This window comes from Gymnogyps californianus, chromosome 1 (genome assembly GCF_018139145.2).
Source record: "Gymnogyps californianus isolate 813 chromosome 1, ASM1813914v2, whole genome shotgun sequence".
Classification (NCBI taxonomy): Eukaryota; Metazoa; Chordata; class Aves; order Accipitriformes; family Cathartidae; genus Gymnogyps; species Gymnogyps californianus.
In genome coordinates this window covers 24290217-24866932 of record NC_059471.1, presented here as the reverse complement: position 1 = coordinate 24866932, position 576716 = coordinate 24290217, and the positions used below count along the sequence as shown (strand labels likewise).

General features: G+C 38.7%; 6 protein-coding genes across 13 annotated transcripts; 3 read left to right on the top strand and 3 right to left on the bottom strand.

Moving 5' to 3' along the window:
• Positions 1-70058: 70058 nt before the first annotated feature.
• On the bottom strand, positions 70059-158785 carry PDS5B (PDS5 cohesin associated factor B). 2 transcript variants are annotated; one of them, XM_050914959.1, is made up of 34 exons: positions 158678-158785; positions 155993-156196; positions 150907-150993; positions 150715-150812; positions 149460-149586; positions 142347-142427; positions 140001-140141; positions 131834-131949; positions 130305-130399; positions 127912-128057; positions 126822-126973; positions 125268-125381; positions 123180-123261; positions 117270-117318; positions 115626-115765; positions 115433-115548; positions 113605-113710; positions 112537-112697; positions 111803-111926; positions 110838-110996; positions 109972-110040; positions 105050-105186; positions 97724-97847; positions 91581-91785; positions 86865-86979; positions 86361-86493; positions 85478-85597; positions 85067-85129; positions 82156-82301; positions 80117-80222; positions 75116-75558; positions 74923-75024; positions 71792-71933; positions 70059-70960 (listed from the first exon to the last, which is right to left on the bottom strand). In XM_050914959.1, the coding sequence occupies exons 1-34, from the start codon at positions 158783-158785 to the stop codon at positions 70925-70927; spliced, it is 4347 nt and encodes a 1448-aa protein (XP_050770916.1). In that variant the 3' UTR covers positions 70059-70924. The 2 variants fall into 2 exon arrangements, with proteins under 2 accessions (XP_050770916.1, XP_050770917.1); XM_050914960.1 differs by having other exon boundaries at positions 80123-80222.
• Positions 158786-194950: 36165 nt separating this feature from the next.
• On the top strand, positions 194951-245135 carry LOC127029372 (NEDD4-binding protein 2-like 2). Of its 6 annotated transcripts, none has more exons than XM_050914962.1 (11): positions 194951-194994; positions 197569-199040; positions 208005-208129; positions 213445-213533; positions 213890-213966; positions 218677-218820; positions 234001-235811; positions 238239-238324; positions 239023-239068; positions 239905-240025; positions 244949-245135. In XM_050914962.1, exons 2-10 carry the CDS (start codon positions 197569-197571, stop codon positions 239991-239993), a joined length of 3939 nt encoding a protein of 1312 aa, XP_050770919.1. In that variant the 5' UTR covers positions 194951-194994; the 3' UTR covers positions 239994-240025; positions 244949-245135. The 6 variants fall into 6 exon arrangements, with proteins under 6 accessions (XP_050770919.1, XP_050770918.1, XP_050770920.1 ...); XM_050914961.1 differs by having other exon boundaries at positions 239833-240025; XM_050914963.1 differs by lacking the exon at positions 218677-218820 and having other exon boundaries at positions 239833-240025.
• A 3488-nt stretch (positions 245136-248623) lies between these two features.
• Positions 248624-263341, top strand: N4BP2L1 (NEDD4 binding protein 2 like 1). The gene is made up of 5 exons (XM_050890646.1): positions 248624-248754; positions 256576-256700; positions 257556-257644; positions 258928-259004; positions 261150-263341. Exons 1-5 carry the CDS (start codon positions 248624-248626, stop codon positions 261376-261378), a joined length of 651 nt encoding a protein of 216 aa, XP_050746603.1. The 3' UTR covers positions 261379-263341.
• A 348-nt stretch (positions 263342-263689) lies between these two features.
• On the bottom strand, positions 263690-305750 carry BRCA2 (BRCA2 DNA repair associated). Its single transcript, XM_050914158.1, has 27 exons — positions 305739-305750; positions 304448-304554; positions 303567-303818; positions 301402-301507; positions 300538-300590; positions 300392-300432; positions 300187-300298; positions 298355-298410; positions 297310-297424; positions 292363-293547; positions 286642-291453; positions 285339-285431; positions 284500-284569; positions 283683-284101; positions 282441-282631; positions 281634-281821; positions 276571-276741; positions 275906-276257; positions 275058-275213; positions 272821-272965; positions 269329-269450; positions 268049-268250; positions 267650-267816; positions 267420-267555; positions 266498-266754; positions 265643-265795; positions 263690-264319 (listed from the first exon to the last, which is right to left on the bottom strand). Exons 2-27 carry the CDS (start codon positions 304512-304514, stop codon positions 263879-263881), a joined length of 10062 nt encoding a protein of 3353 aa, XP_050770115.1. The 5' UTR covers positions 304515-304554; positions 305739-305750; the 3' UTR covers positions 263690-263878.
• A 2472-nt stretch (positions 305751-308222) lies between these two features.
• Positions 308223-310158, top strand: ZAR1L (zygote arrest 1 like). Its single transcript, XM_050909440.1, has 4 exons — positions 308223-308804; positions 309124-309216; positions 309358-309432; positions 309840-310158. The coding sequence occupies exons 1-4, from the start codon at positions 308223-308225 to the stop codon at positions 309981-309983; spliced, it is 894 nt and encodes a 297-aa protein (XP_050765397.1). The 3' UTR covers positions 309984-310158.
• Positions 310159-312783: 2625 nt separating this feature from the next.
• FRY (FRY microtubule binding protein) lies at positions 312784-489593 on the bottom strand. Of its 2 annotated transcripts, XM_050901481.1 has the most exons (62): positions 489524-489593; positions 458665-458864; positions 440753-440806; positions 431911-432050; positions 429835-429925; positions 429354-429433; positions 429159-429239; positions 427378-427546; positions 424813-424905; positions 424620-424718; positions 422002-422103; positions 417555-417658; positions 416953-417061; positions 415928-416014; positions 413970-414141; positions 412132-412264; positions 407608-407715; positions 403035-403290; positions 401746-401928; positions 400725-400811; positions 398103-398362; positions 397601-397790; positions 396694-396818; positions 396452-396509; positions 393008-393099; positions 392652-392824; positions 390530-390690; positions 389574-389684; positions 387389-387543; positions 385229-385328; positions 384748-384919; positions 382715-382971; positions 381187-381333; positions 376896-377064; positions 376043-376133; positions 373255-373337; positions 369912-370062; positions 369236-369339; positions 365643-365828; positions 363401-363599; positions 362635-362756; positions 361575-361762; positions 360539-360633; positions 358210-358811; positions 356398-356495; positions 356135-356305; positions 350945-351085; positions 350014-350193; positions 348771-348932; positions 347856-347930; positions 346653-346823; positions 344491-344499; positions 340624-340824; positions 339922-340083; positions 336146-336309; positions 334727-334916; positions 328272-328421; positions 326706-326804; positions 326147-326230; positions 317021-317131; positions 314824-315017; positions 312784-314231 (listed from the first exon to the last, which is right to left on the bottom strand). In XM_050901481.1, the coding sequence occupies exons 1-62, from the start codon at positions 489591-489593 to the stop codon at positions 313973-313975; spliced, it is 9030 nt and encodes a 3009-aa protein (XP_050757438.1). In that variant the 3' UTR covers positions 312784-313972. The 2 variants fall into 2 exon arrangements, with proteins under 2 accessions (XP_050757438.1, XP_050757430.1); XM_050901473.1 differs by lacking the exon at positions 344491-344499.
• Between the last annotated feature and the right edge of the window lie 87123 nt (positions 489594-576716).

The window sequence follows — 576716 nt, the reverse complement described above, 5'->3', positions numbered from 1 at the left end:
GGGGGGGGGGGGGGGCTGAGGGAGGACCAGGAGGCAGTGACTGCTCTGGGAGCATGTGGGAAGTGCTGCCGCACCTTGCTGTTTGACGCACTCACAACACTGTTCCCCTGCAAGGTATGACATCAACCATCTTGTAATTATTAACCTTTTCAGACCAGGGTCAGTGAGGCTGCAGGATGGGTTTGCCACCCATGGGAGCTGATGGTGCTCTCTGCCTGGTCCTTGCCCCCCTCCAGCACAAGTTACACTCAGGGCAGTTGCCACCATCCCTTGCCTTCACAGCCTGCAGTGGGGGACCCAGCTACAGGGAGGTGGGGGAGATGTGATGAAGGCATAGCAGGCTCACTTTACCTGGATCAGCTTCACACAGCGGCACACATGAGTATGCAAGATAAGAGTATAGACCACAGCATCAAAATCATGTTGGCAGCTATTAATATAAATATGTTGCCTATCACCCATACAGACAGCACCATTTGAGGTCAATGCCAATGTTTGCACATTTGAAAGAAATGTGAAATTGCCCTGGTTTCAAGTGAGTTTCTCCTTCTTCTTTTAGGACAGCTGATTCTACTGTTTAAGCAGGCAGGAGCTGCCTAATTTGTTTCTGATTTAGGTGACATTTATACTCCAGTAATACTCAGAAAGCCTGACCAGAAACAAGACTGCACCATACTGGAACTGTGCAAGCAAAGGCTGGGAGGGTGCCAGCTTAGTTAATGGTTACTCCTGCCCTTCAAAACTTTTATTAATCATTTTTTTTACTGGAAGGCAGCAATTCTATTTTTAGCCACATCCCTATTCTATGCACAGTTCATCAGCATGCCACCTGGAATTAATATTTACCTTATTCTTAGCCTCAGTTAAGACGAGCAAGTGTCTTCTGGCCAAGCGACCCAAGCAGACCCCAAACATGAAACATCCACTTTTGTTTCTCAACTTTTCCCTGCCACACAAGACATAAAGCCAAGGGGGCTCCTGTAAAACCCACGAGCTATGAAGAGCAGGTGGGTGTCGCCATGCAGGTCTCCCTCCACTGCAGAGCAACAGCACTTCTGTGGTCCTGACGCTCAGGACAGCACAGAGGAAGGCAGAGGCAGACAACTGGAAATTTCTGAGCAAGTCAGAGCTATCTTAGCTTTCCTACCAAATCATCTACATTATGGGATCTCCATTTTCAAAAGGTTTCAAGCCAATGGATGGCTGTACATTGGAGTCACTCCTGTGAGTCACAAGACATTTCAGCAGACGGCATGGAGGACACCCAAAAGGCTGAGTAGCATCTCAGTCAACCATTCACTCCAAAAAGTACATGGCCTGTTGCTTGTATGAAGAGGAAAATGCTCATGTCAGAAAAATATCTTCCAGCTTTTGAGAAGGGGTGGCTTGGAAGAAGAACGAAGTGGATCACAGGAGTAGCATGTTTGGCTACCTGCATCGTCTACCGACTGGGGCACTAGTTCCTTTTCAGTCTGGGTCATGTGAAAGCACAGTTATTTTTACCTAATAAACCCTGACCCAAGCTAAAAATATCATTGTTATCTGATAATTCAATTGACACAGTGAATGACTGTCACTGCTTAGCATTGATGTGTAAGTGATGAGAGCTAGAAGGGCACAAAACCTAACATGATAAAAATGACAGTATTTTTAATTTCACGTAGCTGTAATTCACACTTGGAGCAACTGATTGTGTTGCCTTCTGGGATATCTGAGATGAGGACAATGATGACAAACTGAAGAGAGTTTAAATAACAACCACAGAAACAGTGAAAATAAAAGCATTAAATAGAATTTCACAGTTAATTACTAGTGGTCAGGGCAAAAAACACTTGCATTTCTAAGAAACCAGTAAACACATAAAAAAGGATTCATAGTGTTGTCAGATCACATCTTGTTGCTTAGTGACAATGTGACGTGACCTGATGAATCACTAAGCAACATACTGCCATTCATCAAAATTAATGTCCCCCATTTTCATGAATATATCTCTTCCTCACACACACCTGTAAATGTACATACATAAACATGACACAAACGTTTTTGTACGGCAGGAAAAACAGGAGCTCTTTTTCTTTTTTCCTGTTTTAAATGAGAAGGACAAAGAATATTGACGTCAAGGTTGGTAGCAAGGTCTACTGCGTAAAACCGTGCTGGTGAATCAGTACAAAGGCGTTAATGGCTACAGGGACAGCAAAAATATAGCAAGCTGACATTTAAGAGAGAAATGTCTTTGTAATTAAACTGCTGATGTGCAAACCTAAAACAGAAAAAGTGATCACAGTAATCAGCCCTAAACAAAGACTGAGAATCAGAACAAACATGTCAATACCTACAGGCAGGGAGTACATTAGAAATGATTGCCACTGCCAGCAATCAGTGCTTGGAAATGCTGGAGTTGTCAGGTTTTGGTGACTGTACTTGCTTATCTATCTGTTCAGAGCACTCCTGTGTAACTCCTTTCCACACTCCAGATGTAGGCAGCAGTCCAGTAGAACAGACTTTAAAAAAGATAAATTAGTACAGACGTCAGCTAAAATAGCTGAATACCAAAGAAGGAGTCTCAACTGTGTTTATAAGAGGGTTTGAGCTCTGCCCAAAGTCTTTGTGTCTCTGGGGAGATTGGACAGAATATCTGCATTGCTGGAAAGTACCCGCTGTGCACAGCAGTCTGTGTCCAAAGGGCATGGAGTTATTTATCCTACTTGCTTGAATCATGGTATTAAGGATGATACATGAATTCAAGGTCAGAGCGGTTTGCCCCTTGCCACTGCTACTAGACCTTTTCTTTTGCTCCTTTGCTAAAAACACTCTTCTTTACCAGTGTGGAAGATGAGCTCTTTTAAAATAACATGTCGTCATGATTTTATCCATTTTAACTCTTACTGTGTCTAAACCTCTTCATAACTTTTAACATCGGTCCTCTAAAGACAGCCCTGGGAAAACACACAAGAAATAACATAGGCCTTAGACTCTGTTTTCAAAAGCAGAAGCATAGGTTGTACATCTCCCTCACCCATCTTGGAAATGTGAGGAGTTGATTTCACAGATGTGTGGGTCAAAACAGCTGTACTCACCCTGTGCAACTCCTGCCAGAGCTGTCTCTTGGAGAAGGTGCCTGCTGAGCTTAGTTAGAATAAGAGATTCAATGAATACCCACTAAATCATCTTCTAAAAATTTACTCTAGGGGTCTTGGTTTTCACTGTGTCAGAAGCATAAGGGAATGGGGGTGGTTTGGGTTTAGAATTTTTCCCTCCCTTCCCAGAAAGGACTTTTGAACCCTCCACCCCAAAAAGAAGATGGGAAAAGGACAGAAGTGATCATCTTTCTCAACCAGTTCCAACACTATGTAATGTAGGTCGCATCCTCACCAGCCTCACAACTGCTACACTGGAACTTCGTCATTCAAAGCACTTTCTGGAATAAAAGACCACATCCAGAGACTGTATCAAAGTCTTCAGAAAAAAGAAAAGATTCCGGTCTTTGCTAAGAAACAAACAAGAAAGCCTGAAAGAGCTCTAATTACAGTCTGTAGCCAGATGATACACTCTCTTCAGACAGTCAGTTTGGCAAAGAGAGCTAACATCACAAAAAAACCTCAAAAAGAACTTATGTGAGTTACTAAAGAGGGATGTGAAGGTGAAGCGAAGTCTGCAAAAACCCCTAGAAACTAAAATCCCCAGTAAATTTAATCAGTTTTTTCTTCAATTCAAGATACTCGAAGAGGACAGAAAAGAATTCCAAAGGACTATGGTTTCTGGTAACTTAGCCTTTTCATTTAGTTCAAAGTACTTAATGATCGTTTGGATGTAGTGTCATTTTTCTTCTTGTTGCAGCTGAATGTTTAGTCCTAAAAGATAACCCTCACTTGTATCTATAGCACAGAACAGAGTGATCAGTGAGTCGCCCAGAAAAGGATAGTGAGAATGGGGAGGGAGGAAAAAAAAAGTGTTTTGAAGCTATCACTACATTAATAAACTAATCTCACAACTAAGAGAAAGGGATAAAACCTTGAGCTGGTCCCAAAGGACAACGCTACATGCAGGTTTCACATTCTTCGACCATCAGAGGTGGTGGTTATGGCCTGAGGTCCACTGTGGATCCATCCCTGCCAGATTTCCACCTGCTCTGCATTTACTTTTTGCCATCTCCTTTGCCGTTTGGCAAGGCACATCTCTAAGACCTTTTCAAGATCAATTGGAACCACATACGCCAAAATCTCCAGTCCTTACCACTAAGGAGCTCTGTATAGGAAGAGCCTAAAGCACAGAATTAACAAGCGCAGCGGTGCACATGCACACCACACCTTGTGCTGCACCTCTGCCTGCGGTCCAAAAAACAATCGAGTCTCCTCTCAGCCACCTCTAGAGCTGAATTTGCCCTGTCATTTCTCACGGGAGACAAGGAGGTTGACCAGGAAATGCCACGTAGTTGACATGAAAATAAGAGTTTTAAACTGAAGTGTCCTTCACTGCAGTCTCTCCAGCTAATTTAGATCAGGTTGGCGTGAATGACAGAGGAAATCTACTATTATTTTTTCTCCTGACAGTACAAGGGTTCTAAAAATTACATGCTTCTAATCTCTCATTAGCTGGCATTTTAAATTCCCAGGCTGTGTAGCTTGTGCTCAAGGAGAAAGTGACAAGAGAAGAGTTATAATCCCTGTGGCAAGAGCTGTCACCGAATACCTGCTGGGTGATAAATCCACTAGGCTTTTTCAACTAGCTTTTTTTCATGCTGAAACTTCAGGGATGCTACTCAAAATAAGGAAAAATAAATGAAAATGACACACAATCTAAAATTCATGGCATGTAGTATGACCTGTTTATACCAACTGATATGTGATGTGTTCAGTCTTTGAAAGATCCTTCACATCATAGACTAGAAAAAGCACGATTGACAAGCTATATATTTTCCTAAATTGTTTTTCTCTCTTTCTCTCAGAAAATGTAGCTTGCAGCACTGCAGCTTGCTTAGAAACTGATCTTCCCCTGTAATGGACACTAAGACAAAGTTCTCTATGAAGATGTCCAATACATTAAAATGAAACTAATAGACCAGGCGTCATATTTAATAACACTCTCAAATTATATTAAGTTCAATATTCAGCAGAACCAACTTGCACTAACAACAGGCAGGCCAATTGCAAATGATTGAATTTTGCAAATGAACAAGCATAAATAAAAAGCAAAGATAACATCATCAAATACATTTTAGCTTGTTAAGCTGATAAGCACTATGTGGTTCGCAATATTTCATGTTGCATTGCATTTGTCACACATTTAGTAAAAGTTATGGTGCCATAAGCAACATGACACTTACCCACTGTGCACATTGTCATCATGCCAACATAAAGTGGAGTCTAATACCAGGCTGATGCTAGAAGAAACAATTACTGGACTTTGAGTCAGAATCCCCTCTTTAACTCAATTCAGGGAAAAATTGGTAGGGAGCTTGTGTGGTTTTCAAGTATAATCACAGAATCACAGAAGGGTTGAGGTTAGAAGGAACCTCTGGAGGTCATCCAGTCCAACCACCTTGCTCAAGCAGGGCCACCTACAGCCAGTTGCCCATGATCAAATGTGAAAAATATGCATGCTTCAGTGGAGAATAAAAAACATTGCATTCCCAAACATACATTTATCTACCGTACAGGTAGAGTTCACGTGGTGACAGGGTCAGCTTTCTCAGGCTGTGCTATCATCTGCCTTTGACCTTGCTTGTGAGCAGCCAGCCCTTTGGGGAGCAGGGAAGGTTAATTACCTGTATGGGCTGATGTTCTCCCTCATTGCTTAACATGACAATGAAGATGTCAGATATCAATGACTTCTTTTCCTTGATGAAATGATCTTATCATCAGGCACTGAACAGTGCAAGTTTTGAAATGGACCACTATCCCACCCGCATATCTCCCAGTCTTGTTATTGCCTGCTTGGGTTGGAAACCTCAAACTCAGAATTTCTCAAGGTCAAAGAGGATTTTGCAGGCATTGTGCAAGAACTGGATAACAAATAAATTCAAGCCTTTACATTCACATACAACAGCTTGAAATATCTTATAGTTAAGATAAATGAAGTTTTGCCAACTGATGCTTCATCCCTGTAGAAATCAATGGCAACATCTTATATTTATAGACTACATTGCGCCACTGAGTCTTTAAGCTCTCTACAGAGCAAAACACACAAACATAATAACATTAGTAGTGCTTGGGAACAATTTCAGTCTACCCCGTGGAGAGTTTTTCTGTCCTCTGATTTGTCAGTTATCCCCTTGAAAAGCCATTTTATTTTTACATAGCTTTATGACTATTATAAATAGACATTTTCATTTCTGTCATTTCACAGAGTCTCACATCTCTCAGTAGCATGAGGACTGGAAACAATATAGACAGGTCTGGAAATTTGCTGATACTGACTGCTGTGAATAGGGTAGGCACAACTCCCTTTGACAAAAAGAAAACCAAGTTTCAAAGCATCTCTCCTTGCAGCTTCTAGACTCCTGAGGAATTGATCACGACAGGAAAACAAGAGTCTCTAGTGAACCGTGTTGGGTGGAAGGCTTACTGCTGCTACGGTCAGTGAATAATGAGTGTAGTAGCAAGGAAAAATGTGTACTGTCAGTAAGGCAGTGTCTCAGCATTCCCCAGCAGGATTACTTCAACACAACAATACTACAGATGGCAAGAGAATCTGAATATAGGAGAGGCTCTGAGGGAGATACATCTATACACACACACACACACACACACACACACACATATATGAAATATATTCTATCATTATGGTATTATTGCATTATTGGATTATTCTATATACATTAACACAGTTCCTGAGCCATTACATTGAAATTTGAATTGTTCATGAAGTAGGGTGTTACTGACAGAGTAATTTCCATTCCTCAGTGCAGAATGCACACCAGGAAAATGCATGGAACAATAATATCAACAAGAGGAGTGAGCTACACTATGCAACTTGCTTTTACCAAATATCCATCAAAGAATCAAATTTAATGGTGCTCATGAAGCAATTTCCTGTCCTTGTCTGAACATGTGCTTTTCCTCTGCTGAAAAACCTTTTTGAATATTGAGTCCCCTCTGAAGTCCACGGAAAGACTTTGGTGACCTTTCCACTGAATAGATCACCTTTTTTGGAGCAAAGACCCTAACAGATGCATTGATTTCAAGTCTATAGTCACAGATTTAGAAGAAGGCAGTGGTTTCCCATAGTTGATAGTTTATCCCATTCATTTCGGTAACACAACCAGAAACAGAGCCCTCTTCACAGGTCAGTGGAAAATTAGGTTCTTCGTGAGCCCTGCTCACTCCACTGAGTAAAATGATCACCAAAAAGTTGGGCTGGGATTCATGTGAGCCACGACTGTGTCTGAGACAGTCACCCCATGCTTCCTTTTAAGTCAGTTCAGAGGGACAGGCACTTTTGGAGGATCCAGCTATCTGATTTACATGCCTGCCTCAGTGTGACATTCATTGTCTCCCACTGTCTACAGGATGCTTACTTCTATCTTTTGACCGTAAAGTAACTGGCTAAGGTCTATTGTAAGACATTTTGGTTAGCAAATAGTGTGGTGACTAGTAATGATAGACAGCATAGCTTACAGTTTGTGAATAGTTACCATGTGGCACACTGCAGATTCCCAAAGGATCTTAGCACTATAAAAAAACCCACAGCTGGGCAGGACAGAAGTAGTCAGCTCCTCTCCCAGTGGGAAAGGGAAGTGTCTCCCAAATACCCAAGGTACTGGTCTCTGACAAACAATGTTAATTGATCGGCAGAAACAGGACACTCTCCCCTTGGTAACATAGCAGTGGAGGACAAAGCTCAGAGCTTTCCTGACAAATTGAAGATACACTTAAAAAAAAAAAGATGCTCCTCTGTAGAGGCAAATGCAAGTTACTGCACCCAGTGAGGAATGATCATTAACAAATACAAAATGGGAAACCATTAGTTACGCAGCCACTGTGCTGGTGTGATCTAAGGATTAGTGCAGAGCAAGAGCTGAAGTTGAATCAACAATGTCCTTTCTGTTGTGAAAAAGACACCACCATGCTCAAATATAAAAACAGAACTGTAGCTTGAAGATGCAGAAGGTCATGGGCACTGTGATTCAGAAGGTGAACAGGCAGAGCAACAGAAATGATCAGAGGTCTATAAAGCACGTCATATGAGGAAAGACTGAATGAAGTGGGATTGCTTACCCTAAAGAGAAGGCTGAGAGGAACATAATAAAACTTTCAAGAATGTAAAAGGATGCTGCAAAGAGAAAGAGAACAATCTTTTCTCCAAATCCACATTGGGCTGGACAAAAAAAAACAGACTTAACTTGCAGAATAGAAGATCCGGAGAACAGCTGAGGAAAAACTATGTAGCAGTAAGCACAGTACAAGAGTAAAATATAGGGAAGACTCTATCATCAGAGATCTTCATAAGCATGTCAGACCCAGACATGGCGCAGGCATAGGAGAAGGTCAGAATAAATAACCAGCTGCCTCACAGGTCCTTTTCAGGCTTCCACAGTGCTCAGAGCCTGTGATCCCTATCATAGATAATCAGTATTAAGTGACGGTCTCCTCCTGGGCATTTGTTAGAAGAGAGCACGGAAAGGGACGACTTCTCTGAGGGACAGAGATTGCTGTGGGACACTCATGGTATATTGAAAAACTTACTACAAGCCCCTTGTGGCAGTACTACAGCATCGCACAGTATCCCTCTTCCCCAGGTCTGCTATGGAAAGCGTGCTACACCCTGAGCCGCTCCACCTGCAGAGGTTAGTTCAGGTCACTACTTATTTTGCTACTGGTGAGACTTTTTCATTGGCTTTTGACTAGAGGAGAAGGTTTCAGACAAATAATCGCCACAGACACAAAGTATGTAGCAACAGATCCCACAGTTCTGAAACAATCAGTTCAGAAACAGCTTGGATTAAAAAAAAAAAAAAACCACAAAAAGCAACATAAAAACAAACACAGTACAAACAGATGGAAAAATACCTCTCTACAGTGTTATTTGACACCTCTCCCTTAAAACATAAAAGTGCCTTTGAAGTACAATGTTAACTTCATACATTATCACATAGTAAAGGAATGAATAAATAAATGTTGGGGCTTTTTAAAAAATCTGTGCTGGAGATGCATTTCTTGATGAAAATGTCATTAACCAGCAACTTCACATCCTCAACTTCCCCACAGACGGAGCTGCAGCTCAAGGCAGAGCAAGTCTTGCGACCCATCTCCTTCACTAACCACTGCTTGAGAGATTGCCCTCACCCATTGCAAACATCCCTGTCAACTGCAAGGACTCCTGGTAGGGGAAAATGTGCTGGAAAAGTAATTTTTTTGGCTGTTTTGTTAACGAATACGATCACTTGGAAATAAACAGAGACTAGTCAAGTGCATTATGATGAACCATGTCTTTATGGGCCATAAACCACAGTCTGAAAGACCATTCTTTGTCCTGAACCCAAGTCTGATACTGTAACCAGTCTTCCCTAGCTCCATTTCCTATTCCAGCATGTCTGGACCAGTGGTTTTGCTAGATGGACAATTTCTCCTTCATTTGTTTGGCCCTTTCCTCACCATTAGGAATGTAGAAATGTAGACCATCTGTTCTTGGTAAGAGAAAATAAACTCTCACATTTGTTTGCAAGCTGCTGTTGCTTTGCACAGAAAAGATGAAGGCACCATCAGCCGAAGACAGTAGTATCTCTCTAGTTCAGGATCCATACTACAACTCTTACGCAGCAACAATGATTTTACCAATCTTCCAATTTTTCAAGGCGTGTAAAGGTTTGACGGTCTCTCAAAACAAAAATGTCAAAAAAAAAAATCTAAACTTTAACTTTTTTGAGCAGGATGCCAGAAAGAGGGAGGAGGTAACTTTGGGTCTGATTTTAGTTTGATTTGCCCTTATATGATCAGTTAAACCACACACTACACTAGTATTTAATACTCACTTGACATTGGTGTCAATGATTGTGCAAAGTGTAAGAGAGTAGGAGACCTGCTGTAAGCTGCAGCATCTGACACTGACCCATTCCCCTGGGCCGAGGTAAAATTACCAATACACCATTCTTTGACAAAAAAACAGGCTTAGGAAGTTCCTACCCCTTCCCACCTCTGTGCTACAACTCACTTTGTTCTCAGTTGTGGCAGGGTGTCTGTGGGACCACACTGTAAACTGGAACCATGAAAAGACAGGAGGTGAAAAAAAGTCCGCCTTGGAGAAAGTTGTTTCCATTTTTTAATCCAGAACATTTCCATCGTGGGCTTGATGCACACCCACAGGCCCCTACAGCAGTACAACAGGGCACCCGGCCAGCATGCACAGTCCTTCCTACAGGTACCAACCACCCCGACTCAAACCCCATCACAGCCCCGGGAGCCTGCCCGCTCTCCTATGCCAGCTTGGCCAGATCCTGTAACAAATGAGGAAAGCCAAAATGATGTGGAATTAGCTAATCTTTAATTTCTAATCAAGTTTGCAGGCAATCCAGTGAATTATTCAGCATCTCCCATGTCAGTAATTTACCTGAAGAAAAAAAAAAAGAGAAGCCTGAGCAGCAGAGCTCTGTTGGATTGACGCCGGCTGCAGCGCAGGAAGCACAGCCGTCCTGGGTCTCGGGAAGCACTGAAGGGTGCCATCACAAGGGATTTGTGCTGATGAAACCAGAGGAGCAGCCACAGCAACAGAGATGGTTTAGGGCACTGGCCTGGTCTTTCCCTCCTGATCCCAGCATGAAAGCGGGAGCACAAGAGCACCTTCGAGGACAGCCTCAAGCAGCACCAGGCCCACGGTACATGGCACGAGAAGAGGCAACGTGCTGCAGCCAGGCAGTGTCATGCTCCTCAGCTCATGCCCCCTTCCCTCTGGCACGGGGTGCAGCCCCATCTAAGAGGGCACAGAGGCAGTCACCCTGCTACAGCTGCCATGCTGACTGCTCGTGGGGTGGAGGAGGAGGAAAGCCCCCTCTCCAGTGCAGGCACCCTGCCCCTTCCCAACATGACCATCTCACGCCAGGCAGCAGAGAGGAGCATGTGTCCACTGACTTTCAGACTCCAAATGGCATCATCCATCAGTATTTCACGCTTATAAGGAATTTTCTTCTGGATTTTAATTCACAACTTCTTTAAAAGAAATATGTTTTTTGTCTGGAAAGGTGTGACAGTTAATCAAGCTGCATGATTAAAAGGCTCACGTTGTAACGACTGAGGCTGTTTCAAGGGAATTGTGAGGGATAAAAGACCTGAAAGCCCCCATCATTTTGTATCCCATACCATATCCACCTGCAGATCACCCCCCACCTCCCCCAAGCACTGGCAGTCTCTTTTTTCTGTGCATTATATTCAATCAATCTCATCTTGCCAAACTTGTATTCCCTGCGGTGTGGCAACACGGGCCATGAAAGCCCTTTTACTTCCCAGAGAATTAAGCTAACCTCTAAAGCAGTGATCTCCACACATGAATCAAAAAAAACACACCAAAGAGCAGAGACCAGGCTGTTAGAGCTTTCTACCCACCAACATGATGGCCGTACCTCGGCTGGCCCTGCAACACGGGGCTGCTCGCCTCTGGGTTGCCTCACCACTTAATCATTGCATATTGCACAGCAGGGGATGTATTTGTACTATTTCAAAACCAGATAACCACTGAGTTATGAAACTGAGACATGAAAATAATTTAATAGCCTGCCTGATTTTTCTGGTGAATGCAAACAACCCCACAGGTTAGTGGCACGGTGTAACATGAAACGGGTGAGGTTACAACTACACCATCCTGTTGGTCCAGGCCCAGTTTCCTATGTGCTGACTTGCATAGCATCTATAGCCCGGATTGAGCCCAACCAGCTCTCCAGGCTCCCCTGAGCTCCCCCCAGGGGCAATAAAGAGGCAAATGACTCAAACCCCTTGTCTCCGTGAACTCAAGCCTCATCTCAATCCCAGCTACCAAAGCCAATATAGACGTAGCACTACACATTGGCCAGTTCTGATCTCCATAAAGCACAGATCTCTATTGACCCATCACCAGAAAAGTTCCAGATTTTCACATTAATTTGTGCAGAGCCACAGGGTCTCTTCTGTTTTGTGGTTTTGTGGCGTGGGATCCTGGTAGGTGATGACTATGGCTCATCCTTGCAAGGTGCTTCAGGTCCTAAATTCCCACCAAATTCAGTGGATACTGAATGGCTTCTGCTGCTGGCAGGATGCAGCCTATAATGCAAGGCTTTACAACCGCATGTCCTGAGGCTAAATAGAGCCGAAATGACCAGTCAGATAAGTCTTCAAGAAATATAGTCCTGTTTCAGATTCAAATTCCACCCCCCCCCAAAATGTAAAACATAGAAATAAAAAAGTGCTGAAAACCATTGTTTAACTGGTGTCTGTAATACAATCTGATAAAATGTCCAGTACACTTTTTCTTGGAAATATTATGCATATGTTATACATATACATCATATAATGTACGTATATAATGCATATTATATATTTATTATATAATATATGTGTGTGTGTGTTTATGTACATACACACATCTGAAAAGTCCAAAAGTTAGAAAAAAATTGTCTGCTTCATAGTACTATGAATCTCATAAAGATTGCAGCAACAACAAAAAGGTAAATATAGAATGTGCCTAAACAAAACACAAACTACGGTGGAACAAGTTCTAGCAATCCCAGCATCTTCATAAGAAAATAAGTGCCTTCAAAACTGAATTAAATCCATGAGAAAAATAAAGTGCTTCCCCTAAACATCATCACAGCTATCACTGACAAGATGCGTAGAGCTGCACAAGTCACGGAAGACAAAATCTAAACAAATATTCCAAGCTTAGTAAGAGATATTAAGAATACATATATGAAAAAAAGACACCGAACTACTGCAGATTCTCCATTGGCCACCTATACATTGGCTGTATCTACTACAGATATAGTATACATTTTTTTCCTTGAAAATATGACTTTCCTTCTTGATGCGTGCTGTTTCAGGCTTAGCTTCATTATGAAAGCCTTACATTTTGTTCTTTGAAAAAAGCATGGTGTCTTGGACCCTCCATAGGTGCTTCAGCTAGATTCCTCTTGTGCTGCTAACATGCAAGCTTAGAATATGTGGCCAAGAATTTGCGATACTTTGAAGAAGGCTTGTGTTTTTTAGATAAAGAATACCTGGCATTATCACAAACTAATGGCAAGATGATTTGGAAGCCCTCTCTCTTTCTGTGGCTAAGGGGATTCCTAACTACACAGATGTGCAGATTCCACCACAAATGGAAGAGACATTTCCGAGTGGAAAGTATCCCATACTTGTCATGTGCCGTTTTCTGGCGCCTTCCTCTGAGGCATCTGGTACTAGATCACAGCATGGATCTGGACTACGCTGATCTTGGTTCCTGTCCAACTTGGCAGTTCTTGGGTTCTGGCAGCAATTTGTTCCCCTCCTAGCCCTGTGTAACTGCTGCTTTCAGCTGTATTGTGTGGGAGACAGTATTTCTTTCTGAAAAATTAGCCAGCTCTTCATGTTGAATCTGTTGCAATGTCAGCACCCCCTCCAGTAGGGTAAGGAAATTATCTGAATATAACAGCTAGTGACGCCACAAGATCAAGTGCTATAAAATATATTTATAGAAATATATTACTTTCAAGTGCAGAACATCCAGGCACACCTTAATCTTTCTCCCTTATGTGAAATGCATGGTGCTGAGACTAAGATTCTTTTTTTCCCCAACTGATGCTCTCTCACATGTCTTGTAAGGTCTTATGCTGCTGCCAGTCATGAAAGCAGTCATTGGCAAAACTGCACAGGCTGTTAAGCTTCATTTCCTTTTGTTGCTGAGAGCACAGTTTGATGTGTATTTGTTTTGTTGGGTGCTTCGGGTTTGCTAGTAAAGCTGGTTGAGTTGGGGTTTTCTGTTTCAGTTTGCTTCTTAACTTTTTGCCATTCAGTTTTTAATATCATGCTAAGCTGATTTACTGTAATGAACAAGCAGGCACATATATGCTGATAAAGAATAGACATTTATCCTATGGTAACAGCTATTCTTCAGATGTTTTGCCCACATGCATGCAAGACCAGAATGTTTTTAAGAAAAGCATCTCCTGACGTCCACCCCCAAAACACGTTGCATATCTAGAGGTCGGGTTGATGGAAGGCTGCTTAAACATGTGTCCTTTTTTCTTGGCCAAAGCCATCTTTCAACTTAAACCTCCTTATGAGGGCATCTTCTACTACATTGTGATTTTCTGAACTGTTTGGATGGACTCTTTACCTCCCAGTAAACTGGAAAACTGGTAGTTATATACACATTTTTAATAGGTTAATATACATTAATCCAACTTTCTGTCACAGACAGTAGTGTATTAAATTCTTAATATACAGATAAGCAGTTCATATTTCATCCATTTACAGCAAAGCACAAGCTATGGTACATAGCGTCTCTCTTCAGCTCTCTCTAGGATGTTCTTTCTCCATTGACCTAGGCTGAGCCTGCCTAGATATCTCAGTTAAGTCTTTTAAGTTAGGTAACATAAAACTGGGGTTTTATCCTTCTAGATAGACTATAAGGATGCCCTGCCCTTAGATCTAACTCTCTTCAGTTCTTTTTATCAAAGTGACACCCACTAAAAAGGTAGTGCCTGTGGAGAAATGGTACCGAAATCACAATGCAAAGGGTTCAATTGGGCTGAATGTTGTTTAAAATTGTGTTTAACATCAATTTTAACATATTATTTATTTCAATATATCTTTTTTCTTAAATCATTTAATAAAAGCATTTATGCATACAAGTGAAATTGTTTAATTGAAAGTTCAGCCTTAAAAACAATATGTAGCAGATTTCTGCAATCTATGTGATTCTGTTTACACAAGAAAACTAATTTTTCTGCTGTTGCATTTGAGGTACAAAAGCCTATAGAGGTGCCACAATTTTAAGGAGCTTTTTAATATAGAGATAGCTATTCTTCAAAGATCAAACACTGCACCTTTTTCTAAGACAAGTCTTGCGACGCAGGCTCATACATTCCACTCAACCTCGACACACCATATTCCCCATACAAACCTCTTTCTGTGCCTGCTCTGATTTCCTAAAGAATCAGCTTTTTTCTTTTTTTCTTTTTTTTCTTTTTTTTTTTTCAAAAAAGTGATTGAACCATCCCACAGGTCTTTGGCTTCCTATTGTCAATTCACCCTAGTAAATTATTCTTCACTTAACACATTAAGTCATAAACTTTGAAGCATATGGGATTTGTTGCTTCTCATTTTAAGGGTGTATCCTAAACATTTGGAATATAGTGTGAAATAAATCTAAATAGTATTTAGGTACTTAATTCTCTTCACCATTATCTCTGTTTACGTAACTTTAAAATTTTTTAAATGTCAAACAGGAAATCTTTGCTTAATTTATTATCTTCCATAGTGAAGAGCAATTTCAGATCCTTTCAATGACAGTGTGTAGAGGGAATATGCCTCAACATTTCTATGTATTCCTATTAACAAAATAAAATATAACTCGTGGTAATTCCAAAATTCCTTTGGTAGATAAGGAAAAGCAATTGAAGAATTTTGATGCTCATTGCAGGGGGGTTGGACTAGATGACCTTTAAAGGTCCCTTCCAACCCAAACTATTCTATGATTCTATGATGCAAAGCTTTCAAGGTCAAATGATGAGTTGCCCACAGGATGTTTTCATGATGGGAGAAAAGCAGTTGGGTGGAAGTAAATATTCATTGTCTTTCTCCAGCTTCATTGTTGTCTTAAAAAGAATCATACAATGGATGATTTCCCTTTCAACTATTTAGTAAAAAGCTATGAAAAGCATTTTGACATTTAATGGTTTGAGGAATCATTGACCACAAAAGGAAGCATGCATTTTTCAGTGAACTCTTTAATTGCTTTCTCAGTTGAAAAAAATAACTAATCTATTTTGGCAATAACTCCAGTTTCCACTGTATTATTTTAAATGTGGATGAATCTTAGAAGATAATACTTTTTAATTTCCTGTCATGACCAAGTGATAGCTATATGAAGACCCACAGATATCCAGAGACATCTGGAATTCTACAATGCACTTTTCTTGCTTCTGCACCAATCATGATGTTTTCAGCAGCAAAATAAAAGAATTATTTCAAGAGCTTCATTCTTAGAAGTAAAATTATTTTATAATCTGTATTTACAAGCTGTCTTTCATCTGACAGTCCTCCTGTTTTACTGATTAATGCAAAATCATATTATCATTTATATCATAAATTGCAAAGCATCTTTTTAGATGCAAGGGGGTATTTTTCCTTATTGATGGGATGTAACCATTGCAGTCTTTATCACAGTCACAGTCCATGCAAGAATATAATTCAAAGAACCAAGCATACAAGAACAGTATTTGGGCACAAAGTCAGATGATGATCACTTTGACAGCTCAGTACCACTGCATGTTGAGTGAATAAGCCCCAAATGTTGTCTCACACTGCTATTATTTACTCCCTGATGATATATGTGATGGATCTTCTTTAGCAAACGAAAGTTGGAGTTCTCAGATAATACTAGCTGTAATTCTTTTGGGTAGACTTCAGCTCTCCTGTAAATTCATCCCAATGTATCATTTCGTGTTTCACAGGCAGTAGAACATATATCCATACACAGTCAGAGAAATTTAGGATACACTCTTTGTGCATACCCATAAATCATAATGTTTGAGATCAAGTACGTACAACTTTATTTCAAACAGGATTGCTGGGAAGATGAAACAGCCTTCAGCAAACGTAACTCAGAACTCCCTCCAGAGGCACTGCTTGCACTACTTCTCTCAATCATTCCCAGATCTTCATCTTTTCTGACCAGGCTCTTCAATCTTCACACTGCAGACTTCCAGCAAACTCTTAGTGAGTCCCTCACACTAGGCTTATTTGAGAGTGTCCTCCCCTCAGGTCTCCACTGTGATTCAGTCCTGGTCGGTATGGTAAGCTCCAAGGGAAAACTTCTGTCTGTGTAGTCCTACCACAGGGCGCAGAGGCTTTCCCTCTGCTATAGCTTTAGTGCTAAAAGTGGTCCTCCTGCCAGTATAGAACAGCTCATAACAGTTCGTTATTGTTCTTTTTCAAAGTTGCTAAATTTGCATGAAAATTTCCACAGAGCACTGGTGAGGGATCTACCTGGGAACGATCAAGGCCAGGCCAGAAAAAGCTAATACATTATTGGACTTAAAAAACTTTTTCTGTACCTCCAACCCGCCTCGCAATAAAATATATAATGTTCATGTGTGGCAAGTATTTGTAGGCTAAAACACTTCCATAAGTCTTTTTGCTCTGAGTACAATGTCATTAATGCTATTCATAACAGGTTTAATAGTCAAACCAGAAACACAAAGCCATGTTTGTGATTCTTCCCACTGATGTGCATTTCAGTGAAGTTTAAGAACAGCTCAAGGAGAAAAAAAGAATTTTTGAGATTTTTCTTTAGTTTTTGTTATGACCCTGGGTTTCTCTACTCTGAAAACAAGGCTTAATCAACATATTGTTTATCAGGGCTCTGCAAAAGTTGGGTTGAGTCAACCCACATTTTACTCATGCAGCAGATGAAGTGATGACTCAGAAAGAAAGGGAGAAGTAGTCACCTTCAGGGACACTTCAGAAAAATAAGGGACAGACTTAAACTAAGTGATACATAGTAATCCAACAAGTTTGCGCACATTCTACATAGCTCTAACTAGAAGTCAGGCAGGAGGAAAGCAACAGTCCCAACTGACATTAAGAGAGGGATTCATAGAGTAGCTCTTCCTTGAGGAGGCTGTTTTCTCAGGGTCACAGCCACATGTCAGTGAGAAGAGATGCTCCATCATGGGACAGTTCACAGAGCCAACATTAGGCTCCTGTTTCAGGACATCAGTGTCTCTAAGGTAAATTTTGCCCTTGTCCACTTAGTCCACTTTGTGTGCATGGAGGACATGTTCCAGGAAATGAGTGCATGTGGCCAGTCTTTGAAAAGGGAGCCATCATTTTCTGGAGTACTTGGATTTGTAAGGTATCTCTTTGCTATTCATTTTTAGTGATGATCTTAAGAGCCCTAATCTAGATTTTACCGTACCAAGAAACAGGCATACAGCAGTCAAAATGGATAGCACGATGAAGACAAGGTGATCTCACTGTGTTTTCTGGAAAAGGAGAGTCCTCATGAGGTTTTCAAGGACTTTATTATTATTGCCTTTACTTCTGTCATGATTTATCCAGTTTCTGAACCTTTTCACAGGAGAGTACTGAATCTGTCTTGAGCTACTAAACAGCAGAGGCTCAATGACTTGAGTGACTGCTAAGCACCATTCCTGAAAGCAGTCCTCAGTACCTGCACAGAGGTGGCCCCACTCCAGCCAAACGGCTTAAAACAGAGACTCAGAGCTTCATTTGGTACAAAAACCTTTTATATATATGTTTTATGGTTTTATCTAAGTCCCTGAAAGGCAGAACATTGCAATGAGGTCCAACAAGAGCACAGAAGTTAAGAAAACACCAATAATAATTAGTTTTCATTGAGAACTGCAAATAGTGGTGACCTTTCTGCATTCAGAGTGCCGTCTTCATGCTCAGATCTAAGAGGATGAACAGAGCAAATTCGAGTGCCTAAGTCTGCATAAAATCCTGGCAGGTTTTGGCGCAGGCTGGCACAGTTGCTAGCTGGAGATGCCCCCACTGCTGGGAGAAGGGAGGCAGATTCTGCGATGGGACCCTGGGAAGGGGCTGCAGGACACAGCATCCATGGGAACACATGGCAGCTTTTGGGAGCTCACAATGAGTCAAAGTCAAAACCCTTTAACATATCTGTAACCCTAGCTGGGAAAAAGGATTTAAAAATTCTTCATTCCAGTGAAGGGCAGAAATGTTAGTAATGTAGATGGCCTGTAAAAATCTCAGAAACATGGTAAATTGGTATTAATTATCATGATGAGCTAAGAAATGTACAAAAGCATCAAGACGTTGAGTGAACACAGCGCTCTGTCACAATTTATTACACTTGTTTAAAAATTCGAAGCCAAAATGAAATTACATGAATCAAATAGGAAAAAGTCTCATCTCTTAAGCAGTACATGCAGTATCACAGTAAAAATGCTGGTTTAATTGGGGGAGACTGGAAACTATCTGAAAAATAAAATAATGTAAATTTTACAGGAAGGTCCATGTAAACTACTGCACAGATTTTCTCGTATCTAATGATTGCTGAGATGAACTCAAAGAGGCAAAAATCCACCTACATCTCAGTGACCAGTTAATCTCCTTTGTGCTGTAAAATGGGGGCTGCCTTTTTCACTGGCAGAGATGTCATGGCAGAGATTTCACAATTGATTTTTCACAAGCTGGTAGACTACACAATGCCTTGTTGTGCATACAGGCTCTTTTAGGGAAAGCGTGGAGCTGTATCTGTGCTACCCCAACATCCCGCTCTGATTGCAAGGATGGGTCTTTCTCAGTGGGGAGCAACCCATGCACCAGCACACTAAGCTGCAAGCCAGACACTTCTACACAACTGTTACAGTTAGGGGAGAGTGAGAAAGAAAAACTGCTAAAGAATTTTTTTTTCCTTTAACAAAATCAACATGTTATTTTTTTTACATGTTTAAGTGATATTTTTTTTGATGTACTCACACCCACAAGCCACCTGCTAAGAGACGTGCCCTGTGCGGAAGGAACGTGCTTCACACAGGCGTAGAGCACCTGTGGTTCTGCCGGTTGCGAAGGGAGAAATGCACAACTGGCTCACTTTTACTGAAGTGCAACCCTGCAAATTTCCCATTTCAAATAGAGAGCAACCAAAACGTGGCCCTCAAGGTTGCGGACGTGCTGAAGCCCACACAAGGCGAAAGGGAATAATCCTTCCATTTTGATTGTCAGTTTTGACACCTCAAAACCCACCAACTCACTCTAATTAAAACAACTATGCCTGGGCCACATAGAAAGAGCAATTCTTCTGGTGAAACTGTAAAGATCCCAAATACAGGGGACCTGAACTGCCACTTACACGCACTGGCAGACACTGCAAGTAAGTCCATTGGAGCCTCTTTTTTTGCCCCTTCATTCTCTGTACAACGTCATGGAGTTTCTAAACTGGGAAGAGGTCACTGTCTCCAGCAGTGGTCTCCAGCAGTGGTCTCCAGCAGTGGTCCGGCCCTTGGAGCACAGTGATAACAAGGCTTGTCCCAAAAATGTTTTGGATACTGGAATTATCAGAAGTATTCAACCAGTCCCTAAATTAAAAACAAAAAAGATGAAGAAGGGAGGGTGATTGCCAATCTAACCAATAACATGGATATTCATGGTGTCATCACCCCATCTCTTATCCCGGGAGAGTCTGCGTGAGCTTTACCACCCTGTCCAAGGACGCTTCTTACAGGACAGCTGCGTCTCATGGAGAACTGTTCAACTACCATGCAAACATGAGGACAGCAGAGTTTGCTTTTAGGAGTGAATGGCCAGCACTACACAGAAGGCTTGAGGCTGCTGAGTAATACCTGCCTTGAATTAAGATGAGATGTTGTCTGCTGTACCAGCTGCAAACAGAGAGCCAGTGGGGCTGAGAGCTGGGAGGGAGAGGCTCAAAGACTTGCAGAGCACTTTCAACAACCTAAACACCCTTCAATGATAACTACCAGGAACACGTTTATCTCCAGCTACCTTGAAGAAAGAACTGGAAGGTTTTGCCATGCTGCTTGAGACTATCTGGCAGGGAGGACAGGCGGGGAGGGGAGGGATGGGGGCCTTCCTGGCTGCGCAGCGTGTGAATTTTGGTGAGAGCGGTGCGTGCCAATCAGCCATGGGGGCAGTTGTGCATGACGGACCTGGGAAACCCTGCCTGATTTCAAGAACTTCTACCACTGTCAACCTCCAGCGCAGCTTAGTGCGAGGTCTGTTTGAAAGCCCAAGCCCGCAGGCCATGACTGGCTCCTTGTCTATGCATGGCTCATGTCATGTACGTTAGAGGCAGTCTCTCAGCTGACAAAACAAAGCTTGCCTGCAAATAAGAGTCTGACTGGCATTGTCCTTAAAGCACCATCAAAGCAGATGGGTCACAAGTGCAAAATACAGAGTCTGAAACATTCTGAATTGTGCAAGCAGAGCAAAGAGCACTGAAAGGGAGCTGAAGGTGCTGGCTGGACCTGCAGCTGACCGAGCCCGCGGGAGAAATCTTTCTCTTTGAGGTGACTGGGATCTTGAGCGTTACTGTCACAGCCCAATAGTTGGGTGCAAGGAGACTGAGTTTGACAGGGAGACATTTCCCCTCTCATGTGGCTCTAATCCTGGTGCTGGTGATCCTTTTGGTGTTGTGTTTGAATGGGGGAAGTTTGGAGGCCAAAAGCAGCTTTGGAATATGTCACCCAGCAGCCCAGGCTGGCTGTTCACACTGTCCATTGCACGTCCCTGTCCATTCATATTACCTCCCTGTGGCAGCCAGATTCATTTTAGTCACCCCAAGACTGTACACAAGCCTCTCAGGCTTTACCAAAACTGGTGGATCAGGGAGCATATCCCTTAAAGCTCTCAAGATTTGGTGTGCACCCCATTCATTCCTGCCCTCCAAACCCTTGTCCTTCTCTTATCTCAAGAACTCCTCACCTTTCTAAGCCATGCTTCAAAGAGGCCTCCAAAAGCTCCTTGCACAGCTCTTCTGTTTTCTTCTTTACAATCAAATTAGGTAATCATAGGCAGTGGCTGATGTAAGTGGTGTCCTCGCAGAGCAGAGTAGAAGTTACTTCACTCAATTTCCACATCACCACCCTGTAGTCTGGATGGATCATCTCCAGAGCCTCTTCCTATTTTTAGGAAACCTGTGAACAGTAACTTCTTCCCCACCTTTCCTCCCATACTCTCTGCTATGCAGGAGTGTCCAATCTCCCTGTTCCATAACATTATCAAACTCACTGCATGCTGCCTGTCTGATGCAAGTCTGGTGAAGGGTCACCAAATTGGTTGGGGAATTGGAGCTCAGGACATACAAGGAGAGGCTGAGAGAGCTGGGTTTGTTCAGCCTTAAGAGGCTCAACAGAGAAAACAGAGCCTGACCCCTCTCAGAGGGAGATGGTGATGGGACAAGAGGCGATGGGACAAGAGGCAATGGGCCCAAGGAAAATCCCAGTTAGATATTAAGAAAAAAAATTCCTTCCCTGCAGATACTGAAAACTTGACTGGATAAGGCCCTGGGGAACCTGATCTAGTTGGACCCGCTTTGAGTGGAGGTTGAACTAGATGACTCCCTTCTGATTTAAACTACTCTGTGATTCTATTATTTCATTTACTTCAAAAACTGTACATTGCCAGACTCCATTGGGAAAGTGCCTAATTAAGAGCAGTAGCAGAAGAGGCAATGGGAGATGTAGATGTATTGTAATTGCATTTGCACTGCTGTCAGCACTGGAGCATATTCTATAGTAAATATGATAAACCAACAAGATAAAGTCCAGTTTAAGGGGTTGTGAGGAATCATGAACCATATGAATGGATCTTACTCATCACTGTGCTTCTTGCTGTTTTACACAGTGGGGAGAGCATGAGCCCTTACTCGAGGCCAAAGAAAACTCATCCCTGTCCTGTAACAGTTGTGTCTCTGTTCAGACATATTCTGTCTATAATATTACATTTTGCATTCTCTAGGGCTGTACTTAAGGTTCACCACAACATTACTGGTGTTTTTTAGAGTTTCAGGTTATTAAAACAGCAACAGTTTTTGTAATTCATACTTTGCAATGCACTGCTTGCTTGTACTTTGTTTATTACTTTTCTATGGCTCATAATAAATTTAGAAACTGCATTGATAAGTTTTTTATGGTTAAAAAAGCCTTGAGGAGTTATGCTGATATTAAAAAGGACTTCATAAGATTAATATTGATATAAAAAGGCTTTCTAGGACTTGTTGATATAAAAAGCCTCTCAAAGATTTTACCGAAAAAATCCACCATGATGAGATTTTAATGAACGTAACATTAAAAGGCTCTGAACATAACAAACTGGCATCGATTTTCTGCATTAATAACCTCAGTTACCTAAATGCAGGATGTTCTTTTTTGAGAAAGCTGTGCAGGGCTCAGTACACATGGAAGACATTTTTTAATCTGGCACAAGGAAGACCTTGGTAGGTGGAACAGGCTGGGATCCAGGTGAGAAGCAGGAGGTGGTAGAGCAGGTGTTGTCAGCCTAACAGGGAACAAGGGCATGAAAAAGGCACCTGTACTTTGTTGGGAAGCAGAGAGGGTCTCCAGGGAGGCATTCACTTATACCTGCTCGGGGTGACATCTGACCCTGGGAATAGGCAGCTGTCATTTGTGCATCTTTGGATGCAGTAATTATCATTCGCAACAGACACAAAAATAAGCACGGTCATTTTTTCCTACAGAGTGCTGCTGGCAGCAGCAGGCTTGCAGACACTGCGGCGCAAGTCCTGGCTGCTCTGGTTCAGCTGCCTGGGCTCCAGCCCTGCCTCTGTGGGCAGAGCACCACAGCTGCTGCACACAGACCCTTGGGAAGAGCTGTAAATCCTGCTATTGTTGGTGACTCTTGCACAACCACCTGCACCTAAGACAAAATAAGGATGTAGGTTGGTCACCAATGCCTATTTATGTCCTTCATTGCATGGGGTGGTGGTAGGAACACAGCCAGAGATGTATCTCCTATTTTTAACCCATCCGTAGGCCACTTTGAATTTTTTGTGCATGGTGCCCTGCTTATATCCTTTCTGAATCACAGCCTACCCTGGAAGCTGCTTATTTTACTGTTTGATTTTTAGGAAACAGAACAAAGGGAAAATGGCACTGAGCAGAGAACTACAGAACTGTCTACTGGCCTTGCAGAGAGAGAGGGAACTTGAGGAGAAGACATCTTAACATTGTAGTGAATATTTTTAAAAGGGAGACAATACTGAACATTAGCAGCATAAATAAATTCTACTTATTTCCTCATAATTTCATTAGGAACTGGTATCAGACAGGATAAATGCCTTGGGTAAATCCCCATAACACTTCCTTTAATTTGTTTGTATTATGTGTTTTATTGCTCCAGATTTCTCATATACAAACACAGAGTGCTCAGAAAGCAATACAACTTGAAACAATGATTTAGCAGCAAACTAATTGGTATACATACAAATATAATCATTCCATCAGCTTTAAATTATCAAAAAGAGCTAAGTTAAGAGCTTAGTGACTTAGTTAATAGCTAATGCAACAGGAGTAAGAAAAGCAGAAAAATTTCTTACATCTGACTTTGTCCCAAACAGTCTATCAAACAAAGGTATTTTCTTAATGATTAAAAAGCAAAATTAATGATCCGTGTTATTGAGGTAATATAAGCTTCTCAACGGAGACTATTAATAGCTTCCCTGAGTCACTCAGCCCCCGGCCTCGCACAGCACTTGCCAAGCACTAACTGCCACAGGTCCCCTACTGCAAATTCGTCACACGCTCTTGGAAAAGAAACGCTGCCTCCAAGTCTCACAGTCCTGAACACAATCCCGCTAATAATGAGACACGCAGAGATGGCGGCTTGGGTATGCAGGCAGCCGGAGGGGCAGTTTTGGGAGGCCTGGGCTGCCCCGCTCACCGGGCAGACCCCTGCTCCACGAGTGCAGGCCCAGCCGTCCCCAGCAGTGACCCCAGCGGGGCAGGGGGGCTGGCGCGGGGCACGCAACCTGCGGCCCCGGGGAAAGCATTTGCTGTCCCCACTCCTTGGTGCCACAGGCTCCTTCCCGCAGCTCCTGGTGAGAGAAGAAACGGTGCACGGGACGTTTGTGAGAGGCAGTGCTGCCCGGTGGAAAAAGCGAGAGTGGGACCTATTCTTGGCTCTGCCCGTGGCTAACCATTTGCTTTTCTTTCACAAGACGTTTATCACCCGCTAAATGTGGTTAATTTTGTGAAACCCCTTGGGATCCCCTGACAAAAAGGGCTCTGTGAGAACTAGAGACTCAGCAATTTCAATCCCATTTGAAAGGGAACAAACCAAGCCCCCCTTCCAGATTCCTCATGTCATGATGTGTCTTGAATACTGATGTGCAGCCTCTCATATTGGTTTGCTCAATGGGTTGAATAAGTGAATAGGAACAGAACAAGGAAGTACTTTACTCGCAATAGCAAATATGGTGACTAAGTACCATCCTCATGACAGCAGGAATGCAGTGGCCTTTAGATCTCACTGGCTTTCCCTGCAATGCTGTCATTTTCTTTTACCTGCAGGCACTTGGCACAGTGAGTAAAAGCACCACACGGAAGAAAAATACACGGGATAATATTGCATCCATTCTTCTCACTGAGTTATGAGGCATATATACAGATTATGACCTTTTCCTAGCACTGTTCATTGTCATAAAACAGATGGTGCAGAGTTTCATACTGATGCAGCAGTTTCACCCATCTTTTGGACATGCCAGAAAAGGGAGGACTAAAGCCTGGCTCTGCATCCACTAGAAGTTCGAGGTGTCACCACCATCAGAAAATCAAATAAAGGGGCATTTGCAGAAGGATGCATTTTTCACTTCCCTATGAGTACAATCAACAAGGGACACTTTTGAAAAGACATTTTTTGAAAATATTTTTTTTCTTCCTTAACAAATTCCTATGCACAAGAAGGTAATTTGACTCCAACTTCTAATATAAACAAAAAATACAAAGTGAGAAGCAGCTGAGAAGATCAGCCTCTCATTGTATCCCACTGTATTTCTGCTGAAATCCTATGGCTTCTTATGCCCTTTAACGTTTTTTATACATTGTATTTCTGAGTTCCATATTATACTTGGCATTCCAAGATCTTTTTGTACAATATACACAGATTAAATGGCAAAAGATTTCTAAGCAAAATAGGAAATACAATTCAATAATTGCTAAACAATTGCTGTAATTTCAAGCTATAAAGATAAAAATGGATAAATATTCAGGGGTGTTAGGAGAGAGAGCTAAAACTGGAAGGAAAACATTTGCTTAAATTTTCAGGCATTAGCACGTCCACCCTCTCTACAACACACAAAAGGCAGAAGAGGTTCCCAGTGAGACAGTATTGAAGCAACAAATCACTGTGCTGCCATGCTCAAAACAAAATCATATAACGTCGTATTTGTTGTTTTGCCTGATTATTGGGATGGAAATGACTAAGTTGTGAGTGCAATCCAGATATTGGTGAAGTGTCCTGACCACAAAATTTTGTTGAAAACACTAAGTTCTTCAGGTACAATGGCTGGGTGAACTGGCTCCATTTTGGGGTGACATACGAAAACCTTCTTTTCTGTTTCCCCAATTGAATAAAATGCGAGGACAGACACAAACAACCTCTGAAGCACGCATAACCTTAAACTTGAAAAAGTGGTTTTACCACTACTTGAGAAATTAATTTCACATTTTCAGGGATGTATCACTGCCTCTGTATGGAAGCATTAAATGTGAAATTTAGTTTAGAATCAGCTCCATAACTCCGCTAATACTTTCAAGGTATGTTGCAAATATAATTATCTACAATAGCAAGACTATTTAAGTCATGTAACTGCATAATTAGAGTCTCTTCTGGTTCATCATTACGAGGGACTAAATAAGATTAAAACATGGCTTGATGTTATCTACATTTTCCTACTTTGTCACCTGACATTTCTTGGTAACTATTAATAGGACAGATAATAAAAAGGAAACATTTTGTTCCCCTCTTCAGTAATAGCTATTGCTAATTTCCATTGCAAGTGTTTTCCTCAGGCTTTGGAAAAAAGAATTGCACTGATAATAAGTCATTTATTTCTGTGAACAGTAAAACCTTGACTTTACAGCTGATAATAAACAAGGAAATATTTTCCTTTAGCAAGGAAAAATTGGAACATGTCAAAACAACCTCAGAGTGGAACCTGACCATTACCACTGATGGAAAGTGGGGACTTTTTCCATAACAGAGTAGTAGTGAAGTCTCCAGACATGGGAAAAATGCTGAAGTTGTTTACAGGCACTTGTGTACACTGTGAGTGAATAAAAGACATATTGGCATTGAATGTGAAACCAAAACCAGAAAATTAAGGCAAGCATCTTGAGAGCAAATCAGTGGTGGCCAACTGATGTCTGAGATTACTTTGCCACTTGGAAGGTAAGGAGGAAAAGTAGATCTTCTCTTAAAACTCATTGCAATGTTAGCTTCATACAAGTACCAATATGTACATCTGGTACACATACACAGCTGTTTAGGGTTATATTGCTTTAAATATCTGATAAAGTCATAGTATAGTGAACGATGAGGCACAGAAAGGTGAAATAACTGGACAAGAATCAGTGGCAACATGGGCAAAAGAAGACAGATCTCCACCTTACTACACTTGTGTTACGACCACTCAGCCATATCCCACGCCCTTCCTTATCTGAAACAAAAAAAACCACATTGCAGCAATTTTGCAGTTTGCTTCTCAAAGAGTGAAGTACGTCAGAACAGAGCCGAAGTAGAATATTCATTTTTAACTGGGGAGAAGATTGTTAAAAATGCTCAGTTTTCAGCTTTTCATCTGGCAACTTCTGAAACTCTTCTCTGCACATATTTTCCCTTAATTTTAACATCTGGAAGTGAGCCAGGAAAGATCTCTGCCTGTGGTATCTACTACAGCAAGATGACTTCCAAAATAAAATATTTATTAAACCTGGTTCACAATGCCTTTTGCCTCCAATAATAGACTGTTAATAGGTTTTTGTGAAAAAAAAAACCCCAAAACAAACAAACAAACAAAACCCCACAAAAAAACCCACAAACCGAAACCCAACAATTGCCTGTTTTGACCCCTCTTCATTAATACATCCTATGAGCTGCAAAGAGACACATTCTACTTCTGGACCCTCTGAACACGTCTCAACAGTGATACATAATATAGACAGTAACAAAGACTCCCTAAAAATTTCCCCCACGTGTTTATTCTAGGCCTTCAGCCCCCACAGGGCAGATACCTGTTAGAGAGAGCATTGGGAAACTGAGAAACTTAATGTATAAATCTTCCCATTTGAACTACACTTGCTGCTGTAGAAGTTGCTGGGGTCACTAAATTAAGACCAAGAGTCATTTCAAGGTAGTCTAGGAGATTATTTCCGGATGCAGAGGGGATGTTAAGACAAGTAGCCTGGATGGGATTCACACCACATGGAGAGCAGAGCAGTGTTTTTGCTGGCTAGATCCATAATCAGATATATCTTTTCCTCCACACACCCCAGGCACAGGCAACCCTCTCTGCTTTATGTCTCTCATCAGCTAAGTTCAACGACACAGACACAGAGACATCCACCGCCCACCCTCCCATCCTCAGCCTCTCCTGGTCCCACATGCCAGAGCACACAAGGGTTACGAGCAATAGTGGAAGACAAGAGACATCTAAAAGTGCAGGAGGGAGCAATTACATCCTACGTGATTTAAAGTTAGTTTCCTTGCTCGGCTCTTCTTAATATTTGAAGAAGGAGGTGGCACCGTTTCTCATGTCACTTTCCGATGGGTATGACCTATTCTCTGGTGGGCGGCATGTGGGAAAAATAAAGAAGAAAAGCCCAGGTGATGTGCAGCCAGCACAGGAACACTGAGCTACGATGCCACACAAGAGGATACGTAATATTCAGAGCAGTAATCGAGGCTGTGGATGAGCTGTGCCCAGTTCCCCTGGAGAACCATTGTCTGCTCTATACACCACAGAATGCGTTATGCCAGGCAACAGAAGCAAGATAACCGTCATCTTTATTGCTCGAATTGTAATATAGAAAGATGTCATTAATAAGAGTATGACTCTCACCTGCCCATCCCTCCCTACTGCTGTTCTGTGACTCCTCCATGCCTATTAAAGTTCCATGCATACACGCACACTGAGCCAACAAGGGAAAAAAAGCTCATTTTAACAAAGAGAAAAAGACAAAAATATTATATATCAGAACCTTGAAAAGCTACACACGTGAAGACACAGCTTAACCTTATTTTTGCTAGTGATTTCACCACTAACTTTTTCCTACTCCCAGCCTATATGCTGCTTATGTGTGATGTTCTATAGTGATATCTGGTTTTAATACAGGGCTTTCCACCCCTAAAATTCCTGCTGGTATTGCTAGCTCTATTTTCAAATGGGGAGACTGAAATTACAAGCTGATCTCTGCCCCAGTCATCTGCTCCGTTCCTTTCTTGGATGTTCCCATCCTGCTGCATGATTCAGCTGCTGCAGGATAGACAGCAAAGATTCCTGCCCCACAGCTGCCTGGACACCTTCGCAGTTTCTGAGCCAGCTCCTGGTATACATCATTTCATTTTACAGCTTGGCAGTTTAAATCAGCGCCAATTATCTCAGTACCCGTGAACCATGGTTGTTGAGCAGCTGCTAGACAAGTAGCAGTAGGGAGAAATGGAAGGGATAGGATGGGCTGCCGGGGACAGAAACCACTACAGACACCTCTGCTTAGGATCCCTGTAGGCTGCTTCTAAGCACCTGTCAAGCAGGAGTCCTGAGGAGCATAGGTCAACGGAGAGCAGCAAATGCTTCACTCAGGTGGAGATTGCCAGGCACCTCACAGCTAGGCACATCAGTGCCTGCAGCGGCCTGGATCCGGCCATCAGTCCTTCCACCAAGGCTATGAGATTGCAAGACAGCCAGTGAGAGCAAAAGCTATAAGATGTAGCCTCTGGTAAAAAGCACTGGTTCAAAAGCAGGCTAATGTGGTCAGCCCTGCTTTCAGTTTGAATATTAGGAATAGCAGTAAGTGGATAGTGACTGTGCTTTAATTATGAGAAAAGCCCAGTAAGCTGTTCTCTCTTTAACTATATCCTCCTACACCATGAATAGCTTTACTTTAACAGAAAGCACATTAGATCCTCGATGAACACACAGTAGAGCTTGGACTGTGTGAATACAGCTGCTAAGCAACCTTACCAACATCCTGTCTATTCCTGCATTGTAGCTATGAATAATTACTGCTCCACCTAACCTTTGCCTTTCTGTCACCGCTCTTCCACAGCTGTATACTGCCGTAACTGCAAATGGGCCCAAACCAAAATCCCAGATCTAAAATTTGTTTGCATATTTAAGTAAATCTGGAAAGAAATCCAAACAGGTGTCTGCCCTCCCTCCCTATGACTGGATGATGTGGAGCCCTGAATATAGACAACTCAGACTTTCAAGGCTGCGTTTTTGTTTCAGATTCTGTGGTTCAAGCCTGTCTGTATTCATTTGTTTACTCTGATCTCTACTGACAGAGGCAACTTTTAAAAACCAACTCATAAACCAAACAATTTCACCAAAACTTAAAAAATACTTTCAAAGCATTGATGGTAATTAAGCCATTTACTGCATTCACTGACTACTCTGGCCACTCTTCCTGGAAGAGATGTTGAGCTAGTGCTGCTTCACAGGAGGAGATTTTACTACACAACTGAATGTGAGAAACTTAAACACAGTGTTTGGGGTAAAAGAATGAATCGCTGCCCTCTTGGCACATCTCCCTGTTAACAAAAGAAATGAGCATTGCCCAACTTTACCTCATCCTCTGTGAGGCTGCCCAGAGATTTACTTCCTAAGGGTCCTGGTCTGTATAAACTCCCCAGATTAGGGACTGCACAAATTTTAAAAAGCAAAATTTAATAGAAAGACTAAAGACTGCTGACCATGCTTCAGAAATACATAGAAAGCTGTTTGTTTTGGAGAGTAAATAAAAATTTCAGCATTGCAATACTATGATGTAATAAAGTCACATCACTAAGAATGCAGAATTTAATCTGTCACTAGAATACTGCATTTCTAATCAATATGTGATCGCAATATTGGATTATATAACAAATATTCATTACTACAAATATTAATCTTATTAAATTACAAAGATTGAAATAGTCAATATTGAAAGAGTCACTATTTATATAAATAAGTGTCTAGAATTGAACCTCCTGTGGCATTAGGAGGTAGCTGGGGGATACATTTACTCAGCAGTTTTCCTCATAAGAACTATTATTCCAGCTCTTATAAATTACAATCTCAAGACAATGGTTTTCCATCTTTTCTAAATATGCAGGAGTCTGAAAATTTTCCAGGGGGACTGAGAATTCCAGTACAGTGCAGTTCAGCCTAGTGATAATAACTTTGATTTTCCTCAACACCTGTCACAGATCCATTAGAAAGCATCAGCAGAATCTAGCACTCAGAGCACAGATTGAAAACCCCTTTTTCTAGACCGTAAACATCAAAGTAGGCATATCTCTTGCCTAGGCAGGAAGGCAACTGCCTTTGGAAAAGAAAAACAGTCTTGAGGCTGAAAAGCAGGAACTTTCTGGGAATGAGACACTGCTTTCTGACTGCAGGCAGGCCATTTAACTTCCCTGCTATCATGTGTCTGTCCAAGGTCAGCAAGTGGCCTGACTGCCAAAGCCAGCAGCTAGCAACGTGGGAGATTTACAGAGAAAAGGAAAAGCACTTGTACTTGGGTAGGGCCATGATATTTTACTTTCAGCAACAACTCTTTGTCTATGTTTCTCTCTGTCTCTCCCCCCTCCCCAGCAAAGTTGAAGGGCTCAAAAGCACCAAAAGCAGATTATCCATGGGCTCACACACCCAGAGCGAGGAGGAAAGGAAGCACTGCACATGCCAAAAGGAAATCACTGCATTTGCTCCCTCCCAACATCCACACCTGCCCATGTTTCATCAGAGAATTTGCATTCATTATAGATCACTAGCACCAGCTAAATTAAATTTATTTTAGACATTGAATGTTAATTTCAAGAATGCTTCAGTCTGTTCAAGTGCTAAGAACCAGCTAACATGACACTGTCAGTGTTTCATGTGCAAATTGTACTAACCTAGGCACATTTTCTACTGTTCATATAGATATCAAAACCAATAAACCCATCCTTTTTTCCCCTAAGAACCTAAAAAGCTATATAATTACTATAACTTTATAATTACTATAACTTTGGTCTTACAGCAAATTTTTATGTTTTTAACTCTCATAGCAAAAGGCACATAAATAATATATTTGTATCACACGTTCTATTAAAGGTTTTCAATGTGGTTTACAAAAATCAATTCATGCACACACTACTGCTGCAAAACAGGAAACTACCTGCTTCATCCAGTCACTGACGTCCAAAAAATCAGTATTAGCCAGGTGTTAACTAGCCTATATGCATCCAGGAGGGTTGTGCTACTCTAATGAAACTGATTTTAATAGGAGTTTATTTAAGCCTCTGTAATTTCTCCATGTAGAAAAGGCATGTACCTTTCTATATCTGTCTGTATGTACATGGCCATCCAGTAATGAGGGAATGAAATGTATTTTCTTCCTGAATAACGGCAGCCCCAATCCTGGGTGGAAAAGTTGCAGAGAATTCACAAAGAGTCATTCATTAACTATTAAAGCTGAGGAATACAGAGGGTTTGAAATGAATGAAACCACAACTGTTTACATTGAACAGGACACTCAACTTCTGGGGATGCAAATGCTCCATCCTAACCAGGTTCACTGGGAGCATGGCAGCTTTGGGCTGTGTGGGGCCGAGTCACTCTTCTCTCATCTCTCTCAAACATCTCTCCAATTACTTGCACACAAGCCATGGGGAAGCCCCCAGACATTCCTGGTTGTCCATACGTGCAACGCTGAGGTCCACTTGGGCAGATTGTGAGGGTATTTTTCCAGCAGTCTTGCTAGCTGTTTTCATTGGCATCTGTGCAGTAAGGTTTTGGCAGTATTTAGCACACACAGTAAGCAGGGTTGCTTTGCAATTTTGTATGGTATAAAACTTTTGTTATGACCTTCATTTTGCAGTAATCTTAGCATTCAATAAAAAAGAATGCTAATGAAAACATGTTTATGAGGGATTAACATGGCAATAAATATAAAACTGCTGTGTAGTTTCAAAAAAAATACTAAATACTTTTCTCATTACTCTCCTAAATATTCTAAATTATTTATACTGACCTTCTGAGCAAATCTAGCTCTTAAATTTAAGCTGCAATACTAAATGTAATAGAAACATTATTAACAGAGTGCTTGAAGTTGCATGTGTCATATAACACATTGGCAATACCCTTCATCTCTGCTGTTCTACTGCTATGCTCACGTAGCACATGAAATTTCGAGACCTTTGTACTAGAAGTGTTAGGGTTTTTGGTCCCCTCCTCTTTCTCCAGACCCTTCGTAGGTAATTCCCTGGCCAGAGAGTAGGCACAAAGACAATCAACTGTTAGGGCAAGAGTCACTGGCAGAGCAGCCCTGTCCCTTTTCCTCTACAGGGACAAGGTTCATCCTGCAGGATATTGATTGAGCCACTTTGTTGTGTATTACAGAAATGTTCTGTAGCTTGAAGTACCCTGGAAGGGGGTGGGCTTTTAGGGATTGTTTTTAGGGTTCTCATTAAATCTGAGATCTATTCCCCGGCAATCTGAAGTTGTGGAGGACGAAAATTCTGAAGATTCATGGGAACGTTCCAGTTTTGTGCTGTACAAATGTAAACTTTACTTCTCATCCTTCACTAGCTATCATCCCATTAACACAAACTATCCATGCCAATCTCATTTGTATTGAGCCCTGTAAACATCTGCCTTCAAGATTATCAGGCTTTCGTATGGTCCTGGTTTGAACACTGACTGACAGTGCTCATATCTAAGTTAACTCATTTCTGGTTTTATGATCAGAGGTTAGACCACACGGTGAGGTGGTAGGGAGAATGACTGGAGGCACGGACACTCTTTTATTTGAAAAGAGACTGACTGGTGTGGGGTGTCTCTCTTAGGAAAGGATAAACCAGACATGATAAACAGATATGACCCAGTCAAGTATCTGCAGTGCTTCCTTCAGTGCAGTTCAGCAGTCCCAGCTGGTGTGTCAGGGAGACTTTTCTAAGCCTTTTCTTGCCTTTCTAGTTGGATGGCCAGATAATTTAGTTGTAACAGTACTTGTAAATACTGCTAAACTCAATGCAAGCAGCAATGATTCCAACCCTTTCATTCCCTCCCAGCAGTGCCAAACATAGGGAAGGAAATTAATGTAAATGACAGGAAAAGCAAAGCAGCTCTTCTCAGGGCAGGCATACTTTAGAGATACATACTTAAAAACACGCTTAACACAGTGCCAGAGAGTAAGAGGTATAGCCAGGCCAAACAGCCTGGGGGATGTTTGTTAGCACTGCCTATTCTGCAAGCACATTCAAAGTCAAGTCCCTTGAGACAGCAAAATTTCATCTATTCTCCGTCCAGCCCTGCACCACAGAGCAACAGACAGGTCGTTAGTTCTGGCATCTTTTAATGGAAATTCAAAACACTGCAATTTTCCTGTTTACATTACAAAGTTAATCATAAAATTCACACAGACTGAATGCTAACAGAATGGTTTGCTATGATCATTTTATATGTACCATGCATTTTAATTGAATGATCACCTGCCTATACATTTTCTGCTACTTCCAGTGCCTTGATTTATATCCCTAGAAACTGTCTGCCTGCCCTAGATCAGAACAACACTGAAAACCAAGTTTTTGTGACCATTTTAAGATTGCTTGCAGTAATTTTGATTTCATTAAGTTTGCTAATGTAAACAACTGAAGTAAACCAATTACTCCAAAAGGCTTTGTTGCCTGGTTGCACAGATTTTGAGAGTAGGAAAGACAAAGGATGGAAGCAAGAGTTCAGAGAGCTCCAAACCGAAGAGAATAATGTGTAAAATGCCCAATGTTGTTCACGCCATCCAGTTGTGCATTTCAGCATTGAACAGAAAGGTGCACTTCCAGATGTCCCACTTTCCTCTAACACTTTTCAAAAAAACTGGCCTGTGCCATCACTTTCACCCAGGACAGGTATTCACGCTCCCAGGCATTGGCACTATGGAATAGCTTCTGGAGGCCTATTTGCAACAGCTACTGTAGCATGACTTAGGGATTTTGTCAGGGGAACATACTGGCTCAGGACTCGTGATGCTCAGGAGGGCTGGCGTTCATCTTGCTGACAAAATCAAAATGGAGTGCAAACCTCTCAGAGGAGATCTCAATGGAAGGCATGTGCTATCAGTGAAACTGTGCAGGATACAGGCCTTCATCCAAGATCATCATCCCAAAATTCAAATGCCAGTTTTATGGTCAATAAGTTGGCGGGCAGTATTTCGTTCTGTGGCATTCAGCAGAGAAGATGAGCTAATAATCCAAATATACCGAGGGTTTTTCTTTCAGACTTTGACTTGAATATGTTTACGACAGTGCCTGAAACTGTGTTTGCCAGCTGACCTGAAATATAACATCAGACTAAACTCTGATCTGCTCTGCCAGGTGTGTCAGGGTAACATATGGCTCTGCACTGTGCAGGCTAACCCAAGCGAAAACAGGAGGCAGACTAGAACATTAAAAAGCCAAAGTCCTATAGCAAATACTCCTTGAAGCTATTTATTGGGTTTGAGGCAATGTGTAATTCTGTCCTGGAGTTAACTATTAAAAAGGCAACAATTCTAAACACTGCCCTGAAATACAAGATTATAAAATGCAAAACAGGTGAACTTGCCATCTGGAGTGGTGCAAGCTGAATACACAGGCACTTGCTACATTTAAAATGACAGCCCAATCCACAAGAGGAATTACCAGGAAAACAAAGCGGACAAATGCTCTTTTGATCGCTACCTTGATTTTCCTAGTTACATGCGCCGGTTGTTTGCCTACTATCAGGCAAGTGATCGGTGTGCAATGTGATGGTTAAAAGGCCAGTGCTATTTTTAGCCATGTACACATTGCAAGGTAGCAGAAATGTAGGGCAATTCACACAGGCGAGGCACAGGCAATTCTTGCCTGAAAGCATGCAGCGCTCTTAACTGCTGCTTGAAGAGAGAGGACTGCTGTCCCGGTCAAGAGCTGGTTTACAATATCTCCATGTCAAAATCTAGTCCAAATATATATGCCCTCAAACAGGAGTGGCCAAGTGTAATAGATGTTTTTGTCTGGGGCTCTGTTTAAGCTGCCAAAGGGGTGAGACAGGGCCACCGCGTGACCCCCACAAGCAGCCTCCCAGGCTTTCTGACCTGAAACATTTAGTTCTGACCAATCTGTTTTAAATCCCACATTAGCACTAGCTCCGGGTTCACGCAGAAAGCAGAGGGACTCCCGGAGGGCACAGAGCTGGGCAGATCACCGTCCACCTCAGTCTCCTCACCTACAGCCCAGCAGCCAGGGTGAGGATACAAGGACGCAGGCTAGCCAAGGGCAACTTAGCAGGGCCCCAGGCCAGCTCTGGGGCATTTTGGACAACAGGCTAACAAAAGGCGTTCAATTTGTTGACAATCCATAATAGAGTTTCTTTGCAAATTTTTCCTTCCCATAAGGACATTAATGGGCACTGGTGTCATCTCCTGAGACCTGTGTCCTTCTGATAAGTTTCTCAGGTATTTAGACATGGAGGTTGTTCCGAGCTGCAGTGGAGTTGTCATTCTACATGGAGTGGCACGTAGGAGAGACAGCAGCAATTTTCCTAGCTGCCCTGGGCAATGAAGCAGCTTTTGCTGCTGGGAGGAGAAAGGAAACACAGATGTGACTACAAGCTGGCCCTCGGAGGTGCCAAGCAAGTTTGATGTCAGCACAGAAGATGGCCTAGTTCAGAAGGAGGGCAGGTACAACCGAACGAGGAGAGGGAGCTGAGCCCTGCAATGACAAGGCCACATCAGAGAACCATCCATGCACACTTTGCACACCTCAAAAGGTGAAGGAAGAAGCAGTGTTGTTTGGGGTAGAGCTAAGAACAATGAGATGCAGCTAGCAAAAGAAAAACATTATTAGGGCTGAATGTTAGGAAACATCTGAAACGATGAGCAAGTTGCACACGATTTAAAATGAGAACACAAGAACAAAAAAAAAATTCTGTGCCTGACCTGCCATTTTACTATACTACGAATTCTGATTTAACTGCAGAAAAACATGTTTGAGTTAAGTTGAATGGAGTTCCCGCAGAGTTATTAACAGAAAGGCTCAGGGTGAGAGAGGTGGTGGCTTAGCTACCTCTCAGTAACTGTCTGCAGATTACTTAATGTCTGTAATGTGCTTTGAAGATGAAAACCACTGAGTGCTTAGTAAATTAGAACAAAAAAAGTCCCCAACAGTGGCATCTATTAAATTACAAAATAACCTCTCCAGGGAAGCCTCAGAAGTATTGTCACTAAGTAAATTTAAAACTGAACAGATTGAAATGTATTTAGTATCGGAAAGACTATACTGCATTTGCCCAAGGAAAAGAGATGAAATGTCCTAAGACTTCAATAGTCTTTCATCTCCAGTTTTTTATTGCTCTTTTCTGATGCACAGGGGAGAGAGACGATTATTTAAACTGTTTTTTTCTCTGGAGCTGTCTAGTGAAATGTGCTGACAGGTACTATCCATTGACCGTGTATTTCAGGTAATTCACAAGGCAGGCAAGTAAGGGGGCCCACATTCCTTGACAAAAAGCACGCACATGCTGGAGGTAGATGCAGCTTCTCTTTGAGACCAAGACAAGCTGCCAGCCTTTGCCATTTTCAAGGCAGGCCACAAAAAATTTTTCCTAGACGCATTTCCAGACAGATGCACACAGCAAGCAGCACGCAACAGCTTGGTCAATCCTAGGCTGTCACAGGATGCTCAGAACAAAAGGAAGAGGCAGCCTTTTCTTTTTCCTTATGGTCCTACTGCATCTGGTCTGTGCAAAAAGAGCAGCTCTCTTCTCTTGCTATCACCGACAAGAGCCAGGACTGAGGGTGTTTATACTGCCCATGGCAGAGGGAGGGCCAGGGCCAGGAGGAAGGTGAACAGGAGCCCAAAGAGCAAAGTCAGCTGGTGGAAGAAGGGATTCAGACAATGCCAACTTTTACACAGCAACAAGAGGCTCAGTTGTTTTGACTCTGATTTCCCATTAGAGCTACACCCCTACTTGGGATGGTTATGTATTGCAGCCCCCATGCTGTGGGCACCTCACTGAACAGCCGCACCTGCCCTAAAAAACTATAGAGCAGGCTAGAGGCTCCAGTGAGGTTTTTTATAGCCTCCAGGTAAGGACTGCCTCGAGTCCCCTGTGAAGCCCTGGGAGGTACTGTCAAGTCTTGAGCATGATTCACAAGTCACAGGACAGCTGCAAGTAGGGTGAGCACCAATTACGCTGGAGGAAGTTCCTCTGATTCTGTGATACGGGGCTGAAGTGTGGGCAGGCCTTTAAAGAGATGCAGCTCCTGCCCCACCAACAGAACTGTTCTGTGGCTCAGAGAGACACAGAAGTGACATGGTAGCAGACACTGTCTGAGGGAGGGAGGGAGGGAGGTGTGGTCCAATACAGAGGATGCCATCAAGAACAGCAGGGAAGATAATAAAATGCAAATTAACTACTTTTTCTTAACTTGTAGGTAGCTTCAATACTTTTATTAAATTACATTTTCTGTCATTACTTGATCGTCTGTAGGTTTTTGCAGTAAATGGGAAGTACAGCAAAAAACAGAAATAATTTAATGTTATTGCTGAGATGTGTTGAGTATACAAAAGTTCTTTTTAAGAGTACACACATGGATCCTCAGCATAATCACTATGGAGTTTCCATCTCTGCTTAGCAGTAGAGGGCTTATATTTTCCTTTGCATTCAGCAAGGTGACAGATGTCGTACAGATATTCTTCAGACATGAAGATGTTTGCAGGCCACATAAACCTTCAGGGTGGTGGGGGGGGGAGAGACAGAAATGAAAACTGGAACTTCTCAAATGACGTCTTCATTGCCAGCTACATTCTGTAGTCCAGTTGGCAGCACATGGGAGTCAGGTAAGAGCTGATAAACTCCATTTCCCGAGGCAATCAGACAAGTACCACAGAGGCAGGCAGGAATAAAAGACACTGGTTCACTTCATGCAAGATATTTTGATATGGCCTACCACTACACAGTCCTTAATGAAATTTTCATATGCAGCGTCAGCAACAGCTAAGGAAGATGGCTGGCCGCTGTCTCACCTTGGTTTTTTATCTTTATGGGCTCGTAAGCTAACTTGCCCAATCCTGCAATTTGCAAAGACGTGGTATGTTGTTGATAAATCCAAATCTCCTCCCATCGCTGCTTGTCCTACTTTCTCTGGGCCAAAGTCCCAGTGCTGCAGTACAAAGTGGCAAGCCAGGTATCATAATTCAGGGAAGAAATGTGAGCTGCAGCTCAAAACCCAAGATGCTTGCAAGAGGAATTTTGATGTGGAAAAAGGATCTCACATCACAAGATCTTTGCAAGTTAGACATCAGAAGTCAATCCAGAACTCTACTTCTCAGAGTATTCAGGTGCTCAAAATGCATATTTCTCAGCGGTACAATTTTCATGCTGTATCTTAGTGGGAAATTACTTGATAACCAACAGCTGCACTATCAGAATTAGAACCAAAGTCTCAGTTATGGAGATCTCTCTAATATTGAATCACATTCATCATTAAAATTCATCAAATGAAAATTTCACTGTCAGCAAATTTGACTGATGTACTAGAAGATTTTTCAAGATGTATATTTAAACTGAACTGGAATATGAGGGCTTATTCCAATAAATCCACCAGATTGTTGTAAATTACATATAAAAATGTTTTTTAATTAGAGGCTTGTTTTATGATAAGATATGTTAATATTCATACTTGCTCAGGGAAAATAAAGGCACAGTACATGTGCCAAACTTCATTATAAAGGCATTTGATTCAAATCATATTCTAAAAATAACAATAAATCTTGTTTTATTGCAGTTTCTTGTAGCATATTCATGTTATGATGCAAAACAAAATACAACACATTATACTTTGAACACAGTCTCATGAAAGATCTGAATGAAATATTTACTGTATGTAATGGATAAATCAATAACAAACAACTTCTGAGCTTTTCTCTTAGTAACCAGTGATCCATTCACCTTCCCTTCCTCCAAAACCATATGGTGTAAATAACTTTTTGTAAAGCTTATTGAAGTACTGATAACAAACATCCTGAGTAAAAGATATATACTTGACTGAAACAGCTAAATCATACGGATGCCTTTTCAGAATTTTATTACGTTGTTTCACCTCCTACAGAACAAATAAGCAATTCATTTTCTTGTAAATAAATACATAAGGAAAACATGTAGTATTGACTTTAGGGAATTTCTGAGCTATTTCACCTCCATAGCTTTTTTCTGAGTATTCTCAATGTGTGATGACAATATTTTTAGGAAGACATTTGGATGCACTTTGTTCAAAGTATTACAGTCAAAGATACACAGCTTATGAGCAACGCCAAGAATGTATTGTTACTGTCACTGAAACTTTAACTCGCAATCATTGAATTATTAATCCTGATCTAATTGTTATAGAAAAAGGAAAAAAAGAAAAAAAAAGAGAATGCTATTAAGTCTCAATAATGATACAGGTGAAACTGTTACACACATCTCTTAGTTCCTACCCCTTCTCCACCGTTATACTCACCTTTCCACTGCCCACCTGGATCCTGAGGTGGCTGGCCTCACACCATATATGAGGTTTTACATACACTGGATACTTTCTCTTTGTTCTTTTTGTTACCCCTAAAACCAATTTTACCCAGTTGCCAGGTCTGCCTTTATTTTAACTATTAGTCATTGACCACTGATGCGTTGTTTATAGCTCTGGGGTCTCACGTATCATCCCATGCCCACTATTGACATCTCGTATCTGTACTCCTCTGCAGTGCATCCAGTAGCTTTCCTTTTGAGGCCTCTGCTATGATACCATGTTTATGGTCCTCTACGCTACATCATTTTGCTAGGGTCCTACATTCTTCATTCTACATAAAATAACTACGTGTTACTCTCAGCTAAATAAAAATTATGGTTCTATCACACAACTGTACAAAGCTAAGCAAAAGTAGAACAAATTGTGTAATAGTCACCTGGTCATTAGGAAATTGCTGTTGCAGCTAAACAAGCAAGGCCCCATGCAGGCCAAGACAAGCCCAGACAAAGCCTTAAGTCCTGAGGCCTTACAGAGCTCCTGCAAAACCTCTGGCCTGTTACAAACAGCAGCAATGTGTGTTACCATGAATACAGTAAATACTGAGCTACAGGGCTACACAAAGTTTGGATGCATGACAGCCTACAATTATAGTCCATCCCTGAAAAGCTCTATCACATAGTCAAAATGCCTCACAGACAGCCAGAGAAGGGAACTTGGGTCATCCAGGCTCCTCGCTGCAGTCACTTCATTTTCACTTGGAAGTAATTAACTTCTCGTCACTACTAATAACAGCTGTATCTATCCCGACCCAGCTGTGCTAATTGGTGACTCTACTGTTTCCTTCCTACCTTGAAGAAAGTCAGCCTGCTTTAAAGGGGAAAAAGTTTGTAAGGTTTCTTTTGCTGGTGACTGGCTTTTCCATGTACTTTAGCCCAGGCAAAGGCATGCAGGGAAATGTTTCTTTCTCCGCCTGGAGGAGCAGGACCTGGCTTAATACTGAGCCACAAATAGGCCCCTAGACCTAGGATACAGTTTAACTGGGTTCTCTTCCTGGTTCTTCAGCAGTTCCTTGCATGACCTTGAGGAAGTCACTGGTAATCTGTGACTTGGGGCTGATCTTCCTCCTGCTAAACTGGGGCAGTATTGTCACTTAAGACGTTATGACAAAGCAGTTCAACAGCTATAGATAAAACATGCCATTTAAATGCATGCTACTATTTTATTATCCACAAAAGTCACCTCCAAGCCGGTTTTGTCATTTCTGACATGGACCCTTTTAACTTGCACTGTAACGCTGCATCAGCCCTGAACGCTAGATCCCAGTGATCAAGCACCTGAAGCAAGTGACGTGTGTATGGCTGGATGAGTTGCGAGAAAGAAGCTGCCCTACCTTCCTTACTCCCATTTTCGACTGCAAGCCAATCATATTCTAGAAGTGAGCATTGGGATGCTGTGCTTTTCATCAGCATCCTTCTGGGAAATGCCTAGGACAAAAAAGGGAGGGGAAAATCACAATACTTCATGCCATAGCTCCTTTATTGTTCTTCCCTTAGTTCTGACCTTGCCAGCTTCAAACCAGCTCCTGCTGTGCAGCTCCCTACCACACTCTTACAGCAACTCCTGTGCCTCAGAAACACATTCTGCTTGTGCTCGGTTCACTTATTCTTCATTTTAGACCAGATCGAATAGAACCTTGAAGCCAATGAAAATTCAGCTATGTTTAACTGAAAGTTCAAGGTCACAAACATGTCCAATTTAATGGACTTCAGGGAGGATCTCCTCAAATTCTTAGTTCCCCCTATCCTGACTGATCCCAGCTCACAATTATACTGTCATTTCTATTTTGCTCTAAAACAAAAATACAGAGATGCCTATATTCACAATTACTCCTCACTGCTCCCTACAGTACAAGTTTTTCTAAGCAGAAGCTTGTCAAAAGATGCTTAGGTTTTCTGCCCGCTGATACTTGAAAAGCAACTCCTCATCAGGCCTGCAGGTCCAAGTGGAGTCTTGGAGTTACCACAGAAAAAAAACACAACCCCCCAAAAACTCACAAATTTTTGTTTAACAACAGGGTTAGATTCCCCAGTAGGCTCAATGCAAAGTTACGAACATTGCTATATGCACTGGAATACTACCCTATCCTGTTTTCTGCAATGTACCCTGGTGCTTTATGCTGCTTCTGATGTATGCCCTTCAGGTCTGCAGGCACCATTAAATGTTCATGGACTTTCATAAATTATAAAAATCACAGCAACTGTACATTAATTACTCTATTTTATATCTCTGATTTACACTGATCTTTGTAAATAGGCAATGCAAAGCATTCTTTACCATTTAGAAGAAATGATAGCAATAGGTGATTTTTTCTACTAGTGATTATTCTAGAAGTAGAAATTACTGAGAAGTGTAGCTGTTGTATCAGCGGTTTGAATTATAGCTGTAGGGTGAGTCTAAGTCAGAGCTTTCTTAGTGAAATTATTATCTGCATCTTCTAAATACCTGATGCTATTAATCTTCTCTCTCTTCAGAATAACTGCTGAACTTACCTTCTCTTTTTAGAGTATCTGTCATCTCCAATTGCTCAAGTTAACCAGCTTAACCTATGTGCTCCCAAATGGGTCCGTTATCTCAGCACAGAGGCACTGCATGCACAAAAAGCCCAAACTGCACCTTTCATTCATTTTGCTCAAAAACAAATCATTCTTGAGGGCTGCTCTCAAATGGAAACATTGCCACATGATTCAGACACTCCCATGTGTTTTTCTTCACTAGACTTTATATAGCATTTTTCTCCAGAGCACTTCCACTCCTTTGCTTATGACAATTAATGAAACCAGGCCTGCACAAAGAGAGGGTATTTAATGTTACAGCATAAAGGTTACTCAGCCCATGCTAGCCTGTTCAGCACCACACATTTCTAGCACTCTCTCCAATTTATTTCTAAGTACTCCTATCCAAAGGCCTTCTATAATCATGCCAAATACAATCAATTCATAGAGCACCATTGTTTCCCCATGTTTCAAAGCAGTCGTTCAGGACTGTTACGTACTCTGAATTGATTGAGCATGGGAATTACTTTATCTCCAGGGGAGATGATGATCAGCATTTCCCACCCAGTTCCTGAGCTGTCTTTACTAATTTATCTTAATAACATCTTTGTGTTTTGACTCAGAAGGAAAGAGATCAAAGCAGAGAACAAGGCTGGCATACTCTCAAGATTAAAATTGGCCAGAGGCAATCAGCAGAGCAAGTAAACAGCTCTTCAGCAGTCTGAAGAAAAGCCTGGTCTAACGTGAGCATTTTTGTGCTCCTGCAAGCTCTCTCCCAGTTAGCCCAGTCCGCTTGGGAGGTCACATCTGCTGCTCATGCTACTTCTTGTTGTCACCCCATCCCTATTGCCCTTTTTCACCCTTGAACTTCATTAACCAGTAACATTACAACAAACCTTGCAGTTCTTCTTTTCTCCTTAATAAGACAGCACACAACTGTATTCCTTACGGGAACAGAGGCTGATCTTACAAGTACATCAGGCAGCGCCTGGCTTCACTTTAACCCTGAGCCCTGGCATGCTGAGGAGTACTCAGATGTCAGCCTGAGGTGTAGTGCTCAGTCTCCTCAGCATAAGATTTGGGGCTTAAAGGGTCAGTGTATTTCAGTGTTTCAACACTATCCCATTTCACTTTGGCAGGAATAGAGGACTGAGCACACAGGAGGTGGGGGAGCCTATGTTTTATTTGATACTTGATATGTCTCACTTGGTACCTTGCCATTTCTGATGGTCCTCTGTGTTCAGACCGTCTCATCTCTGAGAAATGAAATTGCTTTGCTGTAAGTTGGCTCTACGTCACATTTTGAACAGAACAACCTAATCAGAAAGGAAAATGAGAGGGAGATTGCACTCCTTGTCTTTCTGCATGGGAGCCTAAAATGGAACTCCTGCTTATTTTCTTGGCTCTCTTTTATATTGAGAAGACCGACTTGATGCCAAGGAGCACTTCACAGTGTTCATTTTAGCTTCCACTGGAGCTTGATTGTTAAAGTGGACTTTGCTCCCAGTGAGCTCAGCAGCCACTGCAATATAGTTTAGAAGTGATTTTTTTTTTTAATCAATGAGCATTAGGCCTATCCTGTGCGCTTATCTTGCTCAAAGCCAGAGGCGGACAGAAGCAGCTCAAATTTGATTGAGAATCAATTCATACAAACACAAGGTCACATGCCTGGGAACAACAGAGACTTGCTGTGGAACAGGGAGTCGGATCCTGCTAAGCAGCAGCTCTGAAAAGGACATAGGAGGTCACAGTGGGAGAGCGCCCTGCTGTGAGTAGCACCATGCTGTAACAAAAGGAACACTACTGTTGCTACCCATGTAGTAGCACACTGAACACAGAAGTGGTACGCCCTCCGTATTTGGCAGTAATGAGACTGTTGCTGACACACTTGAGCCCAGACCTTGGCTTTGAAGCATTGGAGATGTGGTAAAGGCATTTGCAGTTTGTGATCACTGTCAGTTTTGCAGGTCCTCTCCTCTTCCTTTTCTTCCCAAAGCTTTGCATATGCTACGGACATCTTCTTCACTAACAGTCAACCTGTGATGGAGCCCAATACTGGGGGACAGAAGACTCCAGCCAGCTTTTAAAAAATTACATTGGGCAGGTGCAGGTGTTCTTGTGCTAAATGTTTGTCTGAAAGGCAGCAACCAATTCAGCCAGTCCCTTCATACCTGCTGCTGAGAAAAGAAAAAGGAGGAAAGCCAGCACTAGCCCAAAAGAGGTGAGCAATCCTGTCTCTGCAGGACTCCCTGATGTGTGCTGCACTCCAGAGTTCTGCTGTGACACCTATCTAGAGAGACAAGCCAAGCTTAACCTGGGAAGCTTTAAATGAGAAACTAATCTTCCTCCTGGGTCACAACCTGACTGGAGACCAGAACTTCAGGGAGTCCATGAAAAGCCTGTCAGTGCCGGAAGCCAGCTCCCAGAGCACAGGTGATGAAGGAGTAAGGAACGTGGCCCCATGGCATGCACGAGGCCTGCATTCAGCTCCATTCCATCACAGCCTGCCATTATGGGTGAGCCCAGCACTGACTCTAAGGTTTCCTTTAGAAAAAAAGAAAGAAAGTATTGTATTTCTAAAGTCTCATTATTTTCATTTTCCTTGCATGTAATACTGCTTTGGTAAAGCTAACTTCTGTCCCTACAGATTTTATTCCTCACTCACTTCCATCTTGCTTAGATTCATTGGTGAAAATAGGCCAGAAAGACAGAAACACTAATTTAAAAATGTTGCCTTCTCGAAACCGCTTCTGACAGCTAAGGAATAGGAAGTGACCAACATCTAGCCATTGCTTTTTAACCAGCTAAACATCTAGCCATTGCTTTTTTTTTTAATCAGCTAAAAGGCCTGCCAGATTTATCATGATATTCAGGGTTCTGCCATGCATGTCAAATCAAACAGCCACTGGGCTCTTTGGAGCTACCACTAGGCTCAGTGGAGCCTCTACAGAACTAGATGATCAGCCCTAATTATAATTTTCAATGACAAAGTAGCTTTAATCTCCATGCAAGGCATGTGTCAGCCTTGTTTAATCAGGGAGTAAATTGGGCAGAGATGAAGTCAGGGTAATTAGCTCTTCTCTCTCCCCTTGATATCCCCTCCACAGGAGAGTGTTTACAGAATACAAAAAGCATCAGCAAGTTTCTCAAGTCCAGAGAGTAACACCAGACAGGTCAGCCATGCCACTGGCACAAAGAGAGAACTTGTTCCCTGCTCATGGCCTTGGTATGGCTGTTCACACTCCTTTATGTGGAAACGTGGACTGTATCTCACTTCCTACAAGGCTGTTCACACTCGGGCTGGGGGCAGGCAAGCTCCCAGAGTCACAGGAGCTAAGTGCTTCCAGAACAGCGTGCTTTTGGGGGGCAAGGGGGTGCGTGTCAGCATCTTCACGTAGAAGATCTGCTTTGATCTTCTGGCATGCCCTGGGCCTCCCACAGGGACAGCAGAGCCCTTGTCTCCACCATGGCACCGTGCTGCTTTGAAAACCCAGGAAGGACGATCTCAGCACAGGGATTTCTCTCAGCCACCTCTATTGAGAGGAGACGGCCAGTCTTTTGAATCCTGTGCTGCCACTGTGGAAAAGAGTGTGTCACTATGGCAGTAGCACCTCAGAACAGGTCAGCATCAGCCTGCGCTTGGCCACTCCCACACAGGACCATCAGTGGTCCCTCTGGACCCAGCAATAGTGACCCACACAAACCTGCCCCTCTGGTTCCCTCTCCGGCTGCCTTATTGTGAGGAGAACCATGATTTCATGGATGAACTCATAGAAGTGACCTCCAGACAGTACATTATCTTTCAGCTACATCACCAAAATTGGAGCGAAAAAAAAACCCTCATAAGGTAGCTTTTATTTGTACATCTTTCATCGTTCCAGAGCTTTATAAGTTTTACCCTGTAAGTCTTGTACCATAAGGTTTCTTTCCTAGATGTTGGACTGTTTTTATGGCACTTCCTTGGTATCTCAGTAACTTATGTCACTAAACATGAACATCAACACTGAGCAACATGGTTCTCACCAGTGTCTATACACTGGGAAGGTCACTTCCCTTCCCAAGTTGCGTATTTCTGTGACGTAAAACTGAAACATGAGTTTCAGTCACAGTGGGTAGGACAATCTGAAGAACGACAAGCTCTTTCCAAGATCTGGTTGGGCTGCTCATTTTCTGAAACCTATTTGCTCATAACATTTTCTTGGGAAATACTGTACTTAACAGGTTTTCTTTCCAGTGTGAAAAGTGGCCCTCTGAAAATCATGTAAGCTTTTGACTTTTTTCCCTATAGTATTAGAGAAAATAGGAGAGAAGGAGGAGAAATAGAGAAGTCAGTAAACTGGAGGAAAAATTATGAACAAGGCTTCTACTCTGAAGAGCAACTAGAAGCAATTTACAGTGACAGCCTTTGGGATTTTTTTTTTTTTTAATAGAAATCATGTGCTTGCATGTTATAATGCCAAATAGTGATGTGATATGTTGGATAACTGTACTTGAAACACACATATCTTTGCAATATGTGATAAACTAACTTACCTGCAAATTCCCCTTTGTGTGTGTGTGTGTGTATATAAATTCTGCTTCAAGGTTATGTTTTTCCAATCAGTTTTAATTTTCTTGACTCTGTCCCTTTTTGATGAAAAAAAATGGAAACAAAGATCACTTACTTTACTCCTCCCCCCCTTAACATTATTGAGGAAAGCAGAACAGTTCTACAAACCAGAGCCATGAATGTAATACACTAGGTACTAGATGGTTCAGCACCTTCAGAGAAAAAAAAGCATTGTACAAAAATAACATCTTTTTATGTAAAAATATCCCAGTCCGAAAGCTGTGCACCTCCTACTTCCAACCTTTTTCACCCAAGCCTGTACTCGCGAGTACACAGACCTCAGCACATGCGAGGTGCGAACAGCCTTGAGAAGGGGTGAAGCGAGACGAAGCTGTTGCCTCACCTAACTTACAGCCACCGTATCGCACAGTTTGCAGCCTGATGTATCTTTTGCAACGTATATAACAGTACCGAAAATGTGGTAAGCCGGTGTTTAAAGCGGCAGCAGGGTAGTGCAGCAGGCCGAGCCCTGCACCGCAGCTGCCTTCTCCACACCGCGACAGGAACGGGCAGAAGATTTGGGAGACGTTTTCATTCTCAGGCCTCCATGCTGCCGTACCGGCAGACATTAAGATGTGTGCTAGGCATCTTAGGGAGGGAAAGAAAAGCATAAGTAAGACATACAAGAGCTTTCTAAAGTTTGGAGTAAAGTTTTGACGGCGGCACATCGCGTTTTAAGACCTCCCGGCTCTCCCCGCGGAAAGCCGGTACGCCCGCTGCGTCTCAGGCGACCGTTATTACCTCAGGGGAAGGGACGCCCGGCGCCCCTTCCCCCCCAGCCCCGCCGCCGCCCGCTCCCGCCGCGCCGCGGGGGTGGCGGCGCCACCTGCCGGCCACCGCCCGCACCCGCAGCCCCGCCGCCCCTCGCTCCTCGCCGGGGCCGCCCTCGGGGAGCGGGCCGGGGCAGCCGCTGCCCGCCGGTCCCCCTTCGCCCGCCCGCCGGCGGTCGCCCTTCGCGGCTGCCCCCGGCGCTGTGCCGCCGTGTCCGGGCGATGCGCGGGAGGGCGGCCTGGCGCAGGCCCAGGCTGCCCCGCGACACGCGTGGCAAGTAATAAAAGAAGCACACAGGCCTTCCACCTTCCCTGGCCAACGTCGTCGTAGTCTTCTCAGAAACAGGGATGCTCGCTGCAGTCAGCAACCCTCTAAAACCACAACAACAAACAATACGGTGTTAACAGCCACAGAACAATCAAATTAGCTTTCATCCAGGGATTCAGACTTTTACCTCAAATGCACCTTTAAGTTGCTCATCCATACCTTGAAGCCATGGCTCGCTCTTTTTTCTTTGTCCTCAAGCCCTGACACTGGTGCCATGTCCTTTGTCTGCTTTCACCTGATCCAATCTCTCCTCACCTTGCCAAAAAAACCCCAAACCTGCAGCTTTTCATGAATCCTCAGTAGCGCTAAACCTGCTCTAGACTAGCATTACGTTACAAGCTCATAAACATTTACCTGAAAAGTGTGAAAATGTCCATTTCTGAGACGTTTATTAGTGTTTCATTAAAATCCTTGTCAATTTGCATCCCTATATAGGCCCTTGAACACATTAAGCAGGCAGCCCATGAAAATCCCTTGATCATTTATACACGAGAAATCCAGCTCCAAGAAACATTCCTCTAACTAGTGGTCTAGCTAATAGCTTTCCCCACATCCCTTTCCTCTCCTGTGACATTAGATTACACCAGAAACTCTTACAACAGCATTTGTCTGTTACTGCACATTTGCCAGTGCCCATCTTGGAGCATAGAAGTGTAAATAATAAATCCCCAATGAAGGTCTCGCCCAAGAGAGTAATGGAACCCAAATGACAAGTTATTTGTTATAGAACAAAACTAGGGGGAGTTATTTTGAACAAAAAAGACAGCACACACATCGGTTCAGAGACCTGGTGAGTTATAACCCAGGAGATATGTACGAAGGGCGTGATCTCTGCAGGGCTCACCTTCGTCAGCCAGCTCTGGCAGGCCATACCCTTCAGGAGAGCAGGAGAGGCTTTGGCCAGGCTGTGGTTTTGGATCTTTTCCCTTCTCTTACCTACGAGTACTATGGGATCTCTGCTTATTGCTGACGGGAAAGGGCCACCTGAAGCACCAAAATATTTATATTTGCATATATTTGTTTTCATTCCCTCTCTGGAGCAGATGATAATTTCACTGGATACTTTTCCTCTATATATGTGAGGACTAGAACTGTATTTGTGAACTGAAAACATTTTTTGTCATTTGGAAATCCAGCCTAGTGTAACAGGGAAATCACCAAAACAAGTAGCATATGTTTTATGTTGTCTATGCCACCTGCAAGATTGGCTACGTTATTCATTCATGGAGACAGAAAAATACACCAGAAGATAAACCTAAAGAAGATGGTTACAGCCCGATATTTCCTTTTCCTCCCAGTGCTCCCAACCCCTACATACGCAAGGAGGTCCTGCTGTCTCCATGAGCAGACAGTAACATGTCCAAACCTGCAGTGAACTGACAGCTAGTTCCTTCTGCTTGCAGAGCCCGAATTCATAGATGTACAAACATGGTTACACAAGTTTGTAAAAAATACACCACCCTTTTAAAAAAAGGTGCTTACAAAGAATGTACCTTGATCTTCTCACTGCAAACACTATCCTAACAAGTAAAAGATTTTATTTTACCTACTAACTTTCCCAAACCACCGTGGTATCAGCTATGCCCACTGCCATGGATTTTACACAGAGCTCAAAGCAAATTGTAATTCAGCATGGGATAACTAATGTCTACACTAGACTTATCCCAGTTATGAGCTGTTACCCTGGTCTCGTTGGAACTGGCCACTCAAACTACCTTGGCTCAGGAGGATCCAATTGCTGAGGCCTTTTCTAAAGCAGGAGAGGGGCAAATACATCGTCCACCACTTTGACTGTTCTGTTGCTGCTAAAAGAAGAATATAAATTTCTGTTGCAATAGTATTTAATTCTGCTTGTCACTAGTATCCCCAAAGACTGGCAGAATATGTATCAGAAAAGAGCAAAGATTCTGATTCAGTCAAAGAAGGAAAATAAAGTGTGGAGAGCGAGAAATAAGAAAAAAAGAGACAGATCATTACGCCAGTCTGTTTTCTCTTTTCTTGGAAAGAAGAAATAAAAGACGTGGAGAGGAAAGAAAAGGGAACTTTCAGGTTTTATGTAGTTACACTCCTTTCTGACACTGCATTTCTATGCCAGGCAAAGAAGATAAAGAGCCACTAGATTAATATTTTTGGCTAGTCTTTATGTTGGTTTGAAGGACTATTTGGTTGTAGTAACAGTGATTTATAGACAACAACTATGAAGAGAAGTTCAAAGGTATCCAATTACAATCTAATTCTGCTCTGCCTAAATTAAATATGGAAAGGAATTAGCCCAGCACCTCGCCAAACTCTGTGAAGGACGAGAATCTACCCCTGGATCTACCTCAGCACAACAACAGACATATATCATTAAAATGTCTCCAGCAATGTGCCCAGCAAATCGAGGCTGAATTTGCAGCTCTGTTCCAAAATGAAAAGGGAAAAAAAAAAAGAAAATAAAAAAGAAAGTAATTTTTTTTTCACTGCTTTGTCATGCATAAATAAGTTTTCTGGAGCTGCTTAGTTAATCAAGGCTTCCATGAGCACATCAAAAGATCTTTGTTAACTGCATTCACTGCATAAGAGGCAGACTGGGGGCTATGGCAGCCCTGCCTGCTACAGAGGACTGAAACCAGCCGGTCTGAACAACCTTGAGCTAGTTCAGAAACCAGCATCAGCCTGTAACACATGGGACGAACAGTTACACATTCAGCCCTTCAGAAGACGACCCACATGGCTATCATTTGTGGGCTGCAGTGGGTGCTTTGCCAGCAAGGGAAAAGAGACTTTGAACAGTTGGAGGGATGCTAAAAGGAAATGTCTGCACTTCTGAGTAGCTGCACACTGGGAATATCACTTCTGTCACACTGGGAATATCACCTCTTTCATGCTGCCCCGCTTTTTCCCTGCTCCCTCTTGGCATGGAAGACAGGATCCATACTGTCAGGGTGACTAACAGGAAGAGAAAAGGACATGGACAATGTCCATGGACAATGGACAATGAAGGACCGCTTTTAGAAGCTACAGTAGGAGGCAGTGAGGTCACGGAGTTCATTTTGGAGAGCGGAGAGAGAAGCAAAAGTCCTGGAGGGGCAGGGAACCACAGTCATTGCTATTTACTGAAGATGAGGATTATCTCTTTGGAGAGGGAAGACAGGCATGTCCTCAAGCAGCTATCTCATCTGGGAAATGACACAGTTCTAGACAGATAATTTTCAAGTTTATTTAACTTACAAAGAGACTGTGAAAAAACAGAGCATCAGAACAAATTTAAACCATCTGTTTGATCATCTTGCAAACTGTAAACATTGTCTTTGAGAAAATAATCTTTCTTCAGAATAACAATGTGCACAGATTCGACTAAAATCTGGGTAAAAAGAAACTTCCACTAAGTCAGATGGAAATTACCCAGAGCACAAGTCAATATTTAAATTATTTTAAGTAATTATTATTCTTTCATCAGCTTCTTCCAGAAGCATCCTAGAATGTATGCTCCCTCCAGCTCCCTTCCACACCTCCCTGGGCACTTGTCCTACCCAGCACCATTCAAGTTAATCGCCACACTATTTATCTGTTTAAAGCTCTTGTGCACATGCCTTATCTTGCCCTATACTTCCTTTTTCATACAGATTCCGTAGTGTCCACATTTATTCTTTCCTGAAAGTACCAAAGTTTTAAATGACTGCACTGCAATCAAAATTATTATCAGATGATTGAATATTTTTGCCTTGTCTGCATATTGTGCTTTTAAACTATTTCTTATGATCCATAATGCGTAGCTAAGAGAGGATGCCTGCCTAAAAAGCAGAGGCACTTCTTTCTTCTCCGAACTCAAAGCCCCTTATCAGTAATTTCACTGGTTTAAAATAACAGAGAAGGAAGCAGTTCATGTTAACGCCCACTAGCCACACTGATAATTCAGCCTTACGCCTTTTCAGACAGCCTATTTGTTGCTCACAACGATAACATTAATTTCCTAGATCAAAAAAAAAGATTCAATACATATACAACATCGACATTAATCTAAAGCAACACTTCAGAAACAGTGCCAAACCTAATACATGTTAGCAGTCTTGAATTTATAGATACGGACATTCAAAACAGTAGCAGAAACTGCTTCCGGAATGTGATCGGTTATACCCACACACCCCACATCAAACCATGCTAATTAAAATATATAAATCTTGCACAAGCAGATAATTTTCAGCGCAGTTACAGCATGGATGGGCTAGCTCAGCAGGGACAACTGGGGTCTGCAGGCCAGACCCAGCCTGCAGGAGGTCTCTGCCTGGCCCGGTGCCTCTTTCCCCCGGAGGAGATGGGGAACAGCTGCTCAGGCAACGCGCACAGTGGTAACAGCCCAGCATCTCTGCCTGCACCTGTCCAAAGCCCAACCCAAAGGGCCACGAGCTGTTGTTCAAGTGAGGAAGGGGCAAGATGCCGACGCATGTCCTCTTGCACCTCTCCCTGGGTTGGGAGCGACCTCCTGCTGCCATTTCAGGACAGCAGCCGTGAGTGGGACGCCCCGGACTGGGGTGCAGCTGCTCAGATCCCCAGATCAGGCCACCACAAGTTGGCTCCCAAGAACTCTTTCGCCGTAAGCCACAGGGTATCCCAACGTGAAGATATTATTCAACCTTAGAGAAACTACCAAAACATTTTGAGCCATTGTGACTCAGTCATCCTCTCTGTGACTGATTACAGCACGAAGCTCTCAAGTCTCTCAAAATCTGGTGTGCACATCTGTACTAAAGTAACCAAGAAAAAACCCGGCATGACATCATCTTACCCAACAGAATCATGGACACGTTGAGGCATCATTCACAGCAACATGAAATGCAGGGAGGGGGGTTTGGCACCTTTTTCATTGCTGGTCACATTCAGCCATTTATTAAGTCATTCACACAATCAGGCCTGTTTCTGAAGAACCTTTAGAAATGTATATTTACTTAGGAAAAAATAAAATCAAGACTATGAAGCCCATCTTATTCATATTAAACGCCAACACAACGTGGAACAGACAGACACAGAAGCGTAAACAGACAACAGCACCACAGGCTAAATGAAACTCAAGTTAAAGAATCAGATGCAAGGCTGACCATAAATTTTAAAGATGTCAGCCAGGAAGAAACCTGCTTGTTTTTACCTGAAGTACTGGGAGCTCCTGCTAACAGAGTGGTGCTACCAGTGAGGTCTTTCCTCTTTGGGTATTAGAAGCCTATGCAGTTTTGCTTTTGATTATTTAGTAGCAGACTATCACAGTATTACAGTCATTCTATATATGCTGCTAGCTAATTACCAGCTAGTAAGTTCATTAAATACTATACTGTTCACGCAAGTGAGAAATGCACATCCTTTCCATAGGTACAAAAAACAGACCACTGTTTCAGTGAAATACAGATTGTTCTTGGACAGTTTTCTGTTCCCACTGAAAACAAAAACCATCTTACTGATTTTGGTGTGTGCAGAGGTTGGTTTGCAAAATCGGTCAATTCATCTTTTAATAGAAGAGTAAATAGAAAGGAGCAGTTATCTAAAAAAATTCCAGGTTGATAGTCAAGTGGCAAATGCAGCTGTTGTGGCAGACACTTTTCAAGGCCTAAGTAAACTTTGACATGCAACATTTTCTAATAATTTGCATGTAAGCAAGGTAATAGAGCTACTGAGGAATTTGGGGATATTTAATAAGTTGAAGGTATTTAACAAGAACACAGGGTGAAAGGGAAACTGAACAGTTTTGGATGAAGAAATTCTTTCCTGGCTTTGGATAATGAAGTGGTGGCCCACCTACTACTTCTGTTACGCTGTGGCCAGTGCAGACACCTCTGTCTCAGATAGTGCTCATGAGCCTAAGCGAGAGGGCTCAGCTGTCTGAGGCAAAGAAAAGCAGCCAAGATTTAAAGGAAACAAAGGCGTGAGGAAGTACTGTCTCTCCCCCTCACATTTTTTGCCATTTTAAACTTTCCTTGGGTAAGGCAGAGGATTGCAGTCCCTGCTGGAGGAATTAAACTTCTCCCATAGCTAGGGAATTTTCTTGATACATGCTCAACTGACTGTTACCATTCATGAGCAAGACTTTCGCGTTTTGGTAGATGCTTTCATTAAAACAGCAGCTCAGTACTCAAAGAAGAAAACCCAGTGGTAGGAATTATTAGAAGGAATAAAGAATCATCACTATGCCAAAACTGGGGACAGTTCCAGTCTCCTCATGTCAAAATGAAATAGCAGAACTGGAAAAGTTTGATTATCCTCGCTGTCTTCTTTGAAAGACATGAGATGGCTTCTTTATAGCCTTCAAAAAAAACCCCCAAAACACAGATAACCAAAGCAGTATTGTAGAGGTCTAAGTGGCACGAGGAGGGTGGTCAAGGGCTGACCATTCAGCGTGTCCTCTGCCACCAGAACTAGGGATGGTCAAATGAAGATAGTAGGAACTGGATTTGGAAACACGTAATCAGAGGCAGTTCACACAGTAGCTGCTTGCCAAGGAGCGCCCTGCGTGTGTATCTTTTGTGGGTTGAAAGGGCGACTGGACTTGGAAGAGAAATCCATTGCAAGTTACTAAACAGTTAAACCACAACAAGGTCAGGAAATCCTCCGGACTGAAAATAGCTCACAGTAACAGGGATTTCTGGGGGAGTTACTATATACTCTTATCCTGTTCTTATTCTCCCCTAGGCACCCATTTCTGGCCATTACTAGAGGCAGTCTGTCTCTCTTGTACAGTACAGTTTCCCAGTACAACCACTTTTCTGTTCTTTGATCTCAGCCTCTGTCCCCAACAAATGCCAGTCCAGTCATGAACTCCTGTGCTTGACCTGGTTTCTGCTATTCACATCACACACACTGGCACCTCCCACATCCTAAAAAAAAAAAAAACCCTCAGCCATCCTTGTGGGAAAGAAAGTTAAAATCCTTGCCAATAACTATTACATACGTAACACAGGAAAAGGCCTGTTGGGTTTGTTTTGGTTTGGTTTGGGTTTTTTTCTTCAGTAGATAAGATCTATGATGGAAAAGGGACACACAGACTTATCCCTAGGGAATCCCATATTAGTGGAAACAGTCCTGCTTATGGTACTGTGTCTGCTTAATAAAACACCCTGTTTACCCATGAACATAACTCTTGGGAGTCTCAGGTGCTATAGGAGAGGACTGTGTGAAAAAAAAAAAACCACATGAGTTAAAATAAAACATTTTTGCAATGAGGTAGAGGCTGCTCCATCAGCCATTTATCTCCAGTTCTTGCCAGCAGAGCAGCTCTGCCACCGATCTCTTGATTTGGCCAATTTAAAGGGATAAAAAGACCACTGGAGAGAAGCAACGTAGTGTTTCTGTTCAAGATGCAGGGGCTCAAATTTTGTCTTCCTATGATAGAAAAGGAAAGGTCTAACCTGCTCTCTCTGCTATAAGCAGCCATGCACATTGCAGTAGCCAGAACTACCATCCCTGTTAAAGGGGAAGAATATGGCAGATGAGGCATGGCCAAGCTCCAGATATCCGTACTCCTTGGTCCTTGTACAATGAGATAAATCATCTAAGTGTCTTCAACTGCAGCAAACACTCAACTCTATGTAAATTCTCTAGTGCTTCACTCCCATGACTGGTACTTTCATTGCAGGTTTCCTAGAAGACAGAGTGTAATACAGAATACTTGAGGCTGGAAGGAACCTCTGGTGGCTAAAGTCCCCACAAGGACCAGGACCTGCAAACATGAGGCTTCTTCCTGTTGTCTGAAGAAGGCCTCAGCTACTACTTCTTCCTGATCAGGCAGTCTGTAGCAGACACCCACAATGTCACCCATGTTGGCCTGCTTGCTGACCCTGACCCATAAGCTCTCAGCTGGCTCCTCATCCAGCCCACACAGAGCTCCATGCACCCCTGCTGCACTCACATACAGGGCAACTCCCCCTCCTCACCATCCTGTTCTAACTTTCCTTAAGAGCTTGTATCCATCCATAGTGGCACTCCAGTCATGTGAGCTATCTCACCAAATCTCTGTGATCTGAATTGGATCATAGCCCTGCAACTGCACACAGACCTCTTATTTCTCCTGGTTGCTCATCATGCCATATGCATTAGTGTACAGGCACTTCAGAGGGGCACACAGTTGTTCTGATTTCCTAGAAGAGGCATGAGACGTTCCCCCATGAAGCTCTGCTGCAGGTACTTCCTTTTCTCAAAATTGGCCCCTTTCAGCCCTTTTTTTGATTCCCTTTGCTTGCCAACCTGATCCATCACTTGATGGTAGGTCGCCATTTCCCTCCCATCATTCCTAGTCTCCCCAGGCACATTATTGGAGCCCACATGGAAAAGCAGAATCCAAGCCTCCAGCAAGCCTCCCTAGATACCAGGTTGGGTCAGCAGATGGAGTCTCCCAGTGCTACCAGCTGAGGTACTGAGCTGCACTGGAGGAAGCTTCCAGCCCCTGGTCTGCTGCCAGACACTGAATCTCTTCCCTAGTAGCAGATCTGCAGGGGGAGCAGGAGCCATGCTTCTGGGGCCAGAAGCCACCAGCTCCCAGCCTTCATCTTAGTGGGAGTCCTGCTTTCCCACCCAACAGACTCTGCCTGTACCTCGAGTGCAGCTTTTGGGGGTTTCAGGCTTTTGCACTTGCAGGCTCCTGGAGAAGGTCTGGTTGATCTTTCTTGTCATCCCTGATGCTGTGCAGCCACTGCCTTCCTCCCACAGCTCTGCTACTTGGCAACACAGACCCTCCCAGGCACCCACCTCCTGTGGGCAAAAGCCCATCTCCTCAGCCCTGGTGAGAGGTCCCTAGCGTCTCTCAGCCCCAGCCCTGCGGAGCTGCACTTGGGCTGAGGCTGCTGGGGTCTGTGCTCTGTGGCACATCCTCACCGTGGCAGGGCATGTGTCTGCTGCTCACAGCAAGGTCCCTGGCTCTGTCCTGCACTAACTGCTGCTATGGGGAGCTGTGTTCTTGGTCAGCCAGTGCTCGTACAGGGATGCCCCATACCTGCTGGAAAGGCATATCTGCTTTGGTCAGGAACCAGCTGAACAGGAGTTCAGAGCCCCCTTTCTTCAGGAACAGGCTGGACCTGTTCGAGGTTGCAGTATCCTCACATGCAGCAGCACACTGATGTTCCTCAAGAGGCTCTGGAAGTCCTCCACCAACCCCAGAAGAAACTCTCAGAACATCCAGAAGATTTCAAAGCAGAGCCCAGAAACTGCTGCGCTGTTGGTTGCCTCTGACAGATGTGCAATTCCTCAAATATGTGTCTCCAGCAACCTGAGTCTGCCTTCAGTGTTGGCAATCGTCCATCGATGAATATTCATCTTGCCATATCAAATAATTTTAAAATTCTTTAAACAAACCTGACTATGCTAAAGTAGTTCTTCACTTACTCAGATCCAAAGTCCACCACGGTATCTTGAGATTTGAATTTAGTACTCAGTGGATTATGAGAACCATTAATTAAGCCCACAGCCATACAGGGCCTTGAATATACTACATGACTTGTACTAATAATAATACATACTGCATTAACACAACAATGCATACATTCCTGGTACTAATAACTAGAAATCAGCTAGAAGTAAAAATCTGTTTCAAGCTGCCTGCATGTGTACAGACATGCATATATATATAGGCATATAAACACGCACAGACGTATGATAAGCTATTTTGAACCCACACTTAAATATAATCACAAGTCAGAAAAATTAAGATGAACCAATCTATTAGCTTTGTATTTGTTATCATCTAAACTATGCTAACACTCATCTACAGTGATGCTAAATGGCAGGTGGAATAAAAATTGAATGCTATAATAGAGTGACCTAAATTTGCCAAGCCAGGGAAAGTTTCCCTATTTCATGATTCCCTCTTCATAAGCTATGCTGTCACAGGAGTGGGATCATAGGATAATTCAGGCTGGAGGGGGACCTCAGGAGGTCTCTAGTCCAAAATCCAGTTCAAAGTAGGGTCAGCCATGAGGTCAGACCAGGTTGCGCAGGGCTTTACGCAGCTGGTTCTTGAAAATATCTGAGGGAGACTGTATAATCTCCCCAGGCAACCTGTTCTGCTGCTTGACTGATCCCATTCTGGTTGGTTTGTCTTCATAAGTTTCTCCTTGCATCCAGCCTCACACCCAGGTTCAGCTTCTGACTTTGTCTCCCTTCCTCCCCCCATGCATTGCTGTGAAAAGCCTGGGCCCATCTTCTCAGTAACCTCCCTGCAGGTATCGGCAGGCTGCTCTTAGGTCCCCCAAAACCACGCTGAAAGCCCAGCTCCGTCAGCCTCCCCTCTCAGGGCCTGTGCTCCAGGCCCTGACCATCTTGGTGGCCCTCCACTGAACTCCCAGGAATTTATCAGTCTTTCATGTTCTCGGGGTGCCAAAACTGAGCACAGTATCTAGATGTGGTCTAGTAAGTACTGAGTAGAGGGGATAATCACCACGTCCTAATCACCTGCTGGCTTTGCTCCTGTTAATACATCCCTCAATGCCATCTACCAATTCCCCCAGGTGATTTTCAACAGATCTGCTGCCTAAACTAGTCAGTCCCCGACCCTGCATCACTGTCAAGGGTTCTTCCTGTGCAGGGGCTGAACTTCACATTTGTCCTTACTGAATTTCATGAGGTGGTCCCATTCCTCCAAGGATTCTAGGTGCCTCTGTATGGCAGCATATTGACTGCCCCCTCCCATTTTGTGTCATCTGGGAACTTCACGAGCAAGCACTCTGCCATCTCCTCCAAGTCATTGATAAAGATGTTAAACATAACACACCCCAGAACAGATCCCTGTGGCACCCCAGTTGTTACCAGCCTTGAGGCAGAGTAGCCCTTGAACCACTGCCCTCTGAGTCCAATCATCCAACCACTGTTTCTACCCATCTGGTTGACCGATACCTCCTAAGCCTAGAACTAGGCTATTTACAGGTTCAAGAGAAAATCTTCATGTTTTGGTATAAGCAGCCAGAATACCCATTCCCTATCTCATCAATTCAAATATGGCCTGGACTGAAGCGCTCTATGGATAACAATGTGGACCATGCCCAGGAAAGAGTTTAGCTTGCAGCTTCTTCCCATCCCAGGAATCACGTCTTCATCTCCCAGCTCCATCCACTATGAAACATTTAAACCTGTGACTGGCCAGCTAATCTTGATCTCTGTAACTGCCTTGACCTCTTGCTCCACCTCAGCAGTAAATCACCTAACCTTTCATCCCAACCGGCCAAAGTGCTCCCTTGGACACAAGCTCGCTAAGCTGAGGGGATTGTTTCAGTGATATCACGTTGCTAGAATCTAAACCGGTTACCAGTCTCCTTTCAGTAACGTGAATTTATGCTGCTTCCCTTCAGGAGAGAAAGTGTTGTGTGACTTGGTCACCACATGACTGTTGATGCAGTGTTCAGTGAAGTTAATCCTCTTTGCAGAGGGCTGAAATACTTTTAGTTTTTTATTAATAGAGACATTTTCTCAATAAATCACCCGAACACCACCAATATCTCAAATTCAACGCATTACTTAAAAAGGCCATCTATAAGAATCTGCAAGTTTGCATTTTTTATGCATTTCTTTTGGACCCCTTTTTTCCTAGAATATTCTCAGGGTTTGAAAAGTGTATTTATTCCCTTAATCCATTCCACCATTTTTCATTTGTTATCAGTTTTCCTCTTGCATAGCTCTGGCGCTCAGCCACAGCAGATCTGTGCACACAGGTACATGTTCCAGTGATGGTGGGAGATGAACCTTCCTTCTCAGGGGCTGTTTTTAATCACTGCTGCTCATCAAAGCCTTGTGGGCCAGTGAACGTACAGCAAAGAGCAGAGTGCATCTGCTGTTGACAAAACAGGCAGAACTTTAAGAGTTTGACAGGCTTTTTCTTGAGATAAACTTGGTCTTCCTCATTTGTATTTGTGCTATTAGACACGACTAACAAGAAGGAACAGTATAGAGAGGATGGGAATCCATGGCAGAAACATCAAAAGAAATTGAGAAGATACAAATAACACAAATAGAGTGTATGTGCCGATTTCGTTTTTAGCACATCACATCTACATTCTGAGGAGCTTTCCATGGCTACTGCCAATCTTTTATTGAACTCAGATGCTGCCTGCTATGTAGAGCAACAGTGCACTCTATTCTCCCATGAGGACTTGAACTTTCTCCCTAGATTGGTAGCTCTCCCCTTCATAGCCGCTAAGGCCATTTCCACAGCAGTCTATGCCATATGAAGAAAAGTAAGAACCACGGTTCAAATAAGGAAAACAATATACTATGCTTAAGTCTTGCAACCTTGTTTTCAGGACCATTTCACTACAGTCTGCTTCAGCACATTAAAAATGTAAATGTGTAAGAAGGAAAATAAGAGACACAACCTAACAGGCACTGGAGTTCTTACCAGTGACCATTTTCACAGGTGTGCACAGAACCCAAGACCAAGGAACACCTGGGTTTTTCAGCACATACTCACTACCTGCCCTCTCTCATGAACGTACACATGACAAAACTGTTCCATTTCAGTTCCTACTCTGTAGGAAATTAAAACATCAGATGTTTCAGAAGACTCGCAACAGAAATGGCAGGAAGGAAGTAAATGCACACATCTGTTACTTTAATAACCGTAGTTCTTACATGGTTGTATTTCTCTCTGCCATGTGAGACAGGAGAGTTTTCCCTTGCCAGATGCAAAGCTGTCATGTTCTAGATTCTCTCTCCTCTCATACGCAGCATTTCAGTACCTTTCAGCTGCAGGAATGTATCCATAGTAGATACTAAAGGACAGGAAAAACAAGTAGGATGCTCTTGTCTCTCAAAGATCACCCGCTATGCATACACTAACTTACCTTTTCTTCAAGTGAGTTGGCGTGCAATCCATAAAAATGTTCCACCATTTTTAGTGCAGTTAGTAGTTTAGTAGCAGTTAGCTACTATCAAGCACGAGAGAAGGTTCTCAAAAAAAACCCCACCACGCTGTGTGTAGTATCAGTGTGCCAGATGACCCCCATCAGCTCTAGTGGTGAAATTTGTGTGGTGAAATCTCATTTTAGATTCGTGAAAGCATGGATGAAGCTGCACGCAGATGCACAGGCGATAACCAGAATACAGCAGATCTTCAAGTGCTGTTCCGAGAGTCATCTGGGTCCTGGCAGAACCCACTCTGACCACTGACCTCCTAGAAGTATTTCATAGAAGGCCTGGACACAGACTACTATCCTGTTGTATAGTCACTGGTTAGAAATAGCAGAACACCTAGACAGAACGCCTGGAGGGGAAATGAACAGCTTAAAAGATGTCCGAAGGTCTGAATCTATGCAGTTAAAAAAAATTTTAAAAATGCCTTCTGATATCAAGACTGTGACAGACAAATTAGACCTAAAAGCAAAAGGCTCATGAGAAAAAGACTTGAAGCAATTTCCTGGCCGATATGAAACTCCCACTGCTTTTGAAATGAACACAATAGAGGAAAGGAGAAATGTGGCTGAAAGACAACAGAAAGAGATGTGAGGGTGAGTATCTCCCTGTGTCTAGTAGAGGTAATGCCTATCAGGAACATCACATTTCATTACCAAGAATATAGAATCCAGAGGTTCAAACAGGGGATCCACCTTGAGAAGCCCGCCAGTTGTCTCAGTCATTCATCCCAGGAATTTAAACTGAGGAACACTTCAGGTTTTTTTAGTCCCTTTATAACAAAACAGGATTACCCATGTACTTAACAACTACTTGAAAGTCCTCATCAGTCTTGAATTTACATAGGGTGGTGGGTCCTAAGCATGGATGGCTTCAGTACTAAGGACTACTTTTTCTTGCTGAGAATAGGAACTGTAATAATGGTAGTTTCCTCAGGTACAGAAGCAAAGTCACCAGTGACCTCCAGACCACCCATGTAGTCCTTGTTTTGGAAGGCCAAAGCCACATCAGCTCCAAAAGGTAGGTTTTTGTAATCTACTGTGCCTCTATAGCCCCTGCTTGATCTGGGAGATCTCAGGGCATATTGGCATAACGATGAAATGTGTTGCAATATGGTGAGATATCTTCAGAAGAATGTTCCCTGACTCTAGTATGAACAACGGAGAAAGTTGTTTCTTTTGATAACTGGAATGTGCCCATGCCCACCTAGATATGCAAAGGGACCCGAAAAAGTGGTTCTCTTCTAGAGTAAGTTTTGAAACATGTCCCTTTCTCTCTCACTATGGAGGTAAAAAAGACGGAACTTCACCGAAAAACTACTCCCCACTCAAACAAGAGCCCCTGTAGGGTCAGGACAATAGACAGAAGACCTTCCTCAGTAAAGCCCAGTCTTACGAGTGAATCAGTTGCTAACAAGACAACAGACCACACAGTAGAAAAATGGCACACAAAAAGCTATTTCATCAGGAAATCTAAAGAAAAAAACATGGCATTAGGCACACTGTCCATACAAACTTACACAGCACGTGAGGGAGAACAGAGTAGGATAGCTCCCTGAAGACTGCAAAAACATTCTCCAATCTTAAGCAGTAAGTTCTTTTGGTAAATGTGCATATATGTAATCAGATACAAAAGGTTTGCAATTCTGTGTATACTATATAGACAATATTTCAAAGCTCCACCTTCATTTTGCTGCTTTATACCAAGTATTTGTATATATAAACAACACAGGTATGTTATAAGTGTATGTGTATCAAACAGAAGGAAGGCCCTGACTGTTGACAGCTGTTTTACAACTCCACAGGCTCCAAGATAAACAACTGGTTTACACTGAAACCAAGTATTTGAGGCTAAACAACATATAAGATTTTTCTGTGGTGAAGGCTCTGGTATGTAGCAGCAACACACTACATATTCCATACTATTAATACTTTCTTCTTTTAGGCAGATCATAATTGGCTGTTTTATCCCAACTTGCATAAACAGAAAACAATACAAAAGAAAACTATGTTCCAAATTCAACATCAAATAGTAGCATAGAAAGTAAGAAGGTAGAGTTGCAAGTTTTGAACAAAGTAATGAATTAAGTATGGATTTAAAGTGTTCTCCTGATACACCAAGTATTTTATCTAAACTAAACATGATAGCACTAAGTGACACTAGTTTTGTGTTATGGCCATCTCTCAGTTCCTTATTTTGGATAAATACAAAAATGGAAAGCAGGCAATGGATGCTGATCCGATATTAAATACCAGAGTTATAAAAAAAAAATAATACAAGTAGCAGAGCAGCTTAGGAAGAAGAAAACAAAATTCATTTTTAGATCTTTGCAGAGATTAAAATACTAACCCATGCAGAATTAGTGTAATATCCCATAACCTGCTGTCACACGTTTGTCGGGATAGTACCCAAGTACAGAATCATTAAAAGCTGCTGAAGCGATACATGTTTTATAAGTAACTTTTCCTGTTCCTTCCATGAATACAAGAAAATGGTTTGGCAAAACTTGATCTTCCCTACTGCAATAATCTTCATTTTCTTTCACATTCCTACTAAAGACTTGCTTCTTCCCTAATTTAAACAGCAAGAAGTGAACTGAACTTCTGCCCAAATCCCTCTAAATCATTCCTCCTTTTGGTTTACACTCTGCTTTGTATTTGGGAGCACAGAGTTGGCTACTTATGCTTCAGGGGAGTCCTTACTTGCCACTTCATTGGATAAAGCAGGCCAGACATCAGAAGACAGCTTCACAATTTTGGAGAAGTACTATAACCTTGGAAGGAGCTTGGTTCACTAGATATTGGGAAACTGAGATATCAAAATGTAGCAGCAGTTCAACTACTACTTCTCTAGATCAACTACGGAACTTGTACACACCTTTTCCAATATGCACTGCAGCTGGGTAGTAGTCTGATGTCTGCTTTTGTTTCACAACTTGATGGCTGTGAAACAAGGAGCAGGATGGCTGCATTTAGAATCACAGAATATCTCAAGTTGGAAGGGACCCATAAGGATCATCAAGTCAAACTCCTTGCTCCTCACAGGACTACTACTAAAACTAAACCATATGACTAAGAGCATCATCCAGACGCTCCTTGAACTGACATGCTTGGTGCTGCGACCACTTCCCTGGGGAACGTGTTCCAGTGACCAACCACCCTCTCAGTGAAGAGCCGATGCTGCAAACGAGAAAGATTCAGAAACCTGGCTGGTTGGGGCCCACTGAAGGGAATGAAAAGCAGCAATGACTGGGCATAAGACACACGTTGTCCCATAGGGGAGGACATATATATGTGAGGGAAGGGAAGAACCATCCCAGGCTGCTAAGAAGGTATATTGAAATTAGTAGGAAAGACTGAGTCATCAGGTTTCACAAAAAGCTGCTAAGAAAAGAGGTCATGTTGAAACACTTAATGAGAGGCACTGTAGGAGATGTCATTGCTGATGGTTATATATTGCTATCTGCAGCGTGCACCTGTGAAGACTATTGCTATCAGGCAGCTTTGAGAGCTCGTTTCCAGATGGCTTGTTATCTTGGCCTCTTTTCCCTCATTTTTAGTGTTGCGTTTAAACGGATGCTGCCTTAACCTCATCTTCCTACCTAGGGAGGTTAGGATCCTCTTTTGCCTAAGTATTCCAAATTCTTTACTAATGACATTCACCCTCAACAGCAGCTATCACCCTCTTTCCACAAACACACTCTGGGCACTAGTCTCAATTCTATGCGTGTTCTAACATATATTTCAACACTCCGACCTCTTCCTCCAAATCAAAGAAAGCAACATATCCTCAAGTTCTCCTCTTTTCAATAAATATTAATAATGATAATATCATCACTAACTTCACTTCCCTCATCTAGGCTTTCATCTTGAATAGAAGACTCCTATCACTGGTCATCTGGTATCGAGTAACTGCCTTCACATCTCATTTAAATGTTGATTCCCTACCCTTTACTCATCTCTCTAGCACCTTTCAAATTAATAACTCATTTCTAATATCCCACTTTTCACACAACACACCTCCACACACCATTGTTTTTCTATCACCTAAACCATATAGAATATAGCACAAGATAAACAGAAGGTAAATGAAACCATCATTTTTCTCTCCCTTCCTCCTCCAGCTCTTATCTTTTGAAATGGTTATGGAAGGACAACAGTAAATGCCTTCTGGGGAAAACACAAAGGCAGTTTCTATAGCCTTTCAGTACGTTGCAGCTCAAAGGCTCCAGAGAAATGGTGGTGTACATCAGGTTCACGTAACATGTTACTGCATCTATAGACATGGCTATAAAAAAAAAACTCACCGCTTAAAATGAACACCTTATTGTTTTATTAAATATGGATTAAAAACTCTTCTGTTCTTCAAAATATCTTTCGTTTACAAGAATTTAATTTTGCTGAATAGAAACATACTACAAGGAACACAGAAACCTGTAAGCTTAAAATATATCTACCAAAAAGCAGACTATTTCAAGGTGCCGTGACTTTAGAAGAAAGCTGTTTTACATTATCAGCATGTCTTCTGAACATATTAAAGAAAAAGCTTTTTAGGGCAAGAATGTTTCATTCTAACACATTCTTTTATATTATAATACCAACAGAAGTTACTACTACTTAGACTGTTACTAGGTTCACGTGTTCTCTTACACTGCATGTCATAAATCGAGCAATTGTCTTCTATCTACAGAAAATTAATAAAATGCAACAATACTGACACAGTCTTACAGAACCTAATACCTAAAACCTTCGGCTCTCTGGATCTGTTCAGAACCACATAACAAATTTGTGAACTGCAACTTTCTTTTTTAGTAATAACACTACTTCCAAGCAAGCAGGCAGCGTATTCAATAATACTGCTTTGATTTTCAAAATACTGCGTTCCTTTGTATCTACATACATGAGGTAGGATACAAGCATCAGAAACACGGCTAGCCAAATAAAACACCTTATAAGATGTTATCCATCCTCCAAAGAAACTATGTTAAAACTAATTCCAGCTTATCACATGATTACTGACATACTGATTTGCAGGGGTAGAAATCTGTATTTCAGAGACTTTCTTCCTTCTTACGTACATATGGTAGGATGCTGCTATCTCAAAAGAATATACAATATACATCTTCATTATAGAAATGAAAGTGCTACTAAAAAACACATAATGACTGTAGTGAGGCACTGAAAAAATACAAGTGTGAAGCCTTTTCCTTACTGCACATACACACTGTATGATATGTTTATCCTGCCTATACAAATATAATGGCACTTGGTGAACTCGTGCAGAGGTCAGATCTTTTAGATTGCAGAATTTGAAGAACTTTAAAGCCAATAGGGTGGGTTTTTTTTCTGTATTTCTATTCCAGTTGCCAACATTCAGCTTCTTACTTTTCCACTAGCAACAAAATACCAGAAACTGTACTGTACATAATGAAGCAGGTGTCCTAAGTATGTTGGACAAACCTACTGACACAGCAGGAAGTCTGCTTATGTCTGTGGAATATAAGTCACTTCTGTCCGCGTTAGGAAATTGCACCTAAATTAGTAAACATCTTTTGTAAAGGCAACATCCAACAAAGATGCAAAGACTGGAATGGCAATCTGTGAGCATAACAGGAAACAAGAATGCATTCAGGTTCTTCTACTACTCCTGATGCATGACTGGACACAGGGTCTTGGTCAGGTGAATTTTATCATTTTGGTCATCATAGAGCCATCAGACTAGTGGGATGGCCATCTAGAACTCATCTTAATCATGTGTTTGTAGACATGCGGCCTTGGGCAAACATGGTGGTACACCTGAATGTGTTTCTTTAAAAAATTCTTTGTAAAATATGTACTGCACCTACCTTGATGAGGTAGAGATGTATCAATCTCTACAAAACATATATATATATAGAAAGAGATATATATTTAAACACAGACAAGTTCTAAAAATATTTCCATCCACAAACTCAGAATTTTGTGTGTCTGGGGTATACAGTTTTAAGATACATGTATGCTCTTTTCATTACATGCCCTGTGTGCGCCAGCGTTAGAATATTCAAACATATCAATGTACTTGGTTATGTACTTGTATTTGCATAGGACTAATGCATTTAAGAACTAACCCCACAGAACCATAGGGATGTAAACTTGCAGGATCCAAAACCTATTGTGTATGTTCACAAAAGCAGACTTTGATAATCTGTCAAAACCTACACACGCAAAAAAAAAAAGCAAGAAAACTGCACATACACCTCTATGTGAAGTTTGGTAGTGGTTTTTTTTTTTTTTTTTAGAATATCAGATGACAAATGCTATGCCAGAATGAAGTATTTAATCTTCAAGTCTAAGTTTTTTGCAAGTTACTTACAAATTGAGCATATTCATTTTCAGTGGAAATGTCTTTAATATGAATGCTTTTTTGTAAATTCTAATGTTTTTGTTCACATAGATCGAAATGTCAAAACAGCAAATGTCAAAATATTTGAAAAAGGGTTCAATTTTGCTAGAAATAAAGTCAATTCGCAGAGTCAAGTATAGTTAATACAGGATTCTAGATTATCCTAGGTGGAACAGGTTTACTCACACTAGAACTTTCAAGCAATTTCATGTTTCCTTCCTATTAGTGGATTAGCTAGCCCTAAATATTAATTATCTCAGTTGGTGACAAGTAAAAAATCCCATGCTTCTGGAATCAGAGTGAATTATTCTTAAACACTAGTATCAAGATTACAATCACTGTTTGCATTTTGCATATGAACTACAGATCACTGAAAGTCTCCTGTTGCACTGCAGCAAGAAAAGGAAATGTAACACAAACAAGCTTAATTTGCTGCAAAGTACAGCAAGATACTTCGGTAATCACAAAAATTTCATACTGGAACTTGTTACAGTGAGTTCAATTTGATCTTTTAATGTAATACAGTACATTTTTATAAACTTAACATTATCATTGCAGAAGAGCATGCTAACTGAATGTTAGCAATTTATCTTTTATACATAATTATACTCTACTGTAGCTACTGTACGCAGATCTCAAAATGTTAGTACATAAAATATTCATTTTCTTTATATGAGATGAGAATGAACTTAGAAGAGGTTTGAATATAAGAATGAAATATTTGCTGTGCCTATTTCTCAAGAAATAATGAATTACACATTATAACCCAAGAAATCAACATTTAAATTGCAAAACTATAGTTTAAATTTACATTAAACATTATGATCAGTAATGTGCATCAATATTCGATGAAGTTTAACCTAACCATGTTTATGCACATAAAGCCTCAAGAGTCTGCAGCAGTTTCAGCATCAATTTTTCATATTTTTGTATAAAATTGACTTAAAGGTACATCTTCCATAAATGTTTTCAGTGCAATTCTGTCAAAGAGGAAAATATAAAGCTAGCTTTCAATCATTTTATACCATAAAAAAACCCCAACAACTTGCATTTGCACTGCTGAAGCATAAGTAAGCCAGTTCCGTTGTGCCAACTATTTCAAAGTCAATTAAAATCAACCGTAATTGCCTTTTTAGGCAGCATTTCCCCCATATCTATAGGTATAAATGTTGAAAAGCTGAATACTGGGGGGGGTGAAGTTAAGCTGAGGCAGAATAATCTAGTTGTTTATAATACCTTTTTCCATTGGTAACAACAACAACAAAAAGCATAATGAAAAAATTCTAACGGTTTCTTTACTATTGATCTTATAGTTTGGAAATCGGTAAATCCGTGTTTTAGTATTATCCCTCCCTCTAATTTTTAGAAGCCACCTTGCAACTATAACTTATTTATTGATGGATTATATGAAAATGCTCCATTATCCAATGAGATACAGTTTTCTGAAGTTAGAAATTGATTTTTTCACATGTTGTCAACTGTAGGGAACTAGAGGGAGAACAGCACCTGAAATTATAATATGTGCTTGGCTAAGCACAGTGTAGTAACCTATACATTTTGGTTCAAAGACACAGTTTGTAAACTGTAAAACTGCATACAGGATACTGTTTTAAGTATTTTGTTTCTATTTTCTTTGCAGATTATACCTAAAAAAAAAAATCCCAAAAAACAACCTCTCCATGGTAGCACAAAGTAAAAATGGAGCTCCATTCAAATCTTGAATACCGTGACTGCAATAATCTACAGGTGGTTATTCAACAAAAACTTAGCTCTTCATACCAAAAAAATTTGGCTCAAAAACCAAAACCAAACAAAAAGGTACAATAAACTCTCAATAAAAGGTTCTCTCATGAGGCAACCTACCATATACTACTGCTAGATACGAGTTTCCAAAAAAACATTACATCCCATTTTCAGCACATTTTTCATAAACATGCAACTTCACTATAAAATACAAAACACTTGGCTCTCAAGAACAGCTTTATAAAGACACACTGCATCAATAAAATTTTTCTTTGTGATTAACTTTACATTGTAATAAGAACTGTATTTTCACTAATGTTTATATATCAGATTTCATATTATAATGTAGTAATAATTTGCTCTTTGTGAACATCATGTTCAGAAGGAAATATCTATACACATTAACATACTAGACTATTAAAAACTCAGTTACAGAATTTTATTGATACAGTAGATTAATAAAAACTGATAGGGGAAGATAAAATGGGTAGGGTATTCAGTACATTATTTAATAACACACTTTTAAAATTAAAATATTTTAAATCCTTTTTGAATTTTCAATGCCACTAGAAGTCCAGAAAAGTCTGGCATCAATACTGAGGTGTAAAACAAGTCAAACAACTTCTTTCACAATTTGCATCTCTTGTATTATTCTATCCAACATTGTTCAACTGTAAAAGAAAGTAATTTAGCACCTCTGATGATAGGTAGGTGCCTAAAGGTAAACACTAGGTTAGATTCATGAAGGAAACAAAGACCTTTTTTTTTTTTCTTCTTCTTCTTCTCAACAAATAGTGGCAAAAGAAAGTGACACTATTTGTTCAGCTGATTTTTTTTTTCACAGTTAAATGTCAACAAGAGTACAAATACCAACACTGACAGATATTGCTTGAGATCAATTTTCAACAAACTCTGTTCTTTTTTAAATCAATAGATCCAATAAACAGTGGGGTACTGTCAGTTTAAAGCCGCAGATAAAAGCTATACAAGCACTTTAGAAGTCAGAAACATTAAAAAAAGAACTATTTACAGTTTTCTTCTTTAGTTCATATGTCTACAAAGCCAGCGCACATTACACTTCACAAAAATCCACAGTTAATGATATCAACATGTGTGTGGCTAAAGCTTGTGACCTAGGGACTGCAAATGCAGGGGCAGTAAAAGTAAAATAGGTTTTGTCTTTTTTTCAGCAACCCCATTTGTGCACTAACAGCTTCATTCAGTCTCAAGCTTTATATTAAAAGCATTCTTCAAAGCGTTCACCTGGAAGGCTGATAACTACATGCTCACTCATCGCCTTTCCCTTTTGGAAGTTCTGCGACGGACCTGTTTGGAGAAAAAGTATTTTAAATATTTTTACAGAAAAATTTTGAAAAATTCAAAAATAATTATATTTTATAATGGAAAAAATGCTTAGTCTCACAATAATGTTTGAGTAACTGTGTATACAGTGTCATTCATTACTCATTTTATCACAGGTACAAGTCTCAGTCAATGACCAGGACATAACTTTGTTTGATGCTACCGAGCCTGTGTCCTTCAAGTAATCAAAAATAATCTAGTTTCCTTTTTCAGAGTTTCATACACTCAGATGCTCCAATCATCAGACGTGTCCAAAAGTGTGAAGGCATTCACAGTTACATTTTTAGTATTACTACTAACATTACTAATGTATTTGTATGAAATAAATATAAAAGTGAACTTATTTTAACATATTTGCATATGCTGGTAAGAGGAAGAAATTGGTTTAGGATTCTACTCCCAGACTCCATACTTATTTTCCAGTACTATTCATTTTGTCTTCCTGTTTTGTATAAAGAAACATTATTCACTATTATAATCTAGCTGAGAAGAATGGGCAGGAGTTACCTGGAAAATAATTCCCATGAGGTACTACACAACTCAGGCAGATAGATAACAAAAGCTATACAGAACATAAAATTTAAGATGATTGACAAAACCTGACATTTTCTAAGAAATGCAGCTTCTCTGGGAAACTACAGTGCAGCACCACTACACAACAGTGGCAGATGACAACCACCTCATTCATTTTAAAGGAGGAAGGTTCAGTTCTAAGAACAGAAGTCATTCTCTGAACATCAATACACAGAGGACACCACAAAGACTCACAAAGAAAATCTCAGGCATTTCTCTTACATTGATTGTGGAAACTTCCTCTTCTTCCATTACTTCTTCCTGTGGAATGTCATCACTGACAGGTGAACTACTCTGAAATACGTCCATCTCTTCACTAGATTCATTCTCTTTACTGGCTGCTTGTTTGGAACGTCCTGCACGGCTACAATCAGAAGAAAAATAAAGATCAGTTTCACAGTATATGGGTCTGCACATGTATAAACTGTATGAGAGCAAACATGCTACTTTACAAGAACAGCAGCCTTAAAATTTCACGTTCTGTAATACTTCTGTCTTATATACCTATATAGTTCATCCATACACGGAACAGAAGAAGTGGAACTAGGAGGCTGGACAACAGCATTTGAAAACCAAGTTCTTCCAGAATAGAGGGCTAGGAGTACAAAGTTGGACAATTTTTGCCTGTATAGGCAAGACAGATTTTTCTCTTCAGTGCCAGAATACAGGCCAAAGAAGGCTGACACAACAGCAACCAGTGAACAGGAAAAGCCAAACAGCCAGAGACTGAATACTTGGTTGTTTTTTTTTTCCTTCTATTCAATTCCATGAATATATAAGGTACTCTACTTCTACAGTTTATACTCAACAAAATTTGAGTAACTACATCTATGTTTTTACAGACCTAGAAGAACCCATGTTGCTATTTATGAAATTAACAATATAATGAACGTAAATGCAAATCTTCCAAGCTAGCTCATGCTAAGAGCTAGGGATAATCACGATAACAATACCTTAATCAGGATAATCAAGAACAATCAGTCAACAATATCTTAAATTGTCTGTCTTAGTCACGGGAGCTGAACCACAAGCAAAAAGCACCCATTTGCTTAAAATGAGAACTAGTCCCCTCCATGCCTTAAAAAAAAGCGGCCAACTAGACATGTATCCAAAACTACACAGCTGCAACCACATTACCATTTTGGTTTGGGTCATAGGCACAGTTCAGAGTCAAATCACTGAATCATCCTGCTTACTGCGGGTGCAGTCTTGGTGCACCCAAACTAGGTGACTTTTTGGATGAAATTAAACCAGCAACTCTGTTCCAGGCAGACAACAAACACACTTCAATCCCCAGTGAGGACATACAGACCCAAAACAACTGTCCTCTGACAGCACCAAACCACACATGTGGAGGGAATTTTCAGTCCTGAGAACCACCCTAAAATCTGTGCAAAATAAAATCTCTGAATTGCATATAGTGATTACAGTATAGTGGGGGTTTCAGCACCAACCAACCAACATGACATCCTTTGAGAAACAATACAAATAAGCCCAACTCAAGCCTTCCAAGACTGATAGAAGCAACAGACTTGAAAAGGAAACAGAAAAATTATTCACAATCTAGGTTCATCTTTTCACATATTACAAAACTAAGCCAGTTCACATGCACTGATTGGTAACCCAATTAGCTATCAGAAATAGGTTATACCCTATCACCTCATAGGTAAAATCCCAAATCCATCCCCAAGGAGCCCAGAAAGCTTTAAACATTTGGATTAAATGTATTCTATCTTGTGGTACACAGTGCTGCTCAGGCTATCAGCTCCCTTCAGTTAAAACTGCTGTAGATATGTATGTAGACAAGGGAGAAAGATCTGACTAAATGCACTTTGAAGACTGAGGAATTACTGCGGTCTCACAGTTTCTTGCAGATTTGGAAAAAGGACAGTCAAAATTTGGGTGGTCTGATCACAAAAAATAAAAAATACACACAATATTTTTTTGTATGAAATCTAGAATAGATCCAACAACTCTGAACCCTGAAGCAACTTACTTGGGCTCCTCATGCCAGGAACAATACACGTACACATGAACTAGAGTTATGCCTGTTATTGATCATGTGTACTGATACAGTTTACTTTCTGTTTAAAACGGGGTAAAGAAACACACTGAGTTCAATGAGAAGTGAATCAGAAGCTACTTAAGTATTTACTAAACGGCATCTTTGACAAATGCCATATAGCACATCACCCAACAATAACTTGCTGGCATGTCTTCTCTGCATGGCAGCAGCAGTTTCCAACTCTTGTTCCACTGCACATGTAGCAGTGACTTCTGTAGTAACCAACACAGTGTTGGGACCTTTGTTTCTGGTTACAGAGTAAAGGAGCAGGAGAGGTCTGACCTGAGGTAGGGAAACAGAACACTGGAAAGGTCGGGATATCGTGTGTGCAAAATACCAGGACATGCGATCCGGCGTGAAACTAGAATTTGAATGGAGGGTATAAGCTTGTTCAGGCAAAGATCTCCGGTATGGAAGATCTTTGGGGACAGGCAAATTGGTACATTAAACTGCCAGAGGAAGATCAACGTGATGCTCCCTAAGCCCAGAAGCTAGAATAACAACAGAGTAATACAAAATGCCGGACTGCAGACGTGTGTAAGCAGTGCCCTAAGGAATTTATCACCAGGTTCTGGAAAAGTATCTTCCAAATCTGTCCCATGAACTGCAGTTTGATACCAGTGGGCAAATAAGTTCTGTCCACTTGTACACTTCTGCTTTACATATATTGCATATACATGTACAGAAAAGGTAGAGATACTTGTAGTTTCCTACAGTAGGCACAAGAAAATTAAGCTAGCCACAGAATTTACCTTTATTTTGGAGCTTAATACGCCTCAGAATTTTCAAGAGCTACTATCCTTCATAGATTGTAGCACATTTTATTCATTTGGAAATGATTCAAGTAGATAATAAGAAGGCCACAAATTAGATAGTAAGTGAACATTAATTTAAGGAGAATCAGAATAAACTTAATTCTCCACAATACTGTTTCACCACAGTAACAATTTGATTTTTCCTACAAACGGGAGCACTTTTCGCTCCTTGAAGTCCTAACAAAGCCCTATCTTCAAGGCCCTCATGTGCTTTATTGACTTTTCTCCTAGTAGAGCAAAGCTACGTATATGCTACCTGAGCACATGAAACTTACTTGTAGCCTCTTGCTCTGGTTTGAGATGCTCTAGGAGAAGCAGCTAGGGAAAACATTTTAGAAATAACAATGGCAATTTATTTTCTTCACTGTCAATTAAAGTATTCTGAAATATTTTCAGTAAATGATTGTTTGGGGGCACAGAGGCATATTTTTAATTTTCACTAAACACAAATTCAGAAAATATTCACCACTTACACTTTTTTTTGCTGTGATGGTGGTGTTTTTGATGGCCTTCCTCGTCTTTTCTGTGGCGTAGACTGTGCTGATTCAACTGTACTAGTTTCAGATGGTTCTGCTCTGTTTTGAGGAAGACCCAAATTGCAAAGTATCAAATTATAACTAATGTCCAAGGATAAAAAAGATGCAGCTTACAAGAAGGTGGACTTACCTCTGCTGTGTTCTTTTCGGTGTCCTATTTTGCCTGCCTTTTGGTTTTTGTTCAATGTTTTCAGTTTGCCTTTCTTCCTCCTCCTCCTCCTCTTCTGCTGCAGCTGCTGGCGGTTGTTTTTTTTTGCTCCTTTTTGATGACTTTGCTACTGGTTCTTCCTTTGGTGTTCCCCCATTATTTGCTTTGGGAGGGCGTCCTCTTCTCCCTTTCTTTGGTGGACTGTTCTGTTCATCCTCACTTTCTATTACATCTTCTTTTAGCCTTTTTTCCTCTTGCCATTGTGTTTCATCAGATTCTGAAACAACTGCAGGTCTCTTCCTTCCCCGTTGACTACCTCTAAGTTTCTGCTCTTGACCCAGTTTATTCAGGTCATCTATGCTTAGTTTCTCTTCTGAATCTGTGATAGTCGCTTTCTTCCTTCCTCTAGGCTTCTCCATCTCTGACTGAAAAGGTAAGATTACATCTCTAAATTAAAAAATTACACTACCATATTAAACTGTCACGTACGCAAAAGCTACAGAAACTTCCCCCAACAAGACAAAGAGTCTTCAAGTTGCACAAGCTATCTACTAAAATTGTCTACCATATCCATTTCAAAAACCTTTGCAAAAGTCTAAACACCTGCATACATATAAAATGCCAGACAGGAGAGAAAGAAAGGTGAGCTGTTAAAACACTGAAGTGTGTAAGGTCTTCCTCACTTGTATCCTCAGCTGTGTCAAACACAATTGGCTAGAACATCCATAACTGCATTTTTATCAATAGGAAAATATAAAGATACAAAGGATGGGAATTGTCCACTTGTGGCTTCAGCTCTGTTGTGAGCTGCAGGGTGCTTACGCCTGGCTCCCATGCTGGCAGTGGCAAGGCACTAATACAGAAGACGGGCAACCTGAATTTATAATTGTAGAAGGAAGCTCAGGAATTAACGGTAGCTGCCAAAGCACTGGTGTCAGAGCTGCACCAAGACTCAACATTTGCTCTGCGCAGCAAAAAAACCCACATAACCCTTAAAAGAATCACAGAATAGTTTGGGTCAGAAGGGACCTCTAAAGATCATCTCATTCCAAACACCCTGCTGTGGGCAGGGACATCTTCCACTACATTAGGTTGCACAGAGCCCCATCCAACCTGACCTTGAACACCTCCAGGGATGGGGCATCCACAACTTCTCTGGGCAACCTGTTCCAGTGTCCTACCACTCTCATTGAAAAAAATTTCTTCCTTATGTCCAATCTAAACCTACCCTCTTTCAGTTTAAAACCATTGCCCCTTGCCCCATCACTACAGGCCCTGGTAAAAAGTCTGTCCCCATCCTTCTTATAAGCCCCCTTTGTATATTGAAAGGCCGCAATAAGGTCTCCCTGGACCCTTCTCTTCTCCAGGCTGAACAACCCCAACTCTCTCAGCCTTTCCTCATAGGAGAGGTGTTCCAACCCTCTGACCACTTTTTGTGGCCCTGCTCTGGACCTGCTCTAACAGCTCCATGTCTGTCTTGTAGTGGGGACCCCAGAGCTGAATGCAGTACTCCAGGTGGGGTCTCACGAGAGCAGAGTAGAAGGGCAGAATCACCTTGCTTGACCTGCTGGCCACGCTTCTTTTTACGCAGCCCAGGAGGTGGCTGGCTTTCTGGGCTGTGAGCGCACATTGCTGGCTCATGTCCAGTTTTTCATCCACCAGTGTCCCCAAGTCCTTCTCTGCAGGGCTGCTCTCAATCCCTTCATCCCCCAGCCTGTATTGATACTGAGGATTGCCCCAAGCCAGGTGCAGGACCTTGCACTTGGCCTTGTTGAACCTCATGAGGTTCACATGGGCCCACTCCTCAAGCCTGTCAAGATCCCTCTGGATGGCATCTCTTCCCTCTAGCATATCAAGAAAGGTAGAACCCTTTCTGAATCATAAGCTTTCAGGACAGAAACTATTCCTTCACCTCTCCGTGCTCTAGTTCTCTGAAGTGCACAGTTAAGAACCATAAACAGTGCAAAGATTTCAATAAGCAGCTATTAGGGCCAGAACGATCGCTCCAACCAACCCCTACCCCGGGGGGGGGGAGAAAAAAATAAAGTTTATCCACCTACCATTTCATGGGGACCACGACTATTTCATTTTGGACCATGAAACGGTCCAAAAGTAAAAATATTTACAGTATTTCACAGTTTTACACCAATGTTTATTTCAAACTAACATTACTGTATTTCAACACATACAAACACTCATTTATTAGTATTTGCCACATCGCAATTTAATCTACATAATGACAGTTATGACACTTAAAACCAGATTGAATTATTTTTTTCCTTTACATCTCCCTTGTGACATAAGATAGAAGTCAGCTTGCAAGTATGTGTCTCCACTTTATCCATAAACCCTGGTCAAGAAAAGCAGAAAGAAAAGCTAGAAAGGATATGAGGGGAAAAAAGTAAAAGAAGTTGAAGGACAAAGATTTACACTGAAGAAAAGAAGAAAAATGTTTGAACAATGATGACATCTCCTGCCAGTTCATGACTTCAGTGACAAAACTGTTAATCTAGATCAGTGACATCCTCATTATTCCCTGTTCTATTTGCTTTTGCAGTGATTGTGCACATCTGTCATTGCAGCTGCTTTTACCACATAAGTAGTTGTAGCCAAGTTTCAAAGTAAAGTTTCTCCCTCAGGTTAAACAGTGTCCCACAACCTTAGAACTAATGTGTTACTCTATGATGTAATCTGGACAAATATCCTGAATAGTGACATCTTTAAAACATGGACTTTCTGCTCCCCAATTAAAATTCTGCTTCTCAGTTAATGCTTGCTATAATCTGCTCCCCAGCTCCAAGAAATATAAAATGAGTTCTGAATCTATGACCTTAAGCAGCTTGCTTACATATTCAAAGTGAAATACAAGTGCCCTCAAAAGTACTTGAAATACTGAACTGTATTTGCTTTATCACACAGCTTTGTCAGTTACCAATTCAACCTAATGCTTCTAAACATGAATTGCATGCCAGCAGCTGTTTGGACTCTCAGACTTTTCAAGGTTTACAGCTGAAGTGACATATCAATACAGGAAGCATCACAAGTGTTATTTTTTTTTTGACAAGAGATTCCTAATTTTTCTGGTTTTCTTATAAGCCAGTTTGCTTTTCCCACAAGATATCACAGTATAAGATGGTTATTTACACTTCAAGACAAGCAAAAATTCAGGACATTTTTACTAGTCAGTATCTTATGTCCCAAGCAACCTAGAAAAATGCAACAGACTGACATAATGAGAAAACAGAGAAATGTCAGAGACATTCAAAAAAATAAAGCAGCAGTAACATCAGATATAGGACATCCTTAAAGCATTCTAGAAAATCCAATTGTAACAAATCTGATCTTGTTTGTATTATTACTTTTTCATGCATATCCCAAATACTACAAAATTTACAGACTGCCAACTGTTATTAAGGCACAAAGAACCAAAATTTACTAGTGGTATGTGAAATTCTTATTGTTTGAACTGCTCTTAGAATTACAATACAATTATAATTTTCTTTGGTGGTTTATTCTTCTGTATTCTGATACAGGTGTAAATACTGCTTGAGACAATATTTAGCCTGTTTATAATTTCATTAACATATTAAAACACTACATCTGAGTGAAAGTCCAAATCATTTTTTTTATATCCTCATTAGGAACCTTTAGCATTACTGATCTACAGAAATACATACATCCATCAGTAAGAATTAGTAAGGACAAGGCTACCACCATCAAAGGCCTATCGCTCTCAAAGGCCTTCCTTGGTTAGTGGTCATTCACCAAAACCTCTCTCTCAGATAGAGACCCATATCATTTCTCCTGAACGATCCTGACACTGTAAAAGAGCATAGCAATGACACCATTCTGCTACCCCTTGGGGTTCACTGTTCTCACAGAACAGTTTGTTTATCTAACAGCATAGGCAATGTGCTTGTTAATCAGTAAGACTATTTTACATCATATTGGATTGTATTTGTCTGTAAGTATCAGCTAGCTCACTCTGCCCTAAAAGCCTGTTGAAGACTGTATTACGCACAGACAGCTTTAAAATCATACTGCAACTTCTACTTGTGATACCTGGCATTCAGAACCAAGCATTTTCCTGCCTTCACTGCAGTACAAGTTGCATGCAAGAAAACAGAATCCATATAGCTATTCAGATAACTCTTCCTTGAACTTCTAAATCCAGTGTCAAATCATGATGCCCTCTTGGTATTCTACATAACCAGAGAACAAACAGTTGCGATTCCTTACAGATGTTTAAAGGAAAAGACATCTGGCTGAAAAAGGAGAACATGCCTTATCATGTGCCCCCCTCAGTGATGGGACACTACAAAAAAAGGTGAAAATTATAATGCATCAACACTGTAGCGAGGTATTATCACTTTGTATCATACATGGTTTCTTGCTTAAGGCTAGCAGACTTTTACAACCTCAGAAGGCAATCTGAAATTTCAGACAGGTTAAACTCCTCCCCCAAAACTCCAGTATAGTTGATCATTCTCAAACTAATCCAATTAATTCTTCCAAAGCTATATTTCAAGTAAACATCAAGAACATACACAAAAAAAAAAATCTCTACTGTATATTGGGGAACAGAAGTCCAAGGAAGCTATCAATTTGAACAATGTCCCAAACACTTCATCAACAAATCCTGAGAATGAGACAAACCGTGGACTAATTCTCATCAACCTAGCTCTAGCAGAATCTACCCCTGTCAATATTACCAATTAACTGGTAATCTTGAAAGCTTACAGGAGTTGTCAGGATGATGCAAAGGTAATGTGATGTACACATGAAAAACAGAAAAACTGAACCTTTTTTTCATTGCATTTTCATATCCAACTCTAAACACATTTTCCAGTAGCTTACAACATCAATTCAGTTTCATGTTTCAGCATATTTTCTTGAATGATATCAAGTACCACCACATTAATTTTTATTTTAAAGTCCTGGTGACTTAAAATGAAACATCTGCAATGCAACCAAACAGCTCACCCTTACAAGATCAGAGTCGTCCCTTTTGTCAGTTTTCTTCCCTGGTAAGGGCGAAGCCAGTGTGAATTCTTCATTTTCACTGTGGTCCATTTCAGTACTGTCAAGCCTAAAATGAATAAACATTTAGTCTCCTCATTATTATAATACAGTGGGCAATCGTTAAAAAAATTATATTAAGAACAACAGTCTTCAGAAGAAATCTATTCCTAAACCATGAACAATCTTGCAGAAAGAACCTTTCACTCTGGCTACTACAGCCACCATGTATCACAAGCCAGAACATCTAAGTCTCAGGACAAAGATGTCAATCATAAGCCAGGCTGAATTTTCTTTTTTCACTGGGAAAGATAAGCAGCTTTTTGAAACAGAAGAGCCTTACTGAGTTTCAAGAGATCTGTGCATTTGTATACATTCGCATACGTTTTCATATACCAATCAGAGATCCCCACAGAAAGACCAGACAAAGCACCCACACTTTCCTATGGTGAGGTTTAGGCAATAGAATAGCAGTTCTATTTTTACTTCAGTTTCTACATATGTAAATGTGGACAATAATACCACCTGCATATGTAAAACACTGAGACCCACAGATAAAAGGTAATATACAAAAGCCAATACACAAGTAATTTCGTTTCATCTGCCCTGGGGTAGGTAGGAGCAATGTTTTTAAATAACAGTGCACGTTCTTTAATGAAAAGAAATACGCCGAAATGAAAAGTGGTATTCAAATACACAAACTCTTAACTCCCTGGTCTGGGCACTGCATAGACTGAGAAAGACGTTCTCACTCCTACAAGTATAAAATCTGTAATAACTGTGACTTAATTGGAAGCTCAGTTTTTATACATTGTCTTAACAGATGCAAGCTTGCCTGTATATATTCAGTCAGACTGAATTGGAAATACCATGCATACTGAATCATTACCATCACTTCTAGACGACTTTTCTTCTTTGGTATCTCCACTCAAAACACTAATCAGTTTAACTTAGGCGAACTGGGGAGATCATGAAGATGACAGAACACGTTAGGCTGTGAGTGCAGCATTTTTTTAAATGAACCAGATGTAAAACAGTATTGGTCCCAGATTCATTTCACTCGATAAAGAGAAGAATCTGCACTCCAACCTGTCTTTAGCCAATAATGTATTTCAACATGTGAACCTGCATGGCTTGTAAGAAATAAGCCTTTCTGTGGACTTTCCATGGAATTGAGAAGTATTTCTTGTAAAACACTGCACTACATTTAAAATTAATATTATATATTAAATAGTCACATAAGTACCAAATGAGAAGTCTTATTTCCAAACATAACATTTCCTCATAGTCTTGAAGTAACATGAGAAAATATGAATAGTGGGGGCTATGCAATCTCTAAATGTCTGTGAAAAAAATGAATGATAATGTGACTTTCGGTTAAAAAATGAACATAAGAAGATACAGTAACTGATGAATAACCTAAAAAATCGACACAAAATAAGCTATAATTTTTAAAGACACATAACTAGAAGACGACTTATGTAGCATTACAGTACATTCCCCTCTCCATCACAGAAGAAATCTAAAATCCAAAAATGTTTATCTGCAAAGTCAGAGGAGGAAGTCATGTGAGATCACCACAATGGCTTACCAGTCCTCACTGTCTATGACTTGTTGTTAACATTACAGCAGGCCACAAGGTTCCTAGGAACTGCAGATGTATGTATACACACACACACACATATATATACACGTGTGTGTATATACACATATATACGGGGGGCGGGGCGGGTTATATGTATAAACATATGAGGCTCTGCTTCCCCTCCTACAGCCAACTCTGGATGTGACTTGACTCTGGGTTTTATTTTTTTTTAAAAGCAAATTTATTTCTGGGGTTAGAAAGCCAAATTCATGGCTTCAGTTATACCAATGTGCTACTATAACTTTACTTCAAAATAAGATAATAAAATTCTGTTTCTCACTTAGAAAACATTATAGAAATATTCAAAGTTTCCATTACAAATACTTGAAATATCAAAGCTCCTTTGTTGTCTACCAACCTCCCTTTGATCCTTCCTGGTGAGCTTGGATTTGAACTGCTGCTGGCATTGCTTACAGTTTCCATTCGTGCAGATTTGGATTGAGACTGCTTGCCTGCTGACGAGAGAGGCTTATTAACTGCTCCAAGAACATTGGCTGCTTTGGGCTGAAACCAAAAATATATTTCCTTTATTTTAAGCTACACGTTTAGATACTGTTAACATGTACTATGCTTAAAAAATTCACAGATTTCACTTTCTGCAATCAATATCTTAAATTTTAACACAAAGCAATAAACATTTTCATATTAAAGTTACAACAGACACCAGAAGGAAGCTGACAAAGCTGTAATCAAATAGCTAGCTGCCACCAAAACGATATTCTTCTCTCTACCCTTACATTCTATCCTCTTCTCATTAGTAGTACTGGGTGCTCACCTGACCCTGCAGTAAGCCACTTCAGCATTTTTTGTGCAGTTTGCTTTCTGCTGATCTAGCTGCCTGAACCAGCTCACCATTTGGATCAGATACGCATCTGTACTGGCAAAACAGAAATAGCAGTAGGACAGCCCTTTCAGCAAAGAAGCCATTAAACTGGCTTAGCTGTAATGGCAAACCACACTAGTTTCAACTGGGAATGAATGAGAATCTCAAAAATCAAATACTGTGGAGAAGATTCTGATACTTCACGCACAAATTTAAAAATGTTAGGCTTTTACTAGGTGCCAAAATTTCCAGGCACTGGTGAGCTTCAAGTTATTCTTTTAAGTGGATTATTTTTCAGACATGCCAAATACCTCCAGCTCATACTAACTTTTGAAAGAGTTGAAGGAGTTCAGTTACTCCTAAAGAGAATACACCTTTATGCCAAACACTCACGTACAAAAATGTTGAATTAAAGACCATTCTCTATATTTCTCATTGTCTAGGATGATCCATCTTCTATTTCAATATTAGATTCTAGCTATGTCTGAAGTTAGTGACAGCTAAAAAGTTCAACATGCACATCATAGCAACTCTGAGTGTTCCTTTTTCAGAGATATGCAGCATGGATGTGCTGGTTATACTTTTATAGCCGGAGGGAATTTTACACTTACACCAAAGATTCACTCTGCACTGAGTACAAGAAAAACAGCATATCCTTTCCAAAAATAAACCTTGGAGAACAAAATCCAGTTTAAGACTTTACATCTATTAGTTTAGAACTTAACGTTAATCAATAAGTGAATACAGAAAGAGCTCAAAAGCAGAGAGATGTTCAAATTCACACTGGACTGGACTTCCTACTAAGGAGGGACTAACACTAACAGGGCCTGCACTAAGAGCTCCTCCTTTACAACAGAACCCACACTCAAAGCCTTGCTGCCCTCAGATGCTGTTCCCTGCTTATATCCACCCCACTAGCACCCACTCAAGCTAGTCTTCCATTCCCAAAACCAAGACTCCCTAGACCAACTCTCATTTCATGTTGCTCTCATGATGGTGAAGCAACTGAAAATTTTTGGCGGTCAAATACACCTCTGCTGTTTGTTACAAAATTTCAGAACAACAAAAAAGGCGCTAGAGTTCCTAGCGCTAGAAATTTAAAATAATATAAAAGCTGCCTTAGGATTCAAAAGAATTTCAATTAGGATATATGAGAGAGATGGAGCTACTGGAGAGAGTCCAGTAAAGGGCCACTAAGATGAAGAAGGGATTGGAGCATTTCTTATACGAGGAAAGTCTGAGAGAGCAGCGACTTTGGACTAGATGACCTCCAGAGGTCCCTTCCAACCTCAAACATTCTGTGATACTGTGATTTTTCATGATAGCATAAACCACGTTTCTTGTTTAATATTGTCACAGTACACTTATGTATAAAGTTTGGGACAAACTAGCAAGAATGTTTTATGTCAAAAACTGGATGAGAGAACTTAATATTGACTACTGGTCAGAAATTGGAAGACACACAACTTCCTTTTAAAAACCTTTGTGTCTTCAGTAAGAAGTGAATCTCTCATCCATGGAGTTCAAATACTCAAATGCACAATACAGTGATGATATATTCCAATCAATAAATGTTGGCTTTCAACTTCTAATCAAAAAGATGCTCCTGTACATCTGCATTTTTTCCTAACTTGCATTCCTCATCTATTAGGTAGTTACTAGCTTGCAGCTAATGCTTCATTAGCAAAGTTAAGGGTAATGAACATGCTGTGCTTTTATTTCTTTTGCAAGGTAGCAAATGAATGTTCTCCTGTAATCTAGAACAGGAGACATTAATCCAGATGAAAACCACAATCTGTCTTTTCCTTTACCAGATTTTAATTTTATTCTAAAGAGTACCTGGGTTTACTTTTAGCGAAGAAAGAACATTGACATTCAATACAATGCATGTTTAGAAAGAACAAATTAATATAACCATAGAACAGTCAGTTATCTTGTAAGATACTGTAGAATGGTATTCAGCTTTGCCAAAGATTAGTTTATGTGATTTTTACAAATCACGTAAGTTAGAGTTTTCCATAGCTGTCATTTCACATGCAATATTGTAGTCTTCTGCAGAAAAAAAAGGTTAACCATGTTGCAAACTTGTCAAATATTATGGGGGTATTTTTTTTGGACTCTCTCTTTTTAAAGACAACAGGCTTTGCCTACTATTACCACAACCCAGCACAGACAGTAGCAGTTTTCCCTTCTACCTATCTCTTTCTCGCTAGCTGTTTACTAGCCTTTGATATATAAAACTTTTGGGCAGAAACAATCTATTTTCTTAAACTTGAAGTGTTTCACTAACTACATGTTAGTTTTCTTAAAAAAAAACAAACAACAAAACAACCACAAACCCAAAAAAACCCACCACCCCACCCCCCCAAAAAACCCAAACCAAAAAAACAACCAAATGAAAATTGTAAGCACAGCACCAAAACCAAAACCCCCACATCATACATACCTTTCCAGGAGTGAAAAAAGACTTCATTTCCGGAGGAAGGTAATTTTTGGTGTTACTGAAATTCTGTAAAGAAAGGGGGGGGGAAATAAGGAAAAAAAAATATTGCAGCAATAATCAATGAACAAGATATATACATTTTGGAGGTAGTACTGAAAGGTTTTCTTTACATCATTTATGCTTTTGAAATTTTACACCTGAACAACAAAATCGGGGGGGGGGGGGGGGGGGGGGGGAATAAGTGTACATACACATATATAAATATTTATGAAAATATATACATACATAATTTTCAACTACATTATAATAGGGAGAAGTCTGAAGTTACAAGAAATTTTGAAAAAAACTCCTGAATGACAACTAACAAAGATTTAAACAGACTTATCTCAAGAAAAATTAAATGCCAAGGTATACCTTGTCAGGTTGAGTAAAATATCTGGCTGGAAGTACAGGGTCTTTAGGGGATTCCAAACTGTAGGTTGTACTCTTTGACATAATGATATTCATTGCTACATCACAGACTGTGTATAGTTTCTGAGGAAAAAAAAAAAAAAAAAATTTAAAAACCCAAACAACACTTTAGAAGTTCATTGCAAATCTTGGCAAAAGACAGTATCTTTTGGGCACAGAACTACAAGAACTCACAGTTTAAAAGCAATCACCTTAAACATTTAACATTAGCCTGTATCTTAAACAGTGTATTGCAGGGTACTAAAATATCAGAGCAAAAGACAAAAGCACTGTAGGCCCAGCAGCTGAAGAGAGCTAGCTTTCATTATCTTTCTACACTTAAGAATAGTGTATGCCATGGTTTCAAAGACAAAGCTAAAAAAAAAAAAAAAAAAATTCTCATCTCTGTGGGAAAAGTAGAAAAGTGACAAATCGGTACATTATGTGATGCAAAAACCTCAAAAAAAGATCAGCGTTTGATACATTCACTACACAATACACACTGGAGACATCTAATGCATGTATTTTTCTTCCTATACTAAGCTTACTCTTGCACTTTTAAAATGAAATGTTACGAAGCACTTTAGTGGATGATTTAAACAGTAAAAATCATAGTTTACATATATTTAAAGTTAGCGTTTAATAATCTTACTGGGACAGAAACAGAAGGACTGCAAACTATTACAACTCCCTTGCAAATGTGCAAGATCTACTGAAGTATAGGAAAATAACTGTCATCTAAACTATATTGAAAGACATTTTAAAGTTGGTGTGTAAACAAAAAGCAACTCATTTCCAGACGTAGGCCAGAATTAAATCCAATTTCCAATCAAAAAGTATCACCTACTTCATTCATTTTTGGATCATCTGGTCCTTGAGCATCCTTAGTCTGTTTGATATTTTCTACCATTTTTCTGATAAATGCGTGACTGTTGTTTTCATTTTTAGCCATCAATATTTCCAGTATGAACCACAGACACCTGAAAGGAGAAATACAGTACTCCTCATGAATAAAAATGCAAAAGAAATTATTTAAAAAAGCACATTTGAGAAAGTGGTTTGCTCTAGGTTTTACTAGTATTATGAATTTGAACCAGTCTAACTTTGGGAAACCAATTCTTTAGGAAAAAGAAATTAAGGTAGGATGAGCAGAAGGTGAAGGTTCCTCTGTAAGATATCACAGAGCACTAGAAAAGCATATATACTATTTCTCACAACATTTTACAGAAAAAACTGCCATCGTTATGTGCACTGGACAGTGTATCAGGGTACCACAATGAATTAAAATTTCACTTAGAATAAAGTTAGATTGTTTTAACCCTAGAAATAACACTATTAAAAGTAGTCTTACTCTTTAATGTCCTTGAGTTGTTCGATGTCCTGGACTTTGACATAATCTGGATCATGAGCTAGAAGATGGATAGTATACGGAACAACATACTCTGGTAGAAGTGACAACAGTTTCTCTGAAAAGCAGAAGAAAGATGCATCAAAAGACTACACACCCAGAAATATGCTTTTCTACTACAGAGGAAAGAACAAAATTTAAGGTCAGCATACATTAACATAAAGTATTGGCACTTGTGGGCCTATCATTTCTTTATGATGTTGCATCTCATGGTTGACGTGCAGATGTTTCATGCATGCAAAAATTAAGATTTTAAATATCGCTCACTCAGGGCTGCGTATTTTCTAGCTACCTTGAGAATACAGCTACAGTCACCCCCTACTCCCAATCCTTTCCTTGGTTCAAAGCCTGTATTCTGAAAGACTTCGAAAAACAAAAGTGAGGATAGATCACAAAATCCATGTTAGCTGCAAGATGTGAGACCAGCACAATTGCAGGATAAGCTACTATTCTTTCTTTGGACATTGCTGTGTACAGCCTTGCTGTCAACAGAACAGAAAGAGATGCTCTTTGCAGGGGCTTTGCAGTCAAATTGCCACAATATTCTCCAAACCCACAGCCTACCTTATCTGTTTAAAGAAGGGACAGGACATAACATGAAAGCTATAACAAAGTAGTAGTGGACTGAGTTTGAAAGGCTCAATCCCACTTGAACGGAGCAGCACAACCGAACTATGACATTCAAAGCATTCAAAGCTTTTTCTAGCATCCTCTGAGACTTGTAAGTAGTCCTAAGCAAGGACTGCAGGAGAAAGTCTTTCCTACATCATGACAGTCAGATGGCCTATTTTCCTCGGAGATTCAAAAAGTAAGGATTGTTGCCAAAGGCCCTCTCAGAGTTATGAACACAAAATACACATTCCATAAGGTAACAAACAAATTCCTGAGCTAACCAATACTATGCAGAGTGAACTTCAGCACCTCAAAGTTTGATGACGAAAATCAGAATAAAAAAGGTCATATCCCACAGGGGAAGGACAACAAAAAGACAAGTTGTATACCAAAAGTCAAAAAGCATTTTGCAGAAAACGTCCACACTGTTTTCTTTAGCCTAATGACTGGGAGGAACTGGAGGATGCACAGCACACCTAAGTTATTAAACCCGTACCCTTGTGCAACAGGCAGGACGATAGGCAAGGAAGGCATGCTAGTATTCTATGTATATTACTATGGTACAAGCATCTGATCTTGAGTGCTTGTGGCAAGGGCAAAGTTGTAGGATTAACATGCCTATGGATAAACACTTGCATGTACATGTGAAGAAAGGAGGGAAATTCCTGGCTCTCCTTTTGAAAAATCACATTTTTGAGCTAGTGAGTGGTCATGAAAGACATGACCAAGTCTGTAAAGTCTTCTTTTGTTAAGCTTTTAACTATCCCATATTAGGTTATGAATAAGAAGTCCAAACATCCGTAAATCATTATATAATTATTATAATGTAAACATATTATAGTATATTATTATATTAATCTATTATAATAGATTGTATTATATATTGTATATTATATATTAATTTATATAAATTTATACTATAGAAATATAATAATATTTGAAAACTATTTTAAGATACATTAGAACTGACATTTTTATCTCTAATATATGTATTCATTTGAGATGTGCTTGACAAATATTATGCACATCAAATAAAATACATTATTATTGTAGATTTCACAAGACTGAATTGCCATGCATAAGTCAAGTCTTACTCAATCCATCCCATTCTTAAAGGTCTGCATTAATAGGGATAATGCACAGCCTACATAAAATATTTGGATTAATTCATAATAGCAAGGAAAGCGTTCAAAATTAATAAAGGCCCACAGAAGATAGTGCTGTCAAGTTCCAAGGATACACTTTTAGACAGCCATTGCAGTTGATGCAGTTAATTATCAAGAGTAGTATCTCTACTACATAGACTGCAAGCCATCATAAGGTTTGAAAGAAACAATAAAATCACCCAATTTCTTTCTATTTCAAGCTATATTTATGTAATTGAAATCCAGTGTACTCTGCAAAGCAGTTTTTAATGTGTTTCAATTGACATTCCACTATTAACTTTAAAAACATCCTTCACTTCTTCAAGCGCTGTCCTGCATTTTAGCCAGCAGCTGTTTGCTTAACTAAATAAAAAAAATAAAGATGTGGCAGGGAAAAAGAACATAATTATGATTTCAGACCACTAGCAAAATAGGCTTGCCTTAGACATGTCCCAGGCAAACCAACCCGCTATTATTTGTATTAATTAGCAACGTCAATAGAAAGCTCATCAACAGCTCATGAACTCAGTGTTTCATTAACTTCCTGCCTTGTACAATTTCTAATGTAACTATAGTAATAATTCCAACTGGGTCTGGAAATCAAAGTGAACCAGATCCAGACAAAATAGGAAAAGGACAAATATTGACACATATTATATTTAACCCCTGTCATGACAAAAAAAAAAGTCTTTATGCATTCTTTCCTCACCTCTAATGAGGAAAGACAGAACCTGACAGGTGGGGTGGCTTTACAGACACGAACTACCAGCACTTGAAACTAGAATGTGCCAAAAACCCCTCACAACAGGCCTTTATAAGCATTTAGGAAATAAACTTGTTAAAAAAAAATTAATCTTTACTCTTGTAATTTTTCCATTTACTGACTTGCAAGTAAAAGCCCAGCCTTAGAAAACAGATTCCTATGCAAGACAAGTCTCTACCGAGATGAAACTAGTAACAGACACACAATCAAAATAAGTCTCTTCTTGAGTGACTTCTACTCTGAATAGCATTTAGAGAATTTAAGAGGCCTGAGAGTAATTCCTGCCAGCCTGTAAAAGGTCAGTGTGGAGGAAAGAGGCATTTTACTGTCTGCTACCAGTCCTTAGGAAGTTTTCATTAGGCAAGGTATACAGAAGTTTACCATCTTTTCAACAAATGCTGAAATCCCCCAAAATATCTGGAAGATACCCTCCTCACCTGTACCAAGTTTTCAAGAAAAAAAATGTATCACAAAATCACACGTTTATAGATTCAGAAAAATAGCTTCATTAATCAAAGATGCAGATTCTCAGCTCTAGTTTTTTGTGGAAGCTTTTCAAAAGAGGTACTATCGTCATTAATACCCTGAGTTACTGCATGGCCAGTAGGGAGAATGACACAGGGAGACACATACACATTTAAATAGTATGATCTTACCAGAATTGAGCTTCAGCTGTACTACTACAATAATGATTTCTTAAGATGTAAACAGTTCAAGACATTTTATTTGTTAAAAGCTCAGACTGGTAAATCTGAATGTCACAAAGTTAACATCGTAATCCTCAAAAAATGCTGCAATCTATATTTAATCCAGACTCCTCATGGATTATAGTACATATCAAATCAATGGCATCACTCAGGGTAAGTCTTTCAGCAAGGGAAGGAAAAAAAAAAAAAATCATCAGGCATACTTTGAGGTCCTACTGGATAAAAAGAATCACACACACCTAGGCTCCTCTTCATTTCTTCTACAGATTTTTGACAGTAACTTTGCAGCATCTATCTTAATACAGTTAGGAATTCAGCAGTTACTTTTAATCATATGAGAATTCTTATACTTTCCTCCTACATAACTAAAAAGAGTTTTCAACTTTCAAGAGGAATAGTCTTAGGATGACTTAAAGCCGTTTGCTCAATGGATTTTTCTTTTTTACATGTTATCGAGGAGGGAGAAAAGCACCACTCTTTTCTTTTTTAAGTCTAATTAACAATACACAAAAGGATTTCTCTGCAGACTTATTCTCTGATCAAAGTCTCAGAGGACTAAGGCACACAGACTGACATGGCTAATATGAAGTCTGTGATTCATAAATGCAGAAGGAAATCAGTTATCTGACAGCATCTGTGAGATCAGATTCACAAAACAGGTCTGGTCTATCCCAAGACGAGATGAAAAAATCCCCTTCATTTCACAAAGGCCAAACCATCAGTAATCCTTCAAAGAAATAAAACTTTCAAAAACTCTTATTCAAAATGCCCATAGCTCTTCATAAAGGTCTACTTTTTCCTATGACCATATACCAGTGTTGTCATACTGTATGTGTGTAGCTTTGGGTAAGTCAAAATGGAAGAGGACTGGTTTTATAAAAGAAAAATAGCTAACATTAGTCCATAATAACTTACAAAGCATTCCCACGATCAGACTGCTGGCACTGGGAAGAAAGAATTACATAAACTCATCCTGAAGTGCCTACAAATATAGCCCTTTGCCAGCATAAGATAAGATAAGAAGCTACTCAATATAGCAGCGCAAAGATAGGCAATTTAGTACAGCATTTATGTCATTAAGGTTGCATACTATTAATTACTGAAGTAAAATTAATCATTGTCACTTCACTTACAACATAATTAACCATTAAGTTCAAACAATACACATAACTGCCTTGAAAAACTACTTCACTTCCAATATACTTAGGCATAAGCATTTGCACAGCTTTTAACAAAACTGAAAGATCTCAGAAATACCTGTTAAAAAAAATCAAAAGAAAATCTGGACTCTATTTTCAGTTTTCATTAGATACCTCTAAGTGAAATTCACAGCCATTTTATGTATAAAAACAGAAAACCATCAATATTTTCACAGTCTACTCACATTTACATTTGAACTATAGCACTTGTACCAAAAAGCGACTTCTCTTACCACTAACTGCTGCATGTTGCTTCAGATATTCCCTTCTGACATTTATGTTCTTCACAAGGCACTGCCTAGCATGAGCTCTTCTCTCTTTCACGGGATCTTTTGCACACAGTGCACAAATAGCCATATATTCTAGTGGCAGCCGTAGTCTAGAAAGGCCCTTGTGAAGTTTCTGAGCAAATATTTGTCTCACTTGGTAACATTCATCCTATTAAAAAAAAAAAAAGGCAAAAACAAAAAAGGTAACAGTAAACTTTTCTAAAAGTAATATAGACTGTGAAATAAAACATGAAAGCCTGGGTAAATATACCAAAATCAATTTCAGACCTTGCAGCCACAGAAACATAGGAATTGTAAGAATGTTTTTTAATGCCAATTCAGAGCACTTAAATTGAATTAATCATTTGAAGCTTCCCTTAAGATCAGGGGAAGAGTTAAGGTTTAGAAACTGTACAGGAAGATATCACACTCGGCACCCAAGGCCTTAGTATAGTATTGAGGCATGGAGTTAATGAAATTGTTTACAATAGGACCACTTGCTTTGTGGAGCCAAAGTCAAAGATCTGCACCAAAACAGTGTTTAGCCACCAGTGACCACTGTGTTGATTTTACTACTGCGATTTCACAAATTTTCATCAAGCCATTAATATTAGAAACTGAATAAAATTCAAAAGAATTACCAGATAAGTTAAGGTCAAACACTGAAGAAAGTACCAAGCATTTCCATTATACTGTGGAAACCTATGAACTATGACTGACCATGGAAGAGAATAACCCTTGACTAACAGCTGCCAAATAACACAAAGTAAAATAATACGAAGGCGGCAAATGTACTTCTACAATTTATTAAGCAATGTATTTCCAGAAAAGATATGAACGTTAAAATCCTCTGCATGAAAATAACCTACATACTTTAAGACACCATTCAATATACCACAAACAGTTTAGTAATACAGGCCAAGGAAGGTTAACAGAAGCAGGTAGGGAAAACAGTTAGAAGAAAAGGTACAGAAAAGCATAAGATAAACAAGGCCACCAAAACAGCTTGGCATATTTAACCTGCCAAAAAAAGGTCAAGAGGAAAGATTTGTTATCTCTAAATATGAAGAAAAAACATTAACAGGAATAAACAGCTATTTTAGTCAAATGACAGTTTTGAAACCAGAAAGAACTGAAGAGGGTTTCCAGCTATCAGCCAACAGGAAGTGCAGAGACAAAACCTAGCCACTGGTAACACTGACTCTGCTAAATTCGCAAATGGCATCAAAAGAGATCATGTATTAGATAAAACAAGCCTCCCTCTGCCCCCACTCAAAAATTAAATCCAGAAGAAATTCATCAAGCTCCATTTTCCCTTCTGAGCTTCAAGCCATAGTCCTCCTCTATGGACTGAAACCCTGAAATGCCTGCTGTAGCCAGAGTTGAAGCAATCCAAGACCACAAACCCAAACCATGAGACCTACTCAAGGTCTATTGCCTCTTTATAGCAAATCTACCCCCGCAGCAGAAGGCTAAGACGTAGCCCTCTTTTCCTGCTCAGTAACACCACCTAAGTCTAAAGCCTTTGGAAAGCTTAGAAGACACCTGTACCTAGTTGGTATATTGACAAGGTAGCATGTCCTCCTTGACTCAGAGGACAAAGGAGGGTATAGTTCATTGTTACTGATGGTGTTGTGTGGCACAAATTGGAATGATTATTATTTCTTTATCTTTTAATATTGAGAATAACCTTAAATTCAGCTCAGTTATACTAGTTCACTGAGAAGGGGGACCAAACTCAACCAAGTTCTACATTTTTTATACCATACAAATAAACCCCATATATTAGCCCAATTTTACGTATCTACTACTCTGAATTTAATGCCGATTCATGAGAAGTTCTCCATTTAAAAGTATTTAAAAATATATATTTGCAAAGTAGCATGTACCCCTCAGACACAACTCTGATTCTTGAAAATGGACAAAGACTTGCTTAAACAATTAAAACACTCTCAGAGTTGACAAAGGAAACTGAAAAAGCTTTGGGATTTTTTTTTTTAACAAATGAAATTTATGCAAGCTAAAAGATTTATTCTAAATACAACTAAAATTGCATTTTCAACAGCAAAGCTTATTAGATCTTAAATCTAGTCTCAAAGCCTGTTAAACACTGAAGTACTTAACACTATACTCAATTATTTTCTACTCTATTTCAATATGAAGCTCTGCTGACGTAAAATTTTTTCTGCAGATCAAAGAACTTAATTGCTGGTGAGCTTACAGGTTTGGCCAAACACATACATAACTTATTTTAAAATGACTAAAACTACATGCATTTAATCATAACAAAGTCTCTGTTTACCAGTGCAACCTTAATACAGCAACTAGCGACAACAATTATGTATTCTGCGCTCTAATAATTCCACATTACAAAATGGCGATCTCACAGAAACAGAAAATAGCCAGCACAGAACCATAGCAGAACCTGTGCAACCATTACAGACCTTAAAAATTAAGCTTTTCCTTTTGTTTAATCTGCTTCCTGATCTGTCCACTTAAAGTTTGCTGTAAATTAAATTACATAATACCAGAGTTGTCCTTGACGTCACTTGAATGTCCTAATTTGTGGCTAGACCTGATAGTGTTAAGAATGAATAAACTTCTAGAGTAATCAGTGTCTACCATCAAGAAATGGATTCCAATACTAAACATTCTAAGCATAAACATATATGTATGCATATGTACACAGGCAAGTATCTCAAAAACAAATATACAGATGGTTTCCACAGGAGATTAATACAATACCACTTATAAGTGCAAAAGTCACTGAAACCATTACAGTTACTCTGCATCTGAGGATCTGAACTCAATAGCCTGGCAGAGAGAAAGGAAACTGCAGAACAACTCAAGAAAATCTAGAAAAGTTATTCAGAAGTATTCAAAATCCATTAGGAGCTGTAGAGAAAAGTAAAGGCAGAATTCCTGTCCTGACAGAGCTTACAATCTAAATTATAGTAAATAAGTAAGAAAGTCACAAAAGGCAAAAAAATATCAATAAATGAGGAGAAAAAGTGACAAAAGTGATACTACAGTGGAACAGATTCTCCTGGAAGCTATGTCAAGGCATATGGATATCCACAGGGAGGTGATTACAGACAGCCAACATGGCTTCACAAAGGACAAATCATGCCTGACTAATCTAGTAGCCTTTTACAATGGAGTGACTGCGTAGGTGGATAAGGGAATAGCAACTGATGCCTTCTACCTGGAGTTCTGTAAGGCCTCTGACACAGTGTCACACAACATTCTTGTCCCTAAACTAGAGAGATATGGGTTTCATAGATGGACTATTTGATGGATAAGAAATTGGCTGGATGGCCGTGTCCAAAGAATTGTGGCCAAAAACTCAATGTCCAAATGGAGATCATTAACAAGTGGTGTCCCTCAGGGGTCAATATTGGGACCGGTACTGCTCAATATCTTTATTAATGATACGAATAGCAGGACTGAGTACACCCCTCAGCAAGTCTGTAGATGGCACCAAGCCGAGTGGTGCAGTTGATACACTAGAGGGAAGGGATGCCATCCAGAGGGATCTTGACAGGCTTGAGGAGTGGGCCCACGTGAACCTCATGAAGTTCAACAAGGCCAAGTGCAAGGTCCTGCACCTGGCTTGGGGCAATCCCCAGTATCAATACAGGCTGGGGGATGAAGGGATTGAGAGCAGCCCTGCAGAGAAGGACTTGGGGACACTGGTGGATGAAAAACTGGACATGAGCCAGCAATGTGCGCTCACAGCCCAGAAAGCCAGCCACCTCCTGGGCTGCGTAAAAAGAAGCATGGCCAGCAGGTCAAGCAAGGTGATTCTGCCCCTCTACTCTGCTCTGGTGAGACGCCCATCTGCAGTACTGTGTCCAGTTATGGAGCCCTCAGCACAGGAAAGACATGGACCTGTTGGAGCGGGTCCAGAGCAGGGCCACAAAAAGTGGTCAGAGGGTTGGAACACCTCTCCTACGAAGAAAGGCTGAGTTGGGGTTGTTCAGCCTGGAGAAGAGAAGGCTCAGAGGAGACCTTATTGCGGCCTTTCAGTACTTAAAGGGGGCCTATAAGAAAGATGGGGACAGACTTTTTACCTGGGCCTGTAGTGATGGGGCAAGGGGCAATGGTTTTAAACTGAAAGAGGGTAGGTTTAGATTGGACATAAGGAAGAAATTTTTTACAGTGAGAGTGGTAGGACACTGGAACAGGTTGCCCAGAGAAGTTGTGGATGCCCCATCCCTGGAGGTGTTCAAGGTCAGGTTGGATGGGGCTCTGTGCAACCTAATGTAGTGGAAGATGTCCCTGCCCACAGCAGGGTGTTTGGAATGAGATGATCTTTAGAGGTCCCTTCTGACCCAAACTATTCAATCAGTCTACAGGAAGATGTGATCCTAACTTGTTTATAAATGTTGATGACCCTATTATGTTCTTCTAATTTAAATCTCATCTCTCAAAATTCTCTTTTAAAAATTGAGGAGAGCTAAGCATTAGACCCAAAGAGAGCAAAAAAAGGTGACAACACATCTGTTTTAATATCCACAGTTAAGACTGATATCACTGGAAAGTAAGAAGCAAAACAGAAAATGAGAGACAGTGATGAAATGGAGGGCAAGGAGCTTGCACCTAATGTACTGAAAAGAGAGTCAAAACAATGAAAGCAAATTCTGATAGAGGAGAACTGCAAGGTTAACATTTGCAATAAACAAAAATTTGCCACAGGAGGGAAACGACTGAAGAAATGAAGAGATTTTGATCACTGGGATCAGAAGAAAACAGAACATGCAAATACTATATTGGCAAGGCTAGTCTGGCATGACATTATCCAGCTAGAGTATCCTTTCCAGAACAGAGACAGATCTTATTTGTCATTACAGTCAGTGGCTATTTTCCTCTCTACTAATTTTGTACTGAATTGTAAAAATCTTTCAAACTCATTTTGACACAAGACTAACATTTCTGCTAGGTTTTGGAATAGGAAGGCTCGCTTTGGGTGTAAAGACCTTCAGTTATTACCACTGAATTTCTGCTTCATTTTTGTTAGATTTCATCTGCTTAAGTAATTTTAAGTTTTGTTCCATTTCTCTTGTTTTTCATAGCATTTGGGAACTGACTAAGGGCTCCTTTCCATAGGAACACAGAAGCTTAAAATCCACATAAACATTGTTAAAACAATATACAAGTCTAATACACACTGTCTTACTCTGGTATGTGAATGATTTTTCTAGCCTAACTGTACCGAACTCCAAACAACTGAAGAAATTAAAAAGATACTCTATATGAAAATAAACAATATCCACACAGGAGCTATACTTTGTATTTTCTAATATTAAATGTCCATTTCAAATCTTCTGATATTTAAAATGGGTTGCAGCTTTTAAAGCTTTAGCCAGTCACAGGAATTAAGGTCTAGAATGGAATATCATTATTACTGAAGAAATCTTCTGGAAGGGATTCCTTCCAGAGGATTTCTTGACTTTTGTAAAGTCAGGAGAATACCAGCAGTTACACAAGTAACACCAACGTAAGTCCCTCCATGATCACCTTACTCTTGGGGTGTGAATCAATTTCTGTAGAAATTGCTAAGTCTACAAGACAGGAGCACAGAGTATCTCTATATCTCTACTTAAAATTTGAAAGTTATTTCCTTTCTGCGACTTTGGGCTCACAGGCAGAAATTAAGGATGAAAATTCCAACATCTGAGAAATCTCTCGCTATCTCTTCTAATATTTAAAGGATGCCAGCTATCTTTGCGGACCTCTGCGTTCCAAATATATTCTACCCAAGTATCAAGAAACCAAGGTCACTGTTGTCACCACAGTTGACTTCTAATAATGTCATAATGCAGCTGGGGTATTACTTTAAATCAATATTGAATTCCTTGGTTTATCAATATTCTAACATTTCACTACTTTAAGTTAGCATTCCCCCACTGGGCAGCCCAGTACTACAGATCTAATTCTCATCCGAAATCAGTTTTCAGGATTATGTAGTGGGAAAATAAATTCACGCCAAGGCTGAACATTTTGCATAAAATCAGATTAGCAGAAGTATACACAACGTACAGAACAAACAACATATATACTCATACATTTGCTGATAACCCACAAGTCCCACCTAATTTCCTTACATTTATGGCTAGCGCACACAGCTGGTACTGTTCTAAGGTGATGATTTCATGGTAACAAGGTTCTTGTGCCAACTTCACAATAGCATTCCCTGCAGCCAGCCTCAATCGAGACATATCAGGTTTACTGAAAGACAAGCACATGGATTATGAAGGTTAATTAGTAAAAAAATTGTGTAATTATTTGACTTAATTAAATCCCAATAAGTTTGCATTGCTGAAAAACAGGTACTTTAAAAAGAAGGAAAAGTTTCCATGGACTTTGCCGCCACCCCAACCCCCCCAAATCAACAGCAGAAGTAACTTCAAACGAAAGGTAGTTTCCATGTCACCACATTTTACAGTCTATTATCTCATACCTATTACCTTGCCCCAACTTAGCAATGAAAATATTCCTTGGAACTTCCTAAAAGTTCCACATGCGTGTGAAACAGTTTTAGCTGTGCACTGGACCAGCACAGTTCACATTGCGCCTCAGAGACCTCATTTAGCCTGTAAGATACTTTTGTTCAGCCTGCTGGTTTTCCTTCAGCAAGGGGCTCCTGCCAAAGAAGTAGCCCATTTCTAGTCCCCAAAGTTGCCAAACTTTTTCTAGCAATGATAGCTCAAAATCCATGCTGCATTTCAACATAAATTAAGATTAATTAGATATTATGATAGGTGACTAAGTAAATTGTATTTTGAAGACAACAGCAAAAAGATTTAGCAAGTGAAAACATTTTCAACATGCTGAAAGTATTGTTACTGGACTTGCACACCCAAATTGCACTCCCACCTAGCGAAACACTCCAACTATTTGCTAATTTTCATATCAAAAGATGAATGGGTTTCTGTAACGTACAACCATTATTTACAAGGGTTATCAGAATATTAAAAGCGTCTTCACATGAGCTTTGCAAACTGATACCCACTTAATGTGTGCATTAATAAACTTAGCTGAGCTTTCACTGTTCTTAGAAAATTTATTTCAGTATATTACTTCTGCCTTTCTTCAGATCAAACACAAAAGAATTAAGTTCTATGCATCTCATTTAAAACACTAGTGAATTCTATTCGGAAGTAGTAAGTACAGCTTTTTCCTTTGATAACTTGGAGCACAAATCAAATCATATTCTTATTTAGAAATAATTATTCATTTAAGGAGGACAAATATTGTTTAACTTCTTAATCATCTGCCCTTTATCCTTAGGAAGAGCAAGCCCTGTAGTCTTAAATCCATTATCATGAAAACCGTATAAAGAATTTAAAGAATGAGATAAGCCATTATTAAACACAGAGCGCATGATAAAAATACCTACTGAAGAGTTTAAACCTTAAAATTTGTCTAATCAGGCTTTATACGCACCTCAGTATTTTATGGAAACCACAACATTTAAAAAAAAAACCCAAATAGATCACGAGCAACCAAGTGTCAGGACAAAAGCTGCACTAACTGTCAAACACTGCATGAAGATTAACATGGTAACGTCTAGTTCTTAAATGCTAAATTTCACTTCAAATTGCATCTAGTGTGATAAGTGAACCCAATAAAGATTCAATTTTTGCACTTCAATGACAATAATGACATTCAGAGCAATAATGACTTACAAGTACAGAGTGACTGAGCCAAAGGATAAAATTAAGAACTTTCAATCTTCCTCAGCTATGGTAGTGATAACATTTAATTCTGAAAATTGAATCAAAGATATTTCACATAAAAGTTGGCCAAATCTCTACAGAGTATATGTATCACAGAAATACCCACAAGCATGTGTGCATGCTGTGGGAAGGAAGAGGAGGACAGTGTCATTTGTGAATATCATTCTTACAGCTGAAGATGAAAATCGGATCCGTCTTATTCCCCAAAAGGATTATCTTAGAAGAAACTCCTAATTGAGGATTTATTTTTGATCAAATTGTTATAGCCAAGAGCTTTCTGATCTGCATTATCCCAAAACACACAATTATTAGGGCTGAAATAAAAGCTTCTGTATGATATAATTGCAGTTTTTGATTACTTCTAATAATTTTGAAAATTAGTACCAAGGATGCCCTTGTCCTATCAGAAGCTAAGAGATACAAGAGGGACATGGACATTTGTTTTCTGGAGTGCTATTGCTGAAGACCAGATGTTTGAAATGAGAACAAAAGTGCAACCACATGGAAAGATGTTATCAAGAGCAAAACACAGTCTTAATTAAGGTGGTGGGCTGCACAAAGATAATGCAAATAAATGCATCTTGAAAACATATCAGGTGCATAATCATCTTCTCTCACTTTACAAACTAGCAGTTAACATTTTTTTCTTCTACTCCAGAGGATAAACGCCAGTGTCCAATTTTCTAAGCATTTTCCATGTTCCATGGAATAAAAAGTGTCTTTTGAATACAACCTCTGAAAATGTTGCATATCTGATGGTTTAGCAAATTCTCTATAGCACAGAACTATGAAGTCCTAAACTCCAAAGTTTTTAAGTAATTTTTCTCTTGGTAAACTTCAATTTAAGGAAAATGCAGATAGCATTTCAGAAAAATCTCAATTCAGGTTCCTATCTAATATCAATACTTCCATCAACAGCTAGTATCCTCTGATACTGGAACACTCTCATGCTTAGTATAAATTAAAGTTAAAATCCTACTACAAAGACATGCAAGATTCAACTTAGCTGTTTTACCTAACCACAAATAGAAAATTAGTATAATCTTGAATTTTAAGTTTGTAGGACTGTTTATGACTTATAAAATGAAAAATAAAGACCTGGAAACGACGGTTCAGATGTTGTTCATTGACAAAATTAAATATTAAAAAAATCCGACACACTGGTGAATTTAACCTACATATGCTAACATTTCAAAGCAATCACTTATTGTCTTAAAAGCCATTCAACAAAGCCATCAATCCTACTACTTCAAAGTGGGAAGGATGAACAAGAGTAGGGATTTGTTTATTTCGTTTCCACATGGGACCTTGCCTTCACCTGACACTCTAGGCTGGACCATGCTTTGAAATTTAAAAAATCCCATTCCCTTACAGTGTCACTGAAAAGTACAGTTGTGTAGATTTAAAGAGCCATGGGGACAGAGTCAGTTTTATGGCTGATGAGGACAGTAACACCAAGATGATTACAACATGACTAACAGCCTACATGAAGTCAAATGTCTCCTGAACCCTGCCACTTTCAGTTAATTCAATTATCTTTAGCAAATTATACATTGTTTAAAAGACAAATGCACACCATGAACACAAAAATTGACTCTACATAGAATGATACCAGATCAAGTACAGTTTACAAGATTATGTTCTGTCTGAATAGACAATTTTATTCTTTCCAAAGCCTACTCTAATTTGGAAGGAGCAGTGTCAGATTTGCACAGTAGGGACACAGTAAGCACTGCCAGAAAGAAGATATCCTCATTGAGTTCTCAAAGGGTGAAGAATAAAGGTCAGGAACCGTCAGCGAGATACCAGCCAGCTCCATGCAGAACTAATGCATCTGAAACATCATCTCCTCTGCTTCAGGTTTTGAGAGTACCTGTTAGCATCGGTGGTATAGCTCACACAGAGACAATGGAGACCTGCCCTCCTTGCAGCTTAGAGCCTTCCCAAAATGCAATACCAGGAACCACAGAATAGTTACAGTTGGAAGGGACCTCTGGAGGTCATCTAGCCCAACCTCTCTGCTCAAGCAGGGTCACCTAGAGCAGGCTGCCCAGGACAGTGTCCAGATGGCTTTTTAATATCTCCAAGGATGGAAACTCACCCACCTCTCTGGACAACCTGTGCCACTGCTCAGTCACCCTCACAGTGAAAAAGCGTTTCCTTGTGTTCAGACAGAACCTCCTGTATTTCAGTTTGTGCCCATTGCCTCTGGTCCTGTCACTGGGCACCACTAAGAAAAGCCTGCCTCCATCTTTACACTCTCTGTTCAGTTATTTATACACATTGACGAGATCCCCACTGAGCCTTCTCTTCCCTAGGCTGAACAGTCCCAGCTCTCTCAGCCTTTCCTCATCCGTCAGATGCTCCAATCCCTTAAGCATCTTTATGGCCCTACGGTGGGCTCATTTCAGTAGCTCCACATCTCTCTGGTACTGGGGAGCCCAGGTGTTCCCTCACCTTCTCAGGGATCGAGGTGAGGCCGACTGGCCTATAGTTAGTTCCCTGGGTCCTCCTTCCTGTCCTTTTTGAAGACAGGAGACACATTTGCTTTCCTCCAGTCTTCCGGCACCTCTACCAATCACCACGATCATTCAAAGAGGATCAAGAGTGGCCTCACAATGACATCCACCAGCTCCCTCAACACTCATGGGTGCATCCCATCAAGGATCATGGACTTATGCATGTTCAGTTTGCTTAAGTATTCTCTAACCTGATCTTCTTCCCCCAAGGGTATGCCTTCCTTGCTCCAGACTTTCCCCTGGTCTCCAGGGCCTGGGATTCCTGAAGGCCAGTCTTGCTAGCAAAGACTGAGGTGAATAAGGCATTCAGTACCTCAACCCTTTCCATGTCCTGTGTCACCAGGGCTCCTGCCTCGTTCAGCAGCAGGTGCACATTTTCTGTAGTCTTCCTTTTGTCATCTGTCTACTTAAAGAAGCTCTTCTGGTTGCCTTTTATCATCCCTCAACTAGATTCAATTCCAGTTGGGCTTTGGCTTTCCTAACTATGTCTCAGACAGTGTTCTCTGTATTCCTGCCAGGTTACACGTCCCTGCTTCTACTTTCTGTATACCTCACAGAATCATAGAATAGTTTGGTTCGGAAGGGACCTTTAAAGGTCATCTAGTCCAACCCCCCTGCAATGAGCAGGGACATATTCCACTAGATCAGGTTGCTCAGAGCCCTGTACAACTTGACCTTGAACATTTCCAATGATGGGGCATCTACCACCCCTCTGGGCAACCTGTTCCAGTGTTTCACCACCCCCATTGTAAAAAATTTCTTCCTTGTATCTAGTCTGAATCTATCCTCTTAGTTTAAAACCATTACCGCTTGTCCTATCACAACAGGCCTTACTAAAAAGTCTGTCCCCATCTTTCTTATAGGCCCCCTTTAAGTACTGAAAGGCCGCAATAAGGTCTCCTCTGAGCCTTCTCTTCTCCAGGCTGAACAACCCCAACTCTCTCAAGCCTTTCTTCATAAGAGAGGTGTTCCAGCCCTCTGACCATTTTCATGGCCCTGCTCTGGACCCGCTCCAACAGGTCCATGTCTTTCCTGTGCTGAGGGCTCCATAACTGGATGCAGTACTCCAGGTGGGGTCCCACCAGAGCAGAGTAGAGGGGCAGAATCACCTTGCTTGACCTGCTGGCTACTCTTCTTTTGATGCAGCCCAGGAGGCGGTTGGCTTTCTGGGCTGTGAGCACACATTGCTGGCTCACGTCCAGCTTTTATCCACCAGTGTCCCCAAGTCCTTCTCTGCAGGGCTGCTCTCAATCCCTTTTGTGTTTGAGTTTTGCCAGGAGCTCCTTGCTCATCCATGCAGGTCTGCTGAAATATTTGCCTGACCTGCTTTGACCACTCTTGAGCTTAGAGGAGACGATGCTTGAATACTAACTAGCTTTCTTGGGCCCCTCTTCCCTCCAGGGCCTTATCCAATGGGACTCTAATAAGCAAATCCTTGAAGAGGCTCAAGTCTGTTCTCCTGAAGTCCAGCACGGTGATCTGGCTTTTTGCCCTCTTTGCTGCCCTCAGGATTCTGAGCTCCACCATCTTATGGTCATTACAGCCAAGGCTGCCTTCAACCTTCACACATCCAACAAGTCCCCTGTTGTTGGTGAGTATGAGGTCCAGCAGAGCACCTCTCCTCATTGGCTCCTCTATCACTTGCGTCAGGAAATTGTCATTGATGCTCTCCAGGAAGCACCTGGATTGTTTATGCATTCCTGCATTGCTCCTCCAGCAGATATCAGAGCGGCTGAAGTCCCCCATGAGGGCCAAGGCCTGCGAACATGATAGCTGTTTATAGAAGGCCTCATCCACTTACTCTTCCTGGTCAGGGGGCCTACAGCAGACATCCACTACAATGTCACCCATACCAGTCTGCTCTTTAATCCTAACTCATAAGGTCTCAGTTGGCTCATCATCCATCCCCAGGCAGAGCCCCAAGCTCTGAGGTTGAAGGGTTGCCTTTAACACAGAGCAACCTCACGTGTCATTGCAGCTTTCTCCCTCCCCTAAAAGTATCCCCAGCCCTCCATTAACTTTAATAATGGAGAAGTGACCATATCATTATATACAGTTTCTATTATTATTTATAGTTTTGAGTACAAAAAGAGTGGGAAAATTAAATTTTTAAAACATGGACAGTAAGGAATCATCACTCCAAGCATGAAAACACACAGGACCTACAGAACTGATCTATTCACAAACTACTGGATGAGCCAACAATATGCTCTGAGCAGTTATGCTGAAAAGCGAAGTTACTGCCACTTAACTCCCTAGTAACTGCCATGAATGGTCATATTACAGAATTTAAAACTATGAAACAATTACTTACAAGGAACTTTAAGAAAGACTACACAGTTGCTACAAAGATAACATACTAGACAATTCTCAGGTTTGCAATTTTGCACACACAGCATAGGTTCTATCTGCATAATCACTGTATAACATTAAACTCTACTCAAAAAGTAAAACCTTTTTACTCATACTGGCACAATCCACCTTATGTGGCTTTTGTAGACATAATATGCCCTTAATAGCTTTTGTAGACATAAATTTTCACTGTTTGGCAAGCAATAGCGGCTGATAACTTGTCACTTCTACTGCAGAGGATTAAGATACCCAGAAAAACAAGTAAGTTGTCTAACAATCACCTAAAAGGTAAAGTAATTATTGAGACTTAATCCTCTTTACACATTTCCCTCTTCCTTTCACTTTTAGAGGCCTCAAGGGATTTAAGTCTGACTTCAAGCAGAAGTGCGTTATGTACTAGCTATTTCCACCTGGTTTACTGCAACATGCTATTATTTTTTATTAGAAAGCCTGCCTATCAGCCTTTGACATATACAACAATTGGTACATCAGGAAGAGCAAGCTGCATAAAAAATTAAAACCAATTTTCAATGGGAAAGAGGAACTTACACAGTTTATTCTTGCAATATGAGTAATGGCTCTTTGAAGAAAAAGATAAAACAAAGAAGATAAAACCATGAAAATACAGCTATATCTACAGTGTTAAAAAACCTGAGACTCAGCAAACTTATGAAGGAATCCAGCCAAGCTTATCATTAGTTCTTACAAAATAAGACATATAAATTGTTAAGCAGTCTAACAGAATAGTTTAAGTACTACTTTGACTGAAACTCCCCATCGCATCATCACAGACATCAAAACATTACCATCTGTTACATACCTAATTTTCCCCTGCTCTGTTAAATCTCCATCACTGTGTAAAATTGTTGTTAGCAACCTCAGAGTAGAAGTTCCTGACTTGCTGTGGTTGTTCTTCATTCCAAGCAACCATCGAACCATCATCTTGATGGCCTGAATCTGAGAGAAAAATTTGATATGCAGAAGTCAAATCAAACCATAAGCCTCATTTTTAAAATAATCTTTATCTTAATTTAATTACACAGTATTTTCCCAAGTGCTTTTTGCTGCTACGAACATAAGCCTGTCAAGGCTGCAAAGCATCATTTAAATACTGAAAGATAACTAGACATATTCCCACCAGACAGCAACTCTTCACTGAAAGTCTCAAGCATTTATTACAGCAAATAAAAATCATACAACATTTAGTTGAAGTTTGAACTGTTTCTTCTACTAAGCAATCACATACTTTGTCCTGTAAAAACATTACCTCAATTGAGCTTACATCCATTAAACACTGTGAAATAGGCAAAACAATTTATACTTATTAAGAAAATGTTACTGGATCAAAAAGCAGAACACATTTTCATCTTCCTATATTCCTATAATTCCTGTGCTTAAACAATCCCTATATATTCTTTATTTATGTATGTAATATTTGAGTTCAAATTTAAGACGTGTAAATTAAAAAACACTTCATACACATTTTGACTGTTACAGTATCAACCTGTATTAAGATAACTCGTCCTGGAAAAGAATATTTCTTTCATGGCTATTTAAAGAAAAGCCGAAAAGCCTGTTACTTCGGATAACTTGTCTTTTGCCAATAGAAACATCAAGTGTTTTGAGGCAAGCTTCTAAAAGTATGCAGAATCCAGCAGCTATCATGAAACACTGAATAATTTCACATTTCTTTAGTGAAAATAAAGCATGAATTTGGAGATTAAGTTTGTTTTAATATTTGAATCCCTTTGTCCTTTCATTTTCCTTCTATATGAGAGCAGAGAAGGTAAAGAAAACAGAAAGAGGAGTATCCTCTTACAGCAAAATAAAAATGCTCATCTGAATCATGTAGACATTCTTGGGAAAAAAGAAAAACAACAAAACCAAACAAACCAAAACACCAAACGCTGAAGTTCAAAACACAAAACCAAAAAGCTCTGGAAAAACTAAGACACTTTTTGTACATGGTAGCTTCAAATTTTCTCCTTAATGGGAAAGGCAGCTCTAATAACTTTTATATAAACATTCACAATATCACCAAATGAAATTCATCATACAGTTGATCTATTCCATGTAACAAACTGATCACAATGGTCCCTTCAGAGCTAAGTTCTCGGATTGTCATCTATCCATGCATTTATTTTTTAGCACTGTAGCCCATTTACTCCACCTACAGAATTCTAATTCTATTGGGTAACACCAGCAAGAGATAGGATGTCTGTCACTCAAGAACTCAAAATGCAAATGGAGTTTGTGGAACAGAAATGAAACTGTCTTGCTTTAGGTTTCAAAGGGTCTTCCACTGAAACAGCTGTAACTATCCACCAGAAGATTTTAATAGCAATAAAAACAATAAAACAACAACAACAATAATAATAATAATAGCAGCAGCAGCAGATCTTTTGACAGCTTACCAATTCAGATTCTTCATGTCATAACCAGTACCTGTAACCATTAGTGCCTCCCATTTGTTGGGAGGACAGAAACAAGCTAGCTCTATTTGGTCTTCAAGTAAATGACATTCAGCCAGGGAACAGCCACACGCTATCTTGTGCCCCGACATCCCTGGTCAGCTCCTGAGCAATTTCAATTTTAACCTTTGCTTCTCTCTTCCCCTGCCACAATTCCCTTCCCCCAATTTTACTGTCCGAATTTACTCTAGTCTTCCTTCCATATAGCAAGTCCTAATCCCAACTCCTTCAGAATTTTCCTCTGACCCCACTATGTTCCCTGTTTCTTTGCTGGTGCTAATGATGTTGTGATGACATTCCAGCAACCCTTCAGAATTAAGCATTCCCATGAAACTAGTACATGGCATGAGAATTCTCCCAGTCACTGCTTCTGGCTACCTGGACTTAAACAAACATGACATGAGTTTGCACTGCCCTCATGTTTTAAATTTTTTCTTTGCAGCCCAATAGGATAACTATCAAAGGATAATTCCAGTTGGAAGGAGTGTCAGGAGGTCTCCAGTCCAATCTCCTGCTCAAAGGAAGGTCAGCTATGAAGTCAGACCACGCTGGTCTCAGTTTTATCCCTTGTGGTGTTGAAAGCCTCCAAGAACGAAGACTGCACAGGCTCTCTTGGCAACCCGCAACCTCTTACAACCTGTTCCATTGCCTGACTGTTCTCAAGTTTTTTTCCTTATATCCAGTCTGAACCTCTTGTTTCAATTTGTGTCCCATGAGCCTAGAATTCTCCTCTGAGATTAACACAACATGAAAATATCAAGAAAGTCAAAATAGAACATGGGTCAGAACCATACCAAAGGCCACAAATGACTGCTTTGTTCTCAGCAGCACATCATGAACTATGTGTAACTGAAGTGCAAGCAAAAGTGATAGGACGTTATCATTTCTTTCTGAGATAGTGAATATAACGTGACAGATCTCTGATTTGTCATATGAGAAAACTGCAATTAACTACTAGCTTTACATAAACTGTCAGTACTGAATAAGCATTAATTTTAAGATTAAAATTAACAATTAAAAATAATCAACAGATAGTTATAACCCTTTTCTCTGATCTAGAGGTTATCATCATGCCCCATTGTAAAAGTATAATGGGCCCCCATCCCATGTAGTGATCCTAGAAACACTGTCTTCCTACTACATCTACATTATGACAACAGCTAGCTCAGGTTTCTACTACTTGTGTTTTCAGAGCCACAAATGCTGCAGGTTCGTGCAGCAGGGAAAAATGAAACAATGCCCACTTAAAGCACAGTTAGAGAAATAGCATGAGAAACCTTATATTGCAGTGTACATAGGAGGAAATAAGAAATATCACTGCTGCTACGTAAGTCTCAATCCACTGCATGGTGCACAGAAGTATTCAGTACTGGTCACTGTCAAGAGATTACTGCTTTAGAGCAGACACTCAAGTGCCAGGTGTAGGAATTCAAGTCTAACTCATACAATAATTAATCCAATTCATATTTAATACTGTACTGAAACATTCCTCTACAGACATCATTTCATTTAAGGTTTAGCATCCAAAACTAAGGCTAGCCTATATCAGTCTACATCTGTTAGGCTGGACAATACTAAAATTTTGTCTTCATCAGTCCTTCCCTCTTTCATACTTAAACTTGCTAGTTCTAAGATCCCTATTAGATATATTATACAGTTATGTTAAAGGGAGAAAGAGGCTTTTAAAACCAGAGTGAAGAAAAACACACTGTCAGAGAGAAATCGTTTCTAAACTAATGGTGTGGCCTGCAGCATTCATTAAATATAGGCTTCTCAGTGGTAATAAATGTTAATTAAATTTGCAAATCAATTTTCACAATAACCTGTTTTCACTTGCCAACAAATGCTTCTTATAGTTTTCAGGCTTGGCTTCAACTTCAAATTGCCTTAAGATTTTCTATAAGCCAATTCCCTTCTAAACAGCCAATTGTATGAAAAGTTTTATCAACATAAAAGCGCATTTTAGAGAGATATTACAGCTTCACAAATCATTAAAAAAATAAAGAAAAACAATTACTATTTACTACTTCAAGTTACATGTATAATCACTGAAGTGAAATCATGTCTATTTTAAACTAGCAGTTCATGAAATCAAAACAAACATGCTTTTAACAGTTTTTGGAGTGTACTGCGTAACTATGGAACTGCATCAATACGAAAAATACCCTTGCTGTAGTCAAATGAATAAAAAGCTAACAAATCAACTCCAAAAACAACTGAGCATTTCCAGTAATGAGTTCTGTACCAAGCTGGAAACCAAAGTACTTACTAAACCAGCAGAGAAGGAGGTATGCTACAAAGAGTTTAACAACTTCAAGAGAGAAGGTAAAGACCTTTTTAAAACCTTCAGAGCAACTTTATTCAAAAGGCACTGGAAATTAAATGACCGCTCTAATTAACTTCGAAACAGCATACTACAAAGTACATGCATCTTTCTAATTCTGAAAGAAAATGTGAAAGCATAATCTATCCCTGTTCTGAAGAAAGGGTATTTAAAAACAAATACAGACATAGGATCTATTTTCCACAGTATAAGTCTATTTCTGATTGAGTGAAAAATTGAGTAAGAATACCTATTACCAAGTCCAGAAAATGTAAAAAACTTACTCCAAAAAAAAAAAAAGAATATTAAGCTTGAGGTGACATTTTTAGTAAAACAAAACAACAAAACTCCCACCATTTTAAAGTGTTTTTTTTTTCTTAAATCTAGGTTTTTCTCTACTACAAATTGTACACAGAGAAAAGCAATGTAACACATTTATTCATTTGAGGAAACTGACAAATCCAAAACCAATTTTTTCTTTATTCCAAAACAGCACTGAGAGTTTCTTGGAGTGTCCTAAAAATTCAAAAGAAAAAGGGAAGACTTTTAACAAAGTCTCTATGGTATTTAACTCCTATGTTAAACAGGAGGGGGGAAAAAAAGAACCTTTACTTTAACTGTGATAATATCTGGAATACTTAAGTGTTGCACACCAAACCTAAGCCTATAAAAAGCTATAATAAAAACTCAATAAAGTGTATATGTAAATTTATTTACAAAAGTAAAAAATGTAGATGCTCCCAAAGGCAAATTCTTTTCTTCCGGCAATCCAAAAATGTGTATTCTGATAAGATCCTCAATTTAAAAATAGTTACTACTTTTTTACTTTTAGAAAGGTGACAAGGAAACAGAGAAAAGCAGATGACAGCTTTAGGAATCCAGATATTTAACTTTCTTTATGAAGTATTACACACATAATCGTAGGAAAATATAGTAAGTGCTACTTACTTTAACAAGCGTTTCAGGAGACACTTCTTCATCTGGGACCCAAAGTTTTGTTGTCTTTTTTCCTGGAAGCTAAACCAAATGTTACATTTTGTTACACTACTGTTCCTCTTTAGTGAAACCTGCTGTAATCTCCTCTTTCCTGTTTGCTTCTGAAAACAATACAGCAGCACTCACTAGTTGGCTTTATGCCTTCTGTATTTTATAGAACTAACCATTACAGAAGTGAGATACTCTTCTTAGCTCACGATTCAAGTATCAGCAAATTTAACAGTACTAAAGGGGTTTTTTTGTTGTTGTTGTTACCTGAAAACTATTGCTTTAGAATATAATAGCCATTGCTTTGAAAATAACTTCCAGTTTCCCTATCCAGTAGACTGGAACCTCAAGCACATAGTTTTAGACAGTAAACCTTTCCCTAAACAATGGCTGACAATGCACAAGTTTTTTTTTCACTTTATAATCACTCTCAATACAGAAGTATTAGAAAAATTAAAATTCAGCCTTGCATTTAAACAGTGTATTTTAGTTTCAAATGCGTTATACTTCCTAAAAAATCACCACTTGCTTGCTCAAGACAAGAGACTGAGTGGAGTCAATACCAATTTTCCCATTTTTAACAAAAGGCAAGTCACGAGTGATCAAATGCTGTGCTATACAGTTTGTCACTTTTGTAAGGACTACCAAATTAGTACTATCTCCTTTCCTGTACTGTGGGTTTTCAACTGAGTCAAACAGTACACGTGGAAATCAAAAGACAACCACATACAAAAAGTAGAACCAACAAGCCAAAAATTTTCACAAGTACTTGCTGAGTATCATACTACAGGAGAAGCAGAATCTTAATAGGATGTTTTAAAAATACTTACCCTATCATTCATTAGCAAATCTTTAACAATAAAAGTGGCAACCAAAGATTTCAAAGGGGCGGCAAATTGATCAGGTGCTAGCATGGCTATATGGCCAATAGTAACCAACGGCGTAATGAGATGCTCAAAATTGCTTGGATCCAGACTTTTATGCAGTGGCTAGAATAAAGGCAACAAATTCAGGTATTACTGATATAATCTGTGTCTTATTGAGGGGAAGGGGGTGAGAGTTCTGTAACAAGTTGTCCCTGTCTACTTCTATTTCAGAAATACAATTTTAAAAGACCTATTAACTATTTAGATTTACAGACACATTCACCAACCCTACAGGTCTCCTACAAATCAAAAGAAAAATCAAGAAGAAAGACAAAACGTTTATCACATCTGTGTAGGTCAAGAAGTGGCAGCTTAAGCAGGACTGTTTAGGAAACAATAGATTAAAAAGCATATTTTCTTGTTGAAGAAGTGGGCATACTACATCTCAAGATGGCAATTTCAGTAACGGACTATGATTCAGCCTTCAAGATAAAAGGCTGATCGGCACTAATTAAAAAAGTACATTTGCAGTTATAACTATAACATCTATTTAAATAGTCTCTACCATAATTCAGTTTTCCATAATCTCGGTAACCTTTTAAATACTTTGGGCCGGTCCCAACAGGGGTGAGGAGTGGTGTATGGTTCCTCTTTCCATAAGTAGTTCATGGTTCTAGCAGACAGTCCAACACTTCGTTTTACTCTATCGTCTGTTAAAATACATAACCCTAAACATGATGGATCATGGGATACAAAGACACCCTCCACTACCATTTTTCAGGCCAAACTGTATAAGAACAAAAGGAAAAGGGAAAAAGTATCTTTTCTGAATTTGATACAACTTGCCGTATAAATTGCCATTACATCCCTTAGTTTATATATGCAATATAAAAGATTAATAAAAATTAACTTAAATATTTTAATTTTACCTCAAATATCTGTGCAAACTGTGTTTCTTTGCTGGAAAATATTGCATGGATGCAGTGAATAGCATACTTGGCTTGACGAGGGGGTCCCTTTTTAGCTTTATGATGCAACACTGGAAGCAAAGCACTTTAAAAAAAGAGAGATAAGTACCTTTTCACAAATTGGAAATCTTCCAAAATATCAAACTAGCAAAAAAGTACAGATACACATATACAGAACACAACACCTCTGCAAAATTGCTCATTGTCCTGGTTTTGGCAATTTCTTCAAAGAAAGAAAAAAAGGGCTATTTACATGGCTTACAAGTAAAAAAACCCTGGCTTTTGTTGATAAAATATCATGTGGCAAAACAGACATTTTATCTGCACAAGTTACTAAATGCTCTTTTGGAAATATTCTTGTCTACACGTCTCCATTAAAATGCAAAGAATGTGTTTACCTTGCCATGTATTTAATTTAGGAAAAACATATGTAATTCTGAAGGGCAATGATAAAAATTATAGAAGTATCAGTGACATAAGCTGTCACTACTGTGGATATATTAATTTCACTTCCATTCTTCAAAAAGCACTGCATTTTAAAGTCATTCAAAATCTCTTTCCTGTTTTACCTGAAGTAACACATTCTTCCAAAAGAATGCAGGATAATGCTATAGCATGCAAAAGGAAGAATGAGAACTTCCAAAATCCCATATAGTAAAGAACACTACTCAAACAGAGTAAGATACACAACTTACGATCGTATATGAGGAAAGTCTTCTTCAATTTTACTTCCTGTATTTTTGAAAATTTGTAATGCAGCTTCTGCCACTTTTTCATCATCCATTTTCAAGCAAGCCAGGAGAGATTCAAAAGTTTCAGCTGAATGAAATGAGATAGGGTGTGTAAATGAAAGTACCTGCCAAAATAAGATGAAAGCCATGTTAATATTTTTTAAAGGTCCACTTACATAGAACATTCCATCAGGAGTCATTTTTCACTGCCATACTGGAATATTTAAAACACTCTGCCTGGTTTTGTCACATGATCCACATTTCTCTTTTTCTGACTTTTTTTTTTTAGTACCTCCTAAACTTCTCTGTCTTTATACATGATCTCATCAGTTTTAACTTATTTCTCCAGTGTCAATTTCTTCTCCTACTATTGTGAACATGTACTTCTCAGTGGCTATGTCTACATTAGCAAGTACCGGATTACAGTAGAAGCAGGTCTTAAGAGATTGATGCTAAGGAAGCAATATTCACATTTCAGGGGTCTTACTTCAGAGTATTTCTAGACTGACTGAACCCACTTTAGCCACTGCAACACAACACAACACATGCTTCTGAAGCCCATCTCATAACTTTGTTTCTCTAAAAGGAATCCAGCTTGTGTGCTCCCAGACTTCATGCTTTCATGCTTGTTTGCTAAGTGGAACACCTGGTTGTGCTCTGAAGTGATAAGACCCCAATTTATGAGGAACTCAGGGGTACCACAGTACTGTACCGATATACAAGTACAGTTCCAAAAATAGTATAACTATATTCACAAACCGCTGAATTCACACTCTACTAATCAAAACTCAGCTGCTGATATCACACACACAACTACTTTTGACTTCCAGAAAAACTTCTAAATGATTTATAAAATAACCTTACTTACGTGCCACATAAGATGAGCATAGAGAACAAAAGCCAAACCAGTATTCTTCCAGATCGCCACCACACACATATGACTAAAGACACTGAGTGCTAATTAAGAATTTATTTTAACAAAGTTGCTTCAGAAAGTTTCACATGCTCACTGACCACCAGGAGTATACTTGCCTTAAGCAATTCAAGACCTGCTCTGATTGCCTGGTCAGTAGGTACACCCTCATCTTCATCATCAGCTGTTCCATCTATAGACTTGTTTACTTGCTTGATAAGGGCACTGAAGAGGAAAACAAAACATGGCCTTGTATTTACTGCAATTCTACCATTTATTACCGTTTTCGTAAGTTTAAGATATAATCTTATTAAAGGAACTTATTTAAAACATAAAATGTAAGCTTGTTATAAAACAAGTATGTCAACTACATACATAAACTGGTTGCCCTCATCTCCCATCTAAATCAAACATTGAAGCATTAAGTCCAAAAATGTTTATCCATCATGAATTAAGAGCTATATACCAATTACTCTGGAAGGATGACCAAAATAAGAAAACAATTTGAGCATTACAAGCAACAAATTCAGGTAAGAATTATGGTGAGGTTACTAGCTGCTATGGATTCTTAATAATTGATGAAAAATAACTGTTTACAATGTTTAGTCTATAACCAAGAGAAAGAAATAACCATTAAACAGCTGTGCTAAGAGTTGATGCAAAATTTAAAAGACTCATTGCCTGCACATTTCACCTTGACAGTAATGCTTGGTTTTTTCTTACACTGTACCCTAGGAAAGGAAATGGTGATTATCCAAACGATCCTATTAGTGAAGGGTGTAGGCAGCTTCCCTATCAAGAACTGAACAATATTCAGAATATTCCTTCAGTACATCCTGTAAATTATATTTATAACCAAAAAAAAAAATCCCAAACCAAAAAAACCCACCAAAAATAAATAAAAAACCCAACTGGTAGCAAACCAAGGGAGAGACGTCCTAGTCAGACTTCCCAGACTTCCAATTTTTTTTTTCTGCCCCTAATTGGACAAAAATGACCATCTATTAAAAAAACCAGTCTCAGTCTCAAAAATGAAGCAGAAGTTTAGTGAAATTTCACAAAGATGGGAGAAGACCAATTCTGTGGCAAAACTGAAAACAAGTGCTTTTTACTACTTTTTTTTGCTTGTATACTGTATGGCAGTCAGTAGGTAGGTTGTGAAATAAATATTACAACTTAGTGCCACATGTGAATATTACTTTAAATATACATTTTATATTGCTTCTGTGAATGTGAAAAATGTATTTTCAAATTTAAAGTAAAAATTCAGCCACACATTGTACTTAATCCAAGATCAGAAACAGATTTTTAAGTGAAATCTCAATGGCTCCATGACATTGCGTACATGACAGGCAGAAACTGAAAAGCTCAAGTACTCAAAAGTCAATTACTATAGTTGAAAGTAACAGATAAGAACGTACCAGTATTTAGAACCAGTTGTCCCTAATAAGGTACCACATATCTCAAATACAGCTGTTAAATAATAATTTCAGCGATTATTTTTTTCCCCCTCCCATAACTTCACTGGCTTACTCTTCCTTAAAGTCTTGATGCCTCATCACCATAATCTTTACTTACTCAGTTAAATTACTGTTTATGTCACTATGAACTAATATTCTGGGTGGAAAGTTTCAGTGAATAGTCATGGACAGAAATTTCTTTTAAAATAAGTCAGTCACAAATCAAACTTCGCCCATCAGCAACAGATCCATTTTTACTGACAGCTTGTCCCGGCTGTGCTGAATGACAATTCAATTGTTTCTGTGGCTACATTCTGAACGAGGACACAAAAACCCCTAAGCAAGGGGAAACAGAAGAAAATACTGCAGGTCACCAGGCCTTAAACCACACCCGCCCAATCCATTACTGCTTGTGCTTAAAGGCAAAATAAGAAACCCTGATTTCAAACCCTGTGATCTACGGCCAACACCACACACGCAAAAATACCTGATGGATTCAGTATCAATGTGCACAGGAGCAATTCTCTCAAGAAGAAACTTTATCATTTCCAGGAAAGGATTTGTTGGTTGTTTTGGATTGCCCAACTTCTTTGTTATTTCCCTCTGCAAAATAAGTTTCAATTAAATTTATAATCAATTCAGTTCCAAAAACATTCACATATTTTAACAGCAATTCTTACCACACATCCTTCAGCCTGTTTGCAAGAACATGTTGGGCTAACAAGCATTTCTAACTGACTCCTTATTTTTTCATCATCTTCTAGAACTTGTGTGAACTTTTTCATGAAATCTTGAGCTTTCCCTGGATCAGGAAGGTTTCCTTTAAATAAGCAAAAGAAATCACTATTTATTTTAGTAAGTATCAGTATTGTAAATTACACAAGTTTGAAATGTCACACCAAGAAAGTTTCTGTGTGTTTAAGTTAACCAAAAAGGGTTGGGGGGGTGGGGGGTGGAACCACCCCAACCACAAAACACCTTAACATGTGCAGACATATCTATGAGGACACCGATTTCTAAAAATGTGTGTACCCACACACCTCCCCTGGCTATCTGCTTTCCTCGCCCTTCACACATTTTTCAGCAAGTCTAGTTTTTCTTGTTAATAATATTAACAGCTGAAGTTGACCTCAGAATGTAAAGCCTATACTCCACAGAAAAATATATTCTGTATATAGATCACCTGATACGACAAGTATAAAAAAAAAAATCAAAAGGGTATTTTTGCTAAATTACCCCTTCACTAAACATAAGCTTTACAACAGCTTGCAACATTGAAAAAAAGCTTTTAAAATGCATTTCCTAAACTACATATTAATTTTATATTTACATTTTATGTTATAGCAAGACAATTTATTGGCAAAGTATTAGCATATCATTTAAGATGTTTCATGTTGTTGGTACAGTAGGTGTTAAGCAAAGTTGGCATAGAAAATGGTAGACTACAGGATAGTTAGTTCAAAACAAGTGCTACTAAGTATTTGTTTTGCTGTATTGATTTTTTTTTTTTTTTTAAATGCAACCCAGAACTAAAAGAATCAGAAAAATCACAAACTGATCAACTTTTATATTATAAACAAAAGGAAAAAAGGATTTGGAACATGGCCAACCAAGAAGCAAGATTCAGTTTTTCCTCCACATTTTTTCAAAAATATACATACCCTTAAGTAGTATCTTTTTTTTGCCAGAAGAGTTGGCATTTTTTAAAAAAAGGTTGATTTACAAATAAAATTTCAAAATTGTAAAGCAAGTTTTTCTTCTTCATACTGGTTGTAATGCTATTGACATGGTGGGCTGGGGGGAACAAGAAATGTTGCTTTGGGGTTGGTGGTTTTTTCTTTGCCGAGAGTTCAGGTAACATAGAAGCTCTTCAGTTTCCAAAGTGCCTTCCCTGCTACTGAAACCCAAACTCTCTTGCATTCTCCCAACAGCACTTATAATACTAACACCTCAAAGACAGGTAAGTTAGTAGATAGTTTGGTAGGTTAGTTAACATCAGTTAATATATATTCTATAATAAATGCTAAAGCAGACACTGACACCCTAGATCATCTAGATTTTTAATTAGTCCACAACAGATGCAGCCAAAATGTCATGTCATAAGCTTCATGACTGGAGACTTTTTACAGTAAGAAAGTAATTCTGCTTACAGTTGTCTTAATTCTTTAAAGCATATTGTTACATCGTGTTTATAATGATTTGTTTTAAGATTTATCTGTTACAAAACTTCTTTTTATAAGCTTATCTCAAATAATTTTTAAAGCAAGACAGCAATATAGTTCAGCTGTAATTTTTAGACAGTGTAAATACTTCAACTGACTTACTTGTTATAACCATCACTTTTGAGAATATAGCTTTACTGCTGGCATCTGTCTGCAAGTCACAAAAGAAAAATGTATTAAGTAAAAATTTTACGTGATACATTTCTACTTGAATACTGAGTGAGCAAAATTCCATAATGCATTATCAACAAGTCAGCACCCATTTTGCTAACACATCAGTGTGTCAGAAATCAAAACTACCACTGCAAAGTTAATGCTAGACAGTTACAGGAAGTAAAAGGTAGATCAAGCCTACAGTATCATTCTGTCTCACATATACTTATGTGAAATATTTTTATTACTTTTCAAACTACTATATAACTCATGAACAGCACAAATGGGTTATTTCTGTAACTGTTTTCCATCTAAAGCCTCTTTGTTTTTAAATATAAAAAGAACAGCAAGCTTTAAATCCACTTAAATTCACTTTATCTTGTTCAGATATTGATTCTAAGTAGTCTCAGTAGTAGTAGCTCCCACCTTATTGTAAAGAATAGAGCAAGTCAGTAATAAGACAATTGCTACCCCTGTTCAGCTGAACAGGGAAGGCAGACAATAGCAGTGTAATTGTGAAAGTAATAATCAGGGACCATGACAACAAAAACCCAAAAACATAACTGCCTTTCAGGATATCTGTGAAGCTTAGATTTCAGTGAAACTGTTGCTGATACAAAGTCATCCAACAGCACCTTACAAGCAAAATAAGTTAAACAAAACAGACTTTCTCAGTTATTTTCCTTTTGTCAGTAATTCTTCTGGTACAAGATTTCAAATTCCACGTGCAAAGTCCACCTTAAGAGTTCGTTCTGACACTGAGTAAATGGAAGAGGAAAAAAGAATACAACAAATTTCACAGCCAGGTAAAACTACATAGCAAGTACATTTTCTTTATGAGACTCTATTTCTAACAAGTAAGTGATGTTTCTACAACATATCACCTACTATTGAAAGTAGACAAGCTAGTTCCGAAGACACTTTTTCCCCCACTTTTAGCTGTAATCCACAGTATTCTACAGACTAGGAAGTTTTATGGAATTACACTGAAGTTTGAAATATTAAGGAATTATCGGTAAAAATGACAACGGGAATCCTTGACTTCACAGTGAAGATAACACCCTAGTCATCTTCAGAAAAGTGTTCTAAGGTGGACAAAAGGAGGAAAAAAAAAAAATTGAAATCTTTCATTGCTGTGTAATAAGTGTTGTTAAACTCTGAAATCTTCAGAAGTAAAACGAAAATTGGAACCTGAAAGAAAATTCAAGCTTACAGCAATGTTGTCAAAAGCATACAGACCCATCAGCTTCCAAACCATAAAGGAAGCTGCTCTTTTGTCGATTAACTTCTGACAGATCAACTTCAGTGACATAACTTACGAAGTCTGCAAAGCTTCATAAATGAATGTAAATCGTATCAATTATGGGTTACAACTATCGAATTATATTCTTCTGAGAAAAGATTTAAATAGGAACACAACCACACTTTATGAGCTTTCACTGAAAAGTATTTAAATTTAAGAAGAACAGTGTTTAGCCACCACTACTGCTAGAATTGTCTTTTACAGAACTCCCTTTATAACAGACAAAAGTGATAGCAGACAAGCCTAAAAATTACAAACAAGAAAATGTCAGATCAACTCAGAAAGGAGGCTCACCTTGGAAGAAAAAGAACTCTTCCTACCAAAGTACTTAACATGAGGCAAATGAAGCCCTACAGTGAGCCTTTTAATCAGGTTCATATCAGGAAAGAGCCGTGAAGAGGTAGTGTTGCGAGACACTAACATTTTCTTATAAAAACTTCACGACAGAGGTCAAATTCTTCTTCAGATACATCTAATTTCTTTGCACTTTATTAATGCAATCTGCATATACATCTCAAATAAGGTTCAAACAAGCCATATCAGCTTTGGAGATAATAAAATTACGATTTATTATGATAACCTTGGCTAACACATGGAAGTGTCTATTTCCAGGAGGAGTGTCTCTTTCCTTCAACTTTTCAGAGTAAGTTTCTGTTCTGCAGTTGACTAGGTACTATGAAAGAAAATAGGATTTTGAGTTCTAACATATTTGCACAGGGTTTTTGTCATTAAAAAAAAAGAAAATTAATTAACAAATTTGTGGAAAACCTGGCAACATCTGAGAATAGCGGCAACCTCGGAAAGATCAGAGTATAACAAAAATATAGCATGAGATTAAGACAAGCAATGTTTTTAGTGAATGTCCTCTCTATCTTGTGACATGGACACTTGGCACATAATTCTAGCCATTAAGTATTTCTGCAGAACTTTCCGTCACTTTTTAGTGTCGGAAGAATGCCGTCATTTTGGGGGCTTTTGGCTGTCACAGCTGAACAGGTATGTTCAGACAAGAAATGAAAACAAAACAAAACAAACAAAACCAAAACCAAAAAAAAACCAAACAGAAATGAAACTTGGTTTACAGGATTCAAATAGTGATGTCAACAGATACAGAATCTCCATATTTGCACCTCTTGCAACTCAGAAGAAAAATATCAAAACTGTACTGTGGAGTTTCTTTGGGTCTGACTGGTTTGGTCTTCTAATACTAGGTAAGTCTTCAAGCACTGGCTAAAGCTCCCATTAAAACACACCTTAAGTTGAGCAAACTACTAATCATTGAGCCAAGCATGAAATAACCTGAGTTAGAAGTATTCTTTTAACTTCTAGTAGTATAACTCCACTGAATAATGACAGATTGAAGAACACCAAGAAACATTTATTTTTAGAAGATCTACTGTGGCACTTTATCTACATTATCTTGCATTCATGATATGGAAGCATCTGCAGCAAATGAAGCTTATACTCTAATACAGACAAACCAGCATTCACCTTCTTTTCCCATACGTGAACAGGCAAGTTTATGTATTTTATTTAACTGTATACCGTTGCTGTAGGAAAAAACAAGAGGAGCTGTGATTTATGCTTTTGCTCTTCAGAAAAGTAACTCATCTTAAAGGCAAGTTCGATGTCCGTTCTGTCTCAGATTAGGAGAAATTATGATCAACAGAAACAGAAAGTTTCTTAACACATTTTCAGTCTCCTCAATAATGCTTACACTGGGGAGAGCCTGAAGATGCAAAAAGGAGAACACCTGAAGGGTTTCACTAAATGGCAAAAAGGTTTTCTAAGATGAGAAAAACAGTGGACTGGAAAGTTTAAAGATTTATAATCACAGAATAATGTAGGCTGGAAGTGACAACTGTAGGTCACCTGGTTGAACCTCCTACTCAAAGCAGGGCCAACTTAGATCAGGTTTTGCTCCAGGCCTCATCTAGTTGCATTTTAAATATTTACAAGGATGAAGATTTCACAACCTCTCTGGGCTACCTGTTCCCATATTTGATCACCCTTACTGCAGTTTTTTTTCCTTACTACCTAATCAAAGTTTCCTTGTGGCAACTTCTGTACACTGCTTCTTGTCCTATCCTTCATCTCAGAGCTCTCACAATGCTTACACTTGCCACAGGGACAACATCTACAGGAGAACAAATCAACAATTAAGCTATAATGATTAAGTGGAGAAATTAGACTGAAGTGAAAAAGCACATATGGTAACACCAAGTCATACTCTAAAATGTTACTAGTTCATTTCAGTTTTGTTTCCTGAAAGAAAACAAAGTTTCTACAACTCTGAACGGCTAATGGATACTTGTCTCAAGATTATTACTGCCTTGAACTGTATGCCCCTTCAGTTCATGATTATGAAAACGCACTCTTATCTTAAACACAATAATTTCATTATATGAACTAATCATCAATTTGGGGAAAAAAAAAAACCAAACAAACCATACAAGGAGCATCACAGAAATAAAAGTTTTGGTAAAAACAGCTAAGCATCTGCATTAGGCATAATGGGCATGGTTTGGGGTAGCAAAGGGCTGCTGGGGTGACCTGTGCAGGAGGAGGTCAGGGACTGCCCTGTGCCGGTCAAAGCTGCTTCCAGCCAGCTCCGCAACTGACAAACCAACCCACTACCCACCAAAACTTCAACCAGTCAGAGGAGCCTATGGTGCCTCTGAGAAAACATAATTAAGAGAGGAGACACTGGAGAAAGTATGACTCTAAAGGGACTGCGGCCAGTGGAAGAACCCACGCTGAAGCAGTGGGTAAGAAATGAGGAGCAGCAAAAGGAAAGGAACCACCATGCCCTGACCCCCATCTCCTGTGCTGCCATCACCTCACCGAAGGGACTGAGCACAGCGTGCGATGAGGTGCCTGGAGACCACAAAGCAGGGCAGAGAAGTGTCCAAAGGGGAGCCGAAGGCTGTTTCTCTAAGTGTTTATTTGCTCGCTTTTATTTCTCAATATCAGCATAAATAATTAAAAGTTTAACTGACAATAAACTAAATTAAGTAAAATTCCCTGACTTAAAACCGTTTTGTTGCCCACGACAGCATCTCAGACTATCACAAGCTCCCTAAATTCTCCCACGCAGTCCTGTTACTCAAAAGAATATTAAAGTGTAGAGAATTAGCACTTAATAGCTAAAGATAGGATGAAAGTCACAGGGACAAATGCAAACGTGTCAACAGCATACACTGTTTTGAGTGTGATGCTTATGCTGGTGTTTATCAAAGCCTACATGTTTAATTCCATATCATATTTGATATTTTAGAATTGAGAAAGAATTTTTATTACATCTCCCTGAAAACGAAAGGAAAAGTTGAAATTTCACTTTCAACTGAAATGCAGAAAATATCAAGAAATTAACTCAGGTTTTAAATGCATAAGTGTATTTAATCTACACCAAAGAATATAAAACAGTACATGAAAAATATTTCAATACAGTCACCGAAACACAATGAAATATTGCTGTACTAGCAATTACTGCACTTAGAATTTAACACATTACAGCATGTTTTAAATGCACTAAGTCAAAATTATGAATTTCACTGCAATCAGGACTGAAACAGTAAGGGATGCATTTTGATTTGATAAGTCTTTCTCTGTCTGCAAGACAGTAGCATTTCTAAGCAGACACATTAGATAATCCAATCACACAGTTACCCACTCTTCCTGGTTCAGGTAATTCCAGCAAATGGATAATTCAGTCATAAAACTTCATTAAATCTACTGTGGTATATGAGTATATATGCATATAGAAAATAAAATGACACACACATATATGAATGTGAGCATGGCAACACTTTCTACTATATATTATTTCTGTTAAAAAAGCACCAGATTAAACTTTCGGCATTAAAGTCAAGTTCCAACCATAAGATGAAATTCTGGATGTAATTTGGAATGTGATTTTTTTTCCCCCCTAAACATGAGTATGCACATATATATAACTAAAATAAATCTAAGTTTTACTTTATGAGAATATCTTAAACACTCAATAAATGTTTATTTTTTCCTTCTGAGCAAATCTGTAAACAAAGAATTCAACTGTAGTCTGATATCTCCAATACAACATTTAAGATGTTTCCAAGAGAGAAGAGAAACAAGTAACCTACCTGTTGGGATAAAAATATTCCAATTTCTTGAATGTTACTATTCATACATAAGATAAGAAGTTGGGGCATATAGGTACTTTTTCTTAATCACTCGATTTGGCAGTCAAAAAAAATATGCTGTTTTTTCCCCTCTTTAAAGAGCCAGAACAATCCTGGCAAGATGTAACTCAAACACTGGGAGCAAGTATTTTAGTATCAAATGACTGGCAAAATCTTTTAAAAATTTCTATAACACGCCTTCATCTTCAATTTTACTAACAAAATGTATACACATTTCCTACTGCAGTGTAGTCTAATGGAATATCAGTTAACTTTCACAATATTTTCTATCTGTCATTAAAAATAAGCTTGAAATACTCAAACAAATGCAATTTAAAAATAGCATATTAAGTAAAACTGCATATTCACTGCGGGATAAAGATAAATTGAACTCACTTTGGGTTGTTTTATTAGGTCAACTAAATCCTTTACTTGATGTCGTAGCAGATTTTGACATTTCCACATTTCATTCAATGCTCTAAAAAAATAAAAAAAATTAGAAGAGTTGTCAAAATCACCTATTCAATAAATAATACAATCATGGAATCATTTAGGGTGGAAAAGACCTTTAAGATCATAGAGTCCAGCTGTTAACATAGCACTGCCAAGTCCACCACTAAACCATGTCCCTAAGCACCACATCTACACGTCTTTTAAATACCTCCAGGGATGGCGACTCAACCACTTCCCCGGGCAGCCTGTTCCAATGCTTGACAACCCTTTCGGTGAAGAAATTTTTCCTAATATCCAATGTAAACCTCCCCTGGTGCAACTTGAGGCCATTTCTTCTTATCCTATGGTTTGTTGTTTGGGAGAAGAAACCGACACCCACCTCGCTACAACCTCCTTTCAAGTAATTGTAGAGAGCAATAAGGTCTCCCCTGAGCCTCCTTTTCTCCAGGCTAAACAACCCCAGTTCCCTCAGCCACTCCTCATAAGACTTGTATAATAAATAAATAAATAAAATAATAAAAAAACAACACAACTGTCCAATAAGAGCCTTTAAATTCTTTTCAACTTCAGACTCAGAAATGTGCTTATCACCTGAACTTTCACTGCTGTGTGAGCAAAGGCTAAATGTTTCCTAATGGCATGATATGGAAAATTTAATTGGTCATATTAGATTGGAACAAAGTAAGATTTTGAAACAAGTTTCATTTCAGATCCTTAACTACACACACTGCCTTTAAAAGAAGTAGGAAGTAACTGATGTCTGGCCCATAAAGAACTCATTTGTACAAGCCTGAAATCACTCTTCTGAAAACATTCCAAGAAGCAGGCTAAAGCAGATGTTTAAGATTTTTATCATCAAAACAATGTTTTTCCTGCACACAGAAAGCAGCTACTAGATGAACAAATCGTGAAAAGTGGACATGATTAGACCTGTAAGAGACGCATTAGAGATATTTGACAAAATTGAAAATGATAACACTTTCCAGGAAAAATAAGCCATATAAATAAAAAAAGAAAGTCACAGCTTCATTTAAAATCTTCCAGAACCCACAAGTAAAAAGTCAGTTCTATATAACTAACTGAACATACTATGTCTTTAAAATGAGTACTGCTGCATATGAAAACCGTAGAATTCAGAAGTTATTTGTTGCCTGAAATAACAAGTACTGAAAGGAATCCATTCTGCATTTTTGTTTAGCCTACACTAAAAATTACTTGAACAGTAACTTTTTATTTTTAATATACTATCCTTAATTTTAGTTTGTTACAGTTGTAATATCTTTAGGCATGTAATACAAGAAATGCAGGCAATTCGAACATCAGTTTCTGTAGTATTTGAAGGCTTCGGGGTTTCTTAAGCCATTCTTTCATATACAAAGCTTTTTCTAGTCTCCCTCCAGAGGAAAAAAAAAAAAAAAAACCCTATATTTGATTTTCAAGTGACTGAGTACTACTAAATGAAAAACAAAGTAAAACTAACTAAATTCAATTAAACTGAGAACATTACAGCAGCAAAACTGTTATTAGTCGAATTCATGCACATGTACCCATTTTAAGCTGAAGAAGGCAAGTAACATAATAATAAGTAAAATGCATATTGAAGGAGGAAAGACAAACAAGTAATTCCTTCCCACTCTTAAGTCATCCTGGCTGCTAAAATGAGGAGTATAATAATTGCAAAGTTGTCAGATAAGATCTAGGGCTAGTCAACGCTACTATCTATGCTATCTCTTTTCAGACATAAAAGGACTGACATGCACTCAAGCTTCTTTCCAGATCTTTGGTGCTACTTTTTTTAGCTGTTTATGGTTAAAAGGTACCACACTTTGTTAGAAAAAACCCTATTAGGCTTTTCCCCCCCCCCAGAAAAACTCCCACTTGAAAAATAGACGCTATTGCTACGTTCCGTTTTCTTATAGTTTGCAAACTACTTTTGTCCACTGGCTTAGGCTACTCATAACAATTTAGAACTAATTTACAATAATATTTGTATTAAAAATTATTTTGCAAGAAGTAAAAAATAGCACATACTTCACAGCATTTGAATCCAGTGTTGCGTAAAGGTAATACAAACATTTCATTCGTTCGTTTGTTTCCAAGTTGTGAGGGACCATGTACTGAGCAAAGATGCGTTCAACAAGTAATCTGAAAGACAGGATTAAGAAACTTAAACTGTAAAGGAAGAAAGTGGTCTTGAATTGCTAAAACGTTCTCAGACCTATCTAGAGATCAGTTGTTGCATACAAAGACAGGGTTATTCAAAAAACCCCTAAAGGTTAAGTTACTTCACTTTCAATATAACTCAGCATAAATTAAACAAAAATATATCATTACAGAAGACGTAATGTTAATGTTAGCAGTAGGACATTTAAGACATGACATTATCAAAATTAGATGTATTAAACTAGACAGGAACCAAAGGATTTTTAGAGAAGGATGTCTCTTAATTATCAGCCCAAAGAGATGTTATCAGTGAATTTCATTATGGGTCAGTATTGGGGTAAATTAATGAATTGACCCAAATTAGTAGGCCTAAAATAGAAAAAAGAAATAGCATGTTGATTACATCACACATTATCATGAAGCCCAGAAGGAGAATTCAGATACTAGTCAGAAGCAGCTGACTTCCCTCCATCCCTCCCCTGGTCCCTTCCCCAAGGGCTGAGTTTATCCCATTTCTTTTGCTTCCGCAATAAAAATGCGGCTACATCCACAAGGGAATTAGTAAAAGCTTCTGCTATAACATGGAAGCTTCTAATTTGGAAACAGGAGAAAAGGTTTGGGTCTGCCAGTTACCTAGGAAAGACTGAGAAGAAAAAAACAAAAGGAAAACTAAGCCCACACTGCAATCTTAAACACCAAGAAGGCCCAAGACTTTTGCAAATTGAGGTCAACTTTAACAGAATGGAGTAAATAGGTAAAAAACCAATCATGTATGTTTAGGCTAGAAAAGAGAAGAAAATCCTTATGCACAATTGGAGCAGGTGGTCAAAACCCAAACCCAGCTAGTTTTAAAAGATCCTGAAATTTAAGAAAAATGTGAGTGGCTAAGACTGGATCTGAAGATCCAGACAGTTCTGTCCACTTCCATGGTACCATGAAATAATTGCTTATTTTGAAGACGACTTTTTGAGGCCATGAGTTTTTGAAAAGACTTGTATGGGTTTGCAATGTCATTTCTATCTGCTCATGCTGTAAAGGCCAAAGGCTCGTTTCCAAAGCCACCAAGACAGCCTTGATTAGTCAAGGCAGACTAGTTCCCAAACTAGTTCCCCATGTGCAACCATCTATTTCTAAATACGAACAACCATATACAAGGCTATAGCTGGTATGATAGAGGCAAATTTTAAAATATTCCAACCTATCTCACCCGTTAGAATCACTTTTGGCCTTCGAAAAAGTAGAAGAAAACAACAAAGGACAACATTTGGCTGCAGCTGTATAAGATTATGCACTGGATCAAAACATACAGGATTATCAAATCTCCTCCTTCTTGTCAGCACTTAAGCACAAAGGAAAAACAAATCTGCATAATAAGTTACCACACTTATCCACAGAATCACCTAGCTTTCACGACTGACTTACCGGTCATCAATACTGTTTTGATAATATATATGCAGAAGTTTATCTTTGATCCACGATATCTGTTTTGCAGCTTCTTTTCCTGCTTCTGATTGTAATGAATATTTCTTGTATATCTGTGCAAGTCCCATCATAGCTTCCTTCCTCACTCTCCACTTGAGAAAAAGAAATAGTACCCAGTTTAGCAGTTCAAAACTCAAAACTGAAAAGATTGCAGAATTTCCTAGTAGGTATTTCCTATTCTGCATCAAAATAAAATAATTTAATTTACAAAAAAGTTAAATTGAGTTCAAAGTGCAACACTTTCTCATTAGGACATATATTGCATCATATCTATTATGCTAAACCTTTAACATCAGTAACTACTATGCAATTATACCTCTTGAATTTAGAATTATTACAAATTTAAGCCAACACCCTTTCTTATAGTCTATACTGAATATTTGCAATTGTATTAAGGGTGCAACAGGGGAAAGCATGTCACCAAATGAAAAAATCAGGTGATAATGTTAATTTTAAAAGTTTGCCATCAACAGCTTTGTTTACCATGCTTTAACATAAGCAGCAAACCTCAAATTTTACCAAATAATGAAATACAGCTAAACTAAATTTCAAGATTATTCAAATTTGAAAGCTACTACATTGATTTGCAGTCTTCCAATGATCTAATTAAAAGCAGGTAAACTAGCTACCTCTGATGGTGGAACATTTTTCATCAGTAATCTACAATACATTTTGAAACCTGCTTGCAAAATTTCTTAAGAAAAATGTTAGCAAGTTTTACAAGGGTCTCATTTTACCTAAAAATTTTACTAAAACTAGACAACTGGAACAACATTGTGCTTCACCCTATTTTTTTTTTTGATCATACTACCTTAAATAAAAATACAGCATAATGAAAAATGTGGCATTCCAGTCAGGGGCAAAAGATGCCTCATCAAATAGACTGCTTCAAAATTTTTTCCATTATATTCATTTTCGTTCGTCATTTTAAAATTAGTTCAGCATTTTTTAGAAGCACTGCTTTTTAAAAAGCTGAATTACAGTCTAGAAATATAACACACAGCCATTATTAGTACTAATTATGTCTTACCCGCTTGTCCAGTGTTCGTTCTCTGACAAAATTAAGCAGGTGATCATTGACAAGCAAAAGATCTTTTTTAGCAGCAGTAACTATGGATACTATAACATCATGCCTTATGGCCTCTTCAGGATCATGTGACCTTACTTTAAGATATTCTGGAAAAAATAGAATAAGTATTTCATTCTAAGTATACAACTGCAGCTACTTTTCTTTCTCTAGACAATACTCAACTGACAGAAGCAGAAAACATGATTTTCTACTGTTTTGAGCATCAACAGTAAGAAACCAATAGTTTTCTCTAAGATCAACTGGAATGTCAGTAAAACTTTATATTTGCTTAGAATATCAAATATTTATATTTCTGATATTATGGAAATAAGAGTTATGGGGTTACATTTTTATTTTTATTATTTCTTCTAATAGTTAGGCTATGTCTACATGAGCAACTATTACAGCCAAACAGAACTGGATCTGTAAAGTAGAACAGACAGTGCTGAGAACTTGATAACCACACTATATACATTTTAAAGCCTTACTTTAGGCTAGAGGCTACTCTCTTCCTGCAGACTCCATCCCCTTTGGCTGCTGGAGCACATTAGTTGCACTCCTGATCACAACTTCTGTATTATCCACAAGGAATCTAGTTCACATGCTACAGGAACACTCCACAGTGTGAGCCATGTAAGCATTGTAAGCAGGGACAAATCAAGAGACATACTTCAAAAGCATGCTCTTTGACCAAGCTATAATGCTTATTTAGACATGTCCTAGTTTATTCACCTTAAAACAATTTTGCTAGATTATTTTGGCCCATTGCTACTTATTTCGTAGCATCAATATCTTATACTATCAACATTTTAAGATTTCTGCTTATAAGTGTCAAACATGTTAGCTACCTCTTGTCATTTTAGAAAGCTGACAAATAAAATGGCAAAGTTCAATTATCTTTTTAGAAGCATGTGTTTTAGATTAATTTAGAAACACAAACGGGTAGGAAAATGCACGTAAAAGTTACTAAAATAACTGTACACAGCATAATCAGTGAAACATTGAGAACATTAAGAAACATTGAAAATTCAAAGTCTACTCTGAATGAAATAACCAGAGGTTACTGTTCTCTTATTACTGTTCAATGACCAGTGAAAATTTTCAAGTCTCATCTGAAATATTGGCCATTAATGTTTCTGGTAATCAGCACAAGTGTCGAAAGAGCACATCAAGAAATAAAGCTTTGCACTTATGGAGGCTATGAAATTTGAAATCCAAATAAGACTTTTTTTTAAAAAACAGGTTTGTTCCACAGGAACACATAATAAACTAAAACAAACGAAGAACAAACGCCGTTGCACAAAACAATTCTGGTCTCAAACACCAGTGAGTCAGAGAAATTTTTCAACAATTTGACTTCAATAAGTGCTGTGGGGAGAGAGAAGAGGGGCAAGCAGAATTACATTTCCCAGAGGATACCATTAGAGGGGGCACAAAGTCTTTCTGCAATGTAAAAAAGAAAAAAAAAAATCCTTGAAAATACAATTCTGATAATCGAAGAGGAAATATCTTTACCATTCCATTAAAGAAAGGTCCAGAAACATTTTGGTTTTTTTTTTTTTAAGCTGGCTTAACAATACCAATAACTACGGGATGACTCTAGCCTGCCTGTATTTGTGTCTAACTTCACAAATGCTCAGCAAGCAGGAGAGCAATCCCATGCACTTAGCAGCCCTTTAAATTCCCTCCTTAGAGCAAACAGACAAAGATACTACCTCCAAAAAATTACAAGAAGTAGGAATTTATTGATCGGGGGAGATACTGTCTCCATATTCACTCTGAGGGGAAAAAACCCGAAACCAACCAATTCTAATTACACTTCTTTCATTAAGACATTGGGAGGAACAAATACTAAACACTTTATCTATGCCAGTTGCCTTCTTCCTACAGAGGTCTTGAATTACAGGCTGTATTTCATCTGAAGGAGCAGGAACCAACGGCTGTGGTCACAGTTACAAGGACTGTTTTCATGTTTTAGACAGTGGCTGCATAATATTTACACATTTCAGCTTTGTGGAACTGAAGTCACCACTCTGCATCCTAATTAATAAATGCCATGACCATTAGGTTAGCCAGGCTGTCTTTGCCTGATCCCACGGTGCTTAATTTCAACAGCAGTTGGGAACGCAACTACTGTAAGAGAGGGAGAGTGATCTCTTTGGTTAAGGTATTCTTTATGTACAATCCCCTCAACCTGAGGAGCAGCACTGAAGGCAGGGACTCTGTGACTTAGAACTCCAACCTCAGTTACGTCCTCCACAACATCTGACAATGTTACATAGGATTACAACTAACCTTCCTGACTTTTCCAGGAGACTTAAAATTGTATTTTAATGTTATAATAAATCTGGTACCTGTTAAGTCTTTTGCTAGGTCGGGATGGTTCATAAGGCAGTGACTTGCAAATTTCACACACTCAAGACGAATAGGTACATGGATATCATTAAACCTATTTAGAAACAAGACAATGCATTACAACAACAACAAAAATATCACTTCTACCAAAGCAATTAGTTTATTTCTACACAATCTCAGATACCTCTGAAAAGATTTCTAGACTTCCCATGCACAGTTACATGCATAAAACATCTCTGACTTCACAGTATTAAGTAGACTGTCTTTACCTTAAGAAAAAATTCCTGTGTTCATTTATTAATTCGTGTTCTGAACACAAATAGAAATATCCTCTCCTGGTATACATGAAAAACTCCCAGGCAGACAACAACTATTTCTTAGAAAGATGTCTGACATATTTTAACTATCTTTTCTGCAATGCTCCACATAATTAACCATGAACCATTTATCAGCAACTAAAAGTTTTATAAGACTGTGATATTCGTCCCCTCTTTAAACTGTATGATAGACAGCAAACAAATGGGCATCTAGCCTAGTACAAATTTCTTCTAAGATGAATCACTTCAACTTCTGTAAGATTTCCTTTTGAAAGACTGAATTAGGTTTGATGCTTGAAAACTAGTATTTTCTCATGTTTAATTTTGATATAAGTAATTTTATAATAAAACTATTGATGTAATGAGTTACAAACAACTCTTTTGAAAAATTAAATGCATTTTCAAGCTATCCTCAAAATGCTTGGTTTTAAAAAAATTAAAAATCAAATTTTAGAACATTATTGCTGTTAAAATGCTTATTTATCAAATAAAGAGGTTTTAAGGAATAACTGTTTTAGTAAAAACCAGGTATGTTTTCAAAATCAAGATATTTTGAGAATGGTTCCTTTACTAACACAGCTATTATAACTTAGCTAAAATCCTTGAAAAAAGTAAATATGTGTATGATTCATAACTAGTTGAAAACAGTAATTATGAACAACAGCTTGCACGTATTCACATTGCTTCACATTATAACACAATGAAGCATTTTCTTTTGGGCCCAATTAGATCTCGTATTTTTTGATGACATGCAATGTTTTAAATAGTTATATGCTTTCAAGCAAAAGGCCTTCCCTCAATTAAGTTTCCCGTACTTTTAAAAGTAGCATTTCTTTGAGGACTCTGGTTTTGATATGATCAAATGCTAAATTATAAACTACTGCATTTGTAATAGTTTATAGAATTTATCCTCATTGAATAGTTTCACTTGTGAAGAACTTTAAATAAACTATTCCTTTTTCTTGACAATGGCAATATAGTTGCAAAAAAAATTAACTCAAAAGGGATGATTTGTAATTGTTCACTCTGCAGAATCACAGATGCAGATGTATGTAAAATAATCTCGTTAGCATTATCTCTCAGATTTCAGATAAAGCAGCAGGAGGGAACTCACACTTAGCTGTGTCACTCAAAAAAAAAAAAAAAAAAGTTGAATTATACGTCATTGAATGTTTTTCCCCTTCTAGGAAGGGAACTAAACCAGCATATACCTCCCCAGGTAGCACTGCCAAAGTGGCTTGTTTTGAGATGCCAACTCCGAATCCTTCGCCCCAAACATTTTTGCCAGAAGTTTTACAACCTGCAGGCGTTCTTCATTGTCATTGCTCTGGAAAATGAACACATTTTTTTTTTTTAAAATAAAAAAAAAAAAACCCAAAACCAAAACCCAAACCACCAAACTCAAAAAAACAGAGTTCTGTTTTGTATAGCTTTTACACCAATACACTTATATACCTCTAGAAATCGTAATACAGATTAATAGACTTTTCTTGTATACAAATGTGTATCTCAAAACAAAAAACCTTTATTATTTTGTCTTCTCCCAATAATAGTGAAGGCAGTGAAAATGAAAAACAATGTAGAGACAAAAACCAATGTGAGCAAAGCCTAGTGAAAAATACACAGATACATACATCTTTTCAACCCTTATTTACAGGTTACTGATCCTGTTCGGAAATCTGATATGTGCCTGTACAAGTCTACACAAATCCAAGCACAACACAAAACTCACAAAACTCATTCTACATTTGTCTGCACATAAATGTTTACAGTTGTCTAGAATAGTGTTTAGTTACATACATTTAGTTAAAAAGAAAAAAGTTTTTAGAAAACATCAGATTAAGTACCCAAGATCTGAGATGCACAGAATCTGGTCTTGTATTTAAGTCTCTCTTTAAAAATGCTGAGTTACAACAGATACTTTTCTTTCATATTTAAAATAAGTAGCAGCAGAGATAAAACAACGTCTTATCCAGTATATTTTCATTATCATTGGTTTGCATTACACTTGTTTAATATAACACACAGCATTTGAAGCTTAATACATACTTTGGGAATGTGTGCTAATATTTGTGCAATTAGCATGCACTTACTGTTCACCAAATTTTTTTATTTTGCCTATTAAAGAAATGTGCTGGTTTTGGCTGGGGTAGAGTTAATTTTCTTCATAGTAGCTGGTATGGGGCTATGTTTTGGATTTGTGCTGAAAACAGTGTTGATAACACAGGGATGTTTTTGTTATTGCTGAGCAGTGCTTACACAGAGTCAAGGCCTTTTCTGCTCCTCACCCCACCCCACCAGTGAGCAGGCTGGGGGTGCACAAGAAGTTGGGAGGGGACACAGCCGGGACAGCTGACCCCAACTGACCAAAGGGATATTCCATACCATAGGACATCATGCTCAGCACAGAAAGCTGGGGGAAGAAGGAAGGGGAGGGATGCTCAGAGTGATGGCGTTTGTCTTCCCAAGTAACTGTTACGCATGATGGAGCCCTGCTTTCCTGGAGATGGCTGAACACCTGCCTGCCGATGGGAAGCGGTGAATGAATTCCTTGTTTTGCTTTGCTTGCGTGCTGGCTTTTGCTTTACCTATTAAACTGTCTTTATCTCAACCCACGAGTTTTCTCACTTTTACTCTTCTGATTCTCTCCCCCATCCCACCGAGGGGGAAGTGAGCAAGTGGCTGTGGGGTGCTTAGTTGCCAGCTGGGGTTAAACCACGACAAGAAAAAGAAAAAGAAAAAGAAAAAGAAAAGAAAAAAGAAAAAAAGAAAAAAAAAAGAACAACTGGCTGCAACATTTCTTTGAAAAGGGAGTAGCTAAAATTAGTTGATATTAACTAGATATTATTCACCCCTTATTATTTCAGTCTTTTTCTGGTAATAAAGACAAGGACTGTTTAAAATACTGTTCTTTTCTACCATCTTTGACATTCTTATTAGTTCAACATCACCTTTTGAATGTGAACAAGAAATAAGAGCACAATGTAGCTGTCAGAGTTCTCTAATACGACAGCACAGTCTTAAAGACCAACTGTTTCTCATATCTGACTCAATACCATAAATGGGGTGAAAAGTTTGCCAGTATGTCCTTTTAATTCAGCTCCCTAAGAACAGTAAAAGCATTTGTAAAATCCTTAAAGTAACAGAGCAAGAGAAATTAAGGTTGAAGAAATCTAACATTGATACATTACTACATTACAAGAGACCGTAGTTCTTCCTAGTACACTTTAGTATTAAGTATTAGCAGCATTAATAGTAAATCCATTAATACATTTGTCTGCATTTGACTAATTTTTCCAATTAAAATTCAGATTGACATTACTGAAAGCCATCTACAACCTCCTCCTCCTCTTAATCTGCAATAAATGATATCTTTTTTTCTTGATGAGTTTTAGCTTGTAAGTGTCCATTACACTACAAATTCTTATTCTGTGCCCTCATGGTTAAGAATTTTAAATTTTTTTTGTAGCCTATATTACTCCAATCTCCATTACTCACAACCCATCCACTCCTGCTTAAACCAACAAAATATTAAAAATATTAAGCATCTCTGAATTTCTCTAGGTAACCAACACAGATCCAGAGCAAGACACCCCAGAGGGTGGGGAGGGAGAGGGGTGGAGGGTCGGGAGTACACTAAACATTCAACTACTTAATTACACAGCCAGAAATATAGAAAAAAAGAAAAGAGGCATTAGGAAAAACCCCTAAAATATCCTTAATGAATTAGCCACAGAAGAAGCTTTCACTGTATTAGCCACTAATCCCATTGTAAGACAAGCCACTCATGTTTCTAGTCCTGTTTGTAGAAACAATCAATCAATATTTGTGATTATGGACCAAGAGGATTTGGCACTTTCTAAATTTGTGCCCAGATGTTGGTCTCCTTGAAACATTCTTATATAAGCTCCTAAAGGTAATAAAAATCAACCTGTACTACTTATTAAATGAATGCATCGCTGCTACAGTCTCTCTCCTTTACTCTAATCTCTACTTCTTTTTCTGAGGGGAAAATAATGAGTATCATGAACTCTGAAAAAATCTTAATCCTTCTCCATTCTATGAGACATCGTGTACTTGAAGAGTCACATCCTTCACCTCTTTTCCTAGGTATGATCCAGCACTCTTTATGCTTAATAGTGTTCCACAATGATTTGTCAATAAAAATTGACATTGAACACTGATATTTTCAGTTTCCCATATGTGCTCCCAACACACAGGCAGCTGCTCTTCTGCCTAGATATTAGGGTCTGTCACTAACAACAGCTGAAGTTGGTCAAATTGTTATCACTATCAAGTCCAAAAGAATAGGCAGCACTGAGGACCTGGGGGGATTTGGGAGTAGAAGTGGACACATGACCTGAAACTTGCCAAAAATTTTAACTACAATATCTGGGAAGAAAGGCAGCTCTACAGTAATAGAAGTCAACCTTCTATTTATTTTATTCATTACATCATATTGGCTTAGTAAAATGGTAAAGCCATTATGGTTATTTCCTAAACACTCTATTCATAAGCTTTTCATCCTCCTGAACATTAAAATGGTATTTACTTTCAGTAATACAAATTTCTAAAATCCAAATATCAAATTTGCATGAAGAAATATCAGTTTCCTTTACAAGCTGACCTACACTACAATACATTCTTACCTCTGTTCTCTCCTGCACCAATAATGCTTCTGTGTCACTGCTAGATCTCTAAACACACCACCTTAAAATGCCAAGATCAGGCACAAATGACTGACCCTCACAAAAGAGGTTAAGTTAAATGAATTTCAGTGCGCTTTCTCCTGCTAATCCCCCAGAATTCTTTCCAAATTTAGGTAAAAAAAAAATAATTACCAGTAAGAAGCAACCATGATTTGACACAGCGCTCTCAGAGTGTTAGAGTTTAACAATACTCCTTTTCCGCCACGTGAGAACATAGGAGCTTTTTCTTTACAAAATCTATAAAGGTGTGGTGGGTTGACATCAGTCAAAAGCCAAACACCTATCCAGCCTCTCACTCACTCTCCTCTCCAGAGAGGGGAAGGGAAGACAACAGAAGGAAGGTTAAAAGGCTCATGGATCAAAATAATGACAGTTTAATAGGTAAAAAAAAGCTGCGTGAACAAGTAAAGCAAAAAGAGAAATTCATTCACTACTTTCCATTGGCAGGCAGATGTCCCACCAGTTCCTGGAAAGCAGGGTCTCAGCATGCATAGTGCTTGCTTGGGAAGACAAACGCCATGAGCACAAACATCTCCCCCTCCCTCCTCCTTTCCTTGAGCTGTTATTGCAGAGCACGTGTCCCCTCTCAACCTCCTGCCCTGCCTCAGCCTTCTTACTAGTGGTGGGGGGGAGACAGCCTTTACCTGTGCAAGCACTGTTCAGCAACATCCAAAGCTTCAGTTTGCTATCAACACTGGTTTAGCCACAAATATAAAGTACAGTACCATACAGGCTGCTACAAAGAAAATTAACTCCATCCCAGTCAGACCCAAAACAATAACTAGTTTGTCCACTTCTGTTTGGTATGTGACATGGCACAGTACACACATGACTGCATTTCAATTCTCTTCAAACATACTTAAAAGATTCTTGGGATAGATAGGACAAAAAAAAAAACCAACTGAGGGAGTAAAGCACACAAAAGCTGCACATTTCAGAGAACACCAGTTACTGCCAGCAACCTTTCATTCTTCATCCAAGCCAACATGTACAATTCTCACAGCAGTTAAAATTACCTGGCATCGTGACCAAACTGTATGGTCATTGGTTGTACCAAAATGGCAAGGTGCTTGAACACTAGGTGGCCACATTGTTTAGATCCAAAATAGTAAATATGCACAACAGCGTTACTGAGGCACCTAAGCTCTCTCACAAGTTCCATACTAAAAGTTTCTTAACTCCTCCATAGGTGGTCAAAAATTTATTTGGTCACTGACAGGAAAGCTCTTGGATTTTTCCCACTAAGAGACAGTCTAGAACTTCCATAAGGCCCTGATCCCATGAAGACAAACCAAGAGGCTTCCTGCCACAAGGAGTGCAAAAGAAGTTCAGGGAGATGGAGAGCAAGAGATTTGGATCCTGTCAGGTAATGAGTCACAGACACGCAGGAGTTTGTTCACATCCTCAAACTCCTATCAGCCACAGAGGCTGAGAACAAGGCAGCCCAATCAATTGGAAGGCAGTGGAGATTGCTCAGTGAAGCTCACCTGCTCGTTGGGAGAAAACCACCACCACTTCATTTGCAAAATGTGCCACAAAATGTTTAGAAGCAAAGAAATAAGACACTACACGGAAATTCTGGTTCACGTACAGAATATACAACTAGTGGAAGAGTTGCTGATACCAGGAAGAATCAGTTTAGAGAAACAGGATCACTATGAGAGAAATGCCCAGCACCCATAGGCCCAGCACCCATACTGTGAGACTGAGTACCATAAGGTCAGGATGAAACATGTGAACAATCCCTGAAAGAACAAGTCAAGAATACCGAGAGCTTTCAGCATCCTTCAAGAAAAGGAGAAGGTCCTCAAAATTGGAACAATCAAGATCAAGAGCACCTCTTCCCCCTCACCCCCGCTTCACTCTAACTAGACTTTATGGAAGGCAGCATGGCAGCCCTTCCAATCATGAAACAGGACTACATCCAACAGACTTCACAGATTTCAGTCTGTCCTCAGACAGAACTCAGTAGTTCTCATAAGCCCGGCAGAATACAGATTCACCATAAGCTAAGCACATTCATGGGAGAAGCCTGGACATGACCTCCCACTAAGCAAAGTTACAGTTCTTTGCAGATGATTAGTTGGAGACACTGGGCATATGAACTGCCAACAACAGCATACTGTTGAAACTTCAACAGCTTCCAACAAAGCAGGACTGAGATCCAGTTTCTGCAACGTTGTGTGAATTTTAAATGATTGCCAAGTTGTCCATCACCAGAGTCACAGAATCCTCAAAAAAGACAGCAAAGAGCCCTTCTTAAGCAAGAAGGTGTATGTCCACCAGCATTACTGAAGCATGCGTTCTAAGACAGAATGTGTTTTTCTAATGTGGCCACTATAACACCATGCACTGTATTCTATCTATGAATCTTTGCATTAGAAAATTTGTTCAGCAACTTCACCCAGTGAATTACCAGGCGTTGTTTTTCAAGTACTAAGTGGAACTGAAATATGCCATTTACTCCATACCAAAGATGTACTTTTAAGCTCTCTCTTATGCAGAAAAGATTAAGAGGACAGCACCAAAATGGCATACAGATAATCTCCACTGGCACCTGATAATGGTGGTTATGTCTCTGTCACACAAGACAACCAGAGACCATCAACTTAGATGAACCAGACTCAAGAAAGAGAGAGTCCAGAAGACTTGATAGCACAGCATGTCTACAAAGGGCACCAGACTTCTGCATTCTTCCAGAGAAATGTATACCAGCTCTGCAGCATGCCCTTAAAATTCCTGAAAGGCCATCTACATGTCTAGACAATTCAGCCCACTTTCCTCCCTTGTCCAAAAGGCAACAGGTTATCTAAAGATGGTCATCAGAAAACTTACAGAACAACTCTGTCAACTCCATCCAAAGATGTTACTGGCTGATAATGCTTGGTGGTGGTAGCATCAGCCCACTAAGCTCCAGAAATTAATGATGTTAAGATAAGAGCAAGGTGGCTGGTGTGACACTTAAGTCTCTGGCACCTACTATCCTTGGGATAAAGTATAGTGAAAAAACTCCCAGCAGTGCTAAACACAAAAAAAATGGAGGAATTATAGGAGGAAGGTGTGTACAGAACCAGAGGCAGGCTGCACAGAAATATTTCTCCATCAGCATCAGTATCTTTTTATATTCAGCTCAGTATTTCAAGTTGCTCCAGAGGACATCCTGGTGGCGGTGTACATCTCAGTCTCAGCAATGTTATTACAACTTAACTGACGCGAACGAGCATTTTGCTTTGGGTGGAGGGAGTGTAGCTGGAAAGGCTACCCTCAGTGTAAATGAATTCATCCCATTCACCAAACAAGATTCATCAGTAATCACATGGCTCCAGGACCAGAACATCCGTCTCCTTGATGCATCTCAAGTAAAAGAAGGAAGGAAGGATGAACGAACTAAACTATGTTTCTCTTTAAGCGCTCAGTAACAGGAAGCAAAATACATATACCATTAGAACATACAGATGGATTTTCTCAAGGACAATCCTTCAAAGTCTTTAACCACATTATCCTTCTTCCAGGAATTCCTGTCTTCTCTTGTTTGGTTAATAATTTCCCACTTTGTCACCAAATGACATCCCAAAAAAGTGAAGAATTTTTTTCAGGTTGTCAGTAATCAAGTTCTACAATCTTTGCCTTCGGAAATCCCATGTCACATCATTCTTTTCTTATATGGAGGCCTAATTGTTATTTTCCAACTTATTCTGAAGTCCTGTGCCCTATTGAGCTGACCTTCATTGTTCTTCAGCCTTTACATGACAGGGCCAGTAAAAAAAAAAAAATTTAAAAATTGTTTAACATCTGTGCGAAAGTAACCATTTATCATTCTCTACTAGCAAAAAGACTTTTTAGATAATGTCAAAAGAATTTAAAAAGAACAGCTCTTGGATAAAAATGGCTCAAACTACAGCAAAACATAAGAAAATGCTTTAAGAAATTGATTTATTTCTTTTAAATTAAAATTTCACTGAAATGATCAAAAATACTGGGTTCCATTCAAATTCATGCAGAACTTGCCAAGTTTGCACATGAAAATATTTAGCCAGAACACTTGGTGTCTTGCTCAGATAAGTCTACCAAGAGTCTAGTTCATCTGGCCAAAATTTTTTTTTTACTCACTGCTTTTGAAGCCAATTATAAAGAAAATGCAAGTTTTCAAAAACACACACAGCAATTACCCAATTTATCTTTGAAAAGCACAGATCATATGTCCACTTCCATGTGTTCAATGCATGCAAGATGAGATCATTCTGACACATCTTCACTCCTCAAAACTGACAACTCAACAGTTGAGACAGCCACAGCTCTCCTTCAACATCATCTGCTTTAAGAGTAACACAAACCTCTTTAGCAGCAAAGCAGCAATATGAGATCTTGGAATACAGTAACTGTCCCACTGGTAGTCCCATAAGTATTATTTGAGTATTTGCCCCTAGTATTTGACTTCTATTATCACACCTGTATATTCAAGAGCCGTATCAGACAATCTCATAGAACAAAAACTGGACAGCCCTGTGAAACTATGCATTTGAGCTAAATATACTCCAGAAACTTCTGTTTTACATGTAAGTATTAGTTTTACATGCCAAATAATTTGATTAGCTTGTCAGTAAAAAAATCACTAATAGTCAAAGCACACACATTTCAAAACATATAAGAAAGAATAAGAAGTGTTTACCTTAAGTTTGAATTCAAGCTGTGGTAGAACAGAAAGCAAGAGGTGACTGTCAATATTGTATAACTCCAGAATCAAGTCAAACACATGCTCTGACAGGTCACTAATTGACGTTTTACCAAGCATGAGGACCTGATTGAAGAACTGGAAAATAAAACAGAGTATACATCAATAACAAGAGTATATATACACTCTTCTAAATCCTCTGCTTGTCTACCACTAAATCTACCTTTTAACCTTACATCATCTATTTCACTGAAATAAAAAAAAAAAAAAAAAAAGGTGGGGGGCCCCCCCGCACATAGATCAGGATTCTGTAGTAGAAATCTTAAAATATCATGGTTTTGTATTCAATATTACACGTAAAGGAAAATACATTAAAAGTGATGTTTAGTTTACCACAGCAAGCCTACAAATAATTTAAGAAACACAACTTGAGAGGAGTTCCAGTGCATCAGATCTTTTTATAATGTGACTATATTTAGAGTCATTTCACTATTGAAAACAATCACTTTTAAAGTATTCTAACATTCAGTCAAATCAAGGCTGAAACAACTGGCTAATTACTACACTACACAGTTGACAGGTTAAGGAGTTGTAAGTAAAAGCATAGGAATTAATAACTGACTGTTCCAGAATTTATATTTACAAGCAGCATAATGCAGCTGTAAAGCAATTATTCTTTCTTGGTAAACTTGACAGGTTTGAGGGAAACTTCATACTTCTCATTAAAGAAAATATTTTCTAATAGCAAACATTAATTCCACACTACTTTCCACTGTATCCTCTCATAATAGATGGGTAAGAAGCAACTAAAGAGGAATATACTACCCCCTACTTGTAAGGAGGGGGACATAATTTGGAAAATTTTTCTTTGGGTTAAAACAATACACAGGTGTGGCTAAACAAATTATACTATTTCCACCTGCCACTAAGGCAACAGAATACACTTAACTGGCACTTCAGTGTCCTATTCCCAAACCTGGAACAGATGAACATCACAACCCACTGTACCTGACAAGGTTAATCATATCAATAAAGAAACTAAAACCATGAAAGTATCACTTTTTAACGTTATAAAGTGAATCCCAACAAGTGATGCAACAGAAAAAGTCAACAGTTTCTAGTAATAATGACTAGAAAACAACAGGTAAGTCCATTTCATTAGAAGCTAAAGACTCCATACTGTCTTGCAGAAAAGTTTTCCTTTTCTGGATACAGAGTTGCCTGGAGAGTATATATTCCTGGTTAGGAAACTAACTCCTACTGTGTCTTTAATATATTTCAAGAAAGAAACTAACTTTCAAAACAAAGAAGTCAGCGTACTATTTCCCACTTGTGGGAAACCAAAAACTGAAGACTGCATGTACATATTTTCCATAAGAGGAAGATTCTTATTGTACAGACTTCCTTAAAACCCACAAAATGTCACACGGTTTGTAATCTAACCTTACAGATGAACAACATTAAAAACACATTCCCATGTAGCAGTATCTTTCCAAACAGCAGGTTTGACTAACAGGTTTGAAGTAAGAGTTTTCACTGAAGATTTTTTTAAAATCTTAGAAGGTACTCACTTTCCAAGTACCACAAGTGTTACAAGTCTGAAAGCAATAAAAAGCATTGAAGATTTTTCTATTGTTTTCAAGCTCCTGAGGTTTTGGATAGCTGCCATGAGACTGGCTAAATTCTTAACTACTTTAAAAAAAAAGTGTAATTTTTTTTTTTTTTCTATTGTGCAACTTAAGTTAGAGCATACTCCTGTCTGATCTTTACTTCCTCTCATCCCTCTTCTCTTGTAATGTCTATGACGTCTACACTCGACTTGGCTACAATCTTCAGTCCACTCACTGGTTTTCTTCCTTACTAACTATTCCTAGATTCTGTTTACTCTTCTTTTCTTGTGACAACGGCATTAAGATTCTGCTCTATCTTCACTTCTCTTAGCTTCTAAGTAGCCTCATCTCCTCACTAGAAAAAGAATTTTGCCACAGGAACAATGTGTTTCTATATTTTTATCAGAACGATACATATAAGTACATTTGGTCTTCCAGTCACATTAAAGATTGAAGTGCAAAGTCTCCCAAGACAGCAGAAAGTAAACTATCCATTGCATTTCAGAAATCAAAATTGTTATGGGCTTAGCAGTTTCTATATGGTTAAGAATTAGACTCAAAGGGACAGGTTACGCAGTGCTTCATTCATATAACAATTCTCTCAAAGAACAATTGAGAGTTTGTAAAAAGTTATTTTACAGCCCTATTTGACTATAGGCAATTCATTCTTTTTATAATACAGCTCAGTTAAAAAACGTATCGATTTCCATATTTGTTCGCAGTCTTCACTTACATTAGTAATGTACGGTTCAATTGCTTGCGCTGTCCTCTTTAGTAAAGCCTTTGCCAAATCATAGGCTTGCTTGTTTAAATTCTGGGAGAGGGGGGGAAAAAAAACAGAAAAGTTTTAAGCACATGTATTCATCCTAAAATGAAATACAACAATTTAAAGCTATGACATACTGATAAATGCATTAAAGAAATAGCCTGTTCTTTTTATACTTTCAGCAGTAAAGATAATATACAAACCTAGTCCAAACAGAGCTTTGTAGTCTCCACTGGTATTACTGAGAAAACTTTCTCCTGGCAAATCGGGGCTTACTTTTCAGTTGCCCATCTAAGCCTGACACTCAGTGAAGTCAGTTCCTGCATTTTACTGCTCCTCCTTATCAGCTTCCCCCAAAAACAAGAAAGCAATATAAAGCAACATCGAGACATTTACAGTCTCCGCAGAAGCAAGATGCTGAACAGGATTGTGGTAGAAAGTACGATTCTGTCCTTGCATCAAGCAGCCACCTGTGAACCACCATCACAGCCTCTCCATAGTATCTTGCAGAGATACTCAGTCTGTTTGACTGAGATAGCAAAGAAAAAAAAAAAACCACCTAGAATTTTAGTTCGTGAGCAAAAAGAGATGAAGAATACAAACTAATGAAACTCTAAAAATAAAAAAGCTCCACTCCTCCAACATTCCAATCCCTCCATTTGTCTAATTGGGTTATTGCTCTATCGTTTCCTTCCTTTCCCAGCACACATTCTCCACCCTCTAGTTCCTATGTCCTTTCTCCAATTTCTATCACAATTATTTTTCAAAAATTTTCAGAAGAAAATGCAACTCAGTCCTTGTGACACCCACCGCAGACTTGATTAACACATAGAAGAATGAAGGAAAAGTCTTCAATATAAAAAAATACATAGTCTTTATTAGCTAAAAGTCTCTTTAAAAATATAGTTGCCCCAATTTTTATTAGTCTTTGAAATTAAAAAACCCCAGCATATTCCATTTACAAGACAACAGTATAAACGGGCAGTTTGTGGTTGTTTTTGTTTTTTTTTTAAATACATCTCATCCATAAAAGGAAGAAAACTTCCTTTTAGCATAATGAAAAGCAAACACAAGATGCATTGCCCCACCCAGGGTATTTCTTCGCCTGCATATGCTTGGTTCTTTGTAGCTGTCTGAATGAGAGATGATTTGCAAAGAAATGGAGAGTATTGTCTGTAATTTCAAAAACTGTATAGAACTATAGGCTTCTAGACAGCAGTGGGAACAGATTAACATTTTCTGTTAATAAAAAACAAAAGTAGTCTTTGACTTGCCTACTGATAGAATTAAGTTATGTTACTGAAGTCAAAAGACTACGAAGGTTCATGCCTGAAGTATCTGTTTTACTCAGAGCTACTACGGAAGGTGAATAAAAATCCCAATCCTGGAAAGATGCTCGAATGCTTACGTAAGATGCTAACATCCTTACAATTTCCTCTTACCTTATCTAACCAAGATACAAGGGTCAACATTGGCAGTCTTTTTATAAAATTGTACAGCTGTTCCATGTCCCAGAAAAGAGAAGGTTCTGCATGCTAGATTGCTCTTTATGGTTAAGACAAAAAAAAAAAAAAAAAGGCATTTCCACCTGTAGCATTTTTTTTCTGTTATTTAGCTAGTTGTGACTGTTCACGAAATAAAAGGCACAAATAACCATAACAAGGAACGAATGCCACTTGCAATTCTTGCTCTGATCCTTCTTGACTTCCACAGTTCACCTCCACAAAAACAAAGAAAACTACTTTCACCTGGGTAAGAGTGAACTCTAGATCATGAGCAAGATCTGATTTACGTATAAAACAAGTCTGAACAGCAGACCTAGCATAGCAGACTTCCAACAGGCAGGCCTGTTCTGATTCACATTAATTACAGTTTCAGCTTGTATCTTTCACACAGCAGTTCATTTTAAAACCTTAGTGTTTGCTGAGATAAATGCTAGAAGTAGCTATTTGCAACCCTGAGTAACATATTCACATTACACTTCATTCTAGCTAAAAAAGCTGCAAAGAGAAAAAATAGTCTAAATCACAACTGGCTAAGGAAAGTTAGCTTTTTTTTTCGCATCTCATGTACTTGATTTAATTGTGCCAATAGCCAGGGACCTCAAATGTCCAGAGGCCAAACTTTTTGAAAATAACAATGCCAAAGAAGTCTTAAAAGCGCACGAGAAAGTTTTCTTCTCCCTTTTCTAGCTTCAGGATAAAAGCAGAAACAAGAAAAAGCAGCACTGCCTTAGCTGAAATGAAAACAGGAGCAACCCAGGCCATTACCAAATAGGTTCAAAGATCTTTTAATGTCAAACCTATCTTTCTGACTAATTTAATAGCCACAAAGATACTTTAAACTTTGCCTGAAGGAGAAATTTTATAAGGCTAAGACTTAATTTAACAAATTTCTTCTCTGTGTTTATCTAAACTCTTTTATCATTATCCTCTCTTCAATCTTTCTATACATTCATACATTTAGAAAAAAATTGACACGTATTTCAAGATCTTCTAATGATTTAAGAAAGTGCTCATGATGGGGACAATAATCTTAATCAGGATGCCTCTAAGAGCATGTAAGCACCCAGTGGGGATAAGCTTTTGAGAGTCCTGAATTGGGTAGAAACCAAGCCATCAGCTGGCAACACTGTTTAAAGTAATCATTAGTTATTACTACATTTTGAAGGAAAAAGCAGAAATAAGTATTGATTGATGAGGACAAACCAAAGAACCACCCATGAAAAGGCAGAACACAGATCTTCTGCAAGATAGTTGAGAAGTTACATTTAACACCTAAAACAGACTTACAGGATGCTGCAGACAAACCTCTTCCCCCCGAAAACCTCCAGTTTTCTTTCAGAAAAAAACGTTAATAAACAGAGGAGAACTTTTTTTCTAATGCTTAGAAGGCCTCCAGCAATAATATTTGAAGACAGACCATCCTCATCAACCATAAGTTCTCTCCTTTGTCTCAATTCCTACCATGATTTCTGTGTATATATTGCTAGCATTTCAAACATTTTACACTTCTGGAAGACATTAAGAGTTTTGCCAACTCATTTTTCATACCTGTTCTTCTCTGGAATGTTTGACAAACTTCTACTGCAGACACAAGAAGCAGTGGCAACCTCTCTGACAGCATGCCACAGGCATTTTTGTGTATATATAGACAAGGCTCGCCAGAACAGTTTGCCACAAGGCCAAAAATCAGTTGTACTGGTACAATGGGGTTTGCAGTGATGGAAATGCATACCCACCGATTTTTTTTCAGTTACCTCTCAATGTCCAATTTAACATAGCTCAAAGAAATTAAGAGTGAAATAATTTGTATTCGTCCTTTAAAAGGGAAAAAAAAAAAAAAAGACAACAGAAAACAAATGCCTGTCCCTTACTTTTTCTTCAAAAAGTATGACTAGTTAGCATCAATCCAGTCCTTAATTTTGTAACTTTAGGAGTAAAATCAAATGTTAAGTCTGTATCTAGAGCAAATATTCTCAAAAAACATATATTAACACATTATTTTCATGGAATTTGAAAAGGGTCTTCAATTTTATTCTTATTATCAATGGCACAGCAGCAGAATTTGTATCCAAGAGCACTTGACAAAACAGTTCTAAGAGATTCTCTAGTTCTGCTGGGGGAGGGAAACAGGTTTCTAAGGATGGTTGACAACAAAAAAGCTCAGCTGAAGTGTTGCAAAGATAGATAGCAGTAATTATTAAACAAGTTCCTAGTAGAGACAGTTAGGAATTTAATTGTCAATATCACTTTTTCAAAAAGATAAGCATGTAAAGCATGTGGGATGTGCAATGTGGAACTCCCTGTAGTACTCCTGAGGCTGAAAATGGAACACTCTGGCAAACACTCAAGGAAATAAAGTACAATTTGCCTTCTAACACACTGCACAAACACAAAATTGTTTACAGGTGCTGCCATAAAGGCTTTATAATCTAAGACGACCATTAAAAGGGAAAGGAAAACTACTGATTTTTCTTGCCTTTTCACATTGACTACCTCTCCCTTGCTTCTGGTCTTTTCAGGGTTTAGTTCACTACTTATTTATTTCACTCCCTCTTAATATAATCCTATCAAAAGAATTTCAGTAGAGTCCATAGAAGAGAACAAAAGAGAAACCATAAAAGGAAAAAAATAATTAAACATCACAGAAATCAAGAGTTGAGCACATGGTCAGATAAGTTTACTGTTTTATTGATTTATCTGATAACTACTGTACTACTCAAGCAAGCCTGTGCATACTCTTAACATATCTGTTTTGTGATATTAGCATCAGCCACTTTCATTCAGGTTTACATCAATATGGCTTTTATTCTGGTCAAGTGAGATGGATGACAAACTCAAGTGAGCTAGAGCAGCTTAGACTACTTCAGTGACTACTAATTATGGCAGCCAGACATTTGATAGTACTTCATGTCCCCAGTATATGCTCCTTATTCCTGAGATTTTGCAGCCGTCCTGCTAGCACCATTGCTTATTAGACTTACTACTCAAGACTATGGACCATATCTAGCATTTCTCTTCGGAAAAATATTGACCTTGGTTTTAAGGGGTAACAGCATTGAGTTAACCTTTGGTAAATTGTTCAACTAGTTACAACTCTTAAAAATATTCATATAATTTTCACATTGATCTGTCTAATGTTAAATTTCAGTTATTGGACCTTAGCATCTGGAATCCAAAGGTAAAGGAGCTGTTTTGAACCTCCCGTTCCTGATACACACGTACAGACTGCTCCTTTGATAAATTATACAGATTAAGCTCCTCAAGTCTTCAACCTAGTGTTAACCAATACAACTATTTATACACCAGAAGTCATACTAGCTCTACCACTATTTTCTAGAAAACAGTCATTCAATTCACAAGGGCACTCCACATTCCCTCACATGCACAGCTTTCCTTCTGGCTGTATTAAAAATACACCACTTGCCTGTGTCACTTGCTACAAACGTTGTTGTATCTACAACAATCTCTCAATCTGATCATTTTCAAACCTGAACTAGTAACAAATCTATGCTCCTTCTACTCCATCAAAAGTATTCTTTTGGTCCCCAGGGAATCTGGCTAGATAAGGATTCCCTACTCACCATTACACCAACACTTGCCATTATGCCATTTTCAGTGGCCAGTCTGATTTTTCAATTTCCCTTTCCCACAGCCTGTACAGCTTAATGGCTAGATCAGCTAAGACATAGTTCTTCTTTATGGTGGACCTTATCCTTAACCCCCTTGTAGTTTTGTGCTCAGTGGACATGAGTGGAAGAATTCTCATTCTGAATTCATTACACATTTCCAACATGACATTAGTAGCCACAGAGCACGGTTAGATGACTATGTAAAGCTCCAAAATTTTAAATAAACACTATATGAAGACATTGAGATGAAACAGAAAAATATTAGAAGCTTCTTTCCATTAGTATGAAAAGGTTAAAAAATTAAAACAAAGGTAAAAGTACTCAGAATATGGTCTAAAGTTATGCAACTAATTCAGGTAGCATCCTATCCAAAGAGCCAGTTTCATTAAAACAGAAGCAGAAGAAAATGCAAAACCCCAAATACCTTATCCTATTAAAATGTTCAGTCAATAACTTTAAATCCACTATAAACCAGAATTGTTTCAATGCTATATTCAATCTAACAGGATGCAAATTCTTCAAGTCAAAATCAGTTTATTAAACATGAATCATAGAAACAGTACAATCAAATCAAGTTGAACACAGCTGACACAATGAAACAACAGATGCTTAACAACTGAGAAAATACAAATTAAAGTATTTTGCATAGTCTTGCTTTTGTTTCTTGTATTCCAAGGCTTTACTTCATAAATCTGAATCTTAGCTACACAAATTTCAGCCTAGTCCTGGCACAAAAGTACTAGACTCCTTGAAGGACACAGCTAAAACATTTCCAGTGAAAAAAAACAATTACTGATCTATACTAAGCATTTAGTCTTTCACTGTCAACAGAAAAATAATTTATGTGCTGTTTATTTACTGAAGTTGATGGCTTGTGGTAAGGCACACTATGTTGTGCTACTTGCTCTATTCTTCAGAGCGCCTTATGAAAAGTCTACTCAGCTTCTTCAGGTACACCATTTCAAAAAAAACAAAAAAACAAAAAAAACCAACAAAAAAACCCAAAACAAAACCACACCAACAACATTCCACAGCTGCAAAAATCTCTCAGTTAATACCCACTTAACTTTACTGTAGTTTCTAAAAAGTATAAGTTAGCCCCTTCCTGAACACACTTCAAAAAAAAGCTGTCAGATGAGTCAGAACTGTCCAAAATCCAGCTAAGTATACATTTCCTAGATAATTTCCCAGAATCCTGGTTTTTTTGTCATACACAACTTACAAGTCATCTTCTACACTGTAGCCCAAGAGATTCCAGTAGGACCCAGCTAGTTTTCTGAACAAAGTAGTCAAACTTCCTTGCTTTTTAAACGTTTAAGTGTCACAACACATGCACAGTTTGAAGTTTTTCCTCCGTTCATCTGTAGGACACTTCTTTTTTTGACAAAACTTTATTCATAAAGGAAAGACAGCCATCACTTGGGCTCTTCAGGCACCACCATTTCTGAACATAGTTCTATGGCTGCATCAAAAACATACCAATGTGCTTTCAGTAACACCAAGTCAACATTTCTGAAGTACAACAGAGCCAACTACAAATCAGCAGTCATAACTTTTTCCCTCCCACTTAAGGCAGCACATTAGTTTGAACTGTTGATACAGCATTACACTAATTAAAAACTTCCCAAAGGATATATGTATCTTTTATATTAAGTTCTACTGGTATTGACCGCTTATAAAAAAACCTGTGTATAAATTCATATGATATTAAAGCTTTTAGATTACTATAACCACTGATACTTTGGTTTATGGCAAGTGAATCAAAGCAATGAAACTCTACTGAACGTTCTGGCTATTAAAAATTATTTGTTTGCTAAAAAAGATCCAAGTAATAGGCACACATTTGCTACAACTATTCTCTCAATGAAATCTAAATATCTGAATACATACATCCAATAAATCACGATTACAAAAAAAAAAAAAATCAAGCCACTATTAAGTCTTACCTTATGTGCTGGCACTAGATTAACTAACACTGTATCCAAAAGTTCCTGCGACACGGTGTCTCCCTCACAAATGATAGAGCTCATTAGATCAACCATGTGCATGTGTACTTTTTGGTTATGACCGTTGCTGAAATTAAAAACAAGAATTCTTAGTGTACTATTCATATAATGTACAACTTCCATTCAGAGTACTCCCTGTGGTGATGCCAAACAACAAGGAACATAATAATCAAATCATAAGTTTTCTTAGAAGTCAAAATACTTAAGTTTCTCAGCTGCATGTACCACTTTCCAAAGTGTTACTGCATCTCATGCTCTCTTCATTTACTACTGTAGTAAAAGAGCAGGAGGACTGTATCTGTTCCTACCATAAAAAGGTAGTATATTAGAACATCCCTCCCCTCTACTTAACACTGGTGAGACTTCATCTGGAGTGCTGTGTCCAGTTCTGGGCTTCCCAGCACGAGAGACACGGCCATCCTGGAGTCAGTCCAGCAAAGGGCCACCAAGATGATTAAGGGACTGGAGCAGCTCTCATACAAGGAGAGGCTGAGAGAGCTGACATCTTTTTTTAGCCTCAAGAAGAGATGGCTTAGGGAGGAACTTATCATTATATTTAAGTACCTGACGTTGAGAATAAAGAAGACAGGGCGAGGCTCTTATCAGTGGCATCCAGTGACAGGACAAGAGGCGATGGGTACGAGGTGAAATACAGGACATACCATTTAAACGTAAGAAAGAGAAACTTTTAAATGTAAGGGTGATTGAGCACTAGAAGGTTGCCCAGAGAGGCCATGGAATCTCCATCCTTGGAGATGCTCAAAACCCAACTGGCTACAGTCCCAGGCAATCTGCTCTAGCTGACCTGGTTTGAGCAAGGGGAGCAGACTAGACGATCTCTAGCAGTACCTTCCAGTGTCCGCTATTTTCTGATGCAAGTTTTTATAGCAATAATCCTCCAAATTCCTTAGAATTCCATATTGCACCATTCAATTTCAAGAACAGAATAAAATAAAAGCAGTAAAAGACAATCAAAGTAAGTTTCTCGAAAAAGATGATTCACAGTGTGTCTTGTTTAATTAAAACAGGCAAAACTGACAGCTTATTATATTTATACTGCTACTTTTAGTTAAACTGAATTACAAAACTAAGCTCGTTAACACCAGAAGTCACACAATAGACTGAACACCTAGGTTAGAAACATCTGACCTCAACCATGCAATAATATATTATACCTGGGCAGGACAATACTTACTTTATTACTGAAAACAGCGTTCTGTACAACTGTGTAAAAATCTCATTGCTGTCTTCTAATTCAAAGCATATGTTATAAGACTTGACCCAAGCAATGTTCTGTGTTGAACAGGAAAAAAAAGGGGTAGTTAATACAAGATTAAGCTGAAAAATTACATTTAACAGTTATTATGAAATAAGTTATGAAGCTTACCTCAAGCAAATAAAAATATCGATTAAACTGGGGGCTTTTTGTATCTTCTAAACCTTTAAGTTGTCTTGTTATGAACATAAATATATCCTGAAAATGAAGAAGTGATAGTTATTTAATCAATTGCAATGAAACTTTCAAAATTAAATTAATTACCTTTTTAAACTACTAGTATTATTCATCACTACAAAATATGCAGCAATGACAGAAACACTATTTCACTGTCCAAAAGAAGATGATCTACAAAAACATCATGGAGAATGTCAAGGAGTAATTTTAAAATGCTTCATGTTTCTTCAAAGGGTTGAGAACATAACCTTTTTCTAAGGAAGCAAAAGTTTTTCTTTTCCAAAGAAAAACACTCAACTCGACAAACAGAGCTGCAACTGGCTGACATGCTGCAGAAGTCAAAAGATTATTCAGAAGGACAATGAATTTTACATTTTTACTTTATACTGCAATAGGTTTCAACAGAAGGGGAAAAAAGCAGTAGGCAACTGCAGCCTTCCTAAGAGTATTATTATATGTTTACACTGTATTGTTTGTGCATTTCTCAGTCGTCATGCTACTGACACAGATCATGTCTCTTGCAAAAACCAATAAACCAAGTTTCTCCTGCTTCCTTTATCAACTTTCAGCACCAGAAGACTTCTTCAGAAAGTCTCACACAGAATAAATTCAAGCAGGTTATAAGAAACAAACAGCTGATTATGAACAGAATGGAAACACACAGGAAGGTGTCTTTTTAAAATGCTTTTTACATTCATATAATTAACAGCTGAAAATTCATAACCACTATATTAAATCGAAAGATTCAGAAGTACATATCACCAGAAACAGTGTTCACAACCTCAACTGTATCTATAATATTTCATCTAACAATCTAGGTATAAATCAAGTAAATTCCAAAAGGTATAAAGTTGCCATAATAAATACAAGAAAGCCTTACAGTTAACCCTGAAAAAACTATCCTAGAAATAGTCTAGAAAGCTTTTCTATAACATTTTTAAAGGACCATTTCCCCTCAAACACCCCCCCCCCCCCCCAAGAATAATGAGATGGACAAAAGATGAGAATGGGGTTACTTTTTTCTAATGCTAGAACCACAAAATCCAGCCTTAATCATTAAGCTGAGCACTTACTGTGGTTCTAGGTAAAAACAAGAATTAGATTACACATGACATCATCATATCTTGGCAAAAACGCACAGCAAGCACATTGTTCACAGATACAGCTACATTAATGTTTGAATTTGGATCAAGATTGTGCCTTTGAAGTGTTAAGTAAGGATGATCAGAAGAATCACTGTTTGGTTCACACTTCAGATCAGTTACAGAGCACACAAACTGGACTCTAGTTGAAATTAAACCAAAAGACACAGTTCAAAGGACACACCTAATGGACTCTAACCACTAAAGAGCATTCAGTCCAGAGGCAAAAGCCAGTCTGAAGAATCCCCCCTTAAAAACTAGTGCCTGAACCGCTAGCAGGCCATCAGCCCACTCAAAATGAGTTCCATCATCTGAAAAACTGGTACACCAGAAGGTGCTGTGAAGTTTACAAGACATACAAACTGAGCCTCAGTGAAGGATAAGATTCAATTAAAGAAGAAAGGAAGCATCCAAGAGAATGACCAATGTCAAATATAAAAACTACTTCATCTTAGAACTCATGCCCTAGGCATAATTATTCTGTTAAACTTTACCTGGACAGATGAATCTCCATCAGTTCATTTAACAAAGTATCTTCACTTTTTATCCTGCAGCTCAGTATGCAACACTTATTTACTGAATGTGATTCAAAGACCCTATTGAGACCAAAACTAATTTTCCTAATTTTTATAAAGTACTCATCACTGTATTGTATATGAATACATACATTAATGAACAGCATACATGTACAATATGTCTAGCATCTGAACGCTTTGCAAATAATAATGGCATCATCTGAAAAAGTAGCAATTTAGTCCTAATTTTATTTATTTTTTCCTATTCCTGTTTTGAGAACAGACAGACTAAACTTTAAAGACAGACTTAACACAAAAGTACTCACTAATTTTTAATATCTAGTGTAATACAACCCAAAGTTTTTCCCTTTTTTGAGCATACAGAATATACTATTTGAACATGCATTTATAAACGCAAAACACAGGATAAAATAAACTTTGGCTGCAGCTAAGAAATCGCAACACTTTCACAAATTGGACAATATGGTTTCACATCAGACTCCATAAAGCAAGTCTACATTAGAACCCAGACTCTAAAACCAAAAGTGATTATACGTCAACTTTAGGAAGAACACTGAATGTTTTTGTGGATTGTTGTCTTGATACCAATTAACCACATAATGGCTTCAGTAAGCATCAAAGCCATGACTTTCACCACAGAACACATTCAGATAGTTGAAGTTGTGCTACCATATACACCCTTAAACATCTCCATTTCAGCCGAGTCATGCAGACAGTCCATTTGTCCAAGTGGTTTTCTTTGACACAAACCAGTGATTAGAACATCCCCCCCCCCCCCCCCGAAAATTAGATTTGGGCTCTAGGCTTTCCCCAGACTGAGGAGGACTTAAAGTTAGAAGTGTCCAGATCCCGGAAAAGCAATCTTGCTCCAGTTCTGCTTTTAGCCTACTTGTGGCATTTTCGATCCCTGTTCACAGAATCATAGAATGGTTTGGGTTGGAAGGGACCTTAAAGATCATCTAGTTCCAACCCCGCTGCCACAGGCAGAGACACCTTCCACTAGACCAGGTTGATCAAAGCCCCATCCAACCTGGCCTTGAACACCTCCAGGGATGGGGCATCTACAACCTCTCTGGGCAACCTGTTCCAGTGCCTCACCACCCTCCCAGTAAAGAACTTCTTCCTTACATCTAATCTAAATCTACCCTCTTTCAGTTTAAAGCCATCACCCCCTGTCCTATCACTACATGCCCTTGCAAAAAGTCCCTCTCCAGCTTTCCTGTAGGCCCCCTTTAGGTACTGGAAGGCTGCTAGAAGGTCTCCCTGGAGCCTTCTCTTCTCTAGGCTGAACAACCCCAGCTCTCTCAGCCTGTCTTCATAGGAGAGGTTCTCCAGCCCTCTGATCATCTTCATGGCCCTGTTGTCAAAGCTCTTTCAACACTCAGCAAGGAATGTAAGACTTACACTGAGGATACATATAAAAGAAGGAAACCTAAAATTCTGATCCCTTCTCTCAGTATCTCACTTGCACAACGCATAAGTTACAAAGAGATCTGAAGAGTCTGAAGCAAGGGCAAACACTTAAGATTTAAGTTTTCCCCTCTCAAATTATCCTTTTCAGCACTTCCCTTTGCCATCTTTTAACTTTGGTGCTAAACATACTAAAAGAGACTCAAAGCTGCAATATGGATATGATATTAAATACTGGGTAAAAATAGTGCCAAGATATAACCCAAGAGGAAGCATCCTTCCTCTTACCTCTTTGCCATAAAGTGGAGGGAACTCTTTCAACATTTGTATCAGAGCTTGTCCTACAACCACAAAAACTGTGTTCAGCAGAAACAGGTTTGCAAAAACCTACCTCAATAGCCCTAGGCAAAGGTCTCTATTGTTTATTTCTTTATTTCTCAAAATGTATTTAGAAATCCGCATCAAGAAACTGAATTCTGAAATCTACACAGATTATAGAACTGAATGCTGACAGTGGAAATTCCTAGTCTGTTCAGAGTTCTATCCAAGTAGTAGTAGTATGCTTACACTGCAAGTATGAGATCAGTAATGTAAACCTTCCAATATTACATACTATAAAATTTGAAACTTAGTAGCATTTGATAAATCACATTCTGTAAGGAGGAATATTATAATTTGTTAGCCCAACTCAGACAGAGAGAAAAAAACCTCTAAGCCTAAAAAGCAATGGAAAACATATACTCAAAACTGAAGTAGAAATCAGGATGCCTCAAAACCAGACTTAAATATAGCACAACAGAGAAAGCTAATGTTTGTCTCCAGTTGAAGATGGTGTAATCAATAAGTAAGGTAACTAGATAGTGTGTAATCAGAGGTGCAACAATTCAGAATGAAGAGAATACAACTAACAGAAATCCCTAGGTATCTCTCCAGTATGTCTGGTAACAAAGGATATATGTTATGTTGCACTGTTTGCCCTACTTATGATGCACTTCTGGTGCAACCACTAGATCAGAAATAGAGTGATTACAGATATACCTTCCAACACAACCACCTTTTTATCCTATTGTGGAAAAAAACAAAAGCCAAAACAAAAAGCCCACACACACTCTTAAATCAGGGAGACAAAAAAGTACACATTTTTCAGTGTTATTTTCCCCTGCAAGATTTTCTATAAGACTCGGTTCATCACTCTAGATTCAGACTGTGTAAGGGAAGCAGTTTGATTTTGTGAGTTGGAAAGAAAGTTAGATTTCTATTTTAAAAAAAAGATGAAGAAAACCACAAAACAATCTAAAATTTAATTTTTCTGAAACAAATGGGGCAGATCTGTACTGCCTTTTCAAATCTGGCATTTCTCTATCAACCATCTCCATCTAGTGGGATCAGTGATGTTTGTAATTGCAGAATTTTCCAATTCACATCAGAAATTATTATTCACATCAGAAATTATTATCCTCTGTACAAAAATATTTTTTCTTTGTTTCAGTATTTTATCTATAACGGCTTTGTTTCAGAGCCTTTATCTATAAAAATACAGTAGTCATCTCTTGGTAGTTTAACTGGAAACAGCAGGGGTATTTACCCAATTGAAGGAATTAGCTATCTTGCAAGAGATTATGATAAGAGCTACAGACATATCAATATTTCTAAAGTAACAGACCACTATCTGCAAATCCCAATGACAGTGCAATAAAATATTTATTTTCAATATAAATCAAAAACTCTACAAGTTATCGAAAGATGTACTATATATCACTTTATCCAATGAACATTTGACCTGATCAAAACACCCCTATCCCAGAATCAAGTGAAAACCTTGGATTGCTTAGGCTGAACCAGAAATAAAGGGACAAAAAAAAAGTTATAATCAATTATATCAATCATTCAGTTTAAAAACCTGGTGTGGAAAAAGAGATTAATTCAATTTACCTTTAGTTTATCCGGTGAAGTGTACGGAGCTTCAGGGGCATAAATTCTGAAAATATCAGCAAGACAACATGCTACCAACAAACGTACATCCTTATCAGGATGTTTGAGGAAAAAATCTGAAGCGAGATGTAAAGCAAGATTTAGGTAGAGCTCCTTTTCTTCTTCAGAGTCCTGGTCCATATCCATGAAAGTTTTCACAACCATCTAAAAAGAGAGACAGACATCAGTACATAAAATTAAGTACTCTGTGTAACAGGGTCCTTACTGAAAGTTCCTTTTCTGGTTTTGTGCAAATTCTATCAGAGGCATTATTAGCAATGCTTAATACTTAGTATTACTTAATGCGTAGTACTTATTTGAGTAACCAGTGTCTCATTTTTCAGTGTACAGGAATGACCTAGTCAAGTCCTCCATCAATTGTCCCAACACACAGTCTCAGCAGAGTTACTGAAAGTCTAGCTGTAGTACTTCACATATGTTTTTGAGAAACTATATAATCAAGTTGGCCAATTCAAAAAATACAACAGCATTCACTGTTACAGCCGTTCACTGAAAAATTTAGAAAACAGCAAAGCTTTATTCAAAATATTTATTTCTCCCTAAAGTATTTATTTAGGGTTACAATTTATTTTCCCTCTATTCTCCTTCAGTTTCAGGTTTTTCTCTACTGCTGCTCTGAGGACAAGTTTATTGCCTGTGCTGCCCAGAAGCAAAGCATGCACTTTCAGCAGAAGCATATATAAATCCAGTGCAGCCCAGCAGCATACATGTTGTCCAACAGGACTAAAATGCCCATTAGTATTATTAGGATCCAGTATACTAAAGTTATGGAAGAAAAAGAAAAAAAAAGTCTGGGACACCAAGTATTTAACACCCTTAATAGAACAAAAGCAAGAAAAGCCATAATTAGTAACTGCTAGTTGGTGAGAATTCTTACATTTAAAAAACTGTTTGGAGGAGAAAAACCTACTGACAAAACAAAGTAATTATGCTTTTCTCCAATTTCTTATTTGAATCACAGAGGCAGAATTATTTTAAGGAGTTCAACTCTTGTTAAAATTAAGATGGTAATAAAGACTTAATTACACAATCCCGAGAATTAAAGTCAAAACTCCCATCTATTTCACCAGCGCAAGACGACTTATTTTTCAAGAATAATGATGTCAGTGAAGTTACTCAAAAAAAACCCCAAAACCAAAAACCCACAACCCTAAACCACTATAAATTATTCTACTTTGCTATAGTTTGTTTTATTTAATTATATTTTTCCCCAAAAAAAATTTACTGTAATTGGTCAGGTAGCAGACTATCTGCTTGTGTAAATTCAAATAAAATCCACAGAAAAGCACTTCTTTCCTAATACTTAAATTAATTTGGCAGTCAGGGAAATGAAGAGGCTAATAGTTCACTTATTTATCAACTACTGTTCTTCACCACCTGAAACTGTGTTTATACTGTAGGTCTATACACTTGTAGTGTAGCCTAGATCATCCAATCCTTCACAGAAGAAACACTGTGTGGTTTTCTCCCTGCCTGTGTACCAATGAATGCACAGCCAGAATAAACAGCTGACAAGAAATACAGGACATCCTGCGAAGTACATTTCTCCTGCAAGACAGATCAAGATGACAGAACAGAAGGGACTGGACATTCAAGGCCAAAAATGAAATGAAACTATAGGAGAAAAAGTATCAGTAAGAACCATGGTGCATTTTCACAAGCTGAAAAAAAATACGCAAGTGCTAACAAATTTCTTCTGTTAGGAGTCACTCATACATAAAGTTATAAATGTCTTCTTCTATTTTAAATCATAGAATGCAGTATACTGACTAAAGTCTATCAGCCCAATTCCCAAAGCACAGACAGGTTACTGGGGGGAGGGAAGAAGGAATCCTTGTGTTTTGGGCTTTTATTGGGTTTTGTTCATTTACCAGTAGTTCCAACTGACTTAAAACTACTACTTAAGAAAACAAACTCCAAATTAAGCTCTTCCAGCTGTTAAAACACTTAAGGTTCCTCTCCCACACCTGTTCCCTCCTGTTTCACAGGGCAAGTGCAAGTTGCAGGCATTCCTTCTGCATAATACTAACAGGCCTGCCCTTCTGTACATGGGTAGATAGAAAACTGTAGTAACATAATTATCCCCCAAATCTCTCCAACCTTCCTGTAGAGTTAGGCCAAATAAAGTGGTCAAGAAATTCAGGAGACAGAAATACATAGTATAATCAAAGACTACCTTCATTACGATACAGGCTAAAATAATGAGAATAAAGGGTTTTATAATCAATCCAAAGAGCACAAATAGATAAAAGGCAGGTATTGTAAAGCATCTGTATTATTTCCAAAATTATGACTCTTTTCATGTTTTCCAGTATTTTCTTCTCTAAAAGTACTGACTTACCGTAGGAGCTGAAATAAAATTTAAGTAGTATTTGAAATTAATATACCTTATTTCCATTTGCGATTTTTTAACTCATTTAAATGTTTTTGGACAAGTCACTTCAAGAAAGTGGTAGAACAGAACGCATGATAGCCAACAAGTTCCTCCTTCTAAGCATAGAAAAGGTAAAGCCCAAAGGAAAAAAAACCAACAACTAATCCTTGCAGATAGAAAATATGGTAATAGGATCATTGAATGCTGTATTCAACAAACTTCAATCAGCAAGCAATTACTTGCTTACTAACCTTTAGCCTTCTCACCATCTCTTCTTTAGATATTTTATCAGAGATTTCTTTGACTCCTGGAGGATATGTGATTTTTCCATCGTTGGCTCTCGTCTTTGAATGAGCCATGATTTCACGATTTTAAAACTGTGGAAAGAAATTAAGAAGTCAATGTTACCTAGCTAGTTTATATTTACCTTATCTGTCTCACTTTTACAAATGAAATCCAACTAGAAATACACGGACAAAACCCATACAAACAAAGAAAAAACTGGACAAAATATTTTGATTGTTTTCCATAATCTATATTGTGGCAGACAGCCATAGTTTTGATATTCAGGTAGATTGTCCTATACTACAATAAAACTCTCAAGAAGTACACACCAGAAAAAAGCTAAAACTCCTCATTCCTGAATGTATTTCGTCTTCACACTTAGAAATGCAACCAAGAATCTTCTTACCTTATTGTATGAACTGTTTCCACCACCTGGTAATAATAAATCCAGGCCAGCCTGGATTTTTAGACTCTGAGAACAGAGATCTGAAGTAGACTTTGTGTTCTCCAAACAATTAAATACAGCACAATTTCCCCAAAAGTCTAAATAGCAGTGCTGTTGAAGTGTTACACGTCACTAATTTTAATTTGCCAACACTGCCAGACAAGCAGCAGATAGAGAATGAAGTAGGGACAGGAACAGAGCAGACCAAATGGAATTCTTTCCTCCACGCCATAAAGCCAAGTTTTTAAGCAAAAGACTGCAGATAAGCAACAGAATCTTCTTCCTACACTCCAGCTATAAAAACCTCAGTAACTTGGTTTCTCAGTCCCTTTGAACTGATGCAAATGCAGGCTGCCACCTAATCCATCCTAAGCTATGCAGAGTTCCACTGCTGTAGAGAAGGAAGCTGAATTGAAAGCTTTACTTACATAAAAGCAGTTAATACAAAAGACAGTGAAAAAACTAGATGGCATGTGTTGGGCTAAGACTAGTTAAGTATTAGAAAAAGACTGCACCAGGGCAGTTACAAGTCAAGAACGTAACAAAAGAAATAAAATTTCTTTGCCATTACATTGATATTTTTATTTATTTAAAAGTTTGAAACACTTCCTCACAGTCACCACTTTCCTGAACTGTGAATTCCACGTCAGGCATTTCCTTCCTACTGACCTCCTATACAAGGAGGATCTATGTACACTTCGAACTTCTCAGACCTATGACATCAGAAATAAAAATCAACCAGAATCCACAAGAAGAGATGGGCTAGAAGCATGTTCCGTAACAGGATGGTGTAACCTGCCATAATTGAGACTTCCTGGCCCAAGCCAAGGTCATTCTACACTGAAGGAGAACTGGAACGTGAAATATACTCATCCATCCACCCCCCAAAAGTATCCCAACATGTTTTGTATTCTTCAGTCCCCATTTCACAGTAACAACCTAAGTTACAGATTTTGCTTCATCTTTACTAATCTTTTACAAAACGAAGTTAACATTGACATTTAAATAATTTTTGTAAAGAATACATACATCACAACACATCTATATTTTAGGAAAGGGGGAAAATATGAGCAGAATGAACATAATCAGACATCGTTCAACAGGCATGATATGCAATGCACTTCAATAGCTACACGAAAGCCAACTCAGTTTCTGTCATCTTCTCTGTACCTACATATACACAGCAGTTGAATCGAGTGCTACGTACTTGCAGTTGTAGTAAAAACAGACAATGAGAAAGCTGGGACAGAACAAAACTCATTGAAGTAACTTTTTCTAATACTCCCAGGAAAATATGATGCCATCTTTAACCCCGTTATATTTCTTAATGCACCGTCATGACAGTAAGTCTAGGACTCCTCAAAAACGCACAGAATCAAGTTCACTTTTCTTGCTGTTTGACGTAGATATGCCATTCTAGCTTTCAGATGGGATGATATTATATATCATAGCTGAATTCATTTTAACAGCGTATCACAACAGAAAGGAGCCTTGCTCCCCTTAATCCGAGAATGTATAAAAGCATCAGATGCTTTGCTGGACCAACCAAACTCACCAACTCAGAAAAATAAGCCTAATTGCTTTTGAAAAGCATGTGACAAGCATCAAAGCTAACTCAAGGGAAGGAACAGGAACTAAGGGAACTGGGGAACAAAACTCCCCTTTCCAGTGGTAGATAGCTGTCAGATCAGATCAACTGCAGTGGAAACTTGATTAGAACATGGTGATATAGTCCCATTTGGAGCACATTTTGAAATAATTCAAAGACTGAAACTCATATATTATGGTCAAATTGAACTGTCCAGCTGGTATGTCCAACTGACACACAACCAAGCTTTTAAGCTTGAGTGGCACCCAAGGTCTGGGTTTGAAATTGAACATCTGTATTGTGTTTACATGGCAAGGTTTTGGTAGCCGGGGAGGCTGCAGGGATGGCCTCTGTGGGAAGAGCCCAGGGGCTGCCTCCGTGGCAGAGAGAGCCAATTCCAGCCAGCTCCAAAATGGACTCACCCCTGGCCAAAGTTGAGCCAATCAGTGACACTGGTGGCACCTCTGTGATAACATATTTAAGAAATGGTAAAAAATGCTGCACAGCAGCTATGAGAGAGAGAAGTGAGAAAAATGCGAGCAAAACAACCCTGCAGACATCAAGGTCAGTGAAGAAGGAGAGGGAGGAGGTACTCCAGGCACTGGAGCAGATTCCCCTGCAGCCCATAGAGAAAACCATGGTGATGCAGGTTGTCCTCCTGCAGCCCGTGGAGGACCATGTCAGAGCAGATATCCACACTGCAGCCTGTGGAGAGGAGCCCACGCTGGAGCAGGTTTGCTGGCAGGACCTGTGATCCCGTAGGGATCACTGGAGCAGTCTGTTCCTGAAGGACTGTACCTCATGAGAAGGGCCCATGCTGGAGCAGTTCTTGAAGAACTGCAGCCCATGGGAAGGACCTGCATTGGAGATATTTGTGAAGAACTGCATCCCTTGGTTAGGACCCATGTTGCAGCAGGGGAAAAAGCATGAGGAAAGCGTGGGAGAGATTAAGGGTTATGAACTGCCCACAACCCCTCTTCCTTATCTCCCCTGCGCTGCTTTATGGGCAAGGTAGAAGAGTCAGAAATGGAATGAAGTTGAGCCTGGAAAGAATGGGGATTGGGGAGAAGGTGTCTTTATTTTTGTCTTTGTTTCTCACCATCCTGTTCTATTTTTAATTGGCAATAAATTAATCTTCCACAAGTCAAGTCTGTTTTACCCGTGATGGTTATTGGTAAGCGATCTCCCTGTATTTCTCTTGACCCCATGAGCTTTTTAGTCTTATTTTCTCCCTCGTTCTGTTGAGCAGGGGGAGTGAGAGAGGAGCTGGGTGGGTGCCTAGCAGCCAGCCAAGGTTACATAGTAGGGTACATAATAACTTCTCCCTCTCAGAAGTACAGAGAACACTAAATAGGAATTAATTTTCTATAGAATTAATACATCTAATCTTATAGGACCAAAAACTAATTTTAAAAAAGTTCAGTGAAGTAGCATATTACTTAGACCATAAGGGACAAAGAATAATAAACCTTTTAAACTTCCTATGTAATACAAATTTGCAGATCACTCCTGAAAGTTTTTTTAGGATGAATGGTAAGCTTTATGGGGCCGGGGGGGGGGGGGGGGCAGGGAGGGATCATTTAAAAGAAATAGTAAAAAAAAAAAAAAAAAAAAATCTATCATTCAACAAGAGAAAATTCAATGTTAAACTACCCCCTTGTACAACAGTTATCACTTCAACCACTACCTAAATAAAACTGAATTAAGTTGTTACATCCCACTGCTAGAAGTTTCTGTTCTTCTGGACTGCCAGTAGAGCTGCGCATACCTAGCTCTGTCAAAACAATCTGTGTTGAACACTTAGTAGGATCTAGGATTTTTTGGAGGGGTTGTTTTTAACCTGATTCTAGCCAAATGAAAGTCTCCGTGATTTCACATAACAGTTACACCAGCTGTTTCAGTTAACTTCTGTCAGGGAAAAGGAAGACAGTGACAGCTAAGAACAGCAGCCTCAAGGCCAGCTGTATCTAGAACATGTTCGAGCATGAAAATCCATAAGCCAGTGAGGTGATACCCAATGACTGAATTTCAAAGTGTTTTTTAAATTTGTTTTTGAAGATGCACTGTCTTCTTTTGGAATACACTGGAAGATGACAAGCATTTTGAAAAAGGGTAGTTCTTTGAAAGTTTCTTTGAGATTCAACAAGAGACTCAGCTGACAGATTTTTTTTAATTTTTAACAACTGAAACTTTAGAAGTTCTCCACAACATTTTCAGAAACCCAGTATTATTCCATAGACACAATCAGAAGGCAAAGAAAAAGGAAAACGCTCACATGGATACCTTTAAGGCAAGAAAACACTCCAGACATTGAGATGCTTTGCACCAGCCAGAATGTAAGCTTATTAACTAACCAGTAAGATGTGCACTGTTTCTGCTGTTATATAGACAACAAAAAAAGGAGATAAATATAACAAGAAACTTCAACAAATACATAACAAACAAATGCTAATCCTAATACATAGGAATAAAAATCATGATTCAATCAGGCTTTGGTTATGTTAAGCAGTACTATAAGCTAAGTCAAGTCTTTGAAAACTACAAAGAAAATAAACATATCTTAAGCTAATATAGCATTTAAAATATGAATTCCACTCCTTGTACCGAAGGACATGATACAGTAGGACTTAAGATGTCTAGGCACTGCTTCTTTCAACACAAAAGCACCAGAAGCACTACTGCAACTGTAACTTGAAAGACTTGAAATCAGGAACCAAGAGCAAGTCTGCAGAAGTACATTGAAAAATGGCATGTATAAAAAAGCTTGACAAATTAAAAACTAAATTATACAGGGGGTGGTGGTGGTGGTGGAAGAAACTAGTACAAGAAAAGAAACAGACGAAAGAAAGAAAGAAGACAAAATACATACCCTTTGTAAAATGATAACAGGAAAATTAAAGCATGGAAAAAGCAACAAAGTGGAAGTTGCATTTATTGGACGTTAAAATAGGACGGATTCAAATCATCTACCTCCTGTGACTAAAGTTAAATCGAAAGATTATATTTAATGTAAAATTATGATTATCAGCCAGACCATAGATGGGGAACAATTCATTACTCTAAACAGAGTTAATTAGTAACAAATACCATTGCCAAAATTTGGTCAAACTCAAATAAATAAAACAGAAATGAGTAGTTCTGTACATAATTAGCAGGACCCAACAGCTACTCAGTTCCAGCTAAGTCTACTGGCCATGATATTAAATATTAAAAGATTCAATATTCAGATGGTTTCTATACAGTACATAATTCTTTATGAATAGTTTTACTACACATACTCTACTTGCTCAATAGTATAAAATACAGATTACACACATGCAAATAAAACATGGAGTGATATCTTGCATATTAAGTACCTATGCAATATATTTAATAGGTCAATAAATATCATTACAGGATGTTAAGTCAATGATCTAAAAGTAGGACTTAAACCACACTCCATTTAATTGTATTTTGTTTGGATGACAGTTCACATTGCCTATGGTGATTTAATTAACTGTGCTAATCATTAAACAAACTATGCCTTAACATACATGAAGTCATGTGTCAACAGTATTTTTTCAGAGATCCATACATGTGTTTAAATCTTAATCCTTCAGATATTTTTGTAGAAATCTTTTCCAAGAGATGAAGCAAGCTTTAGCAAATCAATTCCTATATTCCTTGCAAGTCTGTCTCCTGCCTTACTATTGCCTCCTCTTTAAAATACAGCATCCAAACATGAGGGCATAGAAGATCACCAGAAAAAGTGATCAACTTTACAAACTTCATTATTTGTATTTTTCGGAACTTTCACTGAACTATATACATAATTATTTATGTATTTACATCTTGTGATCAGTATTTTTAAATTACATATACAAAAATTAAGAAAGCTTACATAAATTTGCCTTATGCAAATACTTATACTTCTAAATCTATGTTTGCAAGACATTTTACAATGAGGTGCTGGGAATAACACTTTCTTCACATTCTCAAAGCTATTAGAAGCCTAAGTGAATTTAATAAATTGCTGGCATGGAAGAAAGTTGCAATGTGTAGAGATTTAAATATATGTGTTTACACAGTTCATATCGCTCCAACAACAAGAAAGTGTAGCAAAGAAAAAGGATTTGCAAATATTCATCAACCTGTTCTCCACAATCAAGCAGTGTGACCAATGGCTCCTCACTGCCATAGGCCATTCCATCAAGAATACAAAGACAGTTTAGAAGACCCAAGAACATTTTCCCTAAATTATCTCAGGGAATATCACAAGGAAGTCAAATCTTTTTCATCTCAAACTGCAATACAGAGTTCACTCCAAAGCTCTGTTCCTCTGTCAACATGCTGTTTGTAACTTCTTTTTATTATTTATATCCATTTTTTTTTATTTTTGCACCCTCACTAGGTAACACCCTTGTATGAATAAATATAAACCATTACAAATACTTTGAGAGCACTAACTTTGCTTCAACAATAGAGCATGTATGAAGAAATTTGTCAAGCTGTAATTTCCATAAAAGATGCAACAAGGTATTCTGAAGAGATTACTCAGGAACTTACAGAAGTGGAAGAGGCAGGCATCTTTCTACTTCAGCAGGATTATTAATGAAACACAAATAATTTAATTATTTAAGCCACTTATAGAAAATTTTTACATCCTGGTAAATTCCTGCTGTGTATAGCTGATTGACAACAATTGATTAAGGTGAGAAGTGACTTAGGTGTTAAAGACTTTCATTATGTAAGTGCCACTAAATTAAATCTATTTCCATAATAAATGTATTGCTAAGGAGTTATAACTTGGCTATAAAAAGCCACTCCAAGCTAAAACTTGGCAGTTGATTTTCTGCTGTTGAGTAAAATAGAAAACTTGAGAGTGTTGGATCAAGTACGCTCATGTAAATCCAAGTCATTTTTCATACTGATTCAGATATAATGTCTAGATGAATACTTTCCATTCTCTTTTAGAAAGATCATATTATATTATACTGTTTACTTAACTACCATTAAATCAAGATACTAGTATTATTCATAGTATCAAGAAAATGTTAGCTTTCTATTTCTGTAAGGCAGCACTATACATAGTAAGGACTGATACAGGAAGAATTTACAGAAACCACTAATTAAAGGTCTTCTGGAATGAAGAACCACATAAGGCAAAAGTAACACTCTCAGCCCAGCAAATGACATGAAAAGTACTGGGTTTCACTACAGAAGTCTCATTAATGGCAATCCTTTGACAGTCAATAAGTAATAACACCTGTTTAAATTAGAAAATGCTATTTTTCAACCTTCCATTAGAAAACATGGCAAAGCGCATTAAGTTTCTTTATTAACATATTAAGTAAACACTTTGTGGAAAATGAAAAGATGTGCAGGTACTAACTGTGCAAGAGGAGATATTTTCATAATGTACAGAGGATTTGGAGGATTCAGGAAAAGAACTAGCACATAAGAATAAAGAACAAAACATTAAGACAAGCCCTGATACCAAAGTCAGCATATGCCCGCTAAAAAACCTCAAGCAACTTACACAGAATATAGTACTCCCCCTTGCAATCAGTTAGGAAATGATTCCAGGCAAGTCCCCATTTCTGCTGATAAGACTTTTTCAAACTTCATTAGAGAAAGCCTCCCAAAGATTAAGCAAGTAGACAGAATTCAGTACCAACTTATCTCGGCATATAGCTCTCTCCAGTGGTGTTGCAGACACCTGCAGATTCCGCAAGATATAAGTGACCCAACTTGTAAATTTCAGCATTTTTTCAGATGTGATTAAAAGCAAAAATGACAAGAATAAAATTGCGCACTTTTTTGCCATTTATGAAACAGCATTTTCAATGAAATAAACCCAGTTTAAAAAAAAAAAAAAGGATGAGAAACTACATAACAGAAGTCACCACTAACCAATCAACAACCTAAGGAAAAACAAAATTGCCCTGTTATTGTGGGATCTCAGCTTTCATGCTTCCATCCAAGACTAAGTAAAATGGACTGTAGGCACTACAATTATAATTTCTTATTTCTGTGCATCGCTGCAGGAAAAGAAATGACAAGGAGATAAAAATTGGAAGACTAGCAAAAGATTCTGACAGAAAAAGAAAAAGGTGAAAACATAACCCAACAAAGAAATACTGGTTAAGATTAAAAAAAGTGTAATTATTTGTTTCATAAAGTGGAAAAGAGTGTAGGCTGACAAAATATGATGTTAGTAAAATAGACCTCTGCAATATATTTGTCAGTTAGCCACATACTAGGGAAAACATTCCACCTTACTGCTTGTTAGGTGATCATATTATGCAAGCATACTATATAAAAGCTTAGAAAAAGGCAAATGCCTAACAAGCAGACTATGACCAGTCCTCAGAGTGTTTAACATTGAATGCAAAGTATGTGAAATTACAAAAATGGTAATATTGCAAAAAAGTAAAGTCATTCAAATTGGCTTGAAGTTAAATTTGGTTGGACTGGAGCATGGCAGTTTTCACCTAATACACTTACTAAACATTTCCAGTCCTGTAGTAAGTAATTTATTTTGCTCTACAAAAATACAACTTCTTAAGGAAATGGAAAAAGAATGCATAGAAGGAGCTGCAAATAGGCAGGATGTCATTACGCTCACAAAATCACAAATGTACATTGGATGTACAGCTTGGACGTAGAGGATTTTGTGAAAAGATAACACTTTTCCAGTGGGGAGGAGAAGCAGGGAGAAAGACAGGTGCAGAGAATAGAGGTAAGTTTCATTAAGTCTAAGAAAAAGCCATTAAGTTTTTGACAATGACCTTTTCACCTTGACCTTCAAAGGATGAAACCTTCTCACATACTAAAGGTCACTATCAAACACTATGAGGTTTAGCTACATTAGAGAGGCTGCTAAACTTCTTGTTAAGTTTTCTTGACAGCCTCCATTAAAAAAAATTTTAGTCACTTCAGCTTTGACAAACTTGAAATACTTATATATCTTATGTAAAGGATCTTCAGTTGAGTGTTAATGGCTCAATCATGTCCAAGAATAAATCCAAAATGAAGTAAACTAAACTCAATGTATCACAAATCTGACAGAGCTGTCTAAAAAGATGCTAGTTTCCCTCTCCTCTAGAATACAAATATGAATTTAGGAAAACAGTACTCTCTAGCGTAAGACTATTATAGTATATTCTTTGCCCCCAAGAAAACTTGCCCAAAGCTTCTGAAAAGCCACGATATACATATTCTCTACAGACTCTTGATTTTAATAATAAAGTCTACAAAAATTGTCTTTATTCATTATGTCCATGCCTTGACAGCCTATACTTCAGGAAGATTTGAATACAGTTTAGGAAAGAACGCAGTCAAAAAAATACCTGGAGTCTACAATAAGGGCATGGTCTAAGCAAGACTAAAATTAAAGTGCATATGTTGACCTAATTCAACAAATCAAACTTCTCCCATCCTTCTTGCTAATGTTATGACTGCAATAAAAATAAAAACATAAAAAAAGTGAACTCAGTTGCTCAGACAGAAGACTCAAACTAATCAGTACTAAACTGAAATGCGAGTGTTTTGTGTGAAGGCACACTTCTTTGAAATAATACTGATGAGATCTGAGAATAAAGCATGCTAATTTAATTATTACAAACAACACTCAGGGAGAATTATGCAAGACTGTAAAGCTCACAAAAGCCCATTAAGTCCACCATTGGTGAATGAAGACTCATTTCATACATTACGTCACCTTGACATATTCATCTGGCTTCTTTAGGGGATACCTTTGAGATACTCTGCCTTTCTGGTGCTGGTGAGAAATCTGACATACTGGTGCTCAAAATACATTTGTAAACGGACACACTTGCAATCCTGTTTATACCTCCAGGAAAAAAGAGAATGTAACTCAGTGAACTATCAGTATCAGTTGAGACCATAAGCATAAACGTTTTGGACATCTTTCAGCATTTCACAGATAGTGAACCAATAGCACATGGATCAGTTGCAGGATAATCCTGCTTCCATTCCACCACATGAAACTATCACACACATCAACATTACCCACACAGGTGGTTTTCAGAGAGGTAAGAAATGTTCACAACATTCTATCTGTACATTAGAGCTATACAATACCGAGGAGAAGCAGTGAAATTTGTCCACATGAGCCTCCTCATTAACTATTACTGCATCTGGGAATACTGCTCTCAGTGGGAAACTTGGAATAAAAACACTCTTCTGTCAAGAAAGCCACAAGCACATACTTGGATGACCAAAACTACCCTCTATGTCACACTTAGTCAGGATATAGGTTATTCTCCAGCCTATATACACGTGACAAAAGCCTAAGTTTCACAAACAACATCACATAAGTATGTAATCCCACAGGATATGATTTTGCCAACATCCAGAGACAATGAATGTTTATATTAAATTGACACAAGCAGTGCATAAATAAAGTGTCTGTTTTGAAAGGCACAAATTGAAAGCAGAATTGATTTGGAGATGTATACAATTCCAACATGGTGGTCACGGGCAATGTCCATGCCAAAGGAACAAAACTGAGTTTTAAACTGTTTGTCCCCTGGATTGAGGTGCAAGGAAAGTTTTCATACTACTAAGTGAATTCAAATGACCACTTAGTAAAAGTTTTAAGTAGTAATCAGAGCCCTCAAGACAGAAGAGTTGCACCACAAAGACTGGAAAATACAGAAATAAAGACAGAATTGGAGCCAAACTGAGATGGCCATTGTAAAGAAACTAAAAAAAAAAAAAAAATTGCACTTCAATAGCTAAAGAAGAAAAAAGTACTACTGCATAGTAATGATTGGGTATCAAGAAGATATTGAAATACCTTAAAGTCAGCTGAATACCCATTTTCAAAGAAACAGCAGGTAAAACTTGATTCCTGTGGCAATTGGTAACAGGTTTATTCAATCAGAAGTTACTGTGTCTACACTTAAGAACTTCACATTTTCAAATCAAAGCAACTGCACAGACACCATTTGAGAATTCATGAACCAGTGTGGTATGCAAAGCTTTTTAAAGGTATTTAAAAATTAAGGTGTAGTATACTTCAATTTTAAAAATTTAAATAACTTTAAAAATTAAGGTGTAGTACAAGAAAATAAAGGCAGCACTGTCACTAAGAATGCAGAGCAAAAAAGTAATACTGCCACTACAGCTGCACTAGTTTGATATCAATAATATTTGAAGAGTTCAGAAAAAATCTGCATGCTAAAGTAAAAATTTTAAATACAGGGATAAGTGTAACTTACAAGGTTATCATATTACCCTGGGACAATTTACGTTTGATCAGTCTGTGATAAAACAATTTGCACTTTCCTTGCGCCAAAAATCATTTATTATGTAAGCATTAAATTGGAAATCATAGATGGATGGATGCAGCAATGGATCAGACTGTCATTCAGTAAAACACTGAAAGAAAAGATTATACTTACAAACATTTCTGTTTTTCTAAAGACTGCATTTCAACTCCCAAACAAGAATATATCCTACCAGTCTGAAAGAAAACCAACTGTAAGGGGAAAAGACAGGGGGCCGAAGGGGGCTCCTATGCCTAGGTCAGACATAGAAAAATCACAGCAAGACTATACACTAGTGCTATGCAACATTAGCTCTAGACAGGGTACTTCAAAAAACAAACAAACAAAAACCCACAAAACCAAAACCTCAACACAGATTTTAAGGTACTGGCAAGAACTTGCTTGGAATACTATGTACAACTACCAGCACCTATCATCGAGATAATTTAAATTGGAAAAAGTGCACATAAAGTCTACTACATCAGGAGAGCATATCTACAGAGGTGACAAAAAGAGACAGTCAGAAGAATAAGTGCCAGAGAGGCAGAAATCACTATAAATACCAGAAACACTGGAAGATCCCACCCAAAGAAAACACACCACTATAAGAGAAAAGCTCAAAGATAAATAGTTCAGACAATAAAGAAAAACTGGTAAGTAGCAGAAGACTTCTAATTTTTAAATTAAAGTTTTGGAACACCTTTCTGGTCGATAACTGAAGCAAAACATCCAAATAGAATATGGCAGAACTCAATCAGTATACAAAGGAGATCAGTATCTTGCTGTGGTAGGCTACATGAATAATTATTTGAAAGAGCAGGCCTTTTACTCTGCAAAATACTTCTTTTAGCAGAAACACTGACAGGAAGTTCTTAGACCAGTACACTAAAACAAGACAAGAACTGACAACCAGCCTAGGTATCAAAATTTCACAATATCAATAGTCTACGGCCATAATTTTGACACAGCCCTCTTTTAGCAGGGAAGCTACTTCAAGATTTAGTAAGGCAAGAATGATTTGTTTCCTTCCTCCAACAGTTGGAAAGGAATGGTGGTAAGGAGGCAGGAATTATTATTTGCCTTTACGTTAACTCTATTTTCAATACAGCACAACAAATAAAGAAGTCATAAAAACCTCAGACACCTTGCATTACATTATTTTAGAAGGCTAACATCAGTAGTATTTATACACAAGGGGAGAAAAGAAAACATGCAAGAGTGGCATGGAAGCCATGGGGAAAATAAGGGGAACATGACAGACAGCAGAAGATAACTACAACAGACAGACATTAAGTACAAATCAAGTTTAATCACTGTATTACCCCCTGGGAACAAACAGCACTTGGTATTATTTTAGTATACCATTTATTTGGCAAAAACGCCCTATTGAGCCTTACCATGAAAGTTTTAATTCTTACCAAAAAAAACCCCAAAAAACCAACACCAAACAAAAAAAAACCCTAAACATTAAGAACACTAGCATGCTACCACAGAAGCAAAACAACATTTTGCAAAATTTCGCAGATGGACAACCAATACAAAATTGCTTTAGTAACAAGTCAGAACTTGTATGCATAAACAAGACTCTCTTCCCTTCCTAACTTTGTATATAATGTTAAAAAACACAAAATTGAATGCCTTACACTCTATTGCAAATGATTCAATACAGAATTACTGAAGATCAAACAAAAAATGCTAGTGGGATGGATTGAATTGTAAGACCTAAAAGAAAGCATGGGTATTGCACTGCTAAGTCAGATGTTGTGCTAAATAACACTGCATCCACTCCTAATCAATATGAATTATAAACAATTATTTATATTAGGGCTGCATACAGAAATCTTAATACCAAAATCATATTCAGCTGGGTGTTTTACAAATAGAAGTTGTCTACGCAGATGGCTTATATGAGTTTAGCTTTTTTTCCCCCCAGCTAACTAGAACATTTATTTGCAAGTGACAGAAAACCACAGACCAAAAAAATATTGCATCCCTGAAGACAGAGGAAGAACCCATAATTGTGATTACAAAGCACAAGTTAGATGAAGACTTACTACAACCAGGTGAACTACGTGCATTAGTAGTAGGTTTTTAAGACCATAGGACTAGAAGAAACTTCAAGAGACAGAGTCTAGTCATCTGTTATCATACACGACCCTACCAGTAAGATCACTTTAAGAAGTTGAAGCTGAAGACTCTTTTGATGTTTCAATCTGCAAAGTCTAACTTACTTTTGACATCTATCTCTACACTTGACCAACATGTAAGCTCTCTTTGCCAATATCTATTCACTCCTGTAACTTCTTTTAATACAGTTATTCATCCCTTATAATTATTTAGCCCTGTGGGGTTGTGTTTTCACAGAATGGTTGAGGTTGGAAGTGACCTCTGGAGGTCACCTGGTCCAGCCTCCTTGCTCAAGAAGGGTCGCCTAAAGCCGGTTGCTGAGGACTGCATCCAGATGGCTTTTGAGCATCTCCAAGGATGGAGACTCCACAACTTCCCTGGGCAACCTGTGCCAGTGCTCGGTCACCCTCACAGTGAAAATGAGTTTCCTGATGTCCAGAGGGAACCTCTTGTGTTTCAGTTTGTGCCCATTGCCTCTGGTCCTGTCACTGGGCACCACTGAAGAGAACCTGGCTCTATCTTCTTTGCACCCTCCTTTCAGAAATTTATATACATTGATACATTTTAATCCTGGCTTATGTACAAACAGGAGTGTATGTACTATTACAGCTACACCAACCTCCTTCATAGTAAATTTTCAAACTCTGTGGTTTGTTTTCCCTTCTGAAATTAATGCTTAATATTTAGTTAACATTCAGTTGCAGCTCATCACTCACATTATGACATGAGGAAATTGAATGAAGCTGCGTCAGGGGAAGTTCAGAGTGGATGTTAGGAAAAGGTTCTTCACTGAGAGGGTGGTTGGTCACTGGAACAGGGTCCCCAGGGAACTGGTCACAGCACCAAGCCTGTCAGAGTTCAAGGAGCATCTGGACGACACTCTTAGTCATACAGTTTAGTTTTAGGTAGTCCTGCGAGGAGCAGGGAGTTGGACTCGATGATCTTTATGGGTCCCTTCCAACTCGAGATATTCTATGTTCTATGACATATTCACTGCAGTGATAGCCAAACTTCTTGTGTGCATTAGCGTGTAGGTTATGCTTTCGCTCAGGCTCACATCTGTGCTGATATGTGGTGAGGCCACACACCTCATTTTACTAGACTGGATCACTTCCTTACAATACCCCAATACCACCCCACCCCCCCAAGAAGGACAAAAATTGACCCAGGAGAAAAATCTAAAGCACATCAGCATTAACAAAAAACCCAAATCAAAACAACAAAAGACCCGACACAGCCCCCACTGGTCTATGTTCCATACACAGAAACAGGAACACAAGTAACACCTATAGGAGATAACAGTAAAAAATTCAATAGAAACTAATCTTTACTCATTGTTAAAAGGATGGGTTTTGCAATTGAAAATGGCAAGCTTTAAAGTATTAATAAATAGATATAGCTGCTTGCACTAGGACTGTAAGCATACAATCAAGATATGACAGTTCAGAGAGTTTCCACCTATTACTTAAGGTACAAGAACTCTTCATGTGCACATTACAGGTTGCTGTCTCCTGATTCCCCTGAAGTTAGAAGGTTAACATAGCCAAACCTCAAGATTAACAAACATCTCTGGTAAATCCTGTTGACAACTGAATCCATCACTAATCCACCTGTCTGATCGCAGCCAGATGTTGCTGCTTCTTTAGCAGAAAAAGCTGGAATTGTCCACACCTCAGCCAGATTCTCAGCTCAAGAGCAGTCTGTCTTAATTAAGTCTTTAAGACAAAAAGCTCAGTTTAGCATGGAAACAGCTGAGGTATGGATACACTTACTTCTGCCAACTCCACTGCAGGGACTGACAAGCTGTATTGGGCAAGTAGAGTAAAAAGTTTAGGGGTTATGGAAAAGGCATGCAACCGAGAACCAAAGTTACTGGGCGGTGGGGAACAAACCCCCCACACAAACTCTATACACCACAGTTTAGGAACCTCAAGGCTGGAAGTCTAAGAAGTGTTGAACAAGGTGAGAGAGGAAGAAGGATTTACTTGGACAAAAAAGGATTGGAATCAGAAGCCTGAAGAGGTATGAGGACAAACTAGACAGAGAAGTCACTAGAAAGAGAGACCAGAGCAGGAAGATCAGCTGCGGGGGGCGGGAGGGGAATACACATCCAGCAGAACTCAGTCCTTTCTAGGGCCTGCAGTACAACGTGCAATCACCATATGCTCTTCTACCAATAATGAGTAGTTGCAAGAATCCACTGAAAAGCTCTTGTACCTCATCCCACTTAATGCTGGTTAAAAGAGAGAAACTTATTGCTACTAATAGCATTCCATTAATTTAATTAGTAGTAGCTACATGTAGCTAAAGGTCACAACCTAATGACTCACAGGAACACATCCATACAGTGAATTCGTTTACCAAGTTTGCTTAAAAAGAAACAGCAGAAGTATGAAAATAGTTGCAAAATCAGTTATTAAGAGTTAGGAAACATTAGAATTAAGATTTCTTATACAGTATTAAAGAGAATACGCACAAAGGAGCTGATTTACCTGATCCTTCACTACCATTTTCCACATCACAGGACTTCTCATTCAAAGCAAAGAAGCTACTCAACTTTTCTCCTTGTAATTTAATTTGTGTCCCTTATTACATCCTATTTAAACCATGCTCCGAAGAGACTTAATTTCCTACTGGGCTTCTGTACAGGACTCACCACTGTAATATGTTAGTGTGCCATAAGGATTAACTTATTTTCACAACATTTTCACAAAATTATTCATAAAAATGGGTGTTCTTCCCCTTTTATAGATGAGTAACCTGAGTTACAGACTGAAATTTAGGAACCATCCACCAATTTTGCCTGCACAGTTAGAGAAATTTAGAGCATAACTTTTAAAGTACGCCATGTTAGCCAGCACTGTGTCTGAAACTAAAGCTTCTGTTGAGCCATGCAGAAGAAGTCAGGGTCTAAAGCCTGTCTCCCAGGAAATCAACACACTACTAATAAGTTCTTGTGGAAAGTTTGGTTTAAACAGACTTATCTGGGATCACAAGAAACTGACAGAAAGAAAGAATTCCAGTATTCCAAAGTGACATTCAATCACCCAAATCACTAGATATGCTTTCCCTTCCCACAGTCCCCTGTCAATTCATTTCACATTTTCCAGCTTTTGGAAAATACATCAGCCAACTTTGATATGCAGCTCTAATTCCTAAATACAGCAAGCTGAAAAAAATTATATATAAATCATAACTAAAGACTACCATAACATGTACTTATGAGGACAGAAATTAAAATTGTTTCCTATTTTTAAAAAGAAATTGCAATTTGAATATTGTTTTAAGGCATTTTTGTATGTAATATAGAAGATTAAGGGGGCAATGATCCATTAAGAAATAAAAAGTTACTCTAAATGTGCTCATATATAACACTGTACGAACACTCTGATGGAGAGTTTACTACAGGCAACATTTGTAACTTGGAGAAGACTTTCAAAATGTTTCAAGTTCTCAAAGTGCAGATATACCAGTCATTAAAAATGAGCACAGAATATTTCTTTCTGAAAATTGTGCATGCATGAAAATCTCTTTCTTAATTCCCTCAGTTACAGAAATGTTTCCAAGAACTATGGCTGCATAATCTAAGCTGGGCAAACGGAAGGGAAATGTGTCCTCTACTTGCCATCTCTCTGAAAAACTCTCTCACAAACCTTCTGAGGAGTTTATCATTGGGATTATTCATTCTTTCATTTCCAAAAACCAGGAAAGCTAAGTGTTATAGCCTTATTCTGACCAGTTCGTACTCTCAGAGGAAGAAAACCCAATGTGAACTTAATTATATACCATGAAGTAGGTGACCACGATTTGGCTCCCTTAGACTTTTGAAAAGCACTAGGTGGCACACAGTGTCCATATACATCGTCCCGCACAAAAGCTTTCACAAACTGATGGCATAAAAAGCTGTAGTCTCTTCCATGCACTTTGTTTCTATGTACAGGAATGAACTGCACACAATGCTTCATACTGAACTGTCAAACAACAAAATAATTACCAGAGATAGTACCACACCTAACGGTAAACCACCCAGCACCTCTGTACATTTTCCCCATGAAAACTCTTTCAAATTTTAAGTAGGTAGACGCAGCGGGGGGGGGAATCCCTAAAGGTAATAAAAAGTTTCCATAAAGTATCTTCTGCTCACTTTTCATAAGTGACAACTCATCTCAATTCTTTTTTGTTAAGAACAGAAACCTAACAAATGTAGTGCCAAACAAAGATTTCCCAGAAATCTGATTGTCTTCATTGAAACTCTACATTCAAGTATCAAAGCAGTACCAACAGTAGTTGAACAGTCAAACTCAAGGTGGCTCAAAGATTAAATACAGAAAGCTGTGATGTAGATTTTTTTCTTTTTAAAGACTTCCTCATGAGCAATATGTTTGCACTCAGTGTGGATAACTTAATTTTCTTTTTTTTTCCCCTCCTTTTTTTTAAAAAAAATAAGTAGTTGTTGGGTTTGGGGTTTTTTTTTACCCCTGCTTTCTAAGACTTTCGGAATCCTGACTCTTGATGTTGAATTGAGCTACAACGTGGATACACTGGGGATGTCTCAGAGGGAACCAGAGGCTGCTTTCAAAGAAGTTGTGGACAACCAATTGGCATACTTACAGAAAAGGTGGAAAACCTCACTCAACATTTACTTTCTAAGTGGTTAACAATTATGCTTTAGCTGAATCTAGTCCTCTTTAAAAGAGCTACAAAATGTAGTTTCGGTGACCATACAATGGAAGCAATTAAGACAATAACACTTTTGACTGCTAACTTCGTGTCTTTTTTGTTCATTAAAAAGCGTGCAAGTGAAGCGTCTCATTTCAGCAGCAGAAGCATCCACAAGGATTTCTAATTAAGTCAGAGAAAAAGTACACACAGTTACTATTGTCTGGAATCGATCTTTAAAGAACAGGGTCTAAATTAGAAAACCCCAGATGGGGTCCTGATCCCTGGTTACGGTACTACCATATAAATGGTGACAGACACAAGATGATTAGTACAAACATGCCCATCTGTTCCCAATGAGGTATGGCGCTTTTTTTTTAATTATTATTTCTTGAAGCATATTAATACCAAAGTTGTCATGAGCTGAAATAACAGAGCTGAAGATCAAGCAGTATAAAATAAGCAGAATGATGCAGAATGTTTTTCCAATGCTTGGGATGGGATGTGAAAGAGCAAATTCCACAGATGGGGACAAAGTAATGGAGGTCTTAATCCTCAGAACCTACTTCAAGGACTTCCTCACACTTTAGAAAAGGTTGAAAAGAAGTATATGCAGAGACAGACAGTAATAACCTTTAAAAAGAGTGGAGGCGTTAACATTTTGATTCTTAAAAACTAAGTTAAAATATTAGTTGTATTTCATGGAATTGTTTCGAGTTAGATGTGTTACAGTAATTATTCACATTAATAGCATTTTTACTGTGGAATCCAAAATGTTCCAAAGAGTTTTTGAAATAAACCAGTAACTTGCAAAAATTAAAAAAGTGTCTTTTCATTCATACACTGCATTTTTGATATATTTTACTTAAGTATTAGAACTAAGCAGGAAAAAAAAAGTTTTCTACAAGACTACATTCAACTGAATACGTCACCAAAGGAGGAGCAATAGGTATGTCATTTACATACATGCACAGTCTTAACTTTTATATGTTCGACCTCTGAGGACAAGGACGAGAGTTGTGGGTTGTTTTTTTTTTAAAGCATATATTTTGAAATTCTTTAAAAGCCTGCACATGATTCCTTCCAGGATCTGTCAATGCTGTTCAAATAGTCCAGAGGATCTACAAATCTGGTAAATCAACACAACACTTCACCACCAGGATCATCACACTAACACATCCTTTTAAAAAAAGTCTCCTCAGTTTTCCCTTACCAGTTAGTTTCAAAACTGACTGAAAGCCTCCAGTATTCTCTCAGTCTTTCCAAAGATTATTTCAGGTTGCAGTATTGACATTTCGTGCTAAGAGTAAAAACACCATTACTTTAGAAACTTGTTAAAAGGAGTATGATACACTATCTTACCACTTGTCAGTACCACACACCAGAACTACTTTTTGGTTCTAATAAAGGAACTTGTCTGAAGGGGGGCAGGAGGAGACTATATCAAGAAAGCCCAAGTACATATCTTCCCCTAAGTAATATTAAGGGAAAGAGATATTAGAATGAAACTGGCAGGGGAAAATAATGAGTTGTAGTATCATATTTTCCTCCATTTCCTACTTTGCATGCTTTTACTGTTCAGCTTCACATTTTCTTATTCATTGCTCCCATGAAAATTCTCCTTGTGCAACAAGTAGCCTTTATCACCTCTTCCAAACCCAGGCTTAAAGAAAAAACATTTACTCCAGAAACCTTTAAATGAAAATCCCTTACTAAAAGACTCTTACACATACCTATACAACCTCTTACTCTTCTGTATGAATATAAACTGTGTGACTGAAGAAAGAAAGAGACAGAGAGGAAAAAAGCATAACCTGAGAGCCTGGTAGAGAGCAACGTATCCCAAAAGAATATGCATCTCTTTTGATCTATAGGCAGTAATAGAGCCTCCTGTTCTAGAGCCAAAAATGGATAACGCCTGAGGTCATGCCCATGTTTCATTACTATGCTTTTCCAAATGCTAGTAATGACTGTTGGTTTTTGTATTTTTAATTACAGCTTAATAATGACTTAGCTGACTTGCTCAATTTAAGTCCATAAGTAAGCTTGCTACATACAGTCTAAACCCAATATTTATATGGCACACAAGAAAAAAAGCATACAAGTGTTATACACATATGATTTTTCATTTTAATTGGATTTGTTTAGCCGTTTCATCAAAAAAAACTGAACTACAGTTTATCCAGCTTGTATAGTAACTAGTAAAGGGAATGCAAGAGACACATAGGGAAATACTACTGTATAACAACTATATTTAAAAAAAAAAAACAAACAAAACACCACACACAACACCACACCACCACCCCCACCTCACAGTAATAAAGTACAACCTTGCTTCAAACACAGACACAAGATGTCATGCAAGTACTAAAGTACTAAACTACTTTCTCCAGTAGTGCACGCTTTCAAATGCCGGTGATGAACACGATAGTTTCACGGAGGTGTATGTATCTTACCTGATTGTCTGTCACTCTCTGTTTTCTTTTAGGGTAGTCTGAGCATAGCATACATTCAGCTGTTTCACATCTTTTTGAGGTATTACTTCACACAAGTACATATACTATTTAGAGCATATCTATACTACATACAAGACATACCAAGCAAAATTTCCATCAACTGAAAACAGAACAATTCCACTAGTTCGGAAGGGGAAAACCTGAAGGGACGCATGTCATCTTATCTCCTTCCCAAAATCTGATTTGACACCCATTTTCAACTACAAAGCCACTCAAATTTTCAACACTCCTTCTATTGCATCCCCAGCAAAGAGAAATCAATTACAGCCAAAGCATCTACCCAGCAAGCACAAAACAAAGACCAACACGAGAATACTTCAGCAGTTGTGTTAAATGGGAAAACAGAACGCCTAACAAAATAATCACAGCTCTCAGCAAGCAACCGTGCAGGAAGCAAACATAAAAGTCAGAATAAGGCTTGCACGACAAAATCCAGCTCTGTAGGAGCTGGTCTGCTGCGGTTTAATTTTCCAGGATTGTTCACCGTCATTAATTGTTGATTTGTTTTGAAGAACAGATAGTGATTTATTTGCAGCGGGATGAAGTTACAGACCTAGATTCCTGACCAGAGGCTCTCAACGTAAACAATACATAACCTATAAATTAACCATTCTCCATCTGGCAATTCAGATGTAAAATTCATAGTTTTTCATCTACCAGGCGGCGGCAATACCCCCCCCCCTTCCTTCCCGAGCGCTTTCTAACACAGCCTGATGCAAAGTGGGAGGGAAAAAGAAAGGGGGGGGGGGAAGCCAGCATGAAAGAAACGGGTTCGCACAAGTAGGGACCCACCAAACCCAGGTCCTCGGCGGCCGCCAGCTCCTCCCGGCTGAGGATCACTGCTAAGTGCGGAGCGGAGAGACCGAACGGGGGGGGGGGGGGTTGGGTCCCCTCGCCAAGCCCGGGCAGCCGCGCGAGGCGGCGGGAGCCCCCGTGCAGCCCGAGCGGGGACTAGGCCGGCTGCAAGGGGCAGGGAGGGGACACCCGAGGGAGCCGCGATCACTCACCACAACGGGCGAGCAGCCTCCCTCCCTTCCCCCCCTCCCGCCGCGAGGAGCCACCGGCGCTGAGCGCGCGACACCGCCCGCCGGGCCACCTGGGGGGGGAGGGGGTGACCCCCACGCCCCCGCGCCCAGCGAGGGGCAGCGCGCACCCCCGCCAAGGTCACCCCCTCGCGGGGCCCCGCCGCGCCCGGGGCGGGCGGGGTGGGGGGGTGCGGGGTGGGGGGGGGCGGCAAATTTAATTTGTGACGCCGGCCACGGGAAAGGGGGGAGGGGAGCAGCCCCGCGAAGGGGCGAGGGGGATGGGAAGGGGGGGCTCCGCCACGGGCCAAGGGGGGGGCTCCCCCCCCCCCGATCCCCCTCCTCCCCGAGCGCTGGCCGCGGAGCTCGGTCCGAGCGGGCGCCCCCCGCCCCCGCCACAGAAAAGGGAAAATGGAGCGGGGACGGGCTGGGGGTAACCGCGGCCGAGGTGCCGGGCTCCTTACCCCGCCGCAGCCGCCTCTCCTCGCTGGTCCCAGGCGGGTCCGCTCCGCGCTGCCGCTGCTCCGGGCTCGGAGAGGAGCTGCCGCCGTAGCCGCAGCCAATCGCCTCTAACCCCCTCCCCTTCCGCAGCTCGCCCCGGTCCCCCTGTCGGCTTCAAAATGGCGCCAACTTGTCTCCGGCTGCTCCAATGGAACCGCCGAGGGAAGCGAGCGGGGCCAGAGCGGGGCAGCAGCGCCCCCTGCCGGCCCGCGCGGCCGCCACGGCGCGGGCACCGGCCGGAGCCGCCGGTCACAGGGCCCGCGGCCAGCGCTCCCCGCAACGGCGGCCCGCCGCGCCCCGGCCCCCGCACCGCCCAGCGAGCCCTGCCCTCCGCGCCGCCGCCGGCGGGAGCTGCAGAGCACCGCTGCCAGGCGGGGAAAGGGGGGGTGCGGAGTGTTAACAGTCACGACCCCTCCCCACGCGTGCTCGCGCCCCGGGGGCCCCGTCCAGCCCTCGCTTTCCAGCCGGGGAAGCCTGCCTCCCCCGGAAGACCGTCGGTAGCCGCACAGCACCGTACGAATCCTTGCCAAAAGCGAGGAGCTAGGTTTAGAAACGCGACCGCGCGGTTTCCAGGCTTGGCAGAGCACCTCACCTCAGCGGTCCTGGCCGCGTGAACTGCAGCTCTTACAGCACCGGAGACCGTGAACGGGGGATAAAGCAAACGGCCCGGATCGAGAGAGGACCGGGCAGAGCGTTGACAGATGAACTACGGTCGATCGTCTGCTGCTGTGCGCTGTGTAAATTAGCGAAATAAGTATTTCCCCCAAACAACACGAATTATTAAAGGATTATTGTAAAACAATAAGGAACAAAGTTGCTTAACTGCGGAGAAAGAACAGAAAAAGTAGCAGAAATCGCTCATCAAACCCTTCGGTTTTGCTTCAGTGCGTGCAAGAGTTGCAGGGGTGCCCTTACAGGAAAATGCAAACAGAGAAGTGATGTAATTTCTTCTCACTGCTACAGATAAAATGCTGCATTTATGAATGACACATCAGGAGAACATGGAAGTGTTTAGAGTATTATGATTTAAAAAATATAAATCATACTCAGCAGATCTGCTGAAATATACTCAGGGCTTTGTCTAGTGTGAGAAACATACTTAAATAGCATGTTAGCCAAGACATGGTAACTAGTATTTTAAATCTTTAAATAAGTTCCCTCGTGCTTTCTGAACGTGCTAACACATTGTAGCCAGCTTGCCTTATTTTCATTCACGTTTTAAACTAAGTTAAATAGCCTCGTCTTCTGATAAAGGCTACATCAGTCCTACCAGGATAAATTGCCAGAACTATTACATAGAAATAACTTTTCAGGCCCCAAAACTCCCCTTGTTTACATTTTTGGGTGAATTAGGTTTGTCCTGCTCTTCCTGAACACAAAAGTATTACGGCACAGGCAGAAAAGAGAGGAATGCTTTGTCTGACAATTTTATATTACTTATTATTGGAAAGGATCCTGCACTTGCAGTCAACGATTGATGCAGGTTGAACAATTTCCCCTCAGTCCCCCCATTGCCATCTATCTGGGCTTACCGAGATATAAAATCTTAGGTTGGGGAACACATCTTTTTCCGATGGAGCCCTCGCACGTGTGTGCGGGGATACTTACAAACCAGCAGGAAAGTTAAACATTCATATAGCTGTTGAAATTGCAAAACCAGGTGTATCACTGTGAAAGTAACTAGTGTGCTGACACACTTCGTATGCAAACATTTTGCTCCGTTTTACTGATGGAGCGGGATACAGAAGCACGTAACGCTTTCGGCTCCTGTCAGGACGCCTGGAGCGGGGAACGCTTCGAGAAGTAGCACAAGGTGCTGTGTGACGGAGGCCTCCCCCCGGTTACGCTCTGCCCTTCATTTCGTGCCTGCACGGAGACTCTCTGACATTTCAGAAATCGACATTTTGGAGGTAATTCTTCACTCCTCCCTTTTTCCACCCCCTCTCGGTTTCGCCACCGCCGAAGCGCGGAACCCCGCCGCGCGGTGCTCGCTACAGGCGCCGCGCCTTACGTGACGGGCGCTCGGCTGCCGGCGCCCCGCGTAGTAGCGTGCGCGGCCCTCAGGAGGGAGCCCGTCCGACACCGCTCCTCCCGCCAGTCGGGGGGCCGCTCGCTAACGTTCACCCCGCCGGCCCCGGCCGTTACCCCGCGGCCGGTTCGCGCCAAGCGAGGCAGGTGGGAAGCGGCCTGCGGCGCCCCGCCGCCCGGCCCCCGCCCCAGCGGCGCGTGGTGGCGGCCGTTGGGCGGCCGCGCCGTGAGGAGGCGCCGCCAGGCCGAGGCCGAGGCCGACTCGGCGCCGCGGGCGGCAGGAGGCAGCATGGAGCTGCCGTTCCTCAGCGCCGGCGAAATCTATCAACTAACCGGCAAGCTGGGTGAGACCTCCTTACACACTCGTTTGGTGGCTTAGCTAGGCGTGTTGCAACGGAGTTTTCTCAAGAAAATAATTTGGAAAGTGTTAAGGACCGATACTCTGCCTACAGGAGGGAGTAACAAGTACCCAGTCCCTTTTCGATGCAGTCCTAAAAGAGAACAGCTGTGCCATGCAATCTGTGCAAGTGCTGGCTATGTTCCCGAGGGCAGGCTCAGTCTCTGCCACAAGAAATGTCATAGAATCATGGAATCATTTAGGGTGGAAAAGACCTTTAAGATCATAGAGTCCAGCTGTAAACCTAACACTGCCAAGTCCACTACTAAACCATGTCCCTAAGCACCACATCTACACGTCTTTTAAATACCTCCAGGGATGGTGACTCAACTACTTCCCTGGGCAGCCTGTTCCAATGCTTGACAACCCTTTCGGTGAAGAAATTTTTCCTAATATCCAATGTAAACCTCCCCTGGTGCAACTTGAGGCCATTTCCTCTTGTCCTATCGTTTGTTGTTTGGGAGAAGAGACCGACACCCACCTCGCCACAACCTCCTTTCAGGCAGTTGTAGAGAGCAATAAGGTCTCCCCTGAGCCTCCTTTTCTCCAGACTGAACAACCCCAGTTCCCTCAGCCGCTCCTCATAAGACTTGTGCTCTAGACCCTTCATCAGCTTCGTTGCCCTTCTTTGGACACGCTCCAGCACCTTGATATCTTTCTTGTAGTGAGGGGCCCAAAACTGAACACAGTATTCAAGGTGCAAATCACATCTCATAGGGCACTGATGACTGTAAGCAGACTCGTTTTTACTAGATTTGCCACCTTCTGAAAGTGCAGGGAAAAGTAAGGATAAATGTATGTTACTTACAGAAACTGTGTACTTAAGAAAGATTCAAAATATTTGCACAAAATAAATATTTTCTTACAGTATGACATACAGAGAAAGCCAGTGCCATAGAACTCCAAAGACCAGATCTTTTACACAGACTGTGTGTATTGAAGACACTGCTCGCATCTCAGTGTTCAAGCAACAATGAGGAACATCCCAGTCAAAGAACATCCTACACAGTATTCTCACAGCTTTCTGTCTATAAAAACATTGTGTGGAAATAGCAGACTACAGTGACAAGGGCAGCTTTGAACCTTAGAAATACACAGAATCTTCTCAACAATGAAAATGCCCTTCTGAGTCAGATCAATAGTCCATCTAGCCCCATATTTGGTAACCACCAGTGGCACTACCATCAGCAACATAGTTTTTCCAGAGTGGGACCCATCCTCTACATTTCCAGTTTGCTGGTCCCTGCAATTTCCCCAAATGCAGGGAACTTAAATGCAAAATTTGAGGTAGTAGTATTCTCCTGTATAAAACAAGTATAATAGCAAAGGAGATACTAGTTAGGGAGACCTGCTTACCTTCTGTTGTTCGTTGTGCACTCCCAGCAACTACAGTTGCTGTAATACGGATACCACATCTGGTTTGTACACACCTGCCTATTCCCTTTAGAATCCATTTATGGACCTGTTCTCCACTAACGTGTCTAATCCCTTTTTGAACCTGCTGACACTGTGTATTTTCTAGCCTACTGAGGCAGCAGATTCCAGAAGCCCACTACTCACTGTGTCAGGAACCATATTTCTGCATTCACCTTAAACAGGGCCTTCCTGACTTGTAAAATACGATCATATGCCACTCAGCCTTGTCTTCTCACAATCAGAATCCAAACCCTTTTAGTCCCTACTTTGTCAGACTGATGATCTCTCCCCTTGGATCATTTTAGTTATCTTTCTCAATACCTTCTTTACATTTGTTGTGTCCTCGCAGACCAGAACTGCACGCTGTACTCAAGATAGGAGTACACTGAGATCTCCCACAGAGCAGCAAACTGCCTTCTGTCTTGCTGTCAGTACTCTTCCTGATGATGCCTTACATCTCTGTTGTTTAGTGGGTTTTTTTGATTGCTGCTGCAGTTTGAGCCAAAGATTTCAGAGAGCTGACAACAGTGACTTCAAGACTTTGTGAATTTAAACTTCCAGGATTGACAGGTAATTCTATGCTTTACCTTACACTGATCTACTTCAAAGCCTATCTGCCATCTTTTTACTTCTTTTTACCTTTTCACTTTTGTGAGGCCTTCTGGAGTTCTTTCCACCAGCACAGCATTTGATTACCCAAAAGAATTTAACACCATCCAAGTATCATTCAGTGTGCACCCTCTCTTCTGGGTCATTGATGAAGATCAAAGATTGTCACGTAAAACAACATCAGTAAACCCAAACGTTTCTGGAGGAGAGCATTGCTGACTTTTCTCCACCCTGGAAAGTAACCATTAAACTGTACTCTCTGCTTCCATCCTTCAACCAGATTTCCAACTCAGAATAGGACATTTACTCCAATTCCATGGTAACTTTGTTTAACAGCTTTTAGTGAGGAACCTGCACAAATGCTTTTTGAAAATACAAGTAGGTTCCCCGGTCTGTCTTTGTCCACATACTTCCTGACTCACAAACCTGCTGGAAGTCTGTGACAGTGTCAGTATCTCCCTTCACAGAAACTGCTGGTGCTTTCCCAAGACATTATGTTTATCCATGGGCCCATGGATACATACTCTTTTATGGTATTGGCCTTTCAGTGTGAATAGGAGTAGAAACAACTGTCAAGGTACTATCACCACCAGAAGATTCACTAGACATTTTTACTGAGTCTCCTTCCTCATTACAGTAACCCTTAGGCATTTGCATGTATGAATGTCTCTCTATGTTTTGCCTTTAAGTTCCTCAATTTTTTTCACTTATGGACTTGAACTAAAGAAGTATATGAAGACATATCAACTTTAAGGATACTTCAAAACAGAACGGACAAACATCCTAACTTTACCAGTCATACCTTTATTTAAATAAGAGCTCTAAGATATACCTCACAGGACTGAACAGACAGGGAGCTTGGGAAGAAAGCTAACAGGTGAGAAGTGACATAGATTTTCAAACCACCCCAGCATCCCACTGTGGGATGAAGAAAGGTTGGAAGGAAGCTGTGTCCTAGAATGACTCAATGCTGTAGACCTCAGCAATCCCTACTGATTCACTACAGTGAAATGTTAAAATTGCCTAACAAAATCCTATAGTCCCAGGCAGAACAAGGGAAGGAATAGACTGGAGGGAGCAAAATCTCCACACACACACACACACCCACCCGCCCCCCGAGAAGCAGGTATTTTAGCTTAACCATATTACAAAACTCTGTCCTGGCTAGCAAGCTTAGTCAGCTCACAGGAGGGTGAACTACCACATGGAAGAAGGGAGGGACTACACAGCAGAGACCAAGAACACCTGCTTTTGGTAGCAGTAAGTTGTGAATTGTTTTATCAACTTCCCTACCTATAGATTAACATTATGTGACTTAAGAGTAACTGTTGAGCAAATCCCTCCATACAGTCATCACCAGAATCTGATGAAGGGCCAACACAAATAACAAAGAATTTGAATGGAAGCCAATTGATGGGGTTTTTATTTGAATGCAAACTACAAGTTACATTTCTAATGTTACATGAGTTACCCAAGACAAATCAAAACCACTTAATTGAATCCTAAAGTAGCTTTTGTTGCCTTTTGTAAACAGTTTGGGCAAAATCAAGGCAGAACAGAAAAGTAAAAATTGAAAAAGTTTAAGAAATAGAAGGGTGCATTTTTTCCTATTTTTTCACCATGCTTATCTAAATTCCCTTTCTTACTGTAGCACGTTTGTGAAAAGGATACTTTTGTTTACAGCATAGGTATAACCACCTTTCCCTTCTGTTTGTTTCTCTTATGATTCTTGAACAATTGCATCAAAAATTTTACTAGAAAAACAATTAAAATTAAATACATGTCATTTATATACTGAGCCCTTCACACTGAAAGGGTTTTTGCCATGTAGGAGGGAGAGTTAGTGCCTATATAAACCTTTGTCTTGCAGGTGTAGTGATTTGTCTCAAAGAAAGAAAAAAATAGTTCATTTATTAGTGTTGGCTCTTCAACTAAATGGCAGACATTATTATGAACATGAGTTAACTTCGCAACTAATTTTAGTATCTCATATGTCTCTTAAGTAATTTGCAAGGAAGCCACATGGAAACAGTGACTTAAGATGACTGGAATTTTTAGACTCTTACTGTCTCTGTGAGTGCTGTTTCCAACAGTGTCTCATTGTAAACAAAAATCAAACAGCTGAATAAGACAGTGATGCTCAGAAGCTATTAGCTTTAATACATGTGCAATATTAATTCTGAAGTTTAATAAGTACCACTTTAATCTTAGTGCTAACAAGTCTCACTACCAAAAATACCTATCTGTGTCTGTCTTGTGGTTGTTTTCTAATAAAAAGACAGGAGTCATTAAGTACTATATGATATTTCACCAAAAAAAGTTACCAGAGATGATATTATGTTACTTTTCAGGGTAAGGACTGCTGAAAGCCTTTCACTCCTAGTCATCCACTCTTTTAATGAAATAGTTAACAGCTACAGTGGGACACTAGTAAGATTAAATTAAGTCTTTCTATTAAAACAAAAACTATTATCCCCTCCCAAAACATGCCATCTCAAGTCAACTGTAGATGTACCTTTCTCTCTGACCTCTCTTCTTCAGATAGGATCCTAAAGAGGTCAGTGCCTTTGGAGACATGTATGGGAAGAGAGCAATAAAATGTTTCATGTTACAGGAGCCACAGGAGTGAAAAACATAATTCAGATTGTTAATGTGCTGAAACAGAATCTGTCTCTCTACTCCGGTCAGGAAGTGATGATGCTTTATTTCACTACTAACCAGTGCATCTTTTATGCTTTAGCTAAACAAATCTAACCATCTTGCTGTCAGATGGGAATCAGTTAGAGAGCATTAATACACAAACCTTTAAGGCTTCTAATACCGGTTTGTTGTTGGTTTGTTGTTGTTGTTTTTTTTTATTCTAGTGTGGCTTAACAGCTGTTTTGTTGCTAAATGTCATGGAATCTTCCTGCTGACCACTGACCACTCCACCTATTTGCACAGTGTATGCCTACAACTTAACACTAATATGTTATGTGCATATGGCAGCTAGCATCTAAAAAGCCACAGTAGTCAGGAAAAAAAAAAAATTGTTCTTCCCTTAGTGCCTTCCTGACAGGTATGAAAGTAGAGAATTAGTATTTTGGGAGTCTGTACCAGCAGTTTTTCTTTCCCTGGTGATCAGCTCAGTTTGTCAGTGAATTAAATTAGTTTCTCCTCTGAGTTACCTTTCATTGATTTAAATGCTTTCCATCCTTAATTGAGATGTAGGACAGGAGATGGGAGAGGGAGTGTACATAACCTAAATATTCTTAAGCAATGCTGTTAGTATGACAAAATGGGAAAAATATTTAAGAATTTTTTACCATAAGTTGTATCTGAAAGGTGAGCATCTCAGTTGTTAAACTTCAAGTATTCAAATAAAAGTAACTTCAGGTAACAACTGCATAGTTAAAAGGAACAAGCAATCTACAAAACAGTGGGGATGTTAACATTGCCATAACTAAGCATGTTGCACTGAACTTCCATAGTATTTCATCACCTCTTTTCCTCTCACTTAAACAGTGATTAGTGTATTAAGCGTTAAATACTTAAACATATTCTGCTGTGTAAAATGCTGGGTATTTTTCAGTTGCTCTATCCAATGCTCTTTTTCTTCTGCTCACAGTTTTTCCTTTTACTAATCCACTGTCTGCCCTCTATTTAAAGCTACTTATTTTAATGTCCCATTGAATTTAAGCCTACTGAAGGCATTATACTCAGTCTCCTCCATTTTTATGTAAATTTGAGCTGCTATTTAGACATTCTTGCAGACTAAGCAGTGCCTGGACCTTCACCTTGAGTGTCTCTTCCTAGAAATTCCCCATGCTCTACTTTGAAACACATAAATTGTTCAGAATCATGTTTTCTTGGTCTGCTTTCCCCTAATATTTCACAACCTATAATCTCAGCTTTGCTGTAGGCCAGCAGTTGCTGTATTTTCTAAAGCACTCTGCCTTAAAACAAAGGTTAAATCTTACAGTTCTTTTAGTTCTGTTTTTCTATAGTGCTTGAGACCTAACTTACAGAACAAGTGCTTTACTGTCAAAAAAAAAAATCTACATATCATGCAGATTTCATCCAAAAAATATTGAATCAAAGATTTCAAGAACCTCCAGAATAAACTAATGAGGTATTCCTTTTATTTTCTCCCCATTATTTTTATCTTCAAAAGGGTTCATCCTATACTGGAAGGGAATCAAATAATATTTAAATTAAAAACTCCTTATATCACAATCAAAAGAAATACTAGTCTCTCCATGGCTTAAATATCGCGCACTAGACTCCGTTACATGTATCAAAAAATACTCCTATCTCCTATAACCGGTAGGCCAGTAGGGATATTTTTTGGTAAAAAGACAGGACTTTATCAAAACTATAATACAGAATTCCTAAGTTAATTTTCAAGTTTAAATTTGAAAATTAAAAAAAACCTTTATTTGTGGAAATTAATAAGCCAAAAACTGTTACTGAATTTTTAAGATTGAAACTTTGATCTGACATTTACATATCAGTATACCTCTTTGCCATACAAATATTTCAGAAAACCATTTGGCAAACAATATTCCTAGTTGGTTGAGTAAACCAGTTCTCTTAATGTTCACCAGAATTTTTCTCTAGATATAGTTTGATTTGAATTCAAAGAATTATGCAAGGGTATTTCCTGTATTTCCTAAATCATCTTGAAGCCTCACTTTTTCTAACAAGATTTAGTGAAGTACAGAGTGGCAAGAGAAACTAAGACCCAAGGTGATTATCCTTTAGAAACAGGCATGATTAAACATAGGTACGTAACTAGCTCTCTTGAACTCAAATGCATGTCTTATTAAAGTATTAGAAGAACAGTGTTAGGAGAAGAAGAAAGAGTACTCTGCTACGTCAAGTCTGATAACAAGATCAAGGCACAAGATCTAAATGATTGAGCTATCATTCCATATTAACCCTTAATTGCAAAAGCCAATCTCAAGTGGTGCCTGCTGGGTATTTATCTTGATTTTTTTTGTTATTAAACATGAAGTCTCATCATTCCGTCTATCTTAAATTTGCCTAATCTCTTCTACTAAAAGGCAGAATACAGGCATTTATTGTTTTGCCATCATTTAATTTTGTGGGTTAATATTTTTCACACCAGCTACCTTCTTCATGCTGAGTTATTTTGGGAAGTTTTATCTAAAATGTTTCTAGAAGGAAATTTCAGGGAAATCTTTCCTTACAGAAAAGAATAGTATAATGTTTTTATTAAAAATACACAGTGCTTCCCCTTCTATGAAATAGAACTGGCAATTTGAGAAATCTGAAGAATATTCCTCTTCCTGCTGCCATTACAGTGTACCCAAACAGTGTACCTCTCTCTCTGCAGAGAATGTATGTATTCTCTGTAGTTTTCCCTCAGCAAACGGATGCCACTGTGAGGCTGCGTTCCAGACTTGCAGGAGAAGATAAAGGCAGCACATTAGTCTTTTGCAGGAAAGAGGAAAGTGATAAAAACCAGAAGGAAGAAAACACCCTGAATCAAATGGAAAGGGAGGGAAGGGGAAAAAAAGAACTGCATTCGTAGTAAGAAGTGATACAGGACTATGGAATGTACAGGAATAATGGGAACCGGGCAAGAAGCAAGATCATATTGGAAAGGGACGGTAGAGGCGAGCAAGAGACTGGCAGTCACAGTGGGCAGAAACAAACACTGGAGCGTAACAACAATGGCAAGGAGGCACTGGCTAGAGCAACATGGCGGGTAGGGTCATGTTAGTTGGTAACCATTGGGGCGAGGGTGAGGTGATACAGTTAAACTGATCCCACGGCCAAATGCTACTGAAAGGAGGGCTACCACTCCCTGCACCCTCCCCAGCTACTTGTTCCCACTGCCTCCCTGGCACTGACTGGCCTGGGCCCACCCGTGATACAGGAGCACTGGCTCCCCCCGGGTCAAACAAGAACAAAAGCTACTAGGAGAGAGGAGGCAGGACAGCACCTAGGCATTCCCACATATAGGAGGAGAGTAGCAGAAGCACCTTTTCTTACAGTAGTTTCGTTTTAGCGTGGTTTAGTTCTAATTTGAAATTGCATCTTAAGGCACTTTGTCTACAGACCCTGAAATGGGCCCATGCAGAAGAGAGCAGTCTGTTAGTGCAACTACTTACTTTAGTACAAGTACCAGTGATCTCTGCCATGGATCTAAAGCATCAACTATACCAGTAAACCATGTAGGAATCAGGACGATCCTCCAAAGTGAACAGTTGCCATCTTCCCTTTTTAATTAAGGAAATCAAATGCAAAAACTACTGAGAGAAAAAGCACCATTTGCAAGTTCAAACATTCCAGTTATATAATGTCAAAACTATTTTTTTTCATAGAACTTTATTCACTTCCCTTAAGCATACAAATTGTGATGCTATCTGTAGTGTTCAAATCAATGTAAATTTACAAGACACTTGGAAAACTGAATCAAAATCTGATCATATATAAAGTGCAAAATCTTCCTTTCACTCTTCTCTTAGATCAGTTAAAGCCAACATTTCATCAACTTATACGAAGGTGATGGCATAAATATCAAGGAACACAAGAATAGATAATTTTTCATAATTTGTTACCCATGCAATAACAGTACTATACTCTTACATTTTTACTTCTATGAGAAGTTTCCACCAAAATCATAGATGAGTTTTGTATGTTACAGCAAGTGTGATTTTGATGACATATAGAAGAGGTACATGGTAGAGTTCCAAGCAAATTTATAAACATTTGAAAAAAAATGAAGTTACGAAATTCAGACTCCTCTGCAAACAAAGAAAAACCACAGTCTGTTAATGTTTCTTCATAAATATTTTCACCATTACAGTGTTTAGCCCCTTGGACACTACTTTTTCCTACCCTATCAGCTTCTCCTGACAATGTTTCTGATGGAACTTCTTTTATCATCTAGTGCAGCCTGAGGATTCTGTTGTTTGTAGCTTTGTCTCAAATAAGTACAACATCTTCGTATATGGGATCTGTAGCAGCTGTAGTAATATCATCGGGGAAAGTATATTTTATTACCCTCAATGAGGCTGAAAAAATGACATTAGGGTATTGTTAGTTGTAACATGTGGCTTATTTAATTAGATACACAAGTACTGGGAGAATTCCCAAAATGAAATACATCCGAGACAATTACTAGATACACAACATGAAGCACTTGAGAGCTTTGATCTCCAGATACTACCTTCAAATGTCCACGTGCAGTACACTCTTATTCTCTCTAAATGGTTAACTTGGGCTTTTCATGATTTAGCTTGTGTATGGAAGCAAATAATTATTTCAGATGGAAAATGTTTTTTTCCTTAGGATTAAATAATCGATAGTATTACTATTAGAAACGAATTCTCCAAGAAGTCAAGAATCTTGGTTGCACAGTATTTTTAATATTAAAATTAAGTAATAGCCTTATTATCTTTAGATAATCTCATGAAAAAGGGTAGAGAATGAAGCGGTGTAGCGCTTTGTATTTCCAAAAACAGTTGTGTTAGAAATATTCCACCAACCTGCAATAATATTCTCCTTTGTATAACTTGTGTCTCTGTATTTTTCTTGGTAGCAAAGGTCAGTTCTTTATGACATTTCCTATTTTTCTTCCTGAAAGAACTCCTTACAGCAGAAATGACCAGTTCCTTCTGAATTTTTCTTTACTTCAAAATAGCTTTAGAATTTGTCTCTTTATCTGTGGATTCCAAAATATGGTACAAAATGTAGGCCCCAAAGCCACAGCAAGGCTATGTCTAAACATAGGACTGCTCCTGTCTTCCAGGAGAATTCACACATTGTTTTTCCAGTCTGGAATGGAGTGACAAGGTTATGCCACCCTTGTTCCTCAGAAGAAGCTGCACACGGATTTCCCAGATCTGGTTGTGACGCAGGCAATGTCTACATAACTAGTGCAGCACCGTTAAGTGCAAATCAATAGGGAAAAGTATTTGATGCTAAGATTGTGGCATTCATACAATACACATTTCAGTAGCTTTTAAACTGGAAGAGCACTGATCTTAACAAAGCATGGTGAATGGGAAGAATCAGGAGATTCACTTCAAAAGCTCACTTCTGATGTAAATTAAAATGCTACCAAAGACACATCCATACCTTCTAACAAAACAAGGCTATCGTCTGGCACACAAAAAGACACTATGTTTTGGTTGCAGGGGTAACTGGAAGGAATGCCTGGCATGGATTTTAACAATCACTGCTTTCTTTTTACCATTTATAGCAAATAAACTAATTTCAGAGATTTTTATAAATTATATAAACTCTAAAATATTCATAATTTATTTGGGTTATCTGAAAGCATGAATGTTGCAGGTATTTAGAATGGGCACATCACTTACAGGAGCTGTTGTGTGCACTGATGGAAATTGGTTAGAAGACTGTTTTGTAGGAAAAATGTGGTTTGCTTTGGATAATACCACAAGATTTGGAAAAAAAAAAAATGTAGTCACATCATGGAAAAAATATACTCTATTTATGCCACAGGGAAATTCATGTAAGTGTTCATGTAAGTACAATACATGTCTAGGAAACTTGGGCAGCTTTTACATTGGGGACAATCCTCATCAGAACTTCATAATCTTGCTAAAATCTTTCTTTGTTGTTTTTACACAAAAATCAGAATATCAGTTAAAGCAAAATAAACGTTCTGATCCTCAAAACTCTACAGAAGAAAGTATTTTATCCTTAACATAGTGGTCAGAGTAAGTTCATCTAGTACACGGATATACATAACCCATTAGAATAAATGCTCTCCCTTGGGGTTACAGCCAAAAAAATATGCTTTATTCAAATTAATGTGGACAGACCTAACGTCTGGGCAAAATACGCCTGCAAAGTTTATTTCATTATTTAAAACAAAACACCGATCAGACAGTTTTAGGAAGGTAGGCCACGCCACCGAAACCAGAGCCAAGAGGCCGTGTGGGTGCAGCAGAGCGCCCGAGCAGGAGACTGGAAAAGCACAACAGGCGAAACGCAAACAAGGCTGCTGGCCGGAGCTTCTGCCCCGGCTCTTCAGTAGCTGAGATTTTTTTCCTTCCACCAAGAATAAAACACGAGATGTTTTAATACTGATTTAGAGAAATAAGCTTGACGATTTTACTGCAGTACAGCCAACAGCCCCCGAAGCTGGGAAACCAAGGAGACAGCCTCTGTCCTCACCGGACGGGCGGCGCACAAACGCAAAACCTCCCCGCACGCTGAGAGAAGCCCCAAAGGAGCTTAAAACAGCCTAAAACCCACTCTCCATGTTGGCTCAGACCGTCTTCCTCGGGGGACGGGGGAACGGGGTGCGGAAGGGAAAGCCCGTCCCGGCCCGCCGCGCCGCCTCACAACCCGGCCCGCCCGGGCCCAGCACCCGCACGCGCGCGGACGCCTGCGCGCGGCCTATCCGCGACGACGCCTTCCCACGCCCTCCCCTTCCCGCGCCCAACGGCCGCGCGCTAAGGGGCGGCCCGGCTCCGCCGCGCCCCCGCCGGAGGGGGATGCTGGGAGTTGCAGTCCGACGCTCGGCCGGGCGGAACTACAAGTCCCACAGCAGCCGGGGGTTGCGGGGGGTGAAGGGGCAGAGGGAGGTGGCGCCATTTTGAGAGCGAGAGGTTGCCAGCGCTCCCCTTCCGCCTCCCCCACGCCCCCCCACCCCCGCCGGCCGGGAGTGCGCCGCTCGCCGAGGCGGCGGAAGACGGGCGGGTGCCTCTGCCTTGAGGTTGGTCTCCTCACCCGCATGTGGCTGTGGCTTCTGTTCAGCGGGGCCGGGCCGGGAAGGCGCTTCTCCCCGCCGCCGTGTGGCAAAGGGGGACCGTGGCCGAGTGCTCGGGCCGCCGCGGCCTGGCGGGGAGGGGGACAGTGCGGAGCCGGCTGCTGAGGTTGTGGGACATCGGTGCCGGGCTGAGGGAAGTGTGTGTGGGGCGGGGGGGGGGGGTGCCTAACACTGGGGCGTGGGGAGGGAGGGAGCAGCTGACACACCTACCGAGAGTTGGGGCTGGCGGCTCCCGGCAGCCGCGCCTTCGCCTCAGGCACCCCGCTCCCGGCGGCGGCCCCACCGCCGCCATTCCGGTGCGGGAGCAGCGCCTGCTTCCCCGAGCTCTGAGATGTGGCCTGGGACGCTGGTCTACATGCTTTGTCACCTCCGTACCCGGAAAGAGGTGGTCACGCAAGCAAAGCCAATCAGTTCCCCCCATCTGTAGGTTCTGCCACATACGCCTTCTTTTTCCATTTGGAAATTTATTGTACAGGTAGAGCTTAAGGCCTTGAGTTACTTGGTTGCGTCTTCTGGATGTTTGGTAGGTTAGTTAAAGTGGTAGTTTAGTGTTGCAAGTGCCAGCCTGGTGAATCGCATATGCCAGCTCAGGTTCAACACTTACAACCAGTTCTTTACAGAAATATGACAGACCTATGCCTATCCCATTCAAGAGGCAAGACAGTCACATAGATTGCTCTTTCTTAGTACATACTTGCTCTGTGCTCCCCAAGAATGCACATGGAGATGCTTTCGCCTGCAACTTCACTGTCCCAAAGGGTAGTCAGAGAATGTCTGTTAAAGATTAGCAAGAAAAGATATTTCTGTGTGAGGCAGTCCCAGAGCAGCATCCTCCATTGTTAGAGATACTGTTGCGCAGCAAGTGTTCACATGCTCTCTGTTTTCATTCCACATCAGCATATGGGCTCTGCTTAAACACCATCCCAGAAGACAGATGAGGACATAAGAGCTAATAAAGCAAGTTTTTTTTTCCCCAATCCTGTTTTTGAGTGGAGGTAGAGTAACATTTTTTGATAGATGAGGGATAGAGTCCACGATTCATATAATGTCATACTCGCTTTCTAATTTACATAAAGGAGGAGCTGAGAAGCTGGAGGTATGCATAAAAAGTGTATATCTTGAGAGGAGGAGAGGCTGTAGTACCCACAGTGTAGTTCCACCAATTCTGACACAGAGGGATAGTTGCATGGCCATGTTTCTCCCACTTCTGACATTAGTGCTGTCTTCCAAGTAGTAAAGTCAAATGCAAACAGTAAAATCTCCTTGGTTTAGACATTTTGAGACTGAGGATGGCAGGATTCTCTTCCTTTGGATAGTAGATGAGAAGGTGCCCAGAGTAACACCTTTTCTTGTCAGTTTTGCAAGTGAACATGAGATGATAAATGTTACTTACAAATCTTCCCTTAATACTACCTACAGATCCTTTTCAGGTAAAGAAAAAAAACTTCATTTCTTGTCCAGAATGAAGAGCATGTGACATTTTATTAATATTTACTCCTAGAAAGTTGAAATGTTCACAGAAAGCAGTAGAATAAACCTTCTAGTAGGAAAAACACTTTCTTTCTTGTTTAGTACTGCATTTGTTTTGGGGGGGTGGATTTGCTGAATAAACTGCTTGGCACTTGATTTATAATAAAATGACTATTGCTTTTTATTGCATTCCATCTAGACCTCGAATACAAAGGAAAATCCAAGTAATTCTAACTAATAGTTAGATGGATAATGGCATGATAGTGTGTCACGGTGGTCAGTGCCATCTTGCTTTGTTTTTAATTGCTCTTATCTCTCTGAATCTTTCTGGGACTTATTGGCTCATTCTTAGAATGCAATCTGTTTCGGGCAGACATTGCTTTTTCTGTGTTTATTTTTAGAAGACATGCAACCAAGCGGTCTTGGTCCCTTACAAAGGCCTTTAGTTGTTCCAAAACCAGAAACATAATAACAGACTGCAGATTTAATTTTAAGCCTTACTTGACTAGTACCAAATTATAAATGCCATCCAGCATCTGTTTGATTGGTGTTAAATGAATTGGTTGAGTTCAGTTTGTGTCACAAAAAATAATCCTTGTGATTGAAGTATTTGCATTTTTGTCGGTCATATTAGTAGTGGTCAGGCATCAGTTTGTGCATTGGAAATTGGCACATGTTTATCTTGTAAAAGAGATTTATAACATTTGGCAGATTAACATAGGTCAGTAGAGAACAGAGGTTGTTGATACAATTCATTTTTCAAATATTCACATTTAAAAAGCATGATTTGTAAATTATTTAAGTTATATCATAAAATGTGACTGCTAGACTGGTACAGCACTAATGTAGTTCTTTGCTAAAGATGTGCAATAATGTGGCAATTTTGTTTGAACAATACTTCTGGTAGGTGATGTCAGCTTTTCTTCTGGTTGAGTACATTTTAGATGTGACCGTGGAGGGTCTGAGGATGCATATCACAGGCCTGAATAACTTCTGCTTTTTTATACTTTAAAAATGTGCATGCTGATAATGTATTAATTTTTTTCTAAGATGCTTCATGCTGAAAGTAGAGTAAGGCTCTTGGAGTGTCAGGATGAAATCACAATTGAACCATGTTCTAAAAAAATGAAGTCAACAGAAGGGGCTTACAAGAAACTCTCTGATGGTGATAACCAAGGAATTCAGGAGGAGGGGGATGCTGAGAGAACATCAAATGATTTGATACCGACGTATGCCTCAGATAACCAAGGGCAACATGAAATGCAGAAGCAAGAGAAAATACCTACTGGTGTCTTGGGAACACTGAATGAAGTGCTCCCTGGAAATAGTCTAGTGCTTAGTCAGCCAGCCGATTCAGAAACTGTGCAGAATGCAAAGCCTCCATTTGCGTCAATAAATGACACTGAAGTTGAAGAAGAGAAAGGCCCTGTTATTACAAATAATGCTGGTGAAGATAATATTAAAAATAGCAGTACGTCATTCTCCATAAATAGAAATCTTACATTCTCAGATGAAGAGTTTTTTACAAGCAAAGAATTTATTGGACCGATTTACAAGCCTGCTGAAGGTGACAAACAGGACAGATCTGGCAGTTGCAATGAATGTAGAAGCAGTGAGGGAGATCAGAATGAATTGCATGAAAACAGAGCTAAAAGAAAGGAGGCAAAGAAGATGCAGACTATTTCTTCTGCTGTACCAGAAATAGATGATGAACTGGACCAGTTCTATAAAGAAATTCACCAGCTGGAAAATGAAAATTTAGATACTAGTTTTCAGGAAAAAGAAACTGAAACGTCTCAGGAACAATACTCTCCGTATAACTTTAGTCAAACCTCACAAGAGGATTATCAACGCGTGTTGTTGGGCAGCCCACAACCATTTTATGAGAATGGACAGTGTTTCTTTGGAGAACAGAACAGTCAGAAAACAAGCAATGAGCAGCAGTTTGTCGTGGAAACAAGTGGCTGGAAAACTGAAAATACCTTTAATGGACAAGTAGATTCTAAATATTGGAACTACTCAGTGCCTGAATTCAGACCTGCTTGGCAGTCAAGAGAGTCTTTCATAGTACCTCAGGGACCTCTTCCTCCTAGATTCAACCATCGGTCACATTTTCAGATACTTAATTCCCCACCACAAAAAACAAATGCTCTCCATTCTCAGAATGGTGAACTTTCTTACAAAAATTATGGTTACCATGGAAATACTGATATCAACAGTCATGGTCCATTGCTTGATCAAAGTACCAGCTATGCTGGTCATATTGATATCCATACTACTCAGGTCTTCAGAAATGGAAATAATGACCAGAACGGACTCCAAAATAATGACCAGAACAGACTCCAAAATAATGGTTTCTGTGAAACCAGAGAAGAGCGTTGGAAGGATCCAAAAGCTGACAATACAGAAGGAATGCACAGCTTTTCTTCCTTGCAGTTACCTGAAGAAAGACTTGGTTGTTCACAGAAATTGCTCCTCATCTTAAGAGGCCTACCCGGTTCAGGGAAATCAACACTTTCTCGGTAAGTAAAGACTTAAAGCTTGAGAAGCTTATTCAAATCAGAATTTTTAAGAATTTAAAAAAAGAAAAAATCTGTAAGCACTTGGCAAACTTTAGTATTTGTAAATTAGGCTATTAAAATGCAGTAATTTTTACTTAATGAGGACAAATGACAGTAAATATTAAAAAGATTTGCTTGGAGTTTTTGTCTCCTTTAGAGTTTTGATGAACAGGAGCTGGTTGGTGTTAAATTTAAAATGTTCTGTATCCATTAAATTGCATAATCTTTTATTCTGAAACTTTCAGGTGTACTAGTATGTGATGGTCTGCCTCTTTTTTTTTATTCTTAAATTCCTTCATTTAAAAAAATCTTCTGTCAAATCTAACAGCATTAATTTGACTGAACCAGAAGTACTTTTTTATGCCCATGCAGAAATCTTCAAAGACCATTAGAAGAATTTTGCTACTTTGAAAATACTTAATTTGTTTTCAGTGTGTTGATGAAACTGAGCATAATCTCATTCCCTTTTTTTCATACTATGGTCTGTCAACTTCTCTGCTTGTGAACAACACACAAGAAAAGTATTATTTTCCCTTAAGAATATACTTGTGTAAGTCTGACAGGGTTAAAAGCAGGTACCACTTCCAACTTGGATTTTCACTTTTTTTTTGGCCTAGTTTAAAAAGCACATAAGTTGGCATAGAGCACAGACACTATCTGTATTAAGTGAAAATAGGTTTCTCTTGCATACAAAAAAAAAAAAAAGTTACTATATCAGTACTTACTGATTGAGCTTCATCCAGAAACTGTACGTCACAAATGGGATGTCTTCTGTTGTATGCTAAGAGTCTATGAAATAGATACAGTGATCATCATCTTCCTTGTTTTTTGTATAAAGGAGTAACCTTGCTGTTTGTGTTTTTTTCCCTGATATTTAGGAGACCATGATCTACATATCATAGAAAAATACCTATTAGAAATTTCTAGTTTACATGTTTGTATAATTTTAACTGTAATATTTTCTAGTTAGTGATTGCTCTATTTTGCAGACCTGCATTTTTGAAGCTGCATGTGCCTGTGTGGGTATTATTGCAATAATTCCTTTAATATATGAAAGCAACATAGAAAATTTTAAAAATAACCCTGTGAAAAAAATGCCACCTCATTCAGTGCAGGAATTGGATAATACTTAATGTGAAGATATCATATATTTTTTTTTCCATGTTTGGTGTGCTGAATTGTCTCTGAATCTTTCTCCAAATATGTTATTCATGTTACCTGAAAGATTCTAAATATCATCAGGTTTTTATGAACACATACTCCTGCTTTTTTCATCTCTTGCTAGTGAGATCAGTTACTAATTTTATTTAACAGATAGGAAAGTGGGCACTATAAGATCAAGGTCAAGAATAGTCACCGAATTTGGGTGCAGAATTTGAACTGCATGGGACTTGTTTTTCAGTGTATTCAATTATATGCAATTTCATATGTTCAACGCTTGGTTGCAGTTGTTAATTCCCATGAAATCATGTGTCAGAGTCTTAGGTACCTGGGGGAAAAAAAAAATCCCAGAATTAACGGCTGCCTGTGGGGAAAATATATGTATTATTAATTAAGTCTTATTCTTAATGAAGTTGAATGTGTTTTTCTGTGTAACATCATAGAATTCTGCAGTGTAGACTAGGACAGCAGATACAGTCTTCTGATGTCATATCAGTACCCACAGGTATCTTTGCAGGCTTGACATCTTTAGCACCTGCAGACAAACCTCTACCACTTGTGCTAGCAAAATGACTGTGAACGAAAAGCAGAAAATTGACGTCATCTGTGTGGATCAGCACTAGAAGGGAATGAGATGCATCTTGCAAGTGGGTTTCCCAAGTATGAAATGACAGCAGAGCAGTAGTGAGACCCAGGAATCTTGAATTCCTATCTGCGTTTTGTGCAAAGTAAGGGTTTGTAAGTACAGGCACTTTTCCTTCTGCTCCCAAACTTGACCCATGTCTGTCCTGAATTTTCCACTGAAGTCTGTGTTTTGTTTTGACTCTTCTATCCCAACTGCTTGGAATCACAGACGTTTTTTGGAAGAGGCTTGTGGAGGTCAACTAGTCCATTGTTCTGCTTGGAGCAGGTCTGTCACCATCGTTGGATCAGATCAGCTGTGTCTTTGTCTAGCCTCATCTTGAAAAACCTACAAGTACAGAGATTCCACAGTCTCTCCAAACTTTTCCGGTGCAGTACTACCCTCCTAGTAAGGAAGTTCTTCCTAATCTCCAAACTGAAGTTCCCAAGCATAATTTGCGTGTGTTCTCTTGTTCTCTGCACAAGAGCCAGGTAGAGTGTGGATGATGCCTTCCATTGATCTACTGGCCACATTTTCTCTAATAAAGCCCAGCATCTGGTTTGCTCTTCTTTTGATGAGAGCACACCATTTGCTCATCTCCAGTTTGATGTCCACTGTAATTCTCAGATCCTTTTCAGCAGGACTGCTCAGCCAGTCACTTTCCCTCCTGTACTGATGCTTAGGTTTCTTTTTCACCAGTTGCAGAACTTTGCTCTTTTCCTTGTTGAGCTTCACGACATTTTGCTTAGCCTGGTGCTCAAGTTTCTCAATGGCCTTCTGGATAGAAGCCCTACTGTTCAGTATGTCAGGCATCACTACTGATTTGGTGTCATCTGCAAGCTTTCTTTCTCGTCATCCAGGTTAATGATGAAGATACTGAAAAAATTGGTCCCACTATCATCCTTTGCTGTATTCTGCTTGTTACTGACTGGGACATGATGTTGGAAGCCTTGATAATTTCAAAGTATGCTACATTCATCACTCTGTCCTCATCCACAAAGGCAGTTGTTTCATCAGAGAGTGCATTCTGGTCAGTAAAGAATGATTTGTCTGTTACAAAACCCATATTGACTCTTCCTGATTACCTTCATTTCCTTCACATGTTTAGAAATAGATTCTGAGAGGACGCACTCCATTGTCTCTCCAGAACTGAGGTTAGGTGAGGTTGAGCAACCTTTAGTTCCTTGGGTCCTTGTCTTTACTTGCCTTAAATATGAGCATAACATTAGCGGTTTTATGGTCATTGGGGAGCTCCCCTCATTTCCTCAATTTATTTCCTGCGTTCACCTGACCTAGACAATCCCAGCCTCCTGAGGCTCATTGGAGTTCCTGTCTCTTTATCCATCTATTTCCAGTTTTGTTTTCCTATTCCTGTCCAACCATGGCTTTTGGTCTGTGCTTCCTAGGTCCACATCTGCTCCTAAATTCTAAGCTGATTTCTCAGTTCCTTCTTCTCCACCCCCTTTCTTCCCAGATTCATCTTGTCCCTGTTTCAGCCGGTGGTATTATCTCATTCCCAGCTTCACTGTACCAATTTCTTCCTTGCGCTTCACTCTTTGCCTTGTCCCTATTTCCTGGCTCTGCTGCCAGTACCAAGTTGCTTGTTCCAATGTTTATACGACTATGCTTCCCATGTCCTTCATATTTTAGGCCAATTTTGTTCCTTCTCTTGCCATTTTTAAGATTGTGTTGGGAGAAATGTGTTCTTACAATGCCGTATTGGTACTGAATCAGCTTCCTGCCACTGCCAGAATGCTCTGTTCAGGAATGGGTTTACTGCAGTGAGAATCTTTGCATTCTCTGCTCTACTTTGTACAAAAATGAGTACTTTTCACTATTATTTTCTGTGCACATGACATTTTAAAGTCCTACAGCTTGGGCAGATTTACAAAAAATTTTTGCAGGAAAAACAAACGCATGTACTTTGCCAAATTTCACTTCCTCAATCCAAAGCTTCTCAGAGAAAAGCTTGGAATAACAAACCATGATAAAAATGCTGTATTCCTTCCTTGGTTTTGGAAGTGGTTGACCTTTTAGTTAGAAATTTTCTAAAACAATTTGGCCAGACAGATACTCAGCAATATCTTTAGCTCAAGTAACAAAAGTCTGCTACAGTTAGAAGTAGATGATAATATGATCTTATAATGCTGGAAAAAGTTACAAGAAAACAGACTTGGATTTTTAGGATATTTTGCTACTGAACTTGGCAGCAATTGCAATTTTCCATTCCTCCATAAGTATCTGAACATGAATTTGAATAAAAAGGAGCTTAATGAGGTTGAAAGAACAAATATTGGTGTAATTTAAGAAGTAAATTTTGAATTAAATCCGTTGTCAGGAATATATAAAGACAGTCATCTTTATCTGAGGCCATTCTTCCCGAGAGCTCAATCTTCTGAACAGAAAAGTAAAAGAGTATTTATAGCTGAATGTAGAAACAATTGTGTGCTGTTGTTTCTAATTATGTATTTCTTGAAACATTGTTACAAGCAATGCTTTCAAAGTAGCATTTACATAGCTTAGTAACACTATGGATTTTAAAATGGTATTTAGTTATTGTCTATTTTTTTCCTCATCTGTGATATCTTAGCTATTTTAAATAGACGGATTATTAGATTCTAAGAGATATTCTTTATTATAAAGTCATCTATCAAAGTAGGCTAACCAGGATGCAGGTTGGGGAACTATTGTGGTTTTGAAGAAAAATTAAGGCAGGATTTGTGTGCGTGTGCACTGAAAAAAATGTGTATTGGTTTGCTGACTAGTTAAAATGAGCATTTTGGTTTTAAGATGAGTTTTGTATGTTGAGCTAATATCTTCTATTAGATCAGATAGCATGTCTGGAAAAAGTCGTGAGCTGTTTTAATTTTTATATCTGCTTTAATTTCACCATCCTACTATGTTCAAAGGTGCGTGTTCAATTGCAGGGAAGGTTTACGGTGAAAAAGCTGGATTACAGCAGTTGGATAATACTGCTACTCATTTCAGGCATGTGCGCGTATTGATGCTGACTGATCTGTAATTTGGCTTTCTTATTAGAAATGTATTTATCTTACTTTTTTTTTTTCTCCATCTCTCAAAAGTGGAATATCATCTCTTTGTGGGTTTAGACAGTAATGGTGCTTTCTTTGCATAGATGTACTTTTTGTTGTTTCTGTTTCCTAGTTCATGAGCCTGGGATAAATTTTATTTCCAAATACATGTTAGAAGTATGTGAATTATTCCATAAGATGTCGACAAGCATGTTTGTGTTTTAAATTTTACAAGTTTAAATACTATGAATTCTGAAAGAGGTAATTGTTAGGCTTTTAAAATGTTGTGTTTTGTGATTTAATTTCACAGTTTAGAAACAGGCTACGATCATTGCTGTAATAATTGAACTTTCAGTTCATAAACTCATTACTTTGTGATAGTTTGTGTGTTGTGTACAGGGTAAGGGTTCTGTTACTCTGGCCTCTTTGGTAGTCACTTTGCCTTCCCAAATTCTGTAGGTTTAGGATTATTCTTGCAAACATAGTTTACTATATTAAATCTGTTATATCAGTTATACAGGTTCCTAAATAAATTGTGGAGGTTCCTAAATAAATTGTGGTGTATTCTGAACTTCAAGAAATAATAAAAAAATATTTCAAGAGTAAACTTTCTTAATGGGTTTGCGAGATGCCTGAACCCTCATCATTGTGTTTCTTTATTACTGCTAATGATGTTTGGAAGATACAACTGAAGAATTTAAGTGAGTTATTCTCCAGAACACTGAGCAAACAGAGTCAATTCCTAGAAATAAAAATAAAAATAAAAATGAATGCCCCATCAGTCCCATTAGTGTTGATTCATCAGTTCATACATATTCCTACAGAAACTTGATGGTCAGGCTCCTAGGAGCTGTAGGGGTGTGTCTGTCTACTCAGCTAGTAGAAGAATCCCAGTTATTATTTGCTATCTTTTTTATTAAGGCGGATGGTCCCTACTCTTTAGGATGCGTGTATATACATTCAGCACGCAAAAAGTGAGTGTGGAAGATGGATCCAGTTTTTCTAGCATAATTAATTGGCAAATGTAGCATACTGTAAGTAAGAAAATTGGGCCATGTGTGAAACCATGGCCAAGTAACTTAATATAAATTCCTGTTAAATATTTTATACAAGAGAGGAATAGATATGAAAAAATGCTGTTGTGTGTGGTGTGTGATTTACTGGTGCCATTTTATCTGCTTAGAACAAAAAACGGCTTTGAATCCTTCTGTGCTCTCCTAAACCAGTGTGATACACAGCCTATTAAAAGACACAGACTCTAACAAAAATGTCCAAAAAAGTGGCTGTAATTTTGGTGTATCATGCTCTGCTTTCTGAAATAGCATTGCTATTTGTCCTGAGGTAACCTTAATACTCTGGAAAAGGGAGAAAGAGCAAGAAGGAAGAAACAGCTTGTATGTGGCTTTGATCATGTTACTTGACAGTTGCATCATTAGCAGTTTCTTCTGGTCCTCAGTAATCTGAATTTTGTTGTTACAGATCTCTGTATTTTAAAAGCAAAAATAACCAACAACATAGTTGTGGGACAATAAATATGTAGGAATGTAAGTTAATATGTAATACAGTGTCCCAGTCATTAAACTATGATCCATAACAGGTCTGTTGTTGGTGACAGGTGGCAAAACATAACAAACTCCTTGTGTAGGAATTAAACTTAAGTAGTTCTTCCTGCAGATACATGTAGGAAAGCTTGGTAACTTAGAACTAACATACATTTGTTCCCCTACATTATTTGGGATTTGGCCAGTTCTTTTCTGTTCCTGCCACCTCAGCAGTAGTGCATCCCATATACTGCTAGGGCAGTTTGGTTTTTGTAGCCTTTGGGTACATTGCCTATTTCTGAGAAGGAATAGTTGCCTAAATTTCCATAGGACAGTGATATCTGAGTGTTGCAATGGGCTACAAATGCTCTGTGGCACTAACTGGCTGTTTTCTATTTTCAAATTTAAATATATTATAGAACACAAAAATAGTCAAGGAGGTTTTGTAATCACACTTATTCTGTAGATCAGACTTTAAACAGAATTGTACTGTTGTCTCAGTTTTACAAGGTTTTCCTTTAAACTCCAATTTCCAAGGACTTTCTGAAAATAAAGTTTCCATTTGGCAGAATGGGGATTGCTCATTAGGTTGGATTAATGTGGATTTGATTTGACAGAGATTCTGATGTTATTGATCAACCAGCAGTTAATTATTCCCTGTAACTTTGCTATAATCAGTTTCTCTGACTCACAGGTATTTGTTGGTGTGCCTGGGCAACATTTAGGATGAATTTTAGTTAAATCCAAAAGTCAGCTCAGTGATGCTTTTAGAAGATTTGACTGTGGCATTTCAAGACAATGCAAATACAGAATTCTAGAAAAGCTTGATGGATTTTTGTAGTATCCCTACATCACCCATTACAATAACTTCTGTAATTAATAAACATATTATCAGTAATATAAAATATTACAATATAGAGTAAAAATAAACATGTTAACAGTGAACATTGCAACTGTGTCCCTCTGAGTTCCCCTTTTTACCCTTATTGGCTTCCCCACAGTGTCTTTTATTGTTTGCTAAAGTATACTTAAATTTCTCCCATAATCTTTAATGTTAGCTGTGCAAGAAGCAGAATGTAATGCAACTTATTCTGACCTACAAACGAAGTAAACTTCTAGCCAGTAAAATATCTATGTTGCTTGGAAATGGCAGGCCTAAAAGACTGGGTAAATGTGAAATTTGTGTTGCAATCTTTTTTTTATCTTTATGGATTCTAATTTGAATCTCTGCATTTTATCCATTTGTTTACCAATTTGTTTTGCTTTGATTTGTCTGGTGTCCCATCCCCGTCCCCCCCCCTAAAAATTCATAGTATTTTTGAGAGAATATTCTGTCAGATTTTGTTGAAATTGGTCTATATGTCCAGAAGTCACTATGGAATGGCATTGCCTTAGGAAACCAAGCTAAAACACTCTAATCAAGTGGTTTAAGTGATTGTTTTTCTCCTGATTTGAAGTAATACATGCAGGGATAGTAAAACGCATGGCTTTCCTGTCACCTTGTTAGCAGTAAAGTATGAATGATAGAGAAAAACAATATAATTCCCTGCTGGAAACTGAGATATGAAAAAATCCTATCTTAAATTTCTTGTCATCTGCTAGACTGAAACTACAGTTCTACAAGACATGGTAACCCAGGTAGCAGCTTACTGCTGCTCAACCAGGGGAGGTTTCCATTGATAGTTAGCCACTTTTAATGTATCACCTTTTGGGGCCTTTTCTTAAATAGGCTCAACCACTAAAGCTTCAGAAAAGTAACCCAGAAAAAAAAAATGAGAAAAGGATTGCTTTCTTCTGGATAGTGATTTCCAGTGGCTTATAGATCTGATGAGTGCCAGAGTTGATGAGAAAATAGAGGCAAGTAAGACTACATAGCCAGGATTGGGGGAGAAGACGTAGAACTGGAATAGAAGATTATAGGATCTTGAAGGAATATGGACACTCTTCTGTAATCCTGACTTTCATTAGTAGGACAATCTTGAAAGTTTATTGTGATCTTTTACTTTTTCCTGAAGATAGGGAAATTGCTGTAAACATTAGTAGTTTTCTTTTGCTGTTCGTGTTCAACCCACATTGTATGTGCAAGCAGCATGGGCAAAGGTCAGAAGAGGGCATGTTGAGAGTTTAAGGTGCTGAAAAAAGATTTAAACATCCAGTTCATTTCTCAGCTGCATCCCGATTCCTCATGATCAGATTGGTTTCTAGAGATAATTCCAAATGAGAATTGATATGGAAAATGTTAGTAAATACATTAAATTATTATGAGGTACTTAGAACTTACTGCAATATAACAATAAATTAGATGGGTACAAACATCTCTTGGGGGTGGAGGAGAAGAAACAACAAATACAGAAATAGCAGAGAGGGGGAAAATATATTGCTTTAATTTGGATTAGAATTATTGGTAATACGTATGAGTGTACTTTTATAAACCTGTTTGAAGTTTGCAAGAAGTTCAGAAATAGGGCACAGTTAAATTTATTTCAGCTATATTCTTTTTTCTGTGTCTTATTTTTTCTGTCTGAAAAATAAACATTAAAATATTTCTGCGTTTTCCTTTGTTAAACAGTATTCTGCTTGGTCAAAGTTGTGACGGCATTGTATTCAGCACCGATGAGTATTTTCGTCAACAAGATGGATATACATATAATGCTGCTCAGCTTGGTGATGCCCATGACTGGAACCAGAAGAGAGGTTTGAATGCATGAGAGGAATCCTATTAAATTATGCTTATATTTAGAAAATAGAAGTATAGCATAACGTGCATATGTGTTAATAGTCTATATGAAAAGGAGTATATATATATTTTAGTATAGGGTATATGGAAGTATATATTTAAAGTATTCTTTGTATTCTAATTAATGTGTATATATACATGAAACTTTGAACTTACAGAAGGTTCAGAGTTAAAAATAGAAAATATCTTTTCTTTGTGCTATGACCTGCTGATTTGTTACATTTGATACTAGTATCTTGATGGCAGAATTAAACCTTTTTAACGCTGGCAACAGTGGAGTATCCTATTTTTTCCAATATCTTTCCTGATCTGAGGTTCATCCAAAAGTTGTGGAAGAGTTTTTCTGAGGAAGATTTTAGTTCACTTGTGTAGATTAACAGCTTTAATAAGTCATCTTTCTTAATACCTAGCGGTGTCCAAAGGTTGGGTTTAATTGGTAAGGAAGTAGATGCCTGGAGTAAGAAGGGTAGCAGACAGATTCTTGCTCTTTCTGTAGCAGTTTTCTAAGAATCTCATCATCTGTTTGGTCTGCTCCAAGGAGTGGACAAGCTGAACAACTCCATTACCTGTGCATGCAGATTACTCTGTGCTGCAGTGTCTCAAGCAGAAGCTTCCTTCCTGTCCAGAGGACGACTACTTTGCATCAAAAGATAGAGAGGGCCAAGGAAAAAAGAAAATATTCTCCCATTTCCTCCCCTCCTCATCCTAATGCAAAATCTATGATACATCAGGGAACACTTCTGTATGAACAGTGAAGGAATTTTTTAGAGCAATCATTGGAATATCAATTATAAAGAGTACTTTTGAGGTTGGAGTGCAGCAATAATAAATACTTTGAATGAAGTTCCCAGTAGGAGCCTAAGGAGTGGAAGCGTTGATAAGGTAGTATTTTATGGATGAGAGGGCTCAACACTTCACAATTACAAGACCACCAAACAATTCTCATTTGATAATGGCTTCTGGCTGTTTCTGACTAGACCTTAGGATCTCTCTAGTTCTGTATCACTTAGTTACACAGTGTTTTTGATAACGAGAACAGTATATAATTTAGTTATTCAGTGTTTTTGATAGCAAGAACAAGAACAGCTGTGCCATGTTGTACAGAACACTCCCACTGCGAAACATTTGCCAGAATAGCTTTGGGTTGAAGTTATACTCGGTTCTTGCCTCCTGCTTTGACTGGAGCGACCTCTCTGACTTGAAGTACTTCGGAAGCTCTTAGTTTCATTTGTGTGTGGATCCTTGAAATACATGAAATGAGAACTTCAGGGGAATGGTAATCCTGATAGTTGAGATTCTTGTCTGATGAGTAGGTCTAGGTTAAAGTTTCATATAGATTATTTCAGCTGCATAAGTTGTTTCTATATTTGCTAATATTCATGTGACAATATATTTAGCTAGAGCTTTATAATCCTTATGTCAGAATTATGGAGAAGGCAAAAATTTACCTTCTTCACAAATGAGAAAGTTATTCTGTTAAAATTATCCTCCTCCCCATTTTGGGGGAGGGAGTGAATCTATAATGTAGTAAGTATGGCAAGGAAATGGTTACAAGGGAGACCCATTAGGGAAAAAAATTAATTTATTTTAGATGAACAGAATTTCAAACTCTCAAATGTTTATAAGACAGTGAATTACATACCCTTGATACTAAAACACACATCTAATGTGAAGGTTGTAAGGTCAAGTGCACAGATATTAGGAAATACTGGAATTAATTTGCCACTGCAACTTTAATTGTGAAATCAGTGTCACTCTTACAGGGTTTTACGCCCTTTAAGTTCACTTTTGTGGCTTTGCTAAGTGTCTCCTATTTTAGTTCATCCTGCCGCTTCTGGAACTTTTGGCTGCCTTTGGTGTGTTTTTCACATTGTTGTCTTGACAGGTTGAGTTGAGGTTTATCTGCTTTTTAAACTCTGTTTTTGTTTGGTTTGGTTTTGACAGTGACTAATAAAATTAATTAATTAGTACCTTTTTTACTTTTAAACAAAACTTTACCTAAGGTATTACATCAACACACTTAGCACTTAGATCCATAGTTAAAATCGTAGAATATATAAGTGGGTTGTAGCTGTAATATAATCTTTCTTCACAAGCTTTTGTAAATTAATGATGGTCCCATTATCTTCATTACAAAATTGGCTATTCTCTTGCTACCATTATGAATCTTTTTTGAAATGTGTATTTCAGGATTTTTGCCTTGTTTCTGTCAGCCTACCAGTTTTCTTTTCTAGATTCGGGTTTCAGAAAGATCATTTGTGCCAGGTTAACAAGGCCAGCGCAATATATTTTTCATTTTTTTAAATAGCCTTTTCCATCAATTCTTAGTGCTCTGTTGGAACATATTTTATCTTTGCTTTTTTCCTCCCTTCCATCTACAAAGTTACTTCCCAGCCTGTTCATTTAACTTCTTCTCATTGTATGGATTGATTTCCATCAAGATAAATCCCTAGTTCTCTCCAATAACTTAGGGTTTTTCTTCCTTGAGATCCCTGCTTCGTTCAGTGTACAGATTGAGCAGTGTTCACTAAATGGGCAGGTATTCAACAGATGTATTTTTTTAATCCTCATACTCATTGTGGATCTCACTTTTCATTTAATGCATACTATTTTAACTTAGTTTAATGGAACATTATTAATTCTCCTGGAAACTTTTTTGTATGAGTGTTATTTTAGTATTTTGAGCTTCAGCTATTTCAGTTCTTTCATCTAGTTCATCATCTTAACTTTGCTGTGAGCACTAGTGGTATTATATTCTGAATTTTTCATTGGCAAACTAAGGCACAGTTGCTAAAAACATCTTCCTATTTTGGATGCCAAATTTAGCAATTTAGATATTTTCTTCAGAGTATGTAGTAGTAATTAAACTTCATATATTCAGAATAAATTTTCACTGTCTTACTTCTGTAAATGACGAAAAGTTACTTCTGTAAATTTTGAAATTGGGTAGCCAGAAAATGAAGATCATGCAAACTAGTGGCCACTTGGAAAAAGGTGGGATGATGTTCAGGAACATTCACCAAAAGATGATCCTTCTCCCTTTGCAGTCATCCTGACTTACTCATTATTTATCTCACAATTCTAAACAAAAAGAGGAATGCTTGGATCATGCTGATGATCTGATACATACCCCCGATTCAACTACAGGACAAGTCCATCACATGTGCTGAAAGAGGTAGGAGTATATGGGAGGAAATAGTGCACAAACATGTATTTAAGGACAATATGGTAATACATCTGCCCTATAATTACTACACACCCAGCCTTAATTCAGGTATTTCCTAAGGTTCAGAGTTTTGCTTTGCAACCATAATGCCTTTTTTTTTTTTTGCTTTTGCACCCTTTCTGTGTCTTCTTTTAAAAGAAGGACTGAATCCTTGCTCTTTTCCTGCAAGAATTTTGAAGTGTGAAATTCTTGATGTGTTTGTGGCTCACATTGCTAGTACTGCTTAGAACTAACTACAAATTTTTTTTTCTTGGCTTCAATGTGTAGCATCAGAGCAATTGATTTTTTTTATTTTTTTAATGGAATTAATATTCACAACGCTTCTGTAAAATAGATAAGGAATTATTGTTATGGTTTTACTGATTAACTGAGGCACAAAGAAGCTGAGGAATAGATTTTATAAAAGCCTTAGTTTCAGTTATAAGATGCTTTAGAGTAGTTGTAGGAAGAGTTGAGGAATCTTCTTCATGAATCTGATAATCATAAGTTGGAAATCTGCTTCTCCATCTGGCTTAGTTTCAGGCTACAAAAAGAACCTCATTTACTGATTCATGCACAAAGTAGTTCTTTTCTAAAGATGTAAAAGTTGCATCCCTTTCTGCAAAGAATGGCAGAGGTCTTGCTTTCAAAATAAAAAGGTGAAGAAAGTTAAAACAATGAAAATTAAGGTAGCCCATTTGTCCCAAAAGTGGGATACTCAAGTACCCGCTCTAGGTACTCTCCTCTGCAGGAGTTCCTTCTGAACTTCTGGTAAGAAGAGCTGAACTTCTGGTAAGAAGAGCTGAACTGCTGTCCTGGTTTGTATAAAATGGAGGTGGATATCAAGCTGATAAGGGTATAGAACTTGAGTTTTTCGCTTCCTTGGGTAAGTCTCCTGTGTAGCATTATGTAGAAGCTGAATGTCATAATCATGCTCTCTAGATGTGCTCAAAAAAAGTGGTTGTGCAATGTCGTTTTTTTCAGGGATAAATCCTAGTAAAGTGAGTTAGGAGTCCTCTGAGAATGCTTTCTGGACTGTGTAAGGGATTTAGAAGAATGCCTGATCTCAAGATCAAAGTTAGGTTTAGGCATAAGATAGATGCTTAATTGATTTATCAAAACTAAAGCAGTCTTGGGCTTATGAAGAGATACCACTTTAGATATCAGGGTAACGTTAAAATGTTTTCTGTGCTGTGGAGCTGATGAATTTCTGGTAGCCAACAGATTTGCGTGTTTTGTCTCCTAAACTCCTCCACCCAATCTCAGTTCTGCACTGTAATCTCTAGGATGCTTCTGCTGGGTAAGAAGCAGTATACTCCTGCTGGTCCAAAGTTAAAAACATGCTACTGCGTAAGTGTCCTGCCAAACAAATTGCATCATGGCTGTGCTTTGTCTGTCTTCCCATCAATAAAGATGCTAATTTGGATGTGCCTTCTTACCAGTTGCTGTTTTGTAGAACTTGGAAGCAGCTTATTATTCCTGAAGTTCCTGCCCTCTTTTGGATTTGGTAGAAATTGGTCAGTGAGTTCAAACATCGTTCAAGTGGAGACAGCATGGTTGTAATTTTTTTAAATGGATCTCAGAAATATTTCAGATATGTGATGTCTTTCTGTGAAGATCACCTATTTCTTAGCATTTTGTTGGAGAAGAACTACAATACCTAACCACAGGTCTCAGTTATGAATGCACCATGTGTTATCCAGCAGGGCTGGTAAAGCTGGAACCAGGATATGGTTTCATGCTGGGATCTCTATACTCAGCAGGCCACAGGCTTTGAGCAGTTCTGTTCTGTTGCTTTGACTTCTACACTTCCCATTTACCCGGTTGCATCAATTCACCACCACCTGTTTTTTATGCCCTTCACTTAATTTTTCTTACCTTCTTGCTTCTACTTCTTTCCATTCCTGTCTCTACCTTTCAGTGCTTTTATTCCTTTTCTTAGAACAGTGTGTTTTAGTCAGACTAGATTAGTGCAAAAAACATCTGGAACAGTTTATTTACACTTACCATTTTATTTGAGTTACATAGTTGTTTATTAACTTGCACTATTACTATTTTTCATTGCAGCAAAGCAAGCAATGGAGCAGGGAAAATCTCCAGTTATAATAGACAACACTAATACTCAAGCCTGGGAAATGAAGCCATATGTGGAAGTGGTAGGTTTTGTTGTGTGATTATATCATCTGTTGCAACTTTTCAGACTTACCTTCACATGTGATAAGTTGGTCTGTTTTGTCCAGAAACATTTTACTTACTGAAGTTTCTAATGAGAGACTGCTGATTGATACGATCAGTAATTGGTATGGTAATAGTTTGGACCAGTTTAAGGATTGACTTGATCTAATCTGCTTAGCCTAGAATGAAGGCTAAGACAGGTTGGGGGTAAGTGAAATTCAGCATGCTATCACCACAGAGTTAACTACATCTGTTTATTATGCTGGTCTATAAACTTTTTGTTAAATTTTATGTAATAATGATACACATACTACACATTTTTCTTTGCTTGCTGCAGGCTCTAGAAAAGGGATACAGAGTGGAGTTCCATGAGCCAGATACTTGGTGGAAGTTTGATCCTGAAGAATTAGAAAAGTAAGGTTTATATTACAGAAATCATTGTACTTATATATAGAGATAGATAGACAGACAGATAAATATGCACACATAACTTTATACGTAGTACATTATATTTCATTCAGTATCTTATTTTTTTAAATACTTAACTACTAGTATAATATGTATTTTATTTAAATCGGCATTTTGAGATATACCTTTAAATGGAAATGTTATGGATAAACAAACAGACAAATAAATAGAGGTCCTGTCTTGTTGGCCCAAAAAGTTGTTATTAAAATTGTTGGACATGAGTAGAAAAATGATTGACCCCTGTAAGAATCGCTGCTATTATAATGAATAATTATTCTGAGAAATCTGTTGCTGCACAATGCTGACAGCAAGAAATAGGTAGAAGACAAAAAGAAATTATGCGTTTTGCAAGGAGTGCATCAGTAGAAGTGCTTTGTTTTGTCTACTTTTATATATGTCTCTGTCAAAGAACAACAGTCCATTACTAATCAGTAAAGGTTAAAAAGAAAGCTCATATTTTAGATTATTCTGTTGCAAGTTTTTTTTAAATTGTCCCCAGTCTTCAGAGGATCTGACTTAGAGTACTGTTGGACATAGGTCTTTGGACTTCTGGTTGTGAGAGTGCCTGGGAAGCTGCTGCTTATTCCTGGTTAATGTCTCTCTTGTCTCAGATGTATCTGCTTTAGGAATCTATGAGGTATCAAACCAACTTAGGAGTATTTAATTGTTTGAAGTGTAATGTAATATTTTTGTGGTTGATCACAAGGAGTTCTCTGAATTGACTGTCATTTTAAATGCTTCGAACTGACTTGGCTTATAATTGTTTCAGCTTTGTAAAGTAGCCCCTACAATGCATGAAGTATTTGTGTATAATACTTACATTACTGACTTGGACTTTAGTGTGTTTATAACTCTTTCAAAGTTTTCACATTTTGGTCCTAAGCTACCACTAACTTATTTTTAGAGGTGGAGTCCTCTCTCTGTAGGATGAATTCTAATAAGTTTTTCTAGTCTGGGGTACAGCACAGCCAAGTTAGGAAGCTGTCTTAGTAATCAGACATTTCTAAGATGTTCAGTGTGAGATTTCCATTACATGAGACAGACTGATTTTCCAGGAAAGTTCATGTTTTCATATGGTCTTAACAGGTAACAGGATAAACAAACGTGAAGTGTTGTTGCCATTGAATTTTATTGTCCAGTCATTAATTGTAGAAGTTTGTCTTTCCCAAAAGCAGAGGAAAACCCTTGAACTGTGAAGTGCTGCTACCAGTTCTTAGGAGCTTCCTAGAAATGTTCTAGCAGCTCCAGTTGCTTTAACCATTTGAATAGAGACGTATTGTCTGGAAACTTTATTTTTTGAGAGTTTAGGAAAGGTGGTGATGTGAGGTTTCATTTTGGTTTTCAGTTGCTTGGGGAGAGGGCTCAGTTTTTAAGGGTTGGGGTTTTTTTTCATATTCGTGTGTTTGGGAAATACGTAATGATAGAGATTTATTGTAGTTTTGGGATTCCCCTTATGAATTTTGAGCTCAACACTTTGTGCAGTACCTGGGCAAATACTGTGCTAAGAATAAATTTGGGTAATTTTATTAGTTGTCTGGAGTCATGCATTTTAATTCCCTCCTAAACAGGATCACTTCAGACTCTGTTTCTGGTAGTTGGAATAAAAAATACTCTCCCTCCTACTTTAATTAGCAAAAGACTTTTCTTATATTTTGGATACATGTTCCTCATTTATTTGTTTTTAGTGGTGCTGTCTAGATTGTTAGTAACTTATCAAGTGATATGGTATGTTGATATTCTGGAAGTCTGGTGCATTTCTAGATACTATTTTTATAGGGCTGTTTCTGCCACCGCTTAGTGTGTTCGAGAAATCTGTGAAAAGGCTCTCTAGGTCAACAGTGGGTGAATTCTTGATGTCAAGAACATGACAGATGTTTTAGTGTTTTTTCTTCCGGTGTGCCTGTGAGGTACAAATTCTCTTTAAGAGTCACTCATAAGTGATTTTTCTTTTAGTTTAGTTTTGTGCACATAACTTTTGTGAAAACAGCTTGACTCTACAGACATACATCTTGTGGTAGTGCTCAAGACTTCTTGCATAGCATTTGAACCTTTATGTAAAGGATTTTGTACTTTTATACCGTTTTTAGGAAATCTTGAAAACTGCAGGTGAGAGAACAAACAAGTGGCAAAATCACGGGTAGAAGAGAGAAATTTTTTTTATTATTTTCTTTTTTAAGTGTTTAATCAGTGTTGGCTGAAAAAATTACCCTCTGTCATGTTTGTATGCTTTCTGAGTAGCTGGTCAGTTGGGAACTAGAACTTTTTAAAAAATATATATATATATTTGATTCAAGCTTTTGGGGAATAACAGGTATCCTGCGTATAATCTGTATTTTTGGACGGATGTTGTTTTAATTTAAAAAAAGCTACCTGCTGTGTAACTTCACACAGAAATGAAATGCAAACATATTAAATATAATCCTTTTTCCTTCAGTATGATCATAAAACTGCAATTTGGTTTTGACTTCATTGAACTTGTGCTGATTCTTTTAAGTAGTCATGTCTATGCAGGATTACTTTGCCAGTATATTGGTATGTAAGATTCTTCTAGTGTAGAAGCATTTAATAGTGACAGAACTTTGCTGTTATCAATAGATTCTGTGGTCCTCCAAGCAAAATCAGCTTCCAAAGCATAACTATCTGTTAGGAGCTTTTGCTGGTACCTCTGTATTGGTTAAGGATAGATGGCTTTATGCTCTTTCAGCATAGCCAAGCCGCCAAAGGATGAGTGAAGACATGCCTGAAGAGGAGATCCTGGTATTAAATGACACTATACAGCAGAGTTGTTTCCTTTTTTAAATTAATTTTTATGCTTGATGTGATTTTGCTGTTGGTGATTTTATTATCCTACCTTGTTCTTTAAGGAAGAGTACTTGCTCATTTATGAAGTGATTATACACAAGTCCATTCAATTGTGGACTTCAAATGCTCTGCATTTTATGCCCAGAGCGCTTGAGCTGTAATCTTTTTCAGGGAGTACCAAGATATGGAAAATAGTGAATAACTTTTTGCTTCCACCATTTGGCATAAAAGGACTTAGACTTCCTCTTCTCAGTTTTTTTCTGTCATGAGAGTCAAGTGCTTTATCGAATCCCCATATTTCTAGGGGATTGGCTTTTTTCTCTACCATTAACCTTGTTCATATTCGTGAATAAAATCAAAACTGTTAAGACTTGTTAATTGTTAAGTTCAACACGCTGCTGCTCCTGGACTTCTTTAGCACAATGTAGAAATTAGTAGCATTTAAACAATGAGCCGCTTGTGATGATCACTCTAGCTTCTGATGTTGTCTCAGGGAAGAGTGTCTATGAGAGAAATACTCTATTTAAGCCTTTTCTTCCCAGAAAGAAAGCTGATAAAATACACCTTAAGGAGCCAGCATAATTCTGAATACTTCTGAGGTCACCAGTTCTTCTTCCATTCTGAATGTGAAACTAGTGTGCTACCTGCAGTCTGCTTTGAACCTTCATCAACTTGATATGTACTTCTTTGTTGTAATAATATGCACAAACCCTTGGGGGTGGGGGGAGGAGGAAATCAGTCTTTTAAAATATTTCTGTATAGAGTATCCTCTTTCTAGTATAGCCTGTTTGTTCCCAGTATTGATTTCTCCTCTATGGAGCTGAGCAATTGGTAAGGAGGCCCATGCCTCTTTTGTCCCTGGCAGAAAGCACAAAGATGCAGGCATATATTCCCCATTGGTATGAGCTGGAAATAATTCAGATTGGACAAGGTTTCTTGGCGATGAGAATATATTGAGTTACGATAAATGCCTGTCTACACTATCAAAACATTTGGTTTATGTTTTATATCTGTTGTTTTAGATTCAGTTCTGTTACAGTGCTGGCGATTCCCTGACATTGAGTTTGTGCATAAGCCTCATGGTTTTCTTTTTGGCAGAGACCGAAATTTTCTGCTAACATGGATTTTAAGATCCTATTCCATAGATCCTAAGGAGATAGATACATTCTAATGTAATGTCTAATGTCTCAGGTTCTTAATAGGCCAAGCTCTCACTGAAAGTAGCTGTTCACTAAACACTGCAAGAACAGGACAACACTTCTGGCCTCTCTTCCCTTACGTGTGTTTTGGTACATTTCTAAATTTACAGCAAGTATCAGTAAGAGCTAGTAGATAAAAGTATCATGAGCATGCTGTTCTGGTTCAAAACTAAAATTGCTCCTTATTTTATGTAGAGATTTATTGATGACAAAATATTCTGTCATCAAGTCTTGAAACCATGTAGTTTCTTTTTTTTATGCTAGTTTGAACATTGCTTTCATAAGTAGTAGTCTATAATATTATTCATCCCTCTACTCATTAGCTAGTATACCATGTAAAATCCGATGAATAAATAGAAAGCAAAGCCCTTCTAGCGTTATTTAGGTACATAGTCCTGGTGAATAACATCACATTTCTGTGTGAAGAAGAATGACTGTGTTGTTTTCTGTTATTTAATATATGCAGTGGTGAATTGTTAAAATAAACCTTAACACAAGTTGAATACTGAGAGAATGAGGATACAGTGTGATAAAAGTGAAATTTCAAGTATGAAAAGCAAGAAGAAAAATTGTGAAATTAGAGGTTTTTTCTTTTTCTTAAAGACTGTAAACATATAACATACCAGACAATTTATTTAAATTTTTATTTTTGTAGGAGGAATAAACATGGGGTCACTCGTGAGAAGATTGCTCAGATGTTGGAACGATATGAATATCAAATATCCATACCTATTGTCATGAATTCAGTGGTACCTCCCCACAAAAACACTCAAAGGCCACCTCTGCAGCGAAGACATAGGTGGGGAGGCAATACAGACTCATGGAATTCTTTCAGTATTTCCAGTAGCCGATAACACAGTTGCAGTCAGTTAATAAAAATCTGTTACTTGCCCTTCTAAAACACATCATCACCTCCAATAAAGTAGTGGATCTTCTGTGTTTTAAATAGGCCTATTTCAAGACCGTTTTCTTCTGGAGGTTGTTCCTTTGACAGACTTGCATGTAAATAAAATTGTACATTAAATGTTTTTTAAAACTATATTTATTACAGTTGTAATAACTTTGATTTTAGTAAAATATTTAATATAGTGACATATAGCAGAGTCTTCCTTCATAAACCTGAGACAATGATGTTGTCATGTATCAAGTAACTGTTGAGCAGTTTTTTTTAAAGAGGTCATATTAGATATCTTTTAAAAGAGAATTAAAGCCCCAGAAGAAGAGGTTATTTATGTAATAACCAATTTTAATGAGTGTCATATAGTCGTCTTATCTTTTAGGAGATTTTTTTGAAAACAATTATGTCCTGGATTGTCCTTTTGTTCTATTTGGCATGTATTGCCAATTGGCAAAATTTTGGCATGTATTTTCTGGTTTCAGTTGTGGTGTTTGGGGTTTTTTTTGTCTCAGAAACTCATCTGGCAGCTGAAGCAACATTCTGCCAATACAGTATTCACCAGCCTTAAACTGTGCAACCTGAGCTATTTTTTTTATTTGTTCTCAGTGGTAGTATATAAACTATAATGGTAGCTGCACACCACCAACTTTTTTGTGCTGACTAAAAAAACCTAAATTTTATCACTAAAACCCAGAAATTTCACAGCTATGTCTTTCTAAGTCAATTTCTTTCATTTACGATAAAAATGAAGTATTAAAGCATTAGACTGTCAAGTCCCAGTCTGCAGTTGGGATGCATCAATTCAATATAAATAGTGGATATAATTCTGTAAAACCATGTTGCATTCCTAATTTTGGCACAGCCAGTGTAATCTGTTTAGCACCTAACAAAGAATGAGCCAGCATGGAGATTGACTAGTTTACTGCCCTTTTTCTCTTAAAAAAAAAAAAAAAGAATTTGTAAGTTTTCACTTTGCTTGCTTTCTAACAGTTTGCTGTATTAATAAAATATATTTGTCTTCAGTGTTGTTTTAGTAGTTCAATGCAACAGTTTTCATTATTTTCAAGCTTGTAGGATTTTATACAGGTGAGCATTATTACTAACCTGCTAGCTGAAATAACCTATCTTCAGGTCTAACTACATTTGATTTCCTTATACACTGAATGAGTAAATCCTGAATAGGAAGTTTTGTCAGGAACGTGAGTACGTAGCTAAAAGAATTTTCATGGTTTTCTATTACTCATTGGGTGTAATAGCCATCAGAATTTTGAAAAATCCAAAGCCAGCATATTTTTTTTAGTTATACACAATTTTTCAATAGAGTCTAAAAATTACTTCATTTTTAAGGTCTGAATACCATGAAAGTTGAAAATCCAGGTATGTATCTTTCTGTGGTTTTCTACACCTATTGTGCAAATCTAGATTTGTACAAATTAATATATATCTGCAATAACATTTTCATAGATATTCTGTTAACTATAAAAGTTGAAGTGTGCAGTTTCACATTTTAGTAATTGTTTTAATTATTTCAAAAATAATCTAAAATGCTTCAGTAGCGCATAGATTGTTAATGTATTGAATTATGTGTATATATAAAAAAAAGCTCTCCAACTATATTAATTATCTTCCCTCCTTGTTATGCATACCAATTATGTTACTGTATTTTAGTTTTCATGGTTATCTTTTTCCATGTCTCAAAAGAATCATGGAAATCATTGTAAATGGTCAGTAATACTTTTAATTATCCCAAAGTTTTTATATTTAAACATGAAAGCATATTTCAAGTGGGAGGAAGATAAAAAGGTTTTAGAAAGGCTCATTTTATTTACTCTATATTACTTTAAGCCATAGGAAAGTGATAAAATTTATTGAGGCTTTATGTAATATTCACACAGTGTGCTAAGGTATGACAAAAAAGAGCTGATTATTGAAAATTGATGTTGTGGTATCTTTTGGTACCTTCTGTCTTCAGTTTTTAAAAGAAATTGATTTTTTTTTAGCAATATTTAATTGATATTTAAGTTCTCCTTAACTGAAATTTGTGTTTAAATAGATGGGAATTCATACTATTTTAAAATGGTGCAGCATTTTTTTTTGTGTTATCTTTTTAATAAATTATTGGTGGATGGTGAGTATTTTTGATGTGCAAAGCATGTTGATTGATAACAGACTTGCAGTTTGCAAAGGGCACATAACAAGAAAGGAATGCTTTGCAACTTGGCACTGTATCAAACGTTTCTTGTAAACTGCTTAATCTATAAAGCTGTATTCCAAGGTAAGTACAATGACATGGTAGGTGAAAAGACAATGGAATTACTGTCTGTGTAACACATTTTTGTTTCATGGTATATTAATATTTCATGAGGATATGACAGTCACGGTCATACGTGTATCTCAGAAGTTGCTTTTACACTACAATATTTATATGTAAAAATAATAAAAAGATGATGTGAAATACACGTTGCAGGTATTGAATTTCTCCTGCTCCCTCACAAACGAGGAAAATTACTTATTTTGTCAAAAAGTATGTACAAGAAATGTAAGAACTCGCTGTTCAGTTAGACTGGGGATCTAAAAATTTTTACTATCTGGCATAGTTTTTATGCAATATACCTGTTGATGATAATAAGGTACCTAAAATGAAGGTTTTCTGTTGTTCTAGATTTTTAGTAAATTGCTAGTTCATCATATTTAATGAGATAGTAGTGTCAGAATTTTTTTTAATGTAACTAATGCATAGAACCGTAATGTTACAAATGCAAATTCTAAGTATCTGCTGCATACTTCAAACTAGTGAGATATTTGGTAAGTAAATTTAAACAGAATAGTTAAGATACGCAGCTGTAGTTTTAACATCCTACTCTTCTGAGCATGAAATTTAAATGAGAATCAATTTGCAGAACATACATAATTTGGTTCCTATAGCTGACCAGTTAGCATCAGCTATATAGGATAACATGTTACTATAGAAAATAGTAGTTCTAGTTTTACTGCTTCATCTAAACTGCTGTTTCTTGTTTGATTAGTGTGCTTCCTGAATTATCAACAGTTTTCATCAGCCTTGTCTTTGACGGATGATTTAGTGTTCTTATTTTTCTTTTGTTTGGAGAAGAAAAAAAACCAGAAACATAATAAAATCAAAGACGACAAAACCAAAAAAATTCCCACCCCAAAACCTACAAAACCAAGCCCTAGAAGACCTATGTGCTGGTTTTGGCTGGGATAGAGTTAATTTTCTTCATAGTAGGTAGTATGTGGCTATGTTTTGGATTTGTGCTGAAAACAGTGTTGATAACACAGGGATGTTTTTGTTATCGCTGAGCAGTGCTTACACAGAGTCAAGGCCTTTTCTGCTCCTCACCCCACCCCACCAGCGAGTAGGCTGGGGGTGCACAAGAAGTTGGGAGGGGACACAGCTGGGACAGCTGACCCCAACTGACCAAAGGGATATTCCATACCATAGGACGTCATGCTCAGCATAGAAAGCTGGGGGAAGAAGGAGGAAGGGAGGGACATTGGGAGTGACGGCGTTTGTCTTCCTAAGTAGCCATTAGGTGTGATGGAGCCCTGCTTTCCTGGAGATGGCTGAACACCTGCCTGCCGATGGGAAGTGGTGAATGAATTCCTTGTTTTGCTTTGCTTGTGTGCACAGCTTTTGCTTTACCTATTAAACTGTCTTCATCTCAACCCACGAGTTTTCTCACCTTTCCCCTTCTGATTCTCTCCCCCATCCTGATGTGGGGAGAGCGAGAGAGCGGCTGTGTGGTGCTTAGTTGCTGACTGGGGTTAAACCATGACAACCTGATATAACACTTTTTATTTTTTAACATATGATGTTAAATGATCTCCTGTGAGGAATTCTGTCTTCTGTTCTTGTAGTCACGTCCTCTTTAAGTTCATTTTAATCTAGTTTGCCATGCTGCATAATTTTTTTAAGCTTTTTGTCCTTAAGAAGAAAGCCAAGATTTTGTCGTTTGTCATCTCTCTCTTGAAACCTTCTGCAGAGATGGTAGTTTTTCTTTGTTTCTCTGCTAATAGATAACTGAAAACCAGGCTTTGTCTAGCTGAGATGGGACCCATAGCATCTGTATTTGATTGTTTTGTGTCTGTCTTCCCTGGTGTAATTTAGACTGTGTCGGTGTTTTCTTCTTTGAGCTGACCGGTAGGATTCATTTTCAGAGAATAAGAAAAAAAATTACTTTTGTATTTTCACATTCATGTGTGATACCTCTAGTTTTAACTGCTGCTTCCTCCTAGCAATCAAATTTTCTGGAAGAAATGTTTTCCTTCTGTGCTGGTACATCATGGAGATGAGGTGACTAGGTATATGTTGAGAATTGAGAGTTTTCCATACAAAAGAACAGAGACATATATTACAATTCCCAGTAAAGAGCAATAAGAAGACATAGTGTTGAAATGCAGTTCATAAAATTGAAATTAAGTACTCAATTTAAAAGTGTTCAGATGTTTCGTGTAGGTCAGATGTGGAAATATTTCACTTCAGTGTTTCTACAGTGACGCTTTCTCATTTCAATGTTTTATGTTCTCATCCTTTTGAAATAAAAGCAAGAGCAGAGATTAAAGCTCTTTAGTAATCATTTCATAGGTGAAAATCTACTTGTACATCAATTTTGGGGTTTTTTTCTTCCTTTTTATAGGCTAATTGGTTGAAACTAGCTGTAAATCAGCTTATTTTGAATTCACAGAAAAATATGTGAAAACAGCTGGTCTTAAGTATTTATAAGATAAAGTAGTAAGTAACAGGGTTTGTCAAGGTCAGATCATCTCAAATTTGTCTAGTTTATTTCTGTAGTAATGGAGAAGCAGCAAGTGGTGGTTTTAGCTTGAGATAGACTGTTAATGTCATTCTAGATCAAGGATAATAAAAGGATTGAAGTATTGCATCTGGAATGGGTCTTTGCAATTTCCTTTTAGCTGATAATGCTGCTACTTCATTTCTCAGGCAGGCAGACAGTCCTTGACCATTTAATGTGTACCTTACTGATACCTAGTGCTGTTGTAACAATACCATGTTGTGCCAAGTCAGAACATACTGTATCCAGGAAGTAATTTTTTTTGCAGTTGTACTTAAAGTCTTTTTAGTGATGTTAAATATTTTTCTTCTTTGAGCTGTTAATTGAATTCAACTTTTGTGCTTCCTCAAACTGATATCAGAGTAACTGCTTTATAATCTTGTGGATCATCCTACTTGTCCTTTTTAAATGTTTTCCTGATACTAACTCTGTAAGTACTCTAGGATTTTATGGAAACATAGTAGAAAAATATTTTATGAGCAAAACTTTTGGAACATGTGCTTGCATGTTGTCTAACTCCACTGATTTAAAAAAGCATGAATTCTTTAGTGGATGTTGTTTAATCTCTTCTTAAATTGATAACAGACTAAGAAGTGCTGCTTTAGCTGACTGAATAAACATTTGCTTATTTCTAAGGGGTTTATTGTATCATTTACAGATCAGTCTTAGTCATGGGCCTATAATGCTGTTTGGCTGTTATTTTATTTGTGATACTTCTAATAATTATTTTTTTCTTTACTCATCAGCCGTAGGTTTTGATAACCTGTACTATAGGTTATAATAGTCTATAAGAAGTTACTGAACAGTTTATCCCACATCTTGCTCTTAACCATGAAGTTTCTGAAGGCTCATGAACCTGACTTAGGAGTGGATTGACTATATTACTTTTCCCCCATTTAGCATTTTTCCTGATAGTTTTCCTGTGTTGCTTGTAAGATGAATACACTGCTTTGCAGGGATCTTCACAACAAAAGTATAGACATTGGATCTTTTACCTGAAGCAAGACAAGTATACATATTTGAGCTTCATTTGCAGCTCTTTGCAGCTGTTTGGTACACGTGCTAAATATTCAATGACGTGTACCTGATAAAATTTCAAAACTATTTTCACTTTATGAAAACCGCCGTTAGAAGACTATGCTTATGGCTGTGCAGCAAAATTGCATTATATATAGGAGTATAAATGGAAATCTGTGTATGTGTACATAGAAGGCATGGTTAGAGCATTGTGTTTCATTCTGTTTCTGTTTTGTTCCAGCAGTCTAGACTGAGTTCTTGTTTCTAATAAAGAATACTTAGATTGTGTCCATAATGCTGCCCTTTTTGGTCCTAGGTCTTGAGGAGAGGTTTTATTGTGAGTAAAGATGGCTAACTATGGTTTAACTTTCTACTGCTCTGTAGGGAATTGAGCTGTAAAGAGATTAAATGAGTTTGTCTTTCGCCTGGTTAGTTTGTGATGCCTTTGTTGAGAATGTCAAGCTTTGAGCTCACTGGTACAAGTAAGGTGTGACATATTGGAGTGAATTGAGCAGCGGGTGGTCAGGGCCTGGAGCACATGTTGTACAAGGAGAAGCTGGGAGAAATGGATTGTTCAGCCTTAAGAAGAGAAGGCTACGGCTAAGACAGGTTAATGGTGTCTTCACCTACCTAACCAGAGAGTATCAAGGTGGAGCCAGGCTCCTCTTAGATGAGAAGCAATGGGTAGAGGTTGCAACATGGGAAATTCCAATTAGATACTAGGTTGTGTAATCTCCATCCTTGGAGTATTCAAAACTTGTCTGGGCAAGGCACTGAGCAACAAGATCTCAGTTGGTATTGCTTTGAGCAGTATGATCTCCAGAGGCCCTTTCTGACATAAATTATTCTGTTCTAATGGATATAGTGAGAGCAGTGTCCAGAATATCAAAAGACTTAGCTCTTATCTATCAGAGAAGACTTTTAAATCACTAACAGAATTGCTACCTGGTTTCAGGGTGTCAGATGCAGGCTTGCATTAGTACAGCAGTGCATGGTTCTCATTCTCAGATGGGCACTAAGTTTCTGGCTTTAACTGTAGCAGCAAAACTGGCTGTACCATTTATTCCAGTTATTTTGTTTCATAGCTGTGTTGGCAGAGTTGCTCACAAGCTCCTGACAACACCTTTAGTTGATCCCCTTTTTTTTCCCTCAGGCAGTGTCCATGACCGCTTGTCTCTTGTTAGTTGTATTGTCTTTTCAGTCTTAGGAAATACTGGCATATATTAGTGTTTATCTAAAGTAATTTTTTATTTTCTGTCCAAAGACAGATGTCTATTGACACTTGCTACATTGCAGAATTGAAAGACAGTTTTCTGCATCTATTCATCCCCAACACTCTAGGAATAATACAGGGCTGTTTTGTAAAAAGTGATCATCTTTAAGGGGTACTTCATCATGTCTTTTGTGTATCTCTAGTCCTTTTGGTGAAAGATGTTTGAAAGGGAAATGAGCTAATACCAAAGAGTATTACGCAGAAATAGTAAGTAAAAGTTGGATGCCAGTAAAAAGCACTGAGATTTGCTGAAAAAGGTGTAATACCTTCCAGAGAATGCACATTATAATTGAATGCTGTGTAGCTCTCAGTATTTCATATAGCATTTGAGATGCATAGAATGAGCGCAATACCTGGAGCAGATGTTCTGAATAGGAACATTGTCTGCAGTTACAAGTATTTGAATTTTAATGTTGCTATAATCTAGGTTAGAGGCTGGTTACTTAATATTTACCAATATTGTTTTCTTTACTGTTTTCCTCTTGTAACTTTTTTCCCCCTTTTCTCTTATTCTTGAACTGCATCTTTCTCGTCTGAGTCCTGTGTGTTCAGTTAGTACGGTTGTCTTAATAACTCTGAATCCATCTCCCCCTTCCCTTTCCTTCCCTGAACTATAAACTTGTGTGGAGAGCTACACCTTATTCTCTATTTTTTTTAATGCCTCAGTTCAAACTGATGCTGATTTAAAAGCTGAGTATATATATTCCCCCTCCCCCCAGGCTGTCCTTGTGAATTTTTTTCTTGTTCTGCTGAAAGTAATATTTTCTGTCATACAATATATTTTTCTTCATTCCTTTTTTTCTTAGCCTCATTAAGTTTGCAGCATCTTTTTGTGTTTTCGAAACTCATACTTTTGTTCCCAGAATTATGGTCTGTGGTTTGGTGGATATTTAATTACATGTCTTTGCTACAACTTTGTTGATTGAAGCTATTTTAAATACAGCTAAAATCTATCATCTTTCATTGAAAGTTCCTAACAGAAAATAGCTTATTACATACCTCTAAATATTCCATTCTGCTCTCATTCTACCTCTGTTGCTTCCTTACACTCCCACCCATATTTTTCCTCAACTTGATTTTGCTTGTGTCTTATCTCAAACTTCGTTTTACATTTTGTTGTGTGTGAATGTGCCTTGGCAAGAAAGGCCAACACTTCACCATGTAAATCTAATTTTGACTTTTAAAACCTTTTTGTTGTACTTGCTTATCTCTGTATTCTGTTTTGATGGCTGTTATCTATGTGTTCATGTACTAGGATGTATGTATGTAGTTCTCTTTATTTTCTGGTTAAAATAGCTATTTATTTATTTACTTATTTAAAGAGTAGAGACTATAGTGGCCGAAATACACAATGAGGGTATTTTTTCGGAATTAGGATCTGGAAAGTCTGCCTTATTTGTGGACCACGTTTTAGGACATGATTTATTTCACAACCTCATGAGAGCCTCAGTAAATCTGCCTTTTCCTGGGTAGAGCTTCTCAAGTGGAATTGCATAAGCCTACGCCTGGAAAGCAGTAGGTTGTAAGGGAGAGGAACTGAAAAATGGATTGTGAAGCGTCTCACAGAATTCAATTTTTGAATGCAGACCTCACTTCTAAAATCAAGGACCCACTCAGATTCAATACTGTCTGGTATTTGAACTGGTTAGATTTACATACATTATGCAATATGTTATATCTGTAACAGCAACTCTGTTTTTCATTTGGAAAGAAAAAGGTTGAGATTTTTACAGTAATTATTACAGTTTACATGTTTTTTCAATAGCTGTGAATTGGCCATTAGGCAAATGGGCTTTGTGTTTGTGGTGGATAACGTTGTTTGTCTGGTCAGTCGCAGTCTTCACCAGTGTGCTTCACGGTTTTCAACCTGGACCACCAGCTTTGTAAGATGCTGTGTGTAAAGTGTGCTCCGGTGTTGCTGAGAGGAGGGTGCTTAGGGTTTAGTGAGAACTGATTGCTTCGTATCCACATATGCAGTAGTGCTATAGTTTGTCCAGAAGTTAGTGAAAAACTGAGACTGATCGTTGTCTGGGAAGGTGGGATTTTTCTATCCTGTTACAGATTTTTTGAAAGTGTTCCTTAAGATCGCATATAGAAATGTCTTTATATCAATAGAAAATTAAGGAGCACTGCTGCACAGCAGGTTACACCAAACTTTATTAACTAGTGCAAATCTGACTATAATTCCTATTTCTCCAAGCTGCTTCTCAAAGCAGCGTATTTCTTGTCTAGCCTGGATTAATTTTAATCAGGTTGTGTTCATGCTTGAGCTGGTATCATCCAAGTAATAGAACTGATGTCATCAAACTTGACAAGATGATTCATACTGTACTTCCAGTGCATAACATGGGCATCTGTGTCCATCATGTTCTCTTCAAAAGACTAAACGTTGACAGAGAGACCTTAAATGAAAATTGACTCTCTGAGCCTTTATGGGTGAGAAGGCTGATGATAAAGGTGCAGTTTCTTCTCTATATTGTAAGTGCAGGCCCTTAAGATGGATTCAGATCACTTGTAGCATTTCACTTTGTCCTTTTTTTCTCCTTCTTTACCTGCTTTTTAACATTGAGCCATACTTAATGGTGCAGAGAAATCCAGTCAAACAAAAAATAGTCTCTCTTCTCTGTTTGTTTCTGTTAGCATCCATCAGTACCCCTATTGCTGATTTCTGCGCCCCTCCCCCCCGCCTTCTGGTTAGAATTTTGAATTGTGTCAGGTGGCACCTAAATGAGGTTGAAAGCGGCTTTTGAGTTGTTCAGGAAGTAGATGTTTGACACTGGGCACAAGTATATTCAATGTGTATGTACATATATATCAATCAGTATATTCAGGATTGATTTCCTTAATGTTGATCAACATATTCTATGACTAAGGAGCTGAAATAGGAGATTGGCTCTTTCAGTCAGAAGACATGACTTTCATGAACCAGGCAGGACAAAGATCAGTCAGATCACCCCACCTGAAACTTCTTGTGGAGTGAACGGACTGTCATTTGAAACTGAATTGCTGTTACTAGCACCTCAGGAACTTGCATTTTTTGGTTGGTTGGGTGGGGTTTTTATATGGTTGTTTGGGTTTTTAATTTGAAAAGTAAAGTGGTTGCACTTTGCCATGTATTTGATTAAATGAACAGCTTCTAAAGGCATGCTTTGATCAAACCAATTGTGTGCTATTCTATGTGTACTCTCTAGATCAATGTCTCTTGTGTCTGGACTATAACAGGACAGCAGTCTGATGGCTGATTATACATTGCATGGAACTGTATATACATCAGTCCTGTAGAAATGATAAAGATTGGAGTAGCTCTTTGAGCATTGTGATAGAATAGCGTATTTTATGAAGGCAAGTATTTAAATCTCACCACCGCTGGCAATGCTGTTGAGAGACAAAAGAATAACAAATACTGAATTAATTCAGATCGAATCCAGTTAGTAGGATCTTTACTGATTTGGGGCGGGGAGCATTAATTCGCAACACTGTAATGTGTAAACATTTCTTACGAATCATTTATGGTGAGTTTCCTGAAGATGGGCTGTGAGGCAACCTAACCTGTTGCTGCTGAAAGTAGTCACCTTGCTCCCACCAGCCACTTCCTCTGCCTTAGCTAGACACTTACTTTACTTCTTGCTTTGGTAAGTTAAATCGGCTCAACAACAAAGCAAGTACTTGCTTTCTTTTGGTGCTGGCTCAGGCAGGTAAATCCACCCACAAGGAGGGCGGTAGAGCCAGCAAAAGACAGGCAGTGGAAGTGCAAAGGCAACATCTGGAACAAAGCAGGGAAGGGTTACTGTGACTGTTTCTTCAGCAACAATGAAGTGCTAAGTTGGATGCTCAGCTGTCTAATGGAATTTCACCTTTCAGGAAGCCAAATAATGCTGACAAGTTATTTTGCATGTGATTTTTTTCCACTTGCTTGATCACCTAATACCAATATTCCATTTGGTTTTGAGGAACTGGATCTTTATCACTCATTTCAGTATTAAAGGCAAGATACATAACAAAAAGGCTGGTACCATGACTTTTTTTGTTATTCCAAAATTATAACTTCAATTTCTGTTTGTTGCTGAAGTAAAGTTAGGTCACAAGGAATTCAGCAATGCACTTGGACTTACCATGTGGAGAAGGTGAAGTGTATCCCAATAAATGCCATTTTATGTAAGCAGCTCTACTATAATTTTGATGTTGAAAACCCACTCCAGAGACTTTGGAGATTAATGATAACATATAATTTCTGAAAGAGCATGTACCTCATTGCTCAATGTCATGTAGAATTGCTTTTTAAATTTATTGGTTCCTCTATATTTCATTACAGCAATGACTGCAGGCATTTTTTGATATCAAGCAGACGTCAGCTTAGATGTATGCTAGAGCTGAAGTTTGTACAACTGCAAATAACTCTTTTCTGGTTTTGCCATTTTCCAGCAAAATGTGACTAACTTCTGTAGGTTATTTACTTTGCATGTTCTGTCTCGGCAATCATGAAAATGCATTTGTTTCTCCACTAAAGAGCATTATCTGAGCTCTCAATCAAGCTGGACACTGCTATTTTGAGCAGTAGATTACAACATTGAAGTCACATGTAATAGAGTTATGGCAAAAAACTTTTAATATTGTCTAAATGGTAGGCTGAGAAATTTCTAAGTGTTGTTACAGAAAGGGAATTCCTATTTCAACAAAAATACTATTACATTTTTTAGGTCTGTTTATTACTAACCAGTTTTTTTAAATGCATAATATATAGCAAAAGTTAAATATCAACTGAAACGGCACCTTTTTTCTTTTCCGTTTTGCATGTGTTGTATGTGTTTGAAAACAACTCACTAGCAAATGCCCCTGTAAAGAAGAGAAGTCTATCTCCATGCTGGTTCTTGAATTTTCTCAGTGTTTGTGTGCCATATGGTTTTACAATAAGGAAAACTCCTCAAAAGTCATGTAGGTGGACTAAAAGAGGAGGAACGAAGATAAAACAGAAGAAAACTAGTAGACAATTTGCTTTATTAAATGCAAAAACCTTAACATGATGCTGGGTATACCCCAAGCAGGAAATTTTTAGCTATGCCATCAAGGTGCATTAGAGTATTTCTTTGGGGTAGTATTTTCTTAGAATCAGTTGGAAAAGTGAAGTTGCCTGGAAAAGTGAAGAATAATAAATTTTAGTATTCTGCATTTAGTAGTTCATCACTTTCCTTTTTGCTTTAGTCCTTTCTTTAGGAAATCCAAACCTTTAGAAAACTAATTTCTCTGAACTGTTATAAAACCTCCATGTTTCTGAAGCATAGAAATAACATAGTTATTGTATTTATTACAAACTGTTGAATATCGCTATTGAAGGTCATATCCAAGTATGCTAAATGATCAACCTGGACCAACATTTGCATTCATTATTATTTTGACATGCAACAATTTCAATGCAATAATAGCTGTTAATTTCTCTGCATCATCCGGGTTCTTCTTCTCCCATTATTTGGTGGATGTATTTCTGCTGTTCTTCCATTCTAAAGTGAATCCTGTCCGGTGTGGTTTTCCTTCCTGATTCAGAATTAATGGTGAGGAGAAGAAATAAATGTGCTGACCTCTGAGACTTCCCCACCCCCCCCATTTCTGCAAAGTTCTACAATATCTTTTGGTGTGACATCCTAGCCTAAGAAGGTTTCTGTCAGCGTTGTCCTGAAAGCGTTGTCAGATGTGTCAGGAGTTAGGCACCAGAAACATGCTTGAATCAGTATTAGAGAAGTTCACTTCCATCAGCAGCAGCGCAGACTTGCATCTGGGAGAAGTGAGCGGTAAGCAAGAGTATAGCTACAATAACACCAAGACCGGAGAAGTCCATTCCTTTCCTGTGCCAGTGCTGACATTGGCAATTTGGTTGTCATTTCTGCACAGTTGTTATGGCAGCACAAGGCCCTTCAGGTACAACACTAAATTCTTCTTGGACTTGGTGCACAGGTCAGATGTTTTATTCCCCACCCCATTAAAAACAATTTAAAAAGGGACATTATTTTCTATTGCACTGGTAAGGGGTTTTATGGTTCTGAAAACATAAGAGAATTTCGTCTTCTGAAACCAAATTCAAGTCATGAATTTTCATCGCTGAAGAAGAAGGTTAATGTCAGGATTTAAGACAAATTGTGATTAGTATATGATTTCTGCAGATCTGGGTTATATGCAAGAAAGCAATTTCTCCAACCACCATTGCAGATGCTTCACTTTTATATCATTTAGTTCAAAAGACAAATAAGATCTAATCAATCCTAAAACTTTGTCTGGCATCCCATGTCTCTTTTTGGGGGGGAGAAAGGAGGCATGTTGCTGAGTAGGGAATGTACTGTGAGCAGAATTCAGGGTGGAATTTGTCTTGGCTAACTTCAAGCATCTGCAGTATAGACATCTGCACTTACTTAAACCATAGGGCGCTGCATTGAAAATACACTGATTTGGAAAAGGGGAAGTCAGGTGTCATTCCTTGGAGGAAAGCACCGTGTGGACTTAAATGCCAACATTTGAAGGAAATCCCATTTCTTAGTAGGATGTCTCGTCTGCATGCTATTATAGGGCAATAAAATTTGTGTCTGTTCCAACAAGATTTTTTCAGAGATCCATAGTGCTTGTTGCAGCAATATCAAGGCACCAAGACTTTTGGACCCTGTTCCAGTCAAGTGACTTTGTGGCTATACTGAGGCCGAGAAGGCTGCTGATGTGCTTCACACTCAGAAAATTAGGAGGGTTTGCTTTGTAGAGTTCAAATTAGAAGGAATTTATATGAGACTAACAATTAATACATTCAAGAATGAATAAAGGGTAAGGATAGGTTTCCATAGGTGACCTTTAGGTCCCAGGTTGCCTACTAGTGACTCTGGCTTTCCCTCCGCATGCAGTCACCCCCCCCCCCCTTTTTTTTTTATTTCTCTGTTAATTTCAGAATGCAGCACTTAAAACAGCTTATGTTACATATGAATGCCCAGAAAGTAACTAATTTTACCCTATAATTCTTCTAGCTACTGCTTTGTTTGCTTTAGTGTGTTGTGTGAAGTACCATCCTGAACAAAGTGTTACAGAACAGCAAAGAATTACAGAAAAGGAGCAGATCTTTGATACGAAGATTTATCAGTCAAACTTAACTTTAAAAATCTCATCTCTCTCTGAAGAGTTGCATAGGGAGAAGTTAGATTTCTGGACTAGGTTTTTCTTACGTGTGTTCGTTTCAGGGTTAGCCGGCTGACGGGCTAACATCAAGATTTCAGAGAAGTCACTGTTAGGGCTGCTATCTGTTAAATTTGATGAGAAATGCAGACAAAAAAAATCCGAAGTTCTGAAAAGAGCTACAAAATTAATTGTAAATAACTGCCTACAACTGTGTTAATTTTTCTGTAGTGTATTATTTTGTTGCTAATAAAATATGAAATATTTTTTCGAAATATGTATGCATCCACACATAATATACTGAACAGTAAATATCAGAGTTGCTGTAGTCACTGTACCATTACATTATTCAGATTTTTGGTTAGTATGTTTTGAATTTGAGTCCACCTTATCTAAGTATAGTCCATTTAATCTTAATGGATGACATTTTCTTACTACATCCTCCACTTAGTACCTTTCTGCTCAGCATGACATCTAATGAAATTTCAGAATAGCAGTAGCTCTTGAGTATGTTATTCAAACATCGTTTAGAAAGACATCCAGAAACATGTTGTCTGGTCTTGCAATGATTTGTGATACTTTTTGTAAAGCTGAGTTAATGAGATAGCAGCTATGTTTATTTAAATTGGTTTAAAATGTTCAAGATTGTTCTGAATTTTAAGGTGTGCATTTGTTTAATCAATAGAAGGTTTTATTTGAGATTTTATCTATTTAAAAAAAGCAGATGGTCTGTTTGATCATCATATTAACAGAAAGTACCTATTCTTCAAATTGAACACCACGAATACATTATTACTGATTTTTTTTTTTTATTTAACTTTTTTTATTTTCACATAGGGAGACAGTTTTAAAGAAGAATGCTGGGCACCTGTTGACAAAAGCAAAGCAGAGGAAAAAGCGAAAAAGAAACAAAAAAATGAAAAGCAATCATACAGAGATTACGAAGAAAATGTTAGGTGGAGCAGCTCATCATCCAATTCCAGATGACCAGGACACATCAGAAAGTGAAGAGGATGATTCAGAAGAAGAAAACAGCAAATCATTGTGTACGTTCAGTGAAGATCCAGAGGATCCAGTAACAGTTTGTGAAGAGCAGCCTAATGGTGATGATGAAAGCCTAAAAGAAGCTGCAGTGGTTTCAAGAGAAAGGTTTCCTGTTGCTGTGTCTGAGGTCTCAACGATGTCAAACAGTGCATTGAAAAATGAATTGCCTGTAGAAGGTGACAGTTCACTTCTAATAGATGTAGAACCTTTTTCTACTGAAAACCTAACCAAAAGTGCATTAGATGATGAGGAAACAAATCAAAGGCACAAAGAAAATCTTTGCAGAAGCAGTTTCCTAAAAATAAGCAATGATAAAAATTCCATCCAGGAAACAGAAGGCATCTCTGAAGATTGTAACACGCCACTGTTAAGCACAGAAAACAAATTCAGATCATATCAAATTACATGTGAACCTGACATGGAAGCTAAGCTGTTAAGTTTAAATGGTGAAGAAAAAGAAATCTCTCAGTGTTACAATTCAAACGTACATGATAATGTGCCTGATAATAACACAGAGGACAAAGGTGCATTGAAGGCAGAAGAGAATAGCTCTAATGCCTGGGCTTTTTTTTCAATTAATTTACCTACTGAGGAATTGCAGCTGGGCTTTGATACACAAGTTTCTCTCTCTTCTTGGTCGGAGGATAAATTTGTAGGTGAACAAAGACCCCCAAAAATGAGGAAACCTAAACAGACTCATACGAGCAGTTCAACACAGCTAAACTGCTATCAGTCAAATGAAGGGTTGGTAAAGGAAAACCATCAGGTAACAGTAACTGAGGAGGCTGGCAATGTAATAAGCAATGGTCTATCGGCATCTCCAGCTGGTGAAGTGCACTTTGATTCCCTTGTGGAAGCCAGGGCCACCTTCATGCAGTGTTCGAGTGAAGTAAATGTTCCAAGAAATGATGCTGCACCGATGACGTCAAAGAGGAAAAGATACAGAAGAATTGTCAACTTGGCACCAAAGTTTAATCTACCAAGACAGATTGCTGGCGGTACAGAGGAAGGGAAGGAAGTCCCAATAAAAGATGATGTTCCCCAAAAAAGTGTTTTGGAAGTGGGGCAAAAGAGCTTTCTAAGCAAGGACTGTGGAGAGGAACATGAACAGGACCGTGCATCGCAGGAGTATTCTGCACCTTACAGTGGCACCGAGGCAACCTATTCCTTACCCACCCTGGATGCAGATGCTCTGTTACATGATATTTCTTACATTCATTCAGGACAATCTTCTCCTATGCCAAAATGTTCCTGCAGGGTTTGTGTAGTTTCCAGGACGAAGGAGGAGCAAGCTAGAACTCTTAAGCAACGACACGTAGTTGATAAAAAGGAGGGCGAGAGTGAACAAGTTTCTTCAGAGGTTACAAATAGCCAACCAGATATTTTGTCCTCTGTTAAAGTTGTTTCTGATTATCCAGAAGGTTCTAGTATATTGGCAAGCTGCGGTGAAAACGTGCATGAAGATGACCCTGAGCCAGCAGAGGCCTCACAACTTGAAGATAATGAAGAAGTGAATATGAAATGTAGTTTTCTGGGACTTCCTTTATCATTAGGATTTGCTTTTCAACTTGTGCAGCTCTTTGGTTCTCCAGGTCTTCCACTGGGTAATACTCTTCTTACTACTCCTACGTAAAATTAAAACAAAACAAAACAAAAAAACCCACAACCTCCCCAAGACCACAAACAAACAAAAACCAAAACGCTCTCCCAAAACCAAAAAACAAACAAAACTATGATTAAATACTCATTTTTATTGCAGGTACCAATTAATCAAATATTAATCCTATTGAAAGGAATCACTGCTGCTTTGGTAATGATTTGATTTTATTTTATTTTTTACTTAAAATCTTCTTCAGTCTCTGTGAAAGGTGCCGTTTGGTTTGGCCTCGTATTTGCAGTCTTTTTAGTAACAAAAACTTACTAACTTTAAATCCAAAGCATGAAGCTCTCGTTGATGATTTAATACATCCTACTGAGTAAGACTTCACTGTGTTGATTACAAAACTAAATGAAAGCATGGTACAAAATACCTTGTATAAAGGTTGCATGTTTGGTTTTGTGTTCCACCTGGTTAATATAGTAGCATTCCTTTTTCTTCATTTAGTAAAGTTTTCATACACTCTTATGTGGCTTAGATACTGTTGAAAATCTTTCCCAAAATCTAATTTAATTTGAAATTGAATATCAAACTTACAAGATTCATTTTCTGATAGTGAATACCTTCTTTTTAATCATGCATGATTAAGTGGTGTCACAGTGTTGTATACTTGCCTTCCAGAGCTCCAGTTGTCATATTTTTGTACTTTCAGTTTAATCATTTTAAGTTAGCAGTTAGAAGTATGATGATCAGGCCTCAAAGGAGTTGTGTGTGGCAACCATGATTTCCAAATTTACTGCAGGCTAACGTAACCCTACAGAGCTGTAGCCAGCAACAACAACAGCAGACATTTGTTTGGAAATCACCCTAGGACGTGGTGCTGTGTACGCACCTGCTGAAAGAGCCATGTTCCCTATGCATAAAGTTCTGCAACTTCTTTGGTCCAAATTTAGTCAGTGGAGAAACAGTAACTTTGATTTGGCCAACAAATAGGATTAAAAAACACAGACCAGTTTTTCAGCACATAGACCTTTGCACCTGTTTGTTTCAGTAAAATTTAAAGTTAAACATGTATTTTCATATGAAGATTTTAAGAGGACAGCTGGAGCAGCTTATGTCTGTTTATCTGCCCAAACTGACCTCAGGATTCTTCGTTTTTATTGTAAAAGTTGATGGCAATGCTACCTGCCAGAACAGTGATGCAAACCACTGGCAGCATTCCTTGGCTTGGTCCCCAAAGGATCTGCAGTGCTGCTTTATCTAAATCTGGCACCACACACCATAGAACTTGCCATACAGAGCTGAAACACAGCAGAGAAGTGCTGCTGATGTCCTCAACTATTACATATAAAACATTTTTCTCCTCCAAACTTGGTGAGTCTTCATATCTGTCATCTTAAATTTCATCATCGTAGAGGGAGTTGGCCATGACTTGAAAACAGGGATCTTCCAGGAAAAAAGAAAAAACAGGCATTCAGAAACACTCTATAGGTTAGTGAACCGAATGTCGTTCTTCTCTGAGTCAATAACAGGTGAAATTCTCTGGTGTTTAGATGAGTTTCCTTTGGAAATAACCTTTAAGAAATATAAACCCACCCCAATATCTCTCTGAAGCCCTGCCAGCTTGCGATTGCTCTTTGTTGGGGTTTTTTCCATCAAAATTGCGCCTGCTGTCTGCAGAAGGCTGGCCACATTCTCATTTGACTATAACTTTCCTACAATTCCAAAAATTCTTGTGCTTTTTTATGGCCTATTATATATTGATAGGCTACTATTTATTCATATACACATTTGAGCTGTAGTATTTTACAACACTGGCAATTGCAGTCAATTTTTATTGAAATTATTTTGGAGGGGAAATTTTTGGTAAATAAATGTCTTTGGTTATTTATAAATGAAAGATTTAGTTGACTGACTTGCTTGTATGAGTCTCAATAAGCATAGAATATATTTTAGACTGTTTTCCTACAAAGAATCTCTTTTCAGCTTCTTAAACAGCGTTAGAGTTAAAACATTTTAGAAAGTAATTTCTTTAGTGATATTGCACAAATTCTTATAATTAAACATTTTAAAATTTAAAGGTTGTTACTTAAGTTGTATTTTGTTTAATTTACGGGCTGAAAGCTTTCTGTTTTTCTTTTTTGTGCCTAGTTTTGGGGGAGTATGTGGGGGAAACGAAAGTATGGTAGGAAAGCCTTTGCCTAAAAAAAGAAACCAAAACCAAATCTCCTTCCCCCTCCTCCCCCTCCCGTGCACTGGCCTTAGATTCTAGAAAACCTAAATTCTGACTTTGCTGCTGGCTCATTTAAATATCTGCTGATTTTTTTTTTAAAGTCTATATATATATAATGTGTGCAAAAATTGTAATTCAGTGATATATTTTGGCTATGGAGAGATCTGAACACTCAACTGCAAAAAATATTTTCTTCTGCAGAATCCTTGTTGCCAGATGATTATATAGTTCCTCTTGACTGGAAAGTTTCAAAGATGATCTATTTACTGTGGAAGACCTCTGTGGAGGTACGAATTTTAGGGGATTTCGGAAGGTTTTCCAATATTCCAAGTGTAAAGAGGAATTCTTCAGTTCATAAGCAAGATGATGTTCTTTGCTAGTAAATTTGCTTTGTTTTTTAAAACCCACAATGAGGAGATGGATGTTTTACGTACTCTTCTGAGTATTTCCAGAACCAGCTGAAGGCCATGGTAGGATTCAGGTTTTGAAAGATCAGCTTCAGAAATGTATACAAAGTAGCTGAAGGAGGAAAAAAACCCACCTTTTCCTTCATACTTGGTGTCCTGACCTGGTCTATGTTCGTTAAGTACAACCTACCGTCATCCAGTTGTTTTCCTTCTTATGGTTTTCTCCCGTCATCTGAGCAAATGTCATCCTCCACTACCTGTAGCTTCCTCATGGCTACTTCTACAAAGAGTTGTAGCAGAGAAGTCATTCTGAGTGACTGACGGCAAAGTAATTCTCCTTGTTGAGTTAGAAAGTGTTAACTTACAAATTACTTTTTTCCCCACTGTGGCTGTTGCTTTGTGAAGGTTTGTTTTTATTTAAGGAGCACTGTAGTGTCTGGTAGTGGAAATGAGGAAAATCCTGTAAATACAATGAAATAATAATTATAAAACAGAGCATGGACCTTGTTCTTTCCCCAAATAACAAAATCTCGTCGCATACTTTCTTCTTTTCTCTGAACTATTATTATTTATTTTAGGAAAAACAGAAAACAAGTGGATTGCAGAATGGAAATTCCTTGGCTGGTAAGTGTATTTTGTGATACAAAAACTGTATAAAATACTTCTTGTTCAGAAGAGAAAATAGTTAATGCTGAAGTGTGTTGACGGTTTTCAGCACAAATGAGTGATAACACTCCTCTTTGTGCAAAAGCACTAGGATGTGATAAATGAATTTGTGCCCCCATTGATTGTGTACATAGTATGGCAGAGCTACGGTTGCTGTGAATCATCACTTTACGTTTCCTGATGCACGTGCTGAAATTCCATGCCTTTTAAAGTTTCCCATATGGAATTAATCCAATACTTAGCTCAAGTTTACCCATTCCAGATCAGAAGGACGTTTAGCATGAAGAAATCTTTCTTTAGACTTTATTTCTCTGAAAGGTTGAGCATCTTCAACTTAATTAAAATTAATGATCACTAAAAATTGCCAGCATAATAATATGTCACACACTTGAGCAGCAAGAGATATCCATGGGAAGCTCTGGACTTCTGCATGGATTAATTCCTGCAGTGTGGAGGTTATGGGATAAGGTTGCTGGTTGTGTTTTTCCATGATTTCCATATTAGTTTAGTATAATTTTACACACACACACACACACTTTCCCTGTCAGAGACAAACCTAAAAGGTTTATTTTGTAGGCCATTAGGGAGGCAAAATCAAGAGTATTCTGATGAAATAAAAGCTTGTTCTAGAAATACTCTGTCCTGACGTAATATAAATGACAGACTACATAAGATAATTTCAGGTGTCTTTGGCTGCAGTTTGCGATTTGTTTACTTTTTAGATGATATTATTAGTCTCGAAGATCTAAATAAAAATTGCCAAGAGAATCAAGACTCTTCTGAAACACTTCCAGAAATGGAGCTGGTTCAAGGGGTGAGAGAGGAGAACGTCATGACCTGCACTAGCACTGGCTGTCTGGATGCTGTGTTTCATCAGTCATGACTGACCGTCTTAAATTCTGCATGAAGGAAAAGGTAATCAGTCACACTTGTGAATGCGTTTCATTCTTGTGTTATATTTGACCAAACATTTAACGAACCTTGTTTGTTATGATTTTTAAGGTGCATTTAGTACCACCCAACTTGATTTTTTTTTTTTTCTTCCTCAAGTTAGGGTTGAGCATTGTTTGGGGGGGGGGGGGGGGGTTAAGCCTGAAGGGGGAGAAGGCAGCATTTTGTTATTAAAGCCATATGAATTTTTTTTCTCCGAAATCTAAAACCTGCCTGGTGAAGTGAAAGTGGTCTATGATGCCTAAGAGCTGGACTTTATTCCCAGTTTGATTACTGTGGCGATTTGTTGTGAGTCATGTCATCTCAGTCCTATTTTCCTCACCTCTTCAGCATGGAGAGCAATGCTGACTCCGTTAAGGGTCTAATTGTGAAGAGCACTGTATGAGCAACAAAACGGTATTTCACCAGGTTATGAAAAAGTGACAGTTCTGCTTTTCAGTAGAGAATCAGCAGCAGGAGGTCGCAATAGGAATCCGTATATTGAAGTGTTAATTTTTCATGAATGTTTTCATTTGGCATGACAAAGTGTGCGACTGAGTATTAGAAAGTATGCTATTGTGTTCATGCTTGTCTTGTGAAGTTTTGAACCCTTTGGTAACTTGGCAAAGTTTCTCCAGTTTGTTTGTGAGAGAGATTGTTTATGTTTAGAGAGATTCTAGGTAGATTGTGATAAGAAGGAAGGACTTCTGGATCCAGCTGGAAAATGCTAGCTTAACTTCTGTATCATTTTCCATCAGTTGTTCTTTCCAAAGTGGAAAAGGGATTAATCTGTAGCTTTAAAACAAATAAACTGAGGTACATGGAAATAGAATAACTTGCATCATGGGCAAATTGAGCCAGAAAAAAAATTCCATATCCTGAGGCTTAAATTATTCCCGTCGAGATGTCACAGGACCGCTGGAATATCATCCACGTGGGGTCTGGCCAGGGGTCTGTGTCACCCAGTGTCCTGTGCCTGACCTGAGTATGAGTCGATGGCTGGAGGAGGAGTCAGAGAGGCGGACATGCGCTGTGTTGGGATAGTTATAAAAGCAGAAGTTGATGTTTTAGAAGGTTTCTTAATTTTCACAGTGGAGGTTCATGACAGAAGTAAAGTAGTTGAATAGTTTGGGTTGGGATTGAAACCTCCTGAATGGGGGTTGATTTGATTATATGCATTTTTATATCATTGATGACAAAAATGACATTGCAGGTCATTTGCTGATTAGTCTGTCCCACCTACCGATGTAGGAAGAGGAGGAGAATCTCTCTGAACCACGTAGTACAGACAGCACTGATCTGGCAAAGTGGTGTCAGCACAGATTATTAATAAAATCAAGAACATCTGGTAGCAGTATTGTCCTTTTACATAATCAAATAGTAAAATATTTGGTAAGCAAATAAAAAAATATTTTCACCAAATACTTAGCCCTGTGTCAGCCACAAATTTTTATAATTTACTTACTTCTAATATTGCAAATGTGAACACTCCACAGGCAAGATTTTTGCTTATGATACTGACTGGCTGTCTCAGTGTGGATTTGTAACCTTGTAACCTAAGCTACTACCCAGAAATGTGCAGGTTCATTGGTTAAAATGTTTTTATGCTAAAGAAACAAACTTGGAGAGCTCTGCTCTCTTCCCTGAAGAAAACTGTGATTAACCTGGAAATTGATTATTTTTTTTCTTTCTTTCTTTGTGTACTTCAAGAAAGGAAAGACGTATGCTGGCAGAGTGTCCTGCCTTATTGTCCATACCTTTATCTGGTTGCTGAATCCAACAAACTGTTTTTTTCCATTAGATTTACCTCCTTTGTCTGTCTGCCATGCTACTCTCAAAATTGTTTCAGTCTTCCTCTCCTGCTTGTGGCGAGCACAGCAGAAGTGATCCGCAGCCCTGTGCATTTGTGAGGCAGCCACTGACTGCTGGTCTGAAACTAAACATCGTTAAACCCCAGTTTGTTACGTGACGTTGCAGTCTAATACTCTACTGCACTGGCTTATGTTAGTTCTAGGGAATATAGAATTAAAGCAATGCGTACTTTGCTGCAAAAGACGACTCCCAGTCAGTGTTCGGGGTAAAAAAAAAAAAAAAGGCATTGCACGCTCTGCGCAGGAGGACTTGGTCGTGAAGATCTGTGCTGAGGTGGCGTGGTGAAGTTGGAGGTCCCTGCTGGCAGATGAAGTCTATGTAGCAGTTGATTGCCCTGGTCCTGGCCGCATGGTCCCATCCTCCTTGCAGCAGCTTCGGTGCTCAGCAAAGCCTTTGTCTTGGGAATGCTAAGCTGGTTAGGGCTTTGTATTGGGAGGAGGAGGGAAGTTAGTCAGGGGGGTTTGTGGGGTTTTTGGTTTGGTTTTTTTAGTTCAACATCTGAAGTGAGTCAAGGAAAGTCCTGATGGCTGTTGGAGGGAGAGGATGAGACACCAGAGGTCAGTTGGGTTTAGGCTGCTCTGGAGCTGTGGTCTGCTGCCTCAAGCCAAGCTGGTGTGATGGCTAGCTGCTGCCAAAAGCGCCCTTCCTCCCAGCCCGGCTCCAGTTACCAGCTCCGGCACTCCCTGGCTGACATGCAGGCTATAATTTAACTCGCTAACCCCACAGGAAACAAATGGATGGTTTTCAGCTGGGCTGGCAAATTTAGATAAGCTTGTGTAAGGTCCAACTCAGCGCCAAAGCTGCGGCCAGGGAGCAGACGGGGCTGTGCTGCTGCAGACGCAAGGGGGAGGACGTGCAGGGCTTCCTGCTTGGGTGGCAGCCAGCTCGGATACCAGGGACCACAGTGTGTGCAACCAAACCTTCAGATGAAAGACTGCTTTTAAGCGTATACAAATGTTAGGATGTTAAAAAAAAATTTTAAAAAAGTATGTGAAAAGCAAAAAAGCATCTCTTAGGATTGTCAATCAACTCGTGCTCACTATCAGGCACAGGATACCAGGTAACACAGACCCCTGGCCAGACCCCACGTGGGTACTCTAGAGGTCCGCTGAAGTCCGCAAGTGTAAGCGCTGTAAAAGGCAGGTGAGTTATTCTGGTGGATGGTGTCCCTGGTTTTGAGGGATAAGGTTGTCTTTCCTCACCACAAAATCATTCTCTTCTGGTTGCTGATTAAAGCAGACTTGCCAAGAATGGTGTCCCGGAGTGGCTGTAAAACTGCTCAAGTGAACAACTATAAATGTTGAAATGGATTTGATTTCATCAAATGTCAGGAAAAAAAAACAGTAAGAAAACTGAGGCATTCCTACCAAAAGCTTTTAAAATCATAGAAAATAAATGGAGAGCTAATACGATCATTTCAGTCCCTTTAGATTGGAAAGTAAACTAAGCATTACTGACCAAGTGCAACTTAATCTGTTAGCCAGATGATCATGCTTCTGTATTCATGCTGTGTAAGGGTGGTTTTATTTAAATGGGAGAGTGAAGAGTGGTGGTGTTCCTCTGTGAAAACACAGGGTTAATCTCAAGTTGTTGTGAGAGCTCCTTATTGCAGCATTGGCAGCACATCAGTATTTATTCTGGAGATTAAGCAAGATATCCCAGTTTAAAAAATGCTGAGATCAGTGAAAACAACATTATTTTGGTGCCTAGAAGTTCTCCTTAGACCAGGTCTCATGAGTATCAGATGCTATACAAATGTAGGACAAGACGACAAAACCCGATGTCAGTTTAAGCATTTATCTGCAGGACTACTGCAAAATAAAAGCTGGCATGTTTCTCTCTGAAGCATAGTGGTCAGTAACTCCCTGCAGGGAGAATTCCTCCATGACAGCCTGGTAGGGTTGTGGTTTTGATGAGACAAACCTCTTGATGACGTGTGTTATCGCTCCTCCTTTCCCTGGCCGTGCTATTCCTGTCACTTTCCTTTGCCGGATGCGATGCTTCCACAGCCAGAGAGTGAGGCGTTCAACTCTTATCATCCAATGCATGAAGACATCCAAAAAGTTTTCAGTCTGGACCATCAAGCTGAAACAAATTGTCCTAGAGCCATGTGATCAGCAGGACACGGGTGAAGGAGCAGGAATATATAGCTGGGACAGGCAGGACTGTCTTTCGGCTAGCATGGAAAAAAATAATCTAAAATATACAAAGCAGACTAAAGCAGTCTTCCAGTATTGCCACAGAAAATATCATCCCATGGCCAAACCTCTTCCCGTTGCTACTTTGATACAACGATGATAATAAAATATTTTCTCTATCCTTTGACATTTAACCACTGATTTTAAATAAAATGAAGCATGAAAAAGTGTACAGAATTATGACCAGAAGACCTCACCTGCCTTTTACGGTGCTTACCAGGAAAACCTGGCCTAAAATTTACTTAAGCAGGGAGTATAATTACCAGGGGGAATAAGAGCTGCCCAGAACAGTGTTTCTGGAGCTCTCAGAAAAGAGTAACCATCAGGTTGTGCTGGTGCCTCACATGAACTCCATAACTTGGAGGCCCGTGAGGCCCTGAGTGAATGTAACAGGGGAAGAAATTTGCAACATAACAAAACAATTACGAGACGTAGCTATGCTGTAGCAGTATTGGTTGAACGGCTGTTCATTGTATAGTGTTTGTGACGTGTAGAGGAAAAAAAAATTCCACTATGTTACTCTTCTCCTTATTTTTCAGCCTTGAGATTACTGGGTCCTTACATCTCTAGTTTTGACATCCAGGTTTTCTTCTCTTCCTTTTCCATTCTCCTTGCATTTTTTATTTTTCCTTTGCTTTCCATCATCTGCTTCCTCTCCATTCTTTTTAATTTTTTAAAGAAATAACCAACAGCTGAGTATGAGAAAGAAAGAGAATTTTAAAAGTATCAGACAGGTGAACTCTTCTCAGCCTGAGGGTCGGATGTGCAACCGTTAAAGTCTTTCTACAGTCTGTGCTGTTGTGGTATTTCAGCAGAATCTCTTCTCTTTTTATTTCAGAAACTTCTCACTTTGATTCCACTATGGAAGGACTTCAGTTGGCCACCAAGGATTTTAAATGTGAGGAATAACGTGGAAGAAAGTAACCACTGTAGATTTTTGGTGTGAATCTTTGACCATCTTCCCCCCCACAGCCCCCCGATATCAACCTCTCTGTCCATGTAATAAAAATCAAAATTGAGATAACTTTGTTGTGTGTGGCAAAAGGTCACTTTCTGAAGCCATTTGGGATTTATACCTTCTTGGTACATCCTTGAGTGTGGGACAAAGATATTCAGAGCGGAGACCAGTAAGCAGAAAGGAGGTGTCTGTCGGCATGAGGTGTGAGCTTCAGGCTCTGGTATTTAATTCACTTGCATCAGGATCCAAGATGTTGCCACATGAACCGGTACATGAACTGGTAGTGATGCCTACCTGCAGGGAAAGGTGCCTCTTACATGTCTCACCCTACTCCTGCCTTTCATCCTGTCAGTCATAACTACATCCCAGTCTCTTTACAACCTCAAGTGGAATAAGTCTTCATCAGTTGCTCCTATTCTTTCATCCAGAGGTGCACAACTTACCTTCTTTTCTCCTGAAACCAGGCTTAATGCTTCCCTTCAGCTAGACTCATTTGGGACTATAGAAATAAGGAGAAAATTTCAATATAGACCTGATTCAAACACACTGGAGGAAAGACGAGTATGGTTTGTGGTAGACTGATAAGACCTATAACTAGCACTGGTAACCAGTGATTTGATGTTTCTGTTAGTGGTATTCCTTTTGCCATTTTTTACCTAAAATTCTTACGATGTGAGGAGAAATTTAGGCTAAAGGCAGTTGTCTGGTTTTTTTAAATATTGTGGTTTTCCTTCAAAATTAAGCATGGTGTTTATTCCTCAACTAGAACAGTGCCTTACCGGTAGCAATTCTGTTACTGAGGAAATTGTCCCAATAACATGAGTGGAGTATTGATTTCCAGGGGGAGATGAGCAGCAGACATTAATGAACCCTTGACAGTAAAATCTAAAATTTTGCTCATATAAATGTCTATGTAAGGCCCACACAGCTATCAGAAAAGTTGGAAACATTTACGTATGTAGAGTGAGCTAAATTACACAGGCGATGAATTTCATCCCGTGTTTTTAAAACACAATTTCATGGGTTTTTTTCCCAAGGTGTGACTGGATTCATCTACATTCTTTTTTTTTTGTGGAGGCTGTAAACAGGGCAAGGCTTCTCCAGCAGCTCTCTGTTGCTTTTGCTTTTCTGGAGAAGCACAGAACTGCCCGGATGTATTGCTGTGGTCCATAAAATGTTGTGACGTGTTCTGTGCATCTGTCTTTAAAGTGGTGCTTGTGATGCCTGGTAATGGAGTGCTGAGGGCAGACCCAGTTCATGATGCCGAGGTGGCTGACACTTCCACCTGCAGAAGGACATGAGTGTAACCACGAACAGGAGGAGGAAAGCAGAAAGCAAGAGGTGTGGTGGGATGGACCAGAAAGAGAAGGGGGCTGTGGGGGCAGGGGAGGATCACGAAGGATGGCTATTTGAGAAAAATCGTGAGTGCTTGCTGAAATAGCAAATGATGACGGTGAGACAGGCAATAGAGAATGGAGGGCGGTGAAAGGACAAATCAAATGACACCTGATTAATTTAATCAGAAAGAGCAACCTTTGTCAATTATGAGACATGCATAGGGCTGGAAATTTCTTTGTAGTGAGAGGGAGTGACAGAAAAGACAACCTTCACCTCACATATGGTGAAAAAGGTGAGAAAAGATCAATGAGGAGAAGCAAGGAAGCTTAGGTTGTGTGTACTTGTCAGAAATAGTATTTCCCACTTCCACAGCTTCCAGATCCAGAATATTTATCCATTTATTCATCTCCTCTTCCTCATCTTTCCCTGCACCCTTTTCATTGTGCATCGGCTGAAGAGCAGTCACGCTGAAGCTCCACCGTGGTCTAAATTGCCGATGTGTCCCCACTCTCCACTTAAATACTGCATATACATGTAAGCAGTTAAAGATGTATGTATTCCTAAATTAATGTTGTACCATTGGCGAAATTTACTGGCTGCACTTTTTTCATGCATTTCTCATGTACGTCAGTGATTTTTCCTTTCCTTGGTTGGAAATGTGCTGCTCTTCTACGAGCAGAACGTTATACAACATGTAACGGGGAGGAGGAAGGTAATTCATGCTGGCCCTAACCACAGCTTCAGACTTACCTGATGTACCAGTGGCAGCAGAAAAGTTAGTCTGATTTCAAGAAAATGTCACTCAAAGATTAGTATTTTCTTCCTACTTCTATTTATTGAGAGAGAAATCTGAATGCCTATATTTTCTGTTACTGAATACTGACCTTCCAGAATGCTTAAAATAAAAACAATTTTCAAAATGTCACAGTATTCTTGTATGGACAAAAGGTGTTTCATCTTTTAGTAGGGTGTTGCCAGTTTAAGTTAAATTTAAACTCCCCTGGTATCTTTGAATTTCGAGGTTTATGTATCTTCTTCCTTGCCACTTTTTTCCCCACTTGCTTCAGCTAGCGTTGGTGTGCTGCATCCCAGGTAGCTGAGCTTTCTCCCGGTATGTGAACGCTCTCTTTAGCACTATTTGCAAACTTCAGAACCTGAAGTTTCAGTGTTGTGGTTCAATGGCGGTGTGTCCCTGTGGCATACCTGAGGCTGGCTTCTAATCAAGCTGGGGTTGATACTGTGTGTGGCTCTGAGAGGGAGAGTGTGATACCACACTAACTATTTTTGGTTTTACTGGAAATTATAATTTCTTTGGCTTGTGTGGTGATCAAGTTAAAGCAGATCGGGTTTTCTTTAGGGGAAATAAATCTTGTTAAACTTTCATATAGTTTCTCATGTGCTAATATGTTTGAAAAAAGTGAGGTTGATGTAGTGAGTGTGATGCACAGGGTCATTTATGCAGTGCAGGGCAGTTACTTAGCTACATCTGCTTGGAACCCTTGTCTGCTTTTTTTAGGGGTGGGTGGGCTGGGGAGGGGGGGTTGACTCCAATAGCTCCATTACTATCAAAAAAGAAAAAAAGAACAAAAAGAAGAAAAAAAAAGATCAGTCCGTATCTGGGGTCCTGTAGCTAGCTCCACTCCTCTGAACTGATTTGATGATTCCCTTTCTGGGATGCCCTGTAGTGCACAGTACCTATGGGCAGCACATGGGACTGAACACTTTCAGCACCGGCTTGTGTTCTCCTGTCTTTGAGAATTTGGAGATTAATCTTGGTTTTAAATAATTAACGACGATATCTTGGGCTAACGTTGCAGGTAGAAAGCTAGTGCCTGAGCCAAACCTGAACGGTTTTGCTGTACGAGCCGCAAATGTCCTTTCTTTCCTGTGTATTTCTCTTTAAGGCAGCTTTCACTTTCACAGGGGAAGAGTCTCGGAAACTTAGGATCCCAAACCCACCCTCCACCGCGGGACGCGAGTTTTCGCCCGCTCCCCGGTCCGTGCGCTCTGCAAGCCGCAGCGGGTGGCGGGGGAGGAATCCCCGGGCCGGGGCCGGGGCCGGGCTCCAGAGCGGCTGCCCCGGGCCCCCCCCGGCCCCGTCCCCGTCCCACCCCGCCGCTGCGGGCCGGGCCCGGCTGCTCCCCCCCCCCCCCGCCTCCCTGCCGGGGCCGCCCTGGCCGGCGCCGCGCCCGGCCCGGCCCCTGGGCCGCCGGGGGGATGGATGAGCGGCTGCTCCGCGCCCTGGGGGAGCTCAGCCTCCAGCCCCTCCAGCCCCCGCGGGGCCGCTTCGGCGGGAGGCTGGTGCTGCTGCGGGGGCTGCCGGGCGCCGGGAAGAGCACCCTGGCCAGGTAAGGCGACGGCGGCTCCGGAGCCCTTTGCCTTTCGCGGCGACGGCGGGTCTCTCCTCCTTTGGCTCCCGGCCGCTCCCCGCTGCCGCGGCTCGGCTCCCCGGCCCCGGCCCCGCTGCAGGGTACGTGTGCCGGGAGCAGAAGCGGTAGAGCGGGGCTCACCCGGTGCGGTGCGGGGAGTAAAGCCGGGCAGGTGCTTCGGGGAGCCCTCTGCCCGCCTGGCCCCCGCTTCGGAGCGGAGAACGGGGAACGCTTGCGGCAAACCGCTGGAAGAAGGCTGAGGCACCCCTTCGGAGCTGGTTTTCGGGCTCGGGAGGGAAAGTGGGAGCCCCGCAGGAACCTCGAATAAGCACAGGCGTTTGGAAACCTCCTCTGTCTTCAGAAATGGCTCAAAGCTTTACTGCTCCAGCTAGCTGTAACTGCTTTCTGGATATACTCCCTATAGGACTGTGTGTGGTGGTGTTCTGAGTGAGCAGTATCAAAAGGGTTGTTCCTAGTAAGATGGACTTATCACCCAAGCCAAGGTGATAGTTGTTATTTCTTCTTGAAAAAGCACCACACTGATGCTTTTTTTTGTGGTTAATCACACAGACAGTAAAGCACTTCCTCTGTCTGACTGTGAAAATTGACAACAACTCTGACGTCTGTTTTCATGATGTCCTGCGCTCCTGGTCAGAGCTGTAGGGGTGTATAAAATGGGCAGCGGAGACCATTCCACTCTCCAACAGCTCCAAGACTGATTAAAAATAGGTGGAAAAACCCAGAGGGAAATGCTGGGAGACGGCACCACAGTCGGTGTGACGCAGCGTAGCCGTAATCCGGTATCACGCAGCCTGGTATCCCACAGCTCCCAGTGCCACCCACTCTCCATCAAAAGAAGAACACTCGCTGTCTTCTTACTCTGCTCGGGTGAGGAACCCATGCTGGGATCACGGGCTGCCACAGGAAGGGCTCTGCTGGGAAAGGTGGCGGCACGAAGCTGTGTGGTACACCGCGTTAGTCTGCAGTTTCCTCTTGTCGGTACAGTCCTTCCTGTCACGCTGTGCCTTCTGCCTCACTGGACTTCTGCAAGACCAAGGTCTTTAATGAACGGCCAAATGCTGTGTTTTTACTGACACCGCAAATACATGTCTCCCTAAGGAGGTCACGTAAGCGCAGGCCCTTCTCCTTCAGAGGGGTTTGGGTCTGCTCGTAGTACAGTAAGAACGTAATGATTTGGGGCCATATTCTCAGGCAATGCAAATAACTGACTCACCTATTTTTTGTAGGTCGAAACACAAGATTAATTATTAATGACAGATTTACAAAATCAGTTGTAAGTATTGTTTCACTTACATGAGATGAACGTTTGAGGAACTTACACTGTTTCTAGCCCCTAGTTAATTGTATCATTGTATCTAACTCTGGTTAATTGTATCATTGCATTTAGCCATTCAGCAGTACGCAGATCAAGGGGCAGCTGTAAAAACAGCATTTAAGTACCTCTCCATTAACTCTGTCCAGATGATGAAAGGCCTGTGCCAAGAAAATTCTGAGATTTGCTATTCCCACATTGTGTACCTTTTGGCATTGGTAAATGCAATGCGCTAAGCAAAGCAATGTTTGCAGAAAATTACTGCAACAAAGCTCAGTGCAAGATCCTACGGGAGGAGGAAGATGTTTGTTTATCTGCAAAAGCCCTCGGTGAGCTTGTTTTACCCATTCAAATTTATTCTCTCAGATTTTATTCACTCACACTATCACAGCTAAATACTTGCAAGCACCGAGATGCATGTGTGTAGATGGTCTGCCCAAAATCAGAGAGGACAAGGACCTTCAGTTGTCCCATCCTCACTTTTTCTTCTGGGTTCCTCTCTGTTGGTGGTGACAGGGTGGGTTTTGGTCAGGCCTGCTATGGCACCTTGCAGCCAGCAGTTTCTATGCTGCCATCTTTTTGCCTCTGCATTTTGCTTACTTGGTGCTCCATCAATCTTAGGCAGGGGTTTTTTGCACATTATTTTCATTTTCCCATTTTGGGTGTCCTTTCAGCTGCAGCCTCTCCCCCTTTTGGAACAAGGGGAAGAAGAAAGGTGTCTGCGGGCCGGTGTGACCCACTGGCCGTCATCCCGCTGTCAGAGCGTGGGTCTTCCAGTGGCCAGTCATCCGTGCTGGGCCTTAGCTGAGTGCTGGCCTTTGGGGAGTGGTAAACAGAACCTTTCCCAGTTTTATTGCTGTTAACGATGTCCTTGCTTGTCAGTGTGTACCACTGTTTTAGTCTTTGCTCTGTTATTTCTTCTGGTGCTTTCACACACACCTCCATTCATTCATTCATTCTTCGTATCAGCCAGTATTTTGGTTACAACTTGTACATCTTTACAATGCTCAGAAGTGTCACGAACCGTGGATGTTATCACTGGTGATATCGCATCCCGGTGATAGCTCCAGCAGAAAGGCCCCTTTTCAGTTCATCACGCAATCCTAGGAACAACCTCGGATCCATGACTCGTTTCCCTGACCTTTCAGTGTCAGCCAGCACTGTTTGGATACAGCTTTGTAAGATTTAGTTATGGCATCTTTGTTAAAATGATTTCCCCATCCCAGTCACTCCCCCAGCTCAGAGCAGCCGACACTGGTACAGATAGATTCAGGTCTGGGTTTCGGATTCTGATAAAGACAGTGAAGGATCCACCTGTGATATATTGAATAGTCAAGGCAGAACGAGGAGTTGGTCTGCTCACCACCAATCTCCAAAGCTTTCCAATTGCTTCACTGTTAAGGATACACTTCCCTGAACCACATATTTAGGTGACCCTAACCATCTCCCTCTAACCGTTCACCGTACGTCACCACCAGCAGAAGTGCGTAGGAGAAGAGGGGCAGCTGGGAGTTGCATCTCCAACAGCCTCCACGAGGCGTGTGTAACACCCTCCTCCTGAACGCGTTCCCCTCGACTTCACAGTACAGATTTCGTGATCAGACCAAGGTAACTACTAAGAAAACAGTTATCTGAGGTGCAGTAGCGGGTATAGCTTCCAAAAATGCCTCCAAAAATCAGATGAGCCACATACAAGCTCATACCTGCTTCCCCAACAGACTCTTTATTGCACAGTAGCTGTATTTCCAGCTCGTCGACAATATCTTGCTGTGATGCACAGCACAAGTGACACGTAACCCTCTAGCAGTTTTGCTCAAGCACTAGGCTGGGCATGATCAAACATGTAACTTTTCAGCCACTGCTGTTGATTTATCACTCGAAATGGGGTCATTCTTGTACTCCCTTATGAAGCACAGAGGGAGCAATCTTCCAGAACAGAAGGGAAAAGATGCGTTGGCACTGAGGCATCACTGCTTGGTGTAATCCGTACCTTCTCCCGTTCTCTCTGCTGCTTTTGCCCAGTTCGTCCCAGCCCCTCCAGCCCTGGGCCAGTCCTGCCGCTGTTACCGGCACCCCGACCTCACTGCTGAATTGCAGCTCTGACAGGGTTCATGGACTTTAGCTCTGCAGCTCCTGCTTCCAGGCAGCAACGCACAGTAAACATTTACCTTTGTATAAAACCGCTTCAGGTGATTCTCCGGAATGCGTTTATCAACTACGACACGCAGCCTGTTGCTTTACAAAATGCAGGCACTGCTCTAAGCTCCGTGGGTGAGACACAAAGGCATGTATGTGCCCTGCCAAGAGCCCAGCGATCGGCTGGCAGGCTCCCACCAGGGCAAAGTCCTCAGGGCACTAGGAGTTGTTAAAACACAGCAGACAGCTGATAGTGCTGGGCATGTGCTCCAGATCTCATAGTTCTGATTTTCTGCTGAAACTAAAGGCTTTTAAACACCACGGGAATGCTTTGTGTTAGGAAGAGTGACCAGAGAAAGTGGTTGCATGGGATAGTACGTACATGTTCTGATCTCTGTTACATTGGAAGTAGCTTGGGAATTTACTGGCTCTGAGATCTGCCCGACATACAATTCTGTTGCCTTCTGAGCACTGAAAATGTTCCTTCTAATCTGCTTACCAGGCTCAAATCAGAAATTAATTTATTTTCAAATTTTCTGATGGAAAAACATGGCAGCCTATGGAATACCATTATGGATTTTTTTCATCTCCAATGATATTACTAGTGATCATGGAGACTTCTCCCAAGTACTCTAATGCATCCAGCTAGTTGAAACACTGAATAATTATTTTGTTGTCTACATATACAGTTAAAATCTGAAATGATTGTTTGAAAGTGCTGAAGATGCTATTTAGAAAAAGGGGACTTAAAAATGGTATAAATCATGGGAACAGATCTTCGGATGAATAATGCAGGAGACTCTAAAGCCACCTGTCTGTTCACTGAGGCAGTTGTGACAGTGCTACTGTGCTCAAACAGAAACACAGCTGCATTTTCAACAGAAAGATTCTCCTTTTTTAATCACAGCAGCCATCATAAATCTGACCAGGGTGAGACAGCAGATGAGTGTGCACCAACACTAGCCAAGACGCCACGTCGTTCAGAAGCACCCTTGCTACCCGGGCTGCCGGTGGGGTTGGTGTGGGCAGGCAGTGAAGCTTGTGCCTCTGCACAGCTCCGTGTCTCCGGGGGCTTCATCTGTTCCCAGGCCCTGCTGGCAGATACATGAAGTTTGCTGCTGTTGTGTCAGAGCTGAAGAGCAGAAGCATCTGAAAGCTTTTTTTTTTTCCCAACTGTATCAGCCAATCTAATGAGATACGGTACCTGGCGTGGAAATCTGCTTTGCCTTGCGGAAGGGGGAAAAAGGATTTGGGGAGATTTATTGCAAGCAGCGGAAACATCCCCCTGTCTCTTCTTATTTTCTTATCCTTTGTATTTTCTGAAACAGCAGCAAACTTTGCTTTAGCAAGATATAGAGCATAACATATTTTGTATCATCTACTGCAAGATAGAGAGCTGTAACACTGTGTAATTAAATGTCCCAAGTAGGCAAATTAATACTGAACCTTTGACAGATACTGCATATCCCAATGCACCACTTCAAGTTCAGTGGCTTTTTTAAAAAATGCAAACATAGCTCATACGTACCCTTTGATCTTGCAAAGAGATTTCGTTTTTCTTCTCCTTAGGATGCTTTACACTTACTGATCTAAAGGCAATGGGTAATTTTCTTTTTACAGTGCTGCTCAAAATGTATTAATTAATAACACTGGTCACAAATCCATTTTGCATAGCTGGTGTATATTTTGCTAAAATATAGGCATCTTTATTGTGTACAGTGATGAGGAGCCTGATGTGATTATGTAAAACCTTTCTTCTAAACCAACTTGTGGTCCTGTGTAGATCATAGGCGGCTTATTTCTCAAGGAACACACTAAAGAGGTTTGGGTGCCCTTTGAAATTATAAGGGACAGAAGAAACAGGATTTTTGTCAGCTTCATGGGCAATAGGGGATTACAGAAAATGGTCGTAAATTTTAGTGTCAGTTTGGTTGTTTTAGAAAGCTAAAAGTTAAAAACAGCAAAATAAGCAGAAGGTAAAACATCTTCTTTTTTCCACTTAATGTTTTCTTATCTTGCTGTTAGTAGGAGTTTGTTTGGTATGTGTATAGCAAATGTGACAGTAATTCATAGTTCTTAGCACATTTTGTGCCATATTTTTCCTCCTTTGAAGCACAAGTTTTACCTACTTTAATTACCAGTGATATGAGGGCAGTAGTCTGAGTTTACAGATAATCACATACTATTTAGATTGCTTAAGGGTTAATAGCAAAGCTCTCATGTGAGTGTGCATACATGTGTTAAAAATTTAGTAAGGTATATGCTAGGAAAATAATTTTTAAAATTTGCACTGGCTGAGAACATTTTTAAAAGAAACACTGAGCAAGAAAAAAAATAATGTTGAGATTTTTATTGATGTGTACAATTTTATGTGCCTATTAGTAGCTAAAGGGACGACACATATTTTAGCACAGTCAATTTTTTAGAGTAGAGATTGTGATGCAGATGGGCAAAGCAGTGGGAAAGGTGAGGTGCTGAATTATAGTGAGAGCTGAGTGTATCAGTTTATCAGCACAAGAGTAACCAGATAAGCATTAGGTGCTCCCATGCTTTTCACGATAAGAATTCTTTGCCTGGGACCAAAATTAAAGCAAAAATAATTTGACTCTTTGCTAACAGTTTGCAACATGACTTTCATTAGATCTGTTTGCCCAGCAGTAATTATGTGAATAAAACATCTCTTTGGAGCTAGAAGATAATGACACGTAGGTGCTAAATGGTACGTAACAGTGGCTGCAGCCCAGTCCTGGCCAGTTCGTCAGCAGTGAAGTCTCTGCTCTCTGGGGCGGTTGCTACCACAGAATAATATTAATTAAACAGCAGATGGTAGAAGTTACAGTGGAGGCGGAACAAAGTCAGAAGCTGATCTTTATTCAGCTCAATGCAAAGTGCAATCCTAGTGAAGAATTGCTGCTAGCAGGCAGATTAGGGTAAAATTGGTACGTAAATGGTTAGGGCAGAGGTAGAGATGACAGAATTAAGCCTTTTCTGTCTGTGTGTCTGGTTTTTTGCCGATAACCTAGAGGCACCCTTTCCCTTGCTGTTGCTCAATTAGATAAAACATTGAGAAATAGTTGTTTTGCAGCTTACGGGGATGGAAGAGAAGCATTTTATCAGGGAAGCTGGAATAAGTCCCAGGGACCAGAGACGGTGTGTGGTGTGAGATAACAGGGCAGCAGCATTCATGTCTGAGAGCCACAAGATTTCTCGATTGGCCTTACTTTCTTTTCCAGAGACGTTTTGGGCCTCAGGGAGACAGCAGTGAGACGATGCCATGGGCTCTCCCTGACTTCTTGCAGAGACTCCCTCCTCCCCCAACACTCCCTTGATTGAAAAAAATAGACAATTCTGTCTATGGACACAAATAACTCTGGATTACACACAAATGGGAACACAATTTTGCATTAAGATTTTTTTTTTTTTTTTTTTTAATGCTCTCTAAGGACTGGCAGAGGGATGCTTCATATTTAAATCACCACATAAGCCAGCACTTCCACCTCCTAGAGCCAGTCACTGTCTGCGAGGCAGCCGGTCAGCTTACGGCAGGACACGCGTCCACCCTCCATGGGCATCCCAGGTCTGAATGAGCATCGCTGTGGGACACACATCAGCGTGAAGAGAAGGGGGATTGCCCTCTGCCACTGACCACAAGACCAGGGGACTGGTTTTATGGATCTGTTGCATTTGGGGCTGCCAATTTAGGCAATTCAGATTCGTTTATAAAACATGTTTAAAAGCTGAAAATAAACAAAAATTATTCAACTCTACGAGAGGACGATTAAGTAAAACAGGGACAAGTGAAAAGCAGAAAGAACCATAAAATTGCAACAAATAGTAAGAAATATTGACTAATCAGATATTTGTTTGCAAATTAAAAAAAAAAAAGTGCTATGTGCTTTGTAGCCAAAAATAGAAAAAAAAAGAACAAGACAAACTGATGGTAATATAGACCATCTTTACTAAATGACAAATCATTTCTCCTGGTTATCTTCAAAAATCTCTCTGTAGCAAAACTCCAATGGTCAAATTGTCTTTTGAGACCAACTTCCATGGGATTAGCAGGTTTGGGTTTGGGTTTTGTTTGTATTTACAATTATACCTTCTCAGATAACTCAGAAAGAAAACTGAATATATTAATATGATTAATATCCTTTCCTCCTATGTGTCCATCTACTGATTACATTACTTTCAGATCGTTTAAGCTGGGATTTTTCAAATGAAGCACTGTGCATATTTGCAGAGCATTCGTATGGCTCTTGATTTAATGGTCTCTATTAAGGGCATGTGTTAGCATATACTAATCCTTCTTTCATCTCTTTTTTTTTTTCCAGACAACTGAAACGTGACTATCCCGGTGCTGTAGTTCTCAGTACTGATGACTTCTTTATCGAAAACGGTGTATACATGTTTGAGCCTGACTTCCTAGAGGATGCACACAAATGGAACCAAAAGAGAGGTGACTGAACTCAATCCAGGGGTTTCACAGAATAGTTTTGCTTTTCAGTCTGTCTTTAAACTCAGACCCCAAAATAAAATATCGCAAAATGGTGTCATACACTGCAGCTCACGGGGTACTGGTTAAAAAAATACATTCACCGCTTCTGATTTTGTTTCTTCTGACTTATAAGAGAGAAATTTATAAATGAAAAAAAGTTGGTGATTATAGATGTTATTTTAGAAAGTAAACCGGTGACTATTAGGTAGCACTGCTGAAGCTTGGTAACAGCAGGTGGCATGCAAATACCAGCCCAGCAGCTGCTCAGTACAGCTGTATGCGCCGCATCCTTCAGACCGTAACTTCTTAGATGTCTGTCCTGACTTGGAAGTGGGTGCTACAGGAGTTAGTGATAGCCAGGAGGAAAACTTGCAAACCTAATTATAAGTTTGAGAATGAAACAACCCAGTTCTCTACTTCAGAGAGAAAAATGTCACATGCTTTTGTGGCTGTGCTCTGAACTCATTTCTAGCAATGAAAAACGCTTTGAGATCCTCTAACAGGGATCTTTTGCAAGTAACGGTCCTTTTCAGCTGTTGTAAATACCTAGTGCTGTGATACCGCTAAGTCTGTTCTACGAGAGGTTCAGCTCCTGCTACTGAGCACAGCCAGCGGCCGCATCCCCTCCTCCAGCAGAGCACCTGCTGGGCACCCACCTCTGCTCACGTTTGGGTGGTAGCTACAAACCCACGTCTGGTGGGGAACCAAGCGTGCTAGCAGTGGGCAAAGAGAAGACACTTTGGGGCTAGTAAGACCTGGCTCGGTCTGTTATTTAATACATGTTAGCTTTACTTAATGTGTTTGTTAACATTACAGCACGCAAGGCAATGAAGAATGGGAAAAGCCCAGTTATTATTGATAATACCAACATCCATGCTTGGGAAATGAAGCCGTATGTGATGATGGTAGGGAAAGCTCTGATTTATTCCTTTTATATGCTCAGCTATGACATTTAAGAGGTGATCTGACTGAAACAGTTCTTAACATGGCTAAAAAGAATTACTTCCATTTGCCCTTAGTTCTCTAATTATAGTTAATGATTGATATTGTGAAGAAGTAGGGGAAGAGGTGCCAGTGTAGTTGTTTTATCTAGTCAGCTACATACCTCAGTGAAGGCAAAATTACTTGAAAAGATTAAGTGTCTTTGAACTTGCCCTGAAACTTCTTGGCGATCAGGATGTCATCCCCTTCCCCAGTAGTGACATGAATGGAACAGTTCCCAAACTATTTGTTGACAAATATATCAGGATATGACTTACAGTTTTAGTTTATGACTTGTGAAAAATACACCATAAAGAGTCTTCAAAGACCCACTGGTGCCTCTTGTCAGGAGTTCTGCCAGAGACGGCAATATTTTTAGTACAGTTTCATAATGTGGCCTGTCTGCTAACATTATAGTCATGCTTCTGTTCTTGGGTTATGGTCTTGTCAGTTAAAAAATTTGGGTCTAAGTATTGCTTGTATGGGAGCACGAAAGATGCAGGAATTAACAGTGGTGCTAGAAAGCCTGGACATGTCACTCCAGCAGCAGTTGTGAATTCTTGTGGGTGAGTAGGAAGCAAGTGAGAGAGCACAGCCAGAGGTGGGCAAGACGGAAAAAGGTCAACAGATTTCCCTGCCTCCTTTCCCCCAAATCAAAACAAAAGCAATCAATAATTGTATTAAATATATATACATACACATGTATATGTATATTTGTGTGTATGTGTGTGTATATATATGTGTGTGTATGTACATACATATATATATACACATACACACACAAATATGTTGCTTTACCTTGAAAAAAAATTGAGGCCTGTAGACTCAGTGGCTGGACACAGCATGAGTGGTAGATGTTGGCCTCACACTCCCAGAAGCTCCAGACTGGCATGGCCAACCTGCGGCTCTTGAACCACCTGTGACTTCCAGAGAGTTCAGGTGTCAGGATGCCATTGCCATGGGCGACGGGGACTGCGGCAATGCTGCGGCAAGTTTTGCTGGAAGACCCAAATCCTTTGATGCAGAAGGAAATGAACTAGCTGGGACTCAGGCCAGCACCTTGATGGGAGTCACGGTTATCCTCCTCTTTCTGGCTCCTGGTACATGACATACATCTCTTAGCCAGATAAAATCTCAGGGGGTCTGGCAGATTGGCTGCTCCTGAGCTCGGCAGCCATACGTCTAAAGCTTCTGTGTCCTTCTTCAGGCACGGGAAAATAGATATGAAGTTATATTCCAAGAACCAGACACACCCTGGAAGTTCAATGTTCAAGAACTGACAAGGTAAGTTTTTTTCTCTTTGATATAGCAGGCAACTTCTCATTTTATTGACGTGCTCTGGGAAAGGTCAGCCCTCTTCCTCTTCATATACCCTAAAAAGTAACCTGGTAAATGACAACAGAAGGATTGTCGTGGAAAATTTCTATTACTCAGTACCTGGTCTGCAGTGAATGCAGCCCTGAAAGAGCCTGACCATGCTGAAGTGAGTCAGGCAGTGGAAAAAGCAACCCCCCTGAAGTGTGTATTTATACTGCAAGCTTCTTGGGGCAGGAACCCTGATTTTCATTCTGTATTTTGAGCAGCACTCCATGTTTGGGCACAAAACCACTTCTAAGCACTACAAACAATAGTCAGACTTTTGTTCTTAAAAAATCTAACCATAACAAAGATTGTCGTGCTGTAGCACGGTGGGATGCTACATTAAGTGTGGTCAGGAAATGGGGTTCTAGAGGATCTTTCTAAAGATCTTAACACGCGCATGCAAAAGGGATACAATGAATGTATCAACTCTGCATAATGTGGTAGGATACAGAGGCAGCCAAACAGAGCTCTAAGTATGTTAGTTTGGTTAGTGGCTGCAGGGTTAATGGTTATATCACAAAAAACTCCATGCAGGCTAATTTTCTAGCCTTTAACCAACTGGCTGTAAACTATGTTACAGCGGCGAGTGCACTCCCATCTACTGGATCCAGAAGCTAACACGCGCTAACCTCCGTGTTATCACAAGAAAACAGGGCACGGGTGCTTCATTCCCACTCATCTATTTCTTTTGTACCAGCTAGGAACTCTACTCAAAAATCAGCACGGCTCCTTCTTGTGCGTGACAGAGACAAAGGGCAGAGGGCCGGGGCGCAGAGCGCTGGCGGCTGCGGGCTGAGGCAGGACATGGCAGATGGCAGCCGATGGCTTGGGGCTGAAGGCAGGCGAGGACATCAACAGCCTCAGCAGTCACCTGCAAGTGTCAGCTCTTGCTTTACCAGCACCAGCTGGGAGCCATTTGTAGGGCATCACTGCAGAGGCAGGTTTTACTGGTAATCATTCATTACAGGCCGAGCTACTCGGTAACTTGTATTTTGTTTCATTAATCATTTGAAACAAGTCGGCTTTGTACAGTAGCACTGTAAAGCTAATTCAAATACAGTCAGTTTGGAGCAGCTCTTTGGCAAATGATTCCGGGACAGCTGAAGGTTGCTTCCAGTCTGGTTTCACATTGTGTCTTTACTGGCAATACAGTTTGTGCCGGCTGCTGGTCCCAGGCACGGGCTGCACATGTGTGTAGGGCACTGGCTGCTGGAGGACCTCGTGCCGGCTTCGCAAGTGGGATGCTGGAGCTGGCAACCTGCTGCGTTACTGTCACCTTAATTCCAGCAGGGAAAAAACACGTTGAGCAATGCAGGATTTGCACAACACGGGGCTTTGAAAATACGGATGCAGGACAAACTTAGATGCTAGATCACAAATCGTGCCTTGTAGAGAGCTAAATGGCAAAACCAAAGATATTCAGAGTTTGCAAACTCACAGACAAGCAGAAATTCCTAGTGGTCTTCGGAAAAACAATTCCCACTAACATGTTGAGAGACTGTGGCTGTTTCTGGTCTATCCAGAAAGCCCTGCATGTTTGAGCATCCTGTTCCCCTCGCTCTCAAACTTGTCATTTACAAATCTGCCCCGGAGCCTGAGCCACATCAGGTATGATTTTTCCCCACTTGTGCTCAGACAAAGCAACAACATTTTTCTGACCTCTGTACTTGTTGATTGTAAGTCAGCGTCTGGGCTATCTACAGCCCTTGTCTGCATTTCTCCAGATTTATAAAAGCTCACCCTGAGGCTAACAAGCACTAAACCCCAGCAATACTCGTATAAAATAATACACAGGTCTTCTACATAGCTCTTTCATTTCAAAGCATTTGTCTAACTTCTTATGTCCTGGCTGCCTGCAAAAATACTTGCGTTACATTTTTCAGCAGTCACAATAATATTTTTAAGAAGTAGGTGGAAGTGAACAATTTGGGAAAAAAGGGCTAGAAATAGATCAGCGGGGACATGGACCGTTATCCTGAACATATCAGGAACCTTAGCAAGCTTAAGATAACCCCTAATACATGGGCAGCTAAATACTTGTATTTTCTGTTAATGTTGACTCTACAGAAGAAATACTCATCACGTCCCGTGGCAAAAGATACAACGGATGAAAGAGCAATACGAGCACAATGTCACCTTCCACAGTGTTCTTCAGTCTGAAAAACCAAGCAGAGGTGAGAGAAGCTCCAGCGGACCAAATGCAGATTACACCATGGGTGCCCATTCCAACCCCCCTCCAGCCTTCTCAAACAGGAGACCTCACGTGGCACGTACAAACAACATGCCATTTAACTGAAGAGGTGGATTCCTCAGTGTGTTTTAATTATCAGGGTATAGAAGTCTCTAGTTTTACACTTTTTTCTAAACTGTTTTTATTCTTGTATTTTTCTACTACATTTCTAAATTACTTTTATTTCTTACAAATCTTTAAATGTCACTGGATTATGGTCTCGCAGCTCTACATGACCGATCTAAGAGCACTATCCCCAGTACAAACTGTACTCCCTCTCATCCCTCTTCCTCCACAAAAATCCATTCAGTGAAATTTACTGGCTGTGCCACACACTTTTGGGGGCTTTTTCTGCATCATGCTCTGTCACTAACAGATAACAATAAATATTCCTAAATTCTCTTTCTTACAGGTCATATGGCCAATTCCTTCTCCAGGCAGCTGTCATTTCTTGCCATTTTAATACTTTCTATCTGGCTGTATAACCTTTCCTATGTTCCCACTCCGTCTTGCCTAGAGCATTGCTTTAAGAGAGGCAAAGTGAATGGTGGAAAAGGTAGCTCTAACAGATTGTAGCAAGATTTGATGCTGTTCCCTATCTGTACTTCTGCTGCCCAGATTCATGCCGGTCTTACCTCGGTTCTATCACAGCCCAACAGCTTCTCCAGCCTGCAGGCAAAACACTTTACACACCAAACTGAGCCCTTTACCTTGCCAAGACATAGGAGTTCAACTGACCCTGAGACAAGTCCATATATGTAGGCTCCTCCAAGGAAACATTAGTGTTAAGCTAGTGCTTGCTAAGTTCTAAGTAGGAATGGGGCTACAGGAGCAGCTCTGAATAGCTGAAGCACAAGGCTACCAAATACCCAAACTAACTCAGAAGTACAAAATAATGACTTAAGAAAGGAGAAAAAAAAAGTTCTTGGAAGGGGAGAAATCAACTCCTACCACTAAGTGCTGAGAAGGCACTGATTGAGGGATGAGTGAGAAAAGAAGCTATCCTGCAGTAGTTTTATCCACATTGTTAAAATTCTGCCGACTATGTCCTCATCAAGAAGCCTCATGAAACATTTTTAAAACTCAGCATTTGTGATGGCAATTTTTTTTAAGTCAGTGTGGATTATTAGGCAGTGCTTATAGAACAGGACAGTAGTGAGTTATTTTGCAGTAGGAAGTGAAGACAGCTCACATGGGACATTAAGAAATATGCATCTAGCAATTAGCAGACAGAGAAGTATAAGAGGTATGAAGAAATACACCGTTTCTGGGCAAAAGCCAAGCTGTCTTCAGGACACAGTAGATGTATGAGATTGTGAACTAGGGGGCCTAGGGAGCCTGGCTCTGCAGTATTGCACAAAGGTTTACAGAACTATCAGCAAGCTTGTGTCAGCCCATCGCAGTTCTCCGGTCCTGCTACAATGTCCAGCTTGGTGACAGAAGCCACCCCCAGCTCAGCACCTGAGCCAAGCGAACGGCACAGGACCCCAAAAGGTTGCTGAGCAGGAGCTGGCGGTCTCAGTTCTGAAACATCATCCCTTCTTTGACCCATGCGTGGTGGGAAGCAGCAGGGCAAGGGGCAGCCTGACAACAAACTAGCTCGAATGTGGAGTTGGCAGCCGGTCTAGCAGGACTGTTTCCCTCTCCAGTGGAGAAACTCCAATTCTGAGAAGCTTCACCTGTTGAAATTAATGGGAACAAAGTAATGAATTCAAGTACTCACTCACTCCCAGCAGAAAGACCTCGTGATGAAATCAAAGAAAGATCTGATTATCTTTCCTGATGCTGTGGCCTCAAGTGCTTATTTAAGGAGGAGTAGCTCAGAAACACTAACCAAGCATCTATCATTAATACCTTTGTATGGCATTTTGCTACGAATCAAATAATCATAGCTGTTCCCTAAAACTCCTTTAGCGCTATATGGAAAGTTTGAGGGGAAAAGTACAAGAACTGTGCCAGAATTACAGAGCAATATTTCAGAATTAAAGTGTTATGTTTGGTAACAATAAACTTAAAGAATTGTTTATTTTGCCCTGTGCCACTTCTGATAGCCAAACAACTATTCTAATACTGCAGAGGGTAACAAAACTGGTTGCTTTAGACTGAAACAAATATCCTGCTGTAATTTAAGAATGCATCAGAATCAAAGCAATGGCTTATAAAATGTCATCAAACCTTCAGCCACACCGATGCTATTGTATGATACATGTTTGTGAGAAATGTATAATTACTCAACTCCAAATTATTTTGCAGATGAAATGTCATTTCATGAGTCTTTGTTTTTGTAATACAGCTTTATTAAATACAATCAGGATTTAATGTACAAAGTGTAAAAATAATTTGAATTTGAAATATATACAATACTGTACATGTGGATTTAGTAGCATTTTCGGGATTTTTGTCCTTGTAGCATTCTGCGGGCTGGGAACGAGTCCTCAGGTTCCTTTGGGTCCTTCTGAAGAGCCTCAGCTACTTCAGAACTGCTTTTTGATGAGTTATTTGCTTCTCCATTAGACCTGGAACTATTTTTGGGTGAAAGATAAATAGTAGCTATTGTACTGCTGTTTTAATTTACATAATCAATCTTCTTTTCTTCTGGTAAATTATGCATGAGTGCTTGTGTATTAATCATTGCAAGTTCTTCATCAGCAACCAAGTCATTCTCAGGAAGATGGACAGTTTCTCTCCATTTTCTACAGGGGGTGACATGACCAATATTCTGATTTGTTTCTTTTGATGACTTGCTGTGCTGTAAACCCAAACTTCGTGGAGGCTGAAATGCTTTTTTTAAAGATGGAGAAATTATTGAACACATTGGTGTCAGTGGTGGAGGGGCAGGTATGCAACTGAGGAAGTCCATAGCTTTTCTCTTTTTGCTGGTTTTGGGATGGTCTTCATTAACTGTAGCAGATGAAGGCGTTTTTGCTGACCCTTGTGTGACAAGTTTCATATTTGGTGTGCTAGTTGACAAAGGGCTTGGATGCTTTATTTGAATTTTAGAAGAGATCTAGTTAAAAAGAGATAAGTTTTATGTTGAATAGAATGTTCTATTTCATTAGCTTCCTCAATTACTTCCACAAAACAGGGGGAAAAAAAAAACCTGATACAAAAATGCTATGTCATCATGTCATCATTCGTGTCCAACTTAACTTTAGTTTGATATGTTCTGATGGTGACTAATATTATTCTTTCAAGTATTGATGCTTGATAAATCACTATTTACATGTACAGTAAGACAGCACATTTACATTCCGTTTCTGAGATCTAAGCTAAATGTATGGGAATTTTTCTGTGCCAGATGGTAAGAAATCAAAGCACCTATAAAAAGGAGTTAAGTCTTCTACTGCATCGGATATATCTTCAACAGGTTGTCAAATAGGGAAAAACAAGGAAAAAATTTTGAAGAAAAAAGGGATGGAATATAGACCAAAAAACTTGAAGATAACAATACACACAAGATAGACGCTGCACAGCAAATTATTCAAACATGCTTAACTTGAGAATACCTTTAATGTCTCATTTGTTTTAACTTGGTTAATGTATTTAATAAACGGATATAAACTAAACCTTCAGAATTAAATATTAGCGCTCCCTCTGAAATAGAAAAGGATGCCTTATAAGCTTAAATTGAGTCCCCAGGAATTGGTCTCACATCAGGGTGTTTCCACCTGCCTCGCAACCAGTGGCAGGAAAAATTTTTGTTCTGACTGCACTCAGTACTCCACATCAGGAACAACTTGCCACCAGCAGCCTTCATGGGAAACTTGAGTACTATTTAACTCAATTTTTGTCAAGACTGCTATAAAGTGTAAACATTTACTAGGTGATACCTCTTCCCTTTTAAATCCTGGAAACAGCGAACAATATCTAGGAAAAGACAACCAGGAGGTAAATTCTCTAAACAAAGGCAGGAACTGCAGAATGCCGTGAAAGAAAAATTTACAGATCAAGATTTTTCCCTCCGGTGACATCCATGTCAGGTAATCTTCACAGTGGGACCAAGGAAGTGATAAATCATCTACAGGGAAAGGATGATTCATTTTACTCATAGAAAATTCAGAATATTTAAAATATGCTGTGAAAACACAGGCCACAATGGGAGGTTTTCATGTACTGCTTGGAGGAAGAATAGTCTCACAGTTCCTCCTGGGGAATACTCCCAAACCCACACACAGAGAAAGCTTCTAATCAGCTTGCATTGCCCTGAAGAGAACGTATGGAGTGGACTGAGAAGTGAGACCATTCACCACAGCTATCAGTATAAAACTTGCTTATATCCTTACTGTATGTACTGTCAGGATAAACACAATATTAATTACCAGAGGCTTACCAAACTTTTATCTTCTGCATAAAGACCTGAGTTGCAGGAAGGAGAGGGGCATTCCAAGCCACATCTTTTAGTTAAACTGGGTGTAAATGAGAGATTTCTTCGTAGCAAATTCATCAATTTACTTTCTGCATCAGAGCAAAAGGAGGCCACATTCTATAAAGGAGAACAGTTTACAATGCAGAACAATTGTTTTTCAAATTGTGTAAGTACTATATGCTCACAAACAAAGTATTTAGGACTGTTTTCTTATCATAATCCCACTAGAAGTTTATTTTATATCAAACCAACAACTTAGAAGACTGCTACACTTTCTGTGGAGGGAAATATCATACCTTCCTTTTATTGTTAACAAGAAAAAAATCCTTTTGTATTTAAACTTATTTTTCAGTAAGAAGTGAGAACGCATGACCAAGACATGCTATTTAGCATAGCTAGAAAATTGAAATAATAAATAAAATAAACAATCCGATACTGAATATGTTCAGCTGAGCAAGACAGTAAATTTCAACTTTTGAAAGGCTAGAGCCAAACTGTCCATGCCAGATTCCCTATTGACAAGTACAATATTTTTTGCTAGCCAGAGAAGATTGTGGCATGTCCTAAAGACAGTGTTTGTTGAGCTGAATTTAAAAAAAAAAAAAAAAAAAAATCAAAAGACATTCAACTGGTGATACATAGAGTCCTCCAGGAAAAGTGCATTAACACCTTACTCCATCTCCCAGAAAATCCCCTCAATTTCAACATTATGTGCATCACTTGTTTTGAAGATTTATTAGTACTAACGGACTTTTTGGTGATGAATGTAACACAGCAGTAACTAAAATTAATCATTAAACTAAAAATCTACAGATTTACCTCTATCGTACTTCTCAGTTCATTAACCTTCTCTTGAAGATAGCTTTCCTTTGGACTGGCTGAGAATACAGAAAGATCTCCAGCCAAGAGCATAGGAATTTCTGATCTGAATTCAGATTGCCACTGAAGGTTGCTTGCAGAAATGAACGAACAGCGGACAACTACATCTTCAATAGCAAAGTGTCTGAGATCCGTCCAGATCTTTATTGCCACTAAATTATAGCTTTCATCAGATAAGTACACCATAGTAGTGGAACCTAAAGGCAAGAAAAAAATTCTGAATTAAACCTTAAATCTTTAAGTAAAGGTTGATTACTGCAATTTGTATCTATAAAAGTCACACACATCTTGAAAGAGAATTGATAAATGTAACATGGCAGCCTATCTGCATGGTAACAGATGTTTCATGCTTCATTCGTATTCTACACCATCTCCTTACTGATTACAGAAAACAACTCCAAGTCTGTGTTCCAGTGCTTAAAAACCAATACTCCTATGGTGCTTTTCCTTTTTATTCAGAAGATTATCCACCTGTCCCTACCCCTGAGCTCCAGTGCCTGCATTCCACTCATTCTATGACACTGTACACAAAAGAGGGAGCTCACATACATGCACGATGGTACTTCTGCAGAGGCTGAACACAAATGTGAGAACTTACATCCACCATTTATGGAAAAAAATAAAGAAAAGCTTCTCTTGAGCTTAGATCCTCCCTTACTAAATTCTTCCTGAGCTAATAAGCGAAGACAGTTTTTCTTTAGGAAAACGGAATAATCTGCCAGCGTTTCATGGTGATGGGCTATATTAGCAGGTTTTCATAGGCCTGAGATGCAGGTACAACACCAAGATCATTTTGACTTTAGAAATAAAAAAAATCTAGTGCTTATTCAACGGGAGGACATGAATGTGGTCCACAACATACCTGTTCTGATAACAGAAACTACAACTCCGACTAAATCAACTTCAGCACATGGTGGCTGAAAAGAAGGATCTGACAAACTGGTGAATTTTAGAGCCTTTCTTGGAAAGAAAAGCTGTACCAGCATCTCCTGTGATACCTGAAGAAACACAAGATGTTAAAGTATTTACAACACACTTATATAGACTGTGATACATTTTAATGATACATTTTTATGCACTTAAAGCACTTACTGATAGCTGTAGATACTGAGTTTTCTTTGTTGCTGTTAATTGTATGTTAGTTGAGTTTGATCTTCCTTTGGACTGTGATGTTGACAGCTGGTAGATTCTGTACCGACTGCCTTCCTTTAACAATGAACAAACATCTAGCAGTGGACGCCAGATAGTCAGTAGAACTCCTAACAACATCAGATTAGGATATATTAGCTGTGCAATACTAATTTGAAGGCTTTTAAACAAAATAAATCCACAACACTCCCTCCCACCCAAAAGCCCTAAACCAAAAACCAAATAAAACTGGAAATATTAACATGCAAGCTAGAATACTGTTGGGAAACTTCAAATCTACCTGCTATGTTGGCCAGTTACCACGTTTAGATAAAAGTTATTTATAATTTTCCAAGTACTAACCTTTATGTCTTTCTTGCTTTCTGTAGTCTACCACACATAATCTCCATACAGTAGACACATCTCTTTTGGAACAACCATTTTCTTCCTGTTCTGCTGACTCTAAAGCCTTCTTGAATTCTTCCTGTATCTGAGTTTGCTTTTTATCATTCATCAACTGCCTGTGAGCATTCAAAGCTTTTAATTGGTCTTCACTGAGATACCCCTATAACCAAGAGAAAATGTATTTAGTATCTTCTTCATTAATTAAAAAAATTCTGTCAAGATTTTTAGATAGCCTCTTTAAGTGTTCATCTGTTACAAGCAATTTATTGTTCAACTGATACACTACTAGGACTTGAAATGAGGTATGTTAACACAACAGGAGTCACCAGTCTTGACTGGTACTCAGCTGGTGCTCCATTGTCTAAGTATTACATTACACACTATTCTTATGTGATAATTAGTGAGAAGCCTGCTTAAGAGTGCATAACTAAGGTGAATATGTAATATAAGACATGCTTGCCTGTTTCATAAGAAGAAATATTAGAAAAAAAATTCTGTAAGAAGAAAAGAAGAGTTGCACCTCTCAGCAGGCTGCTACCTCTGAGCTGACACAGTGATTTACACTAAAATGCATCAGGAGTGTTACCTTTCTGACCAAGCCTTCAAAATCCAGATGCCTTTACATGTAGCACCACAGATATTCATAACATTTTATCAAATAAAGTCGCAGATCGTATGGCTTTACGACAGTCAAGGACCCTGACTTGCAAAAGCTGAAGCATGTATTTAATTTTTAACAACTGGCAGGGACTAATCACCTGCATCTTTATTAATAAAGGCATAAACACTTAAAAAGTTGCGATTGAATTGGAACAGGGAATGAAGAGAACAATAACAATATAATCATTCAAACACTTCAGTGAAGAGCATGCAAGAATAAGTGTGTGAAACTCAAGGCTTATGAGATGCATTTAATTTTCATATACGCAAGACAAAGCAAAGTAATAAAGTTACAAGTAACGTTAACTTTTAATTGTGCTATATCCTGGATTTTTGTATCAAGAGACAACAGCATTCTGTTTTGCAATCCAATATATTATTAATTTATTTCAACAAGCCTTCGTTAAAATATTTTCAAAATTTTTAATCTTAATTTATTTAGCATTAAGCATGCTGTAGAAAATCTCAAAAGGCAGCAAAAATAAATAGTAATTTAATGGTTGATTTCAGCAGGAGGTACTAAATTGTAAATTATTACACAAGCATTTCAAAATTAGCCCAGTAGGATCAACAGTTACCTCCATATAACCGGGATCAGATGCATTCTGAATTGCTTCATAAAGTTCTGCACCATCTTGCAAATTACGGATTTGCTGTCTTGTGACTATGCGTGATCTCAGTGTTCTTCTGCTAGTTCTCTCTGTTGAAAAAAAGCCATTATGTTGAGTACAACCAATACCCTTTAAAAGTGAAAGAAGAAATTATTAGGTAAGAAGCATGGTAGTACTTAGGCCTTGCCAGAATAAAAATACAAACCACTTCTATATAGGAACTGATACGTGTGTGTATATACATATATATTAGGAAAATACAAGCAGGAAAAAAATCTCATTTATTTAAATACAACATAGATTAGAATATTATATAAACTTTGGGGAAGCCAGTATCAGTGTCTGCACTTAGGAGAGGGTGGGAGACTTGACGGGCTGCCACAAAACTTCATCAATACCTGACCATGTTTTCTGTATGTCTGTCACTTCCTCTTTCTCTCATACAGCAGAAAAGCAGTAACGTCTCAAAGATACCAAGATCTGGGACAACAGGTGACCACAGACCTGCACATCAAGCCTCCTTAGGACACCAGCCAAAAGCCAAGTTAACTTCATTACATTAAACTATTACCCTCTTAGGTAAGTCATTTTGCTGCTAGCATTTTGATGAATTCCTTCAGCGTAGTAGACTCCAGTATAGACAAGTTTACTAGTCAAACATAAAACAACACAATGAGGTGACTGATATGTGGAAGTTCACCTCAGTGAAGTTAAGAATAATAAAGCAATCTCTGATTTCAACTAAGAATTCAGTGGTGGTCTTTTTAGGGTTTTTTTGTGTTGGGTTTTTTTTTTGTTTTTTGTTTGGGTTTTTTTTTTAGGGTATGGCTTTATTTGCCTTTTCCTTGTTATTTGTGAGGGTCTCCAGGTTCTGAGAAAGCAGTTAGAGAACATCTCAGTGTTACAGATCACCACGAGAAAGACTTATGGAAAGGCAGAGGCTACCCGGGTTGTAGATACGACCCTGTGAAATTTGAACTGCACAGGCTACTGTTAGTGATGGAATCCTATCTGTTCCTGGAAAAAAAACAACAAAACACCAAACCAAAACCAACAAAAACTCCTCCCAAAAAACAGACCAGAGTATCAAGGCAGCTGGAATCCATAATCAGTGTGGCAAGAATCCTTAATACCCTTCCTCATTCCAGTTTAGCTGAGTCAAACCTAAGGGGAAGCAACACATTTCTGGTGCAGCAGTGAGCTTCATGAAGGTGTAGCAATCAGCAGCCAGCTGCGGCACTTAGAGCAACAGCAGACCTGAAACTACTGCTAGAAATCACTGGCAGAGGTGTGCAGTGTCATCCCATATACAGAATCGGAAAACAGTTGAAGTTAGAAGGGACTTCTAGAGATCATCTTGGCCAACCCTCCTGCTCAAGCAGGGTCACCTACAGCAGGCTGCCCAAGACCATGTCCTGTGAGCTTTTGAATATCTCCAAGCATGGAGATTTCACAGCCTCTCCAGGCAACACTGTCGGTCACCCTCGCAGTGAAAAAGGGTTTCCTGATGTCCAGAGGGAACCTCCTGTGTTTCGGTTTGTGCCCATTGCCTCTGGTTGTGTCACTGGGCACCGCTGAGAAAAGCCTGGCTCCATCTTCTCTGCACCCTCCCTTCAGGTATTTATGTACATTGATCAGATCCCCCTGAGCCTTCTCTTCTCCAGGCTGAACAGTCCCAGCTCTCAGCATTTCCTCCTATGCCAGATGCTCCAATCCCTTAAGCATCTTCATGGCCGTTTGCTGGACTCTCTCCAGTACGTCCAAGTCTCTCTTGTACTGGGGAGCCCAGAACCGGACACAGTACTCCACATGTGGCCCTACCAATGCCAAAGAGAGGGGAAGGATCACCTCCTTAGACATTCTGGCAACGCTCCTCAACTTGTCCACCAGGATCCCCAGGGCCTTTTCTGCAAAGCTGCTTTCTAGCTGCACAGCCCCAAGCATGTACAGGTGCATGGGACTGTTCCTCCCCAGGTGCAAGATTTGCACTTCCCTTTGTTGAACTTCACGAGGTTCTTGTCAGCCCATTTCTCCAGCCTGTTGAGGTCCCTCTGGATGGCAGCACAATCCCCTAGTGTATCAGTCACTTGTCCTAACTTTGTATCATCAGCAAACCTGCTGAGAGTATACTCTGCCCCATCATCCACATCATTAATGAAGATGTTAAAACAGGACTGGACCCAGTGTTGATCCCTGGAGTGCACTGCTAGTTACGGGCCTCCAAACAGACCTTGTGCCACTGATCACCACCCTCTGGGCCCAGCTGTTTAGCCAGTTTTCAATCCACCTGACTGCTCATCTAGCCCATGCTTCATCAGCTTCTCTATGAGGATCTTAAGGGAGACAGTGTCAAAATCCTTACTGAAGTCAAGGTATACAACATGCACTGCTCTTGCCTCATCTACCCAAGCCAGTAATTTCATCACAGAAGGTTGTCAGGTTAGTCAAACATGACTTCCCCTTGGTGAATCCCTGCTGACTACTCCCAATCACCTTCTTGTCCTTCGTGTGCCTGGAAATGGTTTCCAGGATTAGTTGTTCCATCACCTTCTCCGGGATCAAGGTAAGGCTGACTGGCCTGTAGTTAGTTCTCTGGGTCCTCCTTCCTGTCCTTTTTGACGACAGGAGACACATTTGCTTTCCTCCAGTCTTCACGCACCTCTACCAATCACCATGATCATTCAAAAAGGATCAAGAGCAGCCTCACAAGGACATCAGCCAGCTCCCTTAACACTCATGGGTGCATCCCATCAAGGATCACGGACTTGCGTATGTCCAGTTTGTGTAAGTATTCTCTAACTTGATCCTCTTCCATCAAGAGTATGTCTTCCTTGCTCCAGACTTTCCCCTGGTCTCCAGGGCCTGGGATTGCTGGTATTGCTAGTTAAGGCTGAGGTGAAAGAGGCATTCAGTAACTCAGCCTTCTCCATGTCCTGCGTCACCAGGGTCCCTGTCCCATTTAGCAGCTCCACTGACCTCAGTATCTCTACAGTCCCGCAATGTTTGTAAGGAAAGATGCTCAGTGCTCAGTCTTGGTATTCAGGTCTACTGAGATACATCCTAAGCAGTGCCCATCTCTGGGTGAAATCTTACAGTGTCAGGTCTGTGAAGAGAATGGAATTAACAATTCTACAATTTTGTAGCACTTTCCTGAGCATCATCTCAATGGCAATTTTTTTAGTAGCCTGGCTACTAACACATTCAGGAAAAGTTTCCTAGATAGCTGAAAAGCCAAACAAATAAGCATATAACTGTTTTGTACTGAAAGGTCTTGATACATAGAAAGTAAAAAACCTAAAACAATACAACACAAAAACAACAACAAAGAAAACAACCCAACAACTTATCTCTGCTTCTCTATCACCAGAGAAGTTTTTGCCAGTTTCTTTAAACTCTTCTGTAAATGCCAAAGAATTTTTTGTGTTCTGACTACATGTTCTGAAACAACACAAGCTTTACCTTCATGCTTTTCATATTCTGCTTGGATTTTTGCAAACAGAGCTTCCAGTTTCTTTTGTTGATCCTCTGCATGCTTGACAGCTTCCCTTTCTTCAGCTCGACTGTTACGAAACACATATGAACCAGCTGATGTCTTTTCCATCCACTGAAATAAAAAGATTCAAACAAAAAATAGACTTTCTTTTAATTTTTAAACTCATCTGTCTTTCTTCTAATACTCACTGTTAAGCAAAAATACTTTAAAAAATGAACAGGCAGTAGATTGTAAGTTCTTTCAGTATAATAGATATAAGGCAAAACCCCACAGCACTGGTTGGTAAATCTTCACTTTAAACAGACAAAATGGAGCAGTAGACAAAACCACATGATTTAACAGCTGAAGAAACCATAGCTTATAGTAATAGGTATCAGTGACTTAATTTAGAAGATAGCTGGATCCCACTGGTAGATACATTAAGATACAAACCAAACTCAATGCTTAAAAATATACCAGCATTCTATACCAACTGCATTCTACCCAATTTGTCTTTCCACATCAACTGTACTGTCTGTTTTAACATGCTAGATTAGATACTGTAAAAGAACTATGATGTTCTGCAGATGGTCTTAAACTTTTTCTGCCTGAAATGGTTCCATAGGACTACAGCCTTGTCCACAACCCTGCCGGAACTGGCTTGCCTGATTTGAAGAGGTGAGCAAGCCAAACAAAAAGGTCACTGCTGCTGAAAGTGGTCCCTTCCCTTCCTCTTCACTGCACAGTCCCATCTTCTCCCTTGCACTGGCTTTAGCACATATCTGACCTCATCAGACCACATCAGTTTGTTAATTCAATAGACAGCAGTTTGTTGTGGTGGGGTTTTTTTATTATTATTTTAGTGAATTAAATTAGCTAAGCAACAGGATCGGGTGAGCTCCAGGTTTAGCACAGAGAAGCAGCAAGAGAGTATAGTGAGAGGAGGATGAGGCAGGGTTGAAGGACTAATCCTTATGAGGAAGTGAATTGTTGAAATAGGCTCTGCCTGCCTCATTAACTGCATGCCATGTATTTCCTGCACTATTCAGTTTGACATCTTTAATTAGGGTTATGTGATTCCTACTCTCCTTGACTCTTGAGGTAAAAAGGAGACAGACAGTCCAAGTCTTCCTATCATTTTGGTATGTTTGAGCAAGAGTCTCAGTGTTTTTAAAAAAAAAAAATCTACATCAGCACATCAATCTCCTGATATAGTGAGATACAAAGCACCACTTTCCTCCCCAGCCTGGAAGCCATTTACTGTGATGCGGTTACAGATTACAGCCCCCTTTCTGGGACCTAAATAAATGTTAGTTCTATCAGGCAGTTCACATAGTAAGTGCTGCAACTTCCTCCACTAACGTAATGATCTAAATATCAAAGTAATGATCCAAACCAAATATTGCTGTTACCTTTGCAGAATTCATTCTACATGAACCAACAGTTGTACAACACTTCAGAAAGAAAGCAATGAAAAAAAAAAGCCCTATATGTATGTGCCAAGTGTAACATACTCTGAGAAAAGTTAACAAAATCTGAAAGTTGTATCCTGGTTAAACTGTTAATGTTAAGAGGATTGATTACTAACAAAAATATTGTTTCTTTTTGTAGTTGATATTGTTATAAAAGCAAGTAGTTAAAGTGAAGTCTGACCATATTTAAGATGTCTGGATATCAAGTGGTTTTTAAAAGATCTTAATTCTATTTTACACCATAATCACATTGTATTTTCAGTAATATTTTAAAATAATACATTTTACACAATATAGCCAGCTACATGTAAGAAAAAGTAATCTTACTAATGGTTATAAATATTTAACTTCTTTGCAGGGATATGTACGTTAATAATAGAAAAAATTGGGTTTCACTTCTACTTGGAGTTGAAACTGTCAATGTTTTTTTCTCCTTTAAAACAAGTGCTGTGCTTTTTAGATTACAGAACTGAAATTCAATTATTTCTGGCTTTTTGAAGCTGAAAGCAAAGCCAACTAGAAGATACTGAATGCAAACTCAAATTCTTCTTACAGTAGGATACTCCAGTCCTGAAATATTAAATACAGGCACACTGCAAGAACCACTCCTGTTCATTTTACTCATAGTAATACCTTTTCTTAAATTTTTTAGCGCTCTATATTATGTCTGATTTGAGGAATGATATAGCAATTAACTAATATAATTTAGATCTCATAGAACCTGTTAGATTCATAAAATACTTATACCATACCTGAATAGGATAAGTTCTTTGAATAACTACATCAATACACCCCACTGCACCACCCTCACTGTAAAGCGATGACAAAGGCAAAGGAAAAGGTCTGGGATCCCGATGAAATCCTAGTTTTGCATGCCATCGTGCACATCGAGTGCTGTTCGCTGAAATCTGAATAAGTTAAACGTTGAATGATAAACTGTCACTGATTGGTCAAAAAGATATCAAACTTATTATATCTAGAGGAAAGACTATTTTCACACTGACCTCACTAAGAATATCTCATTTTTTGCACCTGAACATATTACATTTTAATTTCAAGGTTTCTTTTCATATTGAAGAATGTATTTTAAACAGGAACTAAAAATTTGATGAGTTAAAACTCTAGGAACTGAGCATCTATCAGACAAGCCATTGCTTTATACCAGAGGAGCAAAGTTTTTATGCTGAGACATCACCCAGCACTTTAATCATCCTCAAACAAGTCACGACCCTCCCCCTCAAGCCCACCCTCTCACAACCTGTTTTTTCCCCCCCCATTCTTCCTCCAACTTCCATATTGTCTGTGATGGACAAATAAGTTTTTAACTTGATGCTTAACCAAATGAAGGAGCTGGAACTGTCAAAACACGCAGCAAAACTTAGCAGAATTTTATATTATCAACTTCTCTTCCATCCCTATTGAATAGTGTCAGCTACCTTGCATCATGTCTTACAAATCAGGTTATCAAACTTCGACAAAACTTAGTCTGTTATAAAGCCCTGACAAAACTTCTTCCGTTTACAAAACGTGGCTCAACTAAATAGCATCTATCACATCTCTTGGTCACATCCACTCAAGCTGAACTAATATTTTGTTTTACCTTTAACATAAGGGAATCTGGGGCTTCCAGTGGCGTACATCCATTTTGAGAGCCAACAAGTTCTGCTCCGTGCACTATGATCTTCTGACCAACAGTCAGCCTTCTTCTATGTAAGAAAGCTTTAAGAGGTGGATCCAGAAGAGCTCTAATCCCATACCAGCCATCAGTAACTTCAATTATTGCTGCTGCTTTTTTACTTTCCACATTCTTATTGCTACTGCTAGGAGATACAACGGTGTTTAGTGATATGATTTTAGAAATACACAGTACAAGTGTTTTACCTGCCGCATCATCTCTTTCTGTTATTTTTTTGATTGCTGATCGTTTACTTTTATCAACTTCCAAATCATACCTACAAAAAAGAATTCATGATGCTTTGTTAAAGCAAACAAAATCCATCACATTGTTTTTCCTTAAAAACAATCGTAGCAAACTATTGCTTAATCGATCTACATGATTAAGTACCACTGTAGCAAAGCAAATGTTATCTAAATTTTTGCAAATAACGTGCATTACATTTTTAATACTGATATGCATAGGTTTAACAATATAAGCATTCTGATAAACAGTAAATGCAAGGTAGAGGTGCTTATTTTGTAATATTATGAACTAGAAAGCACACAGTATCACAAATTACAACTCCAAATACATTGCTATACACATACCTATATTTCAACTGCAACAGCACTGTTTCTGGTGTCAAACATCTGTTAGCAAATTCATGTGGAAAAGACACTTCCATGGCTGCCAATTTCCATACAATCCACCTATAGTGATTGTAAACCCAGGCCTCTGTTATTAGCTTGGGATCCACACCAGGAGTGTCACAGAGGGCTCTGCAGATAAATTGTTAATAAATTAACCTGAAATCCACTGTAAGTTTTTACTTCACTGTTTTTCCCTAGCATTGTATTCAGTGTATGTACATAGGCAACATTAACAAAGGAATATTTATTACAGTGAAAACAGGAAGGTTACATTGAATAACCTGATCTGGTTATTGTCTGAATACTGAAGTTTTGTCCTCATACACTTTGGCAGCATGCATGTGCATACATGCACACATTCTTGAAACGGAGTCTTTTAACTCCAGCAGTAGCTCCAGGTGCATGCTCTGTCTGCTTCATGCAGTTATGCACATAGCATAGAGGGACAGAGGTGTGCTCTATTGCCTTTCAGCCCTGGAATTTCCCCTGCTTGCTTGATGAGTTCATTACAATCCATCTGCCTCTACGTCACAGTTTCTAGAGTTGTGGTTTGGGTGTTTTGTTGTTGTTTCTTAAGCATGCATGTGGACAACACATTTCAAAGGACTTTCAGTTGCTACTGAAGAACTTTATTCTCTCCATTGAGTGACCGCTGAAATGGACTTTCATTCTGTGTTGAGTCCAAGCTGTACCACCATGACCTGCATGAGTTGGGTTGGAAACAGCTATTTCTTCCAGCTCTCAGTCACTAGGAAGACCATTTCATTAAAGGAGGAAGAGAAAGAATTAGACCAGAGATTCAAATAGCTGAGCCATTAGACTGATTAGAACACAAGTTAAGTCCTATCAAAAAGTCAATTTCCCACTTGTCAGAAAGCCTCAAGAAGATTTTTAGGAACTGTATTGCAGTTAGGCGAGGAAAACAAACAATTTAAAAGCCAAAAAGTCATATACCGGAAGGTAAGGAGCAGGCAGGACCATCAAATTAATTATTACTACATTAGAAGATAGCCAAGCAATCTCAAGCTTTAGGAGATACTCTCTAATCTTTTGTGAGGGACAATGCAATTCAGGAGTTAAAGACAGAATGCAGTTCAAGATTAAGATCCTAAATACAGATGACTAAATGAAGGCATACATATTCTAGTTGATGGAGATACAGTTAATATACTTAAAGTGATAAAAGGATTGATTCAGCTGACCAACCAGTAGGTATTTATTCTCAACCATATGCTTTAACATATAACAAACCCAGAAAAGATACAGGAACTGAAGGCAACCTCTTGGGGAACAATGTCTACAAATTGCTCGAGAGACTATCTGGTATTCAGGGTCAGATCAACACTGCCACCCAGAGCAGGTTCTGACACCAAAACCACTGTGGCTATTCTGGGATATTTAGCAGTATGTTGGTGGTTTCTCTCTTCTGTTTCTGAAAAATGAATGTGGGGAAGGCCATATATCTGATGGCCTGACCACAGAATCAGGAGCACATCTGAAAATGATTATTAAGACAAGCTGCCTCTGGAACAAGAAGTTGGACTGCCTAAAAAGGCCAATATTTGGCACATCTAGGCATAAGATGTTTTGTGCAAATACTTTGATACCTTTCCCATTCACAGGAAAATTGTGTGAAATTAATCAAGATTACCTCCAACATGCCTAAGCAGCAGATTGCAAATACACTGATCCAGAGTTGGATGCATTGTTCCCAGAGATCTACTGCTTCTTGACAAAAACAACCTCAAACCTCATGTTTCCTATTAATTTGTGTAGCAGTGTTGCTTGTCAGCCTAGAAACAGCAATTTCACGTGAGAAAAGAATGACCAGCATGCTTTCTAAAATGCACGCAACTCCAGAACACTGACATGTAGGCAAGAGGCCCTGCACCGTAACTGCACATGGATGAACATCCCAGACAGTCTTTTATGCATCTACCATAAATGCTTTGTAGGAACATTCCATCTAGCAAGGTATATTCCCAAAACATTCAACAATCATGTCACCACTGGAGGGGAATGCAGAATCAGGATTGGTATCGCTAATAGCAAAATACTTGCCAAATTGGGAGGAAACAGACAAGTAACAAGTTAGGTCAAGTTCTGCATACTCTGCCTCTGAGTGACTACATAAATGCATATGCCTACATGTCCCATAGCTGTCTATGAAACAGTTGGGGCATGCGATGCCACAGGGTGCAAAATGGAACTGTGAGAGGATTAGCTCTGCCTTACAGTATTTAGAAAAAAAACACAGTCAATTTTAAGGACCGCTCTGAGACAAACTTGATTTACTGTCAAACCGAGAGACTCAAGAACTTCCAGAGCAGCATGCAAAAATTCTTAGAAGCCATTTCTAAACAAGTGAAAGACAAGAGGGTGATTGGGAACGGCCAACACGGATTTACTAACAGCAAATCATGCCCAATCAATCCAATTGATTTCTTTGATGAGGTAACTGGTGCTGCGGGCAAGAGGAGGGCAGTGGATGTTGCATATGTTAGCAAGAACTTTGACAATTTCTTACAGTCTCTGTATCATGAAATTGGTAAGATATGGGCTGGATAAGTAGATAAAGTGGGTGGAAAATTGGCTGGACTGCTGAGCATAAAGAATTGTGATCGACAGTACAAAGTTGAGCAGGTGGGCAGTAACTAGTGGCACCTCTCAGATATCAATACAGGAACCAATGTTGTTTAATGTCTTCATTAACAACCCAGATGATGGCATGCAACACACTTGCAGCAAGTTTATGGATGACACCAAATTTGGGGAAGTGGTTGATAAACTGGGGGGCAGGGTTGCTATTTAGAGGGACCTGGACAGGCTGGAGAAACAAGCTAGCAGGAATCTCATGAAATTCAACAAAAGCAAAGTCTTGCACCTGCAATGAAACAACCCCATGCAACAGTAACAAGCTGGCACTGACTGTCTGGCAAACAGCTTTGCAGAAAAGGATCCAAGGTCCTGGTGGACAACAAGACGACCCTGAAGCAGCAATGTGTCCTTGCAGCAAAGGAGCACAAAAAAATCCTGGGCTTTATTATGAGCAAAGCCAGGAAGGCAGTGATCCTTCCCCTATCTTCAGCACTTGGGAGACTGCATCTGAAGTTTCTGTTCAGCTTTGGATTCACCAGGACAAAGATGCTGGTATACTGGAGCAAACCCCGCAGAAGGCCACCAAGGTGATCCTCCTGTGCTCTCGGGGGCTAAGCACATCACATACAAGCTAAGAGAGCTGGGTTTGTTTGAATTTAAGAGAGAAGGCAAAGAGACCTTATTGCTGTCTACAGCTACCAGACTGGAGGATTCAGAGAAGACAGGGACAGACTCTTCTCAGAAGCACACAACCATAGGACGAGAGGCAACAGACACAAGTTGGAACATGGAAAATTCTAATCTGAGATAAGGGTGGTTGTTTCGGTTTTTTTTAAACCATGAGAGTGGTCAGCTGGCACAGGCTGTCCAGAAAGGTTGTGGAATCTCTATTCTTGGAGGAATTCAAGACTCAGCTAGACAAGTCCCTGAGTATAATCTAATTCAAACTGTGTTGAACAGGGGCTTGGACTGGATGAGTGCCAGTGGTCTCTTCCAACTTAAACTATTCTATGATTCTGTGAACTCTAGCACTTGATTGATCTTCACAGAGTAGTTGTTGGGTATGGACACAGAACATCTCCAGTTCTCCCAAGATGAACAAATATTGTTGACACCAAAAACATTTCCCAAAGTCATAGCAATGACTTCAGCATCAAAAATGTTTCCCAAAGTCATGTGGGAGAAGCTAATAATGATGCTGACTCACTAGCAAGAGCAGAAAGCAACTTTTTTTTTCATGAGGAAGTACAGATCACAATATGGAAGTACACATCTTATACTAGTCAAGTTTCCCATATTGGATTACTGGCACCAACTTCACCAACTCAAACTTTCAATCAAATAAAAGCGGTCCTTGAGCTTGGACCAGACCTATCTCCGTCACACTTTGGTACTGGGAAGCAAATGTTGCAAACCTCTTGAATTCTGATACTATATAGGTTGGCAATGCATGCTTGACTACAAATACTACTCAAATACAGGTCCCTGCCTTGAGTGTTTGTGTGAATTCATACCAACAGTGACACTGACTTGAAAAAAGAGCACCTCAAATTTATGGAGGAAATCAGAAAATAATGGTTAAGTATTTTCTAAAGTTTTGCTGGAACAACAGTACACTGGTAGTTCCTTGTTCTGTTGCACATGCTTTTGATTAATTATAATGTGCAAACTTGCTTACAGTAAAACAAAACGTAATTTTTATGAAAGTGTTTAGGAGAGATGCGCTCAACACATACAATTTTTTTTCAGCTCATCTTAAATGACCTGCAAAAGGAGGGACAGAAGGACCAGGAAGAGTGCAAGAGCAAGGGTTGTTTGTGCACTTTTTTTTTTTTTTTTTGCTTCTTACATATACTCAAAAGAAAGCTTGAATGAATCAGTGAGTTTTACTACTGAAGTCTTGGCTTCCTTCAAATCATATGTCAGCTTTAAAAAAATCGTATTGAAAAAAACCATATTTTCAGCCCTGTCCTGCCAAAGAAGCCCTAAGCACCTCCCCAATCAACCTTCGTTCCCATCAAGAAACTCTAGAGCCCAACAGAAATAAATCCTTTTCCACTTGGAAAAAAAAAAAACCAAAACCTACTAATGCTAATTAAACAAAACAGTAAAGTGCTGAATTAACAGAAAATAGTAATATTTTTCTAGACTATTTACACTGTTAAAGAATCCCCAGAAATCTTCTAGATTGACTTTGTGTGCTTTCTTTAATGGTCAGTGAAGATCACTAACAACATTAGTCTACATAGTAAATTTACAATCCTACAATATTTTTCTGTACACTAACAGAGGTGTACTAAAAATGCCCAGTAAAGAAGTAGTCAGAGGCTTCAAAAGATCCCTGTGTTGGATTTATTCTAGGGGATAAGAGAATCACTAACTAATAAATAGCATACTTGTCTCAAGTTCATAAGTAACAGTACCTGTAAAACTCCTTTTTTCCAGCTTTTCCCTCATCTGTAGGTATTAGCCATCCTCCATCAGCAAGTTGCATCCCATTTCCAGCTAATAAATACTCCTTACTGAAAAAGTCTTTGATGAGAAACTGGAAAGATTCTGCATTTGTGCTGTTAACTTGCATGCAATGCTTTGAAACACCATAAGTGTAAAGCTGCAAAAAATCAGATGAAAAAGACAAAATAATGACAATACAGTAAGAATTCAGTGAGAGTTTTTATACCTGACATTATAAATTCAGACAAAATATTTCCTTAAGGTTGAGACAGCTTTTGTCTGACCTTGTCATTTCATATGTAATCCAAGGAGAATGGAGGAATTCCCAGCAATTATTTTAGCAGAACAGCATCACAGTGTGCTTTAAGAGTGTTTAAAAAAATTCAATAGGTTTTGTACCTTCACTGTACCAAAAGCGAGAGGCTTTTGATATAGACTTACCTAAGCTTAAATTTTAACTGTTACCTTAAAACAGCTCTTCATATGGGTTAAAAGTCAATAGCAACTATAATTGGTGGATTTTTTTCCTTGTTTGATGCTGCTCTTGTTTGATTACAACACTACAGGGACATTTATAACCCTTATTATTTGGAATAGTCTTAAAAACTGTGGATCTGTAAAGCTACTTAAAAACTGTAGCAACTGGTATAACAGCCGCTGTAAATACTTATCTCAAAACTGAAGAATATATCTATTCAAAAGCAACTGAGTTTTTGTTTGCTTGTCTTAAGGAACAGATCCCAGGAAAGACACACAATAAAAAGATATCAATATACCTCTTCTGTAGAATAAAAACTAGGAGATTTCTCTTCTACTGCAGTTTTCAGAGAGATTCTATTTCTTGCAGATGTTTTAATGACATAAAGACTGCCTGGCTGTGAGCTAATATTTTGCCTATATTTCTTTTTAATTCTCATTTCCTGCAGATCTCTGGCACAGCGGAGATTTGTCATCATCTTGACCATAGCTGCAAAGAAAAAAACCCCCAAAACATCAAAACGTTTTTACGGTATCAAATATCAGTACAGTGATATCAGTATATCATGTACAAATATCAGTACAGATACAGTAAATATCAATTTAAGATATACAGTCACACTATAAAAGCAGATTCAGAGAAGCATATTTTCTAAGCCACTGCAGATTTTTAGAAACTGCAGTCTAAATATTCAAAGTTCAATGCATTTAAAAAGCAGTGTTTACTGAAGGCATCTGAATAATACTCATATGAAATGAATGATATATTCATATTCATTTCATATAAGTCCCTGAACTAAACTTAAATCTACATATTTTTCTAATCAGACTGAGCTCTATCTTCACAGAAAACTCCAAATGAACAGAAATTATTTTATGATTACTACAAAATCCATAATCCTGAGATTTTGACCTGTAGATACGGGATCTAATTCTGCAAATGTTCATGCACCTGTTCAAATATACACGAGTCCTTCTGAAAAAATCCAGATTATTTGATCGTAATAGTTATAGAAATTATACACACTGGAACATTCAAGAGAGCTTAGAAGGCATAAGCCCACATGCTAAATAAAGTCAAACAGTTGAGCATTGAAACTGCCTCTTTGAAAATTACACAATCAGCCATTTATATAGTTAAGCCTACATTTTAATTAGAAAACAGAATGAAAACAAGCTTCCGTAAAAGTGAATGAAGTATAGCAAGGCTAGTCTTTAAGGTTCCTAGAATATTTTACTTAAGAGGTATATAAAATCAAATATCAAATGCAACATAAGCCATCTTGTTTCTGAAGCACTGTGTGAAAACAAATTTTTCGTGTTCTTAATTAACTTTGGAGATGAGTTGCATATGCTTTATTAGGAGTGCAATTTAAATATTAGGAAAGCAATTATTTCCTAATTTTCCTGGGCCCCCCCAAGCTTAAAAAGAAGCCTCTTTTTATTTAAGAAAGAAGTCTGACAGAATATGCAAAACCCTTAAAGGTTCAATTCTGATAGTTATTATTCACAATACCTAAGTGATCAAAATCTGAAAATACCTAAATTGCCACTTTCTAGGTCAGTGTCTGCTGCATGCTGGATGCAAGACTGGTGATCTTGAGGTTCAGCAATATTTTGTTCAGTTGTGATCTGATTTAATTCCGTCTCTTCAGTCATATTTTTGCTGATTGGTGAGTCACATCTTTTGCTACTGCCTTGTTCACTTGTAGAAAAAGTCAGCTTGGTTTTGAAGGGTGGAATAAAAGTTTTAGCAGTTTTGCCAGATTTGTTCAAACTTTTTGTTCCTTCACTCTCTTTGGCTGAGGCCTTACATGGAGTAGAAACCCCTGAAGTACCATTTGAAGACTGCCTTACTGCACAGTGCTGAAAAATGGCAGGTTTAGATTTGAATCCTTTGAAGTCTTGATCTGGTAGAGTAAGGGTAGGATTCTTGACTTCTTGTCGTTCTTTAATAGCCCTACAGAGATGAAAACATTTAAACATACAAGTTTCAGCTTTCTGACAAAAATCTTTGTCAAGATCTTTATATTCTTAATTTAGTAGTACAACTTTCAACACTACGTCAATAAAAAGACAAAATATCAGTCTTTGACATTTTAAAAACTGAATACTTAAATTCTATCTATTGAGAAAAGAGAAATACAAATGTAAAATTTGTTTAGCATCTCGCTGGTCTACTGCGGTAATGTGTGTTATATGGTAATTTAATATGGTTTATTTTAAAGCAAAATTATTAGTCTTTTATAAAGTTGGGTAGCAAATTATTACCGTATATTTTTTAAAAAGTTACAAGGGCTTGCAAGGTTTTAAGAAATTGCATTAGAAGAACTCTAAAATATATTATAAATTTCTCACCCAAAAGGTTGACAAGTTATGGGTTTTAAAGGAACATGGTACATAAATTTTCTTCTGTCTTTGAAAATGCCTATAAGATAATCAGAAAAAAAGTTTGAAATAGTATATTACATGGATAGATATTTACAGCGCCTTTTTTCCATATTAATGTTATAAACATATAGAAAAGCTTCCAGAGCGGATTTAAACAGCTTTGTTGTTTGGTTTTCCCCCCCCCAAATAAAATCTTTGTATAAAACATCTTCACACTAGTTGCAGACAGATCTAAAGGATAAGTGACCACAATGCTGAACTCTCAAAAGTTCCTATTTGTGAGCCTGCAAGACATTTTTAGGCTCCTGAAAGGGAAATGTTTAGAACTCTTTTAGCAACTTTTTTTTTTTTAAAGTTACAACAGAGAAGGGGACATTTGTACAAACTCCTCCTTCCATCATTGAAGGACATGCTTATCTTGGAATTATCAACAGAACTAAATCATGTCTGCTTGGAATTTAAAGTCATTTGTGCTATGCCCTTAGGCTGCAAAGAGGAAGTTTCATATGAGAAGTCATATATACAAGATGCTACATGTTCTAGAAATGAGACACAAGACTGTACTGGAGATTAGAACTGTTTTCAGTTGTTCCACCAAAGAATGACACTGTTCAGATCCTGCTGCAGGGCAGGATAATATTTACATATGAAGGGTATAAAATTATTCTCTGGCAGCAACTTACAAATTCCATTTAAAACTTTAAACCATGGGTTTTATGCTTAGAACAGATTTAGGACAGCATTCAGGAACCAAGATAACAACCGACATCAGATTACTGCTTAGAACACAAGAAGACTGAAATTACCATCAGGGGTGCTTTTCGAAGCTTTCAAAGATCTGGGGGGATTCTCTGTTCTGTTAAATTCAAGCAGTAGCTGTCTTTTAATTGGAGGTTCCCCTAGGATAAAACCACAGATTTTTAGAAGTAATGTTTCTTTTAAGTTCAGTTTCTTACCAATACTGTATAACTTAATTATAATTTCTAAAACATTCAAGAAGTCAGAGCAAGCAGAAGTAGCAAGTTTTCAGATCACACATCTGTATTAAATGGCCTTTTCGAACACAGAGCTACTTCACCACAATTTGCAAAATTTTCTTCTGTACAGAATGACTGTACATTGTGTTACCAAGAGTGATTTCAAGACTCCATATAATGAAGTCTGTTGCAGAATCTTTTGTGGTCAGTAGGTCTGTTCCATCCAAATCAAAATTTGTGAGCCTTAAGTTATTAAACATACTCGAGACAGTCTGCCTCAGAAATTGCACCACAGTAGACTGCAGCAGCACAGCTCACCTGCATCTTTTTTTGTACTTTCAGTAATCAGAGTCCCTCCAGAATTCTAAAAAAGTGTGTAACACATCTTTTACAGAAGCTGTAACTAAGGATATGGTTCAACTGTGGCACAGCTGTTTCAGGTTGGACTGATAGAGTCCTATCTGCCATTTCACGCCTACCCAAACTTCCCCACGCTAGCCTGGCCAACCTTTGTACCTGAACTTGTGCAGCTAGGCAGCGACTCTGTTGCAATCTGCCCTTCCATAAATAGCTTTCAGCTAGCCCAGGTCCCTGAACAGCTCTGGTTGACTCTGCAAGCATTAAGTATCAACACTTCAGCGCTGAGACAGATCAGTTTTAGATGGTAAGAAACTGCACTTTTAGACCAACAACTACTTTTCATACCAGACTAGCAATCTCAATGCAAGTGAAACCTTGTCCTCACCTACAAGGTACAAAAAGGTGAAAATGGAAAGACTACTACTCATTTTTCAATGAAAAAACACTAGATTTGTGCAGAGAAAAAAAAAAAAAGAAGGAAGTCTGCTCAGAGAGAAAAGGAGCAGTAGCTTTCTTCCATAACTTTATGATAAAACAGCAAAACCTGCACACCTTCAAAATTACTAATCACAAATTTAGCTTGTACTGTGCATTTAAGGCTGGAAAGAGTAGACAAACTATTGCCTGCAGCAAGAACAATTTTTGTCATTGACACCTAGAGAAAGAACTTCAACCTCTATATGACCTAAAAATCAATGTGACATGCAAAAAAACCTCAAACAACCCACTGTGCAGAAATATGGAGTTGAACACATATAAGACAAAGACGTACCGAGTGAGTTTTCTTCAAAGTGCCTCTTCCCAAAGGTCTTATTTTGAAAGTTTTTATCCAGTCTGCCACTGAAGGACTGTGCAGCATTAATTTGTACTCCAGAATCGGACAGATCATCTTCCATAAAAGCTCTTGCACCTTCTACAGCCTCTACTTCCAAGTAATTTTTTGGAGTTTGGAGAAGATTAATATTCATTTCTGCTTTAGCAGTAGCACTGCATGAAATTGCTTCAGACTCTGTTTTCATCCCCAGATTCAGCTGCCCTTTTCTGAAAGACCTGGTCTCCTCTTGCTGAAAGCTATTTTCAAATGATGTTAACTGCTTGTTTTTCTTACTATGTGGTACGTACTCAGGCATTTTGACATGGTGAGTGCTTGGAAAAGACTGCATTTCCCCAGGGCAGATGCTTTTTAAGTCAAAGTCTTCATTGCAGCTTTTTTCAATTCTGGATTCTGAGATCACTTTATCAGTTAAAGATTTTACATGTTGACCACTCTCTTTAACTGAGCTAAGTTGATCTGTAATGCAAAGCCCACTGATCAAAAAGTCATCAGATTCTTTTAAAATGGCCTTTGCTTTTTGATAGGCATTTTTAGAGACTGTTACCTGCTTTCCACTTGCAGTGCTGAACCCAAAAGCAGGATCTGAAATCAAGTCAGTGCTGGCATTTTCTTCCCCTTTTGGTAACACTATCTGCATTTTCCTAGGAACTGCTTCAGTGTGCATTTCAGACTTTTCAACATCTTCCTCAACTAAAAATGCTTCTCGTACATGCGACGAATGATTACCTTCCATTTCAGAAAAGAGCTTTTTAGCTTTCCTGAGTGACTCTTCTGACAGTTGTACAGGCTTACCACTTGCCGTACTAAAAAATCCAAGACTGCTTGTAGAAGAATCTGACTGCTTTATCTGCTTATCTGGAACAGGCAAGTGCCCTAGAAGCTTAATATTCTGTTCAAAGCATCGCCTCTGAGAATTTGAAACAGACTTTGCATCTGCAAATGCGTTTGTATCTTGGTGACCATTTTCACTACTACTTGCATTTGCTTTAATAAAGTGGGATGCGGCTGAATTAATCTCTTCACTTCTTGTAGCATTTAAAAACTTAGCAGAATTAGGACACTCAGTGTGAATGATGGAAGATGAATTTCCAGCAATTTCTGTTTGATTAGTTCTTGAGTTAGTCTCAATTTCATATTTTACAGCTTCACTGTAGTCTTCTTGAAACATTTGTCTGACTCTTGCTAATGCCCTTTCCGAAACAGAAACTGCTTTACCTTTTGCTGTACTAAACACAATTTGTTTCAGATCACCCTTTTGATTTTCAACATTAAGTGTTGTTTCTTTTAACCTGGTTAAATTAGTTTCATCTTCAGGGAGACTGACTAGTGACTGGTTTTGGCAAGCATTAACTATGGTGTCTGTGAAGCAGTTTGTATCAGCACAATGTTCATTTAAATGTTCTAAGTCAAATTCCTTACTGTCACAGTTCAAATAAGAAGAGCTACTTTTTGAAATTAAGAGGGATTGATTAGATTTATTGTTACTATCCTCAACAAATAAAGTATTTTTTGTATCTCCAGGCACAGAATTATCTTCAAGGTCATTTGATACCTTCATTAAATGCAGACATGCAGCAGAGTGCACAGGAAAATCATGCATGTTTTCTGAATCATCCCTCTTTTTTGGTAAGTATTCCATCTCTCTCTCTGCAAACAGTTTTCCATCTTCAGACAAACGAGTTCTACTTAAAGCATCACTCTCCTGTCCGGGAAGGGATTCCAATTCTGACTTTCCACATCTGACATCAGCTTTTTTATGTGCATATGAAGTTACCAAACTTCTTTCACAATCTTCACCTAGATCAACAAATGTATCTACTTTAACAGTATCAAGAATCACAGCATGTTTAATGAGACTGCTCTCTACTGCCTGCTTAAACTGACCTCCAGGTTCTTCAGGAACAAGCTTTTTATTAAAATTAAGTTTTTCTGGATCACATTGAGCAATACTTTCAATACATAAATCACAGTCTTTGACACAGTTTTTACCATATTCCCTTTTCTTTATGGGGTTCTCAAAATTGTCATTACGTTCCTTTCCTACATCAACATTTTCTGCAAAAAATTGTTCAGCTTTAGCCAAAAATCCATCAGCAATTGTTATTTTCTTGCCACTAGCAGTATGAAAACCAGTCAGATAACTCCCTTTCACTTCATTTGTTTCAACATCCACCTCTTGCTCAAAAGGTATTTGATGACGATGGTAATAATCTATTTTTATTCTGCTTTCATTCACTAACAGGTTCTTATCATGGGTGGTGTCTTCTCCTTCCGTATTTTTATGATTTGTCTTTTGTTTATCAGAGTTCTCCAAAACATTTACATCTCTTTCTCCACATTGTACATTGAGCAAGTGTAGAGAATGATCCAAAGCTGCATCAGAAATGGATATATCACCACCAGCTGGAGTTTGAAATTTTTGTGCCAAGCATTCATTTTCCTTTCTGTCTTCTCCTTTCTGAGTAGGAGATGGGTTTTCCATTTCATCCGATATACTTAAACTATGTTCTTCTGCAGTTGTAATAGCATCTCCTAAACATGTTACATCTAACGAGTCTTCTTGCAAACTACCTTCAACTTGGCAATCTCCTTGATTCAAAAACTCTTTGGAAGTTTTATGATTCTGGTTATGTTTTTTAATGGATGATAGACTGTTGATGATAGTGTTAGTACTACTGAAATTAACATTTTCATTATCATTTATTGATCTTTTTGTTCTATTTTCCATATCTTCCTTGAATGGTGCACTAATATTTTCCTCTTTTTTCTGTGCATGGTGGGAAATGGAACGTGTGTGAGAAAGAGCACCTATGCTTTTGAAATCTGACACACAAACAGTTTTTTCTTTGTTTTCTTTTGTCAGGCATCTGACAAAATTACAGTTAGAAGACATATGCCCTTTTGAATTGTGACATCTAGTACTAGTTTCAGAAGATTTAAACAAATGGTTATCATCATCCAAGTCCCTGAAGAGCTCTGCAGATCTGGTCAAAGCCTCCTTAGAAATATTTATTTTTTTACCTCCAGCTGAAGTAAAGCCTACAAAATTAGAAAACCTGTCCTGTTTAGCTACTGGAAAGCTCCCATCAGATATTCTACTTTCATGTCTGTCTAAGTTAGTAAAAGTAACCTTTTTGTCATTTTTATGGAAAACCACTGCATTTTCTTTTTTGTATTCCACCACTTTAGAGTCTTCATTTATGTCTTCCTGCTTAGTACAATACCTGTCATTTTTCACTTGATTTTCAGATCTAAAAGTGCTACAAAAATCAGCATCTTTCCTTGTTTCAGAAATATTTTCCACATTCGTTTTTCCACGTGTTTCTACAGTTCCAAACTGTTGAAAGGCCTGACTTTGTATCATGTTACTTTGCTTTCTAAACTGTGTAAATTCAAACTGACTACCTGTTTCTTCCAGGATACTAGAAAGTTCAGCAATTTCAGCTTCTTGGCTTGCTGTCAAAGTTTGATTTGTTTCTTGCAAGGATTGTTGACTTCTAGGAAAGCTTTTACACAAGCCAGCTTTATGTGGAATAATCTGTGTATGCCTGGGCTCAAGAAAACTTGTCTGTGAATCTAAAGAATCAGATAAATTACTGTCCAACTTGCTTTCTGAATCTGAGAAAAACGTATTCTCCTTTTTAACTTGATTTGAAAAGTTACTGACTGTTTCCATGGAAGAGGCTTCAAAGTATTCATTTTCAATATCTTTGAACAGCATTCTGCCTTTTGCTATACTGACTTCAGAGAATTTAATCTGCTTATTGGAAGCAGTCTGAAAGCCACCAAAGCCCAGATTCAAACTGCATGCATTAAGATTTCCTGATGATTTCCCTTTATACTTTAGGTTCTCCTTTGACTTTGTGCTGGAATACATAGGTGCTACTTGTTTATCTTCTTCAGAAAGTACCTCATTTAAAGAATTATCATCTATAGAATCTAACAATTCTTTAGCAATCTCTACAGCTACATTATTGCAGGCAGCTGCTTGAGGGCTTTCATTGTTTTCAACTGACTTTGGCTCTTGATTGTCGGCTACAACTTCTGAAAAGGCAGCTACATCTGTTTTGTCCCCTTGTTTTAATCCAGTACTATCATTTTCCGAGCAGTTTATTCCCAGAGGTCCAAGTACTTCTCTACAGTCAACTACTGACCACTGGTCTACTGTAGCATGCTTTTTATCAGTTGATATTTTATTGTAACAATCACTACTGACTCCATTTATGCCGAAGTTGATCCAACTCAAAGTATTATTGAAACCGCTGTCTGTCACAGACGTAGCGTCATGGTGCATATCAATCAAGTGTTCATTATCCCTAGAAGACCGTGCAAGTTCTTCTTTAAGGCTCTGAGGTACAGTAGCTCCATCATTCACATTAGCACTCATATACTTGTCTTCCTCACCTTTCTCTAAGCAACAGCCTTTAGGGAGCAATCTGGAATGCTTTCTTGCCATTAGGCATGCTGAAGTTAGAACTTTACATTTTATATTTGAAATTATTTCACTATTTAAAGAATCTGTTGTGTCTTCTTTCTGTGTATTAGATACTGTTAAACATTTTAATGATGTAGCAGGTTGATCCTCTCTTGCATTTTCCCCTAAGACTCTCAGGTCTTGTTGCTTCAGCCTATCGTTGAAGGAATTATCAGATGAGTTATCCATTATATCCATTTTTAAAGTACAAGTGCTGAAATTATTTTCCTTGATATTCGATTGCAAATGCTTTCTCTCAGCAAGAAGCAAGCAGTCTATAAGAGAAGACATTATGGAAAAAAACCATGTTAATAAAGTAGTTCTCATTTATTCAAACAAATGCAAATTCAGATTTTCATAAAATTTTGGCCCGTAAGATCATTTCTACACGTGCTTAACACTGGTACCATAAATAACACCTTTGTTTTCAAATGTGAACTCCTTGACAAGATTGGATATCTGTTTAATCTAATCATGTTCTAATAGCCAGAAACAAGTGAGTAGCCTGCAGTTAATGCTATCAGTTAAAAAAAATAATTTTAAAAAAAAATCAATTTTTAGTTGTAATGAAATTTGAAGAGATGGGCTTCCATCCCTTGTGTGTCAACATAAGGATTTGTTTCAAATTTTAAAGAGAAGTACTTCGATTCCTAATATTAAATAATTCTTCTAGAAAGAACAACAGCTTTTAAAAATAGGAGTATGTGCTTGCTTTCATTTTATAGTTTGTTTTTTGAGATATTTTGTGCTTCTGGAAGAAACAGATGTACAGTCTTAAACCCCCTAATTTTAGAAAAATAACAACACAACTTTACCATTCTCTATGATCTCTTAGAAGTTATCAACTCAGACAAGATGGCCCTTGACACTATGGATGTCTAAACAGCATTGACAAAGATAATTAAGCTTGTCAATTAGAATAATGGTTCAAGGTGGAAGTTTCTATTCCAGAAACTAATCTGAGACTAAAGCAGTTAGTTAGCACCAGACTGTTTGAAAATACTGCTATTCTGTCACTATTATTATAACAGACCAATCCCATATCTTGATTCCCAGACTAGTCAGTTGCAGAGCTACTTTATCGCAAACACAAGATTTTACACGATTTTATCTGAAACATTTACATAAAAGGTTCTTAATAAATACAGAATCCTCCACAAATTATGAAAAGCTTAATAACATACCTTGCTCATCAACACTGGCCACACGACAACCTTTAAATTCACACGAATCAGATTCCGAATGTGGTAATACAGGATGAATAGGCGATTCAGAGGTTACTTCTTTCTGTATTTTTTCTTCTTGATACAGTAAAGTATTATTTATTGTATAAATAAACCTCTTGGATCTCTTTCTCAAGCTGGATAACATATTTAGGCTTTTAAAGCCAGACTTTGTAAGAGTATTTTCACTATTTGTTAAACGTAGGTCATCGCAATTATCTGGAGAGGTAGCACTACATACAAGCGGGTGAGACAGAACATCAGTTACGACAGATTTAGAAGTTGCTTTTAAATGCTTGGAAAAGCTGCCACTGTAGACTACGGAATACTCCGTGACATTTGTACTTTCAATTAAAAAAGAATTACAGTTTAAGAAGCTCATTTTGGAAACCTTCTCAGCTGCACATCCTTTTACTAACTTTGGATCTTGAACACTCAGAGACACAGATTTTACTGGAGTTATTTCAGATGTTGGGTTGTTTTCAGAATTTTTCACTTCATAGCACTTTTCTGACAAATTGACACTCAACAGCTTTTGTGCTTTTATCAAGCCTGAAGTATTCAGTAAAGATGTTTCCACAGCATCATCCTTGGTCATTAGTGCTGACTTCTCATCTAAATTTTTCTCTCTACATAAGTCAGAGGGTGGAGAGCTACATATAGACATTTCCAAGTGAGTTACATCAAGATCAGATAAGTTCAGTTGAGACCACTGGCTTGATGAAGACTGCACATCTTCTTTCACAGGCTTCTCGTTCTCAGATGAGTTGTGTGTTCTATAATCTTGCACATCTCCTGAGATCTTAAGTGACTCCAATTCCTTTTCATGTCCTATTAAACAGCCATCTTTACCATCCCCTGTATCTTCATCTGTGTTTTGGAATAAAGAATCCTTCATTTCAGAGTGGCTTTTTTCAGTCCAGCTAGTTGTTTTCACTTCCTGTGAAATGCCAGTCTTTCTTCTAATAGGCTGCTCAGAAGGAACATCTCCCTTTCCTTGTGCTTTATCTGTGTTTATTGCACATTTCTCTACTGCATCCAGAGCACGTGGCATCAGCAGAAGAGTTCCATTGGACTCAGCAGGCATGTTGAATGTATCCTCAAAGCTGTTCATCTCACCAAACAGCCCATCTAACATCTCCGACTCTAAATAGTTTAGAGAAGACAGGGAGAAGAAAAGAAGCAAAAAAAAAAAGTTTTAGGAAATAACTTAGGAATAGCGATGTGTTTTTATAGGTAAATACAGCTTTCAATTTTATGGCAATTACCTTTACTCAGGAGTGAGTTTGGAAAGATAAATCTACATGTCTTTAAAGTAGGTTACTCTCCAACAGCAGCTGTTGGAGGAAACAGGAGGCAAAGGACATACATGCAGATGCCCTGGCCTCCTGAGGACTGTGGTGGTTAAGCAGGTTTCCAAGATGAAACCTAGCTGTCTCAAAAGAATTTTTTTTTCTACGGACAGGAGAATGAGCAGTAAGTTTTACAAGATAAACGTCTGTATTTTTTCCTCCAAAATTTATACCAGATGGTATGCACCAAACACCTTAAGAAGCTACCTATTTTTGTCTATAACTGGCAGCTAAGGAAACTGTTATTTAAGGATTAATTTATTAAACTATCTTTTGCTTTCATATAGAATAGTATAGTATCTAGAAAGATTTAGAAAAGATTCTCAGTTTTTTAATTGATTAGGAAATTTTAAAGAAGTTCCACATGATTGGCACAAATATTAGAATAATAATGAGAATTTTTTGTGTATGGAAATATGCAGTGGGGGAAAAATAACCTAAACTCTTTGTAGACAGCCTTAAAAGCTTATACATACCAAACAAAAATATTACCTTCTCAAATGTATGAAACTAGACTCTCTATTAAAATATTTCACACTCAAAAAGATAGGTAGGTTTTATTTTGAGCGTACTTTTTAAGGCTTTTCATATCAAAGAAATCGTAACGAAGTACCTAGAAAACACCTTGTCCTCTGTTTTCCTTGGGCACATAACCAATAGCTTAAATTTTTCCATAACTGTTTTTTAGGTACAATTTCTATAATTTAGAATTATTTTCCCTACTAAAACTTTTAAATAACCTAGTGTCTGAAAGACTTTCCATTTGGAAGTCCACAGAAGATTTCCCAATACTTGGTCACACACATCCCACTATTTGTAACACATCCATTAAGCATTCACGCCCACGCTGTAGGCATAAAACCACCTCTCTCTCATCACATCCCTTGAGCAGTTACTCATTCTTTTTACTTTCTGTTTTTTGCCTGAGTGGCAGAAGGTATCACTAAACAAGATCTCAAAAAGAAGAAACTAACACTACAGATTCAGTGTACAGGTCCTTTTCCTTTATTGAAGGGCATTCCTCTGGAGTAACTTCTGTATCCACATCCTTTCATCCTGTAATAATTTGTCAACAGAGCTTTCTAAAAAGACACAGTTGTATTTCTTTTTACTTAAACAGGAGCCATTACCTTTAATCAAAAAAAGAAAACCAGGAGTATCTGAAAGATTGTAAAGATACTGGTTGTACACTGAATAACCTGATGCTAGGGGGAAAAAAATAATAAAAATCAGGGAAGTTCATTTTGACTTCTAAACTCACTGGAGGGTCAGGGAAATGACAACCCCCAAAATAAGGGCTGAACAACACAATTCTCCTGTTTTCCCAGTAAGTGCCCTAACTAGACAATAATGACTTAATTTGTTTTCTTAGAGCCTCGTCTTCTGGGTAAATAATACAATACTTAGAAAAAAAAGAGGCTAAACGTCAGATGTTTCTGCTCTGGAATCACATATTGACTGAATGTTAGAGCATATTGCCACATTTCAGGTTGGAATCCTTATAAGCAGAGGGTATTGAACCCATTTCTCCTACTTCTTGAATAGTTCTAGACACTGAGGTTAAAGATGAACCATTTACTCTGATCAGGGTTATAAAGGGACTGAATGATGTCATTTTGTTTTTTGAATTAAAGAGTTTAAATATTAAGTTTTGGGCAACAGGCCAGGATAAAATACCTAAAATGTTACAGAATTCCACGTTTCCCATTAGTTTTTCAATTTAAATAGCTTCCCAGTCAATATGCTGATTACTATATATTTGAAGAATCTTAACTCTGAATCCAGGTTACACGCCTACAGCAAAGCTGTGAATTCTGCTACAAGGGCCAGATGCCTAAAGCTTACTGTTACAATGTTACAATGACCAAGCTTAGACCTACTTAAAATAGGGACATGAACTTTAGGAATTAATGATTGGGTTATAAATGAATATGCTTAACAACTATATGCAAATTTAGCTCCTTTTGTGAAATTCCTAAGTGTTAATACATGACAGTACACATCTTGCAGTCCATGGTTACTCTAAATGTAAAACAGTTTTAAAAAGTTTTCCTTCCCCCCCCCAATTATTACAACTAAAAATCAAAAAAATCCAGAAAAAAACCCTTTGAAATATTTGGTAGTTCTTGTACTTTGGACTGAGTGCATATATTCAGTCTCACTGTTATTAAGGACACAACTTATACAATATAAATAATCTCTTTATATCCTTAAAATTATGTAGGTATTCAAATCAATATTATGATCTCATTTTCTTACACACAAAATGTATACCTAATAACACTGATTGCCTTTCATGATCATACAACACTATTCCAGAGAAAACCAACATTTGAAAGCTACAAAGGTAGACGTTTGAGCTATCCTTCTTTTCCCATTGCATCTTCAAATGCCAAGTTAACTATTATCAAAAAGGAAAGACAGAGGGGAAAAAAAAAAAAAAAGACATTTGCAAAAGTTATTTTGTACTTTAAAAGAAATGGATTTCTTCTTCCTCTTATTTTTACTCATTGTTTTAACTAGCCTTCTCTACTGTGGTATGGGATGTAATAAGCCATTTTGGAACACAGAAAAGGACATTAATTTGCCCTTAATTTCTGAAAGTATTTTACTGACTACAGATTACTTGACTACGTTTGCTACCAACTACATTCTTCTCAGCATGTCTGAACATACAACATAAAAATAGCAGTATGTATTACTCTGCAAGCAACAATGCTTCCTCACCCCAGCGTTCTCAGCCCTCCTCATCAAATTCTAAACTAATCCTCTCACAATTCTTACACGTACCACCAAACAATATTTTTAGGGCAGTCTATTCAATTCAGATAAGGAGACATACAGTCCTAAGGATATCTTGTCCTGTCTAGCCTGTGTCAATCTCTACAGCACCCTTTTACACCCACGCATGCTGAACAAATTTGTTAATATTCTTCCCTTCTGCCATCATTTCTCAACAAAAATCAAAAAGCTCACACTGAAGTGTACACTTTCACTTGTTCAATAACACCATCTAAGGACACAGAATGAAAACATTTTTTTCCCTTGGCTGAATATTTTCTGCGTACATTTAAAAAAATTATCATTTCTTTTTCCTAAAGGATCTGTCACATTTTGAACTACTAATAGGTGAAGTAAATGAAGAAAGGATATAGCAAGATTAGAAAACAAGCTCACCACAGAATAATGAGTATTGGGGTGAAACTTCATGATAAAGCTAAACCTATTCAATAGCCAGAAGTAGTAGTCTTGCTCCCCCTTGAGCCTGTACCATTTTCTCTTTCAGCTCTCCCATACAGTCTCACACCTTCACTAACACCGGTACTAATCTGGTTGTCATCCAGTGGCATGGCAACCTGATTTAATTCACTGACTCAGCAGAAACCGATTCCCTTTTTTAAGGCTAGATTAGTTTTACAAAGTTGAATCAATTCAGGAAGTGGGAGTACACAATTGGCAGAGGAAATAAGCCATAGGATCAGCTCAAGACATACAATATAACTTTATTCTCAGTCTTGCTTCACAGTATACTCAGTAGTAAAGTATCAATGCATACCAAAATCTGTGATGTCATCTTCAGCCTTTAGCTTCACTGTCTCTGGTATGGACAGCACACTTGTATCACTCGTCCCAGGACATTTATCATGGTTGGAAAAAACGTTGTGCAAAACCTGTAAACCAAAAACATAAGCTGTTACATACATTACCTATCAGTAAGTGTCACTTCAACAGTAAAGCAAGCAACTCTAAGCATTTACTGCAGTATCTGAATAATTCTGCATCTCTTAAAATGAAAGGTAACATTTTCACAGGTACACTTGAAAATAAATAAGCAGATAATCCCCATTTTCAATGCAAACCAGGTTCCATTCTATAATCAATTTAAGGGCAGCGAATGGGTTCAGCAGTTTACTATAAGCAAGCCTCTCAAAAAGGAACAAAGGACATATAGAGGCAGGAGAAAGACATTTTGCTTATTTTAACTTGTAACGGTTTGTTAACTGTGAAGTTTTAGGCAGTTAAGAATCAAACGTAAATTTGTAATTGAATCCTATTAGCACCATTCTCAGTTTTCAGTCTGAATAATCATTCAGCTTTCAAACACACAGAGTAAAATTACAATTTTTCAGGAACTCTCCCTTTCCTAACAATATCAAAGGACTGAAATTAATACTCAATTTCAACTCTTGGTATAGTGGTTGAGCACAAGTTATTGGACGATATAAGCCAAACAGTAACTCCCAAAACTTTGACAGAAGAGGAAGAAAAATAAACAAACAAACCCTCAGATAAGTAGCACATTGCAATTCCTAAGTTTGATCTCTCTTTGAATGACTCCCACTGCTGTTGAGTCCAAGTGATTTTGTTTTTTTTTAAAAACACAGCAAAAATATTCCTCAAAGGGGGTTATTTGTGAAAATACAGTCTACAGCCAGGTTTTGCAAGTTTAGTTTTGTGAACAGTAACTTTTAAAAATAGCCAGATAGGAGGGCCTAGAATGAAAATGACAGAATTCTTAATTCTTGGGTCAAGGAACGTAAACATGTAACTAAATAGCTTAACTGAAATTAAAGAACAGCACAGCTCTTAAAACTACTTACTATCTCAGTTCTTTCATCCTGTCGCTTTGCTCCAGAAATAGAATCGTTCTCTCTAGCTTTAGAAGAAAGACAGACAAGTCAATTCATTTGCTCCTAAGCCATTTGCTGAGTGTGTTCATATATGGTTGTGTTTTGGGAGGGTTTTCTTTGGATTATTTTAAATGCAACTGAAATCTGTAAACAAAAAATTACTAAAAACTAACCAAAAGTTCTAACTAAAAAGTCCTACAGGTGAGGCTGAGGGACAGTGTACAAAAGCAGTTTCATAACAGCATAAAATAACCTAAATCATAGGTTGTAGTTGCTGCTATGTAGGTAGACTGGTTACCACCCTGAGGGTACCATCACTGCCAATCCCCTTTCCAGCAGTTATTCAAGGCACTACTCTCTAATTTTTTCTGTCAAAGTATCTGGATGAGATCTTCAAGCCTCTGTCAGGAATTCTTTTTTTTTCCATTTCCTCCCACAAGAGCAGTAATATGGTTTCACCTACATTACAAAATGAGAAAGTGAACCCTATTTTTAAGATGCCTAAAGAGCAGTATATTCAAATAACATGTTTCATAGACATGGCATCTAGGTTCCATGTAGCAGCCAAATGACTCACTCGTTCCTTTTACAGGTGCCAGTTGGCAGAGAGTGGGCATCACTACTATAAAATACTAGGCTCATCCAGGAAGTGGGAGAATGAGAAGGAGAGCTCAAACCACAGCTCACCTCCCAGAACATCATCATTAAGCTATGGGTACTTTCCCCAGCCTTCCTTTTCAGGTCACATGATTCTGAACCAATGAACACCCAAAAGGGCACAACTCAGTAGCCTTGTGAATAGCACCACCCCCTCCCTGCCAACAGAGAAATCATAGAATATCTCAAGTTGGAAGAGACCCATAAGGATCATCGAGTCCAACTCCCTGCTCCTCGCAGGACTACCTAAAACTAAACCGTATGACTAAGAGCATCGTCCAGATGCTCCTTGAACTCTGGCAGGCTTGGTGCTGTGACCAATTCTTGCATGAGGAGATTCCCATTTCTTGCATGCATTCTTAATATGCTTTATACAGTGATAGTTTAACAACATTAAAAAGAGCAGTGTCAGAAGACAAGCAGACATCCAGTTCTTCCCATTTTCTCGAGAGTTTTCATCAACAAATCATAAAGTCAAATTTCATTTTGCTTATCATATGCTAATGAAATCCCACTTACAGCAACACCTTAGGTCAGGGCTTGATGTTTAGCCTTAGTGCCACTTAAACAGTTATCAGCCCCTCATTCTCATTCACAGTTATGCTGGCACAGCTGTTTGTGCAGCTGCGCAGTAAACGGGGTCCAGGAATTGCCCTGTCCAAATAACCCAGGAAATACGGTTTTCAACTGGATCAGTACGTCTGTCTCACTGCATCAATACGATGGTAGGCACAGTGAGAGGGGTTAAAAATGCTGAAGCCAGCACTGCTGCTGGAAAGTTTACTCAACAGGCTACCTCCTTAGACTTCATAAACATACTCACATGACTTAACCTAATAGTATCTAGTTTTGTGATAGTGCAGAGCAATCATTATCTAATCCTCTTTCTATGCTTTGCTATGCTATTTCTAAATTTATATTCCCTAATCCCTTATACAAAGGAAGAAAACTTTTGAAAAGCAATGACACATTTAATTTCATTTCTTCCTTTTAGGGCTGCATTATTTAAAGTCACCCACTAAGGATCACTGTAAGAGTTTTGTCCTTTTTAATAAAAAAAAAAAAAATCAGTTCACACTAAGTGAACTTCCAGTGTCAAAACCAGAAGTTTTCAACCCTTAGCAACTATTCATTTTTAGAAATACCTATTATCACTGTTGCACCAAGTGTAGGAGGTGTGGCTAAAGAACTTGACCAGGACATATCCGGATCCACTTCTGCTCCCAGACTTTCAGAAATACGTTTTGGAGTTCTGACCTAGAAATATATTTAATAATTATTATTTCTATGCAGAATTCTAAATGTACTACTCAGGAAAAATAAAATAAAATGCAGGAATAAAGTATTTACCTCCAAAAGTTTTGGTGTGCAAAACAAGCTTCCATATGGTCCTAAAAAACATTATGTAGTAAGGACATTAAGTAATACCTAAGACATAAGGCTTTATATCTACAGATATCAAATATTTCGTAAAACCAGAAAGTGAAAATACAAACCAGGAATATTATTTCTCTGAGGTGTTCTGTAAGTATTCCTTAAAATAGTTGGACTGCAAAACAAAACCAAATAAAAAAATATTAATTTCACTTCTCAGTTTCTGAAAATAAGTAAATATTTCAGACATTACATATATTATGGCCTCCATTATTTTCTTTCCTTGCAACCATGGCTATATCCCTGACTAAATAAAATGTAGATTTCTTCTAACCAGTCAGTATTTTAAACCTTACCATAAGTTTATTTCAAACTTTAAAATGCTTCTTTTGTGAAATATGTTAATTTTCAGTGATGGTTTGTCTGACAAATAGCATAACAGATATATAACCGTGCATTTCTTAATATGCTGTATGAAACTATGGAAATTGGCTTAACTGATTTTAGTTAAATAATTAGTTTAACTGTTCTTATAATCAACCTGAGCACTTTGAGCAGATTTATCTGATAATAAATTTGTAAATGTATATACATTTAAACGTGGAAATCAAGGCTATTACTAAAAACAAAATCTCAGTAATTATAAATAGCTTTACAAATTACGACTTGAGAAGCACATGATACATCACTACTACTCTTTCTTGCACTGGATGTTGAGGATTTGGGAAGCTGAAATAATGTCAACAAATGCCATATGCCAGCTGTGAGGGAGTAGAAAAATAGAAAGGAAGAACACCTGAAAGCAAGGAAATTTTCAAAATTAGCTAGTGTTTTATTTTCAATTCACTTAGCAGCCTACAAGTATCATAACATACAAGATTATTCACTGCTCTGAAAAAGTCTACCAGTCAAATATGGTGGTTTTAATATTGCTTTTTGCTTAAAATCCAGTTTATTTTGTATTTGTGTTGACATATTTAGCATACCTAGCAGCAAGGCAGTTGCAGCAGGTACCAGGAGGAGAAGCAAGTATTTCATTTTCTTGATCTATTTTTCTTCTTGTGATACTTGGGCTTATCAGATTCTCTCTGCCTACAACACAGAATAGAATAATCAACACAACTTTGCAAAACTACAAGTAACAGTTTCAATTTTGAAGTTTAAAGACAAGCTTTAAAAAAATTATGCAACATCTGATTTTTAGTTAAAAAAAACCCCCAAAACCCAACACTACTTTCTCCTCTAGTGTTTTGAACATGTTCAAATTCTATATCCAAACAATGCTAAACACATTTCAAATGCACAGCCAAAAAGCCCTCATTATGTCACTTTATTCACTTGATATATACATGTTTCAGTATATTTCCTTAATATTATTCAAGTCACATATTCCATTTCAGTTTTAATATACTGTATCGGGTGTTTCTTGTCATTGCAGAAGTTATTCTTAGGAGAAACTCAATACATGCAAACATACGTTTGTACCAGCTTTCCCTCAAATTTACTTAAGACATACGCTTCTTGATTTGAATAAGCAGCATAAAGCAAAAATTATTTCTGGAACTGTTAGTGGAGGCACTGTCACTGGTAGCAGTAGCTATTTATATGCTATGCATCTCCAGGCAAAAGAGAAAGTGTGCCCACCAAAGCAGCAGAATCCTCTGAACAGTGAGCCCCTCACATGAACAAGCAACTACTCAAAGGAATTCCTACTCAGATCCAAACAACTTCCGTATCAGAAATTACACCTAGGTTTCTGCGTTTCTCTCTGAGTTCCTGAGTCCATATGCACAGCATAGCTGCACCTCAGTACCATACCAAGGTGAAATCCATCAGCTTCCATCCATGCTCTTGTTTTCATAAGAATAAAACCTAGGTACACAAGCCAGTTGGCTCTATCCAAGAAAACCAGGAGAAGATCTCAGGCCAGCCACAGGTAAACTTTGGTAATAGTCATCTTCCCTTCCTTAGGGAGTGTATACAAACATCCACATGCACAAACACAGAGCAAAAGTAACCATTTTGAAACAGAATAATCATAAGGTTCCTTTGTTCGCAATTTATGAAATGCTACCAAGAATTCACTAGGGACTTAACACTATAAAAGTCCAAATAGCTAAATTTAGAGGAAACATGTTCTCAGCTGAGAATAAGTTGAGCAGAAGTTCAGCAGTAAACTTAAGAAAAACAAACAGGGTAACAATATTCTATGGAAGCACTGTAATAAAGTATATTTGAACAGTAGTACAGTTCTACACCTTTAAAGAGTTTGCTTTAGGATCTAAGAACAATTCTGGTAATAAAGGGAGTCTTGTGTTTGTCTGTAACCTGTTTAGAAAAGCTTATCTTATTGGTAGGAGGGCACAGACACAGTAGATGTACAAATCAGATATTGCAGGAATGGGGTTAGGTATTCTTCCATAGAAGAGATTCTTACATACAATATTGCCTACGTTCTCCATAGAAAAGATTCTTCTCGCTGTCCAAGGAGGATAGGTACTATGGCTTGCAGGTACATCAAAAAGGAGCAGTGTGATATGTACTTTCGTGACGTACCTGGGATTTGGAAATAATGTAGCGAGAAGTACCTCACAGAAGTAGTAGAATTCCTTGTTTCCAAATGGAGAAGTGTAGCTTCTTTCCATTAGTTTTACTAACTCAAAGAGCTTAGTGCTTCTAAATCTTTCTAAGAAAGGTTAAGGAGTGCCCCACAGATTGCCTCATACTTGAGCATGATAAGCATCATTTTCTCTCTTGAAAAGATTTTCAGAGATTTTGCATAAAACAAAAATCAGACTGCTAAAAAAATTCACTCTGATTCTCAGTCAACAAGTTACACTAATAAGCTCATATGCTCTTTATATGAACAATATTTAGAGTATTAGGACCATGACAATATCTTTTCTACAGGGAACTTTGCATATACATTACCAGTTTATTGCAAAGCTGAATTCATTATTAAGATTAATTCTGCATTTTTATAGGTGGTCTTCAGAAGCCTGCTAAGATAAGCTTTTTAGTCATACAATTTCTGCAGTAGCATTATCTATTACATTAATAATCATCAGGTACAACAAAAGGTAAAAAAAAAAAGTCTCTTGCTTCTGGAGAGCACAAGCAGCCTTTAAGTACCACTTAAAAAATTACTCACTTGCTCCTATTTTTTTCTGATCCAGTTCTTTTCCAGGAGAAGAATAAGGTGGCAATATTACATTTTGTTCTTTAAAAATCAGCGGAGTTGATGCCAGCTGACTGTACGTAGAGGGTTTTGCCCTTGGAGTTTTAAAAGATGTTTGATCAAGCCAGCCAAAGGGATCATCAAGTTCTCCTAATAATTTAGGCTCATATGGGGGTGCTTCTGCACTGAGTTCTTCAAACCAGTTGAGACTGATAGGCCCTAAGTCTATGAAGAAAAACATACAGAAAACCACATGAAAAGGAAAAAAGAAAAAAAAAAAGGAAAAAAGGATCCTCCATGCAGGATGTGAAAATACATTAGGCATTTAAATGCTAGCAGCAAAACACGTTGCCCCTTCCACTGTCATACTTCTATTTATTTTGTTTCTAGCTAGCTTTGAACTGATACCCACAAAGTATAAAAGAATACCTGCCCAAATTCTCAGACCATTAATAAAACTAACCAAAGAGCAGATAAATATCCAGTTTGTTTAAAATTAAAAGTATACTTCTGGCTTTTAGTTTATCTCTTATTTTACTCAGACTGGCAAGTTAAACAGATTCCTTTTAACATTAATAAATCATACTACTACAGGTGCATTTGGCAAAAGACTAAACCTGGTCTGCATGTGGGTACATATGGAGACCACAGCTAAAAAACAAGTACAAAAAAGTAACTGAGCACATATTATGAAAAAAGCTACAAATAAAAATTTAAAGAAATAGCTAAAAAAGTAGAAGAGCAGCTAACAAGTTGCATAATGCTTTTCTATGGAACATACAGCAGATGTACATAAAACATCAATGTCCAGAAAGCAACCCTAATAAAAATTATTTACTGTAGGGAAGCTGTACCTGATTCACTGCAACGTGCCTTAAATATTTCAAAGAAAGTTGGTCTTTCCACAGGTTTGTAAGCCATTTTCTTATCTATAACATTACTGGAACAGTTGTTGAAAAACCTGAGAAGAAATAAGAAAACACTTTCATACAGGGCTATTCTAATATCGTGCGGCTGCAAGTCTTCGGCCTGCTTTCCTGCATTTCTTGGTAGGTGTGTCATAACCCAACCTGTTTAGCTTTAGGACTACGATGCGTGTGTTCAAATGCCGCAATGATGAACAAGGTACGAAAACAACAGACAGGAAGAGCACAGGGAATTATACCAGAGATAATAAAAATACTCAGCAAATACAGGAGAAAATCAAGATGGAATGGGCAGAACACTTTCGAGGTATTTTAAACACAAAAAATCCACACTCACTACTATATGTTAGGATAGAATATATACTATTACACAGAAACTCTTACAACCATTACAACTCATGTGCCAAAAATGTGATTTAGAGTTGCTTGCAGGCGGAGCAGACACTGCCAGTTTCACAGTTGTATTAAAAAACAGGTATAAGTAAGATTGCCATAGAAATTTTCCTGTTTATTTTAACACATTTATTGTTTCCACTGTAAAATCAGCTTCCCACGTGATGGCTGTTTTATACACACTGCCTTACCAAAATGATGGGAAAGACAGGCATTTAAAAAAAGGGGAAAGGCTACCCTCAGACAGAAAGTCAAGAAATTTAAAATTGCCTCAGAAGTACATTTTAAAAGGCGAAGCGACCTATCCACGCTGCTTCCCGTTAGGGAAAGCTCCTGCCGGGCAACCACCCACGCAAGGGGGCCCTGCCTGTGAGGCCGCCACTCGAGTCAGCCCGCAGAGCCCCGGAGGACGAGCCCCGAGCCCCAGCCCTCCCCACCCCACCCCCAGGCAGGCCGGTAACTGCAACCCCCCCGCGTAGGCTGTGAGGAGAACGGGCGGCAGCGGGAGACACACACACACCCACCCCCCGGCGGGGTTAAATCCCCAGGGGGCGGCAGGGACGCCCCCCAGGCGAAGGGGCAGCTCCCAGGGCAGGGCAGAGCCACACGCGGGGCGTTTACCTCCCTCCGGCCCCTCAGGCGGCACGGCGGCCACAGCATCGCCTCACACGCGGGGCGGGCGGGCGGGCAGGCCGGCCTCCCCCGCAGAGACGGCGGCGCGCGCGGGGGAAGGAGGGAGGGGAGGGAGGGGGCGGCGCGGCCCCGCCGAACGGCGCGCTCCGGAGGCGACCCTGCCACCCCGTTCAAAGCTTTGGCGCCAACGCACCCCCAGGCGCCTGCGCGCTGAGAGCATCCGCCGTTCCCGCCTTCCTCGGCCTCCGGCGTCACGGGAAGGAGGCGGTGTAATGGCCGCCGGCGGCCCTCCTCGGCGGCCCCCCGCTCCCCCCTCCCCGGGGCGGGGGGACGGAGGGATGGAGGGACGTGGGCGGGAGAGCCGCCGGTGGAGGAAGTGTGATGTCTCCTGTGAACGCCCTCCCTGCCTGGCTGGTGCCTCACGGCACAAAAAGGGAGTGTCCTGGGCCAGGCGTCAGCTGCCTTCTTTTATTCGCACGTCCCTATACACGTGAGAAATGAAGTGTCACGTCCAAGGTCGGCATATTCCAACTTACTGTTCGATAGCAGTTAACACCAGTGTCCCAGAAAAAGGCTCCAGAAGTCTTCCCGTGAGCAGCAGCACTGTGATGGAGTGTCATTGCCTGTGGCGGTCTTGACCTCATCTTTTTAGGTGGTTTTGTAGGCCTTGACACATGAAATTATTACGGTTGTTGATGTTATAATAAAGAGAATATGATTATCCTCCACATACATGTCCATTCTCGTTTTGACTCTTGATAAATTCTTGGCCTCAGCAATGAGTCCACAAAATAACTTCAAGTTGGGTGGAAAATTCTTCCTATCACCGATTTTGAGTTAGCCATCCTTCACGTTGGCTGTTCATCTGCTCGTTTGTTATAAAGGGGTTTCTTCCTACCTCTCCAGTCCTTATTTTACACAGTTTTATCACACCACCTACTCACTCACCTGTCACCTTCACACAATCAGTGTCTCTTCATACAATAATTTTTCCATGTCCCTCCTCCTTCCAACAAACTTCTTCAACTTCTAATCCTGCAGTGTTCTGGGAAGCTGCAGTAACTGGTTCTTCCCAAGGCATTTTAGAGGAAGCTAAACCGTTGTTTTGAACGATGGCATGTAGTTTCCAATTTAATCTCCATCCCCCCCCCCGCGATGCACCCCAACAACTTATTCTTTTTGCAGCCACGCTGCAGTCTTAAGTTCTAACTTGGTCATCTCGATACTCCATTTTTGCTTTGAGTTGGTACACATGGTGCTTTGAAAACACAAGCATAACGTGGAGCCTTGAGCCATCTTGCTTTTAACTATGATGAATGTGTGTTTCCTGAATCTCAGCCCCTTTTTGTTCCATAAAAATGTTGTTTCTTACTGATTTATTTCAGACACTTGAAAGGATCTTTCCCAAATACGCTGTGAACGTTTAAAGACATCATCCCTACCAGCTGTTCTCTAGCCCTTATCTTGTTGGCCCGTTGAATTTTATAATGTAAAGGTGGTGAGGAGTCATGCAAAGAAATTATTTTGCATCACAACAGGTCCAGGGATTTGGGGATTCTGCAGTCTCTAAAGACTCACATACACAGTTTGGATGATTTAATTATATGATTTTAACTATATTACCTTAGAATTGAACTAAAGTGATGCAATTATGGAAGAAGGACTATTAGTCTAATACGTAAGTGCTTGTATTGCTAAAATTTATTTCATTATACAGGTATTAAGCCACTTTTCCCGGTGTAACTGTTTTCCCTCCGGAGTGTTGTACAAACTGAAGTACATTCCATCTTTTCCTAAGCCAATTCAGTCGATAAAAAAGCTGCATGTAGACAATCCCCAAGTAATGCAGCAATGGGGATGCTCAGACCTTTTAATACCGATAAAGACTTCTTTTCAGCGACGTAATTGCCTGCATTCTTTGCTCGGTTGTCTGTGGGGTACTCAGTTTATCGGGGCTTTGTTAGTTTCCCAACCCCCCTTTTCCTTCTTTTAAGGCCATAAACAGCAGGAGTTGTGAGCAAGCAGGCTTCCCCTCACTATGAAAGCCATGGTTGTCCCAGCTGTGGCTGAATTACATCTATTCATCTTTACAGGGTCTTGCAGAGATGTGCTACTTCTTGAGCGCCGATTACTTCTCCGGGCTTACACAGCTCTGTCAAGATCTTCACCGATTTACAGCTACGTGAACAACCGGGACTTTATTCAGCCCTGGATTTGTCACTGCAGCCGCCAGCCCCGCGGCTGCGTTTCCCACCCGGGATCACAGAGGAGGGCCTCCACGAGCAGAGCAGGTCGGCCTGAGCACGCGTGGCACTGCTGCGGGCCAGCTCTGTACAGGCCCTGACCTTCTACAGAGGTCTTAATGAGGTAAGGAAGGGAAATCCTGTACGTGATGGCCAGAACAGGGGCTTCGTGGCCTGCGTGTCCAGGCTTCCCACGCCGCGTGCTCGGAAACCCATCAACTCCTGTTTCAGCTCAGCCACCGGGAAAAAGCTCCGGGAGCAGAGGCGAGGGCAGGCCTGCAGTGAAACCCTTTGCAACCAATCCCCCCCCTAGTTAGCCCCACCGGGCTGGGGCCAATTTCCTCATCAATTAGCAACAATTAGCAGCAGCTCTCCAGATAAGATAAAGGCGGGGCAGGCAGCCAGCCAGGGCTGACTCTTCTGTGGCTATGATCATGGAGAGCTTTGTCTATCCCCCCTTCAGCACGTACCAGAGCTTCAGGGGCAGCCTCACGCCGAGCCGCGGCAGGGACCCAACGGTGAAGCAGCCCAGCTGGAAGCAGAGCAAGAGCAGCGGCATCAGCCCCTTCCTCGGGGGGCCCCTCACCCCCCTGCCCTCTGACTACCTGGACAGCTACCGACGGGCCCAGCTCCAGGCCCTGCTGTCACAGGTGAGCCCCGGGCTGGCGCCGCGGCTGCGCCGGGCCAGCACCAAGGAGGTGGGCGTGCAGGTGAACCTGCGGGCTGACGCCGCTGTGCAGTGCTCGCTGGGGCCGCGCACGCTGCCGGTGGGCCGCCCCCTTAGCCCCGCTGCCCTCCGCACCCAAGGGCACCTTGCCCTCTACTCGCCCGCGCCGGACCGCCGCCTCTTCACGCTGCCCGAGGCCACCGGCCCCCGGGAGAAGGAAGAGGCGTCTGAAACGACCCCCGAGGAGCACAAGGCGGAGGATGGTAGCAGAGAGCAGCGGGAGGGCCAGGCGGAGGCCGCTCTGCCGAGCGAGGAGGCCGCAGCCCCCAGGCGGCGGGCTGCCTTCCAGGTGTGCAGCGCTGGGACACCGGGGCCTGAGGGGAGGCTGGGACCTGGTGCAGCCCGCTCTGGGCAAGAGGGGTGGGGGGCGAGCCATGAAGCAGGTTGGAGAGAAATCTGCTCCTCAGCAGCAAAAGGCACAGCGGTCCCCACCCTGGCTTCCCGCTCAGGCGTGCACGCCCCCCGCCCCGGGTTAGTAGTCCCCAGGTAGCTCTGTCTCCCTTGCAGCAGTGAGGCCTCCTGCGTGTGAAAAGAGATGGTGTAATGAGGGAGCTGGGCTGGGTGTTCTTGTGGTGCTGGAGGCTGCTCAGTGATCTTTCTCTCTGCAGTTTTTGGAGCAGAAGTATGGCTATTTCCACTGTAAAGACTGCAAGACCAGATGGGAGAGTGCTTATGTGTGGTGCATTTCTGGAAGCAACAAGGTAGTTAATTTCATTTCTTGCTCCTGAGACTTGTAAGAATGGCACCAAATCTGTGACAAATCAGATGTTTTGGCACAAATTTAAGTACCTGTACTGAATGCCCTGAGTAAGTCTAAGTAAGTGAGAACTTGCTTTTTTCAGGTGTACTTCAAGCAGCTCTGTCGCAAATGCCAAAAGGGCTTCAATCCCTATCGAGTGGAAGCAATCCAGTGCCAGGTAAGTTAGAGTTCTGTATCCTGGTAAGACTGCCAGAGTTTGTTGTATACTCTTAATAGTTTACAGTTGGCTGAATTCGATATTGACTTTATCTGGAAGAGAACTTGCTTTCATCAAAGCACTAGGAAATGTTATTTGGGAAAGGTGTCATGGGATAGGACTCCCACCTCCTGCAGATGGCTTACACGAACAGTTTCCTGTTCAGACAGTGTTATGCCTAGCTACACGTAGGGTAGGGTTTTGTGCTTCTAGGTGAGAAGGCTCTTGCAGCTTAATTCCACAGGGTTTTTAGAGCTCTTAAGTATATCAGCCCAAATGCGTTGCTATGATTAAGGAAAACTAAGTGTCAGTCTAACATGAAGTGAGCACCTTTGATCTACTACTAATAAAATGTCTTGTTTCTTAAGACCTGTTCAAAGACTCGTTGTTCCTGCCCTCAGAAGAAAAGACACATTGATCTCAAGAGACCTCATCGCCAAGAACTTTGTGGCCGCTGCAAAGGCAAGAGGCTTTCCTGCGATAACACTTACAGCTTCAAATACATTGTCTGATCTTTGTGCCCTCTTCTGTTTTGCACTTTGCACTTTGTCAGTCTCTTGCAATGTTTTGACTTTAGGCTTTTGACCTGGCATTGGATAATGGATAAAGACTTTTGTATTATTTATAAAGTATGTAACTTCATTGTGTATATATGCTGTGAATAAAGTTCCATGTAATTTTGTGCTAGTTTGTTACCCCTTAGTTTCATCTGGCTGGGATGAAAGAGGAAAGTACATCTGGAAGGAAACAGAACCTATTTGATTTCCTAAAGAAAGTAAGTTTTGGTTTTAGTCTGCCTCTAGGGAATGCTAAGATTAAAACTGTGACAGCAAGTTTTTCCTTCAGTCACTCAAACTGAACTAGTGTGGAAGATGCAAATGTTCTGGAGCATAAAGTCTGGAGTAAATGCAGCTGCAAGTGTCTCTTCCCACTGCCTCTGTCAAATGTATAAAAAAATCACAGCAGTTTGATCATTGAAGACTATATGCCAGAAGACTGTGTCTGTAAGATACGAGGGAAAAGCGTGAGCTTCACATGTTTTGCAAGTGAGGAGGGGAAAAACTTTTTGAGCTGGGCTATCTATGACAGTGTAACAAATTCTCTAGACTTAATGTGTCCTGAAAGAGGTAGAACAAGTCCCTGTGCCCCAGATTCAAATACAGGCTTGTGCCTCTGAAGCTTTCCAGTCATGTAAGGTATCGCCAGTGTAGATGGCTTAAATCTAACTGAAGGGAGTAACTGAATGTGCTTCCACGGAGACAAAATGCAGTTAGAGGAATCCTAATTAAAGTACCAGTGTTGTAGAAGTGCAGTGGGGTGTTAACTGCAGTTCATGTTGTCCCAGGCCTTCAGTGAGGCTTTGTAGGGAATATACTGTTTTCTACTCTACCTGAGGTATAGAAATGGTGCTAAGAAAGCTAGATGGTTACATCATGGGTTTTGTTGTATCTGTGAAGAATCATAAAATACTTCAGGGTGGAAAGAACCTCTGAAGGTTTTCGTACTCAGTGGAGGACCAATTGGATTGAGTTGCTCAAGGTAATGGTTAATGGATGGTACTCTACCTGCAGGACAGTAACAAGTGTTGTTCAGCAGGTGGTCTATCCTGGGACCTGTCCTGTTCAACCTCTTTACCAGTGACCTGGAAGAGGCAACAGATTGTACTTGTCAAGTTTGCAGGGGACACCAAACTGGGGGGACCAGCCAGTACAGCTGAGGGCAGTGCTGCCTTTTGGAGAGATCTCAGCTGGAGGGATGGGCCAACAGGAGCCTTGTGATATTCAGCAGGGACAAGAGCAAGTTCCTACCCCTGGATGGGGAGAACCCTTTGCAGTGACACAGACAGGGGACTGCTTGGCTGGGGGGCAGCTCATCGGGAAGCGCCCTTGGGGTTTGGTTGGCAGTGAGCTGGGTGTGGAGCCAGCAGTGGGCCCTGGCAGCAAAGGGCGGCAACAACATCCTTGGCTGTACGAACAGAAGTAGAGCTGGGGGAGCAGGGGAAGCGATTGTCCTCCCTTACTCAGCACTCACTGGACCGCATCTAGATTACTGTATCCAGTTTTGGACTCTCTATGAGAAAGATGTTGATCAACTGTAGGGAGTTCAGTGGAGGCCACCAAGCTCGTCACAGGGCTGGAGCACTTGTTCTGTGAGGAGACGTTGAAGGAACTGGGCTTATTCGGTCTGAAGAAGCGAAGAATTCAGGGGGACCTAGCGGTAGCCTGCCAGGTTATGGTTATTCAGGAAGGATGGAGCCAGGCCCTTCAATGCGGTGCATGGTAGTGGGCTGAGAGACAACATACATAAAATAAACCAAGATAGATAGGTTCAGACTGGATAAAGGAAAAGCTTTTCCACCATGAGAACAGTCAAGCAGAACAGGTTGTCCAGGGAGGCTGTGCACTTTCCATCCTTGAATGTTTTCAAGACCCAACTGGATAAAGGCCTGAGTAACCTCATTGATCTCATGGCTGACCCTGCTTCAAAGTGGAGATTGGACTAGATGACCTCCTCAGGTGCCTTCCAACTGGAATTCTCCTGTGATTCTGCATTCTGTAAAATATCCATGATTTTGCCAAGTGATAGAGCAGATCTCAGCTTTCACCAACCACTAAAATTTTTGCAGACCACCCTAATTACAGTTCTGAATATCTTTCAAAAGTGAAATACATAACTGAAATTTGAAGACTTCTCTAACCATTGCGGATTATTTTACTCAGAAAAATAGCTGTGTGATTTGCCTTGCATCTATTTTGTCCTGCAGCTACAACTGTGCTGCAGAGCTCTGTGGACTGCAAAATCCAAAAACCTGTAAAAAGTCAATTCTACCCCGTTTATGTATCAATACAAGTATTTTTCAAGATATACGTAAAATTGTGCAAGCATTTTGAAAATGAAAAAGGGGTGAAGGGGAGAGGGCTTTACTGGATTCTCAGAGCCGAGGCCGATATGGCAGGCTGGACAGCTTTTCTTTTACCTTTCATATGAGAAAAAAAACCCAACGAAACCCAAAGCTGGAACAAATAGGACCATTACTGATGTTTTTAACAGAAACAAACATTCACCTCCATTTTGGATTTTTTCAGTTATGAAACTGCTTTAGTCAATGTACTCTTCCTGGTTGAGTTGTAACTACAGACTGACAAAAAAATCCTTACATTTCTCACTGGTTTCTTTCAATGTAATGAACAGTTTCACCATAAACAATGAAAAAGGTGTCTTTTGGGGGCTGCTGCTGATGGATACCATCCACAACAGTATAGATTCAGACAAGAACACAATCTTCACAACAAGCACATACTCTGTTGTGGTTATATATGACTTTTATATTTTAGTTAAATGGATGTACTGATCCAAATATCAACCAAAGTTACTTCACAAAAACGGTAAGTGTATTTACAGAGTGAATAAGTTACATAGTTGTCAGAATAAAAGTGTCTCAGATGTGCAACAGATTTACATGCATACATTTAACACTGGACAGCAGTTAAATGTAAGAAAAAAACCATACAGGTATGACTTTTATATATACATTACAAATAAAATAAGACATCTCTTTAAAGAAACTTAACATGAGAACTTGCATTTCACATTAATATTTTTACTTTTTATACTCAAAATTTGTATTAAATAAAAATATGCATGCATAACAGTTCAAAAGATTTGACTCTGTGATGGGACTTTCTCCTACAAAATGGCAAGTTAAATTAGATCAACCATCCTTTAATAGTATAAATATATTCATAAAAGCAACCCTCTAGTAAAAAGCAGCCAAGGTCCTTAAAAAAAAAAAAAAAAGAAAATCTACCAAGACCATTCATGATGCTTGGGGGGCCTAAGAACAGACCTCTGCAATATGATCCAGTACCTTCAGAGACAGTAGCCTAGTAACATTAGGAAATGTACTTCATAGCAGCTCGTTGTTTTAAGATACAGTAATCATTCAAATTACAGTGTACATTAAACTGTAGTCCATTTACAATTTGTTTCATATACACAGGCTCTCAGCTTTTGACCAACAAGTTTGTGAGATTCTGTGGCCAGCTTCATTCTGCCCATCTTTCACTCAACCAAATAAGAGAAAAAAGGAAAAAATGTACAAGTTGTTTTTTTTAACAAAAAATATTATTTCGTGAAGGAAACATTGCACTTTTGCCAACCTAAAATTAATTTGTTATAAAGGAAGTATTGTTCAGTGTAGTAGGCTTTGGTATGCAATGGAAGTCACTTCTTCAGTAGTGAGTTGCAGTCGCTCAGTGAAATGCTAACTGATTTTTGTGCAACAGAGAACAAAGGATGTTGTCCTGGATGCTCTATGCTACCTTTGTCCTTACAGTATTGCTACACATTTGAAGTTCAGCCCATATCTTTTCAGAAGAAATCCTAAATGTAACAAGAGTGAGTACAGTTTGACCAAACCTTTGTAAGGCTGAGAAGACATTGAGCCACCTCACTCCAACAGGGCAGCACTCCCAGCTTGAAAGAGGACACAAGAGTCCTGTCAGAGACTTGTGCCGGAAATGCTGGAGTCTGGAAGAAAAGTATTGATGACCCGGTAACTCTGAGCTCTGCGAATCATGTCGCGGATCTCTATATTCAGTTCCATTAATTTGGTACAGATTTCAGTCAGGCTCTGGTTGGAGCCCACCAGTGCATAGGTGCCCGTCTGACCCAAGGTTTGGTGCCGGAAGTAAATGTTCAGTAGTGTCTGGACTTCATCGTCAGAGCTACTTCCAAAGATATCATTGGGCCACAAAATCCTGCAATCAAACAGGAAAAGAATGTGCGTATCATTATGGGTTTATTAGCACAGATGGAAACTAGGTGATAGAGATCTCTAAAATGAGAACTGACTCGCACACGCTTATAAGCCAAAAGCAACTCACTGTTTTACGCTACTTGTTTGTTACTCAAACTGTGGTATCAGGCACTGAAATCACATAAAAGCGCAATTCCTATTATCTAAAAAGAAAAGCTTCAGAAAACTCATTCAAATAAGTGAAAGTGAAGCTGGGCTGAATGTTAGCTGATGCCAGGGACACACACCTGTAAGGAATTAGCTCTATAAAAAGATTCTTAAGAGCCTCACAGAAGTACTTTTGATCTACGCAATGTAATTAATCATCTTAATTGTTGCAAGCATACATGTTTGTATTACTGATTTGATTTCGTTACTTGTGGCACACCCCTGCAAAAGTTCATAATATCAATGCCCCCATGTACCTTGTTGAAACATACTAAATTCATTATGCTGACTCAGCACATTACATTTAATATAAAGTTAGGAAGATAATAAATGCATACTTTTCTAATAACATGAAAGTCTAATATGAGCCATGTAGCAAAACTTGCCTGCATTCTCTTATTTGTCGGACGGCTTTAACAAGTTCATTGTTTTTCAAACACTCCAGCATGGACTGAATAGCTGCTTCTGTAGAATTGAATGTGGGCTCAGATTCCGTCATCAGAGGCTCAGCTGCGATTGCAGCAGTAGCATCCTTAAGATTTTTCTTCAACTCACTCAGTTCTCTTGACATATTTAACAGCTGTGCCGAGGAGAAAGATGAGAGATGGGTATTTTCATTCTCCATAGGGACCAAAGGGAGTAGGTATTTCAAGTCTGTTCTTACTACTACATTGGATGTACACATGATGGAAAAGACCCCATTTTAACACAAGGACATTTCTTGATCTCTGTGCTCTGTACAATATAGGGAAAACACAAACTACAGATTTTTAAGCTTTGTGCTTCCTTCAACCCTATGCTGTATTTTTGGCTTGCTAAAATGCAAGAGCACATCTAAACAGTCTTTTATTTTTCACCCCTGCTACTTTTTTCATATCATAGTGGAGAAGTTTAAGAAACCATATACTTCTCCTAGAAAGGATGTTGTTACTTATTTACAAAACACATGCAGGATCTGATATGATTAACAGATGGACAGGAATTGTATAACCCTTTGTCAGGGTTACAACCCTTTAAATAATAGCTTATGGCTCCAGCAAAATATACGGATTTCATGGTGAAACAGCTATTCCTCATATTATTGTTCCCCAGTTTCACAGGCTGCATTATTTATAACAATCTAACAAAATCGTAACTGAAATACAGTTACAGAAATCTATTATCTTCTAAGGAACACAAAATATTTCTAAAATTTACACTACTCTAAGACTAGATGCCTGTTGTCCTGTCTTCTCTTAAAAGTGAACAGCCTAGTCACATTATGAGCTAGCCTTCAGAACAGTTCCTTAAGGTACAATAAGTATTCAAACTCTTTGTACTACTCAGCACATCTGATAAAACAAACCATTTCCATTTAAAAAGAATCTCTAAACTACTAGAATCTGTCATAAAATACGTTTTATAGCTTCAAATTTTGTTTTACAGCTACAAGCAAAGTAGCTTCCTCTCAATAGTTTAAAATACATACACCTTACCAGGAGAAAACTATATATGTAATGACAAGTTAAATCTTTCTTTAAATGATGATCATTCAACTTAAAGTGATCACCTCAAAGATATTTCAAAGTATTACATATGTTATGCAATTGCTGAAAATAAACTTGACTAACAGTATTGTTCTTGTGAAGTGTTTTTTAAAGTAAGATACATAGATTTATCTAAAAAAAAAAGGCTATTTGGGTCAAAAGCGATAATGTGCTGTGTCAAAAATATTTAAAGAAGAAAGCTTGTAAAAATCACAGAATTAAAAAGACTTATGACATTAAGGTATTTAGTTAATTATATTTTTAAAATAGATTTAATACTCTTTGGAAACATTAAACTGATTTCGATTTGTTTATCCAGAGAACAAGATCAGGCAATACACTTGCAGTCAAAATATAAAGTAGTTCTATACCACACACCATTGCTTGCTCAGGTATGAGAGGATGCAAAACCATTTAATAGCTGTTTGTCAAAAACTGCTGCTGACGTTTCTAGTATAATGCACATGCAACGGAGACAGTTTATATGGCTGGAAATTACAATACATTATTCCAGCAAAAACCTTAATTTTGCATCCATATTGAGATTAATTTACCAAATTATTTTGTTATTGTCATGCTAACAAGTGCTCCCGGTCTAAGTGTCTCCACAAAGTTCAGATAAAACCAGTCATGATCTAGGAAAAGGATATTTTCTGTATGAGTAAAGAAGGCTCATTTTCCCTAAAAATTAAGGCCTCAATTAAAATAAAAATAAATCACTTGCAGATGTTCACAGTGTAAGCCCTCCCTACAGGTAAAGTGTGTGAGTGAAGTTAAGATTTCATGTATCATTCTAGTTTGTTACCACTGACTGAAATGACTTTTTTGAAGACTGAATGTATAAAAGATCCCAGTCTCTGAAAGTACAGTCAATTACAAAAAATACAGCACGTCTACTATATTTTAATGCGGATGCTGGTGTATTGAAGGGTTTTGTCTGCAGACTTACATTCAGGGTGAAATAGTGTAATCTTTGGTGTAAGTCCATAGAAAGAAAAATAAGAACATGAAAGTAAAATGGTATTTTCAGTGTAAGACTTTGTAGTTTGTTACATACCTCTGGCATGGAACTGACTTCATGCACTTGTCCGATAAGTTTACAGTAGGATTGAAAAAGCAAGAGCAGCTGGAAGTGCAATTTATATAATCGCTGACACAGTTCCAATTGCTAAGGAAAGATTTGTAGGAGAAGAAATAATTAATAAAGATCAGTGAGTTGGGATAATTTTCAGTAACTAATAAAACACATTGAGATAGTTCATTTCTCAAAAAACATTATTTTACTTAAGTACGATCATAGACTATTTCAGAAAACAAGTAACACTCTTCTGCAGGTAAGTCATATACGACATTGAAAATCAAAATTATGATGGCTAGCTCTTATGTAGTACACATCAGCATCAATCTCAGAGCAGCTTATATAGGTTAGCTTCACTGTCTCCAGTTTGCAGCTGGAAAGCCGAGGCAGAATATGGGGGAAATTACTTTGCTGCATAGAACATAGAACTCTTTAAAACTTCAGAAATGGTCAAAGACCTCTTCTGAGAGAATGGAAATCCAAGAGAGAAGCAATGAAGTAGTTGTCCAAGAGGGTCAAAGCTCCTGCCTGCTTCTCTGAGGGGAAAGGAAGAGAGGCAATAAATCCAGCCAGGAATGGGAAGGAGGAAATGCCAGCTCTTCAACTTAAACCTCAGCTCATGGATTTTCCACCATCTTAAAGAGACCATACAACAGATGGATGGAGTTTAATGTATAAGAGGACATCTGGCTTCTACAATTTATTCTCCCAGATTAAGTAGATACTGTTCTATGAATATTAACTTGTTTCTTCTAGTGTAATGCGCAGCACCACACAAAAAGTGTCAGACACATTGAAGCAACATGCGATGGGCACGTCTGCCAGAGAAGTCAAGTTAATATGCTTATGGTCCTGGTATCTGTGCATCTATTAGGAGGGGGAATCTTGTAGTTCCACAGCTGGATCATGGTGAGTAAGGGAGGAATATTTAATCTTTGGCAAATTACGGATGCAAAAATTCTGCAAGTACAAGTCAGGAGGCCTCCTGACCCTTTGGCAGGAAAGCCTTACAGACTTCAAACCGTATTTGATTTGTCTTCTCTTACAGACACAGTGACCACGGGTGGGCTCCGTGATCTTTCCATTTGCTTGGAGGAACTAGAGCAGACTTTCATGCCAAACATGGCAGAAAAGAAGAAGCTGCTATTAATGTCTTTGCTTCCTTAAAGCACTTCATACATGCTTAGCTACCAGCACGTACTTCAGCTATTTGCTGAACTGGGGTCTGTGCAAATGCCAGCACAAGTACTAATAAAAAGTACTTTAAAAACATTATAAACATTAATTTGACGGAAGTGTTTATTTACATATGGTTCAATATTTAAGGGCCAGGGGTTTTATTAATAAGCCAAAATTAGAACCATATCCTTAGCGTTCCAGTTCCCAAAATTTCTGTACCAGCCAGACAAGGCTGAGGGGCTGAGGTCAAAAGAGAGGTTCTTTGGCGAATTTCAGCGTTGTTCGTCAGGGAGAGGTGGACACCAACTACCCATCTATGAACAGCCAGCCAAGGGCACTGCCAAAACCAGGTAGAGCTAGTCTTCTGAAGGAGGTTTATAGAGGAGAGTGGGAGCAGGAGGAGAGCGCCAAGTCAGCGGATGTCGACCTGGCAGGGTTTGTCCTGCTGAAGGCCAGGCAGACAGGGCTGCTCGCACCTCACAGCAGCAGAGTTCAGCGCTGTAAATTTGCCTGGTCTGAGCTCTGTGCTGTTATGGATAGACTGTTTCTGGTATCTGAGTTGGTATGTTCAATGTTTGTTACTGGTGAGCAGGGTCAGAGTTGTTCCTGCCCCAAATGAAAGGGAGAAATCCCACCACACCTGATATAGGACAGCAAAGACCCACAGGACCTGAAGGAAGGCCCAGCAGATCTGTGGTGGGGAAAAAAGGGAAGGAACGGATGTGCGACCTGCTAGGACAGAACTGACTTGTGGGCAGGAGACAAAACCTGTCGGTGGCCAAGAGAATGAAGAGGTAGGGCATGAGGGATGCTGCCTGTTAAATAAACCTGCCCAGAGGCCATTCTCTTTAACTGAGGCCACGGAGCACTGTCAAGCTTGCATCTGTGTGGCTAACCGTCCTCCTCCCAAAAAAAAGAGTGACTGTTTTGATACAACCTCCTGGAAATGGCTCTGGCTTCTGTCTTCTCTCAAACCATGCTCGGGCACGTCAGGGGCTGGCTGGCGCCCCAGCCAGGGAAGGTGCTAACCGTGACCCCCAACGCCAGCCCGGGGACACACGCTTGCTCCCTGGTCCTGTTTAGTTCACCGGTAGGGACACAGCCCAAGGTTCTCCAGTAGGGATCAAATTCGCTCTATTCAAATTTTGGAGAACTGGCAACACTACGTAGCAGTTAAACACACATATACCTGAAGTTGTCAGGGAGTTAAAAATTAATTGGAAACCAGGACACGGCATAACACAATGAAAAAAAAAAAAAATCTCATGATGGCTTGGCATGTAACACACGATTTTTTTTAGTCCTTGGAGAACAATAATTCAGTTTCACCCTTCTCGCTGCTAACCTGAATGAAGACAAACTAAGGTCAAACTGAAGACTCAAGTTTGACTCACTCAGTATTTAGTTACCATATCAAGCAACTAAATTTTTGTACTTCCAGAAAGGAAAAGTATTAGAAAAAAAGTATTAGAAACCAATCGTGGTGAAACTATTCATCAACATATAACCAAAACCAATTTGAAACATAACTGTCAACTATAAATTGTAGTTTTTCATTAGGACGAATTGAAAATTATGAATTTTAAAATAACAAAAAAATTTATCTTCCACTCCAGCATATTATACCCATTCAAAGGCTTGATTTTTAAAAATTTATGTAAATGACCAGTTAAAACAGCATAAGAAGGTGTCAGAATTTTGGCACAGTATATTTTTAGATTTCACAAAACACACCTTAGTAAATTATTTTAGTCACTGCATGTAGAACCACATATTCTACAGGAAAATTATAACGAAAAAGGAAAACATGCTTAGAAGTAAAACAGTAAAATTGGGGTGTATTAGTCCATCTACAGATGGACAAAGAATATGAAAGAACTTCAACTTACTGCAAGAGATTCCATTTGCTACACAGCAAGCATGGCACAGGAGAAAAGGAAAGGAAAGAAAGTATAGTGTCAGTGTAATGCATGCAATCGGAAGCACAGCCCATCTTTAATAGCATAACTTGTCAGCAGTATTAGCAATGCTTGCCTCAACCTGATAACTGGTTGGAAACATCACATACAACATGCGCAGCATTCTTAATAAAATCAAGCTTTAATTCTAATAGTAAATTACAGTCTAAATATCCTCAGTTAGATCTTCAGATTTGTTAGTTTTGATTTATCCCACTCAGTAGCTCAGGAACTTACAGTGAAATTGTTTTAGAAAACTCTTGAAATAATACTTTTATTTAAATTTGCTTTCTTTATTATTAAAAAGAGCTCATATTGCAAAGTACTCAAAAAATTAGGCAGGGTTTTCAAGTGATGAACCAAACTGAACTTTGTTATTTATAAATATTTTGTTATTTATAAATACTTCTATTTATATATAATAGATATAATAGATCTAATGAAATTTCTAGGATAAGCTTTGTGACTGCTGGGTTTATTACTTGGCACATTACAATGGAAACATTTTACATATAACTTTGAAGTTATGACTATCATAAGAAAAAAAAAATCAATGGAAAATGCCAGTTTTGTTTCACTACATGGCAATGCCACAAGTTGAGACAGCTTTGTATTCCTTCCTCTCACCAGTAATGATTCACTGATTTGTAATTCTGGAGCTATTAAAATGTCAGTGTAAGTCCTGTTGCAGTAGTAATAAAAATTCTAATTGACCTACATTAGCATTTCAAAGATTAGGGGACTAACTTCTCTCCTCAAAAAAAAGTGTTCCTCTTTTCTTTGCCAAGAACTAACATTTGCACTCTGTGTGCGTCTAATGCAGCCTTCCTTATTTTATATATATTACATTCTCATGACATTTTAGATGAACAGAGTCATCATGTAAATGCTGTAACTAACAAACACAATGACATCTGCCCAGTTACAGCCTGATGTCAGTGCATATGCACATGGTGTTAATAAACATTCGGAATTCTTATTAAAATTCTTTACCTTACCATCAATACAAAGGCAGCAAACACAGAAATGTGAAATAATGCTAACTCTGTATAGCATAACAAAGTATTTCAGTCTGGCTTCTTTCTATGGGCCTTACTATTAAAAAGTGTATGAAAAGTATTGTCCCAAATCCATGACAAACTAAGCTTTAAGCTCTTGTGATGTTTAATTTTATGCCTTTAACGTTGCTTGAATAGTTTTTTGCTTCTATTTAGTACTCTTGAAAAAACCCCTTTATATCTTGGCTTCCATGCAGTTCACGTAAATTAAGCTTTGTAAAGCTAAATTCAAGTTGAGAAGAGGACAAGAGCAGACAGATCACGGTGCTCTAGTAAATTCACAGGTGTGCTGGCTTGTGTTTTTCAAATCTTCTTTGTCTCTGACTTAAGCTCCTCTGAAGTTTAGCATGCCACCAAGTTTCATTTGGACTTTCAAAAATACTGGAATCCACATATAATTTCTAATTTGCCATGGAATTTACTTTAAAGGTGGTGGTGGGGGAAGCAGGAAATAAGTGAATTCCATGGTCTTTTTTTCCAGAAAACACTGTCTTCTCTGTACTGCTTCCAAAACCAGAGCAAGCCAAAAAAAGGGGTGGGAAAGGGGTTTCACATTACATGAAAGACCCTTCATCTTCACTGAAAGAAAATATACCGGATACAAAATCTCCCTAAACTACTGATGCTCAACTCCATACTGCTCTACAATTTCAGGATTGTAACTTATCTTCCTCCCTCTTTCAGGATAAAATGAAATATTCCTTGGAAGTTGAAAAGACACTAATTGTTGGACTAAGTGACATTTCTTTTCGTCCCCAGAAGCAAGGGCTCGTGTGGAATGATCCTAGCCTTCACTCTTCTTCTCAATTGCTAGTTTAATTCCTATAGTAAGGGAAGTGTTGTTTTAGATTAGTTGATAGACACTACACAATTAGTGGTTTTGGCAGCTGAAAATACTGAATGTTTAGAGTATTTGGATCACTTGCCCAGTCCTTTATGCAGCTAGTAAATGCTACACCTAAGAAGGACACATCCCCTAGCAGCAACACTTTGATTTAGTTTTTTATTGAGACAGAGAATTACTGTTATGTACTATTAGCAGACCAGGAAGATAGCAAAGGAGTAATCTTTATATCACGGGCCTTCTTGCTTTTCTCAAGGAATCATTTTTACATACTGAAAAGAGATGAGAGTTACACAATTATTTCTTAAGACATAAACAGTTTGATGGCAACACAGCCTTTAGTCATTTATTGGCACAGGAGAGTCCCACTGTAACAAAATAACTGCTGTGTGCAAGGGTTTTTAATTGCAAGTGCATTTTATTAAGGTATTCTATTTGACTTGACATTCCAGCAGACAAAAGCTTTTCCCACAATCTAGGAAAGTATATTAGAGAGAAAAAGAGATACGGCATATGCTGTGTATTCTTAAATATCCACTGGACTTGAAGGATAGTAGAAACTATTCTGTCTGAAGAAATCTAAAACACAGCTGTGTTCCTCCTTTAGAAAAGCTGCCTACCCGGGCCAATTTTACCTCATTGTCAACCCATGGATCTGTCAAACAGTATTCAGATAATTGATTATTGATTATTAAGAATTTCTGACTTAACAATGACACTCACTGTGCCTTGAGCTTTACTGTAACTCAGCTCATCTCCAGATGACTATGGTCCCAAGAGGTACACCTCCAGTCTTATTGGTGGCCTAGAGTAATTGAACCTAGCCATGTGGAAACCCATAGAACCAGGTACATTCTGAATTTTGGGGGCAAATTTTTATGGGGTGCAGCATGTTTTAAATATCCGTTAACAGTTTGAGTTTGCAAAGCCCACCCATTAGCTTGTGGTGAGCTTTGGGATGAGCAAGGTTTAAGAAAGGTGTATACTGACTTTGGACTTACAGAGTAAACTGAATGTCTCATTAGGGGATAAATACTTATTTGAATTAGCAGTGCTAATTGACAAGAAAAATAGGATCTTCCATGTATCTCTTTTCCAGAAAAAAAAATCCCAAACAAAACCAGTCTTTGACTAGATTAAAAAAATCCCTGTTCAGTACAGTTGAAGACTGTACTGATAGCGGTACTCATCTAAGACTGTTACACCTGGACAGACAGCACAATAGTATGTGCAGTTATCTTTTGTCTATAAATTGACTCCTATGTCCTTGAGACTGTGTTGCCCAATGTAGCATCAAAGCTTACAAATCACAGACACATCCAAATCATGTAATCTGTTGCAAGAATAAGGGGGGGGGGGGAGGGGGAAGACATTCTGGGACATGAAGCTTCTAGCCAATTTCAGAACAGTTGCTAGCTCTAGTAGCTGACCTAGACAACTTCTATTTCAAGCTTCTTTAATGTCAGAATAAGCAATTTTTGCCTTTGCCCATTTTCAGTAACAGTAACAATGGTCAACAAATCATGTGCAATTATTTTGAAATAAGACCTCATTAGAGAAACTGGTGCCAAGTTAGTTACCAGCATCAGCAAGCATTTGTGATGCAACTGCTTGTGCTAACGCTGAATTTGGTCTTATGTCTGTAGAGGGGACTATTTTCACCTCAAGCTTTTTACCGGGTGGGGAGTTCTGAGAGTCTAAGATTTCTGCCTTCTGTAGAGCAAGGTGTTGCTTTTTCTTCCTTACAATCATTTCTGAACCTTTTCCAGAAGTAGCCTGGTTTTGTGCTTAGCTAAGCAATTTTTTTATGCCAGAAGTTTTCAGCAGGATTTCAGGCCCTAGCCTAACCCTAAATGAGTTTAAGAGTTTAGACAGGTTCCCTTGTGACTACCACTATAAGACAGATTTTTTTTCCTACAATTATTAGATTCTTTAGCCTTTCAGGTTGAGGGAGAAGAGGAGAGGAAAGATAAGAAAACGAATACTTGCTTCTCTAGGAGTAATTTTTCCTTGTCCCTTCCTAATCACATTTCCTCAGTTTGCCTGGACTCTTCCTCCCGTTACACTTTTGTTGAATAAACAGAATGTTCCTTTGGGAACAGCTGCTTCAATTGACAGGTGAATGACAAGGGGAGGAAAAGAAATATGCCTGTTGATCAAAGACCTACCATCCTGTCAACTTCCAAGGAATAATGCATTTTGGGATGAAGGAACAAGGCTGGGGAGAGACCAGGGATTCCTGCAGGAGTGAGAAACCCTTCTTTTCAGTCTGTCTGATAAGCAGTAAGAATACTAACCCCAGCTTCACAAAACACACATTTAATTCTGAAAGAGAGAACACCTAATTAAAAAACCCACACAAGTGGAACATGACATTTATTAACTTTTAGATGCATTTAGGCCAGCTATATGAGCTCACATCACAGTTTATTCCTTATCCTCAGCATTCTCTCTCCTCTAGTTTTTCAAAAAAGAAACAATGATGTAGATTATCAGGAAGATGTGTGATTCTCCATCCCATTCTATGGGTTTGCAAAAGAGGGATGAAGAGGATAAGTTAAGCTGTACATAGCAAGATATGTAACACTACAGTCTGAAGTCACTGTTCAGGGTGTTGTGCATCAGTGGGAAGAGAAAGCCCATGCATGTTCTAATAGTTACACCTCCCTCCATATACTTTATCTTCCTCTCCTGATGTACTTGCAGGAGAGGTAGTAGCATGTATTCCAGGTCTCTCTTTTTTAGATTTGAGAATAGCTCACTTGTAACCTCTCTGTACACCATTACAATTACAGAAGAGACAGCATCTTATTTAAATGCATTGGAAGGTGTCTGTAACTTTTGCTGGTGCCAATGCCAGGTGGGGGAAGATTGAACAGCTTTCCCACTGCCTGTGATTGCAGCCAGAGGATTTATTAGCAAATTAGATTTGCTACAAAGGTCAAGGAAGCCAAAATGCAGGGCTAGGAAGGATTTGGGATTCTTGGGAAATGGCATAAAAAAATAAAAATCAAGGGAGTTCAAAGACAGGAAGACAAATACATAGAGGTGGGAAAGAGGTTAAGATAAAAACAGAAGAAAATAAAGTGAATTGGGGGAGAAGACAGACAAACTGAAACCAACATAAGAATAAAACAAGGGATTTGAAAAAAATAGTTACAACAGGCAACTGTGTGTTCTGAAAATGTCATCATTATCTTTTATAAGTTAAAATACATGAAAAGAGGAGATGTCACTTTTTTCTACATGCTGTTTCTGCTTCCTGATTTTGGCTAATTCTCTCCAGCCCCCTTTTTCCCATCCCTCCATTCTTTTTCCTCCCAAAGGCAAAATACCCACAAAATAACATTTCTCAACTCATTCTACACCGCTAAGATACCAGCTGTTTCCTATACTTAGCATATCAAATAACAGGAATGCCTGCTGATAGTGCTGATTTCTGAAAAGATTGATTTCTTAACTGGAATCAACACACTAAAAATATATATATATTTATGTATGTGTACATATATATATGCACATGTGCATGTAAAACTTTTGTTCAAAAGTGATAAAGGGGTATTTTGCCTTAGCTATAAATACTTATCTACAGCATAATTTATTTCACTGGCCATTTTACAGTCATTATTTCATAAGTACTAATCTCAGTGTATTTCAACCAGGCAAGTCTTGCTGTTGGGCAGACCAAGTCTGTAACAGCCGTAGATAAAATGGGTGTAATGTGGAAGCACAGTACACCAGGAGTGATTTTCGGAGACGCTGTGCTGTTGGAAACTGCTGTTGCAACATCTTTCTAAAAGGGAGAGCACACGCAACACAGGCAGGGTTAGCTCTGCTTCCTCGTCTAGACGAGGAAGGCAGAAGTACTGCCTCTGAATACTTCCCATTTCCTGTGGGGAGGACTGAGGCAACAACAATACCTTTGAGCCTTAAGTGGGAAAACTGGATTATGCCCAAGCCCAGCAGAGAGACAAGGAGGACGTACAGCAGGCTCTTGTGGGTCTGAGAACAAGATATATCACACATGTCACTTTACAGGAGAGAAATAATACTGCTCATTCATTACCTTCTCTTCTGAGTCCCCTGGCTGGCAGGTAATAACTCCATCTCGTGAGCCCCCAGCAAACGTTGCTTTGCAGTTTGCAAGCCACTGTTTTCAGAGAGAAATTAAAAGAAGATATGAATAAGGCCTATAGTTTGATTTGAAGAAAGGTAAGCAGTATTTTAGTTTCACAGCACAGCATGTAAACAAATAAAAATTTGCAGTTGCAATTTTTATTCGCACAGACTGTGACAATTTGCTTTGACTGTAATTTAAAAAGTGTAGTCTTGATTTCTATTAGTATTTGAACTGCATAAACCAAGAAAATGAATTAATTACTGAAGAGGAGAAAGGATAGACCAGGAATATTAAAGATGCCAATGTTTCCAAAATTAAGGGATACAATAGCTATTTTTTTAGTTCTGGTTCTTATGTTCAGGAAGAAAATTTAATGAATCCAGCATCTGAAACATGTTTTTCTACTGAGTATTAGTTTAAACAGATCTGAGTGTATCTGCAGTCTCCTAACATAGCATAAGTATACACATGTACGAAACCAAGAACATAACATAATCCAGCATACCGAGAGTGTTGCTTCTTTCCTGTTGTTGTATGTGTCCAGGTACTCCTGCAGTTCTAGAACACTGAACTTCAGCTTTTCAAGAAGGCCACAAGAGAGCAGCTGGAGAAATGAAATCAAAAGGTCTAGTAAATGTCACTATAAAAGAATAAAAATATTAGCAGAGTAGGAAGTATAGTAAAGATCTTGCAAAAGAATACTTAGATTTACAGATACTAATACAGAAAAATATTTATATTTATGCAAAAATATTGTCCTGGTTTCGGCTGGGACAGAGTTAACTCTCTTCTTAGTAGCTGGCAGAGTGCTGTATTTTGGATTTAGTGTGCGAATGATGTTGATAACACTCTGATGTTTTAGTTGTTGCTAAGTAGCGCTTATCTTAAGCCAAGGACTTTTCAGTTTCCCATGCTCTGCCAGCAAGCAGGTGTGCAAGAAGCTGGGAGGGAGCAGAGCTGGGGCAGCTGACCTGAACTAGCCAAAGGGGTATTCCACACCATGGAACATCATGCCCCGTATGTAAACAGGGGGGAGTTGGCCGGGAGGCGCGGATCGTGGCTCTGGCATAGGTCAGCGGGTGGTGAGCAACTGCATTGTGCATCACTGGTTTTTTTTCCTTCCCCCCCTCCTTTTTTTGTTATATTCCTTTTCATTATTATTATTATATTTCATTATTACTATTGTTAGTATTATATTTTACTTTAATTATTAAACTGTTCTTATCTCAACCCACGAGTTTTACTTTTTTTTCCTTTCCTCCTCCTCACCCCATTGGGAGGGGGGAGGGGGAAACGGCTGCGTGGTGCTGAGTTGCTGACTGGGGTTAAACCACGACAAATATACATAAATAGAAGACTATACTGAAAACTCAATAGCAAAAGTTGCACCTGTGATAATGTGGAATTGAAATTGTGTTCTGTATTTAATATCTTTGCAGAGGACTTCCCTAAAATAAAATACTGCATAAAGCTTAACTAGTTAATCTCCACAGCTCTCTGGTGATGTAAGGCACAGCTCTTCCACGGTCACAGCAGTGGGCCCAAGATTACATTTTGCAAGTTCCTACCTCTGTACTTCTGTGTGAGGCCACGCTGTCCTGATGCTGTTGGATAAACATGGGCCAGAATGAAAACAGTGGGAAGGGCCATCTCATTCATCCCTAATATATATTTTCATTATCCAGCTCACATCACAGTTGACTCAAATGAAACCACTAAACATATGACCATCTTTCATGCTGAACTGTGTAAACAATAACTTCTCCTTTTCCATTTGTGGAGCCAACTGGGTCCGGTAGGCACCTGATTTACATTGGTGTTTGGCACACAGGCTCAACACATCATAACTATTCTATGATTCTATGATTCTATATTGCCCGTCTGCCAGTACTTACCTAATAAAATGATATGGAAAATTAATGGAAATATGGTTAAGAACAAAAGATAAAAAATAGAGATAGGAGGTGAGTACTTCTTTGACGTATCTGTTCAGGAGTTGCTCAAAAGTGAAACAGCCAGTAAAATAACACACTGCAATGCAGCACATGCCCTTTGAAAGGAATATACTCACTGTTTCTGCATCTACAAAAAGGGTGGGACATTCTGAACATGATGTTAACATCTGAGAAGACCTCACAAACTTGGAGCCTATTCCTCGCAGGTTGTCTCCCAAGTAACTAGCTGCATCGCAGGTTAGGAAGCAGAATCTTTTCTGAATATTCTGGAAAGCAAAATACAGTTTATTACATTCTTTGCTCAATTACAAGCTTCTTTCCTTTGTAAACAAAGGGCATGCTTTTTTTTCTTGGCACAATAACATGTGCAAAAGAGACCATGTCCCTGTGGAGAACTGAATGTCTGCTCAACGATACTGAGTAATAGTTATTATGCTGGAGACAGTGTACAGCTGGGCAGCTGTGAAACTAATTACAGAATTCATAATAATCTACTACTGAAATACATTCTTTCTTGTAAAGACGATTCAATCTTTATAAGCCTTTTACCCACAGGTAGTTTTTTTTTTTCTTGGCTGTACAGAGTTAACACATTACTTTTTCTGCCCATTCCGGGCATTGTTTTGTTAGTATTCCATGTCAAGTGGCTAATCAGATAATATAATGGACATCCTAATGCCAAACAGCAGCATGGAAAAATCAGAAAAAACCTTTTGTTTTCCCCTGTGGGAAAAACCTTCTTACTAAAACTTTTCTGCTGCTTGGGAGGACTCCAGAAATACTGCAATGCATCCGGGAATTATTCTTCTCAGAAGATTTTTTTGATGTTTTGAGTCCTAAACCAGTCTAGTCTTCCAGAAACATTCTAGTGCTGATACTTTCTTTTCAGTGACTAATATATAAAGCAAATAATAAATAAAAATAATATATTAGTCTTGCAGGAGCTGAAATAATGATATTGATAAATACACAGCAGGTTTCACTGCCAAAATATATCTCACTAAGGCCAACTGCTCAGCAGGTGGGAGTAACATGAAAATACTTTAAAAAATAAAAGTATGCAACATTTTTATGATTCATTCCACGTTACCATAGGCATTTCTCTGACGAATGTAGGTTAGGACCTGTAGTACTGTAAGCATGCCTCACTGGAGAGAAGTGCTTCCCAAATACTAATCTGGATGACCAACATATAAATAGCCTGTTACTGCTCCTACACTGGAGCATTGAAGTTAAGCACCTAAAATCAGGTGAGCTGAATTCAGACTTTATTGATAATGGAAGCTGTTGGATTGAATGATTTTTTTAAAAAAGCTACATAAGCCCTCACATTGAAGGTAGGGTATACACTATTAATAATTCATAAAATGGTTAAAGAGAAAGTTCCTCTACAGACCCATTTCATAATTGCTTATTTGTGAATCTCTCTCTAAAGCATCTGAATTGGCCATCTGAACACAGTTAAGATTGGATAGACTGATACTTGTCCTACTATATGTTTCTACCATCTTACTTCAACACAGAAACAAAGCGCTATACATATCACTCAGCACATGGTTCAGATTCTCTGCTGCACTGAGTCTGTAGTAGAGGCAAGGGGCTCTTACTAATTACCACCAAACCAGGTAAATGATTATTTTTATGAGCAACTAGCAGAATCATCTGAATGATAAGGCTTGGTGATAGTTGGAGATTTACTACTATGATGTCTTCTGAAAAGAAAGATAGAGTCCAAGTCTTAGTGAAACTGTTGCTGACAACTTTTCTGGCAAAGGAAAGAGATCTAGATTTGATCCTAACCAACAGAAAAGAGCTAGCTGAGAATGTAAAAGTGGAAGGAAATTTAGAAAGATAGATTATGGAACAGAATCCAAGAGATGGTTGAAAGGGACCTCTGGAGAACATCCGATCCAACCTTCAACTCGAAGTAGGACTATTGCCAACACTACATCAGGTCAGCCATGGTTTTGTCTAGCTGAGTCTTGAAAGCTCCAAGGTCAGAGCTTCCTGAGGCTCTCTGGGTAACCTGTTTAGGTGCTGCAATGCCCTCCTGGGGAAGAGTAATTGAGTTGATGAATCTGAGGCAGTGAAGGAGACAGATTACAGAAATAATACAACTGACTTCAATGCATTCAGAATTTGCAGGAAGGAACTCATTAGAAATCACTTCATGGGGAAAGGAGATAATGAGAGGCAGCCATTTCTTTAGGAAAAAAAAGAGAGCAGAAGCACATTCTATACCACTGAAAGATAGAAAATATATTAAGACATACATCTGGCTAAATCACAAATATTTCACTCAGGCAAATACTGATGCAAAAAAGAAGAACAGAAAGTGAAACTGTGTTAAATTACTAACTTGGGCACCAAAAATAGCATGGCAATGTAGGCACAATAATCAGAGAGGGAGATGCCAAATAAACTAGCAAGAGAAAGAGAGAATGTCAAGAAGTAAACTAGAAATAATTAAGAGGAAGGCCAAGGAATCACAATGGAGAGAAATAGCTACTAACAGATGCTACTGAAAAGACTGCTGTGTCTAATGCCTTCTTTTGCCTTATTGCTCCCAGAAAGGGCATCTGTGTATAGGTAACAATGACATATCTACGAAAACTCAGGTGAGAATAGATCTTGCTAGTAAGGGCTTGGATATTTTTACATCTTTGCAGATTCGGGAAATTCACGCTATGATAGTTACAATACTGGCTAAAGAGGTCTAGGAGCCATAACAAATATCTTTGAGAACTCAGAGAACACAGGGTGTTGTAAAAAACTTGAGGAAAGGGCTTATCTAAAAAAAACCGAGAGCAAAAGAATTAAACACAAAGTTCAGGAAATGGGGGAACATATAAGAGATTAATAATAGGCAGTACAGATTTGGTCAGAACAAGTCATATCAAACGATTTAATTTTCATGAAAGGCTAAAATTTTCTATTAGGAGGAGAAGCAATTGATATGTTTTATATTAGTTCATTTACTATCTTAGAAGTAAGGCAGAGAAACCCAGTCTAGAGGTAACTAGGTGTGCAAAACCATATTCAGAAGTTAATTATCAGCAGCTCACTGTCCAATTGGAAAGATAAATTGAGTAGGATTCCACTGGGGACTGTGTCAGGCACTAACCAAGTCATTAATGAAAATATTGAATAATGGAATACGCAACATGCTTATTAAATGCATGGATGATTGAGCTGCGGGGACTGCAAACTCCTTAGAAGCCAGGATTAGAATTCAGACTGATCTTGATAAACTAGACAAGCAGTGCACAGAAAAGAAAGAAGGACAAGGTTGTACACCTAGGATGAAACAATCCACAGAGCACATTCAGGATGGAGAATAACCAGGAAGGCAAAATTTTGTAGAACAAGATCTGCATACTAGATTGGGTTACAAGTGGAAAATAATTAACTGTATTCTACTGTACAGCAGTTAGCAGAGAGAAGTTTTTAATCAAGAATATCTTCTATAAAACAGGTAATCCTCTTATAGTTAGTACTGTTAAGAACTTATGCTGAAAAACAGAACCTGGTCTTGCTTTTCGAGTAATACACAGACTAACTGAAGACAGCCCATAGCCACAGTGAGAAGTTCAGAAAATGTGACTTACGGGGAAGGTTGAAAGAACTGAGGTTAAATAAGAGAAGTTTGGGGTAGATGAAGTCATGGTAATGCTCTTCAAATACAAGCAGCAGCCGAAAAGAAGAGAAGAAGTACCACTGTGTACAGAGCAAGAAGCCATGGGCATAAAACACAGAAAGAGAAGTTTTCAAGCAATAAGGAGAGTTAAGCATTGGACTGCATTGCCTAGGAACGTTGTGAAGTTCCACCTTAGCCTAAAGGTTAAGAACAGCCTACAGAAAAAAGTTAAAAAACATTTGACTGGAATGAAAGTTATAGTTGATCCTGTCCTGGGCAAGATAAGGAACATGAACTCTTCAGGTCCCTTCTAGCACACATCTACTCACATATTTTAACAGTTCTAGTTTATTTTATGAAAATAACTTCCTCAAAGCTTTCAGTCATGGCTTCATCAAAAGCTGACCAGTCTACTGTTCAGATTCAAGAAAACTTATTCTTACTTTACTGCTTTCTTTTTCAGATATTCATAAAGGCAACAATCAATCTACAGCTAAGAAGATAACAGTCTTGAACAGTGTTTCAAAGAATTAAAATGTGAAACAGCGAGACACTGTACCTTGGTATCTATGTATAGTACTTCACTAAATACATTTATTTTGCAATTACATGGACTATCAGTTCTATAGTAAGTTATCATCTCCGCTATGTCCTTCTGGGTGCAGATTACAGTGGCTGAAATCTTTCAAGCAAGGTCTGAATGCAGTATATATTTTATGAAATGGGACTACTGTGAATAATAATGCCAACCGCCAGCATATTATGAATAGGTATATGCCTGCATATAGCCGCTGTGCTTTGTGTCAATGTAAATAATAACAAAATATTCTCAGAACGTTTTCTTCTTAACCTCAGGTTTCCTCTTCTGGGAAGAGGACTTTATGTAACAAAAGGGCTTGACTGTGGAAACTACTTGATAGCTCTCAAATCTACTTGTCTTGGAAGTGGCTGGTCTGCTGGAAGACATTTGATTTGGAATACAAAGAGGCAGCCGTACAGATAATCCAGAGATCTTTGAGCTATGACTCATTTACAGGAAAAGTACTTCAATAATTTCAGGAATTTTAAACAAGTTTAGCGTGTTGTGGGCAAACATCCAAGATACCATTAACTTGATGCAGACTGAAATGTAGGTGCCCCAGAAAATGCACTTCTTCCACTTCACAAAGTATTTAGTTGACAAGCTCCTCCAAACAAGGATTTTGTTTCACAGTTAAATATTTTGGCAGTACTTTGTGTTGCAAGCCTAGCACATATTGGGTTTGTTTCTGAAACTTCCTGTTGGCAAGGGTCAAAAGTCTTTTAAGTTAGCAGATGAGTAGCAAAGTTTGATGGGATAAACACAATACAATTCCAGACAAGCTGGGATCTTATGAAAAAAATCTGGGAAAATAATACTCCTATGTTTTAACCCTGATGAGGAGAACAAAGCTATTTTTATAAACTAAAAATATGGCTGTGACTCCAGCTAGAAAATTCTGGTTTGTTGATACTGTTAACGCCTTTTTTTTTTTTTTTATTACTGTTATTCAGGTTTTGGTGTTATTGAAAATTTTTTTGAGAGCAGTATTGTATCTTTCTCCTCCAGTATCAACTGAAGAAAATGAGTAGGCTATCTTCTGAATATAGGGCAAGCACAACAGCAAATGTAGTGTGTGCATGCCAGGATTTGGAGTTAAACAGGTACTTTACAGGTAATGTTTAGGTCTTGCATTACACAGTATTATTTATTTAGTTTCCAGAAGTGTGACACCAGTTCCTTTTCACCTCTCCAAAGAGAACAAAAAGGACAAATAACTCTCAGAACACTTGAACAGGGCTATTAACCTCTAGGACTGACATAAGGGCAGAAAAGCTGAAATACACATCATAAAGAAACACAGGACTAATTTTCAAAATTGAACTGTCATGCACTCAAGTCAGCACTGGTTTTTTCCTTCCAAATGGTTATTTATCAGCGTTTAAAAGAATGCCTAAAAGGCACCCATATTTACAGTGGTGTAATGTTTAAAGGAGGAGACAGCGTGCAGCTAGAGAAGACATGCAATTAACTCTGGTGGAGCACAGAGGAAACAGGATGGAGAAGAGATTCTTATTGTACAGTGGTTCTTTATTATAAGGATAGTCTTAAAGATATGAAAAGATCTTGAGATTGTATATTTATTAGCGGGGTACCCATTGCTAATAAAAAATTGTGTAGTCTCAGATCATGGGTACTTAAACTCTGCATGAAGTTACCTGGCTGCTGTGTACACTGCTGCAGCATGCTAAACATCCTGCAGCTGCCTCATATAAAGCAGGAGAACAATTTAAAAAAGCTTTAAAACTAATTACAGGTAAAAACGGACAGTCATTCCTTAGAACAGCTTGTACATTTGACTCCTTTTTTTTCTTATCTTTTTGCAAGATTCTTATCTTTCTGAGCATACAGTTTTAGAAAGGAGAAATGTATTTCTAGTCTTCAAACTCAATCTGGAATTTATGTTACATGATGGCAGCTGGATATTTCTATTCAGATTATTAGGTACAGAATATTTAATAATGTTGACATTTACATGGGCATGGTCAGATTTCACCAGTTTGAGATGAAAGAACAGATTAACGATAGTTTGAGATGAAAGGGCTATTTCCTGTCTCTTGCAGTTATTGTTTCAGGCTGTTTGTAAAGTACTGAAGAAAATACTCTTTAAAGTGGATCCATATTTTATAACGTTATCTCCAAACGTGTAAGTATGAGACATATAATATTTTTATGACAAAACTGGTCCTAGACAACAGTTCTGCATGAAAATCTACTATGGCAATTCTGCAGCACGCAAAATTACAATGGTTATATACCTAGTAGTTCATTACTGGTACTACTGTCAAGAACCATCCTAATAGCCGCACACAATCTAAACATTTTGATTTTGTATCTTAAACTTATTTTCTCACCTTAAACAGGGAAGAGAACACATGAAATGTATAAACCGCACAGGAACCATCAGAGTCGCACATGAGCTGGTTGATATGACTACGCCAGGCTTCTTCTGCATCGTCACATGCTGCTGGCTGAAATGCAGCCAGGATGGCAGAAAAAAATGGTGAGGGAGGAGGGGAGGCATTTCGATCAACATCTCCAAAACTAAAGGAGAAAAAAAATAACTGTGATGAAAGGAGAATACCAAGAAGGTGGCAGATAAAATACACTATAACAGAGAGATATAATCACAGGACCAATTACAGCACCTTTCTAAAAATATTCATCAACTTTCAAATTACTTTTGAAGGTTGGCAAGATGTTGGCTACAATGAGAAAAACCTCCAAATCAGAATCCCTATCTTCAGGCCATTATCATCTATCTTCCTCCATCCCAAAATTCTTGAATTGTTTTATCGTACCATCGTTTGGAGGAAAAAGGCTGAAACTTCATAGGAGGATAAAGCCCATGAAGAAAAACTCCTCTTCTAGGAAAACTTGGTTTTAATAATGTATAGCAGAAGTACTGAAAAGAATCTCAGCGTGTACAAACATTATATATACTGACCTGTTTTGTTTCCCCGCAATGTAATGGATTGGAGAAGATCCATCCCTTCTCCACACTGTTCTTTCTTAGGACAAAGCATTATTTTGGCACTCCACAGCCAGTGAAACAGGCTGACTACCATTTTTAAAGGGTACTAAGCTACTTGATCTTGTGTATTATCCTTTGGGATGGAGAAATACTTCACATGGCTCCCATAGCGAACAATAACTGTGATTCTGAAACATGTGGCACACAGACAGAGAGCGAGCTTCTTTATATATCCTCATTCCTTTCCTTTCCCTTCCATAAATATGGGCTAATTGCAGTCTAACTCAGCATCCAAAATCTGAAAGAGCTCCATAAGGCATGGAAAAATCTTGATACCTTGTTGCAACATACACTGAGGTCCAGGCACGCTCACCAGCAGCCTCAAGAGTATACAGATGGGATTTTTGACAATATTGTGACTTCCTTATGACCCATAAGAAATCAGAATGATGAATACATGGCTGATCTGTTGAACAGCTAACTAAGCAGTATTTCCATTACTGCAAATCTTTAAAAATCCTTTTTTTTTCTTTTGATTAAATATATTACATATATAATGACTAACTGCATAGATGGATGTAAAAATCATATCTTGTTTTTCCTAGAAGGAAAATCTTGGGGGTTTTTTGAGTGGTGTGATAATTATGCAGGTAATTAGGGCATTGTCTTCTCACTGCTCTAAATTCATGAGAATTTTATAACTTCTGTGGCCAAACCAGCCATTCTATTAACTAACACCTTGCTAGCACTTGTTGTACAGTGTAAAAGAACTTTTATGAATAATAGCATATACAAGTACCTAGCAAGAGCAAATTGTTCCAGCCTGTCAGCTTTCTCTTCAGTCTCTGTCATATCCAGACTAAGGCTATCACTGCATTCAAATGCTCCAGGGAGTTCATTTGTAGACCCTGAAAGGTCATCCTCATGGACTGCTCTATCTTGTTCTTCATGTACAGCTTCAACCTAGGGGAGTCAATGATGATGTCTTAGAAAACAGCAAATTAGTAAGTTAATTCCACTAATAAGTAGAAAGCATTTAATGAAAAAACCCACCTGACAACATGTTAAATTGCACAGATATAAAGCCACAGATTATAAATGACATGAATCAAGTTACACTTCTTCAAAAATACTCTATTTGCTTAACTTGCTGTCTTGGATCAATAGTATTTCTAAGGCATTTCTTCAACTAATTTGTCTAGCAAAAAATTTCAGATTTCAATGCATTTGCCAACATAGCAGGGAAGTATTTTTTCAGGAAAAACAATAGGGTTCTTGTTACTGTCAGGCTGTCCTTGTCACTTATCACTTTATAGTGTCCAAGAGTGTATTAAAGCCTCTCAAAATATATTGAAAACAATCACTGTCTGGAAGACTACATGCATGTTTAGAACTGAGAATTATTTTTAGCATGTCATTTATATAATAACTTCCATTCAAGAGGAATCCAAAGCATTCTACAGGCCATTAAAAGGATTATGCTTCTATCACTTCCTTCCTTTTTCATCCATTAGCACCTAAAGCTCTTGAATTCTTTTTGAAACTTTCCAATTTCTCTTGCACTTTTAGTCTGAACAAATTTTGTTTCAGTTTTAATCTTTGGCTTTTGTCTGCATCATCCATAGCATCCTGCAAAGCAGTTCCTGTAGGGATGACTGCAGTTGGGTAGCTCAAACTCTTTATCTTTTCTGTTTGGGGTATCTCCTAAGGTGTGTGTCTGTGCACACATGCATATGTGCACGTACATACATGTGTTGGGAGCTGGCAGGGAGGGAAATCCGTGGCAAGTGGAATTAAAAGAGAAAAGTGGCCCTCTGCAGGTTACCAGACCTGCTTGGATCCTACAGAATACATTCTGGGGATTTGCATTTCTAAAAATGAAACAAGACTTGTATCAGAAAGGACAGGATCAGAAATTAAGTAGGAGAAAGGTTTTTTGGTTTGTTTTGTTTTCTAAGTGAAAGGGATAGGAATATTTCTGAGTCCAGGGTGGATGAAATGAATCAGAGCACAAACCATCTTGAAAAGATAAATGAAAGCTATATGGCCGAATTACCAGAATAGGAACCAGAGCAGCTGGCAAGAAGCGTAAATGTTTCATGCTTCCTCAAGAAGTAGTTAGTATTAACCACTTTCAAATATGAAATATTAGCTTGAAAGAACCATTGGTTTGTTCACTGCAATGACAGTGTTCGTATGAGGAAAACACATTTTGATGGGACAGGGTAAGGGAGGAAGAAAGAGGAAGCAAACACCTCCCACCCACTAGAGTCCAATATGCTGCCCAAAAAGCAAAATAAAAAAGTGGACTCCGAATATTCATGCAGGATTGGAGTACACTTCCAGAAATTGGTGAGTTTAGATAACTTGAAAAATATATAAAATAGCACCATCTGAATCTTTGTATCCCTCATAGCCTTATCCCTCACTGCCTTCTAATCCCTTATAAATACTATCTTAATTATTGTGATCACTATCTTTAATAGAAAATAAGTTTAACTAATTTCATGCCATTAACAATAATACCTAGATTTTGGCACTGAAACATTTTGAGAAGAGGCCTGCTTAATCAGTCTGTTGCTCTCATTCACTGCATCTATTTAAAAGTTGAGGTGGTATTTTTGTTTTTGCTTATGATGCAACAACTAAACATTTTTGTACAGCACTAAAGAAGTAACAAAAATTTTGCTCTGCATTGCTGACATACCATCAGGTCTCTGAAAATAAGAACTCAGAGGAAAAGAGAAACAGGAAAGACCTCAGATTTTGTGTTATCAAATTAAGTAAAAATTATTTAGATGCAAGTTTCAAGTTTTCTGACTAAAAATTGGATGACTTCTTCTTTAAAATAAATATAAAACCAGGTATTTTAACTTTGTTTATACTGACTCCAATTTGTTTTGAGTAAAAATACAGAAGTATGCATACTAGAAGAAAATATCTTTGAGGCAAAAAATACTAAGAAGGCATTCTGTGTAAAGCTTATCAATTCAAGCATCTTTGTAACACTGGCAAATCTCTGCCAACTTGGGTTATGTTTTTCACCGATATCAAACCTGTCTCAGGACTAGCTGAATTTGCCTGTCAATCCCACAAGAAACTGCTGTGATTTTACATTCTTCACTTACTTATTTTTTCCAAAGCTTTTCATTTTTTGATGAACACTGGCGCATAGGTATTGGGACATTAAAGAAATTTTCACAGTAAAGATTCTAAAACCCCAGGCATATATGAAACTCATGAACTGTGATTTGCAATTCTTAATGTACATACCGATAGCTACTGCAGCTGGACGCATGCGATTAGCTACAGTCACCACCTGCAAACGTTATCTATTCTGACTGCAGCTTCCTGAACTGAAATTCTGCCAACTTCTGCTGCTTATGGTTGTTGCGTGGTAACTTGTCTACCAACAGTTGTTTTGACAAATGATAATGAGTTTACCTTTTCCACAACCATTATTTTGAGAGGTTCCCTTCCTTTCCTATCCTTATCCACGTTTCCCTCCTCCTGTCCTTTCTTCCTCCTGGGGAGGTTTCTGACACAAACAATTTGTTCAATATTCAGCACAATTCCAACCTCCTTTTCTAGGACCTCTTCACTAGAAGTTTCCATTACTTCTGTTACATGCAGTGCTAGCAGTACTGTATCATTTTTTTGTGTGGCTGCATTTGGAGGGGACCAAGCGCAAGAACTGGAACGAAAGCCGATGATTACACAAGACATATTCTTCCCTTGCCCCATTCTCTTACACTGCTCTTTCTGCAGAAGTCACCCAATTTAGACATGACAGAGGAAGCTTCACTGGTAAGGCAACAGTGTCACAGAGCCACTAACCCACACGCGCCCCCCACCCCAGATTATATTTCTGGAGAGACATTGAGAGAAGTAGGTTCACCTGATCTCCCACAAACAAGTATTATCAAACAGAAAATTAAAGAAACCATCCCCACATTGATAATAATTTACCAACCTGACTCTATGTTCATCTTCTGATACAACTGTCTGACATAAACTGTGCTGAACACGGTTGTTGTATCCTTGCAAATCCTGCCTCCCCACCCCCCCAAGATGGCTTAATATTGTGGTCATGAATTTAAAATTTCTGACTGTCTGCCAAAAGGCAAGAACTGAATCCAGTGCACGCAACTGTACAATAGGTTCCCACATACAAAAAAATCTTAGAGAATACACGCATACACCCACCACATGAGTTGGCATATTGTTCTTTTAAATCAGCATGAAGAAGAAAAGAATATTCCCTTAGGGTTGTAACTTGTAGCCAGTTCATGAATTTGTCTTCCAATGAGCTTGTAGTATCTTGGTGCATATGTAGTGCAATATACTTAGGAAACAATAAACAAAATCTTTTAATGAAGAAAGTATAAGTAGAAAGGAAAGGGTATGAATGTGCAGGAGCATATGAATGTATTGTACTATGCCACTACATACAGGAAGTCAGAATGTACTTGCTTTCACAGATCAAACCATTCATGAAAGTGTAAGTAAAATAAACCTGTAAAAGTGTTATGTAAAATACAGTCCAGTTGGAAAAGAAAGCAAAAACATATTCACCTTGGATCCTTCAGACACTTGGAGATTATTCATATCAGGCAAAGACGCATCAAAGCTGGACGTTCCTATATTAAAATGATGAGGGTCTGCTGAGGTTGTGTCACATGATGTAGAAAGTGAGTCAATATGATTTGTATCCTCAGATGGGGAAAGAGTTATAATCTGTTTAAAAGACAACAAAAGCACAGAAGAACTGAGTATACAGCTACCCTACCACACACTGCTTTCATGAACATGCAAAGCAGACATTGTCTTAAAGGGCAGTGACGGTGGCTCTCTTAGTTTGTACATGCAGACATATTATAACCCTTTCAACGTTTCTATCATAAAAATTGTATGCAAACATCCCAGAGGTGAACAATGAAAGCCTGACACAGTTTACCAAACTGGAGTCTTGTCCTATTTGTTTAAGTATTAGATACATCAGAAAGATTTACTACTGGCCAATTGTGCAAAATTGTCACATAGTAATTTGTGGAAAAAAGGGCAAATAATCAGATCTGATGTTTCCTGTGTTTTGAACTTTGCATTAAAATTCCTGTTTACATTTGCAAATAAGGGAAAATCAAGCAGCGACAAAACACCGCATTGAGTGCCACCCCTCAGTTTCAGCTGATTAGATTGCACCTGGGCGAGAGGAAACTAAAAGCCCAATTTAAAAACACAACCCTATCTTTTCTTAAATTGCAATTTGCAACTTACTAGGTCTGAGTTCTCCAAGATTTGGCTGGTGGTCAGGTCCTCCTCCTCTGATGACTCATCGGAGTCCTCATGGTTTATTTTGTTCAGGCTGGGCGTGCTCCCTGAGAGCTGGCTCTCTTCCAGCAGCTGCATGTCACACTTGTCCAGGCTATCCAGGGACCGTCTGCGTACTCCCCAGTTGAAATTGTCCATGCTCTCACCCTGAAATCAGATATAGGGTCAGCTTCCTCGGTTTGAAACTCATCATATACAAACCACTAATCATTAGATCAAAGTTAGCTCAAGAAATATTTTTACGTAAAAATATAATAGAAAGTTGACATAAGCATTATTTTGTTTGTTCACCTGCAGATAAGAGCAGAAGCATGGAAATGACAGTTAAATGAAGATTCAGTCTTTTCAGTATTAGATGTTTTTCATGCGTTTGCTGATTTAAGAATTCGTTTTTGTAAGTCCACATATACACACACCTCAATACCAGTAGAGCAATGACAGGCAAAAGAAAAGTTTGGAAGCAATTTTAAAGGATTTTTCCATGATGTTTAAAAGTATTAGGAGCACAGTTCATAACAATGGTTCAATTGTGAAACATATGTTAAAGATTTTAGATTCTTTGCATTATATACATAACCATAATGATGAGCAGATTTGAATGAACCCTTCATTTACACACAAAATGTAATAGCTAAAGCAGCACACCTTTTTAAACTTTTATTCTAGGCCCATACTCCTTATTTTTCTAACTTGAATTTTTTGAATTATTTGAAACTGTATTTTGAGAATAACCTGATTAGCATTGCCTAAGATTTCACATTTTAAAAAGGACACAGTCAAACAGACCAAACATTTTATATTGACTTTCAGTTCTGATCCCACACGCAGTGTGCATGAAGCAAATTGCGTAACTTTGTTAGGCTGGTGAACTGATACAAAGATCACTTGATTTCTTTCATGTATAAAAATGACAATTAGTTTTCCACCATTTTTCCATCTGTTTACTTTATGTATTTTCCAGTGGACTGTATCCCTTTTCCCTAATTGCGCTAATTCTTTTGCTCTCTTCCTCAAGTCTAGCCAGGTTCCTCTCTGGCAAATGCAGGAGCATGTCCACAACTGCTCCTGTCATGGACCTGCAGAGGCTAAATGGGCCTTTCACAGCATGAAGGGTCTACCCAGAAGTATCCAGTTGCAGTTTTGGGTACTTTATCTAGGTGAAAGCCCTCAACCTTACATCAACATGGGAAGGAAATTTACAGAGAAAAAGGTTTCTTTTTAAGGTTCAGGGCTGACTGTTTAAAACAAGACTCTGTAAGATGCAACACTCTTAAAGAAGCAAACCAACTGCTGAAAATTCAAGTTGACAGTGATCTTTTAAATATGAATTTGACAAAAATACAGTTCTGCCTAAAAAAATCATAAATATTATTATCAAATCACTGATTATGAGTATCTCCTGGGCTTATGCAGATTAAAATTATGTGCAATCATAGAGAAAGAGGTCTTAGTTCAGTAAGGTCCCTTAAGCAGATCTGTAATTTTAAACACTTGAGTAATCCCCATTCAGGACTACTCAGGCATTTACTGAATGGGGACTAAACTGCATAAAGTGCAATTAATTCAATTGCAATCTTACCTCCTTAACAATCAACAAACTTGCACAAACAGGTCTTATTTTGCATCATTGCCCTTTAATGCAATGGACTGTGGAATGTGATTAGAAAGAGGGAAAGCTCAGTTTCATGACACTAAGCTCACCATTCATGAACAAATATGAGGAAAAAAGAAAAAAATCTTTTTTAGGAAAAAGAGAATCCAGAAATGCAAGAACTGTAATCCACAAGAACATTTAGAACTAAGGAATGCACTATATTCAAGAGCAAATGAACATGAAATTGTTATGAAGCCCGACACATTATTGGAAGAACCCTGTGTTTTCATCCTGGGACTGGGTAGTTTTGTGCGGGAAGAGAACAGAATACATCTAAGATTTAAGAAATTAGGTCTCTTTAAATCATAAAAATGACTGTTCAGTTCCCAGCTATTTATTTTAACAAATTCTTTGGTTGTCCATCCTCCCACACAAAGGCTGGAGGACACATGCAGCAATGAGACATCCTCCACAAACACATCAGTTACTGAACTAACAAATGACAAAATGACATAAATAAGCAAGCAAGCAAAGATGATCATCATCAAACCCTGATCCTCATGATGCCTAGTACAGCTATCAGTAAACTTTACAGCCCATGTCTATGGGAGTATTTCTTGTTGCAGTTTTATTCTGCAATGTCTTAACAGGGAAGCCACCAAAAAGAAGAAAAATGAAAAGGGACACTTCCAGGGCATGCAGTTAGAAGGGGGAGTAAATTAAAAGTGAGGGAAACGGGTAAGAGAGATGAAACACAGTATAACCCAAAACCCCATAGTATTTGGGTTAGTGTAAGCTTGCTACAGGGGCACCCAGAATCATATTGAATTTAAACAAGAGGTCAACACATGTCTACGAAGATGGAGTTGTTGTTTTTATAGTCTGTTAAGCAATCTTTCTTTCACAGTTAACAGGAAGGAGGGAAGATGTATTTGAGAGGCTGTTCATTTTTATCTACAGCAGGAGCAAAGCTACCTCCTATCTGAAAAGCCACCAACATCAATTCAAAAGAAAGCAGTCACATATTATAAATGTGTCTGGCCAGCAGTGAGCAGGTACCACACGGAACTTCCCACAATCACCACCCTCTGGTAAAGGCGTGGACGTGCCCTTGCAGCCACTTTAAACATTACTACAACCCAGGGGAAAGGAGAGACACAGAAAGGGCAGTAAAAAGGGAAGTAACCCGATGTGGAGGAGAGCAGCGTAGCTCCTCCATAGAGCCGGTAAGAATCATGCAAAACTTCTTTCACACAAGTTTTTATCCTTACTGTAGTGACGAAGTATGCAAAGTTAATGGAGTTGCACAAATATTGTAGGGTATAGACAAAAGTATTGTGGAACTGCATAGTAAGGCACTATTTCCATGTGGTTTTATCTTTTAGAGCACAGGCACTTTGAGACAAAGATTTTTTGAGGGTTGTGTTTGCATAATAACTGATGTACAAACTATCAGAAACAAATATGCAAAATACTGTTGTTGCTGATTTTTTGCATTATTTGTACAACTCACTACAATTCTCTATCATTTCAGTTCTCTCTATACATTGATAAACTGCAAGTTTAGGTCCCAAACTGGCAACCACTGATGCCCCTTTTCAGTGTTCTTCACAGGGTAAATGAGTCCAGCGAAGTTGGTAGGAGTATATAGCTGAATTAAATTAAGCTGTATGAATTAATTAATTTATTCAATTAAATTCAGGCTGGTAGGCAATGATGTAAACTTTCTGAAGAGGTCTCAGGTATCAGCTTTAGCAAGATGCTAACAGGAGCCAATATAACACAACTGAAAAGCTGGAAATTACACATAATTTGCCCATGGAAACAAATGGCCCAAACTTTACTATATTATAAATAATGAAGTTCTTCTTTTGCTTCTAGATACTATTCATGCACAAAGATACTAAAAGGAGAAACGGCTCAATTTGAAAAATGCTGATACTAGAATTAAAATATTTTAAAATTTGTGAAGACTGTTGAACATGTCAAAAACAAACCTAAAATGAAGCAGAATTTTTGAAAAAGACCTCAAAAATATTTCTAATACAAGACAAAAAATGAAGCACCTGTCACAAGTGCAAGCACACGCACACCCACCCACCTACGCACACACTGAAGAGGGGGAGGGCAACAACAAAACTATGATGTTATTCTATAATACAAATTTGCAAGAAGGCATAACATATGCTGGCACATCTGAGTTCAAGTAGCATTCTTACCTGAAGTTCCTGGGTAGCAGATATAACAGATAGAAAAACAAATAGAAAGAATCTATGTAAAATTACTGTATTAAAGACATCATAGACAAACATTTGCCTACAACTAAAACTAATATTATCACAGTAACTTCAACTCTTCAGCCTATCTTTTAAGTCTGAAAATAACCATTACTTGCTTTCACATCTTTATGAAATTTCAAACAAGTACATCTTGTGGTCTGGGGATGATACAAGCATCACTGGCCTGTTTAGATCATAAGGGTTTTTTGGGAAGACTGTGCTCTTGCTAGCTTAAGTTTTCTAACACCGTTTTATTCATATTTATGAATATATCAAATTCAGACCTGATGTAAACGATAGAGTTTCAACTCAGTCATTAGAGAAGTAGCCTCTTACACCAGGTTTGAATTTGGCTAAAGTATCTATTTATTTAAAACAGTAGTAAGTCAGTCTGGACTAAACCTTGGAATGGAAGGTCTCAGATCCATGGCAATTTAAAAACTGTATTAAGTAAAAGACTACATTTTTCATTTCACTTCACATAAAACTAGAGAAGCTTAGTATCTGTTGCACGACCAACTTAAGACAATTAGTATATTGATTAATTTAGGTCTCAGTCTTGAAGTTAGCCACACGTATAAAACAAATCTTTGCAGGGTCACAGTCTGTGAAGGTAAACTCATTTTGATAGGAATTGTTCTGCACAATTATATATAATCTGTATATGGTTTTAACTGGTGAAGAGAAAGAAGAAATTCCTGAATTTCACTGGGCAAAAAATTATCATGTGATATTTAGTCAAAATTGCAGTCCCAACTCCTTGTAATATCTTGAAAGCATTTAAGACACAGAAATGATTGCAGCCGGTATACTTTTTGACAAACAACCTGGCATTGATGTTTTATCATTTATCATTCATTAGAACATTAAAGCTCCTTCATAATATTTGGCAATGTATTTTCAGCCATTTGAAAATTTGAAAACCCTAACTGCTTTTTGGGGGTGTTTTTTGGTTTTTTTTTTAGCAAAGTCATGGGCGGTTGTGAGCCAAAATTACTATATTTTGATACAGAGATTCCTGACTTGAAAAATAAGGACTCTGTGACATCTCTTTCCATTCCTTCATCCTTTCTCTTCATTGGAAAAAAAATTAAAATTCAGATGTACATGAGTTCACACCTGAGGGGTCTGTTTACCTTAAAATTATTTTATTACTGTAATTCAACTAGGGAGAAAACTGATTATTGCTTCTTGTACATGTGTTCTTCTCAGGGCTAAGAGCGATGCCTAGGAGAATTCATGTTAAAATCGAGTCCAGATTATGACAAGACAATTTATTAAACTGTTAGGTTTGCTGGACATCTGCACCTTAAGTACTTCGAAAGAGCTAACAATTTCTGAACTTTTAAATAGCAACAAAATTGTTAGACTTGTCTGGCAATGCATATTAATTTTTGGCCTTTCCCACCCAAACAGAAAGAAATACTCCAAGTTTGATATAAGCAAGGTTAAAGGGTGTAGCCCCCCAAAAAATTCAGCTGCTCTTCAACTTTTTCCCTTCAGCAGTTTCAGCTCAAGGTGAGCTGACAGGCTTCACCTGTCAAGACTTGGTCTGGGCCCTCAGGGTTCTGTTTAGCTCCTCCACGAAATGATGAAATCACGGACACCTAAGCAGGGTGGAAGGTACATCTCTCTAAGCATTAGTGATTTCATCAGCAGTTGCAGGAGTAACAACAGCCCGAAGGCCTGAATTCATGTTTTGGAGGGTTACTCATGAACCAACAGATTTGGAACAATTTCATTTTGTGGGTTTTTAATCAGCAAATATATTTTTGTTAACAATTTAGACCTTTAAAAATTGTATTTAAAATGAACTCACTTAAAAGTGAATTCACTGAATAGGTACTAGAACAGCGGCTTTATCTTCCAGTAACAGTTTTGCAGTGTTTCCTAAAGCAGATTCAGAAAGGAAGGGTGTGGTAGCCTCTTACTGTTATGCTACTGAAATAAACACTAAGTGAACATTATAAATATGCTGAACTCAAAACGAAGTTTATAGTTACACAGTTAAAGTTTTATGTTACAAGAAGAGTATAGTGTTTAGTAGAAAGAATATTAAACTATTTTAATAAAAAAGCTGTTTCAGAGAAAATATACTGTACCTCCCCATCTTCCAGCTCAACATCTAGGAAATCAAAGTCCCTAAAGACTCTGAATTGTTGTTCACTGTTTGAATCATCCATGTTCTCCTGCTCCCTTGTTCCGTCTTCTGAAGACACCAAGCTTGTCTGGTGCTCAATCAGATCCAAATCACCACAGGAAGAAAAAATTACCTACAATTCAAAGGATTTCTCTTGTAACAAACTGTTCCCTCTGGTTGTTTCTTCCTAAAAGCTGTAATTGGTTATTCAGAAGACTGTATTTCCAGTACACACCTAATTCCTTCACTGAGTATTTTTAGAACACTCTTTATTATTTATGTTGGACAGGTGCCTTCAGATTAAACTTGTACAAAGAAACAACTTCATACTGCAGGAACACGTCCAAGAATATTACAGCTACCTCCTAATGGCTGCAGATTGATGTTGCCTGGATGTTTGTATACATTTATAGGAACAAAATTCAGAGAACTTAGCAGAGAAAATACTGTCAAGGGGATGAGACAGTAAGTTCATTAAAAAAAACTCTAGTTAAAAATGATGTTCAAAAATATGTCAAGATTAGAAAACACAACAAGCTATAATTTTTCCTTTCTTACTAAAAATGATTATATCTGCAATTTAGTTGTGAAAATTAAATGGTCCCTGTCTTGCAGAAATGAAGGACCTGTTCACCATAATACAAGTGACATACAACATATTCAAAAACATTCAGAAATTTTCCTTTCTCTGTAGAAAATATTTAATAACTATTTTAAGAGCTTCCTACCCTGGATCATCTATTGCCCATTTCCTGGCACCAGATAATATTAATTTTTAAAGACTAACATCAGCACTACTATCTAATGGAAAAATCAGACACCTCCCCCCTCAGTTTTATTTCTGTAATTTAATTTTTTACTTTATAAAAGCTCTAAATTGGTAATACCAGAGGTCATTACTCTCTACCCACTGAGATGGCATAAGTAACACCTATAGCATCACAGATCTCTCACAGCAAAACTGTATGTAGCTCTGTAAGTAAATTGTCTTCAAGTGAGAGGGCCATTCACTCACTGGTCTATATGCTGAGAAATGCAGCGTGGGCCAGTAAAAATGACAATGATAGTAATGTGACATGAAACTATGCAAATCAGGTCAGCAACTCTGGGAAACAAAGTTTAGGACACAATGAAACAAAGAAATGGTCAATTCAAGGCTACTTACTGAAGGGTTTTTACTCAGCCCAACTTCCTGACCACACAGAGAAAGAACATGCACCAGCTTTTCCTTTGTCCTTTTCTAGAAAACAAGATGTTTCTCAAGTGAGCATTTTTTTAACCACCCATTCTCCTGGTGGCTAGAAACATACATTAACAATTTTTAATTAGGAGGAACCAACCAAAGAATTAGTCATTAAGTGCTCAAAGGGTTGCTTTCAGAGCAACTATGCACACAAGGAAACATAAAAATAGCTGTTAATGATTTTGGTGTTTATTATTTTTATATTAGCCTATTAATTCTATTGAGTATAATAAGGAAACATTGGCTCGTGTGCATCACTTCAAAAGGGCAGTTCAGAAGCTTAAAATTAAGCACATGCATAAATATTTTTTGCAGAATTGGGCCTGAGTCACTGCTATATAATCTATTATATTAAAAAAAAAGAGCAATAAATACATTTATTCTGCATGGGTTTATTTTAACTGGCAGATAACCAAAATCAATAAGGTAATCAAACATCACTTTTAGGAAAATTGTTCCAAGGAATTCATTTTACCTGATTTCCCAAGAAAACAACACTTAGAAAGTTGCACATGCTGTCTATCTGCTCTCCTTGCTAATATCTGAACTCATCTGTCATTCTTAGCTAAATCTGACCTAGACTTAGAGGTCTTAAAGAAATGGATTTCCTGCAGGTTGAAAGAAAAACACTGGCAGGATAGAAGACAGACATAACTCAGTCCATTTCTGAGTCCAAGAAAGACATTCAGCACACAGTCAGATGCTGTGCTGCCACTGCCCCAGCCAGCCAGGACCACTGCATAGGGCACAGAGGGCACAACTATTTAAGAACCTAAGCGTGCGTTAATTCAGAGTGCAACTTGTTAATGAATAGTGGCCTACTTAAAGGGAGTTTACCTGAGAGTACTGGGGTCTCTTCCAGCTCACAGGAACAAGGACATTGGAGTTAGAGCCTGATGAGGTTGAAGAAGTGCTTCGGGTGACAGCCATTGCCCTGGGTTTACCATCTCGTCCAGAAGAACTTTGCAGCTCATCATACCGTCTCCCAATAATTGGAGTCTTAAACAGACAGTAATTATTCACTAGTATTATGCTCCAGGATGAACTTATAATGGGCCACATTGCTTCAGTTGCACGAAAAGATTACTCTGAAGATCATATACAGGGGTAAAGCAAGGAGTGCACCAAATTTTATGTCACTGGGTATGTATGTTATTTTCCACTGTGAACATCTGAGTAACAATTGCCATACTTAGTAGCTAGTACTTATGTTCATGAATGGCTAATACTCAAAGCAACTGTCAAACTAGTTTCTAACATAAGAACCAGCAAAAAAACTAGAAAGCTTATGAAATTTATTTCAAATCCACATTTCTTGCACATGTTTTTTAATGGGTTTTTCCTAAGAGTGCTGAACACTCTGGCCCTGTTCCAACAAACATTAAAATGCTTTCTTGGATTGACAATAGGATGCTCAGCATTTTCTAAAACTATACCTACATGAAACAGCAAGAAGAAACTCTATACAAATAGTACAAGATGCCTTTTTATGTTCCTATTTCCTTTTAACCTCAAAGTCTCACTATTATCTATATGAAATAGTCTATAATGCTGCAAACATTCCTGCAGGTTCATAACTATAAATAGAGTTGCCCATTAAAGTCAATAGGACCATTCAGTTCTATAAAGTTAAAAGCTGTACAGGGTTTGCAGGATAAAGACTGCTGTAAAAGAGTTCAGTCAGAAGTCAGGCAGTACTCCCTTAAAGGACATACTTCTGTGTTTAACAGTTACAGAGAACATTGGCATCCAAGTATAAAATGCTTAGAGGGGGATTTTATACATATAGCATACTTATATATTACAGTTGGCATAATTGCAACACAGCTTTTCCACCAGATAATTTTAAATACAACTAATAATTCCTTCACCAAAAAAATCTAGTAAAAATCCAGAAAGAGCCCTCCAGCATGGGTCATTAAATATGTCACTGTGAATCAAAAAGAATTTAAGAGACTTTCAGTTTGGTAATTTTCCTTTCTTTCCTAATTTTTCAGCTTTCTTAAGGAGCTGCAACACATGTTTTAGGATTACCAAATAACAGAATTAAGGTGTTAGGTAGCAGAATTACAAATAGTACCTCTGAAATATCAAAATGAAACTCTAAAGTCTTCCCTGGTAGCTCCTTGGAGGCACTGTTCCACACTCGATGTATTTCCATTTTTGAAAGATCGCTGTGTTGATAGGATGGTAAAACTAAACTGGCAGAACGAGAAACTACCAACTTCAGGATATTCAAGGCTTCTCTCCAGTGAATGCTCTAGAAATAGGTATATTTAATCAGCAAACAGAAAGAAAGATTCACACACATTCAAGATTATTTACAATTTACAGTCGTATTTTTTGCCACGTAATAAAAATGTGGAATTGGAATATTACTATTCTTTCTCTCTCTTGGCCAGTGGCAAGGTATGTACTTGCAGAATAATTTCAACAACAGAGACCAAGACTTGCCTAAGGTGTCATTGTTAGGGAACTGGCCTGCAACGTGGGAGACCTGAGTGCAAGGCCACCTGGGCAAAGGATTTAAAATCTCCTACCTGAATGCCCTAATCAGTATGAATAAATATAAGAGCCATTGCAGAATCCCCATTTAACAGAAAAGCGGACTTGACACAGGCTCTTTACAGCTGTGAATTCCTAGTAGAAATATGTATTTTCCACTTGCCAAGAATTAGGTGCAGAAGTCCCTGAAGGGAAGTGCTTATGCCACATCTCCCTCATGCTAATAATTAAGAAGAGTGGTCAGGCAGGCTCTGCCTGGCATTAAGCTTGCTCCCGATGTAGCGTAGCTGCAGCCTAACCCTTTCCACACAGTGAACGCACAGCTGGGCATCTTATCTGGGGACGCGCAGTCTATGAGGCATCAGGATGTTTATAAACTAGATACCACACTGGACAGTCGCAGTCCTCCCTGCTAATCTAGTCTTAAATTCTTATACAGAAAATCAACTTATGATAGTAAATACTGCTAAGTTCCTATGTTAATATAAAGAAAATATGGTATTTACCTGTACGTATTTTTCAATGGTTTTTAGCACTTCCATGTTAAACTGTTTCACAGGAATAGCTGACAGGTCCATATAACTAAGAAGACTGTAGATCATCTGTAAGAGGGACTGTTGCATACTAGGAAGGCCCTTTTCTAGTAGCTGTTAAAAAAAAAAGTGAAAATAACTAAATTTTGAGACATTTCTTCTTATGGAAAAAGCTACTAGTTTCATGAATACCTTTGTACTGTTAATCTCTCTTCACTCACTGATTTTGCAATGCCATTTTACAATCATTTTGCAAGTGATGAAGATACAAGCGCGAAATAAAGAAGAGCTTTAAGTTGGGAGCCAAATGCTAGCCTGTTTTGATAATGAAACATTAATTTTATATATGCCTGCCCTAACTTACCCAGAAAACACATTCAGCAGTTGAGTAAACTGGTAGGTAAAATTTACACTGTAATTGGGGAAGCACATCCAGTAAAAACAGGGGAGTATCTCTTTATGTCTACCTTTGCTGAAAGTCAGTGAGAAAAAAGAAAACATGCTGAAGAAACAAAACTACTACTATTCAGACATCAATATATATTTATCCAAATATACTTCACTGCCAGTGCTCACTGGCTGTAACTGCCAAAGAAACATTTTCTGTTAGAGAGGAGATGGAGTCCCTGGGCTCTCTTACTGTAGAGGGTAATACAAAGAAGGGCTTGATCTCAATCCCGGAATTTTGGAACACCTGAGAGTGGATCCCAGAATACCACAATGAACCTTGGAAATGCAACTATGCTCATATATATACATGACAGTAACTCAGGAGGCATACAGACAGGCATGCTATGTTTGCACATGTGTGTGAAATATCTCAGCTGAAAATTTCCTGGAAGGTAGCATGTTCTTTCATTGGTGACAGGTACTGTCCCACCCCACAAGTTTCAGAGGCAATCAAATGTTATTGCTGGAGGTTACCAGAGGCTCAAGACTAGACTCTATCCTTCTGTTCAGGCTGACAAAAAAGTTCTTCTAACATTGGTTACTAGAGATATTAGGATCTAGAAAACAATTACTTATAAAAACTCTATGCTGCCTCATGTCTTCCATCAGAGAAAAATTTCAACTGTTATCCAAGTGGAGTCTAGTAATCTATTAGATGCCCTCGCTGGCCTGAATGACAAGGCTCCTCTTTTTATTGAATGAGAATGCTTCATGCCAGTCAAAATGGAATGATCAGGTAGGACACACACTTATCTCATCCTGCTAAGTATCTTCTGATTTCTTTCATCAGTAAAAGTGAGTAGTAATTAGTGATTCATAAAACAAAGTAGGCAAATTCCATTAACAGCACAATAGATGGAACTCACTATGCTTTATCTATTCCTCTACAAAAAGACAGCAAGAATTTTTAAATTAAAGGTACTACATGGTAACCTGCTTCAGACCGTGGATACCTTTACTGAGAGAGAAAACGTGCTTAGCAATTCTTCTTCAAAACAGGGTTATAGACTTTTTCTTGCCTTCCATTAGGGTCTTGCAATGGAAGGTTTGATTCCTTGCTTGTAAATAGTTTATATGATCCAGCACATCAGCCAGTATACCATTTCAGTGTAGGAATAAAGGATTAGAAGAAACTATCTGGATGAGAGAAAGAAATTTTTTTGTTCTCTGACAGAGGCTACTGCATCAGATAATTACTTTTGTGATAGGAAAAATAATTCTTGGGAAATAAGGGGAATTTTGTCTCTATTGCTGGTTAGAAGGCTGTTCTAGGAACTCTGAAAGCTTCTAGTTTCCGTTCCAGTTTGTATAAATTCATTGTCAACTGAATCCTTTGACTTAAACAGCTCTTGGCCCTTAAACTCTAAACATTTGTGGACTGTGCCAGTTTTCACTTGTTCAGATGAGTATATGTGGTGGTTGATAGTCCAAGTGTGTACTTAAACACATCATGAATTTGTAACAAGAAAGAATATTTCGGTTTTAAAAAAGAACAGCAACTTTAAAATGCATTTAGTACAATAAGAATTCTTTTGCTGGCAGAAGTAACAAAAATAGCAGCAAGATGGAGTTGTGGTAACATCATTTGGATCAGTGAGTTCCAGGACAAAGAGTTTCCACTGTATTTGTAAGAAGAAATCCTAACTGTTCTCAGCTTTTTTTTTTTTTTTTTTTTTTTTGACTCTGGTCCATATGAACTGTTTTGACGAATTGCGGATTCCTCTCTTGTTAGTGTGTGGTAACTACCTGGGTCTTATCTGGGTTTAGGGATCCACACTCCATTAGCAACATTTGTCCCCTTCCTGAAGCAGCAGCTATCCTAGAACTAGGTGGAGAGCAGAGCCTGCTCCTTCAAGGGCTGCCTGGGCTGGCTGCTGCTGGTTGATGTGGCTGCTGGGGTGCTACCACAGGAGACAGTTCCCTTTGCCCCTCCAAATCTGCAGCAGCTGAGAAGAGATACTCAGCTCTTAGGCTATGTTCGTGAGTCAAACAAATGTTTTCTGTGTCCACTGAGGAAATAAAGAAGGCGTTTCACAAGCCATGTCTGATAGACAAGCCGTTAGTGGGATAATGCCTGATCTAGGACATGCTTCCCCTTGCAACACAGATGTTTTAATCTCTAGTGACTCCTTGGTTTTGAACAGGTTATGAATGCTCATGCTTCTATCACAAGCAATCGTCTATCTAACAGGGAGGAGGAGGAAACATCTACCATGAGCACATTACTATGCATTATGTGGTTTCTTGTTCCTTCTTCTGTATCAATAGCGTTAGCTATTTAAGTCCAAGCATGACCTTGGACTTAATGAATCACTAGTTTAACATGTGACCCATGTCAATTCAGATACGCTCCTAGAGTGATTGTGCTTTCATGGTACAAGGTTGATTTTTTAAAATTAATATGCAAAAATCTAACAAAATCAAAGTAAGCTTTCAGTAATGTGTTTGTATGCTGATTTTGGTAGTGGAGGTTCAAAGTTCTACTGCACTATTAAATAGTGATTTTTCCTCATCTGTAGACTGAGATCCCCAAGTATTTTTCTAGAAGAAATGATCATTTTTCACAGATGGAGCTGTAATATGTAAAACTGAGTAAGGAGCACTGCTTGTCACTGTAAGGTTTGGATAAGAACACAGTTGAAATGTCTTATTTTATGCCAGGATCATACCCCTAGCTGACAAGCAATTACCTGCCATCAAATAGGTTAAATGCAAATTTTTGTCTGAATGGCAATAATTGAAGCTTTTACCTTCTGCCAAGAGCATTTGTTCTCATAGTCTTAACTTGTGGTAGAAAGTCCCCTTCTGAAGGTATACCTGTGTGTTTGGAGGGGTCACTGTTGCAACACAGGTTTCCTTTGTTGTTCTTAAGCACTGCATGTCTCACAATTTCCCTCAGGCCCAAGCACTGGGGACTGAGCCAGGACTGTTAAAGCCCGAGGCTCTGTAACCAATGGCTATAACATTCAACTGCAGATTGCCCAGTGGGGCTGTTAACCCATTTGGCTTTACCTATTGACAGTATATCCCACAGTTGGTTTATAGGACACAGAAGCACATTGTTTATCCTGGTCTGGAGATTAACTAAGAAGAAAAGGGGAAACATATTCTGAATGCTGGAAAAATCTTTTTCATGGCCACAGCAGGCTGAACAAGATGGTTTCTTGTCTCTTGCTCCTCCTCCAGACTGGCAGCTACCCTATGCCCATACAAATATTCCCCAGACATGACTCAACAGAGCTGCAGTCAATGTAAATACAGAGAAAGGAAGTTGTGCTTACTGCTCTGTCATCCTTCGATGATGGTGCTATGTGAGGAATGTGCCTTAATTACAGTCAAAAACCTGCCTGACTTGCTGTTAATATAGTAGCGTGCTGCCAATCTACAGCAAGGGGGAAGTGCAAAGAAACAGTCTCCAGACGCACGTCTAAACCCGTTTTGAGGGGAGCAAGACCATGTGCAATGGCCTTTGTGTCGGTGCTGCAGCACTAGTAACTGTACGTAGAGCACTGAAGGGAAAAGAGAGGGGCAAACGCTTTCCTAAGGCTGGGAAAGCAAAGGAGAAAGAGTTTAACTCTCAACTTTTACAGCATTTGTTTATTAGGAATACAAGTTTCTGCTGTGAAGGAGACACTTGACTCTGGAGGATTCAGAGTCGTGTTTGAAGAGCTAATAGTTATTCAGAGTCTTTAAGTTTGAAAACAGACTGAAAAACCTCAAGGTCCTGTTTTAGAGGAGACTAAAAACATGACAGGAGAGTCATGGCTTTCACCATCAGTTAACATCTGATATGATTGTTTATTTAGAGCCTCCATGTGCAAACAAGGTGAGGAACTGCAGCTTGAGGTAGCAGGACCAAGTTTGCTCTGAAGTCTTGAGTGAGTGTGGGAGCACAGCCTGGCCTCTCAGGCTCTTGAAAATCTATGGATAGCCAGTATTAGAGATGCCTACAGAGTTTTTGTAGATCCTTTGGCAGAGGGGAGAATGAATGTGCTCCAAAGAACAAAGCTGCTCTAAAGAAGCTAGTGAATTTATGTCATGAATACAGAACTGTCTTCTCCCTGGATGAGAGAGGAGACTGAAGGCATCTCTCTACAGCAGGGAAGTGAAGGGATAAATCTGAGAACTCTACAAGAAAATGACACAGGAGGCAGAAGATCAAGTGGCCTTAAGCTAAAGAGCAGAACTGAGCCTCGGATCCCCAGTAACAACACTGCATCAGCTCTATACTCCACACGTGAGAAATGTCAGGAGTAAGCGATGAGCACAGGGGAAAACCTGGGCAGCAAGATGATCCCATTCAGTGTTAGAGGAATGCATACAAATTTGTATCAAGAACCAGATCCTTATATAGCAGATGATATCTTATTTATGCTGCTAAACCCTTTTGGAATTAGTCCTTCTCTTACTTTCCTCAGTGGGATCTAAATAAATGTTGTCATTTCTCTCTCTTTCACAGTGGAAAATCTGACCAGCTGATGAGTGAAGCTGCTTTAAGATGTATCAGCCCTGCAGACCTTTGCTGGCTTTTGTTTTAGTGTTCAATATTGATTTCTTATAGTAATTCCCTTTCTTTCTGCTAATTTCTGCTTTTTCTTCTTAATTATAAATAACAGCTACAGAGAGCCCTCAGTAATCTGCAGGCAGACTTCAGCTCTTTGGGTTGTTAGGCAACAGAAGAGTTAAAACAGTAAAAAGTTTTTGAAAACTTACCTCAGCCAAATACGTAACCATACTCAAAGTAATATCAGCAAATGCTTCATGAAGGTAACGGCAAACCACATTTACCCAGGTAGCACAGTCCCTTGTATAGCTGTGTGTTTTATAAAGGGTCATGACATGTGCAAGATTTGATAGCTTGGGGTTCTTCTCCTCCAAACAAACCTAATTAAATATAAATGTCAAAACACATTAAGAACAAGGCAACTGCATTTACAGGGTTTGAGGATATACAAAACAGTAAATAACTTTGATACCTGAGCAATCCTTTCAGCTATATCTTTACAAAACTGGTTTGGGCTGTCAAAATGCTGAATTAAATGGGGCAGGAGACACAAAACATTCAGTGGAAATCCTAAAACAGGAAAATACAGAATGAAATGTATATTTTGGACAGCAAGAGCCACAGTGATCTTTAAGTCGGTGTTTCGTGCGAGGTCATGGTTTCAGTATTACATTAGCCGTAAACTCACACAGACTCTGTCAATTTGTTCACGCCACTGGCCATGCCACATTTGTCTTAAAGGGGCCTTAATTTGAAAATCCAGCATATCAGTTAGGGAACAGTACTGTTATAAAGCATGAACCTATTTCTGCAAACACTACTGCACAAACGGGTATTTACGGGATAAAATATCTCACAAAAGTATATATTTTATTCCTGTTAGAGAGTATGTTTATCTTTTCCACTTAACTGGCTTATTGACAGTCTTAACTGGTGGCATTTTCATTACTGCTGCTAAAACACAAAAAGAAATTCAGTGAGTATTGATAAATGAACAACCGTTTTGGTCAGGCTGCCAGGCACAGCTTCCATTGTTTTATACTGTTCAAGTTAATAATAATAATGTCTCAAAATTCTGATCTAACTGGTCAGATGAGCATCTAACTGGTCAAATGGGTGTTTTTGAAGCTAGGAGATGGCCCCTGCACCAAGTGCCAGCCGCTGTCATTAGCATAAGGGCTCCGTCTGGAGCTCGGATTCAGCTCTTCTGCACCAACTCATAGCTCAAGGTAGCTGATGAACTACAGGCAGCAACTGTAACGGGGAGCTGTAACAAAAGCTGCTCCAGTTCAGGTGGGAGCTCAGAGCTCAGAAGTCAAGAAATTGTATCCGGACACAATCTGTTTTTTGAAAAGAAAGAATCTGATCTATGAAAATAACTTTCATTCCCTCTCGTTCCACACAATTAAAGTTGCCCAAGTTAGGAGCGTAATTTCCCTAGGGCTTCCTCTACACTCAGGGAAAAGAAAAGATACCTCCAGATGGTACCATCATAGCCCATGTGTGAATTGCCCAACTGAAGTCTGGAACACAGGTACCACAGAGGTGCTTAGAGACAGGCAAGCTGTTCATGGCATTCATCCCCTTACTCTGTGTCTATGCTTGTTACGATTTAGTTGTGAAGCCTGCACAGTTGTCTTAATATCTGTGTGTCTGACTGAAACAGAGGAGTGAAAATCTGGAACAATACAGAAACTCTCTTCAAGAAATACAATTAAGAAGTGGCCACAACCTCAGCTAAATAATTGGGAATTTCAAAATGTTACCTTCCTTCCTTATAACCCAGGCTTCTCTCCTCACTCACTAATGTGTTATTGTAGTTTATCTAAAAAGTGCACAAGAGTTTTCGATATTTGTATTTCTAGGGAAAATTCCATGAAGCACTAATTTAAAATCAAGTAATTTGAAATATTCTGAAAATAATTCAATGGAAAACCTGGCCAAAACAGGTTCTAGAAAATTGGACAGTATCTCCTTATATATGTTTACTTTGTCAGCACTCAGAAACTTTATATGCTGCTAAGCCCTAGAAATGAAATGTTAAATAATACATGACTGCTCTCCTCCAAAACCTTATTGTGCAATAGATTCACTTTTCAGAAACATGTTATATTGCTATGAAACTTCCAAAAAGCCCATCCAGCTCAAAGCAAAAGTACATTATGCTATATTAGAAGAGAAAGAAAAAGTGCCATTTTTGGTTTTGTTCAGAGAGCCTAATGAGGTCTGTCATCAAATGTCAAAGCAACAGAAACTGAAAGAGAGGAAAGTATACTGGGTTTACCTATAGCTTGAGAGGAATCCACCATGGATATTCGAGACACTGGTGTCAGCAAACTAAAGAGCTGGAGTGTGAGATCAGTGGTAGTAAGGGAGGTGAATCCTTTCAGGAGTAGCTGCTGAAGCCCTGAGAAGTCTGCCCACTTCAGCTGCCCTTGCAACTTCTCTAACTTCTCCCGGTTTTCAGCTTTATCTAGTGGCAAATGAGCCAGAAGTTTATTGAGTAACCGCAATGCCATTAGATACTCAAACTCAAAATCTGATTCCATCAAAGCCACAGCAACCCAGAAGATGGTGGCCAGTAGGTTGGTTGGATTGTTAATATGGGATGGGTCAGTGAGACTGTCCTTCAGAGAAGATGAACTTCTTGTTTTAGAGGACAGGCCTTGTTGGGTGCATGCCTGAATTCTGTCTAGTGTGGCACTGCGTGGTGGGTCAGAGGACTTGTCCACATCTCCAAACTTTTTGGGTACAGAGAAGCTCCTCTGGTGCCTGCTTCGTTCAGCAGTGGCTGTGTTACCACTTGTAGGATTCACATTCAGCTGTCCTGTGCTCTTCCGGTTTGCAGTCAGTTTGGTGCTTGATGTTAAATCTGGTGAAGATGAACTGAAACCAAAATATATAACATATACTGCAATGTGTGAATGCACAGCTTGAAACTTGAACATATTGGATGCAAGTTAAGTATTTATCAAACTGTAAATAAATATTTAAATAGGAAAAGTAAAATACCACACTGTCTATTGCAGCCTGTCTTTTTTTTCCAGAAGTGCCCACAGACATGACTGCAGTGAGGTTCACATGGCACTGCACCAAAACAGAGCAGGACAGCCTACAGCCTAGATAGGCAAAAATGACATGGGGATAAGACATACAGGGCTGTGAAGTGACTTGTGGAAATGCCCATATAACGGGGCAGTGGTAGAACTGAAAACAATTTTGGTCTTTAAAATGCCCTCATCAGTGGAGCAAACCCCGAACTTGGCACAGCTGGCAGGCAAAATGCACAAGGGCTTACTGGCTAATGTGAGAACTGTGGGCAGAAGAAACAGCATATCTTAAGCAGAACCACAAATACGCCACATTATTCTCAAGAAACCTGTCATGTGGCTGCCTAGGTTCTTGCTAGTACAGGTCCTTCAGAAACCTTGTTGTCATTGCATCCTCCCCTGCCTGTATCCTAAGATCTCTCTTCAAGATGGTTTACAGAAAGTGGAGGTGTTTCAATTTTAGTGACCGATGTCTCCTCATCAACTATCGATGATCCAGACAATCCCTAACAATTATCTGTACAGATGAACATGCTGTGTTGATACATGAAAGGGAAGTTACTTCTGGAGAACAGCTAATTCCTGACTCTCTGGTCCCATTCCTACCTCATATACTATGAGTCCCTACTGTCTATAATATTTGAAGAGGATCTTATGGAATCAATAGTGTCAGGTTAAAGAATATTGTATCCCACTGCTTTCTGGAGTGGTTCTTATTTTCTGCTCCATCTTGCTCTTTCCTGAAGTGTGCACTAAAGAAAGATACGTAACTCTTAGTTTAGAAAGTAGAAGCTGTATTTCCCCACCCCTACTCTGTCACAAGGCAATACTTGTGTTCTGCCATTGCAGTATAATACATAGCACCCTGCCTGCTAGCTTCAGAAATTATAGCCCTTGTATTTTTGTTCTGCATGTAAAGCATGGTAACTTATGGACATTTTTCAAAAATGTTCCCTATTGTGTTGTTGCTATTAGGAGTCAGATAGATATTAATCTCCCTCAGTACTGTCAACAGCTGTGTTACGGAAGGAGCCTGCAATTTTCCTCCATGTACAAAGGTCTACTTTAAGGCCAAGGGTTTCACAAAGATGGTCTACACATTTGGCAAAATCCATGGGTTATGTACACATGGGACAAAATTCTCCCTAGTTTTATTGAGGAGAACAAACCATGATCATTTACTTCTTGGGGAATACTTCATCTGAGAATGACAGGTTGTATGAAATCAGTATTACAAAAAACATGTTTCTTCCCAGATACGTTTTCAAGTATATGGTACAAAGGTGCAAAAAATACAATATTTTTAAAGGATCTTAAAGTAAGTTATAACCAAGCGGCAGCAACGCAGAATTTACAATGCATTGTAAAGTTCCATTAGTTGTATCAACATTATTTCAACTATTACAAAATTTGGCTGAGATGTGTTCTTAGTCTAGTTCTCTGAAGGTTACAAATGAGCTCAGTCTTAACAAAATTATTTTATGTTGTCAGACTGCAGAACTGCACACTTAATATCATGAGACATTGAAAAAAAAAGATATAGTTAGGAGAACAGGCTCTTACCGTGATAACACCGTCAAAAGATCACTGTTCTTCAAACAGTCAGACAGATTATCCACAGCAGCTTCCAGAGTAAGTAGTGCCTCCATTACATACCCCTATCAATGCACGAGGTTAACCATTTCAACAAAGACATTCAAAATAGTGAACATGTAAAAATCTTCAGTTCATAAAAGGAATAGGCACCTACTGAAAACCTATAATTTCTCCTAAAAAAAGAACAACATTCACATCAATGCCACTGTCCTAAACATTAAAATGTCACTACAAATGTGTTTTATTTTCTGCCTCTAAATGATCTATGAAGGCATGCAAGAAGGGCACATATCTCATCAGGGGACTGGTAATGGCATACAGAACCTCTGACTTGCAGGTCACTGGTTTAAATTCTGCACAAAGCAGTTGTGACAGAATATTACTGTCATCTTGTGGCAGTTTCATTACCTAAGTAAAATATGGAGGTGATGTCAGTCTATTTCCTATTAAGAGCTAGTAGTTCTCTTTATTAAGTCTTGAATCTTGCCATAAATAGTCTCTGATTGTAAAATTTCAGTCTGTTTAGCTAAACCAAGTGAACATCATAGTTCACTAAGAGAGGACTGGATCAAATTAGGTCAGTGTAAGTTTTGTATTGTTACGGATGGTGTGGATTTCTTCATTCCAAAAGATGTTAACATGTGAGAAATGAGGTGGTGTCTACGTCACGTTGTCAGATTACATCAGCAGATAGGATGATGGGTTCCTTAAGCACAAATTGATGATGTGAAAAGGGAAAAAATGGTCTTCACGAAGATTTCATTTTGAGTGACATTTACTAGATGTTTTCTAGTAGTTCTCTTTAGAGCTATATAAGATCGTAATAGCCTGACAAAGGCTTTGATAAGGTACATATGGATCCAGTAAACTCAGAGGTAACCTTTTCTAAGGCCACATTCCACTTTGCATCACTTGACTCCAGAACACCTTGTTAAAATGGTAATTTTAAATTAAGTATACATTAAATCAACAGTACTAAGAAGCATTATGTACACACACATACCTGAATCTCATCTCCATGCTCTCCAATAACTTCCACCAATCTTGACAGGAGGTCTGACAACGCATGTGCAGAAAGGGGCTGCTTTAGGGCCCTGAATATCTGGAAAGAGCGACCTGCGTAATGTCTTGAAGAGCTTGAAAGAGCTGTTTGTAAAGCAACTTCACTCAGATGCTGCTCCAAATGAAAACCTAAGCAAAAGAATAGTATGTCAATTTTTTTTTTTTTTAATGACAGACTTTACTGTGGGTCATAAACAGGCTGAACCAACTCTGTGGGGAGGATATGCACTGTAGTGTATCCTGCAAACCCTGTGAGAAATGGAGATGCAGAAATGTCTGTGTTTGGGAGAATTTCCCACTGTTTACTTTTATTTCACACATAATGTAAGAAAATAAATGGCAAAACCAAAATTCTGAGTCTGCAAATATTTGTCAGCCAAAACCTGAAATTATTGATCTAATTTTTTTTTCAATTCCTGGACAAACTGTCAAGCCATCCACTATTCTTGCTGGCAGCAACACAGTAACTTCTCAACACTCGCAACCCTAAAGCCAAGCTGAATTAGGATTCTTTCTATTAGCTTCAGAAGGCTTTGGATAAGATCTTAAATATAAATACTGATGCTGCATTCTGCTTTGATTTTGGAAGATATTTAATTAGTGACTGTATTGGTTTTCAAAATACAATCAGTACATTTCCTAAGCTCTAAAAACATAATAAATTAAAACTAAACTTTTATTGTCAGAAGAAATTTAACAAAGTACATTTACTTAGTAACTGTGATGTATTTTACCAACAAGACATAGAGGAGCTTTTATCTGGTAGAATCAATCAAAAGGCTTTCTACCAACAGCTTTGAAGAAATGTTTGATTTAACATTCAGCCACAGTCCAATCTAACATGATTTTTTTAAAGCAATCTTTCATATGTCATACATCCTGGTTAAGACATACAATATGTCGTGCTTCTGCATAAGCAGATCTACTAAGTCACAGGATAAACATTCAGTGTGACCTTGAGGGAATATTCTTTTAGTTATGAAAGGAAAAAAATTTACTACCTGACTTGGAATCTTTAAATACAGATACAACATGACGCAGAAAATTAGTAAGCTGTTCAGCACTCTTGGTGTTCTGATTTTTGGGTGTGATATCTTCATGGCACCAAAGTGGACCAAATGCCCTTAAAGAAATACATAACAAAGTGCAAAATTTCTTTGAGTTATCTGAAATAAATGTAATCAGTTAAAATATATAAACTGTAAAGACAATTAGATATTTCCAGGGCCATAGCCTGGAAAACATGCAACTGAACAGAATTTTATGAGCAAAATACCAGTAAATAAATATTCCTACACTGTATTTTACAAAACCTCTCTTTTAAAATATAAGTTATACCATTTAGAGAGCAGCATAAACAAATCCCTGTTTTTTAATTTAACATTGCGCCTAGGATCTGCTGGCTGTAGTTGGTAGTTAACATTAGTTTTACCATGGCTTTTCACTATGCCCTGTACACTTCCTATCTAATTTCATAATAGTAAAACTGTCTTCTTCCATTAGTTCATTGTTGAACATAATACTATCAGTCAATTAAACATTTTATTCCTGTCAGGCAAGATTTTTTTTCTGTTGTTCCTGACACTGTAGTGCTTTTAAGCACCTACCAAATCTATAAGTATCAATAAAAGAGAAATGGGAGTCTGTAATTACTATAAAAGCTCCGTCATTTTCCTTTGAGTCTTTTAAGTTGCTACAGATAATTGTAGAGAAGCCATGAAAGTATGCGTTTTGAGTACGAACGTATCCTCTGCTTATCTCCATTACCTGGTTGTCAGAAACTCAATTAATTTGTTTGCTTTCTCATCTGTTTCAGCAGCAGTGTCCATGTCCTCAACCTCTTGCGTAATCTGTGGGAGATTTCCACTGCTGCCTCCCAGACTGATACTGGAGGAGGTGGAGCTGGAGCTCAAGCCGGAGTCTGGCACCGGGGATGACTGGTATTCCCGCAGAAAGTCAAAGCCACCTGCCAGCCAAAAGGGAGGAGATAAAGATGGAATGCGCTGTTGGGCCAGCGTTACAGATGAAAGTGTCCGCCAAGCAGCTCTTTTCAGAGTCAGCAGCAGAAACCTTCTAGTGGGAAACTCGGGGAAAACCTGCAGAACACAACAACCCTCAAACGCCGATGGGAGTGAAAATGGTACTATGTTTCTAAAAGTGCAGAATCCAATATAAAATGAAAAATATCAAAGTCAAGATATTTTTTTTAACTGCACAACGGCTACAGTACTTGAAAAACAAATGTGGCAGGGCATTTTACATTCAGAAGTATGACTTTTTTGTAAAGTGAATTTTGAAGCTGGCTAAGCGCATGCAAAGTTCAGCTCACTTCTCTGGGCTAGTCTGATGAGGAAAAAACCTCTGCAGGGTGGAACTTTTAGGAGAATGATGTTGTCCTAATTTTACAAATGTAATGGAAACCAAGACACAAATGTTTAAGGCTTCTGTTCAACAACTTTAGTAACTGTAAACACTGGACTACTCATACTAAATATTTTCAGCATTAAGATTAAACATCTGGGTAAGAGTTCTGCTAGATCAAAAGCTTGCCACACAACTTCAGAGCTGAAATTAGAAACTAAGAACTGTTTTCTTAAGGTTAGATTGCTAGTCATCTTAGCATCTTAGGCTGTATCTACAACAGAAAAACTGGCCTTGCGAGAAGACCAGAAGCAGGAGGGGCCTCTACTGACAAAATCCATTGCAGGTCAGGAGACTCTTAGTTTAGTTGCCTGACATTACGTGGAACGAATCTGAGCCGAAGTATTTTCAATTAGGATTTTGCTATAGCTACTCACCCACACTCTCACTGTTTATATTAGCTGCTCAAAAAAGAGTCCAAATACCAAGTTTTGATAACTTCTTGGACTTAAAAGGCCCAGACACAGGGCACCAATTATGTTTTTCAGACACAGGAATGAAAACAGTTTTTCACTTTGGCAGAAAAGCAGTAATATAATTTTAATGTAAGAATTTTATTCTGTATTTAATAATTCATGGACATGCATTGGAAAAGAGATCTACACAAGTCAAGACAGGAAATTCACGTGTGAGGTAATTTTGCACAGACATTATTCAGAATGAAACCTCAATGGCCAAAATAATTCATTAATCTGAAACATCTATCCCTTCTTCTCATTACTTTAAAATAATTTTCTTGTGTCTCATAAAAAAATTAATAATCAGTTATCAAGTAATATTCTTTATAAAGCCAAACTATTTATTACTTTTGGTTATATTCCTAAAGAACCACAGAAATGCCACTAATTTGATAATCTTTCCTTTTCATTTCTCACTGTATGGTAAAGTTCCTCACCCTCTCCCAGACAACTAATCCTGCCTCCATAACTCTACATTGGTTTTGTGATTCCTTCAAATCTCAACAGTATGCTTGCTTTTAGTAATATTACATGACAATAGTAAAACTAGCTAGCAGCTTTCTACAAACTCTTCCCAACCAACCCCTCAAAAACAGGCAAATTGCTAAAAGTTAACAGAACATCCATCTCAGCAGAGGTCTGAAGTAAGCCTCCTAATGCAGAAACAGATTTCAGGACAGAAATGAAGTGTATCTGTGATATAAAGGAGGGTGTATATCATATGAAATTTAACTTAATAATGGAAAATCTAAGCTGCTCTTCGTGTGTTGGAATTATTTATTCATATCTTTTGAAGGCTGAGGAGTGATTGCCCTCATTTAAAGTAGTCCTGGCTCCCCAAGAGGGAAGTTAGGAAGTTATTAGCCATATTAATGTTTAAAATTCTACATTATATATTTTGCCTTACATCAGATAGCTTTCTCACTATCATGAAAAGTTATCTAATAATAATTTGGGCGCATCTCTAGGGTAGTTCACATGGAATTAATATTAATGGGAACTGTTCATATTTGCCACTTTATTACTTTAATTTATCAAAACTGTTATATTTTAGGAAAGTAACCTTGACATCCTACTTTGAAAAATCTCACAGTATATTGCAATGTTCTTTTCTTCTTTTGCTTTATTACCTGTATAAAGATATTCAGGTAAGTATGCTGGTTGTACTGTCAGAGTCTTGGTCTCATTCATCTCTCTGGTCTGAAGAAGCACTGATGCAATGGCTTGATAGTTGCTATTGCAAGATAATGCAATCAAAAGGTGAAGCAATAACTTTTTACTGTGTTCAAAGACCTCAGGGCGGTAATGGTCAAGACCTAAAAGAAAAGGTTACAGCAATCACTGAATATGAAGCAATAATAAACAAGTTCACATTCCAGAAATAGCAAAAATTCTAAGGCAGTTCATGGCAACAGTGCAAACAAACAAAAGATGTAGTATTTCCAGACACAGTTACTAGTGTTTTTACTTGAATGTATGTGTATATTTAGTTTCCAGACTGAGGTCCCATACAGGAGGTACAAAACAATGTGTGGCAATACAACTTTATGCATTCTGTCTCCCTGCAGTGTTAATTTGACAGGGCTGGAAATCCTCTAAAGATGAGAAAATCTTGATGGTGATTGTAATTACATTGCTTACCTCAGTATCTGGCTTTCTTGCACAGACATCAGTTTTACAACGAGTGCAAGCTGTAAGAGGTGGATACTGATTTATTAAGAAAAGAACTGAGGGACAAAATCCCTTGAAAAAGAACTTCAACTACCAGTGAGTAGCATGAGAAATTAGCCACTAGCTCAGGGTGCAGAACTGAAACTGAAGGTCTAGCACTGAAAGACTCTGATCTGGTTAGCACTACTGCTGTTTGTAAGATTTTAACACAACCTGAATAATTCACAAATTACAAATATAAAGGAAACAGATGTTTGTAAAATAAACTGCACTCTGTGGTAGTAATCTCTTTTCGATTCTCTTTCAGTATCTTCCAGGATATTTAAAAATACTTTCTTCCATTTAGGGTCAGTTTCAGTGCTGAAAAATTGAATTGTTTTCTTCTTCAGCTCCTCTCTTCTCAGGATATATTCCTCTTTAAAAAGCAGCTCCTTCATTACTCTAAGTGGCAGCAGCCAACAGGTCTTTCAAGTCAGGTGTTTTCTAATATACTCCAGTCATGCTGGTTCTTGTCTGGCCTGCAAAAATGAAGCAGCTCATACGGCCATAGTCTGAACAATGTGTCTTTGGCTCCCATGGGCAGGTCTTTGGAGGTCCTGTGATCCTTGGTCTTACTCATCTGCCTATAGGCTCCGCCAAAAGAATCACGGCCAACCTGCCCACCTCTTTTTCAGGTTCTTCAGGTTTCTGCTCCTGTTCTCCTTTCTCCATTTCCTTCCACCTGCCAGGAGATAAAGAACCCATCCTACCCTGTTCTAACACACTGAAAAAGGATATAAAAAATTCTTTTAGTTGAAAATAAATTCTATATTGGCAGCACTTGTGACTGAAATCCTGTTAAACCCTAGGGTTGTATGAAAGTATTGACATATATAGGCTAACTATGAAGTGAGAAGGACAGTTCAGTCTTTGTGCTTGTCCAGTGCTGGGCCCTTCTTTAACTTGGAAGGGTTCCTGAGAGGGTAAACTTCTGTGACGTGGACAATTTTCCATGGGAAAGGAGTCTAGCTGCTCAACTCATTTCACACTGGTTGCAAAAAAGTTTTTAAACAGCAGTGATTTTCATGCACTACTGTGACAGGCAGGTTCACACCAGCAGTCTGCCTCTCTACTTCACTATCAGTACTACAAACCATCCAATAGCCTATTAAACACATACATTGCAAAATTCTTTCATTTGAGTATTTTCTCACTCCTTCTAATAAATGGAAGGATACCGGCTCTCCAGCTAGCCACCATACCAGTTTCCAGTTTCCTTTTCGTTCCGATGCATCTGCCTGCTCACATTCCAACAGGACAGAAATACTTCATTTTCAATCACATTCATACCTTTGGCTAACGTGTAACATAAACTTCCTTACACCATCACAATAGAGCTCTACTACAAAACATAGAAAAATTTTCCACAGGAGGTATAACAACTCTAGAGAAACTGAACTTGAAGCTTGGAAGCTGTGATCTCATTTTAGTTATCACTAAACCAGTTGCATTTAGCTTTAATGTCACATTTGAGAAGTGAGAGTTCTTAACCAAGGGACTGTCTCAAATGGTATTCATAAATTTCTATTTATTTCTTATGAAAAACTGTAATGTTGAAACATTATTGCACAAACAAATCAGTAAAGATATTTTTATAATGGATTACTAATATCATAACTCTGTGTCTGCATATGCTTATTTGCATGGCTTCCTGATGGCTCCTTAAAGCTGTCTTAACTGAAGTGTCCACGCTGCTCCATACTACTCCTGTCTTAAGTTATTCATTTATTCTTGTGAGAATTTCTAACTGTAAGCACCAGTTTTCTCACACTTGTTACAAATCATACTAAAGACGTTGTTTGATCAGCTGATGGTTATTGATTTGATTCATACACTTATCCAGTTATCTTTCAGCTCCCTCTTACACTTAGAGAGTTCACAGCAATATAAAAAAGAAGTAAAAAATAGTTATGGGCAGCCACAAAATAGATTTAACTTTTAAGTGAAGAATATATGTGAAATGTCATATTGAAACTGACCCTGGAAGTTCCATCGACACAGTCCTGGCTGTTATTCTTGTGTTTCATTAGAAGTTTGCTGAAATCAATGTACTGATATACAAAACTTGAGTATTTGATGAGTGTGCATTTTCCAAATAACCCTATTTCATCAAAAAATTTCAAACAGAACTGTTGGTAACAGAGTAGCTGGAAAGGAGAATGAGGTATCTTCTTCAATTATACACTGAAGTATATTACATATATTCTGCCACTGTGCTGTAACCTCCCAGTTTAATCTTTTTTGCGTGCTGAACAACAGGCTCTTCCCAGATTGCCAGTGAATAGACTTAGTGGTAACTATGGTGACTGAATGAGAAGTGGACTGCGATCTCCAGTTATAATAAATTTATTTCACAAGTGTCTGGCTGTGTTTATTTATGAAAACTATTATTTAACAACCATGAAAGTTAGGGAATGGCTTTATAATGCTAAACACTCTTGTGTGCTAAAAAATTAGGCCACTCACTTTTCATAATGTTAAGTGGCCGGATAAGGAAGGTATCACCCTCCAGTTGAGCTGTGTTACGGTCAAGAACAGACACAGCAGTGGGGAAAAAGCAGTGCCTCTATGCTCAGGTATATAAGAGAAGACACTGACAGTAAAGTATTCCATTAGCGGTGAAATCAATGAAGCTTGCTTTCCAGTGGTCTGTGTCCTACCTTCGCGACCTCTGCAGTACAGTAACCTTGGCTGGTTTACATAATATTTTTGCAAAAGCAAGAGACAGCACTGGTGTGTGTAGTCCAGGTCTAAGGCATGTGCTGACTGCCCAGCTGCCCATCACAAACCAGACTGTACAAAGGCTGAGTTTTGCCTGCCTTTCTCACGGTGGGGGGCTACAGGTTTTTCAGAGATATTTTAGGAAGTCAATCATCTTCGCATTTCTACCCACCTCTCAAATAGGAAATCAGAATTAAAAACATATAAGAAACACAACTCTACAGCTTCAGCAAAACTAAGCTAAAAGGACAGGAGTACATTTATACTTTATTTCTTGTTCTGTTGGTCTTACCTAAAAAGAGAGCATGTACCAATAAAGGGAGGTGAAGAGCCCAATCTTCTCTCACACTGTGATCCACCACCATCTCAGTCATGAAGATGACAGCAATATTGCACCTGGAAATTAAATCACAGTATCAGTTTGGAACCTCTTGGAGATGGGAAAACAGTAACATGATGGCTATTTCTGAAGAAATAAACCATCTCTACATTTTCAAATTTGTAGCGTTTCTTCTCAATATGATTAATGCTGAAGCACCTTAGTTACAGTATTAAGCAGGTAAGTACCCATTACTGAAAAGAACACTATTACTGTCGATACAAATTATATAAAAGAGGAATTTCAGAATATGCATAGCCTAGTGAGAATAAAAGATCAAGGGGGGAAAAGTGCTATCAATAACAGCCACAGAGGCTTGGGAAAGAGAAATTTTCCTTTTCTGTTTTAGTTGTTTCTTCAGTCTGATTCTTATCAGAAAGTGATGTCCCACATTGTAAATAGGCTTTCTGGTAGAAATCCGGTAGAATTGCAAGCCTTCATTGCATGTTGATTTTAGCACTGGAAATCAGCAGAAATTGAAGGTATGATTTTCAGATGTTCTGAGTGGTGGGACAGTTGGATTGGTGTTGGTCAACTAGTAAGAGGAAGCATCTCACTGTTTACAATGTCAGAATGAGGAATTGCTCACCTATGAAGAGGTCCCCGGGGTGTGATGGTTTCTGGGAGGTAGTCCACAAGTGGTGCCCAACATCCTCCATTGTAAGGCATGGGCAGGGGATGTGGTTGTTTGGTTTCAACAATATTCAATAACCAGCTTGTATATGGAGAAACCGGATCATCTGTGTGGAAAAGCATTAAAACAGAGCGCATAAAGAACAAGTCTGGTTACCCATTTTGGAGAAATAATAAAATAGAGTTTATGCTAACGTATCAGCTCAGCTGTTTGGAATAATGTGATAAGATGACATGAGGGTTGCAAATTCCTGTGTTCAATAGCAAGCGATGCATTTTTAATCCCTCTTTCACGCTGCTGGAAATTAAACAGATTCCAGGCAGACAGCACTGAATGGTAGGAGCTGCAGTTGAATCCCTGCTGTCACTTTGTAGCTTTGGATCCAGATCACAAAGCACCAAGCAACAGACTTTCTCTTCAAAAATGAGAGAAAAGTTCAGCCAATGAAGCCGCTGTCAGAAGCCATCTGCTGCAAGGAGCCGCGTACCAGTGACACATTCTTGCAACTCCTCACCAGTGCCCTGCTGAGCGATGCTACAAAGGCAGAAGTTAAATGTCCTGAATTAGGAAGGAGGCATACGGAATGCAAAAAAAGTCTTCAGGGTAATTTTCTTTCAACGGGGATGAATTATCTCTTGAATTTCTCAAAGATGTATTTAACTTTGCTTCAGTATGACAGCTGCTGTATGTTAATGAGCAATAGGCTTTTTTCTTCCACCTGTTTATCTGCAATGATGTGGGCCAAGTAAGTTATTTCCATCACTTTCTGTCTTCTCTCAGCTGCACAGCTTTGTTCATCTCTCCTGTGTTCTGTTCCCTCTCATTCTTCTCAATTTTCCCATTGGTCAGTTTTTATTTCCCAGGTCTGGCAGTCTGTGATACACTGCCATGGAAAGTATCCTTTCCAGGCCTGCTCTTGACATATATCCAAACATTGCCCTTTGTGAATTTTTAATGAAAGCATTATTTTTTGCTCTGTTTTTTTGTTACGCTTTTGCATTTTAGGTAGGTTTGAAACTCTCAGCACTTTCCTTTTTTAACAGCATGTATCTGATGCTTGTCAGCTTTGCCACAGGAAACAAAACTGTTCCGACGCCTGCAAAAGTATCAGAGCTAGCTTTTTCTAATGCACATCACTTCTTGGTTTTGACAAAATGTCTTCAGGTTTCCAGATCTTCAGGAGCCCTTCAATGCAGTAGCTGCTCCTCCAATTATTACTAAAACGCCAACTTTATCATTCCCATTCTTCAGTGTTAGTCTTCCAAGGAGCACTTTAGATCTTTATGATTTAGACCTCTACTTATTTCTCTCATCCTCTGGAGGATGATTTATTAGTTACAGATAAAGAAGAATAAACTGAGCTAATAATGTAGCAAAAGTATAGCATTTTCACATATTCATCATCTAAGGATTAACCAGATAATGTTTGCCAGATGCTTTTCACATAAAAAACACTGCACAGTCACTATTTGTTACTACCAATTTAAGTGTTTCACATAAAACTGCTTCATGAAGTCCACACTAAGACCTAACTCCTCACTCATGTTTTCACAGGTTTATGTGCAGACTGAGGAAAAAAAGAAGCATTTTGCACCTTAACATACAATCTTTGCCTGAACAAAAGAGTTTCTGTGCTGCAGAGTTGTGTTCCCTATTTATATCCTCAGCAATACACGTATGCTCAAGTAGACTGGACAGAAGAGAGAAGCCATACCACCAAGTCCTTCGCAGCCTGGGCTGCCTGCCAGAGGGAATAAGTTGCACTTTCTTAATGGAGGTTGCATTATTTATCTTGTAGAATGACAAATGGTATAAGAATTACTCTTTCTTTTTAGAGTTCTATATAAATGTCAGTAGCTAAGTAAAATGTGTTTTGTTTTACATCTAGGTATTCATATATTTGCAGAAGGAACCCCTGTGAGAAACAAACCTTGCATAAATATTCACAGTACTATAAAGCTTGCAGGTACAGGCAGGAAAAAACATTTGGGCACTGGCTTGAGGAGACATTCCAAAAGTGCAAAGAAAATGTCAGTATTTTTTAACCTTTTATTACTCTAAGCTCTTGTCAAAACCAGCTACTTGTGAAGAATGTTCTGATAATATAAACATTGTTCTGTTTTGAAAGATTGTTCATGCAGATCAGATTAGCGGTGGTGCTCCAATTAACATCTGCTGAAGAATTTTTAGTAGCTGCAGCACTAGAAAGCTATAAGAAAAACAAGACAAGTGTACTAAAAACCACTGAGTTTTATATGTTGCATGCTTTTTTGTGTATTTAAATACTGCAGTAGGTACATACACAATATTTTGTAAATATTGTGCTTTGTAATTATGAAAAATAGTAGTTGATATACATTAAATTATCCTATCATATTGTATTTGACGGTGTTTCCATATTTTGCAGAAGAGTATTGCCAAAAAATTACTTGGATTAAAGAATATATAAAATCTTTACTTTTTATGTCAAAATACTGTCCCAAAATGGTGTCCATAGCACCAACACAAGACATTATGGCCTCTGTATTATTTGACCTGGCTTTATTAAGCCAGAGACGAAAGTCAATGAAAAGGTCTTCCCTTTTTTACATTTGGTTAGGGCCTAACCGAGATCTGTAGATTGGCTTCCTTACAATTCACTCCACAAATGAAGTCAAACCATTCAACTCCTAAAATTTACACTGTCATTCAATAGTTGACAGAAATATCTTGGTTTTCTTTGGAATCTCTGCTGAGCATCAAGTGTCCATTTATAGTCTCTTTAGCAGAAATACATAAAGAACAACAAGCGTGCTCAGGGGCCCTATCGCACTCTCCCCTCTAACACAGGTTTGCACAGTGCAGCCAGAAACTGGTTGCAGACAGCAGAGAAAAGCTAAAGAGGAGATAAGATCTCATTTTTGGAAACTCCTAAATCTCTTCTTCATGCTCATATAACAGCACTTGATTTGGAGGGAAATACTGGCAAAGGGCACAATTCAAAGTACTCGCTGTAATGCTCTTGGAAGTCTTTCGCCTTGCCATGTACGAAAAGGTTCAAGGTGTTACTGTCTGGAGGATTCTCTGCTGCTGCCTTCTGTGAAGTTCTCTGGCCTTTAAATAGATTTGACTGAGCCCAGGTTAAACAAAGGAAATTAATTAAATGAGGTATGAAGGTAAAATAAGGACACTCCCTGTATGGTGATGCTACATTACTGTTTATACAGAACTTAAACAGAGAGCCTCCACCAGTCGTAAGAATGTTTTCCTCTCCCACCAAAACACCAGAAATTTCATCAAATTGAATAATAGAACTTACTTTTGTCATCATCATAAGATCCTCCGGAGCTATTACTGTACCTTGATTCTAGGCGGGTATGTGCTCTGATTACATTACTGAACCTTCAAATACAAGAAAAATCTTCATTAAAAACACAGATTGACATTAAACATCTGGACTATATGCTTACTCTACAAAAAAACATTTCCTTAAGCATGCACTTTTATACGGGAGTAGACAGCAATGTGAATGTAATGCTGTTTCTTTCCACAAAAAAGATTTTTGCAGCCAGTTTCTGAGAAGTTCTAACAGTGTGCTCCTGTGTCACAAGCTTTTAAAATTTAGCAGAGAGAAAATTCTCATGCTGCAAATGTGTGATTTTCTTGAAGCAAGAAACTGTGCTAAGGCTGAACTGAGATATAAACTGTTCACAGCTAGTATTTTGTCACAGCCCATGTTCATGGGTAAAATTCTGGCAACCTGCTAAAGCAGTAACTGACTGAATAGTCCAAAGTCAAGCCTGCACAGGTATCAAGCAGCAAAAGCTGCAGCAGATCATCCTTCAATAGGAAAATCCAGCAACTGCCAGAGCAGATCTAGCAGAGGAGTTAAGGGATATGAGAGCCAGAACAAACTGTTCACAGCTGTCATATCTGCCACAGATCCACGATAAGCTAACTTCTACTGGTGATCTCCTTTGGCTTCCTCCACCTCCTTGTGCTGTCAGTGTAATCAGGCCTGAAGTGGAGTGAGAGGAGCCATACTGGAGGCTCACACACTAGTGATGACGTACAAACATCATCTTTTCTGCAAAGCTAGGAAATTAACTACAAATAACCATGTTAAAACAACTATATAAAACAAAACAAGATTGAAGGTTCTCTATGCAACATTCAATTCAATTTCTTACTAATGTGCATACATATTATTGCAGGGTATTTAATTATACATTGACATATTATGCTGTTTCCAAAGCATGTCTGTCTCATAAGGGCACAATAAATCCATTGTGGAGGTGACAAAAAGGCATCATGAGCCATCTTAATTCTGCCATTTTCTATCTTTCCAGTATCTGATTCTCCTATATTTTAATAAATTCCCTTAATAAATGTGTACAAACTGACAATTACTGACATATTTATCTGGCATAAAAAAAGATAAAAGAAGAAAAACATTAAGAAAATATGCAGAGATGAATTCTATCCTATATGAAACAAATGGAGAATACAGGTTATAGAAATTATTTGAAAGCAGGGCATTTTACATCATATTGCGTCAACATAAAAACATAGATATCTTCTGATTAGCTTTGTATTATTAAAAAAAGCCCACATTTATGAGAATAGTTTGTTTACAATCTATTACCTCTGTAAACATTATTTAATATGTCTTGACACATGAAGTCAATATTAATGGACATTCTAAGATTGACACATTGGTTTTGAAGTGCAGATGCACTTACAGCTTCTGGTGTCTTTGATGCCAGCAATGAATTCAGGCACATTATTTTACATTTTTTTCTGAGGAGTCTTTCAGCAGGAATCAGAATACCAATATCAGAACTTTGTAATCTTCCTTTCATTTTTATCATATAGTCTCTGGCAGATTTGAATGCCAAAAACCATTTTGTAGTTACATTTAAAATTTACGTAAGACAAGAAACCCTGAAAACACAGTTAGATTTAAAGTACAGTAGGAGATGAAGTTTGCTCAACTCATCTGCAAATCAACTAAACAAAAATCTAACTTAAAACTATATAGTCATAAACATTTATGTAAAGAATAATAAAAAAAAAATCCAGAGGAAAAATGGTTTTATCTTCAAGTACATTTCTAGTGCCTATGCTGAAAACCATCATTTTGAGTCAAATCCACTTTACTATCAGTTTGAAACCTTACTTAGTATTGACTGCCATTTTTTACTTACATTTAAATTAGCAGACAGACATGACTAATCTGATAAAATGCTACTCATGTTCATAACGTGTAGAAGGCAAGCAATTCAAAAGGTTCTGAAGTACAGAAAAGTTTGCTCACATAATTGTCTCTGTACCTCTAAGCCCTGAACCTATGGAAGGTGGGTTCGACTACTGAAGTGATACTAGCAACTATCAGGAACAACAGACTAACGTAATACTAATACATTTACTAATTAATGCTATTAGAAGTCATTCAAAATTCTCTTACAAAAATAAGAGGGTTTCAGTGAGAGAAGAAATATATATCTGTCTGTGCTGGAGCATCTGATGGCCCTTAAGCTTTGCATTTATTCATTCATCATTTGTCAGTATGTACCATAAGTAGCAAAAGACTAAATTGAATATATGATTTCTAAGCAAAATATTTTACATAGCTTTCCTCTGTAAGCCATTTTACCCAGACAAAGGAGGTGTCCTTGCAATCATGGATACAAATCTGCATACTAAATTTTACTCACTGTCCATGGAATCAAAAGGTGTGATCAAACCTGATTTTTTGTAAAGATTTTAGTAGTCATTATTTGGTACACTTGATTTTCTTTCTCCTTTGTGGATAATTCCTACAAAACCACGATCTACTTAGCACAATTCATTCAATGTAGGTTTAACAGATGTTCCTCTGCAATGTATTATTAAACAACAGTCAGGAACTAGAATCATGTGAATAGCTTTTTTTTTTAAACTTTTACATACGCTTATTTTAAAATAGTCTTACTGGGATAACGCCACTTAGGATCAGTCTGAGCATCAGAGTTCTCTCAAAACAATGCAGAACTTTGCCCAACATCTCACCCTTAGCCTAGGAAAACACATACATCTTGGAGAAAAAAAAAAACCAAACCACGAACCTTTCATCAGTCTCTTTCACCATTCTGTTCTCCTCTACATCAGGAAAACTATCTTGGCCAGCTACAACAGTGTTACTGCTAGAGGTGGTTCCTGTATATGAGATGTCAATAAGAACACCTGTTACATGCAGCAGACAGTATTTGCAAAGCAATAGAAGCCCATAACTTAAATTTTTTTAGCAGCCACAGTCAAAGTGATCATTCTGCAAGTACTTGCGCATACGAATGAACACTGTTACCTCTACAAACCAGGACTTGCTTGCATGGCTGAATGGTGTAAAGTTTACATGCTTTGAGGGGTAGATTAACGTAATGATGCTCTTCCACTCCTTAAACTAAGCTCATTCTCAGGTGACATAACCTATTGTTTTTCAAGAATTTGGCAAAACATTGACAAGGTTGAATTTGGGATTGGTGTCTCTTAAGTATCTTTGACTACTGCAGCTCAGAAATAACGTTAGGCCTTTGAAAACAGAATTGCCACACAGTTGAGGCTCTCAGTTTTCAGGAAACTCTGCTGCTTCGGTGTATCTGCTGTGATCACAGCATTGATGATGACTTCCTGTTCTGAGAAACTAGTGGTAGAAGAACCACCTCATATGAGTTCTGAACAGCACCAAACGTTGGTAATATCCTATTAAAATAGCTGAGAGAATTAAGCATATGTTTACAAAGCATATACAACATTAGGAATCAAAAAGAACTGTCATTTAGATGTGCAACAAGGCCCTGAAACTTGCACTTTATATACACACAGATCTGAATAGGTGCAAAAGTAAGAGAGTGTTTTTTCAAAGAGATGAAGACTCAAAAGAGCAGGAGAGCATAACAGAAAAGTATACTTAGGTCATACCAGAAGCTGCAGCTGAGGCTTTGTTACTGGCAGCAAAACGGTAAAATGGAGGATTATCGCAATGCTGGACTATTGGGTTCACTGGGTCGGTTTGCTGGAGCTCAAAAAGAAGCTCTTCCATTGTCTGAATAGTGTTATTGCGACATAGATATATTGCAACCTTTTTTATCTAGAGAAGAAAATAACAGTTATTAAACTGTGTCCGAAGTGGATTGCTAAAGAAATCAATACATATTACACTGTAGTACTGTAAAGATCCAGAATGCAAATGTTACTCCTGGACAGACACCACAACCACACAACTGCATCCATCTTGTTCATACAGAAATAAAACCGCTCACTTTGACATCAAGATCATTTCCCCAGCAGAGTGAATCTGATCTAATTACCCCAAAGTTTTTGCTTACCATCCACAAATGAGCTGTTTAGGTATATAGCTATGTAACATACACATATACAAAACCCATCTAATTTTGTACCTATCATTTAAGGATATCAGCATTAACTCTGAATCACACTCAGGGATTTATAGCTTGAGTATGTGATTTCCATTGAAGATGAATCTTACTCTCTTGAATGGAGCAGAATTCTCATCTAGAAAGCTAGATCCACCCAAAACTTCATGCCTGTATTTCCAGATACAGTTGATGTGAAAGAGGTAGCTGTAGCCACCAAGAATAAGCCAGTCTCTGAGTAGCTACTTATATCTGTAATCAAAGTAATAGCACATGGAAGAAAGGCAGAGCAATTATGTATACAAACTTCATGCATCCCGATTTGAAAAATCTAAGAGTATCATTTATAGAAATTCTGGGAATTTCTATAAATCTTTTAACAAGACCTCAAACCTTATTGTATGCACCACAGCAATGAGGACTGTTGAGATACTGAGATCAAATTAGACTGAATTCTTGAGGAAAAAAAACCTGATGGCTATTAAAAGCAGAGACTCTCTCTGGCTCAAAAACATTTGATTCACAAACTGCTGGAGGTAGGAGACCGTGTGGGGAAGCATCCCTCTGGGCTTGTCTTCTTGTTTTTAAAGATGTCCCTAAACAGATGCTTATAGTGAAGCTAATACGCTGGACTGAACTGCCTATTGGCCTCACCAAGCATTGCTGTTCTTAGACTCTTAAATACCTCCATTAAAATAATTTCCTGACTGCTTCTCTTTCCCTCTTTTTTCCTCTCCTTTTCTTTTGCTTAAAGTAGAGAAAATGCACATATTCAAAGTCTCTTTTACTGTACTGTGCTAAAAATTTCCCAGGGACTTTCCAGATACAAATCCACCTTCTTTCCGAGGCTCATTTCTAGTTGGGCTCACAGTGCCACTTCCAGCTTCTTTCACCCCAGAAGGGGTCACGTTCCCTACACTGAGTCTTTGCTGAAGAGGTTTCTGAACTGTAAATATTCTAAGAAATCTTTCAGTGCATATGTGAAAGAAAGGACAGCTCAGCAATTTTCACTGGGGCACTGGGAAAAAATGCTTAAAGGAAATATAAGACACAAAGCAATGAATTTAGCTGATTGAAAAAAAATTAAAAAAATGTAAGTCAGGCATGCTTTTGGCTTGGACCCACACAGGCAGAACAGATGGCTGAAGGCATGAAGCAGCTGGTGACCGCCTTGGGGCACAGCGGGCTCCAAAAGGAGATGGGTAAACTGGCAATCTTGCAACTGAATGGTCTTTTGAGCCCAGGTGAGCTGGAACAGTGCTGATAAACTGTTCAAATTATCTTTATTTGCTAATGTGTATGTGTTATCTACATGATAATGGAAGATATGTGTTTATGGTATTAGCAGTCTTGTGTAGTTAGCAGAGTTAGGTTTGATTTCTTATCTGTAAACTCCAGGGCATTATCAAAACACTGAGCAGATGCATGTGATAAGCCCGGTGTATTTTCCTACTGCAGACAAAGCTATCAGTTAAGGGGTGACTCATAAGCACAGTCAGGCTTCCTACAGAAGCTGAAAACTTTTTCATATTTTGCAAAATCCAAGAATCAGACTTTTAACTCAACATTACAAAACACAGACTAACAGGGTGGCAGAAAACACAGGAACCTTGTCAGCTGCCACCACCAATGAAGACCTGATTGTCTTGTTAACAGCCACTGGGAGCCTGGGAGGCAGAGCAGAAAAGTCCCACGGGCAAAATAGGAGATGCTGAGCTGATGAAGCTGGACACGCCAAAACAGACTGCTCTCTTTGTGGAGTAAGAGTACTGTATTGTCCTGGAGGAGGACAGGACTGTGAGAGCCAAGGCTTCGAGGCAAGGGGGTTTGGAAAGAATTTGAAGAAAGAAGAAGTGCTATGGGTAGGAAGGGTGTTTGAAGTAGGCTGCTCAGAGCTGTGGGGTGGCAACAGTTTTGGAAAAAGGATGTGTTAAAAGCTCTGGGTTGGCAAGTATCTGGGTGGGGGGATGAGGTATGTGAGGGGCTCCTGGGCAAGAGGTGACACGGTTATCAGGCATTTCCAACCAGGCTACAGATTTAGGAGTGAGACATATACTCAGCACAGGACTACTCCTTCCTCTTAGAAAACTGCCTCTATTCCTTTCATAAGCTGTCAGAAATACAACGGCCCTCATTTTGTCTCTTATCTCTGTGATTTCCGCTTGTTCTCTGCCAACATAGCTCCTCCCTGATGGTTAGATCTCCTTGAACTGTCATGGGCTCAATTCAGTTACCTAAACATAGGCATCTACTGAGATGCCCTGGGGCCCCTAAGACATTAATGTGGAATTGCCAGGTAGGACGCAAGACCAGTAACTTCTGATGTGGGAGCCAGAGGTCTGACAGGGTACACCACAGTGCCTACAATGACAAAAGATGCCTGTGTCTCTCATCTAACCTCCTGCTCAAAGCACGGTCAACACTGAATGGAGAGCCTCTGCACTCTGTCACAATTGATGGAAAGACCTTCATTACCCTCAAGATATTTGGGATCAACCCCTTTGTCTTCTCATATAAACCTTCAGCTTGTTCTTACAGCAACTCCGCTTTCAAATCTTTCCTCTTTTGATTAGCTAGGCAAAACTGACTTTGCATATATATGCACTGATTTGAGAATACAGAACAGTAAACCCTACAAATAAAAGGAAACCAACAGGATGTCTACGGTACAATAGCAACATGTTGAAAATTTTCACGGTCTTCTATATTTCCTTTATTCTGTCATGCATAGCAGTCATAATAAATACTTTAAGCAAAGTATTATTTCAGGAACTGTAAATGAAGTATGTTCATGAGACTTCTTAGGTACGTTTAATCACATTAATAGTAATTTCAAATTTATTTCAGGGAAGTCAATAGAAAGAAACTAACTAATAAAACAGCATATTGTAATTGTGCTGGAAAACTTACTAAATTTAGGTTCTGTTTCACCCAGCAACTGAGCAATAAGGAACATGGGAATGGGACTATCTTGCTTTTCTCAGACAGTCCTGATTTTATTTTAACTTGAATAATAACAATATCCTGCACAGTTTGACTTGCAGGAACAGTTATATAATTCATGACAGCCATGCAAAGGCAAAAGTTGATATGGTAAGGAGCTTATAAATGTTAGCTATCTTGTGTCTCCTGAGATGTCCCACAGAAAGCCTTAGTCCGCTAAAGGAGAAGAGAATGTAGCACCTTCTCAAAACTACACGGTTTTCTGAAGGAACACCTAAATCTTTGCAACAAACAAACTAATAAGTTCATAGCATGTTATGTCCCACTCATGATATAACATCCATTGTTTAAAGGACTTTCAAAATTTAACTAATAGCTTTGTAAACCAATTGATTACTGAGAAAAATTATAACCATTTAGTATTTTTACTTCTCTTCATTTCTCATGCAAGTTATTTAACCTCTGAACAGCCATTCTGTCTTTTAAATAAAATTTTAAATATATATATAAATTGCATATTTTTATGCAATTCTGACATGAAAAAATATTTCTAATCTCTTTTCTCATTCATTCTGGCAATTTATGGCCAGTCCTTGTTACTGGCACCTTACACAGACATGCAAAGTTGCTCTTTGTTTGAGAGGAGCCCACCTCTTGCTTGAAATGAGGTGTGCTCCACTGGTGGAGACTGAGATTCCCACTACTCAATTCCTTTCTTGAATTTCAGTTTCTTGGCTCACTTATTCTCGTGATTTAATTTTGTACAGTGTGCTAGGGGATATGTTGGTACTTCTTATTTTTGAAACAGAAATTCATTTTCTGCAGGTGATAGCTGTTTTCTTCATTAAAACCTGTGCAACCAATAGTAAATAAAATAAAGTGCAAACACTTACATAAGGTAAAAGGATGGTATCACTGCTAACACCACATAAACTAATGAGAAACTGCAGTGTTATCCTAAGGTTGTTACTCCATTTTTCATTGTTGGCCAAAGCATTCCAGACATTTTCCATCTCTGGTCCGGGAATTTCATCTCCATACTGCAAAGGATCATAGGCATACATTTCTTGAAATACGCAGACCTCCAAACTAAGGCATGCTCTTTTAGAGCATTTTCTCATGCAAAACCAACAGTAAAATGCTGTAAAAAGTGACAAAACAGTATTTTCAAAAGCTACCTGACAGACTTCAGACCATAAACTCTATTTAAACGTATTTAGGTTCAGATCCACAGAAGGACTTAAATCACAAAAAAAAAAGTCTTTCAGGAATGTAAATTCAAAAGTTGATCCTAAAATCACGCAGTTTATTGGGTTTCATCTCTACAGTTGTTCAAGCAACTGAAGTTCTGTTTCTGCATGTCTGTACCTAAGTGCTTCAGCCTGCACAATAGTGGACAATTTGGCACCTCTCTCTTGAGTAAATCCTAGCAGAATTAAGCATTAGACAGCCCTTTGTTTTCACATTAGAAACGAGCAGCTTTTGCTCTCTTTTGCAAGACATGGTTATAGGAATACTCCCTTTTGTCCAGTCAATTAAATGGTTCGTGCATGCATCCAGGATGTGGGAGTCCAGAATTGAAGCTGTTCTGTTTCCTATGTAAAATCTTTGGCTCCCACTTCAAGAAGACTGTTTTAACCACTGCACAGACTGACATTCTGCTAGGAGAGGAGTGGCAATCTCCAGGTCATGCTATTCTACTGAAAATGATTTAATACATATTAGCTCCATCTACACTGTCACTGGCATCTACATCTACTGTCATCTACACTGGCGCTTCCAGGTGCCAGTTCCTTTATCCCACATAGAGACTCAAAGCTAGGTCAATCGATATGGTTTGAAGAAAGCATACTTGTTCACCCTGGAACAAAAACTTTGTGTGGTTTTGGAAGCAACTTACTCCAAGGACTGCTGCTGATAGGCAGTAAAGGTGAGACTGCATCACATCTGTTTTCAACCCATAAAATTCCTCTGACAATATCCTAGAGACTCCGTACCATCAGATAATTCACAAGCCAGTATCATGCCCTGGATATGCAACCAGGGCATATTCTTACCCCCAAATAAACTTTCATCTGCTGCCTTAGACATTAACCTGGGAGGTGATACAGGAGGGAACTGAACTTAGTTCCTCTATAAGTAATCCTTAATGTTCTCACTATTAAGGATTTTTTAAAAAGGGTAAAACACTTTTCTTTGTTCATGTTTTGAAAGAGAACAGTTTTAGCATTGTCCTTAAAAGTAAAAGTGAAGGAACTTCTTCAAAAACAAGGTTGTGTCTGATTAGTACAGACTATTCCAGTGCAAAATTTCTGGTATCAGAGGGAAGCAACCTAAGTACCTTTTGCCTAAGAAACCTAAGTTGGAATATTTCAGAAATTGTGTTACAGGTCGGTCTGTTTGTTTGTTTCGCTTTTTTACCTTGGCTGTCATATACATGAGATTATTAAGAACCAGTGAGGTGGCCTCAGGAGAGCCCCAGCCATTGCCTTTTAGTCCACTTGTGACTGCTATTTCCCCATCCTTGTCCTTCAGTTCATCTTCTGGAGTGGTAGGGCTTGAACCAGGGAGGAGCAGTCTGTTGTCTACGAGTTCAATATTATGAAGCCACGGTAGCAGATAGGTAAGCATGATCTGTCTTCCATTTGGATGTGTTGTTGGAAATCGCTGGCTCACCTCTAAAATAGTAAAAGTTGAAAAGGACAACATGGTAGTTTATGAAGGAAGCCTTAAATACATGGTTGAAATCAGATTTCTGATGTGTGTTAGACCACCTGATGGATTTTACCTTGCAAACCACAAGCATACAAAAGCATGTACCAGAGCTTCCTGAAGAGAAACATTAATTTAATGTTCAATAATAGCAAGCAATTGGTCAGGTCTTCTGACTAAAATAACTAACATAGTCTGGGCTTAGAAACAGAAAGTTGCCCCTCGTTACTGTGCCGTATTAAGTGAAACGGATGTCAATAAAGAGGAAAAAGGATAATTCAGTTACTGGTGGTTATTCTAGAATTTCAAGAGCTTTTGGAGAATTACAATAAACATAAGAATTCTGCAGAATTACAAGTGCCCCATCAACCTCCACATTTCTAAGCTATAGTTTAAGTCTTAAGGCACTTATTATACTGAGTTTACAAAACCACCTTGCATATATTAGGAGTTTTATTTCCTGTGGGGAGACCTATAAAATTCATAGTTGGCTGCCAGTCCAGGAGTGCTTCTATACAGCACTTTATATAGTTTATAAAAAAAGAAATAGCACTGTAAGGGAAAGGGATTTGGAAAATCTGGGATAAGAAATACAGTGACAGGCTTCCTGCCAAGGTGAACCGTATTAGCTCTCTTTACCAGAATTATTCTGTAAAATCAGTACAGTTAACATTTCCTTTCTTTTCTTGCTGCCTGGTTTTTAAAAATCTTCAAGACATACACTGTTCTCTCTCCTTATGATTCTAGATGTATAGAAAGGGGCTCTGATTTGGACTGTGTATCTGAGTTCTTTTAAACAACACAGCCACTACAGCAACATGAATAGATGGTAACAATAATAATGAACAACATTTGCTTTTTTTAAGATAAATGAGCCATCAGAATTTCCCTACACCAGTTATTTATAACTCATGGTATCTTCAGCACTGAGAAATGGATGATGTATTGTTCCTTTACCCTTCCTCCAGCCCCTACAGACTGAGTAAAAACAACAGAAAGGGATTTCAAGAGCCAGTAGGAATTCCCACGATTACAGACATTGCATTCTGTTATTTTGAAATTAGAGCAACACATTAGATACATTAAACCAGACAGATACGTCTCAAAACGTCCTTGTTCCCAGGAATGGTCTCAGAGTGGGCATATTCTGAATGGTGTCCTGCAGGTCTGATTCTTTAGCATTTTCCTCAGTAACCCTGACAAAATGTATTTCTGATAAAATTAAAATGATACTAAGACTTGCCGATATGACAAATAATGGAAGGTAGAGATCACTGATTCAGAGTGATTTGAATCATTGGTAAAACTGGGCGTACGCAACCAATCTTCCCAAAGTTAAAGTCATGTTTATATAAAATGAAGAATTCTATCCTCACAAGTATCATCTATATAAATGTATGTATAAGAAGAATCACTATGCTTAACATGAGAACCCATTATAGTAGAGTTTGCCAATGTCACTTTAACTTATTCAGGGCCCTTGTAATTTCAAAGTTACCCTAAGATGACACAAGCGGCACAGAGTCCCCAAACAGGGTTTTTAAATAGTTATTCTGTACTTTGTATAAGTATCTCTAGGAAATATATATTGCATTCCTAAATCTGATTTGACCTGAACCAGAATAAAAACAGGTCAAGCTAAATTTATAAACAGAATTGCTGTTCACAGGTGGAAATGTCTTAGCAGTCTACCATTTGTAGAAAAATGTAAAGTAGATAATAAGTCAAATAGATATAGGTACCTGAAAAAAGTGGAAGGGTAAGTTCAGGATACATCCTTGCTAGTTCATATGAAAGAAGGGCAAGTGAGACACTGTAAAGAGGTGGCAATGGACCATGTGTACCATACAAGATACTGCCCGGTCTTTGCTCAGCTACCTTTTTTGAATAAACAAAAAGCTTTGATTCAAGGATCTATAAAAGACAAAAAAATAATGTAATGAGACAATAAAAATTCATTAATTCAGGAAATGTCAGCATTTCAAGTTTAGATATCAAAGAATGATCTATATGCCTCTGAGTATACTGCCCAAATTTGAAAGACACTATAACTAATATTTTTCCATTAATTTTTATATAAATATTCCCATAAGTATTTATAGCCAAGACAAAACTAATTGTTTATTTTCAAAACAAAACTAAAAAGCAAATAAACAGTACTTTATAAGAAATTCACAAAAACCCGCCAAAGATAGGAGGACAAAAAAAGTAGCTGATACATGCCTGCATAAGTTGCATGGAAATTTCATAAATCTCTCTGTTGGTGTCAGATGCTTTGAACAGCACCAAGTTTAAAAGCGTCACTATATCAAAAGGATAGTTCCTAGAAGAATAAACAGTACATTTTTGTGAATGTTGGTGAGGAATGCAGATTATATTCACTCTGATTTACTCTGTAATATGGTCTAAAGAGAATGTCATCTTTCTTTTCTCTGTTCTACCACCAGAATATGGGAAAGGGAGCTCTTATGAATATACACTGCTTGATCAAAGGGCTATCTGGTGAATGGGAAGAAAGAAAGGATTATTTATAACTACCCTAGACTAATGCTTAGGAATGCACTGAGTTACCCACAGTGAGAAATGCAATACCTGTGTCTATAACTGTCAATTCATTTTAATTTATAACATAAACTGTTCATAGAACAGGCCAACACCCATGAGAGAAGATGGGTAGCATGAAAATTTCCAGGGATAAAGTACTTCTTAAGCCAAGCTGCAATTAAAACAGTTCCTTTGGAGAAAAGACACTCCCTCTGATATGAACATTCCCAGATGTTAGACAGTTCTATCAAAATTGTTTTCAAAGAGTAAACATGAAGAACTGTTTCAAAAAGTCCGCTATCTATAAAGTCAACATTAATTGTAAGGGTAAACATATTAAAGTGTTAACTTAATGAAAATATTGCTAGAAAAGCAATACCCATGTCACAATATTTGGATTGTCACTAAATAAGTTTCCGCTTTCTCATGATGATTTGTAAATGCACCTGATTCAATTGTGAACCATCAATTTCTAACCCTAGATGTGAGCTACTGTGCTCCTGGATGGCTGCAGAATGCCTATGTGGACATTTTAGTGTTAAAAAACATGGCAAATAAATGTGTGGCATGGGACATTCTTGGTAATTCCAAATACTAGCTGCAATCCATCCTCTACACCTGTCTCTTTGTCCTTCCACTAAGTTTAAAAAATAATAATAAAAAAGAAATTAAGGGAGGTAGCTTCTTTCTACAAAGACGGACATCAGCAATGAGACACACTACTGCTCATTATACAGGTAGTTTAAGCAGTGGCCTCTCTATACATGTTGATAGGCGATAGAGGAAAAACTGTTAACAGCTTTCAAATATTAATAAAAATCCCCAACTTGATAGAAATGGGACTTTCCCTTCAAAGTAAATCATGCGGATCATACTCTCAATTTTTACCATAGGCATGGGAAAGATCAGTTTCTACGACACAGTGGCATAGGTAACACAATCCAAGGAAAAAAGACTGGCTGAAAACCTGATATGTTTATGTGTTCATTAAACAAAAAAAACCCCTTAAAATAACTGAATTTGCAAAACCAAAATTCCATTCATATTTTTAAAATCGCAATATAATGCAGTCTATAGTCTAGTTCCTGTAAGAACAAAATGTTTTTACAGATAAATTCTAAAATACTTGACTTGTTTTGATTTGCTATATACCAAGTATTTCTCTATTGAACTATGCTGATCAGACATCTTGCCAAATTATTTTTTGTCAAGAGTAAAATTTTCAGATTTATTTTAATTAGATGCAAATTATCTTCGGTTTTTTAGATTACCATTGAATTTCTCTACAAATTTTGTCTTGAAAAAATACCAAAAAAAAGGGATAGATTTTTACAAAGGCCTGACACATAAGCAATATTTTTATTTGTGTCTTCATGTAGCTTGTGCTTGCTTAGCATTAGCAGCAATGATGATACCAGTCTACAGAAAAGGAACTGGTAACCAAATCAAACGAAAGCCAGTTAGAAAAAGAACAAAATAATGACTTTCAAGCTAATAACATTTAAAACAGTTTTCCTTTTATAAAGTAAATGAAAAACTTCCAAATCTTTTGAAACCAGATTTATGACCTATGTTCAAATTCAAGTGTTGTGGTTATTTTGTATCTTCCTGAGAAAAATAACATAAATATGCCATAGATTTCAAATATACATATAGTAAGAGCATCTTCTACCAAGCACATCACTTTGTTTTCAGAATCATGGAAATAAAGCGAGACAGTCCCCAAGAATTGTTTGAGAGGATATAACGTAAGAGTGTGACTAATGATCTTTACAACACAAGCTGAACCTCCAGTTTTCTTTACATTTGAAAGTGTAGATTAATAGATGTAATTAATACCTGCTTCCACACACAGTTGCAATGGCTTTGAAACATCCAGAGGCAAGCTGGTATGATCCAGTATAACATCGATCTATAGCCCAGTTGAAGAGATTGATTTGATCAGGATTCAGTTCTAGCAACAGGACTACAACTTCACAGCCAAGCTGATGAACCTGAGTATATAAATACATGTCAAAACATGATTGGTGAGATCAGATATGTTCATTCTCTACAATTCTTAGAGTGACACAGGCAAAACAAGGGGAAAACGGAGTATTCAACATAAGTACAAAGAAATCAGAAAATTTATCATAAATTTATTTTAGGGATAGCAGAGTTGAAATGTGACTCAGTTCTCAATACTCCTCACTTGAAAGAAAATCGTATGTACAAAGACTACATAAATGAAATAATTTTCAAAGGAGGTTTCCAAAATTAAGCACGGAAAAAAGCAGAATCTTTGGAAAATCTAAGACACTTGACAGGTGTTCTTGGGCAACTTCCATTTGTACTGGTTAACTGATTTGTTAAATGTTTATTTCCTGCTTCATGTGAGTTTCATAAACATGACACACTTTCATGTTTATCCTTCTTTTGACTCACACAGAAGCAAGGCAGACAAAGAAAAATACCTTTTGCAAGCCTAGGGGTATGAAAACTTGTATGTTTAATCCAACTACATCAAGCAATGTAACAACTCTCCCTACAGACCTTGTATCACTTAATCCTGGTACTACCACTGCTACAAACACATCACAACTAAGGCTTGGACTGTGCTTTTGTGTTCCTTCACTAGAGGATAGTACTGGAACACCAAACACTAATGCCTATTAATATTCTGTCACCAAGTGTAGGTAACTACTTGTAAAGACTGCAAATGATATTTGATGATAATGGACCGGGTACGATCCTTCTCATTTAAATCTGAACCAGTTGTATAGGCAATGCAATTTAGTTACAGTCCTTCATTACAATGATTAATCATGAATTATAGTGATTAGCTTAGGGGAAACAAATTTCACCTATCATATCAAAATTTTGCATTTCAAAGGGAAAAGTTAAAAAAAGGTAATTTTTGTCCCCAGTTACTTTATGAGTGGTATATACTAATGACCAGTTAGACATGGTGATATAGTATTTGTTGATGATAATAAAAACATATCAGGAGGAAAAGTGTATATTTTCCTTTCTCTTGTTCTGTACGTTTCCTTCCCACATCCATAAGAATTTCAATTATACATATCACTTACATATATCTTTATAGCTCCATCCCTACCAACATTCCAAAATCTTATCTAATTTCCAAAAGATTTTCTCTGTAGCTACCCCTTCTTTCTTCTAATTTGTCCAAACTTTTTTTTTCCTAATCAATTACCATTTCTACAGCAGTATCCTTTAGCTGCTCCACAAGGCTTTAGGTTTTGCTGTCTGCATTTTTTTAGCAATCACAGTCACCTGTGCTGGTATGAGACTTTTAGGGAGAACAGCAGGTCAAAGTGCAAGATACTACAAAGGGAAAGATCATTGTTCTCTCTCTCCACTTGATATAAATCACCAATCTACTCCTCCTTAATCAAAGAGATAGTCCAATCAGCTATAAATACAGAAATATGACTGAGTAGTTACAAAGTCAAAACCCATCTTCACAGAAATGGAAAATTGCAAGAATAATCTATTACATGTTCTTTAAACAGACAAAAAAATTCTTTCTTTCCTCTCCTGAATCATTTATCCTCTTGACTTCTTTGGAAGATCTACCTACTCACTTTCACTCAGATCTGTTTCACCAGCATCTATGTTACCAAGCAGGAAGGGATTTTACATTCTTATTCCACAGAAACTTGAAGCAGGTGGGTGGAAGTACTCCAAATAGAAATACAAATATTTTTGAGCTCGTGCCATTTTTAACCTTTCTTTATCAGCAGATGAAAAGCCTAAATTTCCGTTGCAAGCAACACTGAGCCATAAAGCAATTTTTTTAGCTTATTATTTACCTACATTATATTTTCAGGAATAGTGATTCTTTTACTTTTTAAATGCTTTAAAATTAGTTACACTTTTGTATGCGAACCTTGCATAAAGCTATTGTTTCCTTCTCAAAATAGAACGTATACAGTCATAGTTCTTACAGTCACAAACTCTTTACTCACCCAGTACAGAGATTAAAATTACTCATCAGTGTTGCATTTTGGTGAGTACTTACACGTAAATCTTGACAAGCCAGAATGTTATCAAGCCATTTGTAAAGATATCCATCAGGGGAAAGACCAACATTATCAAATACAGGTCCACAGCAGAGCACAGCTGACATGGCCTAAAAACACAAGAAACTTCAGTTACACAAAAAAGTAACATGAATGAACCTTTCAGAATGATTTGAGCCCAGATCCAGGCTCACAGGACTGCCACTTGTTCACTTGTTTTTCTTTTCGCGGGAACTATGGTGAAAACAGCTGATTTTGCTAGAATTCAATAATTATGTTGCTACAGATGTTACTGGATTCAAGATAATGCTCAGTTTAAGCATTTTGGAAGGAATACTATAGCCCAGTTTCCCCATTCTTCAAGACACATTTTGTCATTTTACCCAGTCTTCATAAATCAAGCTACAAAAACAACTAAAATACACAGATGTTTCAATAGAATCTTTCTGAAAAAATTACAACTGTTTTATACCAAGTGATGCAGCTTATATAAGTACATAAGCTGTTATTTTCACAGCTCACTTATGTGGGGGAGTTGCAACTGGTTTTGCTGCAAAAGTATTTTATTATTATTGAGCACATCTCCAGGAAAGCGTGGGAGACAGCCCTGAGATGTGCATGTGATACTGAATTGGTACTATATTTAATTTCAGAGCCTAAGATCCTCTCACTGACTGATAACCTGTTAATGAACAGCTAAGTAAAATTTTAAAATGCATTCTGGTTTTGAAAATAATTAGCCTTGAAAAGTGTCTACAAAGAAACAAATGCATAACTTCAGTGGCTCATACTGCTATATTCTATGATACCACTGTACATGTACATATGAGTATACAAGTTTGCATCAAGTATGCCAATTCCAATTTCTGTGAAATAAAAGGAAATAAACCCCATGATTACTTTTACTTTGACTGGAAAATTGCTATTACTGATTTTGACAGTGAAACTTTAATACCTTTAATGCACAATACTGGTATCTTGTAATCTGATGATTTCTATCACTGTAACGGTCCAGCGGTGTGAACATAATACTGAAAGGTCCTGCCCACTGGCTGAATAAGATGAACAGGTGATGCCTCAAGCTCTGCTGAGGGAAGAGAAATCTCCTGTGGTGAACTAAGTGAAGAGAAATAGAAATAGTTGTGATTTGTTAATGTTAAATACACATTCATGTGGCAGAGATGATGACATGAAATTCAAATTTCTACAAGAAGGGAGTTTTTCTTAAATGTTCAATATACACTTACTCCAAAGTATCTAAGCTCCTTTTAAAAATCTAACGCAGTGAGTAAGATGCATCTTATTTCTAAGAACCTTCAGGTCTGAATTAATGTGTAGTTATACAAAGATGTACATCTGACTTCAGGAACAGCATGCAAGAAACTAATTATAGAATCAGGCTTTTCACTACCTCTTACATTCCTTTAGTGACAAATGTTTACTTGTTTTTTCCAATCCTTTAAATGCAAGCCCAAACAATACATATGTCTTATTCTAATACAGTAATAGGTAGGGACAAGAAATAAAAGAAACTTGGTGCCTGTTTGTTTATGACAAAGATGTGGTATATTTTCTGAACAGCTAAATTACCTGAGCAAATGAAAAACATCTATGAATTCTTAACCATGTGCAGAAAAAAAAGAGAAATCTTTTAAACAATAGTTTTAATTCCCCTAAGCAAAACATGATGGCAGAGGCAGTACTACTTTATTAAAGAGACTGGCAAACTGCTACTGGCCAATTATTTTTCACCTAGAAACTGTGCTGGAAGCCAACATTGTCTAACTAGACAATACTAACACAAATCAATATGAACAGTGGCTAAAGATGATAGATGTTGACACAATAAACATTTGTTTGCCAGGAGTTAAATGTTATGGCTTTGTTAGTTATTGATAAATTTTAAAGCTGTCTTGTTAGCAGAAAATACATCTCTGAATTATTGAAATGCATCAGTTATTACTGTATTCTCTCAAAACATACAACATGGCTGTTTCATTGTGGAAAATTCATACAATATGCAGTTATTGGTCATGTGCCTTGTAGAACGTGAGAATGAAGGCAAAGAGGAAGGCCTTTGCAAATACTCATGGCAAAGTAACTACTACAGAACTTCTGTATTGTTAATGAGCATCATTTAGAAGAGGAATAAAGGAAGGAAATTCAGTATTTTGTTTGTTATCAGCAGCTAAGAACTTGACACCACTCAGTTCAAAGGGATTTTTTTACTGTCTTAAATGAGAATAGCATGGATGCCATTTTTTCCTTATTTTGTTCAACTACTATATAATTTTTATGTATCTTATAGCTGAAAGCAACTATAAAACTTTGACAAAATTTGCACACTGGAAACTTACATGAAAGCATTTGTATATTATTTATTCCCTTACTTTACTCTTTTGAATTCCTTTGTATTTGCTGCTACCAACGCTGCTGTGTCCTGTCATAAATGATCTGGAGAGAGCAGATTTACATAGACTGAGTAAGCTCCAGATCTTATCTTCCAGTAATTACACGGAGGCCTTTAAAGCAGACTTTTTTAAAATGTTTTGCTAATGGAATTACATTTCTGAAGTGATCTTGCAATATCTAAAAGGCATGAAATCAATTGGAGAAATCTTTGCTATACAACTGGAGTCAGGCAACATGGGATACAGTTTCAACACCTTGGGCAAGTTTTTCACTACATTTAAAATTGTACATTTTCTGCACCTATCTATTCTTCAAGGCCTGTCTGAGTTTATGAAGAGTCTGGCAATAAACTCAAAGGGAAGAAAATAAGGCCTTATGTCAAAGAAATCTGGAGCCCCTAGAGGTCACAGACAATTTCTTTGCTGGGCTTTTAAAGAGGTGATTCTTATATACAAATATTACAAGCTTCATCAAGCTTTATAGTTTTTTATTTGACTCTTAATAGACTTTCGAACACATTTTTGTCCACATTGCCCTTTACGTTCGTTATATGACAATTCACAAGCAGTGAAAAAAGCACAGGAAAAAAAGAAATAAAAAATTACTTTTCCAATACATATATTAAATGAAATTTCATAGTATGTTGAGATAATTTAGCACCATACCTGGAACACACTGAATCAAGTTGGCAATCATTGCACTGAAATGTGCTCTCATATCCTTAAGGATTTCGACTTCTTTATCATTTTCAGCCTCCAGAAGCATGCGAGTCAGATCAACATACTCTAAGAACAAGGCTCCAAGGGCTAACGTATCTCTTTCTAAGGCTCCATTTGTACTAGCATAAAGGAAAGTTTTACATTAATATATAGTAACAGTGTAGTTATACTACAGCTTTCTGAAGAAATGCATAAAAATCTTCAAAAATTCTTCAAAGAACATACTGACATAAACTCAGTGTTGCAAACACTGAAAATTATTTCACTTAAAGATCAATATTTATGATGAGTGATAGTCCTACCTGTCACTTATAACACCAGCATCAGCAAGTAGTTCAAAAATTCGCAGTAACTGCAGTCTCAGCAGATCGCGGCGTTCTCGACGTTTCTTGTTCTTGGAATTTAAAAAAATAACCATTTTTTATATGCATAGGTGCATACATTAAAAACTAGTAACTGCAGAAATGTCAGTACAGTAGTGAGATTTAAGAATTCCAGTTCAAGCATTTTCTTCATGAAGGATCTTGATTGCTTTTGGATATTTCATTATAACAGTGTGCTTATGCATCAACACAGAACTAAATATGATCAAATTTTTGTCTTTGTAACTATTCTTGAACAAACTGTTAACAGCTACCTTAGTCTTCATTGAAAATGTGGAAATGAAATAATGAAATACTGGATAAAAATTAATTAATATTCAAGGTTCCTGTGCCAAAAACCATGCTATCTTCAGGTAGCAGAGATATTCATGTTAGCTTAACACCATCTAGTTTGGGTACTGGAAGCATTGTAAAGTGCAGAACAGATATCCAGACCCTAGGAAAATATTTTAGTGATTAGCCATTCTTGAACTTGGCAATGCTGCAGCTACACGATCACCCTTATTCAAGTTACGTCCTAGCAGACATCGCTCTAGTACACTCTTGGATGTGTTGACTGCAGTGGTTGTACACACAGTTAACATACTCCTCCCATGGAACAGGACTGCACTGTTGTTAACTGGTTCATTGTATCTCATTATCTTCTAGAAAGCTGTCCTTTCTGTCTTCTGTCTTGCCTTGAAAGATGTGAATGCAACAAGGCCTGTTCTTTGCTGAAGGGCTAAATTGACTTGTTTCTTTGTGTCCTGCATCTCCACTAAGCAAAAAATGTGAGAAGGTCAAAAAGCTGCTATTGCACTCAAAGAAATTTGCTGCCAGAACAACAAAAACACAGAGAAAGCTCAGATTTTCCTCTTCAGAACGTAAGAATGGCAATACTGAGTCAGATCAAAGGCTTATCTCACCTAGTACTCTGGCTCTGCTGACGGCCAGTAGCAGATGCTTGGGAAAAGGAAGTGATACTTTCCCTGGTATTCTGACCCAGGACTGGCAGTCTGCAGCATCCTAGCCAACGGTTTTATTCAAATCATTATGCCATTTGATTTGTCCTATTCAGAGCCCTATTTTTCTCCCTTTACACCTTACAGCTTCCAGGAAGCGCATGTAGAGAAAAAAGCAGTTTTATTGTAACACAGTATTTAACAGGCATAGCTGCCTCCTGCAACAGTGTCAGAGGCCATCTGGCAAGCTCTGTGCCAGTGTCCACATGGTGGATCTTGTGTAATGTCCATTTTGGTTTACCCCTGCAGTTCTTGGCCATGTGGGTAATTCTTCTTCTAGTCATAGCATATGTCAGTTCAAGGACATTATTTCATGTGTTGGATACCTGCCTACTGACATGGATGCCTGCCATGTTCTCTACAGCTACATGACCCATACAGTCACTCCTGGGTTTACTGATGGTGCTGCTTGCAGGAAGGTGGCCCAGTTCTTCATATCAGGAGCAACACAGGAATTAACATTGCAGTCTCTTGTTCTCATATTCCTCTACTGACATTTCCATGTGCTAAATTTGCTCTTACAGCATACTGTAAACCTCTGCATTCTCGTGATTCCTTTCCTGAGGGTAGACTGGATATGTATGTCTCCAGAAAAGGCCTTTCAAGTCTAAGTTGTCTTCAGTGGTGTACAGGCAGAAATGCAGAGGCAAGTGGCCGCACTAATGGGTATTAATCCACTTCTGCCCACTATCAAAACAAGTGACCTTCAAATCAATGACTTCATAGGGATGGAAGGCACACAAGCAAATTGAGGTGTGAAGCAACACAGAGTGGAAATGGTAGTGGACGTTTGCCAGACAGAATTATTAAGAATTGTCCACACAAAACTTAACATGAATGAAGCGCCTGCCAAGTGAATTAATTTTTGTTTATTTCCGTATTAGGCATAGGTGAGAGCCTCTATCCACCTATTAATGATTTAACTTCTTCCTGACCACCATTCTCTGCGTGGCTTCTGCACCAGACTATGACTTGGCAGACAGGGACAGCACACCAGGTCACCATGATGATACCTTATTGAAACCGCTGTGGAGGACAGAGTAGTGAACACACCGTTTCAAATTGCTTGAGAACCAGGTAAACAAGCCTGGGTAGAGGACAGTATTAACGCAATAACATCGCTTTCTGTACGCAGCTGTGCAGACTTCTCAGCAGAGCTGCATGGACACAATGGCTATGTCTACACTGGTAAACAGAGACAGGGACTGTTCGTGGCCCTAAAGCCAAGTAGCACAGGCTGCCTCATATTCACACTGCTCCAGAAGACCTCAAGAAGGCTGTCTATGTCCATGTTGCCTAGGGGGACTCACGCAATGCTTCTCTGGCCCACGGCATTATCACTGCGTGTTTTCTTATCACAAACTGCCTGCTCTAACCTGAGGGCTGTGCTGCAGCCACAGCAGTGGTTTTGCAGCTTGGTCCGTCGGCTGCTGCACACAGGGAGGTAGGGGATGAGGGGAAGCCTAGCAGAGCAAAAGCAGCCGGGGTAGTTTGGAGGACTGTGTCTGGTGGCTTGGTGCCTTCTGGGGCTTGTTCCTGGGAGGGAGCTACCTCCAGAGCCATCTCAGATTTCTGTGTTGGAGCCAGCTGGAATGGTCCAAAACTGAGCCAGGGAGGGAAAATTGAGCAGAACGGCAACTCGGCTCCAGTACTGAAGCTCTCCCCATGGCTTTCCCGTTTAGCCGCATAGACACATCCTGTGACCAAACTGCTTACTGAGGCTACAGAGTCTATCACCAGAGGTTTCTAAGAACAGTTTAGACAACATCTGTCAGGAATGACACAAGAGTAGTTCATCCTCCCTTGGACAGACTGGATGATCTGTTGGGATCCCTTCTAGCACTACTTTCTATTATAACAAAAGAGAGTACTACAATGAAGGTGAAAACACTGATGAATTTGTCAGCTAACCTGTTGTATTTAGAATGAAAAAATGTAGGAAACTGAAGTTGAAATAGATGACCCTGCCTAACCTGCAAATAAAAAGCACATCTGAACACTGCTGCAAAAGGTGCTTGTAGCCCAGCTGTGTTATAAGGTATTTTTTTCAGATAGTGAAAGTGGATTTCCAATATATCCAAGTTCCATATGAGGACATTCCATATTTGATGGGAAATATTTCCTCCAAATGGATTTCTATATTGTACATTTTGTATCCTGATAGAATTTAAATTAAACTAGGTTTTAATGGAATTATTTTAAGTTATGTTTATACACAATTAATAAAATTCTTGTTGCACACAAAGCTTAACTTGTTACTTAGTACAAAAGAGTATCTTTGTATTTCAAAGAGACAGAATTACTACTTTTAAATTAATTTTACAGTTTTAACAAACTAGTACACTTAATTTCTGCAACAAACCTCTGGTCTTCTTTCTAGGGCTTCTTTCATTAGGGGGTGAAGTTCTTCTACTAATTCCCTAAATTAAAAAAAAATCTTTGTAAACAAAATCTAGTCTCCTCTGAAAAGCATCAATATTTTATTCAATACATAAAAACAATTGTCTAAAGTGCAAGTAAAAATTTGAGTATATTTAAATACAATAAAAATAATGCATTTGGATTAGAGGTAAATAATTGAGAATATGATAAGTGGGAAAGTACCTGAAAACAAGGGAATTTGTTCTTCCAAATCCTAATACAAGTGATTCTGTTATTTCTATGCTTTCAAGTCTCATCAAAGGCACTAGCTGCTTTAGTAAGACTCCAACAGATGGAGTTCCAATAGCCTAAAATATATTAAGAAATTATTGACATTTAATTGTCAGGATTATCAATACTAAGTAAATAAAATTTTTTTTTACAAAAAACAAACATTGTCTAAGCATCAATATGTATTTTAAAAATGTGTTGAAATGATTTTACTATTATGGTTATCAATACACCAGTCTAACTGGATGTCCGCTACATTACAATCATCTCAATAAGGCCTAACAAATAAATACATCTGGGAAATCTCTTTGTTTTCATTCAGATTATTGTAATTTACTTTGTTGTTTCATTAAAATATTCCAGTAATTGCATTTGTGGAGCTACTGCTCCTCTCAGGTTGCTACTACTTGAAACTGTATTTCATATAATATTCCTTCATGTCCAACAGGCATATAATGTTTATTCAGAAATCTGCCTTATTGCTTAGTAATGTTATAAATTTACAGATTGGAGTGCTCTACAAGGAAAGAAAGGGGATGACAAACTAAAGTTCACTTCAGCACATATGTCCAGAACTTCTATATTTTGAATATACGTCACCCAGAATGAGAAAAAAGATATTTTGCAGTATTTCGCAATAATATTTTGAAAATGCCATGGCTTTTGCCAAATATTTATTGACACATCATGCCGATACAGATTATACAGATGTTTTAATTGTTAATTATGTGCCTTCAGCAGTTTGTGTGTATCAAAATATTCCCCTAACTGAAATACTTTTATCAGGATACGATCTTGCATGCAGATGCAGTTTAAAACTCTCCTAAATGAATAATCTGTTTGAAACAGGATGCATCACCTTATTATCATAGTTCACTGTTCCATCAGGAGTGGTAGCCATGATCTCTGGTGTTGAAGCACGCAAGTGTCCTGGGCTCATAATACTGGGCTTTGCTACTCCAAAACAGAGAATAAGATAGTTTCTCCACAAAGTAACATAGTTGTCTCCACTGCTTGCTGTACTTGTTTTCTTTGCATTAACAGGAATACTAGAATTTAAAAATAAACTAAAATTATTAAAATCATTTCCCAGTCTCACACAGTATCTCAAAATATTTAAAAAGGGAATAAAACATGCTACCAGCTGCAATTCAACATGACATGATAGATGGGAAAAATCAATGACGGTAGAAAACTAGAGTTTTCCACCTTACAAGCTGCCATCATGAAACTCAAAACTGAATGTCTGGGTAGCACCTTGTAGGACTTACGGACTGATACTGAAACATGAGACTAAAAAAAGCTTGTATTAAAATCACACGACCCATAAAAATGAAAGTTAAATGCAGATTGCCACTTACTTCGGATCCACAAGAGGCATTATCAGCTGTAGCCTCGTGAAAGCATATGGCCAAGCATAGCTGAGAGCTGTAGGACAATGTTTTGGTAAATTCTCCTGCCTAAGAAAACTGAAGAGGCAGAGAACCCATGGGTCTTTAACGGACTGTGCAAATATCCACACATGGGAAGGACTTTTCACATCATAGTGGCTATTTACTAGGACAGCATTCCACTCCACCAGCCACTGCAAATCCACACTGTGTGTTAATGGGATTGTTGTCTACAGAGAGAAAAGATAAAAAAATCACAGTGACAATTATTTATTCCCTGCCATGTTCCCCTTCAGTACTTGTCTTTATTTTCAAGCTCCATGGCCAACTTCTGTTGGATTTTTTAGATGTCTCCCACCACATTGCCCTTGCACTCAGGAGGAGCTTTTTACAAATGCTGATAAGAGCTACCTCATTACTTTCCCTCTGGTTCTTCCTTAAAGCTCCTATTTACTGTGATAGGCACAATAACTTGCCCTTAACCTCTACGATAACTAATGATTATGCTGACCAATATAGTCTCATTGTTACTTTCTATTCTCCTTGCTGCCTGCATCCATCCGCTGTCTCTTGTATGATGCTGCAGTCTGTAATAGGTTGTGCTGGCTTTGGCTGGGGTAGAGTTAATTTTCTTCATAGTAGCTACTATGAGGCTATGTTTTGGATTTGTGCTGAAAACAGTGTTGATAATACAAGGATGTTTTAGTTATTGCTGAGCAGTGCTTACACAGTGTGAAGGCCTCTTCTGCTCCTCACACCACCCCACCAGCAAGTAGGCTGGGGGTGCACAAGAAGCTGGGAGGGGACACAGCCGGGACAGCTGACCCCAACTGACCAAAGGGACATTCCATACCATATGATGTCATGCTCAGCATAGAAAGCTGGGGGAAGAAGAAGGAAGAGGGGGATGTTCGGAGTTATGGCGTTTTGCCTTCCTAAGTAACCATTACGCGTGATGGATCCCTGCTTTCCTGGAGATGGCTGAACATCTGCAAGCCAATGGGAAGTAGCGAATGAATTCCTGGTTTTGCTTTGCTTACATACGCGGCTTTTGCTTTACCTATTAAACTGTCTTTATCCCAACCCATGAGTGTTCTCACTTTTACTCTTCCGATTCTCTCCCCCATCCCACTGGGGGGGAGTGAGTGAGCGGCTGTGTGGTGCTTAGTTGCTGGCTGGGGTTAAACCACGACATAGGTATAGACTGTCCTTATGTTTATTGTCTGAACAGCTGGACAGAGCCTTAGCCCATGATTAAGACTCCTGCACACTATGACAATATGATAAATACCAATGCTATTAATAAATATTCTTCAGAATTCATCAGGGCATTTAAATATGTGTGTAGGGAATTAAGAGGCTGAAGCATGCACTTAAGCAGTTTTAATCCACTTTAAATCCTGCTACCTTCAGGGGCAAGTAGGGTTCTCATATCAACAAACCATTTCTCTACTGTAATTTAAATTTTGTCTTAAGAAAACAACTTTGTGAAATGAAAACTTAAAACACATGTATTTTAGCATCTTTATTATTCACTTATCAGACCTCAAATAAGATGTAACAGTTACCTGCATCCCGCATCACTGTTACAAAAGTAATCACTAAATTACCACTCCCTGCTGTACTTGTCAGAAACCAGGTACACAGGCAACACATTTGCTTTGCTATATTATTAATACATAGAATTAAAGAACAAAATCCAAACGTTCACCTATAGAAACTGCAACACCCAAACCCAGGTGCTGTTATTTCAGCTGAATTTCCTAATTCCTGGGTTACAGAGTCAGAATGTCTCTTGTTTGCTCAGTTTCTGATCCCTCAACTTTCCTGTTTTCAGCTGCACAGTAGCCCGACTTCACCACCAGTTTGATGTCCCCTTCCTGCCCCAGGAAAGGGCACTCATGTGGCAAGGACCAATTGTTGCTTTAAACTTAATCAGGCTGAAAAGTGCCCCAAACTGATAGTTCCTGCTCTCTGGACAAGGGCACTAATCTCTGAGTATGCCAAACAAGTTGCCCTATGTATCAGTTCTTCTGCTGATACTTTCTCATTCAAAATGCTTACTGCACCTCTGCTTCCTCTGCTGGCATGTTAGGCACATTAAACCCATGAGAGAGCGAAAGCAGGGATTCACCCCAGCTGTGAATTACTCTAGAGCTTAGGCTTAGGTTTGCAGGCAGGGCCACTTCTGAGCACACAAGGGAGCTAAAGCTTATTCTCTTCTGGAACAGATGATAATAGCGAGGGACTTGCAAGCACCCCAAGCATTAGGTGGTGCTGGAAATAAGACTTTCTCAATGGTTCTTTTGGATGCAGGTCACAGGTCTGGAATCTAGGTAGCTTTGATTATAAATTTTGTTAGAATTTTTTTTTCTGTATGTAGTATCTTCTATATCCATAGCATGATTTTTTTCATGGAACAGATTGTCTGGGACATTGTGGAGCCTTGGAGCTCTTGGGTAGATGGCTGGAGCCTTAAAGCTGTATGATTTCTTTGATTTCTAGCAGCTTTATTTTTAGTCTTTCATGTCTGATATTTGTCATGTCCATGTGCTATGTAAACACTAGCAGTAACAGTAAAGTAGTACTTACTGAATCTGAAACAGCCACATGAATAAAACTTTCAAGAATAGAAGAACTCAGTTGATCCATGACATCAATCATAGGCCTGTCATCATCCTGCATAACACAGAGAACACAAGTTAACTGCTCTCCTGACCAAATTATTTCCCTTCTTATTTTTCTGGTACATGAAACAGAACCACCTAAAAATTATGACATGACTCTAAAATGGCTAAAAAAATTCATTGGTAATGATGGGTGCATTTTGTCTTTTTCATATTAATCTCAGAACCAAGTCCAGGCTGTGGTTTGACATGAAGTTAATTTGTGGCTATAGCTCACTGCTTACCGAACAAAAGCACATATCAGAAAATCCCAAATGACTTTGGATAGCTGGTATCAAAAGACTGAAAAATTAGCTTACTGTTTATTAAAGCATTCCTTTGCCATGAACACACATATTTGTGTTCTTAGGCATTTAGATGGCTCACTGAGCTGTGACCGCCAACACACAACATGACTCTCCATATTTTCACATCCATAAAAAAGACTTAGAGGTCTTTACTATACAAGGAAAATCTATGTGAATAATCTTAAATGTGTCTTATGCTGTGTTTTTTTACAAAATGGTATGCTACAGGAATGAGTTTCATTTCCATTACAAATTTATAATCCTGACAATACAAAAATGATCCATGCAGTAAAAAAAGGTTTTACAGTGTCTTTTACATGCACATCATGCCAAGAGAAAATATTAAGTTGCTGTACATGTTTCTCTTCAAATTCTTGTACAGGGCACATGTTATTAATGTTACATTGTTGAGTACACAGAAAGGTTTGCAGTGTTGAGGCAAACAGAAATGGTAAGCTCAGACCAAATGCTTTTTTATAAACTAAGTGCATACCTGCTACACCGCAGCAATTATGTTAGTTTGTACATGTATACACATATAGTATGTATATATATACAGTTCAAAGAAACTGTAATAGCAGTTTTGAGCTTTATCTTTGGAAAATTTTAATTCAAAGTTCCAAAAAAGGAAAATCATACCTCTGCCTGGCCAAGGGCCAGGAATAAAGCACGGATCTCTCTGAGGATTAAAACAGCTAGTTTACGTGTAGCAACCTGGAAACTACACAGCAGAACCAGTGCAAATCCTTCGACGGCATGTAGTACATTAGAATAGGGGCTTCTTTCAGACTGTATCCTGTGGCTGGATCCATTTGGTATCAACTGTAGAACAGTGTAAGGGGGGAAAAATGGAGTGATGGTGTTTGAAAACCAGGTCTCCAAGAAATACTCTATTTAACTAGGACATACAAAGAAACAAAATGCAGAGGCCATGTAAATGCTGAAGTAGGAGACTGACAGCACTCCCTCAAACAACCAAGTTTTGTTGCTTTATGTTATTTTGTTCCACAAAACCAATATATTAGCAGAGTCCTTTGACCAAACCCCTCCCTCTAATCTGCAATTCAACTACCTGCTTTGTTCCATCCTCCACTAAAAAAATGGATAAGTCAGACTGTGACAACTTCACACTTTTTCTACTCCAGATAGCAGGTCGTCAGGTCCTTCTTTGATCCTGTAACAGGCAACACCTTAGGCAGGTGGCCTCTAGAACCTGACGCCACCAGTAAAGTGTAACAATATTTACTGAAAAGTCTGTGAGGATTTCTCTTTTCTACATTATTTGTAATACTATTATTACCTATTAATTAATGGTCCTCTGTGATATAAAGCAGATATCATGCTTGCCCAAAGGAAAACATTTCCAATGTGATTGGGTTAGGAGATAAGAAGCCTGAAAATCATCTCTCATAACGAAAATATTTGTGGGATAGTGCAGATGGGAGGAGCAGGAGCAAAGCTGTTCAGTTCCCAGGAATGTTTGTAACACATGGAGACAGCAGGCTGTAGAAACAATTGGGTTCTTTGATGGTTTTGAATCAACCAAATGAAATGGCTACAGGAAGGGAAGATCCACTTCACTCTACTCAGCGTTCCCCCTAGCATTATCAATCAGTTTCAGTCCTGGGAAAATGTCCTTCTGCCACATCTACATACACATATTTCACTTCATGTGCTTTTGCTGATGTGCGTATTTCAGTTTGACATGCATTCTCTTATGTTGCTCAACAACAATAACATCTGCTGTATTACACAAGGACATAGTTGTCCTCAAAAGACACCTGAACTAATTACCTTAAAAAATCTTACGTAGTGAATTCTTCTCAGGTGAGTAAATACAAAATACAAAACCCACAGCAATACCAAGGAACATAATTTCTGCCTTCAATTAGTATAAATGTTAGGACACAGATCTCTTGATTTCATACCTCTGCAGATCTGGTTTTTGCCTGTTCAGAAGCTTTTCCTGGAGTGTGTATTACAAGCTTCCATTGTGTAAGCAACTGTAGCAGCAACTTCAGTGAAGTATCAAGAAGGGTATGATGCATATCATTCACTTCACGTAGCAGAAAATTAGTAAAACCAAAGAGTACATCCTCCCGCCAGTCGACAAAGTCAACAAGTAGACCCTGAAGAGAATTCTGTGCAATGTGTCGAAGTTCATCATCCATATGGATAGACAGCCTGTAAGTAAAAGTAAATGTCAGGTAATAAAAATCTAAGGAGTGTTTATTGTGGTAAGGAGCATATGTTTCTTGGTAACTTAACGCTGATGGAAAATTCCCAATGACAATGTAAATTTCAATGATACTATCATGCTTGCATTATTACTGACCACAATTAACATCCTTAACCTGTTTTTATATTGTAATTCTTGCTACAACAGCACCTGAACATATTTGTGGATCCAAAAGAAGTCTTTGTTCCACTCCTAAAAGATAGTATCTTTAAAGTACGTAATTTGGCAACTTTGCTGTCTCCCCGAACCAAGTATACTTTTGATTTACTCACTTATAAAATAACTTCTACGTAGTTATGATAACAAAAGGCTTACAGGTTAATACAAAAGTTCATGATTTATGTATTTATTTGTTGACTTTCAATATAAAAATAAAAGAATCACAACACCTCAGCTGCCTAACAGTTCAAACGAATCTTTAGCCAAGAAGCAAATCACAATTATTGAAAGCAAATCTTCAAAAGAAATAAAAAGAAGCATTCGAATTAAAAAACTGCTTTATGTTTTAAACAACTTAGGATAGGGAAATGGGAAAAACAGCCTCAGGACTTTCCACACTTTTAAAAACACATCGGACACCCCCAAAGTTCTTCTGAAAGATCGTGCAATTTTAGGCCTCATTTTCAAATTTTATTTCCTTCTGTATTTGCATCATGTTGAAGTTCTTTTCAACATAAAAATTCTTTATACTTTCTTTTGACACAAAAATTATCAAACCACTTCTGTGTTGGTAGTTTGGCAGAATAAAGTAAATTCAGATCAGTGTGTTCTGCAATTTTTGGTTCATTGCCTTTATGATGTATTTTGTTTTAATTACCCATGAGACTGTAATTTTCTGTAGTGTGTTAGAACTCATTTTCAAAGTATTTTATCTACATTTAATCTACATAGTTGAAAATGAGGACACATTATAAAGAAATGGACAGAAAGCTAGGAGAAAAAACCAAAACAGCCAAATGGAGTGGAACCAAATTCCATTCAGTTGGAATTGTATGATGAGATGTGGCTCATAACAAATTTGGTTCATTATAGCTGTCTAATTGGGAGGCAGGGGACATTTCATTTAAGTCAAAGGAAAGTGACTGCCATGAAACTTCACCCCTGGTGAATATGACTCCAGAAATAACTGTTACACTTTAATAACCACGTGACTTTCTATATAAATTTGGAAACACAGTATTTTGTTGTGCGAAGAAAGGACCATTTCTTTCTCCTCTTTGGAATGCCAAAACCAGAAAAACAAGCAAAGCCCCTGAGACTATGATTAAGTAATCCATGAAATGACTTCCACAATGACACAAAGTAATAATGGAAAAGAGGATACAAAAGACATACGTCTCTAAGCCCCAGTTACTGTGCAATAGCATTGTCAAATGAGATTAAATTCAAATTGAGCATAAGAATGCATCTATGTATTACCACTGTATGACAGGCAGCTTGAGGAAGCAAGTAAATGTTCGTTTGTTTGTTTGCACTTGAGTCAGTTAACTTTAAGACCTACTTGGGAATTTGTAATGAATGGTTTCAGTGGGCAGTGAAAGGGCAAAAGGTACAGTATATAGACATCTGCTTTATGGCTTATAATTTGAATACAGCTGTCCTGGAAGAAAGTCTAGCTGCTGAGTTACAGACTCCTTCTGGAAACCACCAAAAGACACATCTGTTGTGAGGATGAAAAACTCAAACCAAACTGTGAATAAAAGAACCCATTAACCCAAAGATGTTATTTTATCTTTAGTGAAAAGAAAATATTTAACAGCTTTCCATCCCGACAACAGAGCCGCAAACAAATCCCTGGCAGAACAGCTTCTCAGGTTCTTTTCAAAAACGGGGAGGAACTGAAACTTCACCTCTTCAAAGTTTTTTATCCTTGTATTGATTTTAGTCTCTGACCCAGAAAAGACACAATATTGTGATGCGGTGTTCTCTAGAACAGCAATGACTTACCTCCTGGGACTACTTTTTCATAATTGGGAGCAGTCGTCAATCTAGACCCAAATAAACATGGAATAGTATAGAGAATGTAGAAGCAGCTCTGGTGCTGGGGTAGTCTGGAGACTTACATTAAGATTAGGCCAGGTATTAGTTCCTTAAACAGTTTATTACTTTCTTCTCTGAAGCCATATTTTTGTAGATGGTTTTCAGTCCACGCTGTCCCAGACTAAATAGACCTAATTCTTTCAACCCACTGATCCTTCTTGCCCTTGTTCTCTGGTCAGCCTCTTCTTCAACTGCAATGCCCCAGCTTGGACGTTGTTCTCCAAATCAGGCATCCTTGACACTGATTAGACCAGAGGAACTTTTTCAAAAATCTTTTAGACTTATTCCTATTTATACATGTGAATAAGGTTTGGCTTTTCATAGGAACATCACTTTTTTGTACGTATTCAGTTTGTGATCCTGCTCTGCAATACTGAGACCCTACCCAGTTATTTCAACACCACACTATACGTCTCCTGAACCATGACTGTCTGTTAACTGCTTTCCAACCTATTATGCATTCACTTACTTTTATCTAAATTGTGTTTCCCTTGCTTATACTTGAGAATCTGATTAAAAACAGTATCAATGTCTCAAAGATGCTGTAGCATGAGTACATGTAGGAGATGAGAACAGCTTGCCAAAGGTCCCCTTGTTGGGGAAAGGCTGAGCATGTAATTGCTTCCAAAGTTGCTCTAGAGATGCTGTCCTCAGCTCCTCTTGATGTCTCACTTCTCACAGTCAGAGTCAGATAACCCAGCAGACCTACTGCTTGCATTGTGGCAGCATGGAAATTACCCAAGACATGCTTACAAACTGACTGTGGCTAAAGAATCACAACTGACCTTTTCTGCATGAAGTTTGATGATAAAATAAAGATAGACCAGTGGTTATATTGACACTTGTGAGATCTAAGGAGGGAAGCACTAATTTATGAAGAAATCCACATTGGTCTCCAAACTTGCTTAAGAGTAGTGACGGGTCTGACCCGGACAATCCTCTGTGATTGAAGAGCTGTGACCAGAATGGATATGTGTTTTCTACCAGCTCAGTTAAGGCCATTACTAAGCATAGAAAGCTAGTTAAAATATTGGATTAAAGGAAAACATGTCCTTTTTAATTTCCCTTAAGCAGAATTGATGTACCTATTTAATATGGTATCTGTATAATTTGATAATGTAATAATTTAAAACAACCCACAAGTGATTTATAGCAGAGGGTGTAAACACAAGGAAATCAAGCTGGCCACGCACCACAGCACACCTATCGTTGGCTCCAGTTTTGGTTTGTTTGGCTATCTGCACTCTATACTACTAGCAGAATTGATTGTTTCACTGTTTTAGCACATCACTGGGAGTTGGGTGTTCACAGGGCAGAAAAAACTGCTTTTGCATGTAACCCTCTGGCTCCCACATCTGCCATTCCTCACAGATGTTTCAAAAGGAAGAACAGAGTGGCAAAGATTGCTTTGTCACAGTTACCTGAGAGCAATACGCTACAAGGGCCTTGTGGCTCGATTTACTACCATGATCCACTTACATAAATAACACATGCTGGAATCTCTGACTTGGATACTAGAACTGAAGTGTAATATACTTTTCTGTACTGGCCAGTAACTGTTATCATAATTATTTGCAGTAAGTCAGTCACTGATTTGATGTCCTGAAACCTAACTGTTTTAGCAGTCATGTGTTGTAGACTACCTTGTTCAGTGAAGTGAAGTCTATCTAGATAAATTCAATGGACCTCAAGCAGGGAGGATATGATATTTAAACTTATCCTTTTCTTTATTTTATGTCTTATAATAATAATTAAAAAAAATAAAAATTATTATTATCAATTTAAAAAGTTTTTTGAAAGATACCACACCTAGCACATTCTGCTTTACCAAATAGACATGTGGGAATCATAAATCAAAACTCAACAGGTATCTCCATGTTTTTCCACTACATAGAAAAGATGTTCTCTCCTGTTGATCAGAATGCTGTGATGGTTAAAAAAAAGTAATAAATGATGAATATCATGAAGAATAGTGAGTATCATGTAACCTACATACTGATGGAAAAGCATTATGGATGACTTATCTACTCTTTTATAAAATCAGGAGTCTACAATATACACACAATGACTATAAAAAGATGCTAGGACTTCTATGTCTTATCCATTAATAGCAGATTACTTTTTATAAGCATATGGTTTTGTCTAAGAAACAGTACACATTCTGTGGCTCAGTTTTTCATTCTGTTCCCCTTGAGCAGTCATTTAATGCTTGAACAGCTTACCTTGCCAGCAAGTCGATCAACTCAAGTTTTGACATTCCATCAGGAAGCAATCGAGGAATAGCAGCAACGCATGTTCTGAACAGATCGATTTTTGGTTTTCTTTCACCACTGAAAAATTAAAACAGAATTTTGACTAAGCTTAACAAGTAACTGTGTTAAGTGATCCACCTACAGTTTTTCAGAAAAGGGCTGGACATAATGGAGTGCCAGAGGCCTACCAAGAACATCAGGACAGAAAGCCAGACACTATAAACGAAATAAAAAGGAAACATGAATAAATATTTCCATTGAATGAATGGTTTTGATTTTGACATTTTTCATGCATCGTATCTATACAGTACTTGAAAAATCAATTATTACTGATTCATTTGTTTCTTTCTGAGAGGAACTGGCAGATATATCAAGTTGGAGTTATAAGGTAGGAGGATTCCTCCATCAAGATCAGCATTTGCGTCATGCAAGCTTCAGATGAGGAAAAGAGGAAAAAGTTGGGGTGTTCCCCATCACAGTGCAGCTATATTACACCAGTTGTATAAAGCAAATAAACAGCAGATATGTAAGAAGCCCAAATAACAAGACTGAAGATCCACACAGTTGCCCTCAATAGGGCACAGATCTGTGGAAATCACATACCACACATTATTATACTGAAAAAGTAGCATAATTTAGAGGTAGGTATGGCCAGAGAGTTTCTGTTGATCCCTGCCTGAGATAGCAGCACTTTAGCAACCATTATCAGCTAAAACATGTTTTAGTAGCCCCAAGGCTGCTCTAATATGTGGAATAGCTCAACTGCTCCCTAACAGCCTGGGAAAGTGATTGAGTCTAAAGTTCAGCATGAACCAAAAACTAGATTGGGAGTCCTTAAGTCTTCTAAAAGCAGCTTAAGTTTCAGCTGCTGACTATTTTCACAACAGATGCAGTTGTTTCCTGACTTGTTTCCAATATATTTTTTTAAGAATGCAGATTTAAAGTCCTTCAGACAGACCCCAAAATGTGGTTTTTTTATTTGCTCATTTTTAACTCAGTGATCTATTATTTGACAATTGAGTACAGAGGAAATAACCAAAGCATAACAGCATTTCAAACTGTACAGTCCTTCCCACAATATTATTAATTATTAGCCTGTAATATGTGTTGGAGGAATCAAAAGAGCAAGGTCCTATTTAGGGACCCTACTATAAACATGCAGAGAAAGACTGTTCCTGCTTTAATATGCTTCCAATTGAACTAGAAAAGAAGGGGGGGAGGGAGAAAGACACTGAGAAGCATTGTAAGCTACTTAACACCACACTGAAATTCAGTGACAAACCAGAAAATTAACCTAGTTTTCCTGCACCCCAGTCCAATGCCCTGCTTACTACATTACTCTGTCTCTCCACCCAACAGAGGACATTGCATTTGGATACCTTACTTCTGTGTTCAGTCACAGAGAAAGCCTGAATGCAATACCATTTCACAAGTCTAAAATAAGATTTATAGAGCAACACTGAGCATTCACTGAAATAATGGGTACAGAAAAGGCATAAACTGACATTAGGCTTACTTAATTCAAAGATTAAAGACAGTTTTGTAGTGAATATCTTTCTTTCTCTTAACATCCTATATACTTATCAGCTTGGATATATATTACATTAATAAAATGATAATATGATTTTAATCTACTGATTTAAATTGTACAATGAGGGGAAACTATTTTCATAATGAATTATCTCTGTCTCACTGTATCTGTATCCTAACAGATAGAACTTGAAAGAAGGTGTCGGCAACTGACTTGAAAAAGAGTAAAATACAACATCTCATCTGAGAATTTGGTTATAAACAAAACCCTTTGAACTATTATTGCTAATGCAAATACTAGTTGGATTAATAACTAGTGCAAAATATTGTATTTTTATAGTTGTAAAAAGTAAAGTGCCATTGGTATATCTGCAGGCAAACCAATGAGTCTTCCTTGCTGACTTCAAATCAAAAGCGAACTTTGCAGAGTTTCCTTATTATCAGTCCCCAGCAAGGGTAAACAGTTTGTGCATTTAAAATGGAGGCATGTAAAATAATAGTCTGAGAGGAAACTCTTCTGAAGGCAAATGAGTAATTATTTATAAATATAAAATCTGTGGGTGTTCTGTGGCTTATCAGCTGCTCAGAAGACTAGCAGGAGAAGATCCAAATCTGAGGCTCAAGTTCCCAACTTCTCTGAGGTACCAGGCACAGCATGCGAAGTGTCTGGCAAGGCGGACGTCACAGGGCTCTGCAGTCATCTCTAGCTGACTCAGGATCCAACAGGACGAGCTCTGGATGAACACACCAGCAGCTATCCTCATCTGGAAGCCTGTGTTTCCATACCAGCAGTATCAGATTTTAGTTAGGTATTGTCAGCAAAAATCTTTGAAGTACTTGCAAAGACAGGCTTGTATGTTAGAAAAATTGATGCCCTATTCTGACTAGATGTTGGAAAGTAATTATAACCAGCATTGAAATTCATACCCCAGTGGAGGATGCAAAGGATGCTCCTTAGTCAGGATTTTAGTAAGACTCTCCAAAGTGGCATTTACTACTTCAACAATAAATGCTTAAAGGATCAGCCATTAAATACAGAAGCATGTCTAACACTGCCAAAGAAACTTCCAGAATCTGTATACTTTAAAATGTTATAACTATTCATTGCTTAGCTTCTTCCCTCTGATTCTTATTTTGTTATTAACAATATCATTATGATATTCAGTTTATACAATAACATTAACTATATGTAAATATGACAAAAGCCATAACTTTAAAATATAGATAAATATAGTGTGGTATCTATGTATTAAAGCCCATAAGAACTCAAAATAAATACATAACTCTAGTGAAGCATGAAGTTCTGTGAATAAAATGATAAGCAACTATGTAAAAACAATATATTGGCTGTTCCAGTTATCATGCACAATGCAGTTTTTAAAAGGGCCATTTTAAATGCTGATAGTAACAGCTAATGATATTTTTCATGAGTTCACATGATTTAGATTGACTAATAATTAAGCATCCCAGATTTTTTTTTCCTTGGAAGAACAAGTGAAAATGTGTTCTAATGTGTTTTTCCTTTCAAATGTATATATTAAGTTACAGCTCATCTGGATACAAAGTACAACACAAAAATACAGTAACTTACATGTCTAGATCTTCCAACCTTAAAATCTTTATGTCTCTGACCAAAGTTACTCCCAAACCATAAGACTTCCTGAAATTTAAAACTCTTTTAAGTCTATTTGTTCACTGACTCTAAAAATAAACAACACTTTGGTGATGCTGAGAAACCACAGAAAGGACATTTATAGCTAAGGTTAAGTACACTTCTTATCTAAGTGCTCAAGGTTTTACTATGCAATTATCTTTTGGGAATAAAATGTCAGTTTCAAAACTCACTTTCCCTCTCACAAAACCCTGGATACCCACAATGGTTCTGAAAACTGGCTGTGAGTACTGAGCAGTATACTGGGTAGTACTATAAGAAAAATATGAAATATTATCAGATAGCAATATTAGCATTTAACATAAATAATGCTAAAGACACAGAGAACTTACAATCTCATCTACACAGTCATAGCAACAAACAAGGGCAGAGGAATGACACTAAAACATAAAGATTATATCAGCTGTAAAAGGTAGTTGAATTTGGCCAGTCATTGCAGTCTATCTACCACTCATGGTATTTTTAGCAAGTTGTCTCTTTTTTTTGACAGTATATGAAAAAAACAATCTCGAAGAGACCAATGTCGTTTTCATTACACCTCAAGCTTTTTTCCAGGGGTTGTTTCTCTTCTAGCATAACTGCTATGTCCACCCCTCTAACAGGAAAGATATGCAAGGTCTCCTTACAGATGGGATCTCTACAATCCATGTTCTGCATGTGTCAAATGATGTCTCTGTGTCTCTAAAGTCTACTAGATGTCCACCTCACTAGAACTCTCTCCAGGAAAATTCCGTCATTAATAATTTTGGATGAGAGTGTAAAATGCTGCTGTTCAACACTGCTTGAGACATACTGGTTTGATTCTGTTCCAGTGGGGTACTGCTTAAATCCAAGACTCTTATCACAAAATGACTTGGGTTTTTAATTAAGATTTTATTTTGATTACAGGCATGAATAGCAACGGGAATTTTGAAAGATTATTATTAATAGGGATTTACAGAATTTGTTGCATTATTTTGAAGTTCAGTGACGCAAATATACCCTGAAACAGTGTTCTGAGCATAGGCTGACAGGTTTTCCACTTTGGGCTTTCAAATTCTACCATCTAAACATTCATAGGATTCACATGTGATTTTGGCTACATTGAGAGCATCAGTTCAATTCCAAACACTGCAACGTGCAAAGGAGTACAATCAGCTTGTCATAAACAGTATTTCAAAGTATATACTAACTAAGCTAAATGTTCCTGTTTCTTGCTGTTTCTCTGATGACTCACGATAGACAGAAATAGAGAAAAAGTTCTGAAATTACATCTCATTATTTTATGGGATTTACTGTTCTTTAGCACTCACGTAATCATGTCTTCAGGTTCTTTGTTAAGCATCTGTATGTTGGTTAGCATCATGCACCGACCCACTTCCTTGTCAAGGTGTCTGAGTATGTTGTCCACAGCTTTTCTTACTTGAGAATAATATAATGACATACCTGCAATAATATGCATTTTTGTATAATTTGGGATAGTTATAGATATGTATATTTTGAAAAAGAAAGCTGCTTACTCATGCTGTGCTACATGAATTAAGAAAAATGTTTTCCCCATGAGATAGCATATTCCGCTAGTAATGATATCCTGATTCAGAGACAGAATATGTTGCCTTCTCCAAAAAGAATGCTATTGTATGTAAAAATAGCCCGAGTGATATATATATACACACATATTTTTCCTGGAGAAAAAATTAAAAAAAAACCTAGTCAAAATATGTCCCTACATAGTCAAATGAAGCCGCACAGTTTGCCAAGTTATACAATATATTTTGTGACTTTTCATGACAGAAGTAAAAGCTCTGATTCAGTAGCAAGGTTTAAAAACTACAGGCAAAGAGAAAAAAGGAATCTGAATGAGCTCTTCTAAAACTTATTTGGTATTGAAAATAATGGCATGACATTTTATGTGAAAAACAATATTAGACAAACAGCTTTACAGCAGCTGATGGACATCAAATACTTTAAAAATAAAACTTGAACTAACTGTTTCTATATGCATCAAAGGCTAAAAATTTAATTTTCTTAATGAAATTTTATATATTAACACTGAACAATACATTTTTAATCATCTATTCTCTAGTCAATTATTTTCCCATTTGATATAGACAATGTAAGCTTAGAATTTCAAAACGACATCAATTTTCTGATCTGATATGATTGAAAATTCAATGGCAGAGTAGAAGGCAAAAGAAAATACAAAAATTACCTAGCTTAATCTTACATGTTATACATGGAAACTAGAATATTGTATCATAAAATAGTGAAGAAATTGCTAATAAAATATAAGAATTCAATAGTGCAAACATTTATTATCAAATGTATGAGGAGTAACCATAATGAACTGAATTAGTGACAGCACTAAATATATGTCTGTTGTACATTTCAACAGCAGTGGGTCTCACATTGTTTATTTTCTTGATATTACTACAATGATCTAGCAACAGTACAACACAGGTCTTTGTCACTGGTGTAGAAATACGTAGATTTTGTTTCATTCACATAACTTTGGGGACTTAATGAAGTGCTAAGGTGAGTAGCCGAATTTTCTTTTTTGCCAGCAAAACCAGGCACCCTCAGGGCATGACACAGAAGCTCTTCTCCTATAGCACAGGATTCTCTCTCTACATTGACTACGAAGGAAGCCCAAGGTAATGGTGCTTTTAACTTAGGCACTTCAGTTCAGCTTTATTTTACATTTAAAAGTTTCTGCCATTTTGAAAGTTTCACTTGGTGTGAGATACTGCAATTAAAATGAGGATACCAAAGGAATCTTTGCTGGTTTTCAAAGCTGGTACATTTTCTGAGCACAGGCACTGTTTGTAATAAGATGAATATCCATGAATAAACACAGCTATTCAGCACTGAAAGAAGCTAGTTCTTAACTATCTGTGTACTTAACCCCCCCCAGAACACAGGGTTGCTACCACTTGTGGAGCACGACTGAGGACTTTTCCTGAAATAATTTAAAAAAGCAGTATTTGCCAAACTAAACCATACATTTCATTAGAACGCACAATAAAGTAAATGTTTACAATAAAGAAATCAATTGAATACTTAACAATAGTAAATTATTCTGCTCAGGTACTGAAGACTTTTTCACATTCATTCACATCCAAGTTTCTATATTGTCCATTCTCTTACTGACCTATCATTTTAGCTTCCTCCTCTGTAAGAGTTTTGCTCAAATATGTTTTCTTCACTCTGAGAGTGTTTCCAGAAGGAAGGACAGCTCCCGTCACTGGCATTGGAGGTTCACCATCTTTTTGCTGCAAGCTATCAGCAATTACCAAGAAAGCTCTCAGACCGATATTCATTCTCTGTAAAGTTCAGAAGATGAATGAGTATCATAATCAAATAATCTTATTCTACTCATATTCCTCAATCACTTCAAAATGCTGAGTATGCACTTGCCAGCATTCTTTTCCATATCTTCGCTACATTGACTAGTCTGATATATTTTTAAAAAAATGCTCATGAAATAAATAGTGAATCCGTATCTGCACTATAAGCAGTGCTCTCCCCTCTCAAAACTTTATTTCTAAGTATTTTCATTAGCACATTAACTTTTTCTCTTCAGGATGAAACACGTGGATATGACCTGGAGTTTAGTAATGCATCTTAACTGGACCTTCAGTCAAACACAAATGTCCTATGTGGTCCGTTATGAAAAAAGATAAAGAACTGTCTTGAAAGGCCCCACGGTTGACCATACTGAGTGAAAAGTCTGGAATGGTGCTCAGCGCCGAAACTGCAATGTGAAAACATCGGGAAGATGAGGCTAAGTGACCTGAATGCCTTCTGAGAATTCACCAGAGGAAAACTTGCAGGCTTTGCATTGCAACGATTAAAAGACTGGAATGTTTTCCATTTCCCAGGAACGTATTCCAAAAACTCAGAGGCTGTCCTACTGACAGTCTCCCAGAGGTGTATTTACATAGATTATGGTTGGTTTTTTTAGAATGCTGAAGTCTATGTACGTCAAAAAGTAGCCCTGTTATTTCATTGTTTTCGGACTTACATTGTTGTTGAGAAATAGTAAAACTTCAGATGTTGATTCATCAAGAAGCTAAGGACTATGTCCATTCCCTATAAGCTCAGCTTCATGAAATGCTAATACACAAAGTCCTTTGGAGGACCTTCCTCAGTTAATACTGCAGGTGACCAACTCAGAACATGGCGGGGACTGCCTGCTCAAGAATTCTGTTTCATTTTTCTTTACTCTGCTGAAGAAAGATGAAAGCTGTGCTCAAAGTAAAGCTTGCCTTTCACTTCTGCTGCTTTTGACAGTAAAAAGTTTAATCTACTTTTCCAAATATTTTTTTGTATCAAATATAATTTTTTTAAGGTAACTCATTCTATTTTAACATCTTAGTGAATAGGTATGACTGTTTAATACTGCAAGATTAATAGAGACGTATTTTATGAGATGATCACAAATGCTTTTTATTTTGCATGTGTTCATTCTTAGTTTTCAAATGAAAATGTTTTCAAAATTATAAGCAAATACATTACTTTCAAGAGAATTTTTCATTATTTTACCACTTTTATTTTGATTTTTTTTTTAAGTTTTTCAAATTTCTGATTGTTTTCTCTAGCGAAAGCACTAGGAAGCTGACTCATGACACTAGCACTAGTGGAGCTTTACTGGTCAGAGTGGTAAAACTCTAATAGAGTTTTTTCTTTTTTGTCATCTTCAATTCTTCTTGCATCATGTACTCTTTCTCAGTAAAACTGTTTTGAAAAACATTGAAATTGTTACAGAAAATTTATTTTTATATCAAAATAGTTTAAGACATTGCATATAACAACAGCAGAGTGATAAGGAGATACTGTGATCAATAGTTTTATTTATCTTTTTCTTTTTGTTTTATACATTTGCACTACTTCACATTTGATAATCTTCACTGAGGAAACATGAGACAGGCATAAATAACGTGCCATTTCACAGATCAAAGTCCACAGGTGTATTTTACCAATAAATCAAGTTCAAGATTTGGCCTGAAAACTGGACAAGGGTGAAAGCATGCTTAGAATGTAACCAGAAAGTAAATGTAGCACAACACAATATATACTAACTCCAAAAAATGCAGATGCACATCATACCTCAGGGTTGAGACTGAAAGCTTTTGCTGGTTTTCCGACACAAAGGAAGTCAAAGATAATTTCTTTCATTGCAAAATCTAAACGTTCCTAAAATAGTAAAAATATTGCAAATCATTAAGCTGCTCACTTCTGCTACTTATTTTCTTCAAGGCAACAGAATTTTGAAAACCACTTTAATCAGGATTTATTTAAATGTATGGAAAAACAGATTTTCAGAAGTATGCAGAACATATTATCAGATGTAAGCTTTCAACACTGCTGTATGTTGACAAATTCAAAAATTTACAGCATTTAAACAGAAAATGATCCATTTTGGAAATAAAGCTTTTAATTATTTCATTTAAACTGTGTTAATTATGGTACTAACATAGTATTTTACAAAAAAGGAGCTTGTTCACAGATGGCACAGTTCAGGGAAGACTTTCAGCATCTGTTTAATTCATTCCTATTCAGAGACTTTAAGTATGTGCTTAAGTGCTTTGCTCAATGGGAATGTTTTCTGAATTTAAGTAATAAAAGAGATGAAACTTCCACCACTGAAGGTTAGTTTATTTTAGCAATTCCCATTTGAACTGATGAAAACTACATGTGTCAACTACATGCTGAACTTGGTTTTCCTCTGACTTACTGCTTTAAAAGCAATGCAACTCATTGTCCTATATAGTAGGAATGATTCAGTATTATGACAAAATATGGCTTATTATTTTGAACCTTATTGACAGTCAGAGCCTGTCAACAAATGCATTTTCTGACTTGCTGGCAATTCCAAAAACTGACAAAAAATACATTTGAGTTGAAATGAAAACATTTTTGTCCATTTTCAGTGGAATGAAGTTAATCAAAACCTGTTGTTCAAAAGAAATCTGCCCCAGCTCAATCTATAATTTTATCATTGCCTAGATGAAAGATACTGACAATGGGGTTGCAAAAAAATCAGTCAATAGAAGTTTACTTATTTGTTAATTTGTTATTGGGAAAACAAGTTATTCATTAATTGGAAAAACACATGCATGGTTCTCCCATACCTGTGCAATAAACTGTATTATCTTCACAAAGATGTTTAGAGGCATATCTCTTGGCACAACACCACGGGACCCTTTTGGGAAAAGTGTTGTGACAATAGTAATAAGTCGACTGTAAAAGAAGGAAAAAAAGCGTTAGACATTTCTGGACCTTGCAGACCTTCACTTACCATGAAATGTAAGTTGGAAATCCTACTCCATTTAGAAAGACTAGAATGTATTTCCTTTGAAATCAAAGTGTAATGGGGTATCTTGTTCTGATCCTTTGCTACAAATTCAATGTAATTATTTTATTTCATTACTACATTACAAGTAACAATAAACTAGTCAATGACATGTCACTACAAAAGTATTTCTAACTTTAACCAGGCAAAGAGTGATTTTTAGTTCTTCCAAAAGCAGAAACACTTTATACAGTAATTTTAATAGGTGCGAGAATAACTGACAGTGCCACAAAAGGGAATATTTTGTTGTGTATAGTTGAGTTTTTTATTTCACATTAGGAATAGGTTCAATTCAAAGGAATTCAGGAGAACTATAAAACCTCTTTACTGGCAACATCCACCCTACAAGGCCTGATTATCATTACAAATACAGCATCCTACCTTTGGGTAGCTGTGTTGCTTTCACATTTAATTCTGATCATGTAAACCCACAGTAGTCTGTACAAAGATTCCAGTGCAACTCGAGCCATTTTTGGGTCCTTATTCTAGAGAAATATATAATGTAAGAATAAACTTCAGGCATGAATTAGAAAGGAAGTTCTGCACTTAATGGATGCCAAGGTTCAGAGTTTTCACAATGACACTACAAAAAGATACAGCCTCACAGCTGCCCAGTACCCCATTCCTGTAGCTGCAGGATGCTTATGCATCTGACCCACCTCTCCTGGTATTACTTAAGTTGTCAAAAACCCCAAGTATCAAGTTAGTTAAATTAGATACATGTTACAATTTAAAATCTCTATTTGAAAATCACCTCAATTTGACTCTGAAAAGAAAACCTCATCTTCAGTTGATTCTGTCAATTCAAAAGCTGTTGCCCTATGGTGGAGACCTGATATGAAGAACACAGCAGATAAATAAATGTACTGCACATACTCAAAAGTGAAAGGACAAAAATCTGTGGATGCTTAGGCTGGCCTAATTAACATGGCATCTGGGATCAGCTGGACTGAACTGGATTATCTATCTGGATTGCTGCTTATTTTTGGAAATTTTTGAACTAGTACAAGATTGTCTTTGGGTCTCTTTGGTCATATGCAGATTTCTGTTTCTGTGGTAGTTTTAAGGGCTTTCTAGGTAGGGTGCAAGTATATGCAGTCCTGTCAGATGGCCTCCTGCATGTTGGGCCATCCATTGGGTTAAACTTTGAAGGAGTCCAGTACACTTTGACCTAAGATTTGCCTGGCCCACAGTGCAAATCTCCATGGCAAAGAGCTGAATTTTTGTCTGCAGACAAATGTGGAGTCACAGATCAAAGACTGTGGTTTGATCAAAGAAACTTCAACCAATGCCAACAATAATTCTTCAATGTGTATTGGTCTAGGTCCTGCAAAATGGAAGGAAGACAACCCACCAATGATATGGGATATGGCTCCAACTTCCAATGTGGCATACTGTCACAAGCTTAGGAATAGGAACACTGTCCTTGGGTTGCAATTTCCATTTAACTCCTTGACAACACATTTTATACAATAAAGCTTTATATGGAACAGAAAATTGAAAATCCTTTTTGTTTATTATAGCAGCATACAATGGTTGTAGCACATGATTAGATTAAGTAGTAAAAGGAATGCCAAATTTTATGTGGCCTATTAATCTTTGCAGGATTTTAAAATCATAACATTGGTTACAATAAATTTGTTTAATAATCTGTTTACTTTCAATCCATTTTTCATCAGGTATCATCATGTCAGTCCTTGTAAATTTCAGTCCTAAGAATTTGACTTCTTCAACAAGTGATGGAGTATGTTTATCAAAGTTTATTCTTACCCCAAAGCTTTCAAGAAAACAGCAGACACTGTGGCTGAGTTAAGGTAACGAGAGCTTGTGTGGCAGAAGAGGAAGTCATCCCTATAAGCAAAAGGTCAAATATTCCAGCAACAAGATAGTTCAGCTGCGAGGGCAGTTGAGAAGAGATGGAGGAGAAAAGGGCTAAGACCGATATCATCGGAGCTTTCTGAAAATAGTAGACCAGTTTTCCATCAGAAACAGCAAGCTGCATAGCAGAAGCAGGATTGAGAGGAAGATGATAAAAAGCCTGAGAAACATCCAGGGAAATCATGGGCATGTCCACGGGCAAGATCTGTGCAAGTGTATGGTGGCTGGGTGCCCAGTACTTTGGAAAGCACATAGCGCATCTCCCTTTGGAAAACTGAGTGAAGTCCACCACCAATTGAGCCTCTTTAGTATTTCAAGGATTTTTGTCAACAAGCAAAAGGAGTCCTAGCCGTTAGGACAAGGAGTATTTGGTCTAATATATCTGACATCATCTTCACTTTCCCAACAGGAGGTATTGGCATGGGATGTGGTTCCTTTACCACTGTTGGCAGTGCCCAACTTACTGTTGGTGCCGAAGAATTTGTCAAAGTCGATGTGGGCCTTTTGAACATGGGAGCAGTCGGCAACAGAGCTCTGCCAGCATCTGCTCTGTTTCTTGATTGACAAGTGCTGCTGGCTTTTATCCGTTGTTGTTGCTCTTCTAGAAATTTCTTTTTCAATGTCTCTGCCTCTTCTTCTGTGATTGGCAGAGGAGCAACCGGACTGCCAGGAGTGAGGCCCATTTTCTTTAATTCCTCCATTTCTATTTTACAATAATATGGCGTTAGGTCTGGCCCTTTCAGGCCGAAGGGATATTGTGTTGGTACCCATGGATTCATTCCTGAGATAAGCGTTGTTTGACCCATTCTTTATAAAGTAAGTTCTGCACCCTCAGCTCAAATTGTACTGGAACTTTCTCCTTGTCCCATGTGGTGTGGTGATAAGGAACTGTTGCTCCCACCGAAAAATTTTGCCTCTAAATGAAACACAGTGCTTTGACTCTCTCCGATATAGAATTCCTGCCTTCAATAGTTTTTTGTAAATACAGTTTAGTTAACGATAAATGTTCCATTTCAAAACCAGGATACTTATTAACTTTTACACCGCTTTCAACAGGATAGTATGAAATGCCCTTTGGCCAGAATTTGGCCGGGGTCAAATATTTCCATGTCCTGGCAGGAGTCTCCTTTATTAATTCAAGAGAAAAGGTTGTTTCCGTAAGATCAGAGATTTGCCAGTTTATATTAAAATCAGAAATATGATTAGAATATAAACCTTTTAGCTTTCCCAGCGTATGCTTGACCTTAACGGTTTTGGGACGGAGATTGTGCTCTATAGGGTGTGGAGGCTCTTGAGAAACCTGATCCATTATATGGTTCATGGGAGCCCACACAAGATCGTGGAGTCCCATATACTGTCCTGGTGTACACAACTCTCCTAATGGAAGGATTTCTCCTTCTTGTTGATCTAGCTCTTCTTCCAGCTGCGTGAGTTTGGTTTGGGCTCTGAGGTGCCACTGTGACTGGTGAAGTGATTACTTCAATGGTTGGGGCATCTCTTCCTCTGTACTGAGAAGGAGTGGCCCACCATGTTCTTAATTTAGATACGTATTCAGCTACCTTACCTTCTCCCCAAACTAAAGATTGAATGTGTCACCACATTAATCTATGAGCCCTATGAATTGAAGTATACGTCAATGAATTAGAGGTGGCAAAGTGAATTCCAATTTGATTTTCAATTGGTAAGGTAGGAGCAACTTTACTTATATTTTCTCTAATGGTTTCAAATAATTTGTCAGGATCTCCCTGATTTTCAGAAAAATCTATATTCCCAGCTGGCTTCTCAGAGATCTTACAGCTGTAGCTGCCTTTTCTAAAGCTTGTATAACCTCATAAAAACCCATAAAATTAGTTGCAATAACAACATGTTTATTTTCTGAATCTCTTTGCAAATAAGGTTCTAATACATCTTCAGCAGAAGTAAGTAATTCAGCCACAGGTGGAAAGAAATCTTCAGATAGGCTATGAACATTTTGAAGAGGATCCATAGGATCCGTATGAACAGAGTCAATACAAATTGTTTCATTAAGACAAAGTACAGCAAGAAAGCAACAGCAATAAGGGATGTAATATATACCTTGTCGACAAGCTTAGGAATTCAACTTTTGGAGAACAGAGATTCCCTCCACAGTTTGCCTCTGAGCTGAGAAAGTGGTTGCATGTTCTACCTGTGCTGTTTGCAGAAGCCTCCTAACCACTGGTTCATCAAGCAGCAGTTTGGAGGCTCTTCATTTGAGCTAACCACTTCACTGTGCTTCTTATATTAGCCTTTTCAGGCAGGCACAGGACCATCCTTTCATATGGATCCACTTTAAGTGTGGAATGGAACGAGTTATTGCACAAGTAAAAGAAGCATGGAGGAGTAGTAATGATAACTAGCATATGTGTATTGAACAGTATGAGCTGGCCAGGAACCACAGCAGATTGCAGTGGACAGTTGGTCTTAAACTTCAAAGATCTAACAAATGGTAAAAGAATAAGAATGGATACGTGGAGGAAACAACTTAAAGTAGTCTAGGTTTTTTAAATGCAACTTAACAGAGTGAAACAGGCAATGGAATCAGTGTCCTGCAACTAGTTCCATTCTGATAAAGTAAGACCAAGTGCTTTGTTTGAGAATGCCTTTGTGAAAAAAAGCAAGTTAATATTGGGTCAGTTTTGGTATGTCACTCAAGCTAATAACTTTCATCAACAGTCTTGCCTGTTTCACAGCTGTTTGACTCAGGCTTGGCTTGAGTTAGAGAAACAGTAAAAATCCAAACTAGGCACATGAATACTTTTTTGCTATTGAAAAAATTTGCACAGCTAAAGAATTTGTACTGTTGGGAATAAAATTATGTATGGAATCAGATAATAGCAATAATCCAGCACATTTACCTAAAATGGATTTGCAACAGATCAATAGTGCATACTGAAGTTTTAATACAATATTAAAACCAGAAGATACTAACCTTGAGATTGGATAGGCAGTTGTTGAGGAAAATATGCCATCTGTTTAAAAAGAACTGCTTCTGACTGACACAAAGGAGGCATGTTACCAAAGGGTACAAAGCCTAAACAGGAAATGGATGTCGATACGGTATTATTTGCATGTCTACACAACATAAAAGTAACTTAATAGAGCTACTGTAAACTGAAAGTTCTAACTCCTCCATTTTGTGCAATACATGTTAGCCAACATAAACACATTGTTAAGTAGTACAATTTAAAAGGAACCTTTCTCTAAAGCTGTTACAGATATGTTTTATGGATGAACTAAAAACAACCAAATGCCTACTTACAGTAGTATAATAAATCCAAAGATAGGCCACAATTTTACAGACTCACAGGGCTAAGTTCAGGCAGTTAACTGTGAAATGATAGCATGGAAATAACTAAACTTTATTATAATAACAACAGGACCCACAGAGATTGTTGGGACTTGTGAATGCTCAGATGCCTATTACTGCTCAAAATCTGCAGTCACAATATTTACTGAGAGACATGTCAAACACCCTAAAGAATTGTGTTAAAATACAGGCAATGCTTGGATCTGCTGGTAGTTACATCTTGCGACATGAAAAATAAAAAGAAGCAAGGCAGAACACAGAATTTCAAATATTGGAACCTGGTCTCTTTGTCAACACTTACTTTGACACTCATCTTGTAAATGTTACACTAAAAAAAATAAGCTAAAATGCACCTATTTTGAAAGTCACTTTGCTATTTCAGCAAGACTTTTCTGTTTCAGTTGTCATGTTAATATACCCAATCAGGACTTCAAAGTTATTAGCCAAAATAAGGTAACTTTATCTTAAAGACCAATGATTCTCAAAATTAACCCTAAAAATCTAACTTCAGTCACAGCTCGAAGTATAACTACACCATAAACCCCAACTTCTGTTCCTATAATGTATAACATAAATTGTCTATAGCTAGGTTAGATGTAGTTTCTTGAGCAAATGGCAAATGTACATTAATATTTATTTTTATGATCTTCATGTCCAAAATACATATGGGAGAGGACAACTGAAGTCTTCTCATGGAAGACTTTCTTACCATATTAACATTATGACTATAATAGTTGAGTACTTGACAGGATCACAGAGTTTAGTAACATCCCAAGAGTGTTACAACCCATCCTAAGAAGAGCCCTAGGAGGGAAGATACAAACCATCTCCTGGAGTTTCCTACTTCTGTCCATTCACTGTCAAGAGAACCTCAATGACTAGCTCACATGAGATACTTTTAGATAGAAAATGAGGCAAGATGAATACACCCATCCTGCCTGTGCACCGATTCACAAAAGACTGATCTTGGAAAGGAAAGTCCTCTTCAGACTCTAAAGAGTGTGCTTTCTTCCTGGAAGCCTGCAAATATGCACTGCAGCTATTTCTGCCAACTGTTTGCCTTTCCCCTCCTCCTCCTCCTTGCAATGTTTGTATTTCTAATCACACCCTCACAAGAATCTATTCTATTTTGTCGCTTTTAACTATGTAGCCTCCAGTGTGGTATGTGTAGACAAGCAATCAAACACAAAGCCCCAGCTGTGCAATCCTTTCTCAAGCACGTAGTATTGACTTTGGCAAGTACGGCCACCAGTTTGGGGAAGTTCTATTTAGTGTAAAAACTGTACAGCAAAGCTCGTACCCTGCTGCAGTTTCAACAATGTTTTATTAACTCAGCAGAGTGGAATAGAGCCACACAAACACAAGCAGAGTGAAATCAGAAATCCATCCCAAGACTCCCATTAATTCAAACCCGATCAGGACTGCGCCCCAGGGGATGCTCTGACTCTCCCCTGCGACTGGTGTAACAGCGGCAGAGAACTCAAGCACACTCCTGCAGGCCTCCCAGCAGATTCACTAGCACTAGTGACCAGCATTTGCTGAGAGCGCTGGGATCAGGGAAGTCTTTTTGACTTTCCCATAGAATGAGGGAGGACAAACGACAACTTTCTTTACTTAAAAGGTCCAAGACTTCAAAATGGATTAGTTAACGCCGCATTGCTGACGTGCACTGACCCAGTTGGAGAGACAGATTGCTTAAGGCGGCCAGCATCAAACTGACTCAGATCCTCATTTAATTCAGATCAACTCATGCTTCCAAAAATACACTGCAGTGCCACTGTTCATCTCACAAGAAAAAAATGTAATAGGGAGCTGCACAGTAGCCAAGTTACGGATTTAAAAGGGCATGTGTTATACATTTTTTCGTTCTTACAATGTATTATTTAAGCCCCGTGAAAGAGTTGTTCCCACATGCCTCATTTGTTCTCGCTTGACAAGAAGTGAACTCTCTTCTTTCTCCTCTCCTCCTAATGTTTACACATAACAAGTATGAGAAAACCTAACCATTTAATAATCACAGAACCAGAAGCTGAAAACATTTGTTTGATTCAGACTAATTTAGATCATATTCTGAATAAAATAAATATGGTTATTTTCTGCAAACACAATAACCTTCCCTGCAAATGGAAATGTATTGGTTATAAAGTCAAAAGCAGAAAAAAGTTTTGCAATTTCCCAAGAGTCTTGCTCAGAGATATTTCTGACAAAGAATTTTAGCCTCGCTTCTTATGGTTACTAACCAATGAGTGCTTCTTTCGTGAGGAAAGTTCAAGTGTTGTATCATATAGGCTTTCAACAAAGTTCCTCAGACAGGGGACATTCACTTCATTTTTAACAGCCTGAAAGAAAATTTCATGTTAATAAAACACTATTTCACAAGCTGTTTTATCTAATTTAAAGAAATCATGCAAACAACCTAAAAAATAAACTCACAGCAGCTACGGGGACAAGAATTTCAACAAACAGTCCTGCCAGTGCATGCTTGATATCTTTGTCTTTAACTTCAAGGAAATACTGTGCACATTCCTAAAACAAAAAAAAAACCCAAGAAACATAAATTGCATATCAAAAGACCTCTAAATGTTTGCTGAATGCACATCAAGTGTCAGTGACTATTTTTATCTTGCAAATCCCACAGAAAACATTTGTCTAGTAACTTCTAAATCTGCATTTTGCAGCAAGCACAAAGCAGGACGTAAGTCAAGATCAAGTATCTGTTAATCTAACCATGATAATCCACGAACTCTCCACTGATTCCAGTTGTGCCTGGTGGTGTTTTGGGGATGGAAAGGGAGTTGGACTCAGGGGCTGACCTCACGCCTTCCCTGTGTATACCTTCAGGAGCAGGAGTAACAGCTCACATGGACTGCTTTACACAATGCTCTGAGAGGCCAGAAAAGGAATGTACTTCTCTGGTAAGATACTCAAGGCAAGGAACAATCTCACTGTAAATATTTTGGGATAAATTTCACTGCTAGGATCCATTGCAGATTAAGGGTCAATATAGAACTGTGCTATGTGAGGGATGAGACCTGTGGTGCAAACCACCACAATTTCCAGCCTGCAACTGGGGATTGAGAGAGAAAGTAAAAATGTACTTTTGTCCAAAACATGCAGTGAACTATTATCCACACAGCTGTGCTGCTCAAGAAGTGAGGGAGGGGGATAACCATCCACCCACTCGTGTGTTTCTGTACAACTTCTCTGAGGACAACAAATCATGTTGCTCCAGTTACTTCTTCCTCTCTGGGTCCAAGGCCCAAACAGCCACTGACTTTACAAGGAAGGTCCCTGCTGACATTTTTTTCCTGCACATGCATGCAGAGCAGTTTACACTTCAGGCCATGCATAATTTTTCCTGGCTGCAATCAGGATTCTACACCACCAGCCATTTCTGCTACACAGCTGAGGCACCTAGGCAAAGGCAGTAGCGTTCCTGAGCTGCTTCTGCACTATGTGGTGGAAGAAACGCTCTTCTGGAGCTCGCTCCTGAGATTAGCTCACCCTTTGAAAGTATCTCTCTCTGCTAGAGCAGAGCTGGTGTGACAGAGCTTGTAGCTGAAGCACTGCATGTAGATACTCAAACTAACAGATGAATCGCCCAAAGAATCAAACTGTATTTCACCAAACTGAGCAAAACTGGGTTTCCTACATACACAGTGCATCTTATGATGCATTGTAGTATATATAAGAATTAATTTCGTGCTGAGATACCCTAGTCAGGGAAGGTAGAGATCATTTGCATCCAAATTTTGAGTTCTGCTATACGGGAGCTTTACCACTGATTTCAATACCAGTGAACACTGGATCCCAGCAGTGCTGTGCCATAAAGCTGTGCCACAAAGTTATTCACTCATATTAGTCATGTGCACTGAACACACACTACTTTGATATCTTGCCAGCTATGGATAACTTACATTAAGTCAACACATACTAACGTGTTCATACAATGAAGCGTAAGGTAAGAAGAAAAATGAGCTGTTTCTGTGTTGTTAAATATGTTTTAAATATTTTGTTAAATATGGTTTAAAACACATTGCAAAACTGAAATAGAATGTGCTTCCTGTTCACGACTTAGAGAAATGGCTCTGTGTGTCTGTACGCCTGTGTATTTGTATTCCAATGTCAAATCCTTTCTTGTGGGCATCTAACATATTGATTTTTTACTCCATTGACACCATCAATAAGCTGATTTTTACATGGAGGTTTATATAAAACATGTATTTTACTGGATGAGTGGCTACAAACCATGTAGCCATGAGGGTGATCCCAAGAAAAAAGAGGGGAATAAAAAGGTTAAGCTAAATAAACCTGCTGATGGGAACAGAACCCATTGTACATTAGCAGCAAGAAAGTGGACTTAAAATGTTTAAACATAAAATACTTTGTTTCCTTTTACAAAATGATGTAGTCTATTAATTTAAAGCATTCATGATAGTCAAACCATGCTCTGTACTAGTGGCTCTCAAACTGGGTGGGTACAGAATGTACCCTACAGGAAGGGGGGTGACGGTGTGGTGGAAGGAGACAACACATCCAAGGGAAATTCCATCCAGCTTTTGTCTCAATTCTTTGTCTCTCCCTCTGTGTTCTTCTCCATCAGAAGTTCCTCTCCTCTCTGGCAACTGTGTCAATGGAGGAAGGTTCACTTTGGAGGCAGCGAGCAGCTAGGGAGACATAGCTAGGCAGGGACACAGGGCAAGGAACAGCTGTGGGATGGCGGAGTGGAAGGTCTGGGGTCAACAAAACCAAACCTTTTTTTGTTGGAGGGCGAGATGTAGAGACTAGAGGTATACGGCTGATGAAAAGTTGGTATGGAATGATACACTCCAGAGACTGGAGACTGGAGCGCTGAGGTTCAGAACAAGCAGAAAGTAGCTGCACATACATTTATGTGGGAATGACACATGGAAAATCTCCTGGAATATTACAGGAAAGATGAAGGGAAGCCCATTCTAAAAGGTCTGGGAACCACAGTTATATACTTAAGAATTTTACCTGCATAAACTGAAGAGAAGCTTCAAAGTCCTCCACAGGATACATCTTAATGCGAAAGAATTTCATTCCCATTATAAGACTGATAATACTTTGAACTACATATGGGCTTTGTTCTTTATGCCGTAACTCTTTTAACTCTGCCATAAATTTCTTCTTTACAGCAGGAAATCTATGAATTCACATTGGTTAGTTACAAAAAAGTACACATCAATATTTGAAATGTATTGTAAGGTATATAAATGGGGAAAAACCTAAAGAAGATTCAACTCCGGTTGTAAAATACCATTTCAGCCAGTATGTGAATAGATTTCTTTTGTTTAGTTTTCTTTCACTTCTGATAAACTCAGAAAAGAAAATGAAGCATACAGCCTGATCTCAGTCCCTTTAGATAACCACATCTTTCAAATTATTTTCTTACCATGCCCCTCTTTTACATAAGAGCTAACAATATCATTAGAATAACCCCCTCACATGTTTTTCAAAAATCCAAGATGAAAGTTTTCTTGCAAGTACATGCAATGTTTTCAAAAGAAAATGCTTAAATGATAACCATGAAAATATTCAGATAGGCTGTTCCTCCCTTCAGGTTTTTTCTAACAGCCATTACAGTAACACTTGAGCATTAACTAAAACAACTTGGGACGGAGGGGTCTGTGACCATTTTTGATCTCCCCCATGAATCTATTGGAGGTGTCTTTTGAGACACACTGTCCATAAAAATAACATATAGGAAGATCATCCAACAGGACCTCCTGTCCTTTTTGAGACAAAATGAAAAGAATGTCATTTTCATGGGCAGGTGTAGCACGTAACAGTCTTTTGTTATCACCTCTGATAGAGAACACAGGAGAGTTGAAAGAAACAGATTGGCAGGAAGAAGCCCTTTAGCGGCAGTAACATCTTAGCAAGGCCCTTCAGAATTGGAGAAGAAAAGCAGTATTTATGGAGAACGGGTATGTTTTATCTTTGACAGCCAACTTGAAGCTTTGGATCCAGACGTCACTTCCCCTTTTGCCTTTAACCCAGCCAATTTAGAAGCCCAGGTAAGGTCTTAGCTGAAGTCTGTAAAAGTTATATGATTTCCAGGAACTCAAACTGTTTTGGCTTCATCAAGCTAAATTGAGTGGTTTTGTAGAGCAGACTCACTCTCAGCAACACCAAGAAGTCAGGAGACAGAGATCACTGTGTTGGGGCAGTAAATTTCACCCTCTGCTTAGTTTGTGGTGTAAGCGTATGATGAGATGTTATATTGGGTACATCAGCTTCAGAATCTGTCTGCTTCCAGATTCAAAATTTAAGACCTGATCCACAAAGTGTTTTATGTTATCTGCTCTAAGAAGTGCACGATGAAGGATTCAGAAGCAGTTGCATTAAGTTCTGAACTGAAATAACTGCAGAGAGACTTAAAAATGTTGCTATGTTGGAAGACAGCCATTTTTAGGTTTGCCCAGCTAGAGAAAAAATAGCATATAGGAAAAAAATAATTAAAATAGCTCTTTTCAGCCCTTTGGGATTTCCACAGACGTCATTGCTGAGATAAGAAAAATAATGCTGCTGTAGTTGAGCTGAATTTATTCAGTATCACTGGACTAGATGCAGAAAGCCTGTGCTTCCCTAGAGTTCTATGCTCTAGAACATCTGGATGAATAGACGGCCACTGAGCTGAAATGATTTATTCCTACACTATCTTTTAAGAAAGTGAGAAAATCAGAATAATCACATTCTAAGCAAGTAGAACTTCTCAGATTTATGGGGGAAATACGATACTCAATTTTGCTTACTTTGCTTGAGCTAGAACACCTATTACTTCTGCGTACAAATCCGCAACAATGTGCATATTTCCAGTGTTAGGACCAAGGTACCTAGCAAGAGACAAGAAAGAATTCTTGGCTGAGAAAGCATACTCCTTAAACCCTACTATTAAAAAATTAAGAAAGTAATTTTTTCATAGAATTTTTGTATGAAAAGAGCCTTACCCTTCTTTGTACTTAAAGTGCTTGAAAGCCAAGTTAATAACATCATGTACCAAACTGTCTATTACAGGATGAAGTGGAATCTGAAAACACAAAATAAAACATAACGAGTACACATATATTACACTCCAAGCTGTATACCTTAGTGCTAGTATTACTCATGGGTATCTTCCACACAGAAATATGGTATCAGCTGAAACAGCGTCTAGCTAACAAAAAAGCTGAAATGAGCCAGCCATTTAAAAGTTTATTTAGTACTGAAGAGAAATACTTTAGCTCCAAAGACTTGGCAAAGTGAAGTCTGTATGAGCACAGAATACTATGTATCCTACAGGTGCAAGAAAGACAGCAATGAACAAGCATGCAGGATGTATCTCATGTTTTTATCAGACTCTTAAAGATGGAAATAGAAGAATCCTAAAATTCGGTTGTATTGGTAATTTCCATCATTTATTAGTTAATGGATAATTTAAGAACTCCATACCTGTTTCAAAACTTCTATTAATACTAAAGAAAAAATAAAATCAATAGCCAGATCTCTTCTCTCCATTAAATAGTCCCTCTGCTGTTCATCACTGCAAAATCAAACCAGGAAACACAATATTCAGGAGATGTGTCATAATTCATATTATATGCCTTCTTCAATTACACAAATACAGATAATGGGATTGTGTTCTACTTTTTAAACTGCAGTCCAGCATTTCAGAAAGTAACGCACTGATATGCTCTTAAAATCTGAGATAAATAGACCAAATCTAACTTGTTTCTTTCACCTTCTTTCAAATGTTTAAATGTCACTCTCCATTTCCTCCTCCTTTTTTCCAGTTTAAGATCAACACAAAACTTTTTCAAGAAAAAAACCAAAACAAAAACAAGGAAACTTTTCAATTCTATATTCTAACAAATGGATTTCATTTCAGTTTCCTTGCTGATGGCACCATTTAGACAGTTCTCAATTACACTTCGGAGGAAAAATTAATAAATTATTTTGTGCTATCAAATTTGTATTTAGACTTTAGATTTTGAAAAATGCCTTAAAAGTACCGATGGAGAATTCATAACCAAACTACATTCTCTTTTTAAAACTGTCCCAGTGTTATTTTTTTAACTTTGGCATCACTTGTCAAACGTTCAAACGCATTCCTTGTGCAGAACAACACAGAGAAATAAATGTCTGAGGTAAGTAGCTTGCAATACAAATACAAAAAATATCCATTTGGATCACCTGATCACAGTTTCAAAGTGTACTGAAAAGAAAACATGAAATATACAATACTTTTTGTAAAATTGAATGTTAAAGGGACAGTTCTGCAGTCTGTTTGAAGCAGTTACCACTGACTTCAGTGAGACTTTTCTTTGCGTAAATTCAGCACGTCTTATAAACATTAAGAGCTTTAGTGATTTAAATTGTACTTATATGCTTATAATAAAACAAGCATTTAAGAGTTCTGCTTGATCAGTGATGAAATAAATTATTTGCATTTTGGTTTTCTTGGTTTCACATTAACTGGAGAAAGGACTGCTTATACGTTCTTTCTGTAACACTATCAATTGACAGAGTGGCCTTGGTTCACTGCTAAGCTGACTTTCAACTACATTTTGGGTGGAGTTCCTGATGTCCTGAAGACATCTATTTATGAGCAGGTGGTCCTGTAACAAGTTGAGAGACACAGGCACTTCAAGGCAAGGATTCATCTCATCCAAAAGCAGATATCGAATTGATGAATCATGCCTTCATATTGCCTACTTCTACTGACATAGAGTCTGGAAGATTCTGATTCAGGTTCATGTCTACCTTGACATCTAAAACTAGCTCCTACCCCTCCGTTCCAGCAACTATTGCCTTCAGTAGTTACTGGATTATAATTTAATCCTAATGTGAAGAATTGCCTATGCATTTCCAAATGCCAGGTCTGCCAGTGTCGACTCTCCTGCTGCTTCATTAAAGTGTGTAAATGTAGTACCAAAGTATTCAGAAAAACCATAAGTTTGAAGAATATACCTGTACCAAACCGTCAGACCTCAACATGAACCAAGGCCAATCTGGTGCCATATCACTGAGGAACTACTGATATCATAAGAGATCAATATATTTGTTTTGGGGTCTTTATTTTTGTTTGCTTGTTTGTTTTAAGAGCTAAGTCAATGTTGCTAAAGCTCTTTGACTGATTCACAATTTTTTGGATTGAGGATAGGTGTATGTGAAATTTCTATGACTACACAGCACGCTGTATAAAAAAAATCCTTCCAAGTGTCACAGAATTATTGCCTGCTCACACGAGTAAAGAAGACAGAAATAGTTTATACAAACCACTATTTAAATGACATTACAGCATCCAAAACAGCAGTAAGAAACAGCATTTGAACTATCAGGAGCATAATTTTAAAGACACAATTACTCCATCCATCTAGAAGCTGAGGGAAGAGTTCCAGGAACAAGCAGAAAAAGATGACAACAACTGTCAAGCAACTGTAACCTCACAAAAGCTGATGGGTGAAATGTAATACATTTTACCTTAGAATCTGTCAGTAATGTATGTATGCATATTCAAAATCATACCTTTTGGATTTAGTGCTTGTTCTTGGTCTGTACTCATGAGATTCATCTTCTATGCCATTCTGTCTTTTATACCAATCAAACAAAGTGCGCAGGATAGAGGGTAGACAATATTCTGAAAGTGAGCTCATTGAGCTTATTACCTATGGGGAAAATACAACAAATCAACGAATCAACTGGTGTTCAAGTTTCCCCTCCTCCTTAAAAAAAAAGTACTAATTCAATGGTTAGATATGTTCTCTCTTGTTTTCATCGCATTTTTGAAATCCATGGTACAAGCAGTGACTTAATATTCTGCATTTCCTGTTGAAACATAAGCAGAAATACAATAATGAGCTGTATGTCAATAGTGTCTTTCCACTGATGATACTAAAATGCATTAAAATTGTGTATCACACCTTACAACACACCAGAAAACTATCTAGTTCATCAAGGGGTTTATTTTTATTTGTTACACAATGTTGATTTGTGTTTGAGCACAATATAAGGAAAGAAAAAGTGATGAATCAGAGGTACTGTCTTCATGGGTTGTATCTGACTGCTGGATGCCCCTCCTGAAACTCAGAATATATTCAGAAACCCCACAAGCTCTGCAATAATCTTAACCAACTGAATGTGCAGATGCATCCATCTTACTATTAGGCTCACACACCCGATAACTTAAGACTTCTCTTTTATATATAGGAAATTATTCACAGTTTCCTGTGTCTTTGTGTGCACAAATAAGTAAAACATAGTTTAAAATCATTCCTTAAAAGTTCCTGATTAAACAGCTCTAGTGGCATACTGCAAAAGAAGATTACTGCTCACTCAGTATAAACTGTGTCACCAATTACAGAAATGTTACTGAACCTGTTACTACTGAACTATGACTTAAACTTCCTATTACAGGAAACCATAAAGATGCAAAACATGAAAAGACCAAAAGCTAGAGTGAAAAAAACCCCCATTATTATACAAGAAGATTATATATGTATTGCAACTGAATGTTCACAGCTACAGCATTTGTGTACATTCTAAGAAAATCGAAAACAACTATTTAAAATAGGAATAAATTACTGATCTGGAGATTTGTGACCACCTCAAGATCATGCAGGGCTTGATCCTGCGAAGTGCTGAGTGGCAGGAGCAAAGTGCTGAAGTATGTACTTCATGTCAAGTACACTGATTATGTCATTAACTCCATCAGGTTTATCCACCTGCTTAAATTTAAACCAGCACGTTTCAGTGCTTGTGGAACAACAGGAGAGTTTAATGTCTCGTATAAGACCAAGCTTGTGTGAACTCTGTGACTAAGACAACAGCAAAACTGGGAGACCAAGCGCCTTACATACAATTCCCAAACGTTAATAAAGCCTTAAATGAGAACTTTGTGGATGACAGTTAGTTTAGATCAATAACTCTGATCTCTTTTGCAGTTTTTCAGCCTCAGAATTTAATTCACAGTGATGCTGTGGTCAAAAGTTAATGAGACACTTTGAGGACAAAGTATTATTGTTCATGTATTATGGCCTAAAACTAAACACAGAGCATTAGAAAGCTGTAACAACTGCCCCTGCAAAAACAAAAGTTTCTATAAAAGTAGTATTTTAGGAAAGCTTTCAATCCAGTATTTCCAATATATTTTGTTACCTGAAATATGAAACAAGTTGCTGTGGAAGATGGTATGAAGGCACTGCTTGCAGCAGTGACAGGAGGCCTTTCATGAAGAATTACTACAGCAGCCCAGGCTCAATTATACCAAAGCCTTCAAGCATAAGACTTCAGATAAATACTTAGAAGACATGAATTAGCTAGTGTCAGTACAAACTATTCACTACCAACTCAAGATGCTTAGACATTTCATTCGCTTCTCTATTGTTTTCCAAAAGTTCTTCTGAAGCTGGCATAACGCCGGTTGTTAATTATGAGATGCAGTGAAAAAGGGTTTGCTGGGGAAGACTAGAATAGAATCATAGAATCACAGAATAGTTTGGGTTGGAAAGGACCTTTAAAGGTCATCTAGTCCAACCCCCCTGCAATGAGCAGGAACATCTTCCACTAGATCACGTTGCTCAGAGCCCCGTTCAACCTGACCTTGAATGTTTCCAGGGATGGGGCATCTACCACCTCTCTGGGCAACCTGTTCCAGTGTTTCACCACCCTCATTGTAAAAAATTTCTTCCTTCTATCTAGTCTGAATCTACCCTCTTTTAGTTTAAAACCATTACCCCTTGTCCAATCACTACAGGTCCTACTAAAAAGTCTGTCCCCAAATAGACCTAAGTATCTTTTAAGACATCACAACATTTAACTGGAAGTGAAAAGTTCTTTCAATCAGGACTTCCTGCACGTTCACTGACATGTTTATCAATGCTGTTCTCTAAATCCCAGCTACACAATTTCACTGACCACAGAAAGTCAAAGTGATTCCTGTTAAATCTCCTCAAGCCATACTTTCTCTGCTGAATTTAGTGTGTGTCTTTGGTAGGGATAAAAGGTCAACATAGCTTTTTTTTAATCTTTCTGTCATTGCACTTTTAAGACAGGAAGGAAGGGTGGACTGGGCAAAGACCTGGCTCTCAGGGAACAGGAAGGGAGGGAAGTCTAGCCAACGCGTTGGTTACTCAACCCTTTCATTTACTGGAAGTAAGTCCAGGAGTGAGATGAATTCTAGCTCTGTGCTGCTCCTGAAAGGGAGTGCACAGATGTACAACTATGTCCTTGTTGGACAAATGATCATGTTCTTCCATCATAAATGAACTACCTACTGTATAGCTTAAGGATAAGAAAGCTGCACAAGTAGGGAGCTGTTTAAAACTTGTTTTCACAGAGCATTAAATATACTTTCTGTAAATGCTTAATATTTATTTTGGACTAATATGTAAGAGTAAATTTAATGAAATTCTGCCCAGATAGTTTGCTACAATTTATATACTTTCATAAAAGTCTTGCTATATTGTCAAAATACAAATATAAGAAATGTTTCCACTAACAGCAGATAGCTGCTGATTACTTTTTTGATTTCACATATGAATTTCTATGTGCTTTAACAGCATATATATTCAAAATTGCATTCAATTTCCAATTGTATCATTAATTTCTTGGCTCTGCATTTTTTTCATATACATCAGTGTGTATGTTAAATGTGCATTTTATTGCCATTTTAATAATGCAGAATTGCAGCACTTCATTTTTGCATAGTGTTGGTTTATTTTTTGTAAATCTATTATTTGCACAGTGTCTGCATATTCTGTCTTCAAATTGTTGCTGTGTAGATTCCAAATAATGGACATTAGGAGTGAGATTTTATACTTTCTATCAATGCTACTGAAAGCAGAATTTGATAAACATTGTCTTAGCTATATTTAGGATACCCATAGCCATGCAATAATGTCTTCCTTTCACTCAACGTTTTTTCCACTTCATGCATGTCTATAACAAAACCCCATAACTACAAACAATACAGATTCAAGGAAAATAACAGCTGCAGTGAAATCCTTGCTCCTTGAAATCAACAGCAAAATACTCATGGACCACAGTAAGACCAGGATTTCATATGCAATATACGAATTTAAGGAGATAAAGCTAACAATTCCTATTCCAAATACTCTAGACTGGGGCAGGGGGAAGGTGGAGAGATGAACTGCCCTAAGCTCTAATCAAAGCAGCTACATGCTCTAATTCTGTTGGACCCTTTGAGACAAAACATTTTTCCTATGCTAATGATAGATTTCTACACAAGTCAACTCTAATTGAAAAATCTGTAAAATGAAACATTAGGAGCAAGTAGTGCAGTTGTGTTCGTGTAGATCTCCCTTCATTCACATCTTTGTTCTAAGCATTTTTTGGACAGTGCTATGAAGTTAAATCTCCCTGGTAACGGTTAAAACTGATAACTACTAAGTTGGACTCACTAGTTTGCATTTATGGCCTTGGTTTTGTGAGTAAAAAACCAGGATTTTTTAATACCATAATTTTGTAGATGGGTAATTTCATCTAACTTGCTTATATATTAGCAATGTTTATAGCTATTTTACTGCCAGGATAACAGTTTACATGAAAATCCATTTATTTCTAGTGTGCAGCAAGTTCAGTTCTGAAGGTGTTGTTACCTTCAATTTTGCCTTCAGATTTACTTCTTTACACACTGCTTGAACCCAAACCTCTGATCAGGAGCCAAGGGTTGTTCTATGACACCATCATCACCATTTCTAATGCTTCCTCTACCATGTGTCCTGCTGGTGAAGAAGGACAATGCGTAAAATGCAGGGAAAGGGAAAACACAAAAGGGGCCAACTGCATTGCTACTGCAATGATGATGATACCATTATTCACTTACTACTTCTAACAAATATAATATTGGATGGGAATAATTATCAGCATGTCATTTATCACGTTTAGGCAGTTATGAAAAAGGGACATTTAATCAGTAGTATGTTGCTTAGTGTCTTATTTATTTATATTTGTATTTTCCACATTTTTTATTATTATTCCTTTTTATTTTCCTTTTTTTAGCTTGACATATTTTTTGTTTCCATCTCCTAAAAGTATATAAAATATTAAATGTTTTTGCTTTCCAATCTGTATTCTCCAACCTAGTGCACTTCTAAGAAGAGAGTAGTATAATTAAAATGAGCACAAATTTTTGTGCAGTTTATGCTGAAACGCCTGCAACAGGCACCTCATATAGACAGTTTCAAATGAAAGTAAGCCTTGCTGTTAAGTTTTCACTTCCATGGCCAAAACATTACATTCATTTTGTATTTTCATATGGAAAAATGTCTGCAGGTTGGTCCAAGATTACACAGTGCCCTTTTTCTGCCTCTAGTGTTGTCAGTTCACGGAACATTTATATACCGTGGTAAGAACAGAAGATACTTTAGCAGGGGCTGAGAAAAGACTAATAAAAATGTTTCCTTGGGTGAGGATAAGCCTCTTGGATAATGATGGGTTTTTTCACCCTAGCTTTTGATCTTTTCATGTACTGCATCTTTATGGTTTCCTGTAATAGGAAGTTTAAGTCATAGTTCAGTAGTATAATGTTTAATAACATTTCTGTAATTGGGGACACAGAGCATGCTAATGCTGGAGCAGTAATGCTTTTTGCCAATAGGCAACTAGAGTTGCCTAATCAAGAACTTTTAAAACATGATTTTAAATATACTATAAAGATATTTAAAACCATATGGAAAAACGACATAATTTCCTGTATATATTTTCTTTTTAAACATGCACACCTAAAAAGGAAAATACAGTCAGTGTAAGGAATCCAGTTTGTTAGGCTAATGGTGAGACATTCTGCAAGTCAGGATAAGTAAGGTTACTTCATACATTGCTCAAGATACTATTATGAGTTTGAGGAGGGTGATGCAATTGGCAGCCAGACAGAGCCCACAGGACAATACTGTCTGCCTAACAGGAGGCACTGACACTACATCCCTATGGAGAGAAACAGCCCTGTCTGTGCACAGTCAGGTCCCTAGACGCTCGATCCATCACCACCATCACAACTAGCATTCCTAAAATGGTGTTTGGGAATGGGCAGGAAAAAATGCCAGTTCTTAGAGAGCCAGAGATAAAGCTGTTTAGGGGAAGTAAGCAATGCTTTCATAATTGTTTTAAATGGTTTGGGGGTTTCAGTGTTAAACTTGATGCTGATTATTTCGGTAGCTAAAGTTCCATTCTGCTCATTGTAGGTTACTGCAAAGGGTGTTTCTTGGCTGTTTTTTTCCACCTCTGAAGCTGACTTGCAAAAGGCAAATTTTAAATCAGGTCATGCCTTACTTTTGCTGCTTTTTAACTTACAGTTAGAAGATGCAGCTCAGATATTTTAAAGTCACCAGTGACGTTGTTACCTCAGCATCACCTATCAATTTCATTCAAATTGAACATAGATAATTTTGATAAAGTCAAAAAAAGAAAATCAGGTTCCTTTGACAGTGTGTCACTTTTGATGCCTTAAAATTGAAAGTCAAAATTATTAAACACCCCTTGAAAATGTTTGTTGGGGATTCTCCCTCTTTTCCTCCTTAATTTCTGTAGTAAAAGTGTCAGGAATGTCATGTGTGGGCTTTCCTGTTTTTGCTCGATGACTTTATGTGTTTCAGGAACAAAGACCAAAGGTTTCCACACCTTACCTGGAAGGGAGAAGCAAGGGATTATCAACCTGGTCTTCCTTCATCCCATAGACTCTTTAAATGTTTGAGTTAACTTAAAAAATAAAACTTAAATGGTTTGACTTAAAAGCACATGCCCTCTTACTTGGATATTAGTATCATGTGGAATCATGATCTTCAGAGTTTTCCAGGTAGACCACACCTTCATTTTTAATCTCAGCAAAATTATTCATACTTTCCTGACAACTTTATAATACTGACATGTTATCATTTGCAAAACAGCTTTATAATACTGAGATGTACTGACCTAATCTACAGAGTGAAACATGCCAAGTGAAGAAAGACTTTTTGCTCTATCTTCCTGTCTCTACTCCAACTGAGTTCTATCAAATCTCTACTGTGTATTACAACTTTTTGAATGAAAATCTAACTACAATTTAGCCAAACTAAAATGATTTTGGTAAGTATGAACCATATTCTTGAAAACAGGCTCATCAGCCAGGTTCAGGTCCCATCTCCCAATCACAGGTGTACATCAATCCCATGAGCACTAGAACATCTCAAAATGATCATGCTGTTCAAGCAGAAAACAATGTGAAACCTGAAAAGGGAAACATTCCCAACAACTCAGGCTGAGGCAGACAGATAGTCTGAAATTTTCAATCTGAACAGTTTGTTTGGAAAATTTCAAAGAATTAAAAACAAGGTTTTCTGACAGAATGTCTAAGGTAATCTCAGCTCTATACTTTTCTATCAACTCTACACATAGACAGGATTCTAGATACGCAGTTAGAAATATATACAAACGTTGTGTATAACAAAATTTGCCTTTGTTTTTTGTCTGCATCTGGTTTTTTTCCCCCAGCATTCAGAGTAAATTGCTACAGTAGGAAATACACAGTTGCTTCACTCTAGGAAGCATTCGCTGTTCTCATTAATTAATCTTGACTTAGTTGTTCACTTTTCTGTCTACTTACCAATAACTAGGACAAGAATAAATCTTCTAATTCTCCCTCGCAAAGGGCAACAATTTGCTTAACCATGAATATTTAATCAAATCGTGGCCACCCATTATGTGTTTGTTTAATACACTGCAGGAACAGTATCACAAGGTTTGCATATGGGTGGCTTAATTTGTTTTTCTTTCCCATTTATGTGTGACACTCTTCCCACAGGAAGGAAAAAAAAATATATAAAATTAAGGTCAGAATACCACAAAAAATTTCATTAGGCAGCTAGGGAGTACTCACAAAGCAGCCTCCTTTAGCCTACAGTGGCTGGCTCCCCTGCGGTGTCTCTCTGTGGTCAGCGAAGCGGGCAGGGAGCTCCCCAGTGCAACACAGAAGTCCTACCGTTTGCCTCCTGCTCTCAACAGCCCTCCAAGCAGGCTACCTCTCCCCAAAAAGCAGCTACAGAACAACCTAGAGAGCGTCACTTTGTCAAGCTAAAATTATGAAGTGAGCCTTTGTGAACACCAGTGGGGTCTCACAAGGCATCTTTGCTTCTGGTGCAAGTCCCAGAAAACACAAAAAATGTGTAAAATTCATTTGAGGTTCAGAAGTCCTACTCATACCTATCTCCTCTCCCAAAGTTAAGTTAATCAATATGGTATCTGCAGCTTATGGCTTTCAGAGTTGTTGCTGTTGCTGCTGCTTCTGCTATGTCTTTCTGTCCTGTATTTCTGGCACCGCTGGCAGCACAGTGGTGCAGGCAGCCACGGACTTAGCAGCAATGGCGACAGCAATGGCAGCTGAGGCAGGAATGGTGGAGCAGCAAATAACTTTGCTGCTTATGATACACCTTGAGTTTATCCTTCCTCTTTGTTGGGAGTGAGTTTTGGCATGCTTTACGCAACTTAGCATAAAGCAACTCCTTAGCACCTGTCTGTCTTTATTTCAAAATAGGTTACTTATGTAGGAATTTTTTCTAGATGCTTTTTTTTTTAAGAAAGACTGGTGACAAAAATTAATTCTCTTATACCATCATTAAAAAGTGTGTATATTGCTGTTGGTTTTGTTTTTATACATATCCCATTTCCCTTACATAATGAATTTATTAGTCTAATGCCAGGTATAAATTTCATTTTATTAATTACAATTTTATTGTTTTATTAAATGAAATCTAATTAATGATATAGATTTTATTTTAGTTTTTAATTCTTTTTCCCCACCAGCCATTTTTCTCTAATTATTATTTACCTTGTCATATATACGCATTTATCCTGATGACTGAATTTATGCTTAATTTTAAATACAACAGGTTGGCTCAGCCTATGTGAAGTGCAGCATACAGGTAAGTCATGCTGGGTCACAGCTACAGAGACGAAATAGACTGATGAGACTGACGGCAATGACAATGATTCTAAAGGCCCTCATATTAACCATAAGAGAAATCCCATAAAAGAAAGACTGGGGGCCATGTGCCTGTTTCAAACACCAGATATTCTGAAAAGATACAAAGTTTGCTTTGAAACCTCCATCAGGGGAAAGAACCAGGAAATAATACATGTGCCTAATACACTGTAAAAAGCAAGAAGTTCTATGGCAAAAAAATATTCAGCTTGAAAACAGTGGAAAAATCCTCCTAATTTAAAACCAAGAATGGCAAAGCATTCATCATTCTACTAAAGTACATTGAGAGATATTGCTTTTGCAGTATGCAATGATAGTATAAGGACACTAGAATGCCTTCCAAGTATTTGTCTTATAGCCTCAGGAATGGAAATAATATTATTTCAAGTGTCTTACTTGATCAAACTGGGGGTCTTCTCCTCGTTGCAGAGATTTGGTCAGTGGCTTCTCCTAAAAGAAAATGTATTAAATATATATTATTTAAGATCAATACTATGATATATTCTATCAACTCTACTATTATTTTTCTGTTAGATTTTTACTCGCATAATTTGCCTCCTGATCAGTTTCATGCTGGAGATACTGTTTGTTTCATATGCAAAGCAGACCTCTGCATACATATGACCTAAGACTGACAGAGTGTCTTTAGTGTCTTTCCAAGACAGAAAAGGATTAACCATTTATTACACCTGAGTTACTCGGTGCTCACACTGATGATAAATTCTTTCAAAATCCTAAAAAGTACCTGGTATTTCCTCTAATACGTAACCAAGAAGCTCTATTTAGCCATGTGATGTACCTTCTTGTTATAATACTACCAGGCAATACAAAAATGTTTATAGATATAGTGCATCATGCAGTGCATGCTGAAAGGAAGGCGATTTTAGAACAATCAAATACCGTAGAGTTAATTTTTAAGGAAGATAATTGTGGAAAAAATGGCTTTATTAAAAAAAAAAAAAAAGAGCACATTTTTGGAATGGAAGCAAATTTTCAGGACACATTCTCAGAGTACCTGGGAAGGCCAAGGAGAACTGCCCAAATCAGTAAGAGTTCCCATGTGTGAACATGCATTCACCTTTATGGCTTTTTTGCCAAGCAGGCTCAATTACCGAGGCATGTAGAAGTACATAGTCCAGTACTCCAGATAAATGCAACAGTATACAAAACATGAATCTCCTAAACCACAACGAAAATAAACAATACATGAAGGCAGATGACAGTCTGAAAAACATGTCACCATCACCATCACAATTCTGCACTGAATTGTACTACTGTTGCTGGTGTCTGAAATGTGCCAGCGCCTTATTCTTCCGTAAATCATGCATCTTTCTTCTCCTACAGCTGCAAGATCAGGGCTCTCCCACCAGCTCACCATGAGATTTTCTGTTCAGCTTTCAGCAAACTATTACACTCATCAGCATCTGTTAATGTATCAGGCAAAATATCATCACTGCCAGGGGATGTGAGATGCAAAACAAAGAAATCTGTAAAGCTGCTGAGATAATGGAGAGACTTGAGGCGGTCCAAAGATTTCTATTATTTAATGTTTCTCTCTGGAGAAGATGTTGCCCAGTATAATCTGCTGACTGATTTTGAAATTAATTATGCTGATCCACTTGTAATGCCAGCTGGCAAGGAGGCTTGCTGCAGGGTGACCGCAGTATCCCTTGACTACCTACCAAATAGAAAAATCAACAAAATGTTTTCTACTGAGTCACTGATTTATCCAGGACAGTCATCAATATTTTTCACTGTTATCTCTAATGTCTAAAGTGACTCCTCCAGGTTACATTAAGGGCACAAAAACTATTAATTAGAACTTTATGACAGATAATTGGTGATGAACAGACACAGTAAAACCTTGTAGCCCAGAAACAGACACACGACACTACCCCACTCGCAGTCCTCCTCCTCAATCAGTAACTCGGTGCTACCCTACCTAGTTGTGTCTCATGGGAGGACAATACTTCTTTTGTCTGTTGCAGCACACTGAAAAGGACAGCAGATAATCTTTCAAGAGGAGTGTTCAACTTCTTTAAAAGGAAAAAGATTCTTAAGTTTTCATGGGTCCTGGACAAATCAATGTACTGAGAATTAGTGCAGTTTAGAAAAAAACCCAACACACAACCCTGGGTTTTTTTACTAAATTTCTGATTCTGTTACAGAAGACTTGTGTTACCACAGAGAAGTTTCTTAAGGTCTGTTTCAGTAAAAAGGGCTTCAGCATGCAGAAGGTTTGTGTTCCCATGCCCAACACTGCAATGCTTGGCTTTCGGAGTAGTATCTAAAATCCTGCAGAAATGCATTCAGTGTTTCAGGCAGAAATGAGGTGTGGGATTCCTCATCACATGCTTATCTGTAAGGTAGACACAATTAAACGAGACAAAACATGCTCTGGGAACCCAGGTCTGGAACTGCAATCCTGAAAATGTCCTAATCACCTGTTACCTATCTCTGGAGGCACACACACCTCACAAATACTTCAGTTTCTGATGATGACCTTCCCCAGGGGCTGTGCTTCTGAGTTAGTGAAGATGCCTCCATTCTGACAAGGCAGTGCAACTCATCTCTTGCTCTCTTACAAGCGACAAGACCAGGGCTTCCCAAACTGTGGTACATTCACCTAAAGAAACCGTTCACAGGCGATGCAATAGACTTGGTCGCAGCACAAGGCAGCTCTGGGATGGAGACCAGCCAAGGACACCTACCAAAAGCCAGGAAGGGTTCTGCTGCCATAACTTCTCAATGTCTCCAGTCTAGGGCTTTAAGTGAGGCCTTTTTCTCCCCTTTATCCCATCCTGCACCTACTGCTGTTCCTGCTGCTTCCCCTCTCCTTCGCGCTCTTGCCAGGCAGCAGCTGCTCCTGCAGCTCTCTCTGCCTTTTCTTAGTCCCCCTGTTCGGGTTGCTGCTGTTGCTGCTTTTTCCTCGACTCTTTCCAAGTACGGCGCTGCCACTGACTCTGCCTGCAGTGACTGCAGCCACGGCTCAGCCCGGCTGGACCCAAGCTGACCCCGTGAAGCCAAGTGTCTCTGTACATACGTCCCTGTTCTGGGAGTGGGGTGCCCACGTCAGAGCAACTCATTGTACCCCTGCAGTGAATGGCAATAACCACAGAAAATCGTATTTGGGGCTTGGAGATTTGAGAAAACTCAAAGTAGAAGTTATTACTATTTACTTTATTACTAATGATGAATACTGAATAGATAACGAACTGAATAAAGATGAAAGGCCAGATACAAATATGTTTTTTGGTACCTAAGAGCTCCTAAAATATAAAAGGATGATTGCTTGCATGATGAGGGTAACAAGTGACCATGCCAGGAAGACACTGCTGAGTAAATTCAAAGACAGTTCAACTACATGCAGGTGCTTGAAGTGTCCTTTGAAAACAGTATTTTTTCTTTATGCAACTGATCATTTCTTCTCATCTACTGTAAACAACTTGCCTATTCTACACCACTTAGTTCTAATATCCTTACAAATCTTACCATTTCATTTCATGCAGTATTTTCAACATCGTTGCTATGGCAGCTACTACATAAAATATATTTATACTCATGGTAGACATTTTCATTATATATCAAAGGTTCAGGACTGGCAAAGGCAAGGTTAAAACGTACAATAAAGTGAAACTGCCTCTGAGCAATAGATTCCATAGCAGTCTATTTACCCTGGAGATACACTTATTTAAAAGTATTTTAAAAAATCTTAAAAATGTTTTCCAGCCTCAAGGCACTATTTTATTTTTATTTATTTTCTTGCCCACCCAATTCAGAAATGGCAAAGAGGCCCTTTTATATTATGAGTTGACTCTGTTTAAGTCTCTGTAGCTATAATACATTCTACAGAAATGTCTTCCAAATCTTGGATGAATAGGTAGGCTGAATTTGGAGCCAAAGCCTACAACCACAAAATATGAATAAAGAAAGTTTTGATTAATCTGAAAGAGCCCATAGCTTTCTGGGCTATAAAAAACATCAGAAAATTTCAGAAGAATGGACTCTCAATAATAACATTTCCATTTTTAATCACTAAGTTAAACATCCTTATTTCCTGTTTGAAGTGCTGCCTTCAATTGTATACTCTGTATTTGTTCATGCTGGAAACTCCCATGATATGAATACATGTTAGAGATAAGCAGTAAAGATCAGCAAAGACAATGTTGCATTTAATATTTGAAACTATCATTTTTCAATAAAACTATCTAAACTTTTTGCATCACTAATGCTAACAAAACAAAATGCTCACCTGAAAATTAATTTCCTTCCTCTGCCTCATTGCTGTTGTGAAAACATTAATAGAATATAATAAAATAGAATATGTTGGATATGTAATGGCAAATGTATATTTTATCACATTTGCATTCATCAAATAAATATAATATTTATAATTTATCTAAAAAATATCAGCCAAACCCTCTATTCACATAGGCACACTAAAACATTTCTCCAAAGACTGTCAGCTACTTTTAATAGTTAATACATTAATGCTTTTTCAGGGCTGCTACACAAATATAATTGGGTAAATTTACACAGGAATAGCTTTTCTCGACCACCTGTCACAGAACTGAGTATTCAGGGAAACATGAAAACAAAAGGATGTTGTAGTGCCTATTAAGCTTCACTATGTCATCATGTTATTATGATATATAATGCCCTTTAAAGTTATTTCTAACCTCAGCAACCATTCATTAGACACGTTATTCCTACTGAACTATGATGGGATACTGTATTAATGACTGAGATAAACCCCATCTTTTTATAAGAGCATGGAGGGTGAAAGCATATTTTGATACAAAATGTAACTTTTGCACTGCGTGCTAAAAAGCAGCCACACATACCCTACTGAGTAGCCTGCTGGGATGGAAGAGTTACCAAAAAGAAACAGCAGAAGAATGGACCTTTTCACACAAAATGGAGTAGACACATTCAACTACTACAGCTACAATATATATAAAATGCACTTAAGCACAATCTTAAGAACCAAAAAATCCCCAAGTGTAATTCTTTCCTGCTTATGCCGAATCATCACGTAAGCGCTGCAAAAAATTGAACATCTTTGTCTTATATTCTTTTCAGCAGGAAAGGAAAGTGGCGTTTTGTAGGAAAAGGTCTGCTCCAAAAATAGCTGGATCAAACATGCTTAATTTTTAATATTGCCATTGGTTATTTTGCACATACAAAGATCAGAAAACATATCGCTGTCATTCTTGTGCTCACGTGGTGTGTAAACCATTTTCTGTATCATCTAGGAGAAAATGCCATGATGCCAATTTGCTTCTGAAGGCTGGGCACGTGAAACTTTATTCCACAGAGGAGCACCTACTCTTCAGATGCAGCTGACCTACCAGCCAGTTGCCTCTGAAAGGGACAGTTTGTCTGTCTGGTCCCTGTCTCCGCTTCGGCTGTGTGCTCCGGCCTCCTCTCTCCCAGAATGGATCTATGCTGATCCTGCATTAAGCAGGTTCATGCAGCTGAACTTGCAAGTATTTACTCCTGTTTTGCCCTCTCATAAATGGATAGAACAGTCTATGGTCCCATAAAAAAGCCATTGTACCGAAAATAGTCCTGAACTTCTTGGGAAATAATTTTCATCTCTTATTTACCTTTTTACTATCTGGGAATTCCCCCCACCACCCCAGGAAGCCTAGCTAATTTATACCTAAGCAATTAAGAGAGCCAAGCTTTTTGACTCAAAAGCACATTCTGTTTACTCTGATAGTCTCTCAAATGTCTCCCACCTATGAAACAGGCAATTAGTGTTCTGTTTTCACAACTATTCTTTGCAAGTCAGCAGGTCCTCATGCATAAAAGTATAAATTGCCAGTTCAGTGGATGACAACAGAATCTTTGATTTCTCTTGTTGCTCTGCTCAGCATCAATTAGCTGCTAGATACCTCTTTTAAGAGACTGTGTCAGTGACCGTGGTACGCAGATAGTAAAATAGACAGAAAAGGGGATTTCCTTTATTAGCCTTTGAAATTCTAAGCATACACCAAAAGGAAATTCTAAAGGCAAACATAATAAAAAAGATATGATAATATAGCTTCAAGAAAACACAACTCTGCATAAGACAAAATTATAGACCCCAAAATGTTACAGAAAACTCTGATGAACTTCATGTAACTTTTGAAAATTAAGTAAAAAAGCAATGTTAATTGTACATGGTATTTCATATGAAGAAAAAAAACACATTTCAAGTGGCTATGATATATATGTAAAAATATTCTACATCTCCCATAAATTTTTATTTTAGCAAACTCAGGTCAAAAACCTCCTTGTCATTACAGTTATTGCATAAAAATAATGAAAGGTGCATGTTTAGAAGACAGGCTCAGTATTACTCAGTTTATTCTTTCTTCATGCAATTGCTCTTTTCTTTGTAACAGCTCTTCTGTTTTGTTCACGTGGAAAAGGATGTGCCCAGTACTGCTGTACTGCTGAATACAAAACTGTGTATGAAAACATCAGTTTAGCTTCAAACAGAGGTTTTCACTCACTGGCTCTGACTCTCACCTCTTTGGCATCCATGTCATGTACTGTTCTGACTCGATGATAGCTTATGTCATCACATCAGGTATTACAGGCTAATTTTTGTCTGACTATCACATTCTCTGCAAAAGGCATCTTTTACCTATGCTGTCCACTAAGAAAATTAAAATGTGGACACTCAGAAAATTTGGTCATAAGAATGTTTAATCTGAAGTAACTGATGTATGAGAAAAAATGGCCAAACAAGCCAAAGAAGTAGCAAATTAACTTTCAGTACTAATACTACACGGAAGTGGAGTAAATTCCAAGCAGACTGAAGAGAAAAGCAAACCCACTGAAATAGAGATTGCTTTCCAAGCTATTAGATGCACAGTGCAAAAATTAGCACTGCAACTTTCCCAAAATAACATGGAACTTAAGAAAAAACCTCACAAAAAACAAATATGAAAGTTTTCTTTCTTTCGCTTACCTTGAGCAAACAACTCAAGAACTCTGACATTCTTACTTGATCAGTAAAAAAACTCCCAGACATGCCCTCAACTCGGTGTTGATAATAAATGGTCACAAACTTTAAACAAAGGTTAAGTGCTGTTACAGATATACGGGTAACTGCAAAAAAAAACCCAAACAAAAAACCTACTGCTCTCAGCATTTGTATCTTCTCTAATATTTTTTCATTGCGAAGTAAGGTGCTTTCTTGTAGCTACGAAGTAAAAAAATTCCTTTTAGTAAGGTATTTTAAGCCCAAATAAGCTGATGGCTACCAGTGGACCAGTTCTGAAAGAAATATTTTAAATACATGCTTTTGTAAAACCTGGAAAGTTAAAAAGAATACTAAGGATGACTACTGAAACTTGAGTTAGACTTTAGCACAAGTAAGAAAGGAAATTCTATTGGCTGTTTATTTTCAGAGTTTTGCGTTAATAGGAATGCCTTTTTAAAATTGTAACTTAATGAACACATCAAAATCCTCTGTCTGAATACATGCAAGTTGTAAGGTCTGGGCTAATATCATCATACCTTCCTTGTTTTCCCTGATTTTAATTACCCGAGTACTACAGTGTACAGAAAAAGAGGTGAATTTTACAACCTGTAAGTTTGATAATTTTAAAAAGAGCATCTAGAAACAAAGTGTGGACGCTTAATGTTGACACCATAATTCCATCATAAACCTGTGTTAGTAGACTGATTCTGACTTAAAAACTTCTAGTGTAAGAAAATAAAATTTTGTTAATTGAAACCTAATTTGCTGGGGCAGAGAATATATTCAGTTTTAGTGGCATCCTTACTTACGATGAAAATTCATGAGGGACCATGTTGTACAGCTTGGGGAAGGACTATAAAGTTAATATAATGGATTAACTGAGACAGTGCTAATTTAATTTTAGGTACAGGATTGAGTTTATTAGTAGTCTCAAGTCCAACTAATGATTTACATGGGTTAAGTTTGACGCTATCAACATTCCCAATTTCTATACCTATAATCAATCATTACAGATTCAGTGATTTACATTCCTAAAAGAGTTACCGACTAAACTTGTATTTGACTACAAATTTGAATACTCAAAAAAACCTTAAACCGTTTTAAGTCAGTCATTCCTAAACTAACTAAACCAGTATTAATGAAATGAGAAAGGCCTGTCGTAGGAAGCAGCAGCAATAAACTGTTGCGGTGTTGGAAAACAACATGGCTATTACATTGCAAAGCCTGACTGCAGCAAGACACAAAAAAAAGACAGGTTTTTTTTACTTATATGATGAATTTTCTTCAAGGTGAGCAAGATATATAGGATTTACTTCTCAAAAACTATTAAAGTAAATACAGATTTCTTCTTCTGTTGTTTGTGCTGAGATCCATTACAATGTATTTTCATAAAAATGTTTCTCCATAATGGGAACAAGAACATGCTCAAAATACAGACACCCTGAGCAAGCTATACTCCGTAAAAACACTATCTCCACCTTGCTTTCAACATGAAGCCAGGAAGAAGGTTTTCTGGAGTCATACTCTAGTAATTAATGATACTTTGTATAAGGCTTCAATCAAGAGTGGTGTCATGAGATGCAGTATGAGAGTTCAAGATCTTTTATCTATGAGCCTGTGGGACTGGAATAAACATGATGATCTGAAAAAGCATTTGATACAGTGATTTGTATATAACTTATTTTTAGCATTCTAAGAACAATAACGGAGATCTGGACTTTCACATCCACATTAAGACCTACGCGTGAAACTGCTATTCAAAGCCCTGTTTCAGCTGTTTACCAAGGTGGCTCAGCTAGGCACTCTTAATCAGCCAATATATGTATTTTAAAAAAAAGTAATTCAGGAGCATGCATATAATAATCACTTCTATGAAGAGAAGGGGTTTGTGACAGCCGACTTCTGTGAAATAGAAACACTGAAAGATCCAGTGGTAAATTAAATAGTTTTAGGAGACAAAGTAAGTCACTACAGTCAAAAGTGTGTAACTTGAACAGTACTGTTCCCTCTTTTCCATCTCTGACATATTACTTCTGAGACCTGGCGAAGACAGTGAGAGGATGCTCTTCCCTGACCTTGATGTACCCTGGTCATTTGGTTACATCTTTGTTTCCTAAACAGAGAAGTTAACTGACACTTCAATCCTATATGCAAAGAGTTTTACACCAACTGATTTACGATGAGCGAAGTTATTTCTTCTATGCAAGAAGGACACACAGACAAATGCAGGAAGCTTTTTTTCCTGCAGAGGATGGAGGATGTGCAGCTTCCCTCTTCAGCTCACCACGTTCTCTGAGTTATTACGAGAGTGCTGTCCTCACCTTCAGGGAAACTCCTGCCCATGGTGAGAGCAATGCTGCGAGGATTTAGGGGACCTCCGTGTTCCAAGCAGTGGATGAGGTTCCTTCTTTTATTATATTTACACGGAACTGGTAAAATGCTATAAAAACAGGGAGGTCAGGAAGGGTGGGCAAGTTTCCCACATTTGCGAGCCTTGGGAATGAAAATACAGGATTGGCACCAGACCTCTGATAAAAGGTATATCAGAGAAAAATGCAGAATGCCTGTCTGTATGCAGACATCCAGAATACTGTGAGACCAGGCAGGACAGATATCCTACCAGCTACCGAGTACTGAGGCACGGCTCAGTGCCTCAGAGAGAGAGACTCACAGTTGTTTCTGATACAGAACTGCCCGTGATCCCACACTTTTCCCAGTATCTTAATCTCCATGGGAAACATTAAGCAGGACATGCTTCAGTTACGGCAAGGCGAGCTGCTGAAGTGCTTACATGGCTTCGCTAGTGCCAGGGCCCAGCAGGGCCGGCCACAGCAGCTGGGGCTCGCCATGAGGACAGCTGGGCAGGGCCTGGCAGCCAGGGTCTGCCTCACCGCCCCAGCCAGGAGCAGGGCAGGCGGGGGGGCAGCCCCAGCCATCAGGCACCTCTGTGGGACGGACCAAGGCCGGGCAGGGCTGTGGGGAGCTGGAGACTGGCCCTGCTGTGGTGTTGCTGTGGCAGGGACTGACTGCCCTGGGGGCTGTAATGGGGCCCTGGGCAGGGGTGGGTGAGGCCCAGAGGAGGCCATTAAGGCTTATCAGTGCCCTCAGGGCCCTGACTGCTGGTTACCCATTCAGAGTAATATGTGACCTAATTTAATCAAAGCTATAGGAAGCCCTTATCAGTTGATTTGAATAAATTTAGACTTGTAATTGCAGGGCTGCTCCAGGCACAGCTGAGAGCTCTGCAAACAGGAACCACATTTCTCTTAAGCCTCAGACAGCTGGGGGTGATAAACAACAGCTACTGACCCCGGTAACGGTCTGCTGTCTCACAGCCACTGCTGCTTTAACGTCAGGTAGCTACTTACTGTCATCAACTATGCATCTGTTTTCATAGAATAGACCAAAAGATGAGGAAAGGTACATTTTTAAAGTGAACTTGAGAAATTCTGATGACTGTCAGTAGTTTTCTTTAAACTTCCTTTCTTTTGGGTTTTCTTGGCTATGTGTTTATCTCAAAGGCTGTAACTGTACCGTAACAGACGTGTCCCCAGGTGACTTGATCTGAAGGCTTTTCCTCCCAGTTACTGGTATCAATCTGACAGACTTTCAAGGAGGATGCCAGGGTGCCCTTGCAGAGCTAATGTCAGCCTTCACTGTTCTTGTGCTACAAGTACGATGGCCATAAAAGCCATAGCTTCCACCCGTACTACATGCCCAGCTAAGGAAACAAGACCTTATTGGGTGGATTTCCAAACTGGGAAGGTAGCTACGTGAAGTACTTAAATTTTTCTCATATTTGTCATGCCATCAGATATGCAGGGTCAAATACAGCATAATTCAAGCTGTCTGATGTGTAAACTGTACCACGCCAGACTCAGGCCCAGAAAAGAGCACATAAATTTAAATTTAAAAACATACAGCAATCCTGATGAAGCAGTACCTCATTGACTTCAAACATGACTCTGAAAGCATGCAAAGGATGAAGCTGTTGCGAAAATGTGGAAAGATATCTCTTTAATTAATTGCTACTTATCTGACAAGAATGCTACCAAAGTATATACTTGATTTTCTTTCTGTCCTTCATGATGACAGACCAGTGATAAGACTGGCCTGAGATGACTGTAGTTGTAACTTTCATTTTCTGGATAGTGGTAATAACTGATATCCTTAAATGACACAAAAATGTGATCCGGGGCATGTGGTAGGTTCTCTGCTATATTTGCAAGCATCGGCCAACATGTGATATAGTGTGACAGCCTCGGTGACCTTGGATTGAATCTGCCTTCCAATGTTAAATCCTCTTAGCAATTGGAACCATCATATGCACCATTGACTATCCTCCAACTATATCCATGCAGTAGTGAGGCCCAGGGACAGCGAGCCTCCTGGAGAGTTTTGCCATCAGAATGAGATCTGAAGCCTCAAACGGCATTCTGCCCACACGCCCAGCTATGGAACCCCTGAGATCACTGAGAAAGCTCCTGTTGACATTGCCTGGCTCTGAAATGTATGAGTGTTTTTATGGACCTGTATCTAGCTGCACATGCCTATGCCAATGGCTATGCAAAAATGTGTCCTTTTCCTTCCTGGTTGCTAAAATGGCATGAAGTTTTTCCCTCAATCTCGTATGGATGCTGCAATCTGATCCGTGCTGCGTCCTGTCTCCATCCCCCTGCACTCCCCATGATTACTTCTGAAACCCTACTGTCGTGGTTTAACCCCAGTCAGCAACTAAGCACCACGCAGCTGCTTCCCCCTCCCCCCTCCCAGTGGGGTGGGGAGGAGGAAAGAAAAAAAAAGTAAAACTCGTGGGTTGAGATAAGAACAGTTTAATAACTAAAGTAAAAATAAAATACACTACTAAGAAGAATAATAATTGTAATGAAAAGGAATACAACAACAAAAAAAAAAACCACCCAAGAAAAGACAAGTGATGCACAATGCAATTGCTCACCACCCGCTGACCTATGCCAGAGCCGCAATCCACGCCTCCCAGCCAACTCCCCTGTTTATATACTGGGCATGACATTCCATGGTATGGAATACCCCTTTGGCTAGTTCAGGTCAGCTGCCCCGGCTCTGCTCCCTCCCAGCTTCTTGCACACCTGCTTGCTGGCAGAGCACGGGAAACTGAAAAGTCCTTGGCTTAAGATAAGCACTACTTAGCAACAACTAAAACATCAGTGTGTTATCAACATCATTCTCACACTAAATCTGTACCAGCTACTAAGAAGAGAGTTAACTCTGTCCCAGCTGAAACCAGGACACCTACATTTGTCTCTAACTCTTTTTCCAACTGTCTTTCATACTCTTTCCCTCAAGTCCTGTTTCAATTCTACGACACGTCCCCCTGAACTACACAGAAGGTATCTCATCTGTGGCCACTGCTTCAATCACACAAACCCTTCTAGGTCCTTCAGGAAGATGACTGTCCTGAGGTTCAAGATTAGCCACCCTAGAAGGACTACTGCTCTATACTGTTCAGTGCTTGGCTTCTGCTACAGGTCTCAGCCTGAGATATGTACTGAGATAACTAGAGGGGGATATTATTTCTGAGCTGATGAGTGGAAGGGGAAGTGAAGGCTCTTTATGCCATTGGAGGTGTCTTTGCTATATTTGATGCTCTCCATCTTCAGTATAGAAGCCTGATTTTTCCTATGTTTTTCTGCCTTCACATCCTTTGAGTACATGAGTAGAGCTTGCTTATTTCATGGATGATATCTCCCAGGCTTAGCTTCCTCTCTCTCTGCTGCGGGAAAGAACAAGCTGATCTGACCCAGCTTGGGCTTCATTATCACTAGCAGAGCTGGGTTTTGTGGACTGGACTATACTTGGAGAGCCAGTGAAGTTCCAACAAAAGTTGATTAGCAAAGGATAGAAGAGTGATGACTGAGACCATTGTTCAGCTTAACTGATTTTTTGAAACAGAGAAGTTAGCTGCTGGAAAGTCTGAGTAAAAAGAAACAGAACCAAGGGGATAATCCACACAGAAATCAAACTTAGTCCTTAGATATGGCTAGGAGTTGAATAAAATACTGAGACCAACTGTTAGTCTAAAAAATTGACCCGGGATCCAGTCAATGACCTGCAGGAAAGAAACTCTGCTGAGCTGACACTGGCTGGGAGCACCAGAAGATGGGTCTTCTCCTGGGGAGAATGACTGTCCTCGGTCCTCCAGACTGTCCTATGACTGACAGACATAGATCTGCCCATTCATCAAGCCACTTAATGCATCTGCTGTAACAGATCTGTAGGGCTCCATACAATAAAAGGATAGTATATTCAGGTTACATATTGAGTAGTTAAAGTAAGACGGTGTGTAGATGCTTTCACTTTCTTATGAAGTGAGAGGACAATCCTCAGCACTGTATAATAAAGTAAGGCAGAATTTAATAAAGAAGCATCTTAAGTACTTTGGAGACAATTATTGAAAGAATAGATAATTATTCTTAATGTTCTACACATTATTTGTCACAACTGGATCTAAAAGAACAAATATACTAATATTTATTTATATTATTTAAATACTAAATAAAGAATACAGTAGAAATAAAGAGTTATGATACGTTAGATACAGAGTTATGATATTATAAACTATGAGCTCCTTAGAGTTGGGATGGACTGCCCCACATGCTTTACAGAATTTTGACTACCACAAACACTAGTGGAATAAAAGAATTATATTAATGATGAGTGACATAATCCTTGAGTGACACAGAGGCGGACAGGGACAGATGACAATGGGAATCATAAAAAAGCATTTATAGAGGAAGGTCCTAGGGAGGACACTTTTTGTATGGGGGAAAAACCAGCATTTTCAATACACACTTGCATAAAGTTATTCAAATAAAGTTGTCTTCTTTTAAATTTATCTGGGCACACACATACTGTGTGGATAGTTAGAACAGAGCAAGGCAGTTTGCCTTTCCTCTTTTCCATGAAATTACTTGTTCCTTATACTAACTCCTGTCTGTGCACTGTGAATAAACAGGGGTCCGAAGTCCCTGTGTATGCTGAACTATTCATGAGGACTTCAAATGTAAAAAATGTGTAATGCTACTGTGTCTCATTACAGATGACAACAAAGGAGTCAATCCTCATCTGATGCAGCTGGAATTTTAGTCCATGTAAAACAGAAAATTCTACATTACAGCTGTGGGATAAAACTGCTTGGTATTATTATAGCCTACAGAAATCTTACTAGTTATCACAACCCAGTCCTCAGAAACCAAAAAACCTTCTACTTCCTTTTCTTCCAAGTCTGTCCTTAGCATATTTCTTCTCCTGCCTAGAGAAAGTGAAGCCTAGATTAAAGCTAATCGGACAGCAGTGCCACTATACACGTCGGTTGGTCAGTCTTTGCAAAAACAAACTTGTATTATTCTTGCCCTTTCAGAGTCTTCCTAACCTCCTGCTTGGCTGTTATCACCAGTCCTGTTTTGAAATAGGTCTGTATTTTAATGTCTTTGAAGCTTCTAATGAAAAGGAAGTAATAAAAACACTAGTATCAACCACATCACTGCTTTCAGTTTTTTTCCAATGGCAAGATAAAACCTACCTAATAAAAGGAGAAAGTTATAGGCAGAATACATGAATATGCTTGTAGTCCTAATCCTATAATGAGTAAATTCTGTTCTTGAGTTCAGTATTCAGAGAGATCCTGAATTTAGACAAGCTCAGTAAAAGAACATGCTTGCAGGAGAAAAGCATAATGAAAGTTTACCAACAGCTAAATTAACCATTAACCACTGTCAATGCCTGTAGCTCACTATGTTTCATCAATGTCTACAGCTGTGTGTAAGTACTGCTGAAAGCCGTATTTAAAGATTAGCCTGATCAGTATGCACAGGATGAATTATTACCATAAGAGATAATCAACAGTCCTAAAAAGGGAACTATTTTCTGGGTTTTTTCCTTACAGTGTTAAGATACGTAAACACATTTTATCCTTTGAACTGGCAAAAGTATTTCCCTGGCTTCCTCATTCTAGCTTAATTTTAAGGTCACCACTGCTTGAAAAAAAAAAAGGCAGTAATAAAATATCAAATGGTGTTTCTAAGTGAAGCAAGGCAGAGAAGATTTACAATATAAATTGATAAAAATTAAATATAAATGCAATCAGCTGTGAAAAAAGGTCTGCAGGAAAAATTTTTAATATTCATTATAAAGAAGAATAATTATTTACAGAAAAGAAGCAGGAAATTATTAGAGGTTATCAAGAAGAAATTATTTACATTTCATTTATGTGAATTTAATTTTATAAACTGGAAAATCCCTTTTAATTAATTCTGCTGTCAAATACCTTTAATTTGGATCAATATAACTTGACCATCTGGGTACAGTAGTTTAATCATTAAAAATTAGCTACATAATTGTGAACTTAATGTAATTATTGAAATGTTTGTTATATTTCAGAGACCCTAAAAAGCTGAAAAAATTGACCTGAAATTCCAAATAAAATATTCTCCAGACAATCACATCTGGAAACAAAAGGTTTCCATTCTAACTTGTTAAAGACTTAGCTGTGGATAGTCGACATTAGATTCATGCCTAGAAAGCATATTAACCGGGGAGTGCGTTTTTTATGATGATCGCTGCCAGATCCAGTAACCAAAATGTCAAATCATACTCGACTGACAGCCAAGGCAGCAGGAGGAGTAGGTGACATTGCCCTCTGCTTTCTCTGCCGCTGGAATCTTGCTATCCCAGCCGAGATTTCATGGGGCTGCAGGAGGGGGTGGGTGCTGTGCCCTTCACTGCTGCCCTAGAAAACAGCAAAAATTTTTTGTGCCTTGCTAGCATCTGCAACTCATGGCGGGACACAAACCTGGTTTTCCACCATAGTTGTCAGAACACTGTAATTTACAGTTGGGCTCTGTGTACATCACAAAAGAAAGAGATGGATGTATCAAACAGGCCTATGGAACCCAAAGAAACTGAGAGAAAAATTCATAAAAACAACAGTAATGATAATCAGAAAGGCTAAGCAGGCAAAAGATGTGTACGAAAAGAAATATCTAGGTAAAAAAATACATCAGTAAGTCTTTAATTTAATCCCATAGTAACTTCAGAGCTGGAACGTGAGCTAGACTTTGTGATAAAATAGAGGAAAAAGCAATTATATTATAAACAGATCATTTTAGCCTCTCTAAAAGATATCTTAAGTATTCATCACTCATTATAAAATTAAACTGTCATATCTTGTAATGACTTAGAGAATTCAAACTAGAAACGTCTCAGTGTTAGAGCACTTTGCAAGTTTGATTTTCTTTGAAGTATGTTTTGAGTTTAATTAGAACAGAATCTTCAAAGAGCTCACCATTTGACTACCTATTGTGAAAAAAGGCCAAAGGGTGGCTCTGCATCATCAATTTATAATCTTTGTCTCACAAACCCCTGGGACTTCCTGGTAATAATTCTAGTCAGTAGAGTAGAAATGTGGGAACATAGCTGCTAAACAGCGAACAGCTACCCCACAATAAGGGTGGACTTAAAATCTTAGCCATTATTCCAGAATAATTTTTGCCATTTTCCCTTGTCAATTCTTTCATTACAACCTAATTATTTCAAGATCATTTTGACTGAATGTCTACAAAATCCTGCTTACACATTTTTCACAGTCACCCTCAAATAGCAGCATGCCATGACTCGTATGTCCTATTAGTATTAATAAGACGCGAGCATGTCATTGAATTAGTGTCTCACAGTTAGACCCCTGCAAGAAATATGTTCTGAAAATGTTGAAAAGAAGAAGGTGACATTCCAGTCTCCTGTCATATTTTTACATTCTACGTTGAATTTACCAAATAAACTTTCACCAAACAACCTCTGGAATAAGATAAGATCAACATTCAGATATTCACAGCTTCACAAAGAGACAAAAATAATATATCAACACAGAGCAACTCAAAATCATCTTAACACAAGGTGAAATGGGAATAAATCAGGGTCACTGGTTCATATCTATGTCTGAAGTATTACATGAAAATGGAGAGGTTAGTGTTTAAGAGTAACACAGGTGCCGCAAGGAAATTATTTTCTCAGTGCTGGTCTTTTTGTTGTTTCCTCTATCTTGTCAAGTAATTTTACAACACATTTTGTCTTAAAATTTTAAAGATGTTCACTGTGCATCACATGAAGACTGGATGGTAACTAATAGCTGCTGGCATTTTTTTTTTAAACGACCTGCACTATGACTGTCAGTTTATTCTACTTTTTGCAATTTGGAGGGGACTCATGAAAGAAGAAGAAACTGGATCTTTGTCAAAATATTCCCTCCTGTTAGCTTTTTTGTGTTATGTCCAAATTATATAAGATATTTCTGTCATCTTGCATCTACCTAATGTTTCAGAGGAAAGTCTGGAAAAACTTTCCAAGCATCAAATGCTTCTGAATCTAAATGAAGACATAAAGCTAAACAGATGCCATCAGAATCAAGACAATCTTAATTTTACTGTTCAGAATATCCAGATCTGAAAATGGTCCAAGTACTCCATACTGTGCTTTAGAACAAAAATGTTATAAGATTTTATAAAAATTCCCTTACAGCTCAGAAATACAGGTTCCTGGTTATTTTTAATTTTCTATTTTTACCTTGTCAGAACTAAAATATAGGTTACAGAACTAGTCTTCCCTAATCAAAATAACAAGAGTGTATATAAAATGTAGTCTCAAGTTAAAATAGCAGACTCCCAGAAGTTCGGTTACATAAGACAATTTGCAACAGACATACCTGTATGTTAAATTTGCCTAATATATAAATAACAATGACTCTCTCACTGACTGTGCAAGACGTTGTAATGTAGCTCCTTTTCCAAATGCTGCATGCTTTTTCATATCTGGAAAACAGGTGCTATAGCACTTTGTTAGATTATGAAACCTACTACTGTCAGAACTAAAATAAGAACCAGCAGTGCTATTCATTTTGATGTTTTAGCTGCAAACCAGTAATGTTCAGAAATACTGTTCTTATATTTCAGCATTTTCTAATCTATTTTGACTCACATGACCACTCTCCCAGCTGTGAAATCTATGCTGGCTGACACCCCTTCTGCCTCTCAATCACATTAACACATGACCATATTGCAAACAGAAATAAAATATTCTTGCCTTTTCATGTCACCCCTTTGGCATATCTTGCATACCTCTGTCCTCTCCCACAACCTTCTAATTGCCATAGTAGCGTATCTTACAGTTTGGGAAACACTATCAAACAACTCCAACGCAGATTACAAGCAAAATATTCTTCATTGCACAACAAGCAAGCCTGATTTAAAAATAAATTCAAAGCAAAGTACATATATACTAAGAGTTTCTTTTTACTCACAAGAGGTTCTGCCATGATGATGCGAATCTTGCGTTCAGCCTGAGTAGTAAAGTTAACAAACAAGCTCTTCAGGACATATTCGCCTGGTTTACTGTCTGGGTCAACGTTGATAGGCAACATGGCTGGAGGTCCTTTTTCTCTCTGTGTACCAGAAACAGGTGGGACGGGTGGCTTGATATATCCGTTACCAACTGGAGAAGCTGAAATGTAGAAAAGACACATTTACTTTTGGGTAATTCAACATGTCTTAACTTTTCCAGAGCATCCCAATGGCCTGCTATACTGTCAAAGCAAAACTGGAGACTAGTTGATAATCAAAGAAATACACAACACATAAATATAATTTCCATGGTATAGTTATAGGTAAAATGTACATAATCTAGACTGAAAGAAGAAATGAAACATGAAATCTTATATATTGATATTGAGTAGTGTTTACTATGCAGTGCACACTCAATCCTCTTTTTTTACGTGGTAAGACTTGCTGACACCTAACTGAATAACATCCTCATTTCTTATCCTTTGTCTTGCAGGCCAGATCTGTAACTTAGTTGGCAAGTAACAAATTTATTCTTTATTGCTATTCAAACAACTGACCTATCCTTGCAAAAGTCAGGAGTGTGGTCTTTTGACTAAGGTGAGATGTAAAGGGCCTGATTTTCCTCTCATTTATACTGAGGTCAATCAAGAATGACTCCTTTAAAAACAATGACATTTCACCAGTATAAATCTTATATGAAGAGTCAGACACAAAATGTTTTCCATGGCCAAAAAATGTTCATTATGTATTAGTTTTCCTGAAAGTACCAAACCCTACAGTCCCATTTGGCACTTGTGAGATCACATCTGGAGTACTGTGTCCAGTTTTGGGCTCCCCCATACAAGAATGACATTGCTATTCTGGAGCAAGGCCAAGGGAAGATCACAAAGATGGTCAGGGGCCTACGTGCTTGCTACAAGAGTACAGGCTGAGAGTGCTCGACTGGTTCAACCTTAAGAAGAGAAGGCTAAGGGGAGATCTTATTGCAGTCTTCAGCTACCTAATGGAGTATAGCAAAGATGGAGTCAGACTCTCCTTTGGGCGTGGTGACAGGACGAGAGGCAACAGACACTAGTTGGAATGCAGGAAATTCCAATTAGATATATGGAAGAAATTCCACTGTGAGAGGGTGATCAAACACTGGTACAGGTTGTCCACAGATATAGTAGAAATTCCACTCTTGGAGACAGTCGAAACTGGACTGGACAAGGCCCTAAGAAACCTTCTCTAGCTGGTGAGCAGAGGTTGGACCAATCATCCTCCAGAGATCCCTACCAATCTAAATTATCCCATGATTCTGTGAATTCCTCATAACCAGTATCAAGATACTATGTACTAGGCTTAGCTCTACTTACTGTTTCTCTGGGAAACTGAAAGAAAAATAAATTGGAGTACTATGAAACAAAACCTCATTAATTCAAATATTACCATTCTATGCATAAAATTTCCAAAACAAAATCCTCAGGCTTAGCTCTTATTGGCAATAAAAGTCATGTCTGGTCTTCAGGCAAGTACTGATAGCATCCTCTGTTAGCTTTGCCAGAGACTTTAAAAGCAGCAAATTAAGTAACACTGGGAAGACCAGCCATTAGCCACTCTGAATGCAATATAAGTGTCGTAACACCCGTGAGCACTGTTGGTGATTGGGACAGAGGTGCTTCAATGCAATACAAACTGTGGAAAATATTGTGAACCAATACCATTAGAGCATTTCCCCATAGTATTGCATTCCAGAGTATTACATTGTATGTTGCATCCAAGTTGCAAAGAAAGAAAGAAAGAAAGAAGAACGAACTATAATGATGGATGCCACACACCTAATGCCTTTTCTTTTGAGGAACAGAATTGCAACTACTACTGAAAGTAACTGTCAACTATTAATTACATGAGATTGTTTTAAGAACAAATGAGGTTTTAGATCTTTCCTAAATACTTTAACACTTCATTGCTGCAAAAAAACTGAAAAAAATAAATCCCAAAGACTACATTATTGTTTGAGAGTATTCAAGATGTGGCAGAAGCAGACCCCAAATTCATGCATTGAAAAATAAAAAAGATGCATTGGAGAAAAGAGAACATGTTTTCCTTCAGAAAAATCAAAGTTTAGAAGTCCACCATATGAATATAATGCAAGATAGAAATGCTTTTGTTCATGTAGCTATTATTCTGCAAGTGTAACACATCCATACTTTACTCTGAAAATAACTCCCCAATTGACCAGGTATGCCATCACTCTTTAGCACAGCAGCACCACTTCTTCCACTCCCATAGATGTTTCCTGCTAGATTTGTTTCCTGCAAAGTTTCACTTGATTTTTGAGGGCAAAAGCACAATCATGGAGTCTTGCTGGCATTATGACTCTTTGCATAAAACAAAGTGTATAGAACAGTTCTACATTTATATTATACAAAACTGTTTCTAAAAATACACTGTTGTTCTGAATAATAATCTACTTCAAAGTAATGAAAAAAGAGCCACCAGAGAAGAGTGTAAGTGTTAACTGCTCTCCTGTCATCACCTAGGCTCTCCTAAAGTTTAAGCACGAAGACAGTGGGATGCAAAGGATCAGATGCAAATTTATATGGACTATCAAATATACTAGGTAATGGAAATTTCTCCACAAATAGCTTTAGGAAGGAGTCAGACAATATTTTTACAATCACTAAAATATTTGCCAAATGCGTGGTTTTGACTGGCTCACATCTATCCATGAAATCAGTTTCATGGCCAAGTCCTGGGTTAGGAAAAATGGGTTTTTGTGAGCAGTGAAACCAATTTGCTTAAGGATTTGGGTCCTTTGTGCAGTAAAAGCCCTGTCCTCCCCCCTGTCATCATCCCAAGCTCCTCCCAGTCGTTCCCAAGCTCCCTCCCAAGCTCTGCGCCCAGGGCTGGGCAGGCAGGCTGCCCGCCAGCCAGCCTCTGCCAAGCAAAACACACCCGGGCTGGGCCGTCTGCCTCTCTCTCTGGCTAGTGCAACCATCCCAGGCTCCCTCTTGAAGGAATCTGTAGGAATCTAATCAAATGCAAACTTGCCTTCTGTTCCTTGGGCAATTTTGGTTTAAACTGGCTACTAGGTTCAAAATTTACTACGAAGGGACACGCAGGAGGGATGGAAGGAAGGAAGGCAGTGTATGAGATCATGCACACCCCACATCCTTACGAAATTATGTTTAAGAAACCCTTGTCACACTACCTGGGAGCTGCCACCCTTATCTTCAATCATCGTGGCATTCAGCCAGGATTTTGAGACTGGGATTTAAATCCACATAGTCATAGTTAGTAGGAAGCTTTTTAACAATGATGCTGTTAGGTTTGTTACACAGGCTGATCTAATTTCTTTTTCCAGACATCTAACTGAAAAATCAATTACTTGCACAGTGTAATAGAGAAATGCAATTACTTGTGAGATTTGTCAGTGCACCAAAATTTTTTATTCTAGCTCTTCTCTGAAATATAGGACTGTACAGCCTTTCCTCCAAAGGAAAGAGAAAGGATATCTTGGGGGTTAACATCTATCATTGCTACAGCAATTACAGAAGTTATAGAAATGACTGACATATGACATTGATTTAGTTGAAAATTTTAAAAGATCATTTTGTTTCTGCTAACTCCATTTAAGCATCTTCAGTGTGGAAGTTAACATTGCCAACAGTGTGAGGGTTCTGAGTTGATCATGAGTTGGTCATGAACTATTATATACAGGTTTGGCTTTCTAATGCATCTTTTCAGTTCCATTATCTCAAGCATTTGCAAATTTTGATATTTGCATTGCAAAAATCTGGCCCAGTGACTAGACCATCACTGACATCTACACTGATGATGTATGAGCTTTAACAGAATATAGTTCTTTTTCCTAGACTGAGAGCCCTACAAAACTCATTAAAAAAAAGCTGCCTCTGAGACATAAAACTGAAAATCAAGGACTCAAAATTTAAGAAATAGCTGCATTAAAGTCATCCATGATTGGTCCCTTTATGCTGACACATTATAATGTGGGCCTTAAAAATAGCAATAAAAAGGATGTGTCCATTTTTGTCATCTATGCCAGTGAAACACTGCCCCACTAAATAAAAAGCATAATTTTTACATGAGAAATCACCACATATAGTTTGTATGGGTTTATGCAGAAGATATCTGGTCGGGGTGGGGTGGGAGGAAGGGGTTATACTCAATTCTAAATATTGATTTCATTGACAAATTAAGTTTTTACTACCCATTTTCAAAATAATAATGTTCTACACAGAGAAGTATCAGAATAGACCACTGAAACATTTAGTTTGAACTCCTAACATATTGTAGGGTACTGGTCACCACACAAGTACTGCATTAAACTAAACCCTTCACCTAGAGAAAAGTAGCTCATTCCCAAGGAGAATGAATGGTGACGCACATGCAGGAGACCACGGTAACCCTGATGCCCAAGGACCCTGCAATAGCAGGGAATCTATAGGTCAATTTTAGAAAGTTGTATACATATTTAAAGCTCCTATCCTAGGAAAATCTGTAAAAAAGATTAACTATGCTTGATCAACTTAAGATGTCTGTACTATTTTGGGGTGAAATTCTATCTGAGGGCTACTTCTCTCAAACAACCTATTTTCTTGTTTCCAAGACATGTCCCCTATTTTTCTACTGTATCTCCAATAAGGTCTATTTCAAATGATACTCTTTTCCTACAGAATATTTTCATTTAGTTCAGGCTATAACCATAAGATTTTATCAATATTATGTATTTTTAAAAAATTAAAAACAAGAAGTAAATATGGAAGTAGGAATGCAGTATCACATATGGTTGTCACCACAACCATATACTATTGCCACAGAAAGGATTACTGAACTAAAATCACTGCTAAACTTCCTCCTGTATTGATCATTTCCCTGATGAGAGAAACAGTCGTAAAAAAGCACAGTAGTTTTAACACACACACACACGGTCACTAAGCTGATAATGGGGATGAGTAGAAAATGAAATTATCATAAAAGAGTCTCTGCTATGTTTTACAACACAGGTATTTTTCTTAAAGCTCTAAGATGAAGCAAAACAACAGAATGATCATAATGTACAAGCTGAGTCTGTGCTACACTGGATACAACTTCAGCCAAACAGTTACTGAATTTTCAGTATCTTTAAGCAAAAGAAACAGAGATTGCGTTTTTTAGTTAACTGTGTCAAATTTACACTTTAGTGACAACAAACAAACTAATAACACAAACCAAAACATGTATTTGCAGTATTTTCATACCTACCGAGCCCCTTTATAAAGCTGATCACACTGGATTTTCTCCAACATGCTACTGTAATATCCATGAGCCTGTGAATACCTGAAATGTTCCACTCCTTCAGTTAGAAAAGTTAGAATCCTTTTCTAACTAAAATTAAAAAGGAAATCAGTTGTTTCATAATCCTGTTTCATACTTCACTATAAATTTTTCAGCATTGAGGCAGACATTTCTCTTAGTTTTTTGGTTTCATTTTTTAATAGACAAGTGCTGAAGACCTACAATGTGTACGCTAGAGCAGGCCTCCAGATCAGATCAGCCTTTCCATAACCAAAGGGGTAATTTTTAGCTTCGGCATATGATGATGACCACTCACGGAGTGGCTACATGTCTATATTTATCCACAAGTACATACTATGCTGACAGATTAGCGAAACTACTTCAGGCACTCCAAGAACATGAGACAGGATAATAGAGTTCGACATAAACAAAATATGCATATCAAACACACGTATTATCATACAATCCAAGCTGAAAGCAATTGGTATAGAAATGCAAAGCACAGAGACAACACAGGATGGGTTTTGTTTTGTATCTAAGGTCTTTTGGCCAAAAGTACATACAGTTTAAATTCCTTGTGATAAAGCCAACACAGTATCTCTTCTTTTCCCATGCCAAGAGTCAGTGAGAAACCATATATCCTTGAGGATAATTATACATCTGCTGAAATAACTCTTAAGAAAATTTGCTTTGTTTTAAAACTGCAATTATAATATTAAAAGAAAACACATTATTAAATAAAGTGTGAAGAATTTAATTTACAAGGATATGGTACATGTGCCAAGGTTACCAAAAGGTGGCTTTTTCACCCTTTGAAGGAGAACATTCCCAATTAGTTTGAGCTTGACAGACAAAGAGAATAAAATTCAGAGGAAACTTTTGCTGAAAGAAACAAACTAAAAGTCTAGCAGATCCATTTTTATCTAGGTGAAAGAAACCATAAGATTCCCAAGGAAAATGTTATTCCAGCATATTAGTAAGATGCAGTAGTAGCACTATTTTAACGTAAGCATTATTTTCATAATTCATTTGCATGTTTCAACAAAAAATAACCATAAAGGCATGAAATTAACCAATAAAATATATTATCAATGACTTGCAATATATATGATAGGAAGGAAATTTATTTAAAGTACAGGACATTATGACAAGCAATTGATGCTACTCGTGTCTGATCTTTTTGTGTTTCTGATCCTCTCTTAGGAGGAGTTACAGTAAAAAATGAAAGACCAGGAAGAATTTAGTGCACATCTGAGTCCCACATCCAGACTATTTGGAAAGTAAAAGTGTAAGTTATGGTGGTACTGGTGTTGGCCTTACTCTTCACAGGGAATAAATTTCATGCAATATGAATATTTGCCTACATGTTATGTTTACTGCTTATTTTCCATTTTTTATTAAAAGAATTGATAAACCAGGGAGTAAATATACCCTTTTTAAGACACTTCTCCCCTCTTCTCAACTGCATGCTTACCTAAATATAATTTAAACTAATTATTAAAATAAATGTAAGAAAACCTGATTGTATGGCCTATAGCAATTTCTAAGGTCCATATAAAAGCTGCTGTATGAATCTGCCATAAGCAATAGCATTGCAGACATAGCTTTCCTTCTCTAGTGCTGGAAACCATTTACACTTCCAACGGTAGTGAGGCTGGCATGCATTCTCCTAGGGACAGATATCTGTAATAACCTTTTGCATATGTATGTCCCAGGCAGAGAGTATCAACTATGGAGCTTTGATACTACAGTTCGCTGAATGTACTGCTGCAAAGCTTTCTCTATTTTAATAAAAAATGTAAAATAAGCATTAAACAAAACATGTAGGCAAATATTCATATTGCATGAAATTGATTCCCTATGAAGGCTCATTTGCAGGTGAGGGAATTCTTTGCAGTGAAAAATTCACTCACTGACAGCAGTATGTAGACACAGACAGTAGATATAGGCACATACAGACAATAAGGACATATGAGAGAGTCTATATGGCAAAAAGCTCAAACATATTTTCCCTCAGTAGAACAAAGTTGTCTCCAAAACTACATGTTAGAAATCTCAGTGAACTTGTATTTTAAAATTCCAGACTCTGAAGACTCTGTCTAAAACTGTTGTTCAAGCAACTACTGGGAGAAGACACTAGGTCGTTCTGTGCAGCTGTCTTGACACAAGAACATGACATAAAACTATTCCAACTCATGCTGTCTTTCAAAAGCCTATTTAATCCAAATACTGGATTCTTCAGGAAGAGTTACTTTGGTTGACCAATTAGATAGATGGTGTGCAATGCAACAAAGATAAAACCCAACAATTCCATGCAAAACAAAAGTCTGGGCATAGCATGTAAATCCCTATGCCAGAGGAAATACTATCTAGTCTAGAAGATAAAATGGAAGAGGCCATGAGGTCAGCGGGGAAAAGTATAAAAGAAGTTCAAGATTCTGGAGCAAAACAGCTCATTCTGAAAACAAGTCTGAAGGGAATAACAGATTTGGGAGGATTTCCAAAAAGGTGGTGAGAGATGACCTAAGCTCTTCCAAATGGAAATTCTCAAACTACTTGATTGTGCTGAAACTGTAAGGGAGAAAAGGCTAATTTATAAATTTCAGATTTCTCTGTTTCTTTAAAGAGACATGCCTCGGGAGAGTCATTTGTGTAAAATGGCATGGGGAAGAGAAAGGAAGGAGATATCTTCAGTGATAAAGGCATTCCAGGACTTGGTCACAGATTTAACTGAGATAAGACCAACATTTTAAATTATTTCTGTCTGAAGACTTAGTGAAAAAACACTGTTGCCAGGTTTGGATATATTTATTCCACTCTTTTCATAATACTTGTTGAACTACAGAAGACAGTTCCTACTCCTGTAGACTTGGTTGGGCAATCCTTCTCCAAACTTTCTATTCCTTTTACCACAACAAGAGAGTGTAAATTCTATGTGAACACAAGGAACAGCAAAGCCAGAAAACAGGAGACAAATTAATTAGTGCATCCACTAAGAAGTGGCAGAGCTGCCGATAAAGTGTAAGCTTTGGCCAACCCAACTACTCTAGCCAAGAAAAAGGAGGCTTGAACTTCATGTGTGTGCGTGCATGTGCACACACATGCCATTCTTTAATTTATTTTCAGTATCTTTAGGGATGTTATAAAACGGCAGGCCTAAAACAGACCGTATGATAACCTCAGTGAGACTGAACATTTCAGGATATAAGGCTAACTCCTTGTAGTAAACCCATTCTGCCCTCCCCTGAATCCAGAGATGGACAATGATTTGCAGAACGGAGCCTCAGAACAAGTCCCAGATGTGGTCATTTCTTAACAATCAGATCCAGTCCTCTGCAGGATAGAAACAAAATGCAGCATCCATGAAAATAAGTATATGGTCACTCAGCAGGCCTGATGGATGCTAAAATACCACTTGTGGGGGATGCTCTTCTCTGCATGTCTACAAAGAGCTCAAATGCTCATTCCACTCAGAGATGCTTATGAAGCAGCCATTTTCTGAGATGAACCCCATTAGGAAATAACCAGTTTAATACAGATATCTTTGCCCAAGCTCAGGGAAACATTAGAACAGTCCTTACACACACTGACAGGTCTTATTTGAGATGGATGTGGTGAAGTGCCCGTTAGCTTTTAAGCTAAGGATCTTGTTCAGCCTGGTACCTTGGAAAGGTTAAAACTGTTGGTTTGGCTTTATCAGCCACTAGCAACCTTCTGGCCCTCACATCCCAGCTGCTGGCAGGTAGGTCTTAAGCTTTGCAATCCTCAGATGTGCATTGCAATTCTGTGCCAGAGAGGGGTAATTGACATGAGACCCTGTAGAGGAAAGCAGTGGATGGAACACATTTTCTCCTCTTGCGAGAGACCGTGTCTCCATATGCAGGGGATTCAAGAATTACGACTGCCAAAACAAACAAACAAGCAGGAAATCCTGTCATATATGTCCATCCACTTTCTAAAGTCCTTTTCACTGACTTGGCAAAGCTCCTAGTAACTATGATCCCATAAGATGTAGACTTTCCCTCTCTCTTTCTCATAAGTTGCAGGTCAGGGGTTGAGCACCTTAACAATGTTCCCTAGGTTCTTATCTCAGATCCTTGCAAGACATCTGAGTGAGGCAGGAAAGCAATTCTCCTTGTTGCCCATCCTCCTTGCTCACCATTTATTTTTCTGCTCCTTTTCCTCTAGATCATTATTTTCTTGTTTACATATACCACTGTGCTGAAGATATGTGGGAATCTAGGCATGTAACATAAAGATTTTTAGCTGCACCGATTTTAGAATTTGCTTGGTTTATTATGAGGTTAAAGACTGAAAAAGCTAAATGACATGGCAAATCTTGTGGACAATCTCAAAACAATTTTCAATTGCCATTTGAGTGCTCCATTTGGGGGTGACTTCTCAGTAAAGGAAATATCTGTGTTGCTTCTGATGGGATCCAAATCAAACATAAATACTTCTCAGTTTCTGTGTTTTATATAGTAATGACATGTTGCCTCCCTGAAGGCTGACTTGAGATTAACTATATACTCTCAAAATCTTGGTATCTTTTCTAGATAACTTCAGAAGTTTTGTTATCTTTTCCAGTTATTCCAAAAGTAAAAACTCCAAATAAGGGTGGAAAGATATATTTAGATCATCATTTTCAGATGAGTAGATTAACTGATTTTTAAAAACTTAAAACAAAGAAAAGGTTTATTTCTGAAACTATGCCAGAATTTCTTTGGGTTCAAATAGAGCTCAAAAAGCATTTTATTTTAAATAAAGATGTTCATACTCTTCTTTTACACTTTTTTATGTACTAGGGGGAAAAGCTAGCCTCCACTTTGGTTTCATTGGATCAGAAAATAGCTTCCTGTAAGATTTTTAGACAGACGTTCTGTTGGGTTTGCTTTCCTTTTCAGAGACAGGGAGATGAAGATATTCCCGTCATTTTGTGGTTGATGGGTGTTAGCAGAAGAATTATTTTTAGGGAACTTGGAAAAGTGCCGAGGAAGCACAAGGCTAAAAGAGTCCAAAAGAGAAGGAATAGTTACTTCCAAAAGAGGGACCAGCAAACAGGGAGGATGTGACCTGCATCTTCCTTCCCTACACATTTTCTCTTAGAGAGAGTATACTTTTCCTTTTCTCCTTAAATGTTTTACAATAAAACTGTCAGAGTCTGGATAAGATGGAATTTTAAAAAGATAATTAAACTGTTTACTTTTTACTATAGAAAGACATGAAATGCTTGCATCTGAGTCCTATTCCAATTTCAATAGCTACCTCAGATGTTGGAACTGGAACCATTCCTGAATTTTTGTTGTCTGTTTGTCCACACTTGCTCTTCCAAACCATTGACAAATGTTGGTTCATGCTGCTAAAAACTCATGCGTTTCACTGGAATGAAAACGGCATATTGCTTATGGGTGACGTGGCTTCTGTGCAATGCACACATGTGAATGAAAACCCGAGCGTGTTGTAATGCACTTGTGCAAACATAAGCAGTATTTTATTACTGATGCACAAAAAGAAACAGACTGTAGCTCATTTCCCTCTGAAATTGCATGGTCTGAACAGTCCTACTGACCTAACACTGTTCAATGTCTAAGAGTTGACTTCCTATAGAGTTTTGCTTATTTCATGCCATAATAAATATGATGTCATGTTTAGTTGTGTTTCAAAGTGTAGTACTACATTGAAGAAAAACCTTAACAACTGTAGTTGCATCCTTGACCTCATCTTCTGATGCACCTGATCTACTCTATGGCTGCCTTTTAGGGAAAGGTTCAAATTTAGCCACCTACAGGCCAAATATCAAATTTAATCTAGCCATCTAGGCTCCGAGTAGAGTAAAGAAAGACTGGCATTTCTAGGTGATTCATCATATCCTTCTTAGATTCTTAACTTAAGACAGAATAAATCACTTTCTAGAGGTGCCTATCACTTGTCAGTGACTACCGAGGGAGAACTGACAACAAAGATATGCATCCAAGGTTATAAGAGATGACTCTCACTCTTAAGTCTCTAGACTCTTCAAGAGCATCTTGTACAGATTGAACTGCACCGTGGTGCATTTCAACTGCTGCTGGCTAGGATTCATACCCTTGCTCATGTGGGAGGAAAATGGCACAATACCAGGATGTGAACCAAGCCGCAAGCTGGCACTGTGAACTGGCAACCTAAACCTTCACAGACCAAGAAGACTTTTACAGAATTGTGTGAAGCTTTCTGTGATGAAACCACAAGAGAGATTTCTGTGAATAAAGACTAACATGAGAATAAGTCAGACATCCATTTATGTTTCCCTCTACAGTGGAGCATACAAAGTAACATCTATACAAAGAAAAATGAGAAAAAAAAATTTGCAGCCAAAATCTGGACTAATAATTATCATTATTAATCCCCTACTCTATGTCTGATTGAATCATTATTGTCATTACTCAATACTGGCTGCAGCAGCACACTCACAACATTGTCTATCTTTTATATTTACTTAAATGCTATTTGGCTTCTTTGCTTACAGACAACCCAACACATGATGTGTCATCTTTTATTAGGCACACACCATTATGATGCTGTAGTATCTAATAACCCTTTATTAACATTACATTAACGACTCTTTCTTTGAAAGTGGAGTTCACTTGTTTCTTAGCCACAAACCTAAATGCAAATGTAAATGTCTGCTGCTTTGCTAGACTCAGACTCCAGGACATAAATATTTCTCATGGTGACTCTGAAATATAAAACCAGCAGGGACAAGATAATGACTTTTACCATCCATATGAGCTCAGTGAAGGTTTTTGAAAGTTTGGCTTCAGTACAGCTGTCTGCTGAAAAACTTTCACTTGAACAGATGAGTGAAGTGCATGGAATTTAGCTGCTGTCCAAGGGACCTTCTGCATCACCAGACAATTGCAAATACCAAACACAACATAGACAGGACATTGCTCTCATGCTGGTCAGTGGGCCATGACAGAAAACTGCTTCCATATATTGAAATGTCTAAATGTTTTGGAGTAAGTGACTGCCAGAAATATGTTATTAAATTTGGAGAGGAACAGGCACCTATACAGATGAACCCTGCATCAGTTAGTTATGAAAATAAAGAACGAATCCTAAGGTTAACATTGGATTTTCCAAATAAACAGCTTAAACACTGAGAAAAAAAGAGTAATTCCTTAGAAAAACTGAAGAGCCTAATTACATCTGAAAATAATAAAAAGATACCTTTTATGGGATATTCAAAGGCAAATTCAGTATTCCTGAGGGCTGGGACAAAACTAATGTATCAGGTTTTCTTAAAGTGTCAGCAAGGACAATCCAGGCAACCGCAACACAGTTGGCCTGATATTCATCCAGGAATGGCTGCATTTGATTAACAAAGAACCAAAGTATAATAATACAATCCCATAAGCATAGGTTTCTGGAAAGTACATTTTATTAAACTAACTCGATCTTTTTATGAGATTATAAATTTGGTTAACAAGGTTAAAAGTGTAGTCTTACATTTCTGTTTGGCAATTGGATTGGTATCTTACCAAACTGTAAAATGAGAACCAAAAAAATCAATGTTCACAACAAAAATAGATAGCTAGGTAACAAAAATAGCTAGGTAACAGATACTTCTCAACATGGGTTAAGGGAGAATCATACACTAATGAATGTACTTCTAGTGGAGGTACAGAGACCAGTTCTTGGTCTTGTACTATTTATCCTTACTGTTAATGACATAAAAGAAAAAGAGAAACATTTCTATAGTTTACAGGCAAAACACAAATTAAAAGTGGTAGACAGAAAAAATAGTAAAAAGGTCCTTCTACTTTGAATAGCATTTTGAAAACTAAATGCAAGCAAAGAATATATGAGATATTAATTCTAACCTATGGAGAATTGCATAGCCAGAGACAAAGAACGCATACCATACGGACAGAATAAGGCTTTCTATTCCTGGGAAGCACTGATTATGAAAAAAGGCCCGAGACCAGGATGACTAATGTGTCCAAAACAGGCTGCTATTCTTGTGACCTGAAGAGCTATGGAGAGCCTTTTCAAGCAGGATAAACAAAAGCAAAAGCAGGAAAGCTCTACTGCTTCACTGCCAGTGTCTCTGCAACCACTGCTGGATGTTCAGTCCTGTTCTGGTGTCTGCAACTTGAGAAAGATGTTGATGAACTAGAGGACATTCAGGAAGGGCACTATAACTAATGACTGGAAAACTTGCCTTAAAGCTTAGTTTAGTTTGACCATGAGAAAGTTACACAGTCATTTAATCATATCCTCTAATGGCAGGAATTTGCACCTATTGCACCTACAATGGCACCTATTTGCAAAACATATTTACAGGGAGCCACTCTACCCAAAACACCTTTTTAGACAACACAAGCACTCAGGCACTTCCAAGGTGTGATTCATTACCTCCTAATAAACATGTCTAAAGCAGCCCATCTGAACTGTACCCTGAAAGTGCATACTTCTTTCCACTGGCTATCAGGAAACCCAGGCTTGACTATGTCAGATGTAATATAAACACCAAGGATGCCTGAAAGTTAGGTGAGATGACTTTCATGCCTGCTAAGCATGAACATGACGAACAGAAATTTGCTAACAGACAGCTCTTCGTTCAGTAACATCCAGTGTCTGGAATTTTAAACTAGACAAATGCATTAAAGAAGTTAAACACAAAGAGAAGGAAATTAACCGCCAGAATGCTATTAAGGTTGGTGCTGATTCTTCCATTAGTGGAAATTTTAAATTAAGATTTTTTTTTTTAAGATGTGCTTTAGCTCAAACAGAAATTAATTCAGAGAAGCCATAAAGCCTGCTCTATGAGGAGAACAGATTGGATGACACAATGGTTTTTCTGGTTGTATAATTTATGACTCGTTGAATACATTAGTAGAAAACATACTGCTGAGAACAATCTTTCATTGGCAAATGTACGATACAGATGTTCTAAGAAGGATTCTTCTATCTCTAATCTTGATAATATCAAGAAGCAGAAGTCTGAACGCCTATCAGTACTTGATTTCTCTTTGTACATCCAGGTACAAATATAACTTGTGTGATCAGAATATCTTTGTGATACACGTAATAATTTGCTGCCCTGATGGTTTGCTTGTCAAACAAGCTTTGCCAAAACAGAAGCTGATTTTAAGGGTTGTTTTGTAGAATACACCTCGGGAGAAAGTGGAGGCAACTTATTGGGATGATTCAATTTTCAGGGAATATTTTAAAGAAAAAGTACATTGCCAGAATAATTTATAAATATGCCTTATAAGTAAAAGTGATATCCATACAAAACAGTGGTTTGCCTTAAGAGAATGCTTGTATAGAAAAGTGAAGCTCTCTGAAGGCGCAGTGATATGCTCTAGGGAAGCCATATTCATTGTCTGAGTGAATGTCTGAGGAGCACAGGAGAACCATAGCTGAAATGCTATTACTGAAAGTGTGTTCACATGTACGTGAAGGTGGACTGTCCCAAGAATCTGGAAAAGGCTAAAACCACACCTTAGCGCATGTTACAGATCACCAACAAATGCCTGGTCATCTGCTACAGAACAAAGCTCAATCAATACAAAGATTCAAGGCCTGTTCCTTGTATAGTAGCACAGTCTGAAATAAAATGCAGTTTCATACTTGGATGTATAAGAAAGGTTGTGGTAATGCTGTATGCATTACAGAATTATGTATTCCAACTATTGGACATGATTTTCTTCATTCTTCTCTTGTGGCGCCTAAGAAGTTCACCAAATCCAGTAAATTTTCCTGCCTCTGTCCCAAGGGGAACTTTATAACACAAACTTGAGGCTCCAAGGGGGCAGGAGAGCTCAGAAGAAAAACATGTTTCTAGCATTAAGCAAATAGGCCAGAATTGTTCTGTTAAAAAAACCTGATTCTCACTGTAGAAAGAAATTAAAAACAGAACAATACTGACCTAAACAATGCATAAATGGTTTTGTCAATAGGTATGGAATCAAAAAGATAATTCAAAGAAAAGAGGGTAGGCAATGTTTGGCAATGCTGTTCCATAAACTGTGATCTTACCAGAAATTGTATTAGCTACAAGCATCAGCTGTTGTTATGGGACATCACTTCACATCAAACACAATGACAAGCTATATTAGCATAATGGGTTATTATTCCCAGATCCATGTGATCAGTACTCCATGGCAACCCAATGATAATGAATGGCTTTGTCAGTACGAAAGCATGTACAAAACTATATGAAGCATGAACCTCAAGTACCTGAAATGGCACATAAGGCTGTTAATAAATTAAGAATTTGAACACCAGCATTTACATTTCTTTCCATATATACACAGAAAGAGGCACTGAAATTTTCAGTACGTTCTCAGCTGACCATCGCCATTGTGGGGACTTGGCATTTCCAAGACACTTTCACTCAGGACTCAAGTCAGTTGAGAAGCTGGGTGCTTAAACCCGGCCTGGGGAACAGAAACCAGAAAACTGACCCAAATGATCGGGTGAGTCAGGCAGCAGCTCAGAAGAGGATCCACAACAGCCAACCTGGGCCCAGCATCGCCTTAGATACATCCCCACATGGACCTCACATTGTTGGGCCACTTCAGATGTACAAAGCAGAGCAGAGAAGCAGCTCCTCTCCTTTTCAATTTGGCTGTAACCGCTTTTTATGTAACAGCTTAACGGCTAAAGAACTCACCCAGAATGTGGTAGCTTTGGGTTACATGCTTAATTAAACCTCAGGGGTTTGAACTTTCATCTCCCACCTTCTTGGAGAGCACTCTCATTTTCTGGCTACCAGCCAGAACGCTAAGGATTACCCACCTCCTGCTTGTTCGAGGTTTGACAAATTTGAAGAAAGAATTAAATGTGCTTTGAATTAGAGATAAAATACAACAGCAAGCATGGCTCTAGCTCAGTAGCTGCCACTTAGTTAATCAATGAGTGACAACTACTAAAAATTATGTGATAAAGTATAATAAAAAGTAACATTAAACAATAAAGGTATTTGGGCAAGGGAATGCCTACACTGGTAAATCACCACTTGTTCTTGTTGCTGTGTGTCAGATATGCTTCACGAATGCCTCCAAATTAAATCCTTCAGATATTTCTACCTTTTTTCTGCCTGACTCTGAGCCATGCTAAATGATTTCTGTCATATTCGTCTTCATCCTGGACTTTTTGAATCCCAGTTTGTTGTCCCACAAAGCAGAGCAACGGGTAGGGCAAGAATCAGCCTCCAAAGCAAGAATTGTTCCAGATGCCCCTCTCTTCCTAGTAAAGACATCTCTGATTTGGCACAGTGTATCACTGTGATATTAAATGCCACTAAGTAATAGCTGCACAAAAAATATAGGAACTTTTAAATGCTATAAAATGGACGTTATGCTTTTTAAGTACCCAGTCCAGACCAATCAGGACCAAGCTACTAATCCAAAATAAATCTGTCTTTCACATGAGATAAAAAGATGCCAGGACAATGACCAATAAAATGAATGTCCACTTACACCGATTTATTTTCTTCTACTTCATTCTAACCAACAGTAAATGCTGCATTTGTAACAGTAATATTTGTTGCATATAATTTTCTTAACATCTTTAAATAAGATAAATGAAAATGTGAAAAGATTACAGTTAATCAGATTATTTTAAAGACCCTGGGTATGTTAAATATAACCCTCACATATACTAGGCACTTAACCAAAACCACAGGGATGGATGCTCTCTCCTGCAGCTAGACTCAGGCTAACAGGCCCCTACTCTCTCTTTAGGTGGAGGCACAGTGAAAACCCTGGGACTCTGCACTTTGTGCATGGGCCCACTTCAGTAGATTTTACCTGCTGGGCAGATGAGCACTTGAGCATCAAATTGGACACATGACAGAGAATGAAACACTCCTGAGGAAGCGGAATGACAGACAAGAAAAGTCACTGTTTAAAGAAACATGATTACCTGGTTCATGTGTTTAGATAAATCTCAGGTGTATCTGTGAGGTACACCCACTGGCTCATCATGTTTGATTTACGTACTAAAATCTGTATGCCCTTGGCCACCTTAGCTACTCAGTAGACACAAGCTATTCTGAGTTACTTTGCCTTGACCAACAGAAGAGCACAGACAGAACCAACCAAATGAGCTATTCCGTGGCAGCTAACTCTACCATAAATGCAACATAATTCACGAATTAATTTAAAATATACCCTTAAAGATAAAGCTGGATAAGCATCCTGAAATGCTGAAATCTACAGGGTAATCTTTCATTCAGTATTTCAGAAAAGATGGTGTCATAGAAGTGAGTTACAATAGACGAAATTGCAAACATCAGGCATAAGGACTGATAAAATATTGTATTATGTGTTGGGTTTTTTTAAAACTTTACACTGTATTTTGATTTTATGATTCTGTAAAAAGAAATCAAAGATAATTTTCTTTTCCTGAAAAAAGTACAGTCTAAAACTTTATGTGGAATATCTTAATACAGTAATTTTAAAATAAAGTTTGTGGGTTTTTAAAAAGCACATATGAAATCAGTCTAACTCCAATTCTACTAATGTAGACAGTTAAATACTCCCTTGTCTTCAGTGAAAAAGCCTTAGGACAATGCCTAGCTTTCTGAAAATGCTGCTCAGTATATCTTACTTCAATTATCAACGCAGATATTTATCAGAATTTCATGACACTGTGCCACTTCTTGTACAGTTTATGGAAAACCATAGCTATAGTTTGAATCCACAATGAATATGATGTGTATGATTCAAAACAGAAAAAAGAGATTGAAAAAGATTGTCATTGATCACACTGATCATTTGTGTCATAAGAAGTTTAATGACTGAAGATAATTTTCTGTATTAATTAGCAAGATATAACTTGTTATATACACACACATACACATATATTACAATAATGTATAGATTCAAACCTTCCAGCCAAATGTTTCAAACTCTGCTTCTATAAATTTTTAACACATTGCTCATAAAACTGTTATGCTTGAAAGTATGCTGAGTGACACTCAAATATTCACTAATACCCAAATACACGGTCTGTTTCTTCATTCAGCTGAGAACTCTGTCAAAAGCCCGCAAATCTGGCTGACATCCTCCCTTGGGAGATCCTCGGACAGGCTAGCTTTTATTATTAGCTTATACACTACCTGCTGTATTGGAGAAGAAACGCATTAGGAAGTTATCTGCTACTGCATTACAAGTAATAATAAATAGAATAGTAATCTGGTAAGAGTATTTCTTTGTACATCTATGTGCTTTCCACTGTGTGCTGCATTACCTCATTGGACTCAGGCTTTCGGAAGTGAAAATGGTAAGTGAGATAATATACTGGACGTATGATTAATCTGATGCCAAAAGAACCAACTGTTGACCCAGTTACCTTAACAGCACACACAAGTCACTTGCTGCTCTCCTCACCTGACAACATTTAACACTTTCTGTCACCTAACCCAAGCCCTAAGGCAAAGCAAGGCATACCCTTTGCCGCAGGGATGTGCTACAAAGCAAGGATGTAGGATGGAAATCAGGACTCCTGCACTGCATTCTGTGCTTGGGAGGGGATTTCTCTGTCTCTCACCTCCCCCATGTCCCCAGCTGCTCTCTTCTTACTCCAGCTCTACAATCTGGTGTCTCCTCACGGCTGTGTCTTCCCTACTTCAGGCTCCCCATTCCAGTCCCAGACTCCCATGCACTGTTCCCCTTGCCCAGCCAAACATCGCTCATCTCGTCCTTCCAGCCCTCTCACCCCGGTCCCATCCCTCCTCCTGTCCCTACCTCCTCACCCACCCCTTTCCAGTCCCCCCATGGCCCCATCTCCTACCAGTTACTCTTCATTTCCACTCCCACTGTCCAGGAAGTATCAATTCCCCTATTTCTAATTCCTCCCCCACAATGACTCGTTCTCCCTTCATTCCTGCTGGCTCTTTGCTGGGCTTTTAATTCAAATTCACTCTCTCCTCCACCCTCACTTTCTTTGTGCAGTCACTGTACGGAGCCAGTTGGCTATAAGGTGTCTGTCCCCCACCCACACCCAAGATCCTCTTCAAGAGAATTTTTAACACGAACAAACAACAGTGTTTTTGCATTTTCTCATTCTCAGAGAGGGTAGAACCATTTCTGCAGAAAATTCAAAATTCACCTTCAGGGACATTAAGTTAAGAAGTGCCTTAGCCCAAACTGCGGAGCTCAGGAAAAATTACTGGCAACAGAAAAGAGGGTTTTTCATAAAAAAGTAGGCACAGCAATATACATACATAATCATTAACAAATATTCTCTTTTTCCCTATCTTTTTATAAAATTCCAACCTGTCTAGATTAATAATTCAGTTTTAAAAGTTCATCAAAATAATAATTCCAATGATTATTATTATTAGTCTGCAGCTCCCTGTAACACCCACTTCTACCTGCCCTGTCCCTTACTGCTTGAATACATGACAGACAAATGAGTAAAAACAATCAAAATTTTTAATTTCACTTTCCCTTTGAAAATATTTCCATCTTCTATTTTATGACATACATGTTAAAGATTCACTATGGACAAGCTGAGACTTTGCTTAATTTACTACAAATCCCAGTGACTTCTGTATTTCAAGAGCAATACTTTCCAACTTTTGATTCCCGGAGGGTTCTTGCTCTTGATGAAGCACTTATCCCAGTAAAGAATACATACATTGCTCTGCCACATTTTCCTGCCTATGAGTAATGGAACAAAAATCAAAATAACTGCCTAGCTTTGGTTCAGATAGCACACAGATAAAGGGTGTGGTGAGGTTATTTGTTTCAAACATCTGCCTTCAAAGAAAAAGAATTATAGCTAAGTAATTTTCTCCTCATTTAAGGTATCAGTAGCAACAAATATGCACCCCGTGGAATTTAAAATAATCCAAGGACATTTCCATTTTAAAATTACTACTTACCACCAATTAAAAATCTCATTAGAAATAATAACTAGTTGAGTCATGATTCACAATGTGTCATTTGGCTACCGAGAATGTGAAGGAAGAAAGGTTCTTCCAGTAATGGAATAGAAGACAGGGTTTCATTTCCAGCTCTAACACAGGTTTCATGTGTAATCTTGTGTTTCTCAGTTAATTTCTGTTTCAATTTGCCCAGTAATAGCAATAAAAGAATAATACTTTCATCTTTCATATTCGTGTAATAATGCTGAAAGAATTTAAGTCTGTAAAGCTTCCAGATGGGAGGCACTGTATGAATATTATTATAATGTAGACCATTGCAAGCAAGGTATTTGCAGCAGTTTCCCTGCATCTGAACTAATGAATGTCAATTTGCATCTTGTGAATGCATTTTAAAATAAGCTACACTGAGTTTTGTGTGCAATGCTCTCAAAGGTGTGACTGAAGCTTGTCTCACAGATGGGGTATTTGCAAAGGCTGTCACAGCAAAGATTTTCTTATGTCTAAGAAGACGGGAAGCTTATGCTGCCATTTCTCATCAGGTGAGCTTCCCTCTTCACTACCTAACAGTCTCATTTTACAAATTCTGTAGAAACTTAGGTATCTTTAAGAACTCTACCCTTCTCTGAATTGTTCTGAATTTGGTCAACATGTTCAAAAAAGGCAGGCAGACTGAATAAGCTTTGCTTCCATTGGAAAGCAAACTAAAAATAATTCCAGTTACAAGGGAACAAATTGGAAAACCTAAAGTCAGGTAGCTTAGACCACTTTCAACATGTGATATCTCTGTAACACGCACAGAATAAACCTGATTCTGAAAATATACAACAATATATTACTATGAGTATATGCAGAAACCTACTCTACAAATTTCTCAAGGAAGAACTTTGGCTAGAACTCTATACAGGTATCCTTCTGACTAAAAAGGCAAATTGATCCAGACATTTAAAGACATTCATAAATAACAATCAGAAATGCAGCAAGAAAGATAATTGTGTATATTCTGTTCAACCAAAGTTGTTCAAGGGAATCAATATCAAAACAAACAAATTGATAAATGGACATCCTTTGACGTTTAATCTACTTTACATACAAGTTGAGACTCTTCAAAGTTGCAGAGACAGAGGAGAGCTAGATAGCTAGAGATTAGGAACAAATGTTAGTGTAACAATCACCTAATTACAGGAGCATTCCTGCAAAACAATACCTTTGGCAGACTTCTGTGCTGAACCAGGTACTACCGGTTACTTACGAATTCAAGGGAATATAAATGACTCTTTCAAAGTCAAGCCTTTCAAAATAAAACTAAAACCATCTGCAATTTCACAAGTATAAATAAAATCAAGAACAACAATAATCAAGATCTGTTACATTCTTTTGATCAGTCCTTGTCTAACACCAATCCATGTAACATCTTCACATTTCGGCCGTACACAGATTATGATTTCTGACCTCCTCACTGACTATTGAAAACCATAGCAGCCTCTCTACTTGTATGCATTTATGCTACATTTGATGACAGCAAATTTCTGAAAGCATAGAAAGTATTCAGGATAAAGATTGTATAGCATGTCTCTCAAAAGGGTCCTTTTTTTTGTGTGCAAACTTCTCTGCTAAGGCTCCAACCACCTAATTAAGCTCTTTATCAGCAACACATTCCCCTGGAGACACGTGATAATGTGTCACTACAGTAATCCCACACTATTTACAAAACAACACTCAAGATTTCTCTTCAAACCAGTGGCCTGAAAAGCTGGTGCATGACAGAGTTGAATCTCTCAGGTGGCTCTGTAATACCAGTTGCATCAGTGACCTTGATATTAAGCACAATATTGTTGGTGGTCTCTCTATATTGGTGATCTCTGTATTTCATGCAGAGGAGGAAGCAAGGAGCATTCGACAACTCAGTGAAACCACTGCTACTTGGCTGAGAGCAAACTAGGAAGCCAGTGTTTCTCAGATGTGTTTCATTCAGTCGCTTGTTTTAGCAAGCTCTCCTGTCTGCTGTGAATAGAAAAACTTCGCCGTCCCTCAGTTTTGAATGTGACTGTAATTTGCAATATATAAAAGATCATAAATATGTATGGAATTGCCAAGCTTCTCAGTAGTTCCTGCGAGGAAGAGAGTCTGTGCTCCCGAGCTCTGGACTTGCACAAGTTCTACCTTTCCCCTTTATCAGAAGTGCCATATCAAGGGGCAATCCAGCACCTGGCAGACAGAGCCCGGAGAGACCTTGCTGGTGAAGACTGAGGCAAAGGCAGCACTCAGTACCTCAGTCCACTGTCACTAAATCCCCTGCACCATTCAGTGACGGGTCCACATTTTCCTTGTTCAGCCTTTTACCACTAATGAAGCAACAGAAACTCTTCTTGTTGCCTTTGATATCCCTTGCAATTCCCATCTCCAGTTGAGCTTTGCATTTCCAAGCACTACCCCTGCATGCCCAGGCACTGTTTATAAATTCCTCCTTTGTAGCCAACCCCCACTTCTGCCGCTGATATACTGCCTTTTTTACACAGGAGCTCAGCCATGAGGTACCTGATAAGCCAAGCTGGTCTCCTCATATGTCTGCTTGTTTCCCTGAGTATTGGGGTGTCCCATTCTCTTGCTTGGAAGATGCTGACCTCAAAGACCTGCCAGCTTTCCTGAGTTCCTTTGCCTTTCAGAGCTGCCCCCCATGGGATTCCACCTAACAGTTTCTGAAATCTGAAAAACTGAAATCTGCTCTCCTACAGTCCAGGGTCTGTACTCTGCCACCCTCTTTCCTCACTCTTCTCAGGATCTCGAGCTCCAACCAGTTCTTCCTTGTTAATGGATAGCAGACCCAGCTGCACTTCACCTCTGTTTGGTTCATCGTGTATCAAGAAGTTACATCCAACACCCTCAAGAAATCTTGACTGCTTGCATCCTACTATGTTGCACTTCCAGCAGATGTCAGGAGATTCAAGTCCCTCATGTGAACCAACATCAGCAATTCATCAGCTTCCTCAAGTTGTTTAAAGAAGGCTTTGTCCACTTCCTCACCCTGATCCGGTGGCCTGTAACAGATTCCCACCATCACCCTGTAACCCTTAAAGTCCTCTCTTCTGATCCTATTCCACAAACTCTCAAGCACACTGTCACCCACACATCCCATTGAAGAGCTCCATACATGTGAGGAGCTCCTTCACAAAGACAGCGACCTCCACTCATCTTCCCTGCAGGTCCTTCCTGAAGAGCTTGTATCCATCCATCACAGCACTCCAACACTGTGAGCTGTTAAAACCAAGCCTGCTACTGCTATGATGTTGTAGTCTTGTGACTGCATGCAGCACTTGACTTCCTCCTGCATGTTTTCCAGAGTGCATGTATTTGTATACATACACTTAAGGTGGGTATCTCTTCATCTTGCTTTACAGTTCCTGAGGTCTCTCTTGTTCCCTTTGCCCTGCACCCTTTGCTTTCCACCCCTGCTCACTGCTACCTAACTGAACTATGGGTCATAATCTCCCTCCATTGTCATTCCTAGTTTCAAGCTCTGAGCAGGTTGATAAACTGGTTGGCAGATGTCTTGCCCTGCTTTGTCATACTATTGAACATCTTTCCATTTACATTCTTAAAAAATAAAAACAGTACAAGAACTTACAATATCTGGCTGAAAGAGCTGCTGTGAAGTTTGAACACTATGTTTAGTATTCCTTTCAGCTGATGCAATAGACAAAGGATTGGATGATTCAGAAGAAAGTGTATTAGAGGAGAAGGCATTTTCTTTCTATGGACAACTGATCAAATCTAGTTTAGATAACCGCAGTGAATGAAAAATTACCAACTCACAAATAATTCAGCTACCTACCTCTGTGAAATGATTCTGCAGTCCAAATTTATCATGGAAACAACAATAGCAACAATAACTTCACTGCTGATGCTCTGAAGCAGAGAAGAGAGGGATGCAAAAGCTAGACTGGCCTGGAGAAGGAACTAGCTCTGGTATTTACAAGCAGGCACAGGTACAGAAGTCACTATTAAGAAAGTAAATATGATTTACCATACAGCTCCACCAGTCTAATAGCAGGAATCAGCCAAAACTGCCTCCCGCTCCTAGTCCTGTATCCTTGTCCCCCTCCTTATGCTGACATCAGCATCTACACCATTTTAGAAAGTTTAACTGGCAGGATATTAACTCTATGGGTAATTAGGGTGGGAGAGAAGGGGTAGGAGCACGGGGACAGGGACGAGGCTGGGGTGGGACTGTCCCTCCCAGGTACAGCTACTGCAATGCCACATGTGCCCTAGTGGGTTCAACACCCACAGGAATTCACTTTCTAGGGCTACCAACTCATAGCAAGTGCCAGAGCACTTACCAATTGCTTAGAAACTCAGGAATGAATACAGAAAATAAAGCTGGACAAGCACATGCAATTGTAATTCTGGAGCTGTGGAGCCTGCTTCCTACTGTCCACAAGTCAATATAGAGAAGAGAGTTTAAAGTATTAATTGAGTGCATCAAAAGTGAATAAAATACAAACGGAATGTTAAGTAGCAATTTGGCTTATATCCTCCATTACTAAACTTTGAACAGTTTTGTACATTTTATACACCTCAGGTAACCTGTATATTATCACTTCCTTTATACTTACATATATTCCCTTTTATATATTTCTATATTTATAATTTTTATATTTATATATACATATACAAATAAAAGATACTACAACTTATTCAATGGTGTTTTATATGCATAGAGGAGACCACAAGAACTGTTAGTTCTTTCCCTGATCCTTTTGAATAGTAACTAGCTATACTGGAAAAAACCAAACTGCTGGTAATTTGATAAAAGCAAGGATATCACAAATTAATCACTCAAAGTGGATACTAATAGTATAACAGAATAGTTTTAGTTTTACCACAAGTAAAATTATTGGAACCTTTATGGAATATCTACCAGTGATTATCTATGCCTAGTTTATGCCTAGCTTCCAGACCGTCTTATATTTTGAGATTAGGACTGAAGTTTTACCACAAGAATTTATGTACTAAGATTGCACTTGAACTATTTGTAGATTTTTTACTACAATAATTCAAACTTCTTAATGAAAAGCAAACTCATTCTGTAAATAAACTGAATTTTGCAATTTTTTTCCTCCCAATATGGTAGAAACGATTCTGGAAGGTCCTGAACCCAGTAGCAAGCATCAAACTAAACAAAAATCCTTTTTTAAGAGTTCTCAGCTCCCCACAGTCATAAAACTTCCACTTTCCCTAACTGCTAGGAAGAATCATGTCAAAATACAAGTTCTAAAATGGGTACCACCAGAACACAAACAGCCCAAACGCTCTGGTTTAATACCTTTCCCTACAGCTCTGTGGAGAAGAGGATCAGATCTGCAGACAAATATAAAAAAAGTTGTCCTGGGAGATAAGTCACCACTACCAAGCAAGTCACTTTTCTGCTGACAATCACAAACCACTTAGAGCTGAAGAATACACTAAGCACCCTAATTTCAGGCTCAATGGATAGAGCAATCAATTCCCTTCAGGTAGCAAGACAGCTTGAATTAGTAGCATCCTTTGTCCAAGGCAGAGTCACATGCCAAGGCCTGAGCAGATGCTAACCTTTGTCCCAAGGGCTCCCTAAAGGTGGAGGCTGTGGAAGTGGCCAGCTTTCTGTAGGTGTATTAGGGTGACACCTCAGTAGCAAGCAAGAGGAGCAGGTCCAAGCATGGTCCCAGCCTAGGCTGCAGTTTCTCCATCAGTGCCAGCCTGCTCTCCCGTTTATGGCAGCCATGTGCCCCTGTCCCTTCCCCAGCTGCAGGCCACCCACTTGCTTCAGGCAAGAACTGGTCCTTTCCCCGCAGGGTGAGTTTGCAGCACATCAGCTTCTCGAATCAGCTCACTTTTTGGGTCTGCAAGAGTAGGAATGCCAGAGCAAGAGAGGTGGCAGGGAAGTACAGGTTCTTCCTGGTCGGTGAATGTGTTTGTTTAAGTGGGCACTGAGAAACACGAAGGAGCCTCTTTCCTTCATTGGTATCTTGCTACAATCACTAAGTCTGATAGCATGGTGTGCTTAGCATATTCAGCTTTAAACAGGTCTATGTTTGCCTGCAGATAAGTGAACCCCTGCAAAACAGCTGTTATCATCTTCCTGCACAATAAAATCTTACTAGAATATCAAACTAGTGCACCACAGAACTTAGACATAATGCAGACTTTTACCTAAGAAACTGCTCACAGCCTTCCCTTTCTCTTGCTCACGGACACAGGACTTCATGAATACTCTCTGTAAAAAGGCTGAATTTTATTGCTAAATGTGTTACATTCATTTAATGGAAGACTAAATGTCCTTCATTAATTTCTGTTCCTGACATGGTAGAAACATATCTTCAACAGCAGAATAGAATATGGCTGACCACTTGGCAGCCAACAACCCCTCAGGCTTCACATTGGCCATTGAGAAGTTTCTCTGATGCCTGATGCTCTTCTGACAACATAACTTGTTTCGATACTAGCACTGCGTTCAGCTCGGTACGTGACCAGCAAGCCGCGGAGGAGCCAGAGGTCCTCCTGGGACCATTGTGGGATGCTGCTGTGTTTGAGCAATGCGAGCAATAGCTGATGTGGATGCCTGTGTAGCCCCAGGATTAAGCTGTCTCTGATGTTACCACCGCTAGTAAACACCGAGTGGCTTTTGCCAGCCACTGCTACAGGGACTGGGCACGCAGGAGCACAGACAAAGAGACCGGTGTGTAGTAGGAGGATTGAGCAATGGGCTTTGTACAGCACAAAGGTGAAGAGGATGATGATATGAGGATTTTGATGTGGATGGTGGCTACTGTGGAAGAAGACAGGGAAGTATGGGCCATGGGAAAGAGACCTGAAGTCCTAATACTGAAAAAGGGCTTATTCCGAGTCCAAATTAAATGCAGGTCCACAGAAAAAAAAATCTTGCCATTCAAAGGTAGATAAACAAGTGTTGTAATCCTTAAAATAAGGCCCTGAAGATAACTCTGTTCTATGAGAAGTGGCAAATAAAATTAAAATGTTCACTCAGCGCAAAACGTGCGCTCTCATTTCATTACACAAAAAGACACTTTAAAATCTATCTCTAGCAACTGGGAGACAATGAAATGCAGTTTCTACCAGCCTGTATAAGACCTGACTTGTGAGAGCACAAGTGAGCCATCTACCTGTGCTGTTTCGATTCTTCTACAGAATCCTTTCCTCCAATAAACTTAATTGCTGATCCAATCTAGAAACTGCAAAAAATGGAATTTATGATAGAATTTCCTGCAGTTTATACTGATGGTACTCCAGCTTCTTGTAGCTTGATTTTTAAAATTCCATTCAGATTTTTTTTTTTGAAACTATGAATTTGAAAAATGCATTTGGAAATTAAATTCAGAATAAATCTAATTATCTGATTCATTAAAAAAGTAAAAACAATCTAAGGAAAGAGCAGATGCAAATTCTTAACATTTGGATTCATATGTTATTCTTTGAATAAATTACAACTATTAATTTACAAAAAGTATTTTGCAATATTTCCATAACAAATCTGAGGAAAAGACTCGTAATTGTCCTACTTTTGGTGAGCCCTATTTATTGTTGTCATCTTATCGACCTCACTGGGCTAAGTGAGCACTACTCACCTTGAGTAAGCATGGCCATTTTAGCAGTAATTTCAACAAGAAGTAATGCAAATGATTAATGCGGTTCTTGACTAATGCAGAGTTTGCAGTTGTTGACTAATGCAGCGTTGATCAAAAATACTTGAATATTTAAGAAAACATCAGAATACAAATGAGATTATTCTTATTTTCCAACCAGAGAATCTCAATTCTGATCCCATCTCCAACACATTACAGGAATATCTTCCAGAACTGCATGACGTGCACAGTATCTTACTGACATGTGCAGAGCAAAAGTCTGTTTTGAGAGCCGCACAAAGGAGTATTTTGAGGTCTCTCAGTTTGGTGGGATGATTCAAAGGCCAGACTGTGACTTGGCTTTTTTGTCCCCTAGGAACAAGAGTGCATGCTTACAGAGAACACACCACCAACTGTATCATCCTGACTACAATAGTTAACAGGTACCTAAAATGAACCAACTCCAGTGCCCATAAATTACCTGTCTCCTTAACTGGTTGATGAACATGAAAATCCAAGCAGCATGCTAGGTGAACACCTCTGCAAGTGCTGTGTGACACTCAGCTGAAATCCTGCCCAGCTTGTCAAGAATGCTAGTTTGTTAAACACCTTAGATGACAGCAAAATCAGAGAAAATTGTCATCCCAGGTAGAATAACTGAGTATATTTCATGATATGGTATGGGCAATGGGTGCGGTTTCTGTTAGAAAATGTTAATGCTCTGTGTAAGCCAAAACACAAATCAATAGAAAGGACTGGTTTTGGTGGGACTATAAAGCCCGGGAAGGATAAATGCTATTTACAGCTACTGTTTTAAAGTGCTAATTTACCAAAACATACATGGACAGCACCTCTACACTACTACCATTTGAGCAAAATATATAGTGTAGGACCCAAAGTTATTTTTCTTTTAAAACAGTATGTTAGGCCTCTTTCTACTTGGTAAATGCCCCGGCATAATTTATAGCTTACTTCTGCTCTTGGGTATGCAGACACAGCACATACTCTCTGAAAAACATGTTCCTGTGCATGCATGTGCAGGCTTCCCAGCAGTTTCTCAAGCAAGGGAAGTGTTTTCCTCTGCTCCACCCATCACATAGCAGAGCTGAAGAAAGCCCTAGGTCTTTTGAACTCCCTACTGCCTTCTTATCAAATTGTTTGTTTTTCAGCTAGAAAGGATATGTACAGATTTATGAACATAGCCTTCCAGACTGAAAGAAAAAAAAAAAATTGGCAACAAGTTTAAGTCAACCTGGATTAATTTATTGTATTTCCTCTTACTGTTTATTCAAATACAGTAGAAAGTGTGTTTATCAGCTAAAAGAATGTCAGAAATACCAATTATTCATATACTATTTCCATTCTCTAAAACAGAACTTCATTTAAGGACTTCTAATTCCAGACTAGAAACATCTTTGCTGTTTTGAAATACTTTCAATATATTTTGATGTAGAGGAAAAAGAAAAAAAAGATTAAAATGTTATATTTAATTCCATAATGTAGTCATTTTTATATTCTTAAGTGCTAGTTTTACTTAGTCTTAAAGTTACAGTAGTCTATTACAAAAAGAATGCCAGAACTGATGTGATTTCTGCACCATAAAGTGACTTGTTTTTCTTGTCATAAACTGTGACTAGCTTGTTATAAAATATGTGTTGTCACAATACACACTTATGTTCTCAGTATTTGATTAACATTAGCCCAAAAAGGTAACTAAATCATAGAATTCTCTTCCAGTCCTTGTGGGATCACTGATTTGAATGAATATGCACTAAGTATTTTGGAAGGAGGGCAGATAAGCAATGCTGTTTAGGTAATAGTATTATTCCCTGGTGGCTTCACACTTGTGGTAGAAAAACAGATTCAAACAAGCACTGCAGTGTTACTGAGGTTACAAATGACCTGGAAAAATACAGTTTCTATGGATATCATTTAATGAAGACAAGTCTTGCATGTCACACATCTAATATAATGTTATTTTTATTTCTTTGCAGGTATTCAGACACACGCCTTGTGTTAAGCAGATTTTGCAATTTTTTACACCATAGAATTTTAAAATACTAGTCTTTTGTGCAGAAGTTATTAAATTATAGATAGTGGGATGATCAGAACCTTACTGCATACATAGCCAAGTCGGATTTTTCCAGAGACATTGTGTTCTATCTTTTAAAAACAGTTAATTATGGAGATTTAGCACTGTTAATACAAGCTTCTATAGAAAAGGAATATACTGTTCATGTATTTTAAATTAAAAAGCAAATTTCTGCCAGAGTTATCCCATGGCCTTACATAATCTGAACATATTTGCAAGCACTAAATTTTATTCAGAAATCTTCATTACATAATATTGGTAAAAATCTAAAGAGTGATCGATTTAAACAGCAATGGAAATCAGGAACAGCAATACTGAAAAGACCAAGGAAGACTAAAATGCTATTTGTTTACATTCTGCAAAACCAAGCCTGGATTAGATAAACAGATGGATTCTTTCTGGATGGAAATATTGCATAAGATTCAGAAATTAAGCACAGAGGGTGGGAAGTGCAGCTATAAGCAACTGATGTTTTGCTTTTCATCACGTTAAAATAATGAATTTCAGACCTGAAGTATAATCATTATATTTTTGTCCTCAGTGCACAATTAATAAAAACCAACTTCTGAGCAATGCCACACCCTTGTGATTAAACAGCATTTTCAAAAATACTTAGATAAAGCCTGAACAAATCAAATAAACATGTAGGCAGGAAACGCTGTTTGGAATGCACTCCCTGCAATGTACTATTAGAGAGAGCCAGAAAGCAGCCTAACTTTAGAATTCTATCAAGCAAAATCTAGTATAATCTCATTACAGCCTTTGCAGTTAATGAAACCTATTTAAATCTCTGACATTCTGATTTTTAGAGCTGACGAAAGCAAAAATTATTTGGTTTATATAACACAAACATATAGAAATATAAGATTTTATCCTTTAGGTTATCCTAGCTATTTACCAAGCAATGCGTAATATGAAAAGATTACTCTTCTGCTACTCACTATTGCTCCAGGATTTCAGTAAATATTTGATACTGATTTCAAAGAAGCCTGAATCCTGCTGGCTAGCCATGTCTGCTGCATACAAAGAGGCTTCTATAATTCTGAGCAGCTGAAGTGGCAGGTACTATGTATGGAGATGTGACTGTCACCAGCTAGTGATGTAAACGAGGGGTCAGAGGAGGAAATGAAGTCTCCGCAGATCCACTTCTTCCGTTCATGGTAGGTAAGCTCATTTAAAAAAAAAAAAAAAGCTCAACAACAACAACAAAAACACACCATGAGATTTTTGTCCTTTGCTCTTCCTCCGGGGCTTGTACTTAATTCTATCTGCAGAGTATTTTATTCCCTCATCCCCTCAGTATGTATTTTCATTTATTCCATTCCACAACTGGGCAAATTTTTTCCAGTCAGTTAAGGCATATGCAGTACCACAGCACTTGTTCCATAAGCACAGTTAGAGTATCTTCCCGAAGGGTGTCTGAGCTGTGCTTTTAATAACGTGCAGTCTGTCTGTCTGAAGCTTTTTTTCCATCAGAAGCTGACAGCCCGAGCATATGCACCTCCTCTTGCAAACCAAGTATCAACTTGAAGCCCCACTGAAACGGTCTCTTCTGCAGCTGGAGGAATTTCACACGTACTGTTTAGCTTTACCAAAAAAAACACCCTCTAATGAATATCCTCTGCATGCTCTGGTCAGCTGCTCTCCTCCCGCCTGTTTCCAAGAAGAGCACGCTGAACTATACACAACTGCATCATGCTGCGGTAAAGCAGAGCTGCACCCATATATCTGATTGCAGTGACGTTGGGAAAAAAAAGGCTCTCCCTCAGCCCAGTTGCACAAGAGAAGCACTTCCAGAGCACTAAGAACACAGCATTCAGACTGGCTGCTTCTGCTTTTCTTTCACTGCTACAGAAAAACGTGTTGTCATTTTTTTCTTGACTTTTTTTTTCCCCCCTAACAAAGATGAGAGACAGCAAGCTGAATCATAATGGCAAATGAACCAGAGAGCTCACTGCTTGGTATTCACCTCTGAAAGAGCCACAGAAAATTCTCAGTTTGATGTCATTTTTATCTTGAATAACATTTTTTTAAAAAGGAACTGAATTCATGTAAGGAATTCGCATAAGAAAATGAGGCAGAAGCAATTCACTGCTTGTTAATCTCTCTGTATTTTCTACAAAACACTTAACTGCTAGCTACAATTTCCATATTCCTAAGGCTTTATTTCAAATAATCACAGTACATCACTATGCATATTTTACTGGTAATGAAGCAAAATAAGAAGAATCAGTTTCCCAAATATTTTTTGTTTCATATATTCTTGGTATCATCTTTCCAGATATTATTTCCTGGGAATAACAGTACTTCTTTTCTCACTTAGTGGAATAAATTTCCTGCAGCATCTCATAATTACAGTGTCTGAGCCAAAACAGAGCTTGTCTGCTGCTGATTCTTCTAAAAACTTTGTCAGCAATTATATTGGCACATTATTTTTAGTTTCAGTATGCAGAATATTTGATGTTTGGATTGGAAACTGAGGAACACAAGGGTCATTGAGACCAAACTCCCATGGTTCTCACTGAAAATATGCTAAATGTCTTCTGTAAACATACCTCATCTAGAGATAAGGTTTTGTGTCCTCACAAATGGAAGGCTGTTGTAGAAACTCACTTTAGAAACCTTCTTTCAGTTTCTAAATGAAGTTCACTCAAAACCAGTTTACACCCTTTCGTGAACATGGACGATCAGAAATGTTCAGAGTATCTTCAGTATCATCAGCTATCAAAGAGATCTGATCAGTTCTTCCTCCCTATACTGTTAAATATCATCCCACTGCTGTCACTCTGGGGCCCCAATTTCTTTTCTGAGACCCCTCCGTCCCTGTCCCCCCCCCCCCGACAATGCCTCCTCATTGTACCATCCCATTTTAACCAGCACACTCCAACTTTTTACAATTAAAGTTAAATTTAATACCAAATATGGCAAGTCCCAAGACCTAGGACTGATGACTTCCTACCATCCCACTAACTGATTTTTCAGCAGAGACAATGCCAGGTAGGTTTGGAAGTCCTTATTCGTCCTCACAAATGCTGCATTAATTCCTATGTTCAAGGATTTAAGTAATAATTTCCCCTGTGGTGCTACATCAAATGCTTTTCTGAAGATGACTGATATATTAATTTTATCACAATTCTCTTGTTGAAAATAAAAATATAAGGTTAATTTGCAAATAGTTGTCTTTCCTAAATCTGTATTGGATTTTATCCAATTTTCAATTAAATCCACACACTTAAATATAATCTCCCACCAAATTTTGTTTCAAAGCCTTGAGTGTGGCTGAGGTCAAGCAGCCTCTCTGTTGATATAGATCATTTTTCCCCCATAAATTCTGTGGTTTATATTTATAAGGCAGAATCTCTCTTTTGATAGATTCAACAAAAATTTTACTACCCGAGCTGCAACTTTATATGCCTGCTCTTCTGTTATTACGAATGGGAACTTATCTGGTTTTTGTAATGTGAATTTGAAGATCTTTGAGTTTTTTTCCCACCTCATAATTGATTTTTTGTTTTGTTTGTATTATTTCTCCTACCTCTGTTCCTCTAAAAGGCCCCATCCTTATGGAAAATAAAGGCAAGGCATTCACTTATTCTCACTCTCTCTCATCCTCACTGGATACTGGACCCTTTAAAATTGATGTTCTTGTTTCAAAATTGTAAAGGACCAAGGACATTTAACCATTTGCTTTTAATTCCTTCACATATTCTTACTCAGCTGAACTTTTGATAGTGCTCACTTTAAATTGACACCCTCTAACCTCCAAGCCACAACTGTCTTCGCTAACAGTGCAATGGGGACTCTTCCAATAACTCTGCAGTCCTTTTCCGTACAAATGGAAATGACTGGGAGATCAGTTTAAAACAAACAAAAGAAAGTGGTTTTTTCTTCAGGAAGTTGTGAGCTTCTGGAGCTTGTTGCTACTGGAGGTCATGGAGGTAGACAGCATTAGCAGCTTCACAGTGCTGATAATAAGCACAAATTTAGGTCTATAAAGGATGCTAAAGGACCAGGCAAGAAAGTACTCCCCTCTAACATCCCTAATACAGCAATGCACGCGCTGGGGTGTATGAGAGGGATGGGCTGCAGGAAGTGCCTACGCCCACGTGCACTCTTCCCAAACAGCATCTTCTACTGCTGCTGTCGGGAGGAGAATACCAGGTGAGATGGGTGACTGGTGGGACCCCGGGGGATGCTCTTGAAAGTCTCACGTTTCCCTCCCAGGCAGAATGAAAAGTTCAGGGTTTTATTGGTTGGTTGATTTTGGTGCTTTCAAGTTAAAGAAATTTCAGACATCCCCCATAGGTGAGTACCCGATTTCTTCACCGTCACAAACCAGTTCCTTTTATTTCTCATAGTTTGTCTTTTCAAAACTGCAGGCCTATCCTTGCTTATCCCGAATCAGCTTGTACAAACATGATCCAATAATGTTCCTGTCACTTGTCCTTCTTGGTCTTTGCCAGTTATCAAGTCTAACCAGCACAATCTCTTCTCGGCTTTGTGATCATTTGGCGAAGAAATAAATGGGCTATCACATCCAAGGATATCTCGATTTGACTACTGTAAGTAGAGTTTGTGTCTGAGATGTTAAAGTATCACCCAATGCCTACTTGCACTTCCCTGTGGACTAACATTAAAAGGGCTATAGCTACATTCAGCCTTCTGTCTAGGAGTGGCAGATCCCCTAGCACGTTTTTTACTGACTTTCTCTGAAGTGATTTGGAGCCAAAGTAATTCCATTTCATGTACAGCAGTCTTTTTTTAACACTGCATCACAACATTAATATACAATGCAGAATCTCACTGCTTTCACCTTTTAGTATTCTTTCTGAAGAACACGTTTACCTATCGTGCACTTCCACTGACAATATGCTGTTGTACTAAAATATTGAACAACTTAATGGATGTCTTAAGACAAAGCATATTAAAGAAAAATACCACCACTCTTAGACTGTATATTTTTGGCATCGTATGAAAGAGTTCATACAGAATACAACTTTTACATTATGCTTCCTGATCTCACAGTTGTACTAAGGAGAGATACAGACTAAGGAACTCCTTTCAGTCCACAGAGCAGTCTAATGAGCTACAAGAGGAAAAACTGCCCCACTACTTTAATACAGGCGTTCGCAGCACAGTATTCAATACTATTGTTAAAATTTACTTCAGGGTTGATACTCCTCCATTATCAGTTCTGCTTAGAAAGTACCACCCAGAACATAAATGCCTCTGAATTTAACTTTTGCTCTAACAGCTTTTTTAAAATTAAAAGTATAACCAATTAAAATCTTACTAATTTCTATCATTAAATAATCATAAAATATAAAAAAACCTTTTAAATGCTAAACTTCACTTAAATATTTGCCAGTCTAAATTTGCTCAAATTGGACATCCTCCAGATAATATAATGGTTTCGTTCACATTTTGGAAACACTCCTAAAACAGGTATAACACACTGAAATGGCAGAAACAGCACCATTCTAATCTAGTGCTCTGAACTTATTTTAGGGAGGCTGACAAGACTAAGAAGTTATACAGCTTCCACTTTAATTCTTGTTGACTTTATGATATTTAGAATTTAATTACGTATTCCAGGTTGTGAAAGATAGACGGGCATAAGCATACAAAATCTGTCAGTGTAAGTAAGCTTTCTGATGATGGATATTACACTCTTACATATTTACAAATACAGAGGGCTTCTTTTTATGATATTACTACATGGGAGTTTACGATAAATTAATGATGATGTAACTTTTTTCTCACCATAAGAAATCATAGATCCATAATGTAAGGCTTTTCATAGGTCTACCATGATGAAGCACCTGCTGATTACCATGATAATAGAAGCATTGTTTCAATTATAAACATTTGTATGTAACTCAAACTCCACATTCATGACATGCAGTGCACCTTCTATTCGCTTATCTGCTTTCTGAGATCAGAGGTAGCACATATCCAGGAGCCTTGGATACCTGGCTTATACCCTTCTCTGGCTGAACAAAGTCTGTGGAGTTCCCACACCCCAACTTTGGAAAAAACAGGTTGGGAGAAGCTGTTCGTCAGCACCGTCAGAAGTGTTCTCGTGAGCAGAACACTGCATGAACAGCTATTTTCATTGCAAAACATCTGAAAAATAGACTTCCAAAACTTTCACTTAGTAAAAGAATAACAAAAATACATACCGCTGGAGGTATTCACAATATCTGTCTTGAGGCATCCAGCTTAGATGCCTACGCTGGGAGGTGAGTGCCTTCAGCATGACTCAAGAGTTCCCAAGAGTTCGAGTACAGAGCACAATTATTTTCCGAAGCAGCCTATTTCTCTTCACTGTCTACACATGATACTTAAGGTAACTACTTTTGTAAATTGGGTACTTTACTTAGATTCTTAATATTTAGTAGCATAGGTACCCATTTTGTTTACATTTTTAGTGACTACTATTTGTAACAGTCATACAGGCAGTTTAGTCCTTTATGTTCTGAGCAATGCTTGCAGGAATCCTTAAAAAAGCACATGAAGATATGAATATAGCACAGTCCTTGCACAATCTTTCAGGGCTCACTTTAGCTTGGTATGAAAGGACCTATTTGTGAACTCTTCAGAATCTGAGGCTAAATGCAAAGAGTAGCTGAAGGCCTCTAAGGGATGACAACAGTAACAAAGCAAGTATGAACTACAGATTCAAATTTTGTACACATAATTTCTTTCCTGGTGCTCATACACTGATTGTCTTCTAGTCGCAGAAACCAGTAAGTAGAACAGTGTGTTCCATATTTGTTGCTAACAGAATGAGTCTTTTAACTTATGTAGCAGGTGATTATATTTTTGATCTCTAAGGACTTTTATTCAAACTCCATCAGTAAACCACAGTGATTGTATTTATGAGTGCACAAATATCTGCTAACAGTACAAAGCCTCTCCTTGATCTGCAGTGATACATCTTTATAACCCAGTCTCTCCTACAGTGTCATCCTGCAAGACAGGCGCACTTCAGCCCTAATCTAGCAAAAAACTTAAGCAAAACACAACTTTTTATTTGCCCAGCTTGTGCTTAATACCTTGCTTCTACCTTTGCTAGGTGTCAATCATTCTGCTCCTGCCAAGATCCCCACAGCTTCCAGGTAGTGATGTGGACACAGATCCCCAAGCCAAAAGTAGCTTTACTGAACTGCCCGAAGTTTTAACATGTTTTTTTATTTTCTATGGCTTCACCAAGTCACATAGCTTTTCTTCCTTAATTTGGGTCAAAAGCTATGTCCTTTTAGCCAGACAGTGCTGTATGCTGAATTATACCTGTATCTCTGATTTCCATGGAATCAGCTTGGACTTACACTGGTACAGTTTGTGTAAAAGTTTGTCTGTCTGGAGTTCTTCCCCCAAGGAATAAGTAAGGGCTGTTTATTAGAGTCTCTGTTGTTTTGATATCATCTAATCATTTTGGGCAAAATAAAGCAACCTTACAAAGAATGATTCCCAGATCGATTTGATTCCAGTGCAGAACACACCTAACAGACGGAAAAAAAGGATCTATTATATTATCATATCCTGGGATATATTGCATTGCATTCACGATTTCACATTCCCTTCTTTAATAAAACTACTTGGAACCTCTTTATGATCTACTCTTGAAAGACTGCGCTAGCTTTCAGATGGCTACTGGTCATAGTCTAATGATATTCAGGTGCCTAAATATAGGTGTCTAATGTGATTATAGATACCCTAACGTATGTGAGCTATTCACAGAGACTGGCAGATATGACATAAGACCTACATTAGATCCACAGCCTTCTGAAACAGTTGGAGGCTTTCTGCTAGACACCTATGCTTAAGTATCTGATTTGCTCCCTTTGGTTTCAGGAGGAAAAAAAGAAACAATGACAAAAATGACATGTCTTTGTATTACTTGTGAAGCGACAAGTCCACATGTATGCCAGCAATAAAAAAAGAATAATATTTTTACATTTAAGTAAAAAACCCGCAGTATTTATATGTGGTGAGTTTATTTTCTTCAACTTGACATTTGTTGAATTTATGCACTTCTTTCCTTATATTAAAATATTTACAAGTTTTTTTTGCTTTTCTTATTACAGCTTGCATAACACAAAACAATTCAAGCCAAACATTAACAAAGCAGCTTGTACACATGCTTTACTAATGTCCGCTGTTAAAATGAAAATCAAAATTGTTATCTAAATCAACTGAACTCTATGTACCCATAATGTCCCATGATTTAACAAAGTAAAATAAACACCTTGCTAGGGTCCCAATTAAAAGTACAGAGTGACAGAAAGCACTGCACAAAATAAGATTTCATTAAGCAAACCTAATGTAACGTGATAAGCTCTAAATAAAGCAAAAGAAATCCTTCTTAGTTTATGTCTCACTAGTTTTGCTGCACCATTTTGTTTTGCCTTGTGTTTGTAACTGACTGTTAAGATATTGCCACCTAGTGATGAAAAGCAAAACAAGCAGAAGCAGTAAAACAGTAAATAATGCATAGGGAATACGTTTACATTGTAAACTGTGTCAGAATGGAAGACAGGAGCATAGAAATGAAGCACATGTCTGTATTTCTGGAGAAAGGGTATCAGGCAATTTGGGTACAATTATAGAAAATATTTTAATAGAAGCCTATTAAACAGAATTTAATAGAATAAAATTAAAATATTTTAATAGATACATGATAGATTCATGTATCACCCAGCTCCCATCCTCAGCTTGTTCAGTGAATTCGTAAGAGTAATTAAAAAGGTTGTAAGGGGTTTGTGACTTATCTGTAAATAACAAATGATAACTACCTACTAGGCATTTTGCAGAGGATTAATTAGTTAATGTTGGAATTATGCCTTCAAGATTCAAAGTACTATTATCCTTCCCTTGACTTTGCTTTGGAGCTGTCAAATTGACATGTCCTCTTAGGACTCCACCATTCACCTCTGAGTTTCTCCCTAGCTGAACAGTCTCTGGAAGCATCAGCCAGCCAGGAACAAATTTCGTTCGCCCAGACCTACCATACACGTGCTAAAAATACACCATCCTATAAGCCAATGTGAAATCTGCACCTCTACCACTGGGGCACAGACTCAGGCAACACTGATGCAAGAAATACTGCTGCACAAGTCAAAATGCAGCCTGCATCCTGCAAGCACAGCCTACGGGCATCAGCATGCATGAAGAGTAACTCCAGTAGTATTTTCTTCCTGCTCTTCACCTTAGTTTCCAGGCACCATCCCTAAACAAGCTGTTTTCCATTATTGGAATTCTATAAACTTATTTCCTTCTCAGTTTTGTTACAAACCCTTATCTATATTTTAAAGACAAGATTACATAGCATACTCTTCAAACGTCCCAGCATGACATGTCAGAACTTCCTCATAGCAGGAAATTTCCAAACAGCCATTGATGGTGCATCTAATTCTGGGTGCTTGTTTCAGAGACAAGATTTAGTAACTGAACCTCACCCACCCACTCAAAGAATAATTTGCATTAGGTAGCTTATGCCTAAGAGATTGGTACCAGGTCACACAGAGCCTAGGACAGAGGGAACACAGGGGTTGTGGCTGTCCCTCTTTTCCTCAAGTTATGAAATTTCATTACACAATGCACAGACTGAACCCCCAAATACTCAAAAATTTAGGGCTGTAATTAGGTTGTAATCAGGGCCTCTTCCACTTCCCTTCTGCGATGCAGTATCTCTTCTACTCTCCTCACAGCAAGCTCTGTGGGAGGGCAGAGAAGTGGAAGCCAGGAAGGGGAAGGATTGGAGCGTGCCCATCACTAGATATTCATAGAATCATAGAATGGTTTGGGTTGGAAGGGACCTTTGAACATCATCTAGTCCAACTCCCTGCCATGGGTAGGGACATCTTTCAGTAGATCATGTTGCTCAAAGCAACCTGCTTGTTTCTACAGGGTCTCTAGGGATGGCTAACAATTACCGCATGTTACTATAGCTGAGATCATAAGACTTCTCAGCTTTTCTTCTTCTCATTCTCATGCTCGCCATTAGCAGGCACACCCTGAGGTGCAGGCACAGATTTCCCCCTCTTCTCCCAGGGCCATGGAGCCGGGGCAAACTGCCCTCTCCTCTCCCTCTCCAGGCAGGCAGGAGGCAGCCAGCTGGGAACCTGCCTTGGAAAAGGAAAAGCTCCTGACTCTTCAGAGAGGTGCCCAAGATGTGACGGGAAGCAGAGGGAGGCACACAAGGAAGGGGTTGTACCCACTTGGAGCTGATGTCAAAACTAAGGCATCCATGACCCAAACACAAACCACATCACACACTTTAGTTTTCCTGATTTTGTCTCCCTTGTAGAATGACATGTTCAAAATACTCGTTTTCCACAAGATACCTCCCTGTAACATGCTGCATGTGTTTGATGGTTTCATTGATTATCTAATTAGGAGGAGGAATTTTCAGTGCAGTAGCTCCAATTTGCTCTCAAATACTAGTCCACCCCTCGGACAGTTCTTATCTCAATGTATGCACTTCTTGCAGTGTGATTTTTAACACAAATGTTTTCCTGAATCTCACATACGTTTACAGATGTATTTTCTTTCTCTTAATTCTGCCATAGCAGTTCTTAAAGCTTTCCCTGACTTTAAATAAGATGCTCTTGTGATAAGCTACTTGCTTACTTGTTCTTTTTTTAAACTTAACTTTCCATTCTCTAGTTTTGTCTTTAATTATTAACACTTCTTCCTTTCTGGCTGACCTATTTGCGTACTCACACCTCAATGTTTTCATTACTCTGTAGAAAGGTATCCTTCTGCTTATGTCCCTCTGCTCCACTAGCAATGTCAACCTTAGAAGAGAAGTTGGTTTTTTACTTCTCTCATAAAATGAGAATAAACATGTTGGAAGGGTTTCAGCCAACTTCCATCTACTACAGATCAAGATGAGGTGGACATGGGATCAGACTGTACTACATTTGCTGCCTCTTACACCTTCCTATCAGGTATCACACTCTGCCCGCTATCAGAGAGAGGCCGTCAGACCAGCCAGGCATCAGGTCTGAGCTGGCACACGCATGCCCGTGTAACGTAAACACCTCCACAGTTCCCTCAGATGGGTCTTACGCATACAGCGTTCACTCTGAATTATTCCAAAAAACACTACCTCTTGCAACACCTGTGTAAGAATTACCCGGCTGAAACAGGGAAGGACCGCTGACCAGCGCCGTCAGGATTAGCTGACCTTAGATAACTAACAACAGTTTGTACCACTCTTTCAGTGATGAAGAAGTATCCAATTGTATATATCACTGCACCAACTCTCCCCACTTCCCTGACACGTATTGCCACATACCGTCTCAAACAAGACTGTACATCCTTCAAAGGAGGACTCAGGCCCTTGCTGTGAGTGAAGTGCTTGGCATAGCTGGAGCCCTGGCTCATTATGGGATAAGGAGCTTTTTTCTCATTTTACTCAGAAGTGCTAACAGAAAGATCCAAAGTTCAGGTTCAGGTAGCTCAGACTAGCGCTACCGCCAGTTAGACCAGGGACCTAATGACTCAGCTGGATAACATCTACAACTTTTAAAAGTTCTTTTTTGTTTCAAGGTGGGAAGAAGTAATGCTTCAAAAATCTGGATTACTTAAGAAGTCATGCCAGGTGGTAGACCGAAAAAAAATATTTTTCTTTCCCTGACTGCAGTTTATAAACAGGGCATGCACATGAACATACACTTCTTAGCTCACTTGATACCTTTAATAGCTAGGCTGTCAATCACCATGCCCTTCATCCTTTTGAAAATATTTCTCTATATCCAAAGTAAACATAAATAGCTATCAGCAAAAATCTTTATGACTCAAACCACTGGCTGTTTTACAGCAACTTTATATAAATGACTGCAGTGAGGTAGTGTCAGGAAAAAACAGGCCATATGATTTTACAATGAAATTTCTGTTTCTCATGGTTGTTTTTCCCTCACGTTCCTCCTCATTATGTGCAGACAACTCTTCGGTTACAGCTTCTGTCTTAGCGCTCTCCTGTTACTACTCAAAATTATTTTCTCCATTCTTTGAAGAACTGATGCCAGTAAACCATCTCAATTCTAGTTAGTTGTTGAAGGGAAAGTGTCTTGTTTTATGTAGTTTTGAAATCCCTTTCCATGTAACCCTCCTAGGCAAGCGCTGGTGAGACACAGCATACAGGGTTTACTATGTAATACCCTTACTTGCACAACGGCGTGCTTAGATGCTGGCTAGATAGGAGGTAACACTTTGGTTAAAAAAAAAAAATCTCACTGGTCTTACATAAGAACACTTGTTCTGACTTGCAAAATCTTTTCTATATTTTTCTTAAAGTATAGGGAAGCAAATTTTTTTTTTAATTAAAACATTATCTATAAGGATGTATTGTTTCACCTTTTGAAGTAACCTGTGGCAGGAGAGATCTCAATTTCAGAGAAAGAGTTTTTCTTTGCTGTTTTTTTCCCCCCTCTCAACACAGTACTTTTTAAGTGATGAGCACTTGTGCAAGGGCTCTCCCTTGCAGTGGTGAAGGTTTTGCAACAGCAACTCTTCCATTTGGGCATAGGCAATAGAGCTCCAGCATCCTCCGACTTGCTGCTCCTGTGTAGAAGCACCAGTGTCCTCGCAGAGGCCAAGTTAAATATACATGTAGTCTTTGTAATTTGGTCTTTTATATCCTTCAGAGTGTGCCCCTTCCTGCTAACCTAAAAAACATCCTGGTTTTCTGAGAGCTACGGGGTCTAACACAGCTCCCTGCTTATGTTGGAAAAAGGCAAATTACCTTCTTCCTGTTTAAGAGGGTAATGTTACTCAAGGTTTCTCTCATGCTACATTTGAATGGAAATTGCAATTTAGTGAAAATAAGTACAAAACAAAACTTACAATCTGCTTTTTATTAACTAAAAGAAAAAACACTATTTTGGGCTTAGTACCCAAGGAAGAAAGCACAAAAAGATAAGTCACATTTAAAACTGAATGACTTTCTAGTAAAGACAGTAGTAATTATAGTTACTTTAACTACACTTAAAATGATAAATGATTTTGAGTCACCACAGGCTAGATTTTCAAAGGTATTTAGCTCGTGAAATATCTAACAGTTGCTTTGTAGATTATTAAGTGCCTAATCTGGTTAAGTATCAAACTCCTAGTACTTGTTTGTCCACTGCATCATTAAAGGCTTTGAAAATCTAAACTCTTTTTTTTTAGTTATTAAAATGACTAGATCTCATCCTCTCCCATGTTTTTTCTTTCACCAGATCAGAAGAAGAAAATAGTTTTTTTCTTTTTCATCTCTGAAATAAAGAACATATAACTGAAAACAATCCACTGACACAGAATACTTTTATTCAAGTATTTGAATATGATGCTTAGATCTGGAGAAAGCCCAGTTAACTTTTATAACAACTTAATTCAAAAGAGAATGGTGATCATAAAAAATAACAACCAGGATACACCTGCTTTGAAATCTTGCAGTGGATCTGCAAGCAGCACTGGACTGTAGTTCTGGATGTGGAACTTGAGCTTATGTTTAGTCAGGTACTGGTGCTCAGTTACACCGTATCCTCCCAACTCACACAGGGCACTAACGCATGAACCTTGCCTGAACTCTTCCACAGATCAAGGGAGGTCATCGCTAGCTACTGACTAATTCAGTGAACTGAAAACATAGCATCAGGACAGACAGAACCCTTTACAAAACGGAAACTTCTCCAAAAATACAAGGATACTTCTTCCTCTTCTGATCATATGACAGATTTGACCCAGGGTGGGTTTTCATGTTTGACTTAAGCTAATCTAAGATTGTGCTACTACTGGAAAAGCTGTGAAGTTCTTCCATCCTCTCCCTTTCCCCCCCAATTTCCTTCAGGTCTCCTTCCGGTGGCACTAGTTAGGAGCAGAAATTTGATTTGGGTGGTGTGTGTGTGTTTTTGGGAATATGGTTGGGGCTACAGTGTTACCTTCAATTGATGAATAAGGTTATGAGTCTCCCCACAGAGGCACATGACCACTATGGTCAACACAAGGGAGGCTGCATGGGTGTTTAGGTGCGGAAATGAAGCAAAGGAAAAGAATGTTTTTAAACTGAAAAAAAAATGTTTAAAAAATCAAAGATATACTTTTCATAGGTATTACATGGTTAAATAGCTTTCCCAGCTGCTCATATACATTTACAAACACCTGTAACAGGCACTGCATTTTATAGTAAGAACATTCTTCCAAGCCACTTTTCTGGCTCAGCCATTAGTAAACTTTGGCTGTTGCAGGAACAGATACATTCTAGGTCTAATTGCAAGAAGCACGGCCAGACAATGAGCTTGAAGATTTTAAAAGCCAGAATGGACAGTGAAAATCAGTCTATTTCCATCAGTCCTGATCTCCTGCATAGGTCAGGCCAGAGAATGTCTTTATTTCTGGTCCATGTACAGTAATTCAGAGTAGCCAGACAAAACAGAAAAACTTTCTGGCAGAGCTATTACAGGTAATGCTAGATTCAGGTTAAACTATTTGCAAATGCTAAAACAGGTACTTACAGAGTCAGGTCTAGTCTATGAGACACAAACATAACATTTCACATATACTTACATATGCAACAATTCTCAATAATATACAATCAGATCAAAATAATTAAGATATCCATCTATGTGGACAACAAGCTGTACACTGTTATTAAAAAGCAACTACTGCAACTCATATTTGTTTCTGTGAGGTTTCATCAGCAGATTACAATATTAAGCTGATCTAGAACCCTACGTTGCCTACTCCATATATGACACAAAGAAAACCAGATTGAAAATGGCATAAAGAGGAAAATAAAGAAATTTTATTCACAAAATACATAAATAATCTTAAAACAAAATCCCTCATTACAGTTCTGGAGTACGGGAATATAAATGCAAATTTACAGGGATTTGGTGCAGCTTTCTTCCTTGGGATAAACATTGGTGGCAGAACAGCCCACGCAGACTTGCTGTGCCAGCAGGCAGAGCCCAGCTAGTGAAACGTAGAAGAGAGGAAGGTCAGCTCCAGAGAAAAAAGGAGCATACCTAGCCAGAAGATCCTCTGTAATCAGTTCTTCAGTGTAGTTGTGCCCATGGACACACAGCTGGCAATCTGTACCTAAAGTGAATTTGAACTGCTGAATAGAAGATACGGTGATCTTCAAAAAAAAAAAAAGGAACCATGAATTAAATATCTCAGATATTTTTTACTTATCAGTATATATGCACACACATATTATTTCCTTTTAATGTGTTTCTCTGGGGATATGGAAAGGAGCTTCCATGCAGCAACCTTCTCCTTTCAAATTCATCTTAAATACTGAACAATCCAAAGGTCTTTACAAAGAAGCATACTTATAATACATGAAATGAAAAGAATGTGCATTCAGCACCTGGTTGATGCAAAGAAATAGCGCTGAGCATGCTAAAGAATATTAATTTGAACTGAAAATAGTTCAATGAACATAAGTGTCATTCATATTGTCAATACACATAACTAATTTTATTCCCTTTTCACAATGGTTTGTTTCCATCAAGATCATCCACAAAAATTCTGAAAGAAATCTTATTTTGCCCTTCACAAAACAATAAAGCCTTCAAACAGACAAAATCCCCAAATCTTTGAAAGGTCATTCTAGACCATGATGTCTTGGTGTCTCCTGAAACTTAGAGGATATCTTCACAACAGGGACATATTGTGCTGTTGTACGTATTCTGCATGTGTTACACAGATTCAGTATAGTCAAATGCAGAACACCATCTGTGACATTCATTTCTTCTAGAGTTGCTCTAAACAGGAGCAACAAATGAAAGAAGATAGTACCATCCCTTCAGTTCTGGGGGAAACTTCACTAGAAGCCAACTGATGATACAACATTGCACCAGAATACCGTTAGAGGTCCCATTTGTCATCAACGCATGACTGACTGTCATTTAAGCTCTTGAGTAAATACTACGCATATAATATTTTGTATTTTAATGTTTTCCAGCATTCTGCTAGGCATGAATGGATAGGGATGTAAGATAAGGGATTTGTTGGGGCTTTTCTTAACAATAAGGGGAAGTAAGGATGTTACACTGTGTACTGAACATGCCAGAATACCCATAAGAAGTTACTTAAAGCAGTTCAGAGCTCACAGAGCAGAAAACAGGACTGTGGCAACTGGCATCAATGCTAGTGACAGTCTATTGTCTGCAGGTGAGGTACCTCAGCATGCCGCCCTGCCTGGCGATAAAGTGCAGGATAAGTTTCACAGCATTGATGGAATACCAAAAAAACTGTTGTGTATAAAGAGGCAGTTTGTGTTCAAGGTGTTTGAATTTTGTGTTAGCAAACATAATGTTGGAGTTTTAAAAAGAATCAATAACACTTTACTAAAAATAAAGGGAAATAAGTGTTCATGAATATGGACAAACATTGTAACTAATAATTATTTAAAAAACCAGTAACTTATGATTGAGAAGCACACAAACCCCGTGCTTTGTTATTTTAAAACCTGAGGTTTCAGAAAGAATCATGTCATAATTTTGAGAGCTTGGCTTATGAATCACCAATGTAGGGGCAAGCAACATCGTTTGCACAGAAGAAGCACTTGGTAATATCAATTTATGAAATAATGGAAGCAATTCACCCCGTCACCCTCTTCCTGTACGTCTGTACATGGTCCCTTGCTTGGCTAGAAGGGAGAAGCTAAAGGTAGACTACAGAGATGGGACTCATTTGACTTAATGCAGATGTTTACAATATAACCTCATTTCAGCTACTCAGCTTGGATGTCTTCTAGTCCATATAAAGAAGTAAGAGCTGATTCATCCCATTTTAATACTGACATTACAACATATCACATGAATTAAACTCAAATAATACCTGTTTCTCTCCAATGACTGTAAAGGGAGCTTGATGTGACTAGCTTAGGTATGGACATCTATTCAGCAAATGTCTGAGTTTGGAAAGATGATACCCCAGTTGCCTAGATCAGAAAATGCTCCTAGTTAAAACCCCCAAAACAGTGATACTGGCTTTCTCCACAGGCTGTTCCTCTTTTGGGACTAGCAAGCCTTTTAAGATGCAAAGCTACTAGGAGAGCACAAAGCCATATCTTGCCATCTTCAGCTTGAAGCACAATCTATTTATTTCTAAATAGAGACTACTTATTTCCCTAAAAACTGTTTTAAATACTAAATTTGGCCACCTATACCTAAAATTGAGATCAAAGTGAAAATCTGAAACCACCTAATAAAAAGGACAATAAATCTGTTGAAGGAACTGCACCTGTTCCTTCTAGACCTCTACTGTGAGAACGGAAGTTCCTTCTGTTATTCCTCCCGCAAGTATCAGGAATGGAGGAAAGCAAAGGACATGAGAAAAGAAACGTGTCTGCAACTCCTGCAACAACAGGCATTGCCTATAGGCAACACACAATGAAGTTTAATGTAGGTCTATAGGATTGCTTGACACTTTTATCATTTATCTTTCACAAAAAGAAAAAAAAAAGTAGATGATGTTTTCTGGTAATATTTAGCAGGGAAGATGGCCAATAAAAAGAAGAATCAGGAAATGCCTAAACACTTACAATAATCTTGGAAAGTAGAGTAAGAGAATTGGTATGATTTTCAGTAATACAGAATGGATTATGAACCAAAGTACTTATAGAAGTAGTAGGGGAAATATTGAACAAAACTGTGGTAAAATCGTATTAACTTGACTTTTCCTTTTGTTGAGCTTAATGAGATTCCTGTTAAACAGTACTGGCCCCAGTATCGACTCCTGGGCTACACTGTTAGTGACTGACCTCCAGCTAGGCTTCATGCTGCTAATCACAACCCAATCAGCCTGGCAGCTCAGTTTTCAACCCACCTCAATGTCCATTTATCTAGTTTGTATTTCATCATTTTGTCTATGAGGATGTTGCAGGAGATACACTGTCAACAGCCTTTCTAAAGTTGAGATAAACAGCATCCTCTGCTCTCCCATCATCGACCAAGCCAGTTATCTTGTTTTAGAAGGCTATCGAGTTGGTAATGCATGATCTCCCCTTCATACAAACATGCTGACTGCTCCCAGTCATCTACTTCTCTTATGTTTAGAAATGGGTTATAGGATTATTTGCTCCATCACTCTCCCAGGGATTATGGTGAGGGTGACCAGCCAGTAGTTCCCTGGATCCTCTTTCTTGCCCTTCTTCAAGAAAGGAGTCACATTTGCTCTATTCCAGTCCTCAGGAACCTCCCCCAGTTGCCATGAGCTTTCAAAGACTATCAGGACTGGCCTGACAGTGACGTCAGCCAGCTTCCTCAGCACTTGTGGTTGCATCCTATCAGGTCCCATGGACTCATGTATGTCCAGTTTGTTTAAAATGTTCCCTAATCTCTTATCCCTGTACGAAGGGTAAGTCTGCCTTAGTTCAGGCCTTCCTACTGGTCTCTGGGACCTGGGATTCCTGAAGGCCTCCTGAAGGTAAAGACCGAGGCAAAGAAGGCATTGACTACCGCAGCCTTTTCCATCTCCATCACCATCATTCTTCTTGCTACTGAGTGAAGTTTACACAGTCCCTGAGACCTCTTTCAGGATGGGCTTTCAAGTTGGAGGAATCAAAATATAACAATTGATTATGCAGAAGTATTCTTAACCCTGAAACCAGATAAAGGACAAACTGTAACACTACTCTTACTTAAGAGTCCCATAACATTTAGTATGGCAAATCTACACTTGAATTACATTATTACTAGCTTCTAAAGAGAGAACTGCTGATTTTCTAGTTCCAGAATGGATTTAGAATTGAACTTGTACACATATGCTTTGTTTATCCTCAATCTGCTTGGCAGAAAATGAAATATATTTCAGACCCTGAAATTCCATGTTGTGAGCTTAATTTAGTTTCTGGTATTCTGCTTTTCTTGTCATCCTTCTTTTGCCTTGGCATCTTTGTGTGATAGTAAAACCTCTGCTGCAGATTAGACTTTTTACTTCGGAGCAGAGCCTCAGCATCTAGTGGACATCTAATGCTTAAATGATTCTCCATACAGGAATCAATAACTGTCCATGATAGATCTAAATAAGTCCTCTCAGAAGTACTTTAAGGTGACTCATGGAACAAACTGGTAGTGAGTTTTAATGACCTTTATAGTCATTAAAGTTATGTCTTGCTGGACAGACTGGCAATTCAACTACGTTAGACCACGAATGCCAGGCCTGATATTAATACCTGGGGCAGTTCTCTGGCCATGAGGCCAGGCGGCATGAAACAGCCTACAAGCATACAGTAAAACATTATCTAAATGCTGGTGGCAACATCCAACTCTCTCTCAATTCCTCAACTCTTGCCAGCTTCTGAACTGTGCCTCAGAGTTGTTAGGGGAGGCTGCAAGTTGGTCCAAGCAAAATAGGGAAGAAGCGGAGCACCTTTGCTAGCGAGAGATTTCTCTGACTTGCATACGAGGAACAGGAGAGAACAGACAGGCTGGCAAGAGATTGACTAGTTTAAAGATCTGAAACAAAGTAGGAAATACAGGACAACTGAGGTTACAATAAGAAAAATGACACTTGTTGACTGCGCCTCTCCTTACCAATATGCAGACTAAACATGTTTAAAAATTATTTTGCCAACCCTTTATTGTTTGCGTCACAAATTACCCCAGAAAAGGTTTATTAGGAAGAGCAGATAATTCACAGCAAAGTGAGCGTAGGGATGCACAGTAACGTGTTCTGCAACTAAAGCACGTTGCCATTACAGCCACCATGAAATTGCAGAAACAATAACTGCAAAGACACAGAGCAAAACACCACAGAAACTCACAGCAATACCCTCAGGCAGTTGCAAAACAAACAAATAAACAAAAAGCCCACTACACAGCCAGGTCCTTGGAAGAGGAGCCACTAGATTGTGTCACGCACAATATACATTGCTTATCTACAGAAATTTTTTCCTGGAAACAGTAATGTCTTCCAGTAACAGATGGGAAAGATTTCTTATTTTAATAAATTTTAAATTTAAGTGCAACTTAGGTATATGATTAAAAAGCATGAACAGATGTTTGTTGGGTCTTCAAAATTGTATCTGATTATAAAACTGCATTCCAACATTGTGTAGCAGCTAGACGTTAGTATATCCTGTGCAAGAGAATTTAAATTGATCTCATCTCGTGAAGCACTGTGCAATTTCAACTTCCCAGAAAACCCAAATATAATAAAGAATGTCCTGAGCTCCTCAAGTCAAGTTTCTAATTTAAGATCCAATCCCCAAAATTCAAAAAAATCACATTCCAAATTAACCACTCTTAATTAGTAGCAATAAAGAAAATTAATATGAGAGATACAGTTGATGAAATTTGTTCTTTACGAAAACCTAAATATATGAACTCAGTATCTATCTGCTTACAGCTGGTTTACCAGAAGTGCCATAAGGATTTCATTTCACTATCAGGGCATCTTTCATCATGAGAAGCAGTACAAAAAAATCTTCCAGCTAACTCTAGTTGTGTTTGAAGAGTTTTCATTAGGTCATCTTTTGTAATTAAGATGAATTTATTATCTACACCCGTCTTCAGGCAAAACAGTCTCTGAACCTAAACAGATTAATAAAATATTGATTCTTTAAATTGTTATTGAAATTAAGTAAGTACTTTCAGAAATTCCTAAACTTTTTGTTGTTGTTGTTGTTGTTTAAATTCAGGTACAGCAAGACAGCAAAGAAATGAAAATGAAGAAAACATTGACAATTTTTATTTCAGAGATTCCAAGATTATCAGGTGATTTAACTTGGACACAGCATGCTCCTATTAAATGTGTAAGGCTAGGTAAAGTATAAATAGCTGAAAGGAAAATAGTTACCTACCAAATGCACCCAACAAGTCTACAAAAGTATCTACAAGTAAACAAGCACTACAGAAGAAATATACTTTGAGTGATTGATATGCAGTCCATAGACCCATCTGACTGTCAAGAGAACGTACTTCAATGTCATTAACTACATTAGCTTATGTGAAGACTGCACTTCAGAAGAGGAAAAAAATATACATCAGGAAGAAGGTTAAATCAAAGCCATTATGATAACCTTTAAGTAATTCTTTTAAAACATTTTACTTGGCTGATAAGCTTTTGATTACAGCAGATGCAGTACTGTAAGACTTTAATGTCTGTCTTTCATGTAGTGAAATGATATGTATTTCTCAACTCTATGAAAAAAATTATTGTAGACCATCTTTCCAACCCATTAGCACAAAAATAATTCTTTATGGGCCGAAGATAGGCATATTTTTATGGTGAGTCTGCCCTTTAAGGTGCATCTGAAATCAGACAAAGAGAATAAAAGATTCTATTGTCTCATGACGGCCAAAGAAAGATTGACTTAAAAATAATGTCAACAAACCCTCATGGATTTACTGCACGTGAAATGTAGTTAAGGCTACTACCATTTGATGTAAAGAGTAACTGGCTTGTTCTTAAACCTTTTAAAACATTTTTGTATGTTTCCTATTTTGCTAACGTTTCTTAGGACTCTGATTTTCTATTTCAAAATTCAATACATTTTATATTAACATACTTTTTTGGAGATACAACCAGTATTGAATATTAATTCAGTGCTCCTTCTTGAAAATTATATAAACGTACAAAAGAAAGAGCCTGTTATGTTTCCCAGAAGGCGAGTATTCAGCACAAGTTTTAAGATTTCACTCTACACTTCAGTCATTATCCTCTAGATTGGACATAGCAGAGAGCCAAAGGGTCAAACTGGCAAACCATGTTACTAAACCAGATTCTTTTTCACATGCTATTTCTACGGCAGCACGCACAGAAACTTGTGCTGAAATCAGGAAGCAAGTGCTGTAATTGCTTCACAAGCTCTTTCAGCACAGTGAAGTCTATAAAGCCTTACACATCATAAGAAATGAGGTATATTACTGTGTGTACAATGGGTTTTGTTCACCTGAACACTGGAGTCTTTGCTTTAAAGCAGAGTCTTAACATCTATAACAACTGATGGTGGCAATCTAAATCTAGGAGACAAGTAAACAGTTTTTAAAACAAACAAACAAACAACAAATCAGAAAACAAAAATCCAAGCCACAATAGCAGAAGTCTTCCCTATCTTAACCTCACCTTCCTCCCTATCTTCCCCCTCATCTTCATGTTCAAGTCACTCTCCAATGGACACAGAGAGCTTCCTTTATGTCCCAAATACAACTTAAAGGTCTTCATCACTTGCCTACAAGAATATTAGGAAATCAATCTCCACAGTCCATAAAATACCAGTGAACCCAAGAAGAAAACAAGTTTGACAACATGCATATATTACATCAGACTTCAAAATGCAGAATCCAGAGCTTTCCTCTGAATCATCAACCCATCCTTTCTGAAGAAAATGACACTTTAAAAAAAAATTCAAGAACTAAAATGCTGAAGAGTATATTAAGTAATATATGTAGAAATATGTGAGTATAAAAATACAGAAGGCCAAGAGAAAAGCAAGACATTATCAATTTGATAATTTCTATTAATAAAGCAGTGGTCACTCATCCAGATCAATGGGTGGACACACACTCAATCAGCAATGTACCAATTTTATAGCACAGTGGCATATCTTAACATAAGGTTCAATAAAACACTGTAATATACAGAACTAATGCCAGTTTACAATATGAACAGCAAATAAAAAAATGCAACACCCCCCTTCCCCCACATTTTCAATCAGCAGAAGGTCTTGCTAACAGTATTAAGGGGAAACCAAGCCAATTTTTTCAAGTCAGGAAGGGAAGAGAAGAACTTTGGGACAAGCCAGTCTTGCCTTCCCTTCTGCTGTCAGTGGATGATACTTGTAAAATGCAGCACCAACACAAGCCATTCTACCAAACTTCAATATGCAGGGTGACATTCGGGGTACCATAAGTGAACAGCAATTATCCCATGCAGATTACAAGCATACGTTATTACCATGCAGTACAATTTATTCAGAGAGGAGGTAGGATATTCAAATCTTCGCTAAATTAAAATACTGAACACAGATCATTATAACTCATTTGAATCAAGACACATACTGTACCCATGATTTTAAGCATCCTTATTAAAAGTAATTAGATTTTGGCAAGTCTTTCCCAATTAATGTAGCCAGTCAAAAGAAAAAAAAACATACATACTGGCTGTTTTATTGCCACGTATCATGAAAAATTAAATAGTTTATTCATATCACTGTTCAATAACTTTTAAATATTTTTCTTATATATAAAACCCTTCTTTCTTTTATTATTTTCAGTATTTTAATTTACATATAAATATGGTGTCAAATCAACTTACTTATTTTAGAAAGTGACTTTGCTAGACTGTATGGTGGTCTGAACTCCAGAAATGCTTTGAGGGAGTGCCTCAAGACTTCTAACTGTGACAATAATTTCACTGAAAAAAAAAGCAGTCAATTTATTACAGAATACTAGCTATTCTGTTGTAAAATCACAGACCAGCAACCTACATTCTTACTTTGAGTAGCTATATAAAGTACTGTTAAACACTGACCTTCATTACATTAACTCACAGCAACACCACAATGCTTTTACAAAAGTAGAGATAACGTGCTGTCCCACAGAATACATAGACCTTATTTTGGCTGTGAAGACAATGCCTGAGTCACAGGCATACGGCCATGAAATGGAGGTGTGCCTGGTCCTGGGAGAGGCAGAAAATCCCAAGTATTTTTCTCACCTTCTGTCCTTCAAAACTGACACATCCATCAACAAGCATTATTCAACAATAATAAAGGCTACCTGCATATGAAAATGAGGAAGGAGAAGAAAAAAGCCCCCAAGATACTAATAACAGCAATAGAAGTGCATTTTCAATGGTACTTAAACATCCCCAGCTCACAATACAAATGGCTTCCAAGTAGAACTTAACTATTTTTTTTTTTAGTATTTTGACCTTTGTAATTTCTGTATTGTTTATTCTGCTTTCTTCAGAAAATTAACAATCCCAGCCAAAATCTCACATCTTTGCCAAGTATAAAGAGGAAACTCAAACAACAACAACATCAGCAGCCTTCTTCCAAAAAGAAGTAAGAGTGAAAACTCACTCTACACTTCCCTAGGTTAAAATTAATAAATACAGACTAATTTTCTTCAGGCTGTTGTGCTTTTGAGTCAGCATAGACATTTAATGATGTTTAGCTAATCCATTTTAATTTTTTGCCCCTTCAGGTAGTTCAATTTACCTTTCCTAGGTACCTCTGTAAAGACACGGCCTCCTAAGGCCCCTTCATTGCCCACTCCATCTTTATACAATTCCTTCTTTTCTCATTAACAAGTCACAGGTTTATCTTCAGGTTAAGACAAGACACCGTTCGTTTTTGTATGGTCCTCCCAGGGTAAGGTTCAGTCATGGCTATGATAGTATGCTGAGCTGAGGGCACGTCAGCAGATCTGTACAAACTCAACTAATTAAGGTGATTAACCTCTCTATTGACAATAAATGGCCCTATAATGTTGGTTATGATCACTTGTGCCTGTGTCGTCATTTTCAAAAAAAAAAAAGTAACCATGAGATAGTAAAAATGAAAATTTAGATATCAGCAGTTGATATTAACCAAGCCCTGAAGTATGCAACAGCTCTAAACATTTCAAATTTAAAGAACAAAAAAAAATGAAGTGCTTTCTTGAAAGAAGAAAAAGGTATCTCTGTGCAGTGCATCCCTTTGGCAATGCCATGGTTTCTCCTCACAGTCATAGTTTCTATCCTCCCCTTGCCATGTGGGAATGAACACAATAACCCAGTGATACCATTGTTTGGATAGTCCTGCCTAGGCATACGTGAATGACTAACTTCATGATGACAGGACAGACAAACGTGTCACTCTTCTCAAGTTTCAGCTTTCATTTTTAAAGAGTGAGCTTCTAGCTATCACAGTGAAGAAAAAATTGTAAAACAAGGCTATCGCATGCAATATGCCTCCCTGAGTCTGCACAAAGTCTGAAATGAGTCCCAATGTATGAACTGACATATATCCTTGCACCTCGATGCCTTGATGTGTCACTATTCACTATTTTATTAGTTAAGCTCTTTAAGATAGAAGAAAAGGAAAGAAAACAAGATGTACACGACTTCAGAATAAATTGCAAGCATGTCCTAAAACTAAGACAGGTTCATGTGATATAAAAGACTAAGCAGAGATATGGGGATTAGAAGAAGGTGGAAGAGTCAAAATTATATAGATTAAAAATATTTATATTAATACATGACTAGGCTGAAACAAGGAAGTATGAATTACCACATTCGTCAGAGGGCTTCAGCAGTGATCCAAAAGACTGCAGAGCAAGTATATCAATATATATTTTATATATATATATTTAATATCTATCTATCTATCTCAAGTGTTCAAGGTCCGGTTGGATGGGGCTTTGAGAAATCTGATCTAGTGGAAGATGTCCCTGCCCACAGCAGGGGGGTTAGACTATATGATCTTTAGAGGTCCCTTCCAACCCAAACTATTCCATGATTCTATGATACAGCTCTGTTTCCATTCTAACCTACATTTACAGCACAAAAGACAATCGTTTAGAGGCCTTCAAGCTTACTTTGTTAACCTGTTTTCAAAAGCAAATCAAGTAAAGCTTCTCCCATGTATACTGCTGACCTACCAAATGAAAGACTACACCCATATTTCCATCATGCTCCATCAATTGCTTATAGCAAGCAATTTGCATTACCTTTGAGTTAAGTGCCCTTGAGTGTACAGTAACATAGCTGCAGTGGATTTCATCAGTGTAATGGCAGGGTTCCAGACACACAAACTACATTAAAGTGCTCATATCTGACGCAGCACAAACGATGGAGTATTACTGCTAGTGTGGTAATTTGGGAGGGTGGAAAGAGAACAGAGAGAAAGAAGAATAAAGAAAGATCACAGAATAAAGGAGAAATCTGGGTGAGCACAACAGAATATGGGTATTGGAGACCAAACACAAGGCTATTTAACATGTTTTTTCTAACAAAAATGTTGATGTACAGGAAAAAAAAGTGAAAAGTTACAGGAGGAAAAAAACCAAACACAGAAGTAATTAAGGAGCAGAAAAGATAGCTAGAAGACAAAAAGCAGCAACTGAGAAAGAATAAGATACAGAGGGTCTATCCTGCCCCAAATAATGTGCTTTGACAGTCACCAACAGACCACATCACCTCAGGAAGAGCCTGTTCAGGCACTGGGAAGGACAAGAGCCTTAGGCATGTCTGAGTCACCTGACTTAAGATCCGATAAGGCTTTCTGCATTTTTTTAAGCTAGGGAAGTAGAATAGGAAGGAGGAAAAAAGCTTTATTTCCTAAGGTGTTGAAATATTTCAAATACCTTAACAAAGGTACAATGAAGGCTCTAAATCCCACACAAACGGTGCTGCCCTGTGTCATCTTTTAACACTGTATTCCCATTCCGTCAGCAGTATTTCAGCTCATGAGAAGGTACCCATGTAAGTTTAGCTGTCATTAAGGAATATAATATTAATATTTATATAATCAATAACAGTTTTTTATATACTTCATAACTCTTCAAAGATCTGTATGATTGTACTATTTCCCCCTAGAAATTTAAAAATCCTCATTTTCCTCTGAAAATGGAGATACCTAAATTTAAAAAACAGTATATTTTTGTTTCTATAAAGGATTTCATTTCCTCTGATCGCCTTACAGAAACACATCTTCAGTTTCAGTAGCGATGATCTGGTATTCATTTTTTCCCCCCTAAAACCTTTTAAGTCCTCCTAGTAAAGATGACCTGATTGTTTTGCAACAAATCCTTTATCCTCATGCTAATCTGTTCCCTATTTTTAAGCATATTTCAAATAATAAAAAAAAAAACCAAAATAATCCAGACTTGCCATTAGCTTGACTGAAATCCACTCTTACACCTCGTTCCTACTTCTCAACAACTATAGAGTTAAACTGAACTATTAACTACAGACATTACAGGCTTCAGTGCAAGCCAGGAATTCAAAGCATGCATTTGACTATTTAATGATGTTAATTTCTGACTACACCAAAAAAATCAGCTAAACTGAAGACCTCTGCGTACCCCCAAACCACTCTCCTCCAGAAAAGCAATGAGATACAGTATTAGAGCAGCAAGAGAGATACTTATACTGCAGCTATTGACTGCATTGCTTATAAGTGGGGTTAAGCAAAATGCAGTTTAAAGCTCTACAGAAACAACTGGTTTTCTTTAAATGCTAAGTATTAAAAAAATATCCCCACAAGCAAGCAACATGAAATAAAAAATATGAAGAAAGTCTCTCTCTTCGGTTCCATCGCTTTAATGGCTGACATGATTTAACATAAATGGTATTTGATTAAATCTGTCTGTGAAGACTGTCTTAGGTTTTAAAGCAGAATAAATTCTGACTGGAATCAGCTACTGAATCCTTCAAATATTGCCAAAAAGGTTTAAAAGACATTGCACCAACATACTAGTAACATAGCATTTCCTACCTGAAAATATAGAAGGTCTTTTCTTAGGGCGCCTTGGATGTATAGGCTCTATATTCCTAATATTTCTTTGAAACTTTCCTTTAAAATCATTTTCTAGCAGGATATCTGGTGGTAGGCTTCTCCGTCTTGTTGATTTATAACGAGTCTGACAGGAATTCAGTTTACTCTTAGTCCTAGAGTACAAGTTGCTGTCATCAACTGCCATTATAGTGCACTAACTGTTAAAGCCACTCCAGCGCAGAGCCAATCCGAACATCCAGAAGGATTTGGACTAGTGGTTACAGACCCAAGCAATCTCAGATGTTCTCATGCTCAACTCGGCACTTGTTGGGGAAGTTGAGCAAGTTGATAGGCGTGTGCTGGAACAGGTGTAGAGTTACTGCATCGCCCCTCCTTGCATCAGTGAAACAGCACAGGGAGGAGACATGCTGAAATCATTCGTTTGAAAGTTCTGAGGTAATTAGGAAGTTCAACAAACCTGAGCTCAGCAGCACAATCTGTGCAAAGGGGAAAATACAATTTAATATGAGGCACTGTCTAGGGCTAGTATGGTTTATACTATACCAACAGCATTTCTCAGATCAGTTCATTAATAGTTCATTAACTTGGCAAGCTAAACAAGTGTTGCTAAACCTTAAAAAAAGAAAATACAGAGTGCGAGAAAAAAAACCAAACCACCAAAAACCCAACCCAGTCCCCAGCCTAGGGACCTGTCTGGGGAAAGGTACAACCTCAACAGTATGTTCGGGTTTTCAGTCCTATCCTTTGACAATGTTACATTTTAAAGACTGATACAGTCCAAAGCACAAAGGTTTTTATGGCCACAGCTATCAGTTTGGGGTTTCTTTCCTCAGGAAGCAATAATGTTATTTCCTACTGGAGTCAGAATCAAAGATCTGCCAGTGTGACTGATTTTCTGTCTATGTAACTGCTGACTAATAAAAATAAGCCATTTAAATATGAGTATGCCAAAGATGGTCTGTAAATTCTCCATTAACTAAAAGCCAAGGTACTTTTCTTGTTTTGTTCCAGTTATCCCAATGAAATCTTTTGAGCCTCCCAAGGATATGATCTTCCTTTCTCAAATGTTCAGAAAGAAGAAAGGACAAATCCTAACATTTTCTATGAACCTGCTAGTTTTCTTACTTGAATTCTATCATAAATGAGACAAAATGAATTAGTAAATTAAAACTAACAAATCTTCTAACTACATACATTTTGCTGTTAAATAACTTTTAATATGGCAAAGTGAATAAGCAGAGTGGTAATTCAAAGTGAGAGTAACTAATGTTTCAACCATAGATACCTAGGGCAAACTGATTTCAACACCTAAAGATAGAATTTGATTTCTCCAAATCATTTAAAACACTTAAACCACGAATGCTTTAATTACTTTCCTAAAGATAGGGTACACTGTATGACTGGTGTAATGATCAAGAGGTTGGCCGCTCCAAATACAGTTTTTCTATGAAATTCAGTACAACCTTTATTATTGCTGACAAGAAATAAACTGTTCACCTACATGCTTTTGGAAGGGAAGAGGAGAAATGATGTATCTTAATATGTAACTATGTAGCTTTTTAAGTATTTTATTGTGTTAGAAATGCAGAAGGATGCAAATAGTCTGCTAGATTTTGTCTTCTTCCTCTGGAAATTAAATTGCATTTGGCTGGAAGTTGAACTTACGAATGTAAGAATCCAATCTTAAATACACTGGACCCAGAAATCATACCTTGCATTCAGAACAAATTGATTATTTAAACCAAAGTGATTTAAACCAAGTGAACACTAACTGTAGGTAGCAAACTGATTATTTATGGTCTTGCTGAGTATTCAAAGGATCATGGGCTCTGTTTATGTGCCGAAATAAGCTTTTGACAATCCCACTGGACTCCAAAATAGGTTAGGTGGTGGGAATTAGGTTATAACCAAAGGGAATTTTATGTCTAAATTGCTCAGGTACTTTTTAAAAATTCCTCTAGGCACTGGTCTTCATCATTAGAGGCCAAAATACTTCTTTCATGTCCTTCAAATCTGTAGAATCTGTGGATCTCATCCTCTTTTCTTCCCAGTTAATAAAAAAAACAGGTCAGAGAAGCTTTTCTTGCTTCCCCTTCTCTTCCAACTCCACTTGCCTTTTCAGCTTTGACTAAACCAACATAAAAATATTCAGTCCATTCTTGACAGTCCAACTAAACCAAAGTAACTGAATCAAAAGCTTTTGAAAACAACAGAAAGTGCTTAAATCTGAGCAAACATAAATATATTTGAACTATGTGTGAAGACCGAGACATAACAAATACCAAATGCAGAAATTGACATTTGAGGAGCTTTAAACTGAAATCTGACGGAAGCTTTAAATAAAATTTCAACATCTTCAGTGACCTAACCACCAGGCTACAGGATATTCTGGAAACAGCTCTTAATTCTTCCTGCTGAAACTACTCCAACACGTATAAATAATTAAACATTCATTAGAAGAGTGACTTGAAAGTGACTGTCCCATATTCTAGCTGAGTGATACAATTGCTACACTATACAATCTTACCTTCTCCAGCCCGATGAATATTCATGCCAAGTGGAACATTTCCAACAGCAGAAATCGCCGCTGGGATACTCAAAGGTGCGATAGTGATCACACTCTTTCAGATGGGGGGAGATCTGTCAAGGGCGCAAGCCACTGATCCAGCAGTGGTACTCAGGAATCTAAGAACAGTTTACCCTTGAGTGGCCTTCAGGTAGAAATCCAGAAGACGACAGATGAAAACCCCAAACATCTCATCACTAAATTGCCTTTTGAAGGATCCACTCTAGAACACATACTTCGAAAATTCATTCAGACCTAAAAATCAAGACAGGCGAATACTTGTTCTGAAAACTGAAAATCCTAAGCAGGTAAAGTAAAGGAATATGCAGCAGTAGAACAGAAGCTGAGGGTCCTGGCAGTGTCTGAAAGTCGTCGGAGTGAGGTGCCTAAGTGCCATTTTAGTAGCCTAACTGTTTTAGTGATTTAGTTTATGTATCTCCTGTTGTCATTTTCTCATCTCTGAGACATATGTGTAAAAACTTCACAGTCTACTCCCAAGTGAGACCACTACAGAATAAGTTACAGCACAATACAAAGAAGAAAACCAGGAATGGGGGAGGAAGAGGGACTTGGAAGAGCTGATTATTAATTATAAGACCAAAGAAATAAAGCAGATGCACTGAGCATTCAAAAAAGATTTTAAGATTCAGCACAGGAAGAAAGGAAAAGAGCACTCTTGGTAGAATTCGAGATTCTTCTCCACTGAGGTTGCAGTGACAACATCCCTCTCAGACTTCCTATTTTCTACTTAGAGATGGAAGCTTTGCACCTTTATAGATGGAAACAAAACCAGAAAAAACAAAACCAACAAAAAATGCAAGCATGATGTGTGGAAATAAACTTGTTAACATATACGCAATTAATCACAAGGTTCCTATCATATACATCCAGGAATCCAGAAGGAAATCAAGAATCAAATGGTTGAAGTTATTTTGCAAAAATAAGTAAATCACTGAAAATTACAATAGAGATTGAAGAATGAAATATTTCCTTTTTTTTTTAGAAGGATATAGCATAGTTTAAGGAATTATACTTCACCGAGCCTTTTATCTGGAAGTGTGATTAAAATGATAATTAAGAATTGAGTAAAACACCAAGATTATTACAACACAATAGGACTAATCAACATGGTTGCTATAAAAAAAAGTGTCTTTAATCTATTACAGTTGTTTGAGCATAGAAGATAAAAGAAGACTAATTATTTATTTATCCCATCAAAGGTTTACACAAGATCCTTCAGAAGAGATTACTACAAGAAAGTAATCATTGTGTTACATTCAGAACTGAATCATGAAAGTGCTCAAATAATGAAAAACAAAGCATGGGAATTATAATTTGGCTACATTTTCAGGCTGGCAAAGGTTTATAAGGCTTCAAGGCTTCTCTGGTAGGTTCTGTGTAGTTCAGTACTTTCCTACAACTTTGAAAGCTCAGTATAAAAACCATTGGGTTTATCCATTATGGTCAAAGGCTAAATCAGAACATTATACCCCTTGCTTCCAGCAGACTACCCAACTGTAGTGTCTGCAGTTTCTATTACTATTTCTTTTGATTGAAGTTTGGTAAATAAAAGCTAAAGGAAACTGATGTTTGATAACTGATTTGTGTTTGGACAATACTCTGTACTGCAGAAATACAGATTTGAGGCTACAAAGTTAGCATGGTCCAGGTAATAGAAAAATAAGTTTTCTCACAGGCAGAATTATCATTAGCTTTTTGTTTAATAATACAGCAGGAAATCTTGTTGTATTTCATGTGCAGTAAGTCACATGTTATTATGACTGCATTAGAGCTGTCATTCTCATTTTCAGCTCAGGAAATATTTGTGCTTATTAACAGTAGAAATAAGAAAAGGTTTCCTAAAAAGTGTTCTCAATGTGTCAGCCAGTGCAGGCTGGCTCAGAAAATCTCTGTTACGGAAGAAAGAAACCAACACCACAATGAGTTCCTGTCTGGTTTGGTAAAGTAACTTCCATATCAGTGTACATTGATTCATGGACCTTCCCACCATGCTATACATACCAGAGTAGAATGGTATGCAAATACCTCCAAGGGAGGATGAGGCCTCTTAGCCATGTATGTTGGAGGAGCTGCAACAGCAGGAAAGGAAAGTTTGAGCTTTACTAACATTTTAAACCACCACAACTCAATCAACCAAGCAATCAACAAATAAATAAAGCCTCATCCTTCTTGCCTGTGGCCCATGGAGCCTCCCTCCTTGTTACATTAGCACCCATTTTGTGAGGCTGCACAGCAAACTATGGCACAAATCTAAGTTACCTTTTGTTTATTTATTTATTTTTAGCCATGCTGCCACAAGGGACAAAAAGACAGGAGTAAGCATCCAGGCCAGGGATATATGAATCGTTTCTTTTAGTGACTCTGCCAGGTTACCCCTAGTTAAAATATTTGTAAAACTAAAGTTACAGAGGCAATGTTCAGGCTACTTACTGCATTTTGAGTGGGTTTTACAGGTGTCAGAAGTGTTTAAAGAAATCAAGTTGATAACAACCAAGTTGGGTATTCTTGCGTATCTGCTTGCTCAGAGGAGACTGTTTAACAGTACATACTCATTTAGAAAACTTTTTCTTCTTTTTTTTTCTACCTAGGTCTCATCCCCTATACATAGCAGAACAGTCACAGATCTGCAAATGTATCTGTGCTATGAAGTCTCTAACCTCTTTTGTTTTGCATTTCAAATAGGAAAGTTAAACAATGCAAGAAGAGAAAACAAGGAATCAAAAAGTGAGGAAAATATACAGCTGTTCAAACCCTCCAACTGTTACTCAAAAATTATTTGTTTAATTTTCTGGAATAACCTGGTTGTCTTAGTCCATAGGATGTAAACATCTGACGCGTTCTCTGCTTGAATTAACCCATTTCTTCCAGTCTAATGCTGTTATAAGCAAAGAGCCTGGATTTGATGCAGCCTTAGCATCCAAAAAAACCTCTCTTTAGTCAAGCATTATTTTTTCAGAAGTGGGTATAAGAGGAAAAGGTCAATAAATAACCAGTCATGGTCATACTCTCAAAGACAGCAAAGAGATCATTTTAGGTTCGCATTAATTTCTACCCTTGTAGCAAATGCTTGACTCATAGAATAATGCAATTAGAACTTAGTTGCCAGGCTACACCTGACCTTAGAGCAAGCTAAATCAGAGTATTAGATGCTAGTCATATCATGCACTACATTTACAGTTTTATTTTGCAATAGATAACTTAATATTGAATTACAGTCAGAGAAAACAGAAATAAGCTTTCAGCCCAGATAATTCCTCGCCTCCCTCAAACACAAACAGATAAAACAAGAAGAAGAGAATACAGCTTTTCCAGAGTTGCTTTCTATGCTGGTATGCTGATTTTAATAGATGAACATTGACAAGAGACTTGGCCGAGTGTTTCAACTGCATTGTCTTTCAGCTGAAAGAAGATAAGCACCTTTAATTTGTAGTCATATTCTTGTTTGCTAACAACAAACAAAATACATGGTTAAAGCTGTAATCTGGTTGTAAGATAATATTAGTCCCTTACTGTTTGATCCATAATGTGCACTTCCCATATTAAGAGGGGAAGCTGACTCATGCCACAGCATTTCATAAGCAGAACAATTCATATGCTAATGTACATTTGTAATAATTTCACTTCATGCTGATGCTTCCATTACATGATAGCTGTCGCAGCCTCATCTTCATGAGGACTTGAAAGCTGATCCTTCTCCAACGGAAAAGCAGTGCAAACCCTGGAAACAGGCATTTTCTGGCTGGGTAGAGTGTAGAGGCGCAGCGCAGGAACACAGCCAGCCGACGAGGCTCATCGCAGACGGCCTCAGAGCTGTCAGGACACGCGGCTTTGCCCAAGCAGCAGCCCAGAGGCTGGGCACCTTCCAAAGATCAAAGGCTGAGGGTGGAACTTGCCAGAATCCGCACATTGGTAACACTCGCAATTACAAAATCATGCCTGCTATTATTCCACTGCAAATCTGTGACATTAGGCCTATGCTCTGGGTACAGTGGTAAAAGAAAGACCTAGAGGCTATGCAGGAATTTTATTTAGTAGGGTGTAGTATTAGTCCTGAATAAAACATGGCATATGTCCTTGTTTTTCCTATTGCGTTCTGTGTAGAAAGTGAATACTGCAAGCAAACTATGAATGTGAAGGTTACAGATTTCAGAGACAATTTTCTATTTAAAACCACTTCTCAGTGTTCAGTATTTTACATAAATTAAATTTTGTTAGCACATATCTGCGAGATAATAACAAAGCATTTCAGCTTCTGTAAAAAAAAGTGTTACAGATATAGAGGAATAAAATTCAAATTGTTTGGAACTTGAAACTACTTTTTAGAGAGGATCATTTTAATGAAAGTTTCCATCAATTACAAAGAATTTATTCTACACTTGCTGTTAAGTGAGGCCAGTGTCCAAAGTGATCACAGAGATTCAGGAAATCCAGTCTTCTTCCTTTCCTTGTCATGAAAACTAAAGGATAATGAAAATTCTGCTTTTCATGGATGGGCAAATATATATGTAGCCTATTAATAACATGTGGACTTTTAAAAATTCCAACATATTAAAGTTGCATTCATTCAGTGCTGGCTGAGATGCAACATAGATAGATTGGGCTGCCCTGTGGCCGAAGTAGTCCCTTGCCCAAGACTCTGGATTGCTTGTGTTACATGATATTCTGTTAATGAAGAGGAAACAAGAAAGGCAGCCAAAACTTATCTCACCCTTCAGTAAACCTGTCCTATGTAATGTAATGGGACAGACCTAAATTAGGTTTCACATGTCTTTCCTACATTGCAAGAAAAAAAAAAAAAAACCCAGGAGCAGTGTATCAGAAAACACTTTGAAACAAGTATCAGACTGAAAAGAAGGGAGGAGAGAAAATTCAGCTATGCAGTCCTCTTGAGTCCTTGTGAAGATTTCATTTCTCTTCTTTTCCCACCCTCCACATCTTCCCATAATGTCAGACTCCACTTTTAATGCACGGTCACTTAACTTCCATCACATCCTCCCTGAATATCCATGCTTTAGGTCTTAACAGGCTGTGTGTTACAACCTGATGCAAGGATGTGATCTGAAACCCCTGGGCTAGTACCTGGTGAGTGTCATGTCATTACCCACACAAACAAAAAGAAGGTAACAACTATCACCAGTCTTTGAATCCAACTACAATATTTAACTCTTTAATAGGTGTTTCCTGTTCTGAGTCTAGATACTACTTCTACATCCACATAATGAAACGCATTCTGTATCATCTATTACTAATTAAGGGTGAGATTCAGATCATTCGACTTCCACTTCAGTTCAGATCCGAGTGAAATCTATGTGCCCAAATCTTAGGGATGGAGACTGCCTTCTCTCCAGCACCATTTAAATTCTGAATCAAGGCTGCCATGATCCCACGTCATCCAGGCCAGGAGCTCTAACTAGCTCGTGGTTTTGGGATTTTAAAAAAAAAAAAAAAAAAAAAAAAAAAAAAAAATCTTTTGAGCCTCCCAAAAATATGATCTTCCCTTCTCAAATGGGGGAGAACCATACTGCCTCTAGTTGGGACTGGGTTCCAGAACAGCAGAAAGCACTACTGCCCAGGCTCCTACTGGTCTAAGCTTCATCTGTACCCTCATGTTGGGGCAAACTGTTCCCTAGATCCTCAACACTGACACCTGCTCATTTTCAGAAGTGTAGCAGTCAGAACAGCCAGGTATAGCTTATATCTTAGTTTTTCATTTAAGACAAATATGCAAAGTACCTATATTTTGCCTGAGTCCCCAGACAGATGGATCTCATATGTGTACTCAGGCCACACCTAAATTCAGATGCACAAATCATACTGTTTTCAGAAATACGTGTACTCATAAGTACTATTAAAGGAATTGGAGCATAGAAATTTTTATTGTTCAGTATCAGCTCAGAGTATGCTTGATTATATGCTGAGCCTGCAGCTTTCCAGCTTCTCCATATTCTCCCCAAAAGCCCACTTCATTTTCACGCATGGCACATTGCACTGAATAGGAAAGCTGCATTTAGCTTTGATAATTCTAGAGTTTTAGTAACGATACAATAAATGTAGATGGATCCCTAACAGTGATAGAAACATAACCTAGTTTTATTCAACTGATTCTCTAAATTAGTGCTCTCAGTTTCATCTAGCGATCATAAAGGTATCTATTAAAGCAACAGTACTGGCCAAAGGAGCACACAAACTCAAGTGCGAGCCTATCCTTTAGTTTTCCCCAGAGACAAAAGCAGTCTTTACAAAAGCATCTTAAATTTTCGTCTAAGATGACAAATGCATTCCGTCTCCATCAGTCAGCAAACCATCCTCCTTCCTAGCTGTCACACTCACAGGGGAGTCAGAACCACGTGCATATTCTTGATGTTTGGCACACAGAAATAAGTTTAAAGTTATTTGTCTGGCATGATTTCAGCGCATCCCCTTTCATGGGAAGTGTAACATACAGATTTATATACACTTTGACTTAATTTTATTCTCTCTCTAGTATTACAGAAATACTTAATTTGCTTTCTATATCCTTGGCTGTATTTCAGCTTCCTCAGAACTACTTATAAAACTGTCCCAAGTGCGAGACCAATCAATAGGAAAATTAAGCTTTTCCACCTGAGGCCAGAGCTCTAGAAACACCAGAACACATCCTTACCAGCTACTTTGAATGCCTGATTGAGGCACAACCCCGAGGACATGAGTTTCAGCTTCTGCTACAGAAGTCAGCGGTATACAAGAACCAACATGATATTGCTGCAGCATCGTAAAGCACAGATGTGTAAATTATCTTTAAAACCTCCAGATACAGACACAAATACCCCACACCTGCTTTGTACATGGTTAATTGTACAATATTAAACTTCTATAGTTTTAGTATAAATACTTATTTTGCATTTGAACAGTATTAATAAGACCCACTTATTGCACCTAACACTGCAATACCGTAGGATACTTCTTTCATAAAATAAGCATCTTTCTGTGTACAGACTTACAACAGAGTTCTGTCACCTCTCTTACCAACTGCACATGAATTAGACAAACTGGTTACTCATGCTTTGCCAGTGCTCCCGAATTTGAACTCCATATTGCAAATAAATAGAGTCTTTCTCTCTCTCTGAGTCCCTCTCTTCTCCCCCTCTCCCTCTCCCATCTGCAGTAAGCAAAGCATTGCCTGGGTAAAATGAGAGTGGCTGAGGGAAAGTTTCTCTACACAAGTTCATAAATGTGGATTTAGGAGGAGTCTGGAGCTCCTCTTACATTGTCATGGAAAGAAAGACAGAAAGCAAGGAAAGGAACAGCTACCTGAATATTAAATGTAAATTTTCTTTTTTTTTTTTTTTTCCATACTCAGAGATAAAAGATGACAGCCAGTACACATGTAAAAAAATAGGGAAAAGGAAAGGATGTGAGGAAACTCAGGGTCTCCAAACCACAGGAAGCAGTGGCCAACGGCAAGTAACCGACACACAGTGCTGCCTTGAGCAACACAGCAAGCGCTGCTTGGCAAGCACAAGCAGGGGTTGACCCCTAAAGCAAGCTTTAAGGTAAGTGAAAAATTCCAAGTGCTTAAAGATTGAAAAAGGGGAAAAAGGCCACAAAACATGAAAGGAAGAATAAGATTCCCTGTACAGACTTACTTGAAGTCAGAGGTATTTTGGGGTTCTCTTTCCTCCACCTCATTTCCTGAAGATGTATGAGAACCTAACTAGTTAAAAAGCACCACCTTTTTAAACAATGACATTAAAAGCTCCCCATTTTACTGATTATTTTCCTCTGACTTTTTAAAGCATCAGCTGCATGACAAGATGGCATCCAGATCATGCCTGAAACATTGTTCCTGGACACGACTGGAAAAACATCATGCTGTATTTACACTGTTACAAACCTGACACAATTTATATAGACTGCATACCAATGTTAGATTTAAAGGAGTGTGCCTGTGCATTTTTATATATATATTTATATGTTTTTTAATGTGGCTAATAAAACTGTACAGATGTATACTGATTATTCAATTTCCCTAAGGTTATTCAGATTAGGACCCTCAGTGGTCGCAGCTATTATTAATAAAAGCAGAACAAGAATGAATTAGAAAAACATTTAAAAATTTGGATGAGATTCTTTGCAACTATGTATTGGCCTGAGTTAACTACAATTTAGACTAATTTGACAATAGTTAATTTGCAAGAATGACAATAGATGCATTCAACACAGTATTAGCAGAAGAGAGTAGTTGCGTCCCCTTTGTAATACAGGCAAAATGACAAAAGAGATCATGTGTTTAACAGATGTTCCCTTTAGGGATTGTGTTGCTGAAAGTTTGTCCCTGCACACAGCTGCAGTGGCCCAAGGCTCACCAGATAAACACCAAACATATATCTATACACACACTATTGTACGCAATGAAAATAAGAAATAAAGATGATTCTTGCAACAACAGAACAGAAAAGGAGAGTTACTTTTCTGAGTGTCAGCTTTGCAACTGTTAAATTTTAAACTAAGATGACACGACCTTATTCTGACTAGTAACACGTATGAAAACTGAGAAAAATGTAGTGTTAGTGTTAAACGAAACTGTGCAATAACCTAGTTTAAGTCAGACACTCACTGTAGCAAGTACATATTTTAAGACACCTATTTGCCCACTGACTGTGAACATTAACTGACACGTATATCAGCTCTCTCAGGAAAAGGAAACACCCTTCCACTCCTTACCGTCTTCTACTGTTACCTCTACACAGGGCTTCACAACTGGGGAATTTATTTCACACAAAGTCAATTAAGAGCTTAGTTAGAGAGAAAAAAGCTTGCCAAAGGAGACAAATCCTGCAACACTCCCAAAACATAGTGAGACTTCCACTGAACTCTTCCAGTAATTCATTTCACAGTTCAGGGAGGTGCATGAACTCCATCGTCCTCCTGCTTCTTGCAAGTTCAGCTCCAGGCTTTATAACCCCCAAATTAAGATAAGTGGCAAAATACTGAGGAGCAATAAGTTTTTCAGCTGGACTGTAGGCTATTTAGGGCTTTTAGGGTTCAGGATGAGTCCCTAATCCTGAAATTAATCTAGATTCAAAGATACTCAAACAAAGACTATGCAGCCATGTTGCAGCATCCTCACATAGCTTGGATAAACTATAATTTCCTGACATTTCAGATTAGTTTCAAGAGGAATTTGAAGAACTAATGCCTGTGATAGCATAGAATACCATGATCTGGCTTATCTCTGCCAAGTCAAGTTGTTACCAGTCTCTAGGACAGGCAAAGATGAAAAATACATTCCTGAACACTTCTGTAATTATGCAAACATCCAAGAAAAGGTGGTAATACCATAGAAACTAATTATTTTCAGGAAGACATATATCAGTAAGATAAGTCCTTCAATCAATTTGCGTCAGGAATCATTACCCTTACATTTTTTGTAGTTAAGCACTACTGTCATGTTAGCACTATAAATTTAGCTGATAAAGCGACTCTGCATCTGAGAACAACTTTCAGCTATGGAAGTGAAAAAGTACGATAGCAAGGATCAGACCTACTCATGGCGCTTTACACCGCTGGTCATATCATTTCTATCTTTCTTAGGTGGAGAAAATTATTTGGGGCTATCTTTCCAAATCTTGACTCCAAACAGCATAGTATTAGGGAAACAGCTCTTTCAGCATAGTGTGCAAATGTAATAAATATTTTTGGGGAGGGTGGAAACTAATAGGGGGTTCCAAGGGGACCTAAATAACCTGAGATCCCCTTGGTTCCTACACAGATTGGAAGCACACGGAGAAATGGGTCAAGTTCAGATCACATTTCAGCAGAAATGAGATTCCCAGATATGCTTCTCAAGTATAACGAGCAGGACACATCTGCTTGCAGGGGAAAGAATACAGCACAGGAACATAAAAAACAAGAGATAAGTGTGAGGGTCATCTGGACCAACTGTATACAAAAGGCTGCAGAGTTTTTCCTGCTAGCTAAAGGCAGGCTTTTGGAAAGTATTGGAGACTTGTAGGAATTAAATCACAAAGCCTAATTTCAGCCTGGGAGCCTAGTCTCCTGTACCTTTTTTACAGGCAGTGGACAGAGCCATTGATTCAGGGCTGGGAATAACCTCTGCCTCTCCACTAACTATACTGAATAGTGGCAAGGTTAAAGTTAGCTTTTGGGAGTGCCTGTTCCACAATGATAGGACACTTCCTCCTTCCTTTGTAGGAGATGCTACAACTCATCTATTTCAATGTTAATATTTCCTTCCTGTGAAAAAATTTGGGTTTGGATGGAGCTAGTTCAGCTTCAACTTCCAGGCGCCTTTATTTATAAAGCTGATAAATTCCTTGCTTTGAGACAGCTTTTTAAAAGACAAGAATTTGTAGATAATGATCAACTCATCTTGCAAATTTCTGTTCTATGAATTTACATGACTGAACTCTTGAGGCCTCACAGTATGAAAGTTTTGTTGGTTTTTTTCCCCTCCAGACCTTGAAAAATTCCACAGGCCTCTTTTTTGAACTCTCTCCTTTATTTATACCTCATTGTTAAGTGGAAATATCAAGGCACTGGATACAGTATTTTAGTACCGCAATATTTTAGCATCACACTGACAGCCAAGCTGAACAAACTTCTTAAATTGCCCCGTGGCTTTCCTTCAGGTTACTACCCTGAAGAGTTTTGTATTTGTAACCCTACAATCTGTGCCCATATTAACTTCCATGTAGCAGCATTAAAAACATATTTTGTTGTACTACGAGCACTTAACTAGGCAATTCACATATGACTATCATGCTGTAATACTGATTCAACTTCATTATTTACTAATATCCCACCAATTTTGGACGTCCTGGAAAATAGTAGGACTTCAGAGGATACTTGACAAGTGAAAATTTTACATCATCCAAATGCTTAAAAAAAAAACACTAAAAAGCTTTGTATCTACAGGATTCTTAACATAACTCTCACACAGAGCTAAAACTCACCTCAACTATCAACTATAAATGAAGATGAGAGCCACATTTTTTAAAAGTACTTTATATAGTCTTTCTGTTATACAATGTAAATTAAAAAAAGAGAAGTATCAAATCAAATGCCTTAGAAAAATATACATATAACATATCCACAGGTTAGCTGAAGTAGGTCATAATACTTTCCAGGGAAGTAAGAAGCTGTCAGTCAGTCATAGGAAGATTCAGACCTGTCATTCATGATATTTTGAGGCCTTATTTACACTGTCCAGCCTTTCCCAGTAGAACTACATCCGTACTGATAAATCAACAGAACTCTCTATTCTAACTGTGGTATATACAAAGAAAAGGGACTGGATTTCTCTCATCTAGCTGCAGGCATTCAAAGATTAACTTGCCCAAGTCTAAACTCCATCTATAGTTGACACAGAGAGACACGTACCTCTGCAAGGCAGAATTCATCTCCCCTAACTGAGGATAGGGGAAATTGTCTTTTCCCCTTAACTACAGACTTTTACTGAGACTTACAGATGCTTAAGCTTTGTATGCTCACACACGTTAGATGAGAGGAATGCCACACCAAGACCTTTTGCACTACGGTCATCGTGAGTGAAGCACAATAAACTAAAAAGGATTTTCTTCCACCAGCAGAGTTGCCCTGCTGGGAAGAGCCCACATGTGAGCACAGTGTTGCCGGGGCTGATGAATTTTTTCTGCCCTAAGCAGAGGGCAGGACCAGGTCTTCATCTCTCATTATTTGTTCTCTCATAATTTGTTCATACAATTCCCAAGCTCTATGTATCATTATTTTAATTGGGAACGGCAAACTAATGGGCTGAACATTCTTTGATGGTCAGAGTGCTGAATAAACAGATGCATGGAGTCAAAGGAAATGATTCAAAGAGGTTTTATCTTCCAGTCTCTAAGGCAATGCTGAAGAAACTGGAAAAAATATAATAACAAGATTCTTACAGCAATTTTGGATATTTCTACTTAGGTATCACATTTATTCAAAATTGGGAACTGAAAGCTTTCTATCTTATCATGTAACTCTGAATAATGGCACCACTAGATTGGAAACATCTTCCTGTCAAATCTTCTAAAGGCAGGTGTCTAGCAGCAGATCTCTGCTGCTATTATTGTTGAAATTGTACGAAAATTGGCAATCTTGATTTGTTACTGCACATCAATCTCCACATTAGCCAACGTGTGTGTGTGTGTGCTGTCTATACGAAAGGATGTACAAAAATCCACTGATAAATAAATCCAAATCTTTCTGCAACCTGAGCTAAAATTTTTCAGCTCGCTTTCTGGAAACATAGAAAGTAGGTCAGCACATATCCCAAAATAGCACATCAGCACTGAGAGAAAAAGTAGTATCTCTGTATCTTTGGACTTTTTAGCTCGTTTTTCTATAGGGGGAAATGGAGAATGAAAGCCTTTCCCTTATTCTACTATATGGAGGAACACGTACAAGAAAAAATTGCTTATACTTAAAAAAGCCCCCAAATCAGCCACCTACATGGGGAAAATGTTATCTGTTTTAATCAAAGCAAAATAGCATTGAGTGGAACCATTTAAGCTTTATCTAAATATAACCAAGGGAAAAGCCAGGAAGTTTAAATTGTTTTTAAAATGTTGTACTGGATACATACGACATCCTGTTCCTTGTACATCTTGTTCCTCGTATCAAAAACCTATTTGGTAAAATATTTACTTTGGAAATAATGGCATACTTTCTGTGATTTTGCTGTTCATCTTGTGATTTTTTTTTTTTTAACTATTTGCTGTTTCAATAAGAACTGCTGCCTACTTTGTGATATCTTTCATGCTATGCACACTCCTAAACAAAAAATATTTTCTTTAATACCAGATGCAAGTCTCCCACTTTTTATTTTTCTTTTTTTTCCCCTCTTTTTAAGGAAGTAAAAAGGTACAAGCAAAAACCAAATTATTTAAACACTGACACATCTTATAGCTATAAAGATGCTGAAGAACTCTTCTGGGGTTAACATTGACAAACCCCTTTCATGAACTATTACAGTACCTTAACATGAAAAGAAAAACAGAAACCACTCCTAGGCAATATTAAATGATGCTTATCAGCCCTAAAATCTTATTACCTTATTCAAGTCAATATCAATACTGTTGGCTACAACATGATGAATGATGCTGATCTGTTTCCCAGAACAGATTTCAAGCTAGAACATTGGTATTTTTAATTAGGAAAAAATGATATTGCCTCCCCCAAATTCCAAGTGTCAGTCTTCATTTGGATCTCTGCACTAGATTAAAATGAATGTTTGAAAGGTACTGAGCATTGGTAGTATGACCTCTTAAGTTCAGTGATTTTTATGCAACCAGCAGGAATTCCTAAAAATAACAAAACAAACCTATTTTTAGTTCTTCCTTTTCTGTTTTTTTTTGTCTTGTTTTATTTTTTAAACTACTGGCCTATTCATGCTCCATCTCAATTCTTGGACGCTTAACTCTCATTTATTCCCCTGTATCAGTCCAACCTGTTTAAATATCTCATCCACCAGCTTCTGAAGTACTGTGATCCATGTATATATGTACATAGTTTAGGAAATTATAGAATTGGACTCTTCCACACAGCCAGGCTTAAGTCTCTCCAAAAAGGGAGATCGAAATGGAGAACAACTTCCTGAACCTATAGCTGCTGGGATCTGCATTTTTCTTTGACACTCAATAAACCAATGCTTGCTATTAGAACTTAAGTAAAAATTAGGACCTTCATAGGTAACACAGGCTTCACAATTAACTGAGTGAAGAAATGATGGAGTTTCTCAAACTTTGAAAAATGAAGTCAAAGCACTAAAATAAAATAAAATGGTTGGGTTTTTATGTCCTGTGAGGCCTCCACCTTGCAAAATTTTAAAACTCTAACCTAGCAAACAAAGTGCATAATTAAACACGTTTAATTGCATTCCTAGATTACTGCCAGACAGCTTGTCACATGCCTTGGTGGGTCTAAATAGACCGTTTTCATTCATTACTTCCAAAAGCCAAAGGCACAGAACTGACTGAGTTCAATTTAGAGCTGGACAAATATACTATTAAAATATCATCAGATCAAATAAATCAGAGAGCATAAATTTATAGTGCAGCATTAAAATAAATAAAAGGAAATAAAGCAGTTATGTTTATGAGTAGCAACAGATACAATCTCCCCTAGCATTCTCTCACTGATGCCAGCAACGTCATCCTCCAAAACCTGAGAGAACCTATGCAAAGATAATAGTTTCCACATTCATCAGACTTTAGTACTGCTAATTTTTCTGATACGCTGCCAGTGTAATTAAAAAACAACACTGTTCTAGTTAAATGGAACTAAATCATTCCCTCCGTACCCTGGGATTTTTTCTAAACCATTAAAGACAAGAGATTTCACAAGAGCACATCATGTCAGTTGGTCTCATCTCCCTTTTAGAAAAGAAAAGCCCATGAATATGTTTGCATATTCATGTAATTCCAACTCTGAGTTCAAGGACATTTACAAGACACCTGCTAATATGCCGAATTTGTATTCATTGGAGTGGGAAGCCTGCTGCCATGAGATACCATTTTCACTCAGAAGCCATTAGCTTAACTGCTGAGAGGTTGTATCTTCTTAAACTGCCTTGTGAAGGAGAAGCATTAGTATAATCAGTTATTTCAAGGCACAGTAAAACAAGTAAACTAGTCCAGAAGTGGTCAAATCTAGTATTTTCTGAGTTTGCTTAACTGGGACATAGGAGGTCCTAGAATTACAGTCACAAGGTAGTCTAGGAAACGGCACTCTCATTTCCCAGCTTAGAGCCTGTAATTACATATAGTTGTACTTTTCCAGACCAGAGTCGTCACACATTCCCTCCTGGCTCACGTGGCGCAATGATACGTGCTCAATCTTGTGTCTAGAGCACTAGTGACCGTGCTCTAGACTCCTGCGGCTGCATTATTTTATATGGGTCAGGTGTCTCCCTTACACCCTTTAGTGACTGACATGGGAATTTCCACATGTTCCAATGGTACACCGGGTTGAAATCGCACATGCTGCTGCGGAGATGTGTCCTAGAGCCCTACCACAAGTCAAACTGAACTTACAGACTCAGCCATATGGAGCCTTTTTCATGTCAGCATGCATGTACACAGCCCTGCTGCACAGAACAGCTTATCTCTAGGCAATGAATATCACCATCTTCATAACGGTCATATATATCTAGAATATATATCACACATTTACAGATCTCTGTGCTCTACACCATAAATACATCCTTCTACTTGTTTTGATCTGCACCGTCTTGGATAAAAAAAAGACTACATCAAAATAAAATAGGCACTGAATAATAAATGGTATTATAATAATGGTTCCAATGTACTGAAAACCATCATCCAAAAATCTAGAAAAGATGAAACAGAAAAATCTGTATTTAAGCAATCAACAAAGAACATAAAAATAACTACTCAGATTGAAAAGTCTGTGGCCCTGTCAAGAGCCTTTATAGTACTGCTCTTTAAAAGCAAAAGAAAACATTTCACTCTTCAGTGGAGTATAATTGGGTGCACTATGGAAGCCAGTACTCCAGGAGAAATACTGCTAACAGTATAATTTGCTGTGACTTACAGCTGATTACAGGGCAAAATTAATTGACTCCAAGAAATCTTATTTTCATATGACAGAAGGACTAACTACAGCTTAATAATGATAGGTTAAAACCCATCCAACCTTTTTTAGTAGGAAAAAAAGGTTTTGTTTTGTTCAAGAGAAGGACACAGATGAATTTCTACTCATGTTGCTCTCTATTTTTTCCCCTGGTTCCTTGAGATATAAATGCATGGTAGCAATTGCAGCTATTTCAGATACTTATTTAGTACACATGCAAAATGCTTATTCATCTGTTTTCAAACATGTATCAGCATTTACAAAACCAAATATAGCCAACTTTTCTGTAAGGAATTTCACTCCCAGGAAGGCTTTAACTAAACACTTGCACTGTATCAGATTAGTTAAAACCCACAAGTTTCTTCAGCTCCTGGTAATGGTTTGCCAGCTTTCACTAACATCAAGACAAAGAGTCCATAAACACTTGTAGTAAAGTATGTGCACAATCTCATGTCACATGTGATGGTCTTAATATAGCTTTGTAATTCATATTTAAAGTGAGGCCATAAGAAACCAAAACCCGTCATTGCCAATTATTTAAATTCATGCACACAATCCTTTTCAGTAAGAACTACATATACACGAGCTTCCAAATCCCAATATGCTTTATATATATACACATATATATACACATATATATGTTTTATATTTTTCACCTATGCAAAAGAGTTTTAACTATTTACTAAAAAAAGGAGAATAGTTGCCACATTTATTCAATAAATGCATTCATACATAAAATTCACTATCATTCTAACAGAAAAATCTCATGTAAATCTGTAATGACTAGATAATTAATGCAAAGTCTTACCTTTCCCTGGAGCAAGTTTCCAGTAGTGATCTCTCTTAATGCTTTAATTTTGCAATGTAATTTTCATAAATAGTTTTCTAGTTCAGGCAGAGATGGGTTAACTGCAGGCAGTCTGGATGCTATCTTGCTTGCTTCCTGGAGATCACTGTTTTGCATTGTTAGCCATCACAACTACCTAGGGAAAATAACAGTTGTCTTAACCTTCAGTCACCTGGACAACATGATATATTACCGCTCCCAGATTAAAGAAAAGATTAAACAAAATCCAAGTCTTAAAACATGACCTTAAAAATTGTATTTATCTACCAAACATTTCATAACAGATGCTGTTAAAAGAATTATTGCATACTTTATTACCAGGAATTCATGCTCTTGGATAGAGACATAAAACAAGTGGAAAAATTTTATATACAAATGTTGTAAATTTTTCAATTATAACTTGTCTTTACACTGACAATATGAACTAGACTTTTTTTTTTGGTAGATTTCTGGTCAGAAACTATAAGCAACAGTGGAAACTGAGTTATGCTGTAATTACTTACGCAGAAGTAAACAGAGTGGTGCCTCTGGAAAATAAAAATGCTGAGAGTAGGAATCTACTTTTACTATTCGGGTATAACTGCAAGGTCCCTATTAGAACAGGAAACATTACATTTCTATTTGGTGCAACTGCAGGCATCTGGCAGGCAATTTTTTAATTCCGTCTAATAACAGCTGCAGGCTCAGAAACACAAGTTATTCACCCATAACCCTTCTTTGAGACAGGCTATGTACGTTTCCTCCTGTGTTATATGGAAGCAGCACAAAGCTAGCATTGCAACATTTCCTCACCTAGAATGGCTGAAACCTTCTCAACTCCCAAAAATCCCAACACAGAGATGGCTTTTGGACTGGAGGACTGTTCTTATTGTATATCAGGTTTATGTCCTGGATTCCCTGGTCATGGTACCAAAGGAGCATGAAGTTGTCTCTGATGCTTCTTCTCTGAGCAACACGCTCATCATATGACACCAGTTACTGTCAGTGTGTCCTAGGTTTTAATGCTGTTTCAGAAAGTGGTGATGGAAAAGAAGCTTAGAGTTTTGAGCAGATCCCAACATGCACAAAGGCTCTGAAGCCAAGACTGCCACCTGCGCCTTGTCTGTGTTCAAAACCACTGGCAGCAGATGTGGGTACCGCACTTCAGAGGGAGAGTGCTGTCTCATGATGGATATGCCCAGAGGCCCATAATGCTGCATGATCAAATCCAACTTGAAGTTTGTTACTATGAGGACAGTTTGAACGTTCTCTGTGAGCTCAGGGAGTGATGACGCTACATAGATCTGTGACATGAGTAAGACACCTCGTTTGCTAACTTGAATATGAGATGCAGTTGCTCAGGGCCTTGTCCAACCAAAGCGTTGAATGTCTCCAAGGACAGAGTCAAACCCTGTCTGGACAACCACAGTGCTGTCAGAGCAGCCTCTTGAACAGCGTATCTCAATCTGACTACTCCAGACCCACGGCAGCAAACAGGACAGTCCAGCTCCAACAATGTTACTTGACCTGTTCAGCCCCATGAAATGTTTGATGGGGCACTTAATTAAAAGATCTACTGAGTCGGTATTAGCAAATGATACTCAGTTTTTTGCTATCTCATAAGGTAGTGTTTTAGAACCCTGTCTCCTCTCCCCACCCTTCCCTTAACAACAAGAACTACCCTCACCACTTCACCATGTATTATTAAAGGGCTTATATGTTTTTCTTTCTCTCTCTTCAGTGCCTTTTTCCTTCTGGATAGCCCTTTGCAGCTGTTTTCCATAAAAACACAATAGTAGTTCTGCCCACACTTTAAGAAGCACTACTGTAAGTCTCGATAATTCTCTTCTTGCACGTTTATGCAAGAGTTCAGGTTTCCTGAACGTTAAGAGAACTATCAAACTGTAGCATCTGAGTCAAAAGTCACTGAGGTAGCAGGACAGTCACGGCTCAGATCTGCTCCTTCAAACTTTCTGCAAATTTGGGTATCTTTTTGTATGCTATACTCCAGATGCATTTTAAAGATAAGGCCCCATTGTTTATGGTTTTTGGTTTTGGAAAATGAGAAGTGACAGACAGTAGATCTGACAGGTTCCTGAAACTACTCTAGTTCCTCATCTCCCTGCTGAGAAGTCCGTTCATGTGTGCGAGACGCTGTCAAAGACGTACAAGATTTTTGGATAAAAATGGGTTACCAAGTTTTAAACTCATCAAAGAAAATCCCAATAACATGCAATACTGCAGGATATCATCATCAGTACAACAGAGTGGATTTAGTCCATCATACATCACATCTGTGCAGTAATGAGAGACTGCATCTTAAAAGCAATCGCCTGGTTTTGCATATCCACGTGATAAATTGCACTTTCCAATCTCCGGTAGCCTGAAGTCATTACCCTTTGCTTTGGGGGGAGAAAGAGGGTCAGGAGGAGAGGAAGGGAGTGCTTTCCATAACAGACTCTCAGGCAACACTGTAAATACTGACTTTCATGGACATTACTTCAAAGAACAGGGGCAAGCTGAATCAAGCAGTCTCCAGCCAAACGTTACAACCATGTGCAGACACACCACCTTTTCAGTCCAGTATATAAAGGGCACAGTGTCCTCTACAACCAGAGCAGAAACCAGACCCTGAACAAGAATAAAAATGAAGAACCTGAAATAAAGTACAGTATGGATATAATTAGTTTAACTGCGAAGTGTTGCATAATGATTTGTCATACGCTGTCTAACTTTTTATTCATCCTCCTTGAGACATTTCTTGGTAAGTATGTTATTTCTACAAAGGTTTTATTTACACGAAACCATGACTTTCATAGATCAGTGCTTTGTTACATCAGTCTCAAAATATGTGCAATACAACATGTATAAGTCACAGAGATCATTGGCACTTAGACTGTGCCCAACTTTTTCTTCTGAAAAAGCAGGATTTTCATTTCTATCTCTTTTTAGAAGTAAAGAAAATTAATAAATGCCCCAAGTAGCTACATTGTTCTTGTAAATAATACTGTTTAACGGGCATTTCTGAAATAATCTTCGTAACAAAAAATAATATTTAAAAGTATGAAAATTATGGCATTAAATGCACAACAATGCAGTAACTCCACAGCTGTACAGTAAGACATCCCAAAAGAAGGAGGTTTGTCAAAATACACATTGTTCTCCAGAAAACAAAAAAACTAGTGAAGGTAAGAGCTGCATCACTCCAGCACCCTCTGTTGGCCTTCCTGCAGCATGTTACTTTGTGTACTCATTAAGAGCGTCATTTGTTTCATCCTTAAGCTATGACAAAGATTCCTTTATACAAAAACACACATGAAAAGCAAAAAAAACCCCAACAACAACCACCCCACAACCCAGCCCTATTGATAGAAACTTGAGATATATAGCACAGCGTAGCTTAATATCAGAATACTCAGTACTGCTGGACCTGTCATGCATTAGCCCATCTTTGCAGAGGGTCAGAATTGATCTGTCTAATTACAAGGGCAAAATGTTCTTCACCAGCCCTCTCTGTGTCCGATATTTCTAATAGACAGCAATACTAAATGGCGTCTCACATGCAGCTCCCACCAATAGAAATGACAGCTCTACAGAAAGAACAACTATTTTTACGGAACATCTTTCACTGTGGCAACAGAGAACTGACAATACATACATTACGTAGAATATCATCCACATAAGAAAGTGCTCAAACCACATCTCATCAAGCATGCAGATAAATAAAGTCCAGATGCCAGACACAAGGTGATCTAAATATAAACTCCATATACTGCGTCCTGGTGTATGGCCAGATGGTGTAATTTCCAGAAGCAAAGGCCCTTAGCCCAGCGAGCCCGGCAGCTGCTTCGCAAAGCCGGCTCACAGCTTTGCAACAGCAGATGCGAAGTTGCAGTGGGGAGTGGAGAGGAAGAAGGAGGGGGAAGCAGTAGGGAGTAGGGCTGAGATGGAGAAGCAGGCGTGCTCTCATAGCGCTGGGGGAGGTAAGGGTGGTATGGGCTACTTCTGAGAAAAGCCACCCAGGGGGTTATTGGGGCTGCCTTGTCCTTTCTGGCCCCTCTGCAGGTGAGAACAGCAAAAAGCAGCCTATGCCCAGCTGTGCAGCAGGAGGCAAAGACCTGCTGCCTGGCCATCTTTCAGTCCTTGAACCACCACTCAAGAAAAGCCCCAGGCAAAGGAAAGGCAGGACCAAAGTAGGTCTTACTGAGCTGTCTGGCTGCTTCCATCAGCCGAATGGTCGAGTAACTGCCTACTTTATCTACCTACAGCTAAATCCTAAAGCCAACACTGACCAGAACCCAAAGAACCAACAAAAGAGCTTTTCTTAGCTGACCTTAAGTTTAATGACAGGGAAAAATTTAGTCTCAGAAATGTCACCAGCTATTGCAAACCTGCTCCTAACACTGTCTCTTTAACTTTCCACCTTTAAGCTCTGTTCAGTTTTGTACCTGCTTAGTTTTGTTTTCACAGCATCCTGTCTGCTCACCTGAAATTCATACCCACTCTCTCACCATGCTTCCAGGCTCTGCTCTCTGCTTCACTTCTTTCCCGCATGCAGCTTCACATGATTCTCTCCTAATATTTCCGTGTTTATTGATTTTAAGATGGTGCTAATAAAAACTGATGGTCAGATAATAATCTCCAGAACATGCTGAAATGCACACAAACTTTTGCCAACCAAATTTGTAGTACTATTTGTCAGAAAGTATTACTACTCTATTTCAAATATTTACACACATGCTTCCACTTTGGGTAATTTATATTCTACCACTTAACAGGGATGGAGAAATCAGTTTGATTTGGAACGTCAAGATCTGAATTATTAGAGTCAAATACTTATCGCACAGAACAAACCAGAAACTATCTCATGAAATCTGTGCAGTTCATTTGAGGTCACTCACTAACCAGTCCAGAAGCCAGAGGTGGACCCAAACTGAATCCACATCCCTAAACCTCAAAACAGAAAAAAAACAATCAAGCATTTGCAATGCATGATGTTATCATCCATTTTCAGGAGTTACTATTTTGACAGTTATTTTCAGGCATTTATATTCTTGCTTTATACTAGTTTCTGCTGACAAAGATTTCTTTCTCTTCAGCTGTTTTGTTATTTTAAAACAAATTTACTGCTTCGTTTTTTCCATGTTTAAAAGGTCTGGTTCCAAACAGTAAATGGTAGAAGTTATTTCCTTAAAGACTTGGCTGTTCATTAGATGGCTGGTTAGGGCTGCAGTAGCCTGTTCAGTAACAGGTTACTTACGCAATGAAGTTCCTCTGCCTAGCAACCCTAAGGGTGGGGTTCCAAACAGCAACTGCACCAGTCACATTTTGCAACTACAAGTGAGGGAAAAAAGAAAGAGAGATGCAGGAATGGGGAGTGCAAGGGGAAATACTGCTTTTCTTCACGAGAAATGTAACTTACTAAGAAAAGAAGGTAACAAACAACATAGAAGAATGAATCAAAGGCAGATAAAATATTTCCCACTCAAAGTTGTAATTAATTCTGAGATCACAATATGATAATGATTATTAAGAGAAATAATTCATGCAGAGAACACGTTAATCCCTGCAGAGGATCACATGAATACTTTGCTATTCTGGCACTAATCTTCCCTTTCCATTGAATACTGAAACAATCTTCACTTATAAAAAATTCTTGTTAAAAAAAGTTACTGGTAAAATAGCTGGATATTTTGAATACTTACAGAGAAAGGTTCAGTATTAGTATCTTTACGTTGAGATGTTAAATTGAAAAAAAAAGTGAAGGCAAACATTAAAATTACTGTTACTGAGTTTTAGGAATAAAATTAACTTTATTAATTTCATTTACTAAGTTTGTGCTAGTTAAAAGTAGGCAAAATTACAAGATAAAATACATTATTTTGGAGATTTATAAATAAATATTCTGTGAAAGAATCAAGGAAACCAGCACTTCAAACATCAGGGAATGAGAAAAAGAAAGCAAAACTATTTGGCCATGTATCACTTCATTGTTCATAAAAATTATTCCACTTAATGATTTCCCCACTCTCCCCAATTTGAAAGTCTTTCCCTTCCTACGCTTGCCGGGAAACTGACGAAGTACCACAGTGAGAATAAGCTTAGCTGGGGAAGTTATCCATTTATATTCATATAGAACTTGTATTTTTCATTTTTTAAAGTATTTAATGCAGAGAGGAGAAACTACCTCCCAGGCAGCAGGGATGCACTCAGCCAATCCATGGAGTGCAATGCCATACCAGGAACATCTGCGCTTGCTTTAGACCAGCTATTGCTGTGCAGCACAACGTAAAGCTTTTGGTTTGGGTGCTGGAAGGAGCAGAGCTCTATCAGTTGCTTGTATCTACCCAACTAACTGCACTTCTCATTTGGTTTTGCCTGGCCAGGCCTGAGCAGTCTGCAGCTCTGAATTGGTGCAAACAGCTCAGAAAGGCAGCATGAACACCTCTGCACAATGATACAGCTCACGCTGTACATACACCTCTGGTCCTCATGCTTCCTCCTCATGCTCTCAAAGACAACCAGTATTAGTCTTTATTTATACTTCAACTCTTATCCCAACACACTGGTCTCTTATACAGGAGCCTTTTCTGGTAACTATGTTGCTTTACACAGTAAGTAAATGCACTAAATACATTTACTAAATCAAGAGTCTGAGATGCATCTTTCATGCTCTGAAACAGATTGACAAACATACCAGTACTTGGAAGGCACTATTCTCTGATGTGTTATTATGCAGTCCCCAGAGTTCAACTTGGCAGATCATTTCGTACCAAACATACATTCACATGTTTCTTTTACATTTACCTAATTTGTGACAAAACGTTCACCTTACCAATTGACTGTATACCCACACGACCTGATTACTATTAGCAAAGGCAGTTCGCTAATAAACATTCTGTGGTCCTAAAAACACTTACTTAATTCACTAGTAGAAAAGAAGATAAAGTGATACAAAATAAATACCTCAACTATTAAAAATTGGTAAGTGAAGGCCAGGATCAACCTTGTTTGCCAGCAGGGTGGCAGTACATGGATTATTGCTTCCCACCATAGTCACTGATAGCTCCATGCTGGCTCTCTGGAGAGCTCCACATTGATGAAAACTTTGAAAATGAATATCAATAAATGCCATCCCATTCTAGTTTTAAACTCTCATGTCTCTGGCTATTTTATAAGAGAACTTTTCAAAACACAACCGTTCTACATAAATTTCACCTCATAACTGCCCATCAGTCTTGGACAACTTGTATTTGTCAAGGATTTCAAAAGTGAAAAGGACAGAATCAGATGGTATTTTAAAAAGGCCCTAACATCTGAGAGAGAGGATTAAAAAAACCCAAACAAACGACAAACAAAAAACCCCCAACCCTCTCTCTACTTCACATTAACTTTTGTTGGGAAGACTTGAGCATGGCCAACACAAGAGAGCTGGTGGGACAGAGCAGGATGTAGGATGAAGGGATCTCATTTTCCAACATCAGCACTTATTTCCTCCTGGTGAAAGTGATCACATAACCACGGCCTCATTGGGAGTCAAAGTAATAAGGGGAAAAAACTTCATTGCTTAAAAGGTAAGGAGTTTTCTATACCTGACTAAAAAGGAAGGTAAATGGTGGTGAGGTGTTGCACTTGCCACCAGCAGGACAGCGCTACATTGTCAGAAGGGTTCTGTGGCTTGCTGTCCTACTGCAAGCATCTCTAATGGTGCATCAAGTTTGGTGACTACAGCAAGAGTGGAGGTCCATTTGAACAAAAATATGAAAAATAATCCTCTTATTAAAAAACCTCCGATTTTTAATTGGGGCCAAATATCTGATATTTATTTTAGTAGGCTTCTGTGATGTGGCTGGCTGCAATAGTTTTCAGATAGGAACTACTACTTTTGTTTTGCTAGTTTTAATTAAATTTGATCTCTAAACTGGCATTTCATTAAATAGTTTTCCTTTTTCTGATCTCCCTCCCCACTCTGTTTTAATTAATCAGATATGCAAGCAACTTCAGCGACCCAGACACTGCAATTTTCAATAAATAAACTCTGGATGAAACTCTTATGCAATCTGTACAAAGCATCCCGAACAAGATTTAGACCTGAACTTTTCCAGCTTTTCTTGCAGGCACGAGCAGGAAGAGCAATTGGAAAGACAGGTATCAAAAATGGTAAAACAGAAATCTGTTTTCCAGAGATCCTTCTCCTATCATGATCTGCATAATTTTTTTCCCCAGCTAAGCAGCTTAAGGAAAAAACCAAACAAAACCAGCCAGTACCTTCCCTTCATGTTATAAAATTAGCCATCCCTTTAATTTAGTTTAAATTTCCTTTGTCTAATTAATAGGCAAATTCTGTAGTACAGCATTACTTTTTTTCTTTTTCCATCTCAAGTAATTCTTTATTATTTTAGATAAAAAAGAGTAGAAATTGAATAATAAATCTAAATAACAACCAAGCAAGGCCTCCCCTTGACTTACAGTTGACTTATCCATCTGTTATGCCTTTATACATAAAGGCCTTCAGAGTGAATAATTAAGAAGAAAGACTAACAGAACAAGCATGTAACTAACTTTTTTTAGTTTGGAATACCAATCAGTTTGCTGCCCACTTATTAAAATATTTAATGCCAAAATAAAGACAAAAAAAAAATACCAATACCAATGTGAAGTGAAAAATTTGAACTATTAGAGCCGAAGTTTCTGAATATGAGTAATCTGCCAAAAAAACACAAAACCAAACTCCACGTGCCCAAACTTGATAACAATAGTGTTCTGAATAATACCTTTAGTGACTGCACTTTCTAGCTGTCATGTATATGACAATCTCAAAAACGAAATCAGAATCAGAATCGTGAAGACTTCCAAAACAACAGATAAATTAAAAAAAAGACCTTCAGTTGCAAAATTCTTCAAAAGATGACTTCATTTAGGAAAACTAAATAATTCAGAAAGCATCTGTAAGGACGCCTTTATACTTGCAATCAATATTGCTTTCTTCAGTCGTACAATAAACCACTGTTAATCATGCTGCCAGCAAACTGCTTCAGAATTAAGCAGAGAACACTTTATTCAAAACTTACGCTAACAAAACAAGATGAACATCTATCTCGACTAAACATCCTTTTCTCAAAAGTATTAATAGTGAGCAGAGCCCTTGATATGTTCTTCTTCTCCACTGTGCTCGGAGGAAGATCCAGATCTGTTTGTCTCTGACACTGAAGCCTCTGACAAACGCCTATCACTCTATTAAAAAAACAGGTGGAAAAACTACATAATACAGTTTCGAGAGAGAAACTTGAGAATATCTGTGCTTCGCAATACTCAGCACTATCTGCTTTTCTGCAAGAAACCACTTAAAAAGAAATAATGTAAACAAATACTAACAAATGCATGCAACTTCAATATTAATGTTCTCCTGTATGCAAATCATAGATAGTAACATATACAGAATTCATTTACTGATGCTTAGCAACCTATATGGGAAATAAAGCACAGAAAAAAATAATCTAAATTCCATGAAAATATAACAGAAAACCAGCAAATAACAGGTAGCTGAAATACAGGCTTAACCCTTCACTAATCTATTAAAAAGAAGATACCCCCTTTGCCTCTGTTGGAGGCGTGTGCACATAAACAGACAGGCTTTGATGCTGCCATTTTTTCCAAGACGTTACTTCAAAATTTCTGAAAAGCTAATTAAGGAAAATAACTGTGTCTGTAGTGTTTATGCAATAACACAGCTTTCCTTCTGTGTATAATTTTATAACACAGTTTTAACTAACCAGTAGACCTCAAAACCCAGCCCATGTCAGCTCCACTCAGCAGAGCTTCACAACATAGTGTAGGACCAGTCACGGAAAGTGCACCTCTGCTGCCAATGCCATGACCCCGGCTCAGTGCAGCACTCGAGGAACTGCCAAGTCCAATGTCCAGAGGGAAACCTTCGCAGCCCTCTAACTTTATTTCAAAGGGACGAATAGGAAGGCAAGGACCAGACAACAGCTGCCATTCACTGAAGAGTCTCCCATTAATGATGGGGCCATGCTAAAAGATAAGTGCTTTTCAGTTTTGAGGTTAATTACGGTTATTAGCTTTTCATCTGTATCATTTTCATTTCTACTTTAACTGCCCAGCTAGAACTCCTCTCTCTCAAAAAAAAACTTCACAAGTCTTTTCTCAAAGGTACATTAATCAAGTTCATGTTCCCCAATGACATGTCTATCCGACACCTTCAATGTACTGGAAAATCCTACCCTTTTTTGCAATTAATAAGGCTGTTTTCTAATATCTAATGTAACGTTGACTGAAGCATGCAGAAGAAACGCAACCATTCCACCAAGCAACTACAGCAAGATCTTTTTGAAGAGGACACCACAAAGTATTACTATTACATATACATGAATCATTGCTTCAGACACAACACAAAGCCTCTTTCCTGTTCAGTACGTTTGTTGGTTTTGTTAATGTTTTTAACGTTAACAATTTTAACCATTGTTAAAGCATTGTGCATATAATACAAGTATGAAAAACATACAGGTTTTGAATATAGTTTCTTCTACACAGACCATGGTTGGTCTGTATAAAACCATCAATGTATAAAACACCAATGCAAGTTTTACATTTGATTCAGTACTGGGACAGACAACAAAAATCACGTCTGAAAATCCAATCCTTAAATATGTCTGTCTGTGGGAAATAGGAATATTTAGGCATCCTACAAATCAGCTGACAAAAATGCTGATCACTTTTATATGTATCTAGTACCTCCATGATCCTCTATCCCTACTATGTTTAAGAAAGAGAACCCCTCTCCTTTTCCTCTCAGCTTGCATGTCTTGATTCATTTATAATCATTAGTGGCAGTTTGCCTATTTTTACGCAGAAAAATGCGCAGGAAGCCTGTGCAGCTTTAGAAGTTAATGAAGGAAATCAATTGCCTCATCATGTAATACAAATCTGAACTTTTTGTTGCGCGCTGTATGCTACTCCCTACTTATTCTAGGCAGTAAATTAACTAAAATTGAACCTGATACTGATATTTGCCATCCTTCTTTAAGGCATCTCTCAATTCCATCCCTTGATATTTGCCATCACTATTTCACAGTAACTATTGAATTAGTTTTGATTCGTTCTGAGTCGTCCTTTTTAAAGTTCTAAATGTATGGTCATAACCTGGTTATAACTTAACTTACCCTAGAGAACATGAAGAGATGTTTGCTTTAATGGGGCATTTACTATAAGATGGTTTGCAAACTTGAGGCATTAAAAGAGTGAAAAAAAATATTTGAAATTAAGCACACAATATATTTATACAGAGATTACTTCATATCAGTCAATTATTTTTTCCCTAAGTAATTTCATGCAGCTTGCAAGCAGAAAAAACAACACCCCCAACCTCAGGATTGTTGTATGTGAGCCAACTGCAAGTATTTTATTTATTTTAATGGGGCTAATTAATAATGAAAAATAGCTCTTGCTACTGGGATTGCTAAAAAGGAATTTATGACAAGTAAAGTTTGCTACAGGGCAGCTGGACTGTATTTAGAACTATTGTGTGTGTTCACTGATTTCCATCATACATTTATAAAAATGACACATTTATTAAGCAAAACTGTTTATAAAGGCATGATGCCTGCAGTTCGTTGCTCCAGCAGATCTACAATGTTTATCCCAGAAAATAGCTTTCCGTTACTTTACTCAGAGGTACCTTCGCAACAGCAGTCAGGTTTTTATCCGTTTTGAAAAAGCGTGTCTTTAAGCATTATCCGGACATTTGTAAGTACTGTTCCTTAATTCAAGATGGCCTAGGACACCTGACTAAATTACTTCTAAACTAAAGCTTTAAAAATTAAATTAAGAGCTATTTTATATGACTAAAACCAGAAGGAGGTAAGCACACAGGCACAAGGTTATGACGTGTCTTACTGAATCTTATGACACACATTCTTATTTATTTCTGTTATATTTTTAAGAAATATAGTAATTTACGCAGCCTGGCCAAATACATCCCATGCCAAAAGCCTTCCATTTTTGAACTTTTTGGTTTATGCCTGAATTCTCAATCTTAGCACTGCAGTAACTGTATATTTGTGTGTTCTTGCACACATAAGCCATTGGTACTTTGCTTAAAAGTTTACGCAAAAACCTGTCACAGTCTAGGCTAATATGTTTCTCTGAGGTTTTTTAAAGTAAAAAGCATGCATGAATATCAAAGAGCACACTGTAAATGATCGTTTCTAATCTTAGACATGTATCAATTATTCACTAGCTCGTTCTTCTTGTGCTTTATCGTATAGACTTCGCCATGGCAACACTATTCTTGACTTCCTAGTTTTAATCAGTGAATCTGTAAACTAATATTAGATTTAGCTGTTGGATTACTTGATATTCTACTTATTACACCATGAATGTAGACATATGTCTCTCATTACACCATGAACCATACACAGTTCCCAGGATATCAATAAACTTTCATTTGCTTAGCAATATTGAGACAGTAACTTTTCTAAGAACTAGCTAGTTCTTCTTTTACTAAGTATAAATATGTAGCTTTGAATTACCACCAGCAAAATTCAGAATGGAATTTAATGTCCAGATGCAATACCTGTTCTATGGTCCTTATACAAATTGGGAAATGGTCCACCTTTCAAAAACTATAAATTTTAAAATCACTATTAAGCTTTAGAACTAAATCACTTGTTTTCAGCAAGTACCTTAATTAAAAAATGTCTTCATATCTGACAATCTTCTTGGTACTATACAATTTACAGAAGATACAATTTATATTTCGATGTTTTCTTTCCCCTTCTTCATGTTTTCCAGCATTGTTATACATATCATTTTCCATCTTCTCAAAATAAATGCATCTTTTTCTAGCAGCTTTTGGCCCAGCTATTTGTCCTTTCCAGTGAGTTTCTTTCTAATTTCTCTCTTCTGTCTAATTCGCTTTTTCTTCACCCCTTTTTCCTGTGTTTCTCCAATACTCTTGATCCTCGCCTTCCTTTTGCTGTTCCATCACACAATCATACTTCCTTTCCCCTCCAATTTGTGCGGATTGTTTATGTATCTCGTTAATCCAAAAGAGACATCTTTAACGCCTTAACGCTGCACCGCTCCTTCCCTCAACTTGTAAAGCAGAACAGCAAACATTTCCTGTTTGCCTCACTCTTACACTTGCTTTTTCACAAAGGTGTTCAACTTGTGATATCTCTGCTGGGGTCTCTAGGGAGCACTGATTCAAGTTGTGCTTTTGAGCATATCATTAATTATCATCCCGGCAGCTATTTCTCAGGTTTCTTTAACACATGAAAACCTAACTATAGTATTACCAACACAGAAACAGCAATATACACAGAGAGCTTGTGGCCCTTCCCAATAAGTTCTTAATACTGTTCCCGCATCATTCTTTGTTAAAATGAACTGCATGATACTTCCCTTAAACTTTAATTATCTTCACAACAGTTAAAAGGAAAAAAGGCAGAATTCACTTTTCTGAAGGAGCTATCATACCACAAAAACTCAAAAAAATCAGACATTTCAGAGTCTTGCAGTAGGATGGATATTACCTAGAGAGAAAAACTGTTAGTGTTTTATGCTTGGCTGAGACCCCACTGTCCTTTATAGATCTGCAAGCCTTGGTGAGCATTCCCTTCAGGTCTGGTATGATCATCAGTGGACTCCTACTGCCTCTTGAAAGTAGAAATTATCAATCAGCCTTGTACTGAGCGGGTGTCAGTTGTCCTGTGACAGAGCCGAGCAAGTCACATTGGTTTTCTTGTGCTGCTCTTTCCTCCAAAATCTTCACTTGTGGAGTCCCACAGGGATCCAGCTTCTTCCCACCCAGCTCAATATACGTGAAGATAATAGGGTAAACTGTGAAGCAAATTGGATCAGAAGTTTATTAATATTTTCACAGCCTCACAGTTGTCAACAAATATGTCCAAGAACACAAGAGAAGAAAGCATAGCTGACTGAAGCTACCTCCTCCAGGCAAAGAGACGATACTCAAAGGTCAGCATCAAAGCCCTGTGCACCACCTCTTCACCCCTTCCTAGGGGATCAGCTGGCTGTGCTTAAAGCTAGCTCCACGGCAGTGCTGCCAGAGAGCTGTGAGAAGAGCCATGTGCGAAAGAGCTACGAAAAGCTTTGTTGGGGGTTTACCTTTTTTGCTTGGGAGCTTCACTGAAGCTCAGAGTCTTGCCCTTGGTCCCTGCCTGAGCCATGCTCCAGGTATGCCTGCACCTGGCCACGTGCCCTGACCAGCTGACTTGACCTTGCACTCCCTTCCTGACTACAGGCCTGTCTGACAAATGGGGCTGTTGGCTGTCCCTGGATACTGTCACCAGATTGCTCCACTTCTCTTGTTTGGGTAGTGTGGTAGTGTGGGACTACACTCTTTGTTTGTCACCCTCGGCAGCCAGCAGTCACCCTTGCAGAGCAACCTCGTCCTGCTGCTCCCTGACAATTGGGCTCAAACACAGAAAAATGTTAAGCTCCCCATAAGGGATGATGTTAATGTTCTGCCTAAGAAAGCTGCAGCCTCCGATACCACTGAAAAATGCATGTAGTTACACTTTTTAAAATACGTTTTCCCCATCCATCAGTGACAAGGTCACCACACCTCCATATTGTGAGTCAGCCCCAGTGACGCACACACTCACAATACACACAGTTAACCATAATTCTCCATAGGTACACATAAAACTACCAGCCTTCAGTACATTGCACTTCTTTCAGACAACAGAAGCTGTTCCACCAGCAACAGAGGGCACTAGGATTACACTTACCATTCAGTTCAGCTGAACACACTGCAACTCCTCCTGCTTCAGCTTCTTTGCTCCTGCTCAAACACTGGCTAAGTCACTAATTTTCAGTGATCTCCTCAGAGCTCACTGAGGAACTGCATGATCCTGACCGCCTTCCACACACAAGGCAAAACTTACGCTCTTGATTCAATTTCTTCATTAATACGCTAGATAGCACATACACCAAATGACCTCAGGAGCCAATTCTTACCCCTCACATATAAACCATGCAATTTGCACTATGCAGAAACATAGATTACAACCCCAGTAATGAAGCATAGTACTTAGATAGCAGTAAAATTTGCAATTATTTCAACAAGGAAAAAAAACCCCGTCCTTTGCTACGACTAGAATAGTTTGAAGAGATGGTCTCACAGCCAGCCAAGCTCACCTGGCAAGCAGATCGCACAAAGCTAACCACTGCAACAGGAGGGTACTGCAGCCTGCTCTACTACATTAACCCCAACGCCTTGCAGCCATTACAGTGCCCATCAGAGAGGCTTCACAAGTGATATCAGAGGAGAAAAAGCATCATATACTAACATGAGAATGTCTCCTATGACACTTTTGTAGAAACACTGCTGGAAGTTTATCAATAGAACTAAATTAGCACTTGTGCGCATGCTGTCCTCTTTGCATGAATACGATGGGCAACCCCTACGTTCGCATCTGCTCTTGACATTTGGTACCAATCATAAGATGGATACTACATAGAGGAGAAAGTTTTCTTCCTCAAACTTCAGTCACTTTCCTAAATACAAGCTATGAACAACTCCATAAATAGGGCATGCCTAAAATACATCTTGCATTAATTGACTTTTTATGGCATAAAATTAAGACAATAAGGTTTCAGAGCTTGAACTTGCAATTGTTTAGACTCCCGTTCTAACTTTGATCCAAAAGAGAACAGTATAAGCCTACCTACACAAATTATACTTCCTAATTAAATTATAATGGTAAAGTAATTATTCAAGCAAATAAGCAGGAATTTTTTATAAAAGCCTAACCACAGGAACTGAGAATACTAACAAATTTCTGCTGGAAGCACTGAAAACTATCAGCACCCTGAAATGAGACCTTATTGTTAAGCCTTGTCATAAAGCTTAGATCGAGTTAATTAAAAAAATACGGAAAATACTTCTTTAGAGAAGAAAATGTTTATTTAAAGTAACAGCAAATAAAATAAACTGCTACTTGAAAATCTTTCCTTCAACAAACTTGGGTATTTTGACATTGTTATGTAAAAAATGCTATGTTTGTTATCTTTCACTTTGACCACCGGCTAAGTCTCAACAATCTCTCTGTTTAAGTGGTCAAACTCCTACAATGAATGTTAAACAAGACTATGCTGGAGAGGGTTATTTTCCCATCTAACATTTTTCCATCTGATCAGCAACAAAGTCCATAGGGCTTTCTGACTCATATGTAGCATGATGAAGACTCACTATTGGCATTCTTTTGTTCAAATTGTAGAGCAATATCCTACAGCTGATACTCAGAACTGTGAGGTCAAATAAAGCAAGCTAGAATGGATTTATTTTCAATCTTTATAAAAAAAGTCTAGATTAACAAGCCATCCACCTTTCTGTCCCACCACAATCTGCACTATACACGTTAACATACAAAGAGTTTTCACATCTTTTAAACTGAAAACAAAAAAGAAAAGACCAGACAGTTACTGGATGCAGTACCTCCTGGTTCTGACTGCTAAGATTAAATGGAAGTTAAATTAAAATAAAATAGTTCAAACTTAATTAAAAATAGCAACACTATCCATTCAAAGATAGATATGACTACACTCCAAATTTTATGATATTTTTGGTCTAAAAGATTACTTGTCATGCTAGACTGGATCCAGTCCAAATTGCTATTAAAGCTTAACGCACTCAGTGATGTTGAGTGGGATTGCGCCTTCCAGCAGCAGTGAGGATACAGACAAATTTAAAAGAATTACAGTATAGCAGCCTGTATCTTAAAAGTTAATTTAATGATGCTCCTAGTCATATTAAAAGCATCTAATGCCATAAAATTTCTGACCTTAATATTTTTCCTCATGATATTTCTGAGGACTTATTTCAGAAATTAATAGGATTTTGTAGTTCTCAGATACTGTAACAGTTTTACAGCCTCTAATACGGCAGTAGGGGCTTGATTCAGTTGCCCACACACAAGCATCTAGTGCTGCTTGAGATGCTGGAGCAAATCCTGGTCCCCAGGTGCCAACTGAGGAGGATACAGGTCTCACACGGGTGAAACTACAGTTACCCTTTACATGGTCTTGCTTGGGACAGAAAATCTACTTAAGACTCTTAAATCTGTTCTCCTGCCCCCAAATACTGAAGGAATTTGGACATACTTCAGGAAACTCAAACGTTTTTAAAGCATCTAAGCTGGTAAATAGAGAGGCGGGGGGGAGGGAAGAGAAATTTTAACATATCAGTCTTAGATCATTTGGTTATATTTTGTGTAAAAATTAAGGAGACTCCCTACAGAATTGCATTATACAATATTACACACTAGTTAGTCACCAGAATGCCTATGATTAGCAACTTTAGCTTCTGGGTTTAATTGACATCCCACAAATAACAAAAATAAGTATTTACACACAGATGTCAGAGCCTTTTCAGTTATGAAATGGAGATCATAACCCAGTAACACTAAGTACAGGAAGTCCCCAAATCTACTTTTAACTTCCATGGGTTTATGCACAGCTATGGGAGATGAGGAATGACAAATGAGTTGCAACAGCTCTTGCCCTCTTTGAGAGTTGTGTAAACTAAGTTGGTCAGTTTATTGAAAGTAGGCACATTGAAAACATGAAGTCACTCAAGTTATGCTAGGACAGAAAACATGGACTGAAATAGGTTGATCTATCAGTAATACCCGTAGATCTTTTTTCAGTTTGTGCACTATCTACATACAATTTACTGTATTAGGAAAGTTAATTAAATACATCAAAGATAACAGGCTGAATATCAGATTGTGTGAAAAATTAATTAGCTCCGAAGTTTGGTTATTAACACAATGCATGTGGGCATAATGCACAGACTGTTCCAATATGACCATAATGGTTTTTCACTTTGTGGATCTTCTCGCAGTGGTATAATTGACAGGTCATAGTTGATTCAGCAAAAATTTTAAGCCATCAGAATTGCTGCTAGGAAAGAAGCACACAGTGTATCTGCAGTGTTTAGGAACATCTGGGCATGCTCACTCTCCAATCCTTTATAAAAAGCAATAGTCAAACAAAAGAAAAGAATCGCATTGTTGATCTACATGCAAAATGCCAATAACAATGAGCCAAATATTATTGTCTAAAAGAGAGAAAATGTAATTTAGCAAAAGATTCCAGCAAGGAGTCTTGATAGACCAACACAGATTCAATCCAACTGCTTCTAACACTGGTTTAGCAGGCAAACCCACAGCTACCACATTGCAGGAAGAGTGTCCTTTGCTTTACTGCTCTTCTGTCCTTAGAGCAGCCTGCCAGTGTTCAGTGACGTGCTTCTGCTTTGATCACGAGCAGGTCTAGAGACCAGAAAGCCACCAGCAATGCTGACAAATCTGATGGTAACACACCAGAACACCAGTCACTTCCACCCTACTGTTTTGGTACTGGACCTCTGATGCTCACAAGCAGCTCAAACTTCAACAGTAATCATAGGAATCACTAAACAGTGACCAAATGGCATCGTTAACCTTTTTTAATCCTGAAAAATGCAAGAATGATTAAGTTACAAAGTAAAATTGGATCCCTCACAAATACTCCTATGAAGCATACTTAAGAATATTTCAAAAGGGTGTATGTTGGAATTAATTAAATAAATACTTTCTCTGCTAGTCTGAATACAGCTTCAAACACAGTATTTGCATCTGTCACCAGCAGAGAAAAATATTTGTGTGGTATCATGTCCAGAGTTGCAGCAGGAAGAAACTCTAAGACGTGATGGTGGTGCCTCCTCAGAGACAGAGATCTCAGGTACATCCCAAAATGAAGCTGGTATTTGTTCTAGCTAGGCTGTAGCTCCAGCACTGGTATCTGCTTTGTACTACAGAGTGAGGTATGACATCTGGAATCATGTAGATCCTCCCAGCCCAAAACAGGCACAACTCTCCACTCCTCTTGATTCAGTCATTACTTCCCATGGGCACATGACACAGGTTACTGAGATGTTCTTCTGCTAAATGAAGGCTTATAAGAAAACATTGAAACATGCTTCAAAACCAGCAATGTGGGTTCGTCACCCCTCTCTGTCAACAGCATCCTGCAGTGCGGAAGCTCATAGCAAGAACACTTTGCCCACCCCCGCCCCCAAAAATTTAACTCTAAGCTTCATTAGCCACAGAGTTCCCACTGAAAGGAATACGGGAGCTATCAAAACAGCTCATACGAGTGCTTCATCTAATCCAGTATGCTGTCTGTTCATTAGCCTGTAGCAGATGGTTTGACAGAAGGTGAAGAAATTTGTCAGTGGACAATTCTGGATTGGAAAAGTGTTTTTTCAGTTGTTCCATCTAGTTTGCTTATATTTTGAAGCACAAGGATTTATAGCAGAAAGGACTTCAAAAATACTGAAGTAATTTATATATTGCATGCATATATTACATTTAAGCATCTAATCTTTTGTTGTAGAAATATCAGCATCTTCTCATTGCTCAGATATTTTTGTCAGTTAACTACATAAACTAATGACACACCATCTAAAAAGAACGTCTTGCATACTTGAGGTTTTTTGACTTTATTACACGGTCTTTACTCTTCCATCAGAAAGGGTAGACAGAACACACAATTCCCTTTCCTCATAAAGGCTAGTATTCTGCATATAGTTCTAAGTGGAAAAAGTTGAAAAGTGCCAATCTTCTCAATCTTGCTTTATATGGAAGGTTTTCCAAAGCCTATTTATCATTGTTGTCAGTCTCTGACTTCTATTTCTGCTCTCTTTCTGGACAGCAAATGGCTGTACGTAAACAGAGATCTTCATGTCTTTGCTGACAACTAATTCATGTGGTTGGGTCAGGAAAAAAATAATTTTGGGGCCTGTCTTATCTATTAAACGATCAACACAAAGGAATATTTACTCTGATGTCTCAATGGTGTATGTGTATTTTATTTTATTCCTTTTGTTGAAGAAGTAGATCCTAATATATGCCAACACTGAATTTCACACAACACAAACTTATTCAGAATCTCCTGTAATTTCCAGTAAGCAAAGTACACATTTGCAAGTGTACTGATGTTAACTTTTCACCCAGCACAGTATCACAGTACTCTATCAATAGGTAGCAGTTTAACTATTGCCTTTTGCACTGTTTTTCAAACACAGTTTTTATGATATAATAAAACGCAAAACTATAATTTTAACCTACTATGACTGCTACTATAATAATTGCACAGCCCCACAAACTGTATATAAAGAACTACCTGCCACAGCAATGCTCGAATATGGCTTAAGTGGCATATTAAGGATATATCTATTCTTCTCCATCTCCCGGGCGGGGGGGGTGGGGTGGGGTGGTGGACACGGACACCAAACAACCTATGCAATTTATTTAAATCTTTGAAAACAACAGAAAACCAGCCTAGCCATTTCCTCCTTTCCTTCATCTTTTAATAGTAGCAGAAATGAGAAGCAGAGTCATAATATTACAGATTGCTTCAGACATCATTTGAATACTGCTGTTTCTCTGCTGGATTCAGTGGCCTAAGTACTATCAGACTTTCATCACTCACAAATTGTTCTAGAGTCCTGGAGGCAGCACGTGGATCCTCCCAAGGGATGGGGAACATAATCAGCTTGTTCAAAGAATGGAGACTCATTTGTGAATAGTGGGACCTTAGATACTGCTACCATATACCTCAAAGCTAGGTATTAGCATGTGAATTGCTAGACCAGAATTATTAAGGGAAAAAAAGGCTCCACAGCAATGCTTACAAGGCAGAAGAAAGAAAGTAGTGATAGGAGAAAGACAGCATAGAAATTACTTTAAAGACAATGGAAAAAAGGCAGCTACAGCAATCTTCCCTTCCCACAGTGTGTTTCCCTCCACTAATAACTTTGACTGTCGGAATTAAGGAAATCTTAGTCTTTTCCATCTTTATAATTAACAACACATTTAAAAAAACCCCCAAAAATCTTTAAATATGCTTATAAATTTAAATTGTAAATTCACTCAAAAAATTCAGTGGAAAGCTGGCAAAAGCCAATCACGTCATCATATTAAATACCTGTATTTACACAGAACTTTGCACATTGTTCAATCTGTCAGAGATAAGAACATGTTCTTGACTGTTCCTTTTGGCCTCATATTTGTGTAAATTGCAATCGTGCAATGAAATGTAAGAAGCTATTCAAAAAGTCAGCTTGACATGAAATAGAATAACGCAGACTTTTGAAGAATGCATTCAAATTAGTAGATGCAGAGCTATATGCTGTACTTCAACTGGGACACTGCTGATTTTCAAAGGGCTTTACCTGCCCTCATTTCCCTTCTCCTGTAAATGGTAAGTTCTCCCCTTTCATCTGTTATTATGCTCTTCGTTCACCCTCTCTCTATCCAAATCTCACCCCCTCCAATGCCTTCACATCAATCTATCCATTTTCCTTAATTTAGAAACTATGTTTATTTTTGCAATCTTTGCTTTTCCTTTTCTCTCTCAGGATTTCACTTCTCATCCCTTGTTTATACAGTAAGACTAAACTGTTGAGAATGTACAGCACGTCAATACCAATAGCACACTTCTGAGTGCTGCAAGGTTTAATTGTGATTAATCATTATTGACAGAAAACAGGTTTCTGTTCTTCTTTCTGCAATTAAAAGAAACAGGGTACTGATTTTCATTTGTTATGGGGCGATTTCCATGGTATGGATTAATTTCAGGATGACTTCCGTAATATGACTTCCAGACAAGATTGCTAAATGACACTGCAACAGGCCAGAACTGAAATAACATATCATAAAAACCATCCCTACTTAAACTGAGTCAAACATTGTGTCGGAGCATGTGACTCCACAAGTATTTTTAATAGGAGGAGCAGGAGCTTTATATTTGCAGTATATGTTAAAGCTATTCTTTCTGACAGATGCCCCAATCCCACATGTGACGCTGCACTCTTTGTACAAACCCTTGCAAAGATATTCTGGATATTAAGCTGTAAGATACACCCTCATCAAAATGTCTTGCCTGAATAAATTGTAGCTATTACTGCTTTCAAAATATCGATGAAAACTTAGAGTATATGAAAAAAAAATTTTTAAAAAAGTGGGTCTAATATTTTATTAAAAATAAACCAGTATTTTTAGGAGTCTCCTGTTGACACTAGGCATTCCAAGAAATATTATCTGGTTTCAGCAAATGTTTAAACTTCTCATACACAAATGATTTTCTTTTTTGAGATATATCTCTTTAAGGAGAGCATCAGAATCCCAAGTGCTGCAGAATAATTAAAATACAGATTTCAGGTCTGCCTTGCTAAAGCTAAGAAGCTTATGTGATCACAAGGTCTGCGAACATCTCTCTCTTCCCCTCCCAGTAGTTTCAACCACTTGGCAGGTATTACTGATTTTTGACAGGATAGCAACCTCAAAGATAGTTAAATTGCTACATGCTTTATGGAAACAGATGGCCAAGTGAAGAACAAGCTTCTGATGAACAGCTCCAATAAATGCCCTGAATGAGATAAAGGCTGGAGTATGGATTCACATCGTATTACACATTAGCAGAGCAAACATGGAGAGAAACTCTACCATGCCTTCAACATAGTAAACCCATTGATCATAATAATCAGATGAACCATAAGATAAAAATTTGTAAGAAAATGAGCTTTACTAGCTCCAGACTTAATGGGAGGACAGGCTTGCTGTCAATGACGATCACAGTTAATCAGGAGACAGAAGATATAGGCAAATATAATATGAAAGATGCAGATCATGTTATTTTATTTTTAACTTTAAATCTTATAACAAAGATTGTCCAATGAAACTTTTAATAGCCAAAACAACCTCTCTCTCAGAATATGTATTGCTACAAATATCTCAAATGAGCACTGCATACAACCTTTTATGTATATAAAATGTAGAATTTTAAGGTAGTGAAGATGTTCATTTAATAATAACCAAGTTGAAAGCGCATCTATAGACTAACCAGGATCCATTAAACAATTTCAGAACAAATTCTGATTAAGTTAATGCATACAGCTTTCCTTCTAACTCATTTCAAAACTCATCACACTGGTGAAAAAAAAAGGAGAGATTGATGAATTCTGTGAAGTCTGTTAAAATTACTTGTTAAACAGCAATGTATGGAATCACCCACTTAAGAACAGTCTACACTGCTATAGTACAATTAAAACCAATTGTTATGTTACTTGTTGTCTGTCATTTCACTCTCAGTGCCAACACTAACTGCAAGATCATTTGTGATATTTCATCACATGCACAGAGGTTGAAGTCATGCTCTTGCCCAGCAGCAGTAAGGTTTCCACTCTCAACAAGTAAGCTTACTTCTACTGTAAGAGAAAATCAGCTTGCTTTCTGGAAGCATTAGTTTGTATTTTCTTTACACTAAGTACAAAAGTACGTAGCATTTCTTCCAAAGAACAATAGCATCTATTCAAATTATTTTTGCTTTTGCATAGAATTAGATTTTCAGTAAAGACATCTGAAAGAAAATATTAAGTAATAAAAAAGGATGTAGTAGCTGATTTCATCCCTAAAAATTCCAAATATCATCAAATTCAGTGCAGCCAGCCATTCAAACGGCTTCTGATAAATTATTTGATGTGGCTCTAATAGAAAGCATGAGTTATTCAGAAGCATTTGCTATTAAGCAGCATCATACTAATGTTCTGAAATTCTACCCAGACACGTCCAGAAGTGACATACTATGAATCACATTACAAATATATTCTTCTGCTTTTGAAATATTATCAGCAACATCCAAGAATTTAAGCAAATTAAGAAACAAGTAATTTTGGCAGTCGTGTCACAATGGAGAACACACAGATTTTTATTCTGCACAGCCTAAAACCATTTTTTTGCTGCTGAATGAAAAAAGGTGCCCACATCATTTACCACATCAACAGCATCATAAATATCAGCCAAGGCTTCTCCATAGCATTAAACAATGCCTATATAGTACAAAGGCAACTTCCCAGTAATAACAGGTTGTACTGTATTGTTCAAGGCACATCCCTTCCCAAGGAAAATCTATTTCAAGATTAAAGCCAAAAAGCTTTCCTTCTATTAAAATGAGTAGACTCTTTGTCATTCCAAGAGACTATATGACACTGTTAATGGTGAAAGAACTCTAGCAAAAGCTGGAAGCAAACTGTCTCAAATTCAGGTTAAGGAACACAAGGCCAATGGACAAACAGAGATGGGTAAATTGAGACATCTATTTGATTAAAAAAAGAAAACAACAAATAGTCTTCCTAAGGTGTTTATGCATTTTAAATTAATGTGCTCATCTGCTATTAACCACATTCAAATAAATAGGAAATGTTAAGCAAATGCTTGGGAAGAATAAATTTCCAATTTGTGAGAATAAAATCTAGCAATTATACTTAGAACAATGTCATGAAACAATCAGCCCTTTGGTCCAAAACACTAGCATGGTTTCTAGTAGCTTCTAGAACTACAGATGCACATGACTACCAACACCCAAGGATGGCTGTGAGGTGCACAGTGGCAGGACAAGAGGGAACACAAACAAATTGCAACACAGGAAATTGCCATTAGATTAAGAAAAAAAAAAAAATTCACCGCAAAGGTGGTCAGACACTGGCACCACCACAACCACAGGGACTGTGGAATCTCCATCCTTGGAGATGCTCAAAACTCACCTGGACAAGGTCTGAGCAACCTTATCCAGCACGACCTGCTTTGAGTGCAGGGGCAGGACTAGATGACATCCAGAGGTCCTTTCCAATCTAAAATACACTGCGATTTGATGCTTTTTTCTTAAAATTCCTTTCCCTATTGGAGATATACTTTTCCTTTTTCATTTACACTTCATTTACACAAGTCTCCCATATATTTGTAGTGGTTTTAAAATAAAAATCAGAATTCTCCTTTGTGAGCAATCATGACGAGATCATTGATACAAATTATATAATATTACACATTTGGCACAATAAGACCTGTTTATTTTATGATAGTTCTGTCACCAGAATCAGCTGAGATACAGTAGCTAAAACAAAAGATTAATTTACAAAATAATAACCAGTACTGATCCTTGCAGCCCATTATCACTCCTTCAACCTGCATCACCCACGTGTTGCAGGCGTTCCAGAGAGAAGTGACAGGACAGACAACAAAGAAAATGACAGATCAAAAAAGCTCGAGTCACCCTATAAAAAGTATTGCATGAATCAGGTGTTCACGTACATTAGACCTTGCATCTCACGCTGAAGACACTGCGGAGGACAAAGCCATGAGTACCTTTGTTCACGTGCTTAAGGGGTGACCTTAATGAACATACAGTAAAAGCATCCTGTGTGTACCTGTGGATATTAACCGTCCCACAGTCGCTTATATCACTGAAACAATTTTTTTCTCTAAAAAATGGCTTTTTAAAAAAAAACAAACCAAACAACAAACCACCACCACGAGGCCTCCAGAACCACTTTCTTTCCCACTCCTTAAATAAGAACTGTGCTATTTTTAAGATGCATTGAGATGGAAGGCACATCTAAAAATAAGTTTGCTGGCGCTCAGCGGGCCACTGTCTCTCCACACGCCCGTCACTGACAGGACAGAGCCGGCCCCGGTCCCTCTCCCCGCCGCGGGGCCGCCTCAGGCGGCCCCGCGGCGGGGAGAGGGGCCGGGGCGGCAGGTGGGGCGGCGGCTTTGTCTCCGATCGGGCGTCGAGCGAAGGCGGCGGCAGGGTGGACGACCGCCGGCTGGCGACCGGGCTCTGTGGAGGAGGCGAAGGGGCGCGGGCGGGCGGCTGAGGGGAAGGAGGAGCCCCCACCTCACCGGCATCACCCGAAACTTTCTGCCGGGCCGCGAAGGAAGAGACGCCGCCGCAAGCCCCCGAAGCGGAGCCGGGGATCGCCCGGTGTCCCCGCCTCTCCTCGTTAACCGGGGCGCGGCCGAGCGCCGCCTCCCCGCTCCAGCCGCCCGCCATCCGCCGGGGACGCGCCGCGCCTCAGCCGCCCGCTCCCCTCCCCACGCCGGCCGCCGCCCGCTCGCTCGCTCGCTCACTCACCCGCGCCCGGCGAGCGCAGCCACCGGCGCCTCCTTCCCTCGCTCCCTCCCTCCTGTCAAGTTGAGCCCGGCCTCCCTCCGCCCGACCCCTCCTTCGCGATCGGGAGCCGCCGCCGCCGTAACCGGCCGGGCCCTCCCTCAGCGGCGCCTAGCGCCGCCCCGCTCTCACCTGGGTCCTGCCGCCGCCGCCGCCGCCGCCGCGGGAGGAGCCGGGGAGGAGGAAGGCGGAGGCGGCCCCGGGCAGTCCCAGTCAGCGGCGACATCGCACCGCCCCGCCCGGAGGTCCCTACGTCGGGCGGGGCGGGCGGCCCCTCCCCGGCGGGACGCCCCGAGAGGCGAAGCGGGTGGTGGGCTGGACCGTGCCGGGCGTGAGGCGGGCATGGCGGGGCGTGAGGCCGGCATGGCGGGCGTGGCTGCGTTCTGCCCCTCAGGGAAACACGGAGCGACCTGGGCGTCGTGGCAGGAGAGCGAAGCAGCCCCGGGAGAGTGCACCGGCACCACGCTGCCCTGTGGGGAGGGGGTGGCAGGAGGCCTCCGCGCCGTGGGGCGGGGGCGCGGCCGGTGGGGCAGGCCGCGGCTGTGGGGCTGCGGAGCCCGGCTGCCAGCGCCGGGAGCGGCCGCAGGCCGGGCGAGCCGGCCGGAGAGGCTTCCCTCTGCAACGGCGAGTGCTTGGAAGTGGTCTCGGCGCTGTGTTACGCGATCCCAGCGCCGCTGTCCGGGAGGACAGGCAGCAGGTGTCCCGGGTCAGATAACCCCGCTCGGGAGGGGAGGCGCTCGGTGTACGAAACGAGAGAAATGGAGAGTATCAAAGGGTGTCAAATCGGGGATTTTCAGCGAAACGTGCAGTGCCGGTAGTACCTGAGAGCAAGGAGGTCTTAAACTGGAATCTTGGTTGGGGTGCGGGTCTAAAATGAGTCGGAAGCGTTAAGTGAAAGCAGAAAAAGGAGAAGCTGCAATGAGTGCTCTGCTCGGTTCGGAAAGGAGCAGGAACGGGGTTCCTGCTGAGAGGCATCCCGGTGAGACAGCGCTGCTCTAGCTGCTCGCTGTGTGAGCCAGCGAGGAACTGGTAGAAGATGGGGTTTTAAGTCTTCAGTGTCAGGTAACTTGCAAGGTGACAGTATGTATGAAAGGAGTCGACCAGGAGAGACTTAAACCCATTCATGTTGTTTTAGATAATTTTTTTAAAATACTGAGGAATACTGCTAGGAATACAGACAAGTTGTGAGAAGGTTGTTCTTATAAGGGTGAATGTGTTGGCTTGGGAAATAAGTTTGTCAGCTGTAAGATACTAAGATATTTACCAACTTCTACTCAGCTTTAGGAAAATAGGCTTGTAAAAGCAGCTTGGTGTCTTCTTCCTATAAGAAACACACTGTTCCTTAAACAGCATAGCTGATGAGGCCTGGTTTCTTGGGGAGGGATGTTTTTTCTCCTCATATCCTTCCACTGAGTCTTCTGCATCTCTCCCTCCTGCCAAAGTCACCTGTAGTTTTTTCCTCCTGTGTGTATGCTGGTCTGGCATCCATGTGCAGAGCCGCCAGTCAAGAGACATGTCATTCATCTTTCCAAATTAATAAGAGGCTCAAGTAAAACTGTTAAATTAATGGCAACATTAAGTAGTGGAGAGACTAATTGGGGTGTCTCTTCTCTCTGAATTCTCATGAAATTTCAAAGAATATACTGTCTCTGAGACATCCCAGTTCTCCACTTGACCTGTGAAACTGGCAAAGGCTTCACAATTTGTTAGGGGCATGCACTGACAGACAAAAGGACAGAATAAGAAAATAATCACATAAGCCCCACATCATTTAGGATTGATTCCAGGCTAAAACTGGACCATAGTTTGTCATCCATTATAAACCATATGCTATATTGCAGTTAGACACCTCTATGGCAACTAAATTATTGTGTGACATAAAACATTCATATAACTCATAGCAATTAGTTTTGAAATTAAAACTCTTGAATCTCAGAGAGTAATTATGAATGGGAATTCTTTGTCCAACAAGGATGTATGTAACAGGATGTCACAGGCTGATGAAAAAGTAGGTATTGTTGTCTATACATCATCCATACACCATCTGTGCTGCGCGTTACTGCCAGGCAGCACAGACCCATTAGGGGGGAGTGGGGTAATAGACCTCCTCCTGCCTTTTAGTGCTGCTCAGCGTTCTGCAGTGCAAGCTCTTAAATATTTTGGGTCGATGTCGGAGCATTCAGAGTGAGGAGCTAAGAGACAGTGTTTTCTACACCGTCAGCGAGTTCAGTGCTTCAGCCTTCCCTAAAATCTCATCTGACATTCTGTAGGAAAACTGCATGATAAATACACCTGAGAACTGGTATTCCCCTTTGTCCTGGTTTCAGCTACGTTAGAGTTAATTTTCTTCCTAGTAGCTGGTATAGTGCTGTGTTTTGGATTTAGTAGGAAAATAATGTTGATAATACACTGATATTTTGAGTTGTTGCTAAGTAGTGTTTACACTAAGTCAAGGATTTTTCAGCTTCTCATGCCCAGCCAGCAAGAAGGCTGGAGGGGCACAAGAAGTTGGGAGGGGACATGGCCAGGACAGCTGACCCAAACTGGCCAAAGAGCTATTCCATACCATGTGACATCATGCCCAGTATATAAACTGGGGGGAGTTGGCTGGGAGGGGGTGGATCGCTGCTTGGGAACTAACTGGGCATTGGTTGGTGAGTAATTGCATTGTGCATCACTTGTTTTGTATAGTCTACTTCTTTTACTATTATTATCATCATTATTATCATCATTATCATTATTTTTCTTTCCTTTCTGTCCTATTAAACTGTCTTTATCTCAACCCACGAGGGTTTTTGTTTTCAATTCTCTCCCCCATCCCACTGGGTGGGGGGAGTGAGTGAGCGGCTGCGTGGTGCTTAGTTGCAAGCTGGGGTTAAACCATGGCACCCTTACTGTGGGTTTGTGTTTTCTGTTCCCTTTTCCCGGTTAACCAGCTTTATGATATTCCTCATTGCATCCCTCTACTCTGCACGAGAAGTCAATTGTTTGTTTTGGTCTGGAGCCGTCTCATCTCCTCAGACCTGTATCTTCGGGATTATTTTATGAGAAAAATCAGCATCTTCATTTTAGACTTTGACCTTTGTAACAATTAATTAATGAAGATAAGGTACAATTAGCAGAAACAGAAGGGTATTCTGAGGAGATATAGGAAAAGCGTTGTCATTACCTCTAGCACCTACGATGTCTTTGCAAGCTGTGCCATCTTGTAGGTTGAGACTAAGCTTTTGTAAAGCATGTTGGAATTTTGTAGGGGTGTAAGTTTGCATGAGAGCCCCAATTAAATCTCTACACATACAACTTTCAAAAGCCACTGGGATCCAAGAATTTAAAGGTTATACACACAATATTCATCTCTGAGAGAGAGTAGTGTGGGCAAGAAGTTAAATCTTGGCTGGCCTAGAGTACACTAGCCAATGCAGCTGAGCCACTATGGGACTGATTGTGATTGTGCGTGCTGGGACAAAATTTCTACCCTTTGGGGAAAAAAGAGGAGGAGAAGGGAAATTGTGGCTTAGAAAGGATTGGGTGAGCCCCCTTGTCCTCAGGGCAGCTAGATTTGTAATTACATTTAACTAGGATTGCTCTTAAAGCCACAGGTTAGACTAAATCTGTTTTTCTAATGTTTGTAGAAATCAGTTTTGAGAACCAGTGGCTTCCTGTAGAACGCAACTCTATCCCACCTGTCCTTTGGGTGTGGACAGAGGGGGCTATGCCAACATTATGCTTTGTTTGTCTATTACTCTTTGAAATACTTGACTTTATTAAAAAGAGGCTGAAACCCATTATGTCCTATGTCCCTGTGTCCCATATTTGACAAATACTAGAAGCAGACACAAATAGGGAGTTGACTATCAAGTTGCGATGTGTTAGTGACTGGAAAAGGGCCAGCATTAACTGTGTGTCACTCAAGTGCCTCCCTGCCATGAGATTTTCACACCAAGAATGTTTTAAAAGATTTCGGAAGGCTATAGCTGGATGTTCGTGAGTTCAGCTCTTTTTTGTGTGTTAGAATGATTTCACATGGGGTTATGATGATCTTATTTCAGGTATTGTTATTTTCATTGTTCACTTAATTAGGAAATCTCATTCCTCAAATGCAGATGGCATCTTCCAGGGTTTTTTTTCCCCATCTTGCCCATAAAACACAATCAGCTCTTTTTATGAGCACAAAAAATATGTTAAAGAGCGAGAGGTGATTATTTTAGCATTTCAGCTATCAGGTAATCTATTCAGTAATTTGTTAAACTGTGGATCAAAACCTTGCTAGAACAAGCTGCTAGGAGGCAAGAGCAATCTAAGCTGAAGGAGAAAAAGTGAATTAACAGGAACGTGATGTTGAAGGAGTGTGTAGTGATGAAGGACTATAGGGTGTTGGCGTATACACTTCATGAAAGAAAGTGAGTGAAATTAAGGGAGAGTGTTGAAGAGCAGGAAGAGTCTGTGAGAAGCGAGGAAACAGCACTGAAACAGACTGAGGGGAACAGGAGGCTGGTTTGGAAAGAGATTGGAATGATAGGGAGGATGAAGGGAGACAGGTGGGCTGAGAAAAAGAGTGTACGGGGGAAGAAAAGGAATAAACATGTGTTGAAGGAGAAACAAGGAAGGAAGGTAAAGAAGAAGGTATTATGGGGGGATACTGGGAAAAAGTATTGGGTGACTGAATGTGGGGACCGGGACAAAAGGGTATGAAGTGGAAAGCTGAAGGAGATTGCAAAGGAGACAAGCTGATGTGGAGGAATTATTGAACTGGAATCTGTGCAAGAAAGGTGACTGCACGGAAGAGGAAGGGAATGGAGTATCTGAACTCGTTTGGCCTTATTTTCTATTATTTGTCTAATGACAGCGGCAGCTCTTCATAATAGTAAGTAATGATACTTAAGTCCCTTGCAAGCAAATTAGAATACCTCTGTTCTTACAAGGATACTGAAGGTTGAATTTCCAGCCTGAAATGATTACTCACAAGGTGTGCATGCTGGCTGAAGGGCTGGGAGCTGGGCTGTCATTTAATAAAGTGGCCTGCGCACTTTTAAAGATCACACAGTTTGTCTGGAAGCTCTCCGTAAAGCTCAGTATATTTTAGAGTAGGAAATTGGGAGTTTTTAATATTTTATCTCTGCATCTTTTGGCTTTAAAGATGCCTATTTTGATGACTTAACAGATATTTGGAAGCCACACATAACAGAAATTTTATAGCACAACTTCTAATGGGAAGGAACTTTGTACACTGACAAAAAGAGAGTGGTACGCTATGGCAATTTGGGTTCCTTTGGTTTTTTTCTCTGTCTCCAAGGGAACAAGGAAACATGCTTGAAATGAATGGAAAAATCATTCAGAGTTGCAACCGATAATTTATCAGTTTGATGAAATTAAGAACAAATAGTTTTCCTAGTTTGGGCATTTTGGTACACCTAAGAGCAGAATATTGTTACAGTGTCTTTTGGAAGAGAGAGCAACTCTCACAGCAGCTAAGATGGCTTGAAGTTCCCAACTTTTGTGCTTCTTCCCACTTCAGTTAATGGGTTACCGACAGTGAAGGACAAGGGAAACCTTCAGAAAATTTCAAAATTATCAAATTCAGAAGATTTGATATGATGACAGGGAGAAGGCATTAAGCACCTTTCTGCTTGACTCTTCCCTGCTTTTTTGAAATATACAGAGTACAACCGCTCTTCAGCTGTTGCATTACATTTATTTACACTTTGGTAACACTCGAAGGTCAACTCTTTTTGCCTAGTTCTGTCAAGTATGTGATTTTGCAAACTTCTTTTCCTGTGTTAACAAATGCTACGTTAGTAAGGAGATAAAAGAGGAAGTTGTTATTGCTAAGAGCTGACACTTCCTATCTCTCCTGACACTGAGAACTGTTTTTAAGTAAAGTGCAAATATCTAAAATTACATAATTTTTTATTAGGCAGAGCTTGCCCATTTCTTTTAATTTAGGATGATCCAAGAAAATCCTGTTTCCATTTCCTTTGCAGAGTCTTTAGTCCAGAAGTGTCTTATTTCAACAATGAGATTTCAGGCAGGACTTTGACAACTACTAACTCATCAGATTTGTGAACTGACCTCTGCCAGTTTCTCTTAGTTGGGCTAAGTGCAGACAGATTGAATGGGAGGTGATGGTGGAGCTGACTTTGGCATCTGTCAGAAGTGAGGAGAGGGCGTGTGTTGGATGACTTCGAAACACCACCTGCAAAACATGCCGCGTGGAGATTCATCTTTTGGGGAATAATGGAGGAAATGCATTTTGGTAACGGCCTTCATCAATTCATGGAGGGAGGCAGGCACTGTCTTGAGGTATTCGTGTTCACCGTCCTTCAGATACCTACGCACCCTTCAGATGCCTTCCACAAACTGTGCTTGCTATGCACTTGCATCTAATTATACTGATTTTTCAGGCAGGGGAACCAAAAAGTAGAAATTGGTTGCCAAAGTCTAAATAAATAAAACTATAATTGTTTGTCCCCTTTAAAGGACTCAAGCGTGCAGTGCAGTTCTCTGTAGGTTCTTGCCTTTCTTTGTCATTTTTACCAGTGCAAAGGGGGTGCAAAAAGGTGATGTTTTATGACACTTTGCACAAGCAACTTCTGTAATAGCATGATTTGGTTCAGAGCAATTGTGAATAGGGTCATAGCTGATTGGGAAATAAGCCTTAATGAAGTAATTATAGTTGTTTAACAGGAACTACGATACTAGACCAAGCACTGCAATTATATTCCCCATGTTAGAACATTTCATGAAGCATAAGGAAGAAGATGTTAGTCGCTAAGTATGTACTACACCAGCTTCATCTGTATGCTGCTTCCCTGATCTACACTGGTGAATGACATTGCTATGCCTTGAACAAGACATATGGGAATCTAACTTTAGTCTGCTTGCTTGGATTTGTGTGTAGCAGCATGACCAAGATAATGACACACAAATACAGCGTGTTTTTACTTGTTAAGATTTTGGAGACAACAGAGACCCTAATTTTAGAACTAACGCTTCTCATGCTCACCTGGAGACTCTGTCAAGAGTGGTAATAAGCCTAGTGTGTGTTAACACATGGGCTCTTTGAAACTCGTAGAAACAGCCGGTATCTCTGACTGTTATTAACATCTCATATCAGATGTTCTGCTGTCTCAGTAGTGCAAGGGCTGGCTAGATATTACTGCATAATGAATCAAATAGCAAATAAGAGACCTTTCTCAATTACATTTCACAGCATATACTGCTTGGTTTTCACAGGTGTTACATCCGTGGAAACTCAGTTTCTCCAAAGTGGGAGGTGAGACCTTTTTTAATGAATTAGCGATCTTAGTAGAAAATACAGGACTGCGGTGACATGCTGAGGTACGGGCTACTTGAGGAAGAGTGGCCGAGAAGATAACCGTATGTGTGTATTGCTCACGTAAAACTAGTTCCCTTTGCTGCCTGAAACATCATCACATTTCTAGAAACTCTAGAAAGAAAATAGATATAATTAGACCCTGCTTTCATGTCTGTGCTTGGAATCCAGGTGACTTAAGCAACTGTCCCTTTGCTTACATTTTTTTCTATTTATTATGAATGATGAAATTGGTTTGCCAATATACTAAATAGTGAAGCAATAAGCAGGAGAGGCTTCTCACCTCAGGGCAAAACACTTATCCCAATAAATGAGTTGGACAAACAGGCAAAAGTTGGAAAAGTAGCGTAAAGCTGGCAGACTTCAGCCCTAGACCCTGATTTCTTTGAAATATGTTGGTTGCATATATCACGGGCATGTGCATGTACGCATGCACAGGCACAGCCCTGTGTATTTTCAGCCTTTTTCTCTAACCGCGCTGGTGGTGAGCTGTAACACAGAGCACTAGATCCTCCTTTGCACTCTGGAGTCCTCTGGGCTGGAAAGAAGGTGAAGGTCTAATACAGTCTTCTTCAGCAACTGCTATAGCCTTTGTTTCTCGATTAGGTGAGTGGGAAATTAATTCTCCAGCCCCCTCTGTCCTACTGCCTCCTATTCCTCTACATCCTTCTGGTGTAAAGGAATTACCTCCTTACACAATACCTTTCAGTATAAAACAGCAGTGAATCTCGCGTTTGCTAAGTGTGTGCTAGTGACTGTAAGTGCTAGGATGAAGCAGTAGTAATCAATAGGCAGTGTTTTGACCTTTATGAATAGGTAAAGATAGGCAGGACTGCACATGCTTCCTCAACGTCTAGACTTAGAAATTGTCACAAATTCCCGTTTCTTCTTCCTTCAGACCCAAATGTGCGGCAGAAGTTTCTAGGCTGCCTTTCTGATGTCATTTAATTCTATACCTGAAGTCATCATACGGTGCACAGGGCTGTAATAACCTTGTGCTCTCTGTTGCTTATGTTCATTTCACATAAATGCTTAGTGTGTCACCATCCTAAATTGAAACTGGTTATTATCAAAGGCTCTCTTTTCTTATGCAATACAGTCTTTGTCATAGGAGTCAGTTTTTAGGGCTATTGACAGAAAATACAAACCTAAAAACTCATGGGTATGTTTAGATACATTAAAAGTGATGAGTTTTTTTAAACAAGGAGGTAGGGCAGCTTCCTTCAAACATGTTTATGGGATAAAGTTACTACTTAACAATAGTTACCTTTTTCATTCCAGAGCCTCCTTAAAGAAGAATTTTAAGTTGTCCTTAATTGCATGGTAGACACTCTGGGTGGGATTCAGCTGCCTCAGCACAGATGTCTGGTGCCCTTTGAGAAGCCCTGGGGCAACTAAGACATCTGCATGGGGTTGGCAGATATGGGTGGGGACCTGTGGAGACGCCTGCTCGCCCGGAGACCATTCCTAGACTTCTCAAACGGCACTAGACACCTATGTTTAGACAGCTGAAATTCCCCCTTTCTGGCAAGGACTTGCTTGGCGGAATTCCCCTGGTACACATTTCCAGGCTTTAGAAGTCCTAATGCTCATTTTGGGTTTAATTTTAGTGGGAGTTTGCTCAGCAGCATATAGAGGTTCCATTGCTGTCCGCTGTCATCCTCTTTTCAAGTGACTACTAGTTTAATGCCTGTCTGCTTGATGAAAATAAGTGTGTGTGTGTAAGGGTCTGAATCTTTAACACAGAGAATTTTGTTTACTTTACTTTTTTGCCCAGAGCTATGCCCTTAAGAAGCAAGTATTTAAATCCGGGTTAAGATTTAATTTGTATAACTGAAAATTCGGAGTAATTTCATCAATTTCAGAAGCATCATTTCAGATATTCAGCAATATGAGCAAGTGCAGAATTAATACATAAATTTATACAGTACTTAAGGTATGATAATCTTCCTACATAAACATATAATTTAATCCCCAATTTATGCCCTCTGTCTTAGTGATAAGGACAAATGCTTCTGCTGTCAGAAATAATTATATTATTACAATTTTTGATCCATTGGTTTTGTGTTATGGTATTCTTTCAAGAACTGGCTATTTTATACCCCCATGTATTCAAGTCCATTTGACAACATATTTATCACTGCATCAATATAATTTTCTATTTCTAGTAGAAATTTTGAACCAATTTTGGGGTATCCTGAGGTGCCTGACTGCAGTAGAGCCATCAAATGTGTTTGCAAGTGCATCTAGTCCCTGTCTCAAAGGATTAAGAAGCAGAATTCACTGAAGACTGACACTTGGTTTTACATTCAGGGTGAACTGATCTAATGGTTTGCTGCTGCCAAAAGGAAGAAGACTCTCCCTTGTCCCCCATTTTTCTCCTCTCCAAGATCCTGGTTGCGCTTTTCTGTTACTTAACCTTATACCAGCTCTGGTACTCACTGAATTCTGCACAAGATCATTTAATTCACCAACCTGATAGAAAACTAGTCCATCAAAAAAATGAGTCATTTTCTGGTGGGTTTACAGTTTGAACTGGCTCCCAAAAAGGTCAGACAAATGTCAGAGCTAAGAGGTGGGGCCACATAGCTGGGCGTTGAAGAGGAGCAGAGAAAAAAGAGTGGGGAAGCAATGAGAGCAACATTCCAGTTTGGTAAATCATGATAAAGTCAGCTGCTTGTATAACCACAACCAGAATTCACAACTGGAAGAGTACTTGGAAATGGGGGTATCACTGTTGCCCTTAGCTCTGTAGATCTCGTGGCCAAGATACGTGCTGGGCCATGGATTTAATGAGCAGTTAGTATGGATCTGTGCAGAACCAGATCCCCCAAAGGAGCCAGTTAAGGTATATATTTAGTCAGATTTCATATGGTCACTGCTGGATTAACAAAGTCATGAGATACTGATTCCTATGCCAGCCCGAGTATTCGGCATGCTGCTTTTTGTCCAAGTTTGTTTGCATTTACCTGTCACTTGACTTCCATATAGATTGTCAGGTGCCAGCCTTGTTGCATAATGCAACTTTTTGGTGCGATTAGTTCAGCTTTTTGCTACCAAAAAGCTGAGGCCAGCACTTTAACCAACTGAAGGGATATTTCAGAGCTCAGATTGAAAATATGAGTATAGGTTTTTTGTACACAAAATACCTGCTTTTTAAAACTGAAAGCAGCACGCAAACATGTCATGCAGCAAAATATTTCTGGGCACTAAAACCTGTGAAATGGGTATGATGCTTGAGCGGATCAGTAATTAAGAGAGATACTGCTCTGTGTTATTCATAAATCTTCCTAATTGCAGGAGGAACTTAGGCAAATACATTTCATATGTGGTTTGAGGGTCTTGGCGTTATAAAAATCTGGCATTTTATGTATTCTGAGAGCAAAGTCTGGGTCTAAAAGGTCCAAACATAAATATGCTCAATTTAGCACTCTCAGGAAAATCAAGGATGAGTCAATTCTAAGGGGATTTCAATTAGTGGTGCCAGAAAGTCTAGATAGTTCAAAGCTGAACCCTAGATAGCTAAATTTACCAGTATGGGTTTTTTTTATATACCAGAATACTAAGACTAAAAGTCCTTTTATGTTAGATTATAAACTGTTTACTGGGGACACTATAACTTTTAAGCATATTTAAGTATTTGTGGAAATGCTAATAATGACACAATTTGTTTTTTTCCATTTTATTTCTTCTTGATTTCTGCTTTCTGAAACCATGAGCGATACTTCTTTGAGATACCAAGATGCTGGCTCAAAATGTCCTGAGCCAGTTCTGAGTCCAGTTTTCTAACGAACTTGGTCTGCCCACCCACAATGACTGAGGATATGGGTTTGGAAACAAAATTTTTAAAATTGCGTTGATTAATTGTTAAATTAGGAGGAGATTAACGGCTTGCTCGTGGTGGCTTCACAAATAATTCCATGATTTCTCAAAAGCTGAATGTAATCTAAGAAAAACCAAAAGCTTCCATCCACTTACTAAATTAACACATAAAAATAATGTCATAAGATGCAGCTTTCTAGGCTGTTTTGAAAGGAAGCCAATATGCTTTTGGAAACTTGTCCTAAATCTTTTCCTAACTTTTATTTTAAGGCTTCTGAGCTGAACTGTACATTCAAAGATTTGTGCTTTAGTAGAAGCCCAGGAGTATATACCTGCCTTTTGGAGGATTCTGTTAGCTGTCTCTTCATTAGAAAATGTAATTATGAATATTGATGAACAATACATACTATAATACATATCTGCTTTCAAACAAACATTGTCGATAAAACCTCATACTTTATAAAAACTTCCTGCTTACTGTGTTACTAATATAATCTGAAAATATTAATACTGAAAGGAACCTTGTTTATATGTGGCTGCTTATTTGCTGTTTGCATTTCACTAGGTTACATGATGAAAGAAAACGTTTTTCAGTCTGTTTCCAGGGATCTTGTATGAATACTCAGTTTTAATTGTGATATAGCAGAGGAATACTTGAATTAAAAAAAAAAGGTTTTGTGTTAAAAAAGTCATTAGTGATGGCTTTCAGATCTACAGATGAAGAGTAACACGTAGGAGAAAAATGTTTTTTACTATTTTCATATTAAATATCTGTTCCTTTTTTCTTCATGCTTTTTCAGCTATTTGTTAGCATTGGTTTGAGGGGAAGAGAGGCCTTTGTCTGTGGCCCTCCTTTCTCCCTTACTACCAAATAGTAAAGCAAAAAATAAAACTTCTGGTAGTGCAGCTCCAAGGAGCATTACCCAAGTCTCCGCCTCTGGTCTCATGACCTGTTTAAGCTGATTTAAATATTGTCAGCCACTGAAAGTGGCACCATGCTTTCCCCCATCACCAGTTGCTGATTCCTGACCTCTCCCTTGCAGCAATGCTGGCCTTTCTCTGTTTATTCAGCGAGCTGAACCAGGGTAGTGATATGGCTGAGGGGCAGCCCTGCAAGAAAACCTGGCTTTGCACCAGGCTAGGGTGGAGGCAAGAAGGGGAAACTGCATTTCAGCGCAGAGAAGTGGAGACGTGGTGCAGGGAAGCACCTTGGCCAAAGCTATTCCTCCATTTTTCTGATGGCACAGCCCATCTGCTGCAGCTGTATGCTGATGAGATGATCTGGCTGTGTGTGTGTGAAGAAGGATCAGTAAAACTGTTCCAGCAAATCTACTTGGTGATAGAGCTCCAGCACGTGCAGAGCTGGAGCTGAACTCCTGAAGCAGTGGACCTCGTTTCTTTACCATTATCTTCTCTACAAGCCCAAAACTGATTTACACAAGTGGTATTAAAAGACCCCAGGATATCAGAGCGGAGGAGTTTTATACCCCCAAACAAGACTGCAAACTCCTCTGTAGGTGTGAAGCAATGGACATTCGTTCAATGCGTGATCTCAGCTCCTGTGTTTGGATATTCCCGTGCTGGGATAACATTTCTCTCATGCTGAGTGGAGCTGATTTTAGAGAGCTGAGAGCCAGTTTTATGGTAGTCAGCAATAGAAAGACATTTCCTTATTTGTCTGTTTTCTTATCCAAGGTGCGCAGCTGATTCAAGGAGGGGAAATGGTAACAGAAATGCCACAGATAATTCAGTTAAAACACTTCTGCCTTGTGCCATCAAGACCCACACTTTTGGGTCTGTGTCCCTTTTGGATTTCTCATAGACACAGGTGAAGAGCCCTGGTCCCACCTCGTCCTGTCCATCTGGGAAACTGTATCTCATCAAGGATCACCCAACATCCAAAAGTGAAATGAGGGACTCCTTCCCTTTGAATAAGTATTTTCTAATAGAAAGAAGTGTCAGAAAACATTTGCATGATCTGGCAAAGAGCACTTTGCCCTGACATAATCCCCTCAGTAGCTTTTAGGGTGAAAAGTGAGTTGGATTCTGAATGGTTATATATGGGTGATTTATAAGATTTATGGCATTAATGCTTTTTGCCATCACAATAGATACTGATAAGTGCAGCGTTCAATAACTCTTTTGCACTTAAATTGTATATTGGTCCATCTATATATGCTATTTTTAAAATCACTGCCTGCATACAGTTTAGTTTCATCTTGTCTCTTGATATTGTTCATAATCCAAATGCCTCTAATGGTTTAATACTGCCTGTGTTGAAAAGCAAGACAGCAAGCAGTCCCTGGGTAGCTGGATTTTTTCTGGCCAGCACAGTCCTGTGGGGAGAGGTCAGATGTAGCAAAGCTACCTTGAAGCCTGGAGGTCCTTAGGGATGTCATGCTGTGGTCACAGCTCTGCTGCCCTTTAAATAGGTACAGTGTGAACTCTCCTTGCTGTGTGACCAACTGCTGCTGATTGATATAAATACATTGAAGCCTTATGGGCTGTGTCTGCAGTCTTGTATTGCTTATGCCACTTCCCTAACAAATAAATTCCCTGCCTCTCCCCTTTGCCTAGAAGCCCTCAAATAACCCCTTGGCCATGCTCCCAAAGCATTGGGAAACGCCTGACCCTAAAATTGTGACTGATGTCAGTTTTGGTGGCATGACTCCTCGGTTATTCTATGCATCTGGTGTTGCAGAATGACAGATGGTGCTTCGTCCAGTGCCTGGAGCTGTTGGAAGCACCCAGCTCTCCTCTCTCCCTTTTCTCAGTTTCATGGGTATGTCATATGGGGACCGCTGGGATCAGTGTGGATGCTGAGAGACTGCAGCAGGAGCAGCTCCTTCCCTAGAGCTCTATGGTGGCATCCCAGGGTGTGATGGGGGAAGTATGAGTTAGGGCCAAGGTCAGCAGGGACTTGTTATGGATGCCACAAACCCTAGTGGCACATTTTTAGTGCCAGAGGGCCTCTCAAGGAGTATATGGTAGATCTGCGCCGGGCAGTCAGCATGGAGGTGCTTGAAACAGCCTTAGAGGTGTGGCCTCTGGGAGTATATGAGACACTAATTGTTAAGTGGAAATAAAATCCAAGGACTGCTGTTATTTTTAATAGTGCTATCATGAAGGGCAAAACTATCTCTAGTAAAAGTGAACTCCTTTCTTGAGATACATTTTCCCTTGCAGTGGAAGTCTCCCACATGTTAGAGAAGTGATTCAAGAGCTAAAGAGCTGCCATGAACATCTTGTTAATTCCTTTGTGCTGTGCTGCTTGGTGAACCTTTACAAATGAGATTATTTACTCTCCAATTCCCCCATTGTCATTTGCTTGCCCTGTTCTATGTGGGGTAGCAGAAGCAAAGCAAAGGTAACTAAAATGTCAGCTTCTGAAAAGCAGCATTTCATTCAGTTACACGATGTTATTATCAGTGCACACAAAACAGAGCTGAAAAATAATACAGGAATAAAATGCAGATGGAGAAAAGACAACAAATAGCAGGGAGCATAAAAAAAAAGGGTAACAAACCTTGAAAGAGGAGAGCATCTTCCTTCTTCACATTAAACTCTTCAGTTTTCTGGCTTGTCTTGTAATAAGGTGATGAAATAGATAGTGTCATTACAAACATTACAGTTACGCTGTGCTTCAGGAAGTGCAGGGCTGGTTGCAATCCCTGAAACACTGTTTTTAGGTGCAGGCAAAATTTCCAGAATGTTTTTGGGATTTGCTAGCCTTTTCAAGGAAGGAGGGATGTCATGTAGGAGACACACTACTTGCACCTTTGCTTTTGTTAGTGAGAGTCAAATTATAAACAAAGACATGAGATTAAAAATTAATTTTCAACTAGTGTGCACAACCAGTATTGCAACATTTTACCTTACATGCAATGGGTATTTCAGTGCTTTGTTTTTCTTACATTTTTAAGCTGCAGAACAGATAACATTGAAATACTACTCATACCAGTGAACACGTCATCTTGTTTGGCCTTTCAGAAACTATTGATATTATTGATTTCTAAACAGTAGAATAATAGGAGAAGGCAACCCAAGCCATGAATATGTTTTGATGCAGCCTTTTTTTAGAATTAAGAGGCTCTCTTTTGATACATAATTTATTTAAGGCATCTGTGTGCTTGAATGCAGAGACATAGTTCAGCATTCAGTCCACCATCACCGTCATCTATCATACTGAGGTACTTTTTATAGATTTATGCAGACAGAAAGGTGACTACCTTTACTTTCTGTTCCATTATTCATGTGTTGTCCTGAGGGGACCTTTGTTGATATTACAGTGTGCCTCCTGAACAGCTTTTGTTCAGAGTAGGAGAACTAAGTGTTTTTATCCTAGACAAACAATGAATAATGCACAGTATTTTAGAACTATCCTAAGGGCACATACTTATTGTAAAACACTAAACATTGAAAATGCTGAATAAAATGGGTTTCTGCAAAAGTTTTTAAATCCCTGTTTTAAA

Bases quoted from the DNA above. Each gene is read 5' to 3' on its own strand.
- N4BP2L1 (XM_050890646.1), top strand. From the start codon at position 248,624: ATGGATGAGCGGCTGCTCCGCGCCCTGGGGGAGCTCAGCCTCCAGCCC. The intron at 248,755-256,575 runs GTAAGGCGACGG...TTTTTTTTCCAG, and splicing joins GGGAAGAGCACCCTGGCCAG to ACAACTGAAACGTGACTATC. The intron at 257,645-258,927 runs GTAGGGAAAGCT...GTCCTTCTTCAG, and splicing joins TGAAGCCGTATGTGATGATG to GCACGGGAAAATAGATATGA.
- LOC127029372 (XM_050914961.1), top strand. From the start codon at position 197,569: ATGCTTCATGCTGAAAGTAGAGTAAGGCTCTTGGAGTGTCAGGATGAA. The intron at 208,130-213,444 runs GTTTGAATGCAT...TTTTCATTGCAG, and splicing joins TGACTGGAACCAGAAGAGAG to CAAAGCAAGCAATGGAGCAG. The intron at 213,967-218,676 runs GTAAGGTTTATA...TTATTTTTGTAG, and splicing joins GATCCTGAAGAATTAGAAAA to GAGGAATAAACATGGGGTCA.
- BRCA2 (XM_050914158.1), bottom strand. From the start codon at position 304,514: ATGGCTTACAAACCTGTGGAAAGACCAACTTTCTTTGAAATATTTAAG. The intron at 291,454-292,362 runs GTATGTTATTAA...CTTCTCTTATAG, and splicing joins GGCCAGTGTTGATGAGCAAG to ACTGCTTGCTTCTTGCTGAG. The intron at 282,632-283,682 runs GTATTTTCAGAT...TTTTCTTTGCAG, and splicing joins CCTAGAAAGTGGCAATTTAG to CTATGGTCAAGATGATGACA.
- ZAR1L (XM_050909440.1), top strand. From the start codon at position 308,223: ATGGAGAGCTTTGTCTATCCCCCCTTCAGCACGTACCAGAGCTTCAGG. The intron at 309,217-309,357 runs GTAGTTAATTTC...TGCTTTTTTCAG, and splicing joins GCATTTCTGGAAGCAACAAG to GTGTACTTCAAGCAGCTCTG. The intron at 309,433-309,839 runs GTAAGTTAGAGT...TTGTTTCTTAAG, and splicing joins TGGAAGCAATCCAGTGCCAG to ACCTGTTCAAAGACTCGTTG.
- FRY (XM_050901481.1), bottom strand. From the start codon at position 489,593: ATGGCTAGCCAGCAGGATTCAGGCTTCTTTGAAATCAGTATCAAATAT. The intron at 414,142-415,927 runs GTATGATGTGCA...TGAACTTTACAG, and splicing joins CTTTCAGTCTCAACCCTGAG to AGAATGAATATCGGTCTGAG. The intron at 390,691-392,651 runs GTATGGTGCTAA...CTCTTCACTTAG, and splicing joins CTTGATTCAGTGTGTTCCAG to TTCACCACAGGAGATTTCTC.
- PDS5B (XM_050914959.1), bottom strand. From the start codon at position 158,785: ATGGCTCATTCAAAGACGAGAGCCAACGATGGAAAAATCACATATCCT. The intron at 150,994-155,992 runs GTAAATTGAATT...CTTCATTTTCAG, and splicing joins CTTCACCGGATAAACTAAAG to GATATATTTATGTTCATAAC. The intron at 110,041-110,837 runs GTAAGTATTTTT...CATTTGGTTTAG, and splicing joins ATTTGCTAATGAATGATAGG to CTTCCAGGAAAAAAGACAAC.